Below are 507,158 nucleotides of genomic sequence, written 5' to 3' on the forward strand. Positions count from 1 at the left end.
AGATTATTCTGAACCACTATGCCTCCCCCCTTATCTGCTGGCTTAATCACGATAGACAAATCCTTGGCTAAATCCCCTACTGCACGAGCCTCGTCCAACGTCAAATTATGCCTAATGTACTGTTTTTGGGAACAGATCAAATCAACGTCTCTACAAACAAGGCGCTCAAAGGCACCTATTGATACATCAGTGGCTCCCGGCGGGGTCCATTTCGATCGTGGATGAACCACGGAAAAATCAGGGGACGGCACAGAGTCTTCAAAAAACAATTTTAATTTGAGTCTCCGAAGGAACCTGTGCAGATTTCAATTACCCCAATATTGACTGGGTAAATGTAACATCAGGACTTGCTAGAGATATAAAGTTCCTGGATGTAATAAATGATTGCTTCATGGAGCAATTGGTTCAGGAACCAACAAGAGAGGGAGCTATTTTAGATTTAATTCTTAGTGGAACGCAGGATTTGGTGAGAGAGGTAACGGTGGTGGGGCCACTTGGCAACAGTGATCATAACATGATCAAATTTAAACTAATAACTGGAAGGGGGACAATAAGTAAATCTGCAGCTCTAACACTAAACTTTTAAAAGGGAAACTTTGATAAAATGAGGAAAATAGTTAGAAAAAAACTAAAAGGTGCAGCTGCAAAGGTTAAAAGTGTTCAACAGGCTTGGACACTGTTTAAAAATACAATCCTAGAGGCACAGTCCATATGTATTCCACGTATTAAAAAAGGTGGAAGGAAGGCAAAACGATCACCATCATGGTTAAAAGGTGAGGTGAAAGAGGCTATTTTAGCCAAAAAATCATCCTTCAAAAATTGGAAGAAGGATCCATCTGAAGAAAATAGGATAAAACATAAGCATTGTCAAGTTAAGTGTAAAACATTGATAAGGCAGGCAAAGAGAGAATTTGAAATGAAGTTGGCCATAGAGGCAAAAACTCATAATAAAAACTTTTTAAAATATATCCAAAGCAAGAAACCTGCGAGGGAGTCGGTTGGACCATTAGATGACCGAGGGGTTAAAGGGGCTCTTAGGGAAGATAAGGCCATTGCAGAAAACTAAATGAATTCTTTGCTTCTGTGTTTACTAATGAGGATGTTGGGGAGATACAAGTCGCGGAGATGGTTTTCAGGGTGATGAGTCAGACAAACTGAACGAAATCACTGTGAACCTGGAAGATGTAGGCCAGATTGACAAACTAAAGAGTAGCAAATCACCTGGACCAGATGGTATGCATCCTAGGGTACTAAAGTAACTAAAAATGAAATTTCTGATCTATTAGTTAAAATTTGTAACCTATCATTAAAATCATCCATTGTACCTGAAGACTGGAGGGTGGCCAATGTAACCCCAATATTTAAAAAAGGCTCCAGGGACGATCCGGGTAACTATAGACCAGTGAGCCTAACTTCAGTGCCAGGAAAAATAGTGGAAACTATTCTCAAGATCAAAATCGTAGAGCATATAGAAATACATAATTTAATGGAACACAGTCAACACGGATTTAGCCAAGGGAAATCTTGCCTAACAAATCTCCTTCACTTTTTTGAAGGGGTTAATAAACATGTGGATATAGGTGAACCGGTAGATGTAGTGTATTTGGATTTTCAGAAGGCGTTTGACAAAGTCCCTCATGAGAGGCTTCTACGAAAACTAAAAAGTCATGGGATAGGAGGCGCTGTCCTTTCGTGGATTACAAACTGGTTAAAAGACAGGAAACAGAGAGTAGGACTAAATGGTCAATTTTCTCAGTGGAAAAGGGTAAACAGTGGAGTGCCTCAGGGATCTGTACTTGGACCGGTGCTTTTCAATATATATATAAATGATCTGGAAAGGAATACGACAAGTGACGTTATCAAATTTGCAAATGACACAAAATTATTCAGAGTAGTTAAATCACAAGCAGACTGTGATACATTACAGAAGGACCTTGCAAGACTGGAAGATTGGGCATTCAAATGGCAGATGAAATTTAATGTGGACAAGTGCAAGGTATTGCATATAGGGAAAAATAACCCTTGCTGTAGTTACACGATGTTAGGTTCCATATTAGGAGCTAGCACCCAGGAAAAGGATCTAGGCATCATAGTGGATAATACTTTAAAATCGTCGGCTCAGTGTGCTGCAGCAGTCAAAAAAGCAAACAGAATGTTAGGAATTATTAGGAAGGGAATGGTTAATAAAACGGAAAATGTCATGATGCCTCTATATCGCTTCATGGTGATACCACACCTTGAATACTGTGTACAATTCTGGTTGCCGCATCTCAAAAAAGATATAGTTGCGATGGAAAAGGTACAGAGAAGGGCAATGAAAATGATAAAGGGGATGGAACAGCTCCCCTATGAGGAAAGGCTGAAGAGATTAGGGCTGTTCAGCTTGGAGAAGAGACGGCTGAGGGGTGATATGATAGAGGTCTTTAAGATCATGAGCGGTCTTGAACGAGTAGATGTAACTTGGTTATTTACACTTTCGAATAATAGAAGGACTAGGGGGCTTTCCATGAAGTTAACAAGTAGCACATTTAAGACTAATCAGAGAAAATTCTTTTTCACTCAACGCACAATAAAGCTCTGGAATTTGTTGCCAGAGGATGTGGTTAGTGCAGTTAGTGTAGCTGGGTTCAAAAAAGGTTTGGATAAGTTCTTGGAGGAGAAGTCTATTAACGGCTATTAATCAAGTTTACTTAGGGAATAGCTACTGCTATTAATTGCATCAGTAACATGGGATCTTCTTAGTGTTTGGATAATTGCCAGGTTCTTGTGGCCTGGTTTGGCCTCTGTTGGATACAGAATGCTGGGCTTGATGGAAAGAAGAAATACGACGAGTGAGGTAATCAAATTTGCAGATGATACAAAATTGTTCAGAGTAGTTAAATCACAAGCAGATTGTGATAAATTGTAGGAAGACGTTGTGAGACTGGAAAATTGGGCATCGAAATGTCAGATGAAATTTAATGTGGATAAGTGCAAGGGGATACATATAGAGAAAAATAACCCATGCTATAGTTACACAAAGTTAGGTTCCATATTAGGTGCTACCACCCAAGAAAGAGATCTAGGCGTCATAGTGGATAACACATTGAAATCGTTGGTTCAGTGTGCTGCGGCAGTCAAAAAAGTAAACAGAATGTTGGGAATTATTAGAAAGGGAATGGTGAATTGTTGTGTCCGTCGCTGCTCGACACTCTCACTCCGCCCTCTTTACCTCTGTGGCGATTCCCTCCGGGTCTGATGGAAGGTTAGCTGCCGCGGCGTCTTCTTGCCGTTTCCCTCCGGTGTCCCCGGACCGGCACACGCTGCGGATCCGCCATGTTGCCTGATGATGTAGGGCGAGCGCGCATGCTCCGATTGATGTACCAGCAAGGGCGCGAACCTCGGTGGCGTTCCCCTGGGATGACGTCATCCGCTTCCAAAATAAAAGGTCTCAGTATTCGCTAATGAATCGAGTTAGCAAGGGGATTGCTTCGGCTTTTCTCCCAAGCTACTCTGCCTCCTCGGACTTACCAGGGGTACCCGCTCCTCGGGGGCCTCGCTCTCTTTTTTCTTTATTTCAGATTGCAGACAGGAACCGGTACTCGCTCCTCGAGGGCCCATGTTCCTGAACACTCTAAAGATTCTCTACTGCCTGGAAGCTATCACAGATACAGACATTTGTGAGTTACCATCGCTCTCTCAGAGCTTTCCCTGGAACTAGGTACTCGCTCCTCGAGGGCCTAACCCTTTCCAGCTACTGAACTTCCTTAAGATCTTATGTGAGATTTGTCATCCAGTTCTGGCTATGAACACAGCATACCCTGTCTACTCACTATCTATAGTTTCTCTACAGCTCAGCAACCCTGGGATCGCTGTTCCAGTACCTGAGGGACTTCAGCCCTGCCAGGCATATCAGTTCACTACTGCTACCTCTGGTGGTTCTACTAACCTGTCTAATAAAATAATTATCTGTGTCTGTCTCCATACCCAAGCCTAGCCGGTGGTCCCTCTCAGGATATCCTCCTGGGGGCGCAGTCATCTGCCATTGGCCCAAGGATCCACCTATCTACATTCCTCTACAGCTGAGTGCCTTCTCCAAGCACTCCGCTGGTAACAGATTGCTACTTCTTCCCCATCAGGAGCCTTCAGCAACAGATTCATAACAGATTGCAACTCCGCAGTCTATACCTTAATGGATTGTTAACTACTCCCCTCTACAGGAGCTGAGCATATCAGATTGCTAACTCCTCCATCCATAGGAGTAGATTCATTACAGATTGCTAACTCCTTCCTTCTTGAGGAGAAGAGCATAACAGATTGCTAACTCCTCCTTCCACAGGAGCCGATTCATAACATGAATAAAACGGAAAATGTCATAATACCTGTGTATCGCTCCATGGTGAGACCGCACCTTGAATACTGTGTACAATTCTGGTCGCCGCATCTCAAGAAGGATATAATTGCGATGGAGAAGGTACAGAGAAGGGCGACCAAAATGATAAGGGGAATGGAACAGCTCCCCTATGAGAAAAGAATAAAGAGATTAGGACTTTTCAGCTTGGAGAAGAGACAGCTGAGGGGGGATATGATAGTGGTGTTTAAAATCATGAGAGGTCTAGAATGGGTAAATGTGAATTGGTTATTTACTCTTTCAGATAATAGAAAGACTAGGGGGTAATCCATGAAGTTAGCATGTGGCACATTTAAAACTAATCGGAGAAAGATTCTTTTTCACTCAACGCACAATTAAACTCTGGAATTTGTTTGCCAGTGGATGTGGTTAGTGCAGTTAGTATAGCTGTGTTTAAAAAAGGATTGGATAAGTTCTTGGAGGAGAAGTCCATTACCTGCTATTAATTAAGTTCTTAGAAAATAGCCACTGCTATTACTAGCAACAGTAACATGGAATAGACTTAGTTTTCGGGTACTTGCCAGGTTCTTATGGCCTGGATTGGCCACTATTGGAAACAGGATGCTGGGCTTGATGGACCCATGGTCTGACCCAGTATGGCATGTTCTTATGAAAATCTCCAAGAGGGGCACAGAGGGGATTCTGGGAAGCTTAGAGCAATGTTGGAGTCGCATTAACCATGTGTATGTTTATTGAATAAGGGTATTGTCTCCAGGTAGTAGCAATCATTCCCACGAGCCACCACTCTTCATTCACGTCCTCTAGGACTTTTTGGATCCACAGTGTTTATCCCACGCCCCTTTGAAGTCCTTCACAGTTTCTGGTCTTCACCACTTCCTCCGGAAGGGCATTCCAGACATCTACCACCGTGAAGAAATACTTCCTGACATGGTTCTGAGTCTACCTCCCTGGAGCTTCAAATCGTGACCCCTGGTTTCTGCTAATTTTTTTCTGACGGAAAAGGTTTGTCGTTATTTTGGATCATTAAAACCTTTCAAGTATCTGAAAGTCTGTATCATATCACCTCTGCTCCTCCTTTCCTCCAGGGTGTACATATTTATATTCTTCAATCTCTCTTCATAAGTCTTCGATGAAGTCCTTCCACCTTTTTGGTCGCCCTTCTCTGGACCACCTCCATCTTGTCTCTGTCTCTTGGAGATATGGTCTCCAGAAACTGAGCACAGTACTCCCAGGTGAGGCCTCACAAGGGACCTGTACAAGGGGATAATCACTTCCCTTTTCTTACTCGATATTCCTCTCTCTATGCAGCCCAGCATTCTTCTGGCTTTAGCTATCGCCTTGTCACATTGTTTCGCCGACTTCAGATCATTAGATACTATGACCCCAAGGTCTCTCTCCTGCTCTGTGCACATCAGCCTCTCTCCCCTCATCGAATACAGTTCATTCGGATTTTCCAGTCCCCATATGTATGACTTTGCACTTCTTGGCATTGAATCTCAGCTGCCATATCTTCGACCACTTTTCCAGCTTCCTTAAATCCCGTCTCATTCTCTCCACTCCTTACGGCATGTTCCACTCTGTGCAGATCTTAGTGTCATCCGCAAAAAGACAAACCTTACCTTCTATCCCGTCCGCAATGTCACTCACAAAGATATTGAACAGGACCGGTGCCCAACAGTGATCCTTGCAATACACCGCTTAAAACCGCTCTCTTTCCAGAGAGAGTTCTCATTAACCATCACACATTGTCTTCTGTCCGTCAACCAGTTTGTAATCCAGGCCACCACCTTGGCACGCACTCCTAAGCTTCTTATTTTATTCACCAGTCTCCTGTGCGGGACCGTGTCAAAAGCTTTGCTGAAATCCATAGTAGATTACATTGAGTGCTCTTCCTTGATCCAATTCCTGGTTACCAGTCATAAAGTCGATCAGATTAGTCTGACAGGATCTTCCCCTGGTGAATCCCTGCTGCCTCTGGTCCAGCAATTTCTCCCGACTGTAGATAGTTTTACTATTCTCTCTTTCAACAGTGACTCCATTACTTTTCCCACCACCGAAGTGAGGCTAACTGGTCTGTAGTTGCCAGCCTCTTCTCTGTTCCCACTCTTGTGAAGTGGGATCGCCCACCCGCTCTCCTGCAATCACTCGGCACCACTCTCGTTTCTAGGGATCTATTGAAGAGGTCACACAGCGGACCTGCCAGCACATCTCTGAGCTCTCTCAGTATCCTGGGATGAAACTTCATCAGGTCCCATGGCTTTGTCCACTTTCAGTTTCTCCAGCTCTTCCCATACATTTTCTACTGTAAATGGAGTTACATCTACTCCACTCCCCTCCAGTTTCTTTGTTAACTAGTGATGGCCTTCTCCTGGGTCCTCTTTAGTGAACACAGAACTGAAGTATTCGTTTAATATTTCCTGCCATTTCTTCATCTCTCTCCACACATTGATCCTTTCCACCTTTCAATTTCGCTTTACCACTTTGAACTTCTTCTTTTCAGTGATGTATCTGAAAAATGTTTTGTCACCAACCGCCTCTTTTTTACTGTTGTAATGCGAGATGCACGGAAGCAAGAGACATCAGACAGGATTCTAAGGAAGCCAGGAAGCCATCCCGAAGTCACTTCAGGCAGGCCCTTTTATTGTCCTGCGTTACATATTATTTGCGTATACAATCACATCATTGATAACAATACTCTCGGAGACATAGTTGCTACGGATTATTATGATTAACTCATGTTACTATCTTTGTGAGAGCAAGCCAAACATTCTGTGTTTAGGGCAAGGTTGTTTGTGCTAAGAGCAAGGTCTGTAGAAATGCACACAAACAGGCTCAGTGTCTGTTCAATGCAGATAAGCAAGTATTGATGCAAGCAGATTCAGATTGTGGTTTGCCAGCCAAAGAGAAAAAGCTTACATCTCTACAATCTCATCCTTTCCTTTATATTTTTAAAGGAAATCTTTAAGTAGTGTTTTAGGTAAAAGTATGTTAGCCAGGTTGAGCAATCATTGAATACAGCAGCAGCAACATATTGAAATACGATGCAAAGTAATACAATGAGAATTGTCTTTCTGAGACCTCTTCTTTGAGGAGTTTTTATGGATTTAATCGTACGGTCGAATAGGGCTGTGGTCCAGTTGGCAAGGGTGCGGAAATCTCAGTAGTTTAGTGCTGTCCCTATTGGGGGAAACAGGACCCTGTAGACCATGGTGCCTGTGCCTTGCCCAATTGGGTTTTGAACTGACTCTCTCCTGTTTCTGATTCTACCCTTAGGCAATTTGGTAGTAGTATAAAAGGATGGCATGATGTAGCCTAGAGTATATCTACCTGTCCATCTTGCAGGGATTCTCATATAAGCCCTGTGTCCACACAACATCCAGATGCTTCCCAACAAATTGGTGGATGTGTTTTGCTTGTTTTGGGTTTGTCTTACCATTTCTGCTATAGTGTTACACAGATTGAATCCTTCTGTGGTTGTGGGAGTGGGGCAAACCCTGTCCAACTGAAAACCCTGTGAGCTGATAGTTACACATAAATTTTGTGAAATTGTGCATCTAATAAAGCAAAATACTGATTGCAATCTTTGAGCAAAGGGGTGTAATACATTCTCATCTAAGCAAGGGAAACATATCTAGAGCAAAACAAACGCAAGAGAAAATCAGGCAAAAAGTAGCAACAGTTCAGTTCATAATGATGGCTGCAGGAGGTCCTCTGTGGCAAAGGCATGACTTCTGTGGTAAAGGCATGGAAAAGGCTTGATTGGGATGATTTCTGAAAATCAATGGTGTATTCAGTTCTTTCAGTATTTCTTGGATATCGAAGCATAGCCTCTTAACTCTTTATTAAGTGAGATATGTGTGTTTTGTGGATCAAAAACCTAATATGAGAGATTCAAATTCAAATTAATTAATGAGAAGATTTCATCATGACTATAACTATACTATTACTAATCTATATAATGTTTTCCCACTTTATTATTAAATAACAATGAAGAAACAACTTAAGTGTACAGACAATTACATAAAAACATATTTTTCACTCACAGCATTCTTCAGGTGTCAGGACATACACATAGCACAAAAGACAGAAGACAAACAATGAGCACATATTTTTGAGCTAAAAAAATTAAACCAAAAAGTGGTTGGAAAATGTTTGGCAAAAGGTGTGGAAAATGTTTGAAAAATGTTTGGAAGATGTTAAAAAAAAATGTTAGGATCGATCCAGTAGAAACAAAAATCAGAATTCTGTTTAAAAATGAAAAAAATAGGTGCAAAGTGTTCATCTTCACATCTCTCATGGCGGGAAGGCTGTCAATCTGGAAAATATTAAAATCTGGCACACAGCAAAAAATTAAGGTAATGATTAAGTGAAATCTTTACTTTTTAACCTTGGAGAATCAATTCTACTATACAAATTAATAAAATCAATTTGGATTTGCAAGAAAAAGGCTTGGTGGGGGGGGGGGGGGGTGTTGCTTACATATACCAACCCCCAATCAGTTAATTGCTTGTCAAAGAATAGGAATCATAACTTTTTCAACTGTCTCTCTGTACTTTCAAAACCAATCTCAATTCTTTGTCTTAAAAAAACTTTTTCAACTCCGCACTTCCTGTACTGGCCAAGACACAGAATTTTTATTCACTGTAAACAAAATTAAACTTTCTTGCTAAATATGGCTATTATTATTCTTAATATCTTTAAATTCTTCAGAAATCTGTTTCTAAACTTAAAGGATTAATTCATTAAATGGAGTTCTCTCCTCTGTTTATTTTCTCTTGAGAAACACTGTTTCTGCATTCCTACACTAGCCCTCCCTCTCACTCTGTCTTTTTGTTGTTAACCTTAATTGCCACTCGTAAGGGGAAGGGAGAACTTTTGAAAGAAAAACTGATACTTAGTACTGCTTGTAACTTCCTGTATCTGTGATATAATAAATTTAAATGTAGAATGCTTTAGGAAAAACAATTTACCAACTTAAAGCTAACAGCCAGTAATGAAACAATAATTCTGCAAAAGGGAAATGAAAAAAAAAGGACAGATTACACATGCATATAAAATAAGTATCTCAATTATTGAATTGCGTCATTAATGCAAGCGTTACGTTTGCTTCATGCTTTAACTCTACATAAACTGCCTGCTCTGTAATACATTCTGCTTCTAGTTTTTTTGTTTTTTTTCTACTACTGAGATAATGGCATTCCTAGGGGTGGGGTAAGCTTGGTCACCCAGCGTCCCTGTGCATACAAGAATCGGTTCCTTTGTATGCTTCCCTTCCCAGGGCATTTCCAGTTATGAGGGCTTCCCTTTGATATTCTGAGTCCCAAACCACATACTGAGCAGGGGTAAGGAGCATACGGGCCAGATCTTTCCAATCCTGGGGAATGAATTTATAGCCATTCGCAATTCCCGCTAACATTCCATGAGTATAGGTGGAATGAATGCCTGTTTCTGTGATGCTCTTGCGAAGTTCCCTTAAATAGTATAAGGTAGTGCCGACCACTGATACTGAATCCCACCCTGGGCATTAGGGACCTCCGTGATGGGAAATACTTGAAGCCCCTCCAATAATTCCTCTCCTGTGAGATTTCCTTTCACCTGTTCTTGGGGAAACCACATGCGGGACCGCACCACATAGGTCGTTATGTGGAGCGGCGTTTGTGATGGTAATTTATCTGGACAAGTCGGTGATGCAGAATCAACGACTGTCGCGGGAAATGGCCGCTGGGGGTACAGGGAGCTCGTGGCGGTGAGGGGGCTGGAGGGGAAGGCAGAGGGAAGTTAGTGCCTTTGATTTCAGTCTCTTTGGTTTCCTGGGATTTCTTCCCCCGAGGCAGACTCAGAGGATGCCACGGGAGCCTTGGTTAGGGACGGTGCCTTGAGAGTGTGTGTCCCCAGATATTCTATCGCTTCTGTGCATTTTTGCCAAAGCAATAGATGTTGTATGGAGGCACGCATGGGTGCGTGCAAGGCATTCCCTAAGTTGATCCAGTCCTGGATATCCAAAGTACCAGCCTCTGGATACCACGGGCACAGGTTTTCTATTTCTTTCAACTTATTTTCTATATCTCCTAGCCTGGCGTTAATTGCCTCTCCTTTTGTAATAAAGAAAGGATTTCTTACTATTTTCTGTAACTCTTGTACATGAACTTCTGCTGAGCTAACAGTTCCCTCCCCCTACTCACGAATGTGGGAGCGAATTTCGCTGAGGCGGTGCACCTGGGCTCTTCCTGCCCGGATGAGTAGGGGGATTCACCAGGCTGATCAGTAAGGAGATAGTGGGGTTGGGAGTTGGTGCTCTGAAGTTAAATTAGGAGTATATCCAGCTGCCTTAAAGGCTGGTCACTAACTTTCTGTGTCTGCATAGCGGGATATTCAGTGGTTGTAGGATGGAGGGGGGGAGGAGGTAGAGCATAGGGAGGTGCAGTGGGAGCTAAAGTCTCCTGCTGAGAGAAAGCATCTGGAGACTGGCATACATTGTCAGAATTCCTACTCTGCTTTTCTGCTACTGGTATAAGCGTTTCTGCCTGTGTCGGTTCTGAAACCATATCTATATCTATTACAAGGTGTGGCTGCCCCTTATCACCTCTCGCCCTGTCCTCCGACAGTCACTCCAGCTCCATCTTCAGATTGTCTCCTTCCAGTCTGACCTCCTCCTCCTCCTTGCTCTGGCTGCACTGGTTCACCAGGGCTTCCAGCAGTTCCAGGATGCAGATGCTTTTAAAACTGCAGCTCGGAGATTCTGCCAGCCTGCCCCTGTGAGTCGCCTCCGATCTTCAGCAGATCCCTGCTGATCATGGAGGAGATGTCATAGACGTCTTCCACTGTCAGCTGGAAGGGATCCTTATCCAGGGCCAGGTCGAGATCCTCCATGGCAAGTAATCACGTCCACGTCAGGGTTACCAGATGTTATAATTTATTTATTTATTTATTTATTAATTTCTATACCGGCTTTCACGACCAAAGGTTGCATCAAGTCGGTTTACATTTAACAAGTCGTGTAATAAACATAGAACTAGGGTAATTGAACTGGTGCAGAAAATAATAGTTACAATGAACAAGGAAATTACCAACTGGGATAGGAGGAAAAAAAGAGAAAAGGGACAGGAATATTTACATAGTAAAACGCATTTACAGTGAATATTTACATAGTATGCAATAAAGGATCTATAATGCGAGATACACGGAAGCAAGAGACGTCAGACAGGATTCTAAGGAAGCCAGGAAGCCATCCCGAAGTCACTTCAGGCAGCCCTTTATTGTCCTGTGTTACATATTATTTTGCGTATACAATCACATCATTGATAACAACAATATTCTCGGAGACATAGCTGCTACGGATTATTATGATTACTCATGTTACTATCTTTGTGAGAGCAAGCAAGCATTATGTGTTTAGGGCAAAGGTTGTTTGTGCTAAGAGCAAGGTCTGTAGGAATGCAGACACAAACAGGCTCAGTGTCTTTTCAATACAGATAAGCAAGTATTGATGCAAGCAGATTCAGATTGTGGTTGCCAGCCAAAGAAAAAAAAGCTCACATCTCTACACTTACCTCCTTGGACAATCCTCTCTTCCGCTTGACTTTTTGCCGTCTTGATTATTTTCTTTGTCTCCCTCAGTTCTACCAGATATTCTTCTTTGTGCTCCTCCCTTTGGGATCTTTTATATTTCTTGAATGCTGTTCTTTTAGCCTTTATTTTGTCAGCCACTTCCTTTGAGAACCAGATAGGTTTCATTTTTCTTTTGCTTTTCTTTACTTTTCTAACATATAGATTAGTTGCCTTGGTAATTGCTCCTTTTAGATTGGTCCTCTGTTGAACCACATCTCTCTTATTCTCCCAGCCTTTTAGTTCTTCCTCCAGGTACTTCCCCATTTCGTCAAAGTCCATGTTTTTGAACTGCAAAACTCAGGTCTTTGTGATTCTTTTCCGTATCCTTTTTGTGATATTAAACCATACCGTTTGATGATCACTGGTGCTGAGGTGGGCGCCCACCTGGACATCCTAGCTGTGTGTGTGTGTGGCCTTCGGGTCTTCTGCCTTGCCTTGCCTAGCTGTGTGTGTGTGTGGCCTTCAGGCCTTCTGCCTTGCCTTGCTAGCTGTGTGTGTGTGTGGCCTTCGGGCCTTCTGCCTTGCTGTGTGTGTGTGGCCTTTGGGCCTTCTAAGGCAGAAGGCCCAAAGGCCACACACACACAGCAAGGCAAGGCAGAAGGCCCGAAGGAGGTGTGGCCTTCGGGTCTCCTGCCTTGCCGTGTGTGCGTGGCCTTCGGGCCCTCTGCCTTGCCATGTGTGTGTGTGGCCTTTGGGCTCTCTGTCTTGCTATAAGGTTCTTGTGACCCTGCCTGGACTTTGACTCTGTTGCCTGCCACCTGCCTGGATTCTGCCTGGACTTTGACTCTGTTGCCTGCCGCCTGCCTTGACTCTGCCTGGACTTTGACTCTGTTGCCTGCTGCCTGCCTTGACCCTGCCTGGACCTTGACTTTGTTCCCAGCCAGTACTCTGCCCCATATATATCAGCCATCACCCAGCTTCATACAATCCTGCCGCATCACATTCCTTCTCAGCCATCACCAGAGACCTTCCAGCTTTCCCTGTCTCTCTCCACCTGGAGTCACTCCTGAAGGTGGTGTTCACTACACCGGATCACTGCCCAAACGTAACAGTAATCCTGTTTTTTGAGTCCTTTAATGCCCTGTGTGAGTGTGTGTGTGTGTGTGTGGGGGGGGGGGGGGGGGAGAACTTGTGGGCTGCACAGCTGTAAAGAATGGGTGTCTGTGGGTCACAGGTCTTATCCTACCTGAGACCACTGTGTATCTCTTTTTTCTTGACTCTTGGTTTTTTTGTGGTAATGGGGAATTAATTCCTGAATATTCAAAAGTGGGTGAGACTTTATTGAAGCTAATTCAGCTTTAACATCAGCTAGCTCCTTTTTCAAGGAAGAGAGTTCTGCACAAATGGGGCAAGCCCTAGGTTTCCAGATGATTTCCCTCAGAATAATGGCTCCACAATAGCTACATTGGATAGTCCTCATTTTGGTAATTTATTGATGGTTAACATCTAAGGAAATACCAATTTACTAATTTGTCTTGTTGCCAATTATGAATTTCGGCAGACTATATCAGAAAAACAAACCTAGGGGTGGGTGGGAGATAAACACTTAAACCTTGGTCAAGCTGGGTAGAGTAGGACACTTTCTGGAGCTTTACCTCCGTTAGCTTTGAATGATCCTACAGCTCTTTATGCCCAATATTAGTATCTAAACAGAAATTAATAGAGCCAGCTACATGCAAAAGAGAGGGATACTGATTTAAATGCTGGACTGGGTTTGTTTTTTTCCTCTCTGGAATCTTAATGCAACCAAATAGTAAGAAAACAAACAAATTAATATACAAAATCCTTAACTAGAAGAGAAGAGATAATGAAATGATAGCACAGAACAATATATAATACACAGATGCAATAATATTAATAAACAGTTCGATCTTATCTGTGCTGGAACAGACAGTCTTGTCTCCTGGCTGAATTAGTTGACTCTGCTGGTTTTCTGAATGAGTTACCCCAGGCTCTGAGTTAGCCACACCCAATCTGGAATAAGCCAGACACTTCTGGAACTTTACCTCCGTTAGCTATGAATGATCCTACAGCTCTTTATGCCCAATATTAGTATCTAAACAGAAATTAATAGAGCCAGCTACATGCAAAAGAGAGGGATACTGATTTAAATGCTGGACTGGGTTTGTTTTTTTTCCCCTCTCTGGAATCTTAATGCACCAAATAGTAAGAAAACAAACAAACTGATATACAAAATCCTTAACTAGAAGAGAAGAGATAATGAAATGATAGCACAGAGCAATATATAATAAACAGATGCAATAATTTTAATAAACAGTTCGATCTTATCTGTGCTGGAACAGACAGTCTTGTCTCCTGGCTGAATCAGTTGACTTTGCTCTGATACTTGCCAACCTGTCTGACCCACTCTATGACAGGGCTGTGAGGTCACTTATGACTCACAGGAAAGGGCTGGCTGTTGCTATGGATACTCCTACATGGCCTTCTCCTATTTTAAAAGGCTGTTAAGAAAGCACTGTGAACCAAATTAATGAAACTAATATGATATATTTCATTCGTGGGAGATTGCCATGCATTTTGCGGACCCCCCGAATCAAACAAATAGGGACCTATTCGTTGCGGATGACACATTAGATGAAAATGAATGCACATCCCTAGTATGCAGGGCATGAATAGCCAGACCATGCTTTGTACAGCACACATACACAATTACATTGCACACAACACCTTCACCTCTTCCTCTTCAAAAGCTTTCTCCTTTGAGTCATTCCATCCTATGTCTTATCTATATGAGGAGGAAGAGGTGGATCCTTTTAAAGAGGTCTCTGTTATACTGGGTCATGATTAACTGGTAAGAGGCTATGCGTGATATGAGCATAGAGCCATGGAAGACACGCCTGCCAAAAGCATCCAGGGATTTGCATTCTTTCCCTGGATGTATGGAGGAATGAGGTTTTGAACGCCATGCCTTCTTCTGGGCTGAATCAACAACCACAGAATGATGATCCAACTGAGACTTCTGGAACCCAGGAGCTGACTGGACCAGATAGGTAGAACTGAACCTGGGTGTTCCCAGTTTCTTTTCAGGAGATCAAGCAGGATTCATGAATAGGTATGGACATGATTTCCTTAGGAGCATCAAGAAATTGGAGTACTTCCAGCATCTTGTGCCTAGAGTCTTCTTCTGTCTGAAGTTGGAAAGGAATAGTTTCAGACATTTCCTTGATGAAATTGATAAAAGACAGATCTTCTAGTGGAGAGCGTCATCTTTCATCTGGGGGAGAGGGCTCTGATGGTAGATCATCTGTATCCTGGGATGAATCATCGGTCCAAGGATTACAGGGCTGATCTCCAGCACCTAGTGGGTCTCCAGCAGGGAGAAAGGGTGCTACTCCTGAAGGACCAGGCCTAGGCATCGATGGCATCAGAAGCGGCACCGACGGCATCGATGGAGGCATCAACGGCATCGATGGAGGAACTGATGGCATTGATGGAGGCACCGAAGGGACCGGTGACATCGATGGAGGAGTTGGTGGTAAAATCCCAGACGGTGGGATGGGAATCAGTGTTTATTCATCATCCAATGATAATGGAATTGGTGTGTAGAAGGCACTGGACCCACCGGTGCTCTCGGTTCCATCGGAGGCAGGGCACCGATCAACACATCCAGTCTACTCAGTAGCGGTGTGAGAGCTATGGGAATCAGATCGGTGACCGGCTCGGGGACTGGTACCGGAATTGATGGAGGATGGAAGCCCTGAAGTGCGTTACTGATGGCCTCTTGGATCATCTGATCCAATTCCTCGCGGAAGCCTGGGGCATGGAACCCCTGCACCGGAGTAGGAGGCAGCACTGGCCTAGCTGGAGGGTCCACCGGTGAAGGTGGAATACCGGATCCCAACACCACTGAAGGTGGGGAACGCCTCGGTGACACAGTCTCAGAAGAGGATGGGGCCTTTTCTGGATGGGGCTTCTTTGTTGGTGGCTCTATCGACGTTGATGCTGAGGACTTGCCTGGATCGACAGACTGAGCCTTCCGATGCCGGTGTCGCCACTTTTCACGATGTTCTCCTCAGTCCTTTTCCTGAGGAGGCAAGGAGGCTATCGACACTTTTGAAATTGTCGACACTGGTCGAACAGCAGCAGTGTCCCGGTGCTGGCGAGAGGTCGATGGCACTGGCTCAGACAATGTCGAAGCTGTTGATGGAGTCGGGGGTTTTTAACTGGAAGAGAAAGTCCATTTTCTCTAATCGACCCTTACGGCCCTTCGGTGTCATTTGGGCACATTTGGTGCAAGTTAGGACATCGTGGTCGGATCCCAAGCACATAACACAGACCCCATGCGGGTCAGTGATGGACATTGTCCGAGTACAGTCAGAGCACTGACGAAAACCCGATGCCATGGCTCTGACAAAAATTTAGCCACGGTGCGGTCGATGGCCGGTAGGCTCCGAAGGATAACTCGATGGGAATCGACCGCAACAAGGGTAAAAGCTTACCTTTCGACCGCGGAATATAGGTATTGATAGGGGGACCTCTTATGGGGTAGACGTTTTTGAAAAATTTTGAAAGAAGTTCCATGAGGAAAATTCCTGTCAGGAATCTCAGAGAGCTCCTTAACCTGCATGGCTACTGCTGCGCGGAAAAAAGAAGACTGAAGGGGGACCCCTGCTGGATGCAGGGTCAGTGCATTGCTGGACATGCCTAGTAGGTGCCAGTCAAAGTTCTAGAAACTTTGACAAAAGTGTTCCGTGATTGGGCTCCATCCTGATGATGTCACCCATATGTGAGGACTACCATCCTGCTTGTCCTGTAAGAAGCAGCTATTATCACAATTAGAGAACCACATAGAAGACAACAATATACTATATCCAAACCAATTTGGATTCAGAAAAAATTACTCAACAAAACCCTACTCATCTCCTTAGCCAACCCTATACTACAAGGGTTTGACAAAAATGAATCATATATCTTGGTGCTAATTGATCTAACAGCAGCATTTGATACAGTTGACCATTCCCTACTATGCCACCAGCTAAGATATATTGACAAAATACATGAAGGACATACAACAGAAGCTTTCTCAACTCAAACTGACTCTACACCCTAAAAAAACTGAAATAGTGTGGTTAAGGAGAGATAACATTTATTTATTTATTTTAAGTTTTTCTATACCGGCATTCGCAATAGATATCGCATCATGTCGGTTTACAATTAACAAGTGGATAGGTAACAAACAAGGTAAAAAACTAACATTTATCTTAATAATAATAATAATAGTTGTAGTAATAATAATGATAAAAAACTTTAAACAAGAGAAGGTTAAGGTATGCAGTTACAATAAAACAAGGGAGTAATACAACTTGGAGCATAGAAAAGAAGCTGGGGATTAAATAGAGAGAACGTAAATGCCAGTCAATGTGCTTAAAGCATTAATGAATTGTCCTTGTGAGGTAGGGAATTAATTATGCGGTAGAGATATTAATTACCAAGAATAAGGCAAAGTCTGAGCGCCTAGTTAATAATGGAATAGGATTCCATTATTATGTTAATATTAACATGTTAATCAAACTGCCAATCCTAGTCCTAGGAATTATTAATATTACTCCCTCAGATCAAGTACGAGACCTAGGAATGCAGGTCAATGAGAACTTCACTATGAAAAATCATATAAGCAAATTAATCAAAACAGGATATGCCAAGCTGAGAATATTACATTGGCTGAAACCACTGTTAACAATACAGGACTTCTGAACTGTCTTACAAACACTAATATTCTTGAACTTGGACTACTGCAACTCCCTATTACTAGGCCTACCCTCAGGTCTTCTAAAACCACTACAGTTAATTCAAAATGCCTCTGCTAGACTCTTATTAGGGACAAGGAAATTCGAACACATCACCCCCTCACTGATAGCACTGCATTGCCTTCCTATACAATCCAGAATTCATTATAAAGTATTAACTCTAATTTTTAATATCATCAACAATACTAACCCATGTTTACTAGGAGTTATACTTCAACTTTATACACCACAAAGAGCTCTAAGATCACAAAGTGAAGGACTTCTATTAGTTCCTTCTACTCGGAACACACACATAACGCAAATAAGAGACCGAATATTTTCCACAGCAGGCCCCAAGTTGAGGAACTCTCTTCCAGAATCACTACATCGGATAACAGAAAGAAAGAGTTTCAAGTGAGAACCGAAAACATGGCTCTTTAGAAAAGCATACAACTTAACAAAATATACCAATATGCTAATAATCTCAGTGTCAATACCAAAGATAATGTTAGTGGAGAGAGCAATAAGTAATGCACCATGTAAAATGTTTGTAAGTAGAATTAGAATCGGTATTTATTGTTGTGTCAACCTAAAAATGTACAAATATGAACTAGCTTATATCCTTACTATTGTGATGTGCTATAAAATACATGAATAGAACATATATTTATTGTAGTTTTAACCTAGAATGTGAATGTGAACACACTGTATGTGATTGCTTGACCAAGAATATGAATGCTGATATTAACCATTGTGATCTTTTTTTGGAACAACAGTATATAAAATGCCTAAATACAAATAAATAAATAAATAAATAGATGTTTTGTGATTTTATTCTTTATAACAGTTTCCACGATTTGTTCCCAGTATTGAATTCAGGCTCACCAGTCTATAAGAAAATTTCTTTACAAATAGGGTGGTGGATGCATGGAACAGCCTCCAAGTGGAGATACTAGAGACAAAAAACTATCTGAATTCAAGAAAGCATGGGATGAATACAAAGGATCTTTAAGAAAGTGATGGGAATTGTAAAGCTAAATTAACTGGGTGGATGGGCAGACTAGATATGTCATATGGTCCTTTTCTGCCGTCATGTTTCTATGTTTCTACAATAACAAGAAAATTAATAAAAAGGGTTGAGGACAAAATTTCAGGAACATGAAATCTTTAGGACAGAGGAATAAAATTACTTCATGTTTCAGTTGCAGTCTCACTAGGAGCTCACTGAGTTATAAATAAACAGCATAATCCCTGCATCTAATTCCTCTTTTTATGCAGCCAAGTATGTTTCATGTAACACTCATGGAGACAATCCAGCAAACAAATAAGTCATCCAATAAGTTTTAGATACTACTTTTTTATTGCACTAACCTAATAGACTTGTGACCTGCATTTGAGAGTTATGCTCTCTTCGTTGGATCAGTGCAAAACAGGCTGCACTGATCTAATAAAAGGAACAAACTCCTCAGAACTAGTACATAAGAAAATAAGAAATTGCCATACTGGGTCAGACCAAGGGTCCATCAAGCTCAGCATCCTGTTTCCAACAGTGGCCAATCCAGGCTACAAGTACCTGGCACGTATCCACTAAGTAGATCCCATGCTACTGATGCCAGTAATAGCAGTGGCTATTTTCTAAGACAACTTGATTAATAGCAGTTAATGGACTTATCCAAACCTTTTTTAAACCCAGCTACACTAACTGCACTAACCACATCCTCTTGGCAACAAATTCCAGAGGTTAGCTGAATAGAAAATCAGCACCTATAACTTGTTGGATGAATTATACCACTTATTTAAGCAAACGAAACATCCTGATTACATCACTTTACTGATGACGCAATGAAACATGGAGGCAAAAACCAGAGAGAGATAATGTGGACATTGCAGCCTGTAAAAAAAGCAGCACAAAGCTATACCATAATTGCCTAAGACCAGACAATTTTGGCATATCAGATCAGAATCTAAACCCTACAGAGAAATGCAACATGATTTCTGGGGTATCAGAAAGGTGAGTTTATGATTTTTCTGCAATTTCAGGTACTCCACTGCAGTGGTTCTCAACCGGTGTGTCGCGGCTCCCGGTGTTCCACTGCCCCGCTTGTGCTTCTCTTCTCCCTAGGGGCGGGGCCGAAGAATGAAGAGACGCTGCGTGCCAACGCCAGCGGGGCCGAAGAACGAAAAGACCTGCGCGCCGACGTCAGCGGGGCCGAAGAACGAAGAGACGCTGCGCGCCAATGCCAGCGGGGCCGAAGAACGAAAAGACCTGCGCGCCGACGTCAGCGGGGCCGAAGAACGAAGAGACGCTGTGCGCCAACGCCAGCGGGGCTGAAGAACGAAAAGACCTGCGCGCCGACGTCAGCGGGGCCGAAGAACGAAAAGACCTGCGCGCCGACGTCAGCGGGGCCGAAGAACGAAGAGACGCTGCGCGCCAACGCCAGCGGGGCCGAAGAACGAAAAGACCTGCGCGCCGCCGGCAGCTGAAGAGCAGAGAGACCTGTGCGTCACCATCGGCGGGGGCCGAAGCACAAGAGATGCTGCGCGCCGCTGCCGGTGGCTGAAGAGCGCAGAGTCCTGCACGTTGCCGGCGGCAGGGCCGAAGAATGAAGAGACGCTGTGCGCCACTGCCGGCGGCTGAAGAGCGGAGAGACCCTGCACACTGCAGGAGGCGGCTGGAGAGACGTTGCGTACCGCGGGAGGTCAGGCCAGAGGTGGCTGAGAAGTGGAGGCCAAACAATGAGAAGAGGCTCCATGTGAGCTTGTGTGCTTGTGGTAGAATGGGTGCCTGGGTGCTTGAGTGAGAGCTTGTGTGTGTATGAATGTGTGTGTGTGTGTGTGTGTGTGTGTGGTGTGTGTGTGGTAGAATGGGTGCCTGGGTGCATGAGTGAGAGCTTGTGTGTGTGTGTGTGGTAGAATGGGTGCCTGGGTGCATGAGTGCGAGCTTGTGTGTGTGTGTGTGTGGTAGAATGGGTGCCTGGGTGCATGAGTAAGAGCTTGTGTGTGTGTGTGTGTTAGAATGGGTGCCTGGGTGCATGAGTGAGAGCTTGTGTGCCTGTTGTAGAATGGGTGCATGAGTAAGAGCTTGTGTGTGTGTGTGTTAGAATGGGTGCCTGGGTGCATGAGTAAGAGCTTGTGTGTGTGTGTGTTAGAATGGGTGCCTGGGTGCATGAGTGACAGCTTGTGTGCCTGTTGTAGAATGGGTGCATGAGTAAGAGCTTGTGTGTGTGTGTGTGTGTGTGTGTGTGTTAGAATGGGTGCCTGGGTGCATGAGTGAGAGCTTGTATGTGTGTGGTAGAATGGGTGCCTGGGTGCATGAGTGACAGCTTGTGTGCCTGTTGTAGAATGGGTGCATGAGTGAGAGCTTGTGTGTGTGTGTGTGGTAGAATGGGTGTCTGGGTGCATGAGTAAGAGCTTGTGTGTGTGTGTGTTAGAATGGGTGCCTGGGTGCATGAGTGAGAGCTTGTGTGCCTGTGGTAGAATGGGTGCCTGGGTGCATGAGTGGGAGCTTTGTGTGTGTGTGTTAGAATGCATGCCTGGGTGCGTGAGTGGCAGCTTTATGTATGTGTGTGTTGGAATGCATGCCTGGGTGCGTGAGTGGCAGCTTTGTGTGTGTGTGTGTGTGTTGGAATGCATGCCTGGGTGCGTGAGTGGCAGCTGTGTATGTGTGTTAGAATGCATGCCTGATTGCATGAGTGAGAGCTTGTGTGCCTGTGGTAGAATGGGTGCCTGGGTGGTGAGTGGCAGCTTTGTGTGTGTGTGTGTGTGTTGGAATGCATGCCTGGGTGCGTGAGTGGCAGCTGTGTATGTGTGTTAGAATGCATGCCTGATTGCATGAGTGAGAGCTTGTGTGCCTGTGGGTAGAGTGGGTGCCTGGGTGGTGAGTGGCAGCTTTGTGTGTGTGTGTGTGTGTTGGAATGCATGCCTGGGTGCGTGAGTGGCAGCTTTGTGTGTGTGTGTATGTTAGAATGCATGCCTGGTTGCATGAGTGGTAGTGTGTGTGTGTGTGGTAGAATGGGTGCCTGGGTGCATGAGTGAGAGCTTGTGTGTGTGCGGTACAATGGGTGCATGAGTGGCAGTGTGTGTGTGTGTGTGTGTATGTGGTAGAATGGGTGCTTGGGTGCATGAGTGAGAGCTTGTGTGTGTGGTACAATGGGTGCATAAGTGGCAGTGTGTGTGGTTGTAAGTGACAGAGTATGTGTGAGCTTGTATGTAAGTGACAGCATGTGTGTGATTGAGAGAGACTGGTCAGGGAGGTGACTGGTGTGTGTGTGTGAGAAACAGAGACTGGTCAGGGAGGTGACTGGTGTGTGAGTGAGGAAGAGATACTAGTTAGGGAAGTTACTGGTCTGTGTGAGACAGAGACTGGTTGTGACTGGTTGTGGGCCCTAAGGAAGAGGACTGTGAGGACGGAGCTTCAGCAGCCACTGCTGCTTCTGGTGAGTGCTATTGGCCTGCAAGGGAAAGGAGTAGGAGAGTTGCTGGAGAGGGTAAGTAAAGGCAGCTTTTTAAGTTTATTTTCTTGATTGATTGCCATTTTAATTATTGGGTGTTATGTGATGTGTCTGCTGTTTTGAAATTATTTGATTATTTAGACAATTTTTAATAATTTTTATGAGTTTTTTAATTGTTGGATGTTATTCTGTTCATCAGCTGTTTTGTAACATTTATTAGTATAGTTTTACAATTATTTCTAAGTGGGTATCTATAGCAGCTTGGCTTGCTCTGTTTTCCCAATAGGAGGTGTATTAGTGTTTAGGGCCTGGTTAATTACTGTCTTTTCATAAGGAGGGGTATTGTGCTTGCCAGTAAAGAGAGTTTGCTTTGCTTTTACTGAGATGTCATCAGATCCAGAATATCTTTTTTTTGTATGGTGAGCTGTACGGGTAATGCCCTAGTTCTGCTCTGCACCCATTTTGGGGGGTCGACGTGGTTCCTGAGGATGCAGAATGTATATTTACATTTTGTCCCGTGATGGTCACATGTTCAGTGTGTCACGCATGTGAGAACCATCTGTCAGGTGTGTCCCGGCCGAAAAAAGGTTGAGAACCACTGCTCCACTGCTTTAAATATTACTCTGTTAAACTAGTACAGACTCATCATGACTAATCCTCTCACTCTCTTGACTTGAAAATATCCCACTTGTAACTAGTGAAAAAGTCAGCTTTATGACTATGCTACAAACTGACATTATTCAGAGTGGGATAGATTTTCAAAGGGTTACGTGCATAACCCCCAAAAACCTAACCCCAAACCCCCCCCTGCGCGCGCCGAGCCTATCTTGCATAGGCTTGGCGGTGCGCGCAAGCCCCGGGACATGCGTAAGTCCCGGGGCTTTCCTGGGGTGGTGTGTCGGGGGCGTGTTGGGGGCATGTTGCGGCGGCGTGTCATCCAGGGGCGTTCCGGGGGCGGGGCCGCGGGTGTGGTTCTGGCCCGGGGGCATTCTGGGGGCGTGGCCGCGGCCTCCGGACCAGCCCCCGGACCGGAACATGGTGCACCGGAAGCCGGTCTGCGCGCGCGAGTTACGCCTGCCTTGAGCAGGCGTAACTTGAGCAGGCGTAACTTGAGCTGCCTTGAGCAGGCGTAACTTCTGGAATAAAGGTAGGGGGGGTTTAGATAGGGCTGGGGGGGGGGGTTAGGTAGGGGAAGGGAGGGGAGGGGAAGGTACGGGGAGGCGGAAGGAAAGTTCCCTCCGAGGCCTCTCCGATTTCGGAATGGCCTCGGAGGTAACGGAGGCCGGCTGTGCAGCTCTGCGCGCACAGGTTGCCGATTTTGCTCAGCCTTGCGCGCGCCGATCCCGGATTTTAACGGCTACATGCGTATCTATTAAAATCCCGCGTACTCTTGTTTGCGCCTGGTGCGCGAACAAAAGTACGCGTGTGCGTAATTTTGTAAAATCTACCCCAGTGTGGGAAGGCCAGTGATCCATCTACAGATAACATTTCAAAGTCTCAGATTTCAGTACTTGCTGCCTGATATTCAGTGGTGCCAAGATGCTACTGCTGGCTATCCAGCACTATGCTATGCTTTCCCATGGTCATTTTCATAGATGATCATATCTGCCTCCAGGTGTTCTGGCATTTCAAATATGATAATTCAAAGTAAATCAGTTGGTGATTAAAATGTGCACAGAAAATTATGTGGATAAGAAAAATGAATATTTGGGTACTACTGAGTCTCCCACTGTGAATGATACAGTGCCAATTCTGCTAAATATACCTAGCTAGAGTGACCAGACTTATCCAGCTAACTTTAGTCAGGTTACAATTTAGCAACACCCCAGAAAATGTCAATCACCACCTCTTTATCTGACTCAGTTTTGTGTGGGTAATGAGTTACCCAGATAAAATATGCAAATCTTGATTTGTCCAGGTTATTCAAACAAATCTTTTGACTATTGACCTCAGTGCTGCTAAGAAATAACAATGCATTATGAGTGAAATAATCAGAAATTTTGACATGGGTAAATGCATTCTCACCTGTGTAAAATATAGTTTGAAAATTTTTCCCCTTCAGTGAGGGGGAGGGGGACAGGTCGGGCGAGTGAACACAAAGCATTTTGAATATGCTCCGTGAGGTGCAAAGTTTGTGGATACAAAAGTACTCTTGTCCCGCCACAAGCTCCACATAGAGTTTCATTATTGCCTTCTAAATTTCTTCTTATTGCTATTTTATACTTATGTAGTGCTGCAATGTTGAGAAAAGTAAACACAGCTAGCTATTCTGTATATTTATGCCAGAGACATGCAGGTAAACATACCTGACTCAGTCTGCACATCTTGCCCTTGCATGAACTGCTGAGGGTTCATGGCCCAGTGAAGCTGACGGCAGAACTCTTGCCGATCGTCCACATGAATATAATCATAGATGTTTTGCTGCATCATATCCGTCTGAAATAAAAGCAGGAAGTAATCTGTTAAACTCTTTAACATGCCTGTCCTTGATTGCTTTCGAGGATTACATGTAAGTTACGCTAATGTTTAATTTTGTCACCAGACAGTTTTGAAGATAATTTTTTCTCTAGAAATGCATGAGCCCAGTGTGACTCTGAACAGAATTAATTCTACATTTATTCCCATTTGCCTTCTACAGCCAATTATCATGATTATTATAGAAAAATAGTGCTGTAGACAGCACTATTCAAGAAATACAAATACATCAATGCACAGATGCAATAAATGATTAAGACAAGTGATAAAGGGGACAATTTTATTTATTTATTTATTTATTTAAGTTTTTTCTATACCGGCATTCGTGAGGGTATCACATCATGCCGGTTTACAATGAACAAACTTTGAGAGTTATGCACCTAAAGCTGTCCTTTTGAAAACTGAGTAGGTATAAGTGCCTAAATTTAGGATTAATAAAATTGGATGGCTCTGAGAGAGAAATTAGGGCAAGAATAAAAAAGTTAGGCAAATAGCATTTATTTTCAGCACTAGGTTCTTAACTTAGGAAAATAAATCTAAGCAAATGAATTGTAGACCTAAATTTAGGCACCTAGCAGTCAATATTCAGTAAGCTGCCGATCAAGATCATTTACTGGAACATACAAGCAAGTTAGCTATGCTGTCTTGGGTGATGTCATCTGATGGCGCACAATGCAGAGCTCTTTCTAAGCTGCAGAGATCTGCTGCTCATGTGCGGCAGCTCCCACGAGATCAACGGAAGTTGAGTCTCCTCAGTTCATAAAAAAACGAGTACGGACTATGTGTTGTGGAATGCTGAGACTAAGCAGGGAGGAGGGCAGGTATGCATGGCTAATTCATCCTGCTATCTACAGAAAACACCATTTACGGTAAGCAAACTTGCTTTTTTCAATCGATAAGGAGGCTGAATAACCATGCTGTCTTGGGGAGTCCCAAGGTAAGGATTGCAATGACTTTCCCCTCCATAATAAGGAGTTTTTACTTTTTTTTTTTTTTTTTGCAATCCGTCCTCCTGGGCAGTAGTCTTCGTTTCAGCTTGTCTCGCCAGGAGGCTTCTGAGGTCCATCATCACTTCTTCAAGGTATCTGTTCTTTTTAGAAGCTCCTTTGTTCTTTGGTCTCTCAATGGATCCTGTGTTCTTGTTTATTCCTGCTTCCATTTGTTCTAGTCTTTTCGGTTCCTGTGTCCTGATGTTCCAGCCTAGTTGGTTCCTGTCTCCAGATGTTCCAGTTTCTTCAGTTCCTGTGTCCGGATGTTCCAGCCTTGTTCCTTGCCATGGGATCCATTCTCCAGAAGACCCCCCCTTGATTTTAAGCCTGAATCTGAACATGAATCTGAATCTGAATTCTTCAACCTGAATCTGAACCTGACTTCTGAACCTGAATTCTGTCCCCCTTTGGAGCCTTGTTTCCGGTCTTCCAGAATTCCTCATCTCTCCAGTCCTGAGCCTGTCCCGCTCTCCATGTGATCCGTGATCAGCCTGTTCAGGTTTTGTAGGGCATGCAGTGGGGCAGCGTGGTCTGCGACCAGCCCACAGGGGGCTATGTATGGCATGCCTAGGGGCAGTGACTTGTCTGACTTTTCAGTTCCAGCATCTTGTTTAGTCCAAGTCTTCAGTGCCTTGTCCAACTCTTCAGTTCCAGGGCCTTGTTTAGCCAAAGTCTTCAGTGCCTCATCTGATTCTTCAGTTCCAGCGTCTTGTCTAGCCCAAGTCTTCAGTGTCTTCATCAAGCTATGCCTATGTTCCAGTGCCATCGTCCATCCTCGACCTCCATCTGTCCTGAAGTACTTGCCTTTCCCAGTTGGCAGGTATGGAAGGGCCTTCGAATGGCCGGAGGGCTACCCCAGAGACCAGCATTGCGTTCCTGGGTCTTCTCTTAGTACGTATAGGCAGCGGAGGTTTGAGTGTTTCCTGACTCCGTGCCTCAGTTCCTGACTCCGTGCTGGACACACCTCGCCTACTATGGCTCATAACCTTGAGCTTGCTCTAGGGTTGCACTGTGGCCTAAGGGTTCACTCTTTCAAGCAAGCAACTGCATCCGCCTGCACTCACAACAGAATAGTACTGTTGATCTTATATGTAATTTTATCAATTGAGTGTACACCATAGCAAAAACGCATTGATGCCAACCATTGGCATCAATGCGTTCTTAGAATGTCCATTTTATGTGCAAAATTTAAAACTTTGAAGATGACTGCTCAGGCTTTAGAAGTGGTAGAAGCTTCAAAGTCTGGTGGACCCAAATGATGAGCCCTTTCAATATGCAGTACACCATATTAATCATCTAGGTTAGAAGAACATAATAACATAACAGCATAAGAGATGCCATACAGGATCAGACCAAGGGTCCATCAAGTCCATATTCTGTCTCCAAAAGTGGCCAATCCAAGTCACAAGTACCTGGCAAATACCCAAATATTAAATAAATCGCATTCTACTAATGCCGGAAACAATCAGTGGCTATTCCTTATTGATTAATAGCAGTTTATGGACTACTCCTTCAGGTAATTATCCAAACCTTTTTTAAATCACATCCTCTAACAACGAATTTCAGAGCTTAAATGTGCATTGAGTGAAAAATAATTTTCTCTGATTTGTTTTAAATGTGCTGCTTGCTAAGTTCATGTATTATCCAAAAGGTAAATAACTGTTTCACATTTACCCATTCGAGTACTTTCATGATTTTGTAGACCTCTATCACATCCCCCCTCAGCCTTCTCTTCCCCAAGCTGAACAGCCCTAACTTCTTCAGCCTTTCCTCCTAGGGTAGCCGTTCCTTGCCCTTTATCATTTTGGTCACTCTTCTCTGTACTTTCTCCAGTGCAATTATATCTTTTTTGAGATGCGGTGACCAGAATTGCACACAGTATTCAAGAAGTGGTCTAACCATTGAGTGATAACGAGGTATTACAATATCATCCATTTTATTTGCCATTCCCTTCCTAGTAATTCCTAATTTTCTTTGCTTTTTTGACTGCCATAGCACACTGAGCTGACAATTTCAATGTAATACCATATGTGATGCCCAGATCTTTTTTCTGGGTAGTAACTCCTAAAATGGAACCTAACATTGTGTAGCTACAGCATGGGTTATTTTTTCCTATAAGCATAAACTTTCACTTCTCCACATTAAATTTCATCTGCTATATGGACACCCAATCTTGCAGCCTCACAAGGTTCTCCTGCAATTTATCACAATCTGCTTGTGATTTAACTACTCTTAATAATTTTGTATCATCTGCAAATTTGATCACGTCACTTGTCGTATCCCTTTCCACATCATTTATAAATATATTAAAAAGCACCGGTCCAAGAACAGATCTCTGGGGCACTCCATTGTTTCCGTTTTTCCACTGAGAAAAAAGACCATTTAACCGTACTTTTTGTTTCCTATCTTTTAACTAATTTGCAATCCACAAAAGGACACCATCTCCTAACCCTTGACTTTTTAAAACAGGTTTAAGGCCTGTTTAAGCCAGGTTTCCAAATGGGTCACCTGCGAAGTTTCCGGAATAGATTCATATATTCTCACCACACACAGATTGCTCCTCCTTAATCTATTCTCAAGATTATCAGGTTTCAATTGAATCGAATCATATTGTGTATGCATAAGACCCACATCCATCCACATTGTGTCATCTTGTCTTCAATGTCAGATATGTGCTGCTCTGCTGCTTGCACCTGTTGCTTGATCTCCATCAGCTGTGTGCTTAAGCCAGATAACTGCATAGAAATTAAAGTAAATTTCCCTTCTAATGCGCTAAGCACTGCTGCGGCCACCTCAGCGATTAACAGGTCTGAGTTATCAGAAGCCAGGCTGGAGTAAGATACGTCAGCCATTCTGAGATTATTGCCTTTCCTTCTGGCCTTTCTTTTTGGGACGATTTAGTAGCATAAGCAATGATATATTGAGAAGCAGGGCAGTTTTCAAAATTGCCAAAGTTCAGAAGATGTATTGAGCGAAAAATCATCCAGATCACGGCCCAAATACTACTCCAAAAGTAAAAATTAGAGGAGAGGGCCCTCGGTTAGCAAAGGGGGTACGTCCTCTCTCTCTCACAGAATCACATGATCTTGAATACAAATATTTTAACAAATAAATAAATACATATATACATACATACATGATGTGCTGTATACCTTTGTTTTGGCAAGAAGACAATGGATAAGGATACTTTATTATACAATTGGTTAAAAATGCCCAACTCTGGCCGAGTTTCACCAAACTGGCTGCATCAGGGGCTACAACACATATAAAAACACTCAATTAGACTGAATATCCATAAAAAATAGAATATTGATAAGTGACACTTTTATTCTTGTCCCCTTCTTTTTCTGTTCTTTATCTCATAGAGCTTTTTGTTGTTGTTGTTGTTGGCTGGCACAGAGAATTACCTTTCTGTTAATTTTTCATGGTAGATTATAATGCTTATGCTTATTTTTCTATTGCCTCGATATGGCATGTATCTCGAAGTAATCCCTTGTGTAGCTAGTGATAGCTGTAAATTATGTTTATCTGTTGGAATTTCTGTAACCCATTTTTTGAGTACATGAATCACATGTTTTTGATATAGTTTAGGTAAATCCTACCTATCATCTTTTTCTTTTTTCTTTTCTTTCTTTTTCTCTCTCAATATTATGCTTCCTTTTTTAGACATTATTGACACTCTTTCCAATACCACCAATATTAATGAGGTTCGTATTGCACCAGCTTTTATATACAAGGTATTTTTGATCCTTTGACTTCCTCTTCAGTTTTTATTCCTTCATTTTATTATATATATTTTTAATATTTTTAATTAATTTATTATCATTACTATTCAATATGCTTCCTGTGTTGCGATCCCCCCTGCTGCTGCGCTGCAGGAGGTCTCTTACCTTCCTCCAGAGGCCGCTCTGAAGCCAGGGCCTCGCCTGCGCATCATCCAGGACTTGCTCCAGGGCCTGAGAGGCCTAGCTGCTCCTGAGGCATGCCTGTGGCTTGCAGCCTCAGTGTTTGGACTTCCTGTTGGGCGACGCCCTTCCCTAGGGGCTGGCCCGCAGCTCTCTACCCTAGTTATAGGACCAGCGGTGGGTGGTCCTGGCAGGCTCCTCCCAGGGAGTTGCCTTCTACCTCCAGTATTTAAGGACTTTCTGTTCACTGTGTCTTTGCCTTTGGATCGGGCTCTACAGTAGTCTGTAACCCTGCTGATCCAGGTCCTCCGTGACTCTGACTCCTGCTTGTCTTCAGCCTGCCTTGACTCTGACTCCTGCTTGTCTTCAGCCTGCCTTGACTCTGACTCCTGCTTGTCTTCAGCCTGCCTTGACTCTGGTCCGTGACTCCGATTCCTGCTTGTCTTCAGCCTGCCTTAACTCCGGTCTGTGACTCCGACTCCTGCTTGTCTTCAGCCTGCCTTGACTCCGGTCCGTGACTCCGACTCCTGCTTGTCTTTGGCCTGCGGATCAGGTCCTACAGTCGTCTGTATACTTGCTGTTCCAGGTCTTCCATGGTTCCTTGTCCAGTGTCTTTGCCTGATGTCCGCTCCTGTTTCTGCCAGCCGTAAGGACTTCGGATGTGAGTATCCCAGCATCGGAGTTCCTGTGCGCCTGGGTCTTCCCCGCGCCCTCCTTCTCAGCGTGGTCCGCGACCAGCCTTCCTAGGCTGTGTAGGGCGCGTCTGGGACAGGGTGGTCCGCGACTCAGTCCCTCGGGTGGGCTGAGTAGGGCGCCCTGATGGACAGTGCAATGTTCCCGTCCAGCCTTGTCTTCAGTGTCTGCTTCAGCCTTGTCCGGATGTCTACCTGTCTCTGCCTTGACCTGGTTCCTGAGCCTTCTGTCCTGTTGGGCCCTGGAGTGGCCAACAGGAGGGATTCGTCCCATGGGCTCTTGAGCTTCTGCCAGCCGAGGGGGCTTCGGATGTGAGTATCCCAGCATCGGAGTTCCTGCTCGCGTGGGCCTTTCCTGTGTCTCGCTTCAGCCCTTGTCCTGATGTCTCCGTCTTGCTTCTGCCCCGTCTGATGTCTTCTGTTTAAGGACTCTGTCTGCCCTCGCCTCTGTCCGGCCTGCTGCCCATTGCCGTTCCCTGCGGCAGGTCCGAAAGGGCCGGGGAACAGTCGGAGGACCGTTCATTAGTCAACTTCCCCGTGTTGGCTACCATGGGCATGCAGGTCCGGCTGAGGGTCGGGACTCCCTGCTTCTGATCCTGCCTGCCTGGCTCACCATGCCTGCTCAGCTCACCTCCCACGGTGTGGCCTTGGGTCTCCTCCTGGGGTCCTGCCGTGCCCAAGGGCTCACCACCCGCCCGAGACGACCACGCTCGTAACATCCTGAGTACAAATTTTTTGATCTGGGATACATACACAGTCGTACAATGACTGCTCACCTAATGACAACTGAACATAATCTGTTTCATATCCACCTTCACGTTCCTTTTTATGCCTGCAATCCCCTCCTTCTGTATTCCGTCCTGTCTTGCAGAAACCTTTTCTCTTTAACGGTGTCAACCGTCTACTTCAAGTGTTGCTTACACTAATAAACTATGGTTCAATGTATTTATTGACTTTTTAAGTTAATGTTCTGATTCATTCTCTTTACACTGTTATGAATTTTAAATGTAACTGGTTTGGTTATAATGTAAACCGGAGTGAAGGCTGTCAGCTGTACCTCGGTATATAAACAAATGCTAAATAAATAAATAAATAAATATGTATGTGTAGTGTATTATTTATATTATATGCTCATTTATATGTTTTAATGCTATCATTTATATATTTTTATGATTTTAATTATGTCACTTATCAATATTCTATTGAGCGTTTTTATATGTGTTGTAGCCCCTAATGCAGCCAGTTTGGCGAAACTTGGCCAGCGATGGGCATTTTTAACCAATTTATAATAAAGTATCCCTATCCAAGGCTCCTGGTCTATCCATTGTCTTCTTGCCTTCTGGCTCTGATAGACTGGCTTCCGGTTTGTTTCCTCGGTCCATACCTTCGTTTTGGGCCTCTTGGGGTTACAAGTTTTTCTTGCTGTCTCTGACACTGTACATACACCATTTGTCAAGAAATAGGACCACTGCCACTTGTAGCATAATCTTGGCCTTACATCGAAGTAGGCAACATGTTGTGCTTTGTAACACTACCATGCAAGTATTCTAGTAACAAGACAGTTTTTGGACACAAAGGGCACTCTTATATAGCAATGGTACATCACCAGCAGAGTCTTTCTTTTATAGAGGTATATAGTAATATGTAACCTTAATGTTGTTATGAACCCTCCTGTAGCGGGGCTACGGGAGGCGCCTTACCTCTTCCTGGAGGCCGCTCCAAGCCAGGGTCTCGCCTGCAAACTGTCCAGGATTTGCTCCAGGGCCTGGGAGGCCTCGATGTCCGTGGGGCCTGCCTGAGGCTGCTTGTGCTTGCATGGACTGCCTGGTTTGAGCCACGCCCTTCCCTAGGGGCCGGCCCGCAGCACTTCTCCGTAGTTATAGGGCCAGCTAGGTGTGGGCCTGCCAAACTCCTCCCAGGGAGTCGCCGGTCTGCAGCCCTAAAAAAGGACTTCAACTTCATTCTGTCTTTGCCTTGCATCATTGTGACTTCCCTCTGGAGGCTCCTGCCTGCCAGAGCCTTGTAAGGTCTTCTGTTCTTCGTGGAGCTCCTCGTCTCGTCTGCTTTTATACCACGTCTTCGGGTCTTGATGTCTTGCCTGAGGTCCCTGACCATGTCTTGATGTTCTGCCATGATCTTCCTTAGCCTGATGTGTCTGCCTGCCAGGATGTTCTTCCCTGCGTCTTCGTCTGGTGCTCCTGAGCCTTCCGTTCCTGCAGAGCTGAGGTTCTCAGATGGTGTGTGCCTGGGATTGGTGCAGTCTGCCGGTAGGATCGGTCCCTGTGCTCCGGAGTCACTGTTGCCGCCAGCCAGAGAGGGAGCTTCGGATGACACCAGCTTCGTCATTTGAGTTCCTCTTTGCCTGAACCTGCCCTCAACCTCAGGCCAGGCCTGCTGCTCTAATGCCGATCAAGCGGCAGGTCCGAAAGGGCTCGGAACAGTCGGAGGACCGTTCCCCTACCAACATCATGTTGTTGGCGCTGGGAGCTTGCAGGCCTGGCAGAGGGTAAGACCATGTTCAGCCATGAGGGAGCATGCCATCAACCCTCGGCCTGGCCCTGAAGGTCTGGGCCTGGGCTGAGGCCCAAGGGCACACTAAACACCCCCGCTCTCAACAGAATGCAAGGCCTGCCAAGGCCGCGTTCACAACAAATGTTCTTTGGAAACCTACAAGGACAATCATTTACAGTTCCAGGCCAGGTCATCATGAAACAATGAAGATATCTGGGCCAAGCTTGTCCCTACCTGAAAATAATGTAGTCTGAGTGAGGACTAACTAGATATTAATTTCTACAACATACAGCCTGACACACATCTGTTGCAAGCATATAGGCTAACTGATTCTTCCTTGTAAATGATATAGTCACCTCCAGGCCTCGGAAGCCACAAAGCTAGAATTTAAAGAATGCATTAATGAATATGCAGAGGACATCATATCTTCCACATGATAAGTGTGGGAGCTTTTAGCCAACGCATGAATCATTGTGGCAATCCTCAAGTTGTCTGCTCATTAACTCAGCAGCTGCATACTCTTTCTCTTGCCTTAAGAGTACACAGCTTAGATATAGAGTTGATTATTTACAGTCAATCAGCACACTTGCCACTGTCCCTGTATCCATAAATCCTAAGATGCACAAACACCACAGAAGACACATCTCCTTTGTAGTGCTAATCTGCTATGCTGCCCACAGGTTATATAGGAACATGACCTCAAACACGTATACATCTAAAAGTGCCCACCTCTGCTCAGATGAAGTTGCTGCAGATGATGTGAGAGCATGTGTCCCCTGGAGTCCACAGCCTATGTGGTTTATGGGAGGCCACATATAGGATTATGACATTAACTGATGTAAGTGATCAAACTGAAGAAACTACTCCTTGCCTTCTCTCTGCATGTGCATGAGCAAGGATTATACGTATGGGCTCAAGCTGGGCTGGCAAAGGCCTTAACATGGCACTGATATCTGATTATTTCCCACTGGGTACCTGTTACATATTTGGGATTTTTTTTAGGTTCCCCCATTGCTTTGCCTTTGGTTCAAAGAGAAGAACCTTTTTTTCAGCCACATAATGGTGCTGTTAATTGTCAACATTAAATAAAAAATGGCCTACACACTTGCAGTGATTTCAGTATAGAGCATGTGAAGTCATGACACCAACTCCAACCCCTACATCACCCCCTGGATTACCGGACAGTACTGCAATCCCTCCTTTTCGCCAAGATAGACTATTGTAATGCCCTCCTAACAGGTCTTCCCGCAGCCACCCTCAAGCCCCTCCAGCTTCTTCAAAATGCAGATGCACGGTCACTAACAAATAACAAAAAAATGGACCACATTACCCCCACACTCAAACAACTCCACTGGCTGCCCGTCCCGTTCAGATCTCAATACAAAACCCTCATGCTCATACACAAAGCAATCCATAATGATAAAGCTAGTTGGTTACAGGGACCACTGACCCCTTGCAACCCCATCAGGAATCTCCACTCAACCAATACTGGCTTACTCACCACTCCCTCCATTAAGGAAGTGCATCGAGTCTCCACAAGAAAACGCGCTGCATCCATAGCAGGCCCTCACCTCTGGAACAACCTTCCACCCTCTCTCAAAACTGACCCCTCTACTCCTTCCTTCCAAAAGAACTTCAAAACCTGGCTCTTCCAGAAAGCATTCCCTCCAGATAAATAATTTCTGCCATTGGCTGCCCATTCCCTCCAGAAAAATAATTTCTGCTACCCCCCCCCCCCCCCCCCCCCCCCCCCCCACCACCACTGTACATAGTAAGTGAAATCTGAACATATTTCTGTTAAAAAGTTATTTTGTAAAGCAAGTTATATGTACTTAGTTAGTTAATCTGTTACACTGTATCATGTCATTATAAGGCTTGCCTTAGACATCATGTTGTATGTAAACCGATGTGATATGTCAAATCGAATGTCGGTATAGAAAAATAAATAAATAGATAAATCCGATTCCCAATCCTGGCTTCAGCTAGTTAGAATAGCATCCTACCCTGTGCAACTAACTTTACACATATGAGAGACTAAGGGTCAAGGCCCTCTGGATCTGTACATGAGACTTGATGGTTTGCTTATGCTTATATAGGTGCAGCTGGGGTCTGCTGTGCATGGTTCTATGCAACTCGCATGAAACATGGTAGCTTGGAACTACCTCACAGAAAATTGTGAGTGTAATGAGATTGGAAACGTGCTTTCATAAAGGCTAGAAGTGAAGGACTGCTATGTGTGCACTGGGATGTCATCACTGTCTCTGAAACAGATATAACACTTTGTTTATTCTGTATATGTATATGCCCATCTGAGCATATGAGTCAGATGTCACATGTGGAATAATTCACAGGCACATGGCTGTAAGCTGGTGAATCAGCCAGTAACATGTAAGGTCGGTGATTGTCAGCTTCTTGCTTCATGCTGTGCCTTTAGTCCATCATGAACCGTTACTTCTCATACTCAGCATATATGTTTATTAGAAGACATCACTGAAACCTGCAGCTGAGCAAATTGTGCTTTACTGTCCTAATAGTCCTTTTTCTGCTGCTCATAGCCCCTGTTGTACTTCCTGCAAAATTATCCATCTATATGGATAACACGTGACGACGAGGATTGGGTGACAAGCCTAGCAGCTACTAGAAATGAATCCCCTGCTATGTGATGCTATGCACACTGTTTAGGCTGTCCTACATGAATGCCATGGTGGTACCTGGCTCTTTTTGACACACATTGATTTTTTATACATTAGGACAGATATTTCTTTTTCTTGTAAGGTTTATTTTGTGTGTGCTTTGTATACCATTGCCAATGGCAGCTACTGACATCCTTTTATGATGTTTCCTAAATATTCATAGGTGATTTCTATAATACACTGACCCTGACCAAAGATTTTTAACAAAATATAAGATGTAGATGTGGCAAGCAAGAGCCACTCTGCTGTGCTCTCTTCCATGCAATGGTAAGGACTAGATGATGACCAACAGGCAAAGTATCATTGTATTGCACCTTGCTGAAGCTGGCTGCTAATCTGTGTGGTCTCCCCGACACATGTGGGGGACATTCCATCTCATCAGGTAGATCTGTAACCATTTCAACTGGGATGCCATAGTGTACACCAAAGTTATAAAATGCAAAGCAGACAAGCATAATCTGTGCAACTTTTTCTGGGGCATACACTAAAGCTCCCTCCATTTTGTCCAAACAGCAAAAGCTACTTTTTAAAACTCTGAATGTCCATTCAATAACACAGTGAGTATAACATAAGGCCTCATTGTAGCCCCTCTCTGCTGGTGTGTTGGGAATAGCTACAGGTGTCAGATTCCAGGTCCTGCAGCCTAGGGCCAGTGCAAGGGAATTAGGCACTCTAGGCACCTTCTGCCTTGCGCCCGCCCCCCTCATTGTGCCACCCTCGCCTGGTCATGCCGCCCCGCCCCCCAGTCATGCCACCACCCCCATTAGGGGGCATGAGCCATGTGAGGTGGCAAAGAGGAGTGGAGATCGCTCTGCCGAACCCCTGCCTTCCTGGACAGCTGCAGCGAGACGGAGGTAGGGCAGGGACTGCAAGTCTTTCACAACTCGGCAGCTTCCCCCCACCCATGCCCAGAGCCCCTCTCACCTCAGCAGTACTTAATGCAACTCATGCAATGGCAGCTCCTAGCCCCCTGCACCCCCTTCACAGTGCACAACCCTTTCACAGCAATCGCCAGGGAACCGGGTGAGCAGTAGATGGCGACGGGCAGGGTGTGCAGCCGGCCCCTGTACAGCAGCTACTCATCCACAGAGCTCCACACCAAGCCCATGACACATCCCCAGATCTGAGAGCGCAGCCACTCCAAAGGCAGCTCTAGCCAGGTGCATGCTTACTGCCGAGGGATGCGGGCAGGCCAGCACTGCATGCTCACAGCTCCTGGGCAGCTCTTCCACACGGGAGAGAGAGGGAGAGCAGAGGCTCCATCCCCTTAGTTCCAAGCAGAAAGCTTTCAGCCCTGGTTCCATCTGGGCCAGCCAGTGAGAGAGGGTCTTCCCTGTTCCCGGTCCCTGGGAGGAGGGCGGCTCCAGCTGGCGGCTCCTGCCAGTGCATGCTTACTGCCGAGGGCTGTGGGTGGGCCAGCACTGTATGCTCACGCCACCCAAGCAGTCCTTCCATTCCTCTTTGGCGCCGCCACTCACAGTCCCATATGGCTTGCACCCCCAATGGTCAGTGCCCTAGCCCCAGGCCTAGTTCGCCTAATGCTTCCGCCGGCCCTGCTGCAGCCATATCCCGAATCTCCTGTGGCAAACAGATAATGGCATCTTCACTCACACGGCTATTTCTTGGCTATTCACTGGCAACCCACAACATTCTATACACACTAGAAGCTAAGCTATAGCTTGACATGAGCATGGAAAGGCTATGTCAGAAGAGATAGTCCATGCTTCCTTTCATTTTTGTACAACATATATGCTAGAACAATTTGGTATGTGGTGTGCAATCATCAGAAAGGAGACGTGCACCTAGGGTAATGACACTAATTTTACATGTCCCTCAAAGTGTAGAAATCTCTGACTTTTATGACACTCCAATAACACAGAATAAAGAAATCACAGCTAACACAAGTTATTGCAGAAAGACATCAGTATTGTGGAATGACTGTTCCTGTGCCTGCCTGTTCTGCAGTATGTCTTCCAAAGAGACGCATTTGTGAGATATTACACAGTGATGAGAATTGCCCCTAAATATTCGTGGTGCAAGGTCCAAGCTTCACCTGAACCCCTGTGGTAAAGGAAGGACGTGTTGTAAGTGGAAAAACTCTTGGTGACACCCTGGCTACCAGAACACAAGTGCTGCTCATTGGATACTGATATCGCCATAGTTAGGCAATGGCTTTGATTGGTTTCAGGCCATCAGCTGATGAAGCATTAACAGGGCACACCAGGCTTGTGAATCCTACTCTGTGGATCCTGATAGGTTTGACTTGGCAAATGACATTTTGATAGTTACAAGTGAGAAGATGTAAGCAGTGACTTGTTTTATGAGGCCTTCAGACAAGTAACATAGTAACATGGTATTGGTGAGAGAAAAAGAGCAAATGGTCCATACAGTCTGCCCAGCAAGTTTCTTATGGTAGTAACTGCTCCGTGAAGGTTACCCCCATGTTTCTGTTAAGGGTAGTAGTTGCTGCTCCATGCAGGTTACCTCTAAGCCTTAAAGCAACATTTTTACTGTTGAGCAGCCTTCTTGAAAATTCAGACAATGCTGCTTGATGAGCTTTGAAACATAGAAACATAGAAATGACGGCAAAGAAGACCGAATGGCCCATCCAGTCTGCCCAGCAAGCTACGCACTTGGGGGTAGATTTTTAAAAAATGCGCGTTCGCGTACTTTTGTTGGCGCACCAGTCGCAAACAAAAGCACGCTGGATTTTAGTAGATACGCGCATAGCCGCACGTATCTTCTAAAATCCAGGATCGGCGCGCGCAAGGCTGCCGATTTTGGGCAGCCGGCGCGCGCCGAGCCGCGCAGCCTGCCTCCGTTCAATCCGAGGCCGCTCCGAAATCGGAGCGGCCTCGGAGAGAACTCTCTTTCGCCCTCTCCTCACCTTCCCCTCCCTTCCTCTACCTAACCCACCCCCCAGCCCTATCTAAACCCCCCCCTACCTTTGTCCACGGATTTACGCCTCCCGGAGGGAGAAGTAAATCCACGCGCGCTAGCGGGCCGCTGGCGCGCCGAGACGCAACCCGGGGGCAGTTCCGGAGGGCGTGGCCACGCCCCCAGACCGCCCCGGGCCGAAACCACGCCCCCGGGCCCGCCCTGAAATGCCACATCCCGCCCCCAAAATGCCGCGTCAATCGGCCCCGCCCCCGACACGCCCCCGACAAAAAACCCCGGGACTTACGCGACTCCCGGGGCTCTGCGCGCGCCGGCAGGCCTATGGAAAATAGGCGCGCCGGCGCACAAGGCCCTGCTCGCGTAAATCCGGGCGGATTTACGCGAGCAGGGCTTTTAAAATCCGCCCCTTTATCCTTTTTTTTTTTTTTAATCTTTTTCTCTCTCCCACCTGTTACTATTGGCTTCCAGTACCCTCCAGCCCTAATTCCCCTCCACCCCACCACCAATGTAGAGAGCAGCGCCGGATCTGCATCCAAGTGAACATCCAGCTGAATTAGGGGTAGCAACCGCTGTAACAAGCAGGCCACACCCCTGCCCCATACTCTTACCCACCCCTGTTTTTTTTTTTGTTTGGAGATGGCAGCCCTCCATCCTTCCGCTCTGTGAAGGTGGAACACCAACCATTGGCATCCCGCTCCGTGTATGGCTACTGCCGCTCCGTGCAGTGTTTTGCTGCCTCTTCTTTATTCACGTCCTCTAGACTTGATGGATCCACAGTGTTTATCCCACACCCCTTTGAAGTCCTTCACAGTTTTAGACTTCACCACTTCCTCCAGAAGGGCATTCCAGGCATCCACCACCCTTTCCGTGAAGAAATACTTCCTGACATTGGTTCTTAGTCTTCCTCCGTGGAGCCTCAGCTCGTGACCTCTGCTTTTGAACTTGTCCATAGAAACAGCCCTGTGCTTTTTCCCTTATGTCTGCATATCAGTACCCCATATCGTAAACGTCAGGGCCCAGACTGGTATTCATCTGAAGTACTGCTTGACTGATTGGTGTCCTTAGAGTAAGCTGTATTCTACGGTCATGCTACAGTAGCAGGCCTCTCCAGCATCCAGAGAGAAACCTGGGCCCTGCCACAATTGATTTTTTGGCAAAACAAGCAGAACACTTTTCATATCACTAATGCTGTCACATACCTGACAGACCCCCATCTCACTACCATTTTCTGTAAACAGACAGCTGAAGAGGGAAGACAGAAAGAAGCAGATTTCTTACCTAGTAGCCAACCATTGTCATAGAGGCCATCTTCAAAATCTTCAAAAAGTCCTGATTGCCTAAGTATTAAGGAATCATGTGCAACTCCCGGGCATCTGGCTACAATATCAAGGATGTGCATTTAAGCATCACAGACCACTTGCACATTGATGGAGTGGAAAAGCTTTCAGTTGTGGTAGACCTCCTCCCTGCCACTAGGTGGGATGAGGGCTATATGAGTGCAGTCTATAACTCCCAGAACATGTGAAAAGTGTGCCATAGCATAAATAGCTCTTCAGGTCCAGCAAGACCTGCTTTTCATGAAGGAATCTTATGTAATAATGACCTGGTGCAGACAGCGGGAAAAAAAAGTTTATGACATTCCCCCAAACAACTTTGACTGGTGTTTGCAATGACCCAGAAGCCATGAAATTCAGGGTAACTAAAATTGTGTTTAGGCCTGATATAGCGTGGTGATTCGATTATTAGGAATGTAGATAGCTGGGTGGCTGGTGGGCGTGAGGATCGCCTGGTAACATGCCTACCTGGTGCGAAGGTGGTGGACCTCACGTGTCACCTAGATAGGATTTTAGACAGTGCTGGGGAGGAGCTGGCTGTCGTGGTACACGTGGGCACCAACGACATAGGAAAATGTGGGAGGGAGGTTCTGGAAGCCAAATTTAGGCTCTTAGGTAGAAAGATTAAATCCAGAACCTCCAGGGTAGCATTCTCTGAAATGCTCCCTGTTCCACGCGCAGGTCACCAGAGGCAGGCAGAGCTCCGGAGTCTCAATGTGTGGATGAGACGATGGTGCAAGGAAGAGGGATTCAGTTTGTTAGGAACTGGGGAACCTTTTGGGGAAGGGGGAGTCTCTTCCGAAGGGATGGACTCCACCTTAACCAGGGTGGAACCAGACCTTCTGGCGCTAACCTTTAAAAAGGAGATAGAGCAGCTTTTAACTAGAACAAAGGGGAAAGCCGACAGTCGCTCAGCAGCGCATGGTTCGGAGAGAGGTATCTTTAAAGGATTACTAATGATGCATTAGAATTAGGGCATCCCGACAGTGAGGTTCCAATAATTAGAAAAGTAGTCCAAGTGCCTGTAACTAAAAACTCACCTGACCTAAAAAATTCTAACTTATCCCTATCAATTAAAAAGCAGAATAAAAAATACAAACAAAAAACAAACTTTGAAATGTTTGTATGCTAATGCCAGAAGTCTAAGAAGTAAGATGGGAGAATTAGAATGTATAGCAGTGAATGATGACATAGACTTAATTGGCATCTCAGAGACATGGTGGAAAGAGGATAACCAATGGGACAGTGCTATACCGGGGTACAAATTATATCGCAATGACAGAGAGGAGCAGTCGGGAGGAGGTGTGGCGCTTTATGTCCGGGATGGCATAGAGTCCAACAGGATAAACATCCTGCATGAGACTAAATACAAAATTGAATCTTTATGGGTAGAAATCCCTTGTGTGTCAGGGAAGACTACAGTGATAGGGGTTATACTACCGTCCACCTGGTCAAGATGGTGAGATGGACAGTGAAATGCTAAGAGAAATTAGGGAAGCTAACCAAATTGGTAGTGCAGTAATAATGGGAGACTTCAATTACCCCAATATAGACTGGGTAAATGTATCATCGGGTCACACTAGAGAGATAATGTTCCTGGATGGAATAAATGATAGCTTTATGGAGCAATTGGTTCAGGAACCGACGAGAGAGGGAGCAATTTTAGATCTAATTCTCAGTGGAGCACAGGACTTGGTGAGAGAGGTAACGGTGGTGGGGCCGCTTGGCAATAGTGATCATAATATGATCAAATTTGATTTAATGACTGGAAAAGGAACAGCGTGCAAATCCAAGGCTCTCGTGCTAAACTTTCAAAAGGGAAACTTTGATAAAATGAGAAAAATTGTTAGAAAAAAACTGAAAGGAGCAGCTACAAAAGTAAAAAATGTCCAAGAGGCGTGGTCATTGTTAAAAAATACCATTCTAGAAGCACAGTCTAGATGTATTCCACACATTAAGAAAGGTGGAAAGAAGGCAAAACGATTACCGGCATGGTTAAAAGGGGAGGTGAAAGAAGCTATTTTAGCCAAAAGATCTTCATTCAAAAATTGGAAGAAGGATCCAACAGAAGAAAATAGGATAAAGCATAAACATTGGCAAGTTAAATGTAAGACATTGATAAGACAGGCTAAGAGAGAATTTGAAAAGAAGATGGCTGTAGAGGCAAAAACTCACAGTAAAAACTTTTTAAAATATATCCGAAGCAGAAAGCCTGTGAGGGAGTCAGTTGGACCGTTAGATGATCGAGGGTTTAAAGGGGCACTTAGAGAAGATAAGGCCATCGCGGAAAGATTAAATGATTTCTTTGCTTCGGTGTTTACTGAAGAGGATGTTGGGGAGGTACCCGTAATGGAGAAGGTTTTCATGGGTAATGATTCAGATGGACTGAATCAAATCACAGTGAACCTAGAAGATGTGGTAGGCCTGATTGACAAACTGAAGAGTAGTAAATCACCTGGACCGGATGGTATACACCCCAGAGTTCTGAAGGAACTAAAAAATGAGATTTCAGACCTATTAGTAAAAATTTGTAACTTATCATTAAAATCATCCATTGTACCTGAAGACTGGAGGATAGCAAATGTAACCCCAATATTTAAAAAGGGCTCAAGGGGCGATCCGGGAAACTACAGACCGGTTAGCCTGACTTCAGTGCCAGGAAAAATAGTGGAAAGTGTTCTAAACATCAAAATCACAGAACATATAGAAAGACATGGTTTAATGGAACAAAGTCAGCATGGCTTTACCCAGGGCAAGTCTTGCCTCACAAATCTGCTTCACTTTTTTGAAGGAGTTAATAATCATGTGGATAAAGGTGAACCGGTAGATATAGTATACTTGGATTTTCAGAAGGCGTTTGACAAAGTTCCTCATGAGAGGCTTCTAGGAAAAGTAAAAAGTCATGGGATAGGTGGCGATGTCCTTTCGTGGATTGCAAACTGGCTAAAAGACAGGAAACAGAGAGTAGGATTGAATGGGCAATTTTCTCAGTGGAAGGGAGTGGACAGTGGAGTGCCTCAGGGATCTGTATTGGGATCCTTACTGTTCAATATATTTATAAATGATCTGGAAAGAAATATGACGAGTGAGATAATCAAATTTGCAGATGACACAAAATTGATCAGAGTAGTTAAATCACAAGCAGATTGTGATAAATTGCAGGAAGAACTTGTGAGACTGGAAAATTGGGCATCCAAATGGCAGATGAAATTTAATGTGGATAAGTGCAAGGTGATGCATATAGGGAAAAATAACCCATGCTATAATTACACAATGTTGGGTTCCATATTAGGTGCTACAACCCAAGAAAGAGATCTAGGTGTCATAGTGGATAACACATTGAAATCGTCGGTGCAGTGTGCTGCGGCAGTCAAAAAAGCAAACAGAATGTTGGGAATTATTAGAAAAGGAATGATGAATAAAACGGTAAATGTCATAATGCCTCTGTATCGCTCCATGGTGAGACCGCACTTTGAATACTGTGTACAATTCTGGTCGCTGCATCTCAAAAAAGATATAATTGCGATGGAGAAGGTACAGAGAAGGGCTACCAAAATGATAAGGGGAATGGAACAACTCCACTATGAGGAAAGACTAAAGAGGTTAGGATTTTTCAGCTTGGAGAAGAGACGACTGAGGGGGGATATGATAGAGGTGTTTAAAATCATGAGAGGTCTAGTACGGGTAGATGTGAATCGGTTATTTACTCTTTCGGATAGTAGAAAGACTAGGGGGCACTCCATGAAGTTAGCATGGGGCACATTTAAAACTAATCGGAGAAAGTTCTTTTTTACTCAACGCACAATTAAACTCTGGAATTTGTTGCCAGAGAATGTGGTTCGTGCAGTTAGTATAGCTGTGTTTAAAAAAGGATTGGATAAGTTCTTGGAGGAGAGGTCCATTACCTGCTATTAAGTTCACTTAGAGAATAGCCACTGCCATTAGCGATGGTTACATGGAATAGACTTAGTTTTTGGGTACTTGCCAGGTTCTTATGGCCTGGATTGGCCACTGTTGGAAACAGGATGCTGGGCTTGATGGACCCTTGGTCTGACCCAGTATGGCATTTTCTTATGTTCTTATGGAACCTTTCTGTGAGCAGATCCAGATCCCCTCAGAGTTTCTCAAATAAATCCACAATAGTTTGAGAGCTCAGACGATATCTCTTCACCACATGGTCCTCTGGCATTCCCAGCAATGTGGTGCAGGGATAAAAGACAAGTTCCCTGTATAGTCTGTGTACCCTCCTGTATGGCAAGCCATGACATGGCCCATCCTGCTCCACCTGCACCACTTCTAGCTCTGGCTCCAGTGCTGGTAGGTTTTTTAATCTCCCTTCCCTGTTAGCATTGTTGTTGAGCTGCCTGAAGCAGCCAGTGTCCCACTACAATTACACTGCCACCTAACCTTCTGGCTGTAAGAAGACAGGTCAGATAACAAAATGTTTTTTATTGGTTCAGCAGGCCTGTGTAGGTGTATCAGAGAAGGCCACATTTTATCATGTGCAATGAATGCCTCTATTGTACGATAAAATGTTTTTTTACACTGTACCACAAATGAAAAAAGTATTGTTATTTCCCGCATTAATTCCATCTTTATCATGCTATAATTTATCACCATTTGGGGTAGGAGTCCCTCATTTTCATAATTTTCCATAATTTGCATACTCATTTGCACATTTTTATATTAACGCAAGGTGCGATAAGTAATGAGCATTATTATCCCATTATCACGTGCTAAACGCATGCTAATCCCCTAACAGGGCTTGATGAATCTCCCTCTGAGAGCCAGCTGTCTGCACCACAGTGTCGCCTTTTTCCTGCACTGGTAGATAGAGGGAGATAGTCCACTGTGTTGAGTTCATGTGTGTTTACATCCTCTTATTCCCAATTGGATCCTTTTTCTCCCTTGATATTCTATTCTCTACTTCCTGCTTTCAATGCCTCAAAATTGTGGCTGATTCTGCGCCCTGGGTGCTAATCTGGCATTAGGTCCTTAAGGCATTCAATATTGAGCCAGGGCTGGGGCACATGAAACTGGGCAACCTTCTAAGGGCATGTGCAGCATGGATAACATCGTGTAAGGATGAACAATGCCCCAGTTAGCATAATTTCTGCCGCTTTAAATAATCCATTACTGCAGTTTGTTTTCTATCAACACCGCAGTGTGCCAGACACGGATCACTATCTGATTTGCCTTTTCTTGCATGCCTCCCTTTAACACTCCATTCTTATTTTCAGGCTACTGGTACTTACAAGCAGAAATATTTAAAATATGTTATTTGGATTCCTAATTTATATGCATCCACCAACTATCAGCTCGATCCAGTATCGTCCGCTCGAGGATTGCCCGTCTGTAACGTGCTCGTAGCGCACAATTCGGGCACGCAAGGCAGTTCGGCGATACAGTCTCCAGTTTCACGCGTCCGTATCGCTTCTGAAAACAGACGCATAACCCTTTCCGCACCCGGCATGTAAATGAACGAAAAAGCTGTATAATGAAGGAATTATCTATTCCCCTGCGATACTGTAACGGGCGCTGATATTATCTCCTCCCTAACCCGCTGTTCTGCCGCGGCCTTAACCTGCTACTTTACCGCCTCCCCCTAGTAGGAGTTAGTGTAGTGTAGTGTAGGGTAAAAACATTGCTTACCCGCCCTGGTCCCGTCCGGTCTCCTGCAGCCCCGTCCGGACCGGACGGGGCTGCAGGAGACCGGACGGGACCAGGGCAAAAAAAAACAAACGAAAAGTAGCAAGGCTCGGGCCTGCTAAAAAAAGTTTAAAAAGTGTAAAAAACAAAATACCTGTGTGTTATATAAAAAATAAAACAATTTTAAATACCTGTCGGAGGGCCGTGGGTCCAGGCGGCCGGTGGGCGGCGGGCAGCCATCAGCGGCATCCGGTAGTCCCTTCTTCCCTTCCTCCCTGGATGAGCGCCAAAATCGCAACGGGCGGGTCGGCAGCGGGGGGGGGGGGGGGCGGCAGCAGGATCCGGGAGCGGCGGGTAGGCAGCAGCGGTCCGGGGGGGCAGCGGCAGGATCCGGGAGCGGCGGGTAGGCAGCAGCGGGGTCCGGGGGTGGCAGCGAGATCCGGGGAGCCAGCACGGGCAGCATGATCGATCGCGCAGGCAGGTAGGTGGCAAAGTAAAGATGGCCGCCTGCACGGGAAAATCGTGCAATTGGCCGCTGAAGACGTGACATCACGACGTTTGGCGTCACGGGTGTGACGTCACGTCTTCAGCGGCCAATTGCACGATTTTTCCCGTGCAGGCGGCCATCTTTACTTTGCCACCTACCTGCCTGCGCGATCGATCATGCTGCCGCTGCTGGCTCCCCGGATCTCGCTGCCACCCCCGGACCCGCTGCTGCCTACCCTACCCAATTGCACGACTGTATCGCTGGGAGACTGTATCGCTGAACGCTGAACAGGCGCGCATTTCATTCATTCACTGCCGGTGGGGGCTGCCGGAGAGGCAACCCCCACCGGCAGTGAATGAATTCATTCATCCAGGCGGAGGAGCCGGCTGCTTTCGCCACCGGCTCCTCCGCCTGGATGAATGGAATGCGCGCCTGTGCGACCCCTGCGTTTCGGCGAGCGCCGAAACGCAGGGGTCGCACAGGCGCGCATTCATTCATCCAGGCGGAGGAGCCGGTGGCGAAAGCAGCCGGCTCCTCCGCCTGGATGAATGAATTCATTCACTGCCGGTGGGGGTTGCCTCTCCGGCAGCCCCCACCGGCAGTGAATGAATGAATGCGCGCCTGTGCGGACCCGGCCTAGATTTAACACGCGACCACCCGCCGCCCGCCGGCCATCTCGAACTAAACGCGTGTCCCCCCCGCCGCCGCTTTGCCGCCGCGCCCACCCGCCCGCGCCTAGATTTAACACGCGACCACCGGCCCCCCGGATCCCGCCGGCCGCCTGGGACCCACGCGGCCCTCCGACAGGTATTACAAATTTTGATTTTACACTTCCTGGTACCTGTCATTTCAATGTCATTTGAAATGACAGGTACCAGCGCACCCAGGTTACTGTATAGGCGCTGTATTAAGCGCCTATACAGTAAAATGGGTTACGCGGCCATAACCCTTCCCTACCGCTTTAAAGTCCGCGGCATGCATTGCATGCGATTAGAGGAGAGTATCGGGGGAGTTAGTTAAGAGAACTGTGCGTGCGGGGAGGAAGGGTGCGCCTGACCACTACCGCCACTGTTTTTTACCGCGGCCCTTACTGGATCGAGCCGTATGTCAGGTGCTTTTGCTGTTAGGGTTCTGTCTTCATGAACGGTGCACATAACAGATCTTCATAGGAGCATTCTGTGACAACTGCCATCAGTAGTTTGCTCTTCACACCAGTTTTCTCTTCCAAAAGCTGTTATCTCAGATAATTATCAGTTGTTTTCTAGGTAGGGCATTGCTTCAAGAGTTCAACAAGGCGACATCAAGCTTGTGCAGCATTGATTATAGTTTGCGATTAATCTCCTCATTCTGGCAGGTGAATTCAAGTGTAATTCTATACACTCCCTTGGTATAGTTCCTAATGTAGGCAAACCTGGTAAAGCAATCCTGCAGCTCTTGCAAATTCACACTATATAAGAATAATTACAAGTCTTACTGCAAGGCTCTAGACCCAATGCTATGCAATCTGGTAGTTATCTTCTGCGAATTACTTAGTTAATGTGGGCATCGCACACTTCCTTACTAAAATGGGTTTTGTTAGGCTGGGTTGCTGCTATCTTAATCTCCTCCTTCCGGTGGTAGAATCCAAATTTGATTGGTATGAACCCCTTGTCTAGTCTCTAGTGCAGGTAGACAAGCTTTAGAAGAGCCCAGTAATAACGACCCTGTAATATTGCGGGCACGTCACCATCTCTCAAGTTTCCAAGATTTTTATTTTTCCTGCATTCACTGACATGTCTCTGGTAATCGCACACAATAATAGTAGTTTATATTTTTTACTGCAAGATCTCCAGATGCAGTGCTATGCAATTTGGAAAATCTACTTTTGCGAATCATACAATTTAGCAAGATCTTCACATGCTTCCTTACCAAACTGAATGTTATTGTGGTGTGGGTGCCATTGGCCTGTCTGGCAACTTGAATTACTTTTATTGTTTAATTGGCCAAAGGGGTTCTACCATAAGCAGTGATCTTCTGTTTGGATGCTAGACACTGGTTGGTGGCAGATACGCTATTCGGTAGTTATCTATACCCTGTAATAATGCCTTTACTCTGTCCAACCCTGTACTGTTCAGGTTTTGGCGATCAAGTGTCTTGGGATGTCAGTTTTGGGTATGACATGCCCATTTTCAGGTATATGTACTCCTGATCAGGTAACTTGAGTGGATGGGAAAGCCTTAGAGATTCTGGAAAAGCAATGCAGAAACATAGTAGTCATGTTAACATATCTCAGGGCTGCCACCTTGCATTACAGACCATCTGTGGGGGATAGCAAAGCTTGTCTCGCACTGAAGGGTATGACTGTGCTTCCACATAGTCTATGGATCCATCATTTTTCTTTATGAGAGTTCTGTTCTTGCATTCTTACATTTACTGAGCAATTTCATCTCAGTACTTGTGCTGCCGATGGGGACCTGTGTTTCTCTGTTTTCTTCGCAGTCTCTAGTTCTACACAAGTTTGTGCAGGTATTTTTCATCACAGCAAGGGCATTCTGTCACACACCCTGTTGCATTGCCTCTACTCTTCTTCCCATCCCCATTTGGTTACCATCTCTGCTTTGTGGACCAGGTATCTTGGAACACCAGTCGAGGGCATGGCATTTAGCTCCACTCAGTCCTATGGGTGATTCCAAGTATATATATTCTGTGCTGTAGGCCCGATATCAGGGGTGGCTGGGCAATCCTTAAGGATCACAAGGGTACGTGGAAGCATGGTAGACATTTTCATTGCATCTAAGGCCTTCCATTCATACAATCTATTTTCTCGACTGATATAGAAGTTGCCTGTGGTTCTTGGAACTCACACTTTAGGCATTATTGCTATACCTTTGATTCTCTGAACCCATCACTTTCCTGCACAAAAGCTTTATGTGCAACTCACACATGCATGCTCACATCAGAGCTTGAATATCTGGCAAAGGTTTTGTCTTCAGCTTGCAAGGCTTGTGGCAGCTAGACATGGCCACAAGATAGGTGGGACAAATTAAGGACAAACTTTCGGCAGTGAAAGTTGGGGTTGGGGCGCCCAGCACTAGGGCATCTTACACCCTGTGGTACTGTTTCTAATTGTGGGCAAGCTTGTATGTGGGTGCAATGTGGCATGTTTAACTAGATGCGGACAGAGCTTGGATTGCCTCTACAAACATTTTGCAAACTGTTTACAGTAATATTGTGGCTCACCCAGGTAGAGGTCTTGAGGATTTTTTCTGCGACAGGCAGCTTTGGTCCTTCTGGGCTTTGGCCACAGTTGGGTTCTGTGGGGAGCCCAAGGCAAGTGGATGCATGGCGAGTACAATGTTCATAGCTGACTGGACAGAGAATACCAAGCAGCGCTATATTCCTATTCTTATGTTGCATAGATTAATGAGAATGAGACGAGCTGCCTATCAAGACTTTGGCTTTGACAGCTGGGCTAGGCCTGCTTACTACCTGCTTATCACACAAATTGTGTTCCATTGCTTAATGAGCAAATCCTGCTCTTTGATGGATCAGGACATCCTTGCACCACAGACAATAGTGGGTAATGAAGGATCACATTGCAGGGTAACTAGAGAGGCGAGGTTTTGACAGACCTGCATCCCCAATGACGATTTAGCACAGTCGTATGATACTATGCAGCATTTATGAGTTGAAATTCAGCAGCAAGGACATGGTCACGCCTGGGAAATTTGAGAATATGCTTAATAAGTAATGCTAGTAATTGAATTGTTGTGTATGGTTAACCTATGCTGCTGCTATATCCATCCAATAAAGGATCTTGATTGTGAATAATGGTGTACCAGAGTTGTCTATTACATATATAATAAGAACATGGGAATGTGGGAGTCAAGGGGGGTGAATTGGTGAAGTAATTAAAATAGGCGAGAGGAGGCAATTGCACCTGAGACCATTGAGAAATAATTATATACACATCAGACTCATTCATGATAAATAAAACTTATTAAATAATGCTTACTGAAATCAACGGAATACCTATAATTGGAAAGCGCAGCAGTAAATGTGCAAGAATATACTCTTCTTCATTAACTTACAAGAAATGGACTGGTGGAGTAAGAGGGAGAGAAAGAGAGAGACTGGGAGGGATGGACTGATGGGGAGAGACTGCTGGGGATGGACTGCTGGAGGGAGAGAGAGAGAGATTGGTGGAAGAAGAGAAAGATTGGTAGAGGGAATGAAAGAAAGATTGGCAGGGATGGACTGATGGAAGGAGGGAGGGACTCATGGGTTTGGACTAGTGGAGGGAGAGAGAGACTTGTGGGGATGAACTGGAGGGAGAGAAACTGGTGGTGATGGACTGGTGGAGGGAGAGAAACTGCTGGGGCTGGACTGTGGAGAGAGAGTGAGAGAGATAAGTGACTGGTGGGGATTGACCGGTGGAGAGAGAAAGAGTGACAGTCAGGGCTGGATTAGTGGAAGGGGAGGGAGAACTGGTTAGGATGGACTGTGGAACAAAGAGAGAGATAGAGTGTGAGAGAGACTGGTAAGGAAGAGGGAATGAGGGTAATATTCTGTAATTGTTATTTTTTAAATCTCCTGTGACAGGGAAACCACCTTCTTAAATTGATCTTGTTGGGGGGGGGTCCAATAACTCTCTACTACCAGGAACACTGTATAATACAAAATCCTGCAAAAATGTACTCAGAACCTAAAATAAACCTGCCATACCAAAGCACCCTAACTACTAGACTCAAATAGTAACATCTCTACCTATGAAAAGACAATATTGCAAATATTACAATAGGCCCTAAAATGCCAATACACTCCTATTAGGAAAACAGAACAAGTCAGGCTGCTATAGATCCCTTTATAGAAACTACTTGTTTGCAGAATATCTCAGCTAAATCACATAGGCAGAACACTGATAGACTCTACAAAAGTTCAGATAAAATCTGAACTGGAAACCCTAAGCAGCCAGACTCTGAATGTAGTGCAACAATGAAAAAAATAGAAACATCACAGTTCCTTATAAAACATCAAATACCATCAAGAAATATAAAACATCAATCATAACAGTAAAAACATACTAATAAAAAGAAATATTTCAAAACAGCTGATGAATAGACTAACATATGTGTGTAATGGGGGTGGGGGTGGGGGGGGCACAATATACATGAACCCGTCAAAATGGAGCAGCTCCCTTTATACAGCAGAAGAGAAGGGAGATGTTGATATGGTGTGGTTAGTTATGTTGGCTTCCACACACAGTTGCCAGAGCTCCTCTACTGCTGGTGTTCCCAGGATTTAGTATGACGCTCAGTCAGTACTTAGAGTACAGTCTCCCCATTTCACTGTGGCTGGGGATAAGACAGAGAATGAAAATGGATTAGTCAGCTCTGGCAGAATAAGGCCTGTGAAGAAGAGAGACCCACTCTCTCTGCTGTTACCCTTACATAATGCATTTTCTGCTTTGGAAAATGAAGAAGCACCATCAACAGAACATGAAGTGATATCTGAAAGGGAAGTAGTCACTCAATACACCATGAAACCCTTCAATATGGTTAAATATCATAAAAGAAAGCTGCTTCTACTGGGAGACTCAGTCATCAGAGAAACCAGTTTGGAAACTTAATTTGATGGGGACACAGTGCAGTTGCTTACCTGTAACAGGTATTCTCCTAGGACAGCAGGATGTTAGTCCTCACATGTGGGTTTCATCATCAGATGGAAAACTTTTGTCAAAGCGTGAAAAATAACATAAGAAACTGAAGGTGAACTCAACATTGTAGAGAGGTGGGCAGGATTCCTGAGGACTAACACCCTGCTGTCCTAGGCATTCAGGCCCTGGTAATCGATGCAAGGGCGAAGGGTTCCGTCCTTCTTCGCAACGAAGAAGAACCCAGCCCCCGCTGGGGATGTTGACTTGCGAATGATGCCCCTCTCCAGATTCTCTTTGATGTATAAGAGTCATGGATTGCGTCTCCACAGGCAAAAGGGCATAGGTGCGCCCCCGAGGAGGTTCAGTGCCAGGAAGGAGGTTGATGGCACAGTCGAATGGTCGGTGAGGCGGAAGTATCTCGGCCTTTTGCTTGGAAAAGACATCCGCGTACATGTCATAGGAGGCCGGCAGGCCTCCTATGAGCATGGTGGAGCATGAGACTGGAATTACCGGTTGGAGGCAATTGTCGTGGCAATTCGGCCCCCATTGGGTTAACTGCAAGGTTTTCCAGTCGAACTGGGGACCGTGTTCCTGAAGCCAGGGAAGACCCAGGACGACAGGGTGTATAGAATGCTCCAAGATATGGAAGGGCATCCGCTCACGATGAAGGAGTCCAGCCCTCAACTGGATGGGTTCAGTGATATGTGTCACTCGTCCTGGGATTGGCTTGCCTTGAATCGATGAGATGACCAATGGAGCTGGAACACGGATCTGTGAAATCTTCAAGTGCTCCACCAGACTCTTCATAATAAAGTTGCTGCCGGCCCCGGAGTCTACCAGAGCTAATGTGTGGAACTCACCGTCTGCAGACGTTAGCGCCACTGGTAGGGTTAGTGGAGGTGCAGGTGAGGTTAGGCCCAGGAAGAGACCTCCTTCAGGTCCTAGGCCTGGGAGTTCCCAGCCGCACTGGGCATGCAGCTATTTGATGGCCCGCTGCGCCGCAGTAGAAACAAAGTCTTTCTCTCATTCACCACCAGCGCTCTTGTGTGGAAAGTCTCCCACGGCCCAATTGCATGGGCTCTTTGGCCGGTGTTCAGGAGGCTCTCAATTCACCCTTGGGAGAAGGCTAGCGTCGATGGCGTCTTGAAGGAGTTGAGGCTTTTGTAGTTGTTTGGGCCTCTTGGCGGCGTTCTTGATGGCGCCTATCAATACGCCCTGCCAGGTCGTATTGATAGGCGCCATCAAGAACGCCGCCAAGAGGCGGCCTATGCACCTTTTGCCTGTGACCCTGCCTGTGGCCGCACCTATGCCCTTTTGCCTGTGACCCTGCCAGGTCGATAAGGGCGTTCAAGGACCTAGGTAGTTCCCGGCCCGCAAGCTCGTCCTTGATTCGGGGCCTAAGCCCCTTAAGGAAGATGGTTCGTAGGCAGTCGGGGCCCCAACCAAGCTCCGAAGCAAGGGTCTGGAAATCAATGGCGAATTTGGCCAACGTCCTTGAAACTTGGCGTAATTGAAGCAGTTTGGGCCCAGCGGAAACCTCCTGAGTGGGATCACCAAAGCTCATCTGGAAGAGCTCCCAGAACTCTCTCAAATTACTCAGAACGGGGGTCATCCCGTTCCCACAGGGGGGAAGCCCACTCTAGGACCTTCCCTTTGAGGAGAGAGAGAATGAAGGTGGTCTTGGTAGCATCGTCGGGAAAAAGGGCCGACTGCAGGCGGAAGTGCCTGTTGCACTGGTTAATGAAACCCCCCCTGCAGGCATGGGGTTCCCCAGAGAAACGTAGTGGTGTAGGCAGGCGGATTATTGAGCGGCCCCCAAAAGCCACAGGTGGGGACAGCAAAGTGGGGTTCATGGGCCCTAATGCCTCGAAGCATTGGTTCAGGCCCTCCACTGCAGAGACAAGGGCATCCAGGGTCTTTTGCGGGTCCATCATACGCTGGGCCATTCCAGGAATGGCCTGGCGGGCAAATGCCTCCGCTGGGTTCATGGACTTGGCAATCTGTTATGATCAGGCTTGTGAACCCGTGGACCGATGGGAGGATGGTATACCTTAGGAGGTGGATCCTGAGGTTCCCCCGTCTGGAGGCGAGGCGGAACAGAAGATGTGACCGGCTGACTCTCGGCACTGAAGACTGAGGTGACTGTGGAAAAGGCGAAGAGTCGAGACGTCGGAGAAGCCAACTGGGTCTTCGTTACTGGAAGCCCACAGTCCCCCCAGGAGGAGCCCGTAGGGACCCAGACCGCTGGGACTTAGGTGGGCCCTTGGAGACGATGGTCCAGAAGAAGTCCAAGGTCGAGTGCCAGAGGGTCATCGCTTACCAGTCCGAGGTCACACACCGAGGGATCTCCGCTTGCCAGTCCGAAGTCACACACCAGGAATCACCGCTTGCCAATCCGAAGTCACACACCAGGAATCACCGCTTGCCAATCCGAAGTCAGATACCAGGAATCACAGAGACGAAACAGGAACCAGGAAGCAAGGATCCAAAGCACAAGAAGACTCACCGAAGCAAGCAGACTCGAACAACCAAGGAAGTTGCCAAGTCAAGGAATGAGCAGAGGAAGTTCCCTTATATACTTCCCCTGGTCTGGTTCATAAGAAACAGGTGCAGGCAATTAAAGGGGCAAGGTCCCTTTAAATTCAGAAAGGAGGCGCGGCCTCACACCTAAGATGGCGGCAGCCATCTTGGATTCCCAACCGCGGAGGAAAGCCGCCCGACGCCGTGAGGGAGGAGCAGGGATGGCTCCCAAGCCTGGCGTCCATCGCAGAGACCCGCACCGGCATGTGGGAATGACAGGTCCCAGCCTCCCGCGACTCCCCGACGCTGTCGCAGCGACCCGCCACTTCGGGTCAGGTAGGGGGCCGCAGCCGCGGCCATCCGCGGCTGCAGAACACAACACCCTGACCTAATTCTACACTTTTTTGTGTGGGTAAAAGTATGAATCCTACTTTTACCAAAATACAGAGGGGGACAGGGAAAAGGGAGGAATTTCGCAAACACATTTTTACACTGGCAAACACAGGTTTACCTCCATAAAAACCTTTGAATATTGCTTCCTGCAGCAGCAGCATTAGCCCTAGCCAACAGGTGTAGAAGATAGGAATTGGACTCTGGTCTGTCCATACTTTAACATTCTTGGTGACATCTTATCTCAGTCAAAAATGGCTTTACTTCAATGAGCTAAAATCATTTCAAAAAAATTCTTAATATCTCACACAACAGAGTGTGAAATGGGAAAACATGCTATCCTTCCCCTCCTCCCTCTAAAGATTGTAAGGTCTGAGAAGTTTACAATTCTTACACAAACATTTTAACATGTTAGGAGTAAAATCCTATTTGCAGTGTTCTCCTTGTGCACTTTAGTCAATCCAAGAAACACAGTGCTCCAGGGCATACCAAAACACTAAGGAGAACAGTTTGCTGTTTGTTGCGTGCAGTGAACAAAAAAAATGCTTGCCTAAATCTAAATAAAAAATCCTCAGTTTAGAGTCACATTTTTCCATCTCTAGTCTGTGTTTTCTGTCATGAATAATAGATTCCTTTTCAAATATGCAACCTCTGAATACTTTCCAGATCCCAGGCACGCAACAAGTTGAACACATGCCTTGTAAAATAATCCAAGACTAAAACACATGGCACAGCCACCAAGATTTAAAACAGTTCATCACCAGATGTATCAAATGACTATTGTATAAAATCTGTTCCCTTCAAACAGAAAGAAAAAAAACCAAGCATATTTTTCCTGGCCAAGACATCCAGCTCTTCAAAAAATAATTACAAAGCAGACCAATTAAACAGCCTGAAGATCAAGGGTCTTCATTTTTTTTTCTGAGACTTCACTGCAAAACCCATCTAAGACAAGTACAAAAAATAACAGCATATGGGGCACAAGTTTAAAACACTCTTTGACCAACTGAGTTACAATGAAAGCATTAAAGGGAACTAATAATAATATTTAAACTTGCTTAATGCGTTTTCACAATAGATTAAAGTCCTGTCTGATGAATTCAGAGCTCTGAGCTCAACCTAGGGCTTTTAAGAATTTTAAGCTAAAGTTTTTCTAGTCCAATATTGTTTTTAATCAATTGATGGTTTTATTTTATTCCATAGTTTTAATTTGTTTACTTTTGCTGTACATTGCTTTGGAAAGACTTATTGTCAATTTTGGAAGGCAATTCATAAATCTTATAAATAAATAAACTTTTTGGGCCGGATTTTCAAAGCTTTACGCACGTAGAGGGGGTTACGCACGTTGGGCATATTTTATAAAGGCCTGGCGATGCGCATAAAGCCCCGAAACGCATCTAAGTCCCGGGGCTTTAAAAAGGGGGCGGTCCGGGGCGGGGCCAGAGGCCTCCGGTACAGCGGCCATTTGCCGCTGTATTGGAGGATCGCATGCCAGCAGGCTGCCAGTACGCGCAACTTGCGCCTGCCCAAAGGCAGGCACAAAAGATAAGATAGAGGTTGGGGGGGTTAGAATAGGGCTGGGGGTGGGAAGGGGTGGGAAGGATAGAGTAGGGGGAGGGAACGGGTGAAGGCCGCGAGCGTCGGTGCACACAGGGTGCGCAATTGTGCACCCCCTTGCGCGCACCAACCTCCAATTTTATAACATGCACGCACCTGAGCATGCATGTTATAAAATCAGGCGTCCGTGTGTGCGCACCGGGTAGCATGCGCACATGTACACCCGCGCGCTTCTTTGAAAATCTACCCCTTTGTTTTTTACCTTATCAGCGCCTTTCTCTACATGCCACCTGTTCTTCCTCTTTCCCTTCCAGGTCTTCTCAGAGTCAGTGTGCATGACCTGCAATATTTTCTGAATTCTGCTGCAGGTCCTGTTATGAAATATCTGAATACCACACCAGCATCCTGAGGCTGATACAGCAAGATGAAGCACACTCCAGAACCACTTCAAATACTGCTCTCTGAACAGCTAACATGTTACTATAAGAGTACTGCTTTACCTTTTCTTCCCATACACAACCCCCTTTCCAGGCTTGTGAGCACCATGGGCATCAATTACATGCATGCTGTAGGTGCTTGAGTACCTCTAGTATTAGAGAACCTTTCCCCATCTCTCTCGTGATCCACGCATTCCAGGCTTCAATATCCCTTCTCACCTTGTGCCACCACTGCCAGTAGGAGAACCACCCACAGAGCTAGTGTTTTTAGTGAGCACTGTATTAGCCAACTCCTGGCTAAAATTATTTTATTTTTAATCAACTTTTTTATTCATAAATTGCAACAATATTCAACATACAATGATACACCAATCCTAAGTCCTGCTGACCCCTGCACCCAAGGGCTCAAACTAAGGGGAACGAGGGCTGGTAAAGGTGAAGCTCCAGTTGGGTCTCTGCCACAGTCAGCTCCGCCAGCCGATCATGGGGACCTGCAGGGCTCTTCCCTGCAGGTTGCGCCAACTCCACCTTGGTCCAAGGGTCCATGCCTGCAACAAGAGGTGAGTGGTAGTGCTTCTTGACATAATATATGTTTGAGAAAACTGCTAACCTGTAAATAGACCAGGTAATCTTTGTTTGTCAAGCTCAAAGTTTCTTTGCTATGTTCAAAAGAATGTATAATCTGTGTTTCTTTGTCAATAACATCCTAGATTTGCCCACTGTGTTATTTCTAAATGATACAACTAGAACAAGGGGGAAAGCTGACAGTCACTCAGCAGTGCATGGTTCGGAGAAATGTAGCCTTGAAGGATACTAATGAAACAGGAGAGTTAGGGCATCCCAACAGAGAGGTTCCATTAAATGCAAACATAGTTCATATGCCTATATGTAAAAAATCACCAAAGCTAATGATTTCCGAATTATCCCAAACAACTGAAAAGCAGGTTGTTAAAACAAGCAAAAAACACACTTTGAAATGTCTGTATGCCAATGCCAGAAGTCTAAGTAGTAAGATGGGAGAGTTGGAGTGTATAGCAGCAAATGATGAGATTGACATAATTGGCATCACAGAGACTTGGTGGAAGGAGGATAACCAATGGAGTAGTGCTATATCAGGGTACAAATTATATCGCAATGATAGGGAGGATCAACTTGGTGGAGGTGTGGCACTTTATGTCCGGGAGGGTATTGAGTCCAACAGGATAAAGATCATACAAGAGAGTAAATGCTCAGTAGAATCTATATGGGTAGAAATCCCATGTGTGTTGGGTAAGAGTATAGTGATAGGAGTATACTACCATACACCTGGACAAAATGGTCAGACAGATGATGAAATGCTAAGAGAAATCAGGGAAGCAAACCAATTTGGCAGTGCAATAATAATGGGAGATTTCAATTACCCCAATATTGACTGGGTAAATGTAACATCAGGACTTGCTAGAGACATAAAGTTCCTGGATGTAATAAATGATTGCTTCATGGAACAATTGGTTCAGGAACCAACAAGAGAGGGAGCTATTTTAGATTTAATTCTTAGTGGAACGCAAGATTTGGTGAGAGAAGTAACGGTGGTGGGGCCACTTGGCAACAGTGATCATAACATGATCAAATTTAAACTAATAACTGGAAGGGGGACAATAAGTAAATCTGCAGCTCTAACACTAAATTTTAAAAAGGGAAACTTTGATAAAATGAGGAAAATAGTTAGAAAAAAACTGAAAGGTGCAGCTGCAAAGGTTAAAAGTGTTCAACAGGCATGGACATTGTTTAAAAATACAATCCTAGAGGCGCAGTCCATATGTATTCCGCGCAATAAGAAAGGTGGAAGGAAGGCAAAACGATTACTGTCATGGTTAAAAGGTGAGGTGAAAGAGGCTATTTTAGCCAAAAAAACATCCTTCAAAAATTGGAAGAAGGATCCATCTGAAGAAAATAGGATAAAGCATAAGCATTGTCAAGCTAAGTGTAAAACATTGATAAGACAGGCGAAGAGAGAATTTGAAATGAAATTGGCCATAGAGACAAAAACTCATAATAAAAACTTTTTTAGTATAAACAATTTTTATTGCATTTTAAACATTACAAACAAGAACAATGCTGTCAGACAGAGGTACACTTCAGTGTCCGACAGGCAATAGAACTGGTAAGGCGCAGTTACTTGTTAAAACAGGAATAAGAATCCCAAATCCCTCTCCCCCCTCCCCAATAAACAGCCCCAACAATCATACTGTGATGCAAAGACTGAAAATATATCGACCCAGGCTATCAAAGTTCAAAGCAGCAATTGTCAATTATTCAAAATCAAACTGCGTGCACGATGTGGCAATGCTTGAATATATGGCTCCCAGATGGTCAAGAAGAGTCGGAATTGCTGAGGAGAGGCGCGTGCTGTCAAGTGTTCCATCTGCATAAGTCGGTGGAAGTGGTTCCGCCATGCCCAAAAAGAAGGTGCCGCAGTATCTCGCCACTGAATGAGAATCAGCCTTTTACCCACAAAGCAAGCTTTCATGAAGAGCATACGGTGTCCCGCTGTTCGTAGACGTGCCAGTGGAATACACTCAAAAAGAATCAGAAGTGGGGAAGCTCGTAGTATGGTGCCCAACAGCCCTGCCAAGTAAGCAACCACCCGTCTCCAAAACTGCTGGATTATGGGGCATCCCCAAAAAAGGTGGGAGAGAGTGCCCTCCCCCCTATTACACTTCCCACAGGTGGCCGTAGAAACCAATTTAGAGTGAAACGCTACCGAAGTGGATACATATGCCCTCCAAAGAAATTTAAATTGCATTTCTTGATAGTATGAGTTAGGAGAGACTTTCGCTATGCGCCGAAAGCAAATTCCCAATTGGGTGGCCGAGACTTGAAATACCCCGTCTCTATGCCAGCGGTCTGGTAGGTGAGCTTCCTCAGGTGGTCATAATAATGGGAAAGAGAGGGCACAGTGGTCTTTTTCAGTAAGAAACATGCCACAAGAGCCTGAAAACCATTCAACTGAAAGCTAGCCTCTGGGAGGGAACGTATGTAATGAGCAATTTGTAAATAGGAAAACAAGGAGATGTTTCCAAATCCATAAAGGGAGGACAATTGAGTAGGTTGCAACAAATGCCCATCGCTATCCATGACATGTCCCACCTGAGTAATCCCACGAGCTGCCCAACGTCGAAACACCACAGAGGTCGACCCTGGAGAAAAATATGGGTTTCCTTGCAAGGGGAGAAGGAAAGCACATCCCTGAGGGAGTTGCAGGATTTTTAGCAACCGGAGCCAAGCACCTCGTATTGGGCGTATCAAGTCAGCCAAGGGTTCAGGAAAGGTAAACTTATCCCAGGCAGCCTGCAAGACATACCTTAGGTCTTTAGCCCCACATATTTCCCTTTCAGAATCTAAATTAACGAAACATCCCTCTCCAAGTATCCACTCCCGAGCCAATTGTAAGTTACTAGCCCAGTTATAGAGACCCAGGTCAGGTACGCTCAGTCCACCCCCACCCCATCTACTTTGGAGTCGTTTCAGGGGGATCCTAGACCTTTTCCCCCGCCAGAAAAACCTCTGCATGCCACTTTCAAGTTTTTTAATATCTCGAGCCTTAAGCTGGAGAGCTAGGTTTTGGAATACATATAACCACCTAGGCAAGATGGTCATTTTGAACAAATTAACACGACCAGTCAGGGACAGCGGTAGGGAGCCCCAGCGTTTCATACGGTCTAAAGTAAAGGTAACCAAGGGGCCTATATTTAAAGCATAAAGTTGAGGCAAGTCTACTGTCAAGTAAATGCCCAAATAATGCATGCCTCCGTCAGCCCAAAGCAACGGAAATGGGCCCCTCCAGCCACTGCACAAAGCAGGCGGAAATGCCAATGCCTCAGACTTATCCCGATTCAATTTAAAGCTGGAAAAGGAACCAAACCCACTCAGGATGGACAACAAAGGGGGCAGGGACACGGCCGGATTGGTAAAGAAAACTAAAAGGTCATCGGCGAAAGCCGCATATTTAAAGGTCTGATTCTGAAACCTAATCCCCTTTACAGTCCGAGCAGCTTGTATAGCCAGAAGCAGCGGTTCAAATTGAAGTACATACAGCAAGGGAGACAAGGGGCAACCCTGACGGGTACCACGAGAAATAGGAAATGCGTCTGAGTGAGATTGGTTAGCCACTATTCACGCCACCGGGTCTCTGTAGAGAAGGTGAATCGCATTCTGAAACCAGCCAGTAATATGCATGGCATCCAACACATAGAATAAATAGTCCCATTCCACCCTGTCGAAGGCTTTTTCCGCGTCGAAACTGATAGCCAAATAAGGGGCTTGAAATTGGGTACAAAGTGTCATAGCAATCAGCACTCGACGAATATTCATAGAGGCATAGCACTTCCGGACAAAACCCACCTGGCCAAGTTGAATGAGAGAGGGGATCAGCAAAGCTAGCCTATCAGCTAAAATTTTGGCCAGAAACTTGTGGTCAACATTTAAAAGGGATATAGGCCGATAGGCCGAGGGTGATTGTGGGTCCTTTCCCGGCTTAGGAATCAAGGTGATATGGGCTTCATTACTACCCGTCGGGTACACACCACTGTCCACCAGAGCATTGAATGTACTGGTCAGGGGGCCCGCCAAGGAGTCCATCAAAACCTTATAATACTCAGAGACAAACCCATTGGGTCCAGGGGCCTTAAAGCCTTTAGCCTGCCAAATAACCGTTCGGGTCTCAGCTTCTGAGATCGGTCTATTAAGCTGTTCCTGTTGTTCCAGAGTCAGCTTAGGCATCGCTATGTTGTTACAAAATTGTTGACACTGCGCTAGGTCCTTAGGGCCAGCAGAATACAGATTGGCATAGTAGTCTCTAAAGATCTGTAAAATCTTGGGAGTGTCCGTTACCAGCTATCCCGTGGGAGATTTCAGTACAGCCACAAAAGCCGAGGCTCGCCTAGCCCTGAGCAAATTGGCCATAAGTTTTCCGGGTTTATTCCCCATTTGAAATAACCTATGCTGATAGAATAATACACTTTTCTTTGCCCTCTGATGCAACAGTGAGTTAAGGGCACTCTGTATCGAAAAATATTGGGTTCTATTCTCTGTGGTATTTGCACTAAGCAGCTTCCGTTTAGCCCCCGTGAGCTGTGTGCCTAGGGCTAAAATCCGCTTGTTAAGCATTTTCTTCCAATGAGCCACGTTAGAAATTATTTCCCCTCTCATGACAGCCTTGGAAGCCTACCAATATAGCACCGGATCCCCTAAATGTTGTGCATTCTGAAGAGCGTATTCGTTCCACCTAGACTGAAGATGCGCCCTAAACTCAGAGTGTCCGTGTAAATAATATGGGTATCTCCAATGATACTGCGCAGAATTACCCCCAACCCAGGTAAGCTCCACCCAAGTGGGGGCATGGTCAGAGAGTAGGATGTCATCTATGCCTGTATCAGTGAGGTGGGGGAACAAATTGCTACTTAACAGGATGTAGTCAAGGCGCGAGTGTGAGCCGTGCGCTCTAGAGATATGCGTGAAGTCAACGGCCGTGGGATTTAGGGTGCGCCAAGCATCCAGCAGATTTAAATCTTGCTCAAACATAGCAAAAGGCTTGCCCCAATGGCTCCTCCCCCTACCCCCTGTTCCTCCCCTGTCCAACTGGGGATCTCTGATAGTATTGAAGTCCCCTCCGACTAGTAGGCCCAGATCCATGTAGGGTAGTAAATGGTCATGTATAGTTTGAAAAAAGGTCAAGGGGGGATTATTAGGCGTGTATAGATTGCATAGCACTATCGGGTGATGAAACAGTTCCGCAACCAAAATAATATAGCGTCCCAGTGGGTCCTTAATCTCCAATGTGACAGAGAAGGGCAGCCTCTTAAGGATTAGAATAGCGACCCCAGCTGTTTTGGAAGTGGCCGACACAATTTCTGATGTTCTACATCCGTGAGATGTGTTTCCTGGAGGAACACCACATCCGCCGATTTTTTCTTCAGTATTGAAAGAATTTTCGTCCTCTTAATGGGAGAGTTTATACCACAAATATTCCAGGAAACCAAACGAGCTTGCTGCCTTGCCATTGTCAAAAGCTCCAAACAATTTAATGGAAAAATGAATGTAACCAGTAGAGACGGGAATCCTCCCAGCAGAGATCCCCGTGCCACCCATTATGTACTCCTGGGCCACAAGAAGAACAGCGAAATACATTTCCACACTCACATCACAATATACAAATCCACGAACAAGCAAACTGAACCCCCTCCCCGTCTCCCACAACAAATGTAAAACTCAGCCCCTCAACCATAGAGATCACTCAGACACATACCAGCCCCCCACCTCCCCCAGCCCATCCACCCCTCCCACCTGCTGAGCTCCCAGAATCTTGAGCCAGACATTGCCCTTAATTAATGCAATTTTAAACAGAACACATATTGTTGTCCCCCTCACCCAGCAAACACATTGCCCTCTCCCATATCTATCCGTTATCCCCTATGTTATTTCTGTTCCCCTGGGGACTTGTCACCGAAAGGCAAATAATTATCCCTAATTCCAGCTGAAGAAAAACCCCATCAGTAAAAACAAAAAGAAAACCAATAAACCCAGTATTAGCAGTTAGCCTGCACTTAATCAGTATTACCACGACCCAGGTATGGAAAAGTGCAGAAAGGGCCCTATCATTTGGCCTCCGAGCAACAGTTCATTTATGTCCAGTCAGCCGGAACTTCTGCCTGCCATGCAAAATCTCAAGAGTCTCTCAAAGTCCAGTACGCATGCAAAGTGTGACGGGCCAAATTCAATTAAGAGTAAAAAAAATAAAAAGAAAAGCCTCCGCAGACTCTGACCACGAGTGCTCACCAATCCTCCACAAGCAATGTGCCGCAGCTGCCTCCGAGAATTTCACGGCTCGGATCCGGAAGCACCTTCTGCCCGCGAAGGAGATCGCTCCATGGTGGCCAGGAACTGCTGCGCTTCTTCCGGTGAGTTAAGCCATCGGACCCCGTTCGTTGTGGGTACCCGAAGACGGGCCGGATAAACAATAGTGGCCCTATTCTTCAGCGCAAACAGGTGCTCACAAAATGGCGTCAGGGCTTTCCGCTTCTGGCTGAGACTGGTGGAAAAGTCTTGAAATACTAGGACTTTGGAGTTTTCATGTTGTAGACCAGAGCCAGATCGCGCAGCCCTCAGGATCTCTGTTTTATGCTGGAAGTTTAAAATTTTTGCAATGGTGACCCTGGGTCTCGAGTCACCCTGCCGTTTCAACTCTTAGTGGCCCATGTGCCCGCGAGATCTCTAAGGCACGCGGCAGCCATTCCTCCAGGAAAGACACTAAATCTTTTTCAGCTATGCTTTCTGAGAGCCCGACGAATCGCAAATTCGAGCATCTTGCTCGATTCTCCAAATCCTCCAGGCGATTTGTTTGTTGATGCACCACAATTTTCAATGCGTCCAGCTCTCACCGGGTCTCGATTTGGTCATCATGGAGGTTAGAGACCCGTTGCTCGATTCCCAGGAATCGCGATTCAAACCCCGCGATGGATGCATGCAGTTCGTGCAGCTGATTAGAAATAGTAAGTAACTCGGGACCCAGAGCCTCTTTCATAGCCGACTTAATTTCAGTAAACGCTACATGGGAAGCTGGCTCCTGAATCAATTGCTCCTCCTCTGGGGCCTGGTCGGGTGGTCGGGCCTTCTCCTTTTCTTTGTCTTTCTTCGTCTTCCGGGAAGTCATTATGCCCAATTTCCTAGCCAAGGGAGTCCCACTATAAGAACGAAACTGTTAGATATGGGAAAGCAAGTTTGGGGAGCCTAGATGGGCCAGGATGGAGGTGGCCAGACCAGCAAGGGAAATCCTGCATCTGATCCCCTCACTGCATCACGTGATCTCCATAAAAACATTTTTAAATATATCCAAAGCAAGAAACCTGTGAGGGAGTCGGTTGGACCATTAGATGACAGAGGGGTTAAAGGGGCTCTTAGGGAAGATAAGGCCATTGCAGAAAGACTAAATGAATTCTTTGCCTCCGTGTTTACTAATGAGGATGTTGGTGAGATACCAGTTCCGGAGATGGTTTTCAGGGGTGATGAGTCAGACGAACTGAACGAAATCACTGTGAACCTGGAAGATGTAGTAGGCCAGATTGACAAACTAAAGAGTAGCAAATCACCTGGACCGGATGGTATGCATCCTAGGGTTCTGAAGGAACTCAAAAATGAAATTTCTGATCTATTAGTTAAAATTTGTAACCTATCATTAAAATCATTCATTGTACCTGAAGACTGGAGGGTGGCCAATGTAACCCCGAATATTTAAAAAAGGCTCCAGGGGCGATCCGGGTAACTATAGACCAGTGAGCCTGACTTCAGTGCCGGGAAAAATAGTGGAAACTATTCTCAAGAACAAAATTGTAAAACATATAGAAAGACATGATTTAATGGAACATAGTCAACATGGATTTACCCAAGGGAAGTCTTGCCTAACAAATCTGCTTCATTTTTTTGAAGGGGTTAATAAACATGTGGATAAAGGTGAACCGGTAGATGTAGTGTATTTGGATTTTCAGAAGGCGTTTGACAAAGTCCCTCATGAGAGGCTTCTACGAAAACTAAAAAGTCATGGGATAGGAGGCGATGTCCTTTCGTGGATTACAAGCTGGTTAAAAGACAGGAAACAGAGAGTAGGATTAAATGGTCAATTTTCTCAGTGGAAAAGGGTAAACAGTGGAGTGCCTCAGGGATCTGTACTTGGACCGGTGCTTTTCAATATATATATAAATGATCTGGAAAGGAACACGACGAGTGAGGTTATCAAATTTGCAGATGATACAAAATTATTCAGAGTAGTTAAATCACAAGCAGACTGTGATACATTGCAGGAAGCCCTTGCAAGACTTGAAGATTGGGCATCCAAATGGCAGATGAAATTTAATGTAGACAAGTCTTTTATCAATTAAGATTTAGCAATCTTTCCCAGTATCCCTGGAAGATTGGGACCGGCCTCAATGGGATTCCAGCCAGGCATTTCTGCTGACGTCACTGAGGGGCGATGCCCAAAAGGGCCTACAAGAGCGGCCCATTTCCCTCTTACTATCGAGGTGAAAGAAGGAGCAGAGAGTGAGAAAAAAATAAGACCGGCAGCCTACTGGAGGATCGGGACCGGCCTCGACGGGGTTCCAGCTAGGCATTTCTGCTGACATCACTGAGGGACGACGCCCAATAGGGCCTACAAAAGTGGCCCAATTGCAGCGCGTGTGCCAAAGGGGCATGTGGCTTTGTTTTAAACATTCAAATATAGACTCTACTCTTTCTCCTTTTCTAACTTCAAAGTTTATTCACCTCTCTGGACTTCTCAAAGCCTCCATTAATTGTGGGACCAATAAATACACTATAGTCTGAGAGCTCGAGGATCTGATTTTAGTTTTCTGTTATTTCTACATGCCTCATTCAGTGAGAAAAAGGAGGGCAAGGGAAAAATAAACCCTACCCACACCATCCTCAAAGATATTGGGTCCGATGGACGCTCATATAAGACGGAGGGAAGAAGAACCGGGAGTAAGCTCCCTAGGAGATGGGTGGGAGAAAGTCTTATCAGACAGCTCCTCAGAGCTACAAACAACATTGTCCCCGGTATATCGGGTAGCGCCAGTAAACCCAGCTGAGGAGAGATATGTGGAACATTTGATGGTTGAAGAGGATGCAGGTTCGTTGGAGGATCCAGTGGAATGAGCAGGTGGGGAGAGAATCTGCTGTTCTCCCTCGACTGACTACTGACGAAGGTACTGGTGCAAAGGGATTCAGTTCAGCAATCGAGGAGGAACTTATATTTCCAGAAATAAAGAAGATGGACTTGGTAAGACCTTTAGAGGTATCTTTAGACTCTATTTGGGAAGCACTGCAAACTTTAAATACCAACATTTATAATCAAAATGTTCCTATATATAATTTCATGGGTAATGTTGGATCTAGATTGAAAACAGTGGAAAAAGAGGTTATACAATCAAGAAAATCTACAGTATTTTTAAAATAGAAGAAGAAATGAAAGGAAAATCTGAATTGTATTGTTCTGGCTCAATAGGAAACGTCCAAGTTCCCCTCATCCAGAGAGCTAACTTTCCTTCCCAATCAGTCTTCGGACAAAGATCTCTTAAGTTTGAAATTATTTATTGTACAGATTATTTTCCATTACTTACAATTGTTGCTTCCAAACATATAGCCCCAGGCAAAGACCTCTGTAGCTGGAGACAGGCAGGAGAAGGGAGAACGGAGTTTCTTGGGATGCAGGGTGAGAAGACAAGGGGTTCTGAAGCTGATTTAATCTTTAGAATTAAAGCGATAAGAAGGAATGTAAAAAAGCTGATTGTATCACAGAGGTTGCAAGCACCTCTAGCTTTGAGGCAGCATGGCTGAGACTAACAGTCTTGGAAAGTGATTATAGGAAACGTCCCCACAAGCTGGGGCTAGAGGGTGAGATCCAATGGTAGCGAGCCTAGGAGCCATGTGACACGGGGGGAAACATGAAGGGCAGTCCCTTGAGCTAATAAGGCACTTAAGAAGACTCAAGTTAGATTGAGAGGGCATACAGACCCTTCCCAAGTGAGAGAGAGCAAAGGATGAAGGGAACTTCTCTTAAGGGCAAGCTCCCTTAAAGGCAAGGCTCACAGGATTTTATCACGGGTTACAAAAAAGGTGTTTCAACACTAAGCACAGTATATTCAGACACAAACATGTACCCACTGCTGGGGACAGAACATGCATACTTCTTTGATAAAAGAAAATCAAATATTAACATCTAAGATGGAACATTTAGAAAACCAGAGTCGAGCTAAAAACCTGAGATTCATAAATTTTCCTAGGGACCAAGGATATGTTGAAAAAGTATTTACTTGAAACTTTGAAAATACCTGAGCAGGCCCTTCCTCTTACATCACAGGTGTTTTATATACCACCCTTTAAAAAGAAAGATATAAGAGATCAAAAGGAAGCTCAGGTTCTGGTACCAAATGATCCATCATTATTAATTGTGTCTGAAATCTTAGAGACCTCACTAGAGAAGCAAGTTACACCAGCAACCCTGGTGGTATCTTTTCTTTTGGAGGAAGATAAACAGTGGATACTCAGAATGTATTTTAGAAACCATTCTGCTACTTTTCTAAATCTAAAGGCCAGTGTTTTTCCTGATTTATCTAGGGTAACACAAAAAAGAAGAAGACAGTTTCTGATACTAAAACCTAGAGTGATTGAGTTGGGAGCTTCATATTTACTCAAATTTCCTTGTAAGTGTATAGTAAGGCATCAAGGTCTTACACATATTTTCTTTACTCCCAACCAGCTCTCTATGTTTTTGTCAAATAAGATTATTTCTGTAATAAGTTCCTCACCGATTATGACAGAATAGACTCAATACTGGTACCAATCCTGTATGAAGTATTAAAAAGCTCTTTGTATTGTACTGTAGGTTTTCCTTTTTGATTATGCTGTAAAGCTTTTCCTACAGTTGGGTAGAGGTCCCAATTTTAAGGACTAATTAGAGAAAGAAGTTTATTTAATTATTTCTTCTGTATATTAAATTCTGATATTATTCTGATTAGAATATTTGAAATGTACTGAACTTTCTCTGTATTTCAAGTGAAGATATTTCAATGCTTGTAAAAGTTTATGTGATAATTAATAAAATATAAATAAAATAAAAAAAGGTTTGGACAAGTTCCTGTAGGAAAAGTTCATTAACCATTATTAAGGTAGAGTTGCAGAAATCCACTGCTTATTATTGGACTAAGCAGCTTGGAATATATCTACCCCTTGGGATCCTGCCAGGAACTTGTGACCTGGCTTGGCCACTGTTGGAAAAAGGATACTAGGCTTGATGGACCTTTGGTTTGACCCAGTAAGGCAAGTCTTGTGCTGTTTTGTATATAATATATTAATGTACTCAAATATTTGTTCCTGAAGACCATATTTGGAAAGCACTTGGCACAAAAACCCCCTCGATACCCTTTCAAATGCTTTTTCAGCAGCACATCCCACCAACATTGGATCATTAACCTCACCTTTATGGCAAGATTCTAAAGCCAGGAGTAGCTTCCTAATATTCATATTTATGTCTCTCAAATTCAAAACCTACTTGATCAGAAGCCATCAGAGTAGGCACTATATATTTCAACTCATTTCCTAAGATTTTAGCATAGAATGTGATATCTACATTTAGAAGTGATATCGGTCGGTAAGGTGCTGGTTTCAATGGATCCCTGTCACTTTTGCATATTTCTGTTATTATTGGTTCTCCCATGCTGGAAGGTAATACTGAGTTGTTGGTATTTTATAGAGATGTGAATCATGTGATCGATCGTCTTAACGATCGATTTCGGCTGGGGGGGGAGGGAATCGGATCGTCGCGGTTTTGTTTTTTTAAATATCGTGTAAATCATAAATCGGGGGAGGGCGGGAAAACCGGCACACTAAAACATCCCTAAAACCCACCCCGACCCTTTAAAATAAATCCCCCACCCTCCCGAACCCCCCCAAAATGCCTTAAATTACCTGGGGTCCAGAGGGGGGGTCCCGGTGTGATCTTTTACTCTCGGGCCTCCGGTGCGTTGTAGAAATGGCGGCGGCCATCTTTAAATATGGCGGCTGCCATCTTTAAAGACGGCGGTGGCCATCTTTACGATGGCGGCGGCCATCTGTAAAGATGGCGCCGGCCAGCCAGTGCTCCTACCATGTGACAGTGGCCGGCCAATGGCATGGATACCCTGTTATATGGTAAGGGCAAAGGGCCATCGGCGCCATCTTTATGAGTGGCAGCCGACGGCCTGAGAATGGGAGATCACTCCAGGGACCACCACTAGACCACCAGGTAATTTTAAAATGTTTTGGGGGGATCGGGAGGGTGGAGGAAGCTAATCAGTTATTTACTCTTTAGGATAGTAGAAAGACTAGGGGACACTCCATGAAGTTAGCATGGGGCACATTTAAAACCAATCGGAGAAAGTTCTTTTTTACTCAACGCACAATTAAACTCTGGAATTTGTTGCCAGAGAATGTGGTTCGTGCAGTTAGTATAGCTGTGTTTAAAAAAGGATTGGATAAGTTCTTGGAGGAGAAGTCCATTACCTGCTATTAAGTTCACTTAGAGAATAGCCACTGCCATTAGCAATGGTTACATGGAAAAGACTTAGTTTTTGGGTACTTGCCAGGTTCTTATGGCCTGGATTGGCCACTGTTGGAAACAGGATGCTGGGCTTGATGGACCCTTGGTCTGACCCAGTATGGCATTTTCTTATGTTCTTATGTTCTAAGGGGTCATTTTTAAAGGGTCGGGTGGGTTTTTTTTTATCGGGCCATCGGCGCCATTTTTGAGTGGCAGCCAAAATGGCACCGATGGACCGAGAGCGGGAGATCGGTCCCTGCGCCCCCACTGGACCACCAGGTACTCGTAAAAAGTTTTGGGGGGGGTTCGGGAGGGTGGGGGAAGGTAAGGGATTCGATTTATAGGGTCGGGGTGGGTTTAGGGGTTGTTTTGGTGTGCCGGTTTTCCCCGCCCTCCCCCCTCCCCCGATTTACGATTTTTCACGATAAATCGGGGAAATTTCTATTGTATCGTGACTCAACGATTTTTGACGATTTAAAAAATATCTGATGATTTTTTTAAATCGTCAAAAAACGATTCACATCCCTAGAATTCATTGTCCAATAAGAGACTTCATTCCAGGCCTTAACAATAAGGTTAAGGCAGTGCAGGATATTGAAGTGCTCCTTCCAGAATACTGTGAGGGTCAACTGGGTGTCAGAAGTGATCTCAAAGCATCTCTGGAAAAGTACCTTGGTATATAACTTTTTAAAGTTTGAAATGACCTGCTGGTCCAGGGGCAGGATGACAGGAGTAGTGTTGGGGGGCAGGAACCTTACAGTGCTGTAGCTGATCTCTTCCAGTAAGTCATCCAAGCCTGGAGGGTGGGCAGGTTCATTGTCCAAAAGTAGGAGAGCTTTTAGAGGCAAATCTTTCTCCAGCAAATATTTTTTCACTGAGGGACCAAACACTTCATTTATCCACTCTGTGAAAAATTGCCTTGTGACCCAAGCTTTGCTATTTGCCCTCCATATCATATGGAATTTGCTTTCTATGACATTTTGCTTCTTGAAACCTTGTGGGTTTTCACTATGATAAACTAGTAGAGGCTTGGATTTGAAGTCCCCACAACAATAGAGTGAGCCTGTCCTTCATTGGTTTGTGGCCTGGTAATGCCTTCTCCTCTTTTGTGATATAGGTTCTACTCGGCATTTTTTTTCCAAAAAAGTCCAGTCTCATCAGTGTTAAAAACTTGGTGGGGAATAAAACCTTCAGCCTCTATGGAGTCTTGAAATTCACTGACAAGTTCATCAGAAGCCTTTTTATTAGCACTCACTGCCTCGACATGCCTCACGACACAATGGATGCCGGTCCTCTTTTTCAAATTATCAAACTCACTGTGGCTGGCCTTAAAAACATCAACACTCTCATCACTCGTTTCTGGTTTGTTTTTCAAAAGATCGGCATGCAACACTTTCGCTTTTTCACATATCATGGCTTCAGATACATTGTCGCCCGCTAACTGATTCTCATTTACCCAAATTAATAACAGCTTTTCAACTTCTTCTAGAGTTTGGGAATGCTGCTTTGTTACTGCTTTAACTCCTTTCTCAACATCAGTCTTTTTTTATCATTTCTTTATTCTTAATGATGGTGAAGACCGTTGTTCTAGGTATACGGTATTCCCTAGTAAGAACAGTAATGCACATACCACTTTCATATTTCCTTATTATTTCTTTTTTTTTTTGCTCAATGGTGGTGCGAAGTAATTTTCTTTTCTACTCAGCGCTATCACTGCTCATTTTCTTAGGACCCATGATGAGAAAAAAAGCACAAAAATACACAAAATGACCACAAAAGCTAAGATAAGATCTCAAGAGATGTGCCCAGGACTAACGTGTGACCCTTTGTTTCGGCTGGAAAGGGTAGCGACACCGACAAGATCTAGCTTGCGTGTCGAGTACCAAACAAACAAGTATCAGGACAAAATTTTCGGATCAAAATGCATCGAGTACCAAATTTGACGAGTTCCAAAGCAGTAAAGTACAAAGGTTTGACTGTATACACTAGTGTATCTAGAAAGAAGTATTTAAGGAGGCAAATTAGGTATGGAGGGGATAGAGACATCTATGGAGGTGGGGTGCCAAATAGGATGTCTGCCACAGGTCCCACACTTTGGAGGGCACAGTTCCAGCCTCGCAACCTGATGCGTACTGGCAGGAAGAGGCAGATGCAAGGTCATCAGGGTGTGGCTTACTTTCCAATGCGGTCATGGAGCCAAAACAGAAATGCCAACTCTGCTGCCCTGCTCTGAGGTGGTCCATGCAGGTTCGAAGCTGTCTCTCGCTGAGGTTAGGAAGATAAACAGCTATGCTGCCTACAATTCTACCACCTCGCTTATGAAATCTTCAGGGAGAATTGCTCCCCACCCCAGCTCATGGGGAACATCCATGCATCATTTGATCATCTAACCGCTTTATCCCAGGATCAGAAGTGGAACATGTTAAGGGGGTCCTGTACTAGCTGATTCGCCCTGGGCCCCACATGCCCCTAGGATCAGCCCTGGAGGAGGCAAGCAAAGCTACATTTGTATACATCATCCTTGGACGGATATCCGGTCTGACCACTGCCTGAACCCCCAATACACTTGATTGCTGCCTGCCTCTGACCATTGCCTAGATCCCAGATATGTCTGATTGCCTCTAGCCTAGAAATCAGATTCCTATAGACCTCTCCTGCCATCAGCAGAGACCCCACTTAAGTCCTGCCGTCCTTGGCACCCAAAGGCTCAACCCAAGGGAAACGAGGGCTGGTATAGGTAAAGGTTCTGTCAGGTCTCTGCTTTGCCTGCCGATGGTGGAAACCTGGAGGGCTCCTACCTGCAGATAGAGCCAATCCTGCCTTGGCCCAATGGTCCACAGACACAAAAAAATCTCCATCACAAATTCAGATTTAAGTCAGGTATGCTCTTTTTGGTTATTTAAGAAAAATTTGAAAGCTCATGTACAATATTTTTAGATAATTCTAATTTTAATCAAATAAAAAGTGTCAGTTTACTCCAGCAGTAAAGCAGCTACTAGATCACTGTGCTATATATTCCAATCAATGAACACCTTACACACCCTTTCCTCACAATGCCCTCAGACCCCTCCATCCTTTATATACACAGCACCTTCTCTCTCAGACTCTCCCATCCATCATTACCTCTTTCACCCTTCCCCATCATCACCTCTGGCTCTTTCAAAACCCCACCTTCTCCCCATCACCTTCACTGGCAGTGCTTCATGTGAAAATGCACTCTCCATCATCAACCCAACCTCCATTCACTTCTGGCTGCCAGTGCCTCTTCCATGTCACAGAGGAAGGAGAGGAGGTGGAGTCACTGCAGAATGCCCCACACCAGAATCAGAGCCAAAACAGGAGAACCTTGAGGATTTTGTTTTACACTATCAAAGGTACTACTGTTTTAAAGAACCTACAAATCCTACTCTTATTATAACACTGACCTTGCCTCGCTAATATATTATGTAGAGATCCCACTGCATCCCCACTAGAGTTATTGGCCTAGTGGTTAGGACCAAACAGTGTACAGCAGAGGAATTTCCATCTTGCCACAGCACCCCCAATGAAGTTTTCTGAAATAGTAGTTTACAGCCTGCACTGTATTTATTTATTTATTTACAAGGACTTATAGCTTGCTATAATTACCAATATCTTGTTCTTGGCAGGTAACAACTGTAAAAACATAGCAAAATAAAACAGAAGGTGACCTCCCAGGGTCAGTGTGGCATTTTTGTTTTGAGTCAGAAGGAACAAGTCTACTTTGTGTAGTTCCCCTATTTTTTTTCTGCAATGGCTAAGCCCCCCTATGGAGAAGTATAGGAAGACAGAGGGCAGTTTGGTAACCCTCATTTAGCAATTGCTAAAAGGGGTCTCAGGACATTTGAGTATTTTTTAGTGTTTTGTTAGGAGGAAGTTTTTATGTCCACTCTTCCTGCTAAAGAGACAGGACTAGGGAAGAAGAAAGATTTTTCCCTCTCTGCAGTATTTTTGGATCCTTCATCCGAGAGAATTGCAAATGAAAGGGATGGATATCAACTAGAATCCAGAGCTGGAAGGAGAAGAGGAAGCTGGGACCCCACACAGAGTTTCAGCCACAACAGGAAAGGAAAGTCTTGGAGAAAGCTGGCTCAAGCAGTGGACCCCAGGTATTGTGCAAGGTAGATCCTTAAGGGATAGAGAACCCCTTCCAATGCAAATCAGGCAACCTCATTCCATCCAAAAGAAGACAAAGGCCCCTGGAAAAAGATGAAGTGCCCACAGACACAGTTCAATTTGGATTTCATTTATTGTTGTCATTATTGATGTTCTAAAAAGAAAAGGTATTTGGTGCCAATTAAGTTCCATTGAACAAGCTGAACAGTAAACTAATATTTGGAACTCCCTACTTTTGTGTCCAGGCTGGGAATTTATAGACACTGGGAAGTTACAGAGATGCACAGCTGAGCTAACACACACACACACACACACACATAGACTTACAATATGCCTTGGGTCTTAGAGTAGGTGGGGGTGGGAGGAAGGGAAGGTGATGGCATGCTACAAATAAGTGAATCCAGTGCCAAGTGTGCTATGACATTAAAAAAAGGGTGGAAGTATTGTATTAGATGCTGAAGGATGGATATAATTTCTACAGTCTATAATTTCTAAACTGTTTAAACCTGAAATGAGACCTGCAATCTTGGTGCCAGTCAAGCTGAAAACTGAACTGTCATGTGAAAAAGTAAAAATATTAGACAACAAGTAATTCTTTCCACAACAAGTCAATAAAAAGAGAAGTAAAAAATAATAAACGACAGCATAAAAATCTGTAAGAATAATGTTTAGTGTATCTAAAGTGAGTTACCTGATGGAAGCCCAGATAGTCTACAATTGTGGAAGATGCATAGAATATCATTCCTTCTGCACTCACCACCAGTGCAAAGCCATTAAGTGACTGCAAAAAAAGCAAAAACACAAGAATTGGAAATGTCAAGAACATGCATTTTTATTAAAATGCAAAAGGAAGTCATTATAATATCACATTATCAAGAATCAAAAACATGCAGTGTTGGATTATACAATTTAACAGAACAAAGTCAAAAAATTTGATTGGGAAGCAATGGACTTCAGGGCTCTATTATCAAAAGGTTTGAGCGCAGATATAGAATGGGAGAAACCCTTTTGAAGGGGAGGGGGATAACATTAAATCCTCAGTTATCCGTCTTCCCCAATGAACTTGGAAACTGGTCTGAAAACACACAATAAATTCTATCTTACATGCATCTGAAACTAATTCCAAACCTGTTCAGCAGACATGATATAGATATCAAAATACATTGCCTACAAATTCAAATGCACCAGGTCAATGATTCCCAAATCTGTCCTGGAGGACTCCCAGTCGGTCAGGTTTTCAGGATGTCCACAATGAACATGCATGAGATAAATTTGCATGCACTGCCTCCATAGCATGCAAATTTTATCTCATGCATATTCATAGTAGAGAACCTGAAAATCTGACCGGCTGGGGATCTCCTAGGACAGGTTTGGGAACTTCTGCCCTAGGTGATCTACCAAATAATTTAAAAGTAGCAAATGTTTGCTAAATGTATATGTCTGGTATATCTATCTAGCGGATAATATATAAGGAAGGTTCACTATTCAATAGGTACTATGTCACAATAGAAGCATCATCCTTTTAGTTGGCAAAATAACATTGTAAAGTGAAACAACAGGTCTGATGGTGAACTGGAAGATGCTGTGATGATTAGTCCTAACAGAAATATTAATAAAAAATCTTGCAGATGTTAGAACGTTGGAATGTAGAGTTAACAACCATTTAATCAGCTAGACAGTTTCTGACATTGGATGATCTGATCTTATTTGGTTGAAAAGAGAAACATCACAGAGGTGTTCCAGGATCTAAATCACGTGGAAGTTTAAATCATAATTCCCAATTCATCAGTGGGTTCCTCCTAAGGAAGCTCTTCATTGGATGAAATGAGAGTCCTTGTAGGGGATGAATTGTAAGATCGAGAAACTGGGAACATCTGAAAAAACATAAGAACATAAGACTTGCCGTACTGGATCAGACCAAAGGTCCATAAAGCCCAGTATTCTGTTTATAATAGTGGCCAATCCAAGTCACAAGTACCTTATATAGTATATATTTATTTATTCCTCTTTTTCAGGCACATCAAAGCAGATTACATTCAGGTACTGTGACTACTGGCAGGATCCCAAGGGGTAAATACACTAGATTCCAAGTTGCTTATCTCAAGAATAAGCAGCGGATATCTGCAACTCTACCTTAATAATGATTTATGGATTTTTCCTCCAGAAACTTGTCTAAACCATTTTTAAATGCGGCTGCACTAATAAAAGCAAATTTTAAAAGCCTCACATGCGCCAAAGCCATTCCTAGATTTCTCAATGAAATCAGTGCATAAGTATTTATGCGCACAAGCGCTTGCCAGGGTCCCTTTCCACATAACTTTACTTCTGCTATGGTTGGCGTGTAAGTCAAAAAACTAAAGAGGTTAGTGGGGTTTTAAGTGTTGGGGATAACAGAGTAAAAGGTAGGCTAGTTAATTAGGGGGGTTAAGAAGTCCTATCCTTTAATTGGGTAAACTGGGAATGAACTGGGAAAACTGGTAATTGCGTCGGAAAGCATGTCTACTAAAATCCCCCATTAGCAAGGTATACATGGCATTTGCATTTGCACGGACATGCGGGCATCTATATAAAATTGGGCGCACATGTAAGTGCAAACAGCCAATTTTATACCATGTGCGCATATATGTTACAAAATGGCTGCTTCCATTGGCGAGCGAGCATACATGCGTACATGTACACCCATGCAGCTGTTTAAAAGTTACCATCCACATTTTCACCACATCCTCTGGCAATGAATTGAAGAGCTTAATTATATGTTGAGTAAAAAAATATTTTCTCTTATCAGTTTTAAATGTTTTACCTAGAACTTCATTGTGTGGCCCCTATTCTTTGTACTGGTTCCATTCCACTCATTATTTTATAAACTTCTATCATACCTGCCCTCAGCCATCTTTTCTCCAAGCTGAAGAGTTCTAACCTCTTTAGCCTTTCCTCATCAGGGAAAGCAGAGTTGCTTACCTGTAACAGATGTTCTCTGAAAACAGCAAGATGTTAGTCCTCACACATGGGTGACATCATCATATGGATCCCGATGCAGAAAATTTATATCAACATTTTTAGAAAGTTTGACTAGGCACACTGAACATGCCCTATACCATGCGTCCACGTGGGGTCCCTCTTCAGTCTTGCAACAGAGAATTATGATAAAATAAAAAATACGAGAAACCCAATGCCACAGGGTGGCGAGTGGGTTTTGTGAGGACCAATATCCTGCTATCCTTGGAGAACACCTATTACAGGTATGCAACTCTGCTTTCTCTGAGGTCAAGCAGGGTGGTAGTCCTCACACATGGGTAAATCCCTAGCTACAGGATGCTTCCCAACAAAAAGGGGACCAACAGACACCTAACCAGGTGCCAACGGGCACAACAACACGGGTGCTCTTGGTAACAGAGGGGGAGACAGCCTGAACCCAAACAACAGGCCCTAGACTGGGAGAGTTGTGTTCTACACTTTAAACAGGTTCCAAAGGACAGACTGGCTGAACCTACTTTCACATCGGTCATCCCTATCCAGACAGTAATGTGATGTGAATGTGTGGAGAGAACTCCACGTCGCAACCTTGCACATCTTCTCCACAGAAACTGCTCACAAGAGGGCTACCGATGCTGCCATGGCTCTGACAGAATGAGCCTTGACATGACCCCCAAGATGAAGTCCCACCTGGGCATAACAGAAGGAGATGCAATCTGCTAGCCAACTGGATAATATCTTTTTGGCAATGGCAATGCCCAACCTATTCTTATAAAAATAAATAAAAAGTTGGGTGAACTGTCTATGGGCTTCTGTCCATTCCAGATAAAAGGCTAAGGCTCACTTGCAGTCCAAACTGTGCAGTGCTCATTCACCTTGGTGTGAATGGAGCCTGGGAAATAAAATTGGCAGAACGATTGATTGGTTAAGATGGAAATCTATCGCCACCTTAGGCAGGAACTTAGGGTGAGAGCGCAAGACTACCCTATCATGATAAAACTTAATATTTATTTTATTTATTTATTTATTTCAGATTTTTATATACCGGCATTCGAGACAGCAGTCACATCGTGCTGGTTCACATAAAACAGGGGTGCATAGTAAACATAACTATAACAATGGTGTTGAAAAGGCAGTTACATATAACAGGGTGATAAGAACTTGGCTGAGAAGGAAGAGAAAGGAAAGGTTATTAAAATTCACACAGGTAAACGATAGAAGATAAGGATGACCATGGTGTAATATAAGGTGGATACATCACTAAGGCCTGGAGTTTGCTGACCCAGCATGCTGAAGTGTCCGCCACCAAAATTATGACCATCTAGGTCAGGTACTTCAGGTCACAGGTGCGCAGCGGCTCAAAGGGAACTTTCATCAGGTAAGCTAACACCACGTGAAGGTCCCAAGATACAGCAAGAGGCATTACGGGAGGCTTCAGTTGAAGCAGGCCCCGCATGAATCATAAAACTATAGGCTGTACAGAGATGGGTGTACCATCTACATCGTGGTGGCATGCGCCAATTGCACTGAGATGAACTCTTGACAGAGTTGATTTTTAAGCCAGCCTCTGAAAGGTGTAGAAGGTAATCAGGTGTTTTTTGTGTGGGGCAGGAGAACGGATCTAGGGCCTTCTACTCTCACAACATGGAAAACCTCCCCCACTTCAGTCTATAGGACTTTCTAGTGGAAGGCTTTCTAGATGCAACCAGGACCCGAGAGACATCCTCAGAAAGATCAAGCGGCTGCAGAATTATCCTCTCAACATCAGTCCCCAAACTGATCGGTTTCTGAATGGACAACTCCCATGGAGTGGAAACCAGACCTGTCTCAGACAATGAGGAGTTATGAGCATCATAGTACCTCTGTCATCATGAAGCTTCAAGACAGTCTTCAACACTAAGGGAATCGGAGGATTTTTTTTTTTTTTTTAAATATACCAACATTCGATCTGAGATATCACATCTGTTTACATTCAGGTACTGTAGGTATTTCCCTATCCCCAGAGAGCTTACAATCTAAGTTTTGTACCTGAGGCAATGGAGGGTAAAGTGACTTGCCCAAGGTCACAAGGAGCGACAGCAGGACTCGAACCATGGTCTCCTGGTTCATAGCCCATGCGTACAGTAATGGGCCAAGGTGTCTTGAGGCTGGTTTGCTGTCTGACCTGGACAGCGAGCAGAACTGAGGTAGCTTCCTGTTGGAGGGGAACACGAACAGATCTACATCTGGGTTCCCCAAGAGATGAAATATCCAATTTGCTACCCCATTTGTGGGGTCTGAAGGCTCAACTCAGCCTGTTCGCTACCAAGTTCTCCATCCCGGCCAGGTGCGTGGCCTTCAGCACCTTCACATGGGACAGGGCCTACGACCAGAGCTGGACCGCTTCCTGATACAGGAGGTATGATCCCTTGCCTCTCTACTTGTTGACATACCACATGGCTACTTGGTTGTTGGTCTGGATCAGGACAACTTTGTTGGATAGCCGATCTCTGAAAGCCCATAGCGCATACCTGATTGCCTGGAGCTCCAGGAAGTTGATTTGACAAGAACATTTCTGAGCAGACCACAGCCCCTGGATGCCAAGTCTATCCACATGATCTCCCTACCCCAGGGTGGATGCATCCGTGGTTAACACAATTTGAGTAGGGAGATTCCGAAAGGAGATTCCCTGTTCCAAATTGGAAAGTACCCGCCACCAGGACAAGGAGTCCCTGAGAAATGGGGTGACTCGGATACAATCCTGGAGGCTCTGATTGGCTTGGTGCCACTATGACCTCAGGATCCATTGAGCTCTGCACATGTGTAAGTGTGCCAAGGGAGTGACATGAACAGTCGTGGCCATCTGGTCCTACAGCCTCAGCATGTACCAAGCTGATACCTGCTGACTCAGTTGAACATCTGCTGCAATGGTCGCCAAGGCGACGGCCCCTGTGTGGCAGAAAGGTCTTGGTCTGAGCTCTAGCAATTGAGGTGACGACTGAGATGGGACTTTGGGTAGTTGAGAATGAACCCTAGAGACTCCAGCACCCGAATGGTTAAGCGCATGGAACTGATGGCAACTGCCTGAGATGTGCTCTTGACCTGCCAATTGTCAAAATACAGGAAAACAGAGGTCCAGATACAGTCTACAGAGGTGCGTCACCACCACAGCCAAGCATTTTGTGAATACCCTTGGGGCGGATGCGAGCCAAAATGGCAATACCCAGTACTGGAAGATTCTTCCTGTGAATGAGGAAGATCTCGATATGGGTGTATACATCCTTTAGGTCGAGGGGGGGATCAAGGTGTCCATGGAAACCATCTTGAACTTTTTGGTTTTTTTTTTTTAGAAACTTGTTCAAAGTTGTCAGGTCTAGTTTAGCAGTGGTCCCCAACCCTGTCCTGGGGGCCCTCTAGCCAGTCGGGTTTTCAGGATATCCACAATGGATATGCATGAGAGAAAATTTGCATGTTATGGAGGCAGTGCATGCAAATTTTCTCTCATGCATATTCATTGTGGATATCCTGAAAACCCGATTGGCTGGTGGGCCCCCAGGACAGGGTTGGGGACCACTGTAGTATAGGACAGACTCCTCCTGTTCTCTTTGGAATCAGGAATTTCCTGGAGTAGAATCCCTGCTCTCTTTGTCCTGGTGGTAAGGGCTAGACCACTCTGGTCATTAAGAGGGAGGAGAGCTCTGTTTATAGTACCTCCTGATGTGCTACCGGCTACCAGTATGGGCATGGAGGGCAATTTGCGGGACACCCAATAGATTAAATTGGTACTCTTGGCAGACAATGGACAAAACCCACTGGTCTGAGGTTACACTGGCCACTGGTTTGCAATGAACTGCAGCCTGCCTCTCACCAGAGAGTCCATTGTCCCGGGTTCAGGCAACTGGCTTACGCTCCCTATGGCCCAGTCAAAACACCATCCCCACAGTTGACTGAGGAGCTCTGTGGCTTGGGAGCTCTCTGCTGCCTGGGATGGCCGCGGGAGCTCTGATGGTGTTGACAGGATCGAGGAAGCAGAGGACAGTACTTCCTTTGGTGAAAGACTTCCTTGGCCCCAGCCTCGATGGCCTCCTGGAGGAGGAGGATGGGTCCAGAGTACTGGCAGAGAGTTGTTGGAGGGTTTCATGATAGTCCCGGAGTTGGGCCACAGCATCCCTAACCCAATCTCCAAAGAGATTCTCTCCAGTACATGACATATCAGCGAGTCATTCCTGTACTTCTGGTCGGAGATCTGAGGCCTGTAACCATGCCATTCTTCGGTCACCAATTCCTGCTGCAGAGACCCTCAATACCATCTGGAAAACATTTTAGATTCCATGGACCTTGTGTTTCCCGCACTCTATACCCTTCTGCACCAGCAACATGAGAGTGTCTTGCTGTTGTTGAGGCAGATGCACAGCCACCTTCTGCACCTGCTTTTCGATGTCCGAGTATTGGCTCATGTAGAGCTGGTAGGCAGAGAAGCAGACAATTAGCATGGCGCCTTAGAACATCTTTCTCCCAAGATAATCCATCACTCTATGGTCCTTTTCTGGGGGCGCCAAAGAATGGGTCTGAAAGCGCTTGGCCCTCTTGAGGGCAGATTCGATTGCCTGATGAGGAGCTGACGCTTATCTAATCTTATCTTATCTAATCCAGTAAACCTCATCCGCCTTCTTAACGGAGATACTGTGAGGGGATTTTCGCAAATCCTCAGCAGCAACTCCTTAAGGATCTCATGCACTGGGACCACCACAATCTCCTTAGGAGGCTCCACGAAGGAGGATCTCAAGCATTTTGTGCCTGGCAAACCTCTTCAGTCAAAAGCTGTAATGGGATGGCTTCTACCATCACCCTCACAAACCCTGCGAAGGTTAATTCCTCAGGCGGAGACTTCCTTTACTCCTCTGGAGGAGAAGGGTCTGACATGAGACCATCTGAGTCCTCAGAGGAGGACTCCATTTGATCATCCCCCCAGTAAAAATAGGGACCCTCATCCTCACTGTATGCCACAGGGGATGGGGCCCTAGGTGCTCAGCCTATGTCCAAAGATGCAGGCACTGATGGAATTGGACAGGAGGCTACAGGCTTCGGCTGAGCTTCCTCCTTAGAGGAGCCAGCGATGACCACCGTATTGATAGGGGGAGCCCTTGGTGCCCCCACAGTCCCAGAAATTGACACCAGCTGGGTCGGTAACATACTGATAAGCAGAATGAGCTTCTACAGAAGCGGTATGAGAACGGGCGCCACCAGTTCCAGTGCCATTGGTACCACAGGACCAAAACCCTGCAGCACCCACTCCACAGCCAGCTGGACTCGACTCCAGCTCCTCATCGAACATTGTTGATGCCAACACTGACTGGGAAGAAGGAGGGGTGGCCAGATCTTCCTCGGACCCGCGAGGAGGATCAGCGACTGGCACCAGGACTAGTGGAGACCGCCACAGACACGGGCATCGATGGAGGATGGGCACTCCTCACCATGTGGTTGATTCAGGGGCATCAAGGCAAAAGCTAATGCATCCCCTTGCTCAGCACCATGCCTAGTCGGGGACCAGTGCCAATACTTAGGCTTTCCTTGATGCTCAGCCTGGTTCTTCCCCAGTGCTGTGGCAGACAAACTCGGCATCCTCAGACCAGAGGAGATCAACAGCATTCAATCTCTGGCGCCCCACCCACTGGCGACTTCAACAGAACTATTGATCCCACCAATGTTGATAGCATGGTGTCCATCAGTGTGGCTCCGAGGTCTTTCGATGCCAATGCCTCGGACATCTTTGAACCGAAGAGCTGGTCCATCTTGTCGAGTCGAAGTCGACGTTCCTTCACGGTCATCTGGGTGCAGAAGCGGCAACCCCGGACATCATGCGATGCCCCCGGGCAGAGGATGCAAACATGATGACGATCAGTGATCCACATGGTCCTTGGGCCATGACGGGATGAAATCAAAGGGTAGAAGGACAAATTGATGGCAGCAAGTATCGATGTCCAGCAGACACTGAGGTACCGCCACCACAGAGGGAACAGAACACGAAAAGTAACTTACCTGAAATGCTGAAAACCCTGACTGGGGACACTACAGGGAGGCACAGAGAGGAACCCAGCGATGGACCTGAAGAAAATGATCGTGAAAAACCATGAAAAAATGCTTGTTCTCGGAAAATTGTTTCGTCCCCTTTATCATTTTGGTCACCCTTTTCTGTACCTTTTCTAATTCTGCTATATTTTTCTTGAGATGTGGTGACCAGACCTGCATACAATGCTTAAGATGAGGTCACATCATGGAGCGATACAGAGGCATTATGATATTCTCTGTTTTATTCTCCATTCATTTCATAATAATCCCTAGCATTCTATTTGCTATCTTGGCTGCCACTGCACAATGAGCAGAAGATTTCAACATATTATCAACGATTATTCCTAGATCTTTTTCCTGTATGGTGACTTATAATGTGGAACCTTGCATTGTGGATCTATAATTTTGGTTATTCTCCCCTAAGGGCATCACTTTGCAATTGTCCACATTAAATTTCATTTGCCATTTGCATGGCCAGTCTTCAAATTTTGCAAGGTCCTCTTGCAATTTCTCATAATCCTCTTGTGATTTAACAAATTTAAATAATTTGTGTCATCAGCAAATTTGATCACCTCATTTGCTGGTCCTATTTCCAAGTCATTTATAAATATATTAAAAAGCAGTGGTCCCAGAACAAATCCCTACTATTCACTTTTCTCCACTGGGAAAATGTACCATTTAGCCCTACTCTTTGTTTTCTATCTTTTAACCAGTTGGCAATCCACAATAGGACACTGCCCCCATCCCATGACATTTTAATTTTCTAAGAAGTCTTTCATGAGGGACTCTGTCAAATGCTTTCTGGAAATCCAGATACACTATTTCAACTGGCTCACCTTTATGTAGTATGCCCTCAAAAAATGTAGCAAATTGGTGAGGCAAGACTTCCTTTGGCTAAATCCATGCTGGTTTTGCCCCATTAAACTATGCCTATCTGTATAATTAATTGACGATTGACAGACTGGACTGGGAACATTTGAAGAAAACTCAGAATTCAAGTATTTAGTGAACTGGAAATGCCTGTAACAAATTTCTTAAGGAAATGCATGGTTATATTTTCATTGAGAATCTTTAGAGTTTGAACAATTTATGGTTCAAGCTGGATAGCTTTACAATAATAGTTATTTAAATGTACTTTGCATTGTTAAAAGTTTTGCGATGCTGCCTGCGGGCTTAGCCACGAGCAGCCTCTTACCTTCTCAGCCAGCCTTCTCGAAACCGTTCCTTCATGGCCTGGAGGCCGCTGGCATCATCACCGCTGCCATCCGCAGTGGGCCGCTGCCTTCTTCGTGGACTGGAGGACGTCGCCGAACCAGCCACTCCCTTACGGCCTGGAGGCTGCCGCTTTTGAAGCCTCTTCGCGGCAAGGAGGCCGCTGCCAAAGCTCCTCTTCTGCAATGAGCCATCCACTGCTGATGCCGCCATCTTCCACGTGGCCAGTGAGCTGCCACCAGAGCTGCTGCTGCCTTCAGGGCCTCTTCACGGCTAGGCCACAGCCGAAGCTGAAGCTTTCCTCGTCCGGGGCCTGGAGGCCACTCCGGAGCTCCTCTTCATGTGGCAGGAAGCCGCCGTCAATCTTCTTTCTTCACGGCTGGGAGCCGCCAACGTCAAGGCCTTCTTCCTTCTTCGCAGCAGGATGTCACTCTCCAAGGTCCTGCCCCTTCCTAGGCGTGCGGCTGCACCTCCTCGCTCCTTTTAAAGGGCCAGCAGTGGGCTGTCCTCCTGGGCTTTTCCTACTGACGTTCCAAAGAGTTTCCTCTTCCTTCATTCCATCGTAGCCTTCGCAAGGAGCCAGTCATGGAACTGGACTGCTCCTGGATCTTCAGTGTCAGCTCTTCATTCCAGGAGACCTCCGTGATCCTTCCTCGCTTCTTCAAGGCACTCTGTTCTTCATTGGTGTTCCTTGTCTTCTTCCGTGGTTTCTGAACCTTCGTTTTCATCTTCGTTCCATGTCCTGGTCTCTTGTTGGATCCCGTCTCCTTGTCTCCAGATGTCCAGACATCTCCTTGTCTTTAGTTGTTCCAATGTCCCTGTCTTCTGATATCTTCGTCCATCATGTTCCAGATGTCCCTGAGTTCCTCCTTTCTAGAGGTCCCTGATGTCCAAAGGCCATAGATGTCCAGACGCCTTGATGTCCTGGTGCCCTTGATGCCCTGGTGTCCTTTTGTATCCGATGTCCTACCTTCCAGTTCTGATGTTTCCACGTTCCAAGTCCTGATGTTCCAAGTTCCAAGTTCCAAGTCCTGATCCTGGTGTACCATCAGTTCCTAGCTCCGGATTCAGCTATGCCTCGCCCCGGACCTTGTCTCCGGCTGACCTTTCCTGGAAGTAAATCCATTCTATCCGGTGTCTGTTTCCAGTGGCTGGAGCCCTCTTCCGGTTGGATCCATCTTCAAGCACTGCCCGGATTTCTTCTTTGTCCTGAGCCTCAGTCCTGCGCATGCTCCACTCTCCGCGTGGTCCGTGACCTGCCTCTTCAGGTTGTGTAGGGCGTACAGTGGGACAGGGTGGTCCATGACCAGCCCACGTTGGCTGTGTAAGGCACCCTGAGGGGCAGTGCCTGTCTAAGTCTCTGAGTATCCTGAGTCCTTCCAAGTTCCAAATCCTCGTCTGAGTCCTTCCAAGTTCCAAGAGTCCTCATCTGAGTATCCAGAATCCTCGCCTGACTTCTTTGAATCCATGTCTGATCTTCATCCACATCTGAGTGTCTTGCATCCAAGTTCCAAGTGTCCTCGTCTCATCTGGAGTTCTAAGTTCCAAGCATCCTCATGTCCTCATCTCGTCTGAGTTCCAAGCTCCAAGTTCCAAGCGTCCTTATCTCCTGAGTTCCAAGCTCCAAATGTCCTCATCTCGTCTGAGTTCCAAGTAACCTTGTCTTGTTCAAGTCGTCTAGCCTAGTCCAAGTCCGAGGTTCCATGTTCCAGTACCATCGCCTGTCCTAGACCTCTGACCGTCCTGCCGCATCTGCAGCTCCCTAGTGGCAGGTCCGAAAGGGCTATCGAGTGGCTGGAGAGCTAGCCCAGAGACCAGCATTTCATTGCTGGGTCTCTACCGGTGTGTGCAGGTTCAGCAGAGGTTAGGGCTCTGGTGGTCAGCCTGTTCCACCCATGCTTGGACATGTCTCGTCTGCTGCGGCGCTCCCACAGAGCTCCTCTCTGCAGTCGCGTCGTGGTCCAAGGGCACACATCTCCCCGGAATCAGGACCGCTCCCGCAACAAAAAGTTATGTTGAAAATGTTTTTATTTTTAATCACTTCAAATGTTGAATATATTTTATCATTTTGAATGATTAAATATGTTGTCTATTTAGTTGTTACCCATAGTTTATATAGTTTAATTCAGCGCTTCTCAACCGGTGTGCCACAACACACCAGTGTGTCGGCAAGCACCGGCAGGTGTGTCGCGTGCTCCCAGTCTCTCCCGCTGCTTTTCCTTCCCTGCTGCCGTTGCCACCTGGCTATCAGTATGCTCAAGCCCAGTGGTACCCACTGGGCTTGAGCATACGGTGGTAGAAGAAGAAGTGTGGCACCTGCGGCTGGCCTTTTCTTCTTCCCGCGCCCCCCCCCCCCCCCCCCCAATGACCTGGAACAGGAAGTGATACGCGGTGCGCGGGAAGGAGAAAGAGCTGTGCCGCGTGGAAAAATAGCAGTGACTGCAGCAGCATCAGCCCCCGAGCAATCGAAGCAGCTGGTAATCGGGAAAGGAGACAGCAGCATGAGCCTCCCGTGCCCGATGGGATTCTTCTTTCTTGGTCTGCAGGGGCTGGAGGAGGCGGCTGCTGCAGCTACCATTTGTGCTCGGGGGGGGGGGGGGGAGGAAGTGAGTGAGAGAAAGAGAGAGAAGCAGCCAGCCAGCCAGCCTGCCTGTGTGTGATTGAGTGAAACTGGTCAGAGAGCTGATGTGTGTGTATATGTGAAAGACAATGAAAGTGACTGCTCAGGGAGATGACTGATGTGTATGTGAGAGTGTGAGACATTAGTCAGGGAGGTGACTGATGTGTGTGTGCGTGAGAGAGAAAAAGCATGGAAGTGAGAAATCTGGGTATGTGAGAAAGCATGGGCGTAAGAAGCCTGGTGTTGTGTGTGTGTGTGTGTGTGTGTGAAAGAAAGCATGGGAGTGAGAAGCCTGATTATGTGAGAGAGAGCATGGGAGTGTGAAGCCTGTGTGTGTGTGTGTGTGCATGCATGAAAGAGAGAGACTGGTTGGTAAGGTGACGGTGTGTGTGAGAGAAAGAGACTGGTGTGTGTGAATGTGAGAGAAAGAATGTGATTCAGGGAATGAGAAGCCTGTGCACGTGGAGAGCGAGCATGGAAATGAGAGAGAGACTGGTGTGTGTGTAACAGAGAGAAAATGAGTATGGGAATGAGAAGTCTGTGCATGTGAAGAGAGTGAGCAAGGGATTGAGAAACCTGGATGTGTGTGAGACACAGCATGGGAGTGAGAAGCCTGTATATCTGAAAGAGAACATGGGAGTGGGAAGCTTCTGTGTGTGTGTGTGTGTGTGTGCGTGTTGCATGTGTGTGTGTGTGTGTGTGTGTCTATGCATGAGAGAGGTCAGGTGACTGGTGTGTGTTTGTGTGTGTGTGTGAGAGAGAAAGAAAGTGATTATGGGAATGAGAAGCCTGTGCATGTGGAGAGAACAAGCATGGGAGTGAGAGACTAGTGAGTGTGTGTGAGACAGAGAAAGTGATTATGAGAGTGAGAAGCCCATATATGTAAGTAGAACACGGGATTGGGAAGCCTGTGTGTGTGTATGGCATGAGAGAAACTGTTCAGGAAGGTGACTGGTGTGTGTGTGTGTGTCAAAGACTGTTTGGGAGATGATTGGTGTGTGAGAGACAGAAACTGGTCATGGGGGCATGACTGGTATGGTGTATGTGTGAGAGACATGGGTACTAAGGAAGAGGACCATGAGTATAGAGCTTAGCTTCTACTGCTGCTTCTGGTGTGTGTCACGGCCTGCATGGAAGTGAAGTAGGAGAGCTGCTGGAGGGGGTAAGTAAAGGTGGCTTTTTAAGTTTATTTTTCTTGATTGACTGCCATTTTAATTATTTAATATTATGTGATGTCTGCTTTTTTGAAATATTTTATTGGTGTTTGGAGAATGTTTAATAGTTTTTATGAGTTTTTAATTGCTGGATGTTATTCTGTTCATAGCTGTTTTGAAACATTTATTCTGCTTATTAGTATAGTTTTACAATTATTTCTGTGTGGGGATCTATAGCTGCTTCTGTTTTCCTAATAAGAGGTGTATTGGTTTTTAGGGCCTGATTTAATATTTGTAGTGTTGCCTTTTCATAGATAGGGTTGCTCCTGTTTGAGTGTATTCCATAATACAGGTGTAACTGTGTGCAGTAGGGATGTGAATCGGGCTTCGGACGATTGAAAATATCGTCGATATTTTCAAAATCGTCAGAAATCGGGGGCTCCCCCGAAACGATAGGAAAACCCCACGATATTGTTCGTGGGGGTTCTTTTATCGTTTTGGGGGAGGGCGGGAAAAACGGCACACAAAAATAACCCCTAAACTCACCCCGACCCTTTAAAACTAATCCCTTTGCTTCCCCCACCCTCCCGACCCCCCCAAAAACATTTTACAGGTACCTGGTGGTCCAGTGGGGGTCCCGAGAGCGATCTCCCGCTCCCGGGCCGTCGGCTGCCACTAATCAAAATGGCTCCGATGGCCCTTTGCCCTTACCATGTGACAGGGTATCCGTGCCATTGGCCAGCCCCTGTCACATGGTAGGAGCACTGGATGGCCCGCGCCATTTTTAAAGATGAGGGTGAGTTGTATGGGGAATGTCATAATTCTGCTTTACATCCATTATTGTGGGTCAGGGGGGTTCCCGTGTATGCAAACTGTACTTTTACATCTAGCCCTGTGACGATCATGGGTCAGTGTGTCATGCATGTGAGAACCATCTGTCAGGTGTGTCCCGACAGAAAAAAGGTTGAGAACCACTGGTTTAATTTACTGAGTATATGTATGTATGTATCAAATATATGTATGTATCAAATATAAAAGGCAACTGATATTTAAAAATAAACAATAAAAACAATTTAAAGAAGATTTCGACTATAACATATATAATTAGTGAATCTGTTTAGATATGTTTTATTCAGCACTGTATGCATTCTTTGCCTGGAACCAGTATGGCAAGAAACAGAATATAAAAACCCAAAAAGAATAGTTATCCTGGTACTTTAAAAAATGTTCTAACAACCATCCAAGTTAAAGAAGTATATAAGTTTGCAGGACTGTTCTTTTAACCAGCCGCAACAATGTATATTATAGGCTATAATCACCTCAATGTTCATATTAATATAGTATATATTTTGTGATTTTCTGTTTTACACATGTAAAAAATAAACATTGTTGAGGCTGGTTAAAAGAACAGTCCTATAAATTTATATACTGAACCTCTTTAACCTGGATGGTTGTTTGAATGTATTAAACAAGTACTAGAAAAACTATTCTTTTTGGGTTTTGCTATTGTGTTTTCCAGAAATCTGGGGTTTGTTAAGGCAGTTTTTCTGTGCAAGAAACAGAATATGACAGCAGATAAGGAGCCTTTCTTCTGGTTGTAATACCATAGACCTTAGTTGATCTATGCCTTCTCCTTCATTTCTTTTCAACAAGGATCTTCTGTGCTCATGCCAGGCTTTCTTGAATTCTGTTTCCACTTTTGCATGGCTCAGATCCTATTTCTCCCAATGCCACGCTTTAAGCCTTGGGCAAGTTTCTTTTGGGTCTATGTAATAATATAGGTATTAACTATAATGCCCATATTTAACAGGTGTCAATAAGCTTTAGCACAGTTAACGCCCATGTACTAAGGTCAAAACTATGCATTATTTTCAATCATTTTACCTTTTGATTTCCTGATAATAACACTAATGTGCATATATAAGAGGTCATAAAAGTCCCTTATTAGGTAGTAATGCTGGATATACCTTGAGATATACTTAACTTTCCAGCCTCAGGTGTGCTGCATTAATAAACAGCAACAAGATGTGAGGAGGTTCCCATCTCACCCCTGAATCAAAAATGAGTTTCCAATCACAAAGATGACCTAGCCCTATATCCTGTTTTATTTTATTACAAATGGGCTATGCTGAAGTGTCTCTGTATTTAGCAATAATTATTCAATTATTAACATAACCAGAAGGAAACAACAGAACAGGTTCAGGGAGCATTGCATTGATTTTATTTTTCTTCATTGTTATTACTGCAGCACCCTTACTGGGTTTGGCCATCAATGTCACTGTCCCTGCATTAGAACACACTTTGTAAGAATCCATCCCAACCCTCAGTCCCTCCTACCTGGAGGCTCTGGATTGGATGCGTCACGCTATTTAGCCTAGCCATTTTAAGACACCGTGGGTACAATTTGAGAAAGCAGTCAGAGTGTAAGGTTGTATTTTTTCCACATTCTAGTAGGGCCTCCTGGCCTTGTTCTAAGGATTTTTCTTTTAGAAGAGGTACGTCATCGTTCACTCCCTACCAGAGGGTCCTTCTCACTATAAGTTACAGAAAGGTAGCTTGTCTATGCCTGATACCCTTTAGGGGCGAAAGGGTTCTCACTAGGGGACCAAAGTCCTGTGAGCCTAGGTAGGCAAAGTCCTGTGAGCCTAGGTAGGCAAGCACCAGTGATGGATCCTGCTGTGAAAGACAGTGAAGGCTAGAGAAATCCTGTTTTAGAAGGGACTGTACTTCACCCTGTTTCTTTGGGGAAAGTCATCCTTGCTGGCTGTACTCAGAGGACAGGGGCTGAAGGCCAGTGAGCCCATTCACAACCTGAATGTGGCAAGCATCTGTGAATGCCAGTCTAGGAAGATGTATCCAGTTAAGCTTAAAATATTTTTTAGACTTGAGTTAAGTGGGGAGGTTGTTGGATTCCCCCTCCCCACTGGCATTTCAGTGCCTGATCCCACTGACTTTTCCTTAAGAGAAGTTCCCTGAAACCAAGAATAAAGGATGAAAGAACAACTGACTAAAGGAAGTAAGAACAAGAATCAGGAGATCCCATCCGGATTTCCTCCCAAGGGACCAGGACAGGCTGGGTATCCGAGGAGAAGATATCTAAAGGTAGGATTTTTCATTAAAGATTTGGATACCTCCAACAGAATTCCCACACAGCTTCTGGGAGAGTTATGCGCATTTAAAATTGCCATCGGCTCTACCCAGATGTCTGTGACAAGGACACCTACCTACCCAGTACTATGCTCATCAATTTTGGACAAACGGACTTTATTTAATTTTACCAATCAGTAAACTTAATTTTAACACTCAGACCTTGTCCTCTCTGAGTTATTCCAGCCTCTCACACCATGGGAAGCACCTAAAGTACAGTAAACACAATAGCAACCTTTTTTCATTGTCTGGGCCATAAGCGAGAGCTCCCCACCCCCCAGTACCCATAAAAATAATGCTCTCAGGGATTTAGAGTCAACGTGGGATTTAATATGCTATGTGGAGCGGTCCCAGAAGAGATAAATGAGTTGTGTGCCCTTAGGAGTGGCAATCTTCCAAAAAAGGTGTTACATTACATTCTGTAGGGGTATCTAATATGGGTCCATTTAGAGGGAATGCAGAATTTAAGCGCGCCTCCCAGTGACTACACAGGCAAACAGTGAACCACTGCGTACTCAGCATTGCATAAGAACATATGAAGTGCCATGCTGGGTCACATCAAAGACCATCGAGCCCAGCATTCTGTCTCCGACAGTGGTCAGTCCAGGTCACAAGTACCCAGCAAATCCCCAATAGCTAATCTATTTCTTGTATCTCACTACTTCAGGAACTTGTCAAATCCTCTTTTGAGCGACACTATATTAATTGCCTTCACTATGACAACAGATTCCATAGCCTGATTGTGTGTGGAGTAAAAAAATACTGCTTACGATTTAAGTTTGCCCGTTGCTTGTTTCATGGAGTGTCCCTTAGTCCTAGGGTTGTTTGACAGGGTAAATAAATGTTCCCTATTTATTCATTCATTAATCATATCCCCTCTCAGTGGTCTCTTTTCCCATTTAAAGAGTCTTAATCTGTTTAGCCTTTCTTCATAAGGGAGCTTTTTCATTCCTTTTATCATTTTTGTTGCCCTTCTCTGTAGCTTTTCCTATGTCTACTGTATCATTTTTACACAAAAATTTCCATCTGTGAAAATGAGGCATAGTAAAATGTTAATTAGTACTTCCTTTAGAATATCAAATGACTGAGGGTCAATGGCTGGGTCATGTCATTTTATCTGGACTTAACCCATTAAGTCCCAAACTTTTATCCTCTAAATAGGACACTGGAAAACCAGACGTAGGAGCATTTGCTAAATGTCAGTTTATTTCGTTTGTTATTTCTTTGAAATTCCATGCAATTACTGAGTGACTTTGCTTTAGGAAAATAAGTAAGCCTCATTTTCCTTTGTTTCTAAATGGAAACAACAATTTACTTTTAAACTATGGATGTCCAGGAACCCAAAGTATGCAAAGCTCAAAAAGTCGTTCCTGTTAACTAAACCAGAAGCAATTAAGCCCCTTTGTTCAAAACAAGTGCACTGCTCTGGTGCTGTCAAGGCTCCAAGATGAAAGTTATCTATCCCTTACATTTACAAAACTGTAAACAGGTATCAGTAATAAGGAGGTTCTCTAAGGGAATGACTGTAAATATACAGTGGTAGATGATGCTTCCTGCTGTAAGATCCATTAAATATTCTGATGTTTTTTTCTGGTCCCAGAGTACAAAATCAGCCAGCAAATACTTCAAAGATAATCTGGTCAGGGTCACGGCACAGTAAAAAAAAATGTTAAAGTTTGAGAATGATGCCAAACATTTCTCCTATTACTCTTAGTTGGTATAAAGGAAAATTGACTAGCAGTGCCATCCCAAGAGAGTTGGTTGCTTGGTTACTGAAGTATAACAATGAGGGCCTGCAGCCAGAGTTTGCTGTGAATAGCTTTCCAAGTCATGCAACTTGGATACTAAAATTCCAGGGTCAATGAGTTCTCAGTTTATCTGGAACCTTTTCATAAGAACATAAGAAAATGCCATACTGGGTCAGACCAAGGGTCCATCAAGCCCAGCATCCTGTTTCCAACAGTGGCCAATCCAGGCCATAAGAACCTGGCAAGTACCCAAAAACTAAGTCCATTCCATGTAACCATTCCATGTAACCATTGCTCAAGAAAAAAGAGATTTACCGTGGGCTCAGGTAGGATAAGACCTGTAACCCACAGACACCCATTATTAAAAGCTGTGCAACCCACAACTCTATCCCACCACTCACACAGGCCATTAAGGAACTTTAAAAGTATTTCAGTGGGCTCTGGTAGAATAAGACCTGTGTTCCGTAGACACACACTGTATCAAGTGCAACAAGTACAAAATGCCGTCTCTGTATTAAATTCTGAAGAAGTCCTTGAGAAAAAGATTGAAATGTTATCGGAAAAGAGAGAAAAAACCCAATGCATACAGAAATTCCAAATCAGAAACCAAACGAAAAAGCTCACAGTGATGGATGATTCTGTCATCAGAGGCATTAATATCTTCCCTTGCACAAATGCAAAGAGAAAAGTGGATAACAAACCTCAACTAAATAGGTCACAAAAGGAGTCCAGGAACAGCAGTAACCTGAGCAAAGAAAGCTGGAAAGCTATGAGCACAAATGCTCGTAGTTTGGGTAATAAAATCCCAGAGCTGCAAGCCCTTATGGTGGAGGCGGACTTGGACATTGTTGCTGTCACGGAAACATGGTTTACGGAATATCATGACTGGGATACGGCAATACCAGGCTATAACTTGTTAAGGAAGGACAGAGAGGATAGGAAAGGGGGAGGAGTGGCTCTATATGTCAGAAACAATATCCAAGCATCTGAGCTGCAAGGAAGATGGGGCAAAGAAGAAGCACTATGGGCAGACTTAAAAAAAGATGGGGCATCCATTTTTATTGGAGTGGTTTACAGGCCTCTAAACCAAAAGGAAGAGCTGGACAGAGATCTGATTGAAGACATCCACAGGATAGCAAAGAAAGGAGAAGTGGTGATCGTTGGAGACTTTAATATGCCAGATGTAGACTGGAGAATCCCATCTGCAGAATCTAAAAATAGTAGAGAAATAGTAGATGCCCTGCAAGTAGCTTTATTCAAACAAATGGTAATGGAACCCACGAGAGAAGGAGCTATACTCGACTTAGTGCTCACTAATGGAGATAATGTCTCAGACGTCCAGGTGGGTGCCCACCTCAGCACCAGTGATCATCAAACGGTATGGTTTAATATCACAAAAAGGACACGAAAAAGAAGCACAAAAACCCAAGTTTTGATGTTCAAAAACACAGACTTTGATGAAATGGGGAAGTACCTGGAGGAAGAACTAAAAGGCTGGGAAAACGAGAGAGATGTGGATCAACAGTGGACCAATCTAAAAGGAGCAATCACCAAGGCAACTAATCTATATGTTAGAAAAGTAAAGAAAAGCAAAAGAAAAATGAAACCTATCTGGTTCTCAAAGGAGGTGGCTGACAAAATAAAGGCTAAAAGAACAGCATTCAAGAAATATAAAAGATCCCAAAAGGAGGAACACAAAGAAGAATATCTGGTAGAACTGAGGGAGACGAAGAAATTAATCAAGATGGCAAAAAGTCAAGCGGAAGAGAGGATTGCCAAAGAGGTAAAGAGTGGTAACAAAACATTTTTCAGATATATCAGTGAAAAGAGAAAAGTTCAAAATGGTATAGTGAAATTGAAAGGTGGAAAGGATCAATGCGTGGATAGAGACGAAGAAATGGCAGAAATATTAAATGAATACTTCAGTTCTGTGTTCACTAAAGAGGACCCTGGAGAAGGACCGACACTAGTTAACAAGAAACTGGAGGGGAATGGAGTAGATGTAACTCCATTTACAGTAGAAAATGTATGGGAAGAGCTGGTGAAACTGAAAGTGGACAAAGCCATGGGGCCTGATGAAGTTCATCCCAGAATACTGAGGGAGCTCAGAGATGTGCTGGCAGGTCCACTGTATGACCTATTCAATAGATCCCTAGAAACGGGAGTGGTGCCGAATGATTGGAGGAGAGCGGTGGTGGTCCCGCTTCACAAGAGTGGGAACAGAGAAGAGGCTGGTAACTACAGACCGGTTAGCCTCACTTCGGTGGTGGGAAAAGTAATGGAGTCACTGTTGAAAGAGAGAATAGTGAACTATCTACAGTCGGGAGAATTGCTGGACCAGAGGCAGCATGGATTCACCATTGGAAGATCCTGTCAGACAAATCTGATTGACTTTTTTGACTGGGTAACCAAGGAATTGGATCAAGGAAGAGCACTCGATGTCATCTACTTGGATTTCAGCAAAGCTTTTGACACTGTCCCGCACAGGAGACTGGTGAATAAAATGAGAAGCTTAGGAGTGAGTGCCGAGGTGGTGGCCTGGATTGCAAACTGGTTGATGGACAGAAGACAATGTGTGATGGTAAATGGAACTCTCTCTGAAGAGAGAGCGGTTTTAAGCGGTGTACCGCAGGGATCGGTGTTGGGACCGGTCCTTTTCAATATCTTTGTGAGCGACATTGCGGAAGGGATAGAAGGTAAGGTATGTCTTTTTGCGGATGACACTAAGATCTGCAACAGAGTGGACACGCCGGAAGGAGTGGAGAGAATGAGACGGGATTTAAGGAAGATGGAAGAGTGGTCGAAGACATGGCAGCTGACATTCAATGCCAAGAAGTGCAAAGTCATGCATATGGGGAGTGGAAATCCAAATGAACTGTATTCGATGGGGGGAGAAAGGCTGATGTGCACGGAGCAGGAGAGAGACCTTGGGGTGATGGTGTCTAATGATCTGAAGTCGGCGAAACAATGTGACAAGGCGATAGCTAAAGCCAGAAGAATGCTGGGCTGCATAGAGAGAGGAATATCGAGTAAGAAAAGGGAAGTGATTATCCCCTTGTACAGGTCCTTGGTGAGACCTCACCTGGAGTATTGTGTTCAGTTCTGGAGACCGTATCTCCGAAGAGACAGAGACAAGATGGAGGCGATCCAGAGAAGGGTGACCAAAAAGGTGGAAGGTCTTCATCAAATGACTTATGAGGAGAGATTGAAGAATCTAAATATGTACACCCTGGAGGAAAGGAGGAGCAGAGGTGATATGATACAGACTTTCAGATACTTGAAAGGTTTTAATGATCCAATGACAACGACAAACCTTTTCCATAGGAAAAAAATCAGCAGAACCAGGGGTCACGATTTGAAGCTCCAGGGAGGAAGATTCAGAACCAATGTCAGGAAGTATTTCTTCACGGAGAGGGTGGTGGATGCCTGGAATGCCCTTCCGAAGGAAGTGGTGAAGACCAGAACTGTGAAGGACTTCAAAGGGGCGTGGGATAAACACTGTGGATCCATAAAATCAAGAGGCCGTCAATAAAGAGTGGGTGGCTCGCCAGAATGACGGCTACTGCCTGGAGATAATACCCTTATTCAATAAACATACACATGGATACTGTGACTCCAACATCACTCTAAGCTACAACAGCAAGAGGAAATGTGGAAAAAAGGATTCGCACTCACAAAGTGGGGAGTAGCTGGCTTGTTACGGCGGTTACTACCCCAAACCAAATAAGCCTGATACTTCACTTTCAATACATATCCAGCATAGCTCTCTGCTTCAACAGCAGGGGAGAAGAAAAACTGATACTTCACGCATAGCTCTCTGCTTCAATGGCAGGGGAGAAGAAAAACTGATACTTCACGCATATCCAGCATAGCTCTCTGCTTCAACGGCAGGGGAGAAGAAAAAAGGATTCGCACTCACAAAGCGGGGAGTAGCTGGCTTGTTACGGCGGTTACTACCCCAAACCAAATAAGCCTGATACTTCACTTTCAATGCATATCCTGCTTCAACCGCAGGGGAGAAGAAAAACTGATACTTCACGCATATCCAGCATAGCTCTCTACTTCAACGGCAGGGGAGAAGAAAAACTGATACTACACGCATATCCAGCATAGCTCCCTGCTTCAACGGCAGGGGAGAAGAAAAACAACCAATAAGGGCTGAATAACACAGTCTGGGTAAAACAAATAAACATGGGTGTAGCTTGCTTATTGCGGCGGTTACTACCCCTACTATCCCTAACTAATCAAGCTTGATATTTCACTTGGTTGCAGCTCCATCACTGCTCTCTACATTAATGGTGGGGGTGGAAGGGAAATAGAACCAAAGAGCTAAGAGAAACAGATAAGTATGAGAAAAAAATGTGAAGCTTGCTGGGCAGACTGGATGGGCCGTTTGGTCTTCTTCTGCCGTCATTTCTATGTTTCTATGTTTCTATGTTAATGGCAGTGGCTATTCTAAGTGAACTTAATAGCAGGTAAGGACTTCTCCTCCAAGAACTTATCCAATCCTTTCTTAAACACAGCTATACTAACTGCACTAACCACATTCGCTGGCAACAAATTCCAGAGTTTAATTGTGCGTTGAGTAAAAAAGAACTTTCTCCGATTAGTTTTAAATGTGCCCCATGCTAACTTCATGGAGTGCCCCCTAGTCTTTCTACTATCCGAAAGAGTAAATAACCGATTCACATCTACCCGTTCTAGACCTCTCATGATTTTAAACACCTCTATCATATCCCCCCTCAGTCGTCTCTTCTCCAAGCTGAAAAGTCCTAACCTTTTTAGTCTTTCTTCATAGGGGAGTTGTTCCATTCCCCTTATCATTTTGGTAGCCCTTCTCTGTACCTTCTCCATCGCAATTATATCTTTTTTGAGATGCGGCGACCAGAATTGTACACAGTATTCAAGGTGCGGTCTCACCATGGAGCGATACAGAGGCATTATGACATTTTCCGTTTTATTCACCATTCCTTTTCTAATAATTCCCAACATTCTGTTTGCTTTTTTGACTGCCGCAGCACACTGCACCGACGATTTCAGTGTGTTATCCACTATGACACCTAGATCTCTTTCTTGGGTTGTAGCACCTAATATGGAACCCAACATTGTGTAATTATAGCACGGGTTATTTTTCCCTATATGCATCACCCTATATGCATCACCTTGCACATTTTTCCCTATATGCATCACCTTGCACATTAAATTTCATCTGCCATTTGGATGCCCAATTTTCCAGTCTCACAAGGTCTTCCTGCAATTTATCACAATCTGCCCGTGACTTAACTACTCTGAACAATTTTGTGTCATCTGCAAATTTGATTATCTCACTCGTCGTATCTCTCTCCAAATCATTTATAAATATATTGAACAGTAAGGGTCCCAATACAGATCCCTGAGGCACTCCACTGTCCACTCCCTTCCACTGAGAAAATTGCCCATTTAATCCTACTCTCTGTTTCCTGTCTTTTAGCCAGCTTGCAATCCACGAAAGGACATCGCCACCTATCCCATGACTTTTTACTTTTCCTAGAAGCCTCTCATGAGGAACTTTGTCAAACGCCTTCTGAAAATCCAAGTATACTATATCTACCGGTTCACCCTTATCCACATGTTTATTAACTCCTTCAAAAAAGTGAAGCAGATTTGTGAGGCAAGACTTGCCCTGGGTAAAGCCATGCTGACTTTGTTCCATTAAACCATGTCTTTCTATATGTTCTGTGATTTTGATGTTTAGAACACTTTCCATTATTTTTCCTGGCACTGAAGTCAGGCTAACCGGTCTGTAGTTTCCCGGATCGCCCCTTGAGCCCTTTTTAAATATTGGGGTTACATTTGCTATCCTCCAGTCTTCAGGTACAATGGATGATTTTAATGATAAGTTGCAAATTTTTACTAATAGGTCTGAAATTTCATTTTTTAGTTCCTTCAGAACTCTGGGGTGTATACCATCCGGTCCAGGTGATTTACTACTCTTCAGTTTGTCAATCAGGCCTACCACATCTTCTAGGTTCACCGTGATTTGATCCAGTCCATCTGAATCATTACCCATGAAAACCTTCTCCATTACGGGTACCTCCCCAACATCCTCTTCAGTAAACACCGAAGCAAAGAAATCATTTAATCTTTCCGTGATGGCCTTATCTTCTCTAAGTGCCCCTTTAACCCCTCGATCATCTAACGGTCCAACTGACTCCCTCACAGGCTTTCTGCTTCGGATATATTTAAAAAAGTTTTTACTGTGAGTTTTTGCCTCTACAGCCAACTTCTTTTCAAATTCTCTCTTAGCCTGTCTTATCAAAGTCTTACATTTAACTTGCCAATGTTTATGCTTTATCCTATTTTCTTCTGTTGGATCCTTGAGCGCTCCATGCAATGTAATGCTGGTTTTCCTATCAAGTGTATGCCATGCTGCTGCACTCTGCTGATATGAACAATTAGCTGGTCACAAACTCTGTAAAACAGTAAGATCTTCCCTGACCTTTTTGTGCAAATGAAAGCCAGTCTGCTAAAGAAGCCTCCCCATGATAAGTATATGTTGACTGATCAGTCTACACTGTTGCCAGTTTATAGCTTCCATTATAAAAGCAGAATCTGTTTTAAAACATCACTGATCGAATGATCGAGCCCTGGCAGTGAGTGCTGCAAGAGTATGATTATTACATAAGAACATAAGAAAATGCCATACTGGGTCAGACCAAGGGTCCATCAAGCCCAGCATCCTGTTTCCAACAGTGGCCAATCCAGGCCATAAGAACCTGGCAAGTACCCAAAAACTAAGTCTATTCCATGTAACCATTGCTAATGGCAGTGGCTATTCTCTAAGTGAACTTAATAGCAGGTAATGGACTTCTCCTCCAAGAACTTATCCAATCCTTTTTTAAACACAGCTATACTAACTGCACGAACCACATTCTCTGGCAACAAATTCCAGAGTTTAATTGTGCGTTGAGTAAAAAAGAACTTTCTCCGATTAGTTTTAAATGTGCCCCATGCTAACTTCATGGAGTGTTCCCTAGTCTTTCTACTATCCGAAAGAGTAAATAACCGATTCACATCTACCCGTTCTAGACCTCTCATGATTTTAAACACCTCTATCATATCCCCCCTCAGTCGTCTCTTCTCCAAGCTGAAAAGTCCTAACCTCTTTAGTCTTTCCTCATAGGGGAGTTGTTCCATTCCCCTTATCATTTTGGTAGCCCTTCTCTGTACCTTCTCCATCGCAATTATATCTTTTTTGAGATGCGGCGACCAGAATTGTACACAGTATTCAAGGTGCGGTCTCACCATGGAGCGATACAGAGGCATTATGACATTTTCCGTTTTATTCATCATTCCTTTTCTAATAATTCCCAACATTCTGTTTGCTTTTTTGACTGCCGCAGCACACTGAACCGACGATTTCAATGTGTTATCCACTATGACACCTAGATCTCTTTCTTGGGTTGTAGCACCTAATATGGAACCCAACATCGTGTAATTATAGCATGGGTTATTTTTCCCTATATGCATCACCTTGCACTTTTCCACATTAAATTTCATCTGCCATTTGGATGCCCAATTTTCCAGTCTCACAAGGTCTTCCTGCAATTTATCACAATCTGCTTGTGATTTAACTACTCTGAACAATTTTGTGTCATCTGCAAATTTGATTATCTCACTCGTCGTATTTCTTTCCAGATCATTTATAAATATATTGAACAGTAAGGGTCCCAATACAGATCCCTGAGGCACTCCACTGTCCACTCCCTTCCACTGAGAAAATTGCCCATTTAATCCTACTCTCTGTTTCCTGTCTTTTAGCCAGTTTGCAATCCACGAAAGGACATCGCCACCTATCCCATGACTTTTTACTTTTCCTAGAAGCCTCTCATGAGGAACTTTGTCAAACGCCTTCTGAAAATCCAAGTATACTATATCTACCGGTTCACCTTTATCCACATGTTTATTAACTCCTTCAAAAAAGTGAAGCAGATTTGTGAGGCAAGACTTGCCCTGGGTAAAGCCATGCTGACTTTGTTCCATTAAACTATGTCTTTCTATATGTTCTGTGATTTTGATGTTTAGAACACTTTCCACTATTTTTCCTGGCACTGAAGTCAGGCTAACCGGTCTGTAGTTTCCCGGATCGCCCCTGGAGCCCTTTTTAAATATTGGGGTTACATTTGCTATCCTCCAGTCTTCAGGTACAATGGATGATTTTAATGATAAGTTGCAAATTTTTACTAATAGGTCTGAAATTTCATTTTTTAGTTCCTTCAGAACTCTGGGGTGTATACCATCCGGTCCAGGTGATTTACTACTCTTCAGTTTGTCAATCAGGCCTACCACATCTTCTAGGTTCACCGTGATTTGATTCAGTCCATCTGAATCATTACCCATGAAAACCTTCTCCATTACGGGTACCTCCTCAACATCCTCTTCAGTAAACACCGAAGCAAAGAAATCATTTAATCTTTCCGCGATGGCCTTATCTTCTCTAAGTGCCCCTTTAACCCCTCGATCATCTAACGGTCCAACTGACTCCCTCACAGGCTTTCTGCTTCGGATATATTTTAAAAAGTTTTTACTGTGAGTTTTTGCCTCTACAGCCAACTTCTTTTCAAATTCTCTCTTAGCCTGTCTTATCAATGTCTTACATTTAACTTGCCAATGTTTATGCTTTATCCTATTTTCTTCTGTTGGATCCTTCTTCCAATTTTTGAATGAAGATCTTTTGGCTAAAATAGCTTCTTTCACCACCCCTTTTAACCATGCCGGTAATCGTTTTGCCTTCTTTCCACCTTTCTTAATGTGTGGAGTACATCTGGACTGTGCTTCTAGAATGGTAGTTTTTAACAATGACCACGCCTCTTGGACATTTTTTACTTTTGTAGCTGCTCCTTTCAGTTTTTTTCTAACAATTTTTCTCATTTTATCAAAGTTTCCCTTTTGAAAGTTTAGCACACAGGTTTTGCAATGATTTAAAGTTGGAATAGAAATGAAAAATAAATCCATATGAACCTGGGGGCTATGTGACTGAAATCAGAGATGTGTGAATAAAACTGCAACAAAGCAAAACCAGCAAAGCATAAGCTTTTCACTATGGCAAACACATTTCAGATAAACTTTTTGAGAAAATTTTCTCTTGTAGAATTGTATGTTAAAATTTTGAACTATGACTGTTGCATGCTGCTTGCGATCTGCTGTGGATCTGGCAAACTGTGTAAATCTACCCATTAAAATAGATAAGCCTGAATTTTCAAAGGAGTTACACACATAAAAGTAGCATATATTATACGGATTTTCAAAAGTCCACTTAACACAGGGACGGTAACTTTTAAACAGCCGCAAGGGCGTACATGTATGTGCGAATGGTGGCTTGCGTGAATGGATGCAGCCATTTTATAGCATACATGCGTATATGCGTATATAATATAAAACCGGCTGTACACATTTCAATGCGCGCTCAATTTTGTAGGGATGCGTGTTTTAATGGGGGGATTTTATCCGAGACGCACGCCGATGCAATCACCAGCTTCCCCAGTAGGGGTGTGCATTCGTTTTGAACGCATTTGCACTCCGCAACTTATTTTTTTTCAAACTTAAAAAAAATGATGATGCGCAATGCATCGTGACTTCCAACTTATTCAACATAGCTATGTTGAATACGTTGAACCTAAATAAACACTAAAAACCCCCACCCTCCTGACCCCCCAAGACTTACCAAAACTCCCTGGTGGTCCAGCGGGGAGTCAGGAAGCCATCCCTGCACTCCTTTGCGATTTCCTCACGGCGCCGATAGCCTGTGTCACAGGGGCTGCCGGTGTCATTGGTCAGCCCCGGTCACATGGTCACCGGCGCCATCTTGTGCTCCTACCACGTGACAGGTAGGTCATGTGGCAGGAGGTCGCTCCGGGACCCCCGTTGGACCGAACCGGAACTTTTGGCCAGCTTGGGGCTCAACCTGCGGGGAATGAGGGCTGATATTGGTGAAGGTCCGGTTGGGTCTCCGCACCGACTGTATCTGCCTCCAGATGACGAGGACCTGCAGGGGGGTTATCACCTGCAGGTAGCACCAACCTTGTCTCGGCACAGGGGTCCATCATTCAACAGTTTCCTGAGGCCATGCACCCGGCGGACATTCCTGGACTGAAGGCCATCCCGGGCCTAGCCCAAAAGATACAGCAGCAGCAGCAGTGCTTGGAGATGCTGGCCAGTACTGTGCAGCATCTTGCTGTTTGATTGGATGCTTCCACCTACGCTGGTTCTGCTGGTTCTGTTTCTTAGGCTCCTCTTGCACCTCCAGCTGTGACCATGACACTCCATCTGCTGGCTCCTCCTCGGTACGCTGGAGATCCAAAGCCTTGTCAGGGTTTTCTCAATCAATGCTTCATGCATTTCTCCCTACAGGTGGCCCAATTCCCCAGCAACACAGTCAAGACTATGTTTATCCACTCTATGCTGGATGGGAAGTTCTTGGCTTGGGCCTCTCCTCTGTGGGAGCGAGGAGACCCATTGTTGCAGGATTTGCAATGCTTTGTGCAGACCTTCAAACAGGTCTTTGATGAGCCTGGACGCCTAACCACCGCAAGTTCTGAATTACTCCATCTCTGAAAGGGTTCGGGGACTTTAGTGGAATATGCCATAGAATTCCGCACACTGGCTGCGGAGCTGGGATGGTGGGAGGATAGCCTCCGAAGCATCTTCCTGGAGAGCTTATCTCCTCAGCTCAAAGATGAACTTGCGGCCCAGGAACTCCCAGAAGACCTGAATGCCCTTATAGACCTTGTATGGAGAATTGACCAACGCCTTCAGCAACGGCTCTGGGAATCCTGAGTGCCCTGCCAAATGATAACCCTTGCGCCTTCCTTCTTGTGGCCCCTAGCGCCAAACTCTCCTGCAGAGACCGGTCCATCTCACATAGAAGAACCCATGCAATTGGGCCAAATCCATCTTATGCCTAAGGAGAGGCAGTGGAGGTGCACTTTGGGGCTCTGCCTCTACAATGATGGGAGAGGTTACCTCCTAGCACAGTGCCCCGAGAAGAAGGGGAACTACCCAGCCTAGGTGTCAGTGGGGAGATGACCCTAGGTTGTGCCACTCCTGCTCCCCAATGTTTGATTCCTATATCCATTATTCTGCCACAACACACCTTTCCTACCCTGGAGCTAATAGATTCTGGCGCCGGAGGGAACTTCATCCTAAAGGACTTGGTTACTCAGCTAGCCCTGCCAATGCGATCCAGTATTCCTTCCCTTGTAATCTCTTCCATCCATGGAGACCCTCTCCCAGGTTGGATCACTCAAAACACTGCACCGGAGTGCCTACATACCGGTGTCTTGCACCAGGAGATCATCAACTTCCATGTCCTTGAAAAATCTGTGCACCCTATTGTACTGGGGCTGCCATGGCTACAGCTACACTTCCCAGTATCGATTGGGGAACTCTGCAGCTCACCTCTTGGAGGGCCCAATGCCGGTCTGCTAGTCTTCTTCCGGTTCAACGACCTGCAGTTCCTCTGGCCATGGTCTCCTTGAACCTGCCTCCCCAGTACAATGAGGTCGAGGATGTCTTCTTGAAAAAGATGGCGGAGACATTTCCAGAACACTAACTATTTGATTGTGCTATCGACCTTCTGCCAGGTACCATGCCACCCCAGGGCCATGTGTATCCTCTCTCCCTCCCAGAAATGAAGGCCATGTCACAGTATATTCAGGAGAACCTGGAGAGAGGTTTCATCTGGCCCTCCACCTCTCCAGCAGAAGCTGGGTTCTTCTTTGTTGCGAAGGATGGTATACTCAGGCCTTGCATCGACTATCGGGGCCTGAATGCCATCACTAAAAGGGATTGGTACCCTTTGCCCCTTATTCCAGAGCTCCTGGATTGACTGCAGGGAGCCAAAATCTTTACTAAATTGGACCTCCGGGGTATGTACAACTTGGTCTGGATCAGGCCAGGTGATGAGTAGAAGACCACATTCAACTCCAGAGATGGCCACTATGAATACCTCGTATTGCTGTTTGGCCTGCAGTGTTCCAATATATGATGAACAAGATCTTCAAGGCACTGTTACACACATGTATCGTAGTATACCATGATGACGTCCTCGTCTACTTTAAGAATCTCCACTCTCATCCTCCACTCTCATCGGCAGGATGTCAGGCAGCGACTGCAGAACCATAAACTGTACGCCAAACTTGAGAAATGTCTGTTTGAGGGCGAATCACTCCCCTTCCTGGGATATATCATTTCTAGTACTGTTAGCGCTGTGGCCTTGAGCCGGCAAGAGAGCTGGAACTACCACTGAGGAGTAGCCCCCAGTGGACCTCATAGCCAGAAGGCAGTGCAGGACCAGGAGACCTGACTGGGGCTTCACCTATACTAGCCCATGTTCCCCTCAGGTTGAGCCCTTGGTTACTGAGGCCGGCAGGACATAGGCGAGGGTCTCCTGGCATAGAGAAGTCCATGAGAGGAAGCAGTGTCTGGGAGTCTGGATCGAGGCTGGCGGAGGTCAGAAGAAATGAGGATGGTCCATGAGTCAGGGCAGACAGTGCACCAGCAGCATGAGTAACCAGGTCGGAAGTCAGCGCAGGCAACGGAAAAGCAGGAACCAGGAACAAGCCAAGGGTCAGGAAGGGCAGCGGACAGCAGAATCTGGAAACCAAGTTGTCAATCTGAGGAGCAAAGAACCAGGAGAAGAAAAAAGCAGAACCACGGGCACAGGAACAGGCAGGAACTCAGGATCAGGAACGGGCAGGAACTCAGGATCAGGAAAAGGGCAGGAACTCTGGAACACAGCAACAACGCACTCCGAGGAGCAAGACTCGTTGCCAAGGCAAGGAACAGTGCACTGAGCTGGGCTTAAATAGCCCGGAGAGATGACATCATCTTTGGGGGCCAGGCCAAGGTTTCCTGCCACAGCCCCTTTAAGAAGCGGCAAATGCCACGCACGTGCGCCTAGAGGGGCGGGCGCAAGGAAGAAGCCAGCAGCGTCTGAGGCTGCGTGGCAGGAATGCCTAGGAGCGACCTGCCCTGTGCCGCCGAGGAGGAGGGCTGAAGCTGGCGCCTGTTGGAAGAGGTAAGGGAGCCCGGCTGCAGCGACCCACGGCCGGGATTCCCAACAAGTACTGGATCTACATGGACCCTGAGAAGGTCTCTTGTATTCAAAGGTGGCCCCAACTTTCCGGCCTTCAGGCCCTGCAATGCCTCCTGGGATTTGCGAACTTTTATAGACATTTCATTCCACGGTATTCCCAACTTGTCACTCCACTCACTGCTCTCACTAAGAAGGGGGCCAATCCCAAGAAGTGGCCTCCTGAAGTGGTTACAGCAGTCAATAATTTGAAGCAAGTCTTCCCTTCAAGACACTTGCGTCATATGGATCCCTCAAGTCCATTTATCCTGGAGGTGGATGCCTCCTCCAGAGCGGTGGGAGTGGTGCTGTGTCAACATTCTGACAAGGGAACCCTACGACATTGCTCCTTCTTCTCCCGAAAGTTCTCCTCAGCAGAAAGGAACCACAGCATCGATGACAGGAACTGCTAGCCATCAAGTTGGCTTTTGAAGAACATAAGAACATGCCATACTGGGTCAGACCAAGGGTCCATCAAGCCCAGTATCCTGTTTCCAACAGTGGCCAACCCAGGCTACAAGTACCTGGCAAGTACCCATAAACTAAGTCTATCCCATGCTACTGATGCTAGTAATAGCAGTGGCTATTTTCTAAGTCAACTTAATTAATAGCAGGTAATGGACTTCTCCAAGAACTTATCCAAACTTTTTTTAAACCCAGCTACACTAACTGCACTAACCACATCCTCTGGCAACAAATTCCAGAGTTTAATTGTGCACTGAGTGAAAAAGAACTTTCTCCGATTAGTTTTAAATGTGCTACATGCTAACTTCATGGAGTGCCCCCTAGTTCTTCTATTATCCGAAAGAGTAAATAACCAATTCACATTTATCTGTTCTAGGACTCTCATGATTTTAAACACCTCTATCATAATCCCCCTCAGCTGTCTCTGTTGTGTTCCGCGCCCGTGGCTGTCCACGGGCTTGGCCCCCTACCTCCACCACGGTGGCGACCTGCCGTTGCAACTCCTGACACGCTCCCTGGGACCGGTGCCCATCACCCTGGGGATGGTCCGTGGTCTGGCCGCCCGCTGGGGAGCCGTCCCTGCGCCTCCCTCGCGGAGTTCTGCTGGCTTTCCTCCTCAAAGGAAATCCAAGATGGCTGCCGCCATTTTTAGGCGCGATGCCACGCCCCCCTGCTGGATTTAAAGGGACCTGATCCCTTTAATGATACTCACCTGCTTCCAATGATCCAGAGCAGAGGAAGTATTTAAGGAGGCTTCCTCTGCTCATTCCTCGACTTGGCAACATCCTCCAACTTGCTTGCTTTGGTGAGTTCCTTGTGCTCAGACTCTGGTTCCTGTTTCGTCTTGGTGTTCCTGGCTCCTGACTTCGGATTGGCTTACAGTGATTCTCTGGCTCCTGACTTCGGATTGGCTTACGGTGATTCTCTGGTTCCTGACTTCGGATTGGCATGCGGTGATTCTCTGGTACACGACTTCGGACTGGTGAGCGTCGACCCTCTGGCACCCGATCTAGGACTCCTTCAAGACCACCGTCTCCAAAGGCCCACCTAAGTCCCAGCGGCCCGGGTCCTTACGGGCTCCTCCTGGGGGGACCGCGGGCTTCCAGGTCGAAGCTCCAGTTGGCCTTTGCACCGATACCCTGACCTCTCTAGGTCCACCTAACTCCCAGCGGTCGGGTCCCTACGGGCTCCTCCCGGGGGGACCGCAGACCACCAGTGGTGAAGATCACTCATCTGCTCATCTCCTTGTCCGTCTCCACAGTAGCTTCTGTCTTCAGTGCCAAGAGTCAGCTGCTCTCCTCCTCTGTCCTGCCTCGCCACCCGACGAGAGAACCTACGGATCCTCCGCAAGGTGTAACATCCCCTCGTCGGCCCAAGGGTCCACAAGCCTGAGCATAACAGTCTCTTCTCCAAGCTGAACAGTCCTAACCTCTTTAGTCTTTCCTCATAAGGGAGCTGTTCCATCCCCTTTATCATTTTGGTCGCCCTTCTCTGTACCTTTCCATCGCAAGTATATCTTTTTTTTTTAGATGCGGCGACCAGAACTGTACACAGTATTCAAAGTGCAGTATCACCATGGAGCAATACAGAGGCATTATGACATTTTCCGTTTTATTCACCATTTCCTTCCTAATAATTTCTAACATTCTGTTTGCTTTTTTGACTGCCGCAGCACACTGAGCAGACTTCAATGTATTATTCACCATGACGCCTAGATCTCTTTCCTGGGTGTTAGCTCCTAATATGGAACCTAACATCGTATAAATATAGCATGGGTTAATTTTCCCTATATGCATCACCTTGCACTTATCCACATTAAATTTCATCTGCCATTTGGATGCCCAATTTTCCAGTCTCGCAAGTTCCTCCTGCAGTTTATCACAATCCACTTGTGATTTGATTACTTTGAATAATTTTGTATCATCTGCAAATTTGATTACCTCACTCGTCATATTCCTTGCCAAATCATTTATAAAAATATTAAAAAGCATGGGTCCCAGTACAGAATGGCATCAGTGGTTGGAGGGCGCCCAGCATACCATTACGGTAAACACAGATCACAAAAATCTAGACTACTTTCACCTCGCCCAGCGCCTGAACGCCTGCCAGGCTGGCTGGTCCTTATTCTTTAGCTGATTCAACTTCATACGGCTTCCAAAAACACCCAGGCAGATGCACTCTCCTGAACATTCGAGACTGAGGATACGCCGAACTTCCCTGGCTACATCATCGACCCAGCGTGGGTATTCCTGGCCTCAGCCCTGCCAGCTCCTCCTGGGAAGACCATAGTCCCCCTGCGGCACTGCCAGAAAATATTGGAGTGGGCCCATGACTCATGCATTGTGGGTCATCCAGGAAGGTCTAGAACTCTGGAGCTACTGCAATGGTACTACTGGTGGCCACTTGTAGAAAAGGATGTCAGGGCCTACATGGACTCGTGTCCTATCTGCGCCCAACAAAAGCCAATGATAGGACGACCTTGAGGGCTGTTACAGTCACTGCTGGCCCCCAAGGAACCCTGGAGCCACCTGTCCACTGATTTTGTGGTGGACCTTCCCCTCTCAAGCGGCTGCCATGTCATTTGGGTCATCATAGACCGGTTCTCAAAGATAGCTCATTTCACTGTTCTTCCCAGCTTACCCTCGGCTCCTGAACTGGTGAAGCTCTTCACCGCTCACATCTTTTGCCTGCACGGACTTCCACAATATATTGTCTCAGATTGAGGGGTTCAATTTACCGCCAAATTTTGGCGCTCATTATGCCACAATTTCAATATTTACAGTTGGATTTCACTACTGCCTACCACCCCCAGGCTAATGGCCAAGCAGAATGAACTAACCGCACCTTAAAGACCTTCCTCCGCTCCTTTGTGAGTGACTGCCAAGATGACTGGGCCTCTCTTCTCCCTTGGGCCGAATTTTCCCACAATTCACACATCAACTCGGCCACAGGGTCCTCACCACTTCTCATAGTGTAAGGGAAACAACCCACGCCACCACTATCTATACCACTCTCAGAACCTTCCCCAATGGTTTAGTTGATCGCCCAAGCACTCCAGGAACTTTGGATTCAAACCAAAAATATGAATCAGGAAGCAGTCCTGAAAGCAAAGAGGACAGCAGACAAATACCAGCGAGCGGCACCCTAATTCAACCCAGGGAACAGGGTTTGGCTCAGTACTCTACACATCAGACTCAGGGTACTCTCCATGTGACTAGCTCCCTACTATATCAGGCCTTTCTCGATCATCAGGCGCATTGGACCAGTCACGTACCAGTTGCAATTGCCTTCATCTGTGAAGATTCATAACAGCTTCCATGTCTCCCTGCTCAAGCCTTTGGTCCTGTCATGACCCCATTGGTAGCCTCCAGATCTCCACAATCTGTCATCTGATGAGGATCGGATTTATCAGGTAAAAGACGTCCTGGATGTGAGGTGATGTCACAAGAAATGGGAATACCTGATTTCCTGGGAGGGCTTTGGGCCCAAAGAGAACACATGGGAACCCACTTCCAACATTTTAGACAAGGACCTGCTCAAACACTTCCACAGTACACATTCCAGGAAGCACAAGCCCTCAAGAAGGGGGCGTAGAGGAGAGGGTACTGTTGTGGTCGCCGGCTGCAAACCTCCGCAGACATCTTCCCTCACCTCTCGCAGCTGGAGGATCCTCCCCGAACTGACTAGACATGCTCCATCCTGCCGCCAGCTCCAGGCCTCGGTCACGTGGCAAGGAGTTGCCACTTCTTCCTTCTCCAACGACAATGCCATCCCCCCTGCTGGACCTCCTAGGTGCACACGCATGCCATCTGCATCTCCTGCAGTTATCGGGGCTTCCAGCTTCGACCTTTGACCCTTTGTCATCAGTAATAGTAGGGAGACAAGCCTTGCAAAAAAGGCAACAACAGCATCCGAGACTATTTCCCATCCCCCACCCCCACCCTCCAATGCAGATCAGAAAAAAAAAGTTTAAAAAGTGTCAACAATCCCTTGTATTACATAACTTTCCCTTCTCATTATGTAATACCTGGAATAACATCACTCTGCCTTCTCTTTCTGAGGATCATGGCCTACAGTGCACCAGTTTTATTTCCATGACCATAAAAATTTTGATTAGTAAATCTAAGCATTCAATTTGATCCATTTTTAGATACTCAATTTCTTGTCATACTTGTTAAAGTTGTTTCTGGGGGGCGCTCTCGCCACGGAGCAAGATGGCCGCATGACTTCGTGCTCCTGCCAGCCCCGAGCCTCCAAAGCAGAAATAGTTGAGCTTTGAATCTCTCAAACGCGACCAAAACGCAGCGAACTTCCAGCGGCAGTCCCTGGATGGCACACAAGAAGAAAGGTCCGGACTTTAAGCAGTTTGCTTTTACAAAACACGCCGGTGAGGAAGATGGCCGGGGCTTCCGTGGAGCCACGGAAGCCCCGGCCTCGAGTAATTCGACACCCGGCGGGGGAGCACGAGGTGGAGGGAGAGGGATTGTTGATGTCTGATCTCCCCACCAGAGAAGAGTTCCGGCGCTGGTTCGGAGACTTAAGAAAAGAAAATAAAGATAATAAAAGAGAGCTCCTGACAGCTATGGCAGACCTGCGGGAAGAAATGGCTGAAATCGGACGGTGGGTAGATGATTGCGACATCAGACTAGAGGCACAAGCCCTGAAAATTGAAGCCCTGCAAAAAGCCTCAGAACAATCTTCCACTGACATAGCGGCTGCAAATGCTAAATTGGAAGATTTAGAAAATCGCAGTAGACGTAATAATTTAAGATTTCGGGGCATACCTGAAACAGAAGATTATGCAGACTGTGGAGGTACCATTCAACGTCTCTGCTTGTTTTTATTACAACAAGAGGGCACTGCCGCGGAGGATGGTACTCCCATTCTCATTGAACTGGATCGGGCACATCGCTCTCTGGGCCCCAGAATTAATGGCAAACCTAGAGACATCATCGTCTGCTTCACAAAATATATGGTAAAAGAAAAAGTCTATCAGATAGCCCGAAAACAACACATATAGACCTTTCTCCAACAACACTGAAAAAGAGGATGGAATTCAAGGAGATCACCGCAGTGCTCAGAAAAGAAAGCCTGCGCTACAGGTGGCTGTTTCCTTTTGGCATCGCAATCACTATTGAGGGAGCCACATCCAAAGCGGACGCGGCGACCATCTTGAAGACTCAGTGAAACTGTCGGCCCAGGACAGGCCGGTATCGTCAGCTCCAGCGGATATCCCCCGCTGGCAAAGGGTTCGCAACGGAGGCAAACGGCTGTGCAGATAGTCTGGAGACTGTACTTCAGATCAGGAGAAGGGAAAAGGCTGACTATTCTCAAACCCTCTGGTTTACAGGTTCTTTTCTCATGCAGCGAACAGTTGAATTGCCACTTGGAAGTTATATATGCTGTTTCCGGTTTTCTTTCTTTATACATGATATGCTATGATATGATGAGGTTTAATGTTCTTATTGTTCTTCTTTGTTATGCTTCATAATGATTGTCTGTGAGGGGGAGAGGCTCGGGGAGAGTGGGGCAGGCTCCGATGGGGATCACGTCCTCCATAGCTTACACAGAGGTGCTTTTAGCGCTGGACTGTGAAAAGCAATGAGTTTTCAGGGATAGGGGAGGGGGGTGGGGGGTGGGAGGGGATACTCTTTATAACCTACATGGATGTTGTAAACGGTATACATTGGCATGTAACACTAACCAGACTGACAGTATGATTAATATCAAACTGAATTATTTGTGGTTGGGGGTGAGTGTGTGGGACGACTGGATAAATGAGAATGTCAGGGCAATTGGGGACGACAAGGTGGTAGGGGAGCCGGAGGGGATGTATAATTGACACTATGGCATCACTAAAACTATGGTCCCTCAATGTAAAGGGTTTGAACAGCCCCCAGAAATGACAGACGCTCCGAAATGATGCCCAGGCATCCAGAGCAGATATCCTGTTTTTACAGGAAACACATTTAAAAAAGCGCTATGAACACTTATTAATGTGGCCTCTATATCCTCGTCAATATCACGCAGCGGCATCTAAACAGGCAAAATATGCAGGTGTGAGTATTCTCTTACATAAAGACCTGAAAGGTACGATTGTTAAAACAGTTGCTGACCCACAGGGGCGGTACTTACTGCTACAATTAGACATAGATAAGGAACGTTATACACTATTAAATGTTTATGCGCCCAACACTGGGCAGCGGGTCTTCCTGGCAAATCTGAGTGACACTCTAGATGCCCTACCTGAAGGGCATTTGGTAATCGTTGGGGACTTTAACCTTACTATACAACCCAATCGATACCTCCTCCAGTGGTAGGAGTGGCTCGTCCAATGATCGTAAAGGTCTTAAGCATTTCATACGGGACAGAGATCTCTTAAGAACATAAGAAAATGCCATACTGGGTCAGACCAAGGGTCCATCAAGCCCAGCATCCTGTTTCCAACAGTGGCCAATCCAGGCCATAAGAACCTGGCAAGTACCCAAAAACTAAGTCTATTCCATGTTACCATTGCTAATGGCAGTGGCTATTCTCTAAGTGAACTTAATAGCAGGTAATGGACTTCTCCTCCAAGAACTTATCCAATCCTTTTTTAAACACAGCTATACTAACTGCACTAACCACATCCTCTGGCAACAAATTCCAGAGTTTAATTGTGCGTTGAGTAAAAAAGAACTTTCTCCGATTAGTTTTAAATGTGCCCCATGCTAACTTCATGGAGTGCCCCCTAGTCTTTCTACTATCCGAAAGAGTAAATAATCGATTCACATCTACACCTCTTGGACATATGGAGACACCGGCAACTAGCGGTGCGGGATTATACATTTTTCTCCCATCCACATAAATCTTATTCCCGTATCGATTATTTTTTAGTAGACAAAATTTTAGGGTTGAAGGTTCGCAACCCGGACATCGGCTCCATGACATGGTCGGATCATGCTCCTATTTGGCTAACTATTCAGTTACAGAGCGTTAAACCCGGGTTGCGATCCTGGAAATTAAATGACTCCCTACTGACAGACGACACGTTTTGCCAACAAATTAGGTCAGTTATAACAGAATATCACCAGTTTAATGGGACACAAGACCACGCCAAACCGCTTCTTTGGGAATGCTTGAAGGTAGTGTTATGGGGCAGATTCATTTCTCAAGCCTCGCATAAAAATAAAAGTGAAGAATGCGAGGGCCGCGGCACTGCTCTCTACCATTTCCGATTTAGAAAAGCAACATAAAATATCATTGTCATCTAGAATATACTCCCAGCTGCAGACGGCCCACAATAATTTAAATGCATTGCGAGCAAATGATATTGCATATCAACTGAAGTTGGTTCAGCAGGAACATTCTGAGTGGGGCAATAAGGCAGGGAGGCTGCTGGCCCGTAAATTAAAATGCCAGATAGCACAGAACCAGATTACAAGAATCAAGGCACTGAATGGTTCTATGCTGGACTCGGAGGTTGCAATACAACAGAGATTCCAGCAATTTTATGGGACATTATACGCAGCTGACTCTAACATACAAGCGGCTCAGATTGATGATTATCTTACTGATATTACCCTACCTACATTATCGGAGCCTGAAAAACAGTTCTTTGAGAGTCTTATTACTCCCAGGGAGATCGAGCAGGCCATTAAAGTTCTTAAAGTCAATAAGACTCCGGGCCTCGATGGGTATACGGGTTCATTTTATAAAAAGTTTGCCGATCAGGTATCTCCATATTTGTTAGACTCCTTTAACGCCCTTCAAGATGAAGCTAGCCTACCCCCAGAAGCTAATGTAGCCGGGATTACTATTTTAGCCAAGCCGGGGAGGGACCCCTCTGAGTGCGGTTCCTACCGACCGATTTCTTTGATAAATATAGACCTGAAAATACAAGCTAAGATCTTAGCCACCCGACTAAATAGAGTCATGGCCAAATTAACACATCCTGATCAGGCGGGTTTTATTCCAGGGAGAAAAGTGGGGGACAATGTTAGAAAAATTATTGACCTTATGTGGTACACACGACAGTCTCAGATTCCATCCATATTAATGGCAGTCGATGCTGAAAAAGCATTCGACATGGTTCATTGGCAATTTTTGTTCAAAACTCTAGAGAAGATGAATTTTGGCCTGAAATTTTTAAATTGGCTCCTCAAACTATACGATCATCCGAGGGCTAGGGTTAAGGTGAACGGGGTTTATTACGACCCCTTTCCCATTGAACGGGGAACCAGGCAGGGATGCCCTCTGTCCCCACTACTGTTTGCGCTATTCTTAGAACCCTTCACCACTAAAATTAGGAATGAACCATCGATCACGGGAATCCGGATAGGGGAGGAGGATTACAAATTGTCATTATTCGCTGATGACATACTTTTCACTTTATCTCACCCGCAGACGTCCTTGGCTGGTGTCATTAATCTGTTAAAAGAATACAGCCTAGTATCCAGATTTCGCTTAAACCTAGATAAATCGGAAGTCCTTAATATCTCCTTGCCGGGGGCACTCACTGACCAGTTGTAGGCACAATATCCCTTAAAATGGGTGGGTTCAAAAATAAAATACTTAGGCATAATGTTAGGTCCCAGATTACAAGATTTATTCAAATTGAATTATTTGCCCCTGGCAGCAAATGTATCTAGTGATCTGGAGCAATGGACTACATTACCATAGCGATCTTAAAGATGTCAGTGTTACCAAAATTTAATTATTTGTTTCAATCATTGCCGATCCCAGTTCCCACGGCACTATTGAAACAATGGCAGAAAAGTTTCTTTGCTTTTCTCTGGAAGAGGAGGCCCCCCCGAGTCTCACAAAATGTGTTGTTCCGACATAAACTGAGAGATGGGATGGGAGTACCCAAACTTCAATGGTACTATGCTGCTGCACAGCTTAGTGCCATTCTATCATGGCATAGGCATACTGAGAAACCTCGAAGGGTCGAAATTGAACAAGCTATCCTGGGCAGGACGCCTATCCAGGCCTTAATTTGGCAACCTAAGCCAACATTGAAAATAGAGGGTTCCACCACACTCCACTTGACTACCACCTTACATACTTGGGAAAAATGAAAACACCTCTTGGTAGGGACTAGGAAATACTTCAATACACTTTATTACAACACTAAATTCCCCTCGGGCTGGGGCTCCTCTTTGTTTCTTATATGGCGCCAGGGAGGTATACACACTATGGGTCAGCTTTGGGGGAAAGATGGCACATTATCGTTTGCCCAGTTACAGGAAACTTACCAGCTCCTGCCATCAGCTCTATACTCCTTCATGCAATTACGGCATTTCATAAAGCGAGAGCGTATTCAGAATGAGCTGATAAAAGGGAGATCGCAATTTGAAGGATGTGTGTATTAGCTGATCGAATTAAGGGTGGGTTGTCCAAAATTTACAATGCACTACAAGGGTCACTAACAGATTTACCTCCTTATACAAAAAAATGGGAGGGTGAATTAGGACAGACTTTTACACGTGAGGAATGGGATCAGATATTTTGTTGTACCAAGCTTTGTTCAGTATCTACCTCACTGACGGAAAATGGCTTCAAGGTGTTGTTTCGCTGGCATCTTATGCCCTACAGACTGCATAAAGCACATATTCGTGATGATGCGTTCTGCTGGAAGGAGTGTGGTCAGGTTGGAACTTTTCTCCACCTCTGGTGGACTTGCAGTAAAGTGCAGAGACTGTGGCTAGACATGTCCGATCTTATAGTCAGCACTCTAAAGCGGAGGATCGAGTTATCCCCAGCTATCTGCCTTTTAAATGCACCAGTGGAGGGATCCAAATATGAACGTATATTGGTTCATCAATACTGCATTGGAGTTCGTTGTCTGGTGGCAGCAACACGGAAATGGCCAACAGTCCCATCGAAAGACGCATTACTTCACAAATTGGACGCTATGAGTACGATATATAAAATCACAGCTCAACAGCACCAGCACTTACTTAGCTACGATAGAATCTGACTGGCACCCGTATCTCACATGGAGGAAAGAAGCCTTCACACCAATGCCAGTGTCCTCCACGTGCCCTTCCTGACTTTCAATTGCTTAAGGCTACTCCCTAGATCCTGGACGGCTCAAGGGGGTGGGGGGACTGATTGAGCTCATTAATAAGACAATTCACACTTATGTATGTCAGTTACACTAACTTTATTATTTTCCAGTCATGCTCAGTGTCTCATGCTTTCATAGTTACCTCACTTGACTTCAATTTATTACATGTCATTACTGGAGTGTTCTTCACATGATAGATGTACATGTATACATGTTTCTTTGCTTAAATGTTCATTAATGGTTGTTAATAAACATTACATTACAAAAAAAAAAAAGTTGTTTCTATACTCAGAACAGCTAGTCTGTTGTTATTTTTCCAGAGTAGATATTTGGGACTCAAGCTGTTGCTCCTTATGTAATCTTACCTTTTTTTAGATAACTCATGTAACTAATGATCTTACCTCGTAAATCAGACTAAAGTTTCCCAAAGCAACACTTGATTATAGTCCTCCACAGAATTAAAAACAAAAAACTCCTCAAGCTTAGTGAACTTCCTAGGTCAGCCAAATTTAATCGTCAAGTCTTCCCTGAAACAAGTGTTTGAGCAATATCAAGAGACATTAAAATTGGATTATGGCTAAGATGTATCCAGGCAAGTGGTCCAGACCACCTATCTTAGCAAACAACCTATAAGAACAAAGACTGTAAGGGCCATGTACCTGACAGTAGCAAGTAAAACTTGTTCTGTGAGCGGACATGTCATGCATTAAGGAGTCCCAAGCTCTCCATAAGGTGCCTTAGGCCTTTATTCTGCTTGGAACAACCATCCAGTCGCAAAAATCATCCAGAACAGGCTCTAAAGAAACACTCCAATCCCCAGCAACTAAAATCAGATAGAACATAAGCAAAGCTATCTCATGCATTAAGCTCCTATAGAAAACATTTTGGTCCCTATTTGGTCAAAAGATATTAATAATAGCCACCTTCTGCCCACACAAAGACCACTCCAAAAAAATTAATCTACCTTCAGGGTCTGCATATGACTTAGTTTTGAGCATAGGAAGGTCCTTGTGAAACAAAATACAGACCCCCCTCTGCTTTTTGAATTGTAAGAGGCATAATATACCTGTCCAATCCTTTCCTTCTTGAGAGTGTCATGTTCTCTGTCAATCACATGTGTCTCTTGGAACAGGGCCACATGCAAGTGATGGCTTTTCACGAAAGAAAAATTATCTTACGCTTAATAGGTGACAAGATGCCCCTAACATTAAAGGATATAATGTTCACATGTACATTAGCCATATTTAAAAAGAAAAAATAATAGAAACGACCACATGAGTCTCAGATGCCAAACTAACAAATTTACATAAGCACTGTACCATGAACAAATATAAAAAGTCTGCCTTTTACAATATAATTATCCTCAACTGTATCACCCCCATTTATCAACAACCATCCTACCCAACTAACAGTACAAGGATGGTATGCAACAGATCACCCCCACCCTTCCCCCACCCACCATATCCCTTTCAAACTTTCATATAACAGAAACAAAACAAAACACAGCATAACACCTGCACCCTCAATGTGCAGGTTTTGCTTGGTTACTAAAACTCCCAATCCTCCAATATCCAACCCCCCACCTACCCTTCCCCAAATGGTTTCCACCATCCTCTATCCTCCAAATATCAAAAAGAATATTAAAAAATAAATCAGCCTAGTTTTAAGTGAAGAATATTGTACCGATACAGCGCCCACTTTTCTAATATTCACAGTAAATTGGAGAATCCTCCATGTCGTAGCATCTAGTCCACCACTAGATCAGAAACCAAAGCAAGACACACCATAGCTATGGTGTGTCTTGCTATGGTCTTCTATGATCATAGGATCATAGAAGACCATAGGATCTCCCCCTCCGAATTCTAACTAAACAGATATTTCTCCTGCGGCCACAATTTTCTAGATTGTCAAGGTTTTTGGTGATTCCTGTTAGTTTTCTTTCCAGGAAAACAATTTTTCTTCTCGCTCCAATCAAAGACACCTCAAGTTCTTCAACCCGGGTCACAGTAGCTTCTATTTGGGAACAGTCTCTTACACTAATGCCACAAGTTCAGTGACCTTGTCCACCACTACGGTCAATTTATTATTTAGTTTAATACTAAAAGTAAGTTTGTCGAAGAGTAACAAACATTTTCTGAAGGATTTTCATGGTGTCCATAAGTGTTGTAGGGGTAGGCGACTCCTCATCTGAGGCTTGGTCCTTAGCCAAATCCATCTTGCTACTAGTGGATTTTTTCTGAGGTTTATGTGCTTTATCAGACTGCTCAGGCTACAGAACAGACAAGGACTTAGTAGGTACTAGGGATGTGAATCATTTTTGAACGATTAAAATTATCGTCAGATAATTTTAAAATCATCCTAAATCGTTAGAGTGCACGATACAATACAAATGTCCCCGATTTATCGTCAAGGGCATTTGTATTGTATCGTTAAATAGGGCATGGGAATTATTTGGGGGAGGGCGGGAAAACCGGCACACCAAAACAACCCCTAAACCCACCCCGACCCTTTAAAACCAACTCCTTACCCTCCCCCACCCTCCCGAACCCCCCCAAAATGTTAAATTACCTGGTGGTCCAGTGGGGGGGGGGGGGGGGGGGTCCCAGCGCGATCTCCCGCTCTCGGGCCATCGGCGCCATTTTGGCTGCCACTAATTAAAATGGCGCCGATGGCCCGATAAAAAAAAAACCCCACCTGACCCTTTAAATCAACCACCCTCCCGACCCTTTTTTTTTAGGGAGGCCCGCGCCACTAAAAAAAAAAAACCCAACCCGACCCTTTAAATCAACCCCCCTTAGCCTCCCCCACCCTCCCGACCCTTTTTTTTTAGGGAGGCCTGTGCCGCTAAAAAAAAATAACCCACCCGACCCTTTAAATCGACCCCACCCTCCCGACCCCCCCCCAAAAACGTTTAAAATTACCTGGTGGTCCAGGGGGGCCTCGGGGAGAGATTTCCCGTTCCCAGGCATCAGCCGGGCCATCCAGTGCTCCTACCATGTGACAGGGGCCGGCCAATTGCACGGATACCCTGTCACATGGTAAGGGCAAAGGGGCATCGGCGCCATTTTATTTTTAGAACAGATGATGCCTGGGAACGGGAAATCTCTCCCCGAGGCCCCCCTGGATCTCTCCTCTCCCCGAGGCCCCCCTGGATCTCTCCCGAGGCCCCCCGAGGCCCCCCTGGACCACCAGGTAATTTTAAAAGGTTTTGGGGGGGTCGGGAGGGTGGGGTCGATTTAAAGGGTCGGGTGGGTTGGTTTTTTTTTAGCGGCGTGGGCCTCCCAAAAAAAAAATTAGCGATGTGAATTGGAATCGGAAACGATTCCAATTCACATATCTTAACGATCAGATTTCCCTCCCCCCCCCCCCCCCAGCCGAATCTGATCGTTAAGACGATCTGGCACACGATTCACATCTCTAGTAGGTACATCTTTAGACATGGTGCAATCAAAGAAAAAAGCAGTCTCTCGCAGCATGTAAGAGAATTATCTACTGAGTCCTGAGGAGCTCTGTCTACACATATCTGATTTTCTTCAGCTCATCATGTGACCCCCCCAAAAAAAGAAATTTTAAGATATGATTTTTATTTGCATTTCTTTTTGAATTTGTATTCACAACCTGTTTATTAGCTGAAGATACAGGCAATTTAGAGTCATTCACATCTCAGCACTCTTTATTTACAACCTCTCTACTGGAAAATTCTAACTTCCCTGTTTTGCAAATATCCTTGCAAGTTATGTTTCTATCAGTTTTTCCCGATGGTCCAGTTTAAAGGCTGCTCTATCTCCATTTTAAATGTTAGCATCAGCAGCTGGGTTCCACCATTGGTTAAGGTGGAACCCATCCCATTGGAATATACTCCCTGTTCCCCAAAATGTTTCCCATTTGCTAACAAATCTAAAGCCCTCTTCCCTGAACCATTATCTCAGTCACATATTGGAGCTCAGCCTGCTTCCAGGATCCTGTGCATGGAATGGATTTCTGAGAATGCAACCCTGGAAATTGTAGATTTCAATTTGGAACATAAGAACATAAGACATGCCATACTGGGTCACACCAAGGGTCCATCAAGCCCAGCATCCTGTTTCCAACAATGGCCAATCCAAGTCACAAGTACTTGCCAAGTACCCAAACATTAAATAGATCCCAAGCTATTATTCCTTATTCATTAGTTGCAGTTTATGGACTTCTCCACTAGGAACTTATACAAACCTTTTTTAAACCCAGTTACACTAACTGCTGTAACCACATCACCTGGCAATGAATTCCAGAGCTTAATTATGCATTGAGTGAAAAAGAATTCTCTTTGATTTGTTTTAAATGAGCTAGTTGCTAACTTCATGGAGTGCCCCCTAGTCCTTTTATTGTCTGAGAGATTAAATAACCTGTTGAAGTCCTTTCATGATTTTGTAGACGTCTATCATATCCCCTTCAGCTGTCTCTTATCCAAGCTGAACAGCCCAAACCTCTTTAGACTTTTCTCATAGGGGAGCCGTTCCATCCTTTTTTTAAATATCGGGGTTACATTAGTCACCCTCCAGTCTTCAGGTACAAAGGATGATTTTAATGATAGGTTACAGATTAATTGTATTAGGCCTGAAATTTCATTTTTGAGTTCTTTCAGAACCTTGGGGTATATACCATCCGAAACAGGTGATTTACTACTCTTCAGTTTGTCAATCTGGCCTATTACATCTTCAGGCTCACCATGATTTGGTTCAGTTCATCTGAATCGATACCCTTGAAACCATCTCCGGAACAGGTATCTCCCCAACATCATCTTCAGTAAACATAGAAGCAAAGAATTTGTTTAGTCTTTCCACAATAGCCTTAACTTCCTTAAGTGCCCCTTTAACCCCTCGATCATCTAACGGTCCAACTGACTCCATCGCAGGCTTTCTGCTTCGGATATATTTTTTAAAGTTTTTATTATGAGTTGTTGCCTCTACAGCTAACTTTTTTTCAATTTCTCTCTTAGCCTGTCTTATCAGTGTCTTACATTTAACTTATGCTTTATCTTATTTTCTTCTGATGGATCCTTCTTCCAATTTTTGAATGAAGATCTTTTGGTTGAAATGGCCTCTTTCACCTCACTTTTTAACCATGCTAGCAATTCTTTGGCCTTCCTTCCACCTTTCTTAATGCATGGACTCATCTGGACTGCACTTCTAAGATGGTATTTTTTTAACTATGTCCATGCCTGTTGCACACTCTTAACCTTTTTAGCTGCAACTTTCAGTTTTTTAAAAATTATTTTTCTCATTTTATCAAAATTTCCCTTTTGAAAGTTTAGTGCTGGAGCCGTGTAGTTTTACTTACTGTTCCCCTGCCGGTCAATAATTCAAATGATCATTATTGCCAAGCGGTCCCACCACCATTACCTCTCTCAGCAAATCTTGCACTTCACTGAGAATTAGATCTAAAATTGCTCCCTCTCTTGTCAGTTCCTGAACCAATTGCTCCATAAAATTGTCATTTATTCCATCCAGGAACTTTATCTCTCTAGCATTTCCTGATGTTACATTTATCCAGTCACTATTAGGTAGAGATGTGAATCGTGTGCCCGATTGTCTTAACGATCGGGTTCGGCTGGAGGGAGAAAAAAATCTGATCGCTGGAGATGTGAATCGGAATCGGTTCCGATTCACATCGTTAATTTTTTTTTAGTGAGGCCCGACCCTTTAAAATTGACCCCTTACCTTCCCCCACCCCCCAGAACCCCTCCAGAACTTTTTACGAGTACCTGGTGGTCAAGTGGGGGCGCGGGGACCGATCTCCCGCTCTCGGGCCATCGGCGCCATTTTGACTGCCACTCAAAAATGGCGCCAATGGCCAAAAAAACCCCCACCCGACCCTTTAAAATTGACCCCTTAACTTCTCCCACCCTCCCGATCCCCCCAAAACATTTTTAAATTACCTGGTGCTCTAGTGGTGGTCCCGGGAGCGATCTCCCGTTCTCGGGCCGTCGGCTGCCAATCATAAAGATGGCGCCGATGGACCTTTGCCCTTACCATGTGACAGGGTATCCGTGCCATTGGCCGTGCCATTGGCTGGCCCCTGTCACATGGTAGGAGCACTGGCTGGCTGGCGCCATCGTAAAGATGGCCGCCGCCATCTTTAAAGATGCCACTCAAAAATGGCCATCCAGTGCTCCTACCATGTGACAGGGGCCGGCCAATGGCAAGGATACCCTGTCACATGGTAAGGGCAAAGGGCCATCGGCGCCATCTTTATGATTGGCAGCCTACGGCCCGAGAACGGGAGATCGCTCCCGGGACCACCACTAGAGCACCAGGTAATTTAAAAATGTTTTGGGGGGATCGGGAGGGTGGGAGAAGCTAAGGGGTCATCTTTAAAGGGTCGGTTGGGTTTTTTTTTAATCGGGCCATCGGCGCCATTTTTGAGTGGCAGCCAAAATGGCACCGATGGCCCGAGAGCGGGAGATCGGTCCCCGCGCCCCCACTGGACCACCAGGTACTCGTAAAAAGTTTTGGGGGGTGGGGGAAGGTAAGGGATTAGCTTTATAGGGTCGGGGTGGGTTTAGGGGTTGTTTTGGTGTGCCGGTTTTCCCGCCCTCCCCCCAAATAACTCCCGTTAGTGGACACTAACGGGAGTAACAATTTTTCACGATAAATCGTGAAAATTTCTATTGTATCGCGCACTGTACTGATTTTTGACGATTTAAAAAATATCGGACGATTTTTTTTAAATCGTCAAAAAACGATTCACATCCCTACTATTAGGGTAACTCAAATCTCCCATTATTACTGCACTACTAATTTGATTAGCCTCCCTAATTTCTCTTACCATTTCACTGTCCATCTCATCATTTTGGCCAGGTGGACGGCAGTATACATCTATTGCTATATTCTTCCCCAACACACAAGGTGTTTCTACCCATAAAGATTCAGTTGTACATTTAGTCTCTTGTAGGATATTTATCCTGTTGAACTCTGTGCCATCCCGGACATAAAGCACCACCCGCCACCAAGTTGCTCCTCTCTATCATTGCTATATAATTTGTACCCAGGTACAGCACTGTCCCATTGGTTATCTTCCTTCCACCATGTCTCTGAGATGCCAATTAAGTCTATGTTATCATTCACTGTTATATACTCTAACTCTCCCACCTTACTTCTTAGACTTCTGACATTAGCATACAGACATTTCAAAGTGTGTTTTTTGTTTGTATTAATTTTCTACTTTTCAGGTAACAGGGATAATTTGGAATCTTTTAGCTCATGAGATTCTCTACTTTTAGGTACATGTACTACATTTCTTATTATTAGAGCCTCTCTATTCAGATGCCCTAACTCTAATGCTTCATTAGTATCCTTCGAAGATACGTCCCTTCGAACCATGTGCTACTGACTGTCGGCTTTCCCCTTTGTTCTAGTTTAAAAGCTGCTCTATCTCCTTTTTAAAGGTTAGCGCTGGAGGAGGAAGTGACGTTACGCTTCCGAATGGCTGCCTAAGGCACTCACTCCCCAACCCGACTTGCTAACCCTCCACTTATTTAGCGCATCGGACTGCCAGATGCCCAGAAAAATAATCAGAGCCTTTAGGCACATATCGAGGATGTCGGCCAGGAAGAAACCGCTGGACCTCAGGCACTTCTCCTATGAAAACGCAGCCACGCGGCCCATGGAGACTCCACTCCCGGAGGGGGTAGAGAGTGAAGATGGCCGGGAGGAGTCACGGGAGCCAGCCAATGCAGCTGTGCATCCCCCGATAGTGGCGGCGGCAGATCTGCCTCTCTCAAGAGGCAATTTCCAAATGTGCTTTGGAGATCTAAAAGCGGACATGGGTTCACTGAAGGAGGAAATCAGATCCATGGTGTCGAATCTCTAGAGGGACCATGAAGCACTGGGGACCGTGTTGAGGCCGTGGAGCAGCGCGTAGGTGAAACGGAGGAAAGCCAAGAGCTGCTACAAAGGGAGGAGAAACACCTGCATGCTGATAATTTGGCTTTACGTGAGTGGCTGGATGACCTGGAAAATAGGTCAAGAAGGGGCAATTTGAGATTCCAGGGTGTGTCTGAGGAAGCTGCGTACATGGACTGCAGTGTCGTGGTCAAGGATATTTGCAATCTCCTTCTCTTTAATAACAACCCACCAGAAGGTAGTGCAGAAATACTCTTGGACAGAGCACATAGAGTGTTAGCTAAGCCCCGTGGAAACCAGCCTAGGGACATAGTGGTGTGTTTCCACTCTTATCATAATCAAAGAAAGAGTGATGGCACAAGCGTGTAAGACAAAGAACATTACGTGGCAGGGGTATAACACTGAAGTCTTTCAGGAACTGTCCATTTATACTATCAGGAAGAGGCGAGAATTTAAGTACATTGTTACCACATTACGCCAAGGTGAACACCACTACAAATGGCTCTTCCCATTTGGACTGTCTTTCACTATTTGGGGAGTCACATCCCGAGTTAAAACTGTGGATGAAGCATGGGCTATTTTACTAGCTGCCGGCTTGAAAATGAGGGGAAATGACACCACTTCAATGACAGTGAGCTCGGAGCAGAAGGGGACGAATCAAAGATGGCAGAGCGTCACTTCTGGAGGAAAACAGCTGAGACGACAGTCTGGGGGATCCGCCTCATCTAAAGATACTAATGTTTGAAGCCGGACTTATGCAGAATTCACTACTTGTGTTTCCTAGTTTTTTTCTGGAGGTTCAGGACAGTGGGGTAATCCCCTCATTCATTAATATGATTTACTACATTTTCATTAAGGGTATGAGTTGATATCAGCGAGGACTTAATGTGCATTCTGTTTTACGCAGTTATACTATAAGGGTCGGGTGGCGGGCGCCTGGGGGCGATTGGAGTGGTCATTCCTCAAGAAGGAGAAGGGCACTGGGGGGGGGAGAGGGAGGGAGAGGGGGGACTGGGATGGGGAACTGGGGAAGGGTGAGGGGGCTAGGCTGGTTTCTCTAAGAGTATCTAACAGGGAGCGTGGGAGGACTAGGGACTGGTATCCTGGGAGGAGGGGGGAGTTCAATTCCTGGTTTAAGGTTTGGGGATGACTTTGACGGTTTTGCAGGGGAGAGAGATCTGAGATTTTTGCTTTATGGCAGGGCTTAAAATTCTCTCATGGAATGTGAAGGGACGTAACACTTATCTCCAGTGGAAAAAATTAATGTCTGATGCCAATAGCATGCATGTGGATATTATCCTCTGCCAGGAGACTCATGTCAGAAAAAGACATGAACGCATGTTAATGTCCCAGCAATTTCCATGTCAATTCTTTGCAGCTTCTAACAAGCTAAAGAAATATTGCAGGGTGGGAGTGATGTTTGCAAAGTCACTGGTAGTGGATGTATTGTCGGTTATCTGAGATATTAATGGTCGATATATAATAGTGAAGTTTAAATTAGACAACCATTTGTATACGTTAGGAAATGTGTATTGTCCTAACCAAGGGCAGGGAAAGTTTTTGGAAACCTTCTCGGGCGTATTACATCAGTGGACGGAAGGTTCTCTAATTATAGGGGGCGATTTTAACCTGACCCATTACCCTTATCTAGATCACAGTGGAAGGGGGGGAGGGGGATTCTTCTAGGGCTAATAGAGCGGGTCTCAAGAATTTAATGACTGACTGGGACTAATTGATATTTGGAGGTTTCTACATCCTACAGAATGGAATTATATGTTCTTCTCCAAGGTACATCAAGTATACACTCGCATTGATTTTATATTGATAGATAAAGCTCTGGTTAGCAAGGTTCTGCACACCGATATCGATCCTATAACATGGTCCAACCATGCTTCGGTGTGGATTAAATTAAAAAGGGAGTTCAGACCGGGAACTAAAGGACCATGAGAGCTTAATGAAAGCCTCCTAGAAGATATCCCCTTCTGTAATAAGTTGAAGGAAGAGATGGGTCAATATCTGGAGGACAATGATACAGGAGAGGTATCCAAGTGAACAATCTGAAATTGCTTCAAATCTGTAGCTAGAAGGCGATTGATATCCCGGGCTTCATATTTACATAAAGAACGAGAAAAGACAAGGGAGACACTATTGTATAAAATTGGGAGGTTAGAACTACAGCATAAAAGCAATTTAAACTGTAATCTTGGCAGGCAATTGGAATGGCTTCGCCAGGAACTTCATAAATTGAATGCACAAAAAATTGCGTTCCAACTGGACAGGATACGACAGGACTATTTTGAAGGAGATAATAAGGCGAGTAAACTACTGGCAAGGTCGCTTAAGGCTAGGGCTCAGCAGAATCAGATTTTGAAAATTAAAGATAGACAGGGACAAATAGTAATGGATAATGATCTGATCCGAGCTCGCTTTTCTCAATTTTACGAAGAACAGTATGCACCTTGACTCGATATTAGCCAAGCTAAAATTGATGCCTATCTAGAGGGGGTCAACTTTCCCAAACTAGAAGACAGTAGTCAGGATAGCTTAAATAAAAGTATAACGGTAGAGGAGGTAATTCATGCCATACAGGATTTAAAGATGGGAAAGTCGCCAGGAATGGATGGCTTCACGGCAGGCTTTTATAAACAGTTGGTTGATGTGGTCGCCCCTCCCCTGGTGGATGCCTTCAATGAACTGCTTAGAGAGGGTAATGTAGCTAATGATTCAAAGAGCAGTGTTACTTAAGCCTGGACGAAATGCCACCCTCTGTGGGTCGTACAGACCTATCTCACAACTGAACTTAGATTTAAAACTTCTGGCAAAGAAGTTTTAAATCTAAACTGGCCCAGCGACTGAGTAGACTGGCGGGGCAGCTGATCCACCTAGATCAAACAGGGTTTATACCCGGGAGACTGGCTGCGGATAATGTGAGGCGGGTAGTAGATCTGGTGTGGCGGGCTAGAGAATCTAAGATCCCACTGGGGCTTCTCAAGATAGATGCAGAAATAGCTTTCGATCTCGTACACTGGGATTATTTGTTTTCAGTGTTAAAGAAATTCAGGATTGGGGAGAATTTTCTTATGTGGATTAGAAAGCTCTACGCTCAGCCTAGTGCATGTATTAAGGTTAATGGGGGGTACTCGCCAGTTTTCCCCATATGTCGCGGGACTCGACAGGGGTGCCCGCTCTCGCCATTCCTGTTTGCTTTATACCTTGAACCCCTGGCAATTAAAATGTGAGTGAGATATTCAGGGTTTATGCATCAGACAGGAAGAATATAAGTTGTCGATGTTTGCAGACGATGTCCTGTTTACGGTGGTAAACCCTGTGGATTCACTTCCATACCTCATGGCTGAACTTATTCAGTTTGGGAAAATATCAGGTTACCGGCTGAATGTGGAGAAATCCGAATTCTTGAGTATTACTTTGTCCCCAGACCAGATGACAACCATTAGTCTTCAATTCCCCTTTAAGATAGTGACCACAGGAGTCGGATATTTGGGAGTAATGGTGGGTAATCAATTAGAGGACTTATTTCGCCTAAATTATGAGAAAGTCTGGGGGGCCATACTGAAAGTTTTGCAAATTTGGGAGAGAAAGCCCTTGTCCTGGCTGGGACAAATATTCGTGGTGAAAATGAATATCCTACCCAGATTAAGCTACCTATTCCAGACATTGCCCATTCCAGTCCCCGAGGATATAAATGGATATATAGCAGCAGTGTCTGTTTCATTATATCTGGAAAAGGAGACCACCTAGGGTGAATAGAAGGATTATGCTACTACCAAAGGATGGAGGAGGACTGGGGGTCCCCTGCCTAAAGCGCTATTATTTAGGATCACAATTACAGGCAATCATTAGCTGGCACCTTAGCGGTTCTGAGAAAAGATGGGTAGGACTGGAGGATGGGCTCATGGGTGATAGACCCCTGGCTCCTTTGGTATGGTTGCCCAGAGCTAATCGCACATTACCGGGGCTAGTTCCACCGATAGTGTTAAAGTTATGGGATACATGGAAGGAAACACTAGTGGGGAGGTGAAATTTCTTTTACAGATCACCTATATTCTATAATACTGGCTTTATTCCAGGCTGCTCCCTCACTAGGGAGAAAAGATGGGGCAAAATGGGATGTGTACGGCTGGAGCAGGTGTGGGATGGCACTCACCCCAAACACTTTTCGGATCTTGAGATTGAATTTCCTTTTGACAGAACTAATTACTACTTTTATTTGCAGTTAAGTCAATTTATTTCTGGTAGGGAGGTTCCATCAGACTTAAGCAAGGGGAAAACGCTGTTTGAGGGTTTTTGTGAAAAAGCGCGATGTAACTAAGGGCATCTCAAAAATTTATAATTTGTTACTTGTGAAGCCAAAGGAACCCTTTCCATATATGACAGCATGGGAGAGGGATCTGCACCGTCCAACTGCAACAAGTGACTAGGAAGCCTGTTATGCCGCTATTAGGAGAAGTTCTATCTCTGCCGCAATTATTGAACAAGGATATAAACTATTATTCAGGTGGCATCTCACTCCCACTCGACTTGCTAAATTCTCTGGTGCAAGGAATGGGAAATGTTGGAGAAGTTGTGGCCTTGCCGGTACCTATTTTCACATGTGGTGGGAATGCCCAAAGGTGGTAGAATTTCAGGATAATATTAAGGATTTGATTACAACACTGGTAGGTGCTATTACGGAGTTAGATCCTGTAGATGTGCTTTTGAGTATTTCTCCGTTAGGGGCCGGAGCCCCCGTACCATTCATAGGAAGACAGGTGTTGATAGCGGCTAGGGGAGCTTTGGCTTACTCGTGGAAAGAGCCGCTTGTCCCGAAGCTACATATGGTTACACAACGGCTACAGAAGGTTTATTATTTGAACCACTTAACCGCTGTAACTATTCCCTCAGTAAAGACGGCCAGACTAACCCAGGTAAGGGATAGGGCCCTATCTCTAGCAGGACCCACAATATGGAACAATATGCCATTAGAAAACAGACTACAAAGTAACATCAAAACCTTCAAAAAAAGTTTAAAAACATGGCTATTTAAGCACGCATACCACAAAGAGAACTGAGAGCAGAAAACAGGGAAATTTTGGTTGCAGTCAGTCTAGCTCACACTCACACACCTTGTTTCTTTAAGTGTGTGCATCTCATTGCCTTATCCTAAACTATTCTTTCTTTTTAAACAACAAAGAACCAAAATAAAGTAGTATGATATCTCATAACTGAGTAAGAGGAAACCGGACATGACTTATAACACTCACCAAATTATATTTTTTTATGAAACTATGTTACAGTAAATTAACGGCACCTGTTTAAGAGTTTAGAATTCCAGATACTGGATTTTACACATAGTTTTTGTGCCCTATTGTGAACCGTTGTGATGGTACCCGCTTAACGACGGCATAGAAAATACTTTAAATAAATAAATAAATAAATAAACTCGACAAAATGTGGCAGCCCTATATGCAGTGGCGGAATAACATAACCCAGAGTACCGAAGTGAAGAAGTTCTCAGTGGCGAGTGTGGCGCCACTGAGGAAAGAAAGTCCTCAGTGGCGAGGTATTGCTTAGTATATTTGTATTCAGCCTAAACTCCAACATACAACATGTTCGTGAGGGAAACCGGGGGAAGGAGGGGAGGTAGAGGGTGGGGATCATTGGTATAAATGATTTAAACAACAGAGACCATTTGGTATATATCCAGTTATTTCCAGATTTGAGCAGTAGATGATGGTAACTTTCTATTAGTATGCAGTTTTTTCGATATCTATATTTCTGTCATGTTAAGCCATGATATGTTATGATATGTTATGTATGTTCCGACAATTCATCTGTTGAGTTTCAACATCTGTTGTTTAATAATAAAATTTAAAAAAAAGTTAGCTTTAGCAGCCTGGTTCCACCCTGGTTAAGGTGGAGACCATCCCTTTGAAAAAGATCCCCCTTCCCCAAAAGGTTCCCCCGTTCCTTACAAAACTGAATGCCTCTTCCTTGCACCATCATCTCATCCACACATTGAGATTCCAGAGCTCTGCCTGCCTCTGGGGACCTGCACATGGAACAGGGAGCATTTCAGAGAATGCTACCCTGGAGGCTCTGGATTTCAGCTTTCTACATAACAGTCTAAATCTGGCTTCCAGATCCTCCCTCCCACATTTTCCTATGTCGTTGGTGTGTCCACATGTACCACAACAGCTGGCTCCTCCCCAGCACTGTCTATAATCTTATCTAGGTGTCGCACGAGGTCCACCACTTTTGCACCAGGTAGGCATTTTACCGGGCGATCCTTACACCCACCAGACACCCAGCTATCTACATTCCTAATAATTGAATCACCAACTATGATGGCCGACCTAACCCTTCCCTCCTGGGCAGTAGCCCTGGAATACACATTCTTGGTGCGCGAGGACAATGCATCATATGGAGAGCAGATCCTTGCTACAGGATCATTTCCTGTTGCACCAGGTTGATGCTCTCCAACCAGGAGACCATCCTCCTCCAAGGCAGCACCAGGGCTGCCAGACTGGAGTTGGGACTTAGCTACTATATCCCTGAATGTCTTATCTATATACCTCTCTGTCTGCCTCAGTTCCTCCAGGTCTGCCACTCTAGCGTCCAGAGATCGAACTCGTTCTCTGAGACAGGAGCTCTTTACACCGGGTGCACACATACTACCTCTCACCAGAGGGGCAAAAAAATCATACATGTAACACTCGATACAAAAGACTGTAATACCCCCCTCTTGCTGCTGGACTGCTGCCTTCATCTTAATTTTGTTCAGTTTCTAGTTAATTTTATGTTGTTATGGGAGTTGGAATGCGTACAATTAGAGTCCTTTAAATGTATTAGTGTATTCACTATTTAACTGGTTGTGATTATTTATTTATTAAAAAACTTTTCTATACCATCATTAAGTTAGATTACCATCACAACGGTTTACAAAAAGGCACAAATAGAAATAAAAGTTGATTAGTACAGATAATGTAGTATAGGTGTGCCATCCAGGGCCGGTGCAAGGGGATTTGGCGCCCTAGGCGAGCCTTGTCCCTTGCGCCCCCCCCCCCGTTGCGCCGCCACCCCCGGTCTCGGCCCCGATTCCTACCTCATTCTCGATCACGCCCGCTGACTGTGGTTTTCCAGTCACAAGCAGGTTGGGCACTGCTCGCGGCCCGCCAAGTCTCCACTCCTCTTTGCCACCGCTTGCGGCCCCATATGACTCGCACCCAGTGGCGCAACAAGGGTCTCCGGACAATGCATTTGTGTGCCTTTCCAGCATCCCCCCCTTAATCCTTCTTGTACTAATGCTTAAGGTCACAGAAAATCAGTGGCATCTCTAGACAGAAGAATGGGGGGGGGGGGGGAGCCAAAATGCCATTTCTTCATCTCACCCACCTCTATAGTGTGGATCCTGCTTTAAAATTGGTTATAAAGAAAAAGTATTAATAAAAAAGTCCAAAGGGTCTTCTGCGTAATTTTAAAAAGCTGGCCAGTTTCACACTATAAAATTATTTGATAGCCTCATTCAACTAATTCTATAGGGCTATGAGAGTGAAGTCAGGAATATATAGGAAGGAACAGAATGTCAATACAAATCCTGCATCTTCAGTTCTCTAACTCTGTGCATCCACTGAAATTCCTCCAAACAATGGAGCTTGAATGTTTCCCTTACAGCTCATCATACCAAAAGATATTTTCAAATTCTGGTATCACCTCACAATAACAGCAACACAAACACCTTCCACTGCCAGGCACATTGTGAACTAACACAAAACCTCGCAAAAAAGACACTCAAAATCTATACTGCAATCCCATTGTAACACAACAGTAATAACACCAAGGACTCAAACAACAATAACCCTACCTGTGAAAAAGCAAGGGTAAATATTACACTGGGTCCTAGAATACCAATACACCACCTACTGAGGAAACAAAACAAACCTGATTGCTAATGATCCCTATACAGACACTATATGCAAGCAGAATCTCTCATCATGGTCACACATACAGAGCAGAGACAGACCTCTCATCAAATACAGAATAAAGCCACATAAAGTATAAACAGAAATGTGCAGACAAAAACTGAACTGTAAAACGCATCACGCCAGACTCTATACAGTGTAACAATGGAAAAACAAAAATTTCACCATTCCTTGTGAAACAAATCAATAATATAAAGATATATAAATCATTAATCATAATTATAAAACCATACAAATAAGATAATTTCAAAATAGCTGATGAATAGAATATCCAATAATTAAAGATTAATGCAAATTTTGAAAGCTTTACCAAACACCAATAAAATATTTCAAACAGCAGACACATCACATACTACCCAATAATTAAAATGGTAATCAATCAAGAAAAATGAACTTAAAAAGCCACCTTTACTTACCCTCTCCAGCAGTTCTCCTACTCCTTTCCCTTGCAGGCCATACCAGAAGCAGCAGTAGCTGCTGAAGCTGTCCTCACAGTCCTCTTCCTTAGGGACCACAACCAGTCTCTTCTCTCTCTCTCTCACACACACACACACACAAGTCACACCCTCAGGACCAGTTTCTGTCTCTCACACATCACTCATCTCCCCAACCAGTCTCTCTCTCTCACACACACACACACACACACACACACACACACACACATACCAGTCACCTCTCTGGCCAGTCTCTCTCAATCACACAATGCTCTCGCTCTCTTTTACTAACACACAGGCTTTCAATCACACACATGCTCTCTCTATTTCACTTACACACAAGCTCTCAATCACACACGTTCTATCTCACTTACAAACAGGCTCAATCACACACATGCCCTCTCTCACAGCCACAAGCCAGCCAAAAACATGCTCCATCTCTCTCGCACACACACACTGACACACACAAGCACCCTCCCTGACTCACATATACACCACACACATACAGAAGCACTCTCCCTGTCTCACATACACATTACACTCACAGAAGCACCTTGCTTTCAGACTTACAGCATTTTTCACTTTTACTAAAAGTGAAAGTGATGCTCCCAACCATTAAATAAGAAAACCACATCCCTATCAGAAGGCGAAATGACACCCTTCCTTCAGGTTCTGGACTCCCAAGGGACAGCCACCCACACAGTACAGCTTCTCTTGTTTTACGCATTAAGGCAATAAAGCAAGTGTCTTTCTTCAAACTATCAGTCGTATGATTATTCATGTGGGAGATATGGAACAGAAAGACATCCTTAGTCAGCTTCCCTTTTAAATGGGAAGACTCCAGTCTTAGTCATTTAAAAATATAAATTTTCTAAAGGCTTTAAAAAAAAAAAAAAAAAAGCAAAACTGTTTCAGATTGGAACTATTCTAGACTTCATGCTTAAATTATGCTTCAAAAAAAAACAAAACCCACCTGGCATCAGTATCTTAAATTTGTGATTTTGCTGAGATGAACATTTTAAATACTTTAATTTTTTTTTTTACTTTAGTATTTGTCTCTACCCACTTTGTTAAATTTTATTTTCCAGCAGAGGTATGCTTAAAATTTAGTAATTTCATCTTTCATCCAACTTTTCAACAAAATCAGCACAAACGTTGAGGTATATGTATTATCACACTTCATTTTTTTAAACTGGTAGATTCCTTTCTCACATACACATCACATACACACACACACAGAAGCTCCATTCCTTTCTTACATATACAACACATCACACACACACACACACACACACACACACACACAGAAAGAAGATTGGTGCAGCCGGTCTAGCTGATCACATGGCCGAAGAAAGGAAGATCGGTGCAGCCGGAGACCAGCCGCCGAGACTTAAGGGGCGCCGCGGCAGGCAGCCAGCCCCCGACTCTCCCTGCCTCCCCCCCAGTGCCACCCTCCCGACGCCCCCCCTTGGTGGTCCAGCAGAGGGCCAGGGAGCTATCTGCCGTTCCTGGGGCCTCGGCTGCCACTAAGCAAAATGGCACCGGTGGCCTTCAGCCCCTGTCACATGGTAGGGACTAAAGGTCACCGTCGCCATTTTGCTTAGTGGCAGCGGAGGCCCTGGGAGCGGCAGATCGCTACCGGGACCTCAGCTGGACCACCGGGGGAGGGTGACACTCGGGGGGGAGGCAGGACGAGTCGGGAGCTGGCTGCCTGCCACGGCGCCCCCTAAATCTCTACGCTTGGTCTCTATCTAGGCGAGACGAAGGCTGGCAGAATTTTGAAAGGGCACTTTTTGCCCTTTCAAAATTCTGCTGCCTGCCACGGCGCCCCCTACGTCTCGGCGCCCTAGGCACAGGCCTAGCTTGCCTAGTGGTTCCGCCGGCCCTGGTGCCATCATAGAACTGTAACATATTTGTTATAATAAAAAAACTCTTAAGTTGAATTTAGTTGAACTGTTGGTTAGAAAACTTCTGTACGGTTCAAGGCTAAAGTTAGCACTCTAATATGTATTTGGAGATAGTAGAAAGAAATTAAAAAGTGATTACTTGGTAGAGATTAGAGGTGTGCATCCGTTTTCCACGTATTTGTAATCCGCAACTTATTTTGTCCTATCTGTTAAATACGTGGGGAGGCGAAACGCATCGCGACTCCCCACGTATTAAACAGATTTCTGTTTTATTCGGCCTCTTAAATAAAAATTTAAACGCCCCACCCTCCTGACCCCCGAAGACTTACCAAAACTCCCTGGTGGTCCAGCGGCGAGTCCAGAAGCCATCCCTGCATTCTCACACCCACGTTTGCCGGTTTCATCATGACGCCGATAGCCTGTGTCACAGGGGCTACCGGTATCATTGGTCAGTCCCTGTCACATGGTCACCGGCGCCATCTTGTGCTCCTACCATGTGACAGGGGCTGACCAATGGCACCGGTAGCCCCTGTGACATAGTATGGGCAAAGGCTTTCGGCGCCATTTTGAGTCCTGGCATCGGACGGCAGGTCGCTCTGGGACCCTCGTTGGACCCACAGGGACTTTTGGCCAGCTTTGGGGTGCCTCCTGACCCCCACAAGACTTGCCAAAAGTCCAGCGGGGGTCTGGGAGTGACCTCGTGCATGCCGGCCGTCCGATGCCAATACTCAAAATGGCGCCGATCGCCTTTGCCCTCACTATGTCACACATAGTGAGGGCAAAGGCGATCGGCGTCATTTTGAGACGCAATCGCCTTTGCCCTTTGCCTTTGCGTCTCAAAATGGCGCCGATCGCCTTTGCCCTCACTATGTGTGGCATCGGACGGCCAGTGTGCACAAGGTCGCTCCCGGACCCCCGTTGGACTTTTGGCAAGTCTTGTGGGGGTCAGGAGGCCGCCCCCAAGCTGGCCAAAAGTTCCTGTGGGTCCAACGGGGGTCCCGGAGCGACCTGCCGTCCGATGCCAGGACTCAAAATGGCGCCAATAGCCTTTGCCCATACTATGTCACAGGGGCTACCGGTGCCATTGGTCAGCCCCTGTCACATGGTAGGAGCACAAGATGGCGCCGGTGACCATGTGACAGGGACTGACCAATGATACCGGTAGCCCCTGTGACACAGGCTATCGGCGTCATGATGAAACCGGCAAACGTGGGTGTGAGAATGCAGGGATGGCTTCTGGACTCGCCGCTGGACCACCAGGGAGTTTTGGTAAGTCTTGGGGGGGTCAGGAGGGTGGGGGGTTGTAGTTAATTTTAATTTTAGCTGGGACAGGAATTTAACTCGCCGTAGTAACGTATTGACAGATCGACAACTTATGGAATTCTCCATACTTCCGCATGAAACGGAATTGATCCCCCACGAATACGTATCACGAATGCAACGAAAACTTTTTGGCTGCACATCCCTAGTAGAGATGTGCATTCTTTTATCACAAATTAGGCTATTTCAACGAATTGCCTAATTCGTCGTGGTTCGGGGCACCCGAACCCCGAAACGGATTTTCCCCGAACTTCGGGGAAAATTCGTTTTTTGGGTTAGTGCGGGGGGGGGGGGGGGCACATTTATTAAAAAAAAACACCCCAACCCATGCTCCTACCATGTGACAGGGGCCGACTAATGGCACCGGTAGCACTAGTGACATTGTAAGGGCAAAGGCTATCGGCGCCATTTTGAATACTGGCAGCTGATGACCCGAGTGCAGGAGATCGCTCCAGGACCCCCGCTGGACCACCAGGGACTTTTGGCAAGTCTTGGGAGGGTCAGGCCCTTGTCACATGGTAGGAGCTCAAGATGTCACATGATAGGAGCACAAGATGGCACCGGCCGTCCATTGCTCCTACCATGTGACAGGGGCCGAACAATACCACCAGTAGCCCCTGTGACATAGTAAGGGTAAAGGACACCGTCGCCATTTTGAATACTGATTCATGGTAGGCCCGACGGCCTGAGAGGGAGACATCGCTCGCGGGACCCCGCTGGACCACCAGGGCTTTTAATAAGTCTTGGGGAGGGATCGGGATGGTGGAGGGGTTGTAATAAAATAAAATTGAAGGGTTGGAGTGGTTTTTTTCCGACGTCTTTTTTTCCGATGGTTTTTTTCCCGATTCATTTTCTGACTCATTTTCTACGATTTGTGCCGCCAAAAAACAACCCGCAGAAAAAAGACATTTTTCAACGAAGTGCACGAACCAAAATCCAACCCGACATGGAAAAACTAAGCTCATCTCTATTACTTGGTGCTTAATTTGCGTTCGTTTGTTTTTCTTCATTCTCCTTATAAAAAGCTTGTTTAAAAAGCCAGGTTTTTAGGCTTACTTTGAATAGTTTCAGACTTCTCTGCAGTCTTATTTCGAGTGGCATTGAGTTCCATAGTACGGGACCGGCCAGAGACAGCGCTTGCTCCCTTACTTGCGTGAGACGTGCTGATTTCACAGATGGAACAGTTAATAGCGCCTTATTAGCTGATCTTAGATTTCTGTGTGGTACGTGTACCCGAAATGCTGTGTTTAGCCAGTCTGCCTTTTCATCATGGATTAGTTTATGAATTATGCACAGTGCTTTATATTGAATTCTTTGTTCGATAGGAAGCCAGCGTAGTTCAGCCAGGGTTCCTGTTATGTGGTCTCTTTTCTTTTTTCCTGTTAATACTCTGGCAGCTGAATTCTGCAGTATTTGAAGTGGTCTAATGGTTAGTTGTGGTAATCCTAGTAGGAGGGAGTTACAATAATCAGTGCTAGCAAATATCATGTATTTATTTTATTTATATTCCACCTTTCAGGCATTTCAAAGCAGATTACATTCAAGTACTGAAGGTATTTATATTCTCTCAGAGGGCTTACAATCCAAATTTGTACCTGAGACAATGGAGGGCAAAGAGACATGTCCAAGTTCACAAGCAGCAGCAGCAGGATTTAGATTTTGGCTTCCCTAGTTAAAAGTCCACTGCTCTAATCACTAGGATATTCTTCTATGCTGTCCTCCACTCATTGCAGAACACATCTCCTGTACCTTACTATCGGGCCGATACAGTACCGACGTGTAAAAAAAAGTGCGGCAGTGTCCGGCGTCCGCTCATTTCACATGCGCACATTTTGGTTCGCAATCTGCTCGATTCAGTATTCAAATTAGACACAAATCCAAGCGGCACCAAAGGAATGCCAAAAACGCGCCTAAGAAGCGGTGGGCGTTCGCAATCAATTTTACTGTATAGGACGTTATAGAGTGCCTATACAGTATACAGGGTGCGCTGCTTCCATACCTGTCATTTCTATGGAACGGGAAATGTCATTTTGAAAATATAATGAAATGTTCCATTCCAAACGTTTCATCGATCTGGAAACTTATCCCGTTTTTCCCCCTTTGTGACATCATCGCCACATCATAATCCTACCTTGCATGTGTATATAAGCCGCATCGCCAAGTAAAAAAGTCCCTTTGTATTTGGTTCAGGCCAGAACAGAGTGGTTACAGCGGTACCTTTGGATATCATTCGGAAGATCAGCAATGCTTTCAGCAGGTAAGGGCATACTATTGGATGGTTCTTTCCAACAGACCCCGCATGGACACCAAATAGACACTGGGACCTCTGCCCTGAGCATCCGGACGTCCATAATCGGAGGCCCCGCTACCTTCCACATCCAGGCGCTCAAGGCACTCAAGGCAGCAGCCATGGACGTTGGAAGGCAGCGGGGCCTCCGATCATGGATGTCCGGAAAAAGGCGGGAACATCCATGATCAGAGGCCCCTACCTTCTACGTCCGGGAGCTCAAGGCGCTCAAGGCAGCGGCCATGGACATATCCATATGTACCACGACGGCCAGCTCCTCCCTAGCACCCTCTAAAATCCTGTCTCAGCAATGCTTTTTCACCAGTCAGGCAAGTTATCAAGCGATAAAATTGCCAATTACAACACAATCCTAACTTTCCCTACTCTGCACATGCACCTGGAGACACATCCTTGGTGTGAGAGGATAAGGTTTAAACTGGAAGCAGTTATTGGCTACAGGATCACTTCTTGCCACACCAAGGTGATAATCTCCTTCCAGGTTACATTGCTCCTCCAAAGTAGCACAAGGGCTGCTATACTGGAGTAGGGATTGCTATATTTCTCTGAAGGTCTCCTTTCTGTACTTCTCTGTCTGCCTCAGCTCCTCCAGGTCTGCCACTCTGGCCCCCAGTGATTGGACTCATCTTCTGACAGCCTGGATCTCTTTGTATTTGGTGCAAAAGACTGGACAGCCCTCATCTCACTGCTGAATGTCTGTCTGTACCTTAGTTTTTGTTGAGTTGTTAAAGTTTTTAATGCTCTTTTAACTGTGGATATGTTTAAATCTAAAGGTTTTAAATTTGATTATTAGGTATATTTTATGTTAGTTTGTCAATGACCGGAGGAAGTGACGTCATCCAGCGAAGATGGCGGCTTAAATCTTCTCTCCCGCACTTACCTCCGAATAATCAGCTATTACTCCCGACTTTGGCATGAGAAAACACCGTTCTGAGTATTTTCAGGAGCTCTCCTCAGCGACAACATGACGACCTGAAAAAAAGCGGTGGATCTGCAGCAATATTCTTTCGATGCCGGCGGATCATGATTCGCGGCCCTGAGTGGACACACGGAAGGAGAAGGCCCGGATGGCGTGGGTATTAAACAACGGCCAGAGGTACAGGAGTGCAAGGACGGGGAGGACCCTGTACTTAAGAAAGATATACAATTTGAAAATTGACATCAAGACTCTAACAGAGGAGTTCCGGGACGCTATAACGTCAATTCGGGCTGACATACAGGAGATGGGTCATCGAGTCGAGGATACTGAGAGTCGGCTCGAGGAGCAAGAAACTCAGAAAAAAACATTAAAGACAGACATTACCCAATTACAGCAGGCGCACGAGGAGGCAGCAATCAAGTTGGAGGATATCGAAAATCGCACGCGCCGAAACAACTTGCGCATCCGAGGCCTACCCGAGGAACCGGCGTTTGCCAATACAATGGAGGTAGTTCCCTGCATCTGTCTAGCGATTTTACATGCGGCCGCGGTGGCCAACAGTGGAGACGGGGAGGCGATACCTCCGGCGATTATAATAGAAAGGGCTCACAGAGCGCTGGGAGTTGCGCCGAAAAATGCATCCCGGGACATAATCTTCTGTCTCCAAAGCTTTCAAGTTAAGGAGGCCATTGCGAAAGCGGCGAGACAACTGGAAAAGTTTCAATGGGAAAGTCTTGCTATTTCTATCTTTAATGATATTTCCCCAGCCACATTAAAAAGACGTAGAGATTTTCACCCTGTGACTGCAGTCTTGAGGAAAGAGAATCACAGGTATCGCTGGCTATACCCCATTGGATTAGCATTTACAATAAACGGAGTTACATCGAAGGCTAAGACGCCGGGTGAAGCTGTGCCTATTCTTAGAGAGGCAGGACTAACGATTGACTACCATGAATCTGGGGGTAATCCCTCTCCGGCAGTTACGGCGTCTGCAAAATGGCAAAGGGTTGGGCAAGGCGAATGGCGATAGAAGAGAACATCAGGAGCTGGAGCGACCTGGCATCCGACAGCTGCGGGTAGCCAGAAAGACTCGGCTACTACTACTACTACATGAAGGATTCATAGGTTGGATGTGGTCACATACTAACGAAGATGCTGGCTGCGTGGCAAGTTTGTTATATTCTTCGTGGACATAGAAACATAGAAACATAGAAACATAGAAATGACGGCAAAAGAAGACCAAACGGCCCATCCAGTCTGCCCAGTAAGCTTCACACATTTTTTCTCTCATACTTATCTATTTCTCTTAGCTCTTGGTTCTATTTCCCTTCCTCCCCCACCATTAATGTAGAGAGCAGTGATGGAGCTGCATCCAAGTGAAATATCTAGCTTGATTAGTTAGGGGTAGTAGGGGTAGTAACCGCCGCAATAAGCAAGCTACACCCATGCTCATTTGTTTTTTCCCAGACTATGTTATACAGCCCTTATTGGTTGTTTTTCTTCTCCCCTGCCGTTGAAGCAGAGAGCTATGCTGGATATGCGTGAAGTATCAGTTTTTCTTCTCCCCTGCCGTTGAAGCAGAGAGCTATGCTGGATATGCATCGAAAGTGAAGTATCAGGCACATTTGGTTTGGGGTAGTAACCGCCGTAACAAGCCAGCTACTCCCCGCTTTGTGAGTGCGAATCCTTTTTTCTTCTCCCCTGCCGTTGAAGCGGAGAGCTCTGCTGGATGTGTGAAGTATCAGTTTTTCTTCTCCCCTGCTGTTGAAGCAGAGAACTATGCTGGATATGCATTGAAAGTGAAGTATCAGGCTTATTTGGTTTGGGGTAGTAACCGCCGTAACAAGCCAGCTACTCCCATCTTTGTGAGTGCAAATCCTTTTTTCCACATTTCCTCTTGCTGTTGAAGCTTAGAGCGATGTTGGAGTCACAGTAACCATGTGTATGTTTATTGAATAAAGGTATTGTCTCCAGGCAGTAGCCATCATTCTGGCGAGTCACCCACTCTTCATTGGCGGCCTCTTGACGTTATGGATCCACAGTGTTTATCCCACGCCCCTTTGAAGCCCTTCACAGTTCTGGTCTTCACCACTTCCTCTGGAAGGGCATTCCAGGCATCCACCACCCTCTCCGTGAAGAAATACTTCCAGACATTGGTTCTGAATCTTCCTCCCTGGAGCTTCAAATCGTGACCCCTGGTTCTGCTGATTTTTTTCTTATGGTAAAGGTTTGTCGTTGCCTTTGGATCATTAAAACCTTTCAAGTATCTGAAAGTCTGTATCATATCACCTCTGCTCCTCCTTTCCTCCAGGGTGTACATATTTAGATTCTTCAATCTCTCCTCGTACGTCATCCGATGAAGATCCTCCACCTTCCTGGTCGCCCTTCTCTGTACCGCTTCCATCTTGTCTTTGTCTTTTTGTAGATACGGTCTCCAGAACTGAACACAGTACTCCAGGTGAGGCCTCACCAAGGACCTGTACAAGGGAATAATCACTTCCCTTTTCTTACTCGATATTCCTCTCTCTATGCAGCCCAGCATTCTTCTGGCTTTTGCTATCGCCTTGTCGCATTGTTTCGCAGACTTCATATCATTAGACACTATCACCCCAAGGTCCCTCTCCTGCTCCGTGCACATCAGCCTTTCCCCCCCCATCGAATACAGTTCATTCGGATTTCCACTCCCCATATGCATGACTTTGCACTTCTTGGCATTGAATCTCAGCTGCCATATCTTCGACCACTCTTCCAGTTTCCTTAGATCCCGTCTCATTCTCTCCACTCCTTCCGGCGTGTCCACTCTGTTGCAGATCTTAGTGTCATCCGCAAAAAGACAAACCTTACCTTCTATCCCGTCCGCAATGTCGCTCACAAAGATATTGAACAGGACCGGTCCCAACACCGATCCTTGCGGTACACCACTTAAAACCGCTCTCTCTTCAGAGAAGGTTCCATTTACCATCACACATTGTCTTCTGTCCGCCATCCAATTTGCAATCCAGGTCACCACCTCGGCACTCACTCCCAAGCTTCTCGTTTTATTCACCAGTCTCCTGTGCGGAACCGTATCAAAAGCTTTGCTGAAATCCAAGTATATGATATCGAGCGCTCTTCCTTGATCCAATTCCTTGGTTACCCAGTCAAAAAAGTCAATCAGATTTGTTTGACAGGATCTTCCCCTGGTGAATCCATTTTGCCTCTGGTCCATCAATTCTCCGGACTGTAGATAGTTCACTATTCTCTCTTTCAGCAGTGACTCCATTAATTTTCCCACCACCGAAGTGAGGCTAACCGGTCTGTAGTTGCCAGCCTCCTCCCTGTTCCCACTCTTGTGAAGCGGGACCACCACCGCTCTTCTCCAATCACTCGGCACCACTCCCGTTTCTAGGGATCTATTGAACAGGTCACACAGCGGACCCGCCAGAACATCTCTGAGCTCCCTCAATATCCTTGGATGAATCCCATCAGGCCCCATGGCTTTGTCCACTTTCAGGTTCTTTAGCTCTTCCCACACATTTTCTACTGTAAAAGGATTTTCATCTATTCCACTTCCCTCCAGTTTCTTGTTGTGTAGAGATGGTCCTTCTCCAGGGTCTTCTTTAGTGAACACAGAGCTGAAGTATTCGTTTAATATTTCTGCCATTTCTTCGTCTCTCTCCACACATTGATCATTACCACCTTTCAATTTCACTATACCACTTTGGACCTTTCTCTTTTCGCTGATGTATCTGAAAAATGTTTTGTCACCATTTTTTATCTCCTTGGCAATCCTCTCTTCCGCTTGACTTTTTGCCAACTTGATTAATTTCTTTGTCTCCCTCAGTTGAATCAAATATTCCTCTTTGTGTTCCTCCCTTTGGGATCTTTTATATTTCTTGAATGCTGTTCTTTTAGCTTTAATTTTGTCAGCCACCTCCTTTGAGAACCAGATAGGTTTCAATTTTCTTTTGCTTTTCTTTACATTTCTAACATATAGAGTAGTTGCCATGGTGATTGCTCGTTTTAGATTGGTCCACTGCTGCTCCACATCTCTCTCGTTCTCCCATCCTATTAGTTCTTCCTCCAGGTACTTCCCCATTTCCTCAAAGTCCGTGTTTTTGAACTGTAAAACTCGGGTCTTTGTGGTTCTTTTCCCTATTCTTTTAGTGATATTAAACCATACCGTTTGATGATCACTGGTGCTGAGGTGGGTGCCCACCTGGACATCGGAGACATTATCTCCATTAGTGAGCACTAAGTCGAGTATAGTTCCTTCTCTCGTGGGTTCCAATACCATTTGTTTGAACAAAGATACTTGCATGGCATCCACTATTGCTCTACTATTTTTAGTTTCTGCAGATGGGATTTTCCAGTCTACATCTGGCATATTAAAGTCACCCACGATCACCACTTCTCCCTTCTTACCTATCTTATGGATGTCTTCAACCAGATCTCTGTCCAGCTCTTCCTTTTGGTTTGGAGGCCTGTAAACCACTCCAATATAAATGGATGCTCCGTCATCTTTTTTTAGGTCGACCCATATTGCTTCTTCCTTGCCCCAACTTCCTTGCAGCTCAGATGCTTGGATGTTGTTTCTGACATAAAGAGCCACACCTCCCCCTTTTCTATCCTCTCTGTCCTTCCTTAACAAGTTATAGCCTGGTATTGTTGTATCCCAATCATGAGATTCTGTGAACCATGTCTCTGTGACAGCAACAATGTCCAGTTCTGCCTCAGCCATTAGGGCCTGCAGATCTGGGATTTTATTTCCCAAACTATGAGCATTTGTGGTCATAGCCTTCCAGGTACTCTCTTTAAGGTTATTGCTTTTCCTGGACTCCTTATGAGATTTTATTTGAGATTTGTTATTCACTTCACTATTTCCTTTTGCAGTTGTGCCACTGTTGACAGAGTTATCCGTCTCAATTAGATTTTTCTTTTGGTTATGGATCTTGAAATTCTGCATGCATTGTGTTTGTTTTCTCTTTTCTGGTAACACTACAATGTTTTTCTCAAGAACTTCTTCAGTTTTTAATATAGAGAAGGCTTTTTGTTCCTTTTGCATTTGGTACATTGTGTGTCTCCTCATCACAGGTCTAATTCTACCAGAGCCCACTGTATTCCTGGATTTTAAATAATTTCTTAATGACCTGTTTGAGTGGGAGGGTGTACCTGTTGGCTGTCCATCTGTCATGAATGGGTGACTGTGGGTCCTACCTGAGCCTAATGAATCTCTTTTTCTTGACTTCTGGTTTTTCTGTGATGTTGGGGAATTATTTTCTGAGTAATGCAATGTGGGTGTGATTCTTGTAATTGAAGCTAATTGAGCTTTAACCTCATTCAGCTCCTTTTTCAAGGAAGAGAGTTTTGCACAAATTGGGCAAGCTCTAAGTTTCCAGATGCTTTCCCTCAGAATAAAGGCTCCACAGCAGTTACATTGGATAATCCTCATTTTGGTAAGTTTTGACATTTGATGAATAGCAATTATGGAAATACTAATTTACCTTGTTGCCATTTATGAATCTAGGCAGGTTATATAAGAAACACAAACCTAGGGGTGGGTGGGTAGAGGGGTAGCGTGGGAGGGTGTGAAACAGTTAAAAGCAGACTGCAGCCCTCCCAAATATCTCTTTCAGTTGTGCTTTTTTTATTTTTAAAAGACAGTGCACTAGTTTTGGCAGATATATGCCCTACTTCTAAGCACAGATAACAACAGATAACAACCAAAATGGACTTAACTTTAGCAGGAAAGGTTCTGGTTCAATGAAGATTCCAGCTCCAAGTGAATTCAGTTCCCAATGCACATGAGGCTCTGGCAACTTAATCCAATTACTGCCCCCCCTTACAAACCCAGGCTGAGGAGGAAGGAACTGCTTTTGAACAATGGCTGAAACAGTTAAAAGCAGACTACAGCCCTCCCAAATATCTCTTTCAGTTGTGCTTTTTTTATTTTTAAAAGACAGTGCACTAGTTTTGGCAGATATATGCCCTACTTCTAAGCACAGATAACAACAGATAACAACCAAAATGGACTTAACTTTAGCAGGAAAGGTTCTGGTTCAATGAAGATTCCAGCTCCATTTCCTTTACAATCATTTCAGAACGGTTTGATGTGCCCAGGTGGTGATGGCTGGGGTTTACAGGGGAGTTGGAGAGTATGTTCAGTGTTACAGTTCAGCGGGAGGGGCGGGGGGAGGGGATTTGCTTCCTTCAGTAGGGGTTTCCTCCTAGCGGAGGGACTTAGAAACATAGAAATGACGGCAGAAGAAGACCAAACGGCCCATCCAGTCTGCCCAGCAAGCTTCACATTTTTTTTTCTCATACTTATCTGTTTCTCTTAGCTCTTTGGTTCTATTTCCCTTCCACCCCCACCATAAATGTAGAGAGCAGTGATGGAGCTGCAACCAAGTGAAATATCAAGCTTGATTAGTTATGGGTAGTAGGGGAAGTAACCGCCGCAATAAGCAAGCTACACCCATGCTTATTTGTTTTACCCAGACTGTGTTATTCAGCCCTTATTGGTTGTTTTTCTTCTCCCCTGCCGTTGAAGCAGGGAGCTATGCTGGATATGCGTGTAGTATCAGTTTTTCTTCTCCCCTGCCGTTGAAGCAGGATATGCATTGAAAGTGAAGTATCAGGCTTATTTGGTTTGGGGTAGTAACCGCCGTAACAAGCCAGCTACTCCCCGCTTTGTGAGTGCGAATCCTTTTTTCTTCTCCCCTGCTGTTGAAGCAGAGAGCTATGCTGGATATGCGTGAAGTATCAGTTTTTCTTCTCCCCTGCCGTTGAAGCAGAGAGCTATGCTGGATATGCGTGAAGTATCAGTTTTTCTTCTCCCCTGCCGTTGAAGCAGAGAGCTATGCTGGATATGCGTGAAGTATCAGTTTTTCTTCTCCCCTGCCGTTGAAGCAGAGAGCTATGCTGGATATGCATTGAAAGTGAAGTATCAGGCTTATTTGGTTTGGGGTAGTAACCGCCGTAACAAGCCAGCTACTCCCCACTTTGTGAGTGCAAATCCTTTTTTCCACATTTCCTCTTGCTGTTGTAGCTTAGAGCGATGTTGGAGTCACAGTAACCATGTGTATGTTTATTGAATAAGGGTATTATCTCCAGGCAGTAGCCGTCATTCTGGCGAGCCACCCACTCTTTATTGACGGTCAATAAAGAGTGGCGAGCCACCCACTCTTTATTGACGGTCAATTGACCACTCTTTATTGACGGTCAATAAAGGGTGGCGAGCCACCCACTCTTTATTGACTTGTGTTGTATGCGGGGTTGTGGGGCGGGGGGTTTGAGGGAGGGGTGTATGAGAGTTTTGCAGGGTTACACGGTTGGTTTAAGTATTTTGGGTAAAATGAAAGGGTTCTGGAATGCTGGTGGTGCTATGAAATATCTCACAAATGGCTTCACTTAGATTCCTTTCCTTCAATGTGAAAGGTTTGAATTCCTCAATAAAAAGGAAGCAGTTATGCAATGATTTGATCCGGTTTCGAGCGTCGGTGGTGTTTATACAAGAAACTTACCTAAAACGCAGGCATGAACACTTATTCTGCCCTAGGACCTTTGACTCTAGATACTATGCGGCCAGCACTCCAGATTGCAGATTTAGTGGTGTTGGGATATTATTTGCAAATAATACTGGAGTTAAAGTACTGGAAAAAATTGAAGGGCCAAAGGGAAGATATTTGATTATGGTGGTTGAAATTTTCAACTGTAAATTAACATTAGTTAATGTCTACTGCCCCAACAAAGATCAAGGCTTATTATTAGATGAAATCAATCATAAACTTCAAGGCATAGATGGGGGCTACCTGGTAATAGGAGGAGACTTTAATTTGGCTCATAAGGTTGGGCTGGATACCTCGGGGGGGGGAGGGGAATGGACCATCCGAAAGATAGAAGAGCACTTCTGCGGCTGGAACAGGATTGGTTAGTGGTAGATGTATGGAGGCTCCTTTATCCCCATAGTAGAAATTACACCTTCTACTCCAAACCGCATGATTCATATTCAAGGATCGATTATTTCTTAATAGATAAAGCCCTGAGTGATCATACGCGATCCGCGGATATAGAAAGCATTACATGGTCGGACCATGCTCCGATATGGTGAGAGGTGGACTTGCCTAACTCAGAGATTGGGGTGCGTTACTGGAAGATGAATGACAGCTTGCTCAAAGATAACCAATATTTTTTGAAGGGGCAACAACAGATCGAGGAGTATTTAATTTATAACTCTACCCCTGATATTTCCCCGATATCTCTATGGGAGGGTTTAAAGGCCACTATGAGGGGGAACTTTATTAGCTTAGGGGCGTATCATAAAAAGAAGCTAGGACTCCAAAGAAATCAATTATTGCTTCAGATAAAAGAACTAGAAAAGATTCATAAACTCAGTCTAAATGCCTCTACTTTTAAGAAGCTAGAGGAAAAGCGTCACTTATTGCAGGAATTAGATGCAGCTCGAGTAGCCTATCAACTTGATTTGGCAAAACAAATGTTTTATGAACAGGGTGATAAAGCCAGCAAATTATTGGCACAAAGATTGAAGGGTAAAAGGCTACAATCCTACATTCATGCTATCAAGGATAAGTCTGGCCAGATACAAACTAGATTGCATGCTATCAAGGAGAGTTTTACACAATTTTATGAGGCATTATATACTAATGATCGAGAGGTAGCCATGGATGGTATACAGACCTTCTTAGATGATGTCCCCTTGCCAACTCTATCATTAAAATCGCAGGAATTGTTGGGCTCACCTATTACCACTGGAGAGGTTCAAAATGCCATCAAGTCCCTTAAACCTGGGAAAGCGCCTGGGATAGATGGCTTTACTCCATTCTTTTATAAAAAAATATATGGGTATCTTGGTAGAACCTCTTATGAATATGTTTAATGCTCTACGGGAGGGGCAGCGGATGCTCCCAAATAGCAATATAGCTGGGATTACAATTCTTCCCAAACCAGGCAAGGATACATTGCTCTGTGGGTCGTATCGTCCCATATCCTTGAGGCAGCCCCAGAACTAGCTGGGCATTGCAGACTTCTTGAGGCAGCCCCAGAGAGATTTCTCCTTCTGTTCCTGGGCAGATAAGACTCTTAATTTTCTGTGGTGCTCTTCTGGGGTTAAAAAGACTCTTAACTTTCTGTGGTGCTCTTCTGGGGTTAAAAAGACTCTTAATTTTCTGTGGTGCTCTTCTGGGGTTAAAAAGACTCTTAATTTTCTGTGGTACTCTTCTGAGGGAAAAAAGAAAAAAACCAAAAAAAAAAACCCTGCTAGTTTTCTTTCACTATTCTTCTAATTAATTGCTTTGTGCTCCACTAATATCTGCTCCACTAATATCTGCTCTCTGAGCAGTAGAACTGCTGTGTTTTTATACCTTTCTCTAGGTCTGTTATTATACATTAATTGTAATTGTTGCTTGCAAACTGTTATTTTAAGATCCAGTATACCTGCATTTCTATTATTGTATAGCTGTTCTTTAATAATCTGGTTAATATTGGCACAGAAGTGCTGAGGGGGTCCTTTAATAGGTAAGAACTAGAAGGTTCCTAAGGTGTCCAGTTAAGGCCAGTTTGGGTGTGGCAGAGAAGGTAAATAGTGAACTAGCTGGGCATTGCAGACTTCTTGAGGCAGCCCCAGAACTAGCTGGGCATTGCAGACTTCTTGAGGCAGCCCCAGAGAGATTTCTCTTTCTGTTCCTGGGCAGATAAGACTCTTAATTTTTCTGTGGTGCTCTTCTGGGGTTAAAAAGACTCTTAACTTTCTGTGGTGCTCTTCTGGGGTTAAAAAGACTCTTAATTTTCTGTGGTGCTCTTCTGGGGTTAAAAAGACTCTTAACTTTCTGTGGTGCTCTTCTGGGGTTAAAAAGACTCTTAATTTTCTGTGGTGCTCTTCTGGGGTTAAAAAGACTCTTAATTTTCTGTGGTACTCTTCTGAGGGAAAAAAGAAAAAAACCAAAAAAAAAAAACCCTGCTAGTTTTCTTTCACTATTCTTCTAATTAATTGCTTTGTGCTCCACTAATATCTGCTCCACTAATATCTGCTCTCTGAGCAGTAGAACTGCTGTGTTTTTATACCTTTCTCTAGGTCTGTTATTATACATGAATTGTAATTGTTGCTTGCAAACTGTTATTTTAAGATCCAGTATACCTGCATTTCTATTATTGTATAGCTGTTCTTTAATAATCTGGTTAATATTGGCACAGAAGTGCTATGGGATCATTTAATAGCTAAAGGACTAACCAAGTTCCAGAAAGTGTCCTACTCTACCCAGCTTGTCCCAGGTTCAACTGTTTGTTTCCCTCCCATCCTACCCCTCTACCCACCCACCCCTGGGATTAGATTACTAATATAGACTGACTAAATTAGCATTAGCAACAAGATCAATTAGTACATTAACAGCTAAGGACATACCAATCCAAAACTTAACCAATATGAGAACTATCCAATGTAACTGTTGTAGAGCCTTTATTCTGAGGGAAAGCATCTGGAGACTTGGAGCTTGCCTGATCTGTGCACAGCTCTCTTCTTTGAAAACGGAGCTGACTGAGGTTAAAGCTCAATTAGCTTCAATTAAAAGAATTACACCCACATTGCATTACTCAGAAAATAATTCCCCAACACCAAAGAATAACCAGGAGTCAAGAAAAAGAAATACAGTAGACTCAGGTAGGATAACACATGTGTCCCACAGTCACCCATTCTTGACAGATGGGAAGCCAACAAGTATACCCCCCCACTCAATTAGTTCATCAAGTAAATCATTAAAAAACAGGATCACAGTGGGCTCTGGTAGAATTAGACCTGTAACAAGGAGACACACACAGTATCAAATGCAACAAGAACATAAAGCCCGCCCTATATTAACTGAAGAAATTCTAGAGAAAAACATTGACGTGTTACCAGAAAAGAGAAAAAAACAATGCATGCAGAATTTCAAGATCCATAACCAAAAGAAAAAGCTAATTGAGATGGATAACTCTGTTATCAATGGTACAACTGCAAAAGGAAAGAGTAAAGTGAATAACAAATCTCAACTAAAGTCTCATAAGGAGTACAGGAAAAGCAATAACCGTAAAGAGAGTACCTGGAAAGCTATGACTACAAATGCTCATAGTTTGGGAAATAAAATCCCAGATCTGCAGGCCCTAATGACAGAGGCAGAACTGGACATCGTTGCTATCACAGAGACATGGTTCACAGAATCTCATGATTGGGATACGGCAATACCAGGCTATAACTTGTTAAGGAAGGACAGAGTGGATAGAAAAGGGGGAGGTGTGGCTCTTTATGTCAGAAATAATATCCAAGCATCTGAGCTGCAAGGAAGTTGAGGCAAGGAAGAAGCACTATGGGTCGACCTAAAAACAGATGATGGAGCATCCATTTATATTGGAGTGGTTTACAGGCCTCCAAACCAAAAGGAAGAGCTGGACAGAGATCTGGTTGAAGACATCCATAAGATAGGTAAGAAAGGGGAAGTGACGATCGTTGGTGACTTTAATATGCCAGATGTAGACTGGAAAATCCCATCTGCAGAATCTAAAAACAGTAGAGCAATAGTGGATGCCATGCAAGTATCTTTGTTCAAACAAATGGTATTGGAACCCACGAGAGAAGGAACTATTCTCGACTTAGTGCTCAATAATGGAGATATCGTCTCTGATGTCAAGGTGGGCGCCCACCTCAGCACCAGTGATCATCAAACGGTATGGTTTAATATCACTAAAAGAATATGGAAAAGAAGCACAAAGACCAGAGTTTTACAGTTCAAAAACACAGACTTTGAGGAAATGGGGAAGTACCTAGAGGAAGAACTAAATGGATGGGAAAATGAGAGAGATGTGGATCAGCAGTGGACCAATCTAAAAGGAGCAATCACCAAGGCAACTGCTCTATATGTTAGAAATGTAAAGAAAAGCAAAAGAAAAATGAAACCTATCTGGTTCTCAAAGGAGGTGGCTGACAAAATTAAAGCTAAAAGAACTGCATACAAGAAATACAAAAGATCCCAAAGGGAGGAGCACAAAGAAGAATATCTGATTCAACTGAGGGAGACTAAGAAATTAATCAAGTTGGCAAAAAGTCAAGCGGAAGAGAGGATTGCCAAGGAGATAAAATATGGTGACAAAACATTTTTCAGATACATCAGCGAAAAGAGAAAAGTCCAAAGTGGTATAGTGAAATTGAAAGGTGGAAATGATCAATGTGTGGAGAGAGATGAAGAAATGGCAGAAATATTAAACGAATACTTCAGCTCTGTGTTCACTAAAGAAGACCCTGGAGAAGGACCATCTCTACACAACAAGAAACTGGAGGGAAGTGGATTAGATGAAAATCCTTTTACAGTGGAAAATGTATGGGAAGAGCTAAAGAATCTGAAAGTGGACAAAGCCATGGGGCCTGATGGGATTCATCCAAGGATACTGAGGGAGCTCAGAGATGTGCTGGCGGGACCGCTGTGCGACCTGTTCAATAGATCCCTAGAAACGGGAGTGGTGCCGAGTGATTGGAGAAGAGCGGTGGTGGTCCCGCTTCACAAGAGTGGGAACAGAGAGGAGGCTGGTAACTACAGACCGGTTAGCCTCACTTCGGTGGTGGGAAAAGTAATGGAGTAACTGTTGAAAGAGAGAATAGTGAACTATCTACAGTCGGGAGAATTGATGGACCAGAGGCAGCATGGATTCACCAGAGGAAGATCCTGTCAGACAAACCTGATTGACTTTTTTGACTGGGTAACCAAGGAATTGGATCGAGGAAGAGCGCTCGATATCATATACTTGGATTTCAGCAAAGCTTTTGATACGGTTCCGCACAGGAGACTGGTGAATAAAACGAGAAGCTTGGGAGTGAGTGCCGAGGTGGTGAACTGGATTGCAAATTGGTTGACGGACAGAAGACAATGTGTGATGGTAAATGGAACCTTCTCTGAAGAGAGAGCGGTTTTAAGTGGTGTACCGCAAGGATCGGTGTTGGGACCGGTCCTGTTCAATATCTTTGTGAGCGACATTGCGGACGGGATAGAAGGTAAGGTTTGTCTTTTTGCGGATGACACAAAGATCTGCAACAGAGTGGACACGCCGGAAGGAGTGGAGAGAATGAGACGGGATCTAAGGAAACTGGAAGATTGGTCGAAGATATGGCAGCTGAGATTCAATGCCAAAAAGTGCAAAGTCATGCATATGGGGAGTGGAAATCCGAATGAACTGTATTCGATGGGCGGGGAAAGGCTGATGTGCACGGAGCAGGAGAGGGACCTTGGGGTGATGGTGTCTAATGATCTGAAATCGGCGAAACAATGCGACAAGGCGATAGCTAAAGCCAGAAGAATGCTGGGCTGCATAGAGAGAGGAATATCGAGTAAGAAAAGGGAAGTGATTATTCCCTTGTACAGGTCCTTGGTGAGGCCTCACCTGGAGTACTGTGTCAGTTCTGGAGACCATATCTTCAAAAAGACAAAGACAAGATGGAGGCGGTACAGAGAAGGGCGACCAGGAAGGTGGAGGATCTTCATCGGATGACGTACGAGGAGAGATTGAAGAATCTAAATATGTACACCCTGGAGGAAAGGAGGAGCAGAGGTGACATGATACAGACTTTCAGATACTTGAAAGGTGTTAATGATCAAAAGACAACGACAAACCTTTTCCGTAGGAAAAAAATCACCAGAACCAGGGGTCACGATTTGAAGCTCCAGGGAGGAAGATTCAGAACCAATGTCAGGAAGTATTTCTTCACGGAGAGGGTGGTGGATGCCTGGAATGCCCTTCCTGAGGATGTGGTGAAGACCAGAACTGTGAAGGACTTCAAAGGGGCGTGGGATAAACACTGTGGATCCATAAAGTCAAGAGGCCGCCAATGAAGAGTGGGTGACTCACCAGAATGAGGGCTACTGCCTGGAGTCAATACCCTTATTAAATAAACATACACATGCTTACTGTGACTCCAACATCGCTCTAAGCTTCAACAGCAAGAGGAAATGTGGAAAAAGGATTCACACTCACAAAGAGGGGAGTAGCTGGCTTGTTACGGCGGTTACTACCCCAAATCAAATAAGTCTGATACTTCACTTTCAATGCATATACAGCATAGTTCTCTGCTTCAACAGCATGGGAGAAGACTGATACTTCACGCGTATCATGCATAGCTCCCTGCTTCAACGGCAGGGGAGAAGAAAAACCGATACTTCACACATCCAGCAGAGCTCTCTGCTTCAACGGCAGGGGAGAAAATGAGGGTTCGAACTCACAAAACGGGGAGTAGCTGGCTTGTTACGGCGGTTACTACCCCAAACCAAATGTGCCTGATACTTCACTTTCAATGCATATCCAGCATGGCTCTCTGCTTCAACAGCATGGGAGAAGACTGATACTTCACGCGTATCATGCATAGCTCCCTGCTTCAACGGCAGGGGAGAAGAAAAACAACCAATAAGGGCTGTATAACATAGGCTGGGTAAAACAAATAAGCATGGGTGTAGCTTGCTTATTGCGGCGGCTACTACCCCTAACTAATCAAGCTAGATATTTCACTTGGATGCAGCTCCATCACTGCTCTCTACATTAAAACTGGGGGTGGAAGGGAAATAGAACCAAGAGCTAAGAGAAACAGATAAGTATGAGAAAAAATGTGTGAAGCTTGCTGGGCAGACTGGATGGGCCATTTGGTCTTCTTCTGCCGTCATTTCTATGTTTCTATATTAATATCGATCTCAAACTGCTGGCTAAAATACTGGCTAATCGATTACGGGGAGTTATTTTGGATTTAGTGCCCAATGATCAAGCTGGGTTTATGCCTGGGAGATCCTCCGCTGATAATGTCCAAAAGATTTTGGACATCATTTCTATGGTACAACGGACGGATGCTCCGGCTATCCTATTAACTATTGATGCAGAAAAGGCATTCGATAGAGTACATTGGCCTTTTCTATTCTCAGTGATGGAAAGGATGGGATTGGGGGGACATTATTTAGCATGGGTGAAATAACTTTATCGGGACCCCAAGGCGTGTATAAAAGTAAATGGGGGGTATACAGAAACTTTCCCTATACACCGCGGTACGCGACAGGGTTGCCCGCTTTCACCATTGCTTTTTGCGCTGAGTGTGGAACCGCTGGCGGAAATGGTACGGCGACATAGAGATATATGTGGAGTGCAGATGGCCGGTAAACACTACAAAGTGTCCATGTATGCTGATGATATTATATTTACGTTTACCAATCCCGAAGGCTCCTTACCGGCTATCATGACGATTCTGCAACAGTTTGGGGCGGTATCGGGCTTCAAGGTGAATATGGAAAAATCCGAAATTATGTCCTTGGGTATTTCCGCCAACCAACAAAATGTTTTAGCTCAAAATTTCCCTTTCCGCTGGACCATAGGTCCAATTAGATATTTAGGGGTCAACATAGTGGAGGATCATGGGAAACTATTTAAGGCAAATTATGATCCCTTAATTCGGATTTTATATCAGGATATGCAGAAATGGGACAGATATAACATCTCCTGGTTGGGGAGGATTTCAGTGGTGAAGATGAACTTATTTCCAAGATTGAACTATCTTTTTCAAGTTTTACCGTGCTTGATACCTGATGATTGGTTTCATACTTTGCAGCAGAAACTCTTCTCCTATATCTGGAAAAGGCGTCCGCCCAGGGTTGCTCGCAGTGTTCTATATAGGGTGAGGCAGAAAGGTGGATTGGGGGTCCCTAATCTTAAAAAATACTATATTGCTTCGCAATTGCAAGTGGTGGTGGAGTACCATATCGCCAGTTGCAGAAAACAATGGATGAATATTGAACAAACAATCTATAGGAGGGGCCCCGTTGAACATCTATTTTGGGAAAGACAACGGCCAGATATGAGAAGGTTGCATATCTTACCCTCATTGCAGTGTACAGTGACTCTCTGGTATAACTGGAGGGAGAGGATAACTGGGAAGACTCGGGGTTTTTACCCTGTTCAGTTCCATGTATTGAAGGAGTTCCCAGCAGGTAGTGCATCGCGAACGTTCAAAGCTTGGGCAGAGAAAGGATTATGCAGGGTCTCCCAGGTATGGGTTGCAGGGGCTATGAAATCTTTTTTGACACTACAACAAGAGTACGGTTTACCGCAGGCGGATTTTCTAGCCTATGCTCAATTGCGACATTATTTACATAACAGAGAGATTGGACGAGATTTAGAGAAAGGGGTTTCTTTAATAGAAGGATTTTGTGCTTTGTCTAAGAAACCACCCAAATTAATGTCCAAAATATATAAACTCCTGGAGGAGGATGGGAGCTATAAGGCTGCTCATCTTAAGGAGTGGATGAGGGATATTAGAGGGACTTGGGATTCCGAGAGATGGGACAAGTGTTTTCTGGGATTGGGGAGGCACTCTATGTCGGCTGCAATGATTGAAAATGAATATAAATTATTGTATAGATGGCACCTTTGCCCGCTGAAATTGGCAAAATGGTATAGTCAACTGTCTAGCAAATGTTGGCGTTGTGGTGCAGCTGAAGGTTCGTTTTTTCATGTCTGGTGGACCTGTTCAGTAATTCAAGATTATTGGGGTCATATTCAGAGAATGGCCAGGGAGATACTGGGGGTGGATCCACCTTTAAGGCCGGAATTATGGCTTTTAGGATTATGGATAGAGGAAGAGGGACTGGGAAATGAACGGTTCCTTCGATATTTAGCTATTGCTGCAAGATTGGGAGTGGCACAATGGTGGAAAAAACCGGATGGCCCACCCATATCCTTAGTAGTTTCGAAGCTTATCAACATTAGAAATATGGAAAAAATAACTGCTTACCGGAAAGATATGCTAGTCAAATTTGGAAAAATATGGGATCCTTTCAATCTATGGTCTCAAGATAACAGAATCCGAGCCGACCATGGAGCGGTGAACTAGAAGTGGGTTAATTGCTAATAACTTGTCAGATGGGGAATATTGCTGATATTATTAAGTGATATTACTTTGTGATATGGATTAATACCCAGTTACCCTGGACTTTGCCGGGATGTTATAGGTTATTGTGTAATGTTATTGTGTAATATATGTTTTGTTACTTGTATTGAGTAAACTAACTGTTGTATTGAATGTAATAGTAGCAGACCTGTAGGGGGGAGGGGGGAGGCGGTGGGGAGGGAAAATGTGAAAAAATTTGGATAGCAGGAGCGTCTCTTGAGAGGCGGAGCTGTAAGTAACCTTGTTGGCTTTTTGTATATGATATCCAAATAAACATTAAAGTATAGTTTGTCAATGACCAACAATAGGACCAAAATTAGTCATTTACTAAAATCAGGGTTAATTGCTGATTATTTTAAAGATATGCATCATAATGTGGATAACAATATACCAAAAAATGTTTACTAGGGTGGATGGGAGATGGAGAGGTTGGGTTTGAATTTAACACCAGTGACTATTGCCCAGGAACCATTTCTTATACCTTCTCAGATCAAGCAAGTGATCATTGAAACCTCTCAGTCTATTTTCAGCACATACACATTTATAATCTTAGAAATAAATTCAAACCTTAAACTACATACAGGATTAAGTACTTTTTCCCAGAAAGTCCTACTTACATTCAAGCAGAGAAGGTTTCTATTATCTGCACTCCCTGTTCGTCAGGGGTAAAAATCCAATTCCACCGGCTTACATCTACCAATCCCCCTTAGTTTAAATGTCTGTTAATGTAATATCTGAATTTCTCAATTGGCATATTTTTTCCATTCAAAGATGTTTACATTACAGTATAGCCTTTATTTTTACATATACAGCCCCAGCTCTCAATATATCTAAAACCTTCTATTTTGCACCAGGTTTTTGTTGTGATTCTGCCTGTTATGCAGTCTCTCATCCACCAGAAACCCTTGAGGAGCTTCCCTTACCCTCTCTGCAGTCTTACCCACAGAGATCCCATGACTCAGCAGGCCCAGACTATTTAACCTAGCCTCTAGTTATGCTCAGGGCCTTGTCATTAGGGATGTGCAGAAGGAAAACATTTGTTTTGATTTGTTTTTCATTTCACCAGGACCCAAATTCATTGCATTAGTTTCATAGGGGGAAAAAAACAATTCATTGATTAGTTTTATTCGTTTTTCGTTTCCCATTAAAGTCAAAGGGGAAGTATTTGCAGCCTATTTTTGGCTGCAGAATTGGGGTTTTCTTATCAATTCTGATGAAACTTCTGGGGAGCAATCATCAGAACAAGAAAAGAGCTCCAAGGTATTTAGACTGTGGCAAAATGGCACCAAAGTGGCATGAATAGCCTAAGGCACTGTAAAGGGGCAAAGGGGTACCAGGAGTGGCAAGAGTGCTTTAACAGAGGTGCAAAGCAGCAGTAAGAGTGTCAAAAACACACCACAGCTTCAAAAGAGAGCACCGATAACAGTTGCATGAACCCTCAAAGGCAACACGACAGGCAAAGTGGCAAGACAAGTGGCATCAACAACCTATAGCACAATGAAGGGGGAACACAGCAAGAGAAAGAGTGTCAGAAAAAACCACAAGGCGCCGATATAAAGGGACAAAGCAGCAGAAAGACCAGTACCAAGCCACTGAGGAACCATGATAATGGCAAGAACACCACAAGGAGTAGAATTGTCTGGTGTATGGCAGCAAGGCAGAGTGGCAGAAAGTTGATAGGGGCAAGACAGGCTGGCAGAGCGGAGGTAGTCTGATCCCTGTGGTTTTGATAGGGCCAAGACAGGCTGGCAGAGCTGAGGTAGTCTGATCCCTGTGGTTTTGATAGGGCCAAGACAGGCTGGCAGAGCGGAGGTAGTCTGATCCCTTTGTGAAGGAAAGGGCTCCCTAGAATGGGTTTGCCCCTAAGTGCGGTGGTTCCATTGGCATCTAGTGAGCTCTCGCTGGTCTTTTAAAATCTGGTGGACGAAGCAGATATACAAACGAGAATTTTGAAGGCCAAGGCAGAGGAGGTTTCCCTGTGAACAGCGGTTCAACATGGATCAACGGGTACTAAGAGATAGGCTGGCTACACCCGGGGAGAGTTCCCTTTCCTTTGTGCAGGAAAGGGCTCCCTAGAATGGGTTGTTGGCCCCTAGAGTGGAGCACGAGCCTTCAAAGTGTGGATACTAAGGGATTTGGAATGAGAGTACTTTAAATTTACAGGTGAATTTACTACTTAATCAGCTAGTGTCCTACAAGGGGATGATTAAACTTACAATTAGGGCTGGTACAATGGTGTGATTTAGATAAGACCCTGATTGATTTTTAATTAGAAAGTGTCTCGTGCTTGAAAATCAAGGGTTGAATGGGTGGGAAAGACAGACACTAGAATTAACTATCTCTGGCTTGCTTATTACCTCAGACACACACAAACTCTAAAGAATATATCCCTCAATTTCACCTTTCACCAAACTTTTATAAGTCCAAAAATTTCTGAAAACTATACTTACCAATCCTCTTTGACCACCATTAAATTAATCTTCACTCAGTTAATTGAAAGGGTTTGAGATTTGCACGCATTTAGGCGCGTACTTCTAGTCCTCCTCTACTGCAAAGGGTGCGGGGCCTCTGGAAGCTGGGGCTGTGGAAGTCAATCCCTGGATCGCTTGCAGTGACCTCTGGACTCTTCTCCCGGGGGATGCTGGGAGCAGTATGCAGATGAGCCTTCCGGTCCTCCTCAACTGCAAAGGGTACGCGGCCTCTGGAAGCAGGGGCTGTGGAAGTCAATCCCTGGATCGTTTGCGGTGATCTCTGGACTCCTCTCCCGGGGGATGCTGGGAGTAGTATGCAGATGAGCCTTCTGGTCCTCCTCTCCTGCAAAGGGTGCGGGGCCTCTGGAAGCTGGGGCTCTGGAAGTCAATCCCTGGATCGCTTGTGGTGACCTCTGCACTCCTCTCCTGGGAGTTGCTGGGAGCAGTATGCAGATGAGCCTTCCGGTCCTCCCTAGAATGAGTTGTTGGCTCCTAGAGTGGAGCACGAGCCTTCAAAGTGTGGCGAGTCAACATGGAGGAGGTTTCCATGTGAACAGCGGTTCAACGTAAGTAAGAAGGTGCTAAGAGATAGGCTGACTACACCCGGGAAGAGTTCCCTTTCCTTTGCGCAGGAATGGGCTCCCTAGAATGGGTTGGCCCCTAGAATGGAGCACAAGCCTTCAAAGCGTGGCGCGTCGACATGGAGGAGGTTTCCATGTGAACAGCAGTTCAACATGGGTCAGAGGGTGCTAAGAGATAGGCTGGCTACACCCGGGGAGAGTTCCCTTACCTTTGCGCAGGAAAGGGCTCCCTGGAATGGGTTGCCCCGAATGTATGGTGATTCTGTTGGTGTCTAGTGAATACCCAGATGCTATTAACTGTACTTATGCACTTCAGCTGATGACAAAGGAACTTGAAGAGCTCTCAGAAATAAGAAAACTGCTACTCAAGTCCAAATCTACAATATCAACCTATGTTGACTTTGTACCCTATAGTGCCTTTGTAAACTATGGGAACACAGAGGATGAACTAGAGTACAACTACCACCAGTTTTCTATAGTACTAGAAACATTAATGTTGGCACCTAAAAAGATTAGGGAAAATGGCGCATATTATGAAGGTCATGAAAACTATTGAGCATATGAAATATCCAAGCTCCAAGCTGGACAGACAGACACAGCATTTGAGGTCAAGCCCTTGTAGGGACGTAAGGCCTGGATGTACAGGCACAGTGATTGAGGTCAAGCCCTTGTAGGGACGTAAGGCCTGGACGGACAGGCACAGTGATTGAGGTCAAGCCCTTGTAGGGACTTAAGGCCTGGATGGACAGGCACAGTGTTTGAGGTCAAGCCCTTGCAGGGATGTATGGCCTGCATGGACAGGCACAGCGTTTGAGATCAGGCCCTTGTAGGGACGTAAGGCCTAGACGGACAGCACATTGTTTGAGGTCAGGCCCTTGTAGGGACGTAAGGCCTGGATGGACAGGCACAGCGTTTGAGGTCAGGCCCTTGTAGGGAATTACGGCCTGGACAGTGGACGGACAGGCACAGCGTTAGAGGTCAGGCCCTTGTAGGGACGTAAGGCCTGGATGGACAGGCACAGCGTTTGAGGTCAAGCCCTTGTAGGGACGTATGGCCTGGACGGACAGGCACAGCGTTTGAGGTCAGGCCCGTGTAGGGACATACGGTCTGGATGGACAAGTACAGTGTTTGAGGTCAGGCCCTTGTAGGGACGTAAGGCCTGGATGGACAGGCACAGCATTTGAGGTCAAGCCCTTGTAGGGACGTAAGGCCTGGATGGACAGGCACAGCATTTGAGGTCAAGCCCTTGTAGGGATGTACGGCCTGGCAGACAGGTAAAAGCATTTGAGGTCAGGCTCTTGTAGGGACGGAAGGCCTGGACGGACAGCCATAGCGTTTGATGCCAAGCCCTTGTAGAGACGTAAGGCCTGGGCGGACAGGCACAGCGTGTGAGGTCAAGCCCTTGTAGGGACGTACGGTCTCGACAGACAGGCACAGCATTTGAGATCAGGCCCTTGTAGGGACGTAAGGCCTGGACAGTGGACAGTGTGTAAATACCCAGAAGTATTAACTGTACTTATGCACTTCAGCTGATGACAAAGGAACTTGAAGAGCTCTCAGAAATAAGAAAACCGCTACTCAAGTGCAAATCTACAATATCAACCTATGTTGACTTTGTACCCTACAGTGCCTCTGTAAACTATGGAAACATAGAGAATGAACTAGAGCACAACTACCACCAGTTTTCTATAGTACTAGAAACATTAATGTTGGCACCTAAGAAAGATTTAGGGAACATGGCCCATATTATGGAGGTCATGAAAACTATTGAGCCTATGAAATATCCAAGCTCCAAACAACTTAATCTCCAAACAACTTATGTTCTTACATTCCAAATGTTACAAAACAGGAAAAAATATTCTGTAAAGAAGTGATGCACAAATACATGAAACTGAAATTAGAAATAGTAAAACTAAACTCAGGCACAGCATTTGAGGTCAGGCCCTTGTAGTGTAAGGGCTGGACAGTGGACAATGCAGACAGGCACAGCGTTTAAGGTCAAGCCCTTGTAGGGACATAAGGCCTGGTCGGAAAGGCACAGTGTTTGAGGCCAGGCCCTTGTAGTGATGTAAGGGCCGTATGGACAGGCACAGCGGTTGAGGTCAGGTACATGTGCTGATATTATCTGGAGCATATGAGGCAGTTGGAGCTGCTGCAAGGCTTTAAATTGCTTTTATTCATCTTGCCAATCACTGGGAAAATTTGGAAACCCAAGCAAAGGCATGTTTATTTTTAAAAACACTAGCATTTCCATCAACTCTGGTGCCAGCCTTGAGCAGTGAGGACTCATGATATCCCCTGTCATTGAAAATACACTTTCACTGGGTACACTTGTTGGTGGACATGACTGATATCGCTGAGCCACTTTGGCTAGGTGTGGCCAGACAGTGGACTTGTGTACCCAATATTCCACCGGATCTGGCTGCATGTCCTCTGTGTGATCTGGGAGATCCCGTGTCACTGACATTTGTGCTGGTGTCTCCTTTGCTTGGGTGGGCTGAGAGTCCTTCTTGCCAGCTGCTTTCACTCTAGCCCATTTCAGAACAGATGCTTGTTTAACATCAACATGGCTTTGGCGAACTAAAGTGGAGCAGGAAGTACTAGCTGTCGGTGAAAGAGTGCTGCTCCTGCTAGGGCTAGCACTACTCTCTGAAGTGCCCGTTGTTTCCTGCTTTGCTTCATGACTAATCTGTTTCTGCCTATGGCACTCCTGTTCATGGACCTTTACTAACAGCAGATCCTTCACAAATGTGAGACAATCAGACTTGTAGGTCTAGAACGGGTAGATGTGAATCGGTTATTTACTCTTTCGGATAGTAGAAAGACTAGGGGGCACTCCATGAAGTTAGCATGGGGCACATTTAAAACTAATCGGAGAAAGTTCTTTTTTACTCAACACACAATTAAACTCTGGAATTTGTTGCCAGAGGATGTGGTTAGTGCAGTTAGTATAGCTGTGTTTAAAAAAGGATTGGATAAGTTCTTGGAGGAGAAGTCCATTACCTGCTATTAAGTTCACTTAGAGAATAGCCACTGCCATTAGCAATGGTAACATGGAATAGACTTAGCTTTTGGGTACTTGCCAGGTTCTTGTGGCCTGGATTGGCCACTGTTGGAAACAGGATGCTGGGCTTGATGGACCCTTGGTCTGACCCAGTATGGCATTTTCTTATGTTCTTATGTTTCTCACAGACTGTGGTGAGCATGGTCTTTTGTGGTCTTTTGTTAAAGGTCTTAATCTCTCTTGCACCTGCTTCTGCAAAAAGTCCAGACAATGTAGCACCTCTGCTGTCATTCCCTCTTCCTGTTTAAAGCCCTCCAAATATTCCTCCAGAAAATTAACTGTCAGCCAAGGTGGAACTTCTGGAACTCAGCTCCTCCATGGCATCCTTGAAGGGCTGCAGGATTTTTACCAGCTGACTCATGACTAATCAATCATGATGCCCTAGGAGACTATGCACACCTATCTCCATTTCCAGAGAAAGGTCATGAAGGGGTGTCTGCTGCTCCACTAACCTCTGCAGCATCATATAGGTGGAATTCCACCAGGTGCCAAAGTCTTGAATGAGAAGCTTGTGAGGCATCTCCAAATTAGTCTGCTTTTGTCGGAGAACCTGCCCCACCTTCACACTTCTGTGGAAGTGCGCTGCTACGTTTCTTTACTTGTTTATTAACATATGCAGGTATTCATTCTCTTGGTGTTTGGACTCCAACACTAGAGCTGACTTCCCTACCAGGTGCAGAGTGTGTGCAAAGCATCGGATGTTCTGAAAGCGCTCGTCGCATATTGCCTTTACCATGTTTGCACCATTGTCTGTGACAAGGAACCCTGCCTGAAGATTCCTGTCTCACTGGTGTAGCTGCCAGCCCGCCAGCATCTGTCTGATGCATGCAAGAATATTGGCTGAGATATGGGCCTCATCCGACAGGTGGGTGTGCAGTAAAGCCCACCTGCACCCTGATACTTGTTCACTAATAGAGCTGCTGCCTGCCCCTGCCTCAGCCAGGCCCCACAGGGAGAGGTAAGAGTGTGCAGCTTTCATGGTGGTCCAGATATCACAGGTGAAATGCACACTCCCCTGTGCCTTAGCTAGCAGCGCTTGGATGTGACTGTGACACTGGTTGTACAGGCTAGGGATGACTTCTCTGCTAAATGTGGTTCTGGAGGGGACTTTGTAATATGGAACTAAGACCTTCAGCAAATGCTTGAAACCCACATTTTCCACTACCTGCAAGGGATGGTCATCAAGGGCAATCATTTCCCTGATGCTCCTGGTTACAACTTGAGGCTGCCTGCCTCCTTCCCCGGGATAGCATTACCGAACACCACCCCATTTCCTCCATGATGGGTTTTCGCTTCTGACACATGGCAGGAGGCTGCTGGCCTGTCACCTGACTGCTAGAAGGGGCTGAGGGCATGGGGTGACTCTGCTCCTTTTCAACCACTTTACACTGCCTGGAAAAAGGGGTCCCCTGACTGGTACTGCCATCATCCCCAGATGGCAGTACTGTTGGGTGTTGCTTCTGCATATGATGCATCATGCCAAAATTAATTAGATGTCCCATTTGCTTGCCTCCGCTAATAGCCCTGGCACAGTAATTACACTGAGCAAAACGCGGGTCCTCAGTCACTTTAAAGTGGCTCCAGATAGCAGATTTATTTTGTGATCCTTTCTCTATAGCCTTCAGGGTGGATGCTGGCACTGGAGTTGAAGTACTGGGTGCACCCTGAGAAGCAATGCCAGGGGCATCAGTCACACTCTGTGCCTGTGCTGACTGCTCCTCCTCCTCGTCATCATCAGTTTCATCTCTCCCCTGCATCACTGACGTGGAGGCTAAGACAGAACTAACTAATCCTCCTAAACCTTCTTCAGCTATTACTTCTTCCATTTCTGATGATGAGAATCCCATACAAGATGATTCTTCATTGGAATCAAAAGCAAACAGTGCCTGCGCTACATTTTCAACTCTAAGTCGAGTCTGCTGTCACACTGCTGCTTTTGCATCTCGCCCTTTTGTTTTGCATGACTCGGCCTCCCCTTCCCTCACCTCCAAAACTACAGGGTCAGAAACAGGTGGTGGCGGTGCATCATCTTTAAATTTCAGTTTTTTCCGGATGAAACTTCCTGCCCCTCCAGAGATTTTGGATTGGAACAGCTCCCTTTTTAACTTTAATGGGGGACTGGCACTGCCTTTTGAAGTGCCTCCTCTGCCAGTCCCAATCACTCGACCATGTCTACCTTTCCCTGACATCATGTCACTGCCTAGTGCCTACTAGGATTTCAATTAAAAGAATTATTTCTTTATTGGTGAATGAACACCTCTGTCCCAATATATGTGAGTCTGCAAAACTGCCCACAGATGCATGATGCAATGTCTTGATGTACACTACAACTGGGACAGCTGTATGTGCACACACCAAACTTGTAACTACAAAAGAGGCCTACTGGGGATTTGGCTTCAAAGAGCACCGCTGCCCCAATATATGTGAGTCTGCAAAACTGCCCACAGACGCACGATGCAGTGCTTTGATGTACACCACAACTGGGACTGCTCTGTGTGCACAAAAAAATGAAACAACAAAGAAAAGACTTGAATGGAAGCCTGAGCCAGCACAATTCCTAGTGATGCTGCTTCTTGTTTGAAAATACCAACTCACACTATCTCCCACCCACACCTTGCCTGTGCCTGCAACTACCTACCCCAATGGGGTAAGATAATTACCTGGAAACGCTAGGAGAGTGGTCCCATCTTGGGGGGATTGTGTGCCCATGGGCCTCGGCATGACCCCAGAAGACTCCAGAGCAGCACCGAGGTAGGCGAAGCGTGTCCAAGCATGGGTGAAGACTGAAGGTCTGGCCCTCTACCGGACCTGCATGCTTCTGGAAGGCCAACAACCAATGTTGGATATTGAACAGTCCTCCGACCGTTCCCAGCCCTTTCGGACCTGCTGCTAGGTATCGGCAAGAAGCAGCAGGCCGGACTGAGGATGAGGGCAGACAGAGGCCTTGTGACACAGAAGACTCAAGACGTGGACGAGAAGACTCTGGATGTGGACGAGGAGCTTGGAAGACTCTAGACAAGACGAGGAGCTTGGAAGACTCTCGACAAGACAAGGAGCTGGGAAGGTTTAGACAGTGGCACTGTCTCTCAGGGCACCCTACACAGCCCACTGACACAGGCGGACACAATGGGCAGGTCACGGACCACCCTGTCCCTGTAGTACGCCCTACACAACCTGGAGAGGTTGGTCACGGACCACGTGGAGAACGGGACTAGTGCAGGAAGGGAATCCAGCTGAGACGAAACTCCAATGACGAGAACAGGAACCTACGAAACGGATTTACCCCAACAAAGTGTCATCTGGAGAACCAAAGGAGCTGGAGGCTCAAGAGAACTCGGAGCAAGCGAAGGAGGAGCAGAATCTCGGAACATCAGGAAGTGGAACATCAGGAACATCAGGAAGCCTGGACTAGGAACCTCGAAACATGAAGACATGGAACATCAGGAAAACACAGGAAGCAACGAAGACTCAGGACATGGAGCTCCAACGAAGAAGAAGGAATGAAGACCTGATGGAGTGCTGGAAGACGAGACTTCCAGAAGCAGGGAACTCCGATGCAAGGCAAAGTAGGACTATTGGAGAAGCCCTTTTATAGGGCTAGCAGGAAGATGCCCTGAAAGACATCATCAGGGGGGACTGGGGCATATACAGCCGCGGGCCCTTTAAATCTTGAAGAGAAGCACAGTCACGCACCTAGAGGCAGGCTGAGGCAGAAAGAGCCTGTCGGCGGCATCCATGCCACGAAGAATTGTTCAGGATGGCCCCAGGCTGCAGGACAGGCCTCAGGCAGCTGCTGGCTGCTCCCTGCCGCTTAGAGCAGCTGAAGACTTACGGCTCCCTGCCGCGAGGAGCAAGAGGCAGGCTCCGACTGCCGCGGAACGCGGCTTTGATGTCGGCGAGCTCCGGCCTGCATGGGTGGTCGGCAGTGCAGCTTCAGACCGCGCGGAAGCGGCAGTAATGGCGGCCTCCTGGCCGCATGGTAGAAGGTGGACGGACCGATAGCAGCTTCCAGCCGCGTCAGGAAGGCAGTGCAGAATGGAGGTGAGAGGCCTGCTCGCGGGGAAAACTCTGCGGGCAGGAATCATAACAGATAAGCAGCAACATGCCACTGCTAGCAGCTTGTTTCAGTGGGAGAGACAGAGAGACCATCTGAGTTCAATAAAAAAAAAGTGCGATCAAAAAAAGTCTGGCTGGCTGGCACTGCAGCAAAAACGAACAAATATCTTTTTCAATGGAAAATTCTATCAAAGTAGCTAGCAATTGAATACAGATTTGAGACACTCAGACTAGCTCTGAGTAAAGCCACCTCCCCAGACCATCCCCGCAAAGGAAGAGCGTGGCACACCACGTGCTTAAGGTATAAATAGTACAGCATTATCAGGAACAGCGTGACAGAGCACTGAGTGAGAGCGGCGATTGGCTGCATTAGAAAAAATGCTTAGCTCTGATAGGTTGCATTCTCGTCTCCTTGCCAACCTGTCTGACCCACTCTATGACAGGGCTGTGAGGTCACTTATGACTCACAGGAAAGGGCTGGTTTTTCTTATGGATACTCCTACATGGCCTTCTCCTATTTCAAACGGCTGCTAAGAAATCACTGCAAACCAAAAGAATGAAACTAATATATGTTATGTTTTATTCGTGGGGGATCGCCATGCGTTTCGCGAACCCAAGAATCAAACAAACGGACTTATGCATTGCGGATTGCACATTCGTTGAAAACGAATGCACATCCCTTCTTGTCATTGAGTCTACTTGGCTCCCTGCTTGGCCCCACGTAACTGAATACTCTTTGGCTTTCCAAAGCCTTTTGCTCTAGTTTTGCTCTGTGGTTTTCCCAAGCCTTCTACTCTAGCCCTGTCCTGTGGCTTCTTCCCTTTTGGCCTAGCTCTGTGGCTTTCTCAGGCCTTTTGCCTAAGTGACCTTTGGGTCTTCTGAGTGTGGCCTCCAGGCCTTCACTGTTATCTGTCTGATCTAGTCTCTGTCTTGTCTGTACTTTGACCTTCCCTATTCCTGTGCTTAGCCATTGTCTTAACCTCAGTCTTGTTTCATTTACAGTCCTGCTCAGCCTCAGCCTGCATCTCCAGTCCTATCCTGTTTGTCCCAGCCTGCTCCAGTGTTCCAGCCTGTTCCAGTGTTTCAGCCTGCCTTGGTATTCTAACCTCTCTGCACCTGGTTCCAGATTGCAGTTCCACGCCTGCCTTTGGTTCCCGCCTTCCTCAGCTTCAGTCTCCAGTCCAGCCTGACCTCAGTCCTTAGCCCCTGTCTAAGTCCTGCCGGCTGCCAGAAACCAAGGGCTCAACCTGTGGGGAAAGTAGCTGATATAGGCCGAAGATCCAAGTTCTGTCTTGCCCTATACCCATGGACTGTTCCCATGGAAGTTCCCCAGCCTAGCTGGGTCCTCAACCATAGCAGCTTTGAGCCACATATCCATATTAGCATAAACAAGTAATATTTCTGACAACACTATTTTCAATATCTGGGGCCAGGGCAACACTCAAAAGAATATGAACTTCTTCATTAAGATGCATGGGCTCTCCATAAGCAGTCTGCATCATATCATACAATACATACAAGGTGAAAAAAAAATGGACAAAATAAGACATGGATGATACAGAGGGAAGAGAATAGTGTGATAAAATAAGAAGGTTTTCATGGGTAATGATTCAGATAAACTGAACCAAATCACGGTGAATTTACAAGATTGACAAACTGAAGAGCAGTAAATCACCTGGACAGAATGGTATACACCCCAGGGTTCTGAAGGCACTAAAAAATGAAATTTCAGATCTATTAGTTATTTGTAACCTATCATTAAAATCATCCATTGTACCTGAAGACTGGAGGGTGGCTAATTTAACCCCAATATTTAGAAAGGGCTGCAGGTGTGATCCAGAAACTGCGGACCAGTTAGCCTGACTTCAGTGCCAGGAAAAATAGTGGAAAGTGTTCTAAAGATCAAAATCACAGAACATATAGAAAGGCATGGTTTAATGGAACAAAGTCAGCATGGCTTTACCCAAGGCAAGTCTTGTCTCACAAATCTGCTTCACTTTTTTGAAGGCGTTAATAAACATATAGATATAGGTGAACCGGTGGATGTAGTGTATTTGGATTTTCAGAAGGCATTTGACAAAGTTCCTCATGAGAGGCTTCTAAGAAAACTAAAAAGTCATGGGATAGGTGGCAATGTCCTTTCGTGAATTATAAACTGGTTAAAAGACAGGAAACAGAGTAGGATTAAATAGACAATTTTCTCAGTGGAAAAGGGTATACAGTGGAGTGCCTCAAGGATCTGTACTAGGACCCATGCTTTTCAATATCTGGAAAGGATCTGGAAAGGAATATGACGAGTGAGGTAATCAAATTTGCAGATGATACAAAATTATTCAGAGTAGTTAAATCACAAGTGGATTGCGAAAAATTGCAGGAGGACTTTGTGAGACTGGAAAATTGGGCATCCAAATGGCAGATGAAATTTAATGTGGATAAGTACAAGGTGATGCATATAGGGAAAAATAACCCATGGTGTAGTTACACGATGTTAGGTTCCATATTAGGAGCTAGCGCCCAGGAAAGAGATCTAGGCATCATAGTGGATAATACTTTGAAATCGTCAGCTCAGTGTGCTGTGGTAGTCAAAAAAGCAAACAGAATGTTAGGAATTAGTAGGAAGGGAATGGTGAATAAAATGGAGGATGTCATAATGCCTCTGTATCACTCCATGGTGAGACCGCACCATGAGTACTGTGTACAATTCTGGTTGTCACATCTCAAGAAAGATATATTTGCGATGAAGAAGGTACAGAGAAGGGCGACCAAAATGATAAAGGGGATGGAACTGCTCCCCTATGAGGAAAGACTGTAGAGGTTAGGGCTGTTCAGCTTGGAGAAGAAACAGTTGAGGGGGGATATGATAGAGGTCTTTAAAATAATGAGAGGTCTTAGAACGGGTAAATGTGAATCAGTAATTTACTCTTTCGGACAATGGAAGGATTAGGGGGCACTCCGTGAAGTTAGAATGTGGCACATTTAAAACTAATTAGAGAAAATTCCTTTTCACTCAACGCACCATTAAACTCTGGAATTTGTTGCCAAGGGATGTGGTTAGTGCAGTTAGTGTAGCTGTATTTAAAAAAGGTTTGGATAAGTTCTTGGAGGAGAAGGCCATTACCTGCTATTAATTAAGTTGACTTAGAAAATAGCCACTGCTATTACTAGCATCAGTAGCATGGGATAGACTTAGTTTATGGGTACTTGCCCCAGGTACTTGTAGCCTGGATTGGCCACTGTTGGAAACAGGATGCTGGGCTTGATGGACCCTTGGTCTAACCCAGTATGGCAAATTCTTATGTTCTTACAAGAGCAAAAGTACTTTCTATCTCTGATTCTTCTACATTTTTTCCATTCCAAAGCAAGCCTTTCCAACTCCTGTCTAAAAGAAAATGCCAAAATCTCCAGCAGAGGAGAAGCAGGATGTTGCTCCTGAGATATCATCCTTAGCTCTATTCTCTGATTTGCAAGCTAGAAGCCTCTACCTGTGATTCTTGCTCCCAGAATCGTGGAGGTCAGGCTGAATGCAAGAGGCCAGTTCCCCATGTGAGTCAAGGTGCGGTCTCACCATGGAGTCCAACTTGGTGAAAAACAGAACTCAGTCTCAGGGACATGTGCTCAAATTTGGCACTGCAAATCTTGCTCTGTTCCTTTTCTGTGGCAGAATTGTTGGAATAATGTAAAAATCCAAATCACTTTTTAAATCCCCTAAAACTAAAGATGTTGCTGTTGATGCATCTGAGTCATTATGAAGTCAAGAGAAGGAAATGGCTCTTCCCTCAAAGATTTTATTTTGGTGCAGTTCAAAAGAAGACCAGGAAAATGCTTCCTGCCCTACTTCCTCATTTATAATGTATCACTGGCACTGATGAAGTAGCATTTACACCTACCTCAGCTTCTCATTGTGTTTTGAAGTAAATTTCAGGCTAGTTTTAGATGCCCACGGCTGTCCAGAGTATGCCACATCCATTTTTGTAACTACATCCCCACATATGACCATGTTTTACCTTTGTAATGCACACAAATCAGAAAATATAAAATTTGAGATGCAGCCATTCTATTGATCACGGATACTTTGCAAAACCTTCCATGTTTTTAGCTACCAAGATACGTTGTATAACATGAGGGCATTTGCTAAAAGAGGACATTTGCCATATAGTAAGTTACATATACGTTTTAGAAGCTGTTGCTGAAGAAATGATAGCATTTTCTTCTCACTCACCTCTAGTAAAAGCTCCCCCTCTGGCACAGTAGTCCTGCTGGACACATTGTCTTCCTTTATGGCACGACCAAAAGGCTGGCAGGTCAGTTTTCTCAAGTGTTGCTCTTGAAGAACTGTAGGACAAGTTAAGCAAAATAAAAAGGTAAGACACAAACATAATGGGGTAGATATTCAAAAGCCATTTAGATGGATAACTCTTTATCCAGCTATAATTTAGTCGGATATGTTAGGACGTTCCGGGGAGGAGTGGAGTCAGCCAGTTAAATTAACCAGCTAACTCCGATATTTGGAGTTAGCTTGTGAACCTTACCAGCTAACTCTGGCCATGCTGTAGGCAAGTCTAAAGTTAGTAAAATATACCTATCTGGCTAACTTTTTAGATAGCTGGGTATATTCAGCTATGCTGCTGTGCTGCTGAATATCCTGGTTAAGTTAACCAGATAGGTGTATCTGGCTAACTTAAGTAACCACTCGGCGGCTAAATATGGACCCACTCTGTAAACTAAACCATGAAAATTAAATAACTGCTAAACTATAAGATTGATATATATACCTAATGCAATTCCAGCCATTTCTTAATTGGTGTATGTTGTTGTTTAGTTTGCATTTCAATGAGCTCAAGTCACTAATCTCTTGTTTACACAAGTGAAACAATTATCTACATGAATATTTTTCAATGAAAATTTTAATTTTAAAACACTGAATAGAAACAGAACATGTTTCATATGGCAAGGAGAAATGACCATGAAATATATCAGGCAACAATGACACCCAATGGAACTGGATACTTATGGAAGATCACTTAGATGAAGATGTTTAGCATAAGACCAGAAGCCAAGTATAGCACCTTCATCTTTCTAAAAAGTGCAATAATTGGAACATAATAATAAGTGCCATGTTAACATACATTCTGTACATCAAGCCCAGCATCCTGTTTCTGATAGTGGCCAGACTGAGTCACTTGGATAACCCAACAGATCCCAACAGGAAAGTCCATTACCTATTGCTCATTCTCAAAAGTATGAAATGAAGATGCCCATTGCCTTAATAACTGTTTATGGATCTGTCCTCCAAAAACTTGTCCAAACCTTTTTTAAACTCAGCTATGAAACTAGGCTTGATCACATTCTCTGGCAACAAATTTCATAGCTTGTTTGTTAACTGAAAAAAACCAAACACTTTTTGAATTCAGATTTAAATTTGCTATTAGTTTCATGGAATGTTGTTTAGTCCTAGTATTGTTTGATAGAAAAAAATAATTGTTCCCTATGAATTTGTCATATACCACTCATGATTCTGGAAACCTCTTCCATGTCCCCTTTCAGCTGTTTCTTCTCCCAGATGAAGAGCCCTAACCTGTTAAGCCTTTCCTCATAAGGAAGCCATTTTTCTGCACTTTTTCTAGTACCCATGCTATAGTTACACAATGTTAGGTTCCATATTAGGAGCTACCACCCAAGACAGAGATCTAGGCATCATAGTGGAAACACATTGAAATCATCGGTTCAGTGTGCTGTGACAGTCAAAAAAGCAAACAGAATATTGGGAATTATTAGAAAGGGAATGGTGAATTAAGCAGAAAATGTCATAATGCCTCTGTATCGCCCCTTGGTGAGACCGCACCTTGAATACTGTGTACAATTCTTGTCGCTGCATCTCAAAAAAAAGATATAATTGCAATGGAGAAGGTACAGAGAAGGGCAACCAAAATGATAAAGGGGATGGAACAGCTCCCCTATGAGGAAAGACTAAAGAGGTTAGGACTGTTCAGCTTGGAGAAGAGAAGGCTGAGGGGGAATATGATAGAGGTGGGCCCCGGGAGCGAACTCCAGCTCTTGGGCCGTTGGCTGCCACTAATAAAAATGGCGCCGGCCATCCAGTGCTCCTACCATGTGACAGGGGCCGGCCAATGGCATGGTTACCCTGTCACATGGTAAGGGCATCAGCGCCATTTTTATTAGTGGCAGCCGATGGCCCGAGAGCGGGAGATTGCTCCCGGGGCCCACTGGACCACCCGGTAATTTTAAAACGTTTTTGGGGGGGTCGGGAGGGTGGTGGAGGCTAAGGGAGCGGTTTTAAAGGGTCGGGTGGGTTTTTTGTTTATCGGCCGACAGCCCGAGTGTGAGAGAAGGTTCCCGGGACCTCCGCTGGACCACCAGGTAATTTTAAAATGTTTTTGGGGGGGGGGGGTCTGGAGGGTGGTGGAGGCTAAGGGAGCGGTTTTAAAGGGTCGGGGTGGGTTTTTTATTTATCGGATCGGGCGCAGCCGATAAAAAAAAAAAACGATCGGGCCGGATGAAAAAAAATGCATGATTTGAATTGGAACCGAACCGATTCCGGTTCCGATTCACATCTCTAGTTCTGAGTCTTCTTCCCTTGAGCTTCAAATCGTGATCTCTGGTTCTGTTTATTTTTTTTCGACGGAAAAGGTTTGTCGTTGTCTTTGGATCATTAAAACCTTTCAAGTATCTGAAAGTCTGTATCATATCACCTCTGCTCCTCCTTTCCGCCAGGGTATACAATTTAGATTCTTCAATCTCTCCTCATAAGTCATTTGATGAAGACCCTTTACCTTTTTGGTTGCCCTTCTCTGGACCGCCTCCATCTTGTCTCTGTCTCTTTGGAGATACGGTCTCCAGAATTGAACACAGTACTCCAGGTGAGGCCTCACCAAGGACCTGTACAAGGGGATAATCACTTCCCTTTTTCTTACTTGATATTCCTCTCTCTATGCAGCCCAGCATTCTTCTGGCTTTAGCTATCGCCTTGTCACATTGTTTCGCCGACTTCAGATCATTAGACACTATCAACCCAAAGTCTCTCTCTTGCTCCGTGCACATCAGCCTTTCTCCCCCCATCGAATACAGTTCATTCGGATCTCCACTCCCCATATGCATGACTCTGCACTTCTTGGCATTGAATCTCAGCTGCCATATCTTTGACCACTCTTCCAGCTTCCTTAAATCCCGTCTCATTCTCTCCACTCCTTCCGGTGTGTCCACTCTGTTGCAGATCTTAGTGTCATCCACAAAAAGACAAACCTTACTTTCTATCCCGTCCGCAATGTCGCGCACAAAGATATTGAACAGGACGGGTCCCAACACTGATCCTTGCGGTACACCGCTTAAAACCGCTCTCTCTTCAGAGAGTTCCATTTACCATCACACATTGTCTTCTGTCCGTCAACCAGTTTGCAATCCAGGCCACCACCTCGGCACTCACTCCTAAGCTTCTCATTTTATTCACCAGTCTCCTGTGCGGGACCGTGTCAAAAGCTTTGCTGAAATCCATAGTAGATTACATTGAGTGCTCTTCCTTGATCCAATTCCTTGGTTACCCAGTCAAAAAAGTCGATCAGATTTGTCTGACAGGATCTTCCCCTGGTGAATCCATGCTGCCTCTGGTCCAGCAATTCTCCCGACTGTAGATAGTTCACTATTTTCTCTTTCAACAGTGACTCCATTACTTTTCCCACCACCGAAGTGAGGCTAACTGGTCTGTAGTTACCAGCCTCTTCTCTGTTCCCACTCTTGTGAAGCGGGACCACCACCACTCTCGTTTCTAGGGATCTATTGAACAGGTCATACAGCGGACCCGCCAGCACATCTCTGAGCTCCCTCGTATCCTGGGATGAACCTCATCAGTCCCCATGGCTTTGTCCATTTTCAGTTTCCCCAGCTCTTCCCATACATTCTCTACTGTAAATGGAGTTAGATCTACTCCACTCCCCTCCAGTTTCTTGTTAACTAGCGACGGTCCTTCTCAAGGGTCCTCTTTAGTGAACACAGAACTGTTCGACTCTCTCCACACATTGATCCTTTCCACCTTTCAATTTCACTATACCACTTTGAACTTTTCTCTTTTCACTGATATATCTGAAAAATGTTTTGCCACCTCTCGGCAATCCTCTCTTCCGCTTGACTTTTTGCTGTCTTGATTAATTTCTTCATCTCCCTCAGTTCTACCAGATATTCTTCTTTGTGCTCCTCCCTTTGGGATCTTTTATATTTCTTGAACGCTGTTCTTTTGGCCTTTATTTTGTCAGCCACCTCCTTTGAGAACCAGATAGGTTTCATTTTTCTTTTGCTTTTCTTTACTTTTCTAACATATAGATTAGTTGCCTTGGTAGAATTCCTTTTAGATTGGTCCATTGTTGATCCACATCTCTCTCGTTCTCCCAGCCTTTTAGTTCTTCCTCCAGGTACTTCCCCATTTCATCAAAGTCCGTGTTTTTGAACTGCAAAACTCGGGTCTTTGTGCTTCTTTTCCGTATCCTTTTTGTGATATTAAACCATACCATTTGATCACTGCTGCTGAAGTGGGCGCCCACCTGGACATTAGAGACATTATCTCCATTAGTGAGCACTAAGTCGAGTATAGCTTCTTCTCTCGTGGGTTCCATTACCATTTGTTTGAACAAAGCTACTTGCAGGGCATCCACTATTTCTCTACTATTATTATTTATTTTTTATTTATTTATTTGTGTTTTTCTATACCGGCATTCACGGAAGTTCGTATCATGTCGGTTTACATAAAACAAGGGGTGAGCAATACATTATAACGTACATAGCTAAAACGTAAGAGTATACATTACAAAAGTATAACAAGTGCATAGAAGAAAAAGTTACAATAAAACAGGGGTTATTCTAACTGGGATTAGAGTTAGAGGAGAGATAAAAAGTTTAACAAGAAGTAAAACCTTGTAGTGATTGGTTGGTATTGTCTGTTTCAGTTTAATAGAAGATGCTCAGTGTTGCTGCATTTGATGGAAGTGAATCATTAAGGGTCCGGAAATGCTTTCATTAGATTCTGCAGATGAGATTCTCCAGTCTACATCTGGCATATTAAAGTCTCCAATGATCACCACTACTCCCTTCTTTCCTATCTTTTGGATGTCTTCAACCAGATCTCTATCCAGTTCTTCCTTTTGGTTTGGAGGCCTGTAAACCACTCCAATAAAAATGGATGCCCCATCTTTTTTTTAGGTCGGCCCATAATGCTTCTTCATTGCCCCATCTTCCTTGCAGCTCAGATGCTTGGATATTGTTTCTGACATAAAGAGCCACTCCTCTCCCTTTCCTATCCTCTCTGTCCTTCCTTAACAAGTTATAGCCTGGTATTGACGTATCCCAGTCATGAGATTCCGTAAACTATATTTATGTGACAGCAAAAACGTCCAAGTCCGCCTCCACCATTAGGGCTTGCAGATCAGGGATTTTATTGCCCAAACTACGAGCATTTGTGCTCATAGCTTTCCAGCTTTCTTCGTTCAGTTTACTGCTGGTCCTGAACTCTTTTTGTGACCTCTTTAGTTGAGTTTTGTTATTCACTTTTCCCTTTGCATTTGTGCAAGGGAAAAGATTAGTGCCTCTGATGACAGAGTCATCCATCACAGTGAGCTTTTTTCTTTGATTTCTGAACTGGAATTTCTGTATGCATTGGGTTTCTTCTCTCTTTTCAGATAACACGTCAAACTTTTTCTGAAGAACTTCACTATTTAGTACAGAGAAGGCATTTTGTACTTGTTGCACTTGATAAAGTGTGTGTCTCTGGATCACAGGTCTAATTCTTCCAGAGCCCACTGTAATACTGTTTTTGAGTTCCTTAATGCCCTGTGTGAGTTGGGGGGGGGGGGGTGTAGAGATGTGGGCTGCACAGCTGTCAATAACGGGTGTCTTATCTTTCCTGAGCCCATAAGGAGCTGGCAATGGGGAGAACTGGGTGAAGGGAAGAGCCCCTCTCCACAGTACAAGAACTTAAGGACTAGAATGTTTAAACAGACCCTGGGGAAGAAGCCGAAGTCAGCCGACACTAAAACCTGCTATGTTTGATGTGTATACTTCCTGAACTTAAGGCGAGCTGCATTCTTTGTTTTGATTTGCTTTATACTGAAAATAAATTGCACATAAAGGGGTAGATTTTTAAAAAATGCGCGTTTGCGTACTTTTGTTGGTGCACCAGGCGCAAACAAAAGTACGCTGGATTTTATAAGACACGCGCGTAGCCGCACGTATCTTATAAAATCCTGGATCGGCGTGCGCAAGGCTGCCGATTTTGGGCAGCCGGCGCGTGCTGAGCCGCGCAGCCTGCCTCCGTTCCCTCCGAGGCCGCTCCGAAATCGGAGCGGCCTCAGAGGGAACTCTCTTTCACCCTCCCCTCACCTTCCCCTCCCTTCCTCTACCTAACCCACCCCCCCCCCCACCTTTGTCCACGGATTTACGCCTCCCGGAGGGAGATGTAAATCCACGTGTGCCAGCGGGCCGCTGGCGCGCCGAGACGCAACCCGGGGGCGGTTCCGGAGGGCGCGGCCATGCCCCCAGATCACCCCGGGCCGAAACCACGCCCCCGGGCCCGCCCCCAAAACGCCGCGTCCCGCCCCCAAAACGCCGCGTCGATCGGCCCCGCCCCCGAAAAAAAATCCCGGGACTTACGCGAGTCCCGGGGCTCTGCGCGCGCCGGCAGGCCTATGGAAAATCCGCCCCAAAGGAAACAGCCAGAGTTTATGTCTGTATTTCTCCTGGCTATTTCCCAAGCTGCTATAGTCCAAGTGGGATCTCCTGCAGAAGCAGAAAGCACAAGCAGGAATTGGCAGTCGCAGCAGCAGAAAGAAAAAAAAACCCTGCAGAGTTTTTTTTTCTTTTTCCTGGGGCCTCCCAGTTCCACTCACCTAACTAAAGCTATAACAGGCCAAAGGGGTAGTCCGCCTGTGCAGTCAGGGTTCAAGTAGTGAGTCAGGGCCGAACAGGCAACAGTTTTTTTTGTTGTTGTTGATTTTCCCTCTCCTTTCCCCAGAGAGATCCCCAGTTTGGAGGCAGCTTGGAAAACAGGGAAGAACAGGGTAGCTAGCAGCAATTGAAGAATGTCCTACAAACACAAATTTACAAGCTGCAGATGCTATGAGAACAAGTTTTGCAGCAAAATGCAATGCTAATGCAGGTAGCACAGTTAATACAGACAGCTATGACCAGGTCACCTCCCTTGTCGCTAGTCATACTTAAAATGGCCCCAAGAGGGTGCAAGGGGAAACAAGAAGGCCACAAGATAGAGACTCTGCACTCTGCTGTTCCTATCCTGTTGTTTCTTGCTTCTTTGTTTCCTAAATGGCTCTTAAATGGAAAGGCAAGATACAGGTCTATCCCCCTGAGATCACTTACCTAGAAGGGAAGCAGTTAATTACATCTTTTGCATTTCCTGCTCCTGCTTTGGGTGGTGGTGTTCCTGATGCAAGTATCAACAGAGGAGCGCAGATTTCTCCCAGGGATGAGGTTTCCCTTAGCCCCCGTCAGCAATGTTCACCGCCAATACCTGGATTTAATTCCTTTTTGTCAACTGCAGCAGCGCAGAAAGATGACCTGTTGTCCGCATGAGAAGGAGTCGTCAAAGGCTCGGCGTCCATCTGGAGCAGGACAGGATTTGTTCTCCCCATTGCCAGCTCCTTGGTTTCTTTGCTTCCCATTGTAGTTCCAGGGCCAGGGAAGTTTTCTGCAGTCTCTGACCCCGGCTTTCTTACTCTTCAGCCATCGAGGGAACTCCTACAGCTTTCTAAGAAGCCAACGGAGGTAACTCTGGATTCCCTTTGGGAGCTGATGTCCTAATTTGGCCAGGCCCTCACTGTATCAACTAGTAAGTTAGATACTTTTGTGTCTAAGTTGGTTAATTCACATGAAGTTAAATTGGGTGACCATGATAAAAAGATTTCTTCAATTTAGCAAGATTTGGTTTTATAACATGCTGCCGCGCGCATGTTATAATATCCAGGGTCGGTGCACGCAAGGGGGTGCACACTTGTGCACGCCGAGCCCTAGGGGAGCCCCGATGGCTTTCCCCATTCCCTCCTGCTCCCCCCACCTTCCCCCTCCTTCCCCTATCTAACCCACCCCCCAGCCCTACCTAAATCCCCCGCCTGCCTCTGGCAAGCGTAACTTGCGCATGCCGGCCAGCTGCCGGCACGCCATCCCCCAGCACAGCCGCTGTGCCGGAGGCCTTGGTCCTGTTCCTGGACCGGAACCACACTCACGCCCCCGCCCCCGCCCCCTTCCCACCACTTTTTCAAAGCCCCGGGACATACGCACGTCCTGGGGCTTGCGTGCGTCGCCGTGCCTATGCAAAATAGGCTCGGCGCATGTAGGGGCACTTTCTCGGATTTATGCGCGTAAGTTACACGCATAACCCTTTGAAAATCTGCCCCTTAGTGGACCAGAAATGCTTGTATATGGTTAGTAACAGGAGCCATAATTCATTGTTATGGCTTTTCCTTTTCTGTTATTTTGTAAATCCTCTTTTACTTTGTTTCCCTCTCAATGTTCTTAAAGGAATGGTTAAACAAGCACAGATGACAATGTAATGCTTCTTTTCTTCTTTTCATTGTTATTTCCATTCAATCACTACATAAAGCATTGTGTAAGTGCTTTGATTTATAAATGCAATAAAAGAAAAAAAAAAAGATGGCCCGAGAGAAGCCCCCAAGTATTTTCTGAAGAACTTTGAACAGACCGCTTGCTTGGCAGGATGGCCAGAAGATAAATGGACTACGTATCTAGGAAACCTCCTTACATGGAACAGTCAAGCTGCCTTTCAAACCGCCAACCTGGAGGGAATAGCTACATATGCCGAAGTCAAAACAGCCATCCTAAAGAGGGTGGGATTTACCATAGAAGCATACAGACAGCCGTTTCAGCAAGGAGTTCTTCAACCAAAGAAAAATCCGCAGAACCTTTTCAACCAACTTAAGGATGGGGCTTGGAAGAGGCTGCACCTGGAAGAGAAAAATGGCGTGGAAGTAGCCAATGCAGTTTTGCTGGAACAGTTCCTAGATGGCTTAGAACACCCTATGAGGCAGTGGTTGTGCAAGCACTCAATCTTACACTATTGACAGCGTTGGAGATGGCGGAGGCCTATTACCAAGCTCAATCATCCTTGAATCATCACGGACTCAGGGGAGGCATCCTAACTTGCGTAGAAGACACCAGAGTCCTAAGAACAGGAGATTCTGACAGCAGATGGAGTCAGATAGGCTGGACTTTTAACCTGAACCACAAAAACCCACAGGACCACCATAATTTAGTTGCGTTGTGAGGGGCAATTTTGCATGAGACTTTCCGCACAAGGAAGAGGAACAAATGGACATTAATGCCGTGGCACCACACTTTTCTAATTTTGTATATGTACCTAGCCAGGGAGTCTCTACTTTTGTAATTGTGGTGGAACTACATGGAGTTCCAACTCAGGCTTTGGTGGACTCTGGGAATGTGAAAATGCTCATCCGAAGAGAGTTAGTAAAGCCAGTCCTGATTAATTATGATCGAGTAGTGACCCTGGTATGCATCCACGGGGAACAAAGGAAATATCCAACATACCACATAGAACTGAAGACCCCAGTCAATCAAGACAAAAATTGAGGTGGGAGTTCTTCCTTGGCTACCCTACCCCGAGGTGATAGGATGGGACTGTCCAAACTAAGAGCCTGTGCAACTAGCTCACAATGGGTTCATCCAGCCACAATAATGAAGAAAAGGAGTTTCCAGAACTCTTTCCCTTGAATAATCCAGATCTGAATCATAAAGACTCTAAGACTTCTTTTTTTTTTTTTTTTTTTAATTCTTTATTTCTGATTTCAATTCACTAAACAAAAATCAAAACATCTATTATAATTCCATACAATGAAATTATTTTCAAGGAAAGGGGATTAACATAATTCTAATTACTTCCCAACAATTCAATTTAACATTACACAAGACAAATCTCCCCTTCCCAATCACCAAACAATATAGGGGAGCTGCTAATGAGCATAATTTCTAAGAAAAAATTAATACAATCATATAATAACAGAAACTAGTCAGGCCAATTTACCAAACCAAACAGTTATTGCTGGCTAACATTACTTTCCTCCTCACCACGGGCCCTTTGGCCTTCCAGGAATTTTTCCAAATCAGAAGGTTCATAATATATATATTTTTTCCCCCTCACCCACAGCAAACATTTACAGGGAAACCTTATTACAGTTCGTATCCCATAAGTTTTAGCTATATTTGCTAAAGCGATAAATTTTTTCCGCCTGACTTGGGTGTCCCTTGCTATGTCTGGATAAATCCAGATTCTCTGGCCTAAGTAGAGCGAGGTCCTATTAGACATATAAACCTTAAGAATTTTATCTCTGTCCTCGGACCGAGAGAATTTTACCACGAGGGTACCCCTATTCTCCACTTGGGCACTAAGAGATGTCTCAATTAGTTCTGTGACATTCAAAGTTAACTCCTGCTGATCTTGATTTATGTTTCCATTTTGGCTACCCTGTGCTATAAAATAAACTTTAGCTATAGAAGGTAATTCTTCAGATGATAAAGAGAGAACATTCAAAAAATAATTTTTTAATTGCTCTCTTGCTGAAATTAATTTACACTTAGGAAAATTAATTATCCTAAGGTTTAAATATCGCACTTCATTTTCCAAAGACTCCACTTTTTTAGCTATGATGTTTTCACCTTTGATGATACTAGCCTGCACATTTTTTACCGAATTCAATTCTTCTTCTACTCTTACTAATGTTGAGCTGTTACTAGTAACCAATGGATTTATATTTAATATCACATTTTGCATCTCCTTAATATTTACGTTTAAATTTGTAATACTAGTTTGTAAAGCCGTTATTACTTGCCATAGCATTTCTAGGGAAACCTGTTTGGGAGGAGACACTATATGAGTAGGGGTTGAGGAAATAACATTTTTAGCAATAGTTCCTTGTTTGTCAAAGTTCCCATTGTCGGGAGAGGAAATAAGTTCTCCAGCAATTTTTGATCTCCCGTCGGGTTTCCTATTTCCCCCGATTTCCCCCGACATCATATTCTCCCTCTAACGATGGACCCGCTGCTCCTTCGAGCACACTCACACACACTGGCTTTATACCCTGTACCTCCTCAATAGGACTTTCCAGTAACATCGACTTCCGTATGTCTGAAAAGTCTGGTTCAGTGGCATATCCAGTAGACCGAGGGGGAATCGGTACTGTTGGTGCCCCGGGACTAAGAGTCACTTCGCCCGATGAAGGAGAATTTTGCTCTTTTTCTACCTCCATAATGGGCCTCTCCGGAGTTATAACTCTCGACGGTGAGTAGAAACCTGTAATCATTGCTTGTATGGGATTCGGTCTGGCAGATACTGAGGACTCCTGCCTGACCTTTCCCTTATGTTTCGTATGAGGCATCGTTTCAAATAAGATTTATCAATGAGCTAGGGATCTACTCACAGTTCTGTTAATCCTCAAGTTTCGGAATAAAGATGTAGGAGCTGGTAACCACTACACTAGTGCAAAGTTCCTGGCGCCTTCTTCACCTTCGCCGGCCTAAGCCGGACCAAGCCGCGCGCCCCTTACGGAGCGCGCAGCTTAGGCAGCGTGCGCCGACGGCGGCGGTGCGCCGTCTGCCGCTTGGTTTTATAGCAGCAGACACGAACTGCTCACGTGACCGAGGGACCTCCTTCCGGGTCGGGGCAGCCGCCGAGACCTGCAGCTGTTCCAAGGGTAAACGATGTCCAGAAAAGTCTCTCCCGGTAGGGCAGTGGTATCCCACTCCTCTCTATTGCAGCTCCCAACTTCCAGTGTCTGCCGCTTGGTTTTATAGCAGCAGACACGAACTGCTCACGTGACCAAGGGACCTCCTTCCGGGTCGGAGCAGCCGCCAAGACCTGCAGCTGTTCCAAGGGTAAACGATGTCCAGAAAAGTCTCTCCCGGTAGGGCAGTGGTATCCCACTCCTCTCTATTGCAGCTCCCCAAAGACTCTAAGACTTCCAAGTCCTGAAGGTAACACAGTTATGCTGTTAATTTAGAAGCAACAGGGGAGGAAGGGTTGGAGTCAGGGGAAAAACAGCAACCCACCCAGAATGTCTTACCTGACCCCTTTGAGTGGGAAAAGGGGAGTGACATGGGCAGCTTCATATGGGCCCAGAGACAGGATGAGTCCTTTAAGTGGACCCGGTAGCAAATACAAAAGGAAGACAGAAGGCCAGTCCCTGGGTTGCAGTTAACAGAGCCTATTTCTTCTTATTTTGTAGTGAAAGGGGACCTACTGTACAGAGTTACTAAGGATAATGTGGAGGGGGAATTGAGAGAACAATTTCTAGTTCCCAAACTATCCCTCCAGAAGGTCATGCAACTAGCCCACAGCCACCTTCTAGGGGTTCACCAGAGGGAGGAAAGACCCAAGAGAAAATATTGGCACAGTTCTATTGGCCAAACCTACATAAACAGAACATAAGAACATAAAAAATTGCCATACTGGGTCAGACCAAGGGTCCATCAAGCCCAACATCCTGTTTCCAACAGTGGCCAATCCACGCTACAAGTAACTGGCAAGTACCCAAAAACTAAGTATATCCCATGTTACTGATGCTAGTAATAGCAGTGGCTATTTTCAAAGTCAACTTTATTAATAGCAGGTAATGGACTTCTACTCCAAGAACTTATCCAAACCTTTTTTAAACCCAGCTATACTAACTGCACTAACCATAACCCCTGGCAACAAATTCCAGAGTTTAATTGTGCGTTGAGTGAAAAATAACTTTCTCCGATTAGTTTTAAATGTGCTACATGCTAACTTCATGGAGTTCTCCTAGTCATTCTATTATCCAAAAGAGTAAATAACCAATTCACATTTACCCGTTCTAGACCTCTCATGATTTTATAGATCTCTATCATATCCCCCCCTCAAATGTCCCTTCTCCAAGCTGAACAGCCCTTATATCTTTAAACATTCCTCATAGGGGAGCTGTTCCATCCCCTTTATCATTTTGGTCACCCTTCTCTGTACTTTCTCCATCGCAACTATATCTTTCTTGATATGCGGAGACCAGGATTGTATACAGTATTCAAGGTATGGTCTCACCACGGAGTGACACAGAGGCATTATGACATTTTCCGTTTTATTCACATTCCCTTTCTAATAATTCCTAACATTCTATTTGCTTTTTTGATTGCCGCAACACACTGAGCTGACAATTTCAATTTCACTATGACACAAAGATCACTTTCCTGGATGTAACTAAAGTATGGATTATTTTTGCACTTATCCACATTAAATTTCATCTGCCATTTGGTTGCCCAATTTTCCAGTCTCACAAGGTCCTTCTGCAATTTATCACAATCTGCTTGTGATTTAACTACTCTGAATAATTTTGTATCATCTGCAAATTTGATTACCTCACTCATCATATTCCTTTCCAGATAATTTATAAATATATTGAAAAGCACGGGTCCTAGTACAGATCCTTGAGGCACTCCACTGTATACCCTATTCCACTGAGAAAATTGTCCATTTAATCCTACTCTCTGTTTCCTGTCTTTTAACCAGTTTGTAATCAATGAGAATACATCGCCACCTATCCCATGACATTTTAGTTTTCTTAGAAGCCTCTCATGAGGAACTTTGTCAAATGCCTTCTGAAAATCCAAATACATTGGGGTAGATTTTATAAAGTTGCGCACCCGCGTACTTTTGTTCGCGCATCAGGCACGAACAAGGGTACAAGGGATTTCAATAGATACGCACGTAGCCACGCGTATCCATTAAAATCCGGGGTCAGCACACACAAGGCTGCCCAAAATCGGCAGCCTGCACGCGCCGAGCCGCACAGCCTGCCTCCATTCCCTCCGAGGCCGCTCCGAAATCGGAGCGGCCTCGGAGGGAACTTTCCTTTGGCCACCCCCCCTACCTTTGTCACGAAAGTTACGCCTGCTCAAGGCAGGCGTAACTTGCACGCACTGAGCCAGCTGCTGGCACGCCATGTTCCGGTCCGGGGGCTGGTCCGGAGGCCGTGGCCATGCCACCGGAACGCCCCTGGGCTGGAACCACGCCCGTGGCTCCGCCCTCGGATGATGCACCGGCCGCATCATGCCCCCGACACGCCCCTGATGATGCGCCGTCGTGACACGCCCCCGACATGCCCCCCAGGAAAGCCCCGGGACTTACGCGAGTCCCGGGGCTTTGCGCGCACCGGAAGCCTATGCAAGATAGCTCGGCGCGCGCAGGGGGGGTTTTGGGGTAGGTTTTCGGGGGTTATGTGCGCAACATACGCGTGTAACCCTCTGAAAATCTACCCCATTACATCTACCAGTTCACCTTTATCTACATGTTTATTAACCTTTTAAAAAATGTGAAGCTGATTTTTGAGGCAAGACTTTCCTTGGGGAAAGCCAGCTGACTTTGTTCCATTAAACCATGTCTTTCTATATGTTCTGTGATTTTGATCTTTAGAACACATTCCAATATTTTTCCTAGCACTGAAGTCAAGCTAACTGGTCCGCTGTTTCTGGATCACCCCTGCAGCTCTTTTTAAATATTGAGGTTACATTAGCCACCTTCCAGTCTTCAGGTACAATGGATGATTTTAATGATAGGTTACAAATTTAAACTAATAGATCTGAAATTTCATTTTTGAGTTCCCTCAGAACCCTCAGGTGTATACCATGTAGTCCACGTGATTTACTGCTCTTCAGTTTGTGAATCAGCCTATCACATCTTCTAGGTTCACCGTGATTTGTTCAGTTCATTTGAATCATTGCCCATGAAAACCTTCTCCAGAATGGGTATCTCCCCAACATCCTCTTCAGTAAACCTTCTCCAGAATGGGTATCTCCCCAACATCCTCCTCTCTAATTGCCCCTTTAACCCCTCGATCATCTAACAGTCTAACTGACTCCATCACAGGCTTTTTGCTTCGGATTTATTTTAAAAAGTTTTTATTGTGAGTTTTTGCCTCTACGGCCAACTTCTTTTCAAATTCTCCCTTAGCCTGTCTTATCAGTGACTTACATTTAACTTGCCCATGCTTATGCTTTATCCTATTTTCTTGTGTTGGCTCCTTCTTCCAATTTTTGAATGAAGATCTTTTGGCTAAAATAGCCTCTTTTACCTCACCTTTTAAGCATGCTGGTAATCGATTTGCTTCCTTTCATCTTTCTTAATGTGTGGAATACATGTGGACTGTGCTTCTAGGATGGTATTTTTTAACAATGTCCACACCACTTGTACACGTTTTACATTTGTAGCTGCTCCTTTCAGTTTTTTTCTAACTATTTTTCTCATTTTATCAAAGTTTCCCTTTTGAAATTTTAGCGCTAGAGCCGTGGATTTACTTACTATCCCCCTTCCAGTCATTAATTCAAATTTGATCATATTATGATCACTATTGCTAAGCAGCCCCATCACCATTACCTCTCTCACCAAATCCTGTGCTCCACTGAGAATTAAATCTAAAATTGCTTCCTCTCTCGTCAGTTCCTGAACCAATTGCTCCATAAAGCTATCATTTATTCCATCCAGGAACGTTATCTCTCTAGCGTGACCCGATGATACATTTACCCAGTCTATATTGGGGTAATTGAAGTCTCCCATTATTACTGCACTACCAATTTGGTTAGCTTCCCTAATTTCTCTTAGCATTTCACTGTCCATCTCACCATCTTGACCAGGTGGACGGTAGTATACCCCTATCACTGTAGTCTTCCCTGACACACAAGGGATTTCTACCCATAAAGATTCAATTTTGTATTTAGTCTCATGCAGGATGTTTATCCTGTTGGACTCTATGCCATCCCGGACATAAAGCACCACACCTCCTTCCGAGTGCTCCTCTCTGTCATTGCGATATAATTTGTACCCCGGTATAGCACTGTCCCATTGGTTATCCTCTTTCCACCATGTCTCTGAGATGCCAATTAAGTCTATGTCATCATTTACTGCTATACATTCTAATTCTCCCATTTTACTTCTTAGACTTCTGGCATTAGCATACAAACATTTCAAAGTTTGTTTTTTGTTTGTATTTTCATTCTGCTTTTTAATTGATAGGGATAAGTTAGAATTTTTTAGCTCAGGTGAGTTTTTAGTTACAGGCACTTGACTACTTTTCTAATTATTGGAACCTCACTGTCGGGTTGCCCTAATTCTAATGCATCATTAGTATCCTTTAAAGATACCTCTCTCCGAACCATGCGCTGCTGAGCGACTGTCGGCTTTCCCCTTTGTTCTAGTTTAAAAGCTGCTCTATCTCCTTTTTAAAGGTTAGCGCCAGCAGTCTGGTTCCACCCTGGTTAAGGTGGAGCCCATCCCTTCGGAAGAGACTCCCTCTTCCCCAAAAGGTTCCCCAGTTCCTAACAAAACTGAATCCCTCTTCCTTGCACCATCGTCTCATCCACGCATTGACACTCCGGAGCTCTGCCTGCCTCTGGTGACCTGCGCGTGGAACAGGGAGCATTTCAGAGAATGCTACCCTGGAGGTTCTGGATTTAATCTTTCTACCTAAGAGCCTAAATTTGGCTTCCAGAACCTCCCTCCCACATTTTCCTATGTCGTTGGTGCCCACATGTACCACGACAGCCGGCTCCTCCCCAGCACTGTCTAAAATCCTATCTAGGTGACGCGTGAGGTCCGCCACCTTCGCACCAGTTAGGCATGTTACCAGGCGATCCTCACGCCCACCAGCCACCCAGCTATCTACATTCCTAATAATCGAATCACCAGCTATGATGGCCGACCTAACCCTTCCCTCCTGGGCAGTAGGCCTTGGGGAGATATCCTCAGTGTGAAAAGACAATGCATCACCTAGAGAGCAGGTCCTTGCTACAGGATCCTTTCCTGCTACACCTGGTTGGTGCTCTCCCATCATGAGACCTTCTTCCTCCAAGGCAGCACCAGGGCTGCCAGTCTGAAGTTGGGACTTGACTACTATGTCCCTGAAGGTCTCATCTAAATACCTCTCTGTCTGCCTCAGCTCCTCCAGGTCTGCCACTCTAGCCTCCAGAGATCGGACTCATTCTCTGAGAGCCAGGAGCTCTTTGCATCGCATGCACATGTACAACTTCTCACCGGTGGGTAAAAAATCATACATGTGACACTCGATGCAAAAGACTGGGAAGCCCCCCTCTTGCTGCTGGACTGCTGCCTTCATCTCAATTTTGATCAGTTCCTAGTTAAGTTTTAGGTTGCTATGGGAGTAGGAATGTGTCTAACTTCCTTTAAATGTATTAGTGAATTCACTATGTGTCTGGTAGTGGCCTACTGGGGTCTGATCGAATTCTCAATAAAGTTTTTGTTGATGTTTTTTGTTTTGTTTTTTTTTGTGAAAGTGGCACCTGCCTATAAATTAAGGGGTGGGAGGGTTGGGAAATACAAACAGTCTAACTTCAGTTAGTCAGCCTGAGTGACTCACTGCTCCCTTGATTAACAAATGTTGGTCCCTATTCAAACCCAATCACACTACCTCAACACCTTTCCAAGGTGAGTAACTGAGCTGAACTATTCAACTTTTTTACTTTGGTATATACTGCTCCTAGCTTATTTCTAGCTTCTGGCTACTTTTTTTTGGGGGGGGGGGGGGGTTGTGGGTTTTGGTTTTTTTTCAATACAAGCACTCAGTTAGTATTAAATACAAACACTCAGCTCTTTAAAAGTCTGGAGAACACTCAGTTCTGCAGACTTTTAAAAATAAACACACTACCTACTGCTACCTTATTGACTGACTAAAAATACAAACAGTCTAACTTGTTTATTCGCTGCCTTTCTGACTATTAGAGGCACAAACACACAAACACACTAAATAATATTCCCAAATAGTTAACTTTGCCCCAATACTTTAAAAAAAAGTCAATGTCCCAAGCAAAAACTTACTGATTCCTTTCAGCCACCAGCATGGTGATCCTCTCCTCTCAGTGTTTCCACTGGAATGTGCCATTTGGAAGGCCAATCTTCCAGTCTCAAAAGATCCCCCTACAATTTCTCATAATCTGCTTGAGATTTAACTGCTCTACATAATTTTGTGTCATTCACAAATTTGATCACCTCACTTGTAACCCTTTCCAGATCATTTATAAATATATTAAAAAGCACCAGTCCAAGTACAGATCCCTGAGGTACTCCACTGTTTTAACTTTTTCCACTGTGAAAACAGACCATTTAATCCTTGTCTTTGATTCCTGCCTTTTACCCAGTCTACAATCCACAAACGGACATCACTTCCTATCCCATGACGTTTTACTTCTCTTATAAGCCTCTCATGAGGGATTTTGTTGAAAAACCTTCTGAAAATCCAAATACACCACATCTACTGGTTCAGCTTTGTCCACATGTTTATTCCCCCCTTCAAAAAAATGGAGGAGACTTGTGAGGCAAGACTTCCCTTGGGTAAACCCATGCTAACTGTGTCCCATTAAACCATGTCGTATCTAAATGTTCTGTGATTTTATTTTTTATAACAGTTTCCACGATTTTTCCCGGCAATGAAGTTGGGCTCACCGGTCTATAGTGTCCCGGATCACCCCTGGAGCCCTTTTTAAATATTGGGGTTACATTGGCCACCTTCCAGTCTTCAGTCTTCTCTGAGAGAAGGAAGCTCTTTGCATCAGATGCACATTTACAAATTCTCACCGGCGGGTTAACAATCATACACATGACACTCGATGAAGAAGACTGGGAGGCCCCCCTTTTGCTGCTGGATTGATACCTTCATCTCAAATATGTTCAGTTCCTATTTAAGTTTTAGGTTGTTATGGGAGTAGGAATGTGTCTAATTAGTATCCTTTAAATGTATTACTGTATTCACTATATATTTGGTAGTGGCCTACAAGGAAATGATCAAACTCTCAATAATGTGTGGGGAATTCATGAAGTGAAGTTAAAAGGCAGATTTTTTTTTTTTAGTGTGAAAGTGGCACCTGCCTATAAATTAAAGGATGAGCTAGGGCTGGGTGGGAGAAATACAAACACGCTGACTTGGGTTTATTAGCTGTCTTACTGACTTTAAAAACCAAACACACTAAGGGGTTTTCAGAGGGTTATGTGAGTACATTATGCGCGTAACCCCCGAAAACCTACCCCAAACCCCCCTGCGCGCGCCGAGCCTATCTTGCATAGGCTTCCAGCGCGCACAAAGCCCCGGGACATGTGTAAGTCCCAGGACTTTCCGGGGGGGGGGGGGGGGCGTGTCGGGGGGCATGTCGCGACCGGCACGTCATCCAGGGGCATTCCGGGGGCGTGGGCCACTGCCTCCGGACCATCCCCCGGACCAAAACATGGCGCGCGGCAGCCTCGAGCAGGCGTAACTTATTCAACAAAGGTAGGCGGGGTGTAGATAGGGCCGGGGGGGTGGGTTAGGTAGGGGAAGGGAGGGGAAGGTGGGGGGAGGCCGAAGGAAAGTTCCCTCCAAGGCCGCTCTGATTTCGAAGCGGCCTCGGAGGGACCGGAGGAAGGCTGCGCGGCTCAGTGCGCGCAGGCTACTGATTTTGTGCTGCCTTGCACGCACTGACCTCGGATTTCAATGGATACGCGCGGCTACGCACGTATCTATTGAAATCCCGTGTACTTTTGTTCGTGCCTGGTGCGCGAACAAAAGTACGCGTGTGCGCAAATTTATAAAATCTACCCCTCACTCCTGTTTATTAGCTGCCTTACTGCCTTACTGATTATTTAAAAAAAAACAAGCACACAAACTTCTCTGTATTAGCTGCCTTACTATTTAAAAAACAAACACACTACCGTCTGTTTATTAGCTGCCTTACTATTTAAAAAAACATCTAACTTCTGTTTATTAGCCATCTTATTGACTATTTAAAAAGCAAACACACAAACACACTAAATAATATACTCCAATAGCTTACTTCTCCCCAGTACTTTAAAAGAAGTTCCCAAGCAGAACTTACTGATTCCTTTCAGTCACTGGCAAGGTGATCCTCTCCTCTCAGTGCTTCCACAGGTCATTGTATTGCCAGTCCTGCTCTACTTGTCAACTCACGAAGCCTGCCCATGTACAGACAGCACCTCTAATACCCATGCCCATAATAGAGACCCCTTTCAAAAGGGTGGACCTTTCGAAAAGGGCCACTAGAGAGATTTGTTCAAAGAAATAAGTACATCCTTGTCATTCTGACTATGCCACAAGATATCCAGAGGCAGTACCGCTACAAAACATAAAGACCAAAATGATGGTAACCGCCCTAATGGAAGTTTTTTCATGACTTTGGCTGCCCAAGGAGATCCTGATTGATCAGGGGGCTCTGTTCATATCCAAGATAATGGAACAGCTCTGCACGTTGCTTAAAGTAAAGAATCAATGCACCTTGGTATATCACCCGCAGATCAATGGCCTCATTGAGCGCTTTCATCCAGACGCTTAAGCAAATGTTGAAAAAATTTGTGGATGAAGACAGGAAGAACTGGGACTCCTTGCTGCCCTGTGTCCTGTTTACAATCCATGAAGTGCTCCAGAGCTTGATGAGGTTTTCCCCTTTTGAATTACTGTAAGGGAGGAGGCTGAGAGGAATTTTGGACATAGCTTGGAAAACTTGGGAACATGAAGGAAACCCTGGGAAGAACCTCATAGTCTACAATCTCCAAGTGCAGGATCGCCTAAAAAAGCTGGAGCGGTGGCCCGCCTATGCCTAGAGAAGGCTCAGGCTACCCAAGCTTGAGCTTATAATTGCCCTATGGTCCAAAGAGTATTCCAGCTGGGGGACCGCGTTCTTGTCCTCCTCCCCTCTTCAGAATGTGATTTATTAGCCCATTGGCAAGGATCCTATGAAGTTTTGGAGAAATCAGGGCCCGTGGATTACAAATGAAGGAAATCTCATATCTACCTTCTGAAGTGGGTTCCATAGATGTGTGGAGTGGTACAAGAAGAAGAGTTTAGTCCAGAGGTCGGACCTGAAGTGAACCAAACCCAGTTTCCTTTTGGAGAGCAGTTGTTCACCTCACACACAGCTACCTTGAAGCAGCTGGTGAGGGAAAGCACGGAGATCTTCTCATACCTACCAGTTAATACACACCTGGTGCATCATGACATCATTACACCATCTGGAGTTGTTGTGCAGCAATGACTCTATCAGATTCTGAGGCCAGACACAGTGTCACTGAGACTGAAGTGAAGAAGATGCTCTGGCTCAGATTTATAGAGGAGTTTAACAGTGATTGGTCCTCACCCACAGTATTCGTGTCAAAGCCAGATTACAGCATAAGGTTCTGCATTTACTTTAAAAAGGTCAACGAGGTCTCAAAACTTGCTTCGAGTGGATGAACTGACTGAGTGCCTGGACCTTACAAAGGGTATTGGCAGGTGCCTCTCATGCCAGCAGCAAAGGAGAAGACTGCATTTGATGCCCAGGGGACTATTCCAATTCACCATTCTCCTTTTTGGACTACATGGTGCACTGCAATGTTTCAGCACTTGGTCAACCGCCTCCTCCACCCACATCGACAGTAGGTAGCCACCTATTTGGTTGACATCATAGAAACATAGAAATGACGGCAGAAAAAGACCAATCGGCCCATCCAGTCTGCCCAGCAAGCTCCCACACATAGTTTCTCATACTTAGCTGTTTCACCGACCACCACGTTCAGGGCCCTTGTTGGTAACTGATTCAAATTTCCTGCCACCCCCTGCCACTGGAGTAATTTTGGAGTTACATCAAAGGTGAGCATAAGGCTTAATGGTTAAGGGTAGTAACTGCCGCATCAAGCAAGTTACCCCTATGCTTGTTTACCCAGACTGCACAGATCAATGCCTTGTTGGATGTTGTCTGAATGTAAATCCTCTTTTCCACATTTCTCCCTGTCGTTGAAGCAGACAGCAATGCTGTATATGCATTCAAAGTGATGTATCAGGCTTAATTGGTTTAGGGTAGTAACCACCGCAATAAGCAAGCTACCTCAATGCTTATTTGTTTACCCAGACTGTGTAGTTCAGACCTTGATAGTTGTTGTCTGAATGCAACTCCTCTTTTCCACATTTCCCCTTGCCGTTGAAGTAGAGAGCTTCATGGTATAGAGCCCAGATTGGAAGACACACCTAAGTCATCTCCAGACAGAGCTAACCAGTATGAGGAAAGCAGCACTGAAAGCCAGCCCTAAGAAGTGTTTCCTAGGGGGCAAGAAGTCCAATATCTGTGCTACACCCTGGGGAAGAGCAAGGTTCATCTGCAGAACCAGAAGATAGAAACAATCACCCGGGTGTCAGTTCCACAAGCAAAAGCAAAAGTGAGAGTGTTGCTAGGCATCACAGGCTACTATAGACATTTATCCCCAATTATTCAGAAAAGGCAGAACCTCTCACAAGGTTGTTGATGAAGAAAGCACCAGAGAATGTCCAGTGATCAGCTGAAGTAGAGAAGGCTCTAAAAGAGGTGTTATGCTCTGAACCAGTCCTAATAAGTCTGGACTTCACCAAACTCTTCACGGTGCAGACTGATGCCTCAGAAGTAGGCTTGGGAGCAGTCTTAGTCCAAGAGAAGGATGGCCAGGAACATCCTGTGGCACACATTAGATGGAAACTGATGCCACGGGAAAGGCGTTATTCAACAGTCGAGAAGGAGGCCCTGGGAGTCAAGTGGGCCTTAGAGGCCTTGTGCTACTACCTGCTGGGACAGCAGTTCACACTCATAATGGACCATCAACCACTCCTTTGGATAAATAGGAATAAGGAGTCCAATGTGAGGGTGATGCAATGGTTTCTGGCTCTATAGCCTTTCAACTTCAAAACAGAACTTAAGGCAGGAAAGGAAAGCACCAATGCAGATTTTCTGTCCTGAGAGGTGTCCCTGGTAATGGCAGGCACTCACCTGAATAAGACTGAACTGAGGGGGAGGGTATGTGAGGGGGTTTACAGAAAACTCCCTCAGACCACTTTAAGGGACCGGGAACAGCTGTCTCACCCAGTCATCCTTAAGATCCAGACCCACAAGGAATTCTGGATCAAGGGAGGAACCCCTCACCAGAGTACAAATGCATACAAATTAACGTAAAATTCAAAAAATGCTGATAACTGCATTGTCAGTATCAGAGATTGAGTTTGCAAAGCGAGCAATAAGGACCAAACAGTGTAAAATGTATAATTATTAGAATCAGAATCTGTAAGAACTTAAGAAAATGCCATACTGGGTCAGACCAAGGGTCCATCAAGCCCAGCATCCTGTTTCCAACAGTGGCCAATCCAGGCCATAAGAACCTGGCAAGTACCCAACAACTAAGTCTATTCCAGGTTATCATTGCTAATGGCAGTGGCTATTCTCTAAGTGAACGTAATAGCAGATAATGGACTTCTCCTCCAAGAACTTATCCAATCCTTTTTTAAACACAGCTATACTAACTGCACTAACCACATCCTCTGGCAACAAATTCCAGAGTTTAATTGTGCGTTGAGTGAAAAAGAACTTTCTCAGATTAGTTTTAAATGTGCCCCATGCTAACTTCATGGAGTGCCCCCTAGTCTTTCTACTATCCGAAAGAGTAAATAACCGATTCACATCTACCCATTCTAGACCTCTCATGATTTTAAACACCTCTATCATATCCCCCCTCAGTCATCTCTTCTCCAAGCTGAAAAGTCCTAACCTCTTTAGTCTTTCCTCATAGTGGAGTTGTTCCATTCCCCTTATCATTTTGGTAGCCCTTCTCTGAACCTTCTCCATCGCAATTATATCTTTTTTGAGATGCGGCGGCCAGAATTGTACACAGTATTCAAGGTGCGGTCTCACCATGGAGCGATACAGAGGCATTATGACATTTTCCGTTTTATTCACCATTCCCTTTCTAATAATTCCCAACATTCTGTTTGCTTTTTTGACTGCCGCAGCACACTGAACTGACGATTTCAATGTGTTATCCACTATGACACCTAGATCTCTTTCTTGGGTTGTAGCACCCAAGAAAGTTGTAGTTGCTGTTGTGTTGCTGTTGTAGTTGCTGTTGTGTCAAGCTAGAAAATGTATGAATTTGTACTAGATTATATATTGCTAATGTGTTAACCTAGAATATGTATGGATATGAACGAGAATATGATTTTGCTCTTGTGTTGACCTAGAGTATGAAAGCTGACCACGATGTGAATACTGACCAAGAATTCTAAAACTGACATTGTAAACCATTGAGATCTTCTTTTGGAACGATGGTATATAAAACACCCAAAGAAATAAGTAAAGAAATAAAAATACAAGACCTCAGGGACTAGAAGGATTAAACAGGTCCCGTGGAGCAGGCAGGAAGCCAGCCTACATTAAAACCTGCCGTGTCTGATTTGTATACTACCTGAAATTAAGGTGAGCTGCATTCTTTGTTTTGATTTTCTTTACACTGTAAATACATTGCACATAAAGGAAACAGCCAGAGTCTGCCTCCTTATTCCTCCTGGCTGTTTCCCAAGACACTATTGCCCAAGTTACCACACAACTTAACATAAAAGAGAAATGTTGAAAACCACCAAACAACTCTCATGTATTATTGAATATTTATTTATTTGAAACTTTTTATATACTGCACTCTACAAGGAGTCTTGATTGAGGTGGTTTACAATGTTACATTCATAATCTAGCAACATAAAACATTTCATGAACAGTCATTATAAAAATAAAAGTAATATAATACATAAGAAAATTCCACAATAAAGTCTCAGAATAAAAACATATAAATTTTAAAAAAGCTAATCTGCATTGTCAAAAGCTTTTTTTCAAAAGATAGATTTTTAGATTTTTCTTAAATTGAAATTGGATGTTAAACGGAGTGAATTGAGCAATGCGTTCCAAAGGATAGGCTGGCAATCAAAAAGGCTCGCCTTCTGGTAAGGTTGAGTCTTGTTATTTTTATGGTAGGGACATCAAGCAAGCTTTTGTTTGCTGATTGGAGGTGTATGCCAGGCTTATAAATACAGAGGGTTGTACATAACCAAATAAAGGAATTATTGTATAATAAGTTATGAATCATAGTGAGCACTTTGTACTGAATGCAAAATGAAAGAGGTAATCAGTGTAAAAGATGAAGTGTTATATGTTCCAGGCAACTAGAATTAAGATAGTATACATGCAGCTGTGCTCTGTATTAATTGCATCGGACGAGTTACATTTGCTAGCGGGCCTAGATATAAGTTGTTACAGTAGTCTAAGCATATAAAAATAGTGCTTATAAGACTAGACAGAAATCATTTAGATATAGAAGTGGCTTTTATCATTTCAGTAAATGAATCCTGTAAAAAGAGGATTTAATAAAGGAGGATATATTATGAGCCACTGACAATTCTGCACCAAGATTATGTGCTTATTGAGTTATAGAAATGGAATGACCATCTATTATTAAAGTACTTGGGGAACAATTCAGATAATTTGGTATTGAGGATAAATGTGTTGCACATGAAGTGGACCCTTCATGTGCAACAGGGTTGGTACGGCCCTCTGGTCAGACCCGGAGGGCGCCTGCTCCTAGGAGGCGGAGTACAGACAGGGATGGTCATCAGTGGGCCTCACAGGATCTCATAGAGACAGTTCAGAGGAGTGCCCACTACCACCAGGGTGCGCGGTTGTTGTACAAGGAGATAGGCCGGAGGTCACGGGAGGCCAGCAAGAAGAGTCCATATGGAAAGCAGGGGTCAGTGCCAAGAGATCAGTCCAGAATAGTCAGCCAAGGTGAGGGTCGGAGTCCAGAAGGCAATCAGCATAGTCAGATCACGTACATAGGTCCGGGCAGGCGGCAGGCAAGGATGGTCGTGAAACAGGCAAAAGGTCAGTACCAAGAAGACAATCCGGGGCGAGACGAGGGAACCGGAGACATAGGAGACACTGAAGACATAAGGACGCTGGAACTGAAGACACTTGGAACAGAAGACCTGAGTGAGTGTTCTTCCAGACCTGGGTCCCAGTCACCATGGAAGTGGACGCCGGACGGAAGCCCCAGTGTGCGGTCAACCAGGACATGGGATCCGGAGCAAGCACTGGACAAGGAGCTGTAGATGACCCATTTCCAATGCAAAGACTGAATGTCCACGTAGCCCTTTTGTAGGGCTAGTAGAGGAAACTCCCTGAGAGGAGCTTGGAAGGAGTTCAGGAACCACACCTACACTGTCGGGGAAAGGAGACGCGGCCTCGCCCCCTAGGAGGAAGGGGACAGGACCATGGACAGCAGCCATGCTGCCGCTGCCATGCAGGAGCTGGAACAAGAGGAAGCTGGGCCTTGGCCAGGCCCCGACGGAGGAGGCGGTCTCCCTGCCGCTGAAGAAGCCAGTGGGGAGTGGCTCTGCCGTGGGAAGACACCAGGGATGAAGGCCCCTCCGGGCTGTGGAGCAACATGGGCGACGGTGGCTCCAGCCACGAAGAAGGAGATGAAGTCCGCGGCTCCTGCCGCGGTAAAGAGGAATCTTGGGCGGTCCGGGGGCGGCTCCAGGCTGGCTGCGGGAGTGGTGAAGATAGCGGCCTCCGGGCCAAGAGGGAAGTCAAGCTGTGGCCTTGCCAGGCCATGGGGAGCCACGGGGAGGAATCGCAACAAAATGTATAATTTCATATTTGGATGTATTGTTTTAAATGTTGTGAGATAGTCAGATATTAACCGATTTAATATACAAAGTAATGATGGATAGAGTGTTAGCCCATGAAATATTATAGGGAACAAAAAATTGAATATCATAGGCATAGATTTTAAAGTCTATACCTAGACCAGAGAGAAGATGACAAAGTGGCAGTAAATATATATTGAAAAGCAAATCTGATTGAGAAGAAACTTGTGGAACCCCTGACGGAATGGAATACCATTTAGAGTTATGTAAACCAATATGTATTTGTTGAGGGCAGATGAGTAGGTAAGATGTAAACCACTGAAGGACTGTATCAGTGATTCCAATGGTTTCTAAAGATGTAACTAAAATTATATGATCCAGAGTGTCAAATGCTGCAGCTATGTCTATAACAAGCCTAGGATATAGTCTGTGTTTGAGTCAAAACCTCGATTGATGGCATCAAATGATGATAAAAGTAAAGTCTCAGTGCTATGGCCTTGCCTAAAACTGTGTTGACTTGGATGGAGAATAGATTGCTCAATAATATAATCTGTTGATATAGAACGACAGATTCTATAATCTTTGCTAAGGTAGTAAGTGAGACAACTGGCTGAAAATCAGTGAAATTGGTTAAATCCACATTTTTCCTTTCAGGCATAGGCAGTATTGAGGTTTTTTCAAGGTGTCTAGAAACACACCTGATCTGAGAGATAAATGGACCAAATGAGGCAGAGGTAAAGAAATTTGTCATGGACCGCTTAAATTAAGTAGGTTGGAGAAGGGTTTAAAGAACTTGATGAAGACAGTACTCACAGTCACTGAGACGTTTGATTTAGGAATGGGAAGGTGAGAGAATTCAGTAGAAATATTAATGACCTTTTCTTTGAAGTAATGAACAATATCACAAAATGTTGGGTTGCTATAGTATTTGCTACTTGGATTTTATCTGAACAATATGATTTTTTTGCCATATCAATTTGGTTTCTGTATTTAGCTAGAAAAGCCATGTGCTGGTAAAGGATTCTTTCGCCATTGTTACTCATGGCACCTCAAAATTCTTCTCAGATTTTTTAAATGAGAAGTAAACCAAGGTGCATTCTTGTTTAGACTGCATTTAACAAACGTTTTGTTGCAAAATAATCTAATTGTTAACAGTAGAGGTATTCCATGCTGATACAGCGGTGTCAATGTTCTCAGTAGTTAATAGTTGGAATGACTAGAAGAAAGGCAGTAATAAATTGATGTGGTTTAACCTACTGCCTTTTAAAAAATGTTGAGACATAATTCAAGTCATTAATATTCCTATGCTCAGTGGGGCAATACATGGAAATAAGAAAATGATTTGACCAAGGTATCATTTCTAGCTTCAAATTTATAGAGGACATACAGACAAATTGAGGATTGGAAAAAAACAAGGTCAAGGGTAAAACCATGTTTATGTGTAGGTTTATTAATCAGTTGCTCCCAGCTTAGGCCAGCCATTGCCTCAAGAAAAATAGACAGTCAGGGATAGAGGAGAGACATCTACATGTAGGTTGAAATCACCAACTATAATTGTTTTAGATAAAACACATGGAAGAGAGGAAAAGATTCCAATAATGGAAATAAATCTGAGCTTAATAGACCAGTTGGACAATATACTACACAAAAATTAGCAAGTGATGTTGTGATTAATAGAATTTAATAAGGAGTTTTCATATTTAGTATTTTCTTACTGGGATATAGAGATGCTTAATCATGGCCAGTAAGCCTTTACCTTGATGGTTCGGCCTAGGCTTGGAATGGGTACATAACCAACAGGACAGAGTTTGTTTAGAATTACAATATCATGGTTAGCCAGCCAAGATTCTGAATAAGATCAGTAATAAGATCAGTGATTCTGGTTGGCTATGTGCCAAGTTTGAAATTTCTGTTTCAGAAAAGCTTTAAAAGCATCTATTTATTTATTTGTTTGTTTATTTAACACTTTTTTATACCGGTATTCGTAGTTACATCATACCGGATTACATTGGAACTGAAGGTGGAAATTACATCAAACAGGTACAGGGGATGGGACTACAGAAACAAAAGGAAAAGTAGTCGAAACTGGCAAGCATGGGCAACATCATATGTAAAGCTAACAAGTAAAAAATGGAGCATAACTTTATACCTGGGTTCAGCATGGGTGCTGAAGCAAAAAAAGAGTTGGAAGCATGGGATCTAGTCTGGGTACGCCTGTTTGAAGAGCCAAGTTTTTAATTTATTTTTGAATTTGATGCTACAAGGCTCAAGTCGGAGGTTAGTGGGTAGTGAGTTCCATTGGGTGGGACCGGCAATGGAGAGGGCTCGATCCCTCGTGGAGGTGAGGTGTGCGTCCTTGAGGGATGGCACGTGAAGTGTTCCTTTATTGGTTGCTCTGGTGGGGCAGTTAGAGAGTGTGAGGTGGAACGGCTCATCATGCCAGTTGGAGTTGTGTCTGTAGATGGATTTGTAAATAATAGTAAGGGTTTTATAGAGGATGCGTGAAGTGATCGGGAGCCAATGTAGGGCTTTAAGGATGGGGGTGATATGATCATATTTACAAGCATTTGTGATGGTCCTCGCTATCACATTTGAAGCGGTTTTGTAGTGGAATAGGGGAGACCTAGGAGAAGGGAGTTGCAGTAGTCCATTTTCGTTGAGAGGGTGGCCTGAATGATGGTACGGAAATCATGGGTATGGAGCAGGGGTTTTAGTTTTTTCAGAACATTGAGCTTAAAGAAACCTTCCTTGATGACTGTGTTGATGTATTTTTTTAGGTTCAATTGCTGGTCAATCAGGACACTGAGGTCTTGTACATAGTGCTGAGCGGAGATGAACCTAAATGCCGGGTCATTTGCAAGGGAAGGTTTGGGGAGTTGGTGATGGGATATGAAAAGCAGTTCCGTTTTGGTGGTGTTTAAGGTGAGGTGGAGAGTTGTGAGAAGGGTGTTAATGGATGCAAGGCATTTCTCCCAGAGTTTGAGAGATTTGGATAAGAACATAAGAACATAAGAAAATGCCATACTGGGTGAGACCAAGGGTCCATCAAGCCCAGCATCCTGTTTCCAACAGTGGACAATCCAGGCCATAAGAACCTGGCAAGTACCCAAAAACTAAGTCTATTCCATGTTAAAGAGTCATGTTATAGAGTCATGAATTGGTATAATGATCTGGACGTCATCGGCATATAGGTAGAATTTGAGGCCAAGGTCAGAAAAGAGCTGGCAGAGAGGTGTGAGATAAATATTGAATAGGGTGGATGAGAGTGAGGAACCTTGAGGAACTCCTTGGGAGAGGGCGTAATGAGTGGATTTGGCATTGCCTATTTTGACTGAGAATTGTCTATTAGACAGGTAGGATTTAAACCATAGGAGGGCTGAACCTGAAATACCTATGTCAGATAGGCGGGATAGGAGGTGGTTGTGGCATATTGTATCAAACACAGAGGAAATATCAAGAAGGGCAAGAATGTAGCAGTGACCTTGGTCTATGCCTCTGATGAGGTGATCAGAGAGAGTGAGCAGAAGGGTTTCAGTATTGAAGTGGTTGCAAAAACCGAATTGTGAAGGGTGAAGGATATTGTTGTTTTCGAGGTAGCCCATTAGCTGGGAGGACTACTTTTTCCAAAATTTTAGAAATAAATGGGAGGTTTGACATAGGATGGAAATTGGATGGGTCATTGGGGTCTAACGATGGGTTTTTGAGCAGAGGTTTGAGCATTGCATGCTTGAGTGTGTCTAGGACTATGCCAGAGGAGAGGGAGCAGTTGATGATGTCTGCAAGGGGTTTGGCGATGGTGTTAGGAATGGTAAGGAGAGCTTTAGTGGGGATGGTGTCAGTGGGATGAGATGCAGGTTTAATCTTTTTAAGAATTGCTTCAATTTCCTTGGAGGAGGTGGGGTCAAGGGAGTCAAGGATGGCAGTAGTTTGGCTTGGGCCAGGGGGTATAGGGTGTGAGGTGAGGGGGAATCTGAGGAGGATGTTTGCTATCTTTTTATGGAAGTAGAGTGCTAGTTCTTCACATTTACTACTAGCTTCATTGTCAGGGATGGGGGAGGGATGGACTTGGTGAGATCCGCAACGTAGGAGAATAGGGCTTTGGGGTTGTACATGTATTCATGTATTTTCGAAGTGTAAAAGTCACATTTGGACTTAAGGGTGGAGAGTCTGTAGCAGTGAAGGGCAGATTTGTAGATGGAAGCATGTTGGGGTAAGGGGTCTTTACGCCAAATTCTCTCTTTCCGTCTGAGGTTATTTTTCATTATTTTTAACTCAGAGGTGTACCATGGTTTTAGATTTTTAGCAGCTGGGTGCAGGTCATGCCTGGTGATAGGGCATAGTTTATTTGCAATGTCATAAGTGAGGTTGCTCCAAGAGGTAAGTGCAGCTTCAGGATTGGTGCAGTCGAGTTTGGACAGCGAGTCAGATAAAGCTGAGATTAGGTCCTCGCTGGAGCAGGATTTTCTGAAAACAATGGTGGTGCTTTGAGCAGGGTTGCAAATGGTCGGGGCATTTATAGAGAGGAGGGTCTCAATGAGGGAATGGTTAGACCAAGGAACAGGGGTGCAGGATGGTGTATTGGGAGAGAGGATACAGGCGTTAATGAAGATCCAGGGTGTGCCCGGCTTTATGGGTGGGGGAAGAGATGATTTGTTTAAAGCCAATGGCGTGGAGTGAGTTGAGGAAGGTTTCACAGGACGATGAGAGGGGGCAGGAGTCTACATGGAGATTGAAGTCTCCTAGTATAATGGCTGGGATTTCTATATTTATGTTGTCAGAGATGAATTCAATAAGAGGGAAAGGGTTGAGTTCTAGAAGGCCAGGGGGGGAGTAGACAAGCAGATTTGTAGTTCCAGGGATTTGAATAGACCAATTTCTAATCTGGGAGGCGTGTCAATGTTCATGGGTTTGAGTTTTATATGCTTTTTAACTGCTAAAAGGAGGCTTCTGCCTCTTTTCTTAGGTCTCAGGATGGTGAAGATATCATAAGAATGCGTGGGGAGCTGTTCCATGAAGCCTATAATCAACAGTTGGCTAGTCAGATGCAATCCTAATTTAAAAGATCAGTGATGGTGGTTGGCTATCTATGTGCCTAGCTTACAATTTCTGTTATCTACTGTTATGGTCCTGGCTGATTTGATGTCCTTTCTGTCATTTACTATATGGGTCTGGTTTGTTGTTGCATTTCTTCTTTATGTATATTTAACTTTATGTATGTTTTTAATCTTGTAATCCACCTTGAACTTTTGTGACAAGCGTGAATAATAATTTTAATAAATTCAAATTCAGGAAGCATGTGAGGTTAAATCAATAGATGATCAAGGGGTAAAGGGGGCATTTAAGGAAGATAAGGCCATAGCAGAAAAACTAAATTCTTTGCTTTGATGTTTACTAAGAAGGATGTTGGGAAGATACTCATGCTGGAAATGGCATTTAATGGTGTTGGAAGAACTGAAATAAATCACAGTGAACCTAGAAGATGTAATAGGGCAAACTGACAAACTAAAGAGAGATAAATCACCTGGACCAGATGATTACAAACCCCAGAGTTCTGAAAGAGCTAAAAAATGGAACTGCAGACATATTACTAGTAATTTGTAAGTTATCAATAAAATTGTCTAGTATACCTGGAAAGCAGTCAATGTAACACCAATCTTTAAAAAGGACTACATGGGTGATTTGTTAATCTATAGACTGGTGAGCTTCATATCAGTGCTGGGAATATCATAGAAACAATTCTAAAGAGAAAAATGACAGAACACATAGACATGGTTTAATAGGAAACAGACATCATGAATTTACCCAATCTGCTATATTTTTTGAAGGGTTAAAACACACGTGGATGATGATAAGCTGCTAGAAATAATATATCTGTATTTTCAGAATGCATTTGACAAAGTTCCCCATGAGAGACACCTGAGAAAATTAAAAAGTCATGAGATAGGAGGCAATGTCTTATTGTGGCCTGTGAACAAGTTAAAAGATAGGAAACAGACAGTAGGACTCAATGAAGAAAGATAAATAGTGAAGTATCCAGGGATCTGAATTGAGACTGGTGCTTTTTAACATATTTGAAAATAATCTGGAAAAGGAAGCAATGAGTGAGGTGATCAAATTTAGAGATAACACAAAGTTGTTAAATCACAAGTGAATTGTGAGAAATTACAGGAGGAAATGAAATGGCTCTCTGGACTGATCCCTTGGCACAGCCTTGGCACAGCCTTCCGTTGATGTGTGGTTTGGCAGGATGGCCTCACTACTGCAGATAGAATATATTGACTTCCGCTTGGGCAAGCAAAAACCGGACAAGATATATAGTGCTTGTTGGAATGCATGTTATGCCCTGTTTCCTCTTGCTTTACAAACTGAGCTCAGTAACACTGGCTATAAACCCACATGGTCTTAACTGAGGTTCCGAGGGGGGGTGGGAATGGGGGAGGAAAGGGGGGTCTGTATGTGGTATGCTTGAGGTGTGAATGAGGATGTTTGGAGTTGGTTCTGCGGGGAGGGGGTGGTAGGGCTAGGATTGGATGGAGGGGATAAAAAAGAAAAACCCGGGAATACGTTTACAGTGGGATGGGTTGTTGAACCACATATTCTTGTGTAACGCTTATATTGTATGCTGTTTGCTGTATTTCATCTGCTATTGTTATCCCATGTGTATGTAACGTCTTCCGGTTAATACAAATTATTTTGATAACAACAAAAGATCAGAGTCGTAAGTCCATTGTTGGGGAACTTCCAGTGGATGTAGATTGTGTTACATAACTGGAGGTGCAGGATTTATACTGAGATTCTGTTCCTTCCAACATAGAATTTAGACTTCACTCTTATGCATATAGAAGATTTGATTGAATGAGGCTATCAAATAATTTCACTGGCCAGATTTTTTTTTTTTTAATTTCACAAAAGAGGCTAGGGACTTTTTCTTATAGCCAACTTAATGGCAGGGGGCCGTGTTGTTTGTAAATGTCATTTTGGCTCTCCCTCCCCCCCCCCCCCCATCAGCATTTCAAATACTTCTGTCTAAAGACGTCATTGTCCATGGCTATGCCTCTGCCTGAAAGACTTTAACTTCCACCACCCTTCCTAACAGGAAAGAACTCAATGGAACTTGGGATGTCTATTTGCCCCACTGATTCCAAATGTACACCAAAATTCTAGTATTATTCTCATGGTACTTTATACTTTAAAGCTACAATATGCAACATTATTTTGAAATTTGACAGATGAAATTATCCTTAGAGAATATAATTTTATACCTGCGGATCCATATGTACCTTTTACATGCAGTTTTTACCTCAAATTTTCAAAGTGAAGTTATGCATAAAGTTTACTTTCAAAATTCACACATATGTGACCTGGAATGCACACAAAGTCACTCGCTAAATGTTATGCCTGCTCTATTGAGGACGTAGCTTGTGTGGGAGAAATGACTTGCATACTTTAAAAAATATAGACATGTCTGTTTGAATATAAATACCCCTCCGAATACCTATCAGCAGTGCTTGTAAATGCACACATGAAAGCAGGTTATACCACTTGACACCGGGCAATTTTAAAATACACATTTACCTTCATAAAAGTGTTTTATATGCACGTTTATTGCCTTAACTTGCTTCATTTGCTGTATGATTGCTACATCATGTTTTCTTTTACAAAGTGGATGCTTTGCTATAATGTTAAAAATTCAATAAATTATAAGAAACAAAGGTGTTTTATGTGCATAAGTGGCTTTAAAAATTACTCCCATAAATAACTACTCACTAAACATTTCCTCAAATCTCACTCTTTTGAAAGCTTTGCTGAAAACTATCTGGTGTCATGTCTTTATTTTTGTCATATACTTTTTAATACTCAATAATAAAAATCTACCAATTTAATTTTGAAATATCCCTTCCCTAAAAATCAAACCTCAAGTGCTTCTGTGAGAGTTCACAGTGCCTATGTTTGTAACTTCTCACACAAGAAAGGTGTAAAGGGGTGGCTGGCATCAAAGAGATGCCCTGTCTCCTCAGTAGCTTCTCCTCCAGGCACGTTTTTTGCTTATTCTGTTTTTCATCCTGACAACTTTGCATGATTATAGCTCACAGATATCTTCACTGCATGTAGGCGGAAGTTGGGCTCCTAGCCATCAAAATGACTGAAACCCCACCCTTTGCTTTCCTACCCTACTCTACCCCCTTCTTCAGTTGTGCAATTCCATTTTAGAGAAACACCAGAGGGAGATCAGGCCTTTCTAGAGAGGCTGAGCTGCTGGCTGACCAAAGCCTTACTCTCAACACAATTTAACCATCTGTCAATCTTCCCCTCTGTCTGACAGGGGCCTGGCACTAGTCCAAACCATTGCGTGCATGCAGGCAAACCACATTACCCTATGAACAATTTCATAACAACGACAGCTGTTAAATATTGATGACTCCTGGCAGGCTTTGAATGCTCTGAATGAAGGTTAAGCCTGTATGTAATGGAACTTAATTCCTCATTATATATTGTATCACATATCCAGAACTTGATCTTTTTAGGCAACATTGTTTGAAGTAAATACCATAAAAGATTGCTCTTTTGTGGAGAAGAGATGACAGAAAGGAGTTGGGAAAAAAAAGAAAAAGAAAAGATACAAACAAGCCTCTAGGGTTACCTGGTTTAGCTGCATTCCTTAAGGATTTCCTTTCAATTCCCTATTTAAAAAGTGTATAATAAAGGAGAGTTTTAAATGTCTGAAACGTAGAACACTTTCTAATTTTTGTGTACAGGGATTTCATTTCACAAGTAAACAAAACTATTCACATACCCAGGTGTTCTTTAAAAGGTTTTTAACCAAGCTAAACATGTTGTTGAAAAAGTTCCAAAATGCTTATATGTTAAAATTCAAATGCTGTACAGATGAGCTCAGAACACTAGATTCTTTTTATTTTAAATAAGATTAACCCATTATGTTCCAAATTCTTTAAAAGGCTTTCTTCTAAATAGGACCCTAGGACATAATGGGTTAATGCAAATCACTAGCACACAGCACAAGCCCAGAAGCCCAAGGCAAACATCTGTAAAACCCTGATTACATTCTCATCACCTGTCCCTCTCTTCCTGGCATAACTATTCCTATGTAAGCATGGATGCTTCTCACTTAATGCCCAATTTTAAAAGGCCTGCGCACATAAAAAACGGGGGTTATGCGCACAGCCGGGCCTTGAGCTCACTGCAAGCATTTTAGAATGGGTCCAGCCATGTGCATAACCCATTACGCGCAGAAGTGCCAGGTCAAGAAAAAGGGGTGGGCCAAATGCCGGCCGGGACAGCAGCCATTAGGCCCTGACCTAGAGAAGCACACTCCGGCAGCTGGCCGGCACGCAGAAGATACTTCTGATCGGGAAGAGCAGTAAGTATTAAAATAAAAAAAATGTGGAAAGCTAGGGTAGATTTAGGAGTCAGTGGAGAGGGGAAGAGGGAGGATGTCCGGCATGCATGTATGCACAGATATCGCATTTTATAACATATGCGAGCTGATGCCCACATGTTATAAAATGATCGCGTCCATGTGTGCGTGCCAGGAACCGCGCGCACATGGACACACACCCGCTCGTTTTAATATCTACCTTTTAGAGAAGCAATGTAACTGTGCTAGAAAAAATTTGGGTTATTATTCTGATTCTTTAAAACTTGGCTTCCTCCTCGAGCTACCCAACTTTGCACACTAAAAAATCCATATTCAAAGATATCTGGTTAAAAGAGTTGCTGAATATACCTCGATAACATTAACGAATAACTTAAAAAATTTGTCCAGCCAGCGCTGATTGTCAGCATTACCTGAACAAAATGAAGCTGTAACTCAGGAACACCCTGAATGCTGCTTTCTTTACCCAGGTAAATTTTGTGCAGGAAACAATTTTCCTGCACAAAATTTAGCTAGTTGGAGAGCGGGGGAAAAATGGTAAATCTCAAGGTTTATCTGTCCTTTGATTATTGACTTCTAAGAACTGTATTTAAAAAGTACTTTTTTCTCATTTTGTCCCTATGGAAAAAATCTTTCTTGAATAAGGCCTTTTGAAGTGCAAGAAAATAGGAGTAGCTGGCAGAATAGTGCAATAGTTAGAAATTAAGAGTCGTGATCAAAGAGGATCTTGGCTTCATAATCGGCCATTCATGTGACCTTAAGTAGTTCACTTCATTTCCCTGTGCTTAAAATATAGACTGTAAATGATCTGAGGTGGGGAAATTGTAATCGAGTGAATTATCTTTTATCTTATCTGTTCCCCTCTTTTCCATTGCTAGCTCCAAACTGCTGTACCATATGCTTGGAATAGACTTCCCGAGTCTATTCCAAGCTATCAAAGCATATTCAAATTCAGTCTAAATGCTCGCCTTTCTGAGGCTGCATTTAAATCTTAAACTCTGGCTCTGCTAATGACAGCCTTATTGATCTTAACCAGTTTTCTATAATAAATACATTTTCTAAAACTTCTTGTTTGTCCTGTATAAGCATTGACAAATTTTAAGTTCCATGGAACAGTTAAATTCATTTTTTTGCTAGAAATGTATATGTGGCTGGTGTTGAATATATTCACTTTTGGTAATGTGTATTTAGCATAGTGCAAGCTCACAGTGTACTTCTGGATCTGATTTCAGGCAAAGCCCCTTGCTTGTGCAGATAATTATTGATTGGTGAATACTGGAAAGCTAATCAATGTCAAAAGGATTTTTTTATGCTCAGTGATTTATGATATGACTTTTAGTGAAAGACACAAAACAGTTCCAGTGTTTCCAACACAAAAAAACTTAAAGTTATGTCCTTGACCAAGGTTCTTTTTGATGTATGTCTTTCTTAAAATGACCTGAATATGTACAGCAAAAGCCCACCAGACTTCCTCATCCTTTGCAGTCACTTCTTTGTAAGTTTTGGCACTAATAATACATAAAATATGCTTCATAAGATAAGAATTACCAAACTGGGTCAGACCAAGATCCATCAAGCCCAGCACCCTGTCTCTGACAGTGGCCAGTCCAGGTCGCAAGTACCTGGCAGGTCCATAAAGTAGATCTACTTCCTGTTACTCACAGATTTCTTTAGTTTACTTGGCTAAAAATGTGTTATGGACTTTTCCTCCAAGAATTTGTCCAAACCTCTTTTAAGCCCTTCTCTGCTAATCAACTTGAACACATCCTCTGGCAACAGATTCCACAGCCTGAAGTGCACTGAGTGAAAAAGTACTTTGTATGTCCCTTTGTTTTAGAATTATTTGAAAAGGTTATTAACCATCCTTTATTTTCCTGTTCCACTCCACTCTTGATTTTATAAGCTTCTATCATGTCCCCTCTCAGCTGTTTCTTTTCCAAGCTGACAAGACCCAACTTGTGCAGGCTCTCATCATAGGAGAGCCATCCATTCACTTTATCACATTTGTTACCCGCCTCTGCACTTTTTCTAGTTCCAGTATGTCTTTTTGAGACGGTATTGACAAGAACTGCCACAGTTCTTGTCAATTTTATCTAATGTAAACCGTTTTGACAACATTTATTTTTATAAAGCAATATATAAATACTTTTAAATAAATAAGTAAATAAATATGATCACACCAAGGATCAATACAGGGGCAATATGATATTTTCCTTTTTATTCTCAATTCCTTTACAGATCATTCCTAATATTTTATTTGCTTTTTTTCCCGTGCCACACTCTGAGTTTGGAATTTTAGCTTATTGCCCACAAGGATTCCAAGATCCTTTTCATGCGGGACAATTCCCAATTCAGAACCCAGCATCATGTCCCTGTAGTTGGGATTATTTTCCCTATGTGCATCGCTTTGCACTTTTCCATATTAAATTTCATTCACCATTCATATGCCCAGTTTCCTAATCTCACAAGGTCCTTCTGCAGTTCTCACAATCTGCTGCTGTTTTAACAACTTTAAATAATGTTGTGTCATTTGAAAATCTGATTGCCTCACTTGTCATTCCCTTTTCCTGATAATTTATGAATACATTAAACAGCATAGTTCCCAGTACTGATTCCTGTGCTACTCCACTATGACTTTTCTTTATTTGGAAAACTGATTATTTAGACCTACCTTCTGTTTCCTTTTAACCTGTTGTAAATCCGGAAGTGGATCCTTGGTCCGACCGGCGGAGAAGGGGTTCCCCGCCGATGGAGCAGGTTGGAAGGCAGGCCGCTGTAGCAGGTCGACGGTCTTCACCCTGGAAGTCTGCGACCCCCTCCAGGCGAATCCTGTGGAGGCCCGGACCGCTGGGGCTTAGGTGGCTTTGCCCTGGAAGCCTGCGGTCCCCCTGGGAGAAGCCCGTAGGGACCCAGGCTGCTGGGACTTAGGAGAGCGGCTGAAGACGTGAACGATGAGACGGACCAGGATCAAGGCAGGCAGCTGAAGACGTGAACGATGAGACGGACCAGGATCAAGGCAGGCTGATCAGGCTGGCAGGTTCAGGCAGGCAGGATCAGGAAGACAGGATCAGGCAAGCAGGATCAGGCGGGCAGAATCAGGAACGTAGGATCAGGCAAGCAGGATCAGGCAGGCAGGATCAGCAACTCTTCACTCCGAGGAGACGACCGCGTTGCAAGGCCCTGAGCAAGGATCAGACGCCGAGTTAAATCCCCCTCAGCGTCTGACGTCACTCGGGAGGCCGGTCCTGCTTTTCGCACCAGAGGCCCTTTAAAAGGGTTCCCTCTGCACGTGTGCGGGCCCTAGGGGTGGGGCTGTGCCATGTTTGGCGGCATCTCCCTCGCGGCAGCGCCGCGAGGTAGGCCTGGGCAGGCCCGGAGAACTCGGGGCCTGTGTCGCGCATTTGCCACGGAGCCAGGTAAGAGGCCGGTCACGGGAGTCGCGACCGGCACCGCAACAGTACCCCCCCTTTTACGCCCCCTCCACAGGGGTCCAGGTTTCCCAGGGTTATCTTGGTTGAACTGAGACAGCAAGGATTTGTTCAGAATATTTCGAGCAGGCTCCCAAGTGTTCTCCTCGGGTCCACACCCCTCCCAGGCCAGAAGATATTCTCAATGGCGGTTGTGGAAGCGAACATCAAGTGCTTCTTGAACCTGGTAAGTGGTGTCATTGGACGTCGAAGGTGAGATAGGGTCCGGAGAAGGACGATGAAATCAGGAGAGCAACACCGGTTTCAGCAAGGACACATGAAATACATTGTGAACCCGCATCATGGCTGGGAGGCGGAGCCTGTAGGACACCAACCCAATCCTCTCTGCTACATGAAATGGGCCACAATACCTGGGTGCCAGTTTTCGAGAGGATGTGGGCAGATGAAGGTTCTTGGTACTTAACCAGACCTTGGTGCCGGGCAAAAAGACTGGTGCTGAACGCCGATGTCGATCTGCCACCCTTCGTGCTTTACAGGCCACCCTCGAGAGCTTGCGTTGGATGGTTCTCCAGAGGCAGTGTAATTGAAGGGCTGCCGACTGAGCCGCTGGTGACGGGACGGGTGTAGGTACTGGCACAGGCGGTCTGAGTTGACAGCCGAACACAATCTGGAATGGTGATTGCCCGGTGACTGAGTGGGTATGATTGTTATAAGAAAACTCGGCCCAGTTGTCCCGTCTCTCTGATATGAAGCTGCGAAGGAAAGTTTTTAATGAGCGATTCATTTGCTCAGTTTGCCCGTTACTCTGTGGATGGAAGGCAGTTGACAAGTTTAACTGAACTCCAAATTTCTTGCAGAGCACTCGCCAGAACCGGGCCGTGAACTGTGGCCCACAGTTGGATACTATACTCTGCGGGAGGCCGTGGGCCCGAAAGATGTGTCGGGTGAACAGGAGGGCCAACTCGGGTGCTGATGGAAGTTTGGGCAAAGGTACCAGGTGAACCATTTTAGAAAAGCGGTCCACAGTGACCCAAATTACTGTGTTTCCCTCGGAGGGTGGCAGATCTACCACAAAATCGGTGGCAATGTGAGTCCAGGGTTCTGCGGGTATCGGGAGAGATTGCAAAAGACCCCATGCAAAAGACCCCATGCAAAAGCCATTTAAAGGTTTTTGCCTGGTGCACACGGGGCACGACTCTACGTAAAGTCGCACCTCTTGACGCACTTTGGGCCACCAATAGTAGCGGTTAAGCAGATCGAGAGTCCTTTCTCTGCCGGCATGGCCGCCTGTGAGAGAGTCATGAGCCCATTTTAGAACCCTCCTTCTGTCTCTGCGTGGAACAACCACTCTTCCAAGGGCGGTAACTGTGGTGCTGGACACGTTGATCTTGGCGGGATCGATGATGTACTGAGGCGGATCTTCTTTCTCCTCCAGAATAGAATATTGAGATAGCGCATCTGCTCGCACGTTTTTGGACGCTGGACGGTACTTGAGTGTGAAAACAAATCAATTGAAAAACAGTGACTAGCGAGCATGCCTGGGGTTGAGCTGTTGCGCTTGACCCAGGAATTCCAAATTTTTGTGATCAGTATATACCGTGATTGGATGACTGGCCCCCTCCAACCACTGCCTCCACTCCTCGAATGCCAACTTGATCGCCAGCAATTCTTTGTCTCCAATACCGTAATTGCATTCTGCAGGGGTGAATTTCTTGGAGAAATATGAGCAAGGCATGAGGTGTCTGGTGCTAGAACTTTGGGATAGCACTGCCCCAACTGCTATATTCGAGGCATCCACCTCCACAAAGAAGGGACGCTGAGGATCTGGATGACGTAGACACGTCTCCAGCAGGAAGGCCTCTTTAAGTTTCTCAAAAGCCAGACATGCATCATGGGACCAGTCGCGGGCGTCTGCGCCCTTCTTAGTCAGAGCGGTCAAGAGTGCCACCAGCTGGGGGTACTGAGGTATGAAGTGCCTATAGAAATTGGCAAACCCCAGAAAGCGCTGTAGAGCTTTCAAGCACGTGGGGCGAGGCCACTTCTTAATGGCAGATACTTTCTCTGGATCCATGTGGAATCCAGTTGCGGAGATGATATAACCCAAGAATGGCAAGGACTCCTGTTCGAATAGGCACTTCTCCAGCTTTGCGTACAGGCGGTTATCCCTGAGGACCTGTAGCACTTGCTTGACATGCTGACGGTGGGAAGTCAAGTCCCGAGAGTAGATGAGGACATTGTCCAGGTATACGATCACAGAGGAATATAGTAGTTCACGGAGTACTTCGTTCATTAGATGCTGGAACACAGTGGGCGCATTACACAACCAGAAGGGCATAACCAGGTACTCGTAATGTCAGTCCCGGGTGTTAAAAGCCGTCTTCCATTCGTCCCCAGGATGGATTCTAACCAAGTTGTACTCCCCTCTTAAATCCAGTTTAGTGAAAATTTTGGCCCCCTGGAGCTTGTTCAGAAGTTCGGGGATTAAAGGAAGGGGGTAGCGGTTCTTCTTGGTGATGGCATTTAACCCCCGATAATCGATGCAGGGTCTTAGGGACCCATCCTTCTTCCCTACAAAGAAGAACCCCGCCCCGGCGGGGGACTTGGAGGGTCGGATGAACCCCTTGGCGAGATTCTCGGCGATGTAGTCAGACATTACCTGGGTCTCCGGTTGAGACAAGGGATACACCCTCCCACGGGGTGGAGTTGTCCCAGGTAAGAGTTCTATCGCACAGTCAAATGGTCGATGCTGGGGCCGGATCTCGGCTCTTTCTTTTGAGAACACATCAGAGAACTCTTCGTAGGGCCCCGGTAGTAGTGTGTCAGTGCGTGCCAGTGTTACTTGTTGGACCAAAGGTGTCCTGATGCAATTTTGGAAGCAGTACGGGCTCCACCGGGCAATCTGCAATGAGTTCCAGTGGATTATCAGGGAATGCTGCTGCAACCAGGGTAGCCCGAGGACCACCGGATGTACTGCTTTCTCCAGGATTAGGAAAGAGATTTCCTCCGAATGCAAAACTCCGGTCTGAAGCGTGAGTGGTGCCGTGGCAGTTGAAATACTCCCCGGCAGCGCCATGCCATAGATAGATGTGATCCGCAATGGCGGCTTGCGAGGCTGTGTGGGGATCTGAAGTTGTTGCACCAAGTCCTGGAGGATGAAATTCCCTCCTGCGCCGAAATCGATGAAAGCTAGCGTCTCGAAAGACCGTCCAGGATATCTCAAGGTTATAGGTACTGTACATAGAGGAGCTGCGTTGAGGTTGCCTAGGAGTAGCTCCCCGTTTTCCCCTCGGCTCGGGTGTTTTCCCCCCTTTCCTTACAGTGGGCCAGGAAGTGGCCCTTTCCGCCACAGTAGAGACACAGGCCCAGGTTGTGGTATCGACGCTTCTCCTCTGGGGACATGGAGGCCCGTCCTAGTTGCATTGGCTCCTCCGTAGGGCGTTCTGGGGATGTGGTGGTGCCCTTGGTCACTGGTGCCAGGGGCCTGGAAAAAGCTGGAGCCAGAGGCGCCATCCGCCGTGGAGGCCGGCCCTCCTTAGCCCTCTGCTGGAGGCGTCAATCAATACGCCCCGCTACCTCGATTAGGGCGTTGAGGTCTTCGGGAAGGTCGCAAGCGGCCAATTCATCTTTGATTCTTGCCGCGAGGCCTTTTAAAAATATTCCACATAGAGCGTCATCGCGCCAACTAACCTCCAGAGCCAGGGTACGGAACTCGAGAGCATACTCTGCCAGGGTGCGAGTCCCTTGCCGTAGCTGGAGCAACTCCGAGGTGGCGGAAGCCACACGGACAGGTTCATTGAAGGCCAGTTTGAAATTCTCCACAAACAGGGAAAGGTTGTTTAGCATGGGGTCATTCCGCTCCCACATGGGAGACGCCCAGATCAGCGCCCGACCATCCAAAAGGGAGAAGATATAGGCCACCTTAACCAAATCCGTGGGGAACTGAGCGGGTAGTAAGGAGAACCGCACAAAGCACTGGTTCAGGAAGCCCTGACAGGCTTTCGAATCCCCTGAAAAACGTGACGGGGCTGGCAGTTGCGTAGGGGCATGAATGGTCACCACCGGGGCTGGAAGTTGTTCCCGGGCCGGTTCTGGAGGTGTGGCATCCAGCCTAGTAGCCAGGCGTTCGACGGTGGCTGCCAAGGCATCCAGACAGTGTTGTTGCTGTTGTAGACGTTGCGCCAGTCCGGGAATGGCCTGGAGGCCCGCAAGGTCTGCCGGATCCATGGCCTTGCAAACTGTTGTAAATCCGGAAGTGGATCCTTGGTCCGACTGGCGGAGAAGGGGTTCCCCGCAGATGGAGCAGGTTGGAAGGCAGGCCGCTGTAGCAGGTCGACGGTCTTCACCCTGGAAGTCTGCGACCCCCTCCAGGCGAATCCTGTGGAGGCCCGGACCGCTGGGGCTTAGGTGGCTTCGCCCTGGAAGCCCACGGTCCCCCTGGGAGGAGCCCGTAGGGACCTGGGCCGCTGGGACTTAGGAGAGCGGCTGAAGACGTGAACGATGAGACGGACCAGGATCAAGGCAGGCGGCTGAAGACGTGAAAGATGAGACGGACCAGGATCAAGGCAGGCGGCTGAAGATGTGAACGATGAGATGGACAAGGATCAAGGCTGGCTGAAGACATGAACGATGAGATGGACCAGGATCAAGGCAGGCGGCTGAAGACGTGAACGATGAGATGGACCAGGATCAAGGCAGGCGGATCAGGCTGGCAGGTTCAGGCAGGCAGGATCAGGAAGACAGGATCAGGCAAGCAGGGACAGGTGAGCAGAATCAGGAACGCAGGATCAGGCAGGCAGGATCAGGCAGGCAGGATCAGCAACTCTTCACTCCGAGGAGACGACCGCGTTGCAAGGCCCTGAGCAAGGATCAGACACTGAGTTAAATTCCCCCTCAGCGTCTGACGTCACTCGGGAGGCCGGTCCTGCTTTTCGCGCCAGAAGCCCTTTAAAAGGGTTCTCTCTGCGCACGCGCGGGCCCTAGGGGTGGGGCTGTGCCGCGTTCGGCGGTGTCTCCCTCGCAGCAGCGCCGCGAGGTAGGCCTGGGCAGGCCCAGAGAACTCGGGGCCTGTGTTGCGCATTTGCCACGGAGCCAGGTAAGAGGCCGGTCGCGGGAGTCGCAACCGGCACCGCAACGTCGGGTGACAGGAACTAAAATGGCGCCGGCGCTACCTTTGCCCTGTCATATGGTAAGGGCAAAGAGCCACCGGCGCTATTTCTATTAACGCAGCCGTGGCCCGAGAGCGGGAGATCGCGCCGGGACCCCCCCCCACTGGACCCCAAGTAATTTAAAACATTTTGGGGGGGTCGGGAGAGTGGGGGATTTGTTTTAAAGGGTCGGGGTGGGTTTTAGGGTTGTTTTGGTGTGCCGGTTTTCCCGCCCTCCCCCTCCCCCGAATTACGATTTTTTGACGATAAATCGGGGGAATTGTTATTGTATCGCGGCTCTAACAATTTTTGACAATTTAAAATATATCTGACGATTGTTTTAAATAGTCAAAAAACGATTCACATCCCTACTCCGAACCATGCTCTGCTGAGCGACTGACGGCTTTCCCCTTTGTTCTAGTTTAAAAGCTGCTCTATCTCCTTTTTAAAGGTTAGTACCAGCAGTCTGGTCCTACCCTGGTTAAGGTGGAGCCCATCCCTTCAGAAGAGACTCCCCCTTCCCCAAAAGGTTCCCCAGTTCCTAACAAAACTGAATCCCTCTTCCTTGCACCATCGTCTCATCCACTCATTGAGACTCCAGAGCTCTCTCTGCCTCTGGGGACCTGCGCGTGGAACAGGGAGCATTTCAGATATCTTCATTCAAAAATTGGAAGAAGGATCCAACAGATGAAAATAGGATAAAGCATAAACATTGGCAAGTTAAATGTAAGACTTTGATAAGACAGCCTAAGAGAGGATTTGAAAAGAAGTTGGCTGTAGAGGCAAAAACTCACAGTAAAAACTTTTTAAAATATATCCGAAGCAGAAAGCCTGTGAGGGAGTCAGTTAGACCGTTAGATGATCGAGGGTTAAAGGGGCACTTAGAGAAGATAAGGCCATCGCGGAAAGATTAAATGATTTCTTTGCTTCGGTGTTTACTGAAGAGGATGTTGGGGAGGTACCCGTAATGGAGAAGGTTTTCATGGGTAATGATTCAGATGGACTGAATCAAATCACGGTGAACCTAGAAGATGTGGTAGGCCTGATTGACAAACTGAAGAGTAGTAAATCACCTGGACCGAATGGTATACACCCCAGAGTTCTGAAGGAACTAAAAAATGAAATTTCAGACCTATTAGTAAAAATGTATAACTTATCATTAAAATCATCCATTGTACCTGAAGACTGGAGGATAGCAAATGTAACCCCAATATTTAAAAAGGGCTCCAGGGGCGATCCGGGAAACTACAGACCAGTTAGCCTGACTTCAGTGCCAGGAAAAATAGAAAGTGTTCTAAACATCAAAATCACAGAACATATAGAAAGACATGGTATAATGGAACAAAGTCAGCATGGCTTTACCCAGGGCAAGTCTTGCCTCACAAATCTGCTTCACTTTTTTGAAGGAGTTAATAAACATGTGGATAAAGGTGAACCGTAGATATAGTATACCTGGATTTTCAGAAGGCGTTTGACAAAGTTCCTCATGAGAGGCTTCTAGGAAAAGTAAAAAGTCATGGGATAGGTGGCGATGTCCTTTCGTGGATTGCAAACTGGCTAAAAGACAGGAAACAGAGAGTAGGATTAAATGGGCAATTTTCTCAGTGGAAGGGAGTGGACAGTGGAGTGCCTCAGGGATCTGTATTGGGACCCTTACTTTTCAATATATTTATAAATGATCTGGAAAGAAATACGACGAGTGAGATAATCAAATTTGCAGATGACACAAAATTGTTCAGAGTAGTTAAATCACAAGCAGATTGTGATAAATTGCAGGAAGACCTTGTGAGACTGAAAAATTGGGCATCCAAATGGCAGATGAAATTTAATGTGGATAAGTGCAAGGTGATGCATATAGGGAAAAATAACCCATGCTATAATTACACAATGTTGGGTTCCATATTAGGTGCTACAACCCAAGAAAGAGATCTAGGTGTCATAGTGGATAACACATTGAAATCGTCGGTACAGTGTGCTGCGGCAGTCAAAAAAGTAAACAGAATGTTGGGAATTATTAGAAAGGGAATGGTGAATAAAACGGAAAATGTCATAATGCCTCTGTATCGCTCCATGGTGAGACCGCACCTTGAATACTGTGTACAATTCTGGTCGCCGCATCTCAAAAAAGATATAATTGCGATGGAGAAGGTACAGAGAAGGGCTACCAAAATGATAAGGGGAATGGAAAAACTCCCCTATGAGGAAAGACTAAAGAGGTTAGGACTTTTCAGCTTGGAGAAGAGACGACTGAGGGGGGATATGATAGAGGTGTTTAAAATCATGAGAGGTCTAGAACGGGTAGATGTGAATCGGTTATTTACTCTTTCGGATAGTAGAAAGACTAGGGGGCACTCCATGAAGTTAGCATGGGGCACATTTAAAACTAATCTGAGAAAGTTTTTTTTTACTCAATGCACAATTAAACTCTGGAATTTGTTGCCAGAGGATGTGGTTAGTGCAGTTAGTATAGCTGTGTTTAAAAAAGGATTGGATAAGTTCTTGGAGGAGAAGTCCATTACCTGCTATTACGTTCACTTAGAGAATAGCCACTGCCATTAGCAATGATAACATGGAATAGACTTAGTTGTTGGGTACTTGCCAGGTTCTTATGGCCTGGATTGGCCACTGTTGGAAACAGGATGCTGGGCTTGATGGACCCTTGGTCTGACCCAGTATGGCATTTTCTTATGTTCTTTTTTTTTTTTTTTAAACTTTATTAATTTTAAACAATATTACAAAGCATAAAAAGCTTTGTAGAAAATTATGTATCATGTTGGTACAAAGAAAATCAAATTTAGTCCTCACATCATATGCTGCAACATATATTCCCCAACACTTTACAACAAACTAGACCCCTAACCTTGGGGGGGGGGGGGGGGGTGTTGCGTGCATTTTAAGGAGAGAGAAAGGAAATTACATAATAAATCAAATCTTTGGTTACCAGATTTAAGCAGCTATTACCTATATGACATCTCTTATTACTACCTTAAGTAGGTAGTGTACGTTTGGCATCAACAAAATTTTTCAGTTGCTCAGGGTGAAAAAATATATAACTATTGTTTTCAAACTTCACAACACATTTACACGGGAACCTCAATAAATAAGTTGCCCCCATGGCTATTACTTCTGGCTTCAGAGCTAGAAAGTTTTTACGCTTAGTTTGAGTTGTTTTGTGAAGTCTGGGAATATCCTTATCCAGGATCCCATAAAGGTTTCCTTGATCTTTTTGAAATACGCCTTCATGATTACTCCTTGATCAACTTCATTAAAGAAAGTTATTAATAACGTAGTTCTTTCAGCTATTTCGTATCCGGAAGATTCTAGAAAATCTGTTAGGTTCTCCAAAACGTTCTGTGGCATTTGTTGATTTAACTGAGCTTTGCGCACTGGCAGAAAATAAACTTTTTTCAAAGAGGGGATTTTTTCTGGAGCTATTTCCAATATTTCAACCAGGTAACGATTTAAAGTAATTTTAGGTATCTCTCCGATCACCCTTGGAAAGTTTATTATCCTCAGATTTAAATGTCTCAGAAAGTTCTCAATGTTTTCAATCTTCCTGTTTTCTACTCCACAATCTTGTATTATATTTACTTGAACTTCTTTTATTTTCTTCACATCATTTTCTAGCGTTGTTATTTTCTCTGATGTTTCCAGTCTGTGTCCCTCATAGTTGTTATTTAACACTTCCAACTGTTGTGAGACAGAATTTATTTTTACCGAGCAATCTGAAACTGTTTTTGCTAATGCCAAAGTTAGACTCCATAGTGAGTCCAAGGTTACCACCGCTGGCTTTGGAGCAAAAACACTTAAATTAAGTGTGTCAGAGCTTACCCCTTCCTTCTCCTCTTGGCTCCGACCGTCTCCAGATGTCGTCTCTCCGATTTTCTCAGGAGGCGCGGGGGTTATCATCGCAGCAGCCCCCTCAATTCGAAAATCTAACCGCTCCACTCCGGTAGGTAGATCTGAACGCGGCGTCGATGTTCCCCGCTCTGCAGGAGGTAAACGGATGTCGGGCGGAGTGAGGGATATCTCTTCCGAGGTCAGGTCGCATTCTCCTCTCTGCGACTCGACAGCCGGACCTCTCACTTCCTTCTTTGCTGCTTCTGTAATACACTGTGGGGCGGATTTTCAGAGCCCTGCTCGCCGTTGAGCCTATTTTACATAGGCCTACCGGCGCGCGCAGAGCCCCGGGACTCGCGTAAATCCCAGGGTTCTCAGAGGGGGGCGTGTCGGGGGCGTGTTGGGGGCGGGCCCGGTCGTCGCGGCGTTTAGGGGGCATGTCGGCAGCGTTTTGGGGGCGGGCATGGGGCGTGGCTACGGCCCGGGGCGGGTCCGAGGGCGTGGCCGCGCCCTCCGTACCCGCCCCCAGGTCGCATCCCGGCGCGCAAGAGGCCCGCTGGCGAGCGGGGATTTACGCCTCCCAGAGGGAGGCGTAAATCCCCCGACAAAGGTAAGGGGGGGGCTTAGACAGGGCCGGGTGGGTGGGTTAGGGAGGGGAAGGTGAGGGGAGGGCAAAAGGAAGTTCCCTCCGAGGCCGCTCCGATTTCGAAGCGGCCTCGGAGGGAACGGGGGTAGGCTGCGCGGCTCGGCGCGCGCCGGCTATACAAAATCAATAGCCTTGCGCGCGCCGATCCAGGTTTTTAGCAGATACGCGCGGCTCCGCGCGTATCTACTAAAATCCAGCTTACTTTTGCTTGCGCCTGATGCGCCAGCAAAAGTAGGCCAATTCGCGCTATTTGAAAATCTACCCCTGTGCGATGGTTTTTTGCCCAATGGGCTGCGGAAGATTTGAGGGGTAAATCCTTAGCTTCCCCTTGCGTTTCGGTGGCATTTCTGCTCTGAGGAAAAAAGTTCAAGGTGCAATTTCTCCGACGCAAACTCACAGCGTTACCTCTCTAGTCGCCATCTTAGCTCCACCCCCTCATTTTTTTTTTTATGTTCTTAAATTTATATCCACTGCTGCCAGATGTGAATTAGCTCGAGCATGGCATGATCGCTTTGCTCCAACCTTATAGTCTGTCCGTTCTCGCACAGAAGAACTATATTGACTAAGCAGGATAATGGTCCACAAATGCCTAACTGCGTTCCAAAAAATATGGTCTCCTTATCAGAAATGGAAAAATAAGCAAATTTAACATTTTTTCTTGATATTCCTCTCCGAGAGGTTCTGAATTTGTATATCATTGTGTGATATGGCTCTGACCCTTAGGATAGTTGGGTGGGGGAAAGGGGGAGGCTAGGGGATTGGGATTTAGAGGTTTAAAAATAAAACAAGAGACTTACCAGAATTAAGTGGTTTTATTGTAATAGGTTGATATAAGGTTAAATATAGAATTGGTACCAAGCTACTTTAGACACAGAAGTATTATGTGACCTTGGTAATTGACGATCTGATTATAAACATATGTAAAGATCACATTATTTCATTCCATGACATTAAGGGGTAGATTTTCAAAGGGGTATGCGCGTACCCCCCGAAAACCTACCCCAAACCCCCCCTGTGTGCGCCGAGGCTATTTTTCATAGGCTCGGCGGCGCACGCAAGCCCCGGGACGCGCATAAGTCCCGGGGCTTTGCAAAGGGGGCGTGTCGGGGGGTGTCGGGTGGGTGGCACAAATTTCGGGGTGGGGCGGGAGGCATGTCCGGGGCATGACACCGGCCCGGGGGCGTGGTCGAGGCCTCTGGACCAGCCCCCAGGTCGGGTGATGGCATGCCAGCAGCCCGCTGGCGCGCGCAGATTTACGCCTGCTTTCAGCAGGCGTAAATCTGCCAACAAAGGTAGGGGGGGGTTTAGATAGGGCCGGGGGGGGTCGGTTAGGTAGGGGAAGGGAGGGGAAGGTGAGGGGATGTGGAAGGAAAGTTCCCTCCGAGGCCGCTCCGATTTCGGAGTGGCCTTGGAGGGAACAGGCAGCGCGCGCCGGGCTCGGCGCGCGCAGGTTGCACAAATGTGCATCCCCTTGCGCGCGCCGACCCCGGATTTTATCAGATACACGCAGCTACGCGCGTATCTTATAAAATCCAGCGTACTTTTGTTCGCGCCTGGTGCACGAACAAAAGTACGCGCGCGCGTAAATTTATAAAATCTACCCCTGTGCATTTCGTAACTGTTCTATATTCAATATGTATTGGATATATTTATTTTGCACTTACGTAGACTTCATGCCAAAACTTAATGAAAGGCCTAAAAAATTTTACAAAATAGTAGTTTGGTCCTGGACTAGTAAAAGCAAATCTTTTTCAGAATAAAGAAGTTCTAGAACAGAGGTGGTCGACTCTGGTCCTCAAGAGCCACAAGTAGCCTAGTTTTCACGATATACACAATGGGGCGGATTTTAAGAGCCCTGCTCGCCTAAATCCGCCCAAATCCGGGCGGATTTAGGCGAGCAGGGCCCTGCGCGCCGGTGAGCCTATTTTACATAGGCCTACCGGCGTGCGCAGAGCCCCGGGACTCGCGTAAGTCCCGGGGTTTTCGGAGGGGGGCATGTCGGGGGCATGTCGGGGGCGGGACCGAGCGCAGCGCCGTTTTGGGGGCGTGTCGGGAGCGTTTCGGGGGCGGGTCCGGGGGCGTGGTTACGGCCCGGGGCAGTCCGGGGGCGTGGCACCGCCCTCCGGACCCGCCCCCAGGTCGCGTCCCGGCGCGCGGGGATTTACGCCAGAGGGAGGCGTAAATCCCCCGACAAAGGTAAGGATGGGGTTTAGACAGGGCCGGGTGGGTGGGTTAGGTAGGGGAAGGGAGGGGAAGGTGAGGGGAGGGCAAAAGAAAGTTCCCTCCGAGGCCGCTCCGAAATCGGAGCGGCCTCGGAAGGAACGGAGGTAGGCTGCGCGGCTCGGCGCGCACCGGCTATACAGAATCCATAGCCTTGCGCGCGCCGATTCCGGATTTTAGCGGATACGCGCGGCTCCGCGCGTATCTACTAAAATCCCGCGTACTTTTGCTGGCGCCTGATGCGCCAGCAAAAGTACGCCTATTCGCGCGGTCTGAAAATCTACCCCAATGAATATGCATGAGATAGATTTTCATGCACTGCCTCCACTGTTTGCAAATACATCTCATGCATGATCATTGGGGATATCCTGCAAATCAGACCTGTTTGTGGCTCTTGAGGATCAGAGTTGGCCAGCCCTGATCCAGAACTAGTAGATCTAGTAGATCAAAAAATATGTTTTCACAGAAAGGATGGTGGACGCATACAACAACCTCCCAGTGGAGGTGATAGAGGCAAAAACAATAACTGGCTAATTTTAAAAGGAACGAGTGTGTGCCCCTAAATGCATATCAGCGCACAAGAGGAGGTACACTGCGATTTTATATCATGCACGCAAGTACGCACATATCATTTAAAATTCCCCTGCCACGCGTTTGTGTGCGCATAATCTTAAGAGGTGGTTTGAGTAAATGTAAGTTTTAGCCCTGCCCTGGAATGCCCATTTCCCGCCCATGTTCCACCTCTTTTCCACCCCCTTATTCTTGATGTGTGCATGGGTATGTATGCACGCACGTCATGGATTCTTAAAATTTGCGTTGCTCGCACATGGTCTATATATGTGCATATGTGGCCATTTTTTCCCCGAGCAATGCTTTTAAAATCTACCTCTAACAGTTCAAGAAAGCATGGGGCAAGTTCCGAGGATCATTAATTGTAAAGAAGTGAAGAGAAAGCCAGAGATCAACCAAGGGAAGTAATGGGCAGATTAGATGGGCCCTCATCTGCTATTATATTCTGTATTTCTTTTTTTTTCTAATGGTGAAGTATGGCAATAAAAATTGTATTTGTCATCAGTGAAGATATTAAACAGTATTTCAAAATGTTCAGAAATTTGATGGCAGAAAGTTGGCAATCCTATCTAGGAAGCAGTGTTTTCTTAAAGAGAAAAGCCAGGATGCAGAAAATAAAAGTGAAGGGGCACAGTTTTCTACCTCTTTCATGACATGTTTTTGCTTTCTTTGCAACATAACAATGTAGACTGTAAAAAGGGAGAAGCAGACAGACCTGTGAGCGAAAAGCACAGAAATTTCCTCTCAGTTGCCACAAATGCTGGGAGATTATTTACTTATGCATTACTGGTCTACTATGCAGGCCAGCCCGCTTCCTCTGATCCATTTCATAACCACTTCTCTGAAGTCACCAGCTGAGCCAGCTAAAGTCACGCAACCCTCCTGCCTACTACAATCGCACAACTCCACCAAAACCTTTTAAAGGGCAGATAACTTTTACAGCCCATGAATTGTCTTAAACAATTACCAGAATAACGGGAAAATTTGCTTAGGTTGAACACTTTAGAGGTGAACGGGAGAAGTAAACATGTATTATAACTCTGGCAAAACTTTTTTCAATTGTTTTTCCATGCAGCTCCCTATACTGGTATAGAGGCAAGAGCCAGCTTGCACCATATGGAAGAAGCTAATTCTGTAAAGTAAGCAGAAGCAAAGGTTGATTCCAGACTCGGGAGCAGATGTTGGCATTGGGATGTCATCTGCTTGGGTTATGCGGCATTATCTATGGTTTGTCTGTTAACTGTTATAAGATGTTGTTGTTGTACCTGGCTGTTGAATTAATAAAAATATTCAAACATAAAGCAGTGGCTCTCAACTTTTTTTCCATTGTGACACATCTGACAAACAATATTCACGTGACACACTGCACTCTGTTACAATTGGGCGATCTCTAGGTGTGGTGAACACCACCTGCAGGAGTGACTCAGGATAGAGAGAACAAGAGTCCCAGTAAAATTTCTGACAATGGCTGGAGAAGAATCTCTGGTGCTGCTGGAGGCGTCTCTAATACCAGGTGCTGCCTAGAAGGAGTCTGTGGTGCTGGGAGCTGGCTGGAGGGAGTCTGGTGCAGGCTGGAGGAGTCTCTGATACCAGGTGTTGGCTGGAAGGAGTCTGTGGTGCTGGGAGCTGGCTGGAAGGAGTCTGGTGTAAGCTGGAGTCTGTAGAGCTGAGTGCTGGCTGGAAAGGAATATCTGGAACAGGGTGCTTGGGGGTAAGGGTGAGCTTCGTGATACACTGGAACAGCATGGGGGTACGCGCGTGGATGTGAGTGCAGGTAAACGTGGTCTGAATATGAACTGAGTGCAGATAAGGGTGGACTCAGGATAGCGTGCAGGTAAGTGTGAGATTGACTGTAGGTATGTGTGAACTGGAATGAGAGAACCAAGAGAGCAGGACAGACAATGACTGGACTAGACAAAACCAAGACAAGACTTACACTGAACAGAAAACACAAACGCCCGAAGGCAGCAAGGCAAGGAGGCAGGACACAAAGCCCGAAGGCAGCAAGGCAAGGAGACAAGACACAAAGCCTGAAGGCAGCAAAGCAAGGAGGCAGGACACAAAGCCCGAAGGCAGCAAGGCAAGGAGCCAGGACACAAAGCCCGAAGGCAGCAAGGCAAGGAGACAAGACACAAAGCCTGAAGGCAGCAAGGCAAGGAGGCAGGACACAAAGCCCGAAGGCAGCAAGGCAAGGAGACAAAACACAAAGCCTGAAGGCAGCAAGGCAAGAAGCCAGGACACAAAGCCCGAAGGCAGCAAAGCAAGGAGGCAGGACACAAAGCCCGAAGGCAGCAAGGCAGCACAGAAGGCCCGAAGGCACACAGAAGGAAACAGGAGGCTAGAGCAGGGAGCCCAAGGGAACTCTATGCCAAAGCACTGAGGCATTGGCTAGGCGGGGTTAAGTAGGAAGTCCAGGTCATGGAGCAGATAGGTGGAACAGACTGGGCCAGCCAAGAGAGCGTGCTCATGAGGGACCTCAGGTGGTGAGGAGGCTGCACAGCAGCCATAGTCGTAACACACTCTACACACCACAGCTGAACAAAAAACACCTAATTATTATTTTACTATAAAGAAAATGGCATAAAAGAGATAAAATATTCTCTCTTTATTTTTCTACTAGCTGTTATTGAAATTAAAGTTATTAAATGTTATTTTTTCATGTTTTAATCTTCGCTAACATGGGTAATCTAGATTCCCTGACCCAAACCTCTCACCCATTACAAAAACAAGACAGTCAATACAGTATTGGATTAAATTCGGCCGCAGTTTATTTATAACAACACAAAAAATCTGAGTCTGATGATAATTATCAAAACATTAACAAGGCTTATTAAATCTTAATAAATCTACCTCCAGGCCATGCTTTGGGGTGATCCACCACTACCCAACTGTACTACCAACAGCCTACTCCAGCTTCCAAAGTAGCCCACCCTTATCAAATTCCCCTCTGGCGGTCTTCTGCCCTTCAAAGTCCCTCCCTGCCACCGCCCAGCAAACAAATCCCTCAGACATGGCTGGCAAGTCCACCACCATGCCAAATCTGGGGTTTTAAAGCCCCTTCTCCTTTTCTCCTCAAATCCTTATTTCCATAACAATATTCAAATAATCCAACCAAAGTTAGTCCAGGCTTGGGTTACCCAACACGAATAATGTGATCCATAAAATCGCATTTGTTCTCCCAACTGCGGCCTATTCAACTCCAGGAAAAAACCTCCTCCTGCAAAGCATTATTGAATAGGTCAAGTCTCACTTCCGACAAGTGGACTTCGTCACAAATATAAAATCCTGGGCAACACTCTTTTGCCCACTCATGCCAGAGCCAAAAACCACCCCTATAAGCCAACCATTTGCCTATTTGAGCATTGACCTTGACAATACCCTGCTTCCACAAAGGCTGATCAGAATATCTTAGTCTACTAATAATGTCAAACCATACCAAAACTGTATCAGGCATGACATTCATCAGCAGGGAAAAAAAAACCTTTCCATACAGTCATGATAAATTCCTTACAAGACCACTACAAATCATTCCCATCCAAATGCACCACCAGAACTTCAGGAGCTCCAGCCGCCTGCAATTTCTCCAGCATTGCCAGTATCAGCTGATTCCAATGCATGCCTCGGATCCCGAACCAGCATATCCTCCGTGCATCATCCAACATCCCCAGATGTTCTCCATAAAGATGAATCAATGTTCGCTGATATGCCCTATATACGAACAAGTTGCCCACCACCCAGGCTTACCCCTATGCAACCGACTGCCTCTCCATGATCTGCAAGAAAGCACCCAAAATACTTAAGGGGAGCCTAGAGTCCTATTCTCAGGATGTATATAAGGCAAAAAGGCACTGGAACGCCACCTCCCAATATGCCTTATGATCTCATCCACAATCCCCACTTCTGTCACACTAGAAGGAGTACCAGTCTGAAAAGAATGTGTCCCACAATCCCCTGGATTCCAACCCACCACTCCTATTGCCCTCTTAAGTATGGTGGCAAACTGATACCTTGTTAGAGGAGTATAATCCTCATGTATCAGGAAGAGGAACCCCCCCACTGTTGGTCGAGACCCTATGTACTGCGTGGTCGCTTCAAAGGGGCATACCAGTCCCCACCTATGCTGTGCAGGGTGACAGTTTGTCCCTTTCCCAACTGATCCATTTTGGATCTACAAATAAGCAAAGAAACGCACCCATCCACCATACTCACATCCTCCCATAATAGAGCTGCAAACCCTGGAAACCTGGCAGATGATACCACCAACTCCCCCACCCGCAAAGACCCAAAAAAGGCTAACACAAAGGCCGCAAGGAATAACGTCTCAAAAACAGACAAGAACACATCAGGCAAGGAAGCAACCAAGCCCAACAAATGCTGAAAAAGCAAAAGCATTCTGTCCCAAACTTTTCACACCATCCTTTCCCATCCACTCAACATGTAGTGAATCGCAAAGTCCTATGCTGGGTTACCAAAATCCATTACCTTTTCCATAAAAGAAAATCCCGGGAATGCACAGTGGCCAAGGAATACCCTAAACATTTTTCCTGCAAAATATACAGCATCATATCCCGATTAGCCATTGGTCCTCCCTGCTACCCAATACACCTCAAGTACTAAGAACATAATAAATTACCATACTGGGTCAGACCAAGGGTCCATCAAGCCCAGCATCCTGTTTCCAACAGTGGCCAATCCAGGTCATATGAACCTGGCAAGTACCCAAAAACTAAGTCTATTCCATGTTACTGTTGCTAGTAATAGCAGTGGCTATTTTCTAAGTCAACTTGATTAATACCAGGTAATGGAGTTCTCCTCCAAGAACTTATCCAAACCTTTTTTAAACCAAGCTACACTAACTGCACTAACCACATCCCCTGGCAACAAATTCCAGAGTTTAATTGTGTGTTGAGTGAAAAAGAATTTTCTCCAATTAGTTTTAAATGTACTACATGCTAACTTCATGGAGTGCCCCCTAGTCCTTCTATTATCCAAAAGAGTAAATAACCGATTCACATGATTTTAAAGACCTCTATCATATCCCCCCTCTGCAGTCTCTTCTCCAAGCTGAACAGCCCTAACCTCTTTAGTCTTACCTCCTAGGTGAGCAGTTCCACCTCTTTTATCATTTTGGTCGCCCATCTCTGTATCTTCTACATTGCAACCATATCTTTTTTGAGATGTGGCGACCAGAATTGTACACAGTATTCAAGGTGCAGTCTCACATGGAGCGATACCTCTGTTTTATTCACCATTCCCTTCCTAATAATTCCTAACATTCTGTTTGCTTTTTTGACTGCCACAGCACACTCAGTTTATTTCAAAGTAGGATCAAGTATGACACCTAGATTTCTTTCCTATGCGGTAGCTCCTAATATGGAACCTAACATTGTGTAACTACAGTATGGGTTATTTTTCCCAAAATGCATCACCTTGCATTTATCCACATTAAATTTCATCAGCCATTTGAATGCCCAATTTTCCAGTCTCACAAGATCCTCCTGCAATTTATCACAATCCGATTGTGATTTAACTACTCTGAATAATTTTGTATCATCTGCAAATTTTATTACCTCACTCGCCGTATTCCTTTCCAGATCATTTATAAATATATTGAAAAGCATTGGTCCTAGTACAGATCCTTGAGGCACTCTACTGTATGTCCTTTTCCACTGAGAAAATTTTCCATTTAATGCTACACTCTGTTTCTCTATCTTTTAACCAGTTTGTAATCCACGAAAGGACATCGCCACCTATCCCATGACTTTTTAGTTTTCTCAGAAGCCTCTCATGAGGAACTTTGTCAAATGCTTTTTGAAAATCCAAATACACTACATCCACCGGTTCACCTATATCTACATGTTTATTAACCGCTTCAAAAAAGTGAAGTAGATTTGTGAGGCAAGACTTGGGTAAAGCCATGCTGACTTTGTTCCATTAAACTATGTCTTTCTATATCAGAGCTTTCCAAACTTTTCATGTTGGTGACACACTTTTTAGACAAACATAATTTCGGGACACAGTAATTCAGTCTACTAGCAAACCAGAGGTTAAAGGTTAAACGAACAAAATGTATTTCGACAATTTACATATGTTTCCTTAAATATATACATAATAAAATGTTTCACGACACAACCTATCTTGTGAAAACCTTTCATTTATATTAAAAATATATAATATTCCAAGATTAATGTTATTGTTATAATTTATGAACAACAATAATAAAACAAAGTTATTGTGTTATTCAATTTACCTCTTTAATGAGATATATGAGCTTGATGGGATGAACACAGCTTTTGAATATTTGGTGTTAATAAAGTACAAAGGGTCTTCTGCGTAATTTTAAAAAGCTGGCCAGTTTCACACTATAAAATTATTGATAGCCTCATTCAACTAATTATATATGGCTATGAGAGTGAAGTCTGGAATTTATAGGAAGGGACAGAATGTCAATATAAATCCTGCACCTCCAGTTCTGTAACTCTGTGCATCCACTGAAATTCCCCCAAACAATGGAGCTTGAATGTTTCCCTTACAGCTCATCATACTGAAAGATATTTTCAAATGCTGGTGTCACCTCACAGTAACAGCAGCACAAACACCTTCCACTGCCAGGCACATTGTGAACTAAAATAAAACCTCATAAAAAAGACACTCAAAATCTATACTGCAATCCCATTGTAACATAACAGTAATAACACCAAGGACTCAAACAACAATAACCCTACCTGTGAAAAAGCAAGGGTAAATATTACACTGGGTCCTAGAATACCAATACACCACCTACTGAGGAAACAAAACAAACCAGATTGCTATAGATCCCTATGCTAGCAGAATCTCTCATAATGGTCACACACACAGAGCAGAGACAGACCCTCACCAAATACAGAATACAAAATAAAGGAGCACAAATTAGACAAAAACTGAAATGGAAACCCCAAGAAGCCAGACTCTGTGTATTAACAATGGAAAAATAGAACCACCATTCCTCATAAAACAAATAAAATCAAGAAACAAAGCATCAGTTATAATAGTAAAACCATACTAATAAAAGAATATTTTAAAACTACTGATAAATAGAATTTCTATTCATTAAAATCATATACATTTTTTACAATTTCCCAAACACCAATAAAATATTTCAAAACAGCACATATATCAAATAACACCCAATAATTAAAACTAATAAGGATTTTAAAAAGCCCCTGCTGTCCATACGTGGGAGCTCTTGATTTCCAGTCACCCTGATATTGTCCAGGATTAGGAGGTTATCCTCTCTCACACAGACTCACATGTCCATTCTCTCTCACACATACACTGCCACATACATACACATTCATGCTCTTATACCCACCATAACCTCTCGCTCTCACAGACACTGACACACTCTCAGGCTCTAAGACACTCTCTCCCCCTCCACACACACTCCCCACACAAACTCTTACTCCCCTGGATTTTCTCATACACACTCTCTCTGGCTCCCTCACATACACACAAACACACACACCCAGGCAAGCTTCCAGTCATTCTCACACACTGAAACTGACCCCCAGGCAGGCTCCCATTCATTTTCACACCACTCCCTCACCATCCCCCAGGCATGCACACATTCATTCTCACACACACAGACCCCCAGGCAGGCACCAATTCATTCTCACACACACATATACTACACACTGGCCGGCACCTATTCTCACACATACAAACCCCAGGAAGACACCCATACATTCTCATACACAGACACACCCTCAGGCAGGCACCCATGCATTCACACACATACACCCCTAGGCAGACTCCCATTCATACACATGCACACTAAAGGCAGACCCCCTCTCTTTCTTTTGCCAGCAACCTCAGAGCCTCTCTCATTCCTCTGCTGCCACTGTCACTGATGCCGCATGGCTATTGGGGAGGCGCTGATTGCTGCTATTGGCACTGAAGCCCATTCTGCTGCCTCCTCTGTGCAGGCCCCGTGGGTTTCCACTTCCTCCATGTTGATCTCGTACATTGTGAGATCCGCATAGAGAAAGTGCTACTCTTGCACATTACCAAAGATTACATGTGCCAATCAGTAAAAAGTAATTTATTTCTTTTTTTTTAACTTTGCTGTCTGAACTTAGTTTTCTAATTGGTTGGTCACAGGCTTTTTTGTTCCACCTCCCCTTTCTTATTTTTTTGCCAATTCCTTTCATATTGTCTTTTTTTCTATTTCTTTTCTCTCCATCTGTCTTCTTCCCTCAAACATTGTCAGGTTCTCATTCTCACATGCTTTCTCTCTCTCTCTCTCTCTCTCACACACACACACACACACACACACACACACACAGGCTCTCACTCTCACATGCTCTCTCTCATACAATCATTCATACAGTTTCTCTCTGCAAATGCTGTCTGACTCTCACACACCCAGGCTCTCTCTCACTCCCACATGCTGTCTTGCTCAAGCACAGGCTCTCACTGTCACATACTCTCTCTCATACAATCATTCATACACAGTCTCTCTCTTGCACATGCTGTCTGACTCTCACACACCCAGGCTCTCTCTCACTCCCTCATGCTGTCTTGCTCAAGAACAGGTTCTCACTATCACATGCTGTCTCTCGCACACACATACAGGCTCTCACATGCTGTCTCTGCAAACATTCAGGTCCTTACTCCCACACCCAATCTCTCAACGCACCTCATACACGCACCCAATCTCTCAACGCACCTCATACACGCAACCCAATCTCTCAACGCACCTCATACATGCACACAATCTCTCAACTCATCTCATGAACACACTCTACAGGCCCTCAGCCTCTCTCTTACCTCTGGGCCTCCTCTTCACGGGTCGCTGCAGGACGGGCTCTGCAGCGGCCCTGATCTTCTCGGGCCGATCACGGGGGCGGCGGCCCTGATCTTTTCGGACCGATCCGCGGTGGGGGCCTCCTCCTCTTCTCACACGCTGTAACGACGCTGCTCCTCTTCTGCACGTGGCTGATGCTCCTCCCCCTTTCTGCCCGTGCGGCTCCGGCAACATTTTCCTTCCGGGGCCGCGTGGGCAGGAAGGAGGCGGAGCTTCTGCACGTTTCGACGTGACCTTGTTCTTCAGGCCGTGATGAGGTGAGCTCCACCACGGCCATGTCGATCTTCCTGCTGTGTGTCCGCGGCACACAACACAGCGATTCTTTACTGCTCAGCCGCCAGTGGGATGAGGTCCACTGGCGGCCGCATTGGCTCCCACTTGCCGGTGTGTCACGTGCACCGGGCTTGCGCGACACACCGGCACACCTCAGGCGACACACTAAAGTGTCGCAACACACACTTTGGAAAGCTCTGTTCTATATGCTCTGTGATTTTGATATATTGCACACTTTCTACTATTTTTCCTGGCACTGAAGTCAAGCTAACTGGTCTGTAGTTTCCTGAATCGCCCCTGGAGCCCTTTTTAAATATTGATAATGAGTGATGGTAAATGGAACTTACTCTGAAGAGAGAGCGGTGTTGAGTGGAGTGCCGCAAGGATCGGTGTTGGGACCGGTCCTGTTCAATATCTTTGTGAGCGACACTGTGAATGGGATAGAAGGTAAGGTTTGTCTTTTTGCGGATGACACTAAGATCTGCAACAGAGTGGACACGCCGGAAGGAGTGGAGAGAATGAGACAGGATTTAAGGAAACTGGAAGAGTAGTCGAAGATATGGCAGCTGAGATTCACTGCCAAGAAGTGCAGAGTCATGTATATGGGGTGTGGAAATACGAAAGAACTGTATTCGATGGGGGAGAGAAGGGCTGATGTGCACGGAGCAGGAGAGAGACCTTGAGGTGATAGTGTCTAATGATCTGAAGTCGGCGAAACAATGTGACAAAGTGATAGCTAAAGCCAGAAGAATGCTGGGCTGCATAGAGAGAAGAATATCAAGTAAGAAAAGGGAAGTGATTATCCCCTTGTACAGGTCCTTGGTGAGGCCTCACCTGGAGTACTGTGTTCAGTTCTGGAGACCGTATCTCCGAAGGGACATAGACAGGATGGAGGCGGTCCAGAGAAGGGTGACCAAAAAGGTGGATGGTCTTCATCGAATGACTTATGAGGAGAGATTGAAGAATCTAAATACCTTGGAGGAAAGGAGGAGCAGGGGTGATATGATACAGACTTTCAGATACTTGAAAGGTTTTAATGATCCTAAGACAACAAACCTTTTCCATTGCAAAGAAATCAGAAGAGCAAGGGGTCACGATTTAAAACTCCAGGGAGAAGAACCAATGTCAGGAAGTATTTCTTCATGGAGAGGGTGGTGGATGCCTCGAATGCCATTCCGGAGGAAGTGGTGAAGACCAAAACTGTGAAAGATTTCAAAGGGGCGTGGGATAAACATTGTGGATCCATAAAGTCTAGAGGATGTGAATGAAGAGAAGAGGCATGGGGGTGGCTTGCGGGAATGACGGCTACTACCTGGAGATTAATATCCTTATTCAATAAACATACACACGATTAATGCGACTCCAACATTGCTCTATGCTTCAATGGCAAGAGGAAATGTGGGAAAAAAGGATTTGCATCCACAAAAAAGCAGGGGAGTAGCTTGCTTGTTATGGCGGTTACTATCCCAAACCAAATAAGCCTAATACTTCACTTTCAATGCATATCCAGCGTAGCTCTCTGCTTCAAAGGCAGGGGGGAATGAAGAAAAGAAAATTTATATTCAGACAACAACCAACAAGGACTGAATTACATAGTCTGGGTAAAAAATAAGCATGGGTGTAGCTTGCTTGTTACGGCGGTTACCACCCCAAATCAAGCCTGATACTTCACTTGGAATACAAAGCCAGCACAGCTCACTGCTTCAACGGCAAGGGGAATGGAGAAAAGAGGATTTATATTCAGACAACCAACAAGGAATGAATTGCACAGGCTGGGTAAACAGCGTGGGAAGAGCTTGCTTATTACGGCAGTTACTACCCCTAACCAATTAGCTAGATACTTCACTTAGATGCAGCTCCAGCACTGCTATCTACATCGATGGCAGGGGTGGAAGGGAAATAGAACCAAAACGTTACTTATAAGGAACAAGAGTAACTGATAAGTATGAAAAAATAAGTGTGAAAACTTACTGGGCAGACTGCATGGACCGTTTGGTCTTCTTCTGCCGTCATTTCTATGTTTCTATGTAACAAATCTCGCACCTGACAGTAATTGACACCTGGTGCCTGCAGATGCAAGACTTGAAGCCACTGAATACTGGCTGCTTCTTGGTTATCTCCCCAGACATTTCAGAAAAAGCAACAGACCTCCTTCTATTACTATCTAATTTTTTTAAATTTTTTTTTTAAGGTTAGCACTTTAAAGTGCTATTTAGAGGATGCTTCAGCAGCAGGAAAAGAAACTGCATAAGAACATAAGAACATAAGAAATTGCCATGCAGGGTCAGACCAAGGGTCCATCAAGCCCAGCATCCTGTTTCCAACAGAGGCCAAAACCAGGCCACAAGAACTTGGCAATTACCCAAACACTAACAAGAACCCATGCTACTGATGCAATAGCAGTGGCTATTCCCTAAGTATAATTGATTAATAGCCATTAATGGACTTCTCCTCCAAGAACTTATCCAAACCTTTTTTGAACCCAGCTATACTAACTGCACTAACCACATCCTCTGGCAACAAATTCCAGAGCTTTATTGTGCGTTGAGTGAAAATGAATTTTCTCCGATTAGTCTTAAATGTGCTACTTGCTAACTTCATGGAATGCCCCCTAGTCCTTTTATTATTCGAAAGTGTAAATAACCGAGTCACATCTACACGTTCAAGACCTCTCATGATCTTAAAGACCTCTATCATATCCCCCCTCAGCCGTCTCTTCTCCAAGCTGAACAGCCCTAACCTCTTCAGCCTTTCCTCATAGGGGAGCTGTTCCAACCCCTTTATCATTTTGGTTGCCCTTCTCTGTACCTTCTCCATCACAACTATATCTTTTTTGAGATGCGGTGACCAGAATTGTACACAGTATTCCAGGTGCAGTCTCACCATGGAGCGATACAGAGGCATTATGACATTTTCCATTCTATTAACCATTCCCTTCCTAATAATTCCTAACATTCTATTTGCTTTTTTGACTGCTGCAGCACACTGAGCCGATGATTTTAAAGTATTATCCACTATGATGCCTGGATCTTTTTCCTGGGTGGTTTCCTAATATGGAACCTAACATCGTGTAACTACAGCAAGGGTTATTTTTCCCTATATGCAACACCTTGCACTTATCCACATTAAATTTCATCTGCCATTTGGATGCCCAATCTTCCAGTCTTGCAAGGTCCTCCTGTAATATATCACAGTCTGCTTGTGATTTAACTACTTTGAATAATTTTGTATCATCCGCAAATTTGATAGCCTCACTCATCGTATTTCTTTCCAGATCGTTTATATATATATTGAAAAGCACCGGTCCAAGTACAGATCCCTGAGGCACTCCACTGTTTACCCTTTTCCACTGAGAAAATTGACCATTTAATCCTACTCTCTGTTACCTGTCGTTTAACCAGTTTGTAATCCACGAAAGGACATCGCCTCCTATCCCATGACTTTTTAGTTTTCGTAGAAGCCTCTCATAAGGGACTTTGTCAAACGCCTTCTGAAAATCCAAATACACTACATCTACCGGTTCACCTTTATCCACATGTTTATTAACCCCTTCAAAAAAATGAAGCAGATTTGTTAGGCAAGACTTCCCTTGGGTAAATCCATGTTGGCTGTGTCCCATTAAATCATGTCTTTCTATATGCTCTACGATTTTGATCTTGAGAATAGTTTCCACTATTTTTCCCGGCACTGAAGTCAGGCTCACTGGTCTATAGTTACCTGGATCGCCCCTGGAGCCTTTTTTAAATATTGGGGTTACATTGGCCACCCTCCAGTCTTCAGGTATAATGAATGATATTAATGATAGGTTACAAAGTTTAAGTAATAGATCAGAAATTTCATTTTTGAGTTCCTTCAGAACCCTAGGATGCAGTAAGGCAGAAGCAAAAGTAAAGAGGGAATATAAAAAATATAAAAGAAAGAGAGTCAAATATCCATATGGAAATTCGGACAAAATCAGATTGAGGGGCTCACAAGGCAGCATGCGCACAGGAACCACCAGTAAACTTTTACTGATCTTGGAGAGATGGATCCATGTATCATGGTTGATTAAGTTGTGCTTGCAAACAGAAAATGAAAGAAGTGTCTCAGCAAGACTGTCAGAGAATCTTAATTAAATGAGAATGGGGTATAATTTAGGAGGTACTGAGAGTATTTGTACTATGGGTGAGTGGGGTATGAGAGTACGATCAAGATGGTACTGTGCAAACAGACTTCAAAGCTTGACTCCTTAATAATAGAAAACACCAGCTTGTAGGGGAGACAATCTTGGACCAGGAAGCATGATCCTTCTGCAGGTAAATCCAGGGCATGGGAAGAGTAACTCTACCTTGGATCCAGGAATTTAATCTCCTCTGTTGGAAAAATGCATACAAAGCTGACTGAGTTTTAGAGCACCTCCTTGCATTGCAGAGACATGTATAATACCATCCTGAGAAAATTAAAAAGTAACAGGAATAGGAGTCATTGTCCTTTTGTGAATTGCAAACTGGTTAAAAGAGAGTAGGGCTAAATGGTGTTTTCTCAGTGGAGAAAGGTAAACAGTGGAGTGCCTCAGGGATTTTATTGGGATTGGTGCTATTAAATACATTTATGTTTAAACGTTTTTATTAACTTTTCAAGAACAACAATATACAACAATACTGAGGAACGCAGGTTCCTGAGCCCTGAGCCCTCCCCAGATCAAACGTCTAAAATTGTGAGATAATAGTTTATTTCCCGCTCCCCCCCCTCCCTCATTCTATATAAGTGAGTCCGGTCAGGACATTGTATCCGAATTCAACATTCATCTGTGTATAATACAGTGGTAAGAAACAGGTCAATCATTAACAACTAGACTACAAGCATGATGAGAAAGCGATTGTATATAGGGCTGCCAGATTACAAGAAATCGGCGTCTACTTTGAGAAGATGTGCGGGATGCCAGGCCCTCCATTGTCATCATAGTATGCAGGCCACTCCTCCATGCCCAAAACGATGGAGCCTCTGGAGACCTCCACTTGGAAAGGATCATCTTCTTCCCCACCAGACAAGCCTTGATAGAGGAAGTAACCATAAAGTCCCCATCCTGATTCCAGAGGGCCTCCAAGTTTGAACACAGGTCCACCTCCAAACCCCTTCGCAAGGTCTTATAGTACATTGACAAGGAGGGAGCTGCAGTCTTTTCAAAGCAAAACACTTGATCTAAAGCCTCGAATACCAAAGGACTCCTAATTTCCGTAGACAATGCTTGTATGTAATGTCCAATCTGTAAGTATGGGAAGGTATGTGTGGCCCCAAACCCATAGGTTGTCAAGAACTCTCGGAAAGGAAGAAGCATTCCCTCTGATGTTAACAAATGGCCCAAGAGAGTAATGCCGCGGGATTCCCATATTCGAAAACTCGAGGACTGAATTCCCGGGCTAAATTCCGCATTCCCCACTACTGGGAGGAGATAAGCACATACTGCTGTGATTTTCAATAATTTAGGTACTCTGCGCCAAGTCTGTCGCAGCGGCCGAATCAATACTGTGTGGGTATGAAAAGTCAACAAATGTGAGGGGCTAGACTGTAACACATCTGCCGGTGCCATCGGATTCATCACCACTTTGTCTGCAGAGAGTGGAGTATAAATCTGCTTATTCAGCAACCAATCCCTAACAATCCTTAGATTGCAGGCCAGGTTATACATGGCTAAATCGGGCAATGCAAGACCTCTCCAACCCCACCGGGCCTTCAACCACAAGAGGGGCATGCGGGCTTTCTCCCCCCCCCCCCCCCCCCCCCCCCAGATAAACCTCCTTATTGCGCCCTCTACTCTCCGGAGGACCGCCCACTTCAGCACAATTGGTATATTTTGGAAAATGTAAAGCCATTTGGGCAAGAGGATCATTTTAAACAGGTTAACCCTGCCACTTAGGGAAAGGGGAAGATTGCTCCAGCTGGCCAAACTGTCGATTGTCTTTTGCACAAGTTGGGGAATATTAGCTCGATATAAGTGCTCAGGATCTACCGAGAGACGAACCCCCAAATAGCACAAAGAATCAGGAGCCCATTGTAATGGAAAATCATCTACCCATGTCCTGGGTAAAGCAGGGGGGTAAGCCAGTGCAGAGGACTTGGACTCATTCAGTTTAAATTCAGAGAAAACACCGAAGTCCCAGATCACGCATAATAGGGAGGGCAAAGAGATCCGTGGGTCCGTGACGAAAACCATCAAGTCGTCCGCAAACGCCACATTTTTTAAAATACGTGTACCGAAGCGCACCCCTCGAATCTCCCGACTCTGATGGATGGTGAGAAGAAGGGGTTCCAGTTGTAGAATAAACAATAAGGACGACAATGGGCAGCCCTGCCTAGTGCCCCGGGCCACGTTAAAGGGTTCCGACTGTGCACCATTCGCGAGAATAATCGCCATGGGGGTCAGTATATAGGAGCCGTAAGGCCTGTAGGAAAAAACCCTCAAACCCCAATCGATTTAGTAGGTTAAACAGGTAACGCCATTCTACCCTGTCAAATGCCTTCTTGGCATCAAAACCTATGGTAAGATATGGAGCATCCATTTGACGGCACATTGTCATGGCTGTCAAAACTCGTCAGATGTTGGCCAATGCATAACGCTGATGGACAAACCCCACTTGGAGTCCCCAACTAAAGATGGTATAATGACCGCTAGCCTGTCAGCCAGAAGCTTAGCCAGCAATTTGATGTCCAAATTTAATAGCGAGATGGGACGATATGATTCTGGGAGCAGGGGATCCTTGCCCACTTTAGGAATAAGGGTAATAAGTGCCATCTTTTCATGTGCTGGAAAGGAGCCCCTACTGCTCAGTTCTGTGTACCCCGCAGCTAAGGGGCCCACTATCTGATCTGCTAATAACTTAAAGAACTCCACGGTATAGCGATCTGGGCCCAGAGCTTTGAAAAGCCGAGCATTGAGAATAACCACTCGGACCTCATCTTCCGAGATAGGGCGATTCAACCTCTCCTTCTGGTCTTGTATTAAGAGCGGAAGAGGCAACCGAGAACAAAATCTCTCGTAGGCCTCCTCACTTCCACCCTCTGAGGAATATAAAACAGAGTAGAAGTCCCGGAAGTTCCCCAATATTGAAGGGGTATCCCAAGTTACCGTCTTGTTGGCAGCCTTTAACGCTGGAATATACCGATGTGGATGGGCAGAGCGAATCAAGTTAGACATCATTCGCCCTGTTTTATTGGTATATTGATAGAGACGAAATTGGTAATAGGTGAAACTTTTTTTTGCGCGCTGATGAAGAAGGGAATTTAAGGCCGCCTGTAGGGAGCGAAACTTGTCTCGAGTCTGGGGATTCACATCAGATGCCAACCGAATCCGAGCCTTCCGCAACTGTGCGTTCAAAGTCAAGATCCGCTTATTGAGAACTTTCCGTCTGTGTGACACATATGAAATTATGTCGCCCTGCAGTACCGCTTTTGCGGTATACCAGAATAGAGCTGACTGAGATGTGTGAGATTGATTCAGGGTCGCATAGTCCCACCATTTAGCCCATATATATTCATGGAACTGCGTGTCGTGAGTCAAAAAATAAGGGTAGCGCCAGAACTTGGCTCCAGGTAACCCACCCGAAAACTGGAACTCCACCCAAACAGGTACATGATCAGAGATTACAATATTTTCAATTCCCGCCTCCTGAAGTGTCAGAAACACGTGACTGCTAACAAGAAAATAATCCAATCTCGAATGAGAAGCGTGTGCCCTGGAAATATGGGTGAAGTCCCATTCCATGGGGTGCAAAATCCTCCAGGCGTCTAGAAAGTGCAATTTATCTTCCAAAAGCTGTGGTCCCCTTCCTAGTCCCTGTTTGCGCCGGCGCCGAGGAGAAGCATCCAACTCTGCGTCCCGGACTGTGTTAAAGTCGCCTCCCACAATCAGGGTTTTGGATAAATACGGGATCAAATGAGAGTAAAGTCCTCTGAAAAAGTTGGGATTATAAGTATTAGGGGCATAGACATTACAGAAAATGACAGTTTGGCCATAGAGTTCAGTAATCAAGATCAGGTACCGACCTGAGGATCCACAATCTCTTGAAGGATTTTTTTTTTGTATGTAAACGGTTTTTATTAGGAACCAGCAATCAGAAGAATAAAAGCAGTACAAAATGTAACATGTATGACTTGTAAGGAACAAAATGGCAATAAGCAATCCTCAAGGAACAAGAAGTCAAAAAGAACAACAACTGGCTCCATATTTTCCAGCAACAACACATAACCCCTCCCTCCCTCCCATAACCCACCCCCCCGACCAATCACTAGGTAAATCAAACAGTACAAGGTGCATGAGAATCACTGTGCCCGAGGAGAAGTTGATAGACAGCGTGGTGCATATGGTATAGTAGAAGAACCCTGCAGAGGTCAGCACCCCCAGGTCAAGTCGCTAAGGCACCCTGTGCCTCCAGCCATCGTTTATATGGGTCCCAGATTTTCTGGAATAGAGGAACACGATCTTGATGCAGCGCCGTGAGGCGATACAATTGGAAGTAAGAGTGCAGACGTTGCTGAATGGCGGCTAACGAGGGGGCATGCTCCCACTTCCAGTGAAGCGCAATCTCTGATCTAGTAGCGATGAAAACCTGTAATGCCAGCCGTTGATTGGATTGGCTGACAGCCGTAAGTGGCGCTCCTAGAAGGGCCTGCCAAGGTTCAATGGGGTGGGGCACGGTGATAAGCTGGGCCAGCCACTCGAAGACCCTCTGCCAGCATTGACGAATCGTGGGGCAAGTCCACCATATATGAAAATAAGTACCTGTGGCCGCACACCATCTCCAACAGGTATCCGGAATGTCAGGAGCAAATTTATGAAGGGCAACTGGCGTGTAATGCCACCGATACAACATTTTGTAGCAATTTTCCTGGAGACCCGTAGACAATGAGCATTTGTGAGCCGCTGTGTAGATCTGTTCCCAGTCTGTATCATCCAGGTTCTTATTAAAGTCCAATTCCCATAAAATCCGGTGTCGCACGCGTTCCAGTTTTCTACCATTAATGAGGGCGTAAATTTTTGAAATCGTGCCCCGGATAGAGGAGGCATTTTTACACATGGTTTCAAAAAGGGTACCTCGGGTCCTGATAGAACCATCCCGGAGCCCCTTATGTAGGAAGTGATACACTTTAGCATACAAAAGAAAGTCAATATTATCCAGGGCATATGTTTGTCGGAGATAATCCGTAGTTACTACAGCATTCTGTATATAAACATGCCCCAACGTGCGGACCCCAGCCTTAAACCAGAGATGACGAGCCTTGGAACCATCCCCTGCAGGCAGAATAGTGTTAGCAAAAAGATGAGTCATCATAGAAAAGCGTTCCCCCCCCACCAACAAGGATTGCCAGGTCCTCCAGAGTCTCATAGTGGTTCGCAGGGCATAAGTTTCATAAACAGACCCGCCACTCAGAGATTTGGGCTGCCAGGGTATGGCGGTAATAGGGACTGGCCCCAAGTATGCTTGTTCTAGATGGACCCACTGCGGGATATCTCTGGTTCCATGAAGGGCTACCAGAGCCCGCAACTGAGCTGCCCCATAATACCACACCAGATTCGGCAGTTGTACACCACCCCGGATTTTGGGTTGAAATAACAGAGTCCTGGCAACCCTGGGTGGACGACGGCGCCAGATAAAGTGGCCCAACATCCGCTGCCAGTTCTTAAGCAACTTAGAGGGTAAGAATAGAGGGATGGTAGTAAAAAAATACAGAAACCGTGGGAGAACATTCATTTTAACAATGGCTAGCCTGCCCAACCAGGAGTGGGAAAGGTCGGACCATTTGTCCAAGTCGGCCTGTATAGTGTCAGCGAGAGGTTTATAATTTAAATCGTACAAGGAATCATTATGAGGACCCAGCCGGACCCCCAGGTATTTAAGGGATGACGCGGCCCACTTGAAGGGATAGGCGACCTGCAAAGCAGTAGCCGCAGGAACGGGCAGGGTAAGATTAAGTATTTCTGACTTGTCAAAATTTATTTTCATACCAGAGAGTGCCGAAAAACGGTCCAGCTCAGCCATAACTCCCGGTAGGGAGCGTCCCGGATCAGTGAGGGTAAGCAGGATATCATCCGCGAAGAGGGAGATCTTATACTGTCCACAGCCCTTGGTCACTCCTCGAATAGCTTCGGAACACCGAATGCTATGAGCAAGAGGTTCTAGAAATAGGGCGAACAGGAGTGGGGACAGTGGGCACCCCTGCCTAGTTCCCCTCTGGATCGCAAACAAAGGACCATAACTGCCATTGACCTTGACCCTAGCTAGCGGGTGATCATACATTTTACAAACCCAGGCTAGAAAGGAATCCCCAAAGCCCATTTTATGGAGCACCTGAAAGAGAAACTCCCAGCGCACCAGGTCAAACGCCTTTTCGGCATCCAAAGCTAAGAGGATCGCCGGAAGGCCTTCGCGGTGCACCAGATCTATGATATCCACTATGCGTCGGACGTTGTCCGCAGCTAGACGCCCTGGTATAAATCCCACCTGATCATTAAGGACTAGTTCTGGAAGCACCCCATTCAATCGAGCAGCCAAGACCCGGGCCAGGATTTTCAAGTCTAAGTTTATCAAAGATATGGGCCGATAAGAACTACATTTGGTAGGGTCACGACCCGGCTTTGCCAACACTGTGATCCCCGCTGTGTTAGCATCAGGAGTGAACTGGGAGCCCTCCAGAAGAGAGTTGAAAGCCTGAGTGAGTGGGTCGGCTAGCGTATGGGCAAATTTACGGTAGTAGAGCCCTGTATAGCCATCCATCCCCGGGGCCTTGCCAGGCTTCAATTTCTTAATAGCCGCCAAAACTTCGGGCTGGGAGATGGGCTTGTCCAGAAACTGTTGCTGTAAGGGAGTTAAACAAGGTAAATCAATGTTCTCCAGATAAGCGTGCAAGCTATCAGGGGGAATGGCATGGCTTTGTGCATATAAATGCGAATAAAAATCAGTGAACGCTTGGCGAATCTCTGCCGGAGAGGTCACCAGCTGGTCCTGAGCATCACTAATCTTAGCGACTACAGTGCGTGCTTGGGCAGCCCGTAACTGACGAGCTAAATATTTACCTGCCTTATTCCCACCCTCAAAGTATTTCTGTTTCAGAATAGTGAGATGGTGACTAATGGCAGCATCCTCCAGTGACCGCAGTTGGCCACGGATGGCTAGAATTTTCTGGTATAATTTCTCTGATTGAGAACTACTGTGGCGCCGCGTGAGAGTAGCAAGATCTAAAAGTAATTGAGTCCTGTGGGCCTCCCGTTCCTTATTGCAATAGGCCGCCCTGGAAATAAAAACGCCCCTTATGACAGCTTTAGAACATTCCCAGACTGTCAATGGTGACATACCCTCCACCTGGTTGTCCTGAAAAAAATCCCTCAAATGTCGATCCACCGTCGTGACAAAAGAGGGGTCTGTAAGGAGGCTATCATTAAGCCGCCACGTGCGAAATCCCATGCCCACATCACCCAAGCTACATATCAGCCACACCGGGGCATGGTCTGACCAGGTGATAGGGTCAATATCGGTCTTCTGAACCCGAGGCTGCATAGTGGATGAGATAAAAACATAATCAATGCGTGTGTATGTAGAATGTGGGCAGGAATAAAAGGAGTAAGATCTAGAGTGTACATGTCTCTCTCTCCAGATATCAACTAAGCACCAAGCATCCATGAATCGACGCCAAGCCTGCCTGGCAGCGGAGTGGGTCAGCCTGCCCGAGCTGGAATCCTTGGTGGGATCCAGAACAAAATTGAAATCGCCACCCACGATCAGATCTCCCTCCCCATGCTGCTGCAATAACGTGTGCAAATGATTTATGAACCGCACTTGATTTGTAGCAGGAAAATAAACATTAAGTAAAGTGTACACATGCTTGTCTTGTTTAATTTTAAGCAATATGTATCTACCATTGGGGTCACACACTACAGAAAGCTGCTCATGAAGGCAGGAGGAGGAAAGCAAAATGCCAACTCCGGCATATTTATTGGCAGGCGTGCTGGCCGCCCAGTGGGCTGTAGGATATTGGGGGAACAGTAATAGACGCTCGTGCTGCCTACGGACATGTGTTTCTTGCACAAAAACTATCCCCGCGTTTTGCCGCTGGATCTCCCGCTTAAACAGGAGACGCTTGCGTGGAGTATTGAGGCCCTTAACATTAAGGGACAGTAGTTTAGTCGCCATGGTCAATGCGCAATGTGGATCGTGCAGCCCTCCCCCACCCCACAGCATGGGGCACCAAAATCAGTGAAACCGCAGCAGGCCATATCCCCCAAGATAAAAAGGCACTGGACCCCTGCCCTGTGGTATCCCCAGTGATCGGTCCCAAACCCCCATAATCCTACGAAGTCCCCAGACTCGCTGCGGGACAACATTCGCCTAGGAGCGCATGGCCGCCCCTTCGTAAGCAGACCCATCCAAGTTCACCTCCCCTCCCCCCCCCTCCCCACGGACCCCGCAAGTTAAGCATAGATATATAACATGAAACATAACCCCTTAAATAAGGCACACTAGAACAGAAGGGCTACAGGAGAACTATTAGAGCATCAAAAACAAAAGAACTGTAACCAGTCCCGAACATGATCTGGCCTGATGCTCAGGGGAACTGACCAAAGTCAAAGGAGATATCCCAGCAATCCCGGTGCGGACTGACCGCGCCTCAAGGAAAAAAAAAAACGATGCGTAAAAGTGTGCATCTATCAGCCCTGGTCCTGTATCAGTGGCCGGCTGTCATCATGTTGTCGCCGGAGCCGCTTGCCTCCCTTGCCAGCACGTTGCCATCGAGGAGCCTGATCACGAAGGGATGCGGCTGCAGGGGCCTTGGCTCCAGAGAAAGAGACCGGAATTTGAGCTTTGGTGAATGCCTCCACAGCCTCCGTGACCGTGGAAATCCTGTAGGAGACCCCCTGGTGTTGAAATAAAAGACCAAAGGGGTAGGTCCACCGGTATCGTATGTCCTTATCCCGCAAGGTGGCAGTGACCTCCCGAAGCTCGTATCGTTTTTTCAGCGTAGAGGGCGCCAGATCTTGAAAAATAAGGAGCTGAAGATTCTGCCAGGTTATGGTCTTCATCTGGCGGGACAAGGCATATATGCGCTTCTTCACAGGGAAACTAGTTAGGCAGATTACTATGTCCCGTGGCAGCTGATCTCTGCGGGGCCCTAGGGCCCGATGAGCACGCTCCAGGCTCACAGCAGAGGGTTCAGCCTCCCCGACTGCTTGTTCGTCACCGCCATTTTGTAAGACAAAATTACAAACCTGTATAGCCACCCGCTTGGCATCAGCAAAGTCCGGTGTTTCAGGAATCCCCCGTATTCTGAGGTTATTCCTCCTGCTCCTGTTTTCCAGGTCCTCTATCTTGTCCTGCAAAGTTTTGATGTCGGTGTTTGCTGCCTCCTGGCGCGTGGACAATGCGTTTATTGTGTCTCCTTGGCCGTCAATGCGATTCTCTGCGGCATCTACACGATTACCCAAGGCAGCCAAGTCCTCCCGGACATCCGCCACAGACGCCATAATGTCCGTCTTATACTGTTTTAAATCGCTGCGCAGCTCGATGAACCAACGTCTAGCCTCCTCCCTCGTGAGAAGGAGGGCTGCGTTCGGGGCCTCCGTCGTCTCCTGCTCCGCGGGAAAATCGCTCGGGTCAGGCAGGTCATTTCGCTCTGAACTCCCGTCTGCGGCGCCATCTTGTTCACCCTCCGGGGAGGCCTTCCCATATGAAAATTGTCGGAGGTCCATGGTCTTCCGTTTTGTGGTCATGGCAGGAGCTTCCCCCAAAATCGCCAAGATGTGGGTAGCAATTTACGGCCAAAAGCGCAGGCAAACAAAGCAAAATGCGGGGTTATAATGTCCGTGGGGAGAGGAGCCGAGCTTCTGCACGTCTGCTCACATCGGCGTCAGGCCACGCCCCCTGAAGGATTTTTAAGGGAAGGCTCTTGTGAATCAGAATTGCGACCCCCGCCGACTTTGAGGAGGCAGAAGCTGAGCGGACCTCCCCCACTCAATCCTGCCTTGATTTGCTATGTTCAGCCACTGAGAGATGAGTTTCTTGTAAGTACGCCACCTGGGCCTTCTTTTTCTTCAGGTAAACAAAAAGGAATAGATGCCTTAATCTTTTCCAAATATTTATTAGAGTGGAGACGTATTCTTAAAATGCCCGTCTCAGGCCGAGTTTCACAGCTCAACTGCTGCTGCGAGTAAGGACTGAATACATGATGGCGTTTCACAAGTTATCTTTCAATGTGGGTTCATAGTGACTTTCCTTTGAAGGTTTTAATTCACTGAGATTCTTGATTATTCAAGCCCCTGAGGCAGCGGCTGTTGAGCTGCGAAACTCGGCCTGAGTCGGGCATTTTAAGAATACATCTCCACTCTAATAAATATTTGGAAAAGATTAAGGCATCTATTCCTTTTTGTTTACCTGAAGGCCAATATAGATCGCCTACCCCTTTGTTTTTTGGGACCTTCTTTTTCTTCAACAGGTGAGCACTTTGGAGCGCTTAATAGGCGAGTGTATCCCGCAAACATTCCAGGAGACTACCCGAGTTAAATTACTCATAGCTCAAAATGTGAAAGAGAAAAGAATACCATGGTCTCCAATTACATCTGGCAATAGCCCCCCCCCCCCCCAGCTAGAGCTCCCACCGATACTCCCCCATGCTGAGTAACCTGACTTAACAGCCACAATGTATGCAACACAACACAAACATACATCCATTCCGACTCACTACCATCATTCACTCTCCATTCCCTTGCCCCCCCACTGCCCCCTTACCCATACTCTATCCCCTATCCCCTATCACCCCCTCCCCTACCCCTCGCCCATCCCTCCCAATCGTGTCGACTACCCCCCCCCCCTAAATCCCCACCACATCTCCATTCTCAACAGTTCCCCCAGGGAAGGGTAAGGATCACGCTTGGATGTGTCCAGAACTCCACCTCTTATCTCAACCATATCAAAGTTAATAGAGCCATCCCAGTATCCCAATGGGGCCCTCCCTGCACCCAGATGGAGCCCTCCCACGGCTGCTAAGACCAGGGCTCCCCCCTGAACTGGGTCAGAACCCAACAGACAAAAAGTTTAAGCACAGTATTTTAAGCAAAATATACATAGTGCTTCACTAGGGCAAAACAATTCACATGGCTGAGGGTACAATGGATTTCAGAAATCTGGAGATGCACTAAGCAGAATTCAGCCTGAGCCCATTGCACCCTGAAAGTCCTCCACGGGTCTCAGAAACTCAAAAATCCTGCCCAAAATGGGAATGAGAGAGTCCGCTTAAACCGCATACGAATCAGATCCATTCTGGATCGGTAGATGAAACAGTCCTATTCAAAAAGTGTGGAAGAGAAGGAAAAATAAAAGTGCACAAAAAACGTGTATAATTATCAACAAGCCTGTAAACTCATGGCTACCACTGTCAAAAGCCATAACGAAGGCCAAACCTCAGAGTATGTGACCTGGCAGTCTCCTATAGCTCGAGCGCCCAACAGGAAGGATTGAAAGCACCCCTCTTCATCCCCAAGGTTCTACCAGGGCAAAAGTATGTCTGAAATAGTGCCTGGGCCAGGTTACCATCCGTCAAGTGTCCAGAGAATCCACAAATTCTTTAGCTCTGTCCACGGAGTCAAAGGTGTGCACTCGCGCTGCATGCCAGATTCTTAGGCGCGCCAGATACATCAAAGCAAATTTAAGGCCTTTGTTGTGTAAAGTAGAGCAGATCGAGGAAACGCCCCTCCTAGTCGCAGACACTGAGGCTGAAAAATCCTGGAAAATGCAGATAGAATGTGTCTAGTAAGTCAGGTCTGTCTTCACTCGGGAAGCCCTCCAAAGCTCCACTTTATGCGAGGAATTTAAGATTTTAGTGATTACTAATCGCGGATGACCGATTGCCTGCAGTTTCGTGCCAAGTCAATGGGTCCTCTCCATGACTAGCTTACCCTGGAGATGTGGCAGGGCCAGCGCTTCTGGAAGCCAGGATTCCAATAAAGAACACAACGCCCGCTCCTCTATGCTCTCGGGAAATCCCAAGAAGCGCAGGTTGTCACGACGCGCCCTGTTCTCCAACTGGTCTATTTTACTCTGTAATTCGTGGAGAGCTGTATTGTACGTCGCCATTTTGGAGGCGCCTGCCACGCCGGCATCCTCCAGCTCATAAATCCATGACTCAGGCGCAGCCAGTCTCGGGGGGAGCGCAGCAAGTGAGTCCCTAACTTCCCCCAATTAATCTGTGAGCACTGTCCATTTTTCATCGAGTGCCTCCCTAATCGCCTCTTTGATGTCAGCTAATGTAAGGGGTAACGAGGGGGATGGGGACTCACTACTTGGTGCGGCCACCATTTTCGCTGCGGGAGCTCTCACTTTTTTCTTTATCCCTCTTGCCGGGTTTAGTTGTCATCGGGATTGTCGCTTTGCTCCAAAAGTTAACCGGGGACATACGCCGTGTCCCCTGTGTGATCTGGAGCTAAATGTGGGTCTTTAACGCGGTGGGATGACACACGATCGCTGAGGTGTTCCCGGAGCTGAGAAGAAAGGCATCTTCCCAGCTACCCCATCACGTGATCTCCTCTTAAATACATTTATAAATAAACTGGAAAGGGGAACAACGAGTAAGGTGATCAAATTTGCAGATGAAACAAATTATTCCAAGTTGTTAAATCATAAGCAGATTCTGAAAAACTGCAGAAAGACCTTGTGTGACTGGTAGACTGGGCATCCAAATAGCAGATGAAATTTAATGTGGACAACTGCAAAGTGATGCACATGGGTAAATGTGACCCACATTGTAGTTACATGATGTAGGTTACATACTTCGGATCTGAAGCAGGCCAGTGCTGTGACTTGGACCTTGATGGAGTTGAGAGACAACCCCTTCTTCATGCCATCCTACAGGAATTCCAGGACCATGGGAATCTTGGCTGTCCTCAGGAGGAGACCACGGTCTTCACACCATGCTTCGAAAACTCTCTAGATCTATATGTAAGACAGGGATGTAGAGAACTTGCGTGCCCGGAGCAGGGTGTCAATCACGGCTTTTGAGTAGCTGCGGTTCTTCAGGCTAGCCCTCTCAAGGGCCATACCGTAAGAGAGAATCAAGCTAGGTCTTTGTGGGAGATCGGTCCCTGCTGAAGAAGGTCCCTGAATGGGGGTAGACGTAGAGGGTTCCCGCCAGTAGTCTTTGCATGTCCGCGTACCATGGCCATCTTGGCCAGTCCGGGGCGACTAGTAGAACTAGTCCCCTGTGGTGCACTATCTTGTGGATGATCCTGCCCAGTAGTGGCCAGGGTGGGAAGGCATACCGGAGGGCTTCCTCTGGCCAGTTCTGAATGAAAGCGTCGATTCCCTGAGATTGTGGTTCTCATCTGCGGCTGAAGAACCTGGGGACCTGGGCATTTTGGAGAGGATCAAACAAGAACGTGCCACCAATGCGCAGCAGGAAGCAATTTGTAGCGTCATTGCTGATACCTCAAAGGACTGCTTAAGGATGGCTTCCAGCCTTCTGTCCTGGGAGTCCTTCAGTGCCACTCCTCCCTCCACCAGGATCGTAGTGCGCTTTGAGACTGCACAGATCATAGCGTCCACTTTAGGGAAGCTAGAAGATCCTTAGCCGTGGGTTCCAGCGGGTATAGGGCTTCTAGGGCCCGCCCCCCTTTGAAGCTGGCCTCTGGAGCATTCCATTCCAGGTCAATCAGTTCCTTGATGGGCTCCAACATAGGAAAGTAGCACGAGGCCTTACGGAGGTTTACCAACATGGGATGCTTCTTTGGTTCCAATATAGGCTCCGTGCCTGGAAGACCCAGTGTCTTCATAGTCTGGGACACGAGGGCTGGTAATTCATCCTTGTGGAAAAATCAGAGCATGGTTCGGTATGGTTCCATCCCTGGGGGAATTTCTCCTTCTTCCAGGGAGTCATTTTCCTCATTTGAGGTGTCTGGATCCCCATCAGAGAAACTATGAGTTAGGAGAGACATGTCTTGAATAACTCGGGAGGTGCCGGGAAGGGTTTGTGCTTCTGGCAGGGTTTGAGTCAGGTGGGCAGCAGGGGCTGGTTGAGCCTGGATAAAGGTTTGCAGCCCTTTATAAAATTCCACCCAGGAGAAGGATCCTGGGTCCATGTTGATCCCAAGAAGGGGTGTAGTGGGGGCCCCGGAGGTACTTTCCTGTGGGGGTGCAGAGTTGGAAATACTTAGGTCCAGGGTGCCATCATCCATGGTTCCGGATCCCTCTCCTGGCTGAAGGAGGTCTTGTTTTGGTTCTCCCTGGGCCTGTTCACACACTGTTGGCACAGGAGATATTCCAATTCAGGCTGCACGGCTCTTAAGTGGCAGGCTGGGCAAAGAAAGTGTCCCTTGGCTTTCTTGGATGGAGGTGCCATAGTTTGTGCACGTGTAGGGCTTAAAAAGCTCGTCTGTGCGTGGAGATATGCGCACAGAGGCACTAAGTTGTGCGCGCCGGATGCGCAGGAGTTATGCACACGACGTGCACAGAAGTTGTGCGCACGGGGTACAGGTTTGTGCGCGTGGCACAGTTATGCGTGCAGCTGTGTGTGTGGCTGAGTTGTGCGCGCTGCTATGCGCACAGCTCAGATGTGCGCACAGTTAAGCATATATCTTTACAGGTGCGCTCAAGTTAGGCACTTCTGGTCTGCCCCGCACGTACTGTCGGTCGAGAGGGGATAATGGCGCCAACAACCGCGAAGGCAAGATGGCGACCCCCCCCCAGAGGGTCTCCATGTGTGTGGACCCTCGCACCAAATCGAGGCCTAGCCCAAGGAGGGCTGTTCAACCCGATTTTAACTTTCGTCGGAGGAAGATCAGTATGGCTATTCAAGCCTCGGAGACTGGAGACTTTAAAGTAAAGGTTTCTACCTTACCTGGTCTCGGTGCTTATCGGTCACGTGCCGGGCAGTCTCCAGCTGCGGGGGGAGAGGGAAATACCTTCACCGCCGCGCTCAAATCTTCTTCCGCTGCCTTTCAGCCACCCTGGGGGCTAAATCCATGCCGGGAATCAGCTTCCGGACCAAGGCTTACATCTGACAGATATCAAATCGCCTCAGGAAAGTCTCGACTGGGGGAGGGACCGTTAGGTTTCACTGCAGAAGCGGGGATCTCCTCTTAACAGGTAAATTTTCTTTCTTCTTTGTTGTAAATGGATAGTGTCCACATCTGCTATGGAGACAGAGAAATACTGAAGAGCTAAGCATGCTGCACAGGTATATGTAGGCTGACGTCAGCTTTGAAATCTGACTCCGTCTCCCATCTGCTATCAGGAGAGCACAATACCAATTGGTCCTGAGTCCATCTGGCTACACGCTAGGAAATGAAATTTAATGTGGACAACTGCAAAGTGATGCACATGGGTAAATGTGATCCACATTGTAGTTACATGATGTAGGTTACATATTAGGAGTTACCACCCAAGAAAAGGATAATATTTTAAAATCTTCGTCTCAGTGTGCAGCAGCCTTCAAAAAGCAAACAGAGTGTTAGGAATTATTAGGAAGGGAATGAAAAATAAGAAGAATGTCATGTTGTCTGTATCGTTCCATGGTAAGGCTGTACCTGGAGAACTGTGTACAGTTCTGATAGCCACATCTCAAAAATCATATAGTTACATTGGAAAAGGTACAGAGAAGGTCGACCAAAATGATAAAGGGGTTGCAACAGCTCCCCTATGAGGAAAGGTTAAAGAGGTAGAGATGTTCAGCTTAGAGAAGAGACAGCTGAGGGACGATATAATAAAGGTCTATAAAATCATGAATGGAATAGAATGTAAATGTAAATCGGTTCTTTATTCTTTCAAAAAATACAAAGACTATTGCTATTGCTAACTTCATACAAAGACTGTGCTATTGCTAACTTCATGAAGTTAGCAATAGCACATTCAAAACAAATCCGATAAAATTAATTTTCACTCAACATACAATTAAGCTCTGGAACGCATTGCTGGAAAATGTGATTAAGGCAGTTAGCGTAGCTGGGTTTAAAAAAGATTGGACAAGTTCCTGGAGGAGAAGTCTATAAACTGTTACTAATCAAGTATACTTAGGGGAAAGCTACTACTTATCATTGTACCATAGCAGCTTAGGATCTATTTACTGTTTGGGATCTTGCCAGGTACTTGTGACCTGGATTGGCCACTATTGGAAACAGGATACTGGGCTTGATGTTCCCTCGGTCTAACACAATATGGCAATTCTTATGTTCTTATGTTAGCATTAGTAAGAGATCTGCATAGACACGATTAATCCTAGCGTGGATTTTAATTTGTGTTTTATGGCATGTTTTTCCAATGCAAATAACCTGTTAAATAACTGGGTTAAGTTTGCATGTAAAGATGCATACTAAAACGTGGGTTAAAACTTGCACTAATGTAGTATGCTTTATTGCGTTGCTCCCTGTGAGCCTGAAAGAAAACAGAACGTCAGAACTTCTGCCTTTTAAATTGGACATGGAATATTATATTTACCATGTAGATACTTCTTTGGCATTGTGTCTCACCAATAAAAAAAAAAAAATGAAAAATAGAGCTCTGTATGCTCTTTGTTTTCTTTAGGTTTCTTCTAAATTAGGAAAGGGGCCTCATATATACTGAGCATGATGCATAGTTTAATTTTCCCATTGCAATTATCTTCCAGATGTTACAAAACTATTACTTTTACAAGGGACAAATGAAGTTTTCTAACTCTGCTAGATATATTCTAGCAGTGTATAGGAAAAGAATCACCAGTTTATTTGGGGATTTTTAAAGTAGTTTAGTCAGGTCATAAATTTAAAATAAAAATGTTTCTGGCATGAAGGGAATCTGGACTCAGAACTGGCATTAGACCAATTGGGGCCCAGGGCAGCAACCAAGGAGTGGGCCCAGCCAGTCCCAGGTGCTCTGAAGCTCTTCCTCAGTGACATTTCTTAGTTTAGTCAAGGAGGATATGATTTGCTGAGGCAAGTAATTGCTCTGCTTTCCAGTCCACCTAAGACCTGCCCTGTCCGGACTTTTAATATCTCCTTCACCTAAGTATGTGCCTTTTTCTAATATTTGCTAATCTGTGGACATCATCACTACATGTATATAAACATGCCTTGTCTGCACATTCTTTCCAGGAAGATTCAGAAAATTATGAGTTCAACACATATAGCTTAACTTTGGTAAGATGCATTTTATATAATATCTCAAGGGCCAGATATACCCATAGATATAAAAATATGGAAAATCCTTTAGTACATCTGGCCCTGAATGAGGATTCTTTAATGGTTAAATCTATAAAATTTTTACCAGACGTTTCTATACCCTTTCTCACTTTTCTGGGATCAGTGTCCTACCAAGTTCTTCTGTCCATTTGTGGTAGGGATATGATGGAAAAGTGCTGAGCAATCTTTTGGCCTGAGGGTCACAATAGGATAAATAATTCCAACTGGGGTTTGCACCATAATCAAAGCAAAAGTATATAGGTACCTTGTTTTCATTATTGCCCAGTGAAAAATTACCCACAGAGATTTGCACCTGCAGTAAATTTTACAGCACAAAATGTACTCAGAAATAAACAGTTTTCTCTATGGATCCAGGCCATGACAGAGCAACTCCTTGGATTTTCAACAGAAACTCTATCTTACACAAATTCTGGGGATCAGTTTTAATACTGCATGCTTATCACCCAACTTTCTTCAGCTGCTGCTTCATTTTAGAACCCACATGAAAGGTCTCCTGTGAGTTCCAACTCTCCCCACCCCCTCCTCTATTTCCCCACCTCCAGAATACTAGCACCCTACTATCTCCCTTGTGGCAGTCTGCAGCACACCAGCAGTACCAGACCTCTGTCTCCCCCTTGTATCACATCACTCTGGCCCAGATGTGGCTATGGCACTCACAAGCTGATATGGTCTGACCCCCACTTCTGATGTGCCTATAACTTGAGCTTCACACTGCTATGGAGCCTGAATGCCACCTGGACATGTAGATTGAAAGCGGCTGCGCCCCCTCCACTCCCACATCTGAGCTGCAGTTGTTCCTGGAGTCCTGTGAAATATCAAACATCAACCTCACAGGTTTCCTTATTAAGGCTACTCCTCCTCCCAAAAGTAGCCAAAACCACTTTGACCAATACCGCATTCACTGCTGCAGGCCTCTGCATCTGTCCACATTGTCTCTGGAGACCTCCACTAGTACCACGAGCTTGCTGATTCATGGGGGCCAGATATAGCCCATGAGCTGTAGTTTGCCCACCTCAGGACTGGTCCCTATATATTAAAGAGGGTAGATTTTGGGGTAGGAAGTAAATGGAACTCTAGCCATTAATGGTCCATTAGGAGTTGAGGCGTGGACAGAGATTTGATGAGACGTGAATGCTGATTGGTGCCACTACCTGTAGGGGACATTGTTTTAGTTTGATGAGGTGTTTATCCGTGTACAACTTGAATCAAATCTTCAACCAACTTAGAATATAGACTAGCAATTAATCCACTAAGGAATAGATTTAAAAAGGAGCGTACGCACGTCCAATTAAGGAGCGAACTGGGAAGGAACTTCCCTATCCCCCTGCCTAATCTTCCTTCTCCTTCCCCTCTCCACCCTGACCCCTAACCACTAGGGATGTGAATCGTTTTTTGACGATTTAAAATATCGTCCGATATATTTTAAATCGTCAAAAATCGTTAGGGCCACGATACAATACCAATTCCCCCGATTTATCGTCAAAAAATCGTAAATCGGGGGAAGGGGGAGGGCAGGAAAACCGGCACACTAAAACACCCTAAAACCCACCCCCGACCCTTTAAATTAAACCCCCCCCCCCCCGAACCCCCCCCCCAAATGCCTTAAATTACCTGGGGGTCCAGCGGCGGTCCGGAACGGCCTCCTGCAATTGAATCGTGTTGTCTTCAGCCGGCGCCATTCTGCGCCGCCATTTTGCAAAATGGCGCCGCAAAATGGCGGCGGCCATAGACCAACACGATTCGGCTGAACGACCTCCTGCAGTCGATCTCCTGCCGGCGCCATTTTCCGTACGGAAAACGATTCGCGGCAGGAGATTGCTCCCGGACCCCCGCTGGACCCCCAGGGACTTTCGCGGCAGGAGATCGACTGCAGGAGGTCATTCAGCGGGGGTCCGGAACCCCCGCTGAACGACCTCCTGCAGTCGATCTCCTGCCGGTGCCATTTTCCGTACGGAAAACGATTCGCGGCAGGAAATCGCTCCCGGACCCCCGCTGGACCCCCAGGGACTTTTGGCCAGCTTGGGGGGCCTCCTGACCCCACAAGACTTGCCAAAAGTCCAGCGGGGGTCCGGAACGACCTCCTGCAGTTGAATCGTGATGGTCTATGGCCGCCGCCATTTTGCGCCGCCATTTTGCAGAATGGCGCCGGCTGAAGACAACACGATTCAATTGCAGGAGACCGTTCCGGACCGCCGCTGGACCCCCAGGTTATTTAAGGCATTTGGGGGGGGGGGGTTCGGGAGGGGGGGGGATTTAATTTAAAGGGTCGGGGGTGGGTTTTAGGGTGTTTTAGTGTGCCGGTTTTCCTGCCCTCCCCCTTCCCCCGATTTAGCTACGGACCGCCGCTGGACCCCCAGGTAATTTAAGGCATTTGGGGGGGGTTCAGGAGGGTGTGGGATTTAATTTAAAGAGTCGGGGGTGGGTTTTAGGGTGTTTTAGTGTGCCGGTTTTCCTGCCCTCCCCCTTCCCCCGATTTAGCTACGGACCGCCGATGGACCCCCAGGTAATTTAAGGCATTTGGGGGGGGGGGTTCGGGAGGGTGGGGGATTTAATTTAAAGGGTCGGGGGTGGGTTTTAGGGGGTTTTAGTGTGCCGGTTCACGATTTTAACGATTTTCACGATACTCTAAACACCCAAACGGCGACGATATGATTCCCTCCCCCTCCCAGCCGAAATCGATCGTTAAGGGCTCAGCACTTGTGCTTGTATCGGGACTTACACGTGGCTTAGCCCTTTTGAAAATGCGGCCCGGCCATGCGCTCAATTTCGATTTTACACACGCAGCCCTTTAAAAATTCGCCCTTAAATCTTTTCAATGTTTAAACCTTGTTCTAAAATACTTTTTTTTATTTTGGGGGAAGAAAAGCACACCATTGTACTGCACAATGCCAAAAGAAAGGAATTCCTGAAGCCAATATTCAATAGGCTATTTAGTGGACAAGATATCTAGCTATTAGCCGGATAACTTGTCCTGAATCAGTGGAATAAACGTCCCAATGAATATTCCCAATTAAAGCTATCCGGCTAACCTTAGGGGTGGCCTAGGTCCAATCCCCGAGCCCTGCCCCAGCCATTTGATAAGGGCAAGGTCAGGTTGGCACCATTTTTTAAAATGACATCGGGTATGGTACTAGGAAAGTACCCTGGCACCATCACAGGCCCTTCAGCTATTTCTTAAGGTTCACAGCCACAGGTTAGGAAAATGGACACTCGTTAATTGAGCATGCCTTTTCACAACCTGACCGCCTGCACCTTTTTAAAACATTTTTGTTTTAAAGGTTGTTCTTCTTTTTGTTCTTCCAATTTAATATCGCCATGATTTTTACTTCCTCTAACTTAAGAGAAAAGCAGTATTTTCTGCATTTTTGTACACTTTTTGGACTGCTCAAAAATTAACACCTGCTTCGGGCAGTCAATAATTTCTGAGAGTAAAAATGTGTGCATCGGTCGCACATTTTTTTTTTGAATCAGGGGAGAATAGCTAATAGCCTCATCAACATGCATTTGCATATAATGAGCACTATTCGCTTCGCAGGAGGTTGGATGCATGTTTTGGATGCGCTAATCTCCTTATAGCATAAGGGATTGTGGATGCGTGTCCAAAACGCACATCCAACCACAAGTTAACCAATGCGCTTGGCTGAGCACACTGTATTGCATTGGCCTGTGTATTTTTCTTTCCATAAATACTTTAATATTATCATTCTTAATTTCTGGAATAGTTTCCTAAAAACTGACAAGGTTGCAGAAGCACATTCATTTTGCCTATGGACATCCTCCTCCACCAGCTGTGCGCTAGATTATCCCATTTATGCACATCTTAAAGTGATGAGGATAATTGCTTGCTGACTTTTATTTCCACAGATAAACATAAGTAAGCAGAGAAAGGAAATTATCTTCTTTCCAAGCAGGTATGCTCTACAGCTGCCAGAACATTTGTTTCAGGTATCAAATCCTTTAAATTGAATCAAGTCAACAAGAAGATTAAAGATCCAAGTAGGACATTAGTAGCAAAATAATTAAGAAAAAAAAAACAGCAGTTACTTTTGTGGACTGAATATTATCTGCTAAAATGTTTGAGTGTGAAAGAGGAAAATTTCTCTACAACTAACTCTTCCAAATTATGAATGCATAATTTAGATAATGAACAGTAACATAAATGAATTGTTCTTTCAGGGAAAACAATAGAATCAGTAAGAGACAACTCTGTCACTCCAACATTCAAAAAGAAGATCTTTATTGGATGGATATAGCCACAGCATAGGTCAATATGTACAACTTAATTGTATACAGATTCAATTAACAAACATTATTTACTAATTACTAGCAGTCTCAATCCTCAGGGTGACCACGCCCTCACCTGCAAAATGTCAATTCGCCAAATGCCCAATATGATCATGCTATAGCAATGTAGCGCCGTTGGGGGATGCAGAGCCGTCAAAGCCTCACCCCTCAGGTTATCCTACAATTCGATACCTGATCACCAACAAAGTTCTCTGTGCTGCAACAAGGCCCTGCTTCATAAAAGAGCAGGAGTCATTCATTAAGCATACCAACAGAAATTTTTTTGGGTGGTGCACAGGCCAATCCTAGCTGTCAATGCCGAAGACTTGACAGGCAACTTGACTCGCCTGTCACAGATGCAACGTAGAAATAGAATACCATATTACTAGATATTCTCTGCCTGGGCAGGTTTCAAACATTGCACATACTGTGCATCCCAGGACGTGGTCAACTCTGTCCCCATGCCCCCATGCCATGACTGTTCGGCAGCACTCCACACCCACCATGCCACATTGAAACTTTGGAAGCTGGCCCCACATGGGTGAACTGGGTGGGAAGACCGTTGCAAGAAGAGGCTGATGGTGGGCCTACTTTTTAATTGAATTGCCAGCCCACCCCCCAGCCTCTGCCTCTTTTCTCCATTGCTCTGAAAATGGAGCATCTCACCGGTTGTGATCTCCTTCCCTTATCTGAAGTGGTTGACTCCTCAACTGTCTCAGGTGTGGACAACTGCCTCCTCTCACCTACCCAAGATTAACTACCCACCCGACTCCGCCACCATATCCCCACTGCTCCTCGTGCATTTGTAAGAGACAACTCTATCACACCAACATTTGCAAAGAAGATCTTTATTGAATGGATATGGCTGCAAAATAAATCAATGCAAAAAACTCAATTGAATACAAATTCAATTACTCAGCATTATTTACTATTTAAGAACATAAGAAACATAAGAAATTGCCATGCTGGGTCAGACCAAGGGTCCATCAAGCCCAGCATCCTGTTTCCAACAGAGGCCAAACCAGGCCACAAGAACCTGGCAATTACCCAAACACTAAGAAGATCCCATGCTACTGATGCAATTAGTAGCAGTGGCTATTCCCTAAGTAAACTTGATTAATAGCCGTTAATGGACTTCTCCTCCAAGAACTTATCCAAACCTTTTTTGAACCCATCTACACTAACTGCACTAACCACATCCTCTGGCAACAAATTCCAGAGCTTCATTGTGCGTTGAGTGAAAAAGAATTTTCTCCGCTCAGTCTTAAATGTGTTACTTGCTAACTTCATGGAATGCCCCCTAGTCCTTCTATTATTCGAAAGTGTAAATAACCGATTCACATCTACTCGTTCAAGACCTTTCATGATCTTATAAACATCTATCATATCCCCCCTCAGCCGTCTCTTCTCCAAGCTGAACAGCCCTAACCTCTTCAGCCTTTCCTCATAGGGGTGCTGTTCCATCCCCTTTATCATTTTGGATGCCCTTCTCTGTATCTTCTCCATCGCAACTATATCTTTTTTGAGATGCGGCGACCAGAATTGTACACAGTATTCAAGGTGCGGTCTCTCCATGGAACGATATAGAAGCATTATGACATTCTGTTTGCTTTTTTGACTGCTGCAGCACACTGAGCTGATGAATTTAAAGTATTATCCACTAACAGATACTAACAGTATCAATTTTTGGGGTGGCCAAGCCCTCATCTGCAAGATTTCAATTCGCCAAATACTCGATATGATTATGTTACAGCAATGTAGCGCTGTTGGGAGTGCAGGACTATTGAAGCCTTGCCCCAATTTTACAAAATGCTACTTAGTATTATGCTACAGCAATATAACACCATTTGGGGATGCAGGGCTGTCAAAGCTTCGCCCCTCAGATTACCCTAGAATTCAATACTTGATTACCGACAGAGTTCTCTGTGCTGCAACAAGGCTCTGGTCCTTAAACAGCAGGGATCATTCATTAAGCATGCCAACAGAAATTAATTTTGGGTGGTGCACAGGCCAATACTGGCCATCAAAGATGAAGACTTGACTGGCAACTCATCTCGCTCCCACCCACTGATGCAAGATAGAAGCGGAATACCACATTACCAGATATTCTGTGCCTAGCCAGCTTTCAAACATTGCACATGCCGTGCACCCTAGGACATGGTCAACCCTTCCACAATCCCACAGTTGTGATACTGTATATTGCTGTTGAGATGGCAAACCAAAGGAGGAAGACTAGATTAATTCTATCATGCGTGACTATCATTCAATAGTTATTCCCTTAACAGAAGGCACATTTAAGATATGATAGAGGTCTTTAAGATCATGAGAGGTCTTGAACGTGTAGATGTGACTCGGTTATTTACACTTTCGAATAATAAAAGGACTAGGGGGCATTCCATGAAGTTAGCAAGTAGCACATTTAAGACTAATCGGAGAAAATTCATTTTCACTCAACGCACAATAAAGCTCTGGAATTTGTTGCCAGAGGATGTGGTTAGTGCAGTTAATGTAGCTGGGTTCAAAAAAGGTTTGGATAAGTTCTTGGAGAAGAAGTCCATTAACGGCTATTAATCAAATTTACCTAGGGAATAGCCACAGCTATTAATTGCATCAGTGGCATGGGATCTTCTTAGTGTTTGGGTAATTGCCAGGTTCTTGTGGCCTGGTTTGGCCTCTGTTGGAAACAGGATGCTGGGTTTTATGGACCCTTGGTCTGACCCAGCATGGCAATTTCTTATGTTCTTAAGGCATGGGAGTAATGTGTGGAAGAAACCACAGTTACAACTATTTGATTTATTTATTTATTTTATTTTATTTCTATACCGGTATTCTGGTACAATTTAAATAAGTCAGAACATACAAAAAACAATATTAATAATGTAAAAACAATCATTTGCTAAAATATTAAAATCCTAAAACATTACATATAATACATCCAATAACATTAAAAGGCTAAAATATTGCATAAAAATCCAATAAATTAATACATTAAAAAATAATATAAAATCATTAATGGTGACTCATCTATGATAGTCTATTGTACTTTAGAATGAAGACTGACTGCAATCAGTTTATATACTTGAAAGTGCAGTCTCCCGAATAGTGCAGTCCTCTAAATGAGGTCTCGCTGGTTTGAACCAGAAAATGACCATCTTTTTCTCTTGACACATTACCTAAGGACTGAAGGGTATCACTGCACATCCCCATCTCCATCCACAAGCCTGGGCCCAGCCTGGCCCCTCTACCAGATACCCACTAATCCATAGCACTGCATGCCCTGGTTTCTAACAGTACACATCCCCTCTAATATACTTTTATATACGGTGTATATATATAAATTGCAATCAGGCTACGGAGAGGTTGACCAAGCTGGCACAGTCTAGATAGCCTGTGGCCCTGCCCTGCCAGAATGCCTCCCCTCCTCCCAGTGGTCACTGGCCTCACAGCAGGGATGCCTGCTTTGCTCCCACATCCTCCACAAAATCGCCTCACCATGTACCTTGTTCTTAGCTGCAGGGCCGCAGTTGCATGGCTCTGGAGCTGTGGCATGCCCTCGTAGATGAGGGAGGGGGGGAAAGAAGAGGGGGTAAACAGCAGCCGACAACGAAAGGAGAGACACTCCCCAGATTGCTATACCAGCTGCTCTGGTTTGCTCAGGAGGGGGCTCTTGTATTGTGGCATCTGGATGTGCAATGCCGGGCCAGGCTATGGCCACAGCAGATGTGACTGCAGCAGGCGCTCGCATGTGTGTGACTAATGAAGTGTGACTTATTGCAGCACCCTTTCTCATGCCCCTCAAATAAAGATACACCAAGTAGGCCACTGGCCCAGCAGCGATTATGCCGATGGGGATAGAGAAGGACAAACTCCCCAATTACTGCACCAGAGCAAGCGATGCCAGCACTAAGTGGCTTCCTCTCCCACAATGCACCACATGGCCGAAAGGCCTGCTCTTGAGTAGCCCCCACCTACTCTTCTGCACCACAGGGTGTATGCACAAACAGGGACAGAAGCAGCAGAAGCACATGATTGGGGGGGATGGCTCAGAAAACCCATGCACGCTGCTCCGAGTCCTTGCATGCCAATGATCAGGGGAAAAACAAGGGGGGCCTTGCAAGCGGGAGCCATGCTTTCTCCCTATGCCTGAAACCAAATGCCCCCGAGTCCTGCTAGGCCTCCTAAGCTGCTAGGATCACAAGAAGGCCGCTGGCCTCTACGGCCCACAAGGCCTGCCTGGAAGAACAAATGCGGCTGTGAAGCCATGCTGCTGACCATTTTTTTGTTTGTTTGTTTGTTTTTGAAGGCCCTGCAAATGCTGCTGACCTACTTCATACCTCTGGAGAAGCTCTACCGTTCAAACTATGACCTTGCCTCTGGGGGATGCTACAGGAGCAGAGGCCAAGCCTAAATCTGGTCTGCAGCAGACCCATTTCACGTTCCTGCCAACACATGAAGCAACACCCGCAGGGAAATGGCATCACTGCAGGCCCTGAGTGGTCTGCAGTGGACTAGGATGGCGTTTTCCTATCGCATAGCCACAAGGATCTCAGGCCTCCCTCCCAAGACGGGTGCCCACCCAAAATTACGTAGGCCCCAGTCTAATCATATAAAACACTATAACAGCTGCCCAGGAGGCACACCCCACAGATCTGCAAAGCAACCCATGCCGCAAGGTGTGGGGGGATCAGAGCAAAGATGGGAGGCTCAAGCAAATTAGACCCAGCAAAAGGAGGAGGCCTGCAGAGATAGGGCATACCTGGAAAAAAAAAGCTGCATGAAGAGTCTGGTGGGTGAGCCAACTCTTCTTTTAACCGGCTTGAGACTGAAGCCTGTGAGCGTGGATTACTCTGCAGCCTGATGATGCCATTGCTGAAACAGAGCACCTGAGTTTTGAGGGCAATGGTGGCAAATGGTGAGAAGATTTATGAGATTCAGGATGACATTGTGGTCTGTGGAGACAAGGGTGGCCAAAACTTTGCTGCTGGGTGCACAGACCTAGGTAAGACCTGCGAAGATCTAGAACTCCATAATGTTTCTGAGGATAAATTTAATGAAAGCAAGTACAGGAAGCATAGAGACAAAAATCAAGAAAGTATTTGCTTGAAGAAGCAGCTGAATATACTTTCCAAATTTAGACTGTGAAGAAGGAATTAAAGGAAAATTGAACAAGGAATGACATTCTAACTCTTTACCAAACGTCTATTACTGCTTTGGATAAAGGAAGCTGCTGTTGCCCATTCAGGAAAGAATATCTGCAAGAGAATGAATACTACAACTTCACGTTCACAACAGAAATTTAAGTTCTGTTCAGTATAAAAACCCATCTGTGCTTAAATTAGGTGTACACAGAACACAGTCTTCAGTGTATAGAAAACCAAATAAAATATTTCCAAGAGGATGAAAATAGTAAAGCATAAAATAAATTATAAAAGAGCAAGAGCAGTGCCCTGTACTTTCCTCAATATATTTCCACAACATTTGCCACTGTGAGCTGAAGACACTGGGAGACAGATTTTAAAACCTGCGAGCAGGCACAGATTTGTTCGCGCAACATGGCGTGAAAAATCTATGCCCGATTTTATAACATGCGCATGCAGCCGCACGCATGTTATAAAATCCAGGGTCGGCGCGCGCAAGGGGGTGTACAATTGTGCGACTTGCACGCGCCAAGCCGCACAGCCTGCTTCCATTCCCGCCGATGCCGCTCCGAAATCGGAGCGGCCTCAGAGGGAACTTTCCTTCCGCCCCCCCCCCCCCCACACCTTTCCCTCCCTTCCCCTACCTCACCCGGCCCCCAGCCCTACCTAGAACCCCCCCTTACCTTTGTTGAAGTTACGTGCTCAGGCCTGGAGGCTCAGGCCCCGCCCCGCCCCGTTTTGCAAGCCCAGGGACATACGCGTGTCTTGGGGCTGGCGCGCACAAGGGCAGCTTTTCGGGGGTTACGCGCGTAACCCTTTGAAAATCTGCCCCTGGGTATTTAAGAGCCTCGTTCACTTATGGTCAGTTCAGAGTTCGTAGGGCACAATAAGTGCTATATACACTTCCCAACACCTATGTCCCTGCTGCAAAGCAAAGAGTATAGTCATGATTCAAAGCTAAAGTGCATTCTGTTCTGTAGCTAGGCAAGATACACACCTAAGCCATGTAGATACTGATCAAGGCAGAAAAGCATGTTCAGTCATCACAGGATGTATAAAAGAGTTAAAATGAGGATTATTACATACAATTACGGTTTCAATCCACATGATATGATTTTGGAAACAGAAACAGATACATCAGGTATACCTTTCCTGACATATACTGGTTTCCACCTAAATTAAAAAAATTGGGGAAGGGGGATTTTGATGACTTTTGCAATTTATTTAGTAGAGGGAAAACAAGTAACAATTAAATTGATAGCCTGATTGACTATGCCCAATTTCATACCTAAATAAAGCAGTGAAGAACAGTAAAATCTGCATTCATTTTAACATGTATCTACTTGCAGCTTTTTAAAGCAAAAATATTTCCTATGGGGTAGATCTTTAAAAAATACGCGAACAAAAGTACGCTGGATTTTATAAGATAAGCGCGTAGCCGCGCATATCTTATAAAATCCGGGGTCGGCGCATGCAAGGGGGTGCACATTTGTGCAACCTGTGGGCGCCGAGCCCAGCGGCGCTGCCTGTTCCCTCCGAGGCCGCTCCGATTTCGGAGCGGCCTCGGAGGGAACTTTCCTTCACCCTCCCCCCACCTTCCCCCACCTTCCCCGCCCTTCCCCTACCTAACCCACCCCCCCAGCCCTATCTAAACCCCCCTCCCCTACCTTTGTTGGCAAAGTTAGGCCTGCTGAAAGCAGGCCTAACTCCGGGGGCTGGTCCGGAGGCCTCGACCATGCCCCCGGGCCGGCGCCACACCCCTGGGCCCGCCCCTGAAATGCCGCAGCACGCCCCCGAAACGCCACATCGTTTCGGGAACGCCCCCAGACACGCCCCCTCCCGCCCCTTTTCGGAAGCCCGGGACTTACGCGCGTCCCGGGGCTTTACGCGCGCCGGCGGCCTATGCAAAATAGGCGCGCCGGCGCGCGAGGGCCCTGCGCGCGTAAATCTGGAAGGATTTACGCGCGCAGGCCTTTTAAAATCCGCCCCTATGTTTCCCAAAGTGGAAGTAGAGGAGGACTGAAAGGCTCATCTGCATACTGCTCCCAGCATCCCCCAGGAGAGGAGTCCAGAGGTCACCGCAAGCGATCCAGGGATTGACGTCCACAGCCCCAGCTTCCAGAGGCCCTGCACCCTTTGCAGTAAAGGAGGACCGGAAGCGTGCACCCTTCCATTAACTGAGTGAAAATTAATTTAACGGTGGTTAAAGAGGATTGGTAAGTATAGCTTTCTGAAATTTTTGGACTTATAAAAGTTTGGTCAAAGGTGAAATTAAGGGATATATTCTTTAGAGTTTGTGTGTGTCTGAGTTAATAAGCAAGCCAGAAATAGTTAATTCTAGTGTCTTTCCCACCCACTCAACCCTTGATTTTTAGGCACGAGACACTTTCTCATTAAAAATCAATCAGGATCTTATCTAAACCATACTATTGTACCAGCCCTTATTGAAAGTTTAATCATCCCCTTGTAGGACACTAGCTGATTAATTAGTAAATTCACCTGTAAATTTAAAGTACTCTCATTCCAATGCCCATAGTATCCTAAACTTAACTAGGAATAAAACTAAGATGAAGGCAGCAGTCCAGCAGCCAGAGGGGGCCTTTCCAGTCTTTTGCATTGAGTGTCACATGTATGATTTTTTACCTGCCGGTGAGAGATTGTATGTGTGCACTCGGTGCAAAGAGCTCCTGGATCTCAGGGAACGAGTCCGATCTCTGGAGGCTAGAGTAGCAGACTTGGAGGAACTGAGGCAGACAGAGAAGTGCATTGATGAGACCTTCAGGGACATAGTAGCCAAGTCCCAAATCCAGTCTGGCAGCCCAAGTGCTGCCTTGGATCAGAAAGGTCTCCCAGTAGGAGAACATCACCCTGGTGTAGCAGGAAGTGATCCTGTAGCAAGGACCTGCTCACCAGGTGATGTATTGTCCTCTCGCACTGAGGACAAGTCTCCCAGGGCTACTGCCCAGGAGGGAAGGGTTAGGCCAGTTTTGAGCTTTGAATCAGCTTAACGGTGCTGCCCCGTGAACACAGAGGTACCACACCAAATTTAGCAGAAACACATTTAAGTTTATTATTGCATATAAAAAGCAATCCTGGTACCCTTGGGAGACAACAGAGTAGCAGCTCCATCTTTACAGAGCTCCTCCTGCGTATCTCCCCCTATGTCAGTGAGTGCTGGCTTTTATAGGTAAAACATACAATAATCCCTAATAGGAACCCATGAATGGGAGTATCACGTACAAAGTGTCTCGTGTCCAAATAAGACAAACTAAAATCTAAATACCCTATTCCTCCTACCATCTTGAGGCCCAATTAAGGCCCAGTTGAGATCGACGTGCCTGCCGCTTACTGTCAGTCTTCTGTTAGTTCTTTGTCCTATCAGTCTTTCATTCTCAGGGGGAATTAGAACACTCCAGTTACACTGGGCCCCTGAAGTCGAGATGATATCCTGTGAGAATGTAACCTCGTCCATGTGCTATTTGTGACCTCATGACCCTCAATCATATTTGAACAGCTCCAAATGCAGTCCAGATGTCTCCCAGAGTCTTTCCAAGCTAGGGTCAATATAAGGTTCTTATGGCCAGGGTTTGTTACCCAGACTCCTTTGCAGCTTGGCTTAAGACAGAATCTATGTGTTGATTTCAGACTTCAGGCACACACATATCATTGGCCATCATAGTTGGTGATTCAATTATTAGAAATGTAGATAGCAGGGTGGCTGGTGGACATGAGGACCGCCTGGTAACTTGCCTGCCTGATGCGAAGCTGGCAGACCTCACTTGTCACCCAGATAGGATTATAGACAGTGCTGGGGAGGAATCAGCTGTCATGGTACATGTGGGCACCAACGACATAGGAAAATGTGGGAGAGAGGTTCTGGAAGCCAAATTTAGGATTTTAGGTAGGAAGCTGAAATCCAGAACCTTCAGGGTGGCATTCTCTGAAATGCTTCCTGTTCCACGTGCAGGTCCCCAGAGGCAGGCAAAGCTCCAGAGTTTCAATGCGTGGATAAGGTGATGGTGCAGGGAAGAGGGATTCAGTTTTGTAAGGAACTGGGGAAACCTTTGGGGAAAGGGGAGACTTTTCCGAAAGGATGGACTCCACCTTAACCAGAGTGGATCCAAGCTGGTGGAACTAACTTTCAAAAAGGAGATAGAGCAGCTTTTAAACTAGAACAAGGGGGAAAGCTGACAGTCACTCAGCAGTGCATGGTTTGGAGAAATGTATTCTTGAAGGATACTAATGAAACAGGAGAGTTAGGTCATCTCAACAGAGAGGTTCCAATAAAAGCAAACATAGTCAATGGTGCCTATATGTAAAAAAATTATCAAAGCTAATGATTTCCGAATTATCCCTAACAACTAAAAGCAGATTGTTAATACAAACAAAAACACACGTGAAATGTCTGTATGCCAATGCCAGAAGTCTAAGAAGTAAGATGGGAGAGTTAGAGTGTATAGCAGCAAATGATAAGATTGCCATAATTGGCATCACAGAGACTTGGTGGAAGGAGGATAACCAATGGGACAGTGCTATAATCAAGGTACAAATTATATTGCAATGATAGGGAGGATCAACTTGGTGGGGGTGTGGCACTTTATGTCCGGGAGGGTATAGAGTCCAACAGGATAAGGGTCATACAAGAGACTAAATGCTCAGTAGAATCTAATTAAAAACTTGGCTTTTCAATAAAGCATTTACAATGTCTTAAGATCAATAACCCCTCTATCACTTTCAATTATACCTTCCCCTTTACTCCCCTTTTTCCCATCCCCCTTCCTTCTATTTTATCAATCACTACACTCTTTCCCATCCCTCTCTTGTTTCTCCCTCTTGTCAACTCCCAATCTTTCATTGATTTTAACATATTTGATAATTATATTTTGTAATACATATCCCATTTTTCCCCTCATTTGTTATATTTATTACACTGTATCCATTTTTTAGTTAAAATTGTTATATGTAAACCAACGTGATGGCATTGCTGAATATCGGTATATAAAAGCAAATAAAATAAATAAATATGGGTAGAAATCCCATGTGTGTTGGGTAAGAGTATAGTGATAGGAGTATAATGCCGTCCACCTGGACAAAATGCTCAGACAGATGATGAAATGCTAAGAGAAATCAGGAAGCTAACCAATTTGGCAGTGCAATAATAATGGGAGATTTCAATTACCCCAATATTAACTGGATAAATGTAACATCAGGACTTGCTAGAGACAAAGTTCCTGGATGGAATAAATGACTGCTTCATGGAGCAATTGGTTCAGGAACCAACAAAAGAGGGAGCTATTTTAGATTTAATTCTTAGTGGAACGCAGGATTTGGTGAGAGAGGTAACTGTGGTGGGGCCACTTGGCAACAGTGATCATAACATGATCAAATTTAAACTAACTGGAAGGGGGACAATAAGTAAATCTGCAGCTCTAACACTAAACTTTCAAAAGGGAAACTTTGATGAGGAAAATAGTTAGAAAAAACTGAAAGGTGCAGCTGCAAAGGTTAAAATGTTCAACAGGCATGGACATTGTTTAAAAATTCAATCCTAGAGGAGCAGTCCATATGTATTCCACACATTAAGAAAGGTGGAAGGAAGGGAAAATGATTACCAGCATGGTTAGAAGGTGAGGTAAAAGAGGCTATTTTAGCCAAAAAAAAACATCTTTCAAAAATTGGAAGAAGGATCCATCTGAAGAAAATAGGATAAAACATGTCAAGTTAAGTGTAAAACATTGATAAGACAGGCAAAGAGAGAATTTAAAATTAAGTTGGCCATAGAGGCAAAAACTCATAATAAAAACTTTTTAAAATATATCCAAAGCAAGAAACCTGTGAGGGAGTCGGTTGGACCATTAGATGACCAAGACGTTAAAGGGGCTCTTAGGGAAGATAAGGCCATTGCAGAAAGATTAAATGAATTCTTTGCTTCTGTGTTTACTAATGAGGATGTTGGGGAGATACCAGTTCCAGAGATGGTTTTCAGGGGTGATGAGTCAGACGAACTGAACAAAATCACTGTGAACCTGGAAGATGTAGTAGGCCACATTGACAAACTAAAGAGTAGCAAATCACCTGGACTGGATGGTATGCATCCTAGGGTACTGAAGGAACTAAAAAATGAAATTTCTGATCTAGTTAAAATTTGTAACCTATCATTAAAATCATCCATTGTACCTGAAGACTGGAGGGTGGCCAATGTAACTACAATATTTAAAAAAGGCTCCAGGGGCAATCCGGGTAACTATAGACCAGTGAGCCTGACTTCAGTGCCTGGGAAAAATAGTGGAAACTATTCTCAATATCAAAATCGTAGAGCATATAGAAAGACATGGTTTAATGGAACACAGTCAACATGGATTTACTGAAGGGAGGTCTTGCCTAACAAATCTGCTTCATTTTTTTGAAGGGGTCAATAAACATGTGGATAAAGGTGATTCGGTAGATGTAGCATATTTGGATTTTCAGAAGGCGTTTGACAAAGTCCCTCATGAGAGGCTTCTACGAAAACTAAAAAGTCATGGGATAGGAGGTGATGTCCTTTCGTGGATTACAAAACTGGGTTAAAAAGACAGGAAACAGAGAGTAGGATTAAATGGTCAATTTTCTCAGTGGAAAAGGGTAAAAGATGGAGTGCTTCAGGGATCTGTACTTGGACAAATGCCTTTCAATATTGTTGAGATCGTGGACCCTTTCTCCGTGACATTATCAAGTTAGTCTCAAAGGTGGAGCCCCTGAGAAATGCCTCTATATGTCTATATATAATGCCTCTATATCACTCCATGGTGAGACCGCACCTTGAATATTGTGTACAATTCTGGTCACTGCATCTCAAAAAAGATATAATTGCAATGGAGAAGGTACAGAGAAGGGCAACCAAAATGATAAAGGGGATGGAACAGCTCCCCTATGAGGAAAGGCTGAAGAGGTTAAGGCTCTTCAGCTTGGAGAAGAGACGGCTGAGGGGGGATATGATAGAGGTCTTGAATGAGTAGATGTGACTCTGCGTTCAAAAATAAAATATACTATAGTGAACTATGGTATTTAATCTGTTTTACATTGCAGCATGTGGTACAAAGGAAACCAACATCTGTGAAAAAAAAAGTTGGTATATTTCTGTCAGAATGAAAGCTCTACAAAAACAACCAAGTTATTCTAAGATCAAGAGCTGAATGAGTCATATCAAGATAGCATATGATGATCTACAAAAAAGAAAGATCAGAAAGGATGTAGTAATCACAGTTTTTCTTCCACTGAGCAACAAGCTTTTCCTCATGTTTGCAAATTCTTCAGCCAGCTTAGTAACAGTTTACAAAAGTATTTTTGCGGTTGTTCTGGATAGATTGATTCTGTTTTAGGTAGCTGCAGTATGCTGTGATAAACCAAAAGGGTAATGCCTTATGTCATTTTTTCCCAATCACAATTTATGATTCGCTGTCAGAAGCTCCTCAGTTATATTCTTGTTTCTCAAACCAACACTATTTTATGTCAGTGTAACAGGACACTGTTTCGCATTATACTATGGGGTAGATGAACAAGAACTCTCAGGGAAACAGAGGTATTGCTAAGTAGAGATGTGTATTCATTTTTGCCGAATTGGAAAATTTCAAAGAAATTGTCCAATTCGGCATGGATAGGAGGACCCGAATCCCGAGACGGATTTTCCCCGAACTTCAGGGAAAATTCGTTGTTCGGGTTAGCGCTGGGGGGAGGGGCACTTATTTAAAAAAAACAAAACACCCAACCTTTAAAATATAGTTTATTACAACCCTCCCAAAACTTGCCTAAAACCCGTGGTGGTCCAGCGGGGGTCCCGAGAGCAATCTCCCGCTCTCGGGCTGTCGACTGCCAGTAAACAGAATGGCACCGGTAGCACTTTGACCTTACCATGTGACAGGGGCTACCGGTGCCATTGGTCGGCCCCTGTCACATGGAAGGAGCAATGGATGGCCGTCCGTTGTTTTTTTTTAGTGGGGAAAAAAAAAATCGCTGAAAAAAACCCAAAATGACCCGCTGGAAAATGAAGTTTTCCACGGGTCGCCCGAGCCAAAGCCCGAGCCAAACATGTAAAACTAAACACATCTCTAAGTATGTAAAAGATCCAGGACATCGCAACAATCACAATCAGCAGCTTCTGCTCACTGAGAGCAATCCTGTAACAACACATAGTTGGACATCTCACTTTTAAATATTAAACTAGAAATTAATTCTTTCTTACATTCCCATGTAGCTGTTGTTAAGGAGTAATCCTACATGACCTGTGATGGGGAAACTGCTCTGTTAGTATGGTACCAGCAGAGATTGTATGGATTCCTCCACACCTGCCTCTTACCAAGCTCTCTGTCCATGCAGAGACAGATCATAAAACAGGAGGCACTGTAGCAAATGTTTTGTACCATTGCTGGCTAGAGATACCACTGACAAGCACACCCAGCAGCTTGCAACAATGGTGCAAAGCATTTGCTAAAGTGCCTCCTGCTTTATGAACAGCAATACAACTCATACTAGAAAAACAAATAAGCTGGACTGCTATAAAATCCTCCAAGGAAACTACTCACTTAACAGAATATCTCATCTGTGTCACAGACAGACTCTCACCAAATACAGAACAAGTGACCACAAATTAGAAATGTATAGACAAAAATTGAAATGAAACCCGCATGCAGAGATAAACTAGAGAAATAGAAATGCATTTCCTCTTTTACCTAGCAAAATACAAACATATCAGAAATGCACACTCCAAAGCTAACATTCTCCAGTGCATAAACTGAAAATAAAATGCCTTTTACTACCTTTCTTGTCTGGACATTTTAATTTTCTAATTGTATTGGTCTCATTCTCATTTCCTCTGTCTTCTTCTTGCTCCTTTTCCAATATCTCATGTCCATTGGTATTTTTTCTCTCCCCTCTCTTCTTCGATTCCTCTCTTGCATCTGTCTGAAATTGATCTTTCCCTTTGATCTTTTTTCTATTTCTTTTCTACCTCTTTATCCACTCCTAGCTGGATTTCACTCGTCCTCTCTTCTCCTGTCATTCATCAATCTTCAATCTCCCTCTTTTCACCTTTCATCCCTTCCCAGTCCATCTCAATCTCACTCACTCCTAGTCCCCCATTTCCACCCTCTGTACTTACCCTCACTAGAGATGTGAATCGGAAACCGGAATCTGATCGGTTCCAGTTCCAATCCAAATCTTAAATTTTTATCGCCCAGCTCGATTTGAGTTTTGATTATCAGCTGCGCCCGATCCGATAATCAAAAAACCCTCCCCCACCCTCCCGAACCCCCAAAAAAGGTTTTAAAATTACCTTGGTGGTCCAGCGGGAGCGCGGGGAGCGATCTCCCACTCTCAGGCCATCGGCTTGTGTTAATAAAATGGCGCCGATGGCCCTTTGCCCTTACCATGTGACAGGGCAAAGGTAGCGCCGGCACCATTTGAATACTGGCAATACGGCCTGAGTGCAGGAGATCGCTCCCGGACCTCCGCTGGACCCCCAGGGACTTTTGGCCAGCTTGGGGGGGGCCTCCTGACCCCCACAAGACTTTCCAAAAGTCCAGTGGGGGTCCGGGAGCGACCTCCTTGCACTCGGGCTGTATTGCCAGTATTCAAAATGGCACCGGTGCTACCTTTGCCCTCACTATGTCATAGGGCCGACGGTCGGCCCCTGTGACATAGTGAGGGCAAAGGCTAGCGCCGGTACCATTTTCAGTACTGGCAGCCGCTAGACTTTGCCCTCACTATGTCACAGGGGGCGGCCGTCGGCCCTGTGACATAGTGAGGGCAAAGGTAGTGTGGGCGCCATTTTGAATACTGGCAATAAGGCCCGAGTGCAGGAGGTCGCTCCCGGACCCACTGGACCCCCAGGACTTTGTCCAGCTTTGGGGGGCCTCCTGAACCCCCACAAGACTTGCCAAAAGTCCAGCGGGGGTCCGGGAGCAACCTCCTGCACTCGGGCTGTATTGCCAGTATTCAAAATGGCGCCAGTGCTACCTTTGCCCTCACTATGTCATAGGGGTCGACGGTCGGCCCCTGTGACATAGTGAGGGCAAAGGCCTAGCGCCGGCGCCATTTCAGTACTGGCAGCCGCTAGCCTTTGCCTCACTATGTCACAGGGGGCCGGCCGTCGCCCCTGTGACATAGTGAGGGCAAAGGTAGCGTGGGCGCCATTTTGAATACTGGCAATAAGGCCCGAGTGCAGGAGGTCGCTCCCGGACCCCCGCTGGACTTTTGGCAAGTCTTGTGGGGGTCAGGAGGCCCCCCCAAGCTGGCCAAAAGTCCTGGGGGTCCAGCGCCGCCATCCAGTGCTCCTACCATGTGACAGGGGCCGGCCAATGGCACGGATACCCTGTCACATGGTAAGGGCAAAGGGCCATCGGCGCCATTTTTATTAGTGGCAGCCGTTGGCCCGAGAGCAGGAGATCGCTCCCCGTACCCCGCTGGACCACCAGGTAATTTTAAAAGAGGGGGGGGGGAGGCTAAGGGGGTCATTTTAAAGGGTCAGTTGGGGGGTTTTTATCGGGCCATTGGCGCCATTTATATTAGTGGCAGCCAAAATGGCGCCGATGGCCCGAGAGTGGGAGATCGCGCCGGAACCCCCCCCACTGGACCACCAGGTAATTTAAAACATTTTGGGGGGGTTCGGGAGGGTGGGGGATTTGTTTTAAAGGATCGGGGTGGGTTTAGGGGTTGTTTTGGTGTGCCGGTTTTCCCGTCCTCCCCCCTCCCCCGATTTACGATTTTTCACGATAAATTGGGGGAATTTCTATTGTATCGCGACTCTAACGATTTTTGACAATTTAAAAAATATCTGACGATTTTTTTAAATCGTCAAAAAACGATTCATATCCCTACCCCTCACAGCCCTTTTTCCTCTGCTTCAGTTTCTTCTCCTCACTAGCCTCAGTTACTTGTCACTCATCCCCCTCCCCCTGCTTCTGTTTCTAACTCCCCTATGTAGCCATATCCTCTCCTGGCCCCATTTCCACCTTCTCCAATCCCCTTCAAAGATCCATCCCTTTCTACTCTCTTTCACCCCCTCCCCAGACCTCCAGATCCTTCACATCATATCTCACCTTTTCCCCATCTTTCAGACTCCTTTTCCTATCCCACATTTCACATCCACAGCCCTATCTCATAATTACCAACCCATCTAATTACACTCTCACTCATGGCCCCATAAAATCGCTGCCGCATTTCTCCTCACCCATCCCCAAGCCCCTGCATTTTCACCACATATTTGAGTCTCCACTCTCACTCCCACAACCAGTTTCCATTCCCTCCGCTCCCTCTAATCTGACAGTTTCTGCTGTTTCCTTCCATCCTTCCCTGAGGCTCTACTCCCCTCCCCACAATCTGGAAGTCCTTCCTCCTCATCCAACAAATCTGGGTGCCCCATTCATTCCTCAGTCTCCACTCTTCCTCTCCTCCCAATCTGGGTGTCCCCATGCTTCTTAACCATTCACCAAGTATTAGGGGTCCCCAACACCTCTCAGCCCTGAGTCTCCATTCTTCCCCTCCACCTAATCTGGATGTTACAAGTCTTCCTCCCTTCACCACCCACCAAACCTAAGGATCCCCAAATCCATGTTTTCCCAAGTTTTCTGGAGCCACTTTTAAACATTTTTAAATGGCTGCCCCTGTCTTTTTATCCCCCTCACCTCTCTGCTCCTTGCCCTTTTCAGAATCTTGTAACTGCTGCTACTCTTTCCATGGAGCCAGCAACTTTCTGCTTCCTTTGTGCAGGCATAGTTCAATGACAAGATGTTTGAAAAGCGGGACCTTTTATCTATGGAGTCTTGCGCAGCTAGTTACAAGCTTTTGTAAGGGGCAAAAGAGATAAGGGGTTAAAAAGACTGAGGAAGACATTAAAAAGTTTAAAGGTAGTGTTATGGATGAGCGGTGTTTGGATGGATCCTTAGGTACTGTGGCAGATGACCATGCCCATGGGGAGCAGCCCCGTGAGGAGCCACAGTACTAGGCTAGACTCAGAACGCACACGGTTAGTTCTTTATTATACAGCTTGAAGAGTACCACCAGAGGTGGCAGTAGTGAGACAGTCTGGTAGTTGCAGTTGAGAGCCCCTCTCACCCCGTTGGTATTTGGAGGTTCCGAAGCAGGTTTCCCAGCAAGGAAGTACTGTGGATGACTGAGAGTTAGAGTACTCACTAGGTGTTTGCTGTAGATATAGGATTCTACCAGTTTGTAGAAGAAAGTGCAGGCACCGAGGCAGGGAGAGCAGGCCCTTGAGGAACGAGTACTTGTTCCCTGTAAGGCACCTGAAATAAAGCAGAGGGCCCCCGAGGAGCGGGTACCCAGGTTAGCAGTTACCCCGAAGGGCAGAGAGAGAGCTTCCAGCGGCAGCACGGAAGCGGCAGAGTAGCGTAGACAGGAACGGAACGAATCCCAATCGAGTCCTTGCTAACTCAACAAGCTAGCAAATTAGAAGATGTTATATACCCAGATGGAGTGACGTCAGTAAAGGGGAACGCCCCCGAGGTTCACGCCAAGGTTGTAATAAAGACATGGGTGGCTCGCGCATGCGCACCCTAGTAGGTACCTGGGAGGAGCATGGCAGGAGGCTGCACCATAGCCGTTCCAGGGACGCCGGAGAGGTCGGCTTGTAGACGCGGCGGTAGTCATCTTTCCTAGGTAAGCAGGAGGAGCCGTGAATAAGGTGAGGCAAAAGGGGCGAAGCCGTCTAGCACCGACGGACGCAACAGGTAGCACTGGGTATTCAGGGCACTCAGAGAGCGACTTGGGGCATAAGCCCCATATGTCCATACCTAACACCTCTACAGGGCAGCCAGAATACTTATACATTTTAGGAGAGCATATAACCCCAATTCTTATGGGTATTTTATAGAAAAATAGAAATAATCTATTCAACGCTGGACCTGATTTAAGGATCAGGCAAAAGGTTGGGAAGAAAAAGTGCAAAGAACCTACCAATCAGTTTATTTGCATAATTTTGAAATAGTCTCAAGCCCATTTGTTTTAATTTCCTGCTAATTTTGAAAGGAAAAACAATTCTAAAGAAAAACTGCACATAAAAGTACTATGGCACTCTTCTCCGGTTCTTAAATTTAGCCCTGAAGGGCAAAAGTTCCATAGAGTTTTGTGAAATATTTTATTGTGACATTTTTTATCAGCCAGAAAATAGGATAAAACATAAGCATTGTCAAGCTAAGTGTAAAACATTGATAAGACAGGCGAAGAGAGAATTTGAAATGAAATTGGTCATAGAGGCAAAAACTCATAATAAAAACTTTTTAAAATATATCCAAAGCAAGAAACCTGTGAGGGAGTCGGTTGGACCATTAGATGACAGAGGGGTTAAAGGGGCTCTTAGGGAAGATAAGGCCATTGCAGAAAGACTAAATGAATTCTTTGCCTCCGTGTTTACTAATGAGGATGTTGGTGAGATACCAGTTCCGGAGATGGTTTTCAGGGGTGATGAGTCAGACGAACTGAACAAAATCACTGTGAACCTGGAAGATGTAGTAGGCCAGATTGACAAACTAAAGAGTAGCAAATCACCTGGACCGGATGGTATGCATCCTAGGGTTCTGAAGGAACTCAAAAATGAAATTTCTGATCTATTAGTTAAAATTTGTAACCTATCATTAAAATCATCCATTGTACCTGAAGACTGGAGGGTGGCCAATGTAACCCCAATATTTAAAAAAGGCTCCAGGGGCGATCCGGGTAACTATAGACCAGTGAGCCTGACTTCAGTGCCGGGAAAAATAGTGGAAACTATTCTCAAGAACAAAATTGTAAAGCATATAGAAAGACATGATTTAATGGAACATAGTCAACAGGATTTACCCAAGGGAAGTCTTGCTAACAAATCTGCTTCATTTTTTTTGAAGGGGTTAATAAACATGTGGATAAAGGTGAACCGGTAGATGTAGTATATTTGGATTTTAAGAAGGCATATGACAAAGTCCCTATGAGAGGGCTTCTACGAAAACAAAAGTCATGGGGTAGGAGGCGATGTCCTTTCGTGGATTACTTATTTATTTATTTATTTAAAGACTTTTTTATACCGAAGATCATGTACAAGTACATATCGCTTCGGTTTACAGCGAAACAGCAGTTGGAAATTACATCAAACAATATGAACATAATTTAACAAAATTGTACAAGACAGCAAACAATATGAACATAATTTAACAAAAATTGTATAAGAATAGAATTAGAATTGAACAAGCAAAACGAGAGGGGAATATGGGGAATATCGAAAAAGGTAAACATGAGAATCAGAACAAGGAATACATGGTATTGGAGTACGGGGAACTTCGAGCAGTTAAACATGTCTGAACCTAAGTTCTATAATGTAGGGTCCAGTAAGGAACTTTAAGTAAATGCTCTTGAGAAGAGCCAGGTCTTCAGTTTTTTTTTGAACGTCCGCAGGCAGGGTTCTGTGCGGAGTTCCGAGGGAAGATTGTTCCATTGTAAGGGTCCAGCAATTGAGAAAGCTCGTTTCTTGAGAGCTGACTTGGCGGGGGGAACATAAAGGGTACCTAGGTATGTTGTTCTAATTGGTCTGGAGGCTGAGTGATGTTGAAGAGGGCAGGATAGTTCGAGGGAGGTAAGAGAGTGAATAGTTTTGTGGATCATGGTTAGCACTTTATACTGAATTCTGAATTTGATAGGGAGCCAATGTAGATACATAAGGACAGGGGTGATGTGATCTCCTCTACTGGTATTGGTTAAGATTCTTGCTGCCGAATTCTGTAGCATTTGAAGAGGTTTGGTGGTGATAGCTGGGAGGCCGATTAGAAGGGAATTGCAGTAATCTATTTTTGAGAATAAGATGTCTTGGAGCACTGTTCGGAAGTCCTGCATGTGAAGGAGAGGTTTCAGATTTTTTAGAATAAGTAATTTATGGAAGCATTCTTTTGTTGTGTTGTTGACGAATCTTTTTAAATTCAGCCGATTGTCTATAGTTACTCCCAAATCTCTTACATTTGTGGTAGTAGATATTTGAAGTGAAGAGAGGTTGTGGAGCGTCTGAGCATGTTGTTGTCCTCTTGATCGATGAGTAGTAGTTCCGTTTTAGATGTGTTGAGTACTAAATTCAGGTTAGTAAGGAGGGCGGTTATAGACTGTAGGCAACTGTTCCAAAAAGTGAGCGTTTTAGCGATTGATTCTTTGACAGGTATCAGGATCTGAACATCATCTGCGTAAATGAAATGAATAACCTTTAGCTTTGTGAGAAGCTGACAGAGCGGAAGGAGAGAGATGTTGAATAAAGTGGGGGATAAAGAAGATCCTTGGGGGACTCCGAATGTGGCATTGACGGGGTGCGAGTCTTTGTTGCTAATTCTGACCTTGAATTTCCTGTTATTGTGGAAGGACTTGAACCATTCCATGGCTGTTCCTGATATTCCAATGTCTGAGAGGCGGTTGATGAGGATGGAGTGCTTCACCGTATCGAAAGCTGCAGATATATCGAGTAGTGATATATCACTCCTTGTGATATATCACTACTCCCTTCCCCCCGCTGGGCCCGCGAATATATAGTATATATATATATATATATATATATATATATATATATAGAATATATAGGGAGTGATATATACTCCCTTCCCCCCGCTGGGCCCGCGAACCACCACGTGGCCTACCGCGCCGTCCCGACGCCGTTCCGTCCGCCCAGACCTGCAAGCAAGGCCCGCCTACAATCCACCTACCTGCAGCCAATCGGGAAGGCACCAGAGGGACTTTAAAATCCATACAGCCCCGGCGTCGCGCGCCTAAGGAGCGCGACAAAGGGGCCTGCCCCTTTGAGCGCCCCTTCGAGCAGCACCTGCAGGCAGCCCAGAAGAACATAGGTTATATGACAGTGCCCAAGCGGCCTCAATCCGTCTACACCCACCGGTGCTTCTGCATCGCAACAGTGCCGGAACTCGCAAGCTATCACCCAGATGACTGGCACAAACACTGCTGACGCTTCCAAGCTTTGCGGAATGTAAGATATTCTGTAGTATATATCTGTTTAGAAGTATATATTTTGAATTATATTTCTGTTTAGATCAGACCTCCATTCTTTGCTACATTTGTCCCACCTATTCCCGTTGAACCTCCCCCCCCCCCCTTCAGTAGTCAGGATAACAGCATATATTTCCCGCACTAGTCTGGTTGTCCTAATCCTGATAGTCTCCCTAGCGAGATTGATTGTTTAATCAGTATTTTGTTGGTGCCCTACTGCCGCCATTGCACTCGTGACGATACTCATACCTCATGTTGGACCCTGAATGCTATTCTGTTGTGCTTCCATTCCTGCACGCCTCTAACCCAGTCTCTGCCTCCGTCCCTGTTTTCCTCCAACCCTGCTACTAGCCCCACACTATTGGGCCACAATGCCTCCTTTTATCGGACATTGTGCCATAGCATATCAAACAGTAATCCACCCTTATAGTCCCCCCATATTCACTCACCAAACCGCAAACCTTAAAAACCATCACAAAAACACAGAAGATTCACACCTATACACACCATCACTCGCACTCAAGCTATCAGCCTATCTATTATTTCTATCATCCTTTTTAATGCGCAATCTCTACAAAAGAAAACCCATCTTTTACATGACATCCTCTCTGATTCCAATCCTGAAATATGCGCAACCACTGAAACCTGGTTCAAACAACATGACACTCCCCTTATCAACCAGTTACCCATAGATATCTATGACATTTTCTCAATCCCGAGGAAGAAAAAGAGAGGAGGCGGCCTACTCCTGGCTGTAAAAAAGGACCTCCAACTAGTGTCTCATAGATGTGACCTTCCCAATCAATACGAATTGGATTATTCAAGTCTAAAATACTCCAACTTTGTCTTATTTACACACCCCCTGGTTTACTAGAGAAAGACTCATCTCCTCTGATAGAATTCTTTACAAATTCACTCTCACCAGACCTACCCACAATCCTCCTAGGAGATTTCAATTTACACGTGGATACCTCACCTCAATCCCCTGCCTGTGAAGCCTTCTTGGCCTCGCTTGAAGCCATGGGATTCCAACAGATAGTAAACTCCCCACGCACAAAGCTGGCCACACCCTTGACTTGATTTTTATAAACTCCCCCTTCAGTGTGAACAGTCCCCCACTATGCACATTAGTACCCTGGTCTGACCACTCGTTGATTGAGACCAAACTGTCACTCCCACAAAGCTCCTTGTCCACGCCCAAGCAGCCTATTTCCCTAAAATTTCGCAAATCCTGCGATATTGAAACCATTTCATTAGCATGCTCAGACTTAGACAAACAAATTGATCTATCATCACCAGATAATGCACTTTCCTCCTGGGTTAACTGCACTCGCAGCATTGCCAATGTGCACTGCCCCCTTATAACAAAAACTATCAACCCTTACAGAAGGAATAGGAAACCCTGGTACACTCCTTTCCTCAGAAATCTCAAAATCCAACTCAGAGCCACGGAAAGGTCATGGCGCAAACTCCAATCCCCCGCAACCAAAACTCTCTACTATCAACGTATGCATGATTATAGAAACGCTATCCAACACTCCAAAAAGGATTACTACGCCAATAAAATAAATGGTATGCAATACAACCCCAAGGCTCTCTTCTCTATGGTGGCTAGCCTTACTTCTCCCACACACACGCAACAATCAACCATATCCTCCACAGACCGCTGCAACCAATTAGCGCAATATTTTAAAAACAAAGTATCTTCCATCACAGCACAATTTTCTCATAACAACCTCAATATCTCTCTTCCCTTCATCAACTCCCCCAGCTCTCTCTCTTCTTTTGAATCCTCATCCTCCCTTGAAGTAGAGAACATTCTCAAGAAAATGAAACCTTCCACTCACCCCTCTGAAACTATCCCCTCTAAACTCCTACTCTCTATGCACAATGTGATTGCCAAACCCCTCTCGAGTATTCTTAACTGTTCTCTAGAGCATGGCATTGTCCCCAATCCTCTGAAACAAGCCATAGTCAAACCACTCCTAAAGAAAGCCAACCTTGACCCCACCACCCTCTCTAATTACAGACCTGTGTCCAACTTACCCTTACTAGCTAAAGTTCTTGAAAAGCTAGTGAACATACGCCTATCCGATCACCTTGAACAAAATAACATATTCCCTCCAACACAATATGGTTTCAGGAAACACTTAAGTACTGAAACATTGCTCCTCTCCCTTCACGATACACTTATCAAGGGAACCGACTCAGGATCATCCTACCTTATCGCATTACTTGACATCTCAGCTGCATTTGATACAGTTAATCACGATGTTCTACTCAACATTCTCAAAAATATTGGGGTCAACGGCAAGGCCATTGATTGGATCCATTCATATCTCCAAAACCGTACTTTCACTGTCACTATGAACAATAACGAATTTGACCCCATCAGTCTCCCCCAAGGTGTTCCCCAAGGTTCCTCACTCTCATCTACTTTGTTTAACATTTACATGCTTCCCCTTACTACGCTCCTTACTAATCTACACATCAAGCATTTTATTTATGCTGATGATGTACAAATCATTTTCCCCTTCTCAGACACCATCCAAACCGCTCTACACAGCTGGGAATCCTGTCTTTCCTCTATCAACCAGCTCCTAAAAGACATGCACCTAGCTCTTAACTCCAACAAAACTGAGCTTTTAGTCATATCAAATAAGCAGCCACTTCCAGACATCCCCCCCTGCCTACTCCGCTACTAACTTCCCTTCACACACTCGCAACCTAGGAGTTATTATTGATAATCACCTCTCTTTCAAACCATCATCAAATCCATATTAAAGGATTGCTACTTTAAACTGCAAACAATAAAGAAGCTCAGACCCCTGCTACATTTCAAGGATTTCCGTACAGTCCTTCAAGCTATTATCTTTTCGAAGATTGATTATTGTAATGCGCTCCTACTTGGCATTCCCGCAATACACACTAGACCACTCCAACTCCTGCAAAATGCCGCCGCTCGGATTTTGTCAAATACAAAGAAATGAGAGCACATTACCCCCACACTTATGGAACTACACTGGCTCCCTATACAGTCACGAATTCTCTATAAAACTCTCTCGATCATACACAAAAGTCTATTAAACTCCAACCTCAACTGGCTCAACCCCCCCCTCTTACCCCGTACCTCCAAGAGACCTACCCGCCCAGCACTTCAAGGAACACTCCAAGCCCAATCTATTAAATCCGTTAAGCTGTCCTCCACCATTAACAGAGCCTTCTCTCTTGCGGGCCCCACGATATGGAACTCTTTGCCCCATGATATTCATACGGAGACCTATACCCCCGTGTTCAAAAAGAAACTTAAAACCTGGCTCTTCCAGCAAGCTTACTCCACCACACCCCTATTACATAAATCCCCCCTCCGAATGTGACTCTGCTTTCCTGATATAAATGCCTCTATGCCTGTCGATTTGGTACTGTGCACTAACATTGTACATATTTGATGTATATAGTTTGATGTATGGGCTCCTCCCACAGTTTAATTATTTGTAATCTAGTTCAATATGTACGGGCTCCTCCCACAGTTTAATTATTTGTAATCTAGTTCAATATATTATCTGTTCTATGTAAGGGCCTTGCCCAATGGTTTTGTGTTCACTGTAAACCGATGCGATGTGTGAACGGCCATCGGTATAGAAGAAACGTTAAATAAATAAATAAATAGTGCTAGCAGGTATGGGGTCTTTTTATCGAGGCCAGTGAGGATTTTGTCCGTTAGAGATATGAGTAGAGATTCCGTGTTGAGAGCTTTGCGGAAACCGAATTGGGCGGGAGCGAGAATCTTATGTTCCTCTAGGTAATCCGATAGTTGTTTGTTCACAATTTTTTCCATGAGTTTGGCAACAAAAGGGAGGTTAGCAATGGGGCGATAGTTAGCTGGGTCCGTGGGGTTCAAGTTAGGTTTCTTGAGTAAAGGTTTAAGAGTTGCGAGTTTCAGGACATCAGGTACAGATCCTTGTGTTAGAGAGCAGTTGATAATCTTCGCTAGAGGCTTGGAGATGGTTTCTGGGACGGTGAGCAGTAATTTTGAGGGAATAGAGTCAGCCGGGTGTGAGGATGACTTCATCTTTTTGAGAATGGATTCAATTTCAAGAGAAGTGGTAGGTTCGAAGGCTTTTAAGTTTGCTTTCTGGTTTAAGTAGGAGTTGGAGGGTGATGGTGGTCTTGTGTTTGGGGAATTCAGAGGGGCTATTAGATTGAGGATTTTATTTTCGAAAAATTGTGCCAGTTCAGAGCATCTAGTTTGAGCTTGGCAATCTGGGACTACTGGAGAATTGGGTTTCGTGAGCTCTGTGACATAGGAGAACAAGGCTTTGGCATCAAACAGAAAATTATGAATTTTACTGGCATAATAGTCTTTTTTTGTACAAAGGATGGAATTTCTGTAGTTGTGCATGGATTTTTTGTAATCCGTTAGGGTAGAGGGGGAGGGTCTCTTGCGCCACAAATGTTCCTTACGTCTTAATTCTTGTTTGATATTTTTCAGTTCCTGTGTGAACCAAGGTTTTTTGTTTCTGTTGGAAGGGTCTAAGTTTTTTGTTTTTAAAGGGCATAATATATCTGCTACCTTGTTAGTGATGTTGTGCCAGGAGGTGAGAGTGGCATCTACATTGGAGAGATCAAGATTCACCAGTTCTGTTGATAGATGAGACCTGAGGTCATCCAGGGAGCATGGTTTTCTGTAATTGATTGTAGTTTTGGATGCAGCCGCTGGGTTTTCTTTAATGAATAAATCCGTAGTGATCATCTGGTGGTCTGACCATGGGATAGGGGAGCAAAGAGGCGGAGAGGTTTGAGTGAGGTCTGAATTTATGAAGATTAAGTCCAATGTATGGCCAGCTCTGTGAGTGGGATTTTTAACAATTTGTGTGAAACCCATGGCCTTGAGGGCTGACAGGAATGCTTCACAATTGGCGGAGTGGGGTGTCACGTCAATGTGGAGATTGAAATCTCCCAAGATGATGGCTGGAGTTTCTGATTTTATATCTTTGGCAATGATTTCTATTAGGGGGGAAGGGTCTGATTCCAGAAGCCCAGGTGGGGCGTAAACTAGGCAGATCTGGAGCTGTTTTGATTTGAATAAAGCACATTTGAGTTTGGAAGTGTGATAGGAGTTCTGTAAGATTAATCTTAGTTCTTTTTTTGCTGCTAAGATCAGTCCTCCCCCTCTTTTTTTAGGTCTGGGAATAGAGAATACATTATATAATTGAGTGGGAAGCTGGTTGATTAGTGCTATATCTGTAGTTTTCAACCAAGTCTCTGTAATGGCACAGATATCTGGTTGTGAATCCAAGAGATAGTCATTGAGTAGGTGTGTTTTTTTTGAGAGGGATTGGGCGTTGAATAGGGTTAAAGAGAAAATGGAGAGCCCAAGGAGTTGGGTTAGGGGTGAAGCCATAATAGAGATCAATCATTTGTGCTGATGTATGATGGGATTCGTGGTGAATCTGCGGTTGGAGTAGCAGTAATTGATTGTAGGGATAGGGAGGGCTAGCATATTTGTGACAGAGTGGCAAAGAGGTTGATGAGAGGTTGAGGATGGTATGGTAAACGGCAGCAGGGAGCTAGAGGAACACTTGTGGAGGAACGTTCCACACTTAGGGGCTGCACGAAGGGGCGCACAAAGGGGCGGGCCCCTTTGTCGCGCTCCTTCGGCGCGCGGCGCCTAGCTCCGAAGAGAATTTAAAGCCCAGCGAGGGCTTCCTGGATTGGCCGGGTGTCCCTGCCTTGCGGATTGGTTGGTTGCCGGTGGAGGCGGGACGAAGAGGACGTCGGTCCGGCTGCGGGAGATGGCGGACGGCACGGGAAGCCTCGTGGTCGGCGGGAGGCCCTACTTGGGGTAGGTGTGCAATTTAATGCTAGGCCTTACCCCGGTGGGTCCTCGGCGCCGATCGCGCAGGCCTGGCCTCCTGTCGATTCGCCGTCGATTCGCCGTCGAGAAGAGGAAGTCGAGCGGTCTCCACGGGATTTAAAGCCCAGCGAGGGCTTCCTGGATTGGCCGGGTGTCCCTGCCTTGCGGATTGGTTGGTTGCCGGTGGAGGCGAGACGAAGAGGACGTCGGTCCGGCTGCGGGAGATGGCGGATGGCACGGGAAGCCTCGTGGTCGGCGGGAGGCCCTACTTGGGGTAGGTGTGCAATTTAATGCTAGGCCTTACCCCGGTGGGTCCTCGGCGCCGATCGCGCAGGCCTGGCCTCCTGTCGATTCGCCATCGATTCACCGTCGAGAAGAGCCGTCGAGAAGATTACTAACTGGTTAAAAGACAGGAAACAGAGAGAGTAGGATTAAATGGTCAATTTTCTCAGTGGAAAAGGGTAAACAGTGGAGTGCCTCAGGGATCTGTACTTGGACTGGTGCTTTTCAATATATATATAAATGATCTGGAAAGGAATACGACGAGTGAGGTTATCAAATTTACAGATGATACAAAATTATTCAGAGTGGTTAAATCACAAGCAGACTGTGATACATTGCAGGAGGACCTTGCAAGACTTGAAGATTGGGCATCCAAATGGCAGATGAAATTTAATGTGGACAAGTGCAAGGTGTTGCAAATAGGGAAAAATAACCGTTGCTGTAGTTACACAATGTTAGGTTCCATATTAGGAGCTACCACCCAGGAAAAAGATCTAGGCATCATAGTGGATAATACTTTAAAATCGTCAGCTCAGTGTGCTGCAGCAGTCAAAAAAGCAAATAGAATGTTAGGAATTATTAGGAAGGGAATGGTTAATAGAACGGAAAATGTCATAATGCCTCTGTATCGCTCCATGGTGAGACCACACCTTGAAAACTGTGTACAATTCTGGTCGCCGCATTTCAAAAAAGATATAGTTGCGATGGAGAAGGTACAGAGAAGGGCAACCAAAATGATAAAGGGGATGGAACGGCTTCCCTATGAGGAAAGGCTGAAGAGGTTAGGGCTGTTCAGCTTGGTGAAGAGACGACCGAGGGGGGATATTATAGAGGTCTTTAAGATCATGAGAGGTCTTGAACGAGTAGATGTGACTCGGTTATTTTCACTTTCGAATAATAGAAGGACTAGGGGGTATTCCATGAAGTTAGCAAGTAACACATTTAAGACTAATCGGAGAAAATTCTTTTTCACTCAACGCACAATAAAGCTCTGGAATTTTTGCCAGAGGATGTGGTTAGTGCAGTTAGTGTAACTGGGTTCAAAAAGGGTTTGGATAAGTTCTTGGAGGAGAAGTCCATTAATGGCTATTAATCAATTTTACCAGTAGCATGGGATCTTCTTAGTGTTTGGGTAATTGCGATATTCTTGTGGCCTGGTTTTGGCCTCTGTTGGAAAGAGGCTGCTGGGCTTGATGGACCCAGCATGGCAATTTCTTATGTTCTTATGTGCACCTTGCACGCGCTGAGCCCTAGGGGAGCCCCGATGGCTTTTCCTGTTCCCTCCAAGGCCACTCCGAAATCAGAGCGGCCTTGGAGGGAACTTTCCTTCGGCCCCCCACCTTCCCCTCCTTTCCCCTACCTAACCCCCCAACCATAAATTCCCCTACCTAACCCCCCCAGCCATAAATTCCATAAATTGCACCTGCCTCTGGGCAGGCGTAGGTTGCGCGGTGCACGATCCCCCGGCACGGCTGCTGTGCAGGAGGCCTCAGTTCCGCCCCCACCCCAATCCTTTCACAAAGCCCCGGAACATACGCTCATCCTGGGGCTTGCGCGCTTCGTCCAGCTGGATTTACGTGCGTAGGGCTTTTATAATCTGCCCCAATGTTATAAAATTACTCCATTATTGCATCTGAACAGTCTAGTTGAAAGGGCTCACAGATCCAAATAATCATCTAGCCACTCAAAAGCTGGCTAGGTTAAAATGTTCCCATGGTAGTATAACATTAGAATATTCTGACAGAATATGCTTTTAATTAGAAATATTTCTTTGCACCTTGAGTAGAAGGGACAGTACCTTCAGTAGGCCCAATATAAGATAAAAATATCTTTTTCTGATTTTCACTTTCCAAAGGTGAATGATTGCATCTCCAGTACTAATATTGTCTCTTTCTGGTTAAAGATGTATCAGTTTTCTGATTATGAAGATCATAATCCAAAAAGGCAGGTCTTGATCCAGGTATTTTCTTGAAGGTAAGTTTTCAGATCACAATCAGATTTTAATTTTTACTCAGAGACTTTTTAAAAAGATTACTTTCTTTCTAAGATAGTAAAATCTACTTGCAGATTATAAAACTAAAACAAGTCTGTACAGGAAACTATTTAAATCCCATATGCCTTTTTGCAAACTTAAAAATCACTTTACCCTAATTCCAGTTCAATATTGTCTGATCTGCTAAATATACTTTAATTATGGGTGGTTAATGAGAAGCAGGTTTTATCCTTCCCTTCCCTACTTTTATGTTTTATAGTGTTTTTTTATTGAAAGCTAGCTCTTAGCAGCAGCTTTAAATCATCTTCCAGAATTTCCCTTGTTTTATAAGGTCAGGCAGTTCCCATACCTATTTCGTCGCAAACGAATGCACATCCCTACAAATATCCGAGGTGGAGACATTTCTAACATTCTAATACATAGGGAGCAGAGACTTATCTATCAATGGAAACATTAAGTCCATCTGGTTTGAACCGCAATATAGAGTGGGTTTTGTTATTATGAATTTTTTCAGTTTTCAGTTGTTTGAATTTTTCCTATTTTTTCATTCTTAGTTTCCCCATATTTTTATTTATTTTATGCATGTTTTCTCTTTTTGGATTTTTTAAATTTTGTCATTCCTAGCCTGAGGAAGCAGAAGTTAAATGGGACAATTTGTCCACAATCTCAGCAGTATTTTTGCAATGATACAGTGACGTCAGACAGAAGCTGTAATCTAATTGGCCCATGGGTCAACAAATGCAGGAGTGCAATGCGCAATCACAGTGATTTTGCACAGCAAGATGTGGCGGTAACAACAATGGTAAGTGGCGAATTGCACATTAACTTTTGGAGAAATATTGACTAATATAGTTATTTTGAGCGATACAAAAGATTACTTTGTTTAATCTTCTTTATAGTGTACACAATTTTAGTTGAGCGATGGAGGCACACAATTATAGAAGGAGAACTTATAGTAAAGAGTGAAATTAGAACATTGGTGAGAAGCTAACACTCCCAGATGAATTCTTTTGATTATTAACATTGTTTAAAAGATTCTCTTAGAGATGATATATGAGGTAACATAAGCATACCTTATCGTTTATATATTAAGGATATTTTATATTTTTGGAGATTACATCAATCATCTTTATCTATTTGTTATAGAGTTTTTGTGGTGATCACATCCATGTCGATGAGTCCTTTCCAGATCTTGTGTGCTCAGATTTTCGTTATATGATAGGTAATATTTTTTCACACTAAATATTTATAATAAAGGTTTATTGTGCTCTTACTCCCATTGAAATAACTTTCTTGTTTATATTATCTCTTCAGATATGTAGCAATATCCATTTGGAATGGAAGTTTCCCCAAAAGCCGGAGCAGCCTCGGAGGGAACTTCCTTACCCACCCCACCTTCCCTTACCTCCCCCACCCTTTCCCCCCTACCTTTGTTGCTTTCTTTCTTTTGTTTTAAAACTTACTTCAGCCCAGGGGCTGAAGTATATTGTGTGCACCGGCCAACTGCCAGCGCACGATCCACGGCCCAGTGGCCGTGCAGAGGCCTCTGGCCCCGCCCCCGCACCGCCCCTTTTGTAAAACCCCAGGACTTACACGTGTCCCGGGGCTTTATGCGCGCCGCCGGGCCTTTTGAAAAATAGGCCCGATGCGCGTAGGTCTTTGAAAATCTGCCCCTAAATGCCTTATACTTGTCCTTCCTTATCTCACACTCTTACAAGGCTTATATACATTTATTCTGATTTCCTTTGCCAATAATTGATAATTTCTAAATGCGTCATTCTGGCCTGTCTTCCTTTCTCTAGACCACCTGCACTGAAGTCAGGCTCACCGGTCTATAGTTTCCTGAATCTGCCCTGGAGCCCTTTTTAAATATCGGGATACAGTGGAAATCTTCCAGTCTTCAGGTACAATGGATGATTTTAATGATAGGTTACAAATAACTGAAATAGATCTGAAATTTCATTTTTAGTTCTTTCAGAACCCTAGGGTGTATGAGAACTGCAAGCTCTAGACTGCTGTCTGAGGGGATGGAAATCTGAGACTTGGCATTAACCTGTATAGTTAAATTAACTATTATTTTTCTTTCTCTAGCCATTTTAGAAAAGATTTGATCAATTTACTCTTATACAATAAATGAGCATATTCTTTTATGGAATATTCTTTTGTCTGATTATTGAGCTCTGACCTTACATAATAATTATTGCTCTCATACAAATACATTAACTCCTAGCAGCAATGATGTGTTATGCTTATGACATGGAGTCCTGGAGAGAGAGTGACCTAAAAGATACTCCTTGTTAATGATTCCCTCCTCCAGCACTACCTGACAGAGTGAACCTAAGACAATACAGACTGGTTAGTCTTACTTCTGTAGTGGAAAATTAATGGAGACTCTGCTGAAGAAAAGGATTGTGAACTATTTACAATCCGGTGGTTGCTGGACCTGAGGCAGCATGGATTCAGCAGGTGAAGGTCCTGCCAGATAAATCTGCCTTTTTTGATTGGGTGACTTTGATACAGTCCTGCATAGGAAGCTTGTGAATAAAATCAGAATTTTAGGAGTGGATTACTAGGAAACAATGTGTAATGGTAAATGGAACCCAGTCTGATGAGAGAACGGTGCTATGGGGACTACCTCAAGGATTGATTTTAAGACTGGTTTTATTCAATATCTTCATAAGCAACATTGCAAAGGGGTTAGAAGGAAAAGTTTGCCTTTTTGCGGATGATTCTAAGATCTGCAACAGAGTGGACATGCCTGAAGAAGTAGAGAGATTGAAAAGTTATTTAAGAAACGAAGTGTGGTTGAAGATCTGGCAGCTGCAATTCAATGCCAAGAAGTGCAGACTCATGCACTTGGCGTGCAGAAATCCAAAAGAGTTGTATGTGATATGGGGCGGGGGAAAAGACTATCATACACGGACTAGGAGAGAGACCCTGGGGTGATTGTGTCTGATGATCTGAAGGTAGCAAAACAATGTGGCAAGGCAGTAGCTAAAGCCAGATAGACAATGGGCTGCATAGAGAGAAGAATAACTAGCAGAAAAATCAGAAGTGATAATGTCCTTATATAGATCCTTGGTGAGGCATCACCTAGAGTACTGTGTTCAGCTCTGGAGACCATATCTCAGAAAAGATAGAGATAGAATTGAAACAGTCCAGAGGAAAGTGACCAAAATGGTGGGGTGGTCTATTTCAGAAGACCTATGAGGAGATACTGATGGATCTAAATATGTATATCCTGGAAGAAAGGAGGTACAAGGGAGATATGATACAGACCTTCAAGATACCTGATAGGCATTAACGATGTGTAAATTTCAAAACTTTTCCATTGGAAAGGAAACAGTAGACTAGGGGGGTCATGATATGAAACTCCAAGGGGAAGACCCAGAACCAATATCAGGAAATATTTCTTCATGGAGAGGATGATGGGTGCCTAGAAACATTCCTTCTCTATGGTGGCGTACCTCATTTCATGGGGGTACAGCTTCCGACTTAGATACATGACGGGATGTTCCTCTCCCTGGTCCACTTGGGAAAGGACTGCCCCTAATCCCCCTCCTGAGGCATCAGTCTGCAAGACAAAAGGCAGGGAGAAGTCCACTGCCTTCAATACCAGGTCCCGGCAAAGGGCTGTCTTGAGGTGTTCAAACACCTGGGTTGCTATGACTCCCCATTTCAACTTGCTAGGTGTCCCTTTCCTTAATAGTTCATTCAGAGAGCTCGCCAAATCCGCAAAGTAGGGGATAAACTTTCTATAATATCCCACCAACCCCAGGAAAGCCCTCAGCTGCTTTTGTGTCTCTGGTTGAGGATATTCCCTGATGCGATGTACCCTGTCAATGAGTGGACGTACCACTCCTCTTCCCACCAGATGTCCCAGGTATTTCACTTCTCGCTGGGCCAGTCTGCACTTAGCCGGGTTAGCCGTCAGACCTGCCCCCTTAAAGATTTTAACACCGCTTTGACCTGGGGAAGATGGGACTCCCAATCTGCCGAGTAAATCACCACATCATCCATGTATGCCGCCGCATAGCTCATGTGTGGGCGCAGTACTATATTTAGGAGGCGCTGACAACTTGCCACAGTCCCCTGCAAGCCAAACGGCATGCGCACAAAGTGATAAAGTCCCCTCTGTGTGGCAAAGGCTGTTTTCTCTCTGGAACTCCTTTCTAAAGGGATTTGCTAATACCCTTTCCTCAGATCCAGGGTGGTAAGATATTGTGCTGTACCCAACCTTTCTACCAACTCATCCACCCTGGGCATGGGATATGCATCGAAACTGGAAATGGCATTCATCATCTGGAAATCGATGCAGAATCGCAATGTGCCATCCGACTTTGGAACCAGTACTATGGGACTGCACCAAGCACTGCCTGACTCCACAATCACCCCCATTTATAACATTTCCTCTACCTGGTGGTTAACCTCTATTTGCATAGCTTCAGGGAGGCGGTAAGGTCTTCTCCTGACTATCTTTCCAGGGGGTGTCACTATGCTGTGGGCAATCAAGCCCGTCCAACCGGGCAATGGAGAAAACACATCCTTAGCCTGCTCACCATCTTCTCTACTTGTAGCTTCTAGGTCGGCATCAACTCCTCCCCTATCACCACTCCTTCTACTCGGTTCATTTCTTCTACTTGTGGACCTAAATCCACATCCTCCTCCAGTAGGGGATTTACTGCCAGGACCTGCCTCTCAATCCAGGGTTTCAGGAGGTTTACATGGTACGCCTGGGGCCTACTTTGATCTCATAGTTCAGAGGTCCTAAGCGCTTTACTACTCTTGCTGGGCCCTTCCACTTCGCTACTAGGCGATTGGGTGAGGTGGGTACTAATACCAGGACCTGATCCCCCTCCTGAAATTCCCTTGCCCAAGCGCCCTTGTCATAATAGGTTCTTTGGCGCTCCTGTGCCTGTTGCAAGTTTTCCCTAGCCATTCCTAGTGCTGTTTCTGCATGCCATCTCAAATCCCTCACATATCTTACTACATCCTGAGCAGGAGATTCTTCCCTACTCCAGTATTCCTGCACTACATCCAACAACTCGCGGAGCTGGCAGCCAAACACTAACTCAAATGGGGAGAACCCCGTGGACGCCTGAGGTACTTCCCTCACAGCAAACAGCAAAAAGAGGATAAGCTGATCCCAATTGCCCGAATCATCTTGCAAACAGCTGTGCAACATAGCCTTCAGGGTCTGATTGAACCTTTCTACCAGTCTGTCAGTCTGGGGATGGTAGGCCGCTGTGCACAGATGTTTAATCCCGAACTGCTCCCAAAGGCGTGCTAATTCCCGTGACATAAAATCCGTTCCCCTGTCAGTCAGGACTTCCCTTGGAAACCCGAATTGGCAAAAGATTTTCACCAATTCCTGCGCTATGACCCGGGCAGCTGTGGACCTTAATGGAATTGCCCAAGGAGGAAACTGAGTTGGCATAGTCCATCACCACCATAATGTATTGGTATCCACACCGACTCTTTCTCTAGGGGGCCTATTATATCTACTGCTAGCCTATCCATGGGGTCTTGCATCACCGGTAGTGGGACTAAGGGTGTTTTCGGTGGCGCTTGCTTAGATACTAACTGATAGTTTGGACATGACCGGCAGAACTTCTTGACCATCTGGTAGATACCAGGCCAAAAAAACCGCCTTTTCACTCTCGCTAGTGTGCTGTGTATCCCCAAATGCCCGGCTAAAGGGTGATCGTGAGCTAATGACAGGACATCTCCCTGGAACTTGGCCGGTACTAACAACTGCATCTGGGGATCTTGCTCGGTTAACCCCTCCGCCACCACCCTATATAACAGTCTCTTCTGGACTACAAAGTAGGGGTACTCTTATTTCTTTATTATGGGCCTCTCGCCCCGAAATTTTAGCCTTCTCCCAGGCCACCCTCAATGCAGGGTCCTTCTGTTGCTCTCCCAAAAACCCTGGGAACCTTGTCAAGAGGGTCTCCATTATCTCCTTCATGCCAGCAGATGCTGGCATGAAGGAGATAATGGAGACTTGCGGCTCTCCCCCAGGGTCTCCACCACCCCATTCTGCTCAAAAGGGAATACCTCTCCCAAGGTCTGTTCCCTGTTTTGACCCAGCTGTTCCTGAGCCCTAGTGGTTACAAAGGTCTGTCTTGTCTGCAATACCTCTGCCAGGCACCGCCACTCACAGCCCAGGATTAGGGACACGGGTAGCCCTTCTACCAGTGCCACTTCTACTGAATCGCAGTGCGCACCCCATTGTACCCACACATCCTGCACAGCATGGTTTACTGTATGCCCATGCACACACCTGACCGTGACTGTCTCAACCCTGGCTTTCCAGGGATCCAGGCCTAAAGCCTGTGCTGTCTGGGCTGAAATCAGTGAGTGATTGGGCCCTGTGTCTAGTAAGGCCTGTACAGGGTGTCCATTAACTTTTACCCATTGGAAATAGGGGTTGGGGAAAGGGGTCGGTTCTCCTCCTCCTTGCCCCACTGGTTGCGTATAGGCTACAGTATGCTGTGGGCACTCCCTGTGAAAGTGCCCGGTCTCTCCACAGCGATAGCATCTCAGGGGAATCTGCTGTCTAGCTTGCGTTCGGCCCCCTCCTCCGTCATGTTGGGGCTGACTGTCTTATTCGAGCTGGGGAGCTTATCCCTAGGGCGAGCTTCCCTGTCACTGTGCTTGGAACTGGTTACACCTGTCCCCTTATGTTCATCACCCTTCGTGTACGCGGCGAGGCCCCAATAGCTGCCTCTGCCTCCAAGTACCTCTCGGTGTTGAGGATTGCCCTCTCTAGTCCACTGGCCCCCTGCCCTAACCACCCAATTTCTCATAACTAGGGGTTAGGGCATCAATATATCGCCTCTATAATCCTGGCTACTGACTTGCCCCCCTGGTTCTAGTCAGCGATACGCCAGGTCCTTAAGATGCTGGGCCAGTTGCCCTCGGGCGGTCAGTAGGACTAAAACATGTCTCCCTAAACCATCTCCGGTAGGAGTCCTGTGTTACCCCCCAATCTGTCCAAGATTGCTGCTTTCACCAATGTGTAGTCCAGGGCTTGCTCTGGGGCTAGGGCCCTATAGGCTGCCTGCGCCTCCCCTGCTAGGCATGGGGCCAGCCTTGCTCCCTGGGCCAACCTGCCACACTGGCCACATTCTCAAGAGTCACCAAGAAGGCCTCAGGGTCCCCCCCAGCCCCATCTTTTCCAACTGAATGTCCAAGACAAGTTTCCCCTACTAAGTCCTGTGGCAGCCGTAACAGTTTGTGCTGTACCTGCAGGTCCTGGGCCTTGTTGCACCCTCCAGATCCGGGAAGCCCTCTTCTATTCTTCCAGCAGCTGTAGAAGAGGTTGTTGCTGCTGTTGCTGGTGCTCCATGAGTTGACGGACCAGCTGCTGCATGCCTTCCTGCTGCTTTTGCAGTTGGCTTGCTAGCCACTTCAACACTTCTTCCAAGGCCATTCTCCTGAGGGAAAGAAAAAAAACAAGAAGGGACCCAAGTGCAGTTGTGCGAAACCAGAAACCCCTTTAACTCTCTGCGGTCCCTCCTCCTCGCACCTACACCGTAGTGCCTGGCCACTTACCAAGTACTCTCTTCTTTGGCACCTTTTTCTTTATTTTAAAGTTTTTCTTCTCCTCCTGTGCCGCCCCCGCTCAACATCCTACCCCTCCCCCCCCCCCCCCCACCCCCACTGGGATCTTCCTGTGTGCGCCCCTCTGCACCTTTACCTTAACTCCAGGCTGGTATGAGTGCTTCCACAAAGTCTCGACGTCCCTCAGCCTCTCCGGCAAGCGAACTCCACAGATCCCAATACTGCCACCATTATGTCGCGGGGTCACCGTATGACGTCACTCACAGGAGGGGAGTCCAGCGCCACATTGTCCCCGAATCTCTCCCTCTACAGGGATCTCCGCTGCTAGGCTCAGCTGCCCTTTTCCTTTTCAGGCCTCGATATGGGCCTCCAGGCCTCTACAAGCCTGCACTTGTTCTGGGGACTGCTGGCAAAAAGTCCAGCCAAGCTCCCAGCGAATATCTATTTATTTATTTATTTAAAAACTTTTCTATACCGTCGCTAAGTTATATACCATCGCAACGGTTTACAAATAGGCACATAGACTAAGGTAAGTAATGTAGGATATCGAACATCTAACAGGTGCCAATAAAGTTCGGTTACAATTTCATAAATAAAATCAATATTTGAGTAATGTTGGTCAAGTCCAGGTATATTATTGAGTTACTATCTCTTTGAGATATTACTTCCTAAATGTAGGATTGAGTAAATTCATTCTCATCTGCATTACCCTGTTCTTTCATTCTCTACCCTCCACACTCTTTAGTGAAGGCTTTTTTAAAGAGCCATGTTTTTAAATTTTTCTTAAAAGTTTTGAGATTATTCTGTAATCTTAGTTCAGGGGGCATCGTGTTCCATAGTATGGGCCCAGCCAATGTTAAAGCCCTTTCTCTCACTTGGGTTAATTTTGCTGACTTTACTGAAGGGATTGTTAGTAGTGCTTTGTTTGCTGAGCGGAGGTTTTTTTGTGGAACGTGTACTCGTAAGGCTGTGTTTAGCCAGTCTGCTTCATTATCATATATTAGTTTGTCTATGGTGCATAAGGCCTTGTATTTTATCCTGTATTCAATAGGTAACCAATGTAAGTCTGCTAGAGTTTCGGTTATATGGTCCTTCCTCTCTTTTCCTGTCAGTATTCTGGCTGCAGTATTTTGAAGTATCTAGAGTGGTCTTATTGATGTGCTTGGGAGTCCTAGTAAGAGTGAATTGCAGTAGTCAGTGCTGGAAAAGATAAGTGTTTGCAATACTGTTCTGAAGTGGGCAGGTGTAAACACAAAAACAGTTTGTAGTCACAATGCATCAGTATTTTCCTTTTCTATAGTTCCCACTGACGACCACAGGTGGGCACAAAAACTCCCCGTGGGTTCAAACAGAACTCCCCACTGCACAGGGACAAGCACCGTCTGGCTTTTCCAGCCAGCAAACAACCGCCCTGCCTGGGAGTTGTACAACCTGCCCCAACTCCCCTCTGTTGTGCAGCAGGTTGCGGCCTTCCCATTTCATTAACACACAAAAATACAGAGCAGCAAAATAAAGTATAAACATCCCCAAAACATACAAATCCACCCCCCCCTCCCCCTCCCCAGCAGTGTCACTCACTCCATTTCCATGCTGGAGTCAGCAGCTTTCTCTGCTGGGGAATCGGTGTCCATCATCTCCTCCTCCTCCTCCTCCTCCTCCCCCCACCAAGGAGCTTAGCTTTTCTGGCCACATGAACCACTCTGGCATGCCTTCTTCCTCTACCACCATTGGTTTGGGTGTGTCTGAGTCACCGGAGCTCAGCTCAGCTGCCTGATCAGCATCCTCCATTGCCCATTGGCTGGGCTGTGCCTCCATGAATCTGGGAGTTTTTCTGCTTCCAGGCACCCTCCGCTGTCTGGAGGGAGCATTCCTGAGTTCTCTCTGAGGAGAGAACTGCTTTTTCTTTTTTGCTTCTCTTCAGGGGACCTTTTCCCCTGGTTCTTTCTCCCCTAGACCATTATGCCCCGGAAGGGTCCAGCTAGGTGGAAGAACAAGGACTCCACAAGATCCTTAATGTAAACCATTGTGACGGTCCCCACCAAACGACGGTATAGAAAAGATTTAAAATAAATAAATAAAATAAATAAAGACCCAAGCTCCGGAAGATGAAGGAGCCTGGGAAACCTGCCCAGGAGCCCTGTGAAGAACTAGGGCCCGGGAGTCCGGGAGAGGGGACCTCAAAAACTTTCCAGAGACCAGCAGAGACCGGCGTTCCACAGCTGGTCCAGAAGGTGCAATGGGCCCATCGCCTGGGGCAGCTTGAGTCAGAAGGAACTCCCTCTGCTCCACACCAAAGCAGGGCACCCGCTGTGGAGGAGCCCCCTCACGTGAAGGAAGGCTTCACAGGTGATGACACACCCCGGAGACGCAGTTCCAGGCCGAGCCAGCGGAACCTGTGTGTGACATCCAGGCCGGAGCAGACACCACTGATCATGGCATGAACAGCAAGGGTGGGTCGGCGAAAGACTCCCCTCAGCCAGAGTGGACAACCGTAACCACAAGGGGCCTTCCTTCGAACAACTCCCATACGTGTTCCTGTACTCCCCTTACTGCTGGACACCGACATCCTGGCGAGATGCGCAATGGCTGGATGTGGACCTATCCCTCCCACCACCACATCCCAAGGCACAAGTAGCAGGAACACCAAGGGTACCGGAGACGAAGCCCAAGGAGGGAGGAAGAAAAAGGAGAAAATAGTGGGTGGAACCGGATCCAGATACACCACCCATAGCTGCCCGGTCCTATGCAGCCATCGCAGCTGGTCCTCTCCCCACCCCTCCTGTTGGAAATGAGTCAAGCAGGCCACACCCTCACCCTCAAGTGTCATCACAGGGGGACGTTGCGGCCTAAGCCAGAAACACGCCATCAGGTGCGAGATGCTGGCCACGAACAGCATCCAGGAGAACACACTGGCGGCGGCACAGGTCGTGGGGGCGGGAGAATGTCCACTCAGGCGAGTAAGGAGAGCAGCAGGGCGGTAATTTTTTTCCGCTCCCTGGCCGCCACCCACAAGGCCCTGGTCGGAGCCGTTAGATGCATAAGGGGTGAGAGTAGTGCTGTCCAATGTCCCACCCTTCCTGACGGAGGCCGGGCTGAGGCAGCAGCTCATTACCCTGGGGGATGTGCGATCTTCAATCACAGTCCTGCCCCTAGGGTTCAAGACCAAGGTGATGAAGACGTGGAGTCTCACAGACATCAAGCATGGATCGTGCTTCCCAGGGGGAAGGAAGGCATCGAGGGCTGGTTCCCTGTGTGGGATGGGGGCCACTCGTATAAGATCTTTTAAACCACCCTGGAGGACCGGTGCTACCTCTGTAAAGAGGTGGGGCACATACAGGACTGTCCTCGGCAGCGAGGACAAGCCCTGCAGGGGAGTGGGAGCGTCAACCCCGCAGCCAGTCCTCCCGAAGCCGCCGAGCTCCAGAGCGGTACCCCGGACGCCAGGGCCCCCTCGCCCCTGGGAAAGCTGTCCGTCACATATGCTCCATGTGCCGAGCCTCGGAAACAGCGAGCTGCATCGTCTCGGCATGACTCGGGGGATTCTCCTCCATCGACTGCGGCGACTAGCCCCCGACATACACCGTCTGATACCGGAGGGTCGACAGACGACCTCAGCACTAGACACGGCAGCCAGGAGAAAAGGACTAAGCCGCCCCATGCTGGTGGAGTGGACAGTTCTCCGCCCCCCTCTGGCGGCGAGTTTAAGGCTGCTGGGCCCCCACCAAAGAGGGGGAGCAGAACTCGCACCCACCAGAAAGGTGATAGGACCGGAGAGGCTATGAGACAGGACCCTCCTTGTCCTAAGGAGGCCCCCAAGGATTTGAAGCAGGGGAAGGACGGGAAGGTAGCACCAGGAGGGGAGGTGGGTGAGAAGAGCGTTGTGTGTGACAACCCGCCTTCATCGGATCAAGCGAGGCAGGATGCTTCTCTGCCTGCTCCCCTTCCAACCGTTGGTACGAATAGGAAGAGGGGACTCCAAGAGCACGAGTCGGGCCATAAGGCTACTGTGGAAGGGTCAGCTTGGACTTTTCATCCTGAGGCTGGCCCTTCCAGCCCGAAGAGGAAGGCCCCAGCGCAAATATCAGGACTCCCTGCCCTAGATGCTTCAGAGGTTCCCAAGCAGGTCTGGGATGCGGACAGCTTCCTTGAGCTCGTCTGCAGTGGGCCTCTGGAGTCCCCTTCCCCTTCACTCCCATTATGGACCTCCCCCTGTACAGCCCGCTCCCTGCTGAAGGCTCTGATGAGGTGCCTGCTGTAACATCTACCTCTCCCCACCCGAAGCAAGAGGTGAACACGCCCTCCAGGGATGTATTGGTGGAGAGAAGAAGGCCTCCGGAGTCAGAGTCAGGGATCGGCGGAGACACGGAGCCTTTACAGACTCTGGCTGAATATTTGCAGGCAGGAGAGGACACATGTGGAGGGTCGGCTCCCCCCTCCCCTCCAGAGTGTGCAGAGGTCCCCTCTGCTATTCAGGGTAACATCCAGATGGAGATGATATGGGAGCTCCTCCTCATTGTGCACCTCGACCTGCTGGCCCATTTGATCATACTCCAGTTCTCAGGGGGAGGTCCAGTTCCCAACACTGGGACTGGGGGTCACTCCCTGATGGGAGGGCCAGCGGATTCCATTGAGTCCCATGGCCTCCCGGGACCCCTCATTCCCTTGGCTGAGCCGACCCTCCTCCTGTCATGTGAGGAAGTGCTTGGCCAGCCTGACAGGCTGGAGAAAAAGGACTGACATGGAGCAGGCAACCCCTTGTAAGTTGCCGCCCCATGTGACCGTTTCCATTGCTGACAGAGAATGGCTTTGACATTTGGCACTTTAAACGTCAACGGCTGCAGGAGGAGTCTCCGAAGGCACTGGGTGCTCTCCTTCCTCGAGGCGGGGGGGGGGTACTCGGTGTCCTTCCTACAGTAGACCCTTTTCACCCCAGAGACCGAGGCAGCTTGACTCCTGGGGTGGCGCGGCAGGGTGGAGCTCAATCACTCCGTCGGACTATCCGGCGGGGTGGCCATCCTGCTAGCGGAATCTCTGCAGGCCGAGATACTGGATGTCAGACCTGTCGTGCCCCGTCGCATGCTTCACGTTCGGGCCCGGATCGAGGGCTGCACGATTAACCTGGTTAACGTGTATTCCTCGAATGCCGGACCCGAACGTGAAGCATTTTTTCGCCATATGTCGGCCTATTTGGACACCCTGGATGCCGAGGAGGTCGTGCTCGGGGGTGACTTTAATTGTACCCTCGAGCGTGGCGACTTTACGGGGGGTGAATGGCACCCCGCCTCATTGGCCATCCTGAGGGAGGTGGTCCGTCGTCTGTCCTTGGCTGACGTCTGGCGAGAAAGCACCCCGGGGCATCTGACGGCCATGCCTTTATCAGGGTGCAGCTCGGACAGGTGTCTCACACTCGGATCGACCATTTTTATTTCTCCTTCGGGTTGATGTCATGAGCCCTTTCTAGTGCCAATGAGGTGGCAGCCTTCACGGACCACCATGCGGTGACCGTGAAGGTGAGGTTCAACTCAGTCGAGCCTCGTGCTGCCTATTGGCACTTTAACAACTCGCTTTTAGAGGAGAAACGGCTCGTGATGGCGGTCCGGTGTTTCAGGGAGACTGGCGCGAGCTCGAGTCGGACTTCTCCTCGCTCGCTGAATGGTGGGACATGGGGAAGATCCGCCTCGGGCTTCTCTGCAGACAATATGCTAGAGACGTTAACGGGGAGCGGCGTCTCGAGATGGAGCGGCTCAAGGGGGAGCTGCTCGCTCTCGAGGCAGGGCTCTCTGACACCAAGCACCAGCTGCAGGCAGAGTATGAGGAGAAGAAGCGCACCCTTCGGGACCTCGAGGCGCAGCGAGGCCGAGGGGCTTTTGTACGCTCGCGAGTCCAGTTCCTCCGTGACATGGACTGCAGCTCGCGCTTTTTCTATGCACTCAAGAGGAGGGGGAAGAAGGGGCGGATGACGTGTTTGCTCTCCGCTGACGGAACCCCCTTCACGGAGCCGGAAAGGATCAGGGCGAGGGCACAGGAATTTTACTCTGCCCTCTTCTCTCCGGACCATGTCGATCCCAATGTCAGCAGGGACTTGTGGGATGGGCTTCCTGCGCTCAGTCAGCGCGACAGAGAGAGGCTGGAGAAGCCCTTCACTCTGGCCGACCTCTCTGCCGTGCTGGGTCAGATGCCCAACAATAAGACTCCGGGCATCGACGGACTGAGCGTTGAGTTCTTTGCCCATTTTTTTGATCTCCTAGGACCTGACCTCCTGTGGGTCCTAGAGGAAGCCTGGGAGACCGGCGCCCTTCCTCTTTCCAGCAGCCGCACGGTGTTGACCCTCTTGCCCAAGGGGCGGATTTTAAAAGGAGCGCGAATAGCCTACTTTTGTTTGCGCTCCAGGCGCAAACAAAAGTACGCTGGATTTTAGTAGATACACGCGGAGCCACGCGTATCTGCTAAAAACCTGGATCAGCGCGCGCAAGGCTATGGATTTTGTATAGCCGGCGCGCCGAGCCGCGCAGCCTACCCCCGTTCCCTCCAAGGCCGCTCCGAAATCGGAGCGGCCTCGGAGGGAACTTTCCTTTGCCCTCCCCTCACCTTCCCCTCCCTTCCCCTACCTAACCCACCCGCCCGGCCCTGTCTAAACCCCCCCCTTACCTTTGTCGGGGGATTTACGCCTCCCAGAGGGAGGCGTAAATCCCCGCGCGCCAGCGGGCCTCCTGCGCGCCGGGCCGTGACCTGGGGGCGGGTACGGAGGGCACGGCCACGCCCCCGGACCGCCCCGGGCCGTAGCCACGCCCCCGTACCCGCCCCCAAAACGCTGCCGACACGCCCCCGAAACGCCGCGACGACCGGGCCCGCCCCTGACACGCCCCCGACACGCCCCCCTCGGAGAACCCCGGGACTTACGCGAGTCCCGGGGCTCTGCGCGCGCCGGGAGGCCTATGTAAAATAGGCTTCCCGGCGCGCAGGGCCCTGCTCGCGTAAATCCGCCCGGTTTTGGGCGGATTTACGCGAGCAGGGCTCTGAAAATCCGCCCCCAAGAGCAGTGACCCGCGTGACATTCGGAATAGGCGTCTGCTCTCCCTGCTCTGCGATGTCGCAGCAGCTCGGGTCTGTGCTGGCAGGTGTGATTTACCCCGATCAGTCCTACACCATCCTGGGCCGGACCATCTTTGACATCTTTTTGGTCCGGGACCTTCTTCATTTTTGCCGTAGGGCCGGTCTGTCGGTAGGCTTTTTGTCCCTTGATCAGGAGAAGGCCTTCGACAGGGTGGATCACACGTACCTCATGGGAACCCTGCAGGCATTCGGATTCGGCCCCCGTTTCGTGGGTCTTCTCCGTGTCCTGTATTCTTCTGCAGAGTGCCTTGTTAAGGTCAACTGGTCCTTGACAGCGCCTCTGGCATTCGGTCGAGGAGTGTGTCAAGGGTGCCCGCTCTCTGGACAGCTCTACGCCCTGGCCATCGAGCCATTTCTGTGTCTTTTGTGCAGGCGGCTCGTTGGCTTCGTGCTGCGGGTGTCGGAGACGCGGATCACCCTGTCAGTCTATGCTGACGACGTACTCCTCATGGTCCAGGACCTACTTGATTTGGAGAGGGTGTGAGCCTGCCAGCGGGTTTTTTCATCCGCATCCTCAGCCCGAATCAACTGGGCCAAAAGCTCCGGACTTTGGGTAGGGCCGCAACAGGTGGATGCACTCCCTAGTCGGATTGATAATTTTTTTGGGGGCAGGGGGACCCTGAAATATTTGGGTGTCTACCTTTCCGCTGCAAAGTCTGCGGTCCCGGCGAACTGGAAGGAATTGGAGGAGAAGATCGCAGTTCATCTGGGGGCGTGGAAGGGTCTGGTCAAGCTCATGTCCTTCCGAGGGAGGGCCTTAGTGATGAACCAGCTGGTGTCCAGCATGCTGTGGCACTAACTGGCCGCCCTGAGGCCGCCCTCAGAGATCATCTCCCGGACTCAGAGGAAGTTGCTGGACTTCTTTTGGGCCAGGAGGCGGCACTGGGGTCTCCACAGGTGTCCTGGGGCTCCCCCTCGGGGAGGGACGGCAGGGGGTGGTGGACATAAGATGCAAAGTCCACACCCTGTGGCTCTAGGCCTTGCGGAGATTCCTGTACGCAAACCCGCCTCCGCAGTGGTGCCCGCTGGGGGCTTTTTTTCCTCCAGCAATTGGGCGGGTTGCGGTACAAACTGGCAGCTTTAGTGATCGATATGGAAGTGTACGCGTGCGACTTACCATCACTGCCAGTCTTCTATCAAGATATTTTCAAAGCCTGGAATGTGGTCTCCGGAACAAGAGATCCCTCGGCACCCCTGAGGTTGGATACTCCAGAAGAGCCCCTTATTCACAACCCCGCTCTGGTTGTGAATGCCCTGGAGTCCCCTCAGGTGCGCTGATGGCTCATAGAGTCCGGGACTACACAGGTCGGAGATCTCCTGAGTGGGCCAGCACTTCTGGGTGTCCCCAGAAGTGCTGGCTCAGCGCATGGGCATGGGGCACCCGTACATAGCCGGTCACTTGCTCAGAGAGATACGGAGCCTTTTTACCCCCACCCGGCCCCTCCAGCCCGTCCGAGGGGGTCCTTCAGGTCGGTAGTCCCCACCCTGCCCATCCCCCACCCCTGTTCTCCCGGACCTGCTTATTGGCCTCCCCGATACACCAAGGACCCCCTCGACCTCCCTGTCTACCATCCCACAGCCTCAGCAGGCTGGATGTGCTCCAGCAGGTGTCTTTTCTTTTTTTTTAAATTCTTTATTTATCAAGTTTTTGATTTACAATACAAGTATTAAACTTGCAACAAAAATTACAGAATTATGTAACCATAAAAAAAAGAAAATTATAATATTGCAATCTTTTCCTATTACATATTCTGTACTCTTCACAAGTAAATAAGAGAAGTATATCCAGTTTAGAGCATTTTTCTATGAAATAGCATAATATGAAATTTGTAAGTTAATTCCCCAACTCTATTTATTTGCCATACTTTCAACCCCCAAAACTGCTCTAAGGTGTTCAGGATCAGTGTATTGATATCTTTGCCCATTCAGTTTTATTACACACTTACACGGATACCGGAGTATAAATTGGCCACCTTTTTCAAGCACACATTTTCTTAAAGCGAGGAATTTCTTCCTCCTAAGCTGAGTAATTTTCACAAGATCAGGGTAAATCCAAACCTTATAGCCATAGAATGTTTTTGACATATTTCGAAAAAAAATATTTCAATATATTATCTCTGTCTGACACAAATGCTAATGTTACCAACATATTCCCTCTTTTCTCTATTACTAACTCATCCTGAGATTTTTCAAGGAAATCTGTCAGATCTACCGATAACTCAGCATCTGTTTTCTGAACTGCCAATTCCTTATTTTGCATTTCTATATTAGCCTGTTCTTTCAATTTTATAGAAGTTTTGATATAGAAAGCTAAGAACATAAGCTTTTACTATAGTTGGCATAAGCTGGTCCGGCATTTTTAGTATTTGTGTAATGTAAGATCTAAATAATTCTAATGGATTCATTTTCGCTAAAATAGGAAAATTGACTATCCGCAGGTTTAATATACGAGAATAATTCTCAATATTTTCAATTTTCCTCTGTATCTCAAGCTCACTTTTTATAGAAACATAGAAATATAGAAACATAGAAATGACGGCAGAAGAAGACCAAACGGCCCATCCAGTCTGCCCAGCAAGCTTCACACATTTTTTCTCTCATACTTATCTGTTTCTCTTAGCTCTTGGTTCTATTTCCCTTCCACCCCCACCATTAACGTAGAGAGCAGTGATGGAGCTGCATCCAAGTGAAATATCTAGCTTGATTAGTTAGGGGTAGTAGGGGTAGTAACCACCGCAATAAGCAAGCTACATCCATGCTTATTTGTTTTACCCAGACTATGTTATACAGCCCTTATTGGTTGTTTTTCTTCTCCCCTGCCGTTGAAGCAGGGAGCTATGCTGGATATGCGTGAAGTATCAGTTTTTCTTCTCTCCTGCCATTGAAGCAGAGAACTATGCTGTATATGCATTGAAAGTGAAGTATCAGGCTTATTTGGTTTGGGGTAGTAACCGCCATAACAAGCCAGCTACTCCCCTCTTTGTGAGTGCAAATCCTTTTTTCCACGTTTCCTCTTGCTGTTGAAGCTTAGAGCGATGTTGGAGTCACAGTAAGCATGTATATGTTTATTGAATAAGGGTATTGTCTCCAGGCAGTAGCCATCATTCTGGCGAGTCACCCACTCTTCATTGGCGGCCTCTTGACTTTATGGATCCACAGTGTTTATCCCACACCTCTTTGAAGTCCTTCACAGTTCTGGTCTTCACCACATCCTCCGGAAGGGCATTCCAGGCATCCACCATCCTCTCCGTGAAGAAATACTTCCTGACATTGGTTCTGAATCTTCCTCCCTGGAGCTTCAAATCGTGACCCCTGGTTCTGCTGATTTTTTTCCTACGGAAAAGGTTTGTTGTTGTCTTTGGATCATTAAAACCTTTCAAGTATCTGAAAGTCTGTATCATATCACCTCTGCTCCTCCTTTCCTCCAGGGTGTACATATTTAGATTCTTCAATCTCTCCTCGTACGTCATCCGATGAAGATCCTCCACCTTCCTGGTCGCCCTTCTCTGTACCGCTTCCATCTTGTCTTTGTCTTTTTGTAGATACGGTCTCCAGAACTGAACACAGTACTCCAGGTGAGGTCTCACCAAGGACCTGTACAAGGGGATAATCACTTCCCTTTTCTTACTCGATATTCCTCTCTCTATGCAGCCCAGCATTCTTCTGGCTTTTGCTATCGCCTTGTCGCATTGTTTCGCAGACTTCATATCATTAGACACTATCACCCCAAGGTCCCTCTCCTGCTCCGTGCACATCAGCCTTTCCCCCCCCCCCCCCCCCCCATCAAATACAGTTCATTCGGATTTCCACTCCCCATATGCATGACTTTGCACTTCTTGGCATTGAATCTCAGCTGCCATATCTTCGACCACTCTTCCAGTTTCCTTAAATCCCGTCTCATTCTCTCCACTCCTTCCGGCGTGTCCACTCTGTTGCAGATCTTAGTGTCATCCGCAAAAAGACAAACCTTACCTTCTATCCCGTCCGCAATGTCGCTCACAAAGATATTGAACAGGACCGGTCCCAACACCAATCCTTGCAGTACACCACTTAAAACCACTCTCTCTTCAGAGAAAGTACCATTTACCATCACACATTGTCTTCTGTCCGTCAACCAATTTGCAATCCAGGTCACCACCTCGGCACTCACTCCTAAGCTTCTCGTTTTATTCACCAGTCTCCTGTGCGGAACCGTATCAAAAGCTTTGCTGAAATCCAAGTAGATGACATCGAGTGCTCTTCCTCGATCCAATTCCTTGGTTACCCAGTCAAAAAAGTCAATCAGATTTGTCTGACAGGATCTTCCCCTGGTGAATCCATGTTGCCTCTGGTCCATCAATTCTCCGGACTGTAGATATTTCACTATTCTCTCTTTCAGCAGTGATTCCATTACTTTTCCCACCACTGAAGTGAGGCTAACCGGTCTGTAGTTACCAGCCTCCTCTCTGTTCCCACTCTTGTGAAGCGGGACCACCACCGCTCTTCTCCAATCTCTCGGCACCACTCCCGTTTCTAGGGATCTATTGAACAGGTCACACAGTGGACCCGCCAGAACATCTCTGAGCTCCCTCAGTATCCTTGGATGAATCCCATCAGGCCCCATGGCTTTGTCCACTTTCAGATTCTTTAGCTCTTCCCATACATTTTCTACTGTAAAAGGATTAACATCTATTCCACTTCCCTCCAGTTTCTTGTTGTGTAGAGATGGTCCTTCTCCAGGGTCTTCTTTAGTGAACACAGAACTGAAGTATTCGTTTAATATTTCTGCCATTTCTTCGTCTCTCTCCACACATTGATCATTACCACCTTTTAATTTCACAATACCACTATGGACTTTTCTCTTTTCGCTGATGTATCTGAAAAATGTTTTGTCACCATTTTTTATCTCCTTGGCAATTCTCTCTTCCGCTTGACTTTTTGCCAACTTGATTAATTTCTTTGTCTCCCTCAGTTGAATCAAATATTCTTCTTTATGTTCCTCCCTTTGGGATCTTTTATATTTCTTGAATGATGTTCTTTTAGCTTTAATTTTGTCAGCTACCTCCTTTGAGAACCAGATAGGTTTTCAATTTTCTTTTGCTTTTCTTTAAATTTCTAACATATAGAGTAGTTGCCTTGGTGATTGCTCCTTTTAGATTGGTCCACTGCTGCTCCACATCTCTCTCGTTCTCCCATCCTTTTAGTTCTACCTCCAGGTACTTCTCCATTTCCTCAAAGTCTGTGTTTTTGAACTGTAAAACTCGGGTCTTTGTGGTTCTTTTCCCTATTCTTTTAGTGATATTAAACCATACCGTTTGATGATCACTGGTGCTGAGGTGGGTGCCCACCTGGACATCGGAGACATTATCTCCATTAGTGAGCACTAAGTCGAGTATAGCTCCTTCTCTCGTGGGTTCCAACACCATTTGTTTGAACAAAGATACTTGCATGGCATCCACTATCGCTCTACTATTTTTAGTTTCTGCAGATGGGATTTTCCAGTCTACATCTGGCATATTAAAGTCACCCACGATCACCACTTCTCCCTTCTTACCTATCTTATGGATGTCTTCAACCAGATCTCTGTCCAGCTGTTCCTTTTGGTTTGGAGGCCTGTAAACCACTCCAATATAAATGGATGCTCCGTCATCTTTTTTTAGGTCGACCCATAGTGCTTCTTCCTTGCCCCAACTTCCTTGCAGCTCAGATGCTTGGATGTTGTTTCTGACATAAAAAGCCACACCTCCCCCTTTTCTATCCTCTCTGTCCTTCCTTAACAAGTTATAGCCTGGTATTGTTGTATCCCAATCATGAGATTCTGTGAACCATGTCTCTGTGATAGCAACAATGTCCAATTCTGCCTCAGTCATTAGGGCCTGCAGATCTGGGATTTTATTTCCCAAACTATGAGCATTTGTGGTCATAGCCTTCCAGGTACTCTCTTTAAGGTTATTGCTTTTCCTGGACTCCTTATGAGACTCTATTTGAGATTTGTTATTCACTTCACTCTTTCCTTTTGCAGTTGTGCCACTGTTGACAGAGTTGTCCCTCTCAATTAGATTTTTCTTTTGTTTATGGATCTTGAAATTCTGCATGCATTGTGTTTGTTTTCTCTTTTCTGGTAACACTTCAAAGTTTTTCTCAAGAACTTCTTCAGGTTTTAATATAGAGAAGGCTTGTTGTTCTTTTTGCATTTGGTACATTGTGTGTCTCCTCATCACAGGTCTAATTCTACCAGAGCCCACTGTAATCCTGGATATTAAAGAATTTCTTAATGACCTGTTTATTTATTTATTTAGGGTTTTTATATACCGACTTTCTTGATATATATATATCAAATCAAGTCGGTTTCCATTTAACACAACTGTCGCCGGGGGGCGTTACATAAAACAATAAACAAAGTATTGAACGGAGAACGTGTAGCGTTACATTTAACAATCAATAAGGTCGTTACATTAAACAATTAAACAGTAAACATAGTATTAAACAGAGAATGTGTAGAGTTACTTTAAAACAAGCAATAAGGTCCTGATGTTCCTGAGGGTATTAAGTTAGCGGTGGACTTTATATAGCGCTATTTTGTTCTTTGTCCTGTGTCGAAGTGTTCCTGCAATTCTGGGAAGGCTTGCCGGAAGAGCCATGTTTTAAGGTTTTTCTTGAATGTTAGGTGGCAAGTTTCGAGTCGAAGATCTGGCGGTAGTGAGTTCCAAAGGGTGGGCCCCGCTGTGGAGAGTGCTCGTTTGGCTAGCGAGGTTTTAATCGGGGGAGTGTGTAGAGAACCTTTGTAGTTATATCTGATATGTCTTTTTGATGTGTGAAGGCGGAGTTGCGAGGTAAGATTTAGGTGGGCGCTTCCCATAATATCCTTGTGGATCATTGATAGTGTCTTGAAGGTTATTCTAGCTTTTATGGGAAGCCAGTGGAGGTAGTGCAGAATTGGAGTGATGTGGTCTCTTCTGTTGGAGTTGGTGAGTAGCCTCGCCGCGGCGTTTTGTACCATCTGTAAAGGTTTTATGGATGATAATGGAAGACCTAATAGGAGAGAATTGCAGTAGTCTAACTTGGACAATATTAAAGACTGGACTACTAAGCGGAAGTCAATGAAGTGAAGGAGAGGTTTAAGATTTTTTAGTACCTGTAGTTTGAAGTAACATTCCTTAGTTGTGTTGTGGATGAAAGGTTTAAGGTTGAATTGATTGTCGATGCGCACCCCTAAGTCTCTGACTGAAGGTGAGTGGTTGATAGGTGGAAATAAGGATTGAGTTGAGTTATGGACGTTGAAGAGTGTGAGGTTTTCGTCGGGCGATATGATGAGGATTTCTGTTTTATTTGTGTTAAGTATAAAGTTGAGGCTGGATAACAGGGAGTTGATGGATAGTAAGCAATTATTCCAATGCGCCCAGGTTTTTTGGAGTGATTCTGTGATGGGAAGAAGTATCTGAATGTCATCGGCGAAGATATAGTGTTTTAGCTTGAGGCTGGAGAGTAGGTGGCAGAGTGGAAGCAAGTAGATAATAAAAAGGGTAGGGGAGAGTGAAGAACCTTGAGGTACTCCTCTGATTGATTTGATAGGAGGTGATTCTACGTTGTTTATCTTGACTTTGTAGTATCTATTTTCTAGGAATGATTGAAACCAACTGTGAGCTTCTCCTTGGATTCCTATGTCCGAAAGCCGCTCGAGGAGGATTTCATGATTTACGGTGTCAAATGCGGCGGATAGGTCAAGAAGAGCGAGGAAGTATGATTGTTTTCTTTCAAGGTTGAGGAGGATAGTGTCAGATAGTGAAGTTAGTAGAGCTTCTGTGTTTTGTGATTTCCTGAATCCAAACTGTAGGGGGGAGAGGATGTTATTGTCCTCTAGGTAATCGGACAATTGTTTGTTGACAAATCTCTCCATTACTCGTGAGATTAGAGGCAGGTTAGCTATCGGGCGGAAGCTAGCAGGGTCTGCTGTTGGCAAGTTAGGCTTTTTTAGTAGTGGTTTAAGAATGGCTATTTTCAGTTGTTCTGGGACCTTTCCTTGGGTTAAAGAACAATTAATGATGTTAGCTAATGCTTTGGAGATGGTGTTGGGAGTCGATAGTAATAGATTGGATGGAATAGTGTCCAGAGGGTGAGAAGATGGTTTAAGTTTATTGAGGATGATTTCAATTTCCAGGGATGATGGGGTCTCGAATGATGATAAACTGCATTTTTTGTTGTGAGTCAGAGTGCTGGTGGGTGTAGATGTCCAGGGTTGGGAGGAAATTGACCTAGCGGTGCTAAGGGTATTTGTTGTTTTCAGCTGTTGGGTGGTGATTGGTTTGAGGAGATTAGTGATCTTGTTGTCGAAGTAGATTGCTAATTCCAAAGCTTTATCGGCTGCTTGTTCGTCCGGGATGGTTGGTGGGGAGGGTTTAGTAAGGGATGATACAAATGAGAATAAGGCTTTAGAGTTTGAGTGGGAGGGTGTATCTGTTGGCTGTCCATCTGTCAAGAATGGGTGACTGTGGGTCCTACCTGAGCCTAATGAATCACTTTTTCTTGACTTCTGTTTTTTCTGTGATGTTGGGGAATTATTTTCTGAGTAATGCAATGTGGGTGTAATTCTTGTAATTGAAGCTAATTGAGCTTTAACCTCAGTCAGCTCCTTTTTTCTACCTTTAGTAAACGATGTTCCACATCCTTAATTTCTTTCTGCTGAGCTATCGACAGATCTGAATTCCCTTTAACTACTATTCCCTTTAACTACTATGTTAGTTTCCTTTACTACCTCAGTTAAATTCTTAATAGAGGAGTCCAATTTTGTCAGAAAGTTCCATAAGGTTTCCATAGTTATTGTTGCTGGTGTTGCGATCCCCCCTGCTGCTGCGCTGCAGGAGGTCTCTTACCTTCCTCCAGAGGCCGCTCTGAAGCCTGGGCCTCGCCTGCGCATCATCCAGGACTTGCTCCAGGGCCTGAGAGGCCTAGCTGTGCCTGTGGCTTGCATGCCTCAGCGTTTGGACTTCCTGTTGGGCGACGCCCTTCCCTAGGGGCTGGCCCGCAGCTCTCTACCCTAGTTATAGGACCAGCGGTGGGCGGTCCTGGCTAGCTCCTCCCAGGGAGTTGCCTTCTACCTCCAGTATTTAAGGACTTTCTGTTCACTGTGTCTTTGCCTTCGGATTGGGTTACACAGTTGCCTGTGGCCTCTCCTGATCAAGGTCCTCCGTGACGCCGACTCCTGCTTGTCGTCAGCATGCCTTGACTCCGGTCCGTGACTCCGACTCCTGCTTGTCTTCAGCCTGCCTTGACTCTGGTCCGTGACTCCGACTCCTGCTTGTCTTCAGCCTGCCTTGACTCCGGTCCGTGACTCCGACTCCTGCTTGTCTTCAGCCTGCCTTGACTCCGGTCTGTGACTCCGACTCCTGCTTGTCTTCAGCCTGCCTTGACTCCGGTCTGTGACTCCGACTCCTGCTTGTCTTCAGCCTGCCTTGACTCCGGTCTGTGACTCCGACTCCTGCTTGTCTTCAGCCTGCCTTGACTCCGGTCTGTGACTCCGACTCCTGCTTGTCTTCAGCCTGCCTTGACTCCGGTCCGTGACTCCGACTCCTGCTTGTCTTCGGCCTGCGGATCAGGTCCTACAGTCGTCTGTATCCTTGCTGATCCAGGTCTTCCGTGATCACTTATGCTTTGATGGATCCCTGCCCAGTGTCCTCTGCCTGATGTTTGTTTCCTGTGCCTGCCAGCCGAAAGGGCTTCGGATGTGAGTATCCCAGCATCGGAGTTCCTGTTCGCCTGGGTCTTCCCCGCGCCCTCCTTCTCAGCGTGGTCCGCGACCAGCCTTCCTAGGCTGAGTAGGGCGCGTCTGGGACAGGGTGGTCCGCGACTCAGTCCCACGGGTGGGCTGAGTAGGGCGCCCTGATGGACAGTGCAATGTTCCCGTCCAGCCTTGTCTTCAGTGTCTGCTTCAGCCCTTGTCCGGATGTCTACCTGTCTCTGCCTTGACCTGGTTCCTGAGCCTTCTGTCCTGTTGGGCCCTGGAGTGGCCAACAGGAGGGATTCGTCCCACGGGCTCTTGAGCTTCTGCCAGCTGAGGGGGCTTCGGATGTGAGTATCCCAGCATCGGAGTTCCTGCTCGCCTGGACCTTTCCTGTGTTTTGCTTCAGCCCTTGTCCTGATGTCTCCGTCCTGCTTCTGCCCCGTCTGATGTCTTCTGTTTAAGGACTCTGTCTGCCCTCGCCTCTGTCCGGCCTGCTGCCCATTGCCGTTCCCTGCGGCAGGTCCGAAAGGGCCGGGAACAGTCGGAGGACCGTTCACTAGTCAACTTCCCCGTGTTGGCTACCATGGGCATGCAGGTCCGGCTGAGGGCCGGACTCCCTGCTTCTGTTCCTGCCTGCCTGGCTCACCATGCCTGCTCAGCTCACCTCCCACGGTGTGGCCTTGGGCTCCTCCTGGGGTCCTGCCGTGGCCCAAGGGCTCACCACCCGCCCGAGACGACCGCGCCCGCGCGCGCTCGTAACAGCTGGTCTCACAATTACTTCCTGAGTAATCTTTTCAATTACTTGATGTTTATTCTGAATAGAGGAAGAAATATCTTCTCGCTCAAGAATTTGTTTTGATGTCCCAGCTACTCCTCAGGGTGACTCAGAGAGTCACCCTGAGAGGATCCAGTGGAAATGGTGAAGGAGTGGAAATATTATCAGCAGGTGTCTTTTCAAGATGCCCCGAAGGTGGTGCTGAGCGTTCTGGTGCTCGACTGTTCAAACTATGGCTGGCGATTAACTCTGTCTGCATGCGCATCTGGCAATGCAAAATCCCTATGACACCTGAACTCTGGTTGTTTGGAGTTTTGGGACAGGACGTACTCTCGGGTCGCAAACGCAAGCCATTAAGAGCCTTTCTGATCAAAGCGGCTATAGTAGGGAAGAAAGCGATTCTTACTAAGTGGTTAGACAGCTCTGCTCCAACATGGGACCTATGGTTTAAATTGTTCCTCCGGCTCTATATGCATGAAATCTATGCTTATCGCCATCAGCATTCCTCTTCTCAGCAGCTTGATACTGAACAAATTTGGGAACCGTTTCTCACCTATCTTCAATCTAAGATATCGAAGGTTTAGACATCTGCTTAACGACAGTCTTGTATGTGAGTATGTGTGAGAGAGAGAGGATAACCTCCTAATCCTCAATAATATCAGGGTGACTGGAAATCAAGAGCTCCCACAGAAGGGGACAGCAGGGGCTTTTTAAAATCCTTATTAGGTTTACTTATTGGATGTTATTTGATATATGTGATATTTTGAAATATTTTATTGGTGTTTGGGAAATTGTAAAAAATGTATATGATTTTAATAGAAATTCTATTTATCAGTAGTTTTAAATTTTCTTTTATTATGGTTTTACTATTATAACTGATGCTTTGTTTCTTGATTTTATTTGTTTTATAAGGAATGGTGGTTCTGTTTTTCCATTGTTAACACACAGAATCTGGCTTCTTGGAGTTTCCATTTCAGTTTTTGTCTAATTTGTGCTCCTTTATTTTGTATTCTTTATTTGGTGAGAGTCTGTCTCTGCTCTGTGTGTGTGACCGTGATGAGAGATTCTGCTAGCATGTAGTGTCTGTATAGGGATCTATAGCAATCAGGTTTGTTTTGTTTCCTCAGTAGGTGGTGTATTGGTATTCTAGGACCCAGTGTAATATTTATCCTTGCTTTTTCACAGGTAGAGTTATTGTTGTTTGAGTCCTTGGTGTTATTACTGTTATGTTACGATGGGATTGCAGTATAGATTTTGAGTGTCTTTTTTGCGGGGTTTTGTGTTAGTTCACAATGTGCCTGGCAGAGGAAGGTGTTTGTGCTGCTGTTACTGTGAGGTGACACCAGAATTTGAAAATATTTTTTACTATGATGAGCTGTAAGGGAAACATCCAAGCTCCATTGTTAGGGGGAATTTCAGTGGATGCACAGAGTTAGAGAATGGAGGTGCAGGATTTATATTGACATTCTGTCCCTTCCTATATATTCCAGACTTCACTCTCATAGCCATATAAAAAAAAAAAAAAAGATACGGAACCAACAACCAACAGCAGGAGGTGAGGGAAATTGAATGACTGAGATCTATGACCACGCCCCCCCTGACGTCACTGGGAGCTCTGGCGACGGTTGAAGAGCGCCTCACCATCAGGCACCGCGCGACAAAGGGGCCCTCCCCTTTGTGCACCCCTTCATGCAACCCTTGTGCTTGTAAAAAAAAAAAATCTTTTATATTTTTCTTTTATTTAAACTTTATTCCAATTCTTTACCTTTTCTTTTCGCTTGTTAATAATTTTAATTAGAAATGTTCTTTGTATTAGACTATGGAAATTTATTTCCTGCTATTCTGTTTAATGTAAACCGGTATGATTTACATCGGATGTAAGAATGTCGGTATATAAAAATTAAAAATAAATAAATAAAATAAATATAGAATTAGTTGAATGAGGCTATCAAATAATTTTATAGTAGTTTTACTAGAAGTGTGAAACTGGCCAGCTTTTTAAAATTATGCAGAAGACCCTTTGGACTTTTTTATTAACACTTTTTTTTTTTTTTTGTAACCAGTTTTAAAGCAGGATCCATGCTGTAGAGGTGGGTGTGATGAAGAAATGTCATTTTGGCTCCCCCCCCCCCACAAAAAAAAAAATTCTTCTGTCTAGAGATGCCACTGATTTTCTGTGACCTTAAGCATTAGTACAAGAAGGATTAAGGGGGGATGCTGGAGAGGCACACATGAGAGTTGTTATTGGTCATGGGGAAGATTTGTTTTGTATTACGTTTTTTATTCTGTTTTTGAATTTGCCTTCTTAGTTCACCATAGATGCCCTGTCCAAGTATAGGTTTGATAAAGTTTATCAAACACAGGTGCACACAAAGGGGGCGCACAAAGCGGCAAGCTCCTCTGTTGCACTCCTTTGTGCACTTCAAGGTCGCACACCCATCGGAGACGCTTGGTACGCCCAACCTGCTCGCGACCCAGAAAACCACACAATCGGTGGGCGTGATCGAGAATGATGTAGGAGTCGGGGCCGAAACCGGGGAGGGGGGGGGGGTGGCGCGCAAGGGAGAAGGCTCGCCTAGGGCGCCTAATCCCCTTGCACCAGCCCTGAACATACTATTATGGAAGTCACTGTTACATTTATAGTGCACACTTAACGTTGTCATCCTATTCCTTCCTATGGATTATAGACCTAAAGAAGAAGTCCTGGTGGTTGCGCCTGCATAAGAGGAGGTGTCTGGACCAGCTGCAGGCTCCTTTAACCCCTCGATCATCTAACAGTCCAACCGACTCCCTCGCAGGTTTTCTTCTTCGGATATATTTTTTAAAGTTTTTATTGTGAGTTTTTGCCTCTACAGCCAACTTCTTTTCAAATGTCTTATCAATGTCTTACATTTAACTTGTCAATGCTTAAGCTTTATCCTGTTTTCTTCCAATTTTTGAATGAAGATCTTTTGGCTAAAATAGCCTCTTTCACCTCACTTTTTAACTATGCTGACAATCTTTTGGCCTTCCTTCCACTTTTCTTAATGCATGGAATACATCTGGACTGTGCTTCTAGGATGGTATTTGTTTTTAACAATTTCCTTAATTAATATTAATATTTTTGATTAAAATGTTTTATATTTGCAACTTTGTGTGTCTCCATTTAGCTACCCCCACTTAGTAGCAGTGGGGCTAATTGGATTTGCCTGGCCATAATACTAGAGCGTTGAGGAAGAACAGAGTCTTCTGACTACAGATATTCCTGGATTCACAAGGCTTCCTGAATTCACTAAATGAACTTTTACTGTTTAATATATATTTGAGCCTAGTATAGGAGTTGTATATAATTACATAATTGTGTGCCTTGATTTTTAGGAAGGGGCAGATTTTAACTGAAACCAAAAAATGTGCAGACTAGATTGCTTTTCTGGGTTTGAGAAAAAGAATCAAACAAAAAAACCTAACTTTCAGAGGTTTAGATAAACTCAGAATATGTGCATGTCAAGGAATATTTTGGTCAGGAAGCTGGAAAATACAGGCTGGTTAGCCTCACATTGGTGGTGGGAAAATTAATGGAGACGCTGCTAAAGGAAAGAATAAGGAACTATCTACAATCTGGTGGGTTGCTGGACCCAAGGCAACATGGATTCACCAGAGGAGGTCCTGTCAGACAAATCTGATTCTTTTTTTTTTTTTTTGATTGGGTGACTAGAGAATTGGATCAAAGAAAAGTGCTCGATGTGATCTACTTGGATTTCAGCAAAACGTTTGATACGGTCCCTCATAGGAGGCTTGTAAATAAAATGAGAAGCTTACGAGTGAGCACGAAGGTGGTGGCGTGGATTACAAACTAGTTGTCCGATAAGAGACGGCGTGTAATGGTAAATGGAACCTACTCTGAAGAGAGAGCCGTATTAAGCGAAGTGCCTCAGGAATCGGTGTTGGGACAGGATCTGTTCAATATCTTTCTGAGCAACATTGCAGAATAGATGGAATGTAAAATATGTCTATTTGCAGTTGATACTAAGATCTGCAACAGAGTGGACACGCCTGAAGGAGTAGAGAGAATGAAAATAGATTTAAGAAAGCTGGAAGAGTGGTTGAAGATTTGGCAGCTGGGATTCAATGCCAAGAAATGCAGAGTCATGCATCTGGGATGTAGTAATCCAAAAGAGCTGTATGTGATGGGGGTGAAAGACTGATGAGCATAGACCAAGAGAGGGATCTTGGGGTGATAGTGCCTGGGTATCTGAAGATGGCAAAGCAATGTGACAAGGTGATAGCTAAAGGAGAAGAATGCTGGGCTGCATAAAGAGAGGAATAACCAGTAAGAAAAAGGAGGTGATGTTGCCCTTGTACAGATCCTTGGTGAGGCCTCATCTAGAGTACTGTGTTCAGTTCTGGAGCCCGTATCTCAAAAAGGGTAGATACAGGATGGATAGAGTCCAGAGAAGGGCAACGAAAATGGTGTGGGGTCTCTATCGGAAGACCTATGAGGAAAGGCTGAAAGATCTGAATATATATCTCAGTAATCAATCTCAAAGATTGATTACTGTAACGCACTCCTACTTGGTCTCCCTGCTTCCCACATCAAACCTCTACAACTCCTTCAAATTGCCACTGCACGCATCCTCACTAATGCCAATAAGAAAGACCACATTACTCCCACCCTCATTAATCTCCACTGGCTACCCATTCACTCACGAATTATTTACAAGACCCTTACCCTCATCCACAAAAGTATTACTAACGAACATTACAACTGGCTAAACCCTCCCTTCCTCCCACGTTCCTCCACCAGACCCACCCGATCCTCGCTCCGTGGAACCCTTATTCCCCCTTCCATAAAATCCACCAGACTCATTTCCACCACCAAAAGGGCCCTCTCCCTAGCAGGCCCTTCCCTTTGGAACTCCATGCCCCTTGACCTTCGTACCGAACCCTCCACACCCACTTTCAAAAAGAAACTCAAAACCTGGCTCTTCTTCCAAGCATACCCCCAATCACAATCACCATCATCCCTTACTGACACCCAAATCCAACCACCCACCCTCACCAACACCCCGCCTCAGGACCCACCCCCTGCACCCACTCCCACCAAAGAACTACAAACCTAAAATGTTAGTTATTACAAACGCCTTTCCCCCTCAATCATTGCTCCTCTCGCTTTTACTACTTTGTATATAATCGATGTGCTTATCACTTTTTCCTCAAACCCCTGTACATATCTTTTCCTTATGTATCCTTTGCACCCTCCCCCAGCCCCCTCCTTTGTCTCTTCTACCCTTATCCCTCCCTCCCCTACTTATTTATCTTGTTTATTGCTATGTTACTGAGTTTATGTTACAAACTGTTCCTTGTAAAGGCTTTGCCTATATATCCTTGGTTGTAAGTTATCTGTAAACCGGCACGATGTGCAAACGGCTGCCGGTATATAAAATAAAATAAAATAAATAAATAAATATAACTGGGAAGAGAGGAGATGCAGGGTAGCTATGATACAGACCTTCACATATATAAAAGGTTTCAATGATGTATGGACTTCAAACCTTTTCCATTGGAAAAAAAATAATAGAACTAGAGGTCACGAAATAAAACTTCAGGGAGGGATGACTCAGAACCAATGTCAGGAAATATTTCTTCATGAAGAGTGTGGTAGAGGCCTGGAATGCCCTTATGGAGGAGGTGGTGAAGAAGAAAACAGTCAAAGAACTCAAAGGGGCATGGGATAAACACTGTGGGCCAGATTTTCAAATGGGTACGCACGTAACATACGCGCGTACCCCCCGAAAACCTGGCTGAAGTACCCTCTGCACACGCCAAGCCTATGTTGAGTAGGCTCGGCGGCGCGCGCAAGCCCCGGGACGTACGTAAGTCCCGGGGCTTTCCTGGGGGGGGGGATGTCGGGGGCGTGTCGCAGCGGCGCGTCATTTTGGGGCGGGGCCGCGGGCTTGGTTCCAGCCTGGAGGCATTTCAGGGGCGTGGCTGAGGCCTGGGAATCGCGTGCCAGCGGCCGGCCTGGTGCGCGCAAGTTACGCCTGCTTCGGGCAGGCGTAACTTGTACAAGAGGTGGGGGGGTTTAGATAGGGCTGGGGGGGTGGGTTAGGGAGGGGAAGGTGGGGGGAGGCGGAAGGAAAGTTCCCTCCGAGGCAGGCTGCGTGGCTTGGCGCGCGCAGGCTGTCGATTTTGGGCAGCCTTGCGCGCACCGAACCCGGATTTTAATGGATACGCGTGGCTATGCGCGTATCTATTATAATCCCGCATACTCTTGTTTGTGCCTGGTGCGCAAACAAAAGTACGCGCGGGCGCAGATTTATAAAATCTACCCCTGTGGATCTAAAGGCTAGAAGACAGAAATGAGATTAGCGTGCAAGGGGGTAACTTGCTGGTATGGCAGTTGCTACCCTTAGCAGAAGGCTTGGAGATTACTACCCTTAACCAATATGTTTTGATGCTTTTAATGCAACTACAACATTGTTCCACGCTTAAATGGCAGGGGATTAAGAGGAAATTGATTCAGATGACAACTGAGGGCCCCAATTTCCATGGTCTGGGATACTGTTACCCAGACATAAAAGAAAAAGCACAGGACTGCTTCTATGGCCAAGTCAGAAAGGAAATGAAGAAAGCATGCATGGGGGTAACTTGCTGGTGCAGCAGTTATTACCCTTAACCAAATAAACCTTGATACTTTTGGTGCAAATCCAACATTGCTATCTGCTTCAATGGCAGGGGAAAAGGGGAATTGGATTTAGACAGCAAACATCGAGGGCCCCGACTTTTATGGTCTGCGGAACTGATGAGCATGAGGGTAATCAGCACAGTGCAGTGGTTACCACCCTTAATAGAAGAATGGGATTACTACCTTTAACCAGTAAGCCTTGATGTTTTTGATGTAACTACAACATTGCTCTCTGCTTTGAAGGAGGGGGGTGGGAGCTGAAAGGAAAGAGAAATTTGGATTCACGAGCCATTTGGACCAACACGAGCCATGACTTTTTTACAGTCTGGGGTACTGCTGCTCAGACTTTTAAGAAAAAAACACAAGACTGATTCTATGGCCAAGTCCATAAGCAAAGCAAGTCAAGCAAAACTGACTGATACATGAGAGTAACCTGCACGGCACTGCAGGTACTACCACGGGACGCTTGTTGAGCAGACTGGATGGACCATCATTCCTTTTCTGCCGTCATTTCTATGTTTCTATGTTTATGTTAATTTTGTTTCACACGTTGCCAGGGTTGATCTTGTTTGGTCAGAAAACCCCCTCCAATGCTATCATTGTCTTTGCATTGAGAGTCTCAATTCCTTTCTCTTTCCCATGGGTCAAGACTCCAACAGGTTGATGAAATGATCTTGGTGCTAATAAAATGTGGGCGCAGGTTTTCAGTGCATATTTTGTAGCACCAATATTATTATTTGTGGTTAACTCCCAATGCAGTAAAGTAATGATATACTAATGCATCTGGAGTTTATAATTGGTAAGAACATGTAAACTTTGCATTTGGCAAAGGTGAAATGCACATTTTAAGTAGGGAAGAGGGTAGAGGCATCCCTTACAGGCTATTGGGTAAAGTGGTGGCTTCTGCCACTTTATTTATTTAACAATTTTCTATACCGAACTTCATGACAAGATTCATATCAGACCGGTTTACATGGAACTTAGGGACTAACTAAACATAACTATATAACAGGAAGGCCGAAGCGCAGTTACATATAACAGGGAGATAGAACCTAGAGTAGCCAGGAAATAAAAGGACAGTAACAAACTAGAAGTTTTACTTACCTGGATAAGTCAGTTATTATCCGAGTAAGTGGGGGCAGCTGCCTGAACTGTGTTAGACTATTTTTAATCTTTGTGTTAACTTTTTGACTCTTTTTATAATAACGCTGCAAACTGAATTCCAACAGCTCAAAAAAAGGCACACTGGCCAAATGCAGTCTCTATGCATCAGAGGAAAATGCTTAATGCTCTCATTGGCATGGGCTTTCCCTGTGAGGGTGCTAAGCAGTACTCCCATTTGGAACAAGCATTTTCTGCACGCAGAACTCCTTGCTGCATCGGCATTAAGTTTTGCCCACAAAAAATGTATGTTAAAGTGCATGCAGAAAGGTGTCTTCAACTGAACCCACTTTTCTGCATAAGCCTGCAAGTGGGGGGGGGGTCTTCTAATGTAAATATTGATCTGACTGACAGTTTTCCAATGTGTCTCACAATCTCTCTCTCTTATCCCAAGTTGGCAAAGGACCCCCTGGAACACACAGCTCTCAATGTTCCTCTATCAGGGCAAGAAGAAAGGGCATCAAAATTCTTACTCCCAGGTCTTCTAACCAAACTGTCTTTCCCAAAATAGTCTGAAAAATGAAAAGACACTGCAGTGGCTCCCCACCATTCCTCTGCTTTTCAGGAAGGTCACAGTGGGGCAGGTCTTCCCTATCCTGGTCCCCCCAGGGAGAGGGTCACTATGCCTTCTCCCCAAGCAATACCCAGGGGTCTCACAGGCTTCTGAAAATGAGAAATCTCTGGAATCCCTAAATAACCTTGGATAGAAACCCTGGTGGCAGTAAGTGGACTGGAAGGGCAAATCCCCAACCTTTGCCCTCGGACTGCAGGCAGGTGGTACCTGAGTCCAATGGTAGTGTGGTAGTCTTTGCGTAAACTATTTAAAGGGAAAGAAAAAGGGCAGCTGAGAGAGTTGGGTGTGGTGGGTAGAGAGAGAGGAATGCATATGGCATTTGCTGCTGATACCTTCATTCCAAAACAAAGGAGGATAAGAGAAAATCATGCAGTACAATACCAGGCAACACATCCATGCCCAAGGAGAGCGATGAAGACACCAAACACACTAGTAGTAAGCAGAGGGAAGTGACTTCCTGAAAAGACTTCTACTTGAATAGTTAAGGAAAGAGAGAATAAAATGAGATGTGGGCTTAATTTGTAGATTATAAGGAAATGGAGCTGTGAAGCTGGGGAGAGGGCAGGGAAAGAAAGAGGAGGTGGTAGTGGCCCAAGTGTGACTTGTGTGAGGGGAAGGGGCTAGGGCTGGGTATGAACATTCTCCTAAATGCACACAATCATACATACATAGATGCAAAAACCTTCTTCTTACTTATCCCAGTGATCCTTCATTTCCAGCCTCCTGCAGTGCTCAACCCTCAGGCATTCTTCTTCTTCTACCAGAGCTCAATAAGCACTGAAGGGCAAAGGCTAACTGCGAGTCATTAGAGACTGTGGATGGAAGGTCTCTGAGGTTTGAAGAAGTGTAAGCAGAATGGGGCTCCCTCTCTCTAGCCTCCATCCTTATTTCTGCTCTGGTTTTCCATGCATGTTCCCTCCCCCCAACCTCTCTTCCTGAAATCTCCCGGGATCCTTATCTCCTCCCATTAGTACTAGAGTCCCTAAATTTCAGCCCTATCCCTATTGGTCTTTGAGTTTCCCCACCCAGAAAGTCAATATTTCCCCCTCTCCAGCTACTCTCCTCCTTGTGTTCCTTGGCAATTAAGTCTGCCACATAGTGCTCCTCTTCTAACCCATATCTGCATTCTATCCTTTTCCTTGGGGTTGGGGACAGACTGGTATGACCACCGGTTGTCCACAGCTATTCCAAAGTACAGCCAGGGGGGAGTAACTCAGGGAGCAGCACTACATGCTCTCTTGGCTCACTCTTTTCACCCACCAGACATCCTCCTCTTTTTTCCCTCCCTTCATTCACTCTTTTGCCCCACCACATTAACTCTCTTGATCTTTTCACCTTCATTCAGCTCTCTCCAATCCCGTCATTCACTTCCCCCCTGGGACAGCTGTAGACATAGGCAAGTCTCTCAAGGCACCTACAAAATGGAATGGCCCACTGCTCTTTCATCTCCGGGAGTAAAATTCCTCACCCCCAGTGTTCTACATATGTCAACCAATTTCTTTAACATGGCCCTGCTTCCTCTGAGGGGATCCTCATTTACTCTCTTGCACCTTCCCCCTACCCTACAGGCTGATACAGTAAAAGTTGCGGGAGAGCAGGCGAGCGCCCGCTCTCCCGGCGTGTGCACAGGCCACTCTCCTGTGTGCGCGATTTAGTATTCAAATGAGGGCCCGCGGTAAAAAGAGGCACTAGGGACACTAGCGCGTCCCTAACACCTCTTTTTTGACAGGAGCAGCGGTTGTTCTCAAACCCGCTGACAGCCACGGTTTTGGAAACCGGACACCGGCAAAATTGAGTGTCCGGTTTTCGAGCCACGGGCTGATTTTAAATTTTTTTTTTTTAATTTTAAATTATTTTTTTAATTTTGGGACCTCCGACTTAATAGCGCCATGATATTAAGTTGGAGGGTGTACAGAAAAGCAGTTTTTACTGCTTTTCTGTGCACTTTCCCGGTGCCGGCAGAAATTAACTCCTACCTTTGGGTAAGCGCTAATTTCTGAAAGTAAAATGTGCGGCTTGACTGCACATTTTACTTACTGAATCGAGCAGGAATAACTAATAGGGCCATCAACATGCATTTGCACGTTGCGGGCGCTATTAGTTTCGGGGGGGGAGGGGGGGTTGGCCGTGCGTTTGACGTGCTATTACCCCTTACTGAAAAAGGGGTAAAGTTAGCACGACAAACGCACATCCCAACGCAGGTTAACAATGCGCTCTGCCGGAGCGCACTGTACTGTATCGGCCTGCAGTAAGGTCATCAGAGGTAGTGGAGAAAGTGTCGGAAGCCAGTATGCTAAGTGGCAACTTGGCCAGGAAACTGACACACTAGTAATGCCAGAAGTAGTGGAACAAACAGGAAATCATTTCATGTTTCTTCAGTCTTGGCCATCAGACTTCACGGCCTTCTCAATTATGACTACACATTACACTCAAATCTGGGTCATGTAGCTATCCTATCTCTGGGTAAGCAGCTCCAACACACTCATCTCTGAGCCCTGGATGGTGAGAAATAATCAGTGTTCTGCTCTATGCATGAAAGTAGGAACAGGTTGACACCCCCAGCTCAGCTCAGTTTCTAGGGAACAGGGATAACTAATGCTGCCAGAAAGCCATTCTGGGATGTTCCCCAAAAAATAATTATTGAAGCAGATGTAGAGTTATGTGGCTGGGACTCACCAGGGATAAAGGAATTACACATAGGGGCCTTATCACTCCAGGGTGAAAGGAAAAGAGAGTAAGCAAAAAGACATTCAGCTCGATCCAGTATCGTCCGCTCGAGGATTGCCCGTCTGTAACGTGCTCGTAGCGCACAATTCGGGCACGCAAGGCAGTTCGGCGATACAGTCTCCAGTTTCACGCGTCCGTATCGCTTCTGAAAACAGACGCATAACCCTTTCCGCACCCGGCATGTAAATGAACGAAAAAGCTGTATAATGAAGGAATTATCTATTCCCCTGCGATACTGTAACGGGCGCTGATATTATCTCCTCCCTAACCCGCTGTTCTGCCGCGGCCTTAACCTGCTACTTTACCGCCTCCCCCTAGTAGGAGTTAGTGTAGTGTAGTGTAGGGTAAAAACATTGCTTACCCGCCCTGGTCCCGTCCGGTCTCCTGCAGCCCCGTCCGGACCGGACAGGGCTGCAGGAGACCGGACGGGACCAGGGCAAAAAAAACAAACGAAAAAGTAGCAAGGCTCGGGCCTGCTAAAAAAAGTTTAAAAAGTGTAAAAAACAAAAATACCTGTGTGTTATATAAAAAAATAAAACAATTTTAAATACCTGTCGGAGGGCCGTGGGTCCAGGCGGCCGGTGGGCGGCGGGCAGCCATCAGCGGCATCCGGTAGTCCCTTCTCCCTTCCTCCCTCCCTCCCTGGATGAGCGCCAAAATCGCATGGGCGGTCGGCAGCGGGGGGGGGGGGGGCGGCAGCAGGATCCGGAGCGACGGGTAGGCAGCAGCGGGTCCGGGGGGGCAGCGGCAGGATCCGGGAGCGGCGGGTAGGCAGCAGCGGGGGTCCGGGGGTGGCAGCGAGATCCGGGGAGCCAGCAGCGGCAGCATGATCGATCGCGCAGGCAGGTAGGTGGCAAAGTAAAGATGGCCGCCTGCACGGGAAAATCGTGCAATTGGCCGCTGAAGACGTGACGTCACGACGTTTGGCGTCACGGGGTGTGACGTCACGTCTTCAGCGGCCAATTGCACGATTTTCCCGTGCAGGCGGCCATCTTTACTTTGCCACCTACCTGCCTGCGCGATCGATCATGCTGCCGCCTGGCTGGCTCCCCGGATCTCGCTTGCCACCCCCGGAACCCCGCTGCTGCCTACCCTACCCAATTGCACGACTGTATCGCTGGAGACTGTACGCTGAACGCTGACAGGCGCGCATTCATTCATTCACTGCGGTGGGGGCTGCCGGAGAGGCAACCCCCACCGGCAGTGAATGAATTCATTCATCCAGGCGGAGGAGCCGGCTGCTTTCGCCACCGGCTCCTCCGCCTGGATGAATGAATGCGCGCCTGTGCGACCCCCTGCGTTTCGGAGCGCCGAAACGCAGGGGTCGCACAGGCGCGCATTCATTCATCCAGGCGGAGGAGCCGGTGGCGAAAGCAGCCGGCTCCTCCGCCTGGATGAATGAATTCATTCACTGCCGGTGGGGGTTGCCTCTCCGGCAGCCCCCACCGGCAGTGAATGAATGAATGCGCGCCTGTGCGGACCCGGCCTAGATTTAACACGCGACCACCCGCCGCCCGCCGGCCGTCTCGAACTAACGCGTGTCCCCCCGCCGCCGCTGCCGCCGCGCCCACCCGCCCACGGCCTAGATTTAACACGCGACCACCGGCCCCCCGGATCCCGCCGGCCGCCTGGACCCACGCGCCCTCCGACAGGTATTTACAAATTTTGATTTTTACACTTCCTGGTACCTGTCATTTCAAATGTCATTTGAAATGACAGGTACCAGCGCACCCAGGTTACTGTATAGGCGCTGTATTAAGCGCCTATACAGTAAAATGGGTTACGCGGCATAACCCCTTCCCTACCGCTTTTAAAGCCGCGGCATGCATTTGCATGCGATTAGAGGAGAGTATCGGGGAGTAGTTAAGAGAACTGTGCGTGCGGGGAGGAAGGGTGCGCCTGACACTACCGCACTGTTTTTACCGCGGCCTTACTGGATCGAGCCGATTGTAATTAAGGAGTGGGCTAGGGATGTCAGTTCTGCATCACCAGAGCAAAGAGGAGAAGGGGATTGGAGCAAGAGAAGTCCACAGTCGCTATTAGTCATCTACTATTTCCACTTTATTCTGCATTCCCAGTCTGCAGTAGTCCTTTAGCTACTTGTGCTCATTCAATATATACAGTGTGAAAAAAGTGTTAGGGTACAAGCTTTACAATAAATATTTCTTTTTATCCCATGGACTTCAGATGTCACAGAACATACATGCAATATGACACAACAGAGATTGAAATAACTACCTGCCAGTAAAAGGCTCTCACATGCCTAACTTTCAGCCAGCTGACCCATCTTCATGCTGATAATCTCTAGTCATTGAAAATCCCTTCAATGAGCAAACATCCTACCCTTCATAGAGATTCAGGCAGCTTCCAGCAGAGATCAATCACTCACTCCTTGCTGATAAACAATGCTGGCCCCCTCAACCTCTTCCATGTGTTAAACATGGAATGGATGAATAATGACGTGATTGAAGGGATTTAACGGAGATAGTATAGCAGCTGGCGGTTCAGGTGATGTGGGATTTTCCCTAGCTAGTTCACATTGATATTGATTTGACACTGTTAAGGGATGGGTGGGGAGAAGAAAAGAATTGAGTGAAAAATAAAATCTGACATGGATACTTTTAGAGATATAAGACACAGAAATAAGAAGGCCGTATATTAATCTCCATGAGCAGATGGAGAGAATAGACAAGATCCATAGGTTTAATCTTCCAGACCTCTTATGTTATATTATTCACCCAGTCATTCTATTGTATCCTCAGTTCCCTAAACTACCTTGTGCTGGGCTAACAGCAGCTGCATGCAAAAGTCACTCCAGGTATTGCTCACATAGCAAACTTTAGGGAGAATGCTGGGTCTGGCTTGCAAGGTTACAGAGGACAATAACCCAAGCATGCACCTGTGATAATCAACCCACTCCTCCACACTCCAAGGCAGTCAGGTGTTCATGTTATCCACAATTAATAATCATAAGCTGGAAGAGCCTCCCCTTGATTGCTTAATGATCTTCATGTATATCACTGTGGATATCATTAACACTTGGCCCTGGGTATGTGTCATGGACCCCTGCCCGCGGAGCTAACCCCCGCGAGCAGGTACTCACTCATCTCATGTTGCTTTGCTGCCCGACGTGGCACAGATGCCGCCGAAGTCGGGCCTTTCCGCACGGCTAGAGCCACGGGCTTTAGTTCTTCCTGCGGCCCGGAGGCCGCCCTGGTATGCCCTCTTCACCGCGGCTGGAGCCGCGGTCTTTGCCGTTGTTCATCGCAGCAAAAAGCCACCGCCGCCGTCACTGTCTTGCTCCGGGGCTGCAGGCCGCATCCCCGGGCTGGAGTAGCGGCTGGAGCCACCCCTGGGGCTTCCTGCAGCTGCTGGAGCCGCTGCCATCATCGAGGCCTGCTTCTCAGGCCAGCCCTGCCTTCTGCGTGGAAGACGTTGGTGCAGGCCACTGTCCGCGGTCCTGCACAAGCTCCTGCTTCCTTCCCTAGGCGCGCGGGCGCGTCTCTTCACAGAATTTAAAGGGCCAGACACAGGAAGTGTGCTGGCCCCACCTATGGATTGGATTTCCTGCCTAGCCCTATAAAAGGGCTGTCTTCACAGTACGTCTTCGCCTTGCATCGGAGTTACTTCACTCTGGAGGCTTCTGCCTGCCAGAGCTCCGTCAGGTCTTCTTCGTGGAGCTCCTCTTCATTTTGTCTCTTCATTTCAAGTCATGTTCATGCCTGAAGTCCCCATCCAGGTGTCCTGGTGTCTCGTCTTGATCTTCTGCTTCCTGATGTCCCAGGTTCCTTGATGTTCTGCCTTTCTTGGTGTTTGCTTCAGCGCTCCTGAGCCTTTTGGTCCTGTCAGGCTGTGCTCTCTCGGATGACGTCTTTCCCGAGCGTGGAGTAGTCTAAAGGTGGAATTCGTTCCTGTGCTCCTGAGCCGTCATGTCCTGCCAGCCTTTGCGGAGCTCCGGATGACTTATGGCTCCATCGTCGAAGTTCTGCCTCGGCTGGATTCTTCCCTGTGCTCGTCCCGTTCTCAGCGTGGTCCATGACCAGCCTCCTCGGGCTGTGTAGAGCACGCAGTGGGACAGGGTGGTCCGCAACCAGTCCCGCGGGTGGACTGTGTAGGGCGCCCTGAGAGACAGTGCTAATGTCCTTCCGCCCAGCTTCTCGTCTCGTCTGGACTTTGTCAAGTTCCTTGTTTCGTCCTGGATGCCATTGCATCAGTCTTGGTATCATGTCAACGTCTTGCTCCTGATGTCGTCACATCGACCCTGGTCCGGGATGCCGTCGCATCGACTATTGGTCCGTGATGTCTTCGCATCAGCCTTGGTGTCATGTCTTCAGCTACCTTGGTGTCATGTCTTGTGCCAGCCCTTATCTGGGATGCCGTCTGCATCAGCCTTGGTGTCATGTCTTCATCTGCGATGCCGTTGCATCGACCTTGGTGTTATGTCTTCATGTCAAGGCCCATCTGCCCTCGACCTCAGGCCAGGCCTGCTGCTCCATACCGATCTATGCGGCAGGTCCAAAAGGGCTCGGAATGGTCGGAGGACCATTCACATTCCAACATCATCATGTTGTTGGCCTTGGGAGCTTGCAGGCCTGGCAGAGGGTAAGCCCGTCAGCCATGCTGGAACATGCTGTCAACCCTCGGTTCGGTCCTGGATCCGTCTAGGGTCGGGCTGAGGCCCAAGGGCACACTAAAACACCCCGCTGCGTAACAGAATGCAAGGCCTCTTGAGACCCGGATCTAACAGTATGTCATGATGAGTGGGTGGAGAATCTCACATAGAAACCATCTGCCTAACTGACACGTGTATGTTTAAGTATTTTAAATGTTATGCACACAAATCAATGACAGTGCACATGTTGCTAATGGATTTTAATTAGATATGCGCACAATGCTTGTTCATATCCATTAACACTACCTGTGTGTGTAATGTGCATGTGTACTTGCACAAATTACCTAACCTACAAAAGGATATTTTGCAATTTCTTGTCCTACTTGCATCATGTTTCAGGAACATGGAGCACTGAGCAGGAAGGCCAGCTTCCTACCAGGTGAGGTGGATATGCTGGTAGAGCAAGCAATGCAGGTACAGAATCTGTTGTACAGTCACCAGTCCAAGAGTGTGGGGGCCTACAGGAAGGTGCAGGTTTGGAAAAGAATCCAGCATGCTATTAACAGCTTGTACCACTACAACCACGGCATTGGTGAGCTGATGCACAAGTGCCCCTTGACATCCAAGAATATTAATCCTGCCCGTTCTAACAAAGAACCCTGGTTCTCATCAGAATTAAGAACACTTAAACAAAACCTTCAACATAAAGAATTACAATGGCGGAAGAACCCCACTAATACTGCACGGGCCTCCTACAAAACCACTATGAGCCACTATAGGGCCACTATTCTTCGTACCAAAAGAGACTTCTACGCAAAAAAAAATACACGGCTTCATATACAACCCAAAAACACTCTTCTCATATGTTGCCTCACTCACCACCCCTATTCCGCTTATCATCCCGGAAGAAGAAGCACAAAACAAATCCACCGAGCCGGCAGTCTTCTTCGACAACAAAATAAAAAATCTACTTAGCCCGCTAACATCCTCCAACCCCATTCCTAACCCCATTCACAACTCCCAGCCACCCAGCCACCCAGGACCAAAAACTCGCCCCTTCAACACACAAACGGTCCCTAGAATCTTTTGATACCACATCATCCCTGGGAATAGAATCTATCATCAAGAAAATGAAGCCTTCATCGCACCCAATAGACCAAATCCTGACCAAACTCCTTCTTACAATTCCTAACATCATCGCCAAACCTTTGGCCGACATTATAAACTGTTCTCTCACAAACGGAACAGTCCCAGACACTTTGAAAACAGCCTCTCTGAAACCTTTACTAAAAAAACCCAACCTGGACCCATCCTATCCCACAAATTTTCGCCCTATCGCTAACTTACCTTTCATAGCCAAGCTAATGGAGAAACTGGTCAATACTAGACTCACAGACTACCTCGAATCCCACAACATCCTATATCCATCGCAATTCGGTTTCAGGAAACGCAAAAATACAGAAACTCTCCTACTCTCATTAACAGACAAACATCCTGTTGGGTCTTGACAAGGACAATCATACCTTCTAGCTCTGCTAGACATCTCTGCAGCGTTCGGACACAGTGAACCACACAATCCTCATCGACCGTCTCATGGAAATAGGTATCTCAGGTGCTGCACTCCTCTGGTTAAATCCTTTCTAAGCGACAGATACTACAAAGTAAAAATAACCAACAAAGAATCACACCCGGTAGCTGCCAAACAAGGAGTTCCCCAGGGTTCCTCGCTCTCGCCGACCCTATTCAAACATATATCTTCTCCCTCTATGCCAACTCCTCGATAACCTCAACCTCAGATACTTCATCTATGCGGACGACGTGCAGATCCTAATCCCATCAAGGAACCGTCTCCGACACGCTAAACTACTGGAATAGCTGCCTCCATGCCATTAACCTCCTTCTCACAAGTCTCTGCCTCATTCTCAATACGTCCAAGACCGAACTACCCCTAATGATAACAACATACTAGCCATCAATAATAACACACCTCTAGTAAATCAAGTGAGAGACCTTGGAGCCTTCCTAGACTCCAGAATGAACTTTAAAAAATTCATCAACAATACCACCAAAGAAGGCTTTTACAAACTACAGGTATTAAAACAACTAAGACCTCTCCTTCACTTTCATGACTACCGTTCTGTCTTTCAAGCCATACTATTCTCAAAGATAGACTACTGTAACGCGCTGTTACTTGGTCTCCCGGCCTCTTCTACCAAACCTCTTCAGATGCTGCAAAACGCCGCAGCCAGGATCCTCACAAACTCCCGCCGCATGGACCACATCACCCCGATTCTAAAAATACTTCACTGGCTACCCATTCGCTACAGAATTCTCTTCAAGACACTTACTATTATCCACAAAACCTTATTTCAAGAATCCTCGCTCCAACTTACCATACCCCTCAAACCACACTCCTCTACAAGACCCACCAGATCTGCATATAAAGATTCCCTCCAGGTTCCCCCAAAAAAATCCGTTTTCCACAACTCTATTGAAAAACGGGCACTATCTACTGCTGGTCCGCATCACTGGAACTCCCTCCCGCCAGATCTCCGCCAGGAACATTGCCATATCACGTTCAGAAAAAAATTAAAAACTTGGCTGTTCGCCCAAGCTTACCCCTGAAAAGCCTCAGGGTCACCCACACAGTCTTACCCCATGGATGCGTCCATTTCAGCAACGCAAAGGAACTGTTGTCCGAATATTTGCACTATTTTATAACTTGCTTAATTCATATACACTATGTAAATTTGTACATAATTCTTATACTGTAAGCACCCTCTCCTGCTTTTGCCCTTCTCTCCAGTTAGAATTTGTTTAAACTATCTTTCTCTAACAGCCTAGTTCCACATTCCCTGTTATAATGTAACTTTTGTTTTTGTTTGCTCTGTTAATTGGTTCCCCCTAGTTTATTGTAAACCGGTACGATAAGACCTGGTCTTGAGCATCGGTATATTAAAAGAATTTAAATAAATAAAAATAAATAAGTGGTGGGATCAGCAAGGTGGCTGGTGAAAAGGAAGCAGGCCAGGATAGTGGCTCAGGGGCCAGCCAGCCACATCACCTTGACGCCATCCAAGCAGCTGGTGCTCAGCACTCTTTCAGAAGATGTTGTGGGAGCAGTTGGCCATCTAGACACCTTGGAACCTCAACAGCAGCAAGGTGATCATAGATTATAGCATAGTAAAATGTGTGTACCCAATACTGTTTTTTTCTACATTGTGCCTTGTTCACATAAATCTTGTCATTGTTAAATGACACACTAGTGCACTGGTGTACAGCTGAAGCATTAACAAGCCTCCTTGGCATCCACAAATACAGGCTTTCCATATAGGCTACAGACACTAAAGCAGTTAAGTGATATCCATCATTCAGTTTTATCTATGAAACACTAAATGTTCCTTAAAACTAATGACCCAATAAACATTCAGCTCACTTATGGTATAGATAAAGCTTAATAGTTAGATGTCTACCTATCTGTATGCACATAGTATCAACTAAAAAACAGTTTGTAATTATCTCCTGATCCACTACACAGGACAGTCTTTGGGACAATTATAGCAACATTCCAGGACTGACTTTCTCCACACATAGAATTAGAAAGCAACTGGCAATCGGCTTTTAGTATATCCTTTCTGCAGCTTGCCATGCTGGTGCTCAGGGGAATATATCATTAGCATGGAAAAGCTTTCAGTACTATTTGTTGGGTTTTAGAAGGTATGCTGTCAGGAATAATACTGCTGCAGTTTTCTGAAGACAAGAAAGTAAAGTACATGTTACACCTTTTGCTGCATACGCTATATCCTAAGGGACATAAAAGATGTTCTTTCTTGGGGCTATCTCTTCTGTCACTTTCCCCATCTAAGTTCCCCAAGAGAGAAAGAGAACCAAGAACAGAGGTGACCTCTAGTGTTTGTGTGTGTGTTACCATAGCTCTTTCGAAAAGGCACTCTTAAAAGGGAGGCTGGATTCACTGGAGGGGTGTTTAAAACAAAGTTTACTGTGATAGCTCTAAAAAGAAATAAATGCAAAAAATAGGTGTCCAAGTACATCCAGGGCCCCAGATTTCCCAGAATAAGGATGTAAAGGTTTTCTATCTCTAAGGATGTGTCCCTTAAGGCAGGGCCTGAGAACAAACTCATCCTCCATAGGGAGGAATGAGATATATCCGAAGTGGGCTGGGATCATCTAACACTGATTGCTTCCACTACCAGAGTACCGGGGGTCCACCATGAATTCCAAAGTCCAACCTGGCAGTGTCCTGTGTCCCAGCGATGGAAACTCCATAAGGGGTGTCCAGGTTACTTTCTCTGCTTCACTCCTCTTCAAAAGACAGGGCAGTGTCTCCCTGTCAGTGCTAGACTGGGGGACCTAACATGCAGAGCAAACTGAAAAAACTCCTTCTCCTTTGAAATTCACAATACCCTGCCACTATCTAGCCTGAAATTATCCCCTCCTTCTGCCTCCCAAATCCAGGCTACTTCTGGGGAGATGCTATGTAGAATAGTATGCCCCATTATAGTTCTGTACTCAAGGGCTAGGAACTTGGGCTATCCAGTGGAGACCACTGGGGATCTATACATAAGGAAAACACACATATCATCACAGTGTTTCACATTTAGCTATTTCATTTTGTAGCTGGAGAGCATGCTGGTCCTGCAATAAGAGATACACAAAGGCCATACCGCCGCTTGCAAATTATGCATACATCTTTGGTGAAGAGAGCGAGGAAGAGGGAGCCCCTGCAGTGCAGCGATGACCCATAGATACACGAAGGCCATACTGCTGCTTGCAAGTCATGCATACATCTCTAATGAAGAGAGCAAGGAAGAGGGAACCTCTGAATTGCAACGACAACCCAGAGTGGAGGAGGAGGAGGAGCAGCAACCAGAGGAGGATGAGCAGGAGGACACAATGGCTGATATCTTTGAGGGTGACCCACAGGATAGCAGTTCATCTGATCAGGGGCAAGGCCCTCAAGAAGAAATGGTGACTAGTCAGGTAGAGAAGCTGATGATACAGGGCCTCCAGGATATGGTGAGGCAGGACGTGCAGGGTCTCCATGACACCATCAACGAGGAAATGCAGGATCTGCAGAACAAGATATGGGCCTTTTGCCAGGCAATAGAGGCCCAAACTGCAGTGTGGAGGGAGATTCTGCAGAGGATGCCCCACTTTCAGCTGCAGCCACCTGCAGCTCCATGGCATTTCATAGGGCCCTGGATGCAGTACCCTCCACCTTATGACACACCATGTGTATGGATGGGACATCACCATGCTGAGGGTCCCCCAGTGCCCCAGTCACCTGCACCTCAGCCTGAACCACTTTGTCCCTGGATGCCACCTCACCAGGCACAGGATCCTGGTGAGGTGGCATTCAGGCACCAGCTACCTGCTCCACTCATCATGCTGTTCTTGCCACTACCATCATCACAGCCTATGCTGCCTCCAGCAGAACCCTCCTGCAGCCATGAAATGGAACTGCCAGAAACTTATGCCAGCTGTTGGGGTGGCACCTGCGGGGGTCCGGGAGCGATCTCCTGCCGCGAATCGTTTTCTGTACGGAAAATGGCGCCGCTGAACGACCTCCTGCAGTCGATCTCCTGCCGGCGCCATTTTCCGTACGGAAAACGATTCGCGGCAGGAGATCGCTCCCGGACCCCCGCTGGACCCCCAGGGACTTTTGGCCAGCTTGGGGGGGGCCTCCTGACCCCCACAAGACCTGCCAAAAGTCCAGCGGGGGTCCGGAACGACCTCCTGCAGTCGAATCGTGTTGAACTATGGCCGCCGTCATTTTGGCGGCCGCCATTTGCAAAATGGCGCCGGCTGAAGACAACACAATTCAATTGCAGGAGGCCCGTTCCGGACCGCCGCTGGACCCCCAGGTAATTTAAGGCATTTGGGGGGGGTTAGGGAGGGTGGGGGATTTAATTTAAAGGGTCGGGGGTGGGTTTTAGGGGGTTTTAGTGTGCCGGTTTTCCTGCCATTGGTTAGGGCAAGTAAGTAAGTTCCTGCCCTCCCCCTTCCCCCGATTTACGATTTTTTAACGATAAATCGGGGGAATTGGTATTGTTTCGTGGCCCTAACGATTTTTGACGATTTAAAATATATCGGACGATATTTTAAATCGTCAAAAAACGATTCACATCCCTAGTAAATACACATTCACCTTCTAAAATGTATTTGTATGAGAATGCTCTCTCTTTGACTCATGCGATGTATCTCCTGCAATTGTGCCTGAGTCAGCTCCTCTTCCTCATCCTTTTCATTCTGATTCTCTTGCTATACCTCTGAAGGATGTTATAAGCATACAGAAGGCTAGAAAGATTTCAAAGTCTTTATTTAGATGGGCTGTAAAGAAGGCATCCTCCTAATCTGTCCAGACAGCAGAAACATGTTATAAATAAGCCAAAGGTTCTCTCAATGACAACTCTGGTTTTCCGGCATGCCCTGTTGTAGTGACAGTCAGCTGCAGTCCCTGGGGTAGCTATGGGGATCATGAGCCAGGTTTTCAGTGGTTAGCTTCTGTCACCTTAAGGGAGAAGCCACAGAAAAGCTGGGTTAGATACACCTTTTGGGTTTGAGAGTAGGACAGTTCAAAGGACTAGTTTTGAGCAGTTCTGCAGTGCCAACACTCAGTCAACCTAAATATAAGGGAGCCAATAGGAAGCAGTGAACTTCGTATGTGGTAAACTGAATGGTGCCTTCCTACCAAGAAGCCATCCCTCAGTTATGTGTTCTTCCTGGAAGCGGTCATGAATTCTTGATTGCGAGAGAATGTATGTATCGTGAATGGATCCTGGAAACCTGGGCACGATATTCATGATGATGCCCTTGGCATCAGACCATTTGCATATTGAGGAAGTGGAAGCTCTTGTGGTTGTGGTAAGTGGCCTCATCTCCCTCTAATGCCCTTCTGGCGATGTGAGTGCACTCAATAGCTCCCAAGACAGATGGGAAATGTGCATTTTGATAGAAATTGGTCATTGTTTGGTGCTGCTGTTTTCTGCTAGGGAAGGATATAAAGTGTTGTATCTTCCTGAGCAAGGCAGCCAGGACATGCTCTGTACAAATAGAGGTGGCAGACTGACTGATTCCAGATGTGAATCCTAGAGGTGTCTGGAAGATGCAGAAAAAAAAGGCCAGGGTGGTAGTGATCTTGATGTGTACTAGCAAGTCATGGTCTCTTTGAAGGCGCCAGAGTGTTTTCCAAGTTGGATTTGAGAGGTGCTTATAATCTAGTACGCATTCAACCTGATGACATCTGGAAGACAGCATTTAATACTAGGGATGGCCATTATGAATACGTAGTCATGCCCTTTGGGCTGTGTAATGCCCCAGCTGTCTTTCAGCATCTCATGAATGAGATCTTCAGGGACCTCCTGTACCAGTTTGTTGTCATCTACCTTGATGACATTCTGATATTTTCCAAGGACATTGAAAGTCACCATGAACATGTTCGTACTGTTATCCAATGATTAAGAGAGAATCATCTATACACTAAACTAGAAAAATGTTTGTTTGATCGCACTCGTCTACCTTTCCTAGGATATATAATATCTGACCGTGGCTTTTCCATGGACCCGGAGAAAGTCCAAGGAATCCATGACTGGCCCCAGCCAGTTGGGCTTTGAGCCTTGCAATGGTTCCTAGGCTTCACTAACTATTATCGAAGCTTCATTGCCAACTACTCCTCCGTGGTCGCCCCGCTTACATCAATGACTAAGAACGGAGCCAATACTCGAGTCTGGACATCTAGAGCCATCGCAGACTTCCAGAGGCTCAAGGATGCCTTCAGTTCCGGACCATGCCTTCATCACCCGGATCCCAAACGTCCGTTTGTAGTAGAGGTTGATGCCTCAGCTATTGGAGCCGGGGCTGTTCTAAGCCAACACTCATCCATGGGCAAGTTAGTTCTTGTTCCTTCCATTCACACAAGTTCACCCCACAGAACAACGCTACACAGTTGGTGATCGTAAACTATTGGCAGTGAAGTTAGCTCTTCAGGAATGGCGCCCCTGGTTGGAGGGGCGCAGTACAAATTCACTATATTCACAGATCACAAGAACTTAGAGCACCTCAAGGTGGCTCAGCTTCTAAATCCCCGGTAGGCCCACTGGGCCCACTGGGCCTTGTTTTTTGAGAGATTCGACTTTAATCTCTGTTTCTGTCCTGGTTCTAAGAATCAGCGAGCTGACATGCTGTCTCAATCCTTTGAACCCTAGGATCTTTCAGAAGTTCCTAGTTAAATCATTGATCCTGCCTGCATATCAATAGCAGCAAGCACGACTGTTCCAGTTGGGAAGACTGCTGTTCCTCACCGACTACGAAAGCGGGTCTTAAAGTGGGCCCATGATTCTAAACTGGCAGGTCACCCCGGCCGTGGCAGGATGCTGGAGATGCTGCGCCGACATTATTGGTGGCCCACCATGGTACAGGACTCTCAGAGTTATGTGGACTCTTGTCCCACTTGCGCACAACAAAAGCCACCAACAGGAAAGCCCTGGAGCTTGCTACAGCCACTCCCAGCACCTACGGAACACTGGTCCAGTATTTCAACAGATTTCATCACGGATCTTTCCCCATCGCAAGGCAACACGGTGATTTGGGTTGTAATTGACCGCTTTTCGAAGATGGGGCACTTCATCCCGTTGCTGGGTCTTCCATCAGCCCCGGAATTAGCAAAACTCTTCTTGAGAAACATCTTTCGACTTCATGGGCTACCCAAGGAGATTGTCTCCGATCAGAGACCACAGTTTGCTGCCAAGTACTGGCGCTCCCTATGTCAGAAATTCAGTATTTCCTTGAATTATACCTCGGCCTACCACCCTCAGGCCAATGGGCAGGCCGAGAGAACGAATCAGACCTTGAAGATGTTCCTACGTTCATACGTCAATGACCAACAGAATGATTGGTCAGACCTTCTCCCTTGGGCCGAGCTGTCACATAACACTCATCTCGCAGCAGCCACCAACGTGTCTCCCTTTTCAGTGGTCTTTGGAAGGCAGTCCCATCTGCCTCTTCCTCTTCCTGTTCCTGTTACGGTTCCGCCTCCTGCAGCACAATCCATGGCTCAAACCATCCGCCAAGTATGGACTCAAGTAAGAGAACGTCTCTCACAGGCTGCTGAGTGTGCTAAATGCAGCTTGGATCTCCATCGACGACCTGCTCCACTCTTCCGACCTGGCCAGAAAGTTTGGCTGAGTGCCTGCCATATCCGCTCCAACTTCCATCTCATCGGCTGGCCCTAAAGTATATCGGTCCTTTTCCAATACTCAGAAGAGTGGGAGCCCTTTCCTATCAGCTCCAGCTACCCCGGTCCATGGGCATCCACAACACGTTCCACGTGTCTTTGTTAAAGCCTCTTGTCTTGTCCTGGCCCTCTCGCAAAGACCCTCCAGCTCCATGCGTCTCGGCAGAGCCTGATACTTCTCTGCAGGTAAGAGAAGTCCTTGATGTTCGATGACGTCGAGGCAAATGGGAGTATCTCCTAGCTTGGGAGGGCTATGGGGCCGAGGAGAACTCATGGGAGACCTCTCAGAATATCCTTGACAAGGATCTCTTGAAGACCTTCCATAGACAGAATCCTGAGAAACCCCAGCCGTGTAGGAGGAGGCCTACAAGGGGGGGTACTGTTACGCGCCCCACCAGCAGTCGTCCCGCGCACAGGACCACTCACCTTTGGGGTCACACAGCAGGTCCCGGTCCTGTCTCCCTTGCGGTCGCCGGGCCTTTGGTCGCACGCCGGGCCTCGGCGTCTCAGCAGCTAGCTACTCCCCTATGCGAGCAGACCAGCCGCCCTAATGTAGGTTCCAGGGTGGGGCACCCCGATTGAATTCATGTTAAAAGGAAGTTCCTGGCCTCACTTCCTTGCCTTGGCAATCGGGTCAGTTTGTTCCTGAGATTGCCCTTGCTTGTGTTCCTGCCTGCTTGATCCTAGTCTCATTCCAGGATCCTTCTGTTCCAGTTTCGTTCCTGCTTGTACCTGCTTCTTTGCCCTGCTTGTTCCAGTGTTCGTTGTTTGTCTCCCTGGTCTTACCCCGGACTGACTTTCTGGTAAAGACCTCAGCTTGTTCCTGACCTGCCTGCCTGCCTGCCACATGCCAAAGACCTCAACTTGTTCCTGACCTGCCTGCCTTTCTGCCACCTGCCAAAGACCTCAGCTTGTTCCTGACCTGCCTGCCTGCCTGCCGCCTGCCAAAGACCTCTGCCTGCTCTTCGACCTTGCCTGACCTCTGGATCTTGACCCTTATTTATTTATTTATTTATTTCAGATTTTTATATACCGGCATTCGAGACAGCAGTCACATCGTGCTGGTTCACATAAAACAGGGGTGCATAGTAAACATAACTATAACAATGGTGTTTAAAAGGCAGTTACATATAACAGGGTGATAAGAACTTGGCTGAGAAGGAAGAGAAAGGAAAGGTTATTGAAATTCACACAGGTAAACGATAGAAGATAAGGATGACCATGGTGTATTTGGAGATTAGTTAACCGAGTTGGAGATTAGTTAACCATGTTGGAGATTAGTTAACCATGGTATAGTTGGAGATTAGGGGTGGCTTGGCGGTGTTCTATCAATTGGCGTCCGGGAAAGCTTGTGTGAATATCCAGGTCTTTAGTCTTTTTTTGAAAGTTGAGATGCATGGTTCTGTTCTTAGATTTGAGGGGATGGAGTTCCATAACGGTGGAATGGCTGTAGAGAAAGCCCGGTCTCTTAGTGTGCAGTGTCTGGTGGATTTGGACGGTGGTACCTGTAGAGATCCCCTGTATGCATCTCTTGTCGGTCTTGACGAATTGTGTAGTCGGAGAGGGATCAGTAGGTCAATGGGAGCCAGTTGGTTGATGTTTTTGTAAGTGGTAAGAATGGCCTTGTATATTATTCTAAAGTGTATAGGTAGCCAATGGAGGCTCTTTAGAATGGGGGTTATGTGGTCCCTTCTCCTGGTATTTGTCAGAATTCGTGCAGCTGCATTTTGCACCATCTGAAGCGGTTTGGTGTATGAAGCGGGAAGGCCAAGTAGGATGGTGTTACAATAGTCTAATTTTGAAAAAATGATTGCTTGTAGAATGGTTCTGAAATCTTGGGCATGGAAAAGTGGTCTAATTCTTTTCAGCACTTGTAGTTGGTAGAAACAGTCTTTGGTGGTTTTGTTAATAGTGGCTTTGAAATTCAGGCGATTATCAATTAAGACTCCTAGGTCTCTCACTTGTGTGATTGTTGGCGTGGCTTGTTGTGCAGAGGTGATGGTGCTGTTTTCTGAGGCGATGAGCAGGAGTTCAGTTTTGCCGGAATTTAATACCAGGTTTAGGCTGGTGAGGAGGAGTTTAATTTTTTGAAGGCATTTATCCCAGTAAGCCAGAGTTTTTGCGAAGGAATCCTTAATGGGTATCAGGACCTGGATATCGTCCGCGTAAAGGAAGTGTTTGAGGTTGAGGTCGGTGAGGAGTTGGCAAAACGGTATAAGGTAAATGTTAAATAAAGTAGGAGACAGGGAGGACCCCTGTGGGACTCCTACTGACGACGGGTGTTGAGAGGATTCTTTGTTCTGAATCTTGACCTTGTATCCTCTATTGCTGAGAAATGATATGAACCAAGATAGAGCTGTGCCTGAGATACCTATGGAGGCTAACTGGTTAATGAGGAATGAATGATTAACGGTGTCAAAGGCTGAAGAAAGGTCCAGTAGGATCAGTAAGAAGGCTTGACCTTTATCGAGGCCCAGGATGAGGTGATCTGTTAAGGAAATGAGGAGGGACTCCGTGCTTAGTGTTTTGCGGAAACCGTATTGTGATGGGAAAAGGAGGTTGTTTTCTTCAATGTAGTTTGAGAGTCGGGTGTTCACCAATTTCTCCATAATCTTGGCTATGAAGGGGAGGTTGGCGATCGGACGGTAGTTGTTTGGGTCATTAGGATCTAGATTAGGTTTCTTGAGTAGTGGTTTGAGAGAGGCCAATTTTAGGTCATCTGGGTAAGATCCTTGTGTTAATGAGCAATTTATGATGTCTGACAGGGATTTGGAGATGGAGTCAGGAATTGATAGAAGCAATTTTGAGGGGATGTGGTCCGAAGGGTGAGAAGATGGTTTCATTTTCCGTAGTATACCTTGGATCTCAATGGAAGAAGTGAGTTCCAGTTCTTCTAAGCAGGAATTTTTGAAGGCGGTCTGATGTGGTGTTGAAGTAGAAGTAGAAGCGGTGTTAGGGGGCAGTTGAGTTAGAAGTTTGCTGATTTTGTTGTTGAAAAATAGCGCTAGTTCTTCCGCTTTAGATTTGGCTTGGTTTAGAGCGATTTCTGAAGGGTTTATTTGAGTGAGGTTAGAGACGTAGCTAAAGAGGGCTTTAGCGTCGAAGATTAGGTGGTGGATCTTGGATGCGTAGTAGTTCCTCTTGGATCTTAATGTATTGGATTTGTATTGGTGAAGAGTTAATTTATAGGTAGATAGAGTGACGGTGCATGGGTTTTTGCACCATTTAGCCTCATTTTGTCTTAGCAGTAGTTTAAGCTTTCTTAGTTCTAGGGTAAACCATGGTTGCCTTTTGGAGGAGTTGGGGTGAGGTTTTTTTGTTGTTAAAGGGCATAGCTTGTTTGCTATCGATTCCGTGATGGTGTTCCAAGATCGAAGCGCTGAGTTCGGATTGGTGAAGTCTACTTGGGTGAGATGTGATGATAAGTGATTGCTAAGATCTTCTGTGGTGCATGTTTTCCTGTAAGTGAAGCAATGTGAGGGTATGTGAGATGGACTGGTATCTTTTATTGAGAATGAGGAAGTTATGAGGGAGTGATCTGACCATGGTACCTTCGTGCAGGTGGGGTGCTGGACCAGTTTGATTGCTGTATTGACGAAGATAAGGTCTAACGTGTGTCCGGCTTTGTGTGTGGGTTCGTTAACTAGTTGAGTGAAACCTAAAGCGGAGTATGCTGTAAGTAAGGCTTCGCAGTTAGGTGATAATATGGAGTTGTCGACGTGCAGGTTGAAGTCACCTAAGATTATAGCTGGGGCATCTAGATTGATAAGGGAAGTAGTTAATTCGACCAGAGGAGAGGCGTCTGTTTCCAGTAAGCCTGGAGGAGCGTAGAGAAGTAGAATTTGGAGTTTGTCTGACGAGAAGAAGCCAAATTCGAGTTTCGAGTCGGTGTGGGAGGAGTGTTGAGTGAATCTGAGGTCCTTTTTTGTAGCTAGGAGGATTCCTCCTCCTTTTTTTTTTCCCTGACGTGGGATGGGGAAGAAGTTGTATGTCTCTGTGGGTAATTGGTTAATTATTGCAGTGTCTGAAGGTTTGAGCCATGTCTCAGTAATTGCGCATATATCCGGTTTCACATCGATGAGATAGTCGTTTAGTATTACTGATTTCTTAGTTAGGGATTGTGCATTGAATAGTGTTAACGTAAATAGTGAAAGGCCTAGCAGTTGGGTAATGGGAGTGATCACGATTGGAGAGAGGGATTTAAGGTTGTGGTGATTGGCGTGTCGAGTTGAATGTCCTTTGGAAGGTGGACAGTGTGGGAGGATTGGGATTGGAAAGGATGGAGGCATTCTTCTCAGATTGTTGGAGTGTAAGCTGGAGTGGCTGGACTGGATGCTGGACTAGATGCTGGACTAGATGCTGGACTAGATACTGGATGCTGGAGTGGCTGGACTGGATGCTGGATGCTGGAGTGGCTGGACTGGATGCTGGAGTGGCTGGACTGGATGCTGGACTAGATGCTGGATGCTGGAGTGGCTGGACTGGATGCTGGAGTGGCTGGACTGGATGCTGGACTGGATGCTGGACTGGATGCTGGACTAGATGCTGGATGCTGGAGTGGCTGGACTGGATGCTGGACTAGATGCTGGATGCTGGAGTGGCTGGACTGGATGCTGGACTAGATGCTGGATGCTGGAGTGGATGGACTGGATGCTGCGGTGGCTATAACAGGATTTGGCTGTAATGCAGGCAGTAAACTCCATAGGGTTTCAGCATGTTTACTATCTGTTACTATAGTGTTGTTATGGCTGAAGTTACTTACGTGGGTATGGGTCGGTATGACCCTTGCTTCGTTGACCACACCTCGGACTGATTCCTGGATTTTGACCTTGCTCACCTGACCTTGCTTGATTCTGGCTCTGTCCCTAGCCTAGTTCTCACCATCTCTATTTTGGTTCGCTCTCCTCCAACCTGTTTCCAGCCTCGAACCCGATAGCGCTCCTCTAGTGTCTGTGGGCACGCCACACTTATACTCTCCCAGGAGACCCTGCGAGGCCCACCTAAGTCCAAGCGGTCCGGGTCCCTATGGGCTCCTCCCAGGGGGACCTCGGGCTTCCAGTGGTGAAGCTCTACACTGCCTCTGTCTCCTTCCGTGCTCCGCCACCTGTGGACAGTCCCTGTACTGCCACAGGACAGGGCTCCACCCCAAGCACAACACAGGGTGTCAGTTTGTGGGTTTTTTTTGTTTTTTTTTACATTAAGGTAGCATAAAGTAAAATGAAATAAAGTAGCACTTTTTTTTTTAAATAATGCTTTAATTCCCTCTTCCCTCCCACATTCAACCACTAGTAGTTAGTTACTGGTACATTCACATTGCAACAATTAAAAAGTTAGCTCTCTTCAGGAGGCTGCCTCGCCAGTCACCCCTCCTCCCCTTCCCCATATAACAGCCAGTGAATGGTATGTGTGCGATTTGGAGGGCAGTTTGTGACAGGTGAGGCAGCCCCCTGCATGAAGTTCTGACCGATGCTGTGCTGGCGGCAGCACTAGTTAGCCAGGTAGCTATCTAGCTACCCTTCAAAACTGATATAGTAAATCAATCAAGCACCAGCTGCAGCTATCACTGATTGATCGATATAACTTTTCTGCTCTAGAAAATCAAATGAATGGAATGAATAAAGAGCTGGTTTCTCCTCAAACCCCACAAGACAAAGCAGCACACAAGCAGATAATCCCTTATTATATAGCTATTGAGTAAATGTAGGAGGGGAAATAAATATAATTGGCCATTTCAAAAATACACTTAACCAATTACCATGTACCTCTCATAAAAAAATGAAGCAGGATTGGAAAATTAAAAGTATCTGTGTGCAAACATATTCTAAAATGTCAGGACCCTCTTTTCTAAAATGCACAGGGATTGGCAAATTCAAAATATGCACTAGATTTGACCTGCCAGAGCCTGGTAACAAGAATAAACATAAACAAACAAGTTCTAGTCATGTGACATCAGTCACGCCCCCCCCCAACCTTTGACTATCAGAAATAATTTTGTGCCTGTTTGTCATTATCTTATCATTCTGCTATAGCAGGGGTCAGGAACCTTTTTGGCTGAGAGAGCCATAAACGCCACATATTTTAAAATGTAATTCCATGAGAGCCATACAATATGTTTAAAACTAAATACAAGTAAATGTGTGCATTTTATGTAAGATCACACTTTTAAAGTACAATAAGTCTCTGAAAATATTACACCAGGCCTTAAGACACCAATACATCTCCTATTAGGAAAACGGACCAAGTCAGGCTGCTATAGAGTCCTACACAGAAACTACACGCCAGCAGAAAACCTCACCTGAATCACGTGCTGTCCCTCACCTAACATAGAATAAAGAGACCAAAACGCATAACAAGAAGCATGCAGACAAAAACTGAATTGGAAACTGCAACAAGCCAGAGTCTCTGTATGCAGTGTAACAAAGGAAAAAAGAAACATCACACATCCTTATAAAACAAATCAAGAAATATAAAATCATCAGCAGTAAAACTGTACTAACAAAAAGAACATATTTCGAAACAGCTGATGAGTGGAATATCCAATAATTAAAAACTCATATAAAACATTTCCAGATACCAACAAAATATTTCAAAATAGCAGACACAAAGATCCAGTAATGAAAAATAATAAGGATACAAACATTTTTTTGCTCTGCATACCTGGGAACGTTTGATATCCAGGTGTCCTGAGATTGTTCTGAATTAGCAGGAGGTGGGGTGGTTTGCTTGGAACTTTCTCCTCTCTCAGTCACATACCAGCGCTCTCTCTCACACTGGCTCTCAATGACACACCTATACACACATGCTCTCAGTCACTCACATATACAAATGTTTTTTCTCTCTCACTTATATAGGCTCTTAATTACACATTTACACACATGCTATCTATCTTTTCACGCTTACACACACACAGGCTTTCAATCACATAAATACATGCTGTCTTTTTCTCTCACACACAGACTCTCATTCACATGCTTACAAACATGTCCTCTCTTTCTCTCATTTACACACAGGCTCTCAATCACATACTCACATGCTCCCTCACCTAAATCAGCTCTCAATCACACACATACACATATGGTCTCTCTCTCTCATTTAAACACAGGCTCTCAATCACATACTCACATGCTCCCTCACCTAAATCAGCTCTCAATCACACAGACACACATGGTCTCTCTCTCTCATTTAAACACAGGCTCTCAATCACATACTCACATGCTCCATCACCTAAACCAGCTGTCAATCAGACACAGACACACATGATCTCTCTCTTACTTATACACACAGGCTCTTAATCATACATACACATGATCTCTCTCACACACAAAGGATCTCAATCATACACACATACTCTTTCAAACAAACAGGTTTTCAATTACAAACTTACACATACAGGTTCCCAATGGTAAACTTACATTCATGCTCTCTCTCTCACAGGCAGGATCTCAATCACAGACATACTCTCTTTCACATATACAGGCTCTCAATCATTCACATACATGCAATCTCTCACTCACACACACAGGATCTCAAACACACATGCTTGCTCGCTCATTCATTCACTCTCTCTCTCCCCCTTCCCCCCCCCCCCCCCCCCCCCCCGGGAACTCGCGGCAGCAGCAGCCACCTCCCAACGCTAACCTCCTTCATTTTCAGCCCTCGCGGAGGCGAAGGCGGAGTCCCATCGGCCGCGGTTGAAGATTTTCATTTTCCTCCGAGCCGCGCTGCAATCTTCTTCCCGTTGGACACTAGCGTGCCTGCGCGGGTCTTCCCGCGCAGGCACCCGATGCTCTCCACTTCCTCTTCCGGGCCGCGGGAAGAAGAGAGCACCGGCGTGCTCTCTTCTTCCCGCGGCCCGGAAGAGGAAGTGGAGAGCATCGGGTGCCTGCGCGGAAAGACCCGCGCAGGCACCCGATGACTCCAGCGCTGGCACCCGGCTGACACCCGATGACTCCCGCACAGGCACCCGGATGACTCCAGTCGGCGTGCTCTCTTCTCCTCCCCCCCGCGGCCCGGAAGAGGAAGTGGTGAGCATCGGGTGCCTGCGCGGAAAGACCCGCGCAGGCACCCGATGACTCCAGCGCTGGCCCCCGGCTGACACCCGATGACTCCCGCGCAGGCACCCGGATGACTCCAGTCGGCGTGCTCTCTTCTCCTCCCCCCCGCGGCCCGGAAGAGGAAGTGGTGAGCATCGGGTGCCTGCGCGGAAGAAGAGACCACGCTAGTGTGGTCTCTTCTTCCCCCGCAGGCACCCGATGCTCTCCACTTCCTCTTCCGGGCCGCGGGGGGGGGGGGGGGGGGGAAAGAGAGCACGCCGGTGCCGCTGACTCCAGCTGTCCTGCCGCGTTCCGCCCGGGCTGACAGCATTTTAAGCCCGGGCGGCGGAGGACCGGGGAGCAGCTGGGTCAGCGGGGAACCGCGAAGTATGGCGACACTTGTCTGCGAGCCAGATGCAGCCCTCAAAAGAGCCATATCTGGCTCGCGAGCCATGGGTTCCCGACCCCTGTGCTATAGCATCAAATTCCATCCACCTTCTCCTTTCACTTGTATGTTCAGAAAAAGTTTATTTTTTTCTCTGAAAAAGTATCAGCTCTTGAAAGCTAATCAAGAAATGTATTGTTAGTCACCCTATATTTTTTTTGTTTGTAAACTTTATTTCTGTGCATCTGTTTTAAGAAATTTGTCTACCTAGTTGATATAATAGAAACAAATTATTTTTCTATTTCAACTTGCCTTGGCAGGGCTTTCACAAAGCTAGTTCTGCTCCAATATCCTGAGACAATCCGTCTACCATTCTAGCAGTCATCTATGAACTCCTGTGGCCCTCTCAGAGTCAGAATTTAAAATCGTTATACTTCTCACCAAGCTTTCAAGACTATTGAGCTCCCTTCCTCAGGCAAGGTCAATAAATTGGAAGGGGGGAGGGGAGGGAGGGAAATCCAAGTTGATTATAAAAATAGCTGACTACCTAAAAGAAATAAAAATTAGCCATTTTGATTCTTTTATTAGACTGGACCATCTTTTTCCAGTCAAATGAAGAGAACTTGGCAAATAAGAGCAGCCTGCAAAATTACACAGAAAACTGATATCTGCTCAGTGCTTGACCCTTGAGCTGGAACAGAGTAGGGGAGAGATAGCAAAGAGCTGGAAGAGAGTAGGGGATAGATAGCACTTTTGACACAGCAAAGCATACAGCTTTGGTTTAGAGTACATGGCATCCAAAAATGTCTTTAAAAATAAAATATCTGACACCTCAGCTGTGCTTAACACTGTTATAAAATGGTCCCTTAATGCCTACATCAAGACTCCAACAGAACAACCACTAATAGCCACCAACAGAACAACCACTAATAGCACAATGTGTTTCCCTGCACAACAGCTTTAGGCAGCCTACCTTGGAAGAAGCTTTTCACCCGGAGGTAGCTGACACTGAGACGCAGGACTGACAGCTTATCCAGTTTGGAAATTATTTCTGTTGGGAAAGGCAGGAGGCTGGCCAAGCGGTCTAACTCTGCATTCAGCCGGTCTCTGTGTCTCTTCGAAGGATTGGACTTTTCATTCTTGACCACAGGCCTTCTGTTGGGAAAAAGGAATATGAATGCAGGGTATTACTCAGAGAAAGTCACAGACTATCCTGAGCTTCACTGCAAATGTTAGAACTAGGTACCTCCCTGCACTTCCTATGTCATTGACACCTATATGTACCAAGACAGTTGGCTCCTCCTCAGAACTATCTAAAATCCTATGTGACATGTGAGGTCCCCTCCACCTTCACACCAGGCAAGCAATTTACCAACAGGCCGATACAGTAAAGTGCGGCCGCAGTTACCCCGTTTCTAACCCGCTGTGGGCTCACAATTGGAACACGTAAGGTGATCCCGCGATTCAGCATCCGGTTTCACGCATCCTTAGCGCTTCTTGAAACCGACGTGTATCCCTTTCCGCACGCGGCATGTATATGATATGTTAATGATTGGATTAGCTATTTCCTCCAATACAGTAACGTGCGCTCCGATTATCTCCTTTCTAACCTGCTATTTTGCCGCATCTCTAACCTGTTAATTTACCGCCTACCCTTTACCTGGCGTTAGTGTGGTGTTCGATCAGCTTCGTACCAGACTGCGCCATGGACAACCTGTATGTTATTGCTCTGGTGCTATTTTTCATTCGGTTGAGAAGGAGAATGAGATATGCTCAACTGAGAAACGCAGGAAATGCTCGGCAGATTGGAGAGGAGAACGGGGGGAGCCGCAGCAAGGAGAACCCATCTGACCGGAGAACCCAGCAGCAAGACCGGAGGAGGTACGTGACCTGTTTTTGTTTAGCTGTAAAGAACGGCGTCCGTGTCTTCTGACGCCTCTATTGACGCCGGAAGATGGGCGCCCGTAAACATAGGCGTCCGTAAAGGCGGAGACGAGAACGCCTCAACGGACGCCGGAAGATGGGTGCCCAGAGAGATGGGCGCCCATAAACATGGGTGTCCGTAAAGGCGGAGATGAGAACGCCTCTACGGACGCTGGAAGATGGGCGCCCAGAGAGATGGGCGCCCATAAACATAGGCATCCGTAAAGGCAGAGATGAGAACGCCTCTACGGACGCCGGAAGATGGGCGCCCAGAGAGATGGGCGCCCGTAAACATAGGCGCCCGTAAAGGCGGAGACGAGAACGCCTCTACGGACGCTGGAAGATGGGCGCCCAGAGAGATGGGCGCCCGTAAACATAGGCGTCCGTAAAGGCGGAAACAGGAACGCCTCTATGGGCGCCGGAAGATGGACGCCCAGAGAGATGGGCGCCCATCTTTCCGGCGCCAATAGAGGCTCCAGAAGACACGGACTTACACGGACGCCGTTCTTTACGGCATGGATGGATGGTATAGTTAAACCGAGAGATGGGTGTCCGCTAGGCATCCTGAGGCACCTGAACAGAGCCATGTTGTCACGGCGAAACCGAAGGGACGCCGAAGTCCCGGCTTCGGCGTCTGTTTAGTTCCGCCGTGGCAAGATGGCGGCGAACGAAACGCGCGCCCAATAGAGGCGACTGAATAGAGCCATTTTGTCACGGTGGAACCGAAGGGACGCCGAAGTCCTGGCTTCGGCATCTGTAAAGTTCCGCTTTAGCAACATGGCGAAGCAAAGGGGCCGGAAGCAGGTGGCACGGCGCTCGCACGTGCAACACCACACCCAGACAGCCATGTGGACAAAGTTTGTCAGGATGCCACGAGGGCGAATGCCGAACTTTTCTGATGCGGATGTACGGCTGCTGGCCGAACTAGTGGCCAAGGACCATGGAAGTCTGTTCTTCAGCCCTGGGCACCCGCGGGACCAGGACAGGGCCGATGAGGCCTGGTGGGCACTCAGGGCCCGATTCAACGCCCAAGCTTCCTTTCCGAGGGAGGTAAGTTCATAGGCCTTGGTTTCTTGTTATGTTGTAATTGAAACATCATACATTTGTGGGTTTGTTTTGTATTGCTGTGTGTGACAGTGGGGAAACTGACACTTGAGTAGTTAGAACCAAGCAATTTAAATTTATTTGGGTGGTTGCTTTCTATAACTGTGCGCCACGACAGGACAACTGGGACTTGACTTGTTGGAAGTTTTTGGGTACTAGTTTTGTATTGGGATGGGTGATGACAAATATTAAAATGACACTTCACAGTTCACTTGTGAGACTAGTTTGGTTACAATTTATTTTTGCCTCCATATCAAAATTAGTAGTTCAATTTCTGTTTCCTTTTGCTATTGTATAACCCGCAGATAGAGGCACTGAAGAAGCGGGCTCGCAGAATCAGGAAGGAGGATCCTGAGTACCTGAGGGCCCACAGAAGAGCGTATGGTCCGTGCAGTTAATAGATTTCACGGTTGACCTGAAAGCGATAAAGACATTTACTATTTGTACCATTCTCGATCTTTGCATGCACAGCTGTGAAAATGTGCATATTTCTGTTTTCAGAGCAGGGGTCAGAGAGCGACACGGATGATGGCGGCAGTGTCGAGGGGCCTGCTCCACCAGAACAACGCCGCGGTGAGCCTTTAATAGCATTGGCATACTTTATGACATTAGTCATGCCGATGAAATTTGCACATGCAGATGTCATTCTTAATGGAACAGGTTATGTTCCCGGTTTCAAGGTTGCAAGGCTCTGTTTCTTACTGTTGTGCATGAATTCATGTGGGACAGCATTAATACTTAATTTTTTTTCTCTTTTCAGATACATCAGATGAAGACATGGGGCCCCACACTAATACAACACCCACCCCCATTTGTGATCATCCGAGTGTCATCCTGCCCGTCCCTGTTTTTCACCCCCCCTAATTTTCCAGCACAAAACCCTCCTGCTCCCCCTTTTATCCCGCCCACCCCCATTATGGAGCGTCCGCCCATGATCCTGCCCGTCCCAGTTTTCCACCCCCAATTTTCCTGTACAAATCCCTCCTGCTCCCCCTTTAACCCCGCCCATCCCCATTTTGGAGCGCCTCTCCGGTATCTTGTCAGCCCCCCCCCCCCCAATTTTCCCGCACAAGTCTCTCCAGCCCCACACACCCCACCCGCCATGGGAGTGGAGGAGGACATCGTCAATGATGTTGTCGGCCAAAGCTCTCCGGGGATGCCTGGGGCTGGTGGTTGGCCAGACAACGGCGTAGCATCTGGGGAAGGGCCCTCAAATATTTGGGAGCACCCGGATGCTATGCCGTTCGTCCTGGCGCAGTTCGCCAACCGTCTAGACACCCTGGAGGGAATGGCAGTGCAGGCGGTGACGATCCTGCACAACCTGCATCTTGTCCAGCGGGAGATTATTGAGCTCCTGCGAGCAATCGCAGGGGCTCAGTCCCTGCTGGTCTTGGCGCGGGCTCCTCCAGGACCATCACCGCCTGAGGACCGTCAATGACGATGCTCCTCCTCCCCCCCCCCCCCCCATGGCATGCTCCGCCCCCTTTTTCCCCCAACGCCCACCCCCAATGACCGCCCATGTAAATATATTTATGTTAATTGTTAAATTTTATTTTTCAAATATATATATATATATTTTGGAATTTAAAAAGTTGATTCGTTTCCTTTCCACAATTGATTGCATGAGACTTATGTGTTGCTACTGCGGCCATAATCAAGATCAGAATGACTGTCAAGGATGAGGAGAACATGCAGAGCATACTGGCGGAAAAGAACGGGAGAAGTAACCGGAAGAGGAGCACATGGAATACAAAGGCAAACTGAGTTGAAATAGAAGACATAGAATACAAGAGAAGAACATAGAATACAAGAAAATCTACAGAACACAAGAAGATCACATGGAATACAGAGGGAAACTCTACCGAAACAGAAGAGGAGCACATGGAATACCACGGTACAATGGATCGGGCTAGCAGAGGTCGGGTACATACACCAGTGCATGGGATAGGGATTGTTAGAGCAGGGGGTCAGACACAGCTGGATATGACATAGGCGTTAGAGCTGAGGTCTGGCACGTACATACTCCAGTGCATGGGACAGGGATTGTTAGAGCAGGGGGTCAGACACAGCTGGATATGACATAGGCATTAGAGCTGAGGTCGGGCACGTACATACACCAGTCCATGGGACAGGGATTGTTAGAGCAGGGGTCAGAAACAGCTGGATATGACATAGGCATTAGAACTGAGGTCAGGCACGTACATACTTTTAGCCCAGCGCCTTGTTTCGGGGGCAGAGAGGACTGGCAATCCCCGATGCCCAAGCGTAGGAGAACCATCCACTTCCTGGTACCTGTCATTTGAAATGACATTTGAAATGACAGGTGCCAACGCACCCAGGATACTGTATAGGCGCTGTATAGCACTCTATACAGTAAAATGGATTGCTCAGGACTAGCGCTTTGGACGCGGCTTGCATTTGCGTCTCATTTAAATACTGTATCGAGCGATATGTGATCCGAACTGTGCGTGCGGCAAACAAGGGTGCGCCCGGCACTGCCGCACTCTTTCTAACGCGTCCTTACTGTATCGGCCTGCAAGTGATCCTCACATTCACCAGTCACCCAGTTATCTACAGTCCTAATAATCAAATCACCAGCTTCAACAGTCATCCTAACCCTTCCCTCCTGGGCATGTGCCCCTGGAAACATATCCTCAGTGCAAGAGTATACTATATCACCTTGAGGGGTAGGTACTAGCTATAGGATTGCTTTCTGCCTCACCAAAGTGATGCTCTCCTTCCAGGTGAGCTTTCTCCTCCAAGGCAGCACAGGGGTGGGACTGCTCTACTATGACTCTTCCCTTAGCGCTTCCAGGTTTGTTACTCTAGCCTCCAGAGATCAAACTTCTCTGAGGGTTAGAAACTCTTTGCACCTAGTGCACACATACAAACTCTCGCCAACTGGAAGATAATCATAAATGTGGCACTCATTGCAAAACAATAGATAGCCTCCTTCTCACTGCTTAACTACTAGTAAGGATGTAAATTTAATTTCCTTTTAATCTGTTGATTTATTTTATATTTGTCAGTGACCCTCAAAACACTACAATGAATTTACTTATAACTACCTAGTTACCCAGTTTATTGATTCTTGTTTTGAATTTAATTCCTTCTATATCAAATCTATAGGAAGTTTATAGTAATGGGTTTTGAAGCGCATGTTCCAGTCCTCTTAAACTGCAAGGAGTGTGAGGCCTCTGGAACCTGGGATTGTGGACAACAAAGACTGCATAGCTCGTGATGACCTCTGGAATCCTCTCCCAGGGGCTGCTTGCCTGCCTGCTGCAGATTGCTCCTTATATTTTTATTTTCTTAACTGTTACCAAGTCAGCCAGTTGTCCATGCTAGGCAACCTTCGATAACTCTTCCACTTACATTCTAATCATATCTGAGAGGGTCTTGACGTAGAGGATGAGGAGGAGTTGGGCTTCTGTGGGAATGGTAGGGAAAGGAACGATAGAGGAATATGAAGGGATAAAATACCCTGTGCTAATCAGCCCTTTCACTTCAGGCCATTAGCATGGAGAATTTCGAGACTCTGCAGGCATTACATTTTAGGCTTTAGCATCCATGCTGTTTCACACATGTCCACTAAAGCCTAATGTCCATGTCATGTTGCTTAATTTACATATGAAAACCTTCTCTGGAATGGGTATCTCTCCAACATTCTCTTCAGTAAACACCGAAGCAAAGAAATTTAATCTTTCCACGATGGCCTTATCTTCTCTAAGTGCCCCTTTAACCCCTTGATCATCCAAAGGTCCAACCGTCTCCCTCACAGGATTTCTGCTTTGGATATATTTTTTAAAGTTTTTATTGTGAGTTTTTGCCTCTATGGCCAACTTCATTTCAAATTCTCTCTCAGCCTGCCTTATCACTGTCTCACATTTAACTTGCCAATGCTTTTGCTTTATCCTATTTTCTTCTGATGGATCCTTCTTCCAATTTTTCAATGAAGAACTTTTGGCTAAAATAGAGTCTTTCATCTCACCTTTTAACTATGCTGGTAATCGTTTTCCCTTTCTTCCACCTGATCATGAAAAGATGATTTATATTCGGACAACAACCAACAAGAACTGAGTTGCACAGGCTAGATAAACATGCGTGGGAGTAGCTTGCTAGGACGGCGGTTACTACCCCTAAACAATTTAGCTAGATACTTCACTTAGATGCAGCTCCAGCACTGATACTTCACTTAGATGCAGTTCCAGCACTGCTAACTACATCGATGGCGGGGGTGGAACGGAAACAGAAGGGAAACAGAAGGGAAACAGAACAAAAAAGTCACTTACAAGGGACAAGAAAAACAGATAAGTATGGGGAAAAAAAAAGTGAAAGCTTGCTGGGCAGATTGGATGGACCGTTTGGTCTTCTTCTGCCATCATTTCTATGGTTCTATGTTTAATACGTGGAATACATCTGGTCTGAACTTTTAGGATGATATTTTTTAACAATGTCAATGCCTGTTGCACACTTTTTACCTCTGTAGCTTCTCCTTTTAGTTTTTTTCTATTTTTCTCATTTTATCAAAGTTTCCCTTTTGAAAGTTTAGTGCTAGAGCTATGGATTTACTTACTGTACCCCCTTCCAGTCATTAATTCAAATTTGATCATATTATGATCACTATTGCCAAGCGACCCCACCACCGTTACCTCTCTCACCTAATCCTGCACTCCACTGAGAATTAGATCTAAAATTGATCCCTCTCTCTTTTGTTCCTGAACCAATTGCTCCATAAAACTATGTTTTATTCCATCCAGGATCTTTATCTCTCTAGCATGTCCTGATCTTTCACCCAATTAATATTGGGATAATTGAAATCTCCCATTATTACTGCTCTACCAGTTTGGTTAACTTCCCTAATTTCTCTTAGCATTTTCACTGTCCTTCTCACCATTTTGGTCAAGTGGACAGAAGTATACTCCTATCACTATTCACTTCCCCAACACACAAGTGATTTCTACCCATAAAGATTCAATTGTGTATTTAGTCTCATGCAGGATCTTCATCCTGATGGACTCTATGCCATCCCGGACATAAAGTACCATGCCACCACCAAGTTGCTCTTCTTTGTTATTGCAATATAATTTGTACCCCGGTATAGCACTATCCCATTGGTTATCCTCTTTCCACTATGACTCTGAGATGCCAATTAAGTCTATGTCATTATTCACTGCTATACACTCTAATTCTCCCATCTTACTTCTTAGACATCTGGCATTAGCATACAAACATTTCAAAGTGTATTTTTTCTTTGTTTTTACATTCTGTTTTTCAGTTGACAGCGATAAGTTGGAATCTTTTAGCTCGGGTGAGTTTTTAATTATAGGCACATGGACTACTTTTCTTAGTATTGGAACCTCTCTGTTGGGATACCCTGACTCTAATGCTTCATTAATATACTTTGAAGGTATCTCCCTCCGAACTATGAGTTGCTGAGTGACAGTAGGCTTTCCCCTTTGTTCTAGTTGAAAAGCTGCTCTTTCTCCTATTAAAAGATTATTGCCAGCAGCCTGGTTCCACTCTGGTTAAGGTGGAGCCCATTCCTTCACAAAAGACTCCCCCTTCCCCAAAAGGTTCCCCAGTTCCATACAAAACTGAATCACTCTTCTTTGCACCATCATCTTATCCACACATTGAGACTCTGGAGCTCTGCCTGCCTCTGGGGACCTGCGCGTGGAACAGGGAGCATTTCCGAGAATGCTACCCTGGAGGTTCTGGATTTCAGTTTCTAAGAGCCTAAATTTGGCTTCCAGAACCTCCCTCCCACATTTTCCTATGTCATTGGTGCCCACATGTAGCACGACAGCCAGCTGCTCCCCATCCTATCTAGGTGATGCATGAGGTCCACCACCTTCGCCCCAAGTAGGCATGTTACCAGGCGATCTTCACACCCACCAGCCACCCAACTGTCTATATTCCTAATAATCGAATCACCAAATAGAACCAACATAACCCTTCCTCCTTGGTATTAGCCATGGGGGAGACATCCTCAGTGCGAGAGGACAATGCACCACCTGGAGAGCAGGTCCTTGCTGCAGGATCATTTCCTGCTGCACCAGGTTGATGCTCTCTGATCATGAGACCTTCCTTCTCCAAGGCAGCACCAGGGATGCCAGACTGGAGTTGGGACTTGGCTACTATGTCCCTGAAGGTCTCATCTCTATACCTCTCTGTCTACCTCAGCACCTCCAGGTGGCCACTCTAGCCTCCAGAGATCGGACTTGTTCTCTGAGAGAAAGGAGCTCTTTGCTTTGGATGCACATACACAATTTCTCCCACAATTTACCGGTGGGTAAAAAATATTACATGTGACACTCGATACGAATGACTGTGAGGCCCCCCTCTTGCTGCTGGTCTGCTGCCTTCCTCTTAAATTTGTTCAGTTCCTAGTTATGTTTTAGGTTGCTATGAGTGTAGGATTTCATACAATTAGCATCCTTTAAATGTATTAGTGTATTCACTATATATCTGGTAGTGACCTAGAAGGGAATGATCAAATGCTTGATAAGGTGTGGGGAATTTCTGAGTTTAAGTTAAAAAAAAACATTTTTTTAAAATCTGTCTTTTAAGTGTGAAAGTGACACCTGCCTATAAATTAAAGGAGAAGCTAGGGAGGGGTGGGAAAAAAAGTGGGAGGGGTGGCGCGCGGGGATTTACTTCTTCCTCTGGGAGGCGTAAATCCCCCAACAAAGGTAGGGGGGGGGTTTAGACAGGGCCGGGGGGGTGGGTTAGGTAGAGGAAGGGAGGGGAAGGTGAGGGGAGGGCGTTAGCGAATTCCCTCCGAGGCCGCTCCGATTTCGGAGCGGCCTTGGAGGGAACGGCGGCAGGCTGCGCGGCTCGGCGCGCGCCGGCTACTCGGAATAGGCAGCCTTGCGCGCGCCGATCCAGGATTTTAGCGGCTACGCGCGTATCTACTAAAATCCCGCGTACTTTTGTTTGCGCCTGGAGCGCCAACAAAAGTACACGAACGCGCCATTTTTGAAAATCTACCCCTATGAGTAGAAAGACTCCAAATGGAAATCCCCCATTCCAGATTGGAAAGTACACAACACCAGGATAAGGAGTTCCTGAGAGATGGGGTGATTCAAATGCAATCCTGGAGGCCTGGCGCCACTATGACCTCAAGGTCTATTGGACTCTGCGTATGTGTAAGCATGCGAAGTGAGTGACATGGAAAGTCACGGCCATGTAGTCCAACAGCCTAAACATTGCCAGGCTGATACCTTCTGGTTCTATTGAACTTTTGCCACAATGGTCACCAAGGCGATGGCCCTCTGACAAGGCAGAAAGGCCTTAGCCTGAGCCATGTTTAGCAGGGCTCCGATGAAGTTCAATTGAGGTGACAGACTGAGATGGGACTTCAGGTAGTTTAGAACGAACCCTAGTGATTCCAACACCCGAATGGTCAAGCGCATGGACATGGCGGCCCCTGCCTGAGATGTGCTCTTGACCAGCCAATCATCCAGATAAAGGAAAACATGTACTCCCAGCTTGCAAAGACACACCACCACCATGGCCAGACATTTTGAGAAGACCTGTGGGGCAATGCGAGCCCGAATGGCAACATCTGGTACTGGAAGTGCTGTTTTCCATCTCGAATCAGAGATGCTTCCTGTGACTGGGAAAGATCTCGATATTGGTGTATGCATTCTTTAGGTTGAGGGAGCATAGACAGTCCCCTTTTTGAACTTTTCTTTTTTTAGAAACTGGTTCAAGGCCCTTAGGTCTAGGATAGGATGGAGTCCTCCTGTTCTCTTTAGAATCAGGAAGTACCTGCAGTACAATCCCCACTCTCTTTGCCCTGGTAGTACGGTCTCGACTGCTCTGGCCATTAACAGGGAGGAGAGCTCTGTTTGTAGCACCTACTGATGCATTACCAGCCCCCAATATGGGCATAAGAACATAAAAAGAACATAAGAAATGCCATACTGGGTCAGATCAAGGGTCCAACAGTGTTTCTAATAGTGGCCAATCCAAGTCACATGTATCTGGCAAGTACCCAATGTTATGCCTGTCAGTCGCAGATGGCTGCGACCTCTCATGCTCACCTCTTTTTTCCCTGCACTAGCAATCCTCGGAAGAGTGGTGGCCTCCGACAGTGTACACCGACCTCCCCGGTGTCCCCGGGACGGCGTGGGCACTGCCGACCACCATCTTGGACAGGAATCACCTAAGCCGCGCATGCGCGCACAAGGGCCTCCTTTGTACACGTCATGGTGGGAACCTCGGGGGCATACTTAAACCGACGGGCCCGCTCCTCCTACGAGTTAGCAAGGAGTTTCTTCATTGCTGAATTCCACTCTTCGTTTGGACTTCTAGTTCCTGACTGTCTCCGGGTTTTGGATGCTCTAGGAACCCGCTCCTCGAGGGCCTCTCCGAGTCCTGGCTATCCACTCCTCAGAGGGCCTTCCAGCCTGGAGAACCTACCTGACTTACTCCCTGGGACTCTGACTAGGAACTGCCCTGTGAGTACACTACTTCTGAGTCTACGATACCAGCTTGCTGAAGTTTCCTTCGGTGTACCCCGAGCCTCGGGCCATTACCGTTCTCGCTTCAGTGACTTGCTCCATTATACCCTGTGCTGCAGGGTACTGCCTCATCATCTATTATTCCTCTCCGGACTTCTGCACCTCAGCCATCATCACTATCTACTGTACAGACTCCTCAGCGTACCCCACGCTGCGGGCCACTACCGGATCTGCACTCCTGAGGTATCTCTACGGATCGGGAGGAACTGCTTGGTGTATCCCGTTCTGTGGGCCACTACCAGATCCTTACTACTGGGTTTACCCCATTACTCAGAACTGTACTTTTACATTCCCGCTCCGCAGGCTTTGCCTTCCTTCCTGCCTAATACTCTACTGCCAGCTGTGTCCTAAGCTGCTGAGGCCATGCCTGCTGATGTGAGACCCCACAGGGCTCCTCCCTGTGGGTGGAGACACCTCTCATTCCGACCCAGGGTTCACATCCATACCAAAACATAACACCCAAATATTAGATAGATCACAAGCTACTATTGCTTATTAATTACCGTAATAGCAGTTTATGGATTTAACCTCTGGGAACTTATCCAAACCTTTTTTAAACCCAGTAAAACTAACTCCTGAAACCACATCTTTTGGCAATGAATTCCAGAGTTTAACTATGCACTGAGTGGAAAAAAAAATTTCTTTGATTTGTTTTAAAATGAGCTACTTGCTAACTTCATGGAGTGCTCCCTGGTCCTTCTATTATCTGAGAAAATAAATAACTGATTTACATTAACTTGTCCAAGTCCTTTCATGATTTTGTAGACTTCTATCATATCCTCCTCCGTCATCTCTTCTCCAAAGTGAACAGCCCTAACTTCTTTAGCCTTTCCCCATAGGGCAGCCATTCCATGCCCCATATAATTTTGGTCGCCCTTCTCTGCACTTTCTTCAGTGCAGCATGGAGGGGAATCTGACAGGACACCTAATAGATTGAATTGGTACCCCTGGCGGAAGTTGGACAAAACCCATTGGTCCGAGGTTACACTGAACCACTGGTTTGAGGTTACACTGGGCCACTGGTTCGCAAAGATCTGCAGCCTGTCCATTGTCCCGGGTACAGGCAACTGGCCCCATCAAAACCCTGTCCCGGAGTTGACTGAGGAGCTGGCTGAAGCTTGAGAGCTCTCTGTTGCCTGGCATGGCCACAGGAGTTCTGATGGTGTTGACAGGATTGAGGAGGCAGAGGATAGTACTGCCTTTGGCAAAAAAAAGACTTCTTTGGCCTCAGCCTCAATGACCTCCTGGATTAGGAGGATGGGTCCGGAGTGATGATGGAGTCGTCGGAGGGTTACATGATGGTCCTGGAGTTGGGCTACAGCATCCTTCACCCTATCTCCGAAGAGATTCTCTCCAGTGCAGCATGTAAGCGAGTCATTCCTGTACTTCTGGTTGGAGATCCAAGGCCCGCAACCATGCCATTCTGCAGGAACTGATTCCCGCTGCAGAGACTCTCGATGCAGTCTCAAAAACATCATAGGTCATACGGACCTCATGTTTTCTGCACTCCAAACCCTTGTGCATCAACGACATCAGGGTGTCTTGCTGCTGTTGAGGCAGCTGCTCAGTCACCTCCTGTACCTTTTTCCAGATGTCTCACGAGTATTGGCTCATGTAGAGCTGATAGGCAGCAATGCGGGCAATAAACATGGCGCCTTGGAACACCTTTCTCCCAAGAATGCCTACTGCCGAGGAGCAGGTCCGAGAGTGCTTAGTCCTCTTGAGGGCAGATTCGACCACCACCAACTGGTGGGGAAGCTGACACTTTTTAAATCCGGCAGCTTCTTATTCACAGGAGGCACTGTGAGGGGATGTTCCCAAATCCTCAGCAGCAACTCCTTAAGGATCTCGAATACCGGAACTGCCATGCTCTCCTTAGGAGAATCCACAAACTGAAGAACTCAAGAATTTTGTGCCTGGCATCTTCTTTAGTCAAAAACTGGAATAGAATGGTCTCCGCTATCACCCTTACAAAACCTGCAAAGGTTAAGTCCTCAGGCAGAGACTTCCTTCGCTCCTCTGGAGGAGAAGGTTCAGATGGGAGGCCATCTGAATCCTCTGAGGAGGACTCCATCTGGTCATCCCCCTAGTGGTCATAGGGACCCTCATCCTCACTGTATAGCACAGGGGATAGCCCTGGATGCTCAGCCTACACCCAGAGCTGCAGGCACTGATGGAACTGGATGGGGGACTACAGGTCTCGGCGTCTCCATTGGCCTCGGCGGAGCTTCCTCCTCCTCGGAACCTGCGACGATGACCATATTGGTGGGGGAGGCCTCAGTACCCCGTCAGGCACTGGTGCTACCCCAAGAACCAATGCTACCATGGGAACTGACGTCAGCTGGGTCAGTAATGCACCAATGAGCACATTGAGAGTCTCCAGAAGCGGTACGAGGATAGGAGGCACTGGCTCCAATGCCAACAGTGTCACAGGAACCAAAGCCCTACAGTGTCCGCTCCACAGGACCGGTGGAGACCGTTGCGGACCCCGGGCATCGATGAAGGATGAACGCTCCTCACCACGGGGTTGCTTCATGGGCATCGCAGCAAAAGTTGATGCGTCCCCATGCCTGGCACCGTGAATCATTGGGGACCGGTACCAATGATTCTTTATCTTACCACAAGCGCGACCTGGTCTTTCCCCAGTGCTGAGGTCAAGAACGATGAACCTGGCACCTCAGCCCGGAGATCGACAATGGTCGGTCTCCAACGCCCCTATCCAAAGCCCCTATCCATTGGTGACCTTGATGAAACTGACAATCCCACCAATGTTGATGGCATGGTGTTCATCAAAGTGGCCCCGAGGTTCTTCAATGCCGATGTAAATGGTTCAGACATCTTCAACTCGAAAAGGTGGTCCATCTTGTCGAGTCAAATCTGATGTCCCTTGGAGGTCATCTGGACACACAAGCAGCAATCCAGGGCATCATGAGATGCCCTCAGGCAGAGTATGCAGACATTATGAGGATCGGTGATCGATATGGTCCTTGGGCACTGGGGGCATCAGCACAAACCAGAAACACCCCTGACGGTGGTAGCACTTCTCTTAATAGCTTCCATCCTTTCAAAGCCATTATAAACATAAGACCTCCAAAAGTGTCGCACTATTGACCTAAATATAAGCAGTATTACCTTTTTCCTGCTAATGATGCTGTTAAGCTTCTTCTGGTGCTTTAGTACACTAACTGGCAACCTTTAAATCATCTGGCATGATTACTTCTAGGTCTCTCCTATTTGGCAACTTCTAGATTTTCTCCTCCTAAAAAAGTGGTTAATGGATGTTTATATCTAGTTCATGAATTTTCAGGTTCCCTTATATCTTTTCCACTCCTCAACTGCCCCTGCAATATTGCTAATATAGTGAAAAGAACCAACCCAAATACCAAACCTCAAGTAACCCACTGGGCACGTCATCTTTACCAGAATGGACTCCATTAACTACCACTCTCTGGGATAAGTTGCTCAACCAGTTCTTCACCCAGTTAACTTTCTGTCTTAATTCAATACTGGCTAATTTACCATTCTTCTATGTGGAGCCAGGGCTGATTCTTCCATTAGGTGAACTAGATGGTCACTTAGAGTACCAGAATTTCAAGGCAGAAAATTACCAGATATTTCCACAAGTTTAAAAGTGTCCTCCTTCATCTGTTTCCCTTCAAGCCTTTTAATGTGGAATACCAAATCTGTTCTGCGGTAGCCCTACATTTCTCTCAGTGGCAGAAGGAACTGTTATAAGTGCTTCCATCACAATCCATACTTGTTGGATTCGTGGACCCTTGAGCCGATCGGAACCGAAAGGTGAACTGTTGCAAGGTAGCAGCAGTGGGCCCGACCGGGAGGCGGCAAGGACGGAGATGTGGCTGGACCGAGGAAGACCCTGGGAAGCCCTTTGCGACCAAGGGCTTAGGCAAGGAAGAAGGGAACGGATGGAGCTGACACAGTGGTGAGGATGTCTTCGCCCTGGAAGCCAAGCCTCCCCCGAGAGGAGCTCGTAGGAGTTCGGCCGCTGGGACTTAGGAGATTCACCCTGGAAGCCGGAGTCCCCCCAGGAGGAGCCCGTAGGGACCCGGCCGCTGGGACTTAGGAGAGCCCGCGGGGGCAGAGTCAGACGGGATCCAAGGTCGAGTGCCAGAGGGTCGTTGCTCACCAGTCCAGAGTCAAGTGCCAGAGAGTCGCCGCTTGCCAGTCCAGAGTCGAGTGCCTGAGAGTCGTCGCTTGCCAGTCCAGAGTCAGAAGCCAGGGGATCACCGTGAGCCAAACCGGGGTCAGGAATCAGGAAGACCAGGAAAACACAGGACGCAGCAACTGGAGACAGGGAACCCTGGGAACCTCGTTGCAAGGCAAGGAAGGCTAGTAACTGCAGGGCTTAAATAGCCCTGCAGCGTCTGACGTCAGGAAAGGAGGAGCCGTGCTTTCCCGCGCTGGGCCCTTTAAGGCCAGGGCTCAGCCGCGCGCGCGTGCCTAGGGGGCGGGGCTAGCCGCGGGAGGACGCCAGCGGCGAAGAGGGAGCCGGCGCATGGCGCCTGAAGGCCCTGCAGGCCCGCGCGATGTCGGACCGCAAGGAGGGAGCTGCGCCCGGGGTCCCGAGGGAGGAGAGGTGACCGCGGACCCGCGGCGGGGTGAGTGGCGATTCCGGGGCCGCCCCGGAATCGCAACAGTACCCCCCCCCCCTACGCCCCCTCCAGGGGGGTCTCGGCTTGTCCGGATGTGCCACATGGAATAGGCGAAGGAGGTCCTTATCCAGAATGTGCGAGGAGGGCTCCCATGAATTCTCCTCAGGACCGTATCCCTCCCAAGAGAGGAGATACTCCCAGCGATGACGACGGAAGCGGACATCCAACACCTCCTTGACCGTGTACGTGGCCCCGGGGTCAGAAGCCACCTCAGGGGGTTCCGGAGGCAGAGGTCGGAAGCGAGAGAGGACCACAGGCTTGAGAAGGGAGACATGGAAGACGTCATGTATTCGAAGGGTCGAAGGAAGACGTAAGCGGTAGGAAACCGCGCCCACACGTTCGGCTACTTGGAAGGGTCCAATGTAGCGAGGCGCAAGCCTCATGGAAGGAATCCGGAGCTGGATGTTCTTAGTACTGAGCCATACCTTAGATCCGGGCAGAAACACTGGAGCGGGTCGCCGAGACTTGTCTGCGTAGGCCTTGAACCGGGCAGCGGTGCGGTGGAGCTTCTCTTGTGTGGCGTGCCAAAGCTGATGAATCTGGTTGGCCGTCAGTTGCGCCGCTGGCGAGGAGGTGGACACTGGTAACGGTAGTAGAGGTTTAGGAACCTTCCCATAAACCAGCTGGAAGGGAGACTGTAGCGTGGCGGAGTGTCGATGGCGATTGTAAGAGAACTCGGCCCATGGGAGAAGAGCAACCCAGTTGTCCTGCTGCTCTCCTACAAAGGCTCGGAGGAACGCTTTCAAAGTTCGATTCGTGCGTTCAACTTGGCCATTGCCCTGGGGATGAAACGCCGTGGTTAAGTCTAGCTGAACCCCAAATTTTCTGCAGAGTGCCCGCCAGTATTTTGCCGTGAATTGGGGCCCTCGGTCCAAGGCAATATGTAGAGGCAAACCATGCAGTCGGAAGATATGCTGGATGAATAGTTCAGCTAACTCAGGAGCCGTAGGTAACTTGGCAAGTGGCACAAAATGAGCCATTTTCGAGAAGCGGTCAATAGTGACCCAAACCACAGTCTTACCCTGGGACGGGGGCAGCTCAACGATGAAATCCGTGGAGATGTGAGTCCACGGCTCCGTGGGTACAGGGAGTGGCTGGAGGAGTCCCCAGGGACGACCAGGCGGGGGTTTCTGCTGCGCGCACGTAGGACAGGATTGTACGTACAGGCGGACATCCTCCTTCACCCGTGGCCACCAATAGAACTCCGTCAGTAATTGAAGAGTCTGGGCGATCCCGGGGTGACCCGCCGTCAGGGAGTCGTGTGCCCATGCTAGGACCTTCCTTCTAGCACGTACCGGGACTACCACCCTCCCCGCCGGTGCAAGTTCGGTGGCTGCCAGTTGGATTTTAGCCAGGTCCAAAATGTATTGAGGGGGTTCGGAGGCGTCCTCAATTTCAGTAATGCGTGAGAGGGCGTCTGCCCTAGTATTCTTGTCCGCTGGTCGATACCGAAGGGTGAAATCGAACTGGCTGAAAAAGAGGGACCAGCGTGCCTGCCGGGGGTTAAGTCTCTGCGCCTGGGACAAGAACTCTAAATTTTTGTGGTCCGTGTAAACTACGATCGGATGTTGGGCCCCCTCCAACCACTGGCGCCACGCTTCAAAGGCCAACTTAATGGCCAGTAGCTCCTTGTCTCCGATGCCGTAGTTTTTCTCGGCAGGCGAAAACTTGCGGGAGAAGTAGGAACATGGCCGAGTTTTACCGTCCTTGGAAGTCTAGGACAGGACGGCCCCCACGGCTACATTGGAGGCATCCACCTCCACAATGAACGGGCGTAGAGGGTCCGGGTGTCGGAGGCAGGTGTCCTGGAGGAAGGCCTCTTTAAGATCGTGGAAGGCCTGTACCGCAGTGGGAGGCCAACTCCGGGCATCGGCACCCTTGCGGGTGAGAGCCGTTAGAGGCGCTACTAAGGAGGAGTAGTGCGGGATAAAGTGGCGGTAAAAGTTGGCGAAGCCTAGGAAACACTGGAGTGCCTTAACTCCCGCAGGTTGTGGCCAGTTCCGGATAGCCGTGACCTTATCGGGATCCATGCGGAAGCCGGTAGAGGAGACGATGTAGCCCAAAAAGGGCAAAGCTTCCTCCTCGAACTGGCATTTCTCCAGTTTAGCATATAATCAGTTCTCTCTTAACTTTAGCAAAACCTGGCGCACATGTTGACGGTGTTCCTCAAGGTCCCGGGAATAAATCAACACATCGTCGAGGTAGACAATGACTGAGGTATACAGGAGATCGCGAAGCACCTCGTTCATTAGGTTTTGGAACACGGCTGGGGCGTTGCAGAGACCGAATGGCATGACGAGGTACTCATAATGACCGTCCCTGGTGTTAAAGGCGGTCTTCCACTCGTCTCCCGGCCGAATCCGTACGAGGTTATACGCCCCTCTAAGATCCAGCTTGGTAAAGATGCGGGCCCCCTGCAGACGATCCAGGAGTTCCGGAATCAGGGGCAACGGATAACGGTCTCATCGGGTGATCTGGTTCAGGCCCCGGTAATCGATACAGGGCCGAAGAGACCCATCCTTCTTGGCCACAAAGAAGAAGCCGGCTCCTGCCGGGGACTTCGATGGTCTTATAAAGCCTCGGTCTAGATTCTCTTTAATGTAGGCAGACATGCCTGGGTCTCCGGCAGAGACAGAGGATAAACTCTACCGTGAGGAGGCGTGGTGTCCAGCAGCAACTCAATCGCACAATCAAAGGGGCGATGCTCAGGTAGTAATTCTGCCTTCTCCTTAGAGAAGACATCCCGGAAGGCCTGGTACTGGGGTGGCACCGTCAGCGGAGCTGCCAGAAGCGGAAGCGTCTGAAGCGGGCGAGCAGGAAGACAGCGACGGGCGCAGCCTGGCCCCCAAGACGTGATCTGAAGCGAGTCCCAGTTGATCACTGGGGAATGTTTCCTGAGCCAGGGCAGTCCTAAAACAAGTGGATGAATGGACTTCTCCAGGATGAGAAAAGAGATCTCCTCTTTATGAAGAAGTCCGACCTGAAGCTGGAGTAGTTGTGTACGAGTGGTAATGGTCCCTGGGAGAGGGATCCCCTGGATGGACGATACCCGCAAAGGTGGTTCTTGAGGCATGACCTCAAGCTGCAGTTGTTGTACCAGATCTCGGAGGATGAAATTCCCCCCGGACCCGGAGTCGATCAGTGCCAAGGTATCGAATCCCCCTCCTGGAAAACAGAGTCTCGTTGGGACAGTACATGGGGAGTTCGAAGAAGTATTGCCTAGAATCAACTCCCCACTCGACTCTAGGTTTGGCCGTTTCCCGGACGCTCTGTGCAGCGAGCCAGAAAGTGCCCCTTACCACCGCAGTAGAGACACAACCCCTGTGAGCGGCGGCGCCTCCGTTCTTCGGCAGATAGCGGACCCCGACCCAATTGCATGGGCTCTTCAGGCGGGAGGGCGGCTGCCGCCGGGGGTGAGGCTCAGACCCGAGGCGGCGTGGTTCGATGAGCGGCCTGCCCCTGGGCGGTCCTTCACTCCCGGAAGCGGCGCTGGATGCGTCGGTCCACTCGCCCGGCTAGCTCTATAAGCTCTTGCAGACCGTCCGGTAAGTCTCGAGCTGCGAGTTCATCCTGAAGTCGTGGGGAAAGAGCCTCCAGGAATATTCCATGTAGGCTGTCTTCACCCCAGGCAAGTTCAGAGGCAAGGGTCTGGAACTCCATAGCGTATTCCTCTAGGGGGCGACTGCCCTGTCTCAACTGGAGTAATTCAGAGGCAGCCGTGGAGGCGCGGGACGGTTCGTCAAAGATCCTCCGGAAGGCCTGGACGAACTGCACAAGGTTATTCAATCGTGAATCCTGGCGCTCCCAAAGGGAGGAAGCCCAGGCCAAGGGTCTCCCGTCAAGGAGGGAAATAATGTAGGTCGTCTTGACCCGGTCCGTGGAGAATTGTGCTGGCAGGAGGTCAAAGCGGATGTAGCATTGATTGAGAAATCCTCGGCACGCCTTCGGATCACCAGAATACCGAGGTGGTGATGGCATCTGTACCGGGGCAGAGGAACCCGCATTGGCCTGAGACGGGGATGCTGCAGAGCGAACTGCGGAGGCTCCTTCAACCCGATCTGCCAGGCGTTGAACGGTCGACATCAAGGTCTCAAGCCAAGTCTGTTGCTGCTGCAGCTTCTGGGCTATGCCCGGAATAGCCTTGAGGCCGGCAAGGTCCGCCGGGTCCATGGCCTTGCAATCTGTTGGATTCGTGGACCCTTGAGCCGATCGGAACCGAAAGGTGAACTGCTGCAAGGTAGCAGCAGTGGGCCCGACCGGGAGGTGGCAAGGACGGCGATGTGGCTGGACCGAGGAAGACCCTGGGAAGCCCTTTGCGACCAAGGGCTTAGGCAAGGAAGAAGGGAACGGATGGAGCTGACACAGTGGTGAGGATGTCTTCGCCCTGGAAGCCGAGCCTCCCCCGAGAGGAGCTCGTAGGAGTTCGGCCGCTGGGACTTAGGAGATTCACCCTGGAAGCCGGAGTCCCCCCAGGAGGAGCCCGTAGGGACCCGGCCGCTTGGACTTAGGAGAGCCCGCGGGGGCAGAGTCAGACGGGATCCAAGGTCGAGTGCCAGAGGGTCGTTGCTCACCAGTCCGGAGTCAAGTGCCAGAGAGTCGTCGCTTGCCAGTCCAGAGTCGAGTGCCTGAGAGTAGTCGCTTGCCAGTCCAGAGTCAGAAGCCAGGGGATCACCGTGAGCCAAACCGGGGTCAGAAGCCAGAGAATCGTCGCAAGCCAGTCCAGAGTCAGGAGCCAGGGAACACCGTAAGCCAATCCGGGATCAGGAATCAGGAAGACCAGGAAAACACAGGACGCAGCAACTGGAGACAGGGAACCCTGGGAACCTCATTGCAAGGCAAGGAAGGCTAGTAACTGCAGGGCTTAAATAGCCCTGCAGCGTCTGACGTCAGGAAAGGAGGAGCCGTGCTTTCCCGCGCTGGGCCCTTTAAGGCCAGGGCTCAGCCGCGCGCGCGTGCCTAGGGGGCGGGGCTAGCCGCGGGAGGACGCCAGCGGTGAAGAGGGAGCCGGCGCATGGCGCCTGAAGGCCCTGCAGGCCCGCGCAGTGTCGGACCGCAAGGAGGGAGCTGCGCCCGGGGTCCCGAGGGAGGAGAGGTGACCGCGGACCCGCGGCGGGGTGAGTGGCGATTCCGGGGCTGCCCCGGAATCGCAACAATACTCCCACTCCCTGCATAAATACCCAACTAGTGCTGCAGCCTGGTCACCTCATTTGGGTTTGTTGCTGCTGTGGGCCCTGCTTTCTAGAGCAATAACCCCCCTTTCTACAACCACAGCATATGGCGGATCGTGCTGGGAACCATCAGCAATGCTTCCACTATTTTTTTCTCCTCCTTGCTGTGGCCAGGGCCCCAGAAAAGGTTGCCCAAAACTGTTGCCACAAAGTCTGTCTCATCATCCAGCTGCCTAACAGCCTAAAGCCTGCAGTAGCCACCAATTTACGTATATATCAAAAACTTAGCCCCAGGTAACAGAGGGCCAGCACCGGCAGAGCCCAGTCAGCCAGCGGATGAAGATAAAAACAAGCTCCAAGGGCTCATGGCACAGCCTATCCGTCAATTGCCAAAAATAAGAGCAGGCCTCTGGGGCTACTGATGGAGTCCATCTCAAGAGTAGCTGAAGACAAGAGGAAATAGACTGAGGTGGAGCCCATTTGTCAGTGGCCAAGACTCCAGAAGGCCATAGGAGAAACTGGTAGACCCTATTATACCAGTGGATGAAAATAAGAGGAGGCTTAGAGCTGCCATGATTAGGATGGGAGAGAGAAAGGGGAATGAATGCTATATAGGTGTGGGGATTGGAGAGAAAAAGAATATTTGGTGGATGGAAAGGGCTGGAAAGAGAGTACTGGGCAGGTGAAAAACACGCTGGTGTAGGGTAGATCATGTGGTAGGGTGGAGCGAGTGTGCACTAACTGAGAAAGTGAGATGGAAAGTGCTGAGTGGGTGGGGAATGGAGAGAAAGAGTGTGCTGAGGGGAAGGAAGCGAAGAGAGAACGAAGTTGCTGAGTGGTTGGGGGGTGGGGGAGAGGGTGCCATGCACTGAGGAAAGAGGGCAAAGATTGTGGTTATGCTGGGAGGGTGCGATGGGAAGACAGCAGGATGCTATCAGGAAGAGAGGAAAGAAAACCCAAAAGAAATGCAGGTGGGGAGAGACAGAGAGGGGACGGGTTCTATGGGCAGGGTACAAAAGGATAGGGATGCTAGGCAAAGGTGAGGAAAGAGAGAGGGAAATTCTCTGACCGTATCCTCTGCCACCAAAGAATGGAGCACTGTGCTGGAGCCAATGCCACCAGCAGGAGTAAGAGCTGAGCTGGAGCTGTCACAATTAGTTAAGTGGGGTGGGAGCAAAGGGGTGCCAGGCTGAAGGTTTCCCTAGGGCATCTAATATCCTTGCACCAGCCCTGTGGAACAGGGTCAAAAGTAGGACTGGCCTCTAGATAGAGCAAGCTGGGCAGCTGCCTACAGTACTTTGAGATCAGCTGTATCCTGGGTACTGCCAGCATTGCCCACAGGGCTGGTCCAGAAAGCCAGAGAAAGTGAAGAGCCAGCAAGGAGCCTGGGCTCTGTAGACCAATGAAGAGCCCAACACTGGAGAAAACAAATACCTAGAAGGCAGCCTAGGCCCACTGTCCAAAGAAGAAAATTCCCAAAAAGGAAAGAAAAGTACTGCCAATAATCTCCCAACCCCACTGGTGAAGACCCAGAGGAGCCACGGCTCTCTATGCTTATAGGCCCTTAGCTGCCATCGCAGTCTGCCCGCAGCAAGACCCAGAGGAGCCACGGCTCTCTATGCTTATAGACCCTTAGCTAGGGATGTGAATCGTTTTAGGACGATTAAAATTATCGTCCGATAATTTTAATATCGTCTTAAACCGTTATGGAACACAATACAATAGAGATTCTAACGATTTATCGTTATAAATCATTAGAATCGTGAGCCGGCACATTAAAACCCCCTAAAACCCACCCCCGACCCTTTAAATTAAATCCCCCACCCTCCCGAACCCCCCCCCAAATGAGTTAAATAACCTGCGGGTCCAGCGGCGGTCCGGAACGGCAGCGGTCCGGAACGGGCTCCTGCTCCTGAATCTTGTTGTCTTCAGCCAGCGCCATTTTCCAAAATGGCGCCGAAAAATGGCGGCGGCCATAGACGAACACGATTGGACGGCAGGAGGTCCTTCCGGACCCCCGCTGGACTTTTGGCAAGTCTCGTGGGGGTCAGGAGGCCCCCCACAAGCTGGCCAAAAGTTCCTGGAGGTCCAGCGGGGGTCAGGGAGCGATTTCCCGCCGCGAATCGTTTTCATACGGAAAATGGCGCCGGCCATACGCGTATGGCCGGCGCCATTTTCCGTACGAAAACGATTCGCGGCGGGAAATCGCTCCCTGACCCCCGCTGGACCTCCAGGAACTTTTGGCCAGCTTGTGGGGGGCCTCCTGACCCCCACGAGACTTGCCAAAAGTCCAGCGGGGGTCCGGAAGGACCTCCTGCCGTCCAATCGTGTTCGTCTATGGCCGCCGCCATTTTTCGGCGCCATTTTGGAAAATGGCGCTGGCTGAAGACAACAAGATTCAGGAGCAGGAGCCCGTTCCGGACCGCTGCCGTTCCGGACCGCCGCTGGACCCGCAGGTTATTTAACTCATTTGGGGGGGGTTCGGGAGGGTGGGGGATTTAATTTAAAGGGTCGGGGGTGGGTTTTAGGGGGTTTTAATGTGCCGGTTTTGTGATTTTTAGATTTTTCACGATTTTTCACGATTTTTCACGATATTTTACCCCCCCAAACGGCAACAATACGATTCCCTCCCCCTCCCAGCCGAAATCGATCGTTAAGACGATCGAGGACACGATTCACATCCCTACCCTTAGCTGCCATCGCAGTCTACCCGCAGCTTCTCGTTGGCTGCCAACTACCCTGTCTGCTGTGCGGTCGGCAGCAAAAGTAGTGGGGAGAGAGAGCATAGGGAATGAGTGAGAAGGGAGAATTCATAGGGGGGAGTGAGAACATGAAAGAACATAAAGAGCATGAGAATAAATGGGGGAAGAAAGCAGGGGGTGAGGTAGCAAGAGACTGCATAGCAGTGGATGAGTAAGTAAGGGGAGAGAGCCTGAGCATCGAGTGGGGGACAAGGGGTGGACAGAGCTTGGGAGTAGGTGTATGAGTAGGGAGAGGGCATGGGAGGGAGTGCTGTGGGGAGAAAAGTGAGTGGAAGTCTAGTGGGTTGGGCAGGAAGGGCACATAGAGAGCGGGGATGGGGTGGGAGCTGAAAAAAAACAGTGGGGCAGAATGAGTGAAGAAGGGACAGAGTGTGGAGTTGGGGGAGACATCACAGGATCAGGTAGAATGGAGGGTGCAAGATATCCCTTTACCATTTTCCCCACCCAACACACCCTGCTACCCATCCAAGAATAATTCATCAGGTCATGGAGTCATAAAAGCATACTCTTTATGCCATTCAATTCTAGACTTGGTTTGTATTGTGTGTTATAAGGGGAAATGTTCTAGCACCACTGTTAGAGAATGTGTATGATACCGACATGGAGGTGCAAGGTTTATATTGAGATTCTCGTCTATTCTGTGTAGACTACAGACTTAGCACCCATACAGAAGAATTGGTTGAATCAAATCATTTTAATGGCAGTTTTACTGGATATTGAAACTTGTCATGGCTTTCTTTCTCCAAAGAAGACCGCTGTGACTTTTTCTTGTAGTGTCTATTATAACTATTTTAAAAGTGATGGCAGGGGCTGAGCTATAGGGGTGGGCGTGATGGGTGGAAATTGTTACACTTGGCGGCTGAGGGCTATTTCCATAGACCGCCATTCTCACCTCCTGGTCAGCTGTGTGGGGGATGGCTCCCTGAGTGCCTTGCCACCACCCAAGGGGAGGCACTGTTGGCTTTGCGCCTGACGCAGCGCTCCCCCATGTCAGGGGTGGGAGCCACTGGCTGGCCCTGCCGACGTTGATAGCCTTCCTCCGTGCTGCCTCCTGGGCCTCCTTGAGGCGTGCATGCGTGCTGACTGATCTCTTTTAAAGGGCCTGTGGCAGGGAATCCAATGAGGAACCTCCTGATGACATCACAGCTCCTGTGGATAAAAGGCCCTCCTGGACATCCATCCAGGCCTTGGCAATGAGTCGACTCCTCTAGGAGCAGAATATTGCCTGCATTCTTCTGTCCGTGAATCCCTTCTCCTGTTTGTTCCTGGATTTCCTCATCTGCGGTCAGCTTCTCACGTTTGTCTTCAGCATCTCTATGTGTTTCTGTGGTCATCTTCCTCCTCTTCGTCTTTCTTGCAGTTTGATCTTCTGGCTTTGACTCTGGACTGGACCCCGACATTGCATGCACTCCACCTGCCTCAACCACTGCTTGGACACTGACCTTGCTTCTCGCCACCTGTCTCGACCATGGCCTGGACAGCGATCTTGCTTCTCGTCGCCTGCCTCCGACCATGGCCTGGACACTGATGCTGCTGTGTTCCGCTTGACTTAATCTCAACTTGACCCTGGGCTGTCCTTCTGCTGATTCCTCAGCATACTGGCCTGCAGCATTTCCCACCTGCTTGGACTTCCACCACCACAGAGGCCTCACCTAAGGCCAACCGGCCCTGGCACTCAAGGGCTCAATCTAAGGGGAATGTGGACTGGTATTGGCAAAGCTCCAGTTGGGCCTCTACTTCCGCCAGCTCCACCTGTCGATGGTGAGGACCTGTAGAGAGTAGCTCCACAGGTTGTGCCAACTCCCCCATGGCCCAGGGGTTCACAAGCATAACAGAAATGTCACTTTGGCTTGCTCCCTTCCATAACTAGCTTGCCCCCCAAACATTTCTGTCTAGAGATATCACTAGTAACAAAGGATCACTGTCAGACTCAGGAAGGGAGGAGGAAGTGTGTGTATGAGAGAGTAAGTGTGTGAGTCAGGGGCTCGGAGATAGAGAAAGTGCAGTTGCTTACCTATAACAGATGTTCTCCTAGGATAGCAGGATGTTATCATCCGATGGAGCCCGGCATGGAAACTTTTTGTCAAAGTTTCTAGATATTTTGACTGGCAGACTGAGCATGTCCAGCCTGCTGCTATCTGCGCATCCATATGAGGTCCCCCTTCATTCTACCTCAATCTACAATTCGGCCTCTGCAAATATTGCAAAATTCCGCTGCCAGGTTTTGACAGGCAAAAAAAAGAGTGACCACATTACAGGAACACTTGCTGAACTCCACTGGCTTCCAATTGAACAAAGAATACAATATAAGGCACTTTGTATAATCCATAAACAAATCCACGATGAAAAAGCCGACTGATTTAACACGGCACTGCAAGTGCACGTACCACAAAGAAACCTGAGATCTGCAAATAAAGCTCTACTAAATGTCCCCTCTGTCAAATCAGCACATCTCACGCAAGTAAGGGAAAGAGCACTGTCACTGGCTGGTCCCGTACTATGGAACACCATGCCACTCGAAATAAGACTACAGAGAAATCTGAAATTATTCAAAACTAATCTGAAAATCTGGCTTTTTAAACAAGCATTTTACAAAGATAAAGAGAAGGAGAAAAATAGTTGATAGATAAGGATGCACCAAGCTAGAAGTTATTAGTAACCTACAAAAGCATATTAATGTTAAAATCAAACCGCCTAATTTGTTCCTAACAATCAGGATTAACTTACACATTTAGGGGCGGATTTTAAGAGCCCTGCTCGCGTGAATCCACCCGGATTTACGTGAGCAGGGCCTTGCGCGCCGGCGCGCCTATTTTCCATAGGCCTGCCGGCGCGCAGAGCCCCGGGACTCGCGAAAGTCCGGGGGTTTTTTGAGGGGGCGTGTCGGGGGGTGGGGCCGATCGGCGCGGCATTTTGGGGGCGGGACGCGGCATTTCGGGGACGGGCCCGGGGGCGTGGTTTCGGCCCGGGGCGGTCCGAGGGCATGGCCGCGCCCTCCGGAACCGCCCCCAGGTCGCGTCTCGGCGCGCTAGTGGCCCGCTGGCGCGCGGGGATTTACTTCTCCCTCCGGGAGGCGTAAATCCCCGGACAAAGGTAGGGGGGGGTTTAGATAGGGCCGGGGGGGTGGGTTAGATAGAGGAAGGGAGGGGAAGGTGAGGGGAGGGCAAAAGCGAGTTCCCTCCGAGGCCGCTCCGATTTCGGAGCGGCCTCGGAGGGAACGGAGGCAGGCTGCGCGGCTCGGCGCGCGCTGGCTGCACAAAATCGGCAGCCTTGCGCGCGCCGATCCTGGAGTTTAGCAGATATGCGCGGCTACGCGCGTATCTACTAAAATCCAGCGTACTTTTGTTTGCGACTGGTGCGCCAACAAAAGTACGCGAACGCGCATTTTTTGTAAATCTACCCCTAAGTTTATTATTTTAAATTGTTACCGTACTATGATGGCACATGATTAATCTGTAATCTATACCACCCATATTTCTCTTTATCGTACCCTTCTGTAAACCGTTGTGATGGTTATTTAACTTAATGACGGTATAGAAAAGTTTTTAAATAAATAGCAAAAATACGAGCAAGAAAAATAACATAACAAACCAAAGGTGAACCCAACATCGTGGGGAGGCGGGTGGGATTCCTGAGGACTAACATACTGCTATCCTAGGAGAACACTTGTTACAGGTAAGTGACTGCGCTTTCTCCTAGGACAAGCAGGATGGTAGTCCTCACATGTGGGTGATTACAGAGCTTCAGACTGCCCCGTTTGATCAGAGGGAGCCACAGCAGCCGAGCAAGGTGCCAATGGGCACAACACAACTGCGGCGCTGTTGGAAAAACAGGGGCAGTCTGGTCCCACAGAGAGCACGATGAAAACAGTTGGGTTCAGGACTGGAATAGACTGCGGAGGACAGATTGGCCAAAAGCACTGCCCTGGTGACTATCCCAGTCAAGGCAGTAGTGAGCTGCAAATGTGTGGAGAGAACTCCAGGTCACAGCCATGCAGATTTCGGCGACAGGGAACGCACGCAGATGGGCCACTGACGCCGCCATAGCCCACACAGAGTGAGCCTTCACCCTGCCAGCCAGCTGGAGGCCTGCCTGCTCGTAGCAGTAGGCAATGCAATCCATTAGCCAGTTGGATAGGGTCTGCTTCCCCACTGCTGCTCCCAGCCCATTGGTGTCAAATGACACAAAGAGCTGGGTAGACTGCTATGACTCGCTGTACGGTCCCAGTAGAAAGTGAGCGCCCAACTTGCAGTCCAGGGAATGGAGAGCACGTTCCCTCGGGAGAGAATGAGGCCGTGGGAAGAACGTGGGAAGGATGATTAACTGGTTGATGTGGAAAGCATCCACCACCTTCGGCAGAAATTTTGGATGCTTGTGCAGCACCACACGATCATGAAAGAATTTCATGTAGGGAAGATACATAACCAGGGCCTGGATCTCACTGACCCTGTGAGCGGAAGTAATTGCCACCAGGAACATAGCTTTCCAGGTAAGGAACTTCAGGTCACAGGATTTGAGAGACTCGAATGGATGCCGCATGAGCCTCGCCAGGACAACGATGAGATCCCACGGAGTCACTAGTGGGCGAAGCAGGGGCTTCAGTTGAACCAGACCCCGCATGAAACGCCCAACCATAGCTAGACTGAAATGGGCACCCCGGCTACAGCCTGATGGTAGGTGCTGAGGTGTACTCGGACCGAGCTAGTTTGGAGGCCAGACTCGGACAGGTGCCAAAGATAATCCAGCAGGCTGGGGAGCGGACAGAAGAAAGGATCCGTGGCCACCGCACCAGGTGGAAAAACGCTTCCACTTCGAGCTGTAAGATGTCCGGGTGGAAGGTTTCCGGGACTGAATGAAGACCCTGGAGACACCATCCAAGAGCTGTAAGGGCTGGAGGATCATGCGTTCAACGTCCATGCCATGAGGGCCAGGGCCCGGAAGTTCGAGTGGCGCAGGTTGCCCTGCTTCAGTGATAGGAGGTCAGGAGCCGTCCCCAAAGGAACTGGTGCGCTCACGGACAGGTTCTAGAGCAGAGGAAAGAACACCTGCCTTGGCCAGGAGAGTGCCACCAGGATCATGGTCCCCCTGTCCTCTTGCAGTTTCATCTGTCCTGGGGAGCGGGATGGGGGGTACGCGTACATGAGACCTTTTCTCCAGTGAAGGGAGAACGCGTCGCAAGCCGGATGGTCCTTCCACGGAATCAGGGAGCAGAACATGCTCACCTTGTGATTGTGAGGAGAGGCGAACAGGTCCATGTCTGGCATGACACAGCTTCAGAATAAGTTCGAGTGGCGCAGGGTGCCCTGCTTCAGTGATAGGAGGTCAGGAGCCATCCCCAAAGGAACTGGTGTGCTCACGGACAGATTCTAGAGCAGAGGAAACAACCCCTGCCTTGGCTAGGAGGGTGCCACCAGGATCATGGTCCCTCTGTCCTCTTGCAGTTTCATCTGGCCTGGGGAGCGGGATGGGGGTACGCGTACATGAGACCTTGTCTCCAGTGAAGGGAGAACGCGTCGCAAGCCGGATGGTCCTTCCATGGAATCAGGGAGCAGAACATGCTCACCTTGTGATTGTGAGGAGAGGTGAACAGGTCCATGTCCGGCATGACGCAGCTTCAGAATAAGTCACCTGCCATCGCCGGGTTCGGGGACCACTTATGTGGCTAAAAGGACCGGCTGAGGCAGTCCACCAGCATGTTCAGGTGGCCTGTAGATACATCCCTCTGGAAAGGGCCCAATCCCAGACCTGTATCGCTTCCTGGCAGAGGGGAAAGGAGCCCATGCTGCCCTGCTTGTTGATATACCACATCGCCACCTGGTTGTCCGTTCTGATAAGGACGACCTTGGAGGACAGCCTGTCCTGGAAGGCCCACAAGGCGTACCGGATCGCCCACAGCTCCAGGAAGTTTATCTGGCAGCAGGCCTCAGCTGCAGTCCAAAGGCCATGGGTATGCAGTCCATCCATGTGGGCCCCCCTACCCCTGAGATGGGGCATCGATGGTGAGGGTCATCTGGGGCGGCACAGACTGAAATGGGAGCCCAGTTTCCAGATTGGGCAGGGCCTCCCACCAGATCAGGGAGAAGCGACCCTCCAGATTCTGGGATGCCTGCCGCCACTGGAATCGCAAGGCCCACTGAGGGTCCCTCAAGCGGAAGCGGGCCAAGGGAGTCATGTGGACCGGGGCCGCCATATGGCCCAGCAGGTGGAACAGCAGATGGGCTGGCACCCTCTTCCTGTGACGAATGAGAGTGGCCAGCGAGGAGGGGGCAACCACTCGATCCTTGGGCAGAAAAGTCTTCGCTTGTGCCGTATCCAACCTGGTGCCGATGAAGTCTAGCCATGGAGATGGATTGAGATGTGATTTGGAGAAGTTGATAATGAATCCCAATGTCAGTAAGGTCTGAACCGTCAAGGCCAGTGTATTCAGGGCCCTGGAGTGGGAGTCACTCCGGATCAGCCAATCGTCCAGGTACAGAAAGACATGGACCGAGCGATGCCAGAGGTAGGCAGCCACATCCGCTAAGTATTTCATGAAGACGCGTGGGGCTGAAGCCAGACCAAAGGGCAGCACTTTGTATTGAAAATGTGCCTTCCCCACCAGAAAGCGGAGGTACAATTGCAATATGGGCGTAAGCCTCCTTTAAGTCGAGGGAGCAGAACCAGTGTCCTCTTCGGAGGAGTGGGATCAGCGTGCCCAGAGAGACCATTTTGAATTTTTCTGTTACGAGAAATCAGTTTAATGCCCTGAGGTTGAGGATGGGGTACAAGCCGCCATTCCTCTTCAGAAAGAGAAAGTACCTTGAGTAGAATCCATGGCCCCACTGCTCACGGAGGACCGGTTCTACAGTGTCCGCCGCTAGAAGGGCGGAAAGCTCTGACTGAAGAACAACCTGGTGGACGGGCATGGCCCACGATGGACATGGGGGAGCAGTCTCTGGGAGCCTGCTGAAGTTCAGGCGGTAACCCTGGTGGACAATGGAGAGGACCCAATGGTCCGAAGTGATTGCCTCCCAGCGGCAGGCGAAGCAAAGAAGCTTGCCACCAACTGGGCGATCGATTGCCAGGGAAACTGGTGTTTAGCTAGTGCCCCCTTGCCGCTAGTCAAAAGTCGGCAGATGAGGCCTGTTGGGGGGCTGGTTGGGCCCTCAGAATTCGCTGCTGCTGGCCATGACCTCTAGGGCTGGACCGAGGTGGGCAGGCATGGGCAGCTGGAAGAAAGTACTTCCTCGGCCGGTAGAAGAGCTTGCGAAAGCCCGTTCTGGAGGACTTTCGGGTGGCAGAAGGGCCTTCAGAGGGGCTGGCAGAGAGTTGCTGAAGAGTATCATGCTGATCTTTCAGCTGTGCCATGACCTCTTTCACCTTATCCCCAAACAGGTTTTCGCCTGTACAGGGGAAGCCCAGAAGCCTGTCCTGAACCTCTCCTTGAGGCCCAGAGCCAAGCCAGCGATATGGTACTGATGCCTCCAGCAGCTAGGCAAGCTGTGGTCTCAAAAACATCATAGGTAGACCTGACCTCATGCCTACCCGCCTAAAGCCCGGGTGTGGCAAAGGCTGCAAGGGACTCCTGCTGTTACTGGGGAAGGCACTCCGCAAACTCCTGGACCTGCTACCACAGGTTGCGGTTGTATTGGGTCATGTATAGCTGGTAAGCTGCAATACAGGCAACCAGAATAGCCTCCTGGAACATCTTCCTCCCTATGCTATCAAGCTCCCTGTCTTCGAGCTCCAGAGGGGCAGAAGCGTGTGTCTGGGAGCATCTGGCCTTTTTAAGCGCAGACTCCACCACCGCCAACTGATGGGATAGGTGCTGCCATTCAAAGCCCATGGCCTGTTGAACCAGATAAGTCGCAACAGTCTTCCTGTTTACCAGGGATACCAACACCGGGTGTTCCCACATACGGAGGAGGAACTCCTTAAAGATGTCGTGGACTGGCACCGCTACGATCTCCTTTGGAGCATCGATAAACTGGAGGACCTCCAGCATCTTGTGACGAGTATCCTCCTCTGACAGGAGCTGGAAGAGGATGGCCTTTACCATGGCCCTTACAAAAATTGGCAAATGACAGGTCTTCGGGCGGAGATCAACGCTGTTCCTCCAGAGGGGAACACTCCGAAAGGGGGTCGTCGGAGAACTCGGAGGACAAGTCTGAGGAGTCATCGCCCCATGGGTCATAAGGACCCTCTTCCTTTCTGGGGCCCGGGCACCGAGGGCAGGGGCCATGAGAGGCAGCGGGCCTGGGCCCCAAGGGAACCAAAGGCCGTGAGAGCATCGATGGACCCCTGGGCTTCGAGGGGGGCATCGGCCATGGTACGCTGGGGGGAACCAGCAGCAGCCCAGGGAACCGCAGGCATGGGCGCCGGTCCCCGAGGCCTCATCCTCCTCCTCGGACCTAGGAATTGGGATCGCTCCAGTGGAGGGCGTCGGTAGCCAAGGAGGCATCAGAGGTCTCAAGGGCAGCGGTTGTATCGGTAGGGTGCCAAAAAGGACGTCCAGATGCTCCAGCAGGGGTGCGAGCATCGATGGTGTAGGCTCGGGCACCAGTATGGGGGCCGGTGGTGCTGGCAGCTCAACACTCTGTAGCACTTTGAGCACCGCCGATCGCACCCTGCGGTCCAACTCCTCCTGAATGTCCTGGGTAGTAAGGACTGATGGAGGAGGACAAGGCGTCCCCAGCACATCCTTGGAAGGATCACAAGGATGCACAGTGCCCAGCACCGCTGTCGGCGGGGAACGCCTCGGGCTTCCGAGGGCACCAGAGGATGAGGCCTCCGATGGCCGGTGCAGCTTCGATGGTGGCTCACCAGCTGCCAATGCTGCTCCGGAACCTGAACCATGGCGGGACAGTGACCGGTGCTGATGTTTCCTGGATTTCTGGGGCTTGGCCCGGTCTTTCCCCGGCACCGAAGAAGATGATGACACCGAGGTTAGGGGGCGGGGAGATACCACAGAGGATCAATCTCCCTCTCTCCAGTTCTTAGGGGTACTGAGAGCAGGACCACCAGGAGAAGAGACGGGGACGGTTCCCTGTGGTCCTTGGGCGTGGAGGATACTGAAGTGAAGGGTTTTGGAGAGCTGAAGAGCTTCTCCATTTTATCCAGGCATGCACGATGCCCTTTGGTCACACAAATGACACTCCCGGACGTCATGCGAGGCCCCCAGGCAGAGGATACACATCTCATGAGGATCCGTGATGGACATGGTCCGTGGGCACTGGGGGCACCATTGAAAACCTAATACCATTGAAAAAGGAGCTGGGCGCGCGGTCAATGACTGACGGGCACTGCAGTGCGGGAGTCGGGAATTGACCGTGAATAACAAAGGCAAAAGCCAAGGGTGCCTACTGAAAGGAGGACCGAACGCGAAGGGGGACCCAATGCAGAAACAACCCCGAAAAAGACAGAAAACACTTTCGAGGATTTGGAGCTCCACAACCGTGAGGCAACTGTACTACGGAAAAGAAGAGACTGAAGGGGAATTTTGTGTGGATGCATGGATAGCAGCAGGCTGGGCATGCTCAGTCTGCCAAAGTTTATAGAAACTCTGACAAAAGTTTTCCATGCCGGGCTCCATTGGATGATGTCACCCACATGAGAGGACTACCATCCTGCTTGCCCTAGGAGAAAGCTTGCATGCATTTCCCTCCCCCCTCCTCCACTAAGCCATGCCAAAGAATGAGGTGCAGGAAGGTCATCGACAATTTTCACCCAGGGCACCATTTATCCTAGAGCTGGCCCTGGTAAAAAGCCTTTTTGAAGTCCAGCTAGCCAATATCCATTTCTCCAACCTGATTCACTCATTTTGTAACCTCAAAGAACTCAATCAAGTTTGTTTGAAAAGATCTCCTGCTTGTGAAGCCATGCTAAGGTCCTTAATATACTTCTTTGAAGGTGCTGCACTATTATTTTCACTAGTGTTTCAATAATTTTCCACTACTAAAAGTTAGGTCTGTAGTTGCCTTCCTTCTCCTCATTCGCACTTTCATGACATAAGACTATATCTGCTGTCTTCTTGCATAGCAGTTCAAACCTTTTTACCAAGTGTAATTTTCAACACTGTGCATAACTCAGAACATTCATGCATAAAAGCAAGTTTGCTTACCGTAAACGATGTTTCCGTAGATAGCAGGATGAATTAGCCATGCTGTCATGGGATCTGTCAATCAGGCCCGGGAGGTGGAGCTTGTCAAAGCAGAGAACAGAGCTTTGCTCTCTGCGGCTGCGCGTGTGTTCCCGCGCAGGAAAGTAACGGTATCTCCTCAGTCTGTAATAAAGCTGTAGTGTAGTCGAAGACTAGGTGACTGCCAGGGAGGAGGGTGGGTCAGCATGGCTAATTCATCCTGCTATCTACGGAAACATCGTTTACGGTAAGCAAACTTGCTTTTTCCCGTCGATAGCAGGGCTGAATTAGCCATGCTGTCATGGGAGTCCAAAGCTCCCGATCACGTCATTTATGACATATATGGTTGGACGTGATCTTTGACAGTGTGGCAGTCACCGAGGACAGAAGGATAGAGATTGCAGTATTGCTTGCCCTATCTTCGCATCCGTGGCTGCTTGTTGGTCAAGGCAGTAATGAGATGTGAAGGTATGCAGTGATGACCATGTGGCTGCCTTGCAAATGTCTATGGGTTGCACATTCTTCAGGTGTGCTAAGGATGTTGCTACTGCTCTGACTTGGTGAGCTTTAGGAGTAGACTGTAAATGTAAATTCTGTTTGTCGTAGCAGAATTTGATGCACTGAGCTATCCAACTGGAGATGGTGCGTTTAGCCACTGGCAGTCCAGGTGCCTTCGGGTCGTAGGAAAGAAAGAGTTGAGAAACACGGGAGTCCGAGTTCTTCCTTTCTTTGTAGTGTGTTAAAGCTCTCTTACAATCCAGTGTGTGCAGTAGCTTTTCCCTATCGTTTGTATGAGGTTTAGGGAAAAATATTGGTAATTCCATTGTCTGATTGAGATGGAATGGGGTAACTACTTTCGGTAGGAAGGATGAGTGAGTTCGTAGAACTACCTTTTGTTGATGAAATTGCAAGTATGGAGGATAATGGACCAAAGCTTGTAACTCACTAACTCTTCGTGCTGATGTTACTGCAACCAGGAATACTACCTTCCAGGTGAGGTATTTAATGTGTGCTGAGTCCATAGGTTCAAATGGAGAAAGCATGAGTTGTTCCAGAACTATGTTGAGGTTCCATGGAACTGGAGGTTTGGATACCGGAGGACGAATGTGTGTTAAACCCTTTATGAAAAGAGTCAGTAATGGGTGATTGGATATAGGAATGTCATTGATTGGTCTATGATAGGCGCCTATGGCGCTAAGGTGAACTCTGATGGATGATGTTGCTAGACCAGCTACATAAAGTGTATGAAGATAATCAATAAGCAATTCCGGGGAACAGTCCAATGGTGGTACACCTTTGGAAGTGCACCAGGCAGAGTAGCGTTTCCATTTATAGCTATAATTTTTCCTGGTTGAGAGTTTCCTTGATTGTAACAAAATGAATTGTGCTGAAGTGGAAACTCCTTGTTCTGTTAGAAGGAGCCTTTCAATCTCCAAGCTGTCAAGTGTAGAGATGAATGTAGCGGGTGTAGTAGTGTTCCTTGATCTTGGCTGAGAAGATCTTGACGATTCGGAAACAGAATTGGATCCTTGATGGATAGTCGAAGTAGGAAACTGTACCATGGTTGCCTCGGCCATGCCGGGGCTATGAATATCAGTTGAGCTTTGTCCGCTATGCGCTTCTGAATTGTCCTTGTTATGAGAGGTATGGGAGGAAAGGCATAGAGGAGGCCTGTCGTCCACGGAATGAGGAAGGCATCTTGGGCGATCCTGAATTGGCTTGGTCTTATCGAGCAAAATTTGGGAACTTGAGAATTGATCTCTGTTGCAAAAAGATCTATGGAAGGTGTCCCCCACTGCAGAAATATGTCCTGGACTACTTCTGTACTGAGTGTCCATTCGTGGGGATGAAAGATGCGGCTTAGTCTGTCCGCTCTGGTGTTTGCAACTCCTGGTAGGTAAGTTGCTTGTAGATGTATGCAATTTTTGTGAGCATGTTCGAAGATTGTCAGGGTCTCTTTGCAGAGGGACCATGAACCGGACCCTCCTTGTTTGTTGATGTAGAACATCGCTACCTGGTTGTCTGTGTAGATCATGACCCTGCATCCTTTCAGGTGGTCTTGGAAGACTCGTAATGCATTGCGAACCGCTCTGAGTTCCAGTAGATTTATTTGTAGATTTTGTTCCGAGAGTGTCCATAACCCTTGGGTTTCGTAAATCTCGAGGTGAGCCCCCCATCCCTTGCGAGACGCATCTGTGGTTAGGACTGCATTGTGAGGAGGGGGGCTGAACAATGCTCCCTTGGATAAGGTGGAGTCTAGGAGCCACCATGCTATATCTTTTTTCATTTCTGCGGTCAGCAATATCTTTTGCGTCAATGGTTGTGAATGCTGTATCCATTGGCGCTTTAGACCCCATTGTAGGCGTCTCATGTGTAGTCTGGTGTTGGGCACCATGAAATTCGCCGCTGCCATGTGGCCCAGAATTACCAGGACTTGTCTTGCTGACGGCCTCTGAGTATGTTTCAAGGTGTACAGAAGTTGACGGAAATGTGATATTCTGTTGCACGTGGTGTCCAGGCATGCGCCTATGAACTGTAACTGCTGTGTTGGTTGTAGATGTGATTTCTGAAAATTTATCACCAACCCTAGTTCTTGTAAGCAATGTATCACCCGATTGAGGTGATCCTGTAAGATGTTCGGAGTTGAGGCTATTATGAGCCAGTCGTCCAGATATGGAAAGATGGTTATACCTTGTTTCCTGAGATGAGCCACCACCACTATCATGCATTTGGTGAAAACCCTGGGTGCAGCCGATAGTCCAAAGGGAAGAACTTTGTATTGGTAGTGTTGATGTCTGTAGCGAAAGCACAGGTAACGCCACGAGGATGGATGGATTGGAATGTGCGTGTAAGCATCCTTCAGATCGATGGAGCACATCCAATCATTCGTTTGAATGAGAGGAAGAATTGACTTCAACGATACCATTTTGAATTTCTCCTTGGTGAGAAATTTGTTCAACTCCCTTAGGTCTAGTATGGGTCGAAGGCCCCCCGACTTCTTGGGTATGAGGAAGTACGGGGAATAGAATGCTGCTAATTTGGGTTGTGGGTGGATTTGTCGAATTGCTTGTTGCTTGCGAAGTAAAGCGATTTCTTCCCCAAGTTGTGGATGGGAATTGTAGATCTTGAGTGTGGAATGATGAGGCAAGATGGGTTTTGTTACAAATTGGAGTTGGTAGCCTTGACGTACTATCTCCAGAACCCATTGATCTGATGTTATTCTTTCCCAAACTTTCAGGCAAGCACGAATTCTGCCTGGAGGAGCTTGATGTTGTGGTGGCAGCTGAGTAACTAAAAAGATGACGTTGGTTTTGCTGCAGTCGTCGGCTGTTGTGCCTGTTGCCTTTGGTTACGTGGTTTACCTCTTCGTTGATTTGATGTATTAGTTTGTGGAGCAGGACGCTGGTAGGAAGGGTATGGCTGGGTACGAAAAGATTGATAAGATCTATAGGGTCTTCTGGCATATGTTTGCCTACGAATGGATCCTATATAACGACGTGTAGTCGAGTAAATAGGATTCGATGTTAGAGATTGTACTGCTAGAGCTTCCTCTTTTAATTTAGTTACTGCGTCCTGGAACTTTTCTCCGAACAGGTTATCTCCTGTGCATGGGAGGTTTGTTAGTTTCACATGTAAGTCATCTCTTATGGAACTTGAACCATGCCAGTCTGTGGGCTGCAATAGCTGCTGCAGATGCTCTGGATGATGTTTCATGTGCCTCATAGATTGATCTCAATAGGTGTCGAGAACATTCTTCCATGTCATGAAGAGGCTGAGTTATCTGTTCCACTACTGAGGAATGTATACCTTTCATGGCTTGCATACACTCATACAGATATTGTACCATGTAGAACTGATGTTGCATAATTCTTGAGGTTAACATCAAGTTATGGTATATTTTCCTACCAAATTCATCCAAATATTTGTTGTCTTTCCCTGGTGGGAAAGTAGTGTGCAACTTTGTTTTCCTGAACCTTTGCATCGCCGACTCTACTACGATTGATGCGTGAGGCAATTGTGGTAGAGTGTATAGTGATGCTTTCTTCATACGAAATTTCATGTCTGTTTTCTTGGAAACAGCTGCAGTTGTATAAGGCGTTTCCCAGGATTTTTGTAAGACGGAGTGCAGGATTTCTTGTGGTGGAAGAGATGTTGGTTCCACCTGAGTATCAAATATCTTTAAAAGTCCAAGAGTTTCCGCTCTAGGGTCTGTTTCTTTTTGGACCTCTAGGTGTAGAATTGTACCCATTTTTTCTATGAATTTTGGGTATGTAAGGTCTTCAGGAGGAGAATATGGCTCCTGCAGTTGGTCCTGTGTATCTGACAGACATCCCACCGATGATGATGATGGGGATGTTTGTATTGAAGGAGAATCAAAAATATGTATCCTGTATGTGATTAGGCGAGGTTGGTTGGTTTGTCCTGGGAGAAGTCAGTGGTTCTGCCGACTGCTCTTCATTAGACTGTGCTTTATGTTTTATAGCATTGTCCTCAGAAGTATTAGTTATTTTAAATGATGATTGAAGCGTCTCGTAAAATCCTGCTAGAGACTGCGACAATTGAAAAAATGCTTCTCTTGTATGAGATGGCATTATCATACGATTGTCTTGTTGTGGTGGGATAATTGTTGGAAGTGAAGTTGTAGGAACTTCCCTATCTCTCCGTGTCTTATTGACTGGAGTATTTCTTAAATCTTCCAAATCTGAAGAAGTGGTAGAGGAAAGAATTTGTACCAGTTTTCTCAATGAGCCGGTAGTAGACGGAACTTTATGAGATGATTTAGAAGTCGAAGGACTCATTTCCCATGTCGCACTCCTCTTTTTTAATCTTTTAGAATGGGAGTGATGTGAATACTTATGATAGTCCTCAGATGAAGACTCAGTATCTGTGACTTCAGCCTCGGAAGAAGAGCTGTGTGAAGGGTATCGTTTTCGCTTCAACTCTCTCTTTAATTTTTGAGGCGAGTAATTTTGGTTTCTACGCGCAGATCTTGATGTATGCACTGAGTTAGATATATATTTACGCGCAGATGTAGAGGTATGCGCAGGTATGCGCGTATGCGCGACTGTAGACTCATGCGCACTTGAATGTCTGTGCGCGGAAGTAGAATTGTGCGTGGTTGTAGTTTTATGCGCATATTTCTTTGATCCCAAGCGCACAGGGTTTTTCGGCGCCGTGTGCATAAGTTTCCTTACAGTCGGCGCCGTGCGCGCAAGTGTTTCTGGTGCTGTGCGCGCAGGTGTTTCCGGCGCCATGTGCGTAAATGTTACCGGCGCCATGCGCATAGGTGTTTCCGGCGCCATGCGCGTAAGTGTTTCCGGCGCCATGCGTATAGATGTTTCCGGTGCCGTGCGCATAACTGGTCGTTGCGGTGGTCTCTTCTGCGCCATGCGCGCCGGAATCGCTAAGTTGTGCGCAGACTCTGTCTTCGGCGCTGGTATATGCGCATTTGGCGCCATAGGCGCAGAAGTCTTCGGCGCCAAGGGTTCCTCCTCCGATGAGGTACGTTGCGGCTCTATAGGCACTGGGGATTTATGAGAACCCACTGGCCTTTGATTTTTTGCTTTCCTTTTACCTCCTATAGTGGAGGACTTAGGATCAGACGGCAAAGATTTCTTTTTCGATGGAGCCGATGAAGTGAACGGGCCAGGTGATGAATGAGCCTCTGACGGATCGCGAGAGGCAAAAAGTTCCTGAAGCCTATAGGCCCTTTGTTTTAATGCTCTTGGTGACATTTTCGAGCAAAACTCACAACTCTCTGTATGGTGATGTGGTCCAAGACATTGATAACATCGGTCATGTCCGTCCGTGACCGACATCCGCTTTCCACAGAGACAGGGTTTAAACCCCGGTTTTGACATTTTATTTCTGTTTTTAAAACTGAGGAAAATAACAGCTCCGCGTGCGATCCCGCTCATGGAAAAAACAGACTGAGGAGATACCGTTACTTTCCTGCGCGGGAACACTCGCGCAGCCGCAGAGAGCAAAGCTCTGTTCTCTGCTTTGACAAGCTCCGCCTCCCAGGCCTGATTGACAGATCCCATGACAGCATGGCTAATTCAGCCCTGCTATCGACGGGAAATTAAAGTTACACCTGTAATTTATAAAAAATACAAGAAACTAATCACAGTCCTCCAGATACACAAGAGGTCACTTTTATGAATCAGATAAAAGTCCCATAATGCTATCTATGCATCTATAAGAACATAAGAAATTGCCATGCTGGGTCAGACCAATTTCTTCATGCAGTATTTCACCTCTCACTAAATTTTAACTTGCACTATTTCAAAACTAGGCATGAAAATGACAGGAAGCAATGCTATACCTTTTTTATTCCAGACTGGTAGAAACTGCAGTAGTTTTTGCATGAGCCATAAATTTGCTACAAATGCAAAATGCTCAAAATTTTGCAGGCTTTTGTGCCTTTACCTAACCTTTAAATATATTCCAAAACCAGCTGCAGAAAATAATGTCATAAAATGTATTTTTTAAAAAGATAAGCCTACTGGTAACAAAGAGGACAATTTTAGAACATGAGACTGTAGGACAGTTTCTATGGGAAGATGCAGCACAACTGCTGCCACCTCAGATTCTAGGTAAACACAGGTGGCAGTTTCAGCAGTAATCTGCATCATAATTCTCTTTTACCTACAGATAATATAAAATAAATGTTCAAAGTCATTTTAACAGGATTCCTAATCTATCCAGCAAACAAAATTCATTTGTGACATTTCAAAATAAAAAGCTTGGGATAAAATAGAAACATAGAGCATGATGACCGATCATGACCAAACAGCCTATCCAGTCTGTCCAGCCACACATCCCCTGTTTAGCATTATAGTCCCTTCTAGGGATGTGCATTTGTTTTCAACGAATTTGGTATCCACAATGAATATGTCCCTATTCATTTGATTCGTGCGACTGCGAAACGAATGGTGATCCCCCACAAATTAAACATATCTTATTAGTTTAATTTGTTTGGTTCACAGTGCTTTCTTAGCAGCCTTTTGAAATAGGAGAAGGTCATGTGGGAGTATCCATAGCAACCAGCCCTTTCCTGTGAGTCATAAGTGATCTCACAGCCCTGTCATAGAGTGGGTCAGACAGGTTTGCAAGGAGACCAGAATGCCAATGTATCAGAGCAAATTCAGCCAATCGCTGCTCTGTGATGATGTTCCTGCATATGATCTATGTTGAGCCAGTATAGCACAGTGCACTTTCTTCTTGTGTACTATCTGAAAAGGTTGTTTGCTGTTTGAGCTCTCTCTCAGCGTGTCTCAAATCTTTATTCAATTGCTATTGCTATTTGCTACAATTAATTTGCTATTGCTGAAAAAGATATTTGTTCTTTTTTGCTGCTGTGCCTGCCAGGCAGCTAGGCTTTTTTACTGCACTTTTTTTTTTTTATTGAACTCAGACTGTCTCACCCACTGAGACAAGCTGCCAGCAGTGGCATTTTGCTGCTGATCTTAGCCGCCCCCCCCCCCCCCCCCCCCCGGGGTAGGTTGCAGGCAGGGTTTGAGTGGTGTGGGTGGGAGATAGTGTGAGAGTTGCATTGGGACCCTAGTTGCCTGATGAAGTTGGCAACAAGGATTGATCACCGACTTCGTGACAAGGTTCAAGAAGTCAAGAGCTCCAGAAGACCACCTCAGGGAGAGACTCAAGTCAAGTCTGTACCCAGGCCTATACCTCCAGGTCCTGTTGAGGGCGAAGAGGAACCAATGCAATTGGGCCGCAGTCATTTGACTTCCAAAGAGAGACGAACTCGAAGGAGGTTGGGACTATACATGTATTGTGGACAAGCTGGTCATGCTGTCCAAACATGCCCTATATGTTCCGGAAACTGGCAGACCTAAGTCCTGTGGGAGGACTCTTCTTAGGTCTAACTTCACCCTCTCCTCCACTCTCTCTTCCAGTATCCTTAATCTGCAGACCTCTAGAATACCAGACCCTTGCCTTAGTGGATTCTGGGACAGGGGGAAATTTCATTTTGAAACGTCTAGTGGAACATTTGCGGATCCCCACCACTACCATGACATCTCCTCTACTTTTGTCCTCTATTCATGGAGAGCCCTTACGGGGTGAAGTAACCCTGCTTACAGAACCAGTGAGCTTACATACTGGTGCTCTTCATACAGAGACTATTTCCTTCTTTGTGCTAGAGAAGGCCATGCACCCTTTGGTACTTGGGCTACTGTGGCTGCAGAAACATATGCCACAATTCAACTGGGCCACTTTGGAGCTTTCACATTGAGGTCCAAATTGCCATGGCAAATGCTCGATGGAAGTCTCTCCAATACCATGCATGCCAACTACCCCGTTGTTGCCGCCTCAATATGCATCTTTCCAAGATGTGTTTTCTAAAGAAGCCGCTGATGTACTACCGCCACACAGATCATACGACTGTATTGCCGTATTGCAAAATGGCGCCAGCCGTATGGCCGTATGGCCGGCGCCATTTTGCAATACGGCAATACGATTCGAGTGCAGGAGGTCACTTCTGGACCCCCGCTGGACTTTTGGCAAGTCTTGTGGGGGTCAGGAGGCCCCCCCAAGCTGGCCAAAGGTCCCTGGGGGTCCAGCGGGGGTCCGGGAGCGATCTCATACGCTCGTGACGTCGGGGGACAGGAACCAAAATGGCACCGGCGCTACCTTTGCCCTGTCATATGACAGGGCAAAGGTAGCGCTGGCGCCATTTCTATTAATGCACCCGTGGCCTGAGAGTGGAAGATCACACCGAGACCCCCCCACTGGACCCCAGGTAATTTAAGAAATTTTGGGGGGGTTCGGGAGGGTGGGGGATTTATTTTAAAGGGTCGGGGTGGGTTTTAGGGTTGTTTTAGTGTGCCGGTTTTCCCGCCCTCCCCCGATTTACGATTTACACGATTTAAAAAAAAACAAAACTGCGACGATCCGATTCCCTCCCCCCCCAGCCAAAATCGATCGTTAAGACGATTGATCACATGATTCACATCTCTACAGACTGTTGCTATCTATCTGCTCTCTACTGCCACCTCTGGTGGACCACAATAGCTGTATAATAAAAGATACATTCTCTGTGTTGTGCATCTGAGTCTAGCCCGGTGCTTCATTTCCCTATGGGGCTCCTCCCCATAGGAGATAACATCACTGTTGCCCCATAGAATCCACCAAACACCTCAATATCATAACAGATTGCTAACTCCATGGATTCGGCTCAGCTCACCGTGTTACAGGCCATTCCAGGCCTGGCCCAGCAACTCGTTGAACAACAGAACTCACTGGATAGCATGTCTGTGGCCTTTAATCTACTGCACTCACAGATGAATGCTTCTACTACCTCAGGTAAAGAAGAAACACCGCCAGAAGTGGCGGAAACATAGAAATGACGGCAGAAGAAGACCAAACGACCCATTCAGTCTGCCCAGCAAGCTTCACACTTCTTTTTTCTCATACTTATCTGTTTCTCTTGGCTCTTAGTAACCTTTGGTTCTATTTCCCTTCCACCCCCACCATTAATGTAGAGAGCAGTGCTGGAGCTGCATCTAAGTGAAATATCAAGCTTGATTAGTTAGGAGTAGTAACCGCCGCAATAAGCAAGCTACACCCATGCTTATTTGTTTTACCCAGACTATGTTATTCAACCCTTATTGGTTGTTTTTCTTCTCCCCTGCCGTTGAAGCAGAGAGCTATGCTGGATATGCGTGAAGTATTAGTTTTTCTTCTCCCCTGCCATTGAAGCAGAGAGCTATGCTGGATATGCGTGAAGTATTAGTTTTTCTTCTCCCCTGCCGTTGAAGCAGAGAGCTATGCTAGATATGCGTGAAGTATCAGTTTTTCTTCTCCCCTGCCGTTGAAGCAGAGAGCTATGCTGGATATGCATTGAAAGTGAAGTATCAGGATTATTTGGTTTGGGGTGGTAACCGCCATAACAAGCCAGCTACTCCCCGCTTTGTGAGTGCAAATCCTTTTTTCCACATTTCCTCTTGCCGTTGAAGCTTAGAGCGATGTTGGAGTCGCAGTAACCGTGTGTATGTTTATTGAATAAGGGTATTATCTCCAGGCAGTAGCCGTCATTCTGGCGAGCCACCCACTCTTCATTGACGTCCTCTTAACTTTATGGATCCACAATGTTTATCCCACGCCCCTTTGAAGTCCTTCACAGTTCTGGTCTTCACCACTTCCTCTGGAAGGGCATTCCAGGCATCCACCACCCTCTCTGTGAAGAAATACTTCCTGACATTGGTTCTGAGTCTTCCTCCCTGGAGCTTCAAATCGTGACCCCTGGTTTTGTTGATTTTTTTCCTACGGAAAAGGTTTGTTGTTGTCTTTGGATCATTAAAACCTTTCAAGTATCTGAAAGTCTGTATCATATCACCTCTGCTCCTCCTTTCCTCCAGGGTGAACATATTTAGATTCTTCAATCTCTCCTCATAAGTCATTCGATGAAGACCTTCCACCTTTTTGGTCGCCCTTCTCTGGACTGCCTCCATTTTGTCTCTGTCTCTTTGGAGATACGGTCTCCAGAACTGAACACAGTACTCCAGGTGAGGCCTCACCAAGGACCTGTACAAGGGGATTATCACTTCCCTTTTCTTACTCGAAATTCCTCTCTCTATGCAGTCCAGCATTCTTCTGGCTTTAGCTATCGCCTTGTCACATTGTTTTGCCGACTTCAGATCATTAGACCCATTCACCCCAAGGTCTCTCTCTTGCTCCGTGCATATCAGCCTTTCTCCCCCCATCGAATACAGTTCATTCGGATTTCCACTCCCCATATGCATGACTCTGCACTTCTTGGCATTGAATCTCAGCTGCCATATCTTCGACCACTCTTCCAGCTTCCTTAAATCCCGTCTCATTCTCTCCACTCCTTCCGGCATGTCCACCCTGTTGCAGATCTTAGTGTCATCCGCAAAAAGACAAACCTTACCTTCTATCCCTTCCGCAATGTCGCTCACAAAGATATTGAAAAGGACCGGTCCCAACACCGATCCTTGTGGTACACCACTTAAAACTGCTCTCTCTTCAGAGAGAGTTCCATTTACCATCACACATTGTCTTCTGTCCGTCAACCAGTTGGCAATCCAGGCCACCACCTCGGCACTCACTCCTAAGCTTCTCATTTTATTCACCAGTCTCCTGTGCGGGACCGTGTCAAAAGCTTTGCTGAAATCCAAGTAGATGACATCGAGTGCTCTTCCTCAATCCAATTCCTTGGTTACCCAGTCAAAAAAGTCAATCAGATTTGTCTGACAGGATCTTCCAATGGTGAATCCATGCTGCCTCTGGTCCAGCAATTCTCCCGACTGTAGATAGTTCACTATTCTCTCTTTCAACAGTGACTCCATTACCTTTCCCACCACCAAAGTGAGGCTAACCGGTCTGTAGTTACCAGCCTCTTCTCTGTTTCCACTCTTGTGAAGCAGGACCACCACCGCTCTCCTCCAATCACTCGGCACCACAAACAGTTGTACCCCTCTCCGCTCCTATTTGCTTCTCAGGGGAAGCCTGGAGATGCAGGGGATTCCTCAACCAATGCTGCATGCATTTTGCACTTCAACCTAACAATTTTCCCACAGCCTATGCCAAGATTACGTATATCCTGTCTTATCTGGACAGAAGAGCACTAACTTGGGCTTCTCTGCTCTGGGAGCATGATGACACCATCCTGAAGGACCTTGCTGGGTTTTTGGAAATATTCAAGTCTGTATTTGATGATCCTGCCAGGTACACAATCACAGGATCCACATTGGTTCATCTACAGCAAGGTAATAAACCTTTACCAGACTTCTCCATTGAGTTTAAGACTTTGGCTTCAGAGTTGAACTGGGACTCGAGATGCCTGAAGACTCTTTTCTTTGAAGGCCTGAACTCCCGATTGAAAGATGAATTGGCAGCTCGAGAAATGCCTGAGACCTTGGAGGACCTGATGAAGTTAGCCACAAGAATTGACCAACGACTTTGGGATAAGGTTCAAGAGGTTAAAGGTTCCAAGAGACCTAGCCAGGGAGAAATCCAAGTCAAGACAATACCTAAGCCTATTCAGTCTAAAGCGGTTGTGGGCGAAGAAGAACCAATGCAACTGGGCCTTAGTCACCTGACTTCTAAGGAGAGAAGAACTCGGAGAAGATTAGGCCTCTGCATGTATTGTGGCCAAGCAGGCTATGCAGTACAAACATGCCCTATCTGTCCGGCAAACGGGTAGACCTAAGTCCTGTGGGAGGACTATTCTTAGGTCTAACTGCACCTTCTCCTCCACTCTCTCTGCCAGTCTCCTTGATAAACGGACCACTTGAATTCCAGACTCTTTCCCTAGTGCACTCCGGGGCCGGAGGGAATTTTATACTGAGACGTCTAGTGGAACATCTGCGAATCCCCACTATGACTATGAAGCCTTCGCTTCTGTTATCCTCTATTCATGGGGAGCCCTTACCGGGTGAAGTAACCTTACAAATGGAACCGGTCAGCTTAAGGACTGGAGCTCTTCATATGGAATCCATTTCCTTCTTCGTGCTTGAAAAGGCCATGTACCCCTTAGTACTCGGGTTACCATGGCTACAAAAGCACATGCCTCAATTCAACTGGGCTACACTAGAGCTTTCACGTTGGGGCCCAGATTGTCATGGAAAATGCCTGAAGGAAGTTTCACCACTACCGTGTATGCCTACAATTCCATTGATGCCTGGGTTACCACCTCAATATGCATCGTTTCAAGATGTGTTCTCTAAAGAAGCCGCTGATATCCTTCCACCACACAGATCTTATGACTGTGCGATCAACTTGAAACTGAATACCGAACCACCCATGGGAAGAGTCTACCCCCTCTCGGTGGTGGAGAATAAAGCGATGTCGGAATACATCCAAGAAAATCTACAAAAAGATTTCATAAGGCCATCCAAGTCTCCTGCAGGAGCAGGGTTTTTCTTTGTGGGGAAGAAGGACAGACCCTACGTCCATGCATTGATTATCGTGGTCTAAACGAGATCATGGTCAAAGACCGCTATCCTTTACCACTCATCTCTGAGCTGTTTGACCGCCTACAAGGGGCTAAGATCTTCTCCAAGCTGGATCTTAAAGGATCGTATAACCTTGTCCGCATTCGTTCAGGTGACGAATGGAAGACATCTTTCAATACCAGGGATGCCCTTCGGCTTATGCAACGCCCCAGCTGTCTTCCAAAACATGATGAACAACATCCTGCGCGATCTACTCTACCAATGTGTCATTGTCTATTTGGACGACATCCTGATCTTCTCTCAAGATCTAAATACCCACATTACGGATGTCAAGAGAGTGATACAAAGACTGCAGGAGAACCGTCTATAAGTTAAGCTGTCCAAATGCAAATTCCACACGGAATCTGTACAGTTCCTAGGGTACATAGTGTCTAACAAGGGGTTCCAGATGGAACCACAAAAGCTGGAGAGTATTCAGAAATGGTCCCAACCTACTGGTCTAAAGGCTCTCAGAAGGTTTCTGGGATTCACAAATTACTATAGAACCTTCATTAAGAATTACTCCTCACTGACTGTGCCTTTAACAGCTCTGACAAAGAAAGGTGCCAATGTTGCCAATTGGTCTATAGAGGCTGTCACCGCTTTCCAAAAACTGAAAGACGCTTTCTCCAGCAAGCCATGTCTCCATCACCTGAATCCTACATGTCCCTTTATTGTCGAGGTGGATGCCTCTGATGTTGGAGTAGGGGCTGTGTTAAGTCAAACCAGTGACTCCAAGATTCTGTGGCCATGTTCCTTCTTCTCTAGACGATTCACACTGGCTGAGAGGAACTATGGAATTGGAGATAAAGAATTGTTGGCAATAAAGATGGTGTTCGAAGAGTGGAGACCCTGGCTTGAGGGTTCTCAACACCAGATTACGGTTTCTACTGACCATAAAAAACTAGAATACCTTCGTTACGCCCAGCGCCTCAACCATAGACAGGCGAGGTGGTCCCTGTTCTTTAACAGGTTTGATTTCATCTTAAAGTACTGACCTGGAGACAAAAACGTCAGAGCAGATGCTCTATCTTGCTCCTTCTTATCTAAAGATGTGCCTGATGCACCGCAACACATCATTGAACCTGAGAGAGTCATTCTTTCAGCCACTCATCCAGTACCTGTGGGCAAGACGATTGTGCCTGCCAACCTCCGGAAGAAAGTACTAGCATGGGCCCACGACTCTAAATTGGCTGGATATCCCGGTCAACTGAGAACCCGTCTATGAAATAAGACTCCTTCGCATATGTAGCGGCCTGTACCAACTGTGCCAGACAAAAGCCTCCGCCGGTCATTCATGGGGCCAACTTCAACCTCTACCCATACTGATGAGCCCTGGACTCACATTGCCATGGACTTCGTGGTGGACTTACCCCTCTCCAGGGGTAACAACACTATCTGGGTAATGGTGGATAGATTCTCAAAAATGGATCACTTTGTGGCGCTTCCTGGTTTACCATCTGCCAGTGAACTTGCAAAGCTCTTCATCAGCCATACATTCAATCTGCACAGAATACCCAAGCACATAGTCTCAGAAGAGGCGTACAGTTCACAGCCACATTCTGGAAGGCTCTTTGTAAGAAGTTCGATATCACTCTTGACTTCACTTCATCTTACCATCTGCAATCCAACGGTCAAACTGAGAGGATGAACCGTACCCTCAAACAGTTCCTTAGAGCCTATGTCTCTTCATGCCAAAATGACTGGGCTGAACTTCTACCGTGGGCGGAGTTTTCCATCAACTCTCATCCAGAAACATATACTGGATCAACACCATTCGAAGTGGTATATAAACGACTACCTTTACCACCTTTGTCACTTCCGCTTTCCGTGTCGTCCCTGGCAGCACAAGCCACTGCCAAAGAAATTCATCAACTTTGGAAGAAAAGGAGTTGCTCAACAAAGCTGGAATTCGAGCAAAACGAGACTATGACATGCATCACAGCAAGGCTCCTGAACTTAAGCCTGGTGATAAGGTCTGGTTGTCTACAAAGCACCTTAGATTGAAGTTGCCATCTGCTCGCTTCGCTCCATGCTATGTTGGACCATTCCCCATCCTCCAACGTCTGGACAATCTCTCCTACAGTCTCAAACTTTCTCTAGCAATGAAGATCCATAACGCGTTTCATGTCGCTTTACTGAAACCGCTCATACTCAACAAATTCAGCACCAAGACACCAGATCCCCCTCCTGTTGATACAGAAGAGGACCTCGAGTACAAAGTAGACGCTATACTTGATGTATGGAAGAGAGGCAGAGTATGGGAATACCTCCTGTCATAAGAGGGCTTTGGACCAGAAAATAATTCGTGGGAACCTATGTCTAACATTTTGGACAAAGACATGCTGAACCAGTATCATCGTTCACATCCTTGGAAACCAAGACCAGGTAGGGGGTCTGGAGGAGGCCCTTTGAAGGGGGGGTACTGTTGTGTCCATCGGTCTTAGATGGCTTCACCCGACATGCCTCACCTCTATTTCAGCCTTCTCCACCAATCTCGGGAGAATGGCGTCTCCTTGCCGCACCCTCCGGCTTCCCCTGAGTGGCTTTGGCGTGGCGTTCCGCCATGTTGACCTGAGGCCTCCTAGAGCGCGCGTGCATGCCTCTCATTTTGTAGCAGTGTTGGCGCGAACGTCGGGGGCGTCCCCCTCGAGTGACTCACTGCTTCCTCCTTCATAAGGTTGTCCATTTGCTGACTCTCACCGAGGCAGCAACAGATTGGATTCGCTCCAGTCTGAAGCTGCTCTGCCACTTCTACTCTGCTGGAAGCCACCTTCACCCTTCGGGGTCTACTAACCTGGGTACCCACTCCTCAGGCATCCTTTGATTATTTCCAGGTGCCTATCCTGATACAGGTACTCGCTCGAGGACCTGGGTGTCTATCCTGGTGCCTCCTCCATATTCTTCAACCTGCTGGAACTCTACCTACAGCTAGAGAAAGTGAGTCTCCAGTCTGTCCATCTTCAGCTCCTAGCTGTTCATCTGCATTGGGCCCTACATCACCATTGTGGAACGGGACTCCTCTGCTGAGGACCTCAGACTGTTGATTCCTATCCTCTTTCTACTGCTCACTGGGAACTCTATCTACTCAGCTACAAGGAGTGTGTATAACATCTGCCAGTCTGTCTCTCCTTATAGTGCCTTACTGGACATCTGCATCGGGGCCTTACACCACCATTGTGGGATGGGTCTCCTATGCCAAGGATCACAGACTGTTGCTATCTATCTAATCTCTACTGCCACCTCTGGTGGACCACAATAGCTGTATAATAAAAGATACATTCTCTGTGTTTGTGCATCTGAGTCTAGCCCGGTGTTTCAGTTCCCTAAAGGGCTCCTCCCCGTAAGAGATAACAACACTGTTGCCCCTGAGAATCCACCAAACACCTCAATATCATAACAAGGCTCTTGCATGGGCTTCTCCGTTGTGGGAACATTCCGACCCCATGCTCTCCAAGTTTTCTGAGTTTGTCACTGTCTTCAAGCAGACCTTTGGAGACCCGGGACACCAAGCGGTAGCCAGCCATAACCTCCTCCACCTTCGTCAAGGGTCGAAAACCCTCTCCGAGTACACGGTGGAATTCAGGACCCTCGCTACTGAGCTCGGGTGGCAAGAGGAATGTCTGCAATCCATCTTCCTAGATGATCTCTCCAGCGCTCTCAAAGATGAACTCGCTGCCCGTGAGACTCCCACATCTCTAGAGGATCTGATCTCCCTCACCGGGAAGATCGACTACCGATTCCGGCAATGGCGCCTAGATATCCGACTCCACACCTAACGTGTGCCAGAAGTCCTCCATCCAAGGCTTCCTCACACCACCATTGCATACTGAAGAACCCATGCAAGTTAACCGTGGATGAATGTCTTCGACTGAACATCTTTGTCGGAGAAAGGAAGGTCTCTGCCTTTACTATGGTGCTTCCAGACATCTTCGGCAGTCCTGTCCGGTTCGGCCAGGAAACTGCAATACCTGAGCCCGGCAGGGGTCCCGAGCTTGGGTGCTACTGTCATCGGCCCCCAACTTCTACTTCCAATCTCCCTTGGCATCGAGTCTCAATCCTTCGCCAGGGGCAAGTGGCAGCTTCATCATGGATGACATCGCTAAGCTCCTGAACGTCCCTTTACTGCCACTGGAGGTGAGTCCCCACATTGCGTCCATCCAAGGAGAACACTTTTCAGGACTCATCACCCATCGAACAGTGGCCGTCTGCCTTACCGTGGGCACTCTCCATGAGGAGGAGATGTCTTTCTATGTGCTGAAACGTTCAACACACCCTCTCATCCTGGGGCTGCCTTGGCTCCAGGTCCATGGACCTCAGTTCAATTAGCATTCCCTGCAGTTGGTATAATGGGGTCCCAAATGCCAGAAGAACTGTCTACGACAAGTATTCCCAGTGGTAACTGTCATGAAGTCTACCACCCTTGCTGGGTTGCCTACCCAATACGCCAAGTTTGAAGATGTCTTCTCGAAACAGAAGGCAGACATGTTACCTCCACTGCGCAAACTGAACTGCCCTATAGAACTTCTGCCGGGCACGATGCCTTCCAAGGGCAGAACCTACCAACTTTCTCACTCAGAACCCTCGCCATATCCGAGTATATTAAAGAGAACCTAGAAAAAGGGTTCATCAGACCCTCCGACTCTCCCACTGGAGCGGCCTTTTTCTTCGTCAAGAAAAAAGACGGAGGACTACGTCCTTGTATTGATTATAGAGGGCTTAATGCTATCACCCGAAAGGACAGATACCCGTTACCCCTCATCAGCGAGTTGTTTGATCGCCTCCATGGGGCTCAAATCTTTTCCAAGTTGGATCTGAGGGGTGCATTCAATTTGGTACGTATCCAACCAGAACATATCTGGAAAACAGCATTTAACACTAGGGATGGTCACTATGAGTACATTGTGATGCCCTTTGGCCTATGTCATGTCCCTGCTGTCTTTCAACGTCTCATGAATGAAATCCTTCGCGATCTCCTATATTCCTTTGTAGTCATATATCTTGACATCCTGATCTTTTCAAAAGATCTAGAATCACATCATGATCATGTCAAGACTGTACTTCAATGCCTAAGAGAACCAATTCTACACCAAGTTGGAAAAATGCATCTTCGAGCAAAACCATCTGCCCTTCTTAGGGTATATCATTTCCGACAAAGGATTCTCCATGGATCCAGAAAAACCTCAAGGTATCAGAGACTGGCCCCAGCCAGTTGGCCTCCATGCTTTACAATGCTTCCTTGGCTTTACGAACTATTATAGAAGCTTTATTGCTAATTACTCTACCCTAGCCGCTCCGCTCACCGCCATGACAAAGAAAGGGGCTAACACCTGAGTGTGGACTCCCAAGGCACAAGCTGCATTTCATATGCTAAGAGAAGCCTTCTGCTCCAGCCCTTGCCTACAACATCCGGACCCTAGACGCCCATTCATCATAGAAGTCGACGCATCTGCTATTGGAGCGGGGGCGGTGTTAAGTCAATTTTCTCCCAAGGGGACATTGATCCCATGTTCATTCTATTCGCACAAGTTCTCGCCTAAGGAGCAGAACTATACCGTTGGAGATCGGGAACTCCTAGCGGTGAAACTGGCCCTCCAAGAGTGGCGCCCCTGGTTGGAAGGGGTGCAACACAAGTTCACCATTTTCGCCGATCATAAGAATCTTGAACTCCTAAAAGAAGCACAACTCCTGAATCCAAGGCAAGCCCGATGGGCACTGTTCTTTGAGAGGTTTAATTTTGAACTGCACTATCGTCCAGCCTCAAAAAACCTCAGCGCAAATGCACTCTCCAGATCCTTCAAACCCGAAGATACTCCCAAAGTCCCAAGATATATCATTGACCCTGCCTGTGTATCCCTCTCAGTGACCACCACGGTCCCTGCTGGAAAGACCATCGTTTGACGTAGATTGCGTGAACGGGTTCCTCGATGGGCCCATGACTCTAAGCTGGCTGGCCATCCGGGCCGAACCAGAACTCTTGAGATGTTGCGGAGATTCTACTGGTGGCCCAGCATGGTACAAGACTCCCGCAACTACGTAGATTCATGCCCTGTCTGTGCCCAACAGAAACCCCCTACAGCTCGTCCATGGGGTCTCCTCCAACCACTTCCAGCTTCCACCGAACCTTGGTCAAGTATTTCCACGGATTTTATCACAGACCTTCCACCATCACAGAACAATGTTGTGTTTGTGGCAATGTGGACCCTTGGTCACTGTGGAGATGACTCCGCCCATGGGGAGGGGCCACATGGGGAACCACAGCGATAGGCTGAACTCAATGTAGCAGACACATGATGGATGGAAGGCTTTATTGTACTGCTGTAGATAGATGATGTAAGCAGGAAGGTAAGGCACTGATATCCGCAAAGTGCCAATACGTTCAACAGGCTCGGATGTAGAATCTCACCCAGATGTTCATGATAGGCGGGAGCCCGCAGTGTGGGTAACACCACGGCTGGTGGATGAAGTTGGAGCACCGGATCGTAGAGGTAATCACAGGAATGTAGGCGTCTTCCTGATGATGAGATGGTGGGACCGAAGGTCCGTGGTGCAGGATACATAGGCTGGTAGGCTCTTGAGGAGCGAGTACCTGATAGTCCGATATCCTGAAATGTAGAAGAGAGAGAAAGACCCCTGAGAAGCAGTTGTCTAGTTAGTAGAGAACTCCAAAGGGTAGTTGGAAACGAGAGACCCCCGAGGAGCGGGTATCTAGAGCTTCTAGAGGAGCGAGGCCCTTGGAGTGAAAGCAGCGTCTAAGCATGCAGCTTAGAGCTGTCAGAGTAGCTAAACCGAAGTCCTTGCTAACTCAAAGGCGGTAGTGAAATGGAGGCTTGATATACCCGGAGGTACTGACGTCAAGCGGTGGGGACGCCCTCGAGGTTCCCACCATGACATGTATTTGAGCGTAGGAGATGTGCGCGCGCACCCTAGGAGGCCACGGGAGTGCACATGACGGCCTGGAACTCCCATGCTAAGTTGGAGACGCGAGGTCCTTGGCACCGGAGGCAGCCATCTTTCCCAAGGAGAGAGAATAGGGAAGAAAAGAAGTAAGGCAGAGAAGTCGCAGCCGACTGCGAACGACGGACGCAACAAACAATACCGTGATCTGGGTTATCATTGACCGTTTCTCTAAATTGGGTCACTTCATTCCCCTGCGAAGCCTTCCGTCGGTCCCAGAGTTGGCTAAATTGTTTCTAAAACATGTCTTCTGCCTCCATGGCCTTCCAAAAGAGATTATCTCAGACCGAGGACCACAGTTCGCTGCAAGACTGGCGCTCTTTATGTAAAAAGTTCAATATCACCTTGAATTTCACGTCGGCCTAACACCCCCAGGCCAATGGCCAAGCAGAAAGAACCAACCAGACCCTGAAGACCTTCCTCCGTTCATACGTGAACGACCAACAGGACAACTGGGCCGATCTGCTGCCTTGGGCAGAATTGTCGCATAATACCCACATTTCTGCTGCCACTGATGTATTGCCATTTTCCGTGGTGTTTGGTCGACAACCACGCTTACCGCTGCCAGTACCTCTCTCTGTTCCCACGCCAGCCGCTCAGTTTACGGCTCACACCATTTGTCAGATGTGGAACCAAGTCAAGGAATGCCTCAACCAGGCCGCCAAACGTTCCAATCGGTCTTCAGATGCCTGGCCAGAAAGTGTGGCTAAGCACTCGTCATATAAGACTGCGACTCCCTTCACATCGCTTGGCATCGAAGTTCATCGGCCCATTCCTAGTCCTATGAAGAGAGGGAGCAGTGTCCTACCACTTACAACTGCCACATGCCATGGGCATTCATAACACCTTCCATGTTTCCCTATTGAAGCCGCTAGTCTTATCCTGGCCTTCTTGAAGAGATCTGTCACCACCTCAGATCTCCACTGAACCTGATACTACTCTTCAGGTAAAAGAGGTGCTCAACGTCCGTCGGCATCAAGGCAGATTGGAATACCTCTTATCCTGGGAGGGTTAGGGCGCCGAGGAGAACTCGTGAGAACCTTCCCACAATATCCTTGACAAGAACCTCCTTAGAGCCTGCCACAGGGCTCACCCTGAAAAACCTCGCCCGCGTAGAGGGAGACCTAGAAGGGGGGTACTGTTGCGTGCCCCGTCCGCGCTCGGCCCACGCCCAGGCCTGCTCACCTTTCCAACTCCACTGCAGGTCCCGGGTCGGCCTCCCCTGCAGCTGCTGCTAGCTCCTCCAGGCCTCGGCATCCCGTGGCAGCGGTCGCCGGGCCTTCCTCAGCACACCAGGCCGTGTCCTCCGTGGCATCGGCCCCTCCCCTAGGCGTGCACGCACGGACCGCCCAGTCCCTTATAGGGCCAGGGATGGGTCCAAGATCCACGGTGCACCCTGATTGAACGTACTACTAAAGGAAGTACCTGCCTGCACTTCCTTGCCTTGGCAATCAGTTCGACATCGTGTGTGTACTGAGTTTGCCTCTGTGTCTCATAGCCTGTTCCAGCCTTGTTCCAGTCTCATTCCAGCCTTGTTCCAGCACCCTCGTGTTCATCCTTGTTCCAGCATCCGTGTGTTCCAGCATCCGTGTGTTCCAGCATCCTTGTGTTCCAGCGTCTGTCTGTTCCTGTGTTCCCCCAGGTAGTACCTCTTGGACTGACTCTCTGGTATTGACCTTTACCTGCCTCCTTGACCACGCTGATCGCTGCCGGGATTCTGACCTTTGCCTGCCTCCTTGACCACGTCTGACCTCTAGAACCTGACCCCTGCTTTGGCTGACGTCTCTCAGACTGATCCTTGGAACTTAACTTTGGCTATCCTTGGCCATGCCTCCTTGATTCTGGCCCTGCTCCTAGCCTTGTCATCGCAGACACTATACTGGCCTTCCTTGATTCCTCAGGCCTTTAGTCAAGACATCAACCTCGCACCCTTGATCCTGGTGGACACACCTTATACTTCCTGTCAGGGAGACCCTGTGAGGCCCACCTAAGCCCAAGCAGCCCAGGTCCCCAAGGGCTCCACCGAGGGAGGACCACGGGTTTCCAGTGGTGAAGCTCCAGCTAGCCTCTGTCTCCTACTGTGCTCCGCCACCTGGTGGCAGGTGCTTCCTGGGTCCAACCAGGGAGCTGTTCTCCACTGCTCCAGGACACGGGTCCACCTCCAAGCGCAACACCTGCCACCAGGAGGCGGAGCACAGGAGAAGACAAAGGCTAGCTGGAGCTTCACCAATAGCAACCCAGGGTTTCTGCAAGTTGAGCCCTTGGGTACCCGGGCTGCCTGGTCTTAGGTGGGCCTCGCAGGGTCTCCTAGAAAGGAAGCGCAGGGAGTGCCCACCACGAACAAGGGTGCGCAGTTGATGTCCAAGCAAGAATGTCCAGATGTCGCAGGAGGCCAGAATAGAGTATCCGAGTGGATAGTGAGGATCAAGGCCAGAGTAACAGTTCAGAATGGTCAGCCGAAGCAGGGGTCAGTCCCTGTAGTCAGTCCGGGCATAGTCAGATCAGGCAAAGGTTAAGTTCCAGGCAGTGGTCAGGAGTGGTCAGTGTACAGGTAGAGGTTGGTTCCAGGCGGCAGACAGATGTGGTCAAGAGCAAGCAAAGGTCAGTACCGTGAGATCAGTCTAAAGGGTACTACCAGGAGAGACAAAGGAACAGGAGACACAGGAACAGGAGACGCTGGAACAGGCAAACTAGAGAACACCGGAGTGTACGACCTGATTGCCAAGGCACTGGACTATGGGCTGAGCCCTTCTATATATACCAGGTTCAGGTGATGTCAGAATCAGGCGCTGCTCGTGAGTTTCCCACGCTTGGCCCTTTAACTTTAGAGGACCTCTGCGCATGCGTGCTAGGGGGCAGGGCTGATGCCAAGGAGGACACCGAGGTCCGGCGTAAGGAGCACTGCGAGAGAGAAGCCCCAATGGGCCTGGGGATGCTCTTGGAGGCCATAGCCGAGCAGCGCAGGGACTGAGAGAGGAGCTGATGGACGGTCGCGCCAGTTGAGCAGGCCCGGTCGCGGCACCAACGCGGCCGGGAAGCACAACAATTTGCTACTCTTTAGTTTGTCAATCTAGCCTACTACATTTTCTGGGTTCACAGTGATTTGCTTCAGTTCATCTGCCTCATCACCCTTGAAAACCATCTCCGAAACTGGTATCTCCCCAACATCCTCATTAGTAAACACGGAAGCAAAGAATTCATTTAGTCTTTCTGCAATGGCTTTATCTTCCCTAAGAGGCCCTTTAACCCCTCCGTCATCTAATGGTCCAACCAACTCCCTCACAGGTTTCTTGATTCGGATATATTTTTAAAAGTTTTTATTATGAGTTTTTGCTTCTACGGCCAACTTCATTTAAAATTCTCTCTTTGCCTCTCTTATCAGTGTTTTACACTTAACTTGACATTGCTTATGCTTTATCTTATTTTCTTCAGATGAATCCTTCTTCCAATTTTTGAAGGATTTTTTTTTTATAAAATAGCCTCTTTCATCTCACCTTTTAACCATGCTGGTAATCGTTTTGCCTTCCTTCTACCTTTCTTAATGCGTGGAATACATCTGGACTGCGCGTCTAGAATTGTATTTTTAAACAATGTCCATGCCTGTTGAACACTTTTAACCTTTGCAGCTGCACCTTTCAGGTTTTTTCCTCATTTTATCAAAGTTTTCCTTTTGAAAATTTAATATTAGAGCTGTAGATTTACTTATTGTCCCCCTTCCAGTTATTAGTTTAAATTTGATCATGTTATGATCACTATTGCCAAGTAGCCCCACCACTGTTACCTCTCTCACCATATCCTGCATTCCACTAAGAATTAAATCTAAAATAGCTCCCTCTCTTGTTGGTTCCTGAATCAATTGCTCCATGAAGCAGTCATTTATTACATCCAGAAACATGATGTCTCTAGCAAGTCCTGATGTTACATTTAGCCAGTCAATATTGGGGTAATTGAAATCTAAAGGAACAAAAGCAAGGTTCTGCACTACAGAATAATCCAAATCAGAGAAGTGCAGATCATAGAACTTTAGTCCTGATCAAAGGAGATTCCAAACATTTTATGCAAAAACAATTTATAAATTTTATTGCGGCGACTCCACTGCATAATGTTATCACAGAAAACAATTTTCAAGGTGCCCCAACACGGTCCCGTGTTTCGCCGGTGGCTGCATCGGGGGGACCAACAAAGATTCAATCAATCTTGGTGCGAAGTGTTCATAAGATGGCGAAGAGTTCATAAGATGGCCTGCCATCTTATGAACACTTCGCACCAAGATTGATTGAATCTTTGTTGGTCCCCCCGATGCAGCCACCGGCGAAACACGGGACCGTGTTGGGGCACCTTGAAAATTGTTTTCTGTGATAACATTATGCAGTGGAGTCGCCGCAATAAAATTTATAAATTGTTTTTGCATAAAATGTTTGGAATCTCCTTTGATCAGGACTAAAGTTCTATGATCTGCACTTCTCTGATTTGGGTAATTGAAATCTCCCATTATTATTGCACTGCCAAATTGGTTAACTTCCCTGATTTCTCTCAGCGTTTCATCATCTGTCTGACCATTTTGTCCAGGTGGATGGTAGTATACTTCTATCACTAATATTCTTACTCAACACACATATAGATTCTACTGAGCATTTAGTCTCTTGTATGATCTTTATCCTGTTGGACTCTATACCCTCCCAGACAGCAAAATGTAAACATGCTATAGGCACAAGCACAAAACATGCAGTTGAAATTCCAGAGACAAACATTCACTAAGAACATAAAAGAGAAGTTGGGGTACTGATGGTTAAGGATAAGGTACTATGGGTTATGTGTTCATATGTCTAAATAAGTATAATTTTTTTATGCATTTGCACATGTAAAACTTAAAAATCAGGCCCTTTATATATCAATTATCAGAAAAGCATTTACATAATAGTGGCCAAATGATTGGAAATGTTTTGGATATAAATAAAAACTGAAATCTGAATACAAATTTGAATCAGCACATATTTGACTAGCAGCTAAAAAAGGTTTTGAAAATTGATCAATTTAGCCAGTATCAACTTAAAGAAATATCAACAATTTAAGAAACCAACTCTCAGGGGCCAAGGCAGTAATCTGGGTGCTAAGAAAATGTGCACTAGTTTTCAGTGCACATTTTTAGCTCCCAGATTATTATTATTATTTTTTAACTCCTAATGCAATAAGCTAATGGCAGTTAAAAAACACCCCTAAACTGAAAATGTGCATTCTGCACAGGCCAAACGCATATTTTAACTCAGGAAAGGAGATGGCATCTGACAGGGTACCATTACTGCTTACCTGGATAATGAGAAATTACTATTTACCTGATAATTTTCTTTTCTTTAGGATAGTCAGATGAATCCAGAACCAGTGGGTTATGTACCTTTACCAGCAGATGGTAGAGCAAAACTGACATCACAGTATATATATACTCCTGCAGTGACATTAGCCTAGCAGTATTCTCTTCAAAAGCCAACTGTGGACTGGCTAGCAAAAATTTGATCAATAACCGATAAACATTTCAGTACTCAGCCAACAGGAAATACTGAGCTCAGACAAGGAACGTATTAACACTAGTCTAGGGACTGACTAACACTTACCAGTAACCCCTGAAACACGCAGGAGGACCATAGCACAATCAGTTGGCAACCAAGGGCAGGAAGACTGGATGTATCTGATTAAACTAAAGAAAAAGAAATTATCATGTAAGTAGTAATTTCTCATTTCTTAGCATCTAATCAGATGAATCCAGAACCAGTGAGATGTACCCAAGCTACTCCATAATAGGGCAGGAGGCTGCTTAAGGTCAAGTCAAAATTGCATGTACAAAGGCTGCTTCCTCTTAGGCCTATACATCCCGATGATAATATCTGGAAAAGGTATGTAAGAAGGACATTGCAGCTCGGCAAATGTCGACGGGAGACAATCTAACTTCCATCCATGATGTTCCTTGAGCCCTAGTGGAATGAGCCCTAACCTAACTAGGTAAAGGCTGATCAGCATCCACATACGCGGCCGTGACCACCTTCTTAATCCAGTGAGCAGCAATGGTAGCCTATAAAGCCAGCTCCTCCTGTTTACTATCTCCATGGAGGACAAACAGGCGATCCATCTTCCAGAAAGGTTCAGAAACCTCCAGATACCTTACAACATGTCTCTTGACATCCCAGGGTCGCAACAGAGGATATTCCTCCACATCTCTTTCCTTATCCATAGAAGGCAGGGAAATGGACTGATTCAAATGAAAGTCTGAGACCACATTTGGCAAAAAGGAAGAGTTAGTATGCAGCTGCATTGCCCCTGGAGTCACTCGGAGGAATGGCTCGTAGCAAGACAAGGTCTGCAGCTTGGAAATTCTACGCACAGAACAAGTCACCACAAGAAATACTTTTTTCTTTTTTTTTTAAATTCTTTATTTATAGAATTTTTAATTTACAAACATAACAATAGTTTGTAACAGAAATATTTATTTTATTTATTTATTTTTAATTTTTATATACCGATGTTCCTGTAAAGAATACATATCGCACCGGTTTACAAGGAACTGAACAGTCGCCTCCAGGGCGGAAATACATTAAAACAGTCGCCTCAAGGCAGAATACATTAACACAAGTATACAGGAAAACTATTAAAAGAGAACTTTCATAAACTCAATTAAATGTAACTGTGAACCATAAATCAGGAACCATAAATCAGGAACATATGTACAGAGGTAGGTATATCGTCTGTCGCTTCACCAGATTTTAGCTCTCAGGGAAAGCTTGAGTGAATAGCCAAGTCTTTAGCTTCTTTTTGAATGTCGGAAGGCAAATATGTGGAAAATCACAAAAAAAAGACTTCCAAGATAAATTTCAATAAAGTAAAAAGAAACCAATTCCACTCCATGCAGAAGTAAAAAAAAAAAAGAAAAGAAAAAGAGAGGAGAGGAGAGGAAAAATTTTAAGGGAGAATAAATCAGAAAAAACTTGACTCAGGAATAAAGACTTAATATAGTACATCCAGTGTTAATTAACTAACAAATCATGGAAGCACAGGAGAGGAAGTGGCCTACGGACTCAACAAAAGTTTTTAACTGTTCTGGAAGGAAAAAAATAAAACATTTGTCTCCTTTTTTTATTATACTTCATGTCCTCACCAGTGTTGTCGGGAACCGAGAAGCCTGATGGTGGGGCGGCTTGGAAGAGCCGCGCGCGCCAGCAGAGGAGGTGTCCCTGAGTCCTGATCACCGGCCACTACCCGCACATAGACCCTGCTCCAAGAGCCTCTCCATGGTGCCCAGTGATGATGTCATTTCCGCACCTGCAGTGGAGGGGGCTTCTCTCCATGACTCACCGACTGGGCTGGGCTCCTTTTCTGTGCTCAATATCGCCGGGAATGCTGGTGGGTGTTCTTCCGAACCTACTTAAACAACTGGAGAGACAGTTTTGGAGCCTAGCTTGGTTCCTAGGATGGGTCTGTTACCATATCTACCTGGGAATATCGACAGTGGTGAGTTCTTTAAGCTTCTACCTCACCCAGCGGTGGTGACTTTGGAAGCCCTGTGGGATCTTGTGGCTGGCTTCAGGAATTCACTAAATAGTCTCAATGTAAAGATGGATTATTTCTCAACTTAATTCCAGCAGAATTTATCGAATATACAGACCCATGTTAATTTAGTGTCTTTCAGAGTTTCCGCAGTTGAAGATAAAGTAAAGAAAGTCCAGGCATTCAACATAACCACAGTGAAAGATCATGTGGCTCTTTCTAGACATATGGAATACCTGGAGAAAAATTTTAGACACCTTAATTTGTGGTTTCTCAATTTCCCTAGAGTTGTTGGAGAAATTCCTTATATCACATTGAAGAAATGTCTTTAAGAGGTTTGGGGTTTTACATCTGAAAATTTGCCATCTCTCAATACATGTTTTTTCTCCCTAAACCTAGATCACCTAGATCAGTAGTTAATATTTCCTTTCAAAATGATTTGTCTAATTTCCTTGAAAATTCTTCTCTGGAGGTTATCGGTCAAGGTACTTTATTAGTCTCCTTTATTTCCTCTTTAGATTTAAATACCATAATGAGAAATTACTTTAAGTATCATCCTATTACTTTTTTTTGCTTCAGCTGTTAAATTTTTCCTAATTTAGTCTCTACTACTCAAATACAGTGAAAAGGTTTTTTTATCTTTTTGCCAGGATGAAGTCCATTACCTGCTATTAATCAAGTTGACTTAGAAAATAGCCACTGCTATTACTAGCATCAGTAGCATGGGAGAAACTTAGTTTTTGGGCACTTGCCAGGTACTTATCACCTGGATTGGCCACTGTTGGAAACAGGATGCTGGACTTGATGGACCTTTGGTCTGACCCAGTATGGCATGTTCTTATATGACCCTCGACTCTCCGAATCATTCTAACACGTACCATGGGGGAAAGGCATACAGCAGCTTGTCCTCCGGCCATTCCTGCATGAAAGCATCAATACCAAGGACTTCGGATCTCTCCTGCAACTGAAGAATCAACGAATCTGCTTATCGTAAGAAGTCACCAGCAGGTCTAGGAACAGAAGGCCCAAGCAATCCACTATCAGCTGAAATGCCTTGTCTGACAATACCCATTCTCCTAGATCCATACGCTCCCTGCTGAGAAAGTCTGCTCTCACATTTTCTTTTCCTGCACAGATAGGACATGAATCAACGTAGTTGCGGGAATCTGTCACCATACTGGGCAGCCAATAGAACCTCCTTAACATCTCTAAGGTTCTCGCTCAGCCAGGATGTCCGGCTAGCTTTGAGTCATGGGCCCAGTGGAGTACACGTTCACGTAGTCGGCATGGAACGACTATTTTTCCGGTGGGTATCGTGGTGGTAACCGTGAGAGACACAGAGGCTGGATCAATGATGTGTCTTGGGGAGTCTGGGGTGTCCTCTGGTTCGAGGGAACGCGAGAGTGCATCTGCACGGAGGTTCTTTGATGCTGGCCAGTAGCGCAGCTCAAAACTGAATTGTTCAAAGAACAACGCCCAACGGGCTTGTCTAGGGTTCAACAGTTGTGCTTCTTTTAGATGCTCGAGATTTTTATGATCTGTAAATATGGTAAATTTGTGTTGTGCTCCTTCCAACCATGGACGCCACTCTTGAAGTGCTAGCTTGACGGCTAGGAATTCTCAGTCTCCGATTGTGTAATTCTGCTCAGCAGGTGAAAATTTATGGGAATAGAAGGAGCATGGTACCAATGTCCATGTGGAGGAATACTGACTCAACACCGCCCTGGCTCTGATGGCAGATGCGTCGACCTCTACGATGAATGGGCGGTTTGGGTCTGGATGTCGCAAACAGGGACCGGAACAGAAGGCCTCTTTTAATGCGAGGAATGCAGCTTGAGCTTTGGGGCTCCAAACCCAGAGATTGGTTCCTTTTCTAGTCATAGCAGTGAGTGGAGCAGCTAACGTGGAGTAGTTGGTGATAAAACTTCTATAGTAATTCATGAATCCGAGGAATCTTTGTAAGGCGTGGAGGCCTACTGGCTGGAGCCAGTTGCAGATCCCTTGAAGCTTTTCAGGATCCATAGTGAATCCTCGATCAGAGATGATATATACAGGAAGGGCAGACGATTTTGTTCAAAGATGCACTTTTCCAGCTTTGCGTAGAGATGATGCTCTCTGAGGCATTGAAGAACTGTCCTGATGTGGGTGCAATGGGATTTTAGGTCCTTTGAGAAGATCAAGATGTCATCTAGATATACAACTATGAATGAGTATAATAGATCTCGGAGGATCTCAATCATTAGGCATTGGAACACCGCAGGGGCATTGCATAAGCCGAAAGGCATCACTATGTACTCATAATGGCCATCCCTGGTGTTGAAAGCAGTCTTCCAAACGTCCTCAGGTTGGATGCATACGAGATTATATGCCCCCCGGAGATCCAGCTTCGTGAAGATCTGGGCCCCTTGCAGGTGATCAAATAACTCACTGATGAGGGGCAATGGGTAGCGATCCTTGCGGGTAATGGCGTTAAGCCCACAACAGTCAATACAAGGGTGCAATCCTCCGTCCTTCTTTTTGACGAAGAAGAAGCCTGCTCCTTCCAGGGAGTCTGATGAACCCTTTCTCTAGATTCTCTTTGATATACTCGGATATCGCTTGAGTCTCGGGGAGTGAGAGTGGATAGGTTCTGCCTTTGGGAGGTGTGGTGCCCGGCAGAAGCTCGATAGGACAATTAAATTTTCAGAGTGGAGGCAGTGTGTCTGCTTTCTGCTTTGAGAAGATGTCCTCAAAGTCAGAGTTCTGAGCCGGTAGGCCGGTGAGAGTTGTAGTCTTCAGGACGATTACTGCTGGGGAAACTTGCCTCAGGCAGTGTTTCTGGCATTGAGGGCCCCATTGAACCAGCTGAAGGGACTGCCATTTAATTGGGGTCCATGTACCTGGAGCCTGGGAAGTCCTAGTATGACTGGGTGTATAGAGTGTTTCAAGACGTACAAGGATATTTCTTCCTCGTGGAGGGTGCCCACGGTGAGGCGGAAGGCCACCATGCAATGGGTGATGCATCCAGGGAGATGTTCCCCTTGGATTGATGTGATGCGGAGAGGCACCTCTAGGGGTTGCAGGGGGATTTTCAAGAGGTTGATGATGTCGTCCTTGATGAAACTGCCACTTGCTCCAGTGTCAATAAGAGCAGTGGTGGTGAAGGAATGGGATTCCATGGAGAGAGACTGGAAGTAAAAGTTGGGGGCCAGTAACTGTAGTGCCAAAGCTCAGGACCCCCGCCAGGCTCAGGCTTTGAAGTTTCCAGATGGGCCAGACAAGATTGTTGTAGGTGTCCGGAGGCACCGCAGTATAAGCAGAGACCTTGCTTCTTGCGCCAAAGTCGCTCTTCAGGGGACAACAGCCTATGGTTGACTTGCATAGGTTCTTCTGTGGATGGTGGTGGTGCCGGTAGAGCCTTCAACTGAGGGTTTGGGGCACATACTGGGTGTTGAGCAGGAGGCCGGGGTGCTTTCACTTCTTGATGCCATTGCCGGAGGCGATGGTCGATTTTCCCAGCGAGGGAAATCAAGTCCTCTAGAGACACAGGAATCTCACAGACAGCGAGCTCATCTTTGAGAGCTGAAGATAGGCCTTCTAGATAGAGTGCCCGGAGGCAGTCCTCTTGCCATCCCAGTTCTGTGGCCAACATTCGGAATTCTACCGTAAACTCAGAGAGGGATCTTGAGCCTTGACGGAGGTGGAGAAGGTGATGGCTCGCAACCGCCTGACGACCAGGGTCTTCAAAGGTCCATTTGAAGGCGGCAATGAACTGGGACAGTTGATTGAGGATAGGATCAGAACATTCCCAAATTGGAGAAGCCCATGCCAGGGCCTTCCCCTCAAGGTGCGAGAGGATAAAGGTAATCTTGGTAGATTCCTTCAGGAACAATGAAGGCTGAAGAGCAAATTGCATAAAGCATTGGTTGAGGAAGCCTCGGCAGAGGCGTAGATCCCCATTGAATCGAGGAGGAGCTGGTAGAGCCAGTGATGCCTTCAGTAGCAGGGTAGAAGTTAGGCCTGCGGGATTGGCCATTACTGCGTCCTGCAGGTGAGAGCATATTCTACTGAATATGCTAGAGTCTCTAGGGCTCGTCGTTGCTCTTGGATAGTTGCGGCCAGACCCGGGATGGTCCGAATGGCGGGAGACTCTGCCGAGTCCATGGCCTTGGCAACCTGTTCGCCAGGAGGTGGACCCTTGGCCTGGTGCAGGATTGGTAGGCTCCCTGGTCAGACCGAGGGAGCGCCTGCCACCAGGAGGTGGAGCACAAGAGGAGACAGAGGCTAGCTGAAGCTTCACCAATAGCAACCCGGGGTTCCCTCAGGTTGAGCCCTTGGTTACCCGGGCCGCCTGGTCTTAGGTGGGCCTCGCAGGATCTCCGAGAGATAAAGTTCAGAGGTGTGCCCACCACGAACAAGGGTGTGCGGTCGATGTTCAGGTTCAAGAGTCCAGAGGCCTGAGAAGGCCAGAACAGAGTCTCTGAATGCAGAGCGAAGATCAAGGCCAGTCAGCCAAAGCAGGGCTCAATACCAGTGGTCAGTCTGTGGATAGTCAGTCAGGCAAAGATCAGGTTCCAGGCGGCAGTCAGACGTGGTCAGTGTTCAGGCAGAGGTCAGTTCCAAGCAGTGAGCAGATGTGGTCAGTTCCAGGCAGTGTGCAGACGTGGTCAGTAGACAAGCAGAGGTCAGTTCCGGGCGGCGTGCAGATGTGGTCAATGGACAGGCAGAGGTCAGTACCGAGAAGACAGTCCGAAGGTACTACCTGGGAAGATGAAGGAACAGGAGGACGCTGGAACAGGACTGGAACAAGACTGGAACAGAAGACTGGAACAAGACACTGGGAACGCAGAGAGGCAAACTTGCTATCACAACATGATCGACCCGATTGTCAAGGCACCTGACTATAATATATGTATATCTATATATAGTCAGGGAGAGTGATGTCATCAGGGAGTGACTCAGCAGGGTTTCCCACGCTTGGCCCTTTAAATAGCGGGAGGTCGGCCACGCACGCACCTAGGGGCGGAGCCGAGGATACGCTGGACGCGGAGTATAATCCTTTTCCCATATGGTGCAAGCTTCTCCACACATCTAATAAATTTAAAGAATTACAGAGATAAGAAAACCCTTTATTCGGAGATACAGAAGTAATATGATGTGTGGATGATCTGTCTAAATAGAGATCCTGTATGGTATTAAAATCTCCTCCCAAAAGAACAGAAGTATGAGAATATTGTATAAGAATATCTATTATTCTCACAAAAAAGCTATGAGTATATGAATTTGGTGCATAAACATTACCTATAACTATTGACTTCCCAAATAATAGCCCTTCTATAAAAATATAACGTATTTTTCGCTCCATAAGACGCACTTTTTTTCCACCAAAAGTGGGGGGGAAATGTCTGTGTGTCTTATGGAGCGAATGTAGCATCACAGAACTCAGATTTCAGCGGGGGACAGGCGCACAGTGAGGCGTCCAAAACCGGGCAGTAAAATTTAAAAAAAGCTCACCTTTTCACCGCAAACTGGCTCTGTTTTCGGCGGGAGACAGGTTTGCAGCGGGCATCCCAATCCGGGCACTAAAATTTAAAAAAAAAGCTCACTTTTCGCCGCTGTGCGCCTGTCCCCTGCCGAAATCTGAGCCGGTTTGTGGCGAAAAGTGAGCTTTTTTAAAAATTTTAATGCCCGGTTTGGGATGCCCTGCTGCGTGTCTGTCCCATGCCAAAAACGGAGCCGATGTCCGAATCGGGCTAACTGCCAAGGGAGAGGCTTCACCGCCGCTGGAAGGCAGCCACTAAGGTTGCATTTCATATCCTGCCTCCTCCTCCCCTGGCAGAAGTGCTACAGGGTGGGAGCCAGAGCACGTGCAGGCATCCTGCCGAAGGAGGGACAAAAGGCAAAGCAGCATAAGAGCCTGGAGCCACTGCTGGTAAGGTGGGGAGGAATGCTGCTAGGTTGGGGATGGGGGATGAGAGAGAAGAAGAGCAGATATTCCAGGATTCACTGGCAAATGGTCTGTGCATCATCATGTTTATTACAAAAGTCATGGTATATGGTATATTATTTTCTTACTTGTACAATGACAGAGCTACCACTTCAGACACTAAAATATATTTACGGTACCTATATGGTATACAGTGTTAAAAACTTTCTAATATTCCTAAAATTTCTTATAGCATTACCGTAATTAAGAAGATGTTTTGCCCACTTGGTGTCCAAGGCCCAGGAGTACTGTAGAGATGAAACTTCACCCTCTGGGTCTCACATACAGTATTGCCTGGAAAAGATTCTTGGCAGGGGAGAGAGGGATTTGCATACAGGGAATGGGAGGTAAAGAGGGAGATGCTGCTGAGTGGGTGGATTGGAGAAGGGGATTGGGTGAGAGCCATAAAGTGTTCTTTTTCAGTTCTACAGGAAATTACGGTATAGTAAATTTCTCCTGACTTCTGTATACCAAAATATACCAGTACTTTGATATTTGCCGGTACCTGGAAAAATGAGTACGGTAATATGGTATTTCCCCACTGATATTTCTCATTTTTGAGAGAAATTCCAGGAAACATAAAAATAAAAAATGAAGGGGGGAGCTGTTCACCACGAGCCAAGAAGGCTGCTTAATTCCATAGCTCCCGAGATCACCCATATCTAGAACCCAAAAACGACAGCATCGCTTCATTAAAAGTGTGCCCAACGGTGCAGAATCTGATTCTAACACACTGACTGATGACCTCGAAGAAAAAAAATGAGTTGCAGAAGTTCTTTTTTACGAGAATGGCAGCGGATTCCAGAAAGGCCAGGATCAAGAAATCCGACTGTACGGCGGGAGAGGGGGAAGGGCTTGAGGAGGAAGCCCCGATACTATCCCCACAACAGGCCGTGGAAAACACCCCAACTATGGCGGATTTACCCACTAAAAATCAAATGAGAGAGTGGTTTATAGATCTCCGCTCTGAAATAAAAAATAACAAACACGAGCTGCTGGCCTCTTTTGCGGAGCTCCGAGACGACTTTCTCACTCTTGGCCATATAGTAGACGAGCTTGATACCCGCATTGAGGACCATGACGCGAACCTAAAAGAACTGGACAAACATAAACAAGAGACTACTCAAGAGCTAACCTTGATATAGGAAAAGCTAGAAGATCTGGAGAACAGATCGGGATCCCAGAAACTAAAGAATATGAAGAGAGCATGGCTACCGCTAAAGCTTTCTGCAGCTTCCTCTGGACCCAACTACCCCCCGGGGAACGAGCGGGAAGGGGACACAGACACAGCAGCCATTCTAATTGAACACGCTCATCGAGCTTTAGGGGCGCAAAGAGACAACAAACCAAGGGACATAGTACTAAACTTTCAAAGCTACTCACAGAAGGAGCCACTATTAAACATTGCGCGGAAAAAGAAATTGTGGGAATGGCAAAACATCTCCGTCGCTGTGTTTCAAGATCTAGCCGTGAGTACTTTAAAAAAAAGATATGACCTAAGTATGGTGAAGGCAGCGTTGCGGCAAGCCGACACTAAATATAGATGGAATTTCCTATTCGCATTATCCTTTCAACAGGTGGGTAAAACATACCGCATCAAAACTGTTTCAGATGCCATTCCGGCCTTCCTGGACTCAGGCATTCCGCTAGAGCTCCCTGAGCAAACAAAAGAAGCCCCTAAGCCACGATCCGTCACAGCTTTAAAACAGCAGCGGGCTGAACAGCCTAAACGGAGGGCGGCTCACAAATCAAGTATACCATCAGAGCCTCTATCGGATCGAGGATAGCACAGCACAGCAGCGTGGGCCTCAAAGATTGAGCAAGTGCAATTGCGGAGTGCATGAATCGCATTGCGGAGTGCAATGCGATTCATACTTTAATATGGAGAAAAACCAAGAGAAAGGGGACACCAGATTCCTCCATCTGAAAATGAATCAACAAAATTTCAGGTTCCAGTATTGACTTTTTTTTGCCATGTTAGGTGAATAGGGCACAGATTACAGCTATTTCATTCATATTAAGTTTTGGCTTCAGGGAAATTTGCTGTTTCTATAAACGATACTAATGTACTTTTATGGGTGGGAGGGGGGCGGGAGAAATCGGTCTCTTGCAAAGCCTGGCGAGTTCCCATACCAGGGGATCCATGGATGTAGATAAACGGATCATGCAGGAGCAGGGGGATACACAACCTAACACTTATCTAGCTATTTAGTTAAATTTATGTATTTTAAGTTTATTTTAGTTATATTTTATTTTTACTTTATTTTAACATGTTGTAAACCGTTTTGATAAAATTTTATTTTTAAAAAGCGGTATATAAATACTTTTAAATAAAAAATAAATAAATAAAAACCTCGCAGTCACAGATAGGAAACAATATTATAATCGTGGTAGTCGACCGCACTAGCCCTGGCCACACCTCACACCTTGATCTTTATTGCTACCGGAGCTGCGTTCTTTCAGCTGTTGGGCTAAAAGTTTTCCTGCTTTATCGCTACCTTCATAAAATTTTTGTTTCGCTCTTTCTAAATTGAAGCAGTATAATCACAAAAATCAAAACACCCAGTGGCCAAATTTCCAGAAACCCTACTGATATCAGAAAATGCTTCACAGACTTTTATGCTTCCTTGTATAGCTCCAATATCCAGATTAAAGATGAGGATATAGAAACATAGAAATGACGGCAGAAGAAGACCAATCGGTCCATCCAGTCTGCCCAGCAAGCTTCACACTTCTTTTTTCTCATACTTATCTGTTTCTCTTGGCTCTTAGTAACCTTAGGTTCTATTTCCCTTTCACCCCCACTATTAATGTAGAGAGCAGTGATGGAGCTGCTTCCAAGTGTTAAGTTTGATTAGTTGGGTAAGCGGCAGCATAGCTCTCTGCCGTTGAAGCAGAGATATGCGTGAAGTATTAGTTTTTCTTCTCCCCTGCCGTTGAAGCAGGGAGCTATGCTGGATATGCATTGAAAGTGAAGTATGCCTTGAAAGTCACATTAACTATCAAATATTGAAAAGCCTAATAATTGGTAATTGAATAAGCCTAATAATTGGTAATACCTATAGCCCATGAACCCATCCCCTTTTTTTTTTTTTCTTTTTTTAATTGGGAGATGGCAGCCCTCCATCCTTCCACTCCGTGAAGGTGTGGAAGGATGGAGGGTCTGGCCACAGTGCACTGGCACTGGCACTGGCCACTGGCATCCCGCTCCGTGAATGCCTCTGTGGCTACTGCCGCTCCGTGCAGTGTTTTGCTGCCTGCTCTTTATACGTGTCCTCTAGACCTGATGGATCCACAGTGTTTATCCCACGCCCCTTTGAAGTGCTTCACAGTTTTGGACTTCACCACTTCCTCCGGAAGGGCATTCCAGGCATCCACCACTCTCTCCATGAAGAAATACTTCCTGACATTGGTTCTTAGTCTTCCTCCTTGGAGCCTCAGCTCGTGACCTCTGGTTCTGCTGATTTTTTTCTGACGGAAAAGGTTTGTCGTTGTCTTTGGATCGTTAAAGTTTTTCAAGTATCTGAAAGTCTGAATCATATCACCCCTGCTCCTCCTTTCCTCCAGGGTGTACATATTTAGATTCTTCAATCTCTCCTCGTATGACATCCGATGAAGACCCTCCACCTTTCTGGTCGCCCTTCTCTGTACCGCTTCAATCTTGTCTCTGTCTCTTTGTAGATACGGTCTTCAGAACTGAACACAGTACTCCAGGTGAGGCCTCACCAAGGACCTGTACTAGGGGATAATCACTTCCCTTTTCTTACTCGATATTCCTCTCTCTATGCAGTTTATCTAGAGAATATGGAACTCCATTTGCTTAATCAAACCCAACAACAAGATATAGATAGGCCTATAACCACCGTGGAAATAATAATGGTAATTAAATCCCTAAAAAATGGCAAATCACCTGGGTTAGATGGTTTACCTGGGGAATATTATAAAACTCTATCAGAATGCCTAACCCCCCATTTAGTGGAAATTTTTAATTATCTACGTGCGGGTGGCTCCCTGTATGCCCAGTCCAATACAGCTGGTATCACAATCCTACTTAAACCTGGCAGAGATCCCACATTATGCGGCTCATATAGACCAATCTCTCTAATAAATCAAGATTTAAAAATCTTAGCCAGAATATTAGCACTCAGGTTAAACAAATATCTACCACACCTAGTACATTCGGACCAAGTGGGATTTGTGCCACACAGGATGGCGGCCGATAATGTAAGGAAAATATTGGATTTGATCTGGTGGGCAAAGAAGGAGAGTATTCCCGCAGAACTGTTATCTATAGATGCGGAGAAGGCCTTCGATATGGTCCATTGGCCTTTCCTGTTCCACACATTATCCAAAATGAACATTGGGCCTTTCTTTTTAAGCTGGATCAACCAACTATATACAGCACCACAATCAGTTAAGGTCAATGGAGGATACGGAGACAGATTTGACATCAGGAGAGGCACTCGACAGGGGTGCCCTTTATCCCCACTTCTATTCGCTCTACTTCTTGAACCCTTTTCCACTAGAATCCGCAGGTCTAAGGGCGTTCTAGGCATACCTATATGGGATAGCACTTTTAAGCTATCACTCTTTGCAGACGATATCATGTTTACCCTCTCGCATCCCACCCGATCATTAGTAATGGTGGAATCTGAATTACACCAGTACAGCAATGTTTCCGGGTTTAAAGTAAACTTGGAAAAATCTGAGCTGTTGAGCATAAATTTATCAAAGAATGATATAAACCAAATCTCTACCACACTCCCTTTTAGATGGGCTAAAAAATCACTAAAATATCTAGGGGTCCATATTAATGTTAATCTAGAGGACCTACAGCTCTTAACTATATTCCACTTTCTAGGGCCATTGATCGAGATCTGGATAAGTGGCACAAGGGGTCTTTCACCTGGCTTGGACGAATTGCAATAATCAAAATGAATGTATTGCCTCGATTTCTGTATTTGTTTACTACCTTACCTATTTTCCAATCGATCACCTACTTACGTAAGACTCAAAAGAAAATCTTTGATTTCATCTGGCGCAAGCGACCCCCACGGGTGGCCAGGAACGTTCTCAATCAGCATAGAAAACAGGGTGGGCTAGGAGTGCCAGATTTACAAGCTTATTATATAGCTGCTCTGTTGCAGTCTGATACTGCAGGCGAGGTAGTGGACCCTTGGGCCGGCCCACCTAGGATGACAGGGTAGGCTGGGAGGCGGAGCCACAGGCTGGTGGTGTTCACCCGGGAACCAGGAACCCCCAGGAGGAGCCCGTAGGGTCCTGGAACCTTGGGACTTGGGGAAATAGGCTGAATGTCCAGTGGCAGGGATGGCCTTAGGCCAGAGCTGTAGCAAAGGAAGTCCAAAGGTATTTGGTAGTCTGAGAATCGGCTGTACAGGCCGAGGGCCAGCTGATGGCAGGACAGCGGGCGGCAGCGGGGACTGTAGCTAGCCGGATACTGAGGCAGAGTCTGTAGAAAGCTGGAACTGAAGCAGGCTATAGACCGGAATGGAGTCTGTAGTAGGCTGTGGACTGGAACGGAGTCTGTAGCAGGCTGTAGGCTGGAACAAGGTCGAGAACAAGCCAGGGTCAGAGGCAGGCAGCAGACAGAAGCGAAGTCGGGAACGAACCAAGGTCAGAGGCAGGCGGCAGGCTGAAGCGAGTCAAAAGCAGTCCAAGGGTCAAAGGCAGGAACAACGAACAGACGATGCGCAACTCAGAACTACAAGGCAGTAGTGAACCTCATTGCAAGGCAAAGAGAAGGAGTCCGGGCGCCGGTTATATCGGCCTTAGGGCGTGACGTCATCAGCGCAGGCGGGGCCAGACTTCCGGGAGCTGTGCGCACAAAGTGGGCGTCCTCGCGCGTGCGCGAGGCAGCGGAGAGACGGGCAAGCAATGGCGTGGAGCAGGCAGCGCCGCCGGGGTCCCAGCCACACGGAACGCGGCGTTTCCAGCGGCGGAGGTAGGCACCGTTCAGTCCTAGCGAAGGGGAAGCGGCGGAGACCGCAACAGTACCCCCCCCCCCTTTACGGCCCCTCTTGAGAGGCCCCGGTTTTTCTGGATGGTCCTGATGGAACTGCTGCAATAAGTTTTTGTCGAGGATATTGCGGCTGGGTTCCCAGGTGTTATCCTCATCACCGCAGCCCTCCCACGCAAGTAGATATTCCCATCTACGGTTGTGGAAGCGGACGTCCAAGACCTCACGCACCTGGTAAGTGGGGTCGTCATCAATGGCTGTTGAAGTAGAATCCGGGGGCGTACGGTGATAGCGAGAGAGGACCACGGGTTTAAGCAGGGACACATGGAAGACATTGTGGATTCGGAGAGTTGAAGGCAGGCTCAGCCGATATGAAACCAGACCCACTCTCTCAGCAACCTGGAATGGGCCACAGAACCTGGGTGCAAATCTCCGTGATGGGAGGCGGAGATGGATGTTCCTTGTGCTGAGCCAGACTCGATCTCCCAGCTGATAGGTAGGAGCTGGTCATCGGTGGCGGTCGGCCGCTTGTTTGGTGGACGCGGCTGAGCGGCGTAACTGGTTCTGGGTCCTGTGCCACAATGTCCGCAGTTGCTGCGCTGTTACTTGAACGGCAGGCGAGGCGCTGGGGATAGGCAGAGGAAGTGGAGGTCTTAGTGGTTTCCCGTAGACAAGCTGAAACGGGGATTTGCCGGTAGCGGCGTGAGCTTGGTTATTGTAGGCGAACTCGGCCCAGGGCAGTAGTTCCGACCAGTTATCTTGTTTTTCATTAACAAAGGCTCGGAGGTAGGCCTTCAGGGTCTGATTCATTCTCTCTGTCTGCCCGTTACTCTGTGGGTGAAAGGCTGTGGAGAAGCTGAGCTTTACCTTGAAGCACTTGCAGAGAGCTCTCCAATAGCGTGCTACAAACTGGGGTCCCTGGTCGGAGACTATATCTTGTGGGAGAACATGTAGCCTGAACACATGCTGAGCAAAGAGAAGGGCCAGTTCGGGCGCTGAAGGAAGCTTAGGTAAGGGGACTAGGTGCACCATCTTTGAGAAGCGGTCAACGGTAACCCAGATGACTGTATGACCGCAAGACGAGGGTAAGTCCACCACGAAGTCCATAGCTAGGTGGGTCCAGGGTTCGGTGGGGACTGGTAGTGGTTGCAGGAGACCGCAAGGGGATCCAGGACTGGGCTTTTGACGGGCGCAGGTGGGCAGGAACATAGGTGTAGACATCCCGCCAGATGTTGGGCCACCAATAAAAGCGGTTGATAAGTTCTAGAGTTCTTTCGCGCCCTGCGTGCTCTCCAATGAGGGAGTCATGAGCCCAGCGTAATGCCGTTAGGCGATCCTTGCGAGGAACTACAGTCCTATCCTGAGAGAGGACCGTCAAAGCGGACAGGCGAACCTTACTCGGGTCCAGGATAAATTGAGGAGGTTCTTGATCTTCCTCAACGCACGAAGTTCGGGAGAGAGCATCAGCTCGGAGGTTCTTGGCCGCCGGCCGGTATTGCAGGACAAAGTCGAAACGACTGAAAAACAAGGCCCAGCGGGCCTGACGGGGGTTCAGTCGTTGAGCCTGCGACAGGAACTCCAGGTTCTTGTGGTCTGTGTATACGGTGGTTGTATGCAGGGACCCCTCGAGCCATTGTCTCCACTCTTCAAAGGCGAGCTTAATCGCCAACAGCTCCTTGTCCCCGATGGAGTAATTGCTCTCGGCTGGAGAAAACTTCCTGGAGAAGTAGGAGCAGGGGAAGAGTTGACCAGAGTCGGAGTGTTGGCTGAGAACCGCCCCAACCGCTATACTGGAGGCATCGACTTCCACAATGAAAGGTCTGGAGGGGTCTGGATGCCGGAGGCAAACATCCAAAAGAAATGCCTCTTTTAAGTCAGAGAAGGCTGCCACTGCAGCGTCAGGCCAGTTCTTGGCGTTGGCTCCCTTGTGGGTCAGGGCCGTGAGCGGAGCAACTCGATGCGAGTACCGTGGGATAAAATGTCTATAAAAGTTAGCGAAGCCCAGGAATCGCTGGAGGGCTTTGAGACCCGTGGGCTGAGGCCACTTGGTGATGGCCGCTACTTTCTCTGGGTCCATGCGGAAGCCAGTGGAGGAAATGATGTATCCCAGGAAGGGCAAGGACTCAGCCTCGAAAGTACACTTCTCCAGCTTGGCATACAAATGGTTGTCTCGGAGGGCCTGAAGAACCTGTGTAACGTGGCGACGATGGGTGTCCATATCTTTGGAAAAGATAAGCACGTCGTCCAGATAGACTATGACATGTGAGTGGAGTATGTCGCGCAGTACCTCATTCATGAGGTGCTGGAAGATGGCGGGGGCATTGAAGAGTCCAAAGGGCATTACCAGATACTCGTAATGCCCATCCCTGGTATTAAAAGCCGTCTTCCATTTGTCCCCTGGGCGAATACGGACGAAGTTGTAGGCCCCTCTGAGATCCAACTTTGTGAAGATGCGGGCACCCTGTAGACGGTCCAAAAGTTCCGGGATCAACGGGAGGGGATACCGGTCTCGTTTGGTGATGGCATTCAAGCCACGATAGTCGATACACGGCCGGAGAGAGCCATCCTTTTTGGCCACAAAGAAGAATCCGGCACCAGCAGGCGAGCGAGAAGGGCGGATGAACCCCTTGGCTAGGTTCTCCGTCACATATTGGGACATGGCCTTCATTTCTGGTAACGACAGAGGGTACACACGGCCACGAGGAGGCGTGGTGCCCGGCAATAGGTCAATAGGGCAATCAAAAGGCCGGTGTTGGGGAAGAATCTCCGCCATTTCCTTGGAGAAGACGTCCTCAAAGTTTTGGTATGGCTCAGGAAGGAGATGTGAGGAGCAGATGTGCAGAGGTTTGGGTGGACGTGGGAGCTGTAGACAGTGTTCAAAGCAGGCAGGACTCCAACGGACCAATTGGAAGTTATCCCATTGTATCACGGGAGAATGCTGACGTAACCAGGGTAGTCCCAAAACCAATAGGTGCACCGCTCGCTCCAAGACAAGCAGGGAGATCTCCTCCGAGTGAAACAGGCCTGTTTGCAGTGTCAAGGGGGCCGTGGAGCAGGTAATGACCCCAGGAAGCAGGGTGCCTCGGATCGAGGAGATCCGCAGCGGAGGGACCTTCTGTAGAGTCGGAAGGGAAAGCTGAGTCACCAGATCGGCCACAATAAAATTCCCCTCAGCACCGGAGTCAATGAAGGCACGGATCTGGAGTTCCCCACCAGGGTATTTCAGAGTTACTGGTAGCGTGCAAAGAGGAGCTGATCCAGTAGCGCCTAGGTGTAGCTCCTCAGTGTAACCTAGGCATGGCCGTTTCCTGGACGCTCCGGGCAAGTAGCAAGAAAGTGCCCCTTGCCTCCACAATAGAGGCAGAGGCCTAGGGAGCGACGTTTCCTCCTTTCTTCAGGGGTTAGTGGAGATCTGCCCAATTGCATGGGTTCCCCACTAGGCACAGTCGGAGGAGGAGCCTTGGGAGCAGGAGTTCTGGAGGAGGTAGACAGCTGTGGTGGGGCTCGGTGACTCGAGCGGGTTTCTTTATCCCATTGTTGAAGGCGGCGATCCACCCTACCAGCAATGTCCATTAGATCATTTTAGTCCTCCGGAAGATCCTGACCTGCTAGCTCATCCTTGATGCGGCCTGCCAGGCCCTCGAGGAAGATTCCTTTAAGGCAATCGTCTTGCCACCCGACCTCCATGGCCAGGGTCCGGAAGTCTATGATGTACTCAGCCACCGGGCGTGTCCCTTGCCTGAGGTGCAAGAGCTCCGAGGCCGCGGTGGATCGGCGTGCGGGATCATCAAAGGCTAGGCGGAAGTTAAGGAGGAATTCTTGTAGGTTCTGCAGCAGGGGATCCTGACGTTCCCACAAGGGTGAAGCCCAGTCGAGGGCCTTGCCATCCAGCAGGGAGAAGATAAAGGCTACCTTGACTGCGTCCGAGGGAAACTGTGCAGGCAGGAGAGTGAAACGCACTTGGCACCGATTTAAGAAACCACGGCATGTCTTGCTGTCCCCGGCGTACCGCGTAGGCGTGTGTAGCTGCGTTACTGAAGCTGAAGTGGATGCGGGTGCCGGAGGCAACTCCCGAGTGGAAACTTCTAGACGAGAGACCAACTGTTCCATAGTGGCAGCGAGGGTATCAATGCAGTGCTGTTGCTGCTGGAGGCGTTGAGCCATCCCTGGAATGGCCTGCAGGCTTGGGGCCTCCGCCGAGTCCATGGGCTTGCAAACTGTTGCAGTCTGAATCTGCAGGCGAGGTAGTGGACCCTTGGGCCGGCCCACCTAGGATGACAGGGTAGGCCGGGAGGCGGAGCCACAGGCTGGCGGTGTTCACCCGGGAACCAGGAACCCCCCAGGAGGAGCCCGTAGGGTCCTGGAACCTTGGGACTTGGGAAATAGGCTGAATGTCCAGTGGCAGGGATGGCCTTAGGCCAGAGCTGTAGCAAAGGAAGTCCAAAGGTATTTGGTAGTCCGAGAATCGGCTGTACAGGCCGAGGGCCAGCTGATGGCAGGACAGCGGGCGGCAGCGGGGACTGTAGCTAGCCGGATACTGAGGCAGAGTCTGTAGAAAGCTGGAACTGAAGCAGGCTATAGACCGGAATGGAGTCTGTAGTAGGCTGTGGACTGGAACGGAGTCTGTAGCAGGCTGTAGGCTGGAACAAGGTCGAGAACAAGCTGGGGTCGGAGGCAGGCAGCAGACAGAAGCGAAGTCGGGAACGAACCAAGGTCAGAGGCAGGCGGCAGGCTGAAGCGAGTCAAAAGCAGTCCAAGGGTTAAAGGCAGGAACAACGAACAGACGATGTGCAACTCAGAACTACAAGGCAGTAGTGAACCTCGTTGCAAGGCAAAGAGAATGAGTCTGGGCGCCAGTTATATCGGCCTTAGGGCGTGACGTCATCAGCGTAGGCGGGGCCAGACTTCCGGGAGCTGTGCGCACAAAGTGGGCGTCCTCGCGCGTGCGCGAGGCAGCGAAGAGACGGGCAAGCAATGGCGGCCGCCACGTGGAGCAGGCAGCGCCACCGGGGTCCCAGCCATGCGGAACGCGGCGTTTCCAGCAGCGGAGGTAGGCACCGTTCAGTCCTAGCGAAGGGGAAGCAGCGGAGACCGCAACATGCTCAATTGAAAGCAGTAATTGACATGAACTGGGTCGCACACCCCAAACAGTGAGTCAAAGCTGGCTAATTAATGATTGGCACAATGCCTATGGCTTTCATGCCTTGGCAACCAAGAAACACTTGGATAAATATTCTATGCCTACCATGGTCATTAGAAACCACTTTTAAGATCTGGGATTGATGGCGGGAGAAGGTGGTGGGAAATCACTCCTATTATTATCAAACCTCCCTAACCCATAACACAAAGGATGCCATTGGATACCAATCCAAGATTTTCCGGGAATGGCAACTTAAGGGTATCACAACTCTAGGTCATTTGATTCAGGGAGGGGAGATAATGACTATGGCACAAGTACTGGACAAATATGACTTATCGCAGGATAGCTTCTTACCTTATGCCCAAGTCCAACATTTCCTCACTGAATTATGCTTAACCCAGAGCATGAGAGGGACACAATCTCTTTTTGAGAACTTATATATCAAAGCTGATGCAATTTCTAAAGAGGTCTCTAAATTACACTCTTTGCTTATTTCTAGTGACCAACCACCTCAACCTCACCTGTTCTCCTGGGAGAACAAATTTCTCATAAAATAAGAAATCTGATATTCCAAAGAGCAAGCAAATGCTCAATATCTGCCTGACTACAGGAAAATAGCTATAAAATGCTATACCGGTTGCACTTAGATTCAGAAAAATTGCACATTATATACCCTTCATTATCTCCAACATGCTGGAGGGATTGTGGGGACTTTGGATCCTATTACCACATATGGTGGACATGTAAGAAGATTCTTCCATTTTGGAAAGCTATGAATCAGTGGTTAATACAGATATTTGGATTCAATTTTAATCTATCACCCATGTCTGCACTATTGAATGCCCCCATAGAATATTTAAATGGAACTCAACAAAAATTAAGTATGCACATCTTACTAGCTGCACGTATCTCTATTGCCCAACAATGGAAATCAGTTAAAATTCCTACATTAGGAGAGATACTAGTGAAATTTCATTCTCACAGGCGCTTGGATTTTTTGACTGCTATACGACAGGACAAAGTAGCTAAACACACCCTGATCTGGAAACCGCTACAATCACCCAATGGTATTCCTTGAAATTTTCTATTATCTAGCCCAAAATTTGGAGTATAAAGCTAGTTGTGATGCATCTGGTATCGATGTGAATATTTATACTGACAGCATAACTGCCTATCCTGTCCTAACTTTCATCATATGCTATTTCCGCACTACCTGCTACTTTTCTCTTCTTGTTTTAATGGTTTTGGAGTATTGGATACTTCTCCGGCCAAGGAAGACTTTCACATCATCAACCATACATAGAAAACTATACCTCACGCAAGCTGGAGCAACGGTCAAGCACCTTTAGAGACCATTGATGGACTGCATAGGAGGGGGGAAGGGGAGGGAAGGGAAGGGGAAATGTTAGTTCACAGTTCACTATTGTACAATGCAATATTTTGATGTTGATACATGTAGTTAACAAAATTCAATAAAATATAAATAAATAAATAAACTAAGGCCCCTAAAATTGATCTCAGAAAATCCATTTTTCAGTAGTAGTATTAGTAGTATAATGCATAATAAGATTGATAAGGGAGGACTCCTCCCTGAGGCATTTTTTGCTTTTGAGAGGTGGCAGCATTTCTATAGAATCGGCTTTCCTTTTTAGTCACAAATCTTGCCCTCTTCCCGGCATGTCCTGCAGCTACACCCAGACACTGCTGTCTCCTCTGTGCTGTCTCTTGGAACCCAGTGGGAAAGAAGCAACTGCGTGTTGGAGGGAGTGGAGCGCTGTTGGAAGGATCGGTGGGCAGGCGCAGGCTTTCCTTTAGCTGCCCCACGTGCCTGTTCCAGCCTATACCTGGCTTGTTGTGCATGAGTGCATTTCCCTCCTGCAGACTGACAGTTCTTTCATTACTGTATTTTCTTGAAGAAAAATACCACAATCTCATGCTACATATGGTACAAAGATGTCAAAGCACAAAAGGCAAACATATAAAATTTCTTTTAAACTGGAGGTAGTAAAATATGCTAAGGAACATAGAAACAGAGCAGCGGAGAAACATTTTGGGCTACCTCCAACTGAAAAAATGATAAGGGAGTGGAGGAAACAGGAGGATCAGCTGCAAAAAGCAGATAAAAGTAAGCACACTTTTCGTGGACATGCTGCAAAGTGGCTACAGTTAGAAATGGACATGAAAGAATGGATCACACGTCACAGGAATAATGGCTTCTCAGTCTCTACAAAAATGATAATATATGAAGCCAAACGCATTGCTATAGAGAAAGGCATTCAGGATTTTACTGGATCACCATTGTGGTGCTACAGATTTATGAGGTGAAGTGGCCTTGCTATGCGCTCCAAAACTAGAATTGTGCAAAAAATGCCAAAAGAATACGAATCAAAGATTGTGTCTTTTCACAAATTTGTAATTGATGCTAGGAAGAAGAATGATTTTGAAATTGGCCAGATTGGGAATATGGATGAAGTCCCGCTAACCTTTGATGTGCCATCTAACAGGACTGTTGATCTGAAAGGTGCCAAAGTCATAACCGTGAAAACCTCAGAACATGAGAAAACCCATTACATGGTTGTGCTGTCCTGCTGTGCAGACAGCACCAAACTGCCACCGATGTTAATTTTCAAAAGGAAAACGATGCCAAAAGAAGCAATCCCTCAAGGAGGAGTTGTGCATGTTCATGAGAAAGGATGGATGGACAGAAATGAAATGAGAGTATGGGTTGAAAAAGTGTGGTCCAAACGTCCTGGAGGGCTTCTGAAAAAACCTGTCCTATTACTGCTTGACCAGTTTAGAGCACATATTAGCAAAACCACAAAAAAGTGCTTTAAAGAAGTGAAGACTCATCTAGCTGTAATTCCTGGGGGTCTTACCAGACAGTTGCAACCTCTCAACGTTTCCATCAACAAACCATTTAAAGTCTTTATGAGAGAAGAGTGGAACAAATGGATAGCTGCTGGTAATCATGATCAGACACCTACTGGATGAATGAAGAGTCCCACTATCACGCAAGTTTGTGAATGGGTGAAAACATCATGGCAGTCAGTGAAGGATGAAACCGTTGTACGGTCATTCAAAAAATGTGGCATTAGCAATGCCTTAGATGGCACTGAAGATGATATAATATATGAAGATAGCGAAGAAAGTGATACCAGTGTTTGTGAGCAACTGAGCTACCTAAATTCTGACACTAGTGATGATGAGTTCTTGGGGTTCCCAGACAACTAGAAGAGTACTTGAACGTTAAAGTCTCTCCTCATTTGTTAATGACAGTGATGATGGTTCTTAATACTGCTGTTCACTTTACATTGTTGAAATATTATTCTGTTATATTTTATTAAATATTTTAGCACACTATTTAGTTCAGAATATTTTTTTTCTTATTTTCCTCCTCTAAATCCTAGGTGTGTCTTATTGTCAGGTGCGTCTTATGGAGCGAAAAATATGGTACTTCCCTTCAGGGTCTTGTATCCTATTTATGAATTGAAAAGAGAGTGAGCAGTGAAGTAAAATAGCCATTCCTGCTCTAGGTAAACCAGAATACGCGTAAAATATTTGTTCTACCCAGCCTTTTTGCAATTTGTCATGTTCCAGATCTGTCAGATTCATTTCTTGCATAAAAGCTATGTCTGCTTTAAAACGCTTCATAACATGTAATAACTTTTACCTTTTAACTGCTAAGCCTATCCCACACACATTTCATGTTAATCGTGTAATCGGTTTTAACCTATTGTATTATGTATCATTGTTTCAGTATTAGTGTATCTAACTTCAAGGAGGTGTTTCCCAGCCTAAACACCACCCCATTTTGGATGCTGTCATCCTTTAAATGGGTCTCTGTGACTCTTTTAACCAATTCCCATTCTAATTCAAAGTTAAGAACATAAGAACATAAGAAATTGCCATGCTGGGTCAGACCAAGGGTCCATCAAGCCCAGCATCCTGTTTCCAAAAGAGGCCAAACCAGGTCACAATACAAACACACTAACTTCTGCTTATTAGCTGCCTTACTGACTATTAAAAGCACAAACACACTAAATAACATACCCCAATAGTTTACTTCTCCCCAATATAAAAAAAATATTTCCCAAACAAAACTTACTGATTCCTTTCAGCCACCAGCTAGGTGATCCTCTCCTCTCAATGCTCCCACTGGATTGTGGGTTACTGAGCTCTTCCCTTGCAATATATATTGTGCTTCTAAGGTAAATTAGTGCAAAACAATCCCTTTGAAGATTTACACTACAGTTATTTGTCCTGAGTGACTCACTGCTGTTCTGATTAACAAATGATGGTACCTAATCAAATCAATCACACAATCTTAACACTGGAGAATAGTGGTGGTGGTCCCGCTTCACAAGAGTGGGAGCAGAGAAGAGGCTGGAAACTACAGGCCAGTTAGTATCAGCTCGGTGGTGGGAAAATTAATGGAGACTGCTGAAAGAAAGGATAGTGAACTATCTACAATCCGGTGGGTTGTTCGATTAGAAGTAGCATGGATTCACCAGGGGAAGGTCCTGTCAGACGAATCTAATTGATTTCTTTGATGGGGTGACTAGAGAACTGGATCAGGGAAGAGCGCTAGATGTAATTTACTTAGATTTTAGTAAAGCTTTTGATACAGACCCACACAGAAGACTCATCATCAAAATGAGAGGCTTGGGAGTCAGCTCCAAGGTGCTGGCGTGGAATACAAACTGGTTGATGGATAGAAGATAATGGGTGATGGTAAATATATCCTACTCTGAAGAGAGAATGGTGTTAAGTGGGGTGCCACAGGGATCGGTGTTGGGACTGGTTCTGTTCAACATCATCGTGAGCGACATTGTGGAAAGGATAGAAGGTAAAGTTTGTCGATTTGCAACAGAGTGGACACGCTGGAAGTAGTACAGAGAATGAGATGGGATTTAAGGAAGCTGGGATTTAAGCTGGGATTTAAGGAAGCTGGAAGAGTGGGATTCAATGCCAAGAAATGCAGAGTCGTGCATCTGGGGTATGGTAATCCGAAAGATCTATATGCGTTGGGGAGTGAAGGGCTGATGTGCATGGAGCAGGAGACCTTGGGGTGATAGTGTGTAATGACTTGATGAAGCAGTGTGACGTGGTGATAGCCAAAGCCAGAAGAATGCTGGGCTGCATAGAGAGAGGAATATCTAGTAAGAAAAGGGAAGTAATAATCCCCTTGTACAGGTCCCTGGTGAGGCCTCACCTGGAGGCCTGGGTTCAGTTCTGGAGACCGTATCTCAAAGGAGACAGAGACAGGATGGAGGTGGTCCAGAAAAGGGCAACCAAAATGGTGGGTGGTCTCCATCGAATGACTTATGAGGAGAGGCTGAAGAACCTGAATACGTATACCCTGGAGGAGAGGAGGAGCAGAGATGATATGATACTGACCTTCAGATACTTGAAAGGTTTTAATGATTCATGGTCGTCAACAAACCTTTTCCATTGGAAACAATTTAGTAGAACTAGGGGTCACAATTTGAAACTCCAGGGAGGAAGACTTAAAACCAATGTCAGGAAATATTTCTACACTGAGAGGGTAGTAGATGCCTGGAATGCCCTTCCGGAGGAAGTGGTGAAGACTAAAACTGTGAAGGATTTCAAAGGAGCATGTGATAAACACTGTGGATCCTTAAAAGGCTAGAGGATGGGAATAAATAAAAAAGCTTAACTGGCACGGAGCTGCAGTTACTACCCTTAAGAGAAACATGTGGGTAACCTGCACGGAGCAGCAGTTACTACCTTGGGAAGACTTGCTGGGCAGACTTGATGAAGCATTTTGGTCTTTTTCTGCCGTCATTACTATGTGGAGCGCACTGTTAACCAGCGATTGGACGTGCGTTTTTGACGCGCTAGCTTTACCCCTTATTCAGTAAGGGGTAATAGCGCGTCGAAAACGCGCGCCCAACCCCCGCCCGCAACATGGAAATGTATGTTGATGGCCCTATTAGGTATTCCCGCGCGATACAGTAAGTAAAATGTGCAGCCAAGCCGTACATTTTACTTTAAGAAATTAGCACCTACCCAAAGGTAGGCGTTAATTTGTGCCGGCGCCAGGGAAGTACACAGAAAAGCAGTAAAAACTGCTTTTCTGTGCACCCTCCGACTTAATATCATGGTGATATTAAGTCTGAGGCCCCAAAAGTTAAAAAAAAGTAAAAAATTTAAAAAAAAATTTTTTAATGGGCCCGCGGCTCGTGGGTTGAAAACCGGACGCTCAATTTTGCCAGCGTCCGGTTTCTGAACCCGTGGCTGTCAGCGGACTCGAGAACCGACGACAGCAAAATTGAGCATCGGCTGTCAAACCCGCTGACAGCCGCCGCTCCTGTCCAAAAAGAGGCGCTAGGGACGCGCTAGTGTCCCTAGCGCCTCTTTTTGCCGCGGACCCTAATTTAAATAAATTACTTTACTGTATCGCGCACACAGGAGAGTGTCTGTGCGTGCACCAGGAGAGCGGGCGCTCACCCGCTCTCCTGCGATTTTTACTGTATCGGCCCATATGTAAGTTAGTCAGCCTGAGTGACTCACTGATGTCTTGATAAACAAATGTTGGTACCTAATCAAACCAAATCACACTACCTTAACACCTTTCAAAGGTGAGTAACTGAATTTTTCAACCTTTTTACTTAGGTATACACTGTTCCTAGCTTATTTCTAGCTTCTGGCTACCTTTTTTTTTTTTTTTTTTTTTTTTTAAATATACAAACACACTAACGTCTGTTTATTAGCTGCCTTACTGACTATTAAAAGCAGAAATGCACAAAATAATATACCCCAATTGTTTACTTCTCCCCAATAAAAAAAAAATTTCCCAAGCAAAACTTACTGATTCCTTTCAGCCACCAGCAAGGTGATCCTCTCCTCTCAGTGCTCCCACTGATGTTGTTTAACCAAACTGGGTATTACCTCCTCATAAATGCCAAAAAGCCACAGCCTAGGTTCCAATGGAATAAGCGTCCCCCACAGTTGATCAACACATTTTTTTAATATCAGCCCAAAGCTTTTGAATACCACTACAAGACCAAAAACTATGTATAAGATCTCCCTTTTCTTTTTTATATTTGATACACAATTCCGAGGTGATTATACCCATCTTGAACACGCTTGCTTGTGATAAACACACCTGATGTAAAAATTTAAATTGTATTCCCATTTCCCTACATTCTTATAGAAAATATTTTTCCAAAACATTTATGCAATTCCTGTAGAGATATCTGCACATTAGGCACATTATTCCAACTACTCAAAGCCACTTTAGTGTCATCTCCTTTCTGCATATCCTGTAAAGCTCTTTAATATTGAGCACACATGTATCTTTTACCATCTTCTCCTCAGGAAGCCTCAGGTCCTTGCGTCTTTTTGCAGTATGCCTTGTACATAATGCCTTACTTGTAAATAGCCATAGAAATCTCTGGGTGATAGTATAAATTGCGCTTGTAATTCCTAAAAGCTACAAATCATAACATTTCTTACTGAGAACAACTGAAAGATCCATCTGGGACCCTGTTTTTTCCATTGAACAAATAAAGGATTATGAATACCGGGAGAGAACTTGGAATTCCTCTGTATAGTCAAAAGTGCCATCTTTCTACCCCCCCCCCCCCCCCCCCATTTGCAGACTAGAACAAATTGTACACCATGCATTTCTACAGTAAATTACCATAAAATATTTTTGTATCTTTTCTGGGAGGTCTTTTTGCACAATCTGTAACACATTTCCTAAGGAGAATGGTCATGCCCACCCTCATAAAAACTCTAAAGGAGTGTGATAAGAAGTTTCAAAAATCCAATCATGTAGATGTCGCAATAAACTTGCAATATTGTACATATGTAAATTTGGGCAGTTCAGACCCCCTGCCTTCTGGGGTCTCATCAGAATATGTAATGGTATCCTGGACGTCTTATCCTCCCCAAATAAATGACCTTATATTCCTATTGATTTCCTGAATATCTTTTTTACACAACCACACAGGTACTATTTGCAACATATACAGCCATTTTGAAATTTCCATCACCTTCAAAAGATGGATTCTACCCATCAGAGATAAGGGTAAACCTTTCCAGGATTGGAGGGTTTTAATGAAGTTCTTTTTTAATGGCCCAGTATTAGCTTCATATATTTTCTCTACATTCGTGGGGATATGAATTCCTAAGTACTTCATTTCCTTTTCTATCCACTACAATGGAAAACTCCCCACCCACTTATGTCATAGTTCACCTGATACATCTAAAGGTTAATTTTAAGACCAGCAAATAATGCCAAACTCCCTTTGGATCTTTAGGATATCAGACAGAACAGCTTCATGGTTGGTTAAATATACCAAAACATCATCTCCAAAAACCTCAGTTTTGAAATCTTGATTATTGTTGCAACCGTCGCTGCCTGACGTCTCCACTCTGCCCACCTTACCGCATTGGCAAGTCCCTCCAGGGTTGATGGAAGGCTGGCTGCCACGGCGTCTTTCGGCCATCCTCGTCCGGCATCCCCGGACCGGCCCAACGCTGCAATCCGCCATGTTGACTTGATGCCTAGGGGCGTGCGGCGCGGCCCCGCCTCAAGTACCAGAAGTGGCACGAACCTCAGGGGCACCCCCTGAGATGACGTCATCCGCTTCAGATATTTAAAGGTCTCTGAATTGCTAACAACTCGAGTTAGCAAGGATAAGGATTCGTTCTATCTATGCTACTCTGCCTCCTCGGACTAACCAGGGGTACCCGCTCCTCGGGGGCCTCGTACTCTCTTACTTTGTAGCTTGCAGTCTGGAACTGGTACTCACTCCTCAAGGGCCCTCATTCCCGGACTTCTTTGGAATTCACTTCTGCCTGGAAGTCATCGCTGCCTACTACATCTGTGAGTTACCATTGCTCTCTCAGAGCTTTCCCTGGAACCAGGTACTCGCTCCTCGAGGTCCTACTTCATTCCAGCTCCTGGGCTTCTATGAGACATTGTGTGAGTGTTACCATCAGGTTCTGTCCATGAACTCTGCATACCCTGCCTACTCACTATATTTCAGTTTCTCTACAGCTCAGCCTCCAGGGATTGCTGTTCCAGCATCTGAGGGACTGCAGCCCAGCTGGGCATTCCAGCTCACTTCTGCCACCTCTGGTGGTTCAGTATACTGTCTAATAAAAGAACTAGTGTGTGTCTGTCTCCTAACTCTGAGCCTGACCGGTGGTCCCTCTCGGGATCTTCCCCCGGGGGCGTGGTCATCTGCCACCGGCCCAAGGATCCACCCACAACTCTCCTAAATAATAACAATTATTCACATAGAAGCCTTTAATCTGAAGACTGATTGAAATTTTCCTCAAGAAGGGGGTCTGTTGAAAGTATATATAAGATAGGGGATAGTGGGCAGCCTTGCCTGAATCCTCTCCGAATATGTATGTCTTCCGATATTAAATTATTCACTAGAGTATTTGAAACAGGTGACTTGTATAATAGAAAAATATTTTCTAAAACTGGAACTTTAAAGCCAAAGTTCCTCAGAACCATGAACATATAGCCCCATGAAACTCTATCAAAGGCTTTCTCAAAGTCGAAACCTATAGCTAAGGCCTGGATCCTTGATTCTTTACAGGCTTCCATTGCTGAGATCAATTTAATTAAATGTGAACTCACAGACCTGTGTTTGCCAAAGCTTACTTGGTGAAGCAAAACTACCAATGGAATAACATTACTCAACCTCTCAGCAAAATTCGAAGCTTAGATTTTTAAGTCACAATTTAATAAAGAGATTGGCCTGTAAGGTGATGCTAAATTAGGGTCCTTCCCTGGTTTCACCAAAACAGTAATAAAAGCTATATTGAAACTCAAAAGAAAGGATTTCTTTTGAATCGCTTCCATAAACAAAGCACACCTAAGGCCAGCAAGTTGGTGACATAACATTTTGTAAAAATCTGCGGTATATCCATCTGGGCCATTTTTTAAATTTTTTAACTACAGATAGGTTTTATCAGACAAATCTGATCAATTTATTTGATTGGGTGACCAGACAGCTGGATCAGGAGAGAGTGCTAGATATAGTGTACTTACCCCTATATTCATCAAAATGCGTTAACGCACTGATAACACCCGCGTTAAGAAAAAGGGGCATGTTTAGAGAAATTGTAGAAAGAGAGAGAGATTGAGAGGACAAAGTCTCACAAAGATGCCAATTCTACGATGTTCTCTCACCCTAGCTTTATAGACTCTAGAACAGGATACCATCAAGCTAGGGTGAGATAACATAATACAAAATTTCATCTTTGTGAGACTTTCCTCACTCCAAATGACATCAAATCTTTACCAAGGTGTACTGTGCTGTTCGTATGTCTCTCTCTACATAAGAAACTGGCCTCTAAAACCTAAAGCACCACCTATTTGATGGCCCTCCTATAGAGATATATATTAATTGCATAATGTGCAAGCCCAGAAATGGCCAAAATACAATTCTAAAAATTTATCATGAATTACATTATGGCTATTTCAGGCATATTGCACAGCCTAACACCAAGAAAAAAGATCTCATTATTTCCGGTGTTAGAATGATGCGATATTGCCCCTCATTTTCCTAAACCCTGCCCAAACTCCTCCTTGATCCCACTCCCTCCCAAAAATGTGCATTCGTGCCATGGCGTAGTGTTCTTATCACATGCGTTATCGCATGCATTAAGCCATAACACATTTTGATGAATGACCCTACTAGATTTCAGTAAGGCCTTTGACATGGTTCCGCATAGGTGATTTAAATAAATTGACTGCCTGTAATATAGGCCCTAGAGTAACTGACTGCTTTAGAAACTGGTTTAGTGGGAGGTGAGAAAGAGTAGTGGTAAATGGAGTTCACGCCAAGGAGGAAAGCATTACTAGCAGTGTACTTCAAGGATCAGTCCTTGCACTAGTTCTTTTCAACATTTTCATGAGCAAAATTGCCAAAGACCAATAGGAAAGGTTGTCTTTTTGCCAATTATACCAAAATCTGCAAAAGGGTAGACATCCAGGAAGGTGTGGAAAATATGAGGAGGGATCTAGTGAAATTCAAGGAATAGACCAGGATACGGCAGCTAAGATTTAATGCTAAAAAATGCATAGTGATGCCTTTAGGCTGCAAAATCCCAAGGGAGATGTACAGTATAGGGGGTGAAATTCTTCTACGTATGAAAGAAGCACATTGTATCTAATGATCTTAAAGGGAGGTGATATTGACCCTGTATAAGCCCTTTGTGAGACTTCATTTGGAATGCTGTAGGCAGTTCTGGAGATCACACCTTGAATAGGATATAATCTGGTTGGTGTCTGTCCAGAGGGTGGCTGCTAAAATGTCAGTGGCCTTCTTTTGAAGCATATGGGGACAGACTTAAAGATCTAAACATGTATATCCTGAAGGATAGGCTCCAAGGTTTCCATGTGTAGGATGTGAACCTCTTTCAAAGGAAAGCAGGCTCTAGAACAAGGGGTCATGGGTGTTAGGGTTTGAGGTGTTGGAGTGGATTCTTGGGTACTGCGGAGATGGCCAATCCCACGGAGTTGGAACCGCAGTACTAGGCTAGACTCTATACACGCAGACACAGAGACGTTGTATTTATTGCACAGCTCGATGGTACTGCCCGGGAAGCAGGCAGCAGTGAAGGTAACCCAGTGAAGTAGTCCAGGGGTCCTCAGCAGAGGAGACCAGTTTCACACTCGAGTAGGCGATAGGCAGCGCGGCGTAGCAGGAACAGGTCCCAGATGTGGACACCGAGCGCTGAAGCTGAAGATGAGACAGACTGAAGGGGTTAGTACTCACTGAAGCAGAAAGCTGTGTTGTTGAAGGTCCTGGCAGGCAGAAGTTGTTCAGTGGCAGGCACCAGATTAGGGAGAGCAGGCCCTCGAGAAGCGAGTACCCGGTATCCCAAGATAGGTACCTGAAATAGAGTAGAAGGGCCCCCGAAGAGCAGGTACCCAAGTTAGTGGAAAAATACCCCGAAGGGCAGAGAGAGCTGGGAAGCGGCAGAGCAGCTTAGACTGGAGGCAATCCAATCCAATCCTTGCTAACTCAGTTTGTTAGCAAACAAAGGGCAGGCTAAATACCAGGATGTGATTATGTCACTCGGAGGGGACGCCCCCGAGGTTCCCGCCATGACATGGATAAAGACGTGAGTGGCGTGCACGCGCGCACCCTAGGAGGCCCTCAGGAAAATCATGGCGAACACCATCGCCGTTGCCAATCCGGGGACACTGGAGAGAGCGGCATGAAGACGTGGCAGCAGCCATCTTCCCAAGGCTTGAGGAGAGAGAGAGAAGGAAGAAAAGTGAGGCACAGAGGTCATAGCCGTCTGAGACCGACGAACGCAACAATGGATTAAGGCTGAAAGGGAATAGACTCAGGAATAATCTAAGGACATAATTTTTACAGAGAGGGTGGTGGACGCATGGAACAGCCTCCCTGTGGAGGTGGTGGAAACAAAGACAGTATCTGATTTCAAGAAAGCATGGGATACACAGGATATCTCTGAGGGAGTGATAGGAATAGGAAGATGAATTAGTATGGTATTTTTCTGCTGTCATGTTTCTATGTTTCTGTGCTGTAAATTCAGACACATACAGAATACGATGAATATTCATTAGACATGTCACATTCATTTGGCCTGCGACTTGGGTTAATTTGCATAGCTTGGTTACCCAGAAATCCTGGCTTGTCTATGGCCCTTCAGAAGCAGGACTGTGCACTTGTGCCTTGGAATGTGTTGCGCCTGGAGGTGGACCCTTGTCCTGAGACAGTGAGGAGGGGCTTCCTAGTCAGGTCCAGGAAGCAACTGCCACCAGGAGGCGGAGCACAGGAGGAGACAGAGGCTAGCTGGAGCTTCACCACTGGAAGACCGAGGACCCTCCAGGTGGAGCCCTTGGGGACCTGGGCCACTTGGACTTAGGTGGGCCTCGCAGGGTCTCCCAGATAGGAAGTATAGAGGTGTGCCCCCCAGGATCAAGGGTGCGTGGTCAATGTCAGGACTGGAGTCTTGGGGAATCAAGGAAGACAAGAACAGTGTCTGTGATGACAAGGCTAGGAGCAGGGCCAGGCTCAAGGAGACATGGTCAGTGATAGCAGAGGTCAAGTTCCAGAGGTCAGTCCAAGAGTAGTCAGTCAAAGCTGGGGTCAAGTTCCAATGGTCAGTCCAAGAGTAGTCAGCCAAAGCAGGGGTCAGGTTCCAGAGATCAGACGTGGTCAAGGAGGCAGGCGAAGGTCAGAGTCCAGGCAGCGATCAGCGTAGTCAAGAGCAGGCAGAGGTCAGTATCCAGGCAGCGATCAGCGTAGTCAAGAACAGGCAGAGGTCAGTACCAGACAGTCAGTCCAAGAGGTGCTACCTGAGGGAACACAGGTACAGAAGGACACTGGAACAGGAGGACGCTGGAACAAGACTGGAACAAGTGATGAGACACTGAGGCAAACTACTACACACACGGTCTCAACCCGATTGCCAAGGCAAGGAAGTGAAGGCAGGAACTTCCTGATATACTGTGCTCAATCAGGGCATGCCGCGGAGCTAGGACCCACCCCTGGCTCTACAAGGGATCGGGCAGTCCATGCGTGTGCGCCTAGGGGCGGGGCCGACGCCACGGAGGACGCCGAACCCCACCGTGAGGCCTGGTGCACTGAGGAAGGCCCGGCGACTGCCGCGGCGGGACGCAGAGGCCTCAAGGAGCTAGCTGCGGCCGAGGGAGAGGCTGCCCTAGTTCCTGCAGAGGAGTTGGGAAGGTAAACAGGCCTGTGCACGGGCCAAGCGCGTACGGGACGTGCAACAGTACCCACCTTCTAGGCCTCCCCCTACGCAGCCGAAGTTTCTCAGGGTGGTCTCTGTGGAAGGCCCTGAAGAGCTCCTTTTCTAGGATGTTGTGCGAGGGTTCCCAGGAGTTTTTTTCGGCCCCATACCCTTCCCAGGCAAGAAGGTATTCCCAGCAGCCTCGACGCCGACGGATGTCGAGGACCTCTTTTACCTTGAGGGTGTTGTCGAGTTCAGTAGAGACCTGTGGAGTTGGAGGATCTCTGCAGGAAGGCCAGGAGAGCACGAGTGGTTTTAACAAGGAGACGTGGAACGTGTTATGGATACTCATCGCATGAGGTAATTGTAGCTGGTATGACACAGCACACACTCTTCAAAGGACTGGAAATGGGCCAATATATTTTGGTGCCATATGATGTGAGGGAAGTCGCAACCTTATATGTCGGGTGCTTTGCCACACCTTCTGGCCAGTATGGAAGAGTGGAGCGGGACGTCTATGGCATCAGAAGTGCGTTTGGAACGTTCAGCGTCTTGGTTGAGGCATTCCTTGACTTGGTTCCACACCTGACGAATGGTGTGAGCCATAAACTGGGCAGCTGGCGACGGGATGGAGAGAGGTACTGGTAGTGGTAAATGTGGCTGTCGACCAAACACCACAGAGAATGGTGATACATCAGTGGCAGCGGCAACGTGGGTATTATGTGACAACTCTGCCCAACGCAGTAGGTCAGACCAGTTGTCCTGCTGATCGTTCACATATGAGCGAAGGAAAGTCTTTAGGGTCCGGTTGGTTCTTTCCACTTGGCTATTGGCCTGGGGATGATAGGCCGACGTGAAATTCAAGGTTATATTGAACTTTTTACACAAGGAGCACCAGTACTTTGCAGTGAATTGTGGTCCTCGGTCCAATATGATCTCTTTAGGAAGGCCATGAACACAAAAGACATGCTTGAGGAAAAACTTGGCCAGCTCTGGGGCTGATGGAAGGCCATGCAGGGGAATAAAGTGACCCATTTTGGAAAAACGGTCAATGATGACTCAAATCACTGTATAATTCTGTGATGATGGCAGATCCGTGATGAAATCCATCAATATGCTTGACCAAGGTTCAGTGGGAGCTGGAAGCAGCTGCAGAAGACCCCATGGTCGCTGTGTTGGGGGCTTTTGTTGGGCACAGGTGGGGCACGAGTCAACGTAGTTGCAGGAATCTTAAACCATATTGGGCCACCAATAATGTCTCCGCAACATCTCGAGGTTCCTTGTGCGGCCCAGATGGCCTGCCAGCTTCGAATCGTGGGCCCACTTAAGAACCCGTTCACGTAACCTCCGTGGAATGACGGTTTTTCCGGCAGGGGCCGTGGTAATCACTGCAAGTGTTACACAGGCAGGGTCAATGATATGTCTTGGGACATCAGGAACATCTTCTGGCTCGAATGATCTGGAGAGCGCATCTGCGCGAAGATTCTTACAGCCCAGGCGATAGCACAGTTCAAAATTGAATCTCTCAAAGAACAGCGCCCATCGGGCTTGTCTTGGGTTAGGAGTTGGGCCTCCTTCAGATGCTCAAGGATTTTGTGGTTGGTGAAGATAGTAATTTTGTGTTGCGCTCCTTCCAACCATGGGCATCACTCTTGGAGAGCCAGCTTAACGGCGAGGAGTTCCCGAACCCCGATTGTGTAGTTCTGTTCAGTCGGTGAGAACTTGTGCGAATAGAATGAACACGGTACTAATGTACCCTTGGGAGAGAATTGGCTCAAAACTGCCCCAGCTCCGATAGCGGATGCGTCGACTTCTACGACGAATGGGCGTCTAGGGTCTGGGTGTTGTAGGCACGGGCCGGAACAGAAGGCTTCTTTTAGTGTTTGGAAAGCAGCTTGAGCTTTGGGAGTCCAAACACAGGTGTTAGCTCCTTTCTTTGACATGGTGGTGAGCGGAGCGGCCAGAGTAGAGTAATTAGCAATAAAGCTTCTATAATAGTTCGTGAAATCAAGGAAGCATTGCAATGCGCGGAGGCCAACTGGCTGAGGCCAGTCTCGAATGCCTTGAAGCTTCTCTGGATCCATAGAGAATCCTTGATCAGAGACGATATACCCTAGGAAGGGTAAGCGGTTTTGTTCGAAGGTACATTTCTCCAATTTGGCATAGAGATAATTCTCTCTGAGGCATTGAAGTACGATCTTAACGTGATCACGATGTGATTCCAGGTCCTTAGAAAATATCAGGATGTCATCCAGGTATACGACTACAAAGGAGTACAGCAGATCTTGGAGGATCTCGTTCATGAGATGTTGAAAGACAGCAGGGGCATTACATAAGCCGAAGGGCATCACGAGGTACTTGTATGACCATCCCTAGTGTTGAATGTGGTCTTCCAAATATCTTCCGGATACTTATAAGATTGTACGCGCCCCTTAGGTCCAACCTGGTAAGTATTCGAGCCCCTTGGAGGCAGTCAAACAGTTCGCTGATGAAGGGCAACGGGTATCTGACTTTGCAGGTTATGGCGTTAAGCCCTCTATAGTCAATACAAGGGCGTAACCCTCCATCTTTTTTTTTGATGAAGAAAAACCCCGCTCCGGTGGGAGAATCGGATGGTCTGATGAACCCTTTTTCCAGGTTTTCTTTAATAGACTCAGACATAGCTAGGGTTTCTGTATGAGACAATGGGTAGGTTCTGCCCTTGGGAGGCATTGTGCCTGGCAGAAGCTCAATAGGGCAATTCAGCTTGTGAAGTGGAGGTAGCGTGTCGGCATTTTGCTTAGAAAAGACATCCTCGAATTCGGAGTACTGGGCTGGCAGCCCGGTAAGGGTGGTGGTCTTTAGAACAGTTACCGTTGGAGATACTTGTCGTAGACAGGTCTTTTGGCATTGAGGGCCCCATTGCACCAACTGCAATGAATGCCAATCAAACTGAGGTCTGTGGATCTGGAGCCAGGGCAGCCCCCAGAATGACTGGATATGTAGAACGCTTAAGTATGTAGAAAGACATCGCCTCTTTGTGGAGAGTGCCCATGGTGAAACGGACGGCCACCATATGGTGGGAGATGAGTCCAGGAAGGTGTTCCTCTTGGAAGGATGAAATGCGAAGGGTGACCTCTAGGGGTTGTAGAGGAATGTTCAGAAGCTTGACAATGTTGTCCATAATGAAGCTGCCACTTGCCCCTGTATCGACAAGGGCAGTGGTGGTGAAGGAGCGAGGCTCGATGCTAAGTGAGAGTGAAAGTAGAAGTTGGGGACTGGTGACTAGTGCCCAAGCTCAGGACCCCCACCGGGCTCAGGCGTTGCAGTTTCCCAGTCGGACCAGGCAAGACTGTCGAAGATGTCCAGAAGCACCACAGTAAAGGCAGAGACCCTCCTTCCTCCGACGAAGATGCTCAGTCGGAGGCAGTCGCCCATGGTTATCCTGCATAGGTTCCTCAGCAGGAAGTGGTGGTGCCGATGAAGCCTTAGAAGGAGGGCTTATGGCACGCGTTGGGCGAGGAGTAGGAGATCGAAAGGCCTTTACTTCTAGGCGCTTTTGCCAGAGTCGATGGTCAATCCTCCCAGATAGGGAGATCAGGTCCTCTAGAGATGTGGAAGTCTCACGGACGGCAAGTTAATCTTTGAGAGCACTGGAGAGACCATCTACGAAGATGGCTTGCAGACACTCCTCTTGCCGCCCGAGCTCAGTAGCCAGGGTCCTGAATTCCACCCTGTACTCAGAGAGGTATTTCGACCCTTGACAGAGGTGGAGGAGGTTATGACTGGCTACGGCTTGACAACCCGAGTCTCCGAAGATCTGCTTGAAGACAGTGACGAACTCTGATAGCTGAGAGAACATGGGATCAGAGAGTTCCCACAGCAGAGATGCCCAGGCTAGAGCCTTTCCCTCCAAGCGAGAAAGGATGAAGGTTACCTTCGTGGTTTCCTTCAGGAACAGAGAGGGTTGAGGTGCAAATTGCTTGAAGCACTGATTAAGGAAGCCTCGACAGAGGTGTGGGTCCCCGATAAACCAAGGAGGTGCTTGAAGAGCCAATGATGCTCTGGGTAGCAGAGAAGCTGACAGGCCCACGGGATTGGCCAGAGCTGTATCACGCAGCTGGTTCGAAGCTCTTCAACTGAAGAGGTCAATGATTCCAAGGCTCGTCGATGTTCTTGGACCGTTGCAGCCAAACACGGTATGGCCCGGGAAGCGGGAGACTCCGCCGAGTCCATGACCTTGGCAACCTGTTGCACCTGGAGGTGAACCCTTGTCCTGAGACAGTGAGGAGGGGCTTCCTGGTCGGGCCCAGGAAGCAACTGCCACCAGGAGGCGGAGCACAGGAGGAGACAGAGGCTAGCTGGAGCTTCACCACTGGAAGCCCAAGGTCCCCCCCAGGTGGAGCCCTTGGGGACCCGGGTCGCTTGGACTTAGGTGGTCCTCGCAGGGTCTCCCAGATAGGAAGTATAGAGGTGTGCCCACCAGGATCAAGGGTGCGAGGTCGATGTCAGGACTGGAGTCTTGGGGAATCAAGGAAGGCAAGAACAGTATCTGTGATGACAAGGTTAGGAGCAGGGCCAGGCTCAAGGAGATGTGGTCAGTGATAGCAGAGGTCAAGTTCCAGAGGTCAGTCCGAGAGTAGTCAGCCAAAGCAGGGGTCAAGTTCCAATGGTCAGTCCAAGAGTAGTCAGCCAAAGCAGGGGTCAGATTCCAATGGTCAGTCCAAGAGTAGTCAGCCAAAGCAGGGGTCAGGTTCCAATGGTCAGTCCAAGATAGTCAGCCAAAGCAGGGGTCAGGTTCCAATGGTCAGTCCGAGAGTAGTCAGCTAAAGCAGGGGTCAGGTTCCAGAGATCAGACATGGTCAAGGAGGCAGGCGAAGGTCAGAGTCCAGACAGCGATCAGTGTAGTCAAGGGCAGGAAGAGGTCAGTATCCAGGCAGCGATCAGCATAGTCAAGAACAGGCAGAGGTCAGTACCAGACAGTCAGTCCAAGGGGTTCCACCTGAGGGAACGCAGGAAGAGAAAGACGCTGGAACAGAAGGACACTGGAACAAGACTGGAACAAGCAATGAAACACTGAGGCAAACTAGTACACACACACGGTGTCGACCTGATTGCCAAGGCAAGGAAGTGAAGGCAGAACGTCCTGATATACTGTGTTCAATCAGGGCGCGCCGCGGAGCTAGGACCCGCCCCTGGCCCTACAAGGGACCGGGCAGTCCGCACGCGCATGCCTAGGGATGGGGCCGACGCCACGGAGAGCACTGAGCCCCGCCATGTGGCCTGGTGCGCTGAGGAAGGCCCAGCAACCGCCGCCGTGGGACGCCAAGGCCTCGAGGAGCTAGCTGCGGCCATGGGAGAGGCTGACCCAGGACCTGCAGAGGAATTGGGAAGGTAAGCAGGCCCATGCGCAGGCCGAGCGCGGACAGGGCGCACAACAGAATGCAGGAGCTCTCACTCTACTCTGCTGTTACACCCCAACTAGAAATAACTCTCCTAAAAAATGTGCTATTGTAGTCCTCAAAAAAATACAATTATTTTTTAAAATAAATTATTCTTTGGCAGCTGATAACTAATAACAAAAATCATGGCTTGATCACAGGGTGGGTAAGGCAAAATGTTTGTTTAGCTATGAGACCACAAACTGCACTGTGGTTTCAGAACATCACATATTTCTTTTGATTTGATTTTAAACAAAAAAATGCCTTGTTCATCCCCACCTCGCTGTATGCACATATCTCGTCAGTGGGCTAGGAGGTCCACTCCCACTGCAGCAGGCTGCTGTTCACAGCACTTGGCAGGAGGGAGTCTCAGACACCACTCCACAGTGCTTCTATTGGCCAGACAGGATGCATAATATTGAATTTCAGAGGGAGCCTCACTGCCTGGCCCTTGGCCAAGGACTGTTGCTGTATTAGCTGGGCTGGGAGCAGGGTGGGAGTCAGAAAATAAGGGAATTACTTTGAATAATTGTAAAAACTCACAGCACCTTAGGCTCATTAGAGACCAATTCTGATTGACCTGGAAATTCAGAGGAGAAGGAAGTAACTGTCTGGCCAAACAAAAGAACATTTTAAAAAATGTCTAAGTGGGTCACCAAGGCTCTCATATGTCCTGCAAATATGCATTTTATAGCTGTTCAATGAAAGGTACATATGCATATTATTTTTAGATAACTGAACTATAAATGTTTATGAGATGTGCAAATGGATAATGTCTAGGGTTGAAGACTTGACACCTGGCGCTACTGCTCACACATTTCAAACCTATAATAATTCACCCCTTGGCATGACAGATTGTTCAGTTACATTTTCAGTCTTTTGAAAAGCGCAGTCAAAGAAAAGTCACAATAAAGTTAGTAACATCTTTATAAACCACAGATTCTATGACTACTGTGCCAATTATCATTTAGAAAACTTTTCCACAGGCAGCAAAGAAGAAATCCTTGGATATGCAGAACCAGGCAGCTCTCTACTAACCACAGCAATACTGTTGATCACGTCTTAGTCAACACTTCCTGTTCAATGCTGCCACCAACAGGTTACTAGCCAGAGTCAAACTTCAGAGCATTATCTACTAGAGAATCTCTGTCCAGGTGGACAATTCCTAGTGAAGTACTACTCCATGAAGACATCTGTCCCATGGAAATGACTGATTTCACAGACGCTGACTACAATGCCTCAGGGTCAGATTAGTAAGAGGACAGCATTTGCTACTCTGAAAGTCTTTAAAAACACACTTTGGGGCCGAGCACCCTGTATAACCATCAGCAGGACACACATTTAGCAATCAGAAATTAACACCTGCCCAGAGCAGGCATTAATAGCTGAGCGCTGCTAAAACTAGTACAGAAAAGCAGAAAAAACTGCTTTTCTGTACTGCCTCCTACTTAATATCATTGTGATATTAAGTAGGAGGAAAAATTAAAGTTAACAAGCTTAAAAAAAAGTTTTTAAAAAAGCGCAGGCAGTCGGGTGCAGGAAACGAACGTTCAATTGAAAAGCGTCTGTTTCCTGAACCCCTGGCTGTGTGGCGTTTAGGAAAGCCAACTTGGCGTCCGTTCTCCTAATTGGCGGACGGCCAATGCAGATCAGGCTCTCGTTAGCAAGGAGGCACTAGGGGCATGCAAACAACCCAAGCACCTCCGTGCTAACACGACCCCTAATTTAAATATTGTATGGCGCCCCCAAGAGGGGTGTGTTAAGAAAGCGGGCGCTAACTGTTCAGCACCCGCTTTCTGTACATATTTATTGCATCGGCCCCCTTGTGTGTTTATATTCTCTTGCACAGAAGTTTATCCTCTTTACTAGAGCTTAAAATACTCCTGACCCAGCACAGGTGTGCCCTGCTGAACCATGCATAGTGCAGCTTGAGCTTTCCTCTAGAACTTCCAAAACAGGCATTCAAAAAAAAAAAGAGAAAAAAAAAACTCAAGAACATCTCTCGGATTTTAAAATAACAAGCTACAAAAGAAATAATGCAAGAATCGCTATAATAAGAAATACTTATCTTACCAAATGCTTTTGGGGCATCTGGAAAACAGTTCTTACTTAACCCTTTCTTGCTACAATGTCAAACAATTCTTTCTATTAGTTCCTACAGAGTTTTAGTTTTGAGATTTGTTTGGTTGGGGGAGGGGGGTTTGAGGGGACAGAGGAATGAGTGATGAAGAGGGGTGCATTCCTACCGTGGTTTAGTGGGCACTAGGTGCAACTTTTGTTATTCTGACGCAGAATGAAGCCTGATCTTGCATACATCATAAAAAATGGTGAATGCAGTTGAGCTTCACCATCCTTATCTGCCATCATTTACTAACGGGCCAATACAGTAAAGTCCACGGGAGAGCGGGCGAAGGCACGCGCACAGGCCACTCTCCTGTGCACGCGATTCTGTATTTAAATGAGGCCCGGCGGTAAAAACAGGCAAAAGGAGGCGCTAGGGACACTAGCGCGTCCCTAGCGCCTTCTTTTGGACTGGAGCGGTGGCTGGCAGCGGGTTTGACAGCCGATGCTCAATTTTACCGGCGTCGGTTCTCGAGCCCACTGACAGCCACAGGCTCGGAAACCGGATGAAGAAATTAGCGCCTACCCAAAGGTTTCTGAAAGCAAAAAGATTTCTGAAAGCAAAATGTGCAGCTTGGCTGCACATTTTGTTTTCTGAATCGTGCAGGAATACCTAATAGGGCCATCAACATGTATTTGCATGTTGCAGGCGCTATTAGGTTCGGGGGATTGGATGCACGTTTTCGGCCCCTTACTGAATAAGGGGTAACGTTACTGCGTCAAAAACGCGCGTCCAATGGCAGAGTGCACTGTACTGTATCGGCCCGTCTGGTTGCTTGATACGCAGAGAAGCGTATGGTTTTTATGGATATCAAACACAACATGTTTTTTCTTCCTCGGAAATTAACTGATTTGCACATTATCCCACCCCCTTTCCTTCCCCCCGAAACTACCTCGCTCCAGTCACTTGATTTCTATGACTGCGACACTTAACTGTTTCTGAACCGGTTTTCTTCTTTTCCTTCCAGCATACAGGCATTCCCCCGGCGCAATCATCCTCCCCCTGCAAGAAAAAAGCAACAAGTGCCCGATCTGAAAAATACAGCCTCCGCTACCAAACAAGTGCAAAAACACTCTCACTTCTGTTCAGATAATTCACTCAAAGCAAAACGGGGAGTAGCAAAGGGAGAGGGACGCTATACTATTTGTATCTTTTCGGGGGGGGGGGGGGGGTACTTACACGAGCATAAGAGAAGCACTAGCAGTGAGGTGTGAAGTCTTCCCCGGGTTGAATACAGTCTGACACGAGGATTATCACGCCGGCAACCTTGCGATATGCTGGCAACCGTGTGCGGTAACATGTGCCCTTTGCACCACTAACTACTCCGATTCGTTGTGTGCAAAAGGTGAGGATCTGTGGATCTGCAGTCCCAAAAAAGTTTAGATGCGGTAATAACTCACTTTGTAAACGCAGAGGTAGCAGGGAGAGTGAGCGAGGTGCAGCACCTTCCCGAAGACAGCGCCCCTCCGCCTGTCACGGTTCCCTGTAAGGTGCGCACAGCTCTTAAGCCCGCCGTGCATTGCCTGCCTCTCCCAGAGCAGACCCCGACAGCAGGACAGAAGGAGGGGGAGGAGAAAAGACCATCGGAGTCCCGCCCCGCATCTGCAGGAGGAGAAAAGACCTGCAGCGAAGCCCAGAGAATCCTCGGGCAGCAGACGGGAAGGGGAGAATATTTCTCTCCCTCGGAGAATGCTACAGTTGGCTTTTGGTGTCGCTTCTTCTGTGGTGTTGTTAGAGGCTGGTCTTTTCTCCTTTCCTCAAAAAGAAGCCATGGACGTAGCAAAGAATCGCAAGGCAGGATTTTCAAAGAGATGGAGAAGAGGAGAAAAGACCAGCCCTTGTACCATATTAGAAAAGACAAAAGTGCCAGAGGTGCTCCATGGCTCAAAGTTGCAGTATCCTGCTTCTCTTCAGTCCCGGAAGAAAGCGAGCCAAGGTTTAAAAGTAGAATATTACCACTGTAAGTACTCCTATAGCCACAGTTTACAACTGTGGAGAGAGTGAATTTTATGAGTTGGGACTGGCTGGAGTTTCACAGTTGACTGGGGAAGAGCTTTTAGGGCGGAGAAATTAAGATGGAGCATTAGCTAAATCAGGGGTCAGGAACCTTTTTGGCTGAGAGAGCCATAAACGCCACATATTTTAAAATGTAATTCCATGAGAGCCATACAATATGTTTAAAACTAAATACAAGTAAATGTGTGCATTTTATGTAAGATCACACTTTTAAAGTACAATAAGTCTCTGAAAATATTACACCAGGCCTTAAGACACCAATACATCTCCTATTAGGAAAACGGACCAAGTCAGGCTGCTATAGAGTCCTACACAGAAACTACACACCAGCAGAAAACCTCACCTGAATCACGTGCTGTCCCTCACCTAACATAGAATAAAGAGACCAAAACGCATAACAAGAAGCATGCAGAAAAAACTGAATTGGAAACTGCAACAAGCCAGTGTAACAAAGGAAAAAGAAGCATCACCCATCCTTATAAAACAAATCAAGAAATATAAAATCATCAGCAGTAAAACTGTACTAACAAAAAGAACATATTTTGAAACAGCTGATGAGTGGAATATCCAATAATTAAAAACTCATATAAAACATTTCCAGATACCAACAAAATATTTCAAAATAGCAGACACAAAGACCCAGTAATGAAAAATAAGGATACAAAAATTTTTTTGCTCTGCCTACCTGGGAAGGTTTGATATCCAGGTGTCCTGAGATTGTTCTGAATTAGCAGGAGGTGGGGTGGTTTGCTTGGAACTTTCTCCTCTCTCAGTCACATACCAGCGCTCTCTCTCACACTGGCTCTCAATGACACACCTATACACACATGCTCTCAGTCACTCACATATACACATGTTTTTTCTCTCTCACTTATATAGGCTCTTAATTACACATTTACACACATGCTGTCTATCTTTTCACGCTTACACACACACACAGGCTTTCAATCACATAAATACATGCTGTCTTTTTCTCTCACACACAGACTCTCATTCACATGCTTACAAACATGTCCTCTCTTTCTCTCATTTACACACAGGCTCTCAATCACCTAAATCAGCTCTCAATCACACACAGACACACATGATCTCTCTCTCTCATTTAAACACAGGCTCTCAATCACATAATCACATGCTCCATCACCTAAACCAGCTCTCAATCACACACAGACACACATGATCTCTCTCTTACTTATACACATGCTCTTAATCATACATACACATGATCTCTCTCACACACAAAGGATCTCAATCATACACACATACTCTTTCACACAAACAGGTTTTCAGTCACAAACTTACACATACAGGTTCCCAATGGTAAACTTACATTCATGCTCTCTCTCACACAGGCAGGCTCTCAATCACAGACATACTCTTTCACATGTACAGGCTCTCAATCTCTCACACACACACACAGCCCCCCGCGGCCCGGAAGAGGAAGTGGAGAGTATCGGGTGCGTGCGCGGCAAGAAGAGGCCACGCCAGTGCGCTCGGCATCGGCCCAAAGGAAAGAAGACTGCAGCGCGGCTCGGAGGAAAATGAAGAGCTTCAGCCGCGGCCGATGGGACTCCGCCTCCGCGAAGGCTGAAAATGAAGAGGTTAGCGTTGGGAGGAGGCTGCTGCTGCCGCCGCGAGTTCCCGGGGTGGGGGAGAGAGAGAGTGAATGAGCGAATGAGTGAATGCTTGCTCGCTCATTCACTCTCTCTCTCTCTCTCCCCCACCCCGGGAACTCGCGGCGGCAGCAGCAGCCTCCTCCCAACGCTAACCTCTTCATTTTCAGCCTTCGCGGAGGCGGAGTCCCATCGGCCGCGGCTGAAGCTCTTCATTTTCCTCCGAGCCGCGCTGCAGTCTTCTTTTCTTCGGGCCGATGCCGAGCGCACTGGCGTGGCCTCTTCTTGCAGCGCACGCACCCGATACTCTCCACTTCCTCTTCCGGGCCGCGGGGGGGGGGGCGGGCGGGAAGAAGAGAGCACGCCGGTGCCGTTGACTCCAGCTGTCCTGCCGCGTTCCGCCCGGGCTGACAGCATTTTAAGCCCGGGCGGAGGAGGACCGGGGAGCAGCTGGGTCAGCGGGAAAGTGTGGCGACACTTGTCTGCGAGCCAGATGCAGCCCTCAAAAGAGCCATATCTGGCTCGCGAACCATGGGTTCCCGACCCCTGAACTAAATGGACAAGGAAGTAGATGAAAAAGAGTTTTAAACATAGAACCAGAGTGGGGGCAGCCTGAGTGGGGAGAATGAGAGTGAGTTGGGGGTGGGGGTCCATCTATGGAAGAAAGAAGTAAGGGAGCACATTTAAAACTAATGGGAGAAAATTATTTTTCATTCAAGGCACAATTAAACTTTGGAATTTGTTGCCAGGGAATGTGGTTAGTGCAGTTAGTGTAGCTGGCTTTAAAAAAGGTTTGGCTAAGTTCTTGGAGAAGTCCATTAACTGCTATATTCAATATATTTATAAATGATCTGGAAAGAAATACGACGAGTGAGATAATCAAATTTGCAGATGACACAAAATTGTGCAGAGTAGTTAAATCACAAGCAGATTGTGATAAATTGCAGGAAGACCTTGTGAGACTGGAAAATTGGGCATCCAAATGGCAGATGAAATTTAATGTGGATAAGTGCAAGGTGATGCATATAGGGAAAAATAACCCATGCTATAATTACACGATGTTGGGTTCCATATTAGGTGCTACAACCCAAGAAAGAGATCTAGGTGTCATAGTGGATAACACATTGAAATCGTCGGTTCAGTGTGCTGCGGCAGTCAAAAAAGCAAACAGAATGTTGGGAATTATTAGAAAAGGAATGATGAATAAAACGGAAAATGTCATAATGCCTCTGTATCGCTCCATGGTGAGACCGCACCTTGAATACTGTGTACAATTCTGGTCGCCGCATCTCAAAAAAGATATAATTGCGATGGAGAAGGTACAGAGAAGGGCTACCAAAATGATAAGGGGAATGGAACAACTCCCCTATGAGGAAAGACTAAAGAGGTTAGGACTTTTCAGCTTGGAGAAGAGACGACTGAGGGGGGATATGATAGAGGTGTTTAAAATCATGAGAGGTCTAGAACGGGTAGATGTGAATCGGTTATTTACTCTTTCGGATAGTAGAAGGACTAGGGGACACTCCATGAAGTTAGCATGGGGCACATTTAAAACTAATCGGAGAAAGTTCTTTTTTACTCAACGCACAATTAAACTCTGGAATTTGTTGCCAGAGAATGTGGTTCGTGCAGTTAGTATAGCTGTGTTTAAAAAGAATTGGATAAGTTCTTGGAGGAGAAGTCCATTACCTGCTATTAAGTTCACTTAGAGAATAGCCACTGCCATTAGCAATGGTTACATGGAATAGACTTAGTTTTTGGGTACTTGCCAGGTTCTTATGGCCTGGATTGGCCACTGTTGGAAACAGGATGCTGGGCTTGATGGACCCTTGGTCTGACCCAGTATGGCATTTTCTTATGTTCTTATGTTCTTATTAATCAAGTTGACTTAGAAAATAGCAACTGCTATTACTGGCATCAGTAGTGTGGGATATACTTAGTTTTTGGATACTTGCCAGGTACTTGTAGCCTGGATTGGCCACTGTTGGAAACAGGATGCTGGGTTTGATGGGCCCTTGGTTTGACCCAGTATGGAAATTTCTTATGTTCTAATAGTGGGGTTGGGGTGTTGAGGGATGTAATCTGTTAAGGCTATTCATTGTAAGAATACAGTGGCATAACACTCAAGTGCAGCTACCAATGTGATCATACAGTTTTTAATTTTTAAAGCAGAGTTGGCTGGTCAAGCTGGATCAAACTGCATTTTACCCGACAAGTGCACTGAAAGGAGCAAGAGACAGCCAAGTGAAACCTGCGGACAAAGCCACTGCTTCTTGTGACTTTGGGCAAGTCACGTCAACCTCCATTGCTTCATGTGCCAGGGACCTACCAATTTTATCTGGGTTTGTAACTTGCCTTGAGCTTGAATTTGTAAAAGCGTGTAATTTAAATCCAAATGTATTTAAAAAAGGAAACAACTTGTGCTGCTGACCCCTGTTACTAGTGTGGCTAATGAGTAGAAATGCTCATTTTCGTTTTTAATTTTTTTAATTTTTACAGAGAATTTATCAGGGTTTATTATAACAAGAACAAAAACAGGAGAAAATCAGTCAAAAAATGTAACTCATTTTTCTGGGTAAATTTCAGATTTTATTTTGATGGACAGAAGCCAGGACAATAAATCAATATTAAATAGATTCTGCCACTCATGCATTCAGTAGTTTCCCTATCTCTACCCCCATTCTTTGCCTAGCATGTCCCATTCTCTCTCCCACACCCCCCAAGAATATCCCTCTTCCCCCTCCCCTATTGCAACAGCATTCTTCCTTACTAGTGGCTCCAGGTTTCTCCTCTCTCCTATGGCAGCATGTTTAGAGGCTTCTGCGCTCTGCAGCACTGCATTTCTGCTTTTGTGGGGGGGCCAGGGAGCCTGCTACAAAGTGCTTCTGGTGGGTGTGGCCTTCTTCAAATGCTGCATTGGTGGCACCAAACAGCAGGCACTTTGACTGCCTTGGGGGAAGGGATTTGAAATGCCACATTAATATCACTGGAGGGTGAGGGCCTTGAAATGCTGCATTTAAACTAGAAGGCAGGGATGGCAGGAGGTGGACAATGAAATTGCCATGTCACCCAAAGCAATATATAGACTCATAGAAATGATGGCAGAAAAGAACCAAATAGTCCATCCAGTCTGTCCTGGAAGCTTCTTAAAGTAGTAACTGCTACTCTGTGCAGGTTACTCCCATGTTTCTCTTAAGGATAGTAACTGCTGCTTTGTACAGTTATACCCCAGCCTTATGATAACCCATAAAAATTGCAGCTAGGAACATTTTTTACTGGGTGATGAGTTTTCTTGAAAATTCAGACAGTGCTGCTTGATGGCCATAGAAGCAGTCATGTGTTTTCCCTTATGTGTGCATATCATTACGCCATACCTAGAAGTCAGGGTCCTCTTGGTTGTTGTCTGAATCCAGTTCACCTTTTCCCTCTGCTGTCAAACAGGCCGTTTTCGATGCGCTATTACCCCTTACTGAATAAGGGGTAAAGCTAGCGCGTCGAAAACATGCGCCCAAATGCCGGTTAACAGTGTGCTCCACTGGAGTGCACTGTACTGTATCGGCCTGTTTGACAGTAAACTTATAAAGACACATGTACAGTGTTAAATCTTAGCTTTTGTGTAGGAAAGGGAGTGTGTGTTTTGAGGGGGTGCTAATTTTCTGTGTGTTTTTGAGAGGGGTTCTGATTGTGGAGGAAGTTGTGGGAGTTGTGTTGAAATGGGAGTGCCATCCTTCTCCAACTGCTTTAGATTTTCCCCCCGTCTGACTCCCTTTCTTGCTCTGGGTCAAATTGATAGAGGCTGTGGTTGGGGGGCGGGGGGGGGGGGGGGAGACTTTTAGAATGAGCAGTTGCCATAGAAAGCAATGGTAATTTTTGGGAGGGTTTATTCTACTATCCAATGTTTCTGGCTTTTAAACTCATCTGTTATAATCACCAAATGCTGGCACAGAGGAAAAGGAGAGTTATTTTGCCTTCAGACAAATGCATTCCTTACATTGGAAAACATAAAAAGTATTCTGGTTCAATTAGAATTATTTAATACACACTGTAAACTAGCTCATCCTAATCCTTTCAGTGGAATAAGTGAACTAAACATAACAATTGGATAGAATACAACTCACACATGCTGTAGAAAGCATTAGCTTGGGACATTGATCGATTTAAATCACTAAGAGAAAACCAAAATTTAAATCACTGATTTAAATCAAGTGACCCACTGATACTACTCACACAACTCTTAAACAATGCTATAAATCTGATCATTAAAACATGTTGAGAATTTACTTGTTAAATCACTTATACATAGCAATGTAATAAACGTTGGAAGCCTAGAATTGCTCTGTGGACTTTGAGGAGGACCTAGAGAAAGGGTGGGATGGTTCTGTCAGATATCAAACTTTATAATTTGGCCTGCCTGCTATGTCATGCTGGAGATTGGGTTACAGACACAGAATTCTTTACTCCATTGTCTCTTGAGAAGGCATTGGTGCAGCCCCTGGAACCTAGGTATATTCTTCACTCGGCTATGAGTGTCCTTCCAGTGTATTTGCAGAAAGGTAGCTTGTTGCCACCTCTACAGGGGTCTTGGAAGTAGCTATGCAGAAGATTACACTTAAGTAGTCTATGGGTACACGATCAAACTGATTGACAGGTGAGATAAGGATGACAGTAGCCAATCAGCGTTCACTTCCGGTCTAAGCCCCGCCGACTCCCCATTATTGTATTGGGCTTTGTGGATAATGATGCTTTCAGCGGTCATTACTCTAAAAAACCCTTAAATTACGATACTAACTTTGCTGCACTGAATGTGGATGGTGAGCAAGTCCCAGGGAAACCTCTCCAACCGGATTTCGATAATGGCTGTTGTGTCAGAGAATACATGCAGCTGGTTCAAGTGAAGGGTAAACATTTGAAACACAGTGCTCTCTTGATTGATCGTATCGAGTTTTACCAAGGTTATACCTTACTGGCCTTTGACCTATCACCCGACCAAGAGTGCACAGACCACTACTCTTTGATTAAAACTGGTAATCTGCGGGATGAAATCCGTTTGCCACACATGGTGAATATGATTGTGTATGGTGTCTTTGACAACGTGATAGAAATTAACCACAGAAGGAACGTCCTTTTTGATTATCTATGATGATGAACACCGTACAGATCTTCCATATTTTAAAGAAGGGTCTGTATGTTACAAAATCTTTTGTAGACGTCCTGCCCAGTGACTGGCTATCTGATGTACAAATAGAAAGGAAACCTACAAGCTTGGTGGTAAATATCCACCCCCATGACCTTCCTGGAGTACACTGGTTAGCAATATATGTGACTGAAAATGGCACAGGAGAATTTTTTGATTCCTATGGGCAACAGCCCGATAGCTTGTTCTTCCCTAACAGTATTATGAACTTTTTCAATAAACATTGTGAGGATGTTCTATACAGCAGCAAACAATTGCAACACCTGGTATCTACAACCTGTGGTAACCATTGTCTTTTTTTCCTACATCAGCACTGTAAAGGGCTGTCTTTTGAAAATATTTTAAAATTATATTCTGAAGAACCACTGCAAAATGACAAAATGGTTTTACAATTTGTAAAAAAAACAACAAACAGAGAACAAACTGTATGTCTAGATCGTTTTGCTGTCTGTTTCATGCCCCCCAGATGTGTGTACCATACCAAGAATATTGTACTAATCCTAAATAATCCTAAATAAAAATCCAGCCAACAGGGATTTGTACTAATCCTAAATAAAAATCCAGCCAACAGGGATCTGTTGGTACAACTCAAGCAAAATTCTTCTGCGACAACTGCTGAAATGTTCACAAAGACTGTAAAGTGCAAAGACCCCCTTCCCCGTAAAAGACGTAAAGTACTTGACACATACAAATGGTTGAATGTGTAATTATATCTTTTCAATAAAAAAGACTTTTTAAAAATAGACTATAGACGTTTGGTTCATTTTTCAAAAAACGCTCAAGAGAGAGGTTGTTTTTATTTAGGATTAGTACAACATTCTTAGTGGTGTTTTAGGATGCCTTCCATAGATCACTTGGAATGGAGAAGACCCTATGGCAGAATGGACATGGGAGTTATGTGAAAACTATGCCCAGGGCAAGAAGGAAGACCAATCATCTTGGCGGCTTCCTACGAAGGAACAGAGAAAGGTCTTCAATCCCCGGTTAAGTTGCTTGGCCTGTCCGTTCTCCTGTGGATGAAAGGCAGTAGTGAAATCTAAGCGTACTCCAAACTTCCTGCACAAGGCAAACCAGTACTTGGCCGTAAACTGGGGGCTGCGATCAGATACGATGTGCTGGGGAAGACCATGCAGTCGAAATATGTGCAATGTAAAGAGTCGCACCAATTCTGGAGCTGATGGTAGCATTGGTAGGGGAATAAAATAAAATAAAATAAAATGTGCCATCTTAGAGAATCTGTTGATCACGACCCAGATCACATGATTGCCGGAGGAAGTAGGCAGGTCTACTACAAAATCCGTGGAAATATGTGTCCATTGTTCCTGAGGTGCCGGAAGAGGCTGGAGAAGACCCCAAGGCCAACCAGGCAAGGGCTTCTGCTGCACACAAGTTGGGCAGGAATCAACATAAGACCGCATGACCTGGACCATCCGAGGCCACGAATAATACTGGGACAATAACTCCAAAGTTCAGGCTCTGCCTGGATGCTCAGCAGTAAGGGAGTCATGTGCCCAAGCTAGTACCTTGGATCGCTGGCGAAAGGGCACTACTTTTTCTCTTGAGATATAGTGTTGGTAGCTGCCAGCAAGACCTTGGCCGGGTCCAAGATGTAGTGGGGTAACTCTTCGGCCTCATGTAGTCTGGAAAGTGCATCTGCCTGTGTGTTTTTTGCTGTGGGATGGTAGCGGAGTACGAAGTCAAATCAATTGAAGAAAAGCAACCAACATGCCTGGCGCGGATTCAGGCATTGAGCCCTACTGAGAAACTCAAGGTTTTTATGGTCGGTGTAAACTGTGATGGGGTGTTGTGCCCCCTCTAGCCATTGTCTCCACTCCTCAAAAGCCAGCTTGATGGCCAGCAGTTCTTTATCTCTGATTCCATAATTCCTCTCCGCAGTGGAGAACTTTATTTTATTTATTTAAAGCTTTTCTATACTGACTTTCATGATACAGATCAAATCAAATCAGTTTACAGGGAACAGAAGCATTATAACATTAACCATAACCAGAAGGAGTGGAAAGTTACAAAAAAACAGGGGGATGTAACTGGGAGGTGATAAGCAGAGGGGGAAAGAAAAACTCAATAAAACTTGTGGGAGAAGCTCCAGGGAGGAAGACTCAGAATCAATGTCAGGAAGTATTTCTTCATGGAAAGTGTGGTGGATGCCTGGAATGCCCTTCTGGAGGAAGTGGTGAAGACTAAAACTGTGAAAGATTTCAAAGCGGCATGGGATAAACATAGAAGTGACATAGAAGTGACGGCAGAAGACCAAACGGCCCATCCAGTCTGCCCAGCAAGCTTTCACACCTATTTGTTTCCACACTTATCTGTTACTCTGACCGCTGAGGTCAGGGCCCTTATTGGTAACTTTTTGGTTCCAATTCCCTTCCACCCCCACCATCGATGCAGACAGCAGTGCTGGAGCTGCATCTAAGTGAAGTATCTAGCTAATTGGTTTTAGGCAGTAACCGCTGTAATAAGCAACCTACTCCCGTTTGTTTACCCTGCCTGTGCAATTCAGTCCTTGTTGGTTGTCTGAATATAAATCCTCTTTACTTCATTCCCCCTGTTGTTGAAGCAGTGAGCTGCGCTGGATATGTATTCCAAGTGAAGCATCATGCTTAATTGATTCTGGGTAATAGCCGCCGTAACAAGCAAGCTACACCCATGCTTATTTGTTTACCCAGACTATGTAATTAATTCCTTGTTGGTTGATGCTGAATATAAATCATCTTTTCTTCATTCTCTCTGCCATTGAAGCAGAGAGCTATGCTGGATGTGCATTGGAAGTGAAGTATCAGGCTTATTTGGTTTGGGGTAGTAACCGCCGTAACAAGCAAGCTACTCTCCTGCTTTTTTTTCATTCCCCCTGTTGTTGAAGCAGTGAGCTGCGCTGGATATGTATTCCAAGTGAAGCATCATGCTTAATTGATTCTGGGTAATAGCCGCTGTAACAAGCAAGCTACACCCATGCTTATTTGTTTACCCAGACTATGTAATTCATTCCTTATTGGTTGATGCTGAATATAAATCATCTTTTCTTCATTCTCTCTGCCATTGAAGCAGAGAGCTATGCTGGATGTGCATTGGAAGTGAAGTATCAGGCTTATTTGGTTTGGGGTAGTAACCGCCATAACAAGCAAGCTACTCTCCTGCTTTTTTGTGGATGCAACTCCTTTTTTCCACAATTCCTCTTGCCGTTAAAGCATAGAGCAATGTTGGAGTCGCATTAACTGTGTGTATGTTTATTGAATAAGGATATTAATCTCCAGGTAGTAGCTGTCATTCCCGCAAGCAAGCCACCCCCTTGCCTCTTCTCTTCATTCACATCCTCTAGACTTTATGGATCCACAGTGTTTATCCCACGCCCCTTTGAAATCCTTCACAGTTTTGGTCTTCACCACTTCCTCTGGAAGGGCATTCCAGGCATCCACTACCCTCTCCGTGAAGAAATACTTTCTGACATTGGTTCTGAGTCTTCCTCCCTGGAGTTTTAAATCGTGACCCCTGGTTCTGCTGATTTTTTTGCAACGGAAAAGATTTTTCGTTGTCTTTGGATCATTAAAACCTTTCAAGTATCTGAAAGTTTGAATCATATCACCCCTGCTCCTCCTTTCCTCCAGGGTGTACATATTTAGATTCTTCAATCTCTCCTCATAATTCATTCGATGAAGACCCTCCACCTCCTTGGTTGCCCTTCTCTGGACTGCCTCAATCCTGTCTCTGTCCCTTCGGAGATACGGTCTCCAGAACTGAACACAGTACTCCAGGTGAGGCCTCACCAAGGACCTGTACAAGGGGATTATCACTTCCCTTTTCTTACTCGATATTCCTCTCTCTATGCAGTCCAGCATTCTTCTGGCTTTAGCTATCGCCTTGTCACACTGTTTTCGCCAACTTCAGATCATTAGAGACTATCACCCCAAGGTCTCTCTCCTGCTCCGTACATATCAGCCCTTCTCCCCCCATCGAATACAGTTCTTTCGGATTTCCACACCCCATGTGCATGACTCTGCACTTCTTGGCATTGAATCTCAGCTGCCATATCTTCAACCATTCTTCCAGCTTCCTTAAATCCCATCTCATTCTCTCCACTCCTTCCGGCATGTCCACTCTGTTGCAGATCTTAGGTGTCATCCGCAAAAAGACAAACCTTACCTTCTATCCCATCCACAATGTCGCTAACAAAGATATTGAACAGGACCGGTCCCAACACCGATCCCTGTGGTACTCTGCTTAACACTGCTCTCTCTTCAGAGTAAGTTCCATTTACCATCACACATTGTTTTCTGTCCGTCAACCAGTTTGCAATCCAGGTCACCACCTCGGAACTCACTTCTAAGCTTCTCATTTTATTCACCAGTCTCCTGTGCGGGACCATATCAAAAGCCTTGCTGAAATCCAAGTAGATGACATCGAGAGCTCTTCCTTGATCCAATTCCTTGGTTACCCAGTCAAAAAAGTCAATCAGATTCGTCTGACAGGATCTTCCCCTGGTGAATCCATGCTGCCTCTGGTCCAGCAATTCTCGCGACTGTAGATAGTTCACTATTCTTTCTTTCAACAGTGATTCCATTAGTTTTCCCACCACTGAGGTGAGGCTGACTGGTCTGTAGTTACCAGCCTCTTCTCTGTTCCCACTCTTGTGAAGCGGGACCACCACCGCTCTTCTCCAATCACTCGGCACCACTCCCGTTTCTAAGGATCTATTGAACAGGTCACACAGCGGACCTGCCAGCACATCTCTAAGCTCCCTCAGTATCCTGGGATGAACCTCATCAGGCCCCATGGCTTTGTCCACTTTTAGTTTCCCCAGCTCTTCCCATACATTCTCTACTGTAAATGGAGTTACATCTACTCCATTCCCCTCCAGTTTCTTGTTAACTAGCGATGGTCCTTCTCCAGGGTCCTCTTTAGTGAACACCGAACTGAAGTATTTGTTTAATATTTCTGCCATTTCTTCGTCTCTCTCCACACATTGATCCTTTTCATCTTTCAATTTCACTATACCACTTTGGACTTTTCTCCTTTCACTGATGTATCTGAAAAATGTTTTGTCACCTCTCTTTACCTCCTTGGCAATCCTTTCTTCTGCTTGACTTTTTGCCATCTTGATTACTTTCTTTGTCTCCCTCAGTTCTACCAGATATTCTTCCTTGTGCTCCCCTCTTTGGGATCTTTTATATTTCTTGAATGCTGTTCTTTTAGCCTTTATTTTGTCAGCCACTTCCTTTGAGAAACAGATAAGTTTCATTTTTCTTTTGCTTTTCTTTACTTTTCTAACATATAGATTAGTTGCCTTGGTAATTGCTCCTTTTAGTTTGGTCCACTGTTGTTCCACGTCTCTCTCGTTCTCCCAGCTTACTAGTTCTTCCTCCAGATATGTCCCCATCTCATCAAACTCTATGTTTTTGAACTGCAAAACTTGGGTCTTTGTGCTTCTTTTCCGTATCCTTTTTGTGATATTAAACCATACCAAATGATGATCACTGGTGCTGAGGTGGGCACCCACCTGGCCATCAGAGACATTATCTCCCTTAGTGAGCACTAAATCGAGTATAGCCCCCTCTCTTGTGGGTTCCATTACCATTTGTTTGAACAAAGCTCCTTGCAGGGGATCCACTATTTCTATACTATTGTTAGATTCTGCAGATGGGATTCTCCAGTCTACATCCGGCAAATTAAAGTCTCCAATGATCACCACTTCTCCCTTCTTTCCATCTTTTGGATGTCTTCAACCAGATCTCTGTCCAGCTCTTCCTTTTGGTTTGGAGGCCTGTAAACCACTCCAATAAAAATGGATGCCCCATCTTTTTTTAGGTTGGCCCATAAAGTGTCTTCATTGCCCCATCTTCCTTGCAGCTCAGATGCTTGGATATTGTTTCTGACATAAAGAGCCACTCCTCCCCCTTTCCTATCCTCTCTGTCCTTCCTTAACAAGTTATAGCCCGGTATTGTCGTATTCCAATCATGTGATTCCATGAACCATGTCTCTGTGACAGCAACAACGTCCAAGTCCACCTCCTCCATTAGGGCTTGCAGATCTGGGATTTTATTGCCCAAACTACGAGCATTTGTGTACATAGCTTTCCAGATTTCATCATTCAGGTTACTGTTGTTCCTGGACTCCTTTTGTGACTTTAGTTGAGTTTTGTTATCTACTTCACCCTTTCCCTTCGCAAATTAGTGCCTCTGATGTCAGATTCATCCAACACAATGAGCTTTTTCCTTTGGTTACTGATCTGGAATTTCTGTATGCATTGGGTTTCTTCTCTCTTTTCAGACAACACTTCAATCTTTTTCTCAAGAACTTCTTCAGTATTTAATACAGAGAAGGCGTTTTGTACTTGTTGCACTTGATACAGTGTGTGTCCGCATCACAGGTCTAATTCTACCAGAGCCCACTGTAATCCTGTTGTTTTTTTAGTTAATTAATGCCCTGTGTGAGTGGTGGGGTAGACTTGTGGGCTGCACAGCTGTCAAGAATGGGTGACTGTGGGTCACAGGTCTTATCCTACCTGAGCCCACTGTAAATCTCTTTTTGCTTGACTTTTGGTTTTTCTGTGGTAATGGGGAATTAATTCCTGAATAATGTAGAGTGGGTGAGACTTTCTTCATTGAAGCTAATTTAGCTTTAACTTGAGCCAACTCCTTTTTCAAGGAAGAGAGTTCTGAGCAAATGGGGCAAGCCCTTAGTTTCCAGATGATTTCCCTCAAAATAAAGGCTCCACAATAATTACATTGGATAGTCCATATTTGATGGATAACACCTAAGGGATTACCAAATTATTAATTTATCTAGTTGCCAATTATGTATTCAGGCAGACTATATCAGAAAAACAAACCTAGGGGTGGGTGGGAGTTAAACAGTTAACACGTGGCCAGGGCTGTTCACTGGACACTATCTGCTATTGATTTTGAACAGACCCTCCCGCAGATTTGGCTACTAATATAAGCTTTTCCTTATCTCTCCCCAAGAGCTTGTGCTTCTGGCTGCCTCCTTCAAGTTCAAATCAGACTGAGGACTTGAATGCCCCTGCAATACACTAAGGGGCAGATTTTATAAATCTGCGCACTTGCGTACTTTTGTTCATATGCACGTAGCCGTGCGTATCCATTAAAATCCGGGGTCGGCGCACGCAAGGCTGCCCAAAATCAGCAGCCTATGCGCGCCGAGCCGCGCAGCCTGCCTCCGTTCCCTCCCCCCACCTTCCCCTCCCTTCCCTTACCTAACCCACCCCTGGCCCTATCTAAACCCCCCACTACCTCTATCATGAAAGTTACGCCTGCTTGAAGCAGGTGTAACTTTCCGCACGCTGGGCCAGCTCCCGCGCTCCATGTTCCAGTCCGGGGGCTGGTCCGGAGGACATGGCCACGCACCCGGAACGCCCCCAGGCCAAAACCACGCCCATGGCACCGCCCCCAGATGATGCGCTGACCACGTCACGCTCCCCCAACATGCCCCCGATGACGCGGAAACCGCATCACGCCCCCATGACACGCCCACCCCAAGAAAGCCCTGGGACTTAGGCGCATCTCGGGGCTTTGTGCGCGCCGGAAGCCTATGCAATATAGGCTCAGCGCGCGCAGGGGGTTTTTAAAAGGGTTACGCGCATAACTCTTGTAAATCCGGCCCTAAGTCTGCTGCCAAAAGCAGTTTAGCTAGAAAGCAGTACCACCCCCACAAACACTGGCTGAGGAGGAAGTGTCTGATCTGAATTAATGGCTGGCCCTTGAAAGCAGACTAAAAAGCTCTCACAAGTTACAATTTCAATTTAGCTTCTTTGTAACAGATAGTGCACAAGTTTGGCAAATATAATGCCCTAGTTCTAAACACTGGTAAATAACCAAACAATTTTGTACTTAACTTCAACAGGCAAGGCGCTGGTTCATGAAGATCCCAGCTCCAAATGATTCAGTTACCAAAGCACATTAGGCTCTGGCAAGCCAAATCCAATTAGTGCCACCCCCACAAACACTGGCTGAGGAGGATCCATAAAGGCTAGAGGATGGGAATGAAGAGTAGAGCCATGGGGGTGGCTTGCTGGAATGTTTACTACCTGGTGATTACTACCCTTACTCAAAAAAAATCCCTTGCACAGTTATTGCAACTCCAACATTGCTCTCTGCTTCAACGGCAAAGGGAAATGTGGAAAAGAGGATTTGCATTCAGATAACAACCAAAAAGGACTGAACTACACAATCTGGGTAAATAAATAAACGTGGGGGTAGCTTGCTTATTACGGCGGTTACTACCCTAAACCAATTAAGCCTGATACATCACTCGAATGCATACACAGCATTGCTCTCTGCTTCTATGGCAGGGGAAATGTGGAAAAGAGGATTAGCATTCAGATAACAACCAACAAGGACTAAACTTCATAATCTGGGTTAACAAATAAGCATGGGGGTAGCTTACTTATTACGGTGGTTACTACCCTAAACCAATTAAGCCTGATACATCACTCGAATGCATACACAGCATTGCTCTCTGCTTCTACGGCAGGGGAAATGTGGAAAAGAGGATTAGCATTCAGATAACAACCAACAAGGACTAAACTTCATAATCTGGGTTAACAAATAAGCATGGGGGTAGCTTACTTATTACGGTGGTTACTACCCTAAACCAATTAAGCCTGATACATCACTTTGAATACATATACAGTGCTGCTCTCTGCTTCTATGCCAGGAGGAAAAAAGTAGAAAACAGGATTTACATTCAGGCAACAACCAACAAGACATCGATCTGTGCGGTCTGGGTGAACAAGCATCGGGGTAGCTTGCTTGATGCAGCGGTTACAACCCTTAAACATAAGCCTTATGCTCACCTTTGATGCAACTCCAACATTACTCTCTGCATCAATGAACATTACTCTCTGCATCAATGACAGGAAATGGCAGGAAATTTGAATCAAACAGTTACCAGCAAGAGCCCTGAAGTTGGTGGTTGGTGAAACAGATAAGCAATGCAAAATAAGAGTCGAAGCTTGCTGGGCAGACTGGATGGGCCGATTGGTCTTTTTCCTGTCATTTCTATGTTAAGAAGGAGCAGGAGAGGAGAGTCCCTTGAGGAGAATGTTGGCTGAGCACCGCCCCTACCACGAAGTAAGAGGCATCGACTTCCACGATGAATGAACAAGCTGGATTGGGATGATGAAGGCACGGCTCTTGCAGAAATGCCTTCTTTAATTCTTCGAAGGTGTGGATGGCCTCAGCTGACCAATGCTTAGTGTCGGCACCTTTCTTAGTTAGCACCGTTAAAGGTGCTATGATACGTGAATAATGGGGAATGAAATTCCTGTAGAAATTGGCAAAGCCAAGAAACGTTGCAATGAATGAAGTCCCACTGGTTGCGGCCACTCCCGGATACTGGTTAACTTGTTCGGGTCCATTCAGAAGCTGGTAGTAGATATAATGAAGCCCAAAAAAGGCAGGGACTCCTGTTCAAAGAGACATTTTTCTAATTTTGCAAATAGACGGTGTTCTCTTAGACGCTGGAGAACCTGAAGAACATCGGTGCGATGTATTTTCAGGTCCTTGGAATAGATTAGGATGTCATCAAGGTAGGCAATTATACCTTTAGGAAGCATGTCCCAGAATATTTCATTCATTAAATTTTGGAACACCTCGGGTGCACTGCAAAGTCCAAATGGCATTACGAGATATTCGTAATGGCCGTCGTGTGTACTGAACGCGGTTTTCCATTCGTCTCTGGGTTTTATTCGGACCAGATTGTAGGCCCCTCGAAGATCCAACTTAGAGAACACCTTGGCTCCATGGAGGCAGTCCAATAGTTCAGGAATCAGAGGAAGTGGATAACAATCCTTACGAGTGATCGTGTTGAGCCCCCTATAGTCTATACAGGGTCTTAGAGAACCATCCTTCTTGGCTACAAAGAAGAACCCTGCACCCGCTGGAGAAGATGGATGAATAAAACCTCTATCGAGGTTTTCTTTTATATATTTAGACATTGCCTGCATCTCTGGTAGGGAAAGCAGATACACCCATCCACGGGGCGGAACAGTGCCGATTAGCAGGTCAATGGCGCAGTCGAAGGACCGATGCAACTGAAGGGTAGTGCTAGCAAGCATCAAGTGTGGTTGAGGTCTTTGTTGAAGACAGGTAGAAAAGCAATCAGTGCCCCAGGCCGTAATCTGTAGGGTCTTCCAGTCAATGGTGGGTGTTTCTGTAGCCAAGAAAGATCTAGGATGGATGGATGGATTTCTTGAGGATAAAGAAGGACACTTCTTCCTTGTGGCGAACTCTGGTTTGACGTATAACTGGGAGTGGGTCTCCTTGGATGGACGAGACCAATAACAGTGGTGTATGGGGCCTCACAGGTAATTTCAGTTGGTGAACTAGTTCAGATAGGATGAAGTTCCAGCTGACATGAGCTAACGTCGTAAAGGATCCTCCGGATAATTGCAGCGTAACAGGAACTGTACATTGAGGAGCGGTATTGATGCAGCCTAGGGTCAGCTCCCCTGAGATGCCTAGACCCGAGAGTTTCCCAGACATTCAGGACATTGAGCCAACAGATGTCCCTTGTGTTCACTGGGGAGGGTGTCTCCAGTGAAAAGCCCCTCCAGGGGACCATTCCTCCCTGTGCTTACCACCTGAGGGCCCTTCTCTCTCAGGTTGTAGTACTGGTGATCAATAATATTCCTCAGTCAAATCTCTAGTAAATATCTTTTTATTAGATAAAAGTAGGAAACAAGACATAAGAATGCGAGAATTATAGTCAGCTCTCGGGAGTAGTTCGAGACAGTACCAAATAGTGACTTGCCTCAGTAGCTACTCAACTTATACATCACATATAGCTTTGTTATATAGCACAGTGTTTCTACTTTTTTTTCTTTCTCCGGGGCTTACCATATTAGGCATGGAAAATTACAGAAGCTTCTTAATACTAAGGCTAGAATTGAGAGCTGCCAAATACCTTTATCTGAGATACTTTTCTGTTCACTGGTTTCTGGCCTTGGACTCATAATGGGTGATTTTTGTGTAGCCACTGTTTCAGTTTCTTGCTCAAGGTCATGCCTGTTTCTCACTTGTGCTGCATTTTTGCTGAAGTCTTCATTTCATTTCTTATTATTTATTTTAACTCATTCCATCTTCATTCCCCTCTTGAAGAATTATAGCTAATAATTCTTCATACCTGATGGCTCGTATCCGGCTGTCTTAGGTTGCCAAGCATCACCTGTCCTAGTGATAGGAGACCCTGATCTTACCCGTCATAGCCAAGCATACTATTCTTACCATCGGTTTTACATAAGGGATTCAGTTTCAAGAACCCGTGGTTCAGCATATAGAGTAGGCACATAGTTGTTCTGAGAGACCATAATCTTGGCAGAAAGCATCTTAGGACGAAGGTGTTGCAGGCATGAGCAAATGCACGGGAGACAGAAACATAACAGTAGGCATAGGGCAAGGAATCCAATAGCAAAGCCCACTAGGCCTCGCAGGTGAATGGCCAAACTAGAGAACCAGGAAGAGAAAGAATCCCACCAAGATATAGACAACCCTCCTTTAAAATCACTAACTTGAAGTTTAGCTAAATCCTGTATCTTTTGCATAGCATTACGTACAATATAAAAACGATTTACCACTACAGTACAGCATTCAGAACTATTTAACACAGTGCATAAGCCACCTTGAGCTGCAAGCATGTAATCTAAGCCATGTCGATTATAAGTAGAAACTATGGTAAGTTCATCAACTGTTTGCTGTAAAGCTCTTAAAGCAATTCCTAGCTCATGTGTCACTACATGTAACACAGATTGTAATCGTCTAATAGCCATACCTAATTCAGCAGCTACCGCAGGCTGAGCAAAGGGTAACCATGAAGTGTAACTAAGCGCATCTAATCTAGTTTTGGTTAAAGGGTAGGTGGAATTAATATAATCCAACGAGAGTTGAATTGCTTGGTCTTCAGGGACAGCTAAGGGAACATTCCTTCGGGAGCGGTTATGCGTAGGGTGCAATAGTGGAATAACTCGGGAAAAATAGTTAAAAGTAACTAATACACAGAAATCATAGCATGTGGGGAGTTTGAGAAAGACTATTCCATCACATAACCAATAATGTCCCACATAAAGATTTGTGAAATTTTGTATTACAGTATAATTGTTACTGTCATAAGGACCATAAACAAAAGGAGAATTAAATCTACCCAGTATAGCACAAGGTATAAAGGGAGAGTCAAACTCAGGTGCGCAGACAGTGTATGTGGAATTGAAAATGCGAGTGTATTGGGTTTCTGTAGCTACATTCACAATCTCTGATAGCTTTAACACACATGTGAGGCAGAGTGGACTAACAGTCATAGAAAGGGAAATAATTGTGCAATTACATTTTAGCATGAGCTCAGTGATAGGGGTTCTGGATAAAACGGTTCCCTTATGAATAATCCACGTTGTATTGTATGTGTAGTAAGTATAGTTGCAGGGAATAGGGTTCAGGGAAGTAACATTACTAAGGCAAAGGTAACCATTTCTTGGCAGATCGGCTGTAAGTGGAGGATGTGCGGTGCTACCCAAATATTGTGTCCATGTTTGTCCTGCTAATGGATCTAGGGTAATATTATGTTCTTTACTGTCTTTAAATCCTAAGATGTGGTGTAATGGGACTGGTAAGGTGATAGCTGGAATATGAGAGATGGCTTTTGGACGTGGGGTACAAATGATACAATCAGTAATATGGGGCGGGAGAGTCTTAACCAATTCATGAATACCTCGAACCCATAAGTTAGTCTGTCCTTGGAAAGGAGCTCGTTCGATAGGAAATTCAATTGTCAGCTGGCATACACACAACAAAATACATACAACAGGGAACAGGGACGTCATTATGTTCTGTTGGCTAATACTCAATGTCTAATGTCCTTCACATGTGTCCAAACGGTATCTCCTTCTAGGCAAACAGCAGTAGGGGTAGCAGCAACAACTTTATAGGGTCCCAGGTACACTGGATTTTGCCAAGTCTTGTGGGTGAAATGCTGACGATAAACCAAGTCCCCAATAGCAACAGGAAGTTCAGGGGGTCCTTTCTCAGGATCTTTATCTGAAAGGGAACAAGAAATAATCTGTAAAGCATGTTGAAGACTGGCCCAATATATAGGAAAGTCATCTAGCTGCACCATCTCTGTGAGAGACTTCCATGGCATGGGACGGCCTGTACAAATCTGGAAAGGAGACAAATGGTGCTTTGAAGTAGGGGCCTGTCGCAGATATAACAAAGCCCAGGGCAGACAGGTAACCCAATCCTTCTTTAATTCCATACTGAGAATTCGCAATTGGGTCTTCAAGAGTCCATTGCATCGTTCCACCAAACCATTACTAGTTGGTCGGTATACAGAAACTCGCCTGTGATGACACTGTAAGGTTGACAGAAGGGTATTAAGCAAATGATTATGAAAGTGAGATCCATTATCAGTAACTATTACATTTGGAAAACCAAACCGAGGGATGATATGCCTGCAGAGGGCTTTTGCCATCTCACATCCTGTTTCTTTTCTACAGGGAAATGCTTCTATCCATTGGGAGTAAGCATCCACACAGACCAAGAGGTAACGATATGGTCCCGAACGGGTATTCATATCAGTATAATCACAATGCCATTCCAGGCCTGGGCCTGAAGGTTTGGGAATGTGACCTGGCTCTACATGTGGACCTCGTCGAGGGATAGCAGTTTGACATATCACACAATGAGAGACATAGTCATGACACATTTTAGTAAGGCCTGGCGTCCTCCAAAGCTCATGAAGACGATTGGCTAGCTGTGCAGCAGGTACATGGGCAGGAAGATGTAAATAAGGCAATAGCTTCTTAAAGCCTAAAGCAGGAAGACACAATTTACCTGAAGGATGCACATAAAATACTCCATCATATCCCTCTAAAGCAGTGGTTCTCAACCTTTCTAATGCCGTGACCCCGCAATACAGTTCCTCATGTTGCGGTGACCCCTCGCCCCGCCCTCGCCCCGTGAGGGTGGGGTGAGGGCGGGGCTTTGGTCATATGGGGGCGGGGTTATGGATGGGGTTGGATTTTAGTGCACACTTATCATTTAATTATGACATTTATAATGTGAATGTAACTCAACTCACCATAGGTTCTCACATGCATGGCACACTGACCCATGATCGTCACGGGGCTAGATGTAAAAGTACAGTTTGTATCCACAGGAACCCCCCTGACCCACAATAATGGATGTAAAGCAGAATTATGACATTCCCCATACAACTCACCCTACAAAAAAGATATTCTGGTTCTAGTGACATCTCAGTAACAGCAACTCAAACTCCTTCTATTTCCAGGCTCAATAGCCCTACTTATGAAAAGACAGCAGTTTACCACCAATGCATGTCCTCTGAGAAAACACAACAAATAAGACCGATACAAACGCTTACATGCTAGCAAAATATCTCATCTCGGTAACAGACACAGAACCGACCTAACATACTCCCAGGATCTGTAGTAATGCACATAAACTAATCCGCACACAGTTACACCTGTATTATGGAATACACTCAAACAGGAGCAACCCTATCTATGAAAAGGCAACACTACAAATATTAAATCAGGTCCTAAAAACCAATACACCTCTTATTAGGAAAACAGAACTAGCAAGCAGCTATAGATCCCCACACAGAAATAATTGTAAAACTATACTAATAAGCAGAATAAATGTTTCAAAACAGCTATGAACATCCAACAATTAAAAACTCATAAAAACTATTAAACATTCTCCAAACACCAATAAAATATTTCAAAAAAGCAGACATCACACAATTAAAATGGCAGTCAAGAAAAATAAACTTAAAAAGCCACCTTTACTTACCCCCTCCAGCAGCTCTCCTACTCCCCTTCCCTGCAGGCCGTGGCACTCACCAGAAGCAGCAGTAGAAGCTAAGTTCTATACTTATGGTCCTCTTCCTTAGTGCCCATGTCTCTTACACACACACACCATACCAGTCATGCCCCCATGACCAGTTTCTGTCTCTCACACACCAATCATCGCCCAAACAGTCTTTGGCACACACACACCAGTCACCTTCCTGAACAGTTTCTCTCATGCCATACACACACACACACACACAGGCTTCCCACTCCCGTGTTCTACTTACATATACGGGCTTCTCACTCTCATAATCACTTTCTCACACACACACACACACCAGTCACCTTCCTGAACAGTTTCTCTCATGCCACACACACACACACAGGCTTCCCACTCCCGTGTTCTACTTACATATATGGGCTTCTCACTCTCATAATCACTTTCTCTGTCTCTCTCTCTCTCTCTCACACACACACACACACACTCACTCACCAGTCTCTCACTCCCATGCTTGTTCTCTCCACATGCACAGGCTTCTCATTCCCATAATCACTTTCTCTCTGTTACACACACACCAGTCTCTCTCATTTCCATGCTCACTCTCCACGTGCACAGGCTTCTCATTCCCTGAATCACATTCTCTCATATTCACACACACACACCAGTCTTTTTCTCTCACACGCACCATCACCTTACCAAGCAGTCTCTCTCTCTCATGCATGCACACTCACCCAGGTTTCTCACTCCCATGCTTTCTTTCACCCCCACAACACCAGGCTTCTTACGCCCATGCTTTCTCACATACCCAGACTTCTCACTTCCATGCTTTTTCTCTCTCTCACACACACACATCAGTCACCTCCCTGACTAATGTCTCATTCTCACATACACATCAGTCATCTCCCTGAGCAATCACTTTCATTGTCTCTCACATACACACACACATCAGCTCTCTGACCAGTCAATCACACACAGGCTGGCTGGCTGCTTCTCTCTCTTTCTCTCACTCACTTCCTCTTCTCCCCCGAGCACAAATGGGAGCTGCAGCAGCCTCCGCTGGCCAAGAAAGAAGAATCCCATCAGCCGCGGGAGGCTCATGCTGCTGTCTCCTTTCTCCATTACCGGCTACTTCTATTGCTCGAGGACCGATGCTGCAGCCGCTGCTGCTACTTTTTCGCGTGGCGCGGCTCTCTCTCCTTCCCGCGCACCGCGATTCACTTCCTGTTCCGGGTCACGGGGGGGGGGGGGGCAGGCGCAGGAAGAAGAAAAGGCCCAGCCACGGGTGCACAGCTTCTTCTAGCGCCGCTGCCGTTCCCGCTGGGCTTGAACTTGCTGACAGCCCGGCGGCAATGGCAGCGGGAGAGACCGGGAGCGCGCGACACACCTGCCGGTGCTTGGCGGCGCCGCGGACCGGCAAAAAACTCCCACGGCCCGGCCCCGGTCCGCGGACCGGTGGTTGGGGACCCCTGCTTTAGGCGACCCCTGTGTTTTGGGCGTTCGACCCCCGCCGGGGTCGCGACCCATAGGTTGAGAACCGCTGCTCTAAAGTGTGTACACTAGCTCCTGCTGCGATCCAAGAATGCAATTCTTGTTGTGTATGAAGTTGTTGTAATTCAAAGGCGTGTATAAGGGAGTATTCATCATGAATTGTTGATTCCTCATCAGTGCTGTCTGAGTCATTGTCTTTTTCAGGTGGTGGATATTTTATTTCATCTAGATCATAAACAGGACTGGGCTCTGATTTTTCCATATCAGCGGTTTCTCTCTGAGCTTGTGCCCGTGTAGTCACATAAGCAGTCTTTGGAAGAGCAGCAGTAGCTACTTGATCAGCTAAATTATTTCCATATGCTTCCCAGGAAAGTAATGGGTCCTGGTGTGCCTTAACCCATACTATGGCTATCGTGTGTCCCTGTTCAGAGAGCGTGTGCAGAGTAGTAAACAATTTGTCCCATAAAGGTAATGATGCCAAAGTGGCTCCTGAACTGGAAAGCATCCCTCTTCTCTGCCACTTTCGACGGTATGTGTGTAAAGATGCATATATGTAATGTGAGTCAGTATAAACTGTAACCTGTAACCCAGGACTTTTGGTGACATAATGTTCCAGATACTGTGTGCATGCCCAAGTTACAGCACACAATTCAGCCTCCTGAGCTGATAGATGGGGCGGCAATGTAAAAACATGTGTAGAGGTGGGAGTTTTTTTCTGATAAGGCAATTCTATTACAGCAAAACTCGTACCCCCTCCCCTTCCACCTCCTCCATCAGTAAAGTAATGAATGCCTTGTAGTAGGGGCTCTGTCTGTAAATGTAAAGAATCAGGAAATTCTACTGTAGAACATTTATGGGGGATCAGGGGAAGTCCTTCTAATATCTCAGTTAAAGCTCTTACAGGGGCTGGAATATTTTTATTCCAGACTTTTATGGTAGTGTGTGAACTAAGTAACAATGCTTTATATTTTCCTGTACGAGATGCTGTAAGCCTAAGTTGAGGCGATTGTAACAAAAAAGCTATATCATGGGTAGTATGCAAGTTAACCTCTGCATATGGAATCTGATGCTGTAGCTTATCTCTAGCAGCTGCTGCAGCCACAATGCCCCTTTCACAAGCCGACATTCCTAATTCTACCCATGAAAATTTCCCTGAAAGGTACAGCCCAGGCAAATCTTTCTGCATTCCTACCGCGGCCCACGAGCGGTCTCCATGGGTGATCCATAAATCAATTGGCAATGAGGAATCATAGTACTGCAAGGGGCGGACTGCACAAGCATCTAAAATAAGTTGACCTAACAAGTCTTTTTCCTGTTTTGATAAACATACCGGGGATTTCCCAGGACCCTTCGAATGTTCATACAGAAAGAGAGCTCTCTCACTAAAAGCAGGTATCCATAGACGGCAGAAATTAAGCAAACCTAGAATGGCACGCACAGCTGTAACGGTTGTGGGATTCCCTAAAGCAGCTAATGCAGCAGTTATATCTTCACTTAATATTCTAGACGTGGGGGTGAGTGTGTTGCCTAAAAAAGGTACCGTAAGTTGAGCTACCCTAAGCTTTTTCCTGTTTACTTTGTATCCCAATGCATGCAACCTGAGAAGTAAATGTTTGGTGTATTCAATAGAAAGAGCTTCAGTTTCAGCAGTCAGTAAGATATCATCAACGTACTGCAGTAAGGTCACGGAGGAGGGCAGAGATTGAACAAATGATTCTAGACAAATCTGTAAATGGGTGCTAAAAATAGTAGGACTATCACGAAACCCCTGGGGAAGGCGTGTCCACTGATAGGCAGTAGGACCACACTGAAATGCTGTCAGGGGTCGTGATTCCTGACTCAAAGGAATACAAAAAAATGCATTGGATAAATCAATTGTGGATTTGTAGGGATGTAAGGTGGAATTCTGCAAAAGGGTAACGGGGTTGGGGACATTAGGATAAATTGGCACTGTTAATTCATTAAGCAGACGCAAATCTTGTACTATTCGCCAACTGTTATCTTTCTTTTTTATAGGAAACAAAGGAGTATTAAATGGTGAACTAGAAACTTCCAAAACACCAGCTTCAACTAACTTTGTAATTTCTTTCTGTGCCGAAGACATAGCCTCAGAGGGTAAAGGATATTGTTCCTGTATGGGACCTTTAGTCTCATCTTTTAATGTAATCTTGTGCGGTGTTGCAGTCACGCTAAACCCGTAATCAGAACTCCCTCCCATTGCCCATAAAGACATAGGAATCTCTGCTAACATTTGATCTATTCTAGACTGAGTGTGGGCTGCAACAGCCAGTAACAAACTGTCAGGTTTCCCTGTCGCACCAAAATGTAACTCAAACTGAAAAGCTTGCAGTAAGTCTCGACCAAGCAAGTTGATAGGGCACTGTGGCACATGCAAAAATGGAGCAGTCATTGTGACTCCTTGGTAACTGATTTGACAGGGTTCAGTAAAGGAAGTGTCTACAGGTGTGCCGGTTAAACCTGTCACTTCAGCCGTATTATGGGATAATTTAACATTGGGTGGCAAAGTCTGTAATACTGAATATGAAGCTCCAGTATCAATCAAAAACCAAACAGGACCATTTTCAATGAGCAATTCTACACGCGGTTCCGGTAAGCCTATCTGAGCATGCACTACTAAGGCTTGTTCCTTTGGTAGTCATTGGGGAGAGGGGTAACGGCGCGTAACAGGAGCCGGTCCCCATTGATCTGGGTCCCACCCTCGGGGTGCGGGTTTCCGTCTTGGCATGGGCAAACCACGACATTCACGAGCAAAATGTCCTCTCTTATTGCAGTTCCAACATGTTAAATTAGGATCTCTCCTCTGAGGTGATGGCCAATCGGGGGCAGAGTTCCATTGCTCCCCTCTACGCCGGTCAAAACCTCGACCTCGTGGACCATAAGCACCTCGTGATTGTCTGTTCTGGGCTGTCTCATATAAAACATTAGGGCTATCAGGTATGGTGGCATAATCACTATCTGGTTTGTATGTATTGGGAGGAGTGGCACTGCTCTGTGAATCTGATTTCACCTGTTGTTTCTGGGCTAACTCCAGGGCACACAATTTACTCTGTAATTTTATCAGTTCATCTGCAGGCTTAGTCTGTCCTTCCTCAAACCTCTGAATGTGATGCAAAATATGATTGTTCATCGCGGGCCATGGCATATTTTGTAACCCTACTATGTTTAACAATGGCTGCCTAACCTTATCAGGCAGAGTCTGCAAGAACATATGACAAAAAATGGGTAACTGATTTGGGTTTGTAAATGACTCACCCATTTCTTGTTCAAAAATGGTACGGAAATTTTGTAAATGTGTCTCAAAAGTTACGGACTTATGGTCCCAGCGTGTTGCAGTGAGTCGACCGAAATCTCTCTGCAATGGAAACATGTGTCTCAAGGTTCCCCATAGAGCAGTGCGGTGCTGATTAAACCCATCTCCATCATACACAGAAGTGGTTAATATTTGCCCTAATCCAGCAGCAGCCCATACAGTAGCAGAGACTAAGCCAGGGGTCTGAGCAAACACAGCCTTAATATCTCCCAAAGCTAGACGGTACCCACTAGTATGCTTTTCAAATTCACTAATCCATGGACCGGCACCCCTGATGATACTGGGCAGTTTAGACAATAATGTTTCCAGATCAGCAAAAGACCAGGGTTTGTACACCACAGAATTTGCTCTTGTTATAAGAGGCAAAACAGTAGTGCACTGCTCTGTAGTTGTAGGTGGGCTGGGAGGAACCGGGGTTGTAAGAGGGTGAGTTCCTTCATATTTTTCCCAAATGACCAATCCTTGCAACATATATTCTAACTGTTGTTCATCCCATGCGGGATCTGGACTGTCTCTAATACAGCAACGGGCGATATTCATTCCCTCATGTGTAAGATCTCCATCTAGAGAATACGCCTGCATTTGGGGAGCTAATTTAATGGATCTCTTATTTACAGCAGTGATCCATAGAGTAACAAATTCATAAGATTGCTCTTCTGTAGCTACAAAATCTTTTGGCTTTGTAGTCAAAGCGGGGGCAATTAAATATGTCGGGGCACTGGTAGGTATTTTCCCCTTCCTAGATCTAGTATGATGCGATACAGGAGTACCAGTCCCATCTGCCATTGTCTCATAACACTCTTCAATTTGTTTGTCAAGTTTCTTTAAACACTTGGTTAGTACTTTTAAATCATGTCGATAATTCTGACTCTCTGCTATATCCTGTTCCTGACACTCCTTCTTTTCAGACCTAGTATTCTTAGCAATTCGGGGGGGCCCATCCTCCCCAATATCCAGTTCTAATTGTGGGTCAATTTGCGTTAGATAGCGATCGAATGCCTCCACAGCTTCTGGATGGTCATGTAAATAGCCGCATGCTCCAAATGCCTCACTAGGAGGATCAAATAACTCAGGATCTGATGACTTAACCCTTGCTTTATGTTTTTCAACAGGGGTGCACTGAACTCTTCCAGCGATATCAACCCAAGCAGATTCAGGTTTGAGGATAGGGGGGGCAGAGGCAGCGGTGGAAGTAGTGGAAGTAGACTGTTGGCTCACAGAAGACAAACTAGGATAAACTGGATTATATCCGGAAGCCGTTAAAGCAGGCTCACCAAACTTATCAAAATTATAATTAGTCTGCGTTTGCACAGCAGGAAAAGCGGAAAAATAAGGGGGAGGGGCAGCAATGGGAGCAGATGGGGCTGGAATCTCTTTATTAGTATGAGTATTTGCGTGAGCGTCTGAGTGTTGAGATGAAGTATCAGAGTTCAAATAAGTCTTAGTCATAATAAACCAACTATGCACTTGCTTATGAAAATTCAATTTTGAGTCATTATTTGAATACTTCTGTTGAATATATGCCATAATCTGGGAAAGGTGGCTATCGTCAAATGAGCCTTCTGCTGGCCAGGCAAGAAAAGCATCATTTGTAGCCCATCCAATCCACTTGTTATGACATTTGTAAATTTGCTTCTCATCAGGACAGTGATAACTCACCACCTGTGCTATAGGTGTAGACTGATGAACCTCAGGTGTAGAAGTAAAAGCTTTCTTACAAAACTGCCGCATTCTTATCAATAGAAAAAGACAGGAAATTCTCAAAATAAAAAAGAACAAAAAAAACTATGACCAACACACACAAATTTATTACCAAAATATAAAAGGTTAAAACAAAGTTGTGACTTACCCCAATGATGGAAGGTAACGCGGTCAAACGCTTACCACTGTCTCATCAGCGATGTTATCAGGGTTCGTGAATTCAGCCGACCGCCTCGTGCTGAACTCCTGGCTCAAGCTCGCCAGAAATGTTCACTGGGGAGGGTGTCTCCAGTGAAAAGCCCCTCCAGGGGACCATTCCTCCCTGTGCTTACCACCTGAGGGCCCTTCTCTCTCAGGTTGTAGTACTGGTGATCAATAATATTCCTCAGTCAAATCTCTAGTAAATATCTTTTTATTAGATAAAAGTAGGAAACAAGACAGATAAGAATGCGAGAATTATAGTCAGCTCTCGGGAGTAGTTCGAGACAGTACCAAATAGTGACTTGCCTCAGTAGCTACTCAACTTATACATCACATATAGCTTTGTTATATAGCACAGTGTTTCTACTTTTTTTTCTTTCTCCGGGGCTTACCATATTAGGCATGGAAAATTACAGAAGCTTCTTAATACTAAGGCTAGAATTGAGAGCTGTCAAATACCTTTATCTGAGATACTTTTCTGTTCACTGGTTTCTGGCCTTGGACTCATAATGAGTGATTTTTGTGTAGCCACTGTTTCAGTTTCTTGCTCAAGGTCATGCCTGTTTCTCACTTGTGCTGCATTTTTGCTGAAGTCTTCATTTCATTTCTTATTATTTATTTTAACCTTGTGGCGAACTCTGGTTTGACGTATAACTGGGAGTGGGTCTCCTTGGATGGACGAGACCAATAACAGTGGTGTATGGGGCCTCACAGGTAATTTCAGTTGGTGAACTAGTTCAGATAGGATGAAGTTCCAGCTGACATGAGCTAACGTCGTAAAGGATCCTCCGGATAATTGCAGCGTAACAGGAACAGTACATTGAGGAGCGGTATTGATGCAGCCTAGGGTCAGCTCCCCTGAGATGCCTAGACCCGAGAGTTTCCCAGACATTCAGGACATTGAGCCAACAGATGTCCCTTGCCACCATAAGAAAGACACAATCCAAACTTTCTTCGGCACTGATTCTCTTAAGCTGTCAGGTGGCTACAGCCTAGCTGCATAGGCTCCTCCCCACATTCCAGTGAAGCCCCAGAAGCTGTTGGAGTGACCAAAGGGTGAGAGAAGGAAGGGGCCAGGGAAACCGTATGATGGACTGGCTTCAATTCCTTAATGCGCTGCTGTAATCGCCGATCGATCCGGCCTGCCAGTTCAATGAGCACCTCAAAATCATCCAGAAGCTCCCGAGCGGTTAACTCATCTTTAATGAGGGAGGACAACCCCTCAAGGAAGATACCATGTAGGCTGTACTCATGCTATCCCAGTTCGGATGCCAGGGTGCGGAATTCCACTGCGAAGTCGGCCAGCGTACGTGAACCTTGGCAGAGGTTAAGCAGTTCAGAGGTGGCAGTAGACTGGCAACCCGGCTCATCAAATACTTGGCGGAATGTCCGGACTAACTGAGGCAGGTCTCCCAGAATGGAATCGCCGCGCACCCAAAGTGGAGATGCCCAGCCAGGGGCTTTACCATCCAGTAAGGAGAGGATGAAAGACGTCTTAACTCGATCCAATGGAAACTGCTATTCCTGCAGGGAGAACCTTATGAAGCAGTGATTCAGGAATCCTTGGCATTGCTTGGGTTCTCCGGCAAATCAAGGTGGAGCTGGCATATGGTTCATGGAAGTCGGAGCAACTGGAGCCATTGGAGGAGGGGTGGCAACCCCGAGCCCAGAAGCGGAGTCTAGATGACTAGACAGGCGCTCTACTGTAGCGGACAAGACCTCCAGACATTTCTGCTGCTGCTGTAGTCGTTGAGCCAAGCCTGGCATAGCCTGGAGGCCAGATAAGTCCACCGGGTCCATGGCCTTCACAAACTGTTACGGTTGTGGACCCTTGAGCCTGAGCGAGCGGTGATGACCACCGAGGGATTGCCCCCAATGGAACTCGTCTCTGGACAGTGGTATTGATGAGAAGTAAAAGATGAAGACAGGGTCAGCCATCCAGGTCTGGGCAGGCAGCAACGAGGCGGGACGGAGTCCAGGCAGAAGATCAGGGGCAGGCAGCGAAGAAGCAGAACGGAGTCACAGGCCAAGGGTCAGGACGGGCAGCGGACAGTCAGAGACATGAAGACAAGCTGAGGTCAAACCTGGAGATCAAGCCGAGGACTGGATACAGGAACAGAGGCAGGAACTTGGAGCGAGGCAGGAACTTGGAGCGAAGGACGTCTGAAGCAAGCAAACAGAGAAGACCTGTTGCGAAGGCAATGTTAGATTTCAGCTGGGGGTTTAAATACTTCTCCTTGCCGACGTCATTTTCTGGGGCCAGGCTGGTTTTCCCACCGCGGTCCCTTTAAGAGGCGGGGCCTCCAACACACGCGCATTAAGGGAGGCCCCGATGCTGGCTGGAAGGAGGACGCAGCCAGAGCCGCGCGATCAATCGCTCGCGGCCTGCTGCAGCGAGGAAGTAGGGGGAACTGGCCGGGGGCTGCCGTGGCCGGGCACCGCAACAATAGTGTATCTGGATTTCCAGAAAGCATTTGACAAAGTTCCTCAAAAGAGATTTCTTAAGTAACTAAACAATCATGGGATAGGGGACAGTGTCCTGTTGTGGATTAGGAACTGGTTAAAAGTAGAAAACAAACAGTAGGTCTAAGAACATAAGAAATTGCCATGCTGGCTCAGACCAAGGGTCCATCAAGCCCAGCATCCTGTTTCCAACAGAGGCCAAACCAGACCACAAGAACCTGGTAATTACCCAAACACTAAGAAGATTCCATGCTACTGATGCAATTAATAGCAGTGGCTATTCCCTAAGTAAACTTGATTAATAGCTGTTAATGGACTTCTCCTCCAGGAACTTATCCAAAACATTTTTGAACCCAGCTACACTAAGGGGCGGATTTTCAGAGCCCTGCTCGCGTAAATCCGCCCAAAACCGGGCGGATTTACGCGAGCAGGGCCCTGCGCGCCGGTGAGCCTATTTTACATAGGCTCACCGGCGCGCGCAGAACCCTGGGACTCGCGTAAGTCCCGGGGTTTTCGGAGTGGGCGTGTCGGGAGGCGTGTCGGGGGGCGGGGCCGGAGCGTGCGGCGTTGCGGGGGCGTGTCGGCAGCGTTTTGGGGGCGGGTACGGGGGCGTGGCTACGGCCCGGGGGCGTGGCCGCGCCCTCCGTACCTGCCCCCAGGTCGCGGCCCGGCGCGCAGGAGGCCCGCTGGCGCGCGGGGATTTACGCCTCCCTCTGGGAGGCGTAAATCCCCCGACAAAGGTAGGATGGGGGTTTAGACAGGGCCGGGCGGGTGGGTTAGGTAGGGGAAGGGAGGGGAAGGTGAGGGGAGGGCAAAGGAAAGTTCCCTTCTAGGCCGCTCCGATTTCGGAGCGGCCTAGGAGGGAACGGGGGTAGGCTGCGCGGCTCGGCGCGCGCAGGCTATACGAAATCGATAGCCTTGCCCGCGCCGATCCAGGATTTTAGCCGATACGCGCGACTACGCGCGTATCTACTAAAATCCAGCGTACTTTTGTTTGCGCCTGGAGCGCAAACAAAAGTAGGCTGTTCGCGCTCGTCTGAAAATCTACCCCTAACTGCACTAACCACATCCTCTGGCAACAAATTCCAGAGCTTTATTGTGCGTTGAGTGAAAAAGAATGTTCTCCAATTAGTCTTAAATGTTCTACTTGCTAACTTCATGTAATGCCCCCTAGTCCTTCTATTATTCGAAAGTGTAAATAACCAATTCACATCTACTCGTTCAAGACCTCTCATGATCTTAAAGACCTCTATCATATCCCCCCTCAGCAGTCTCTTCTCCAAGTTGAACAGCCCTAACCTCTCCAGCCTTTCCTCATAGGGGAGCTGTTCCATCCCCTTTATCATTTTGATTGCCCTTCTCTGTACCTTCTCCATCGCAATTATATCCTTCTTTAGATGCAGCAACCAGAATTGCACACAGTATTCAAGGTGCGGTCTCACCATGGAGCGATATAGAGGCATTATGACATTTTCCATTTTACTAATCATTCCCTTCCTAATAATTCCTAACATTCTGTTTGCTTTTTTGACTGCTGCAGCACACTGAGCCGATGATTTTAAAATATTATCCACTATGATGCCTAGATCTTTTTCCTGGGTGGTAGTTCCTAATATGGAACCTAACATATTTTTCCCTATATGTAACACCTTGTACTTGTCCACATTAAATTTCATCTGCCATTTCGATGCTCAATCTTCCAGTCTTGCAAGGTCCTCCTGTAATGTATCACAATCCGCTTGTGATTTAACTACTCTGAATAATTTTGTATCATCTGCAAATTTGATAACCTCACTCGTCATATTCCTATCCAGATCATTTATATATATATCTTGAAAAGCACTGGTCCAAGTACAGATCACTGAGGAACTCCACTGTTTACCCTTTTCCACTGAGAAAATTGACCATTTAATCCTACTTTCTGTTTCCTGTCTTTTAACCAGTTTGTAATCGACGAAAGGACATCGCCTCCTATCCCATGACTTTTTAGTTTTCTTAGAAGCCTCTCATGAGGGATTTTGTCAAACGCCTTCTGAAAATCCAAATACACTACATTTACTGGTTCACCTTTATCCACATGTTTATTAATCCCTTCAAAAAAATGAAGCAGATTTGTTAGGCAAGACTTCCCTTGGGTAAATCCATGTTGACTGTGTTCCATTAAACCATGTCTTTCTATATGCTCTACGACAGGGGTGGGCAATATCGGTCCTCGAGGGCTGCAAACCAGTCGGGTTTTCAGGATATCTTTAATGAATATGCCTGAGAGAGACCTGCATACACACTGCCTCAGTTGTATGCAAATCTATTTCATGCATATTCATTAGGGGTATCCTGAAAACCCGACTGGTTTGCAGCCCTCGAGGACCGGACTTGCCAACCCCTGCTCTACGATTTTGATCTTGAGAATAGTTTCCACTATTTTTCCTGGCACTGAAGTCAGGTTCACTGGTCTATGGTTACCCGGATTGCCCCTGGTGCCTTTTTTAAATATTGAGGTTACATTGGCCACCCTCCAGTCTTCAGGTACAATGGATGATTTTAATGATAGGTTACAAATTTTAACTAATAGATCAGAAATTTCATTTTGAGTTCCTTCAGTACCCTAGGATGCATACCATCCGGTCCAGGTGATTTGCCACTATTTAGTTCGTCAATCTGGCCTACTACATCTTCCAGGTTCACAGTGATTTCGTTCAGTTCGTCTGACTCATCACCCCTGAAAACCATCTCAGGAACTGGTATCTCCCCAACATCCTCATTAGTAAACACGGAAGCAAAGAATTCATTTAGTCTTTCTGCAATGGCCTTCTCTTCCCTAAGAGCCCCTTTAACCCCTTGGTCATCTAATGGTCCAACCGACTCCCTTACAGGTTTCTTGCTTCGGATATATTTTAAAAAGTTTTATTATGAGTTTTGTTTTTTTTTATATAATTTTTATTGGGTTTTACATATGAAACAGTGTAACAACAACAACAGCAACAGCATTTTGTACAAAACAGATCCACTTCCTATGGTATCCTCCCAGCTACGTACTCTTCCAAGGTAGGTATAATTAAGGTAAAACAATCAGAAGACTGAAGGATGCAGGTAAGAGATGTGTGCTGTGCTCAACCTAACAACAACGTTATACCTTCACATTCCTCCTCCCCTCCCTATTTTTTCCTTTCCCCCCCCCTTCCCTCCTTCCCTCCCTTTTCCCCCTCACTGAGGTTTAGTCGGTCCAGTTGGTTCTAGTTGGTACGAATTGGTACTAGTCTAAGGTGATAGACATTTCACTGATCTACTGGATAGTGGAGATGGGTCAGCTTAAGGACAACATAAACCGTTGGTACTCTGGTTACCTTATACATCAGTGTGGTACAGAAGCAATCTCAACTGTCCTGTTTATGGCAAATGGTAATTCCCTCCTGTAGTAAGTGTAAGTAATACAATACACATTGGGGCGGATTTTAAAAGGTGCGCGAATAGCCTACTTTTGTTTGCGCTCCAGGCGCAAACAAAAGTACGCTGGATTTTAGTAGATACGCGCGGAGCCGCGCGTATCTGCTAAAAACCTGGATCAGCGCGCGCAAGGCTATGGATTTTGTATAGCCGGCGCGCGCCGAGCCGCGCAGCCTACCCCCGTTCCCTCCAAGGCCGCTCCGAAATCGGAGCAGCCTCGGAGGGAACTTTCCTTTGCCCTCCCCTCACCTTCCCCTCCCTTCCCCTACCTAACCCACCCGCCCGGCCCTGTCTAAACCCCCTCCTTACCTTTGTTGGGGGATTTACGCCTCCCGGAGGGAGGCGTAAATCCCCGCGCGCCAGCGGGCCTCCTGTGCGCTGGGCCGCAACCTGGGGGCGGGTACGGAGGGCGCGGCCACGCCCCCGGACCGCCCTGGGCCGTAGCCACGCCCCCGTACCCGCCCCCAAAACGCTGCCGACACGCCCCCGAAACGCCGCGACGACCGGGCCCGCCCCCCGACACGCCCCCGACATGCCCCCCTCGGAGAAACCCCGGGACTTACGTGAGTCCCGGGGCTCTGCGCGCGCCGGGAAGCCTATGTAAAATAGGCTTCCCGGCGCGCAGGGCCCTGCTCGTGTAAATCCGCCCGGTTTTGGGCGGATTTACGCGAGCAGGGCTCTGAAAATCCGCCCCATTATAAAGGCCGTAGGAATAGCATGGTAATGATAATGTTGTCAAGAATTTAAATAATGTTGTCAAGAATTAGAATTAAAATAAAAATAATGTTGTCAAGAATTAGAATTAGAATAAAAATAAAAATATTTATTTTTTATTTTTATTTTATTATGAGTTTTTACCTCTATGGCCAACTTCATTTCAAATTCTCTCTTTGCCTGTCTTATCAATGTTTTACACTTAACTTGGCAATGCTTATGTTTTATCCTATTTTCTTCAGATGAATCCTTCTTCCAATATTTGAAGGATGTTTTTTTGGCTAAAATAGCCTCTTTCACCTCACCTTTTAACCATGACGGTAATCATTTTGCTTTCTTTCCACCTTTCTTAATGTGTGGAATACATATGGACTGCGCCTCTAGGATTGTATTGAAGAAATTACTTACCTGATAATTTTGTTTTCCTTAGTGTAGACAAATGGGCTGAGGACCAATGGGTATTGTACTCTCCTGATAGCAGATGGGAGACGGAGTCAGATTTCAAAGCTGACATCACTCTACATATATCCGTGCAGCAAGCTTAGCTCTTCAGTATTCTCCTTGAAAATCCATTGTGGATATGTTTGTTTAAATAATTTGATTAATCTTGAACTGGTTCAACTGATTTCCAAACTGGAGACCGCCAGTGTATTCAACCAATTAATGCCGACACTAGACCAACTATGGGTGTCTTGAACTAGGGTAGGCCGTTGCTTACCCGTATTTGCTTAATCTCGAGGTTTGTTATCTGAGGTTCTTGTTTTCTGGAGCAGTCGTGGGCAGGATGCCGAGTCCATCTGTCTACACTAATGAAAACAAAATGATCAGGTAAGTAATTTCTCCATTTCATAGCGTGTAGCCAGATGGACTCAGGACCAATGGGATGTAGAAAAGCTACTCCCTGCCAGGGTGGGAGGCTGCCCATGGACCACTTAGTACTGCCCTTGCAAGGCTGTGTCCTCCCGGACCTGCCCTTCCAGGCGGTAGAACCTGGAAAAGGTGTGTATGGAGGACCGCGTCACCGCTAGACAGTTCTCGGTAGTCGACAGCAGCTTGGTTTCCACCCAGGATATTGCCTGGGCCCTCATAGAATGAGACTTAACTTGTAGAGGTAAGGGCTTTCCTGCCTCTGTGTAGGCTGCCTTGATTACTTCTTTGATCCAGCCGGCTATGGTCGGCGGTGAGGCCGCTTCCCCTTGCTTCTTCCCACTGTGAAGAACGAACAGGTGGTCAGTTTTGCACACAGGTTCCGATCTTTCCAGGTATTGGACTAGGAGTCTGCCAACGTTTAGCTGGTGACAAAGGCATGAGTCTTCTGAGTCCTTATGTTCATCTGGAGGTGGTAACGAGATGGTTTGGTTCAAGTGAAACTGGGAAACCACTTTCAATAAGGAGGAGTATGGTTCCAGGCGTGAAGCTAAGGAACGGTTCCCGAAAGGATAGTGCCTGTAGTTTGGAGATGCGACGAGCTGAACATATTGCCATCAAAAGTGCCATCTTCGTGACAGACCACGTGTTGGTCTGAAGTCAGCCCCGCTAGGAATATAATACTAGATTGAGATTCCATAGAGACACCGGTCACTTTGGAGGTGGTCGGAGTCGTTAAAACCCTTTCAGTAAGCGGGAGACATCTGGATGAGTTGATGGCTTGATACCGTCCGCTTTGGCTCTGAAGCAGGCCAGCTCGGCAACTTGGATGAAGAGGGAGTTGGGCGACAACCCCTTCTTCATACCATCCTGCAGGAACTCCAGGATCATGGGAACTTTAGCCGTCCGTTTTGGCTCTGAAGCAGGCCAGCTCGGCAACTTGGATGAAGAGGGAGTTGGGCGACAACCCCTTCTTCATACCATCCTGCAGGAACTCCAGGATCATGGGAACTTTAGCCGTCCGTGGAAGAATCCTGCGGTCCTCACACCAGGCTTCAAATGCTCTCCAGATCCATATGTGGAGAACTTGCGTGCTCATAGCAAGGTGTCAATCACTGCCTTTTAATAACCGCGCTTCTTCGGGCTAGTCCTTTCAAGGGCCAGACCATAAGAGAGAATTGAGACGAATGTTCGTGGAGGATCGGGTCCTGCCGGAAAAAGTCCCTGTGTGGTGGTAGGCACAGAGGATTCCCCGCAAGTAGTCTTCGCACATCTGTGTACCATGGTCATCTTGGCCAGTCCGGGGCAACTAGTAGAACTAGCCCCCTGTGATGCTCTATCTTGTGGATGACCCTGCCCAGTAATGGTCATGGAGGGAAGGCATGCAGAAGATCTTCCTCTGGCCAGGTCTGGACAAGGACGTCGATTCCTAGTTGTTGTCTGCGGCCAAAAACCTGGGAACTTGGGCACTGAGATGGGTGGCCAGGAGATCTATGGCTGGGAGACCTCAGCGATATACTATAAATTGGAAGGTTGTGGCCAACAGCATCCATTCCCATGGGTCCAGGGTCTTTCTGCTGCGGTAGTCTGCTGAGATGTTGCCTTTTCCCACGATGTGGAAGGCTGAGATCCCTTAAAGGATTATTTCTGTCCATGCCATGAAGGTTCTATTTCCAGAGACACCTGCTGGCTGTTAGTTCTTCCCTGGCTGTTGACATAAGTGACTGTTGTGGCGTTGTCCAACATTACCCTGACTGATAATCCACGGAGTCTGTGGCTGAATCCAGGCACGCTAGTCTCACTGGACATAAGAACATAAGAACATGCCATACTGGGTCAGACCAAGGGTCCATCAAGCCCAGCATCCTGTTTCCAACAGTGGCCAATCCAGGCCATAAGAACCTGGCAAGTACCCAAAAACTAAGTCTATTCCATGTTACCTTTGCTAGTAATAGTAGTGGCTATTTTCTAGCAGGTAATGGACTTCTCCTCCTCCAAGAATTTATCCAATCCTTTTTTAAACACAGCTATACTAACTGCACTAACCACATCTTCTGGCAACAAATTCCAGAGTTTAATTGTGCGTTGAGTAAAAAAGAACTTTCTCCGATTAGTTTTAAATGTGCCACATGCTAACTTCATGAAGTGCCCCCTAGTCTTTATATTATCTGAAAGAGTAAATAACCGATTCACATCTACCCGTTCTAGACCTCTCATGATTTTAAACACCTCTATCATATCCCCACTCAGCCATCTCTTCTCCAAGCTGAAAAGTCCTAACCTCTTTAGTCTTTCCTCATAGGGGAGCTGTTCCATTCCCCTTATCATTTTGGTGGCCCTTCTCTGTACCTTCTCCATCGCAATTATATCTTTTTTGAGATGCGGCGACCAGAATTGTACACAGTATTCAAGGTGCGGTCTCACCATGGAGCGATACAGAGGCATTATGACATTTTCCGTTTTATTCACCATTCCCTTTCTAATAATTCCCAACATTCTGTTTGCTTTTTTGACTGCCGCAGCACACTGAACTGATGATATCAATGTGTTATCCCAATGACGCCTAGATCTCTTTCTTGGGTTGTAGCACCTAATATGGAACCTAACATTGTGTAACTATAGCATAGATTATTTTTCCCTATATGCATCACCTTGCACTTGTCCACATTAAATTTCATCTGCCATTTCGATGCCCAATTTTCCAGTCTTACAAGGACTTCCTGCAATTTATCACAATCTGCTTGCGATTTAACTACTCTGAACAATTTTGTATCATCTGCAAATTTGATTATCTCACTCGTCGTATTTCTTTCCAGATCATTTATAAATATATTGAAAAGTAAGGGTTCCAATACAGATCCCTGAGGCACTCCACTGCCCACTCTGTTCCACTGAGAAAATTGTCCATTTAATCCTACTCTCCGTTTCCTGTATTTTAGCCAGTTTGCAATCCACGAAAGGACATCACCACCTATCCTATGATTTTTTTACTTTTCCTAGAAACCTCTCATGAGGAACTTTGTCAAACGCCTTCTGAAAATCCAAGTATACTACATCTACCGGTTCACCTTTATCCACATGTTTATTAACTCCTTCAAAAAAGTGAAGCAGATTTGTGAGGCAAGACTTGCCTTGGGTAAAGCCATGCTGACTTTGTTCCATTAAACCTTGTCTTTCTATATGTTCTGTGATTTTGATGTTTAGAACACTTTCCACTATTTTTCCTGGCACTGAAGTCAGGCTGAAGTCTGTTGTTTCCCGGATCGCCCCTGGAGCCCTTTTTAAATATTGGTGTTACATTAGCTATCCTCCAGTCTTCAGGTACAATGGATGATTTTAATGATAGGTTACAAATTTTTACTAATAGGTCTGAAATTTAATTTTTTAGTTCTTTCAGAACTCTGGGGTGTATAGCATCCGGTCCAGGTGATTTACGATTCTTCAGTTTGTCAATCAGGTCTACCACATCTTCTAGGTTCACCGTGATTTGATTCAGTCCATCTGAATCATTGCCCATGAAAACCTTCTCCAGTACGGGTACCTCCCCAACATCCTCTTCAGTAAACACCGAAGCAAAGAAATCATTTAATCTTTCCGCGATGGCCTTATCTTCTCTAAGTGCCCCTTTAATCCCTTGATCATCTAACGGTCCAACTGACTCCCTCACAGGCTTTCTGCTTTGGATATATTTAAAAAAGTTTTTACTGTGAGCTTTTGCCTCTACTGCCAACTTCTTTTCAAATTCTCTCTTAGCCTGTCTTATCAATGTCTTACTGCTCGTGCTTCAAGGCGTTTATGTTCCAATCTGCCTCTTTCTTGTTCCACTGTCCCTGGGTTGCAGTTGCTGACAGTGGGCTCCCCATCCTCTCAGGCTCGCATCCGTAGTGAGCAATATCCAGTTTGGTGGGGACAGGCTTAATGCTCTGCTTAGGTGGTCTTCCTGTAGCCACCATTGGAGCTAGGTCCGAACCTCTACAGGTAGTTGGAGGTGAATTGAGTAGTTCTGGGATAGTGGGTGCCATCATGAAAGTAGGGAGCACTAGAGCGGTCACATATGGGCCCTTGGGCATGGAACAGCCTCCAGGGTTGATGTTATGAGGCTGAGGACTTGATGCATTGGTCATCAATCGTCGCAATTGTGCCCTCAATTTCCTTCTCCTAGTAGGGGGGAGGAAGACTTTGTTCTGTAAGGCATCAGACCAGGATTCCCCGTACTGTAGTGACTGAGAGAGCTGTAGACTGCTTCTGCTTGTGTTAACGACCCACCCGAGATCCTGCAGTAGGCTCTTGACTCTGCTGGTCACCTGTCGGCTCTCTTCTGGAGAGTTTATCCAGATCAGTCAGTCATCCAGTAAGGATGTACCAGGATTCCTTCCTTTTTCACTGCTGCCGCCACCCTCACCATAATTTTGGTGAAGGTTCTGGGGGCAGTTGCCAAGCCAAAGGGAAGCGCCGGAATTGGTAATGGTGGCCCAGTATTGAGAAGCGCAGGAGAAAGGTCCAGGAGGTTAGGAACTCTCCTGGATGTACTGCCATTATAACAGAGCATAGAGGTTGATGTTGTTGAGGTCCAGGATGGGCCGGAATGACCCTTCCTTCTTGGACAATAAAATAGATGGAATAGCGCCCAGTATTTTGTTGGGGCGCAGGAACAGGAATTATTGCCTTCAGGATGAGTAATCTTGCTAGAGTGGCTTCTACTGTCAGTCGTTTGATATGGGAGTGGCAGGGTAACCTAATAAATTTGTCCCGAGGAATGCAGCGGGACTTCAGAGAGTAACCTTCTCAAATGATGTACAGCACCCCTTTGTCCAACGTGATCTCGACACATCCTTGGTAAAAGAGGGAAAGTACACTTCCTAGTTCCTCTTCCCGTGGATGGATTGGCCCCTTCTCCTTAGGGGGCACGGATGGAGCCTGCTCCCGGGCCTGTTCCTCTCTTGGTCTGTTGGTGCCAAAAGGACTGGGGCCTTTTGGAAGGATGGGGTGCTTGGAACTGTGTTCCTGTAGGGTCTAAAGCATTGAGTCCTCTGCCCCTGGCTCTTCTGGGTGAGGGGCGCTGGGATCTTTAACTCCTCTCTTCTGGTAGCTGAGGCAATGGTGGTTCGCCCCATTTGCTGGCTAACTTTACCATTTCCTTTCTGGATAGGAGATCCTTTTAAAAAGGGCATTCTCATGAGAATCGCTTTAGGAGTTGCGTCAGCAGGCCAAATTCGCAGCCATAACTGTCTTCTGGCTGCCACTACTGAGGGTACTCATCAGGCTGAGGTACGCCCTGGGTCTGAGCTTGCATCCGTCAGGAAGGCTGCTACAGGTTCCATCGTCTTGACAGTATAAGTTATGGAGTTATTTGCCTCTCGAGAGAGGAGTAAACAGGAATGTGTCACCAGTGTGCAGCAAGAAGCAATATGCAGTGTCATTGCTGATGCGTCAAAGGCCTGCTTAAGGATGGACTTCTGTCCTGAATGACCTGTAATGCCAGCCCTCCTTCTACGGGATTGATTGTTCACTTTGAGACAACGTAGACCATGGTATCCACTTTGGAAAGCGCAAGCATTCCTTGGCCTAGGGTATAGGGCTTCCAAGGCCTGACCTCCCTTAAAGCTGGCCTCCAGGGCATCACAGTCCAGGTCATCCAGTTTCTGGATGGTTACCATATTCAGGAAGTAGCATGAGGCTATACGAAGGAACACCGGAATGGGCTTCTTCTTTGGTTTCGCCATAGGTTCCATGCCTGGAAAACCCAGTCTTCAGAGTCTGAGAAACAAGGGCTGGTAATACATTCTTGTGAGAGAAATGAAGCATGGTTCGGTATGGTTCCAGGTCTGGAGGGATTTCTCCTTCTTCCAGAGAGCCGTCATCAAGTTAATGCAGCCCCTTCTGAGTTATCCGGGTCCCTGCCCGGGAGACACTTAGTTAGGCGAGGCATTCGAGTAAGGCCAGGAGGGTTTTGTGCTTCCGGCCAGGGATGAACTTGTGCTGCAGTCGGGGCTGATTGAGCCTGTACAAAGGCTTGCACCCATTGGAAAAGACTCTGACCAGGGTCCATTTTAATCCCAGGGGGAGTCGGAGTAGGAGCCCCTGAGGAGCCGTTCTGTGGAGAAGGCCTTTCGGAGTTTGCATAGGCCCAGGGAGCTATCGAGTAGTAGCTCAAGACTCTCCTTATAACCGAGATGGGCCAGGCTTTGATCTCTCCTGGGCTTCTTTACAAGGCCGACACAGGCAGGCCTCTAGTTCAGGCTGCGCGGCTCTTATGTGGCAGGCTGTGCAAACAGGCAGGGCTCTTGATCAGGCTGTGCGGCTCTTATGTGGCAGGCTGTGCAAAGAGAATGCCATCTGGCCTTATTAGATGCTGGTGCCATTGGATTTATGTCTAGGCGCACAAGTTTCACTGCGTGCGAGGATTTGTGCATGGCCGTAGTTATGCGCACGGCAGTATTTGTGCGCGGTCGAAGTTATGCGCATGGTGAATATTTGTGCGCGGCCGTAGATATGTGCACGGGAATATTTGTGCGCGCGGCAAACGTTTGGTTGTGCCCACGGCCCAGTTGTGCGCGCGGCTCCGTTGTGGGCGAGGCCTGAGTTGTGCGCACCGCTGCACGTGCAGGTATGCACACAACTCTATGGGATGCGCACAAGTTATGCGCATCGGCTGCCGGAAGTCCTGCGCATACCGCGAAAGGAAGGGAGATCGTGCCGACAATCCCCGTGTGCAAGATGGTGCCCCCCATGAGGGTCTCCACGTGTGTGGACCCTTGCACCGGATCGGGGCCTAGCTTAACCAAGGCTGCTCAACCCGATCGGTGCTCCCTTTCAACTCGCAAGAAGCAGAGTTGGTTACGGCGATCCGAGTTCTGGAGACCGGAGACCTGAATGTAAAGTTTCCTTCTTACCTGGACTCGTTGCTTACCGCTTGCGCATCAGACGGTCTCCAGCTGTGGGGGGAGAGGGTTTTACCTTCACCTCCATGCTCGGATGTGTACCCGCTGCCTTTAAGCCACTTTGGGGGCTAAGTCCATGCTAGGACCAAGGCACACCTCTGAGGGATATAGGAGATCACCTCAGGAATTCTCGACTGGGGGAGGGACCCTTTAGGTTTCACCGCAGGAGAGCGGGGCTCAATCTTCTCAAGGTAAATTTTCTTCTTTGTTTTAAATTGTTGTGTGTGGAATAGTGTCTGTATCTGCTGGGAGATGGAAAATACTGAAGAGCTAAGCTTGCTGCACGGGTATATGTAGAGTGACGTCAGCTTTGAAATCTGACTCCGTCTCCCATTGCTATCAAGACAGTACAATACCGATTGGTCCTGAGTCCATCCTATGCATTACTAACAAAACCCCAACAAGGAATATTCAAGAACTCTCATTCACACAACATAAGATCCAACTCGTCACAACTGTAAGAGACCTAGGCGTCACCTTAGACCCCGAGCTCAACCTAAAAACACACATCAATACAATAATAAAAAAGAGCTACTTCAAACTACAAGTCCTCAAAAAACTCAAACCCCTGCTACTCAATCAAGATTACCGGTCAGTGCTCCAGGTCCTGATATTCTCCAAGCTTGATTATTGCAACTCCATTCTCCTAGGGCTCCAAACCTCCACCCTCAAGCCCCTCCAACTACTGCAAAATGCGACAGCCAGATCCCTCACAAACAGCAAATGCTCCACACATATCACCCCCATACTGAAAGACCTCCACTGGCTCCCCATAACCCACAGAATTCAGTACAAAGCCCTAACCCTCATGCACAAATCCATCAACAATGAAAAGACAGACTGGCTAAAGGACACCCTTCACCCATACAACTCACAAAGAAATCTTCGATCCAAAAACTCCGGACTACTTACTATCCCCTCCAACAAACAGGCCCACCTCACCTCAACACGAGAATGCGCAATCTCAATAGCAGGCCTCACACTATGGAATAAACTACCTTCAAAACTCAGAACGGAACCCACATCTCAGATTTTCAAGAAATCACTAAAAACCTGGCTATTCCAGAAAGCCTTCCAGCTGACAAGTTAACCCTGTGATTCTGTAAAACAACCAGAAAACCAACACGACCCATAACTTACTAAGAGAACTTTCTATTAAGACCACAGTAAATCTCAAACCCGACTTCCGATTGATCTAAATAATTCCCCTTACCCCCCAGAATATCTGTTTACCTCAACCTTAGAGCTCACAAACACCTCAATGATCTAACGCAGTTACGTTGCTTTATAATATTCCAAACGAAGTTCCAAACTGTTTATTAATGTTATTCTGTTATAGGGTTACGATAATAAGACGCTGTTGCTGTTACGATGTAAAGATAATATGACCTGTTGTCAAATTATCCCACAGGTTACCATGTAAACCGATGTGATATTCCTTATTGAATGTCGGTATAAAAATAAATAAATAAATAAATAAAATCTGGATAAACGCTAGGAAATGGAGAGATTACTTACCTGATAATCTCGTTTTCCTTAGAGTAGGCAGATGGACTCATTACAAATGGGTATAGTGTGCTCGTGTTAGCAGTTGGAGACGGATCTGACGTCAGCACGTGGTACATATACCCCTGCAGGAAGTGCAGCAACTCAGTAATCTTCCTTGCAAAAGCTTCATGGATATATGTGTGACTGACCAATTGATTAACCAAACATGATTAACCTGACCGATTGATAGTAGCTGGAGACCGCCAGTGTTCTCAACCGGAAGGCGTCGACACCCGGTAGGGTGGATGCCCTATGTAAGAAAAACATGGCTTACCTCGAATTGGTGAAAACCCCATGTCTATCGGCAGCCGGGCGGGATGCTGAGTCCATCTGCCTACACTAAGGAAAACGAGATTATCAGGTAAGTAATCTCTCCATTTCCTAGCGTGTAGCAGATGGACTCATTACAAATGGGATGTACAAAAGCTACTCCCGGACTGGGTGGGAGGCTGCCCGAGGTCCGTTCAGGATTGCCCTTGCAAATGCTGTATCCTCCCTGGCCTGGACGTCCAGACGGTAGAATCTGGAGAAGGTATGGAGGGAGGACCACGTTGCCGCTTTACATATCTCTGCAGGCGACAACATCCTAGTTTCTGCCCAGGAGGCCGCTTGGGCTCTGGTAGAGTGAGCCTTAACCCGTAGAGGTGGTGGTTTTCCCGCTTCTACGTAGGCTGCCTTGATAACTTCCTTGATCCAGCGAGCAATAGTCGCCCATGAGGCCGCTTCTCCTTGCTTCTTCCCACTGTGAAGGACAAACAGGTGGTCCGTCTTTCGTACTGTTTCCGACATTTCCAGGTATCTGGACAGCAGCCTGCTGATGTCGAGATGGCGCAGTCTTCGACCTTCTTCTGACTTCTTCAAACCTTCCGTGGTTGGAAAGGATATGGTTTGGTTGAGGTGGAAGTGTGAGACTACTTGGGTAAGAAGGAAGGGAACTGTGCGAAGATGGGATAGCCCCTGGAGTGATTCTGAGAAACGGATCGCGGCAGGACAGCGCTTGTAGCTCGGGAGATGCGGCGTGCTGAGCATACGGCCAGCAAGAACACCATCTTCAAGGTTAACAAATGGAGGGACAGGCCTTGGAGGGGTCTGAAGGCGGGTCCCGCTAGGAATTCCAAGACTAGGTTGAGGTTCCACAGGGGCACTGGCCACTTCAGTGGCGGGCAAATGTGTTTGACTCCTTTCAGGAAACGTGAAACGTCTGGGTGCGTGGCAATGCTGTTGCCAACACTCCTGGGGCCGTAGCAGGATAGCGCTGCCACCTGAACCTTGATTGAACTGAGGGACAGACCCTTCTGAAGTCCATCTTGCAGGAAATCCAGAATGATGGGGATTTTAGCGGCATGCGGATTGGTGCTGCGAGTTTCGCACCAGGCTTCAAATACTCTCCAGATCCTTATATACGTTAGTGATGTGGAGAACTTGCATGCTCAGAGGGAGTGTGTCTATTACCGGCCCCGAGTATCCCCTTTTCATCAGTCTAGCCCTCTCAATGGCCAGACTGTAAGAGAGAATTGAGCTGGATTCTCGTGGAGGATGGGACCCTGTCGCAGCAGGTCCCTGTGAGGGGGCAGGGGTAGAGGATCCCCTGCCAGTAGTCTTCTCATGTCTGCGTACCAGGATCTTCTTGGCCAGTCCGGGGCCACCAGAAGAACTAGGCCTCTGTGCCGCTGAATCCTGTGTATAATGGCACCCAGCAGGAGCCATGGGGGAAAGGCATATAGCAGGATTCCCGGAGGCCATGGCTGCACCAGGGCGTCGATCCCGTGGGATAGAGGATCTCACCTGCGACTGAAGTATCTGGGTACTTGAGTGTTAGACCTGTCCGCTAGTAGGTCCATGCCCGGGGTCCCCCACTGATCCACAATCATCTGGAAGGCCGTGGGTGACAGCTGCCATTCCCCCGGGTTTAGGCTTTCTCTGCTGAGGAAGTCTGCCGTGGAGATGTACTGGAGATTTGCTTCCGCCCAAGCCATCAGGGGGGCTATTTCTAAGGATACCTGTCGGCTTCTGGTTCCGCCCTGTCGGTTGATGTATGCCACCGTGGTGGCGTTGTCCGACATCACTCTGACTGCTCTGTTTCGAAGTCTGTGAGCAAATTGCAGGCAGGCTAACCTGACTGCCCGTGCCTCTAGTTGGTTGATGTTCCACCCCGACTCTTCTCTGTTCCACCACCCCTGGCGGTTAGCTCTTCGCAGTGTGCTCCCCAGCCGCTCAGGCTGGCATCTGTAGTGAGCAGGGTCCAAGTTGGGGAGGACATCCTTGACCCCCGGCTCATGTGGCTGGGCTGCAGCCACCACCGTAACTGATTCCGTACTCTGGCCGGTAGAGGTAGATGCACGGTGTAGTTCTGTAATCGTGGGCACCACCGAGATAGGAGGGCGCGCTGTAACGGTCTCATATGAGCCCGTGCCCATGGTATCCCTTCCAGAGTGGAGGCCATTAGGCCGAGGACCTGTAGGTAATCCCAAGGAGTGGGCCGAGTGGAACTCAGCAGATTCTGCAAGCGATCCCAGAGTTTTGATTTCCTCTTGGAGTTCAGGCTGATCTTGTCTTCCTGGGTGTCGAATCGGACTCCTAGGTATTCCAGCGACTGTGAAGGCTGTAGGGAACTCTTGTTTATGTTGACTACCCATCCTAGGCTTTCCAGAAGAGATATAACTCTGTTGGTTGCCCGGTGGCTCTCCTCCGGTGACTTTGCCCTGATCAGCCAATCGTCTAGGTAGGGATGAACCAGAATGCCTTCCTTCCTGAGGGACGCCGCCACCACTACTATTACCTTGGTAAATGTCCGTGGCGCGGTGGCTAACCCGAAGGGTAGAGCCCGGAACTGAAAGTGCTGATCCAGGACTTTGAAGCGTAAGTAACGCTGGTGATCCCGATGAATTGGGATATGCAAATAGGCCTCTGAGAGATCCAGGGATGTGAGATACTCCCCTGGCTGTATTGCACTTCGGACTGACCGCAGAGTTTCCATGCGAAATCCTGGGACCCGTAAGTGCCGGTTGACTGACTTGAGGTCCAGGACGGGTCTGAAGGTGCCCCCCTTCTTGGGGACAATGAAATAAATGGAGTAATGCCCAGAATTTATGTCCCATGCAGGCACTGGGATTATGGCTTTTAGGGACAGGAGTCTCTCCAAGGTAGCCGCCAGCGCCGCCCTCTTGGGGGGCGGACAAGGCGATTCCACAAACTTGTCCGGAAGGAGATGAAGGAAGTCCAGGTAATACCCGTCCCGGACAATGGCGAGGACCCACTGGTCCGAAGTAATCTCGACCCACCTGCGGTAAAATAGGGTTAGCCTGCCCCCTATGGCTTCTTCCCCCAGATGAGTCGGCTGATTCTCATTGTGGGGTGCGGCCGGGACCTGACCCCAAGCCGGTTCCCCTCTTGTTGTGCCTGGTCCGAAAGGACTGGTTCCTGGTCTGAGAACGAGGTGCTTGGTAGCGAGCCCTGTAAGGATTGAAGCGTTGAGAGCTTCTACCTCTGGATGGTCTAGGAAAAGGGCGCTGGGTCCTCCTTGACCTGTCTTCCGGTAGACGGGGTAATGGAGATGCTCCCCATTTATTAGCCAGTTTCTCGAGGTCACTGCCGAACAGGAGGGATCCCTTAAAGGGCATTCTTGTAAGGCGAGTCTTGGAGGAGGAGTCGGTCGACCAATTTTGTAGCCAGAGGTGTCTTCTGGCTGCCACTGAGGATGACACTCCCTTGGCTGCTGTATGGACTAGGTCGGAGGCAGCGTCAGTGAGGAACGAGAGGGCTGATTCCATTTCTTCTCCCGGGATGTTGTTCCTGGCTTTTGATAAGCAGGAGCGCATCACCACGGTGCAGCAGGTCGCAATTTGTAGGGACATGGCTGCCACCTCAAAGGCTTGATTCAGAATCGCGTCCATGCGCCGGTCATGTGCATCCTTGAGGGCCGCCCCTCCCTCCACCGGTATGGTGGTGCGCTTCACAATTGCGCTAACTAAGGCATCTACCATCGGGCATGCCAGCAGCTCCTTGGTTGCCGGGTCTAGGCGGTACATGCTAGACAAAGCTCGACCCCCTATGAATGAAGCCTCCGGCGCTTTCCACTCCAGATCGATTAACTGCTGTGCTGCTTGTAGGAGGGGAAAATGGTGAGCCGTTGGACGCAGGCCCTCTAGCAGGGGGTTCATTCTAGGTTCCCCTGGGGTGCCTGGGCCCGGGATAGCCAGCTCCGACAGGCATTGAGAGACCAGGTCTGGAAGATCCTCCTTAGGAAAGAAGCGTCTCATGGTTCGATATGGTTCTATCCCCGAGGGGAGTTCTCCCTCCTCGGGGGGCTCGCCATCTTCCTCAGAGTAATCCGAGTCCCCATAAGTGGGGCTTCCGGATGGCGGGTGGCCATGCGTAGGTCTTGAGGGTCCCGGGACAGGGTCATCCGGTACGTATGGGTCCGGTAGGGGATCAGACTGCATCTTGACAAAGGCGTGAATCCCCTTGAATAATTCCACCCAGGAGAGGGAAGCAGGTTCTAGCCGTAGGGGCACCAGGTCTGTGGGGTTCCCTGGCTGCTCACCGCGGCCTGCTAGGTTCGGGGTGTTCCCTGAGGAACTGGCAGTCAAACTGGGCTGAGACCGGCCCTGGCCTGGAACTCCCAGAGCCTCCTCACATTGGGCACATAGGGAGTCTGCTTCCTCGCTCTGTGTGGCTCTGAGGTGGCATGCTGAGCAGAGGCCTAGAGCTCTTATGCCTGAGTCTGGAGCTGCCAGCTCTGCGGCCGCATGGGTTCTCATACGCTCCATCGCGTCTGATCTCCTATCAATGAGCGCCTATGAGTGTGCGTCTATCAACGTGCGCCTATGAACGTGCGCCTATGAATGTGTGCCTATGAACGTGCGCCTATGAACGTGCGCCTATGAACGTGCGCCTATCAGCGTGCGCTTAGGAACGTGCGCCTATCCGCGTGCACCTATCGACGTGCGCCTATCAACGTGTGTTTAACTCAATCAATGGGCGCCCAAATCTTTTCGGGCGTCTAACATACGCGCCCGTCGCCCAGCTTAGATCGAGGCAGCGAACCAGGGCTGGCGACGGCAAGCAGGCAGGCAAAATGGCGACCTCCTTGGCGGGCTGCCACGTAGGCAGACCCTGCTAATCCTCGCTCCTCGGAGACCAGTAAAGTAAAGATGTACACCTTACCTGATCTTTGGTGCTTCCCGGCTGCGACCCGGGCGGTCTCCGGCTGCGGGGGGAGAGGGTAAGTACCGTCACTGCCGCGCTCGAGGAAGTGCACCCGCTGCCTCTAAGCCGCGCCCGAACTCGTCTCGCTCGGGGGCTAAGTCCTCACCGGGACTGAGGCTGCCTCTATGCCGCGCCCGAGCCCTTCTCACTCGGAAGCTAGGTCCCTGCCGCGATCCAGCCACCGGACCGAGGCGCTTACCTCCGAGGAACCACGGAAATCTCCTCGGGAAACTCAACTGGGGGAGGGACCCGAGGGTATCACCGCAGGAGTGTGGGGCTCGTCTTCAGGTAGGATTTCTTCTAAGAATTTAGTCGTTATGATTTGGAAAAACGCTCAGCGAGCGTAAGGTAGCTCCAAACTGCTTTGGAGACGGAAATTACTGAGTTGCTGCACTTCCTGCAGGGGTATATGTACCACGTGCTGACGTCAGATCCGTCTCCAACTGCTAGCACGAGCACACTATACCCATTTGTAATGAGTCCATCTGCTACACGCTAGGAAATGGTAAATTTTCTCAAAGGAGAAAGGTGAATAGTGGAGTGTCCCAGGGATCTGTTCTGGGACAACTGCTTTTTAACATATTTATAAACAACTTGGAAATGGAAACAATGGACGAGGTGATCAAATTAGCCGAGGACCCAAAATTATTCAAAGTTGTTAAATCACAAGGATTGTGAGAAATTGCCAGAGGACCTTGCAAAACTGGGAGACTTGGCAAGCAAATGGCAAATGAAATTTAATATGGACAAGTGCAAAGTAATGCACTGTGGGCTGGATTTTAAGAGGTACGTGCGGGCGTACATTTGTGCGTGCAATGTGCAGCTGCGCGCATGTTATAAAATCCGGGGTCAGCGCGCGCAAGGGGGTGCACTTGTGCACCTTGCACACGCCGAGCCCTCGGAGGGAACTTTCCTTCCACACCCCCCACCTTCCCCTACCTAATCCGCCCCCCAGCCCTATCTAAAACTCCCCCTCACCTTTGTTTAATAAGTTGTGCCTGCCTCTGTCCCGCCTTGGTCCCACCACGCTCCACCCCCATCCCTTTCACAAAGCCCCGGGACATATATGCGTCCCGGGGCTTGCGTGCATCGCCAAGCCTATGCAAAATAGGCTCGGCGCGCATAACCCTTTGAAAATTTTGGCCCTTAGGGAACAGTATAACCCAAATTATAGCTACACAATGCAAAGTTCCACATTAGGAGTCACCATTCAAGAAAAGGATATGGGCGTCATTGCTGATAACATTTAAATCTTCTGCTCAGTGCGTAGCAGCAGCCAAGAAAGCAAAAAGAATTAGAGGAATTATTAGGGAAGGAATGGAGAATAAAACAGAGAATATCATAATGAGTCTGTATTGCTGCATGGTATGACCTCATCTTGAGTATTGTGTGCAATTCTGATCACCACATCTCAAAAAAAGATATAGCAGAATTAGAAAAGGTACAGAGAAGGATGAACAAAATGATAAAGAGGGTGGAACAATTCCCCTTTGAAGAAAAGCTAAATAGGTTAGGACTTCATCTTGGAGAAGAAACAGCTGAGGGGAGTTATGAGAGGTCTATAAAATAATGAATGGAGTTGAACGAGTAAACTTGAATCAGTTGTTTACTCTTTCAGAAAATATTACTCCTACATTGAAAGCACTACACTGGCTACCAATTCAATCTAGAATCCAATATAAAACATTAACAATCATATTCAATATTATTAACCTAAATTATAATGATCTGCTTAGAATACCACTTACACAACACAAACCCCAATGAACATTGAGATCACAAAATAAAGGTCTCCTCTCGATCCCTACATTTCAAGTCTCCCACCTGTCACAAACAAGAGAAAGGACAATATCTATAGCAGGTCCTGAACTTTGGAACACCATGCTGGAAGAACTAAGAACCATGACTGACAAGAAGAAATTCAAACAAGACCTGAAAACATGGCTGTTCCAAAATGCATACAACTCAACAAAAACTGATTGAATGATTACTTTCTCACCCTCTCTTCCCATTTTACATAGAAACATAGAAATGACGGCAGAAGAAGACCAAATGGCCCATCCAGTCTGCCCAGCAAGCTTCACACACTTTTTTCTCTCATACTTATCTGTTTCTCTTAGCTCTTGGTTCTATTTCCTTTCCACCCCCACCATTAATGTAGAAAGCAGTGATGGAGCTGCATCCAAGTGAATATCTAGCTGATAAGTTAGGGGTAGTAGGGGTAGTAACCGCCGCAATAAGCAAGCTACACCCATGCTTATTTGTTTTACTCAGACTATGTTATACAGCCCTTATTGGTTGTTTATCTTCTCCCCTGCCGTTGAAGCAGGGAGCTATGCTGGATATGCTTGAGGTATCAGTTTATTCTTCTCCCATGCTGTTGAAGCAGAGAGCCATGCTGGATATGCATCGAAAGTGAAGTATCAGACACATTTGGTTTGGGGTAGTAGTAACCGCCGTAACAAGCCAGCTACTCCCCGCTTTGTGAGTGTGAACCCTTTTTTCTTCTCCCCTGCCGTTGAAGCAGGGAGCTATGCTGGATATGCGTGAAGTATCAGTTTTTTCTTCTCCCCTGCCGTTGAAGCAGAGAACTATGCTGTATATGCATAGAAATAGAAGTAACAGGCTTATTTGGTTTGGGGTAGTAACCGCCGTAACAAGCCAGCTACTCCCCCCTTTGTGAGTGCAGATCCTTTATTCCACATTTCCACTTGCTGTTGAAGCTAGAACGATGTTGGAGTCACAGTAAGCATGTGTACGTTTATTGAATAAGGGTATTGTCTCCAGGCAGTAGCCATCATTCTGGTGAGTCACCCACTCTTCATTGACGGCCTCTTGACTTTATGGATCCACAGTGTTTATCCCATGCCCCTTTGAAGTCCTTCACAGTTCTGGTCTTCACCACATCCTCCGGAAGGGCATTCCAGGCATCCACCACCCTTATACCCCCTTCTCTCCCCCTAATACCCTCCCAAGCTTCCACCTGAATACTCTACCCATTGCCCGTTAACTAACGGTGTATGTTATTCTAATACTTATGTTAATGTCATGTACCATGGTGAACTAGTGATTTTCACTTGGAACAACGGTATATAAGATCTTTAAATAAATAAATAAAAATACAAAAACTAGGGGACACACAATAAAGTTACTAGATAATGCATTTAATACTATTAAGAGAAAATATTTTTTTATTCAACACACAATTAAGCTCTGGAATTCATTGCCAGAGGATGTAGTGAAAGCTGTTAGTGTAACTGCAGTTAAAAAAGGTTTGGACAAGTTCCCAGAGGAATTGTCCATAAACCATTAATAAGGTGGAGCTGCAGAAATCCACTGCTTATCTCTGGGATAAACAGCAAGGAATCTATCTACCCTTTGGGATCCTGCCAGGTACTTGTGACCTGGATTAGTCACTATTGGAAACAGGATATTGGGATTGATGGATCTTTGGCAATCTTATGTTCTTATCTCCCATATGTGTAACACACCAACTTTCAGTTTTCTTTTTCTTTTCATGCCCTCTCTCTTGCTCCTGGATTTCAGCTCTGTCATATTTGTTATAACTGATAAGTTCCTAATAATAAACTAGGGGCCCACAAAACAGACCGGAAGGTGGTCTGTCAAAGTCAAAAGGCAAATAGAAAGCAAGACAGACCAGTCATCTTAGGTAAGGCTTATTTATTCGCACATATATCTTGATAAAAGAGCTCAACTCTGGCCAAGTTTCACACAAGGCTGCTTCAGTTGCTTTGAGTGATAATGCTATGATTCGATTTTCAAGATGTAAATTGTTTTGTGATCTCTCAAGACTACCGACTATGATTATTGTTTTACTTTGTAGTTTAATTTAATGTATTTAATTGAAATTTGCACTTATCTTATATTGCTATTACTCTTAGCATTGTTTTAGAATCATGTATTGTTTTCAATTTGTGTTTTATAATATTTGTTTTATTTTTTTTTATTATTATTGTAAACCGATGTGATGGATTTCTGATACGTCGGTATATAAAAATTAATAAACTATAAACTATAAATATGGTATAATACGCTGAATGGAATCACAGCAGATTAAACTTCAACGGTATGCTGTGAACATCAGTTTCTTGGTTCAAATACTAAAATTGTGCAAAATAGTGATCGTCTCCACCATAGTTTATTGCCTTTAGCTAACACAACCACAAAGAGTACTACGGTAGGCAAGGGTGACAAAAGTAACAGGTGCTGGAAGTGAACTCACTCATCTCAACATCAGTCTACATTTCTCTCATACATCATATATCACATGAATAGATGGGTCTGGATTTATTTTGGTGGACTCAGTTTAATAAAATTTCACTATCGATTTCCATCTGTATGGCCAACTATTGAATCTTTTTTGTGGTGCAGTTTGTCATCTTTAACATATTCCTTTGCCTCACAGATGCAAGCCCACATGGTGATAACAGTAGTAAGTTAAATAGGCTGTGGCTATAGCTCTGTAGCTCATTATTATTATTTGTTTAAATCTTTACTGGATACTGGTAAGGCCATACCTTGAGCATAGTTCTGTCTTAAAGCCACACCTTAGTAAAGATATTGAAAAGATGAAAACGATTCAGATGAGGTCTGATCTACTAAAGAGCACCAACATTGCCTGTTAATTTATATAAATATAGTGATTAACAGCCATTGTTAATGACATTCAAATGAGGAAGATGCTAAAGTAGACATGTACCTACAGTACCTGGATGTAATCCTCTCTGAAGTGCCTGAAAAGCAGAATATAAATTAAATATAGTTCTTTTTCATGTCAATGTACCTGCAAAGAAGTTTGTGCAAGTATTTTTCCAGTTAGTATGTAATGAATTAATTTGCATAGCTTTGCATCTCATTAGCACATTAACAAAAGATTTTATGTTAAACTTATCATTAATTTACACATGCTAAGAGCACTGCCAATGTATGCAAACTAGTGTATTCACACTAATAGTACTTTTAATGCATATTAAACCTGGTTTAACATTTTTGTACTGGGACCCACAACTCATTTGGATTTTCCAAGATTTCCAGAATGAATATGCATGAAACATTGAAACATAGAAATGACAGTAGAAAACCAAACGGTCCATCCAGTCTGCCCAGCAAGCTTTCACCCCCCCCCCCCCCCCCCCCCCCCATACTTATCTGTTACTCTTGTCCCATGTAAGTGACTTTTTAGTTCTATTTCCCTTCCACCCCCGCCATCGATGTAGTTAGCAGTGCTGGAGCTGCATCTAAGTGAATTATCTAGCTAATTGTTTAGGGGTAGTAACCACCGTCATAGCAAGCTACTCCCACGCATGTTTATCCAGCCTGTGCAACTCAGTCCTTGTTGGTTGTTGTCTGAATATAAATCGTCTTTTCATCATTCCCCCTGCCGTTGAAGCAGAGAACCATGCTGGATATCATTGAAAGTGAAGTATCAGGCTTATTTGGTTTGGGGTATTAACCGCTGTATCAAGCTACTCCCTTTTTGTAGATGCAAATCCTTTTTCACATTTCCTCTTGCCGTTGAAGCATAGAGCAATGTTGGAGTCACATCAACCGTCTGTATGTTTATTGAATAAGGATATTAATCTCCAGGTAGTAGCCGTCATTCCCGCAAGCTGCTCCCTTGCCTCTTCACTTCATTCACATCCTCTAGACTTTATGGATCCACAGTGTTTATCCCATGCCTCTTTGAAATCCTTCACAGTTTTGGTTCACCACTTCCTCCGGAAGGGCGTTCCAGGCATCCACCACCCTCTCTGTGAAGAAATACTTCCTGACATTGGTTCTCAGTCTTCCTCCCTGGAGTTTTAAATCGTGACCCCTGGTTCTGATTTTTTTTGCAACAGAAAAGGTTTGCCGTTGTCTTTGGATCATTAAAACCTTTCAAGTATCTGAAAGTCTGTATCATATCACCTCTGCTCCTCCTTTCCTCCAGGGTGTACATATTTAGACTCTTCAATCTCCCCTCATAAATCATTTGATGAAGACCCTCCACCTTTTTGGTCGCCCTTCTCTGTACTGCCTCCATCCTGTCTCTGAGATGTGTTTGCATGCACTGTCTCTCCTGTATGCAAATAAATCTTGTGATTATTTGTTGTGAAAATTCTGTAAAACCATTGGGTTGCATCCCTTGAGGATTGAGTTTAGAGACCCCTGCTTTAATACATTGGCCCCAGAGAGCCTTTTGGAGCTCAAAATATGATTACAGAAGAGAAATATGTACTATCAGAAATACTCCAATGACTGTCAGGCTTCAATAAGTAAAAGAACATGGTATTTTCAGCAAAAAGCAACTCATGACAAGGAATCATGATATAAGGTTGAAGGGAGGGTGACAGTGATGAAAAACTTTACTGATTGTAGTGAATGGCTGGAATAGCTTAGTAGTAGAGATAACTTGGTGATACAAGACAAGCTTGCCTGGAGAAGACACGAGACGGATTTTAAAAGGGTTATGCGCAAAATATACGTGTGTAACCCTTTAAAACCCCTTCTGTGTGCACCGAGCCTATTTTGCCTAGGCTCGGCGACACGCACAAGCCCCGGGACATGGGGCTTGTGCGTGTCCCGGGGCTTGCGTGCCGGCACTCGGTCGGTGCGTACAACCTACGCCTGCCCAGAGGCAGGCATAAATAATAAAACAAAGGTGGGGGGGATTTAGCTAGGGCTCGGGGGCGGGTTAGATAGGGGAAGGTGGGCGGGAGGGAATGGGGAAAGCCATCGGGGCTCCCTTACGGCTCGGCGCACGCAAGGTGCACGTGTGCACCCCCTTGCACGCGCTGACCCCGGATTTTATAACATGCCCGCAGCTGCGCGCGCATGTTATAAAATCGGGCGTAGATCTGTGTGCACAAATCTACACCCGCGTGGGTTACAAAATCTGACCCATAGTGTAGCAGCACTGGTAAAGACAATGAGGGAGATAACCAGAGACTAAGTAGGGCCTCTGGTGACATATTTGGCAGATGACATCCTTGTTTGTCTTTCGGCCTCTGTTCTTTGTGCAGTAAACCAAACTGGTATCAGAGTGCAAAGAATGTTGGCAGACAGATTTCAATCTTAAATATAAGCTTACAATTAGATTGCATGTGAGTGAACAAATATATTTACAGAAATAGGTGGATTACTGGGTGTAATATTCCTTGTGCATAGAGCCTAATCTGATATAATCCCACAGGCTGACCACTGCTCCTGATGCTTGTCTCAGACTATTTTACCATCTCACATAATTATGTTGAATAGAGACGTCAGGTTTACAGATTCCAATTCTCTTCTGACTTCTGAAGAACAAGTAGTATGTGGCAATCCTGAGAAAGGCAAAGAAATGCTATCCTCCCACCCCATTCATTAAGAAAGAGGGAGGAGTAACAAAGATTCCTGACACAATCCCCAAAACCGAATCTATTTTACTTTAATGATAGCATTTCCTTGCAACAGTACATGGAGGAGTTGTCATGTACAACTGCCTGATATCTATACTTTGGCCCATCAAATTTACTCAAGTATAGTAATAATGGATGTACAGAGCACTGTGTGCAGATTTAACAAGTCCCTGCCCAAAAAAACTTACAATCTAAATGGCAGTTTAAGGCAAAAGGAGATAAGGTGACTTGGCTTATAAGCAAAGTGGGATTTGAATCCTGGCCTCTCTTGATTCCCAATCCATTGTTATTAGCACTAGGTCATTCCTTTACTAATAGGACAGTTCTATACAGTGGACTCAGTCAATTCTGATTTCTGGTGACTAAAACAAATGGTTCTACCCTGTGTAAGAAATGCATCAATTAGCAGTAGGACATGTAAACTCTCATTTAGAGCTACTCCATGCTTGCTGCCTCTCTTGTCCAGGCAGCCACTTTTGGCCTCTAGCAGCGTCTCTACTCGAAGTTCTGTTAACATCACTGAACAAGATCTGAAATGCCCCTTTCAACCCCTCATGTCCACATTTTTGGCAGTACAATAAAAACAAATAAAATTGTTTAAATTTTTATTGTGTGAACAGGGCTCTAAATATGTCTAGCCAAATTTAATAAAAACTACTCACTTTACAAAGCAAAAACCATACACTTTCAAAAATTATTCACTGGAATGTAAAAAGATAAACAATAGTATCTCACACAACAGAGATGGGCCAAGCCACAATCAGACTTTGTTTTAAATATGATTCATCCATTGAGATTCATGGATTGTGGGTCAGAAATGATACGTGTAATATACCAAACTATTTTTGGGCATCGCTCAATGACTAATTCATTTACAGTAGTAGCAAACCTTTTGGATGTTTTAAAGCAGGTAAGGGAAAACAAATGGGTAGAAAAAGTTTGAAGTATGTGTGGCCTGATCCCATTGCATCATTTTTCAAGAAATACAACTAAAACTGGTGAGGCCTCATCCTCCTGGCCAGTATTATTTTACTTTGTGTACGTGATTTTCGAGCTGCTACTCAGTCATTCATGGATGATGTGTTAAAGAAGGGTCAAGTTTAAATACAGAGGGATACAGCCCATCTCACTCATGAACTGAAAAATGGCAAATGATGGCAGAATTTCAAGTACAGGAACTAAATGATCAGAAGCAAATGCTATTAAAAGATGTCACTTTATGATCATTTTACATTTAAAGCCCTGTGGACTCACATCATTTGTTGTACAAGACTGCATTCTGGTCATACAGCAGGACTAATTCAGTTTTTTCAAGGAATAAAGTCCTTAGCTGTAGCCACGCAGAAACCACAGATACTCCATAAAGGGTACAAAAATTTCACATGTATAAGCCTTTCTTCGCTTCTAGATCTGCATGTCATTATAAAGAGAGAGAGATGCATGTAAACATATGTACACACTTACTACAAGAGAACGAGTTGGAAAAATGGTTTCAACTGGTGAGCATGTAAAGTCCACGCCTCGTGTGTGAATTTTGCCCACAGACTTTGCATCAATTTTCAAAGAGAACATACACTTAAGCCTTCACTTTGAACCTTGCTGGGGGTAGAAAGTACACACAGACTTTTTAATTTTCTTTTTGTGCAGGTACTTTGTCCATGGCATCTACATGTTATTTTCCTCCCCTTACCTTAGCCTGCACCAGGGACTTCTCCTCTAAACGTGGACCAGTATTAAGGGAAGGCTATGTGCAGAAATCATTACTTTCATGTAAATGGGTTTGACTATCGTGCTCAATGTTGTTTGTCTGGCTGGCATTTCAGCTGCTGGGCTCACAATATCTTCTTTTCAGTTTGTCAATTCAATGTTAAAATAGCAGTTCAATATGAACAACAATGAAACATCAAAAGTACTTTTAGGTACTTTTGACAATTAACTGTGATGTACCCATGATAATCTATACTGGCCTGTTAGACCTTTGACCTATTTAATATTGACTGTATGTAGTATAGATTAATAAAGATTTTTACAATTAAAAAAGTGTTCGCCTCACATATGCAGTATTTTTCATCCTGTAAAGAAGGGTAAGGGTGGGGTAAAAATTAAGACGAGCTTCTTCATGTTTCCAACTTTTTCTGTTTCACTTTGATGCCCATCCTGCTGCAAGGTGAAGTACAGGTTATCATAACAGGAAGATACAAGTCCAGTCCATACTGGCTAAAAACATTAGCTATGTCTTTTATCCAACATTTTAAAAATTGTTTTAAAAAATTACAAACCTAATTCTTTTGAACTATTACTTTAAAAGAAAATCCACAAATATATCACTGCTTTATATGTAACCAGAATAAACACTCTAACTGCAGTGATGGCAGGCCTAGAGTCTACTGAGGTTTTGTGCAAGTACTACAGTCCACCCTGCTGCCCCATTCAGTATACACACACACGTGCATCATTCAATGAGGCTCCCCACTACTTTCCTGCTATTGTTTACTGCCATACAACTTTCCATTGTGCTCACTATTATTATACCAATTTCCTGTGATGTGAAAGAAATCCATTGATATTTTACTGCAATATTATACAGAGGGAGATTAAAATCTATCATTCTTAATATAAAATACATTGGTCAGTAGTGTCACGTAAAATCAATTTCCTTATAATGCCTTGAAAAGATGGTATTTATGCTTCCTGGTTGGTAAAGAGGTTTGGCTAATTAGAAAAAAATAAGGTAAAAAAGCTATTTGCAAGCAACATGAATTTGCTTCAAACACTGCAAATATTGACTAACTGCTGCCACTTTCACCCCCACCAGTTTACTATCACTGCATGGGTAGATTACAGGTCTGTTCTGCTGTTCAGACCATGCAGAGCAAGTTACTTGCTTATACACTCTCTTCTTACAAATGGTCCATGTTCATGATACTGTATTTCTTGTACATTTGGAGTATGCTTTTTTTTTTTTTTTTTGTTATCCACACTGCAGTAAACTGGTTCTAGGTAGAGCATTTAGGTTGAAGGGAGGGAGACTGTGATGAAAAACTTTACTAATAAGATTAGAACATGGTTTGGGGTTTGAAGGCAAAGAACTCATATAAAGGCCTCCAAATTCCCAGCACTGTTATTAAATAATAAACAATGCAATAATAAAAAAAAGTTTGCTTCCTACTGGGTACTAAGCTAGAAGCTATGAGTGATAATTGTTAGTTTAGCTTACTGTACATAGCATGAGGAATAATTTTTACCCTTTCACACTCCTCTCAGGCTGTCAGAAATTTGCCCCACACTTTACAATTTTATAGTGTATGTCAACAAAAAAAAGGAAAAATATTTGGCTCATTATTCATTGCTTAAAGGCAAAGGATACCCATAGTCTAGTAAAAGGCAGTTACATAGTTCAAGTTTACAAAAATGAACTATTTCAGCTTAAGACACAGCACAGCTGTTCCTTTGGGCTCATCTAGGAGTGTGTTATAACAACAAAGAGTAAAAAAAAAAGTTCAAGTGTCTTATTAGGAATACAAAGTGAACAAGGGTATAAATAAGCTCAAAGCCAATTTTTTGTCAAGAGTTTATACTGTGTCTTCAACTGCCTGAATTTGAATACAGTAACAATTTATGGTTTCAGTAACTTCTGTGAAAACTTAGTTACCACAGAGTCACACCAAAAAGCAAGACACAGAAAAAATAAAGCTTGCTGCCAAACTACTAAAAAAAAAAATAAAAAAGCTGCAGAACATGACTTGCAAGGCTATCCATGAAAGAGCACCATGTGTACCAACATGGGCATTCTCAGCTCACACAATTGTTGGAAAATATTTAACAAAGTCCCAGATTTAGCTAGTTGACTGAAATGTGCAAAACATCTGGATATGCCCTGATTGGTCTGAGATGATAAGATGATGAGAAGAATTGGTGTCTTAACGATACAAAAAGGCACATTCAGCACACAGACAGCATGTAACTGTAATATACATTTTATATACAA

At 46.2% G+C, this 507,158-nt stretch overlaps 2 protein-coding genes across 2 annotated transcripts; both read right to left on the bottom strand.

Annotated features, from left to right (window-relative positions):
* Positions 1-124,067: 124,067 nt before the first annotated feature.
* On the bottom strand, positions 124,068-445,700 carry LOC115083293 (aryl hydrocarbon receptor repressor-like). Its single transcript, XM_029587101.1, has 5 exons — positions 445,389-445,700; positions 445,143-445,211; positions 345,092-345,273; positions 170,169-170,281; positions 124,068-124,088 (listed from the first exon to the last, which is right to left on the bottom strand). The coding sequence occupies exons 1-5, from the start codon at positions 445,394-445,396 to the stop codon at positions 124,068-124,070; spliced, it is 393 nt and encodes a 130-aa protein (XP_029442961.1). The 5' UTR covers positions 445,397-445,700.
* An 18,009-nt stretch (positions 445,701-463,709) lies between these two features.
* On the bottom strand, positions 463,710-475,208 carry LOC115084720. The gene is made up of 2 exons (XM_029589946.1): positions 474,536-475,208; positions 463,710-466,091 (listed from the first exon to the last, which is right to left on the bottom strand). Exon 2 carries the CDS (start codon positions 465,875-465,877, stop codon positions 464,300-464,302), a length of 1,578 nt encoding a protein of 525 aa, XP_029445806.1. The 5' UTR covers positions 465,878-466,091; positions 474,536-475,208; the 3' UTR covers positions 463,710-464,299.
* Positions 475,209-507,158: the final 31,950 nt, after the last annotated feature.

Source organism: Rhinatrema bivittatum, chromosome 2, assembly GCF_901001135.1.
Source record: "Rhinatrema bivittatum chromosome 2, aRhiBiv1.1, whole genome shotgun sequence".
Taxonomy (NCBI): Eukaryota; Metazoa; Chordata; class Amphibia; order Gymnophiona; family Rhinatrematidae; genus Rhinatrema; species Rhinatrema bivittatum.

Excerpts from the sequence above, each read along its gene's own strand:
- LOC115083293 (XM_029587101.1), bottom strand. Across the intron at positions 345,274-445,142 it reads AGAAAACCGGTTCAGAAACA|AAGGCCTGTGGTCAAGAATG; the intron begins GTTAAGTGTCGC and ends TTTTCCCAACAG. Across the intron at positions 124,089-170,168 it reads AGGGGGAGCTTTTACTAGAG|GTCATCCAGCCACTCACGTA; the intron begins GTGAGTGAGAAG and ends CCTATTTTCCAG.
- LOC115084720 (XM_029589946.1), bottom strand. The coding sequence starts at position 465,877 with ATGACGTCCCTGTTCCCTGTTGTATGTATTTTGTTGTGTGTATGCCAG.